This window comes from Castor canadensis, chromosome 1 (assembly GCF_047511655.1).
Source record: "Castor canadensis chromosome 1, mCasCan1.hap1v2, whole genome shotgun sequence".
In the NCBI taxonomy this organism is placed as follows: Eukaryota; Metazoa; Chordata; class Mammalia; order Rodentia; family Castoridae; genus Castor; species Castor canadensis.
In genome coordinates, this window is record NC_133386.1 from 152,850,578 (window position 1) to 153,370,450 (window position 519,873).

Consider the following 519,873-nt stretch of genomic DNA (forward strand, 5'->3'; position numbering starts at 1 on the left):
CATTCATTTAAGACATTTACACATAGATCACAGTGTTCTTGTTTACCTTAAAATTTGCTGTCATCTCTGAGAACGTCAATGTCCAGCTAACAATTGGTCCCTCAGTTCCTTGACCTTTTCATCTCCACTGAAATAAGAGCTGATACCACATGCTAATCACTGTTGTAAGGAATCAGCATGCTATGTATTAACTCATCTGATTCCATGACAGCCCCGTAAGATGGCTACTATTATTATCATTTCCATTTTACAGATGAGGAAGCAAGTAATCTGTTTGTGGTTATGCCACCATTAAGTAGTGACGGCAAGATCTAAATTCAGATATTCTTGTCCCAGAGAGCACACCCTTCACTGCTACAGTTAACTCTCCTTCCAATGACGGTCTTTCCTCCATTCCACTTCTTGCTGCCCATTTCCACGGTCCTACTATTATCTCTACTACCTCATCTTCAAATCATTAATTTAAGGTATTCCACCTTTGGACCAACTTCTTTTTCCCTCTAGCAAGGTAATAAAAACAAAAACAAAAATAGCAGTAATTGCCTACACTTATATAGTTTAAGTGCTTTTTTTTTTTCCAATTCTGGGCATTAATCTTGTTAGTCTGTGCTCTGTCACTTGAACCGCACCCCCAGTCCTTTTGCTTTTAGCTGTTTTTTCAGATAGGGTCTCTACTGACTTTGTCCCTGCTGACCTCAAACTGGGATCGTCCTGCCTCTGCCTCCCAAATAGCTGGGATTACAGATGTATGCCATCATGGTCAGCCTTAGTCTAAGTGCTTTTTAACAAATTTTAACTCAGTTATTCATTAGAGTAACTTTATTGAGAAGGTAAGTATTATCACCGTTATTTTACAGATAAAGAAACTGAGCCATAGAGAGGTTAAATGATATGTCCAATGTCATATAGCTCATAGCCGGCAGAACCAGAATTTGAACTCAGAAAGGTTCCAAAGTCCACTTTATTATCTGTTGTGTTAAGGATGACAAATCTGAAGTTATGGAGAAAGTCATTGTCACCTAGGATTTTTTTTTTCCAAAATATTCACGCCCACTGTCAAATTTCAAATGTTTGAAAGAGCATGTCAAATTATTTTGGATATTTGCTTCATATTGAGATCCATGAATTAGACCATTTCAATAATCTCTTAATTTGGTGTTCTGGCCAAGTAAAACCGATTGCTGTCCTGCCAACCTTGATCAGGAATGCGTTATATAAATGGGACAGGGCTCAGCATCAGAATGGAGGCACCATAAACTGCACATTTGAATGAAAAAAGCACCAGTACTAATAGCTTGAAAGGGCTGGGGCAAGCAGGGAGGACAGATTTCTTTATATGCAGTGCTCCTGTCCATGTGGGAAGACCAGCTGCTTAGCAGGGGATAGCTCAAGTGAGCAGTTTGCTCTGCATTCCTGTGATGGTTTATACCGAAAGAAAAAAGCAGAATGAGAGGAGGGCAAAGAAGGTATTCTTGGCGTTGGTCCAGGGGAAAGGCAGACTGACTGAAACAGTTCTGTGCCCTTGGCCAGGAAACAGCAATCTACATAAACAGGAAGTAAAGAAGGTTGGGGGAGAGGGCAGTGGTTAGTTGGTGAGAAAGGAGAGCTGACACCAGATGGATGTAAGTGGTTACATGCAAAAGAGATTCTGATACAGGCCCAGGGCTTTGCATATTATTGCCTGAACTCTGTCCTGGAGACCTTGCTTTAGCAGGGTGTCTGTGTAGCACGTGTTCGCTCCTGTTCTCAAATGGATCAATCCTTGAGCTCTTGCCGTTTGCCACTTGTCTGCTAGGTACTTTTATTCTATTTTATCTTATTTAATAATTTCAACATTTTGTGAGGGTGGGATTAGGCAGGAAAAAAAAAAACTGACTCAGGAATTAAGTTACCTTGCCCAAATTCATTTACATTATACTACTATATAGCACTTTGGAAAATTGATTTTTGGAAAATTGACGTTAAGCACGACCTATTGAAAGATGATGCATTAAAATAAAAAAGAGGAAGGGGCTCAAGGAGAAGGGGAGGGAGATTAGGAGAATAATAGGGATAATTGATATGATCAAAGTATATTACATACATGTATGAAAATATCACAATGAAACTCACTGTTCTGTGGAATTAAAATGCACCAATAAAAAAATGAAAAAATATATATTAGCTTTCTAGGGATGTCACAGCAAATTATCATAAACCTTGTGGTTTAAAACAACAGAAATTTGTTCTCACTATTCTGTAGACCTGAAGTCTGAAAGCAAGGTATTAGCAGGGCTATGTTTCTTCTGAGGGCTCTAGCAGAGAATATTTCCTTGCCTTGCTTGGCTTATGGTGACTCCAGGCATTCTTTGGCTTATGGCTACATAACTCCAGTCTCTGCTTTCATCTTTGTCCTTATCTTCTCCTCTTCTCTCTCTTATAATGATGCTTGTCATTGGACTTAAGGCCCACTTGAATGATCTCATCTCAAGATCCTTAACTTAATTACACCTGCAAAGATCTGTTGTCTAAATAAGGTAACATTTTCAGAGGCTAGGTTTTAGGATGTGTACATATCTTTTTTGGAGCCAACATTCAACAAACAAGGGGTATCATTAAAATACAAATGCAGATTTTATTGTATTTTAAAACAAAAATGGAATTTGAAGACTATTATCTTGATTACAATTCTCATTTCTAGATCTCTATTCTTTAAGAGAATAAACTTTTCCAAAATGCTAGTCCAGCCTCTCTACCTCTGACTACCCCTCCTAAACCTTAGGCTTATCAAAATTCCAGAGCAAGAGGGGAGTGTGACACAAAGGCATGTGGGTTTTGAAGATGCCCTTCAAGTGGAAATGGTATATCCCTGCTATAATACATGTACTCACACATGGTTGAGAATTGCTTCTTGGAGGGAATGTTATAAGCATGGCTGATGGATAAGGCCAATGGTATTCTGCATTTAGGAAAAAGACAGAGGAATCTGCCATTAGTGATCATGGAGGCTAAAAGTTGCATTGATCTGAAGAAACTCCAGAGAGCAGGGCTAAAAAGAAGGGTCTGATTACTACAAGGGAGTGACATTGTTGTGCGTGTGATCTGTCTGAAACACAAATGTAATCATGCCTGATATTTTTCCCTGGTTCCCTATGAATGCTTCATGATTGCCAGATTCCTTAAGAACTTTGCAAGCTGGCCTCTACCCATTCTTCTAGATCAGTTTTTTAAAAAAATGACTCTCAAAGACTATCTGGGGTTGGAGGTGTGGCTTAAGTGGCAGAGTACCTGCCCAGCAAATGTGAAGCCCTGAACTCAAACACTGGTACTTCTACCGGCCTCCTCATAAAAAACAACAACAACAAAAAAATCCGACCAACAAACAAAAACCATTGTCTGCTTCTGTCATATGAAAATTCTTGGTATTTTTCAAATAAATCATGTTCTTTATTGTTTTTCTAGCCTTTAGCCTTGATCATGTTGTCCCATATGCTGGAATGTTCTCTCCTCTGCCTGAGAACCCTATTGACACATGAAGACCACTTTTCCTGCCCCCCATCTGTGATTCTTCATAATAAATGTTTGCCAAAAAAATATGAAAGGATTAGGTCCTCATGGCTTTATGTCTGAAATGCTTGGTTTGGTGAAAGTAGGATCCAGGCTTTGAAATTTTGTAAAGCTGTCAGGCCAGAATCACAGGCAGGAAGAGAACAGACAGTCCTGGAAGACAGTCTGGCAGAGGTACAAGAAGAAGGAACTATAGGAAACTGAGTGAGGTCATCCAGTTTAGAGACATAATGTATACGGCTTGAGGCAGGTTAGAGGCCCTTAACACATTCTCCTACCTTCAGCATGAAAATTACTGAAATGGAATCTTGGAGTTCTCCATCAGTATCACTGACAACATGTCAGAAAGGGTGGAGATGACAGATGAGTTACAACTCGAAAGTATCGCACTAAGAAGTGATATAGTTATAGGAAAGATGACCAAGGGGAACTTGTGTAAGAGTTGAGAGAAGAGGGATTTGATGTTGAACCCTGTTGGCTAGCAAAGAGTCTTACATTCTTGGTATCTACTACTCCTAGCCAATTCTGAAGGAAGTGCCAGTCCATGGCATTTGTTCTAAGGGCAACTGATCCACAAGCTGCTGACAGCTAAGGAGGTCTTGGCATAAGAGCTGTCCCAAAATGACATTGTAGCCTCTGAATTTGTTGGTGTAAGTAGTACAGTGTGACAGGAATCTAAGATCAAAAACCAGAGTGCATACCAATCAGACCAGTTACTGAACATCTGTGTGCTTTTTGATGAACATAATTATAGTTCATACTTCATAAGGTTGTTTTCCTTTTGAATTCAAGGCCTCTACTGGGGTTTTGAATTCAGGGCCTCACACTTGCTAGGCAGGAGATCTACCACTTGAGCCACTCCCACAACCCTTTTTGCTTTAGTTATTTTTCAGGTAGGGCCTTGCATTTTTGTCCTGGTCAGCTTCTAGCACTATTCTACTTATACCTCCTGCATAACTGGGATTTCAGTGTGAACCCCCATGCCCAGCCTTTTGTTGAGGCAGGGGTCTTACAAACTTTTTGCTGGGGCTAGCCTTGAACCTTGATCTTCTCCATCTCTACCTCCTGAGTACCTGGGATTACAAGTGTAGCCATGTGCCTGACTTCTTAAGATTGCTTTTAAGATACAATGAATAAAGTCTTAATAAGAGTGATGAATAACTACTGTCTATTATTATAACTATTGAGACAAATATACTTAAGAACCACCTTCTAAATGGAAATAATAATAGTTTTCTCTTTCTGTAGCTTAATGGCACCTATATTAGTCAAAACTTTCAGTTGCAAGTGACAGAAACCCAACTCAAACATCTTAAGCAAAAATGAAGGCTTTATTGCCTTATCTATCTGAAAAACTCAGCATTATCTATATTGGCTTTGGAACAGCTGGTTTTAGGAGGGCAAAGTGACTCCATCAGGTCTTGGCTTCTTTTTATATCCCAGCTTTGCTTTCTTCTATGCTAATTTTATTCTCAGTCAGGCTCCTCTTATAGGATCAAGATAGCTGCTAGAAGTGCTAGACTTGCATTCCCACAACTTAGTGTCTTCTAAACCTGGTAGAAGATCCAGCAAAAATCTGGCCCTGATTCTCACTAGCTCAAATCGGACCATATACTTATTGCTTAAACCAATTACTGTCTCCTTGATTGGCTAGGCTTAGATCCTGTGCCTACCATTGAGTGAGTAGAAAGTCTTTTCTCAAAGGCAAATTGAGGTATAGTTACCAGAAAGGCAATGGAGGCAGGGAGGGTTTTGTGGAACTTGGAATTTTATAATTTTGGGTCCCTCTTTAATAAAAATAATTTAAAAATAGGTATCAAATGAGTTTTATTTAGAATGAGAAAATAATTAAGACAAATTGTTTGAATCTTGGTGATTTAGATGATTTTCTTTTAAGATTTCTTTAGGTAATTTATAAGAGATGCTAATACATGAATGCTTGTTAATTGTGATCTGGTTTCCTTTCTCCACCTGGGGAGTCATGCAAGTGAAGAGCTCTGAAGCTTAAGCTTTGTTAGTTTCACAATAAATCCTCTTTTGGATACAGAGTAAGCAAAACAGCAGATGTCCGTTTCTTAATAGTAGATTCCTTGTTTTAAAGAATGGAGATCTGGACGTATATCCAAGTAACTCTGCTCAGGCCACCACATCTGGGGAGTTTGGGTCTTGGCAGTACAAATGATCATCATTTGTACTTTGTGGCACTGGCCAAACCCAGCTGGATTTTTGCTACACTGATTTTAACAACTCTGCACTCACATAATTCAGTACTTTAAAAGGCCATGTTTTATTTGGCACTGGTGCTTTCAACAAACTTACAGGGACTGTTGGCCCCAGGAGCCAAAAGCTGAACCTGTCCTGCCACAGCCACTGGCTGTGTCCTAATTTCCTCTTCCTTTTTCTCCTCCGCCTTTTCCTCCATCTCTTACTTCTCTTCTTCCTCATGTTTTCCTTCCCCTTTTCTTCTTCCTTCTTTTCTTCCTCCTTGATTGTTTTGACAGATCATTGAGTTCAGACAGTACATCACACATGAGGCCTAAATTATGAGCAAATTCCATTGACGTCAGGCCATTTGTACATTCAGTGATTTTGGCTCAATTTTTGGCATCTTTCTAAGCTGTGTCCATTTGAGATGCAGACAAGTGCCTTCAGGGCAACAGAGGCATTCCAGATGGTGGTGTTCAGATAGACTCCCCAACACACTGCCTCCCATCTGAGCCAGCACTCAGAATGCCATAGGCCATTGTCGGCACATCCCCACAGCTGCTGTTGACTCTTGGAAGGAGCGCAGCAAACATTCTGTGACTTATCAGGGGAACCCTGCAGATGATTAACTTTGAGTCCATTATAGGCTGTATTTCCACCCAAGTGGACTGCGGGCTTGGGGTGAAATCACAGTAGGACAGAAGGCAGACAGTAGAACACCAGGAGTTTGGCAGTAAATGTTCTCCCCAGCAAAAAAGACATGACAGTAGGAGAGAAAAAGATTAAGGATAAACAAACATGGGTTTAGGTTCCTGCTATTTCACTTACTACTGCATGAACTTGACAGATTGTGGTAGGTAGCTGGCAGAGCATTCTTTCCCACACTCTTACTTTCTTAGTCTTCTTTGGGGCACTTCTTCCCTACTCCTTTCTGCTCTTCAGTGACAGTACCTAGCAGGGTCAGTTACAGTGTCTCAACACTGGATATAGTGACTAAAGTGCAGGGTTTATGTTAGCCTGTTATAGTCCTTCCTTGAAAGTTTTCAAAATTTCCATATTGGATCGAAGCTAGGTAAGTGCTAATATACTTTACCAACTGCAAAATAAGGGAGAAAGGAAAATACCTGTTGTGTTAGCTGGGAGAAATGGAGCCGTCCAAAGTAAAAAAGCTATGCCTCCGCTTCTCTGAATCACTGCCCAACTACCGAGATTTATGGAAGCAACGTGGGATTATATATATGTGAATTTTCCTGGCAGCTGAAAATTATCCTTTCAAGGGTAAAAGGACCACTTTTTTTTTAAACCATGGTATTTGCAAACTTTTCTAAAATATTTCACATACTTCCCTTACTTCTAACATGGAGAATACCACATTTAACCTCTTCTCAATGGCTCAGGGTCTTCCAAGGAAGCATCAGTTAATACACTGTGTGATAAAATGGTTTGGGACTTCTTTTTAAAAGATTGTTCTGCTCTGCCCTTTCTAGCTCCTGCCTGTTTACCCAAGCACCACAGAGTAAACTCCCAAAAAGAATGAGCCTGAGGGACTCTGGCCTCATTCATGGCCAAACCCTCAATTCTCTTCCCATCTTGTACCCTCTTCCTGTCGTGTTCTTGCAGTCCCCTGGTTCCTGCACTTCTGCTTGCTTCTTGCTTTGAATCCAGTAGTTTCCCCTTAGATCTCACCTGTGATACAGCTTCTCTGGGAATGACCTTTGATCTTCTTCCTCATATGCCATTCTGCCTTTGCCCTTGGGCCCTGTTTTGCCTCCAGCTGGCAATTGTATTGAGTCAAGCTGGGGTCCCATGACAAGGGATCAGACGCTTGTGTTTCTGTCCCCTACTCTTCTTCATTTACCACAGGGACAGACCTTATGCGCCACAGAAACCCCCAGGGTAAGATTTAAAATAGCTGGGGATAAGGGAAGGGTTATAGAAGATTATAGTAGTCCTACTTAAGAGGGCATATTGTATTGTAATTTAGGCAGTAAGGAAATCAGTTCTCTTGGGAACATCAATCACATTTTTCATTGATTAATTGAGTTACAAATGCATCTCTGGAACTGTCAAACCTCCAAGCCCTACAGCTAAGCTGATTGCTGGCCCCTATTTTCCCCAGGCCTCACTTTCTCTTGTTCTTTCTCTGCTGACCTGCAAACTCAAGGCTGCTGGAGGCTATAACGTTCTCTTTCTGTTTCAACAGGCCTATCTCTTCATCACCATAAAAGTGATGTAAAGATATTAAAACATGAAAATATTTCTATATACATATTGAAAGTAGATCTTACACTTCTCAAGGGTTAAGGGAGAGCTAACATACCAAAAGTGTCATTCTGAATGGATGGATGCCCTAGTTTAAAACTATAGTAAACATTGCAAAGGATGAATCGTGCCAAATTAAAAGATTAAATTAAGTATAAACATTTCAGCCCCATTTTAAGAACTTTAGAGAAGTCTGATGTTCTCAATGACTCACTGAGTAGCTTCTGCTCTCTTCTTTTACATGGAGCCCATCTACCCATCCTGAAAGCATACAGAATCCCATCTCTGATATGCACACACAAACTTGTCCCTTCTTCCCACTCCTCCTATGTACCCCTTACCCTGTTTTGCTTTCCCTGGCTCTGTGATCTCATGGTGTACTTTAGTGCAATGGTTTTCAACACTAGTTGCACATTGGAATCAATCCAACGAACTTAAAAAAAATCCGATGTACTAAGCCAGGCATGATAATCCAAGCACTTGGGAGGCTGAGACAGAAGGATCATGAGTTTGAGGAAAGCCCGGAGTTACAAAGCCAATTCAAGGCCAGCTTGGGCTACATAGCAAGACCCTGACTTAGGAAAGAAAATATGATGTCCAGACACAAACACAACCAGTTAAATCAGAATCTCTGGGGCTGGGGCCTAAGCATAGAATTCTGCCCCAATATTTCAATATTTCTTGTATGTTACAAGAGAGGTAAAAAAAATTTACAGGACATCTGTATACCCACTCTCTAGATTCTATCATTAGCATTTTATTATATATCTCTATCCATCTAGTGACATTTTATTACTATCTACCTGTCATCTATCATCTATCTATGTATCTATCTATCTCCTTCTAACTAATCACTAACCTATCTTATTTTTTGGTATATTTAAAAGTAAATTGATCATGAGTGTGTGTGTGTGTGTGTGTGTGTGTGTGTGTGTGTGTGAGGGAATAAAAAGTTTTTGTTTATTACAGAGTTTTTGTCTGGAGTGATGAAAAATGTTCAGATGAGTGATGACCGCACAACATTGTGAATATAATTAATACCACTGATTTGTACTTAAAATGATTAAAATGGCAAATTTCTCATATATATACATATACATATGTATAAAGTTGTGAAATACATATATATACAATATGTACATACATACATATGTATTTCACAATTTTTTTCTGTAAAGTAAATGAAGATAATGATGTGTTACTTGTTATTCCCTGAGACTGGAGTATCTTTGTGGGTGATTTCATTATTCTTTTGCTGTATATTGCAGCTATTCCATTTTATCTACTGAGTAAAAAAACTTCTAAGATGAATGGATAGTATTCTTTGCCCACAGGAAAATACTTAGGTGGTTCCTGTCAGGAACACCTTCTCACTTTTCTTCACCTGAAGAAGGTCTTCCTTTCTGTCGGAATTGGTGTAACTTTCTGAAGTCTCTCTTGCTACTACAACTTCCATCAATCTTCCCTTCCTTTAAATTTACTTAACATATTTGCTATTTATCTTTAGCCCCAAATTAAATACCATTTCACTTCCTAGTCTCTTTCACTTCAGGAGAGGGGGTGGGTGCTGGTGTGTGTCTCAGACCCATTCCCATGTTCTCCCATTCTCCTCTACCACTGCCTCTCATGGGTTCTCTTGTGCTTTGGCCTCTGATCAGGGAAAGCAGTAAGAAGCACCTTAAGAAGCCTGGCAGCAGGGGAAAGGAGAAGCCAGGGTATTTCTTACTCTCTCTTTTCCTGCTTCCTGTGGAATCTGGCAGTCTCCCACGGGGAAGCCTCTCCCTTCCTGGTCCCAGTTCTACTTGGGCAGTCCCACCAACTATAGCAGTTCTTGCTCCCTCTACCCAACAGCCCAGGTTTTGGAACCGTGGCAATACTTTCTTTTCCTAGTATCCCCATGCAACAAGGGACTGACCTCCTGATTTTGCTAATCTGTGGATTGCTTTTCCATTCTTTTTTTTGGTGGCACTGGGGTTTAAATCAGGGCCTCATGTTTGCTAAGCTTGCTAAGCAGGTGCTCTACAACTTGAGCCACTTTGCCAGTCCTGCTTTACCATTCTTTATTTCACTTCTTTGCTCTTCCATTCATCTGTTAAAAAAATCCCTTCCTCTGAGAGACTGTTTCTTTTTCTGGCTAGATCCTGGTTGATACCATAAATAATGGGAAAAGCACACATTTGGAAGCTAGAGGGACCTAAGTTTGGGCCCTGTTACCTACTCTATGAACTTGGGCAAATTATTTAAACTCATTCTATAAACTGGGGGTTATAATACTTCACTAGGTTGCTACAAGTGTTAAATAGCTGCTATATAGATAATGCTTGTACCATAGTTAGGGACCAAACAAATTGAAGCTACCATTCCTGATACTATGCTTGATATTAGCCAAAAGGCTGAGAAGCAATGCTACTATTACTGATGACAACATGACAATATACATATATTTTTCAGACAAGGTATTGCTATGTAGCCCAAGCTGGCCTTGAATTTCCAATCCCCCTGACTCAACCTCCCAAGTGTTGGGGTTACAGTGCCCCACTGTAAGTTCTGGGGTTACTTAGTGCATTAGGCCTGGCTAACATGACCATTTTCTTTGTGTCCCAATTCTTTACTGCATTACTGCTTTTAGCAAATCACTACCTCTTAAATTTAATCACCAACTTACTGAGCTCCTCCTTGTGCTAGCAATTGGGCCAACAAATGTTCTAGAAAGCATGATAGAAATCTAGCCCTTGGCTTCAGTGTGTTTACAATCTAATAGGAGTGAAAAAAGTGACAACTAAATGTTCAGAAAGACATTCTGACAAACATTGAACTGGGGCACAAATGACACTAATGAGCTCCTGATGAAGTGACTGTCTAGGAATATCAAGCACATCAGAGAGGAGTGGGCATTCTGCTGACTTTGAGTGAACAGAAAATTTCTAACAAAGAATGTGGGAAAGGAGAATTCAGGCTGAGGGAATGGCATGAGGTAGGTGGGAGAGCTATATTTATGTATGTACACCCAGAACATGATTTTGGTGCCTCTGACAGGACAACGTGGCTGAAGTTATAAGAGGAAGACTTTGAAATCTTTGCCAGTTACTGTGCATGGACTTCACTTCACTGTAAGAATAAATAAAAAAAAATCAATAGAAAATTTGAGGATAGAAGTGATTTGATCAACTGTAATTTAAATAAAATAGTCTGAAGATCCATTAGCAAGTTCCTGCTATAGTCAGTCCTCCCATGACATAATTCACTATGGATTGGCTGATATGGAGAGTGAACAAGAGAATTAGTTAAAATTGGCTCCAAGACGACGCTTTTCAATGTGTTCAGCAGAGTAGTCTCTCATAAATAACAATAGCAGTTATGGATAATTATTTTTCAGTGCACTTAAAAATATACATTCCTTATCTTGGCCTATAATCAATTATAAGCCTCTACATGATCCAACCTCAATGATTTCTGGACCTCATCTCTACTGATCCACTTGCCCAGTGTGCTTCAGCTTTATCAGCCACTTTTCTGTTGCTGGAATAGACCAGCCTCTGTGCCTTTGTAGTTGTTGTTACAACTGCCTGGAAGAATTTACTCCAGACTTTTGCTTATCCTTACATAATTTGGCATCTTGTTTCTTACCACAGTTTTACTTGCTCTCCTTTGGACATACATGTTAGCCTCCTTGCTCTTCCTCACATGCATCAAGCATGTCCTTCCCCATGACCTTGCACTTGCTGCTTCTTTCTGCCTATAATTCTTCCCCAGATTTCTGTATGGCTCACTTCCTCACCTCTTTCAAATATTTCTTTGTTTATGTATCACCCTTTTAGTGAGGGAATCCCTGTAGCCTTGTTCAAAAATTTAAAATTGAAATGAAAAATTCCTTCTCCACAGAAAAATTCCTTTCTCTATGGAGAATTTTTTTCTCCATAGCACTTATCTGCTTGCCACACTATGTATTTTCCTATACTAGAATGTGAGTTCCATTATGGCAGATATACTGGCAGAATTTTGTTTATTGCTCTATTACTGGTGTCTAAAACAGTATCTGGTACATACTAAGTGTTAATATAAACATTTGTTGGATAAATGAATGAATGAATGAATGAATAGATATATGACTCTAGTCTCCTCATATCTCAGGTCTCAGATTAAAAAAAAAATGCATTCCTTAGAAATGCCTTTCTGGATTCTTTCCTCTAAAACAGCTACTAACAACATAGTTATGCTTTGTAACATCATTATGTTATATTTTTCTTATAGTATTTATCATATCTGAAATTATTCTATTCATTGACTTATCATCTGGCCCCTCCCTCCTCCATGAACAGATGGAGACTCCATGAGAACTGAGACACTGACATCTAGTATATAACTAGTAAATATTTGTTGAATGAGTGAATGTACAAAGCACCATGCTGAAAGCTTTCAAATGGATTATCTTACCCACTTCTTAGGCTTCCTTTTTTTCAAATGAGAAAACAGAAGTATACACATCTGGAAAGTGGTAAAATCCAGATTTGAATACAGGCAGTTTGATTTTAAAACTCATTCTGAGTCAGTTTACTTAGCTATAGAACTTCTTAGAGTCTTCTGAATCTATAAACTACAAGAAAAGGAAAGCATATGCAATATTCCCTAAACTTACTTGACCATAGAATACTCTGTTTTTATGGACTATTCCTAGAGTTTTATGGATATACTTTTGGAAATACTGCCATAACATTTCTGGCCCATTTGACTGGAAGTTGGTAGAGCTTTATTTACAGTCTAAGAATATAAAGCCATTGTAATCCCATGTGGCCTAACATGCCTAAGAGACATGCTCAGTGGAAAAGCAAAGATAGCCCAGGGTTACTGTTCAAAAAGCAATTGGGGAGAAGTATGTGAGTGTGTCTGTGTCTGTGGGGGAGGGGGAGCAGAAGGAGGAGGAGAGGGAGAAAGTGTCGCAGTAATGGAAAGCCCCCAAGATTACTCTTTTTTTTTTTTTTAAACAATATCTGCGACTGTTTAGTATGTGGTCCTGAGTAAGGCAGCAGAAAGTTAATTTTCCTGTAGCACAGAGGAGCCCACAAATCCCCAGTGGATGAGTAGACATTGGCGTTGTTTACTTAACATCCATTTTCTCTCTTCCTCTTCTATAAAACCCCATGGCTCCCCTTATAATTCATTATTCCCTCAGTCATGTAGTTCCTTACACAAATCACCCTCTTCACACTGAATAGTATAGAAATGGACAGGTTGACTTATGCAGTTCTGGTCAGTGGAAACTTCTGGGAGTAGTTTGCTTATTCATGAAAAAGAGACACTAGGAAGAGATGTTGATGTATTTGCATGTGATGCCTAGCACTGGACAAAGCTAACATTGATAATGAGAATGACAGGGCAGAAAAATGAAAAGAACCTGGATCCATAGTGACATTACTTAGTCAGCTCACATGCTGACTGAGACTTCTTCTTATATGAGATAATAAATGTTTATTGTTAAAGCTATTTTCTTAGGTTTTCTGTTACTTGTGGCCAAAGAATCTCACCTGATACGGGTAATAAATAGAACCCCTCACATCCCCTCCATGTGTTCACACAGCCAGTGTGAACATGAGAAGGGGAAGCACAGCAGAGAGGAAGTCAAAATAATGAGATCTACATCTTTTTGGTAAAATATACTGATGAGCTTGAGAAGTTGGCCACACAGGGAAAGGCAGTGATGGCTTCTGCTTTACATTTCAAACATGTTTAGCCAAACATAGGTAAGTACCAAAGCAAAAAATAATTTCATACTTTTTTTTTTTAATTTTTACTTTTGGCAGTACTGGGGCTTGAACTCAGGACCTCATGCTTACTATGCAAATGCCTCTACCACTTGAGCCACTCCACCAGCCCAATTTCATACTTCTTTAACCCAATATCCAGTAAATCTTTGTTCAAAATTATTTAGCAGAAATGAGAATATTTGAGTTTTGTAATTGGAATAATATATTTCTTTCTTTGTGTTTGAAATAAGAGATTGAGCACATATGTTGACTATAATATAACATTTTGACCTACTTGCAATTGTTTAGACTAATGTTAGACTCTAGTTGTCATTCACATTGGTTAAGGTTAAAGCTAACATAAATGGATATAGTTATTATGGGTTCCAAAATTTATAAAATTTATTTATTTTTGACTTTCCTTCCCATTTTTGTGTAGTTCCAAAATTTATAAAATTTTATTTTTTATTTTCCTTCCCATTTTTGTGTAGTTCGTATTCTCTTTTTAGTTTTCTTATGAGTTTATTATTTTTTTAAAATAAAAAACAGGAATATACAGTGAAGGTGTGAATTCAACTACAGTATATTGTAAGAACTTTTATAAATGTCATGATGTACCCCCAGAAAAAAATAGTATGATAATAAAAAAAACAGATACCTTAGAGTAGACTTCAAATAGGGAAATAAATCACTCATTTCCAGTGAATAGTGTGATGTTTCAGAACTTCAGCTCTGACTCCCTATTTCAGGTGACTGTCAGTTGGCTGTCTTAGGATGAAGGGGCTAGGCTTCGGTTATACATACAACTTGCACAAGGTTTTGCAACACAAATGGGTCAGGGCCAGCTTGAAGGTGCTGCCTAAAATTGGCGGGAGTGGAACCTGTGTTGAAAACAAACATGAGGAAAGTAGCTGTCAGATCAGTGGTGTAATACTAGAGTAAAGATCCCCAAACTACAATAGCTGAAGATTTTAGGGATTCTTTCTTTTCTTAAACTGGGTTTTAATCTCCTGAATACCTGAGTACTAGGATGTCTTTAACACCAGAGTACTTACAAAATTCCCATCTGAAACCTGCAAAGACTGTTGTTCTTCCACCTCATAACACAAGGCTGGCTGCCTGCATTCTTGCCTGGGAGTATCTAGATATGGCCTTAAACTCTTTTAGACTAGTCTCTTGGGTTGTTGGCAATTCTAGGGGAATGGAAACTAGTTAATTCTCTCTACATGCTCCCATGGAAAAACTCAGCTTGCCATGGATTTCACAATTTGATTCCAACTGATTTTTAGATGCTTTAAGAAGCAAAAGTGAGCACCCTTACCCTCTACCCCATGAACTTACTAAGGTAGCTTGTTTAAGGCTATATATCTGGTAAATGGAAGAGTGAGAATTAAATCTAAGTGTCTAAGTCCCAAACACCTGCACATAATCTTTATGCTAAATGGGACTTCTGACAAGTTCATGACAAATAACTTCACACATGAGAAAATCCTGTGACGGGCTTACTGACAGGAAAAGATGAAACTGAGGTCCATGCTTCATACACAGCATAGCATGCATAGCTAAGTGGATCCTTGCTCAGGCTCAATGGGACCACCTATGAGGGCACACAGATTATTTAGATCCCACCACATTAGTGGAGGAAAATCCAGCCAGATGAAAGAACCTACGAACTGCTCAACTTAGATTGGAGAAGAGATCTCATTTCCTGTGATAAAGATGGTTTCCTAGAACTGGGCACTTGGGCAAAACTGTCTTTGGTAATAGACAGGGTGGCTATTGCCAAAATTTGGGCTGCAGCAAGGAAAGTTGTTCTATTCAGCACCACTGCTCTGGGGCATTTGAGAGAAAAGAGCAGACTTTGCTTCATATTCTCTTCTTGACCTGGTACATTAATTGGGCAGAATGCTCTGGCCTTCCAGCTTTCTTTAGACTTTCAAAGGTATGAAAGAATGATAGCTTTAGAAACTTCACTCTCTCAGATATCTATATCTGTAGATATAGATGTTAGAGATATAGAGATATATTTATATATAATTTTGTAATTTCATGATCTACAAAATGCATGAAAATTTGACCCCTTTTTGTCATGCTCCTAATTTTGGGATAAACATATTTGGAAAGGTACTAAAAATGGCTGTTGGTGATGAAATGCATGAGCTAGTGATTAAATTTAATTAAATAAGCATGAATGGGCAGGGCAAGAAGTTGGAGCTATTGGTCTAAAGTGTAGAACTTGGCCTTCATTGAGTGATAGTTGGATTTTTACTGAAGGATGAGACAAAGATTGTGAGTGTTTCTCATGGAGTAAGTATGGGCTTTGCAGAACAAAACCAGTCTAGAGTTACTTGAAATTTTACCTGAGTTCTGCTCAGAATGGTAAAGTGGCCCTAACAGAAGAGTAGTTCATCTGATTTCTACTGCTGTGGGAGAAGACTATAAGTGATCAGCTGAATGCAAATGTAGTAGCACAGGTAGTTCAATCTGGGGGCCTTTATGAGAGCACCACAAGAAGAAAAATCATCTTTTAACATCAGCCAGAAAGAGTTGGCTTTAGACATTTGCCACAGCTAGAGGAAAGTAGATTGTTGTAGTGCCAGTCAGGTAAGACATTTCCTTTCCTGTCTTATTCCTCTTCCAATTTTAACGCTGGAGGACCAAGAGATATCCTAAAGGATAAGTAAGGAAAGAGGAGTAGAAGTGCCAACTAGGGAAATCAGAGGTACAGCTGACTAAGTAGCCCTCTTTCACTGCAAGCACTTTGTCAAGGAGAAAAACTTTAAATGGAATTGTGAATTTTGATTCTTACACTTAAATTACTGAATATTTTGATTAGTAGATAGGATAATTCATATGATTATATGTAATCATAACACACTTATTGGAGCGATCTGCTCTGGATTTCTCTCAAAGGGAGGACTAGCTCCTCAGAATGGGCAGTGCGGATGGAAGGAAAAGCTGGTTTTGATTACACCTCTTGAGTTCTCAGACTCATAGTGTTTTAAGCTGTATTTTCTGGTATTTACAAGGGTTCCAGTAACATACTAAATATTCCATGCACAGATTAAACATCAAATTTATAAAATGATTTCCCTAAAGTCAAGTTTTACTTTAAATTCTAGCTCTCTCAGCTTACTAGAAAGGACACTTAATCAGAATAAATGTATTTCAACATTGAGAGTGATTTTCCAGGGGATTTTGTGGTGGACCAAACAGGAGATTGTATACTGACTTTCTCAAGAGAAATTTAAGTTTCGGTCTTTTTTCTTGTAAAGCAATCAAGCCTCATGCTGTATCCCTGTCAACAGAGCTTAGAAATGAATCTTCTCTTTGCCTTTAAATTCCTGCAATACTTTTTGACACTGACGTCCAATTCATAATTTTATGTATCTACTTCCTCTATCGCTACATCCCTGCATTTTGTACAAATATTTTAAATTTGTTATTAAACAGTTGACCAGCTTAAGTCTAAAAATAATTTAACTGAGACTGAATATTTGCTGCTTTTAGCATGCCTAGTAATTCTTTTTTGCCTTACTTGAATAATTACAAGTGTTAGTATTTTACTTTTCTATTTTCCACTCACTTTTATAAAACAACTTTAAACAAAATGTTCAAATTATTGCACAAATGAAAAGTGCTTTGCAGATAATCCAGACAAAGTAATCAATGACTGAAGACACCATTATGAAAACCTTATTAATCAGCAAATGTTTGGGTTTCTTAGTTTGGACACAGAGACTCTCAATTTAGCTATGGAGTATCAAAGGACAGTTTCAGATGACAATCAACACATCACCTGCTAAACTGCTGAAGACTAAAACTGAGGCTGAGGGTCAGTTATGTGGCAGCCGTAAGCTAATTTGGAACTCCACTCACACATCAGATAGTGTTGAACCTGTTAATTTCCTGTGAAGGAGCCTGCCCCCTGTAAAATATATGGCGCAATCACCCTGGATGATTGAGTTGAGTCTAAGGGGCTCAGTGCAGAAGCAGGAGGATCATCTGAGAAGCTGTAGCAATAATCTAAGGAAGACATGATTGTGACTTGGACAAAGGTAATAGCAGTGGGGTGACAAATATATGCAGTTTGGTAGCAGTCACTTCCAATTTTCTTGTCATTATCTTTTCCCAGCCTTGTAGAGCTAAGGACTTTACCACTTTGCTACTGGCCTGGCTAAGAGCAGACAAGAACACATGTTTTTCATAGGCTGGAGTATCTAAAAGAGTATGAAAGGGAAAGAACATAATGTAGCCAGAAGTTCTAGGTCAGAGGCCTAAGTTCAGGAGTTCCACATGCCAGGTCTGGCCACTTGCCCCAACATGACATATGAAGAGACTCAATTGGGAGAAATTACTTATCAAAAAGTTAATTTTGGCTGCTTGTTAGTGGCTCATACCTGTAATCCTAGCTCCTTGGGAATCTGAGATTGGGAGGATCATCATTTGAGGCCAACCCTGGACAGATAGTTTGTGAGACCCCCATTTCCAAAAATAACCAGAGCAAAATGGACTGGAGGTGTGGCTCAAGCAGCAGAGTGCCTGCTTTGCAAGTGTGAAACCCTGAGTTCAAACCCTAGTCCCACAAAAAAAAAAAGTTAATCTTGGGCTGGGTTTGGTGACTCATGTTTGTAATTCCAGCTACTTGGGAGGCTGAGATAGGAGGATCACAGTTAGAGGCTAGCCTGGGCAAAAAAGTTAGCAAGATCCTATCTCAATGAACAAGCTGAGCCTGGTGGTACATGTCTATAATCCTAGCTATGTGGGAGGCATAGGAAGGAGAATCTTGGTCTGAGGCTTGCCCTGGCAAAAAGTACAAGACTGTATCTGAAGAATAACTAAAACAAAAAGGCTGGTGACTCCAGTGGTAAAGAATTTTCTTATCAAGTGCAAGGCCCTAAGGTGTCAGGATGGCTGAAACCCCAGTACTGGGAGGGGTCAGTTAGTCTTTTACTACCAATTTGGAAGGAAGAGGCATCTCTGCATACTATCTCTTTTCTTTCTTTCTTTCTTTTTTTTTTTTTTTGCTGGTTGAGTTAAGGATAGCTATACAGAGAGATTCCTCGCATTGCTTCCACGTACAAATGTGTTACAACCCAGGTTGATTCTTCTCTACCTGATCTTTATACTGGTTCCTGATCCCCTTCTCATGTTGACCTCTGTTGCTTCAAGGTTTCTGTATTAGTTCCTCTGGAGTGGGAACATCAAATGCTTTCATGTTTTGAGTTTACTACCTATCCCCATTCCTCCCGTATGTGCTCTCCCCTTGTCATGTGATCCAAGTCCCACCACATTGCTGCATTTGCCCTAGGTCTAAAGTCCGCATATGAGGGAGAACATATGATTTTTGGTCTTCTGAGCCTGGCTGACCTCGCTCAAAATGATGTTCTCCAGTTCCATCCATTTACCTGCAAATGATAAGATTTCATTCTTCTTCATGGCTGAGTAAAATTCCATTGTGTATAAATACCACATTTTCTTAATCCATTCATCAGTAGTGGGGCATCTTGGTTGTTTCCATAACTTGGCTACTGTGAATAATGCTGCAATAAACATGGGTGTGCAGGTGCCTTTGGAGAAACCTGTGTCATATTCCTTTGGGTATATCCCCAGGAGTGGGATTGCTGGATCATATGGCAGATCTATGCTTAGATTTTTAAGAAGCCTTCAAATTTTTTTTCCAGAGTGGTTGTGCTAGCTTGCATTCCCACTAGCTTGCATATCTCCTTTCTTACACGTAGCTTTATGATATTCTGGCTTCTAAAAGTTTTTAAATCTTCACATCATGGTAGTCCAGTCAATAGGTTTTATTCAAAGTGCTTTTCTTTTCTAACGTATTTAAAATCTCTTAATTTCCATTTTCCCATGGAGTCCCATCTTCCGGCATCCTATGCTGAAAAGAGTGGGGCTATGTCTGGTGAAAAGGTCTCCATGATGTCTTTTGAACAGGCACTTCAGTCGTGTGTCGCAGGAGCTGCTCCTTTGTTGCTGTTCCTGTTGCCTCTTGTTATGGCATAAGACACCTGACTCCTATTGTTTCCTATAATTTTAATTTAATCACTGAATTTAATTCAGCAGAGACTTGAAGTTGAAACCTGTGCTCCTGTGGGCCTAGTGAGTTTGTATACCTCCTACATCTTCTCTGCAGCAAAAGAGGTAGGCCTCTAGTATTGTATTTCCCTTCTGTTCCATGACTGTTCCTCAGAAAGGCTTATCTGAGTTTATAACAATTCAATCTGTAATTTAGTTTGGTTTCTTTCTTTCTGTTAGGCTAATACTGTTTGCTGAATTTGAACATCATCTTCTTCTGCTTTCTTACATAGACATTTTTCTTTTTTCTTACCCAGATGTGCACTTTTCTTACACAGTCCTCTAGATTTTGTTTTGTGAGGGCTTCCATAGTTCAGGCATGTTATACTAGTTAGACTTTTGGTCGCTGTGTCTAATATCTGACAAAAACAACTTAAAGGGAGAAATTATTTATTTTGTCTTGTGATTTTAGTCCATCATGGCAGAGAAGTTGTGGCAGATCACAGCAGCTCACATCAAAGCAAGCAGAGAGGCAGAATGCCTGTGCTCTGGCTTTTTCCTTTTTCTCCTTTCATTCCACATGGGTCTCCAGCCAGTGGAATGGTGTCTCCTACATTAGGGCAGGCCCCCCTCCCCTTAGTTAATCCTCTCTGGAAATATTCTCACAGACAGCAGAGGTGTGATTTATTAACCCTTAGGCACTTCTCAATCTGATAAAGTTGACAATGAAGATTAGCCACCACACAAATGAAATATGTGAATTTTGTATTGACTAAAAGCAAAGAAATTCTCACCTTCGCCTTTCTGAGCTTCATAATCTTTTCATGAGACAGTTTGCTTGTCTAGACTTGACTTGTCTTTGTCTTTCCCCAGCCTTGCAGGGCCAGGTTCTTTATCACTCTGCTACTGACCTTGTCAAAAACAGGTCAGAATTCACGCTTTTTGCAGGCTGGAGAGGAACACCATGTAGACAGGAGTTCTAGGCCAGAGGCCTAACTCCATGGAATCACATGTCAGGTTTGGCTACTCACCCCAGTACAACATATAAAGAGACAAGTAGTGGCGAAAGGTAGAGAAAGAAGATTTGTTGTGGCACAGTCACACTATGGGAATAGGCAAAATAAGGACTTCAGCCCATCTTCCAGATGTAGGCGTGAGCTTTAGATTTAAATAGAGAAAGAAGCGGTGTGTGTGTGGGGGAGCTATGTATGATTATTAAACACTCTCAGGCAAAGTATGACCTGGTTGATAATTATCAGAGGTTCTAGAGAAGTTGTAACTGTTACCACTTTAAGGGAGCAAGTCATTGTTATCTGGGGATGGTCTGTCCTGCTGAGAATCTGTAGTTCCTTTCCGTAGGGTAGTTTCATTTCCTCATTGTAAAGATATGATGGGTCAGTCCTGTCCTTCCTGGAACCCAAGGTAATTCCAGGGAGAAAGAGACTCAGAATAAAGGTAACAGACACAAAATGCCAAACTTTAATCCTGCTTTCAGTTAATTCATGATTCCAACTAAGGAGTCAGTGCTTTTTAGCAAAAGCAGTTTTTAAGTACCTGTTATAATCAATTATATTTGATTTTCATCATGGGCTGTATTCCTCATCTCAAACTCATCAAAGTCTCTTTTCTTCTCCTGACCATTAGTAAGTGTAGTGGTAGATGCTATCCAGGAGGTTACTCTCATGGGTGCTCTCTTAGATGGAAGATGGAAGGAAATATCAGGAGTGAGGAATAAGTGTTTCCCTATAAAAATACATACAATATTTATCACAGTGGCTAAAATGAAGTTGATACTCAATAAATATTTACTATTATCATATAGCAAAAGAATTAAGAAACTAATATGAAAATTATTTTCCAGTTTGTCGTTTATAGGCATAGTTAAAGTAGAAAAGTATAAATGTTAGAGCCAGGACAACCAATGATCATCTATGCATACAATCTGCCTCAGCTATGAAGTCTCCAGATAAATGAATATGATTACATCTAGTGTGAAGCTTTTTTCTTAGATATCAGGACCACAGAATTGTATTAATCCTAATCCTGGGTTATAACACACTTTCATCATTGGTACATTCCTTTGGTTCTTCTTTCTTTCCTTCTTTCCTCCCTCCCCATACCCTCTGCTTTGCCTCTTCCTTGCTCCCTCTTTGAGAGAATCTTAAAATATCAATCCTTTATTTTGAGTGGAATAGAATTTGAGGAATCCTCAGTCCTCAACCAGGCAATTGTCTTTATTTGCTGTGCTGAATTTTGGATTTGAATAGACACTGAATGTGATAGACTTGCCACATCTGGAGGGAAAAAAAACCTGCTGTTTCTTTTGGTTTCCCCCTCGAATTCTAGGTGCATCCCCAAAGCTCAAAGGAAGGGTGTGTTTTCGACTCAAACTTTGCCCTGTTAGCCAACCTCAGGGAGTCTGGGTTGAGTTAGAGGGAATGTAACAAAACCTGACAGTAGACAAATCTGATGTGGTTTAAAGTTTCATTATGAAACTTCTGTCTAGTTCTGCTTTTCACCCAGTTGTCATAGGAAAACAACCAAAACATTCATTTCAGTTTTTGCTAACCATCTGCTTAGAATAACACAAATACACAATTAGTATTTAAAAATTCTGTATAGTAATAAGCAATTTATCTTACGATATTGAAACTGAATTATGTATGTATTCATAACTCAACTTGAAACTATTTCTTTACTTTTCTTCAATTATAATTATGCATTTATAAAATACACATACAGTTGTCTTTTGGTATGAGTGGAGGATTGATTTCGGGACCTTCCTTAGATACCAAAATTTGTAGATGATCAGAAGTCTTATATAAAATGGTGTAGTATTTATATAACCTATGCCCATATTTGCACATACTTTAAATCATCTCTAGATTACTTATAATACTTAATATAAGGTAAATGCTATGTAAAAATTGTTGTTATATTGTATTGTTTAGGGAATAATGACAAGAAAAAAATTTGCCCATGTTCAGGACAGATGCAACTTTTAACTATATATATATATACACATACATATATATATATTTTTTTGTGGTACTGGGTTTGAACTCAGGGCCTACACCTTGAGCCACTACACGAGCCCTTTTTTGTGATGGGTCTTTTCAAAATAGGGTTTCTCAAACTATTTTGCCTGGGCTGGCTTTGAACCCCAGTCTTCCTGATCTCTGCCTCTGAGTAGCTAGGATTACAGGTGTGAACCACTGGCTTCCGGTCTTAAAAATATTTTTGATCTGTGAATGTTGAGCCCAAAATGGGGAACCCACAGATATGGAAAGTCAATGGTACTATGCTGTATCATATATCTGTATAAAATATTTACATTAAAAACACAAACAAAATATTGAGACTTACTTATTGTAGTTTATATTCATTAAAGAAAAATTTGATGCCACAAAAATACTACAAAGCAGGAAAAATCATGTATGGGGTAATTTCTTAATTTATATAACTGATACTGTAATGTGCTGAGAAAAATACATAGATGACTTGGACAAGGACAGTATGGAGAGAGACATAAATAAAGTATATCAATTTTAAATATTCAACAAATTCTAAAATTTGCCAAACATTTTCAGAACTTCTGTATTTTCCTGTTACCTTTAACTCAGTGATTTAGAGGTGGGCTCTCTTTACCCAGAGATTAATTGATCTGGGCCCCTGGGATTTATGACTGAACCTGAGGTCCAGTCTTCTTTACACCCCCACATAGCTGTACTTCTTCCTCAGTGAGGCAGGAATTAGGAAGAAATCTTTCTGTTTGTTACACTGGGTTGGGTAGGTGGTTGGATGAATGATAAAAGGTGCAGCGATGAAGTTGCCTGTTGAAGACAAAAGAACTCCATCAAGATGGAGGTAGGGAAGGGACATGTTTGTATAGTGTATTAATAGCTCAATCCAAATTTCACAAGATGGACAACCACACAAAACAGAACACTTTGTTTAAAAAGTTATTTTGAATAGAATTTTGTAAAGAGGATTTTAAAAAAGAACAGATTCTAGGTAATAATTTCATTTCATTTTTTGTAGTGCTGGGCTTGAACCCAAGGCCTTGTGAACGCCAGGCTCTACCACTGAGCCACACCTCCAGTCCCACATAATTTTTCAGTGGCATATTAAGTCATATAATGGTCATAAATAAAGTCAGGAGTCAAAAATCAATTGGTTCTACCTGTGTCTTATTATGCACTATTAATGTCAGACTTCCCTTGGTTTCAGATAATCCAAACCATATTTCTAAGACTTCAAAATACTTATGCTGGGAGCTACATAAAAAAGTAAAGTTGTGAGATCCTATACCTATGATGATTTAATTCAGTGATGAAGTGGAAGAAAAATACTTTGGTTTTTTTTTGTGTGTGTGTGTGTAAAGCAGTTGAGGCAGCTGGACACAAAGGAGAAACTGGTGCTTATCCAAAAAATTCTGGCTGTCTTTCACTGATGAAGTAAAATTAGATAGCTTTTCATTCTCTCTTATGTTTTCTATACACTTTTATGTATATGTCAAGTTTATAACAAAATCAACATTACTTTAATACAATCTATAGCTTTCATTTATACATCTGCCTTCCCATTCATCCATTCTTCCAGTAAATATTTATCATGACCTACTATGAAGGAAAGAACTTTGCTGGTCACAGTATTAGCAAATGCTTCACTTGAAAAATAATTACATGACACTGGGGTATGGGTTTATATAATAAAATGAAACTGCTATGGGAAACTTGGATTTTATTTACAAAATGAATGAGTTTAAGTTTAAAGAGCAAACAGTCCTCAGCTTTCAAAACTGAGAGTTGTTTGTTTGCTTTTTAAAAAACACTCCTAAACTACTATGCAATCTAAGTTATGAGTTTCTATTGCTAACAAACAAATGAAAAACCCTTCCCATGGTAAGGAGCACCAGCAGTGGATTTGTTTCTGACTCTTACTGTGGTTTATTTCATTATACAATGGGTTGCACTTTTTCCTTTGTTAGTTATAAAGGTTGAGAAGAATCTGGTGGGTATGTTTTACATAGGCTACAAAAAATAAATTATCCTCCAAACTGTATATCTGGCTCATAGCCCTCTCTTCAGAGTTCTGGTGAGAGCCTATTACCCATGGCTAACTACACATTTCTGTTACTGTTCCTAGCCATGGCAAACTCTATGTGTGTAAAGCTGACATCTAGGTAATCTCCCACAAACGCAGACTTCTTGAATTTTCTTTTCTGATTAAGAGTACTGTCACCTACCTAATTTCTCAAACTGGAGATTGGCTATTCATCTAATCCAAAACTTGCCTTTTCTGGCACTCCTGAGTTTTGGGGTCAAGTTCTGTTAATTCTGTTTTCAAAACAGGCCTAAATTCTTCATTTCATAATCACTGCCACTGCTTTAGTGTTACTTATCTTCATTTTGCCTGGACTGTTGAAAAGACCTCTAAAGAATCTTCCTGTTTCTGGACCTCAGTGCTCTAAACCAACCTATATACTGCAGCTACAGTTAACTATCTTTAATTTAAATATGCTCATGTTACTCTTTCTTTGAAAGTCTTTGAGCAGATCCTTATTTACCACAGGATTGAGTCCAATTACTTTAGGTATGGCATTTAAGAGCCTTTATTATGTGGCCCTAACTTCTTTTCAGGCTCATCTCTCCATAACTATCATGAGTCAAATGGGGTTGCTTGTCTAAATAACCCATGCATGCTCTTTTTACATCTATGAGCTATCAGATATGCTATCCCTTTACTTGGAATGTCATTACTCACTTCTCCATTTATTAAACTCCTATTATGTTCCAGTACCTAACTCAGATATTATCTTCTCTAAAAGGTCTTTGCAATTGTTAGGCAGAATTAGTCCCTTTGCTCCCTGTGGTGGGCTGTTGTTGGCTTGCTTTGGGACCCCTCCACCATCTTGTACTTGCCTCTGTCCTCAGAGGCTGACCTCTTTACATAATATTAGTCAGGTTTCCTTGACTTCTGACTTTCTGGTGGATTGGAACAATAAGAAGCCCCTGGAGAACAAAAAAGAGTGATCATGATAATGTAGTAACATTTCCCTGATTTATCTCCTCCAGGCCTTGGATTGATAGGGGCTTCATTAATCTATAATAACATAGTTCCTGTCAGACAGCCCTCTTCTATAACTTGCTTTTTCAATTTTGGCAATGATTCTCCCTTTGTGTCTTCAGGCCTAGTGGTAGAAGCAAAATCTTAGTGTTGATGCTTCATTATTCCTAGCTTTGCCTATATGTTTATAAATAAATTATTTTATTAGGATTTCTTTAATCACTTCTTTTGAGTATGCCATCTATTTCCTATCCTGACTGACCCACTCCTGTGATGCCATTTAGATATCTCTTTAACTATATTTAACATATATTATGTTCCAAATATTGTGACTTACCTGTTTATTTCCCCCATTAAATTACTTAAGGGCAGGCCTGAGTCCAGGATAAGGATCATTGTGGCTGGGTAGGAAGGAGCCTTTTTTTCCTTGGAGGGTTTTGCAAACAGGATAGGTTGTGCAAAGGCCAGAACGAGAGAGACCTCTGGAATGTGCAGATAACCTTAGGGACAAGAACTAATCTTTGAGAATCACGTAAAATGCTGCCTACCCCTCTTACTCATAAAGATCTGAAGTCTGAGATGCTTGGTCTGGCATGTGTCACCTGCTGATAGTCTTCTTAATTTCATCTAGTAAGGAGCCAAGAACTATAAAAGAAAGGATAATGAGTCTAAGATCTGTGTAAGATTTCTTAAATTTCCACAATTGTTGGAGGTGAGAGTTGGGAAGATCCCAGTGAATAGCATTTCCCCTTTTTGCTGGAGTTTTCAACAAATCAAGAAATAAAAAAATTAAGACAGAGTCTAAAATAATAATGATAGTACTGATAGTTAAAATTTCTAAAGTATTTATTTTTTTTTGTGTTGGGTTTTTTTTTATTGTTTTATTATTCATATGTGCATACAAGGCACTTAACTCACTCTTCATAACAAGTCTATGTGTAGATACTCTTACTCCTATTTTGTAAGTGGAAAATTGTAGCACAGACAGGGTAAGTAACTTACCCAAGTTCTCATAGCTATTAAGTGGCAAACCCAAGCTATAAACCAGTTTGGCTTCAGAATCTATGCACCTAACCACTATACTATGCTGCCTCTTGAGAAATAATATATTTAGTACAGACACAACAAATGTTGCAGAATGTGGTTTGTTATCTATGCACAACAGGGATTCCTAATTGTGAGCCTCTAACCACACACAGTGTTGGACTTTTGTATAGGCTTCCTTATATGGAATCTGCTTCTAGAAAAAAAGACATGGAAGAAAAGAATAGAAGGGAGGGGGTGGGGGGAAGGGGGGAGAAATGACCCAAACATTGTATGCACATATGAATAAAAGAAATAAAAAAAAAAAAGAAAGACTGGTTTCTGAGAGAGACATAGGAGAGGAGACAAAGGTCTTATATTATATGACCATACTCATGGAGGGGTGAATTCAACTATGATATATTTAATATATTGTAAGAACTTTTGTAAATGCCACATGTACCCCCAGCACAACAATAAAAGAACCCCAAATCCAACCAAACAAAAAAGCATAAAAAAATCAGATTAAGTAATCTGTTCTTCCCTGGGAAGAAAACCTTTGAGGGGTAGAGGAAGTTTAGGATTTTTACACTAGTAGGGCACCTTCTACCCAAAGGAAATATCAAGGATTAGAGAGTTAGCACCCCTACACTTATTTCTTTTTTAGCTCCTAATATCAACGCTTCATTATACTGCAATTATTTGTCTCTCTCTCCCTTCCTTCCATTCTTCCTTCCTTCCTTCCTTCGTATGTGCTTCTTAACATCAGAAATGTTTTTATAAATCTGTTTCTAGTGACTGGCATTGTGGCAAGTTTAATAAGTTTAACTGCTTATTAAAAGAATGAATAAATAGAAAATATAGAAGAATTTAACAAACATTAATTGTTAGCTCAGAAATAGATTAGTTGCTTCAGAACCTCAGTTGTGTGGTTTGAATTAAAAAATCAAGCTACTTGGTTTGAGTTCATCTTTAGCCTCTTTATTGTCTGGCGTGTGCCCATGAGCACACACACACACACACAACACAGGTATAATGAGTAAGTTTGACAAGCAGAAAGATTCCTACTATTACTGCTGCTGTGACTAATGGCTTTCCCGAAACTGGAACCAGAAAAGATGTAAGGAACAACACAACACAGCCTGGCAGGTTGACAGGTACCTTGATTATCTCTTGTCTGGCAGAAAGAAGCACAGTGTAAAGGGCAAGAGCTTTGATTTTGGTTTTGAAAACGTACTTTGCAACTTACTATCTGTGCAACATTGAGCAGACTGTGGTTGTGGCATAGAACTATGTTCTAGTTGTTTTTAGGCAATTTCCTTTTGTGAGGACATCATCTGCTTTTCAGCAAGATTTACATTTGATCACTTTTATGGAATTACTCCTTTTCCATTTTTTGAAATATGCCTACTTTATCTTCCAGACATCATATGCTGTTGTCTGATAGCATATGACTATCGAGAAATGTAATTATTCCTCTTCTTTAATTTATCCTGTTTTTCTAGTTTGAGATTGTATCTCAATTAACTAGTTCCCTAGTTACTGATTGACTTAATGGAATCCAGCTTCATTGACATAATTTGTGAACTTTGGCTACCTCTAACATCTATTTGAACCAGAGTAGCTTGTCAAATTGCCCTGATATTTTTATTGCCTCTTCCAGAACCAATGAAGCTTACTACCAATGGTCACTTCAAAATGCTATTTTGGTCTCTCAGTAGAGTTTTCCAAATGTAACTCATGTTTCCTTGACTAGTCAAGCCTGCATGTTTTGTACCTGGTAACACATATTTCTGGGAATAATACATAGAATCGTCCAAAACCTAAGCATCTAAAGAAATGGTCATTTATAAACCAAGACACAGAAAGGAGTGTTTGAGAAGAACCTCAGCAAAATCCAGTTTTCCAAAACAGATTTTGACCATATTACAGGACAGCTTCTTGTTAACTTGCTTCCACTTACTAATGCTTCCATGGTCCCCCTATTCTCATGAACCAAGTTCATTCTCATTTTCACAGACTGCTGATTTGCAAATTCAGAAGCTATTTCCTGAAGTCTAGTAAGTAATAAGCAACAGTGACATTTATATATTTATATTTATATAGGTTTTCACAGCTTATATAGGTTTTCACAGCTTATAAAGTGTTTTTATAAGTTGGATTTGAGTTTTAGAACAAAGAATCTTACATGAGAATAACAATTATTAATTAAACTAATATTTAATGATTCTCCTTTTGTATTAAGCCCTGTGCTAGAAATTCTGAAAAAAAGATGAATACAGCATGGTCCTTGCATTTAAACTAACCAGAAAAATATATTAAAATACTAGAATATAGATTTATATAGAGAGCTAAGATGATACATCAAGAGAGGTTAATTCTCACCTAAGTTCTATGATGGTTCTGACTTCAAAGAAGAGGTAATTATACAGAAAAACAAACAAGTCAATAAAAAACACTCTAAAGCAAAATATGGTTAAATTCATTTAAGAGTTTTTAAAAAAAAATCTCATAGTATTGTTTTCCCTTGAGCATGTGAAGATGATATGACAGGAGCAAAAGTTGTGAAATCTAACAAATAAAGTAGGGTATCACAACTTCGAAGAGGTTGAAAATCATTGTTCTAGTACCTTAAAAGTTTAAACACTGGATTTCTCAGACTTTGTTATACATAATTTTTAGGCAACAAATACTGGGAGAAACTTACACCAGACAAGCAGAACTGAAGGGTTGTAATAGTAACCGGTTACTTATCTTTATCTTAATAATCATGTTAAAGTGACTAGATGAGTATTTCCTATTTTATAAATTATGATATTTTAAATTTTTACTTGAATGATATTGGACAGACTTTTGATTCTCATGTACCTAATAGTAAAAACAACAGTGATTTGCTTTTTATTTGGTTATAAACACACTGTGTGTGTACTTGTGTTTGTATTTTAAAGGGTGTCTTCTAAAAAGTTTTACTTGAGTTCTTTTAAAAAAGCAACTACAACAGAAGAAAGAACAAACAGGAGTTCCTCTATAACTAATATTGACTTAACTTTATAGGGTCCCAAGCCTGAACACCTCTGTTTATTCATGAAATAGATCCAGGCTATTAGTCCATTCAGATTCACTTCCAACCTTCACAGTTCAGATTGTACAGCCAGTTTAACTCTTGGCCTCTCAGGTGACATGACTTAAAAGTGTTATAGAGAAGACCACAGCAGTGCTGGGAGGTTCTGAAAGAAACCCATGCCCTGGCCCACAGCCTAGAAGACTAGAGTCCCTCAGCAAAAGAGAGTTTCTACTGGTTACACTTTGGAGTCTATCGCTGGTTTCGCCTTTGTCTCAAACCATCTGGATGTCAAAAGTGCTAATATGCAACTGACTCACTAGTGGAATAAATTCAATCTGCTGATTCTGTTCTGGAAAGCTGTGTAATTGAAGAGATGTTGGCAATAAAGCAACAGAGAAATTTTCTAAGTTTTGAGATTACCTACGTCTAGTAAAATGGCATATTGATAGCACAGTGGGCATTGGAGAATTGTCATAGTCGCTTAGCTGTTTTTTTTAGATGAAAGAAGCCATGTTTAGATCCTGTCCAACAACTTCTTTCCTAGCTCTTTTAAAAGCAGCAAGTGTGGACTCTTTCTTAGAGACCTTGGAAGTATTTCTTACCTCTCACTGTGACAATTACTGGGAAATTTTTATGAGACTTGGCAGTTCCCTGAGAGTTATCAAGTTCATTTTAAATAAGAGCGCTGGGTTAATGCTAGAGGAGCAGCTTTGAGTCTTCTCAAACACAGTACTATACAAGAAAATGACATTTTTTTCTTAATGAAGACTAGGTGTGTATGTGTGTGTTCTGTCATTGTAGCTTCTTATTTGCCTGTACCTGCTCTTGTTCTGACTTATTTCAGAGATGAAAAATGTGAATCTATTATTTATTTATTTGAAACAGGGTCTCACTATGTAGCCCAGGCTGACTTCAAATTCTCAGTCCTCCTGTTTCTGTCTCCCAAGTGCTGATTTATTTACTTTTATATAGAAAAAAGACATTTAGGTAATAGAAAACAGTTTTTTTGTGGGAAAGTAGTGGGCCTAAATGAATCCATTTTATTTCAATGTCATGTTTCACTTTGCTATTAGTGAAAAGCATTCATCAACAATTTTCACTTTGAGATTTCATGAAATTACCTTAAACATAGAAATGTTGGTAATAAATTGGCTCATGGCATCCACCTTTTTTTCCCCATTCGGCTAAATGTCTGTTTCAAGAAGTTATTATTTCTTTCCAGCTTTACCATCTATTTTCTTTTGAGTTTTCCTTGGAAACCTCATACTCAGGAAAAATATTTCAAGTGTTTTAGATTTAAAGGGAAACACACATCTCTCACATTTCATTTAAAACTTGTTTAAGGAGTTAGCTTACTACCACATCTCTCTATCTTATCTGATGATTTTCCCTGACCAGGAAAAATAAAATTGGTAAGACTTACTGACTGCTTTTTATATGCCACCATTGTAAACACATTCCATTTGGAAACTACTTAATGTTCATAATACCCTAATGAGCTAGGGTCAGATCATCTAAATTAACTTAAATTAGTAGGCATCTTTTTAAATTTCATACTTAATTTATTAATTCATTTATAAAACATTTATGGAAAGTCTGATAAAAAAAGAATGTCTGCTAAGCAGTATGTCCTCTAGAGACAAAAATATTAAGAGTGGGTACTTTCTCTGACATTTAGGAGTTCAGGGTCAAGTCTGATAGCCCCAACTATGGGACTTGATAGCTGCTTTGCTGGGCATTATGTAATTAATAGAGAAGATTAATAAGGCCTCAGGCACATAATATGTGGCAATGGATATGGTGGGTTTTTTTATTCTAATAAGAAGTAAATATCAGAAACAGTTCACATTTCCTGTGAAGTAGACAATAATATTCATTTACATGTTTGCCTTAGGGCTATATTAACTTTCCTACTCTCTGTCATAATATGCTCAGAAAAGATTTTAATTGACTGGACATCCCACTGATTTATTACGTTGACAGTGTCATGATAATTGCTAAAGATGAACAAGAAGGGTCTAGTATGATAAAGGCCTTGGTAAGCATGGTGTTCCAGAGGGTTGGCAATACATCCCATGAAGATTCAGTAATTTTACAATTCAGTGAAGTTTTTAGGAATACAATGGTCAAAAGCATAAAATACTCCTTCCAAAATAAAATAAAAATGCTGCAACTTCTATTCAGTATCACAAAGAAAAGAATCAAATACCAGGTAGGTCTCTTGGGTTCTTCAGTCAACACATTCTAAATCTATAAATACTGTTCCATATACTGAGTGATGAGGAAAGCAGCCATGTTTGAGTGAGGATGTCCAGGCTGCAGTACAAACCAGCTCTGCCACTTGGGCAATCTAACCTAGTAGATATTACAGTGTTGTAGGTGTCAGTGGTGGGAAAAGTTGTATTGTTTTTATGACAAGTCCCACTGGGAGGGTAACAATGTATGCTTCTGTGACTCTGGGGCAAGGTCATCCATTTGCCTGATAGAATTATTTGTCTTTTGAGGAAAAGCTCTTGGTGAGTATTGGGACTGGTAGAGGCAGAATGTTTCCCCACAAGGCACCAGGTGACCATGGGTCTAGACCTGCACATTGTAAGCTGGAATCTATTGGATATATGAAATCACAAAGTTGTACAGATCCAGCACTAGTCCATTATAACATGGAAACAATTCATCAGGGATTGAGCCTAAGCAGGACAGAGGACCCAGTAAATTACATGAGAAAGGAGCCCAGGCTGGCATGTCACTCACAATAATCACAACAACACTCTTCCCAGCTTGCTCTTATGGCCATATGGGTGGGAGGGGGCCTGTACGACCAACTGAAGAAGGAAAGCTTATTTTTGGTTTTTGAGGTACAGTCTAAAAATGAGCCATGGCTGCATTGCAACCACATTCAAGTAAGGCTTTGAAAGACAGTGTAGAGGGAAAATCTTCCCAATGAGTGGAGCTGTGAACAATGTAGCTAGTCATTGACTTTTTACTTGAGAAGTGGCTCAGTATATTCATACCTGGGAGACGGTCAATGGCCTGGCTGTCTTCTCAGGGCCTGTAATGAAAAGAATCAGAGAACTGGAGGCAAGAAGTTTTGGGACAGAAGCATATAGATGAACACAAACAATTTTGTGATACACAATGCCACCCAACAAGAAGCATTCACCATGAAAGAGGTAATGAACAATAAAGTAGATCTAATAACTATAATGGTTGAAATAGGCCAGCCTTTGTCACTGGCCATTCTATAACTGCTATCATAGGCACATGAACAATGTGGCCATGATGGCAGACATTCTAAGCCTGGGCACCAAAGCATGGACTTCCCATCACTAAGGCTGAACTAGCTTTTGCTGCTTCCAAATGTCCAACTTGTCCAACAAAGATCCATGATGACCCATGACTACTGGCCACTTGGTGGTAAGTTAACCACAAAGGCTAGGGGTTTGTCCTCACGGGGACCTGTTTTGGGTACTGGATTATCTTTTCTGGTAAGCAATGCCTTAGCTGGCACCAAAATCTGGGGTCTGATCAATGATTATGGACTCTCATACAATATAACATCTGAACAGGTGACCACAGTGAAGAAAATGCAGGATTGTATCCATGACCTGGGGAGCACGAGTCATATCACAGACATCAGAAGCAGTCATCTAAAGGTACAGCTGAAACATCTCAGAAGCAGCACTCTGAAAGAAGGCAGTGCCAAACCTCTATAGTGACGAGGTAAGGATTTTTCCTCCTCCTTTAGCTGGCTGTATGGGAATCCTTCTCCTTTAGTTCTGTTGTAGCTATAGGTATAAGCTGGGGCAAGGGCAGTGCTGCAATTATAGTAAATGACATGAAAATCTAGGCTAAATCAGAGACCTCTGCACAGTACCATGTCCCCAGTCAGGAATGGCTTCACTTACCATCATTCCCAAGAAGTCCCACTAGTGGATTTTATGTCTTTCATTATCTGTAACACTGGGCTCAGCAGGGCTGGAGGACTCCAGGAGTTGCAATCTTTTCAGGGGACAGAGCAAGTGTCTCATTGGACTAAAAGCCAGAGCACTTTGGACTCTTTGTGTCCAGAAACTAGCAGACAGGTCAGTTATCTCAGCAGAGGTAACCAACTCTGATCATCAGGAAGAAGTAATGCTGCTTTCACATAATAGAGATAGAATGTGTGGTACTAAGGTGATCTACCTGGAATTCCTGGTACTCCCTTGGCTCACTGTAACTGTGCAAGGACACATGCAAAAACCTGACTTGAAAAGGGCTGGGGCCCATAGGAATGAAGATTTGGGTCACATCACAGGTAAGCTACCAAGACTTGTCAAGGTGATGGTTGGGGTTTTAGAGGCATTAAAATGGATAATAGAGATAGGAGAGGATGAATACAAGTTGCAGTCCCAAGCCTACTGCAGCATTGGGGTCTATGGTTCATCTCACTAATCTCTCTTCTAAGTTTTTCCTTGGAAGAGATGCCCATAGGATGGTCTGTACCACAAATCTGTATAGAGGATGATATTTGTCCAGATTAAGCAGTGGACTGTGGAAACCATGAAAATGTACTGTTAAAACTTTTGCCTGTTGGGCCCTTACTTTCTACCTGGTTTTGCACTGAGGTAACACTGCGCTTGCACTTCTCTTAATGACAGCAAGGGTGCAAATACAAGTCTATTACTATTTGACAACAGACTCCTTTAACAGGTGACTGACCTGAGGAATCCACATTGGCCTGATTTGAAACTTCCTTAGAACTATTCTGTACTCTAAGGTTCTTCCTACCTAATTCTTCATTCCCCCTCTTTCACCAGTGTTAGACTTGCATCACAGTCTGATGCCTTATCCCACTCTATCTTCCCTTTATCATTCACAGTAAAATAAATCTCTTGCATGTCTAATTCTGCTTTGACATTTGCTTCTCAGAGGACTACTGGGGAAACGAGACTTTAGCTAACAAGTAAATGGTAGGGTATTAAGAAGACAGATTTAGAGCTTGCCTTTTTGTACTGGATCTCTGGAAATTTCATACACAGTATTGACATTGTTTTCTGTGAATATCACTTAAATTTTTTTCAGTATTTTTTGTTAACCTAAATAAAAAGAATATACTAGCAAAAGAAAAGAAAATGAAAGGAATAATTTCCTTCTCTATCTTAACTGCTGTTTTTACCTTCAGTTTTTATTACTACTTAAGCTGTTCTCCATTGCATAGTCAGGCATCCTACAAATTTATATCACTTAGAATTTGAGAAAAACTATTTCCTCTATTAGATAACCACTCTAAAGTGCATGACCTAAAGAACCAAAATCAAAATCTTAATTCATATAAATAGGAGCATCTTGTTACTGCCCAATTTATTAAGTGAACTAAATACAGTATTCTGATGTCATCTTTGCTATTAATGTTTAAGCATGTTTTGAGTTCCTGAAACCATATCTTACTTAACTAGAAAATAGGGGTAAAGACATTTAATCCCTAGTATAAGAGAAAGGCATTTTCTCAGGTATGTTTTTTTTCCTAATATAAATCATGTATGATGTAGGAAAAATAAGCTTAAAATTAGGAGTCAGAAGTTCTGAACTCAGCCCTACAACATGTAAGACACTTGGGAAATTTCTATTGCCTTATTGAAATTTGGTTACCTAATAGGTTGTTACAAAGTTCAAGCACAGTAGAACATAGCAAAAGGCTTTGTAAATTATACAATGCCATACAGATACGAACTTTTATGATAGAGAAGACAATTAGGGATCTTCTTTGGGACAGCTTCTGATACATAACAGAAATATATAGCTTAGGAGAAGTAGGAAGTTAATTTAGCTCATTGTATTAGTCTACTAGGGCTGTCATAACAATACCACAGACTGGGTGGCTTAAACCAATTTGTTTAATTTCTTAAATTAATTGTCTCACAGTTCTGCAGGCTGGACATCCAAGATCAAGGTGCTAGATCACAGGTTTGGTTCTTCCAGGGCTTAAGGCCTCTGTGGTTTGAGGATACATGTAACACATGCATGTGACACGCATCCCTTGAGGGTTTCTAGAGCAGGGCTTAAGTGAGTAACTATTTGCTGATTGCAGTAAAAGGGAATCTGTTTTTTTTCAAAGTGGATATTTTCTTTGCACAATTCAGGCTTTCTGTGCCCATAATACAAGAAGTAGGTCATGATTTAGAGGTTAGGAGTGTTCAGAAAAATTGGAAACATAATTTTGACAGATGTGAATGTACAGAGCTAACATTTTCTTTATTCTTATCCCAGTAAGTAAATAGAAGTGGAGCCTTTAGTTCTTCTTATGAATATGTGGCTGGAGAAACTTCCTGCTATGCAACGGTAGAAGAATAAAGAGCTTGAAAGCAAGACTGATGAAGGATGAAGGAATTTTGATTGTTAGAGAAACTTGGAGCCCACAGTTTATTTTGAAACTATTTTTAGTAAAGATTTGGTCAGGTTCATTCCTATGAGGGTTTGGAAATGTCTGGTCTATTTTATAGGACAATAAAACCTCATGGTTTCCTGGTTGACTGGTATTTGTTTAAAGAGAGTGGGCTGCTGGTCCAGACAACATCTGAGAGGTTATAATGAGGGGAAATGTGATGTAAACCTTTTCACCTGTAAAAAGGAGGGTCCCTAAGGAATAAAATCAGCCATTCCCACTAGGATTTCTGGTTAAAGAGTTTTGATTTGTTTAAAGTCTTGTTCATATTGGAATGGATGTTAGTCATTCTTTCAAACGTGGTTACAAATCCCAAAAATACAGTATTAAAACCTTGAATTTATATAAGGGTTCTTGTTATTTTTCACAGTTTGCACTTACATTTAATATAGTTACCAAAGCACCAAACCATGGTAGAGAGTTGTCCCTGGGAATAGTCCAAGCATAATTCTAGTGAGGATTGATGTTAGGTTAAAACTGAAGCACTGTAGCTAATCTTGGTTATTTAGCTGGAAAAGGACATAAAAGACTTTTGATTTTGTCCAAGTTATCTGACTAAACATTAAACATATCTCTAGATATACAAATCCATATTTTGCTTTTAATGAGTAGATATATTGGTTGTTTACTAATTCTAGACCTAGTGAAAATATAGTGATTTTAAGCAAAGAATATTGAACAAGCCCATTTAAATGATCTTATCATCTGAGTCTAAAAAAAAATGGAGACTTCTCATTGATTTCAAATGAGCACAAGAAAAAAGAATCATAGGACTCAGATTGCACAATTCTTTGAAGCTGGAAAGTTGTTTAACTAAAGAAAACCTCTCAGAGCTATGTTGGACATTTCTATTTCTGTAGGTAGTATACAGAATCTGTAACCTCACTGTCATATTTTGTGTCCTTTTATTTGGAGGATGTCGGTATGAATAAAGTATGTACTAGTTTGTGAAATTTATTTATAAAAATGTAGAATGACTATAGACATACCATTAAGGGGAATTTGTTAGTTTAAATATCATCATTATCATTATTATTATTAATTATAATTATTATTTTTCAGTATTGGAGATTGAACCTAGGGCCTCACACATACCAGGCGAGATCTCTACCACCAACCTACATCCCCAGGCATTTTGAATTTTGAGACAGGGTCTTTATAAGTTGCCCAGGCTTGCCTAGATTATTATTTTTTTTTTAGAAGTGCAAGTGAGTTTACGCAGAAAAGACAAAACATGAGGGGTGGCCTTGCTGTATAACAATCCAGTCTTGTGGTAACTAATCCAGTCTCTCAAAAAAGGTATTAATCTCTCTTAATAGCCTCTTAATGGCCCCACTTCCCAACACCACCACCACAATGTCAATTGAATTCCAATATGAACTTTGGAGAGAACAACCCACATCCGAACCATAGTATGCACTCTTTCCTCAAGGTTCCAGATCCTTCCCCAGCTCTACTTACGGCCCATGATCTTTTTTCCTATTTAAGTGAGAAAATAAGAAGTCAGTAAAAGGGCTGAAGGCATAGCTCTACTGGCAGAATAGAGCACCTGTCTCACAAATGTGAAGCTCTGAGTTTGAACTTCAGTACCACCAATGCCTAGATTTTTGATCCTCCTGGCTGAACCTCCCGAGTAACTAGGATTACTGACATGCACTCCCATGCCTGACAAATTTATTTTTTTTTTACAGGAAAAAAATGTGTGTGAATTTATGATTGCGCCAGTAAGATATTCAAATTATGTTGTTTAAAGCTATAATAAGGAAACTAAAGGTTTCTAGAATTAAACCTTCTTTTATTAATGTCAACATAAGTAGTAAGCCATTCCTCAATCCACTGCAACCTGTCTTCTGCCCCTACTATGACAACTACTCCACACCAAGTCAACAATGACTTCCTGTGGATACTTTTCTGTTCTCATCTTTTTAGAATATGGCATGTTGTGTTTTTTGTCCCCCTTTTGAAATCTTCCTCATTTTGGTTTGCAACATCACTCATGCCTGGTTCTCTTCTCGATTTACCACTTCCTTTATAATCATCCTTTTGAGCAATTCTTTTTGCTTCTTGTCCCTTACATGGTATTTCTCAAAGTTCAAAAATTTATCCCCTTTGCTTCTCACACTTCTCCCTTTCTCCTTAGGGGATATCTTATTTTTCTCCCAGGGTTCCACTTTTAGCTCTATACTATAGGCTTCCAATCTATAGTAGCAGTCCAGATCGCTCTCTTTAGCTTTAATTCATATACCCAACAGCAAGAAATAGTTCCACTTGGACTCAATTTGTTCAAAATCATAATCTTTACCCTCAACTATTCCTCTAGTATTCTTATCCTCATTGAACTTCAAGGTATTCTAGTGACCTAGGCTGGACCTGGGGAGCTTTCTTCACAGTCCCCCTTTCTGGAGAATTGGTCAGAAAGTTCTGTTAATTTAGTCTCTCCTTTCAAAATCTGCTTTCAGAACTTTATCTTTCATTTGGCTTATAATGGTTTCTTAAATGATTTCCTAGCTTTGGTCTCATGTTCTTCCTGACTTTCCTTTATACAGTTCCAGCATTGATTTTTGAAATGCACAATTAAAAGTGATCGTGATTCCCCCACTCTAAAACCTTTAACAGTTCCTTATTACTCATAGAATCAAGTCTTCCAGACTTTTGAGAATGACATAGAGGGCTTCCCATGACTCAGCTTCCACACATCTATTCAGTCTTATATTTCCAAGCCAATCCTCTCTCTACTCCAAATCATCCCAACCTGGTTAGTGTACCAGAAATGCCCATGATTCCCTTCATGGTTTTAAACATACTGCTCTCTGTCTGGATTCTTTACCTTCTTCTTGTTCACCTGGAAGGTGTCCATTTATTATTCTTCATTATATTGTCTCTGAACTCCTCTCTGTCCAGCCACTGTCCTTGCTAAGAATGCTGAACATTTCACATGTTCTCACTTATTTACAAATTTTCTCTACCAAAGTGAGGGCACCGACTATATCTTATTCATATTTGTAGCTTTAGTATGTAAGTAGTGTCTAAATGAATGAACAAACTTTTGCAAATTGTAAATGTTTTCTTGCCTTCCCTATGTTTAATACAATGGGTGAAATTGGTTGTTAAGGTTTGATTTTTTTTGTTTCTCCTTTTTATCACATATATGTCCTATATCAACATCTTTTCTGAAGAGTAAGTTCTAAGATATGCAGGCCTATAAGATTAGGATCATAATATGTAGTCATTCCTTAAAATTAACATATTAATTCTGCATTAAAACTTCTGTTCCATTTGCTTTGTGATGAAAGAGAGCCGCTATTTTATGTTGACTGTGGAGTTAGGAAGACAAAGAGTTAGTGGAATGAAATAACATTGAAAGAAAGTCTTAAGAAAGAGTTGACTAGACAGTGTAATCTTCTATGGAGATCCTCTTGGAAAAATTTAGTATTAATAGAGTTCTGAGAAATCCTGAAGGGTTGGGGGAGGGTAATGCAGGGTAGATGTTAGAAAAAGGAAACCTAATTTACATTTAATGAGCATCTACTCCTCATTGTTAGTTACCTTAGATATGGCATTTAACTTAATCCACAATAATAACTCTGAGAGCTGAACATTGGAATTCCTGTTTCATATAGATAAAACAGGTAACACAAGACATAAAGAACCTGGAAGGTCATGCAGCTACAAAGTGGCAGCCAGATGAGACTGATGCTAAAGTTTCCTTCCTTCATTTCACGCAGCTTTGCCTTTCCAATAAAATTCCCAGAGCTGTGTGCTGCTGTGTGCAGCTTAGTAACATACACAAAGACACATTATTTGCAATGGTCATATGTAGGGAGTTCACTTAGCAATTGAGAGCAATCTAACTATAATTTTATTTCCAATCCCATCAAAGTTCCAATATTCAAGATTTTTAATGAAAAGGACAGTTCACATTTATTGATGGTTCTAGATAATGAATCATATGAATTATCTGGAGCTTATCTTGCAAAGGGGCACGCATTTTAAGTATGCTTAATGGAGAAAGCATGCTTCTAAATTTTTCTTTGGTGTGTCCCTCTGCTAGCTCTGTTTGGAATCCAGAAATGACTGCTGTCTAGGCTAAAAGGCAGTTTGCTCTTGCTGCCTCCTGTAGATTTCTTGGCCTGGCAGTTTGTCACTCTCCTGGGCAAGTATCCAGCTTGTGGTAGTGAGGTGGTTTTGTGGCAGAACTCCACAATTAACCACAAGTTCAGTGTCAACGGTAGGCTGCCACCGTCGTGGCTGTGATCCTTCAGATCTGCTGGGAGAGCCAGAGCCGAAGAAACTACTGCTTGTCTAAGGAGGGAACAGGAAAACTTGGAAAGAGTCTACATTTCTGTTTATTGTTCAAGGTTCAGGTTTTAGCCTTAAAACAAAAAATTTAGGAAATTTCAGATGAATAGTCACGGATTTGACTTTTTACCAGTTGTTATATTTTAAAAGTATAGCAGTGAATCTGTGGCATGGGTACCATTGCTCTTTGAAAACTAGAAAATAAAAAAGGAAAATTCTTAAAGTATAAGAATCTACTGTTTCACAGCAAAAGAAATCCAAGTACTATCACCTGAATTAAAAAACCACCTACACATCTCTTAAATACTTATTTTATGTTGGAAATTAAAGCAAACATAAACGTGTATAACTTTTTTTTGGGTATGTTTAAGAGAAAGTGTTTCCTTACTGATTTTGTGAAAATAGATGTTAAAATATTTCTCAACAACAATATAGACCCTTTTAAAAATATTTACTTTTAAGGGGTTTCTATTAAATTCAGTGACTAATAAAGCAAAAAGAAGTCAAAGAATGTTCAAATGTCTGATTTGTTAAATTTTTTTAAAGAAATATTTGAGCATTTGTTACAGGTTGAATGCTATGTAGTAGGCAGGGAGATTGAATTAAGATTGAATAATGAAGAATTCTTGTGTTTTAGAGCATATTGCTAAAGGAGCTATGTAAATAAATAAAACAACACAAACCTTTACATAACAAATAATAACAATAAACTCCAGTTCCATATTAGGATAACACCATCTCTCTAGCCTCCTCATACCTAGTATATACTTTTGTTTCCCCCCCACCCCTTACACCTTAGAGCCATCAGGATTTGAAGAGTTAGCCAAATATACTAGGATTGCATTCCTATAGAGTTTTGCACTTGCTTGCTTTTTTTGCCCAGATTATCTTTTGTCCCTACTTACGTAAACTTGTATTCACTTTCAATATCAAGCCCAGACATCACTTTCTCCAATTCCTTCAGCATTACTACTTACCTGCTCTTCCCACTGTGGTCTAGGTAAGTGTTCTTCCTCTGAGCTCCCAGAGTACATTGAGCCTATTCATCTCTCCATCATAGCTCCCATATACTGGGCTTCAGTATTCTTCTTATTCCTGTACCTTCCATTAGACTATTGGAACCACACTTTCATGATTATATCATTGTCATCTAGCAGTGTCCAGACCAATACTGGGCATTTAATAAATGTTGACATGAATGCATTCATTAACAAGGAGACATGAAAAATTTGAGGAGAAGCATGGTACAGAGAAGAACAGAGGAAGTAAAAGATGTGAGGGAATTAAATGTAGAGATGAAACAGAGTGGGTGGGGGGACTGGAAGAAGACACTAAAGGAGAGAAATAGAACTTAGAAGGAGAAACAAATAATGAGAACAAGATGAGACAGCCACACAGTGGGGATATTCTGGAAGAGAATGGTTTTCTTCTTATTTAATAGTAATTAAGCACTTGGAGCCAACAGTTTTAATTGTGCATTCTGTTGTGCCTCTTTAATAGTTAATGTGCATATGGCCTATGTCCTAGATAAAGCTCTAAGTTTGAGGAAACTCTGAAGGAACTTTTGTACTTTTTTAATGTTCTAAATATAATCTAGAATCTGCAAATACTGAGCACTCAATAAACACTTAAGATGAACTAAAAGAAGGAGTAAAAGTGAGACTCAGATTCAGAAAAGGGTATTTGCTAGAAGGAAAATAGATATTGCTAACATACCTGGGCAACGAGTTAGCATTGCACATTGCAAACAGAATGATACTTTCTAGACTGGAGAAAAGCTAGTCAGTTTGTTTCATTCTTTCAAAATCTTACAAGGTTTTCATATCACTTAAGGGATGACTATAGTATTGGAAATTTGGAAACTCAGCAATACTGGTGAATTTACTGCCTATTCCTGAAAGTTTCTTTGATATTCAAAATTAATCAGATTGCTTTATATCTTTATCCCTGAGAAATTATGGCTGTTTTATCACTGAATTCTGGAAAGTTACATTTAATAAAAGCACTCAGGCATTTCCTAAAATCCATTTTAAATCCTTTTTTGTGGCCTATTTCAGAGGTTTTAATATTTTTTAAAATCAGGGGTTCCAGAGAGGGGTTCACTTCAGAATGGGAGGTGTCAGTGACCTGCTGAGATGCTAGGCTCTGGGTCCAGATACCTCAATTTAAGAGCAGTCTGCTTTTATTTGTATAACATTTCTTTTGAAAAATGTTTTAAAACCATGGCCCAAAGGTGACAATGTAGAATGAGAACAGTAATAAAAAGCTCTTAAAGAACTAGTAACCACTATTCTCCTTCTCCTGATTGCTCTCAGCAAATATTTAGAGGCTGCTCTATAGATCATCTGGAGCATTCAGATCCTGAGGAGCTGCCTGATTATGGGGTTTTTGCTTAACAAGAAATCATGACCCAATAGAGTCCTATATCTCATTCAACCTCCTGTCCTACCCCTTCCGACTTATGTTCCATTATAGTAAATATAATAAAGTCACCATTGGTACAGCTTCCAAGATCCATTTAAAAACTTGTGGTCTTGCATAGGAATTTTTTAGACTATTGCTGTAGAAATGTATTTTCTTTACATCTTGATTTTAGTTAGGAAATAATCCCATCTTAAAACAAAAGTTGAAGGAACAAGGCATGGGGATGGGTAACACACTTACTGGAAGATAGGGTAGCAAGGGAAAAGGGGCTGACACCTAACATGAGATCTAGTTGTTTTTCTTTCTTCTGAGGATGAAAGTTCAAACAGAGAACAGGGAATTCACAGGCATGGCAATTTTCAATCCAGCAATGACTACCACCAGGGGTCTCAGATGAAAAATGTATTCTAACAGTTGGTCTGAGCCCAAATACGAGATGTTGCAATTGGTGCTTACAATGCTAGACAGGTAGGAAGCAGGTGACATTTAGAAGTTCTGTCAATGATAACAAGATCCTCAGGGACTAAACTGGTAGTGTTTAGGGGCAGAGTTTTAGGCCCTGAGACTGATAAGATCAAGGCAGAATTTGTCCATACTTCATTGGAACATTAGTAGTCTATTGGTGTGGGTATTCATAAAGGGGAATCAAACAAAATGTTCACCCTATGAAATAAATTACAATGGCAACTTGAGGTCTTTGGAACTTGAGGGCAGGGACCCCATTATTAAAGAAACAGAATACGTACAGTGTTGTAGCTCCTCAAAATGACTTGGGAGATTGGGTGGTGAGCACCAGGATTCCACTAGATCCACTGGATCTACTAGGAGATTACTGGAAAGTGGAGAAATCATCAGCTAAGATGTGAGAGAAGGAAAGTCAGGTAAAATGAGGCTGGGATACAGAGTTTGGAGAAAAGTCAAAGGTTTGCTCTTATATTAGGTCTTTTGTCACGACAGATAATGGATATAGATTCTTGAATCTAAAGACAGAAGCTAAGTAAATCTATTAGTTGTTTAAGTTTGGCAGAAGAATAATTAAATAAGTTGACCTCTAAGATATGCAGCCTAGTAATAATCTTTGACAAAGACTGTAAACAGAGAAGGGTGTTGCTATAAACATAGCTAGCTCATTCTTTTTGTGCATATTTTTAGTTAAGTAAACTTCTGATGGTCTTTGGTCACATCCTTACATGTTATTTTAGAGTTCTTTCAGGTTGGTGTTCAGAGGAATTTGTTCCAATTATGGGCTATTGGGAGAATTAGGCTTTTAGCTCCATAAAGAGCTTGATGACAGGTGAAAGGAGGTTAAAGAATTGGGAAGAAAAATGGTTTTACGAATGGGCTTTGAGTTTCATTTTCCAGACAACAGTCCTTTGTACAAAACCCTTTATTTTTTGTCAGCACTGAGAGTTTGGTGTAGTTGGGTGGTAAAAATAAAGGTTGCTCTTGGCAATCTGAAAGGTGAATACTAAGGATGCCTATATATTTTTGGCATATAGACATTACAGATAGAGGGACTTCAAAAGACATCTAAATTATATTGGTTCATTTCCTAGTTGAGAAGAACGAGGACTGTAAAAAGTTATGTGACTTGCTTAATGTTAGGGTATGAATGGCTGGGTTGGAACCAAAACTCAAGAAACTGGATTTCTAGTTCACTATTGTTTCCTTTACCATGTCTATTCTATCTCAGATGATAACCTCAGATAAAAAACAAACAAAAAAACTTTAATCTGAATTTGTTCTAATTTTCTAATCAATTTACTATTTTGAAGGAGAATTTATAATGGGCATTTCAGTAATGTTGATGCTAGTTTTGTCATGCTGGTCTGTACAAGCTCTGAATGTATCTTTTCTACTTTAATCTTCAACTGGTGGTGTTGAGTTCTACACACAAGATTTAAAAAATGTGTTCCCTCAACTATAAGCAACTTATCTTTGACAAAGGAGCTAAAAATATATGATGGAGAAATAGCAGCCTCTTCAACAAAAACTGCTGGGAAAACTGGTTAGCAGTCTGCAAAAAACTGAAACTAGATCCATGTATATCACCCTATACCAAGATTAACTCAAAATGGATCAAGGATCTTAATATCAGACCCCAAACTCTTAAGTTGATACAAGAAAGAGTAGGAAATACTCTGGAGTTAGTAGGTATAGGTAAGAACTTTCTCAATGAAACCCCAGCAGCACAGCAACTAAGAGATAGCATAGATAAATGGGACCTCATAAAACTAAAAAGCTTCTGTTCATCAAAAGAAATGGTCTCTAAACTGAAGAGAACACCCACAGAGTGGGAGAAAATATTTGCCAACTATACATCAGACAAAGGACTGATAACCAGAATATACAGGGAACTTAAAAAACTAAATTCTCCCAAAACTAATGAACCAATAAAGAAATGGGCAGGCGAACTAAACAGAACTTTCTCAAAAGAAGAAATTCAAATGGCCAGAAAACACATGAAAAAATGCTCACCATCTCTAGCAATAAAGGAAATGCAAATTAAAACCACACTAAGATTCCACCTCACCCCTGTTAGAATAGCCATCATCAGCAACACCACCAACAACAGGTGTTGGCGAGGATGCGGGGGAAAAAGGAACCCTCTTACACTGTTGGTGGGAATGTAGACTAGTACAACCACTCTGGAAAAAAATTTGGAGGCTACTTAAAAAGCTGGACATCGATCTACCATTTGATCCAGCAATACCACTCTTGGGGATATACCCAAAAGACTGTTACTCCAGAGGCACCTGCACATCCATGTTTATTGCGGCACTATTCACAATAGCCAAGTTATGGAAACAGCCAAGATGCCCCAGCACTGAAGAATGGATTAAGAAAATGTGGTATCTATACACAATGGAATTTTATGCAGCCATGAAGAAGAACGAAATGTTATCATTCGCTGGTAAATGGATGGAATTAGAGAACATCATTCTGAGTGAGGTTAGCCTGGCTCAAAAAACCAAAAATCGTATGTTCTCCCTCATATGTGGACATTAGATCAAGGGCAAACACAACAAGGGGATTGGACTATGAGCACATGATAAAAGCGAGAGCACACAAGGGAGGGGTGAGGATAGGTAAGACACCTAAAAAACTAGCTAGCATTTGTTGCCCTTAACGCAGAGAAACTAAAGCAGATACCTTAAAGCAACTGAGGCCAATAGGAAAAGGGGAACAGGTACTAGAGAAAAGGTTAGATCAAAAAGAATTAACCTAGAAGGTAACACCCACGCACAGGAAATCAATGTGAGTCAATGCCCTGTATAGCTATCCTTATCTCAACCAGCAAAAACCCTTGTTCCTTCCTATTATTGCTTATACTCTCTCTACAACAAAATTAGAGATAAGGGCAAAATAGTTTCTGCTGGGTATTGAGGGGGGGGAGAGGGAGGGGGCAGAGTGGGTGGTAAGGGAGGGGGTGGGGGCAGGGGGGAGAAGTGACCCAAGCCTTGTATGCACATATGAATAATAAAAGAAAAAAAAAAGATCCCTGTGAAGGGATTAAAAAAAGTGTTCCCTGTGTTTTGCTGAAATGAGTATTTTTTCTTTTTCTTTTTTTGCTTTCAATTGTCTGGTGGAGGAAAAGATTCAATGGGTTTTTATCTTTTAGGACATGCTTATGGGTAACCTATTAGAAAACTCTATCAATATTTTTCTCTTATGTACTGCACAGAAAAGGAAAGGGAAATCTGGTCTATTTTTTATCTTGGTTAAAAACTTGAGTTAATTTCTCAGTGATTTCTACTATGTATGTGAACTATGACCATATATGAAAATGGTCTGCTTTCGGTCATGGCTGTGGGCAGAGATTAATTGGTGAAAAATAGGCCTGTTTGTGGGATTTACCACACAGTAATGTTTCTCCTCTCCCTGGAAAAATGTGGAATTAGCTCTTTGAGAAATGCAGGCCTGTCATGAGGTTGAGGGGAGTTTCAGTAGAGGCAAACACAGTTCACTCTCTAAGGCAGTTATGATTGGTTAGATTCCAGAACAGTTCCTTAGGTCCAGCAAAGTTCTTTTCTTCCCACCTTTAAGTCCATGTTTCCTAATGTCGCTAGTTTCACCAGACTTTCTCTGACAGCATCTTTTTCGGTTTATTTCAAGGCCAACCGATCCAAACTGGAGAGGGGTGCTTGAGAGGACCAGTGGCTGGGACTCCCTCTCCTGCCTCCTCTCTAAGCCTATTTGGAAAGACCATTTGCGATTGCAAATGTTGCTGTGTTGGAAGGCGATACAGGATGTGAACCAGTGCCTATGTGTGGCAAGGGTGCAACGCGAGGATTGCACGTTACTTTCTTGCCTAAGTGAAGACAGGGATGCTGCCAGAGTGCACAGACAGGCACGCTCCCTAAGAGTAAGATCCTAAGAGTAAGGATCTGCCTGGCCCAAGACTCCACATTGTGTTGAGGCAGACCCAGCCACAGTAATTAGTTAGGTTTCTTCATTCTGGCCTCACTGGGTCACAGCTGTGCTCGCACTGTCCCAGGGCCCACCCTGACCCCAGCCCCCACCTCTCTTTCTCTTAACTCGCTATCCCTACTAGGTGCTCCTCTTGGGGACCACAAACACCTTCTCTCCCCGAGACCCTGGCTATCACTTACCCCTCGCCCCCTCAAAGGGAAACTTGAGCTTGGGGAGGGGTCCCAGGATGGCGGGCTTGCCCATTCTATCCGCAGATGACCCAGTCCAGCTCTGCCAGCCCTTGCTGGTCTTCCGACTGCGGGGACCGCGCTCATCCCAGCGGTCGGGGTCCGGGGCTCGCGGGTGGCGGCGGGACGGAGCGCGCGGGGGCGCGCGCCCGACAGGGGCAGCAGCGGGGGGTGGGGGGAGGAGCGCCCGCCTGCCCGCCTGCCGCTCGCGCGCCCAACGGACCAAGCTGGGGCCGGGAGGTAACTGTTGCAGCCCGCGGGAGCTGGGAGGCGACACCGAGTCTCCAGTCCCGAGAGGTGCCGGAGGGAAGAGGAGGAAGGCAGCCGTCGCGGGCCGGGAGAGAAGTCCCTTCCGCGCCTGTCTTCAGCAGCATGTCGCGGACTCCGCCGCTCCTCAGTCCGCGCGGCGGAGACCCCGGGCGGCGGTGGTGCCGGGCGCAGCCCTGACGTGCCGGGAACGCTCGAAACGCTGGGGCACTAGAGGGGTCCGCACGGGGGCGTGCTCAAGCCCCGCGGTTACCACCCTCCCCCCTCATTCCCCGGCCCGGGCCATGAAGAGGGACGAGCGAGACGTTAAAGCCATGAGGTCCCCCCAGGCGCCGGACGGGGTCGGCTCGCCCCCCGAGAGTGTGCGGAATGGCTACGTGAAGAGCTGTGTGAGCCCCTTGCGGCAGGACCCTCCGCGCGGCTTCTTCTTCCACCTCTGCCGCCTCTGCAACGTGGAGCCGCCGTCGCCCTCCCGCCCGCAGCCGCGGCGCGGCTCCCCCTCCGCCGGGGCGCGCCTCTCGCTGGGCGCCCTGGCCGCCTTTGTCCTCGCGTTGCTGCTGCTGCTGCTGCTGCTGCTGGGCGCGGGGCCCGAGAGCTGGGCGTCCGGGGTCGCCGGGCTGCGCACGCTGCTGAGCGTGTGCTCGTACAGCCTTAGTCCCCTCTTCAGCATCGCCTGTGCCTTCTTCTTCCTCACCTGCTTCCTGACCCGGACCCAGCGGGGGTCCAGTCCCGGTCCCGGCCCCGGCCCCGGCCCTGGCCCGGGCGGCGGCTCCTGGTGGCTGCTGGCGCTGCCCGCTTGCTGTTACCTGGGGGACTTGTTGGCGTGGCCATGCTGGGCTTGGCCGTGGGGGACCGCGGCCCCGCACCCCATCCCGGCCCCGGCGCCCGCGAGCAGGCTGGTCCTGGTGCTGAGCTGCGTGGGTCTGCTGACATTCGCGCGCCCCGGGACGCTCCGGCACCGCATCGTGGTGCTGCCCTTCGCCAGCTGCGTCTGGTGGGTGTCCTTCGCCAGCCTCGGGGCGCTACCCGCCTTCCTGCGGCCGCTGCTGTCCTGCCTGGTCGGGGCCACCGGCTGCCTGCTGGCCCTGGGCTTGGATCACTTCTTTCACATCAGGGAAGCCTCGCCGCATCCCCGCTGTTGGGCCAGTGGCGCGGAAGACAAAGTGCCTGTGATCCGACCCCGCAGGAGGTCCAGCTGCGTGTCGCTGGGAGAGACCGCGGCTGCCTCCCATGGTGGCAGTGGCAAAGTATTCCGGAGACCCTCGCTGCCCTGCATCTCCAGGGAGCAGGTAGGGAGGGGGACTCCGGGGAGACGCGGGCGCGGGTGGAGGGCCGCGGTCCCCCAGCCCAGGGCGGTAGAGCATCTGGAGTTGGCCCGCCTGCAAGTGGACACCTTGAGGGACGAGGTGGCCTGAAGTGCACCCCTCTCTCTCCACTTGCCTTCTGCAGTAGGGCCAGGTCCTCAGAAGCGGGAGGTGAGTTGCATGGGCTCTGCATACTGGGACCTGAAACTTTCTGCTCTCACTTACTTGTTGCGATTAGGAGGGTGATATGCAGCCTTTAGAAGCAGAGAGTAGAGATGAATTTCAAGCAGTGGGGTTAAAATATTATTGATGCTAATTGGAAGGCCAGTCAGAGATTTTATCATTAAAAGAATAGAAATGAGCTTTGGGATGGGAGACTCATTTAGATAAAAAGACAGCAGTTTATAGGCTAATATAGTGCTTTAAAATAGGTTAACTCATGGTCTTGTGTGTTTGTTGCATAATTAGGAGACTGTTTTAGCAATTTAACCTTTCAACTTAGTAATGTCTGGAAGGATGCCCAATTTTCTGTTTCTCACAGGCTTTCATAGTCTTTTTTTTTCTTTTAAAGAATTTAACTCATCATCAGGGAATGAATTTATACCTACACAGAGTTGGGAAATCCACCTGGTCTGCATCACCAAGATATTATTAGTATAGCTATTGTTAATTCAGTTACTAAGTGCAAAATACTTTACATTATATTGTCTCAGATCCACACAAGGACTCCTTTTGATAGGTGACATTACCCTCAGTTTAGAGATGAGGAAATTGAGGTTTTTCAGAGATGACCCAATGTCATAGGTGTAAAACAGTGCAGTGTTAGGATTCAGTTCGATTTTTCTGTTCTGTGTGCTGTGTTCTGCACAATTTAAAGAGTAAGTGTAGAAGTTTTAAATGGTAGTGTATATCCTTGGGTTTTGGGATTTTATTGATTAGTTATATCTTTTACACTAGGACCCAATATATTGGAAACAAAAGTTTCTTGTCTTTACTACATCTGAGGCACTTGTCCTCTTTTGTTCCTTAGAATAATTTACAAGCTACTCCTTTGTTTATGGCATGTTAAACACCAATCTGGTAGTGTTCCAATGAGACAACACTTTGCTTCTTGAAATGGTCACTTGTTGTCTGTGATTTTTTGGTCAAACCCTTGCAAAAAATGTTACACCTTTTGTCTTCTAGGTTTGCTACCAGTAATAATAGACAATGCTTAGAAAAATGTGCATCAGGTGAAAAGTTGTTTTGAGAGGATTCACTGTATAGTGGAGTAGTACCAACTATTTTCATGGTATGTAGTAACATGACTACATGGGACTAGATTGCATTGTTAACCCTGGCAAAGTCTTCTAGCACACTTTTATTAAATTTGTAGACATTTCCTGGACTTAAATTTCTGATCTTTTTTTTTTTTTTTTTTTTTTTGGGTACTGGTGATTGAACCCAAGCCCTAATGCTTGCTAGACAAATACTCTACTACTTGAGCCACGCCTCCAGTCTTTTTGCTTTTTTAGATTGTTTTTCAGATGGGGTTTTGAGCTAACTTTGCAGTTTTTGGCCTTGAATCACAATCCTTTTGACTCTTGAGTAGCTGGGATTACAGACATGTACCACCATGCCTTGTTTAAAAATTTGTAGTCTTGTAAATGCCATTATGTTTCTCTTTCCATCACAGCAACTTTTAACTAGGCACAGTCTTATGCCAGGTAGCTTCATTTATTATTTGTAGTAGATGAAAATACAATTTGTGCTTCTGAAGAGGGTATATTTTCTTAGTGCAGGGAACCCTTATTCACATTTCCACTCTGAGTAGAAACATTTTGGGAGTCTTAACATATACTGATAGTTCAGGGGTTTCTACATGGTTACTAAATGTGTAGAGCCACAAAATGACACTATTTGGGTATTTATAGAAAAGGATATTTTTAACCTAGCAGAGATTGTAATAAGAATTTTTATTCTGCTGTTACAGAAGTAAAAGATACAGAGATTTCCCAATTTTCCAAGTGTTGTTTATGACAGTTGTAGAAACACTTTCTTGTTTCAGAAAGTGAAGAAAGAAAAAATAAGAATTTGGGGGACTTGACATAGGGGGAAAGTGTCCTGAATTCATAGGCAGAGGATTGAGGGTCAAGTCCTGATTGCCTTTCTTAACCTTAGAAATGTTGGTGAACCTTACTGGGTTCACTTTTAGTAAGGCATAAATAAAACCATAAGGGATCACAAATTGGTAATTCTAGAAGTTTTACTTTAATATTGAAGGTTGAGATTCCTAACCTATAGTTTTCATGGTGTAATGACTGGAAAAGATGAACACATTTTCTGTATTTTTTGGATAGAGAGAACTTTTTTTTAAAAAGTATATGTGAAGTCATCATACTTACCTGGCAGGGGAGATACCATGATCACGAAGGCGGTTTTCCCAGGGCGAGGCTTATCCACTGTACTCTGGGGATGTGCTGACCCCTGCGAGTTCCCCAAATGTGGGAAACTCGACTGCATAATTCGTGGTAGTGGGGGACGGAGAAAAAAAAGTATATGTGAATTCATTTTTGTGCTGACAAAATTATACTTTAATTTCTTTAGGAATCTAAATGTTTTTATCATAATTAAAAACTACTTGATAATTATGTCAAAATTTTTTTGTGTAGGAATAGATACAAATTTTTAATTTTTGGGATATTATCTTAGGTACCATTTTGAAAAATAATGGCACATGTTTATAAAACATTTGAAATGCCAAGTAGATTTATAATATTTGATTTGAATACTTTATATATGTCAGTTCCTAAGTAAGGTTCTTTTTTTAAAAAGTATTCAGAGGTTTAATGTTTATATCTGGTTATTATTGACTGTATTCTTCTATAGGTTAATAGAAGCACTTAAATTTGTAGTTTGTCTGCTAGGAGTCAGCTGGAACTAAGAGGAAGTTAAAAAACAAATCAGTTGCCTGCATAAAACTTTTGGCTAAAATCAGACTAGCTACATTTCTATGCCAGTTTAATTGTGACTTCTGCAGTGTAATTTTCAGGTTTTCAACAACAACGTTTTGCGGTGTGATTAGATAAATGTGAACTTTCAAAAGGTGTAAGTTGGAGTGTGATACATTTTTCTATACGTAAAATGCCAAGTGTTTTTCTAAATGGTTAGGTGAATATTTAAAAATTTTGTGGCCTTAATGCTCATAAGCATTATTTAAAGTATTAATTTTATTTGAGGAAAGTGTACATATATAGTGTGACAATTAAAAAAAAAAAGAGATTTTAAAGTGTAAGTGATTATTTACTCCCCTAAAGATTTTGCAAGGCATACCTACTCTGAATTTCTTTACTAATAGGTAGTATCTTTGAAATTCATTTCTTGGCTTTAATTATAAAGCTTTTATTCTAAAATCATGTTAATATTTTTATCATAGTGGCAGTCTATGTAACAACTTATTCTCTGTTTTGTGAGTATTGTATGTAGTCTGCCATTAGAGTTATCTTTCAAAAACACAGATTTGATTAAATCACTTGGACTGTTTTAAAAATGCCTCATAGTTTTTCACTGTTCACAAGATAAAGTTCATGCCCTTGACCGTTGCTTACAAATGGTCATAAATTACTATGTTTTTTTTTTTTTGTGTGTGTGTGTTTTTTAAAAGCATTTTAGGAATTAAGGATACCCTCCCTGAGTCCATCTTTGGGTCTAACATTTTGCGGGCTGCTTATTGCTATTGTTCTTGTGAACTTTTTCGTTTTGCTTTTACCATTCATACTGGCTGAAATCTTCTCTAAGAAACAAATAAGGTTAGAAGTCTCTGGACAGTTAAGTGATATTCAAATTAATATATAAGCTGAGAACAAAACTCCATTGTAGCAGAGCTGGCCATATTTAAGAACAAGTCTAAAAATCATGTAAAGCAAATACAGTGTGTGATAAGAATATCTTAATTACATTGTATCAGATAACAGCATAGTTTCTATGGTTTATGCTTTCATATGCTGAGTGAAAGGCAAGCATAGGTAAAGCTGTGAAGATTGTTTTCATTGTCCTCAGACTGTCTTCTCTGGTGGTTGGCTCTTCTCTTATTTTGTTTCCCAATTCATTATCAGGTCAGCCTATTTCTGTAGTACACTATCCTGCTTTTCTATACCTCATCCAGAGCAGAAAGAATCTGTACTTATTGATGTTTATTTTAGTATAAATGTTTGTGTAGAGGGTATTGGAGAGATTTAGAGTTTAATTGAGATCTACCCATAACTTAGAAAGGAAAGAAAATGGACCCCAGAGAAACAAAAATACTAGCTCAAGGTTGTCCTGTTAGATATTGTGAAAACAAAGCCTAGAGTCTAAACCTTGGCTTCTAGTCCACCTGTACTTTCCACGAAGAACATATGTACCTGTAGCCATAGTTTTCTAAGGCTGTGCTTATTTTTTTTCAGGTATTTCCATTTATGTTATAAAAGGCAATGTCTTTCGATAAAGGTGTGTGTGTGTGTGTGTAGCCATGGGAGAGCGACAGTTCTGGAGGGACTGTTGAAATCACATAGTTCATAATAGTGACCTTGAAGATGAACTTCATATCTGATACGGTTAATTCAGGGTGACTTGCCAGGTTGCAGCAGACTCAAACTCAAGTGCCATCGGGGCCAGCCCTGTTAATGCATGTTGAGGAAGGAGGGAAGAGCGAAGATAGGAAGAATGGAAGTAAACTAACTAACTGTTGCCTTGCCAGAGGGAAGTGTGTTTTAACAGAACACACTGAATAACTGTATTAGCCAAATAAAACTTTAGGAGAGCTGAGTTCTGTCTGGGGGTAGTTCTTGACTGTTTATAAGATTGAGTTCCCCTTGTTATTTATAAACTCATCCATGCTTATTTAGGTGGTTGTTAAAAGTCTGTTCTTAGAATTTGGGGCAGAAGAATGTATCTCCCAGTGCTTTGTTTTCTTTCACAACCTAGAACTTTGTCTCCAGCATTGATTTTTCTAGGATGTATCTTTATAGATTTTTTCTTCCTCAATCAGGTACAGTACATTGTTTGGCTACTTCTTCCTCCCTTTCATTCATGCAACTTGATTCAACACATTTTAAATGTATTTAGTTTGTTTTGGTATTCTTCTATAAGTGTTTTTTTTCCTTTTGCTTTAATGTTTCTGAAATTCTTTCATGTTGGTATGTATAGTTGTAATTCATCCTCAGTGCTATAGAGTATTTCATTGTGTAACCATAGTAAATTTATCTATCTTTTTCACTGTGTATGGACTCTTGGATGTTTTTCAGGTTTTTGCTATTATGTATAATGCTGCTGTGATAAATCTTAGGTCTCCTGGTACATGTGTGTGTAGAAGTAAAATTGCTGGGTTGCATTGTGTGTTCGTATTCAATTTTACTATGTTTGGCAGGCAGAATAATAGTACCCCAAAGATGTCCGTGTTCTAACTCCTTGAATTTGTGACTATGTTGCCTTACACAGCAAAAGGGATTTTGCAGATGGGATTAAGAATTTTGAGATGGGGAGATTATCCAGGATTTTCTGAGTGGACCCAGTGTAATTACAAAGGTCCTTTAAAAAGTGAAAGAGAGCAGAAGAGGTCAGAAAAGGAGATGTGACAGTGGAAGTGAGGTTGGAGTAATGCAGTGTGAGAAGGACTCACTTAACCTGCTTTTGCTAGTTTTGATATTGTAAGAAGGTGACCGTAGGCCCAAGAAAACAAGCAGTTGTTAGAAGCTTGGAAAAGGCAAGAAGATAGATTTCCCCCAGAAAGTAATGAAGCCTTGCTGATACCTCGATTTCACCTGGGACTGAAATCCTCCTACCTCCACTCTTGAGTAGCTAGGATTATACCTGTGTACCACCAAGCCTGGCTCCTGTGTCAGACTTCTGACCTACAGAATTACAATACATTTGTGTTGTTTTATGTCTCTGAATTTGTTTAATCTGTGAGAGGAGTATATTAGTTCGCTAGGGCTGCAGTAAGAAAATACCACAAACTGGGTGGTATAGAGAACAGAAATTGTCCTATAGTTTTGGAGGCTAGAAATCCAAGATCAAGGTGTACTCAAGCTTGGTTCTTTGTGAAGACTATGAGGGAGGACTCTGTTCCATGACTTTCTTTAGCTTTTGGTGGTTTTGGCAGACTTTGCTTTGTAGATGCAGCACCATTCTCCTCCTTTCTCTTCACATGGCATTTTCCTTATGTCTGTACAGGTAGTCTTCCCTCCACCTGTCTATCTTGGTGTTTAGATCCTCCCGCACCTTTTGTCATTACTGGGATTTGAACTCAGGGCCTTATGCTTGCTAGGCAAGTGCTGTACCACTTGAGCCATGCCCTCCAGCCCTTTTTGCTTTAGTTTGTTTTTAAATAGGGTTTTATGCTTTTGCCTGGGCTAACCTTGGATGAAATCCTACTAGCTATGCTTTCCCTTGTAGCTGGAATTATAGGTATAGACCACCATGCCCAGCTTGTTTTTTGAGATACAGTCTTTCTAAGGTCCCCTCTTCACCACCCCCTGCTTCGCTTCAGACCTCCATCCTCTTACCTCTGCCTCCTTTGTAGCTAGGACTAAGGTGTATGCCACCATGCCTGGCTTTTAAATTTTCCCTTCTTATAAGGACTCCAGTCATAGTGGATTAGGGTTCACACATAACTGGCCTAATTTTAACTTGAATACCTCTGTAAGGACCCACTTTGCAAATAAAGTCACATTCTGAGGTACTGAGAATTAAGACTTAAGCATACCTTTTTAAGGGGACAAATCCAATCCATACAAGTATCAGTAGACAACTCAAACTCTCTGCAAATGGAAGTGTTTTTCAAAATGGATGTATCATTTATGTTTTTGTTGGCAGTGAATAAGAATGCCCTCAGATCCAACATTCTCACCAACTGGTGCTTCCTATTTATTGACTTTAATAATCGCTAGTCTCATGGGTATGATATAGTATTTTTTTGTGGTTTTTTAAATCTGCATTTTCCTACTTAGTACAAAGATTGAGTATTTTTATTATATTTACGTGCTATTTTTTCCATTCAGGGATTACCTGTTTATGTAACTAATTGTTATGAATTAAGACATACTTTAATTGTTTTTCTTAATGATGAGTTCTTTTGTATGTTTGGGTACCAATAAAATTTTGTTGGTTATTTGAATTGCAAATATCTTCTAGCAGTTTATGGCATTTTTAAATAACAAGTGCTGTTACATTTACTAGTCTTTTCCTCTAGTGATAAGACTTTTTGTGTCTTGCTTACAAAACACTTGGCTATTGGAAATCATAAAGTATGTTTTTATATTGTCTTTAAAAAGTTTTAGAGCTTTGCCTTTCACATGGGTTTTAATCCATTACAAACTGACTTATTTGTGAATATGATGTGGCAATCCAATCTTATTTCTTATCCATATGCATGTCCACTTACACCAACACACTCAGTTTATTTATTTATTCTCCATTTATCAGCAGTACAGCCCTACTATATTATCACATTTCAGTGATAAGTCTATATCTACATTTTTTATTATGTTTCAACATTTAGTTAACACATCCTGTGTTAATACTACATTGCCTCACCTGTATTATGACTTAATATTCAGTAAGTTTCCCCATGTTCTTTTTCAAGAGTGTATCAATATTTTCAGACCTTAGTTTTTCAATGTAAATTTTCGAATAAGCTTGTTTTACAAACAATTCTGTAGGGATTTTGATTAGCATTGCATTGTCTTTTCAACAGTTTAGACAATTGCTCTTGATTGAAAAATTTAACTTGTAGCTTTCTGGGAATTTACTTAATGTGACTTAAAATTTATTTTCATAATTTGTAATATCTCTTTTCTATTTTAATCTCTTTAGCATCTGCTTTTATTCCCTCTTTTTCACTCCTAATGTCATTTGTAATTTTTTGTTTTTCAGTCTTTTCAAAAGCTAGTTTTTTGGCTGGGGATAGCACTCAGTGGTTTAATACTTGTTTAGCATGGGTTAAACTGCCAGTACATTTTTAAAAAAGCTAGCTGTTTTGATTGGTGCTTATTGTCTATTCTATTTCCATTATTCTATTATTTCTTCTTGTTTTCTTACTCTGAATTTATTTTCTTTTTCTAACTGGATAGGGTGCTGAGCCCATTGAATCTTTTCCAATTAGCATTTAAGACTATACATGTCTTAAACTTAGAACTATTGTCTTAGTAGAATCTTATATAAGTTTTGATGTGTGGTATTGCTATTTTTCAGTCCTAAGCATTTTCTAATTTTCATCTTGATTTCCCTTTTAACTAATGAGTTATAACTAATGAGTCATTTAGTTATGTATGTAGGCTTTCTAGATATATTATGGTTGATTTCTGATTTAATTTTCTTCTGGGTAATGAATGTAGCTCATTGTGTCATTAATTTTCATAAATGTTCTGGGTGTTTGAAGATAATATATATTCTTTGATTATTAGGTACACCAATGTTAGCTGTCTGGTAGATAAAAGTTATTAAATGCCCATGTCACTTATTCTTTTTTTTTTTTCATTAGTGAGGTTTCGAACGCAGGGCCTTATGCTTGCTAGGCAAGTGCTCAAGTTTCGAACGCAGGGCCTTATGCTTCCTAGGCAAATGCTCTACCACTTGAGCCATGCCCCAGTCCTTTTTGCTTTAGTTTATTTTTCAGGTAGGGTCTCACACTTTTTGCCTGGGCCAGCCTTGGAGCTTGATCCTCCTACCTCTGCTTCCCATGTAGCTGGAATTGCAGGTGTGTACCACCATACCTGACCCTCCTTACTTTTTAAAAATCTTCTTGAATTATCAGTGCCTGAGAAGGTCTCACTTTGTTAGTGGATTTGTCAGTTTTTCCCCATAGTTGTAATGTTTGTGTGTGTATGTATGCATGTAGAGAACAGAACTTTCAAGTTGTATAGAATGACTCATCAAAAGAACAACAGAAAGCATGCATGAGAGATAGCAGCACACGGCAGTGTCTAAAGAGTGAATGTAGGAATGTAATGAAAATTAGTTTGGTTAGATTTAACATATATTTAAAAATTGCTGTTTTTACATGCCAGGCCCTGGAGATACTAAAATCACAAGTACAGTCACTATTTCAAGAAGTTTATATTCTAATGGAGACAGAAAATGTAAATAAATAATTACAATTCAGTGTGGTAAATGAAAAGAGGGAGAGAAAAAGGAGGGCTATGGAGGGTGAATATGATTGAAGTACATTATATTCATGTATGAAAATAGCATAATAAAACCCATTAAGATTATTTTAAAAAGAGGGGAAGGAGAAGGTGCTAAGAGAGTAATAAAGGGAGTGAATATTATCAAGTTCAGTGTATGTATGTATGGAAATATCAGGGTGAAACTCCTTTGTACATAATACATGCTAATAAAAAATAGAATTTTCACTCCTGTCACTTTACAAGTAAGTTTTCACAATTAGTCAGAGTTCATCCATTATCATCCCCGTTTCACTCTAAATATATATGGAGGCGAATACTTACAACAACCAAAAGAGATACTTAAGTTTGCCACCAGAAATGTCTGTGGTAAAAATAATACAGGCGATAAAAGAAATTTAATCTAGAATCAGAAAAGGGAGATTATTATAAAATGATGAAATAATTATAAAGCGCTTATTATATGTTAAGTCTCAATAATACTGAGCATGGGGGCCCTATTTTGCAGCTAGAAACTAAGGTGAATACATTAACCACAAATCACTTAGCTAGTATTTAAAAAGCACCATAATATGCAAAGTATCATTTCCAGTATATTACAAGCTTCTAGGAAATCTCTTATTTGAGACAAACTACAGGTCAAGATATTTAAAAATATCTTGATAGGAATTGATGAGTTGGCATAAAAAATAATAAGATCAAACCAAGTGAGGTGGCTTATACCTATAATCCCAGCTACTCCTGAGGCTGCAGTTGAGAGAATCACTGCCTCAGCAAAAGGTTAATGAGACCCCCATCTCACTAAAGCTGGGCTTGGTAGCTTGTGCCTGTCATCCCAGCTGTTTGGGAGGCTTAAATAGGCTATGGTTCAGGCCAGCCTGGGCAAAACTGTGAAACCCTATTTCAGAAATAACTAAAGCAAAAAGGGCTGGGGCATGGCTTATCTGGTAGAGCACTTGCCTAGCCAGCCAAAGGCTCCCCAGCACCAACCCCCCTAAAAAAGACAAAGAAAATCTTAGACCTGGATGTGTAACTCAGTGGTAGAGTATTTGCCTACTATGTGTGAGGCCCTGGGTTCAATCCCCAGCACTGAAAAGAAAAAAAAAAAATCATTGATTTCCCAAAAGGAGTGAAAGTAGGAAGCTGAGAAGTTAGCAGACATTAAAGTGAACTCTCACGTGAAATGTTTCTACTCTACTTAGAGACCTTGAGTATTTCTTTCTATTGGGTGTGTCAGTACTCAAAAGATGAAGCCTTGGTCTGTCCAAAATGATGAATCCAGAAGAAAACCTCTGTATAAAGCTGGGACCCTTAAAGTGCTTTTTCCCCTAGTGTCATGGTAAATGATAAATAAATATGGCCAGGAAGATGGCATGCCTACCTTGATCTTGGCACAAGAGAGTGAGGAGGAGTGAGTGAGTGTGAGAATGTATAATCACAAGAGGGCTTTCATATATGTATATATTTAAGTCGTGGTAAAATATGTATAAAACAAAATTTATTACCCGTCATTTTAAGTGTAGAGTTCAGCAGCAGCGAGCACCTTTATATTGTTGTGCAACTGTTTGTGCCACCATCCATCTCCAGAGTATTTTTCATCTTCCCAAACTTCAACTCAGTAGCCACTACACAGTGACTCTTCCTCCTTTTTTCTGAGCCTTTAGCAAGCATCATTTTACTTTCTGTCTCTATGAATTTGACTACTCTAGAAACTTTGTATAAATGGAATCAGTCCTTTTGTGACTGGCTTTTTTCACTTAATGTAATAGTTTTCTATGTTGTAGCAGGTCTTGGAATTTTCTTTTTATGGCTGAATAATAGTCCATTGTAAATATATATATCACAATTTATCTGTTCATGTACCCTTGGGTTGCTTCCATTTTTTGCCTGTTGTGAATGATATGCTGTTATAAACATGAATTAAAAGCTTAAGCCTTTTTATTTATTTTTTTTGCAGTCCTGGGGTTTGAACTCAGGGCCTCATGCTTGTCAGGTAGATGCTCTACCACTTGAGCCACACTGTCAGCCCTTTTTGCTTTGGTTCTTTTTGATACAGGGTCTCACTTTATGCCCAGGGGTGTGGACTATCATCTTCCTGTTTGTGCTTCTCTTTATAACTGGGATTGCACACTTGAGCCTTCAGGCCCAGCCATTGGTTGAGAGGGGTTCTCTAGAGCTTTTTGCCTGGGCTGTCCTTGAACTGTGATCCTCCTGATCTTTTCCTACTGGGTAGCTAGGATTAGAGGCTTGATCCACTGTGCCTGGCCTCTCTCAATGTTTTATTCTAGAGTTTCATAACAGGTTTAGCTCTTATATTTAAGGCTTTGTTCCATTTTGAGTTTTTCTTTTTAATTTGGGGTAAGGTGTCCAAAAGTTCTTTTACTTGTGTATATCTAGTTTCTAAAGACCAGTTGTTGAAAAAATTTTTCTGCACATTCAATAGTGTTGGCTATGTGACTACGTGAGAGTATTTCTGGGCCCTCTGTTCTATTCCATTAGTCTTTATGTCTCTTTTTGTCAGTACCACACTGTTTTGATTATTGTATTGTTGTAGTACATTTCGAAATAAGGATGTATGAGATCTCAAATTTTGTTCTTTTTAAAGATTGTGTTGGCTGTTTGAGGGTCCCTTGAGATTCCACATGAATTTTAGGATGGATTTTTCTATCTCTGCAAAAACACTACTAGGTTTATTACTATTATTATTATCATTATAAAAATAACAAAATTTACCATTTTAAGCATTTTTTGCCTTTATTTTTTATTTTACTATTATTGTTGTACTGGAGGTACACTGTGACATTTATAAAAGTTCTTACAATATATCATAGGTGAATTCACCCCTCCACCATTCTCCTTCGTCCTCCTCCCCCCATTCCTGGAATAGTTTCAGTAGGTCTCATTTTTCCACTTGCATACATGTGCACACAGTGTTGGCACCGTCTTCACCCCTTATACACTACAGCCTACTACAGTTCACTAATTTTAAGAATGTTCATCTTGTTGTGAAATAGATCTCCAGATCTTTTCCATATTTCCGAATTGAAACTCTGGGGCTAGGGGCATGGCTCACATGGTAGAGCATTTGTCTAGCAAGTCTGAGGCCAAGTTCAAAACTCTAGTAACTCTGCCAAATCCCCCAAACCCCAAAACTCCGAAACTCTATACCCATTAAACAACTTCTTCTTCCCTCCAGCCAGTGATAACTCCTATTCCAACTTTTATTTTTACAAATTTTACTACATTAGAGACTATAGAAGTGGAATTGTTTAGTATTTATGATTTTGTGACGGGTTTATTTCATTTAGTATATTTCATTTAGTATAGCCATCACTGGAATTTTGATAGGGATTATAGTGAATATGTAAACTGTTCTGTTTAATGTGATGAAGTCTTTTGCTGTCCTGCTCCACTCTACTCAGGGTGTGAATCATCCTTTTGTGCAGTGTATTCATGTTGTATATAGTACCTCCTGTTAGTCACTTACTAGCTGTGTTGGCTATCAGATTGACTGACATGGTGTACCATCATTATAATTGTTTTATTTTATTATTAGTTGTTGTTATTGAGAAATCTCTTAATGTGCCCAATTAATAAATTAGACTTTATCATAGGTATGTATAGGAAAAAAATCTAGTACATATAGGGTCCTATATACAGTACTAGTCATGGTTTCAGGCATCCACTAGGGGTCTTGAGCATTTCCCTTGTGGAAAAGGGAGCAGGGGAACTACTGTATTATACTCTGTTTATACTGTCTTAATTTCCTCTCACAAGTATTGAATTCTTCCCTTCCCTTTTTTTTTTTTAGCATTGCAATATGCTAAGGTGCTGTGAGGAAAATATAAAAATGGATAAAAGACATAATTTAATCCTTAGGGAGTTTGTATCTAATAGATGATGTGTAAACTAACTTACAATGAGACAAAATTACATTAATGCTGTATTTCCAGTCTGAATACCTTATTGTGGAAGGCAAAAGAGTGGTAAGTTTTTAATATAGTTATATTGGGAATCTTCATGTAGGAAATATTTGAAGGATATATGGAACTCAAGTAGAGACACCATTGAGACTAATAAAACATCTGAAGGTAAAGAAAGGCTTTATCAACAAGTTGTGTAGGTCAGCATGCAAAGTTAGTAAGTAAGGAGTGTAGAGTTAATGCAGGAATGTTACCAGAAAAGAGATGCAAGTTTGCTTGAGAGGAACTTATGGAAGTACTTGAATACCATCATAAAATTTTGAACTTACACTTTGTACTTAGTGGAAAATGTTAAAAGATTTTCCAGGAAAGGAGAGACATTTTTCCTCATTTTAGATAGCTTATTGGCAATATGAAGGGTAGATCAGAGAAACAGAGCTGGGAGCAGGGAGGCTGTTGCATATATTCATATGAGCTACTGAGAACAGGGAAGTGGAAAGGCTTTGATCCCTGGAGAAAGGGAGGTATGAAGGGCTTCAAGTTTATGTGTGGAAGGTTGTGGTGTCCTTAGCCAATGTAGGGAACATGGAAAAAAGGTGGTTAAGTAGAAATGATCAGAGCTTGGTTTTATTGTTTAAGCATATTCATTTTTGCATGTGTATGCTTGATATCTCTAAGTGGAATGTAAACTTGAGAGTGGAGATCAAATGTTTCCTATATATTTTGCAGTTCACCATAGATATATATTATTATTTTTATTGTCATTTTGATAGTATTTTCATGTTAACCTTGATTGAAAGAAAGAATTATGGGTGGAGATAAACCCTAGTTTCTTCCTATCTTTGGTACTCTCATTAGCAATAGCAATAAACAGTGTTGCACAATGATGAAGCCAGACTACTTGTGTTTAAGTATATCTCTGCCACTTGTGGGATAATGGGTCGTTTGTTTAACTTCTCTCCCCCTCAGTATTCCTGTATGTAAATTGGGAAATTCTTTAGTGTGAGACAGATATGAACATGAGAAGTCATTGTGAAAATTAAGTGAATCAATGATCTGTGAGTTCTTGCAACAGTATCTGGCACCTGGTAAACACTTAACAGGTTGTTACTGATGTAAGTAGTTGACATTTTAATCCAGATTACTTGTTAGTTTATGCAAAATTACTCTAAAATCAATGGTAAAGTTAATGGAAATTTTTTAAATTCATTTATTCACGTGTGCATACATTGTTTGGGTCATTTCTCCACCCTGTCGCCATACCCCACCCACTTCCCCCCCCCCACTCTCCCCCCTCCCCCCCTCAGTTCCAGGCAGGTCCTGTTCTGCCCTTATCACTAATTTTGTTGAAGAAAAGATACAAGTATAATAAGGAAGACAAAGCGTTTTTGCTAGTTAAGGATAGCTATACAGAGAGATTCCTAACATTGCTTTCGTGTACTCATGTGTTATGTCCCATGTTGATTCATCTCTAACTGATCTTTACACTGATTCCTGATCCCCTTCTCATGTTGACCTCTGTCACTTTAAGGTTTCTGTATTAGTTCCTCTGGAGTGGAGACATCAAACGCTTTCATGTTTTGGGTTTCCTACATATCTGCATGCCTCCCTTATGTGCTCTCCCCCTGTCATGTGATCCAAGTCCTACCACATTGCTGTATTTGTCCTAGATCTAAAGTCCGCATATGAGGGAGAACATACAATTTTTCTGGCCTTGCTCAGAATGATCTTCTCCGGTTCCATCCATTTACTTGCAAATGATAAGATTTCATTCTTCTTCATGGCTGAGTAAAATTCCATTGTGTACAAGTATCACATTTTCTTGATCCATTCATCAATAGTGGGGCATCTTGGTTGTTTCCATAACTTGGTTATTGTGAATAGTGCTGCAATAAACGTGGGTGTGCAGGTACCTCTGGAGTAACCTGAGTCACATTCCTTTGGGTATATCCCCAGGAGTGGGATTGCTGGATCATATGGCAGGTCTATGTTTAGATTTTTAAGAAGTCGCCAAATTTTTTTCCAGAGTGGTTGTACCAGCTTGCATTCCCAACAGCAGTGGACTAGGGTTCCTTTTCCCCACATCCTTGCCAACACATGTTGTTGGTGGTGTTTTTGATGATGGCTATTCAAACAGGGGTGAGGTGGAATCTTAGTGTGGTTTTGATTTGCATTTCCTTTATGCTAGAGATGGTGAGCATTTTTTAATGTTATTTTTGGCCCTTTGAATTTCTTCTTTTGAGAAAGTTCTGCTTAGTTCAGTTGCTCATTTCTTAATTGGTTCATTGATTTTAGGAGAGTTTAGTTTCTTAAGTTCACTGTATATTCTAGTTATCAGTCCCTTGTCTGATATATAGCTGACAAATATTTTCTCCCACTCTGTGGGTGGTTTCTTCAGTTTAGAGACCATTTCTTTTGTTGTGCAGAAGCTTTTTAATTTTATAAAGTCCCATTTATTCATCATTTCTCTTAGTTTCTGGGCTGCTGGGGTTCTATTTAGGAAGTCTTTGTCTATACCTATTAGTTCCAGGGTGTTTCCTGCTCCTTCCTGTAGTAACTTCAGAATTTCAGGTCTGATATTTAGGTCCTTGATCCATTTTGAGTTGATACTAGTACAGGGTGATAGACAGACATGAATCTAGTTTCAGTTTCTTGCAGACGGTTCACCACTTTTCCCAGCAACATTTGTTGAAGAGGCTGTCTTTTCTCCATCGTATATTTTTAGCACCTTTGTCAAAAATGAGGTGGGTATAGTTGTGTGGATTCATATCCGGGTCCTCTATTCTGTTCCACTGGTCTTCATGTCTGTTTTTGTGCCAGTACCATGCTGTTTTTATTGCTATTGCTTTGTAATATAGTTTGAAGTCGGCATTGCTTCAAACTATATTTGAACCAGCATTGCTGTTTTTGCTGAGTATTGCCTTGGCTATTCGCAGTCTCTTGTGTTTCCAAATGAACTTCAGGGTAGATTTTTTAATCTCATTGGGATTTTGATGGGAATTGCATTAAACATGTAGATTGCTTTTGGTAGTATAGCCATTTTTACTATGTTGATTCCACCAATCCATGAGCACGGGAGATCTCTCCACCTTCTGTAGTCTTCCTCGATCTCTTTCTTCAGGGGTTTGTAATTCTCCCTGTAGAGATCATTCACATTTTTTGTTAAGTTTACTCCTAGGTGTTTGATTTTTTTTGTGTGGCTGTTGTAAATGGAATTGTTTCCATGTATTCCTTCTCAGTTTGTTCACTGTTGGTGTATAGAAAAGCTAATGACTTTTGTAGGTTGATTTTGTGTCCTGCCACGTTACTGTAGCTGTTTATGGTGTCTAAGAGTTTTTGGGTAGAGTTTTTTGGATCTTTAAGGTATAGGATCATATTGTCTGCAAGTAAGGATATTTTGACAGTTCTTTACCTATTTGTATTCCTTCTATTTCTTCTTCTTGCTTTATTGCTCTGGCTAGAAATTCCAGTACTATGTTGAATAGGAGTGGGGATAGTGGGCACCCTTGTCTAGTTCCTGATTTTAGGGGGAATGGTTTCATTTTTTCACTGTTAAGTATGATGTTGGCTGTAGGTTTGTCATATGTAGCCTTTACAATGTTGAGGTACATTCCTTCTATTCCTAGTTTTCTTAGAGCTTTTATCATGAAGTGGTGTTGGATCTTCTCGAAGGCTTTTTCTGCATCTATTGAGATGATCAAGTGTTTTTTGTCTTTGCTTCTATTGATGTGCTGTATTACATTTATAGATTTGCATATGTTGAACCACCCCTGCATCCCTGGGATGAAGCCGACTTGGTCATGGTTTATGATCTTTCTGATGTGTTGTTGGATTCGGTTTGCCGTTATTTTATTAAGGATTTTTGCATCGATATTCATTAAGGAAATTGGCCTGTACTTCTCCTTTTTGGGTGTCATCTTCTGGTTTTGGGATGAGAGTAATATTGGCTTCATAAAATGAGTTAGGCAGTGTTCCTTCCCTTTCTGTTTCATGGAACAGTTTAAGGAGAGTTGGTATTAGTTCTTTAAACATCTGATAGAATTCAGCAGTGAATCCATCAGGTCCTGGACTTTTCTTTTTTGGGAAACTCTTGATTGCTGCTTCAATTTCTTTTTGTGTTATAGGTAATTAATATCCTCTTGGTTCAGTTTTGGGTGGCTGTAGGTTGCTGGAAATCTGTCCATTTCTTCAAGATTTTCTGATTTATTCGAGTATAGGTTCTCAAAGTAGTCTCTGATGATTCCCTGGATTTCTGTGATGTTTCTTGTTATCTCCCCTTTTGCATTTCTGATTTTACTGATTTGGGTTTTTTCTCTCCTCATTTTAGTCAGGTTTGCCAGGGGTCTGTCAATCTTATTTATTTTTTCAAAGAACCAGCTTTTTGTTTCATTGATTCTTTGTATGGTTTTGTTTGTTTGTTTGTTTGTTTCTGTTTCATTGATTTCAGCCCTTATTTTAATTATTTCTTTCCTTCTGCTTGTTTTGGGATTTGCTTGTTCTTGTTTTTCTAGGTTTTTGAGCTGTAGTATTAAGTCATTGATTTGAGATCTTTCTGTCCTTTTAATATATAACTTTCGTCTTAAGACTGCCTTTGCTGTGTCCCATAGGTTCTGGTAGGTCATGTTTTCATTTTCATTAACTTCCAGGAACCTTTTAATTTCCTCTTTTATTTCATCGATGACCCATTCGTCATCGAGCAATGTGTTGTTCAGCTTCCAATTGTTTGCATGTTTTTTACGGCTGTTTTTGTTGTTGATTTCTAGTTTTAATTCATTGTGGTCAGATAGAATGCATGGGATTATTTCTATTTTAAAAATATGGAACACTTTACGAATTTGCCTGTCATCCTTGCACAGGGGCCATGCTAATCTTTTCTGTTATCATTCCAATTTTAGTATATGTGCTGCTGAAGTGAGCACAGTTAATTGAAATTTAGATCTTTCAAAAATCCCTTTTTATTTTCCTGATACATCTCTTGGAACTAGTATTAAATAAAAAAAGTAAATTCCTTCCACAAGCAGTATTTGAGGGAAATTATTTTTGCAGTTGTCAGTATTTAGGACAACAAAGAAAAGGTACAAGTGATGATTTCAGAAGGGATTAAAAGGGGTAATTTGGATTTCTTATGTTTTGAAGTTCCAGAGATCTAAAGGTTAAGAACCTTTGGTTTCCCAGAAGAAAAATTTGTCTGCTACTTGAGTCATAATTTTCTGTCCTATAAGCTCATTTGTTACTTTGGAATCAGAAGTGCACTGGTACTTCAAATAAATGTAAGAATAAATATGGACATCAATTTTTACTAATAAATGGAGAAGTATTTTTCTTTAGAGAAGCTATACATCCATTAGTAAATGCAAATATTTCTTATGTAAGTTATCTTTTTGTTTGCTTTTGTTGTAAAGATAAGCTCTATATTGAAGTAGTTCTACCCAGAGAGAAGCGCCTGCAGTCCTTTGCAGTTCATTTCTGTCAAGCATGTAGATAACTATGTAACCCCACCCCAGGAATGGCAAGAAGGAGCAGATGAGAGAAGAACAGAGGAAGAAAACTGTAAAAAAGTGATTCCTCCAGCCCCCATCTTTACTCCCGTCAGTATTAGTTATCTTGCTTAATTGCTTTTTCAGTAATGTTTTCTTCCATTCTTCAGATAAAGTCCTCTGAAGATTCCGTCACTTAAATACTAATGGTTTAAAGCAGACAAAAATAAATATGGATATGAATTTTTACTAATATATGGGAAAGTGCTTTTCTTTAGGAAAAAATATGTATGTATACATTACTACATACCAAGTATTTATCATTATGGGAAGCCTTTTTTTTTTACTTTTTGTTGTAAAAATAAGCAACCTATGAAGCTGGGCTCACTGTAGTTCCAGTGACTCAAAAGGCTGAGGCAGAAGCATCGCTTGAGTCCATGAATTCATGGCCCATCTGGATAATATAGTAAGACCACATAGCAAAAACAAAACAAAACAAAAACAAAAAAAACAAACAAACCACCAAATTACTTGAATATCTGAAAATTCATTCCTTCAGTAAACGTTACTAGAGCATTCTGCTGGGAGCTGTGAGGACTATGAAGACTCATGTAAAGATACCACAGTACTACACAATGCAGTTAGTTTACGAACGTGAAGATTTCATTTTAAAGTAGAAAAAAAGGACAGTGGAATTTTTAGTATCTGAGAGGTCTCAATAAATAACAGATATTATTTTCCTGTCTAGTTCTGAATAAACTGAGAAAAAAGTGACAGATGAAAAATCTAAATAACACCCTTTGTTCTTGATAAAGGTGACATGGAGAACATGGCTTACACATAGAGGTAGTTTTGCTTTCTAATACTAAATCCTGAAGTTAAGTAGACCCGATCACAAACAGGACAGGATCAGGAACATTCTCCCTATTTTCTGGAAGAGCCTATCCATGAAGGAGCACTGGTGTGCTTCTGCCTCCAGCTAGAAGGTAGGCCTCTGAGAGCAAAAGTAAAGGGTATAATTACGCTTATGTAATTCTTTTTTCTTTTTTTTCCCAGTACTGGAGTTTGAACTTAGGGCTTATACCTTGAGCCACTCCACCACAACCCTTTTTTTGTGATGGATTCTTTCCAGATAGGGTTTCCCTAACTCTTTGCCCAGGCTGGCTTTGAACTGCAAGCCTCCTGATCTCTGCCTCCTGAGTAGCCAGGATTACAGGTGTGAGCCACCAGTGCCTGGCTTATATAATTCTTTACTCATCAGGTAGTCACTGTTCTCTTAGAAGAAATGTAAGTGAAGGGGTAGAGAACAGGCCAAAAGTATTTAGGGAAAATTCTTCCTAGAAGCCATAGGATTGAGAAAAGGCATTGACCCTCATCATGAAAATAGAAAAGGCTACTTGTAATACTGTTACCCTTTACATATGTGTTTTAAATTTTATGTGTCCTCTTTTTTTGCAACCATAGTTTTTATAGTTATATGGAGTGTACTTAATTTTAAAACTAAGCCTAGATATTTTCTGCTTTCCTCTCTTGACAAGAACTGAATCACTTCCTTTGGTATGCATTTATTGTTGTAGTTAACACTCTCTGTTGTATTGGTATTGTCAGGTGTCTCCCATCTCTATATTTTACGTTCTTTAAAGGAGGAACAACATTTTATTTACTTTTGTATCTCTGGTTCTTGGCATACACCAAATAAATTGGATATTGAATTGAGTTATTGCATTAATTAGTATTTTCTTTACATGGTATTTTCCCTAGTTGGTATAAAATAGTCATATTTCTGTCATTGAAAATAACTTGAGGAAAATAACTTAAAATCACAAACCCAGCATTAACCCTTTCCATCTTGGGAAGTTTCCTTTATGTGAATGCTGAACTTTTTGGTGAAGCTTGGGAAAAAGTTGATAGTTGAGAGAATGGAGGTTTCATGTAGGACATTGTGAGTAGGAGTTGCCTCTTTAAAAAAGGAAGGAGCACAGAGTGGTGATTTGAGGTGAGACCATAGTGTTATAAACACTTTTGGCATTGCTTTGTTAGTTATACCTTACCAAAAAATGCTTAAGAATTGGTTAAAAATTCCTAGGTGTTTGAATGATTCTCAGTTATAGCAAGTATTGATAGTACATTTTCAGTGATTAGATTTTTTTTTAATTTCTAGGGAGATAGTTCCATTCTTGCTACAAATTTACTAATTTTTATAGTTCACCAAGGAGGGAGAAAATAGTAAATTATTTGTTGTAATTATCTAGCAAACACTATAAATGTGATTATTTTAAAGTAAATACATTTTTGTCAGCAAAAACTGTCTTTTTACAAGTAACACCTTGTTAGTTTAAATAGATTTTTGCTACAACTTTCTCACATGTTTATTCATGCTTACTGAATAGATCCTAATGAAAATAATTTATTTCCCTGATAAGTAATGGTTCTCATTTTTATTACTTAGGGATATAAAGACACTTGAGTGGTTTTAGAAGTCTCTTTGCTTTATGATAAATGGCATATCTAATTTTTACCTGCTCTTTAATACTTCTGTTGCTTGCTCTTTGCTGTTAGCTATTACTTCTTACTCTTAATCAATCTTCAACAGTCTTTCCCTTTCTCAATTTGATACTGATTACCAAAAGTGGGTCAGGAAACTAGTTAACGTAGCAAATTACAATTAGCTGTAAAAATAAGACAGAAATGCCTGAAAGTCTTTCTTATCGGCATAATATATGGACTTCGTAACATCTATTTTGTCTGTATAAAGAATTTTTTTTGCTTGTTTTAGTAATGAACCTCTGGAGACATGAGATATTAGCCATATCGTTTCAACACAAGCATCTAAAATAGTTTTCTTTTCTTTCTTAATAAGGTCTACCATACATACCGTAAAGTGAACACACCACTCAATGAGTTTTTTCATGTGTGTGTAGTGACCACTCAGATAAAAATACAGACTATTTCCAGCACCGTTTCTCTCCCAGATACCTGTACCCCAAGCTGTTCATAATTCCATATTTTATCCTGATTAGCTTTGTCTATTTTGAATCTTCATAGAAATTAAAATTTCAGTTTCATGTTATTTTCTCTGTAACAAAGTGTTAACTCTTTTGGAGGTTTTATTTATGTATTTATTGATAATTTTTGTTTTAGTTTTTCACTTATTCTCGAAACATTCATGTAGTGCCTCTTATGAGCAATAAATAATTATTTTGGAGATTCTAAAGTGAATAAAAAATACCTTGCCATCAAGAAAATTGATGAGGTCTAGTACAAGGAAAAAGTACCATGAAGGAAGTATAAATAAAATCCAGACAAGTCTTAGGGAGTTGTGTCATTTCCTGGGAGAGAAAATATATGGCACCCTCAAATGGGAAGGGTTGATTTATAAGAGTGTGAAGAGAAACCAACATGGTATAATGAAGAATTCAGTGAGCAAAAATGGATAGCCATCACCACTCTTAAACATATGCGGGCAGAACAGGGAACCGTTACCAAAACTTGGAGTCCATTGCATAGAAGCTGTGGCCTATATAGTAAAGTAACATGCTAACCAGAGGTGATTTTACGTGAGAGCTGGGAGGAGTAAATACTTAAGGCTTACTTTCTATTTAGTCTTTCTGTTTCTTATTATTGTTTTCTATTGATTGAATCCACTTAGAAGACAGAGGGCAAGGGGAGCTACTGATTAGGGTGCAGCTTCTTGGGACACAGAATAACAGAGAAGTGTGGAGACTGAATCTTTTTTTCTTTGTTTGGTGGGACTGGGGCTTGAATTCAGGTCTTCATGCTTATAAGCAGGCATTCTACCACTTAGCCACTCCTCCAGCCCCTTTTTTTGCTCTGATCATTTTTGGAGATGGGGGTCTTGCAGACTATTTGCCAGGACTGGCCTTGAACTATGAACTTCCCAATCTCAGCCTCCCAAGTAGCTAGGACTACAGGTATGAGCCACTGGGGCCCAGCGGAGAATGAATCTTGATGTGCAAATGAAATATATGTAGCACAACTGGCTTAAGGACACAGAAAACATCAATCTCTGCAGCAGTGGAGCAAGAACATTTTAGGAATAGGAGTATTGAAATAAAGAGTATGTTCAGAAAATGGAAACTATTTCAGATAGTTAGGTGTGTAAGCTAAATAAAGAGAAATAATAGGTCATAAAAAATAAAAACAGGTTAATATTTGCATAGAAATGCTAATTTACATAGCCTATTCTGTTATTATGAAGTCATATTACATAATGGCTTTTTATAGATATATGAGAACCAATATTGCCTACATAACTAGGTAGAACATAGTGGTTTAAGTTCTGTGCCTTAACATCACTATTTGAGTGATTTTCATATAGTGGCCTAGCACAGCCAGTACAAAGAGTAAAGAGTTATTTAGAGACTGAAGCATTGGAATTCTTTCTCCAGCACTTTGCAGCTTGATGACTTCAGGCAAATTATCAAATATGGGCTTCAGTTTTCTCATTTGTGTAATAGGTACATTAGGAATAATTGTATTTGTTTTTATTTATTTATTTATTATTTATTTATTTATTCATATGCACATACATTGTTTGGGCCATTTCTCCTCCCTACTCCCCCCCCTTCCAGGCAGAATCTGTTCTGCCCTTATGTCTAATTTTGTTGAAGAGAAAGTATAAGTAGTAATAAGAAAGACAAAATGTTTTTGCTAGTTAAGATAAGGATAGCTATACGAAAGATTCCTAGCATTGCTTCCATGTATAAATATGTTACATCCCAAGTTGGTTCATCTCTAACTGACCTTTTCACTAGTTCCTGATCCCCTTCTCGCTTTGACCTCTGTCACTTTAAGGTTTCTGTATTAGTTCCTCTGCAGTGGAGACATCAAACACTTTCATGTTTTGGGTTTCTTACCTATCCCCATACCTCCCTTGTGTGCTTTCCCCTTATCATGTGACCCAAATCCAACCAAATTGCTGTATTTGCCCTAGATCTAAAGTCCGCATATGAGGGAGAACATACGATTTTTGGTCTTCTGAGCCTGCCTAACGTCGCTCAGAATGATGTTCTCCAGTTCCATCCATTTACTTGCGAATGATAAGATTTCATTTTTCTTCATGGCTGAATAAAATTCCATTGTGTATAAATATCACATTTTCTTAATCCATTCGTCAGTAGTGGGGCATCTTGGTTGTTTGCATAACTTGGCTATCGTGAATAGCGCTGCAATAAACATGGGTGTGCAGGTGCCTATGGAGTAACCTGTGTCGTATTCCTTTGGGTATATCCCAGAAGTGGGATTGCTGGATCATATGGCAGATCCGTGTTTAGATTTTTAAGAAGCCTCCAAATTTTTTTTCCAGAGTGGTTGCACCAGCTTGCATTCCCATCAGCAGTGGACTAGGGTTCCTTTTTCCCCACATGCTCGCCCACACCTGTTATTAGTGGTGTTTTTGATGATGGGTATTCTAACAGGGGTAAGGTGGAATCTTTGTGTGGTTTTGATTTGCATTTAGGAATAATTTTATAATGGAGTTATTGTGAAGATTAAATGAGTAATTCTTGCAAAGTACTTAGTTGGAGGCTTTGGAGGTACTGTCAATAAATGATACTTTTATTACCTTTAAGAGGATATTATAAATAAATATTTGAAAGATTGCCACATGAAATAGGGATTAAACTTCCTATTTGCATGAAACCTTTAGCTCTAGGACTAAGACTAATGTGTATAAATGACAGGCAGACAGATTTGGGTTAATCTGAGATCTTTTCATCATTTAGAATTATTAAATCAGCATAGATTAGCTCATGAGATAATGATTAGCATAGCAAGGGAAGTGTTGAGGAAAAGACTGGGGATATTTTAAAGTGTATTCATGCCTCATATTGATAAAAATTAGATAAAATCTTTAGGATGCCTTCCAAATATAATAGTCTATTACTTTATCCTCCAAATCTGTGAAAATTGAAGTTCTGGGTAAGATGAAACGTGTTTGATTTCCTTTTCCCCATCTGTCTTTGTACTTCTTGACAATCTCTGTTTCTCACCTCTTCCCAACAATATAGCTTAAATGTCATCTTTCTTTATTTAACAATATTTATTGCTCACAAACAAATGTGTCACCTTTTGTCCTAGGTATATATAAGTTTCTGCCCTGCCGGGGCTTTAAAAAATCCTAGCTGAGAATAGAGAAAATAAAAACAGTGAAATACTTCATGTAGTTTAAGTACTGTGATGCATGAAGGAAATAAAACAGAATAAATGCATGAAGGGATAGTAAAGCCTGGGGTTGTAGAGGTAGAGGTGGTGTGTCAGGTGTGCCTGTCAGGAAGAGCCTTTCTGAAGAGGTGACTTTTTTACTGGCACATGAATGTTGAGAAGGAGCTGGTCATGTTGGATGATACATGTACAATGCAGAAGAACTACCAAAGTTGAACACCTTGTGGTAGGAAAGACCTTGATGTGCTTTGGGGGTTAGAAAGAAAACTGAGCGACTGGAGAGTGGTAAGAAAGGTAAGAAGAGTGTGAATCAACATAAGGCTGTACAGACTGTATTAATGTTTGAATTTCATTCTTGTGTTCTGATGGAAAGTCAAATAATTTTATTGTATAGTTTATATTTAAAAATGATTATTCTGGCTTGTTTATGGGCTGTTGGTAGGGAGTAGCTAAAGTGGAAACAGGAAGATAGGAGGCTCTTGCAGTTGTCCAAGTCAAATTTGATAGTGTCTGTCCAGTTGAGAGATAATAGTGACTTGAAATATCCCAGGTGTCTTTTCTCCCCTACCCCCACCTCCGCTTCTCATTGACAACTGGATAGAGTATCTTTTTAAAAACAGTTTATGGTGTTTAACAAATACTACTATTAAAATACCTTTACATTGTATTTTAGTTAAGTATGTAATTGCCTTCATCATTAGGTTCTTAGTTTCTTATTCATAGGGACAATATCTTTATCCTCTTCTGCATTTCTTACCCTTAGAATTGCCGGTAGTACTAGGCTGCTAATTCAACAGTTAATAAATTCTTACTAAGTGAGTTCATGGAAGTTACTTTTATATGAATTCAGTTATTTCTATAGCTATTACAAATGGTACAGGCCAATTATATGTCTACAATAACCTAGATTTGAGATGGAATAAAAAATACTTTCACATAGTTTACACAGAGTCAATATATACATTCAGTTTCTAGTTAAGGAAAACCTACTAAGGAGGGATAGCCTTTAGGGTTTTTGTTGTTGTTAGAAGTACAATACAAATTAGAAAAACATAGGGAAATAAAACCAAGAACTAGTTTCATTGCTCTGTTAAGATAAAGGCCAACTTGTACAAATTCTGGCTGGTGGATTTTTCAGGTGTTTCTTCCTTCATATGCTTTGTCATCTCCTGAGGTCTCATTTTCAAAGACTGCTGAAACTATAAAGAAAACAGTGTCAGTGATCAGTAGAAATTGGTTAGGTCTCAGAATTAATTTTGGAATTAATAAAATTAATTAAAATAGTGGTCAATTTTAAGATCTAGAAACAAGGCTTTTTTCTTTGAAATAATTTATATTCAGCTGAGACATTATTCTCAATTTTAAGTGATAGGAAAACATCAATACTATTTTAAGTTGTAAAGTAACTAAACATCTCGTTGGCTTAAAAGTAAACCATTTTTTTGTTAACTAAAGGCATCATTTTTATTAAAATGATTCTTAAAATAAAAATACCCCAAATGCAAGCTTACTGTAGTAGTTGATTCCTTTTGGTGACATAATGGTTTTGTTAAATTTGACCAGAATCTCTTCTAAATATCCATATTTTACTAATAGATATAAGAATGAATAAGCCAAACACTGGACAAAAACAATTAAGATTATAACTATTTTAAATCCTTCTTATTAAAGTGAAATTCTGATTTGAGAAGAATATTGTCATATAATGAAAATATAAAACTTTATAGTAAGAATTATTACTTTGTAACTTCCTAAATGCTTATTTAAATAACACATTTACAGTAAATTTATAACTTATGTAGCTTTGAATTATTGGAATATTGAAATGTAATGTGGAAGTTTTATTCAGAATCATTTGAATAGTTGAAAGTTGTTCTTACAGATCAAATGGATGATAAACTATTCAGTTTGCTAGTACCTAATTTGATCAGCACACAATCTTAAATTATAATTCTAAAGGTGAGATGGATGCTAATTAGAACTACTATTAGGTATTTATTCTGATCACCACATAATTTTCTTTTTAGGATAATATAAAATATGCAATTTTAATTATATATTTTAAAAGATTCTGAATAGATAGGGAAGTTTTTTCTAAATCTGCACTCAGAATTTTATTTCTGTGCTAGTAACTTAAAAGTATGTAGTTTCATTTCATTTTATTGAAATTTTGTTGTATTTTTTTTGTAAAGAAATTAAAATTTTCATCTTCTTTTTTTGTGCCATAGGGAAAACATAAATGTTTTAAAGAAACTAGAGATTTGAATTTGCAATATTATTGAAACATCATGCAAACCATCAATCTTTTAACTATAGAATCTTGACAACATCAAAGAGTTTCATGTTTTCAAGCTCAGAGAAAAATGGACACTGAAAATCTTGGCAACAGAAAGCAAACAGACACACGTCACTGTCTGTGTGTAAGTGCTGACACTTCTGTCAGCAGTTTGTCCTGTTTGCCTGGGAACTCTTGTTCAGTAGTGTGTGTACAATGAGGTCTTTCACTGGAGCAGAGCTACATGATGGACTGTGTACTCTGTATTGTCTCTGTATATTCTGTATATAAACTTGAAGATATATATGTGTGTAGGCATATTTATTGCTACTTGTTACTGATGTTTAGTTTTATTTATTGTATTTATTTTATTTCTCAGGTGTTTTATGTTTTCCTTTTTGTTAGCTAGTGGTGGGCTACTAATGTTGTTTTTAAATTATGGTGTCTTTGTGTAGGGCACTGTGTGTGATTACAGATAAGTAATTAAATTAAATTTATGTAGCTGAGGAGCCATATGACTTGTTTTAAAGAGGAAAATTCAAGCTATTAGAGGTGGAATAATCTGGATGTGTCCTGATTAAGGCCTATAATTTCATCTTCTTAACAGTTACAATGAAAATTATTTACTAAGCATTTAAAACACTTCAATTGACCATTAAAATAAACAGAATATTCCAGGTTTTATGGATTTTTGTTGTTGTTTGTATTTCTTACTAGGTAGAAAAGGCCAGTGAGCAGTTAGAAATGACAGTTTTAGAGGTAGAAAAGAGAGAATGAATCTGGAGATACTCATAGAAATTATTCAGCATGTTTATTGAAGGCCTTCTATATGCCCCTAAGGATCCAGGCTCTGGAATATGGCACCTTCTTTACTTGTGGAGTTGATAATCTAGTTTCTATATTCTAGACGGAGAATTATTTGCTTAAAAGGTCATAGTTGAAGATTGGGCATGGATGAAATTGAAAAAAATGAGTGTAGATAAGGATTAAATTAAGGACAGTTACAGAGAAATACCTATACTTTGTAGGTTTTTAGGAGAAAAGAAAGCAATGTGGGAAATACCTTAGCTAGAGGTTAATATGACAAAGAAGAATCAGTGAAGACAAGAGAGTTTACAGTGGGAGGATTTACCGTGAAGCTTTTTTTTTTTTTTCTCTTTTTGGAGACAGGATCTTCCTATGTAGCCTGGGCTAGTTTAGAATACACTGTAGCCCGGGCTGTCTCTGAACTTGCGATGCTCCTGCTTCTATTTGTAAGTGCTGATAGTACAGACCTACACCACAAGGCCTCGCCTGTGAACTAATTAAATGTAAACTCCAGTGTCTGTCACTTGAGAAAATTACTTTCAGGACAGCGGGAAGAAGGTGTTCACATGGCCATATGCTTCTATGAGATTTCCAAAACTAAAATTGTTATTCCATTCTTGATTTACTTCCATATCATGTGGCTGTAGGCAGTTTTGGGATTCACCTAAAGGGAAATTGAAATTTGGGATTTACATTTAGTTCGAATGGCATGTATTTATGTGGGTCATGTTAGTTCTGAGCACAAATGGTTCTCCATTTACCATGGAGTTTGTCTCAACACACTTGTAAGTTTAAAATGCACCTAATCTAGCAAACTTCGTAGCTTAGCATAGTCTACCTTAAATGAGCTCAGAACACTTTCATTAGCTTACAGCTGGGCAAAATCATCTAACATAAAGCCTTTTTTATAATAAAGTGTTGAATAGCTCATGTAATTTATTGAATACTGTAGTAAAAGGGAAAAACAGAATAGCTGTATGGCTATAGGAGATATGGGCATTTTCTAGCCATGACGGAAAGCAAAAACACAAAACATAATATTCAAAAAATACTGTTAACACGGTATGTTGGACAGTATGATTATCCTGTGACTGATGTGGCTTGTGAGAATGTGTGTTATTGTAATATTGCTAGCTCAGGAAAATATCAAAATTCAGAATTCAAAGTATGATTTCTACTGAATATGTTATCACTTCCACACCAAAAAAAAATTGTAATCAAACCAATATAAATTGGGGACTATGTGTACAGTTAAGATTTTGCTGGCTGTTATTTATAGGACTGACATCTGGAAGTACTCTTATTACCCACTGTGCTGACTCAGAGTTGTGACACAGTGATGCAAGGCCAGAGATCATATGGTGATTGAGCATGTCCTACATTGCCTGACACTAGAAGAATGTAGTAGGGTAACAGAAACAAAAGTTCAAATATACAAAATCACAGAGTTAGTCTGGGAAAAATCCCTCTAAACCTTACAAATGAAAAGAAGCAATCCAACTTTCCCTAAATTTGACAATATTAAAAATTTACAAAATGACCAAACCAGTAACAGTTTATGAAACCAAAAGAAGAAAATATAGGTAATAATTTTTTGTCTATCTCTTTACAAAAAAATCTTTTATATCTTTGCTACAGGAAGAGGGAATCATGAAAGCTACATAATAAAAGTGTAGAAAAATTATTCTAATGTGTGCTAGGGAGTTTATTGATAAAATTATTGTTATTTTTCTGTATTTGTGTAATGTTGTGATTTTCCCCCCACATTGAAGATACGTATTTACCTTTGCACCTAATTTTGCATTTGTAACTTTTTTCCCCTAAAGTGTGCCCCCTAAATTGTATGAAGTTTGGGTCAGCAAACCCTGAGAAGCACAGAATCATGAAAGTTAAGAGGAGATAATTTACAGATAGAGGATGTGCCTTTGTTTTAAATGATGCTTTGAGGTAGCTAGGGGAGGCAGCTGAATTTGGTGGTTAGGGATTATTAGGGTTATCTCCTTCAGTAATGAATATGAATTTTGGAGTGAGAAGTAGAGGTTATATACTTTTTAAGGAAAGTAGCAGTGGAGTCCAAGAGCAATAGTTTTTTGAGAAAGAAAAGTCTAGTGAAGTTTTCTTTGTGTATATATGCTTCAGAGGTAGATGGACGTATAGCTAAGTTAAAGAAGGGAAACAATACTTAGTCTTCCAAATTTTTTTTGGCTATATACAAAGTGGTTGCCCCAAATCAGTTGAAAGACCGATTTGATGAAAAACATATGTCAAGTTTTTTTTTTTTTTTTTTTTTGCTGGTAAGTTTACATAAATTGAGTAACATAAGAAACATGAAGTAAGACTGTCTCCTAGTTTTATAGATGGTATGGTAAAGGGTACTGAATGGAATAGCAGCTAGGACATTTATTGTTACTTTTTCCAGTCCATTTATCAGTATTTATTGTGTTTATTATGTTGCCGGCATGAATCTAGGTGCTGGAGATAGAGCAATGAACAGAATGGACAAAGTCTCTGCCTTTTTGGAACTTACATTCTAGTGGAGGAAGATAGAAAATAAGCAATAAGCTTATTTTCATAACATATTATCACATAGCAATATATTATATAAAAAAAATAAGGGACTAAGATAACAAAGTATTGTGGAGGATATTTTAGACAGGGTGATAAGGAAACCATGTAGGACATATAAATACTGCTAGTATATTTTTTGTTAATATCATTAGAAAGCTATTTTACACAAACAAAAATGTGTTTACTAAGATAAAATAATTTCAGATACTTACATTATACTTACTTCAATTTTCTCATCTCTAAAACTACTGAATAACAGTAGTATATATCCTGTAGGTTTGTTTAATGGTTTAAATAAGATTATTGTGGCTGTATATATGTAGTTTTGATATAATTCTTGAGCTGTTACCAACTACAGCTTTTAATATGGCTTTATTTCCTGTTATTTTCCATATCCCTCCAATATTTACTGCATATACCTCCAAATTTTAGACTGAAGCTGTTTTTCTCTAATTTGGAGGTTTTTTCATATTTAAAAATTGAGACATGCAAACATACTATAAAGTACATCAATCTTATACTACTCAATAAATATTTTCACTAGAAAAAAATCTGTATTTTTGAGTCATTATTGTCACTATAGGTAACCATAATCCTGAATTCTGTTTGTTTTTGTTTAACCTGCTTTTGAATTTCTTATAAACTAAATTCCATGGTGTGTAATCTTTTATATCAGTTTTCACTTGCTGAAACTAATGTGTGCAAAATTCATCTGCATGTATCAGCAGTTTGTTCCCTTTTAGTTCTGTATAGTATTCCATGGTATAAATGTACCACAGTTGTTCACCCATTCTCCAGTTTATGGATGTTGGGTTATTTCCATTTTGGGGTCAGTTATGAATAAAGCTGTACTGAACATTCTTATACATCTTTGATAGGCAAATGTATTAATTTTTCTTGACTATATATCTTAGAGTAAGTTTAATGAGGCCCAGGGTATGCATATAACTAATCTTAGAATTGTTAGCTTGGTGAATTACTTTGCTTCATTTCTGCGTGTTGAACGGACATTGTATTTTTGGAATAAACCCCATTTGATTTTGGGTATTTCTCTTTCTACATTGCTGGTTTTTCCTTGTTAAATTATTTTCTATTTTTAGAAAATTTCATCTGTGCTTACAAGACATGTTGGTCTGTAATTTTCTTTTCTTGTTATATGTCTCAGTCAGGTATTGGTATTTTGGGTTATGCTGTCCTCACACAATGACTTAAGGACTGTTTCCTCTTTCACTATTTCCTGGCAAAACTGTGTATTGGTTTCTGCTACTTTTAATTTTTATCATAATCTCTTTTCTTTTTTAAAGATTGTGAAGTAGTTATCAAAATAGACCATGGTTTTCTTCTTTTACAGTTAAGGAAACCAGAGCTTAGAGAAGTTATCAGTTACTATTAGACAGCTGGTGGTTACTGGTCTGTATTAAAAACCAATTCTGTCTTACTTCAGAGCCCTTGTTGCATAGTGTACATGGAGGGAAATGACTGACCAGGTGGTCATATTATGTGGGTCTTAAGAAATACTAGAAGTTGTTGTTTTGAAACCTTATTTTCTGCCAGTCTAAGAGAAACACTCTTGAATGTTTCTTAGTTGTTTGTGGTTTAAGATAGCTAAGCTTTATGATACTGTTGGCTCTGTCAAATGAAAAATCTATCCATTCCCAAAGTGAACAAACCAGTTTTATTTTTCTGTGGGAACAAATGGTTACTTAGAATTTACGGGGATCTCTCGTTTTTCCAAATCCACATAGAACTGGCAAAAGTTCTTTGGCTTTGTAGAAGTTAAGATATTTCCAACCATGCCTCCAGCGTAAGATAGGTTAAGAGCGTTGGTTCATCCTATATTGACAAGCCCAAGGATAAAGGAAAAAGTTTGATACAAAGAAATACAAGGTAATTTTAAAGACTTATCCAGTAGCTTATTTTCCCCCAAATTCAATCATTTTTATCAAATAACCTTTCTTATAAAAAACATTGAACTTTTATTCATGTGTAAGCATATTTTTTCTTCTTGGTAAGTGATATACAAAATACAAAGCTGTTCTTGTTTGTTGATTACTTAAGATTTCAAGGTTTTCAAGTAATTATTTACTAATGACTTTTCACTTTATAACAACTTATGTGTTTTTTTTCTTCAGGATTGTATTGGAAATGTTTGGCTCCTTTTTGAGTTTCAAGCAGGTTTTAATGTTGTTTAGTTACTAAAATTTATACTGTGCCCATGACATTTTATTTGCTTCCTATGAAAACCCCAATAAGTTTGTCTCATTCCCAGTTAATCTAATTATGAAGTCTGGCTTTCTTTGCAACAGCTTCTCATTTTTAAAGCATGAAGTGTTATTTGGTGAAACCTGTAAGAGAATAATGTTTAGAAAAGGTAGTGCTTTTTAGCTTAAAAAAAAGCTCAATGCTAAAAACTCAGAATTTTAGAGCTAGAAACTTTATCAAGAACTCATTTAACCTTTCTAATACTTTGATATTGCTATCTCAGTGCGATTATTTTCTTGCCAATGTATTTAATGCTTTTAAAAAAATCCTTAATAATTATGAATATCTCCAACAATAGAAATACAAGTTTGGTTTAAAGGGATGGGCATTGTTTTTACCCAGCATCACCTTAAAAACATGGAGTTGGGGGGTGGGCAGGGGGAAGGGGGGAAGAAATGAACAAACATTGTACGCATATATAAATAAAAGAAAAAATCATATAAAAAAAACCCATGGAGTTAAAGTATTGGCTAGCTGGTGTTGTTCTTTCTCTTCAGTTCTGTTAGTAATATAGCAGATCTTCTCTTGCTGTCCTGTAGGTTTTGGTTAATAGGTGAACTTTAATATCTAGTAAGGATAATTAGTCTGGGAATTAAGCAGTTAATTGTTTTTTGATAAAATGCCAAGTGTGAGTGGACTTGGTAGTATATTGTGCTGAATAATGATCATGTAATTTTTGGAGTTTCAGTATATTAAAGAAATTTGAAACACTTGTTCTAGAAGTTTCTTTAACATTCTAAGATCTAAAAAGAAGTTGACTTATTTTTATATGAAATAGGGAAAATATCAATATAAGTTGTTAAAATATGTTTGAGAAAGAAAAATTTGAATGTTAAGTTACTTATGAATTAATAATTGTAATTCTTTGCCTAAGAATAAAATCATAGTATCATGCTTTAAAAACTAGCTTGAAAAGGCTTGCCAGTGTTCCCCCATACTTAGAGTATTATTTTTTCAAAATGCTTACTGAAATAGAAAAGATTACTAAAACTCCATATGAAGTTTTTGCTCCAAATGAAGTTTTCTGTTTTCCCTGTGGTATTTTCACTTTTAGCATTGAGACAGTAAGTGTGGGAAGTTGTTGCTGGTAAAATCTCCTAAGAGTGAGTTTATCCTCCTATTGTAGATGTCTGGATATCATTGCTTTCCTTTTTCTGTATATCTTCTTGGTTTAGGTATTTTATGGGAGCCTGTCAGAGTGAAAGGGTGAAAGGTCAGCTGGAAGAAAAATGAGATGAAACTGAAACTAAAAGTTTAACATACACTAGTTACCTATCAGTTCCTACTTGTAAATTATGCATGGTAGAATTTAAATTTGTACTGTTTTTATCTTGTTCTTTAGGATCCCTGCTTGGATTATCAGTTTTTGCCATTTAGTTAATAGATTTGAGTACCTGTTATGTGCACAACATTTCTGTTGTGCTCATTGATTGTGCTCAAGTGATAATAAGTAATTTTAATATTAATTTTATAAAATATATAAAGCTTAATCTTCCTCACATATGGAGCTCAATAGTCCTCACATATTTCGTGTGTTTTAATGATAAAATAAATGTATTTATTGATGGTAGCTTTCTACCATTGGCATGAATGAATTATTTTCCCTTTTAACATCTCCATAACTTTTATTAAATGAGATGGATTAAATGAATAGTAGATATTATCTGTATTGCATTTATCTTTGGATTTACATTTAACTTTTTTCTTTACAACATAATCAAAAATAGTTTTAAAGTTTGTTAATTTTTAATGAAAAAATTCTGCACAATTAAAAAATTTCTTTCAAAGAAATAAATGTACATAGTTAAAAATCAAATAATTCCCTCTATCTTATGCTTTTTATCTATATAATTTAAAATATTGGGCTCTTCTACAATTTTCTTGCTTAAGCAATTCTTTTATGATAATTGAAGGTTTAGTTCTCTTATTCTCCCTCAGTTCTCTATTTTCTTACGATAGTTAAATCACAATTTCATAATCCATTTTCCATATTTATATGTTTACTTCTAAAATAAGTAGTCTACTTTTTTTAAAGCATCAAGTATCACTATTAAAAAGTTAGAAGCTATTCTCGTTTCTTCATGGAAGGTTTTATGATTTCCTTTACTCCAAATGTTCACAAATTTTGTGATACTGTGCCTTAATAATGTGACTTTTGTCAGTCTTTGTGTGATATTTGCTGGGTCTTTTTACTTAGCAGATTTGTGTCTTTTAATTTTGGGAAAATTTTCTGTTTAAAAAATTTTTTTTTCTTGGCTTTCTATTAGTTGGACATTGTTATCTCCTACATTAACTGCCTAATTTTACAAATCCTTTTCCCCCATAGTCCATCCCTTATGCTTGATGTTTTATTTTTTTAGTTGTTCTTTACCTCATTTTCCTGTTCTACTGAATTAGAAAATTTTTGTTACTCTAGTTTTAATTTCTCAGAGAGCTTTCTTCTGTTTCCATTGTGTTGTTTTTGAGTTGTGGTAATTAAAACCAGGGCCTCATGCCTTCTAGGCAAGTGCTCTACTATGGAGTTATATCCCCAGTTCTATTCCCGTTTTAATACTGTTTTTATTTCATGGGCACAATACCTCCCCAACCTGGTTTTTTTTTTTTTTTTTGCATTGCTTGGGATTGAACCTAGGGCTTTGCACGTGCTAGGCAAGCAACATCCATTTTTATGACTTTCCAGTATTATTGGTAATAGTTTGTTGAAATTTCCTTCTGTTTCTTCCAGTTCTCAATTTCTTTTGGTCTTTGTCTTTCTATTGGAAACTTTCATCAGATTCTTGGAGTTTTAATTTTCCTTAAAATAGATTCTTTGGTGTGTTTGGGAGGTGATTCAAGGAATTATGGTGATAGAATGATGAAGAGAGAATAATAATAAGAGAAGGCTGAGAGAATGGGGATGGGGGAGAGAGGAAAGCCAATAAAGAGTGTATTGATTGATTGAGTTGGTTATGGATTTGGGCAGGTGGTTCAATACTGATGGAGATCCTTTCAGGGACTGCATAGAGTTGCACCCTCTCCTACTAATCAGTAGCTCCACATGGTTATATAAGTTGAAATAAATTAAATTAACTTAGAAATTCAGTTTCCAGACAAACTAGTCACATATTCAGTACACAGTAGCCACATGTGAATAGTGGACAGTGCAGATATAGAACATTTCCATCTTGGTTTAGAACATACCTCAAAATTGTCCCATTGAGATGCAGGAAAACTAACTTACTTATTGCCAACATCTGACCTTTGTTGGCTAAGGGTTGCTCCTGAAGTTAACTCCTTGATGGTTGGGCCTGCCTGATAGGGGCTATCTCATTCTGCTTCCTCATATCTATTTTCTGTGGGTACCAGGTGACCTCACATACTGAGTACCTCTAATTTTTTTTCTTTTGGGTACTGGTGATTGAACACAGGGCCTTGCACATGCTAAGTAAGTGCTCTACCACTGAGTTACATCCCTAGTCCTCGGGTTGTTTTTTTCCAGAGACTAAAATTCTGGCCTTTCCTCAATCTTAGGGAATTAATCACTTGACTGAATATGGGAGAGGGAGAGTATCTTGTAAATAATAAATATGCAGCCTTTTAATCAAACTTCCCAGATTTTAGGAGTTATTCTTATTGCAACATCCAATAGTATTATAAAGTTCTAAGTCTTTGGAGGGTTCTGTGGAGTAAATTGACTTTTTATTCTTATGTTCTATATGTTGTCTTTTTTTTTTGGTGAAACTGTGGTTTGAACTCAGGGCTTGATGCATGTAAAACAGAAGCTCTACCTCCATAGTCACACCTTCAGCTCTGATATGTTGTTTGTAAAAAAACAAAACAAAACAAGACAAGAATTTTTTATTTGATTAAACTTCAGGGGACTTGCCATCACTCATGTGTATCAAGACTGTATTGTCTTTTTTTTCTACCCTTGCTATGTTTAGCTTGTTGATATTTTATTGAGAATTTTCCTATTTGCATAAATGATCTTGGCCTATAATAACGCTTTTCTTATAACATTTATCCTCATTTGGTTTTAACTTAAAGTCATACTAGACTTATGAAAAAAGTCAGTGAGCACCACTTCCTTTTTTCTTACCTAAAATAATTTGTACAAAATTGGGATTTAATTTTGTAGTTTGGATCTGGTTGGTTTTTATATTAACATTTCTTCTTTCTGGTTTGATATTTTTCTTCCTAAAATTCATTAAAAATATTTTTTTCAGTTGGTGTTGGCTAGTGGTCAGGTTTTTTTACTGTGTGTCTAAAAGTTCTTTCTTTAACTTTCATTCTTGAATGATAGTCTAGCTGGGTATAGAATCCTAGATTTTTGGTTTTTTTCTTCTTGAATTTTTTCCTTTTCAAACGTCTTTTGAAGAATTTCCAAATTTGTTCTTTTTATAGTTTGGCATCATGATCAACTGGCCTGATATTTAGCTCAAATCTTAAATCTTAGGTTACAGGTTTAAGTGGAAACTAATTTATGCAGCAGGTATCCTAGTTTCCAATTAGATCCCAGCAACATTTATGACAGAAGTACCATAGAGTCTCAGATATCTTTCATTTTGATGGCTAGAATTATTTTAAAATGTTAAACTGGCATTTCTGAATCATGGGTAATAATAAAAATGTATTGATTTGATTCATTTGAGTTGAGGATTCAGTCCTGAATTTTAATGTACAGCCAGGGATTCAGAAACATGGATAAAAATTGACCTGTAGATGTAGTGGAATCCTAATACAGATTCCAACAGTCTTTTTCTTCTTAAAGAAATTTAAATTTAAATTTTAAAATTTGAATAGGAAGACAAATCAATAATCTAAACAATAAAATACACAATTGGCCTTATGTTATTTAATTTCAAGATTTACTTAAAATAGTGAGTGGTATTAGTGGAAAGACAGACATGGATCAACAGAATAAGACTGAATTTTAGAAATATGTACAGCCAGTTGATTTTTTGTAAAGGTGCCAAGGCAGTTCAAAAGAGAAAGGAACAGGCTTTCCAATAAATGTGCTGGAACAACTGGACAATATACGTGGAAAAAATGGACAGACTTACCTCTTGCCATGTATAAAAGCTGAGCTCAAAATGGGTCATAAATCTAAATTTAAAGCTAAAACATTGCATGTAACTTCTAGAAGAAAATATAGACCACAAAAATACAAGCTTAGTCAAAAATATTAATAATCTGAATTTCTTCCAAATTAAAACCTCTTGTCTTTTGAAAGTTATTAGTAAGAAAATGAAAAGACAAGAGAAAAAACATTCATACTGTTTATATGATAAATGACTTACATTTAGTTATGTAAATAACTTACATCTCAATAAAAAGAGAACAAATGACTCAACTAAAAATAGGCAGAATATTTGAACACTTTGGTAGGAATATAAAATGGTACATTTCCTTGGAAAATAATATGGCAATTTAACACATAATACTGGAAACCTTCTCCTACATATTGGAAAAGAAAATACATATCCATAAAGAAATTTGCTCATGTATGTTTATAACAGTTTTATTCAGTTTTTATAACAGGAAGGAGCTTTTGTTGGTGATAGAAATATTTTGTATTTTAATTATGGTTGTTCCATAATTGAATAACATTTGTAAAAAAAAATAATCAAACTGCACATTTTAAATGGGTGTATATAAACTTGGCATGGTTGTTGCATGCCTATGATCCTAGCTATTCAGGAGGCAGAGATCGGGAGGATTATAGCTTGAGGCCAGCATGGGCAAAAGATTAGTGATATCCCATCTCAGTCAATAAGCTGGGTGTGGTGGCACATGTCTGAGATCACAGCTAGGCAGGAGCCATAGGTAGGAGAATTGCAGTTCATGGTTGGTCCAGAGCAAAAACACAAGACTCTACCTGAAAATAACTAAAGCTAAAGAGGGCTGAGGGTGTGGTTCAAATGGTAGAGTACCTGCCTAGCAAGCTTGAGGCCCTGAGTTCAAACCCCAATATAGCCAAAAAAAAAAAAGTATGTAAATATTACTTCAAATTTGATTTTAAGAAAGAATACATTGGGTTGTACAATCTCATGTTCTTGTCTAACTAGTATGTAATTTTTTATAAGCTTGTCTTTATTACTATAATAATATGGTAATATTCTGTCATTTTAATTTGTATTATGATAAAACTCAGTTGTAGGATCAAAATTGCCTTCCAAGAAAGATGGCAACTGTCTTTTTTTTTTTTTTTTTTGGTGGTACTAGGGTTTGAACTCAGGGCCTGTTGCTTGGTGAGCAGGAGCATTACCACTTGTGCCAAACCCATAGCCTTTTTTTTGCTTTAGTTTTTTTAGGTAAGGTCTTGTGTTTTGCCTGGGCCTGACTTCAGACCACAATTCTTCTCCTTAAGGCCTCCCTTGTAGCTGGGATCATAGGCATGTACCACCACACCCAGCTTATTGACTGGGGAGGGGGGGTCTCACTGACTTTTTGCCTGTGTTGACCTCCAACCTCAATCCGCCCGATCTCTCTTCCCAAAGAATTGGAATTACAGTAGTGTACCACCGATTTCCAGCCGAAACTGTTCTTTCAGTGTGGATTCTTTACTGTAGGGTACCTGCTTCTCCCCACCACAAATCCAATAACAGCTGAGGAATTGTGGTTTTATTTTGCATCATAAAGAATAAAGCACACAAAGACAGTTTTGGGAAAGAAATTATATCTTTTAGATTTTGTTTTGTGACTTCAAATCCATGTTAGTGGATAAACTATAGTGTTTATGATTGCATGTAGGCATATTTGGTCTTAGCTCATTTACGAATAAAATACTTTAACCTTTAATTGAACAATGATTTAGCATGAATGTTAAGTATATGATATCCTTAACATTGTGGATTACTGGGAATGTCTTTCATAATTTATGTAAAAATAAGTTGATAAAAACTATACAATTAGAAATACTAGGTGTCACCTACTTCAAATCTTTCATGTGAGTCTGTTAAAGCCAACAAAAGGTTCAACACTGTTTTGTGTGTGTTGAATTAACCGCTGGATGCAGTGACCATGTTAGGTTGTTAGAGTGAGTGTAAACAGATGAGAAAGTGCTGAATCAGGCACTGCAGGACTTTGACTGTTGTCCTGGGAACAGTTTGCATAGTACTTGTTAGCGATATCCAATCAAGCAACCTTCCTCTCCTCCTCCCTTGCTCCCACCCTCTTTTTCTTCCTTACCCACCCCTCTCCCCTCCATTTCTCCTCCTTCCCCTCCTTTTAAACCTCTTCTGTCCCCTTCCTCTTCTTCCTCTCCTTTGAATTAACATTGCAAGTTGAATTTGTACACTGATCTAGACTCAGATTTGTATAAATAAATTTAAAAATGAGTGCAGAAGGAAAATTAAAACCATTGTTTTAATTAGATTATATAATACAGTTCCTGAAACTAAAGGGCTAAATAATGACTTATTCCTTAAAGTATTGTATTTTCTTGGTTAAGAGGATAGCCTAAAATTGAAATTTTAGTTTGCAATTTACTGTATGACCTTGGGTAAATTACTTAAGCTTTCAATTCTTCAGTTTTCAAATGGCAATAATATTACTACTACAGTTCTTATTGATGATATAAGGATTAAATGGGCTAATATATTTAAAGTGCTGGTAACTGTTCAATAAATGTTTGCATATTTTCATTGTGGTTATATCCAAAGTGAAATTTCTTCAGCTTTCTATATGTATGTGTTATTAGCAATGCATTACATTTTAAAGAAAAATAACTGGTAATGTGCCACTTTCAAAGAAACAAAAAGATGAGTATTATAAAGACATTATTGCAATGGTCATGTTTTTCATACTTTAATGTTTTTAGCACATGTCACGTTAGATTATATCTCAAATATGTACATTTATATATTTTGCAACTATTAATGTATTTTATATATTTAATATTTATTTATATGTTTATTACTTGAAATATACATGTTACTTGAAATAAGGAGGGGCAAATAATTTCGAGTTCAACACTCTCTTCTTATTCTTTGGTGAAAATATAAATAGTATTTACAAACAATGCAGTGACATACAAAAAAGAGGGACTAGGAAGAGTTTGATTGGTTAGGATTAGTCATTTAAGTAGAACAAAAAAGTATATCTGTTGAAAAATTAGCCCTTAGAAAAAACCTAGTTATTTTATTTGGTCTTCTTCTTGGTCAAATCGTATTTGTGAATATATATAAGTATGTTAGTGCCATTTTTGCCTGTGGGGACAGCTTGGATCTCAAATATAACATGTTTTCTGTACTTGCTGAATTAGAAGGACTCCTTTGGGAGAAAATTTATTCTAAGGAAAGAATGAACCAAGCTGCAGTTGGTTTAAAGGAGAGTGAAACAATTTAGAATAATACCTACCCCTTAGATTTATTGCTAGCCATAGCTCTCAATTGGATTTATTACATTAAGAGCATGAGGACGAATGTTTATAAGCCAAAGTTTAAAGATCTATTTCATAAACACATTGCTATTTTAGGTAACCCTGGTTTGGAACTCTTCCCATTCTTTTTTGTTCTGCAAGGATCAATGCATAGCTAGCATTTTCCCTTCCTTCCTTCCTTCCTTCCTTCCTTCCTTCCTTCCTTCCTTCCTTCCTTCCTTCCTTCCTTCCTTCCTTCTTTCTTTCTTTCTTTCTTTTTTCTCTCTCTCTCTCCAACCCTCCCTCCCTCTTCCCTCCCCTCCCCTCCCTTCTTTCTTTAGCAGCACTGAGGTTTGAACTCAGGGTCTCTCCTTGCATTTGCTTGGCAAATGCTCTACCACTTGAGCCATGTTCCCATGTATTTTTGCTTTAGTTAGTTTTCAGATAGAAAAATATCACTTGAGCCATGCCGTCAGCCCTTTTTGCTTTGATTTCTCAAAAATGTTTGAGAAAGGGTCTTGCTTTATGCCTGGGCCAGGCTGGATTATGACCCTCGTATTTAATGCTTTCCCACACAGCTGGGATGACAAGCATGTGCCACCATGCCCAGCCATTGGTTGAAATGGGGGTCACACAAACCACACAAACTTTTTGCCTGGGCTGGCATTTATCTGCAGTCCTCGAGATCACTGCCTCCCAAGTAGTTAGGATTATAGGCTTGAGCCACTGTGCCTGGCTCAGATTTGAATTCTTTAATGGTGTAAGATTTTTTTCCTTATGAACTTTGGTAATTTTCATTTTATTTATAAATATATTAATATTAGTCACATGACCAAATTTATTACTCTAAAGTTATCTACAGTGTCCTCATATTATGTATTTGATGATTATAAGATCTGTAATATCTCTCTTTTTAAAATTTTTATATACTTTTATGACAAGGAATACTTTATTTCTTCACCTTCTCTTTCAACAGAATCCACACCAATGTTCTTGTAATGTTTTTCAAGGGCAGCTATGTCTTCATGTGTCTCCAAATACTCTCCTCCCTCCACCCCGTAATCCATATATCAGTACACCTGTTATTAATCCAGATAAACTTGTGGTCCAGGGGAGTCCAGGTCTCAGCAGTGGCTGTGGTGTTGCTCAGTATGCACAGAGTCTGCTGTATCTTGACCAAGACTCCTACTAAATACTGCAGTGGGAAGCTGATAATTAATGGCATCCTTGAAACCAGTCCACAAACTGCATGGTACTCTTGGTCTTTTTTTTTTCATTTTTATTAGCGTGTATTCATCATAGAGGGGAGGATTCATTCTGTCAATTCTGAATAGCTTTACATTGTACATTGGTTAGATTGCCCCCATCATGTACCCCCACAAACCTCCCTACCCCACTTAACGCAATTGTAAGAGGTTTCATCATTCTGTTTCATATATGTATATGAAGCCCATCAACCATATTCCCTCACCTTCATTTGCTTCACCGCCTCCCCCTCCCACCAGTGCCCCCTCCTACACACTTTACTTATTTTACAGTCATATCTTTCATTTTTAAATCCAGAGACGGTGTCAAAGGGGGTTTCTTGATGTATCTTAGCTGTGAATATAGTGAACATACTTTACTTTGGTCAGTTCAGCTCTCTTTGTTACTCTCCCTTCCTTCTTCCCCCCAACCCTGTTATTCAGCAACTTTCAGTACATATTGCTTTATCTTCTACCTGCACCAATGTAATGCATTTTGATATTGTTGACTTTATTATTCTCTTTTCCTTTCCCTCCTCCCCTAGTGCTATATAGAAGTTCCACTATTACAAACATGTTCTACATATACATGTGTGCTTGGTCATGTTTATTTTTTGTATACGTTTATCATTTGGATCTATCTTCCAAATATGAGAGAAAATATACTTTGTCTTTATGATGGCAGTGACAGCATTGACATCTTTGGGAACAGTGTCACCATGGTACATCAGGCAGCAAACCATGTCAGCATTTGCCATGGTGAGGGTTGCATTTTTTTCACCATAAAGTTGGCTGGCTCCAAGCAAGCATTGGCGAACTCTACTGCAAAAAGCTTTTTGTGGTAGGCTTTCTCAACAGAGATCACAGAGGGAAGTAGATAAAAGATTAGGACACCAGGTTGGTGTAGAATTCTGTCAGATCATCATTCAGGGTTCCATCATATCTGAGGGAAGCAGTGATGGAGGACACAAACTGACCTGTTGGCTTGTTCAGTTTAAAACAGGTTGGGTATTCAGTATCAAAGTTTCTATAACAAATGTCATAGATGGCCTCATTATCTACCATGAAGGCCCAGTAGCTGCATCCCACAAGTTTTAATATGTTGTATCTTTGTTGTGATTCAGCTCAAAATATTTTCTTTAATTTTGATTCCTTCTTTTGTCTATGGATTATTTAGAAGGTTATTTAGTTCTAAATATTTAGAGAGAATTTAAATTATCTTTCCGTTTCTTATTTATAGGTTAATACCATTGAGATTGGGGCAATAATCTGAGTAATCTGAAATTTCTTGAGGCTCTATGCACCAACATGTGGCCGATTTACATATATGCTCCATGTGTACTGGAAAATAATTGGATTCTGTCATTGTCAAGTGTGCCATTATATATGTCAGATCAAGTTTACTAATTATACTGTTTGGATCTCTTTGTCTGCTTATCTTTTATCGGAAAGGTATGCTAAAGACTTCTACTATGATTCTAAATTTGTTTCAGCATTGTTACATTTTATGTTTTGTAGCCTATGTTTGGTATATCGTCCTATTGGCAAATACTCCCAGGGAAATACAGCTGCTGATCTTTAGTTCACCTCTATGTAGACCTCCCCTACCTGGAATTTTAATCCATCTTGTCCTCAACTACTTCTGCATCTCTCTGATTTCTTTTAAAATTATGACTTTTTTTTCTAACTATAACCAGCAGGAACATTGTTCTTCTGTGAACTACAACTGCCCAGAAGTGGAAATCTCCACTCTGGTTTTAATGGTAGAATCCTTAGATGCATTTACCATAACATTTCAACACAAATAATTAAATTCTTTGGAGGAATAGTTTAGGAATATCTATTTTTAAATCCATTATTATTTACATCATTCCTCAAATGTGGAATCTAAAATTGGACACTCTAAACATTTAAACTTTAAAATTACAAATGGACCTTTTTAAACTAACTCACTATTAAAATATTTAAAATCGCCTGTATATGTAATGTGAATTCAAAATTTTCACATGTTCCTTGTTGTTTTCCTTAAAAGTGTGTTTTCATGTTATACCCTATTTTTTCCTGAAATTTGCTGGTTTTCTTTCTTTTGTACTTCAGTCTTTCTATTTCTTGTTGTTTTTTTATTAAAAAATAACTTCCATGATGATTCTCATGGACTATATTGAGTACTTTGGCCAAGATCTGTGCTGATTGCTTTACATATATTATCCTTAATGCAGCTTATGCATTATCAGTACTCCCTTAGGTGCTGGAGCAGGGGAGGTTGGAGTGATGGAGTGGGAGTGTTGGGGGGCAGTCTCAAAGGAACTGGTCCTCTCAAATTTTTTTAAACCGTGTTGCTGGTACCAGTAAAAAAAAAAAAAATCTTCACATTCTTTGTGGTCTGTGTTCTCATTTTCTTATCTTGACTTGCTTTGGCTTCCCTGCATTGGCATCTTGGCTCCATTTATTAGCTGGTGAAATTGGGCAAGTCACTTAACCTTTGTTTCTTCATGTATAATTTGAAAATAGAAATAATACTCACCTTATGAGATGGCTATGAGGATTAAATTAAAATATTTAAAGTCCTTAGAATAGTGTTTATTGCCTGGGAGGTGCTCAGTGATAATTAGCTAAATTTTAATTTTTAATTTGTTTCTGATCTTAACAATTTTCAATTTCATGCTCTCTTGAAAAACTCATTACCTTCTAGTCTTAGTTATCTTTTTTGATTAGTTATTTTAGTTAATGTGAAACTATGCTACTTTATATGGATTTTAGAGAATTAGTTTCTAACACAATACAGTACTTTTGCTTTAAGTGATTTTCTCATATGCAGAAATTCCCCGAAAGAACTTACTGTTTGCCTGTAGCCCCAGCATTTGTGAGGTGGAGCCAAGCCCGTCATGAGTTTGAGAACAGCCTGGGTTACATAGCAAGTTCCAGGCCAATCCGAGCTACATAGTGAAACCCTTCTCAAAAACCAAGGTTGGGGATATAACACAAAACTCTTAATCTTTGTAAATGGGGATATTCAGTTCTGGAAAGTTATGCCAGTAAAAGGTTGCTAGATATAAATAATAATTTTGGTGCTTTTAAAATCCTGATGACTTTGGGAAAATAATAAATCTCAAGGTGATAAGAGTAATTAGTAAAAATTGGTATAAAGAATTAAAGTTCTGGCCAGGTGCAGTGGCTCATGCCTTTAATCTCAGTTACTTGAGCGATAGAGATTGGGAAGACTACAGTTTGAGGCCAATTTTGACAAAAAGTTAGTGAGAGCACATCTTCATAAGTGACGGTGCACAGCAGTGAGTCCAGTGGGAGGCCTTAGGTAGGAGGATTAGAGCCTGAGGTCAGCCCTGGGGCAAAAACTCAAATCCTACCTGAAAAGTAACTAAAAAGCTATAAAGGACTGAGGGTGTGGCTTAAGTAGTAGAGCACTTACCCTAAATTCAAACTCCAGTACTGCAAAAAAAAAAAAAAAAAAAAGAAAGAAGGGAAAGGAAGGGAAGGGAGGAAGAAAATTCCATTTTTTGATGGAAGAACAGCATAGATTACATCTAAGCAGAAATTTACAAAGTTCAGAGGAGTGATAACTGAGGTAAGCTCTTATAGGATTTGTTTAAGTAATTTAGAAACCAAGGTGTTTGTTGTAGAATTAAACTTGTATATGTAGTGTATAATGGAGGTTGCTAGAGATACTGAAATATGTATATTAGTAACTTTTAGTTTAGTTTTTGTGAATACTTTGTAAGATATGAAATTATGTTTATTTAGGATATGCAAACTATGCAGTTGACTACCAGTTTTCTTCATGCCTGCCTTCCTGCCTCTTTGCCTTGCTTCTTACCTTCCTGCCTTTTCTTCCTGTCTTGGGGAACTGACTCCAGGGCTTTGCACATGGCAGGCAAGGGCAAGTGATATATACTGAGCTGCATCTCCAGCCTGTACTTTTCAACTTTTGATTAATGCGCTGTGAGGAATTGCATTAATCTTTTTGTCACTGGAATATCGACTCCTTGCTTCATTTGCTTAATAATTTACTAGGATATCATGGATTTTGTGATTGATTTGTGTTCTTGATCATGAATTTAACTTCTGTCATGTTAGTAGGAGATTTTTCTCTTTTTATTGCAGGGGCAGAAGCCACAAATAGCTTTTGCTCTAGTCAACCATCTGGAAATTTTGTGCCATTGATAATTAATTGAAAGGGAGTATTTTGGAAAGCATCTAGCTAAGTGCCTGTTATCTGTGTGTACACATCAATTGCCAATTTCTCTTTCCAGATGAGAGAACAGAAAGAACATGAAAGAAACCCCATAGTTTTATGCTATTTTTACCAGATAATAATTCTTTTTATTTCACTTTCATTTCTAACAGCTAATTTATCTCTGGTATTTAAAAACTATCACAAGTTTAAATATCATAAAAAGTTCATGCTTGTGGTTAACAATTCAAATAGTGTAGTCTGATGTAAAATGGAAAGTAAAGGTTCTTGATCCTTATCATCTTATTCTCCAGAAATAAGCATTATTAGCAGTTTCTTGTGTTTTCTTCCAGAAAATTTCTCTGTCTATGAAAGCATAGGTAAGGGTGTGTTTGTGCATACAAATTAATATACATAATCTTTCCTTCTTTCTCATATATATATATATATATATATATATGTTTTATGATACTGTGCTGCAATATTTTGTCATATATATTTATTTTTTGCAAATCCATTTTATTCTTTATACCATCTGCATGGATGTAGTCCATTGTGCGAATAAAACATTTATAGACCTGGTTTCTGTGGATAAAGATATATGTTGTTTCCAGTTTCCTTTTAATTGTTAACTTACATTCTTTGTAAGTTCATCTGTCTATAGCCAGATATTTAAAAGCAGTTGTCAAGTTGTCTTTCAAAATAACAGCAACAGTTTATATGTACCACAGCTGTGTTAGAATACTTTTCCTTCATATTCTGTCTAATGGTAAAATAAATAGTTGACAGTATATATATCAGTTCTGTGGAGCAAACAATATTTTTTATTACGATAAAAGTGCCAATTATGTCATTATTTTCTTTTAGGATTTTGTAACATCTTTTTAAATGTGTCAAAAATAGAATGTTACATGTCAAAATTGAATTTCACATTTTATCCCAAAGATGGCAGTACTGTCCTCAGTCAGCATGGTTATTAGAAAATTTAACTCCTACAGGACATGTATGACCTAAAGTGCTTAAAATTAATGATATTTACATATTGATTATATGCAACCTAAAGTTCATATAGTTAAAATGACAATAACTATAAGTTAATATAATTAAAATAACAATAACTATATCATTAGACTTCTGTATAGACTATTATTAAGCAGTAGTTAACATAAATTCATAATTAATTATTAAAAGGGATTAAACTTTTGCAGCCATCTCAGTACAGATTAGATCAGGCAAGATGCTAAATCCATGGGGAGCACTTACTGAGGACATATTTTCATAGTTTTAAAGTGTTTCCTTCCAGATTGCTTATTACTTGCAAGGCAAAAATGCTACTTGTACAGAGAAGTCAGAGAACTGCTTGATCAGATGATCAAAATCAATATCAAGGGTAGATGATCATTGTGTATCCCCAGATGTGATACTCACAGCATTAAAAGTGTGTCAACCAGGAATGTGTAACCTAAATCTAGTATGAAAGACATCAGAAAAACCCCAAATAAGGAATATACTGTTAAAAATAAGGGACTGTATTTAATATTGATTGATGAATGGATGGATGGATGGATGGATGACAGGCTTTCACTATATAGCTGAGCTTCCTAAGTGCTGGGATTAACAGGTGTGAGCCACCATGCTTAGGTTTTTTTGTTTTTTGGTTTTTTTGGTGGAGTAGGGGATTGAACCCAGGCACTTTGGTATTCTAAGTGTCCTCTTCACCTCTGAGCTTTATCCCAGGGAACTGTATTTTTAAGAAATGTCACTGTTATAATTGACAGTGAAAGCCTTTAGAAATGTTTAAGATTAAAGGAGACTGAAATGAGTAACTAAGTGAAATACCAAATTTTTTGCTAGAGCCTATAAAAACACTCTAAACAATATTATTGGAATAATTGACAAAAATGGGCCAGGACAGTTAATTTGATGTTAAGTATTTAGCAATGTTGATTTTTCTGAGGATAATGATGGTAAGTATGGTGGTACTGGGATTTGAACTCAGAGCCTTGCACTTGCTAGGCAGCTGGCTCTACCAGTTGAGCCACACCTCCAGTCAAGAAATGGAATGTTAAGTTTTATTTAATTTTAATTAATTTATATATAAATTATTAAATGTGACTGGTGGGTACTGTATGTAATAGCACAATTACAGTACTAAAGCGGTTTCAGCATCTTTTGAACTATAACATTGAGACCTAGTATCCTTGTCAAAGTAAACACATTTAAAATATAAGACTATTTTAAGTTTATTTAATATTTTATTGGTGGTTATGCAGTAAATATATTTTGATATTGTGAATTCACTTGTAAAATTGGGTATTGTTTTATTGATTGTTCATACTCCTCCTAATTCCAAATTAAAATTATATGTAAAAATTAAGAAACGATGTAATAATAGGATTATTAAAATAGTGATAAAAGAAAAAGAAGAAGGAATAGAGGCAAGAAAAGGAGAAAAATCTAGGGAAGTCCAGGTAGAGATTAGTTTTGTAATTTCTTTTTTTTTTTGGTGGTACTGGGGTTTGAACTCAGGGCCTTATGCTTGCCAGCGCTCTACCACTTGAGCCACACCCTCACCTCTTTTTACTTTTGGTATTTTTCAAATAGGGTTTCACTTTTATGCCCAGGTTAGCCAGGACAGTAATCCTTCTATGTACATGTGCCATGTAGCATCCAGTTTTTTGTTGGTTGAGATGGGGTTTCGTAAACTTTTTGCCTGGGCTCGCCTCAAACCTGGATCCTCCTGATCTCTGCCTCCCAAGTAGCTAAGATTACAGGCTGAGCCACTGTGCCTGGCAGTTTTAGAAAATATCTATGTGTACCAACTGGTAGGCCAAATAAAAAAAGAAATCCAGTAGAAAGTAATAAATAGACACATTCCCTTTTTTTAAGAGAGAGACTTTTTCCAAAGATTAAACACAAGAAATTTTCAAGCAGGGAAATGGGATACCAAGGCTTTTTAGGAAGTAATAGTTATTAGTGAGCTGGCAGTGGCTCAGAAGATTCCTATCTAAGGCTGAGCCCTGAGAACAAAGAAAGGGGCTTTGCCTTATATACCTTTGTAAGCAGGTTATAGAATCAAGAAGCAGAGTTTAACACATATATGGTTGTATGTATTTCTGTTGACTGCTTTATCCCTCAGTGTTATGTGACCTTTTGGAGTGAGCTTTTTCTTGCTTCTGTTACTACTGAACCTAACTGAGGCTAACTGGGGGTGATGAGAGATGCAGAAAGGACACAGGATGGACAGACAGAAAGTTGGGGCCAGGTGTGTTGGGCGCTCGGGTGGAGATGCACAACAGCCTTGCTGCTTCTTACCTCTATTAATCTATTCTCTTTACTCTGCTTCTTTATCTTTATTCTTTAAGGCCTTACTCCTTTACAGTTCTTTAAAGTCGTCTTTTCTATTCTTTAAAGTCTCTTTCCTTAGACTCTCATGTTTTCTCTTAGCTTTTCTTTAGCATAATATCTCTTAAAGTCTTTGCCCTCAGACTTGCACTGTCCCAAGTTTTTTCTTTAGCTTTTCTTTAGCTTAGCTTTTCTAAAGCCTATGTATATAGTTCTTGGTGCAGACTTGCACTGTCCCATGTTCTCTCTTTAGCTTTAGCAATTCCCCTTTAGTAGTTCCCCTTCAGCAGTTCTTTTCCCTTCAGCAATCCTCCCTTCAGCAATTCATTTTCCCCCTTTCCCCAATCTCTCTAGCAGTTTCCCTTCAGCCAAAAACCAACCTTCATCCAAAAGCCTCCCCCATCCAGAAAGCTTCCCTTCATCCAAAAAGCCCTGCATCCTCCTTCAGCAAGTCTTTTATACCCAGTGGTAAACAAGAAGGTGGAGCAGCAGTTCTTGGGGATGGGTGTGACATCGTAAGAAGAGGAACCTGCATTCCTGCTTCTAAACAACTTAGGAAAAGCAGCTGAGCTGCTTGTCACCTTCTCGCTCTCTTCTGCAGCTGGGGCTGTGCCAAATCTCAGCCCACAGATTATTTGACATAAACATCTTAGGAAAACCAGCTTCTCTGCATCTTACAACTGTGCTTATATCCTCAAAGGCTTCTTCTACTCTGCTCCCCACATCTGTCTTATGCTTAAATTTTTTAAGTTTTATATCCCTGCCATGTTGTCCCCTCCTCCCTGTCACATTATTTCCCCCTTTGATGCTTGGACCCACGTAGGGTCAAAGAGCATCATTCTGATTAGGGGTTTGTATTTTTACATCATTACATGGGTGGGTGTTTTTCTTTTTATAGTGGCCTCCATAATGGTCCTGATTGACCACAATACCAAGGGAACCAAGCAAGGCACTATTAAACATACTTCTGAGACAAGAATCATTGCCCCATCAGGGTCTTGAATCCACCCAAGGCAGAGAACTAACCTCTAAACAGGTCATTAGTATTCCATTCTTTTTAAGTTTGGATGAGAAAATGGGCAGTCTTTTTAATTTATTTTTTTGTGATTTTTTTTTATGACTTTAAAAAATTATTAATCTATAAGCAGCAGTTGCTTAAGTTAAATTTTTTACATACACCTCCCTTGGAGGCAAGTAAATAGTCCAAGGCTAGCCAGTTTTGGCATATTGTATTGTGCACCTTTGTGTGTTGTTTGTCATGGCCCTTGTAGTTTTATTAGTTAATTTTAACTACTGCCTAGAGACGAATAATGCAGTTGAGCATATAAATTGGGGTGGAATAGCCCCAGGATTCATCTTTTGCCAAAGTGGCAGGACCATAATACTGAATGTTTTGCTTGGGAGGCCATTTAGCATCCTTTTAATTGTCAACTTGTAAAGCACCTCATTTCTTTCTATTTGTTTTTTTCTCCATGTATGGGAGCTTCTAATTTTTTACCTTGTACAAGGGGTAGCAAAAAAAAAAAAAAAAAGGATAGTCTAATTGTGCCCAGTATGCAAGACCCAGACCAACTTCTGGGTAGCACCACATAAGCTTGTTTCCCACAGATCCAATTGTTTGTGATGAGATATTCCAAGTTCTTCAGACAGCAGTGAAGTTGGCCAATGGGTGGGGCTGTGGTTCCATGTGGTTTAGAGTTTCCCACCATTGGGTCTCTTGGGCAATGTCATTGTAAAACTTTTGCCTTAAACAAATTAAATCCCTTATTGGGGTGGAGAACCACCTTTTGGGTGGGAGATACTGTAATTCCTGATGATAGAAGTTTTTAGGAGCCAGACGCTTTTCCTGTGGTGGGGAAGGTGGTCTCATTAAAGGGTTCCCGTGGTTTAGCTACTTAACTTTCCATGGCCAATGGTCTCTCAAGTTGGTTCCCCCACAAACATAACAGGAGGTGACATTTGAGTGTCTGGGTTCATCTAGTGAGAGGAACAGGTTTTTGGCCTTGATAGAAATAGAAAGTTCCCTCCACATTTCCTCATAAAATGATTGATAAACTTGGTAAAATGTACTCTCATGGGTAATAGTTACTAATTTGAGGTGCATCAGAGTCCCAGGATTAAGGCTCTTTTATCTATCCTTATACTGATTATATGTCCTTGTTTTTCATTGGAGGGCTTAAGTAAAATTTACAGGGTTGCAGGTGCCAGGGGTACAGTCAGGGGCAGTTGTCCCCTTGAGAAGGAGGGCTGCATCTTCTGCCTTTTGCCAGGTAGCCCATGAAACACAACCCCAATAAGGGCAATAATAGGAGCCCACATCATCACATGGCCAAGAGTTATCGTATATACTTATCATTTGACATATAGTCTCTTTTTTAAGCTAGGCCCCCACAACCACAGCATATACCTCTACATCCACTTTGGCCTGTGGCCACACATGCAACAAAGTACATTGATACTGGCTTATCAGGGTTAAACAGCTGGGTGCAGCCGACAAGGTTCCCAGGGTTGCAGAAGCTCTTACCATTGTTCCTGTGGGCTGTAGGTGGGGTTGAGGTAGATAATGCTGATCACCATGGGATGCACCATGTGGGTTCGTGTCCCAATGACAGTGTCTACATAGGAATAGTAAGTATGGAAAAGCAGAGTTCTGGTGACAAGATTTCCTGCCCAGGTAGTATGCATACATAAGTCACAGTTTGAAATCTGGGAGTGATTTAAATTTTACAAAAGGAAAACATGGAAAAGATCCATCCCTGGAGGGAGAAGAAGATGACTTCTCAGCCTTCTGCCATGTGTAGACTAGTCAGCTTCCAGAGTGACTAGTTGTGCTCCCCTGTTGTGTCCTAGGGAGCAGGCTCCTGCCGGGGGAAGGGCGCAGGTGTTCTGGATGGTCTGCATGGTGAAGCTGAATCAGGGATGCATTCCCACTCAAGAGAGGCTGGCTTTACTAGGCTGTGGTGGATCTAGGGAGCAATCTCTACTACTTTAACTGCTGTGGGGGTAGACAAAATAACAACAAAAGGGGCTTTCCAATGAGGTTTTAGCGGTTAGACATTTTATTCCTTTAAACACATGGCCTCCCCTGGCCTGTAAGAGTGTGTGGGAGTTGTCAGGCTAATGGGAAGTCTCTCCCAGACCCATCACTGATTTTTGAGAGAGTCGCCCTGAGGGCCTGTATCTGTTGTCTCAAGGTGAGGTCACCTATTTCTTTGAGGTGTCCCCCTTTATGCCCTTGATTAAGGGGAGTGGGTGTCCATGAAGGACTTTAAAGGGTGAAAGCCCCACTTTGTGGGGATTGACTTGATTCTTAGTAATGCTGTAGGTAGTAACTTATCCCACTGTAGATGGTCTCTTGACATAGTTTTCCCAGCTGTAATTTTAGGGTCCTATTTATATATTTCACTTTTCCTGAACTTTGGGGGTAGTAGGCTGTATGTAACTTCTAGGTGGTTTTTAAACCCTTAGTTACCAGCTGCACTGCCTTGGCCACAAAGGCTGGCCCATTATCTGACCCAGTAGACATTGGTATTTCAAACCAAGGGATGATTTTCTTTAGCAGACATGTGGCTACCTCCAGGCTTCTTTAGTCTGTGTGGGGAAGGATTTCACCCATCCTGAGAAGGTGCAGATGAACATCAATAGATATTTGTGTCCTTGAGCTCATAGCATTTTAGTGAAGTCCACTATCACGTTTTTAAAAGGAGTTCCACCAACACTCTGCACCTGGGGAGGTGCCCTTCGCCCTTGCCAGGGGTTGTTTTTGGCACATAGTCTACATCTTTCACAGATGTACTTATGCTGGAGAGTTTGGGGACATAAACGTGCTGGGCCAGGGAGGTCTAGAGGGCTGTTTGTCTTGAATGAATTCCTTCGTGGAACTGCTTGACAAATGTAGGAGCCAGTGACTTAGATGGCAATGAGGCCATTAGCAAACTTTTACCATCCCTCTGGTCGAAAGTTTTCCTCCTCAGTCTTAAACCAGGCGTGTTTTTGTGGTGTGTACTTTGGGTCCCATTTAGCTAAGGGGCATGGGAACAAGGCAGTGGTCAGGGCAGTTAGGGCTGGTCTCTCAATGAGGGCTGTTTGTTTGGCTTCTCTATTAGCTTTCTGTTTTTCCTGAGCAATTGTATCTCCCTTTTGGTGTCCTCAGCAGTGTATAATTGCCACCCATTTAAAGGCCCATACAGCATCTAGCAATTTGAGGATTTCTGCCCATACTTGATACCCAGCAAAGTGTGTGCTGTCCTGGATAAAGCTGTGAAATACTTAATATCCGAATGGCCAATAGGTTAGTTAGTTAGATCTGGCCAGCTTGAGAAAACCTCGTCTATAACCTCTAAGCAGTCATGCTCTGGGGGCTCCAAGTCAACCAGCAATAAGGTGGCTGGGTTTAGAGTCCTAACAACCTCTAGCCAGATATGTGGATTTTCACATAACATACTCTGGTATATAATCATCTGAGAGTTGGTCAGCCAACTCCCTTATACTCCATGAGAGTTAGGATGGAATGGGGAATTAGGACAGTGTGTTCTTGTCCCAGGGCAAGCTTGTCTGCCCCTGTTACCAGGACAGTGGTGGCTACTAAGTCATGCAAGCAAGGCAGCCAGCCTCTGGCAATAGCATTGAGCTGTTTGGACAAGTAAGCCACCAGATGATGTCAGGAGCCTAGTAGCTGAGTCAAGATCCCAACAGATGTTCCCCTTTCATTCATGGACATACAGGAAAAAGGGCTTCATCTATCTGGCAGGCCTAGAGTAGGGGCATTTTTGAGTGTCCTCTTGATTTCTCTAAAGGCCTTTTCTTATTCCTCTTTCCATATTAAGTGTTTCTGTTCTCCCCCCTTTTGCGGCTTTGTAGAGGTGTTTGGCTAAGAGGGAGTAGTTAGGGATCCAGATTTGGCAGAAACCTGTGGCAACCAAAAACTCTCTGATTTGCTAGTGGGACTTGGGAGCTGGAAGGGAACAGACAGCCTGTTTTCTCTCAGCTGAGCCTGTACTGTCCCTGCAACAAGTGAAAGCCAAGGTATTTGATGATGTCTTGGCAAATCTGGGCCTTTTTCTGCATCCCATAAAAGAGAGAGAAGGAGGTGAGTCCCTTTCATACAGTTGGTCTAGCCAGCAGGTGGTCATCTACATATTGGAGGAATGTGCAGCCATGCTGGTCAGCTGAGAAAGCTTTGAGGCTGGATTCCAAGGCAGTTTCGAAGATAGTGGGGGAGTTTTTGAAACCTTGTGGTAACCAAGTCCAGGTTAGTTGCCTCTTTTCTCCATTATTGGGATTTTCTCACTGGAAGGCAAAAATTGGCTGGCTCTGTGGGGTTAGGCAGATGCAGAAAAATGTCCTTAAGATTGAGGCAGGTAAAAAACTTTGCCTCTGCTGGGACAAGACCTAAAAGTGTGTAAGGATTTGGGATTATGGATTGTAAAATGACAGTTGCTGAATTTATTGCCTGGAGGTCCTGAACTGTCTTGAAATCCTCAGTCCCTGGTTTCTGGACTGGTAATAAGGGGGTGCTCTAGGATGACTGTCTAGGTCTGAGGAACCCACATTTTAGAATTCTGTCAAAGTGTTTTCAGATTTCGACCTGGGCCTTGTGGGAAATGAAGTACTGTTTTTGGCTGATGAGGTGGCTTCCAGCTTTAGTTTCACCATTACTGGGGGCATGTTTTGGACCAGACCTCAGGGGTTATCTTCAGCCCATACACCTGGAATCTTGAAGGGAAGCTCAGGAATCTCTTGAGGCCTTCTCTTAGGGGCATAGAGTCACTATTTTTCTTTTTTTGCAACTGTCAGGATTAAAACTTTTGTTTCAGGTCCTCTGTTTTAAGGCTGTTGAACCATCTGAATTAAAAGTTGTGCCCTTAGTTTGCATAATAAGTCCCTGCCCATTAGGCCCACAGGGCAATTGGCGAGATAAAGGAATTTACATCTTACTTCATGACTCCTAAGATTGCATTGTCTAGATACTTGGAAGGGGTGGTGGGCCTGATTCCCCGTAGCCCTGATAATGGATGTATGCTTTTGTGAGAGGGGGCCCACTGGTTGAGTCACAACTGAATGTTCCATGCCCATGGTCATGGGTCACAGGATGGCCCCTTATCCTTATTTTGACCATAGACTCCCAGGGGCTTAGTAAAATGGAGCCCAGTCTGTCCTATTCTTCCTCATAGCCTTCCAGGGCTGTTAGTTCAACAATATTTTCCTCCCAGGGCCTGGCTTCCCTGCGGGTGGGCTGATATGACCATTTGGCCTCTGCCTCTAGTCTCAGAGGCCTTTTTGGAGTTCCTGGCTTGTTGGGGATGTTCATTCTTCCAGTGCCCATCTTGGTGACAGTAGGCACATTGATTTTGCCCCAGTTTTTCCCTGGGTGTCCCAAAGGCACTGGTTGCCATCCCCAGTGAGTGCTCATATCTGCCTGGATAAGCCCTCTGGGGCCCACCTGACTGGCTTACCAAGTGCTGCTGTAAGGATGTCTATTTTTCTTTTTATCTTCATGTCAGCCTCCCATTTTGTCTTCTTGATCTTGATTGACACAAACCTTTGTGGACACCTCCAGAAGCTGGCTGGCATTCATTCCGGTGAATCCCTCCAGTTTTTTTCAATTTTTGCCTTATGCCCCCCTGGGCCTGGCCAACAAAAGTGGCATTAATCATCCTCTGGTTTTCATTTGTTGCCGGGTCAAAGGGGGTGTACAAGCAGAAGGCCTTACACAAACGCTCATAAAACTGGCTGGGACTCTTATTTTACCCTTGGAGGACCTCTGATGTTTTGCTCACATTCATGGCCTTTTTCTCTCCTTTGTTTATGCCTCTCAATAGTGCCTCCTGATATCATTCCAGCTGCTGGAAGTCTCAGTTATAATTAGAGTTCCACTGGGGTCCTCCTCGGGGAACTGAGCCTGAGCATAGGATTGGTCATTTAAAGTGCCAGTAGGGGCATGATCACCCAGCCATTTTAGAGCCACCAACATTATACAGCATCGCTGTTTAGTAATAAATAGAGTCAGAAGAAGCTGTTGACAGTCTGTCTTGGTGGGTTTATGAGTCTGGATGATAGACTGTATCAAATCAATCAGAGTTTGAGTTTTTTCTGTGAAGGAGGGAGTATGATGTTTCCAGTTTAGGAGATCTGTGGTGGTAAAGAGCTGGTAGACGAATGTCTGCCATCTTCTTTTATTTGACCATTCTGGTCATAATATATTGGACCTCGGGCTTCCCTCAGGGGCATCTGCAGAGCGGTGGGAGTGTGAGGAGAAAAGGGGTTCTTGCTGGGACTGGTTGGGTACTCTCGATTGAGTAGGGGTTGTAGGGTGGGATCTGGTGGACTCAGAGTGGGTATGGGGTCCTTAGGACTCGGGGAGGTCAGGGGAGTCAAGGCCCCCAAGGCTTCTGGTCCAGATTTTACAGGTGTGGTTGTCCTTTGAGCCTCCCCATCTGATGTTGAAGGCGAGGGTGCAGAACTGGGCACTGGTGGCAGAGGTGGATTAAGTGGCACATAGGGTGGTGGCATTTCCTAGGGTTCCTTGGCCAGTATAGGTTCCTTTGTTTTCTCCCTACACTTGGAAGTTGTGGCCACCCTAGCTACCATAATCCTAGTCTCTTCCACATGGGGTCTTAGTCCTACAGGACAGCTGAGGACAGCATCCTGCCAGCAGTCAATATAGGGAAACTGATCTGGGTGCCCACATTTCCCTGCAATTATTCTATAAAGTTCATTAATCACAGTTTTATCTAGTGACCCTTTTGGGGGCCTCCCTACGCAAAAGTGGGCCAATCTACTTCACAAAGGGCCTTAAGCTTGTAAGGAGTTAACTCCATAGTCTGTTAAATCCCTTTTTAAAGTTTTTAAACATATACTCCAAGGGGGTGACCTTACTCTGTTTTTCACACATTTCCTCCCATTATCAGTCATCACGGAAGGGTAGAGGGTTTGGAGGAGAGGAAAAGAGGGGAGTTCTTTTCTCCAGCACACAAGGGAGAACAATATGCGCCCCTTATTGGTGACCTGGACGCAGTTGCCTGGCCAGGAACAGTACCTACACAGGGTCCTCACTCACTTTGTCCATCTTCGGCTGCTCCCCTCACAGGGATTTAGGCATCTCTTAGCCATAGTGAGTCCATATAATCCCTGGACCAGAGGCTCTTTTAGGGCTCACCTTAGACCATATAAGTTCTCCATGGACCTGCAGATCAGGGCTCTGCACTTGTTTCATATCCAGGCTATGTCTCTGACTCACACACACACACACATGCACACTTCTACCCCATTCTCTGAACCTGAGAGACATGGTTTTACCCTTGATAGGACTACTTGGGTTTCAGGCTTGGAGGTGATTAAGCTCTCCTTCTGCCTTCTAAAGGCAGGCCTATTATTTGAACCCAGGTTTTTATCAGTTTGACAGGCACAGCTCCCAGTTGGTTCCCAAGCCTTTTCTGGGTTTCTTTGTGCAACTGAGACTTGCTCTCTGATGTGCCAGGAGAGATGAGTTCCTCCATTGGGGGAACTGGTCCACTGGCACCTGGTGGGATGCTCTCCAAAGAAGCCAGGGATGCTGAGTCCCAGAGACAAGGAAGTGAAAAAACCATCTCTGAATCCTGGATGAACCCCTAGAAATGTTATGGGATATTCAGGCAGTGAAATGGGACATCAAGGATTTTTAGGACGTAATATTTATTACCATGCCAGCAGTGGCTCAGTGGATTTCCATCCAAAGGCTGAACCCCGAGAACAAAGGGGCTTTGCCCTATTTATCTTTGTAAGCAGGTTATGGAAGCAAGAAGCAGAGTTTAACACATATATGGTTGTATGCATCTCTTTTGGCTACTTTACCCTTAGTGCTTTGTGACCTTCCTCACATTTAAATTCTTTAAGCTTTATCTCCCTGCCATGCCATCCCTTCCTTTCTGCTACAAACTGTATCTTGTAAGGGATATCAAATAGTATAATGAATGGCATTGTTTCAAGCAATTTTGCAAATGATGGAGACATTTTCATAAAGTCTTGGTAAAAATCTGTTACATCTTTATGTCTGTTTACATAAAGTCTTGGTAAAAATCTTCAGAGACGTAGAACCTCCCCAGTAATCTTGTAAATGAGTTTAGGAGCAGATGCTTCATCCTGAGTCTAGTTTTGACATGACTGCAGCCCTGGCTGACAGCTTGGCTACCACCTCTTCAGAGAACTTGAGTCAGAGGCACTCAGCTAAGCCACTTTCAGATAAGAAATGTTTGTTATGTTAAACTGCTTAGTTTTGGGGTAATTTTTTTAATGCCAAAGGAGGTAACTAATAATGTACTAATTATATTATGATTTTTCTTTAGGATGAAGGTGCTGGTATCAAATACTGAATAGTTTTCAAGACTTTCAGATCTTATTTCTTACTATAGGTTTATACAGTTGAGGATATAAATATAGTTAGGAAAGGGGATGAAAGTAACTTCTTTCATTAACCAACTTTAATGGCATCTGACCATTTCAAGGAAAGAAAAATAACCAGTAACATTCATTGAAGTCTTTCTATTTCAGAAGATTTGTTAAGTACATTATGGGCATCATATATTTAGTCCTCACAAAATCCTTTAGGCTTTAAGTTGTAAAGTTGCTTTCCTAAGGTTATATAGGCAGATGCAATCAGGACTTAAACCCAAATCTCTTTGACTCCAGTTTCCACAGGGCACCATACTGTCACCAGATAACTTCTCAGATACAAAAATCCATTCAGCAAACTTTGGAGAAATTCTTAAATTTTGATGCACGTTAGAGCAAAGTGCAAAGCAAACATTTATGTTATGTTACTTATCTTGTGAAGGAGTAGGGATCAATAAAATAAGTAATGTTAACAAACTGAACAAAAGTACTATGAAGGTAAGTCCTGTGAGATGCTTTAATAAAAGCAAGTTTCTACTGCAGGAGAGTAATGGTATGCTTGGGAACTGAAAGAAGGGCATCAAGGTTGTACCAAAGAATATGAATGGAAGGGTAAAATTAAGTTGTAAAGATGCACATGAGCTAGACTGGCAGGCCTTGGAGGGTGATGTTTTGTTTTTCTTCCTAAGAGGTATGGAAAGTTATTGAAAAGTTTTTATGTAATAGATTTTGTATTATGGTTTTCTTTGAAAAGATCATTGTAGCTGAAATATGGCCAATACATTGTAGAGACACCAGAGTTGCTATGGGGATATTTTTAGGAAACTGTTGAAATAACCAAACTAAAAGGATGTACAGGTATTGGCAAAATCTTCTTTAAAAAATTTTGCAGGATTTCATTTATTATTTTTCTCTTTTTTATTAATATATAATATCAGTGTACAAAAGGCACCAAGTAGTTGGGTCTTGTGTTTTAATCTAGGCATCCAGTCTGCCAGATTGGAGTAAGTTTGTGTTTTCATTTTCATTTGATTCTAGGATTTTTTTTCTTTTTTTTTTTTTGTGGTTTGGGGTTTGACACCTTGAGTCATTCCATCAGAACTTTTTTGTGATTTTTTTTTTTTTGAGATAGAGTCTTGCGAAGTATTTGCCCGGGCTGTCTTCAAACTGTGACCCTCCCGATCTCTGCCTCCTGAGTATGTAAGGTTACAAGTGTAAGTCACTGGTGCCTGGCTGATTCTAAGAAACTTTTTATTCCCCCACCCCCTTATTTTTTTGATGGCTCACTGATCATTCAAGAGTGAATCCATAAGTCTCCATGTGTTTGTGTATTTTCTATAGTTTCTTTTGTTACTGATTTTGAGCTTTATTCCATTGTGGCCTGATAAAATGTAGAAAGTTATTTCAGTTTTGGAAATGTGATGTGTTTTGGAGAAAGTTCTGTGGGCCACTGAGAAGAATGTATATTCTGAGATATAATATTCTGTAGATGTCTGTAAATCCATTTGAACTATAGTGTTACTTACTTCTGAAGTTTCTTGTTGATGTTTTTGGCTGGGTGACCTGTCTATTCGTGAGAATAGGGTATTAAAGTCACTCACTATTATTGTGTTGGGTGTCTCTCTGTGTTTTTATGTCTAGTAGTGTATGTCTAGTAGCCCTTTATTAATATGAAATGATCTTATTTTTTTCTTCTGTCTAATTTTGGCTTGAAGTCTACTTTGTCAGCTATGAGTATAGCTACTCCTGCTTGTTTGGGGGCTTCATTTGCCTAGAAAATCTTTTTCTGTGCTTTCACTCTAAGCCTATGTTTGTCTTTGCCAATGATGTGCATTTCTTGTAGTCAGCAAATGGTCAGGTATTTTATTTTAATCCAGTCTTCCAGTCTGTGTCTTTTGATTGGCGAGACCATTAACATTCAGAGTTATTATCGAAAGATATATGAGGAGAGCGGATTATTAAAAGTCTGTGAGAATTGGATGTAAGTAAGGTGAGATGCGGCTTAATTGCTTTTATCTGTAGGCCAAGAAAGGCACAGCCCCAGCCATGAAACAGAAAAAAGCAGAACAGCTGAGTCTCCTAAGCTTGAGTTCAGAGAAGCAGGAACACAGGTTTCTCCTGTTACAATTCATGCCCTCCCCAAGAGCCCTCCCTGAGAGCCTCTGCTCCACCCTGTTTGCTGCTGTTTATATAAGGCTGGCTGAAGGAAGGCTTGGGGCTTTTGCTTTTTGCCTTTGGCTTTTACTTTGGGCTTTGGCTTGGGCTTTTCGCTTTGGGGTTTTGCTTTGGGCTTTTTGGTATGGGAAGCTTTTGGAAGGGAAAAGAGAATTACTGAAGGGAAAAGAATTGCTAAAGGGAAAAGAACGGTTAAAGAGAGGTTGATAGGAAGTCTGCACCAAGAACTTTAACATAGGCTATAGAAAGCTAAACTAAAGAAAAAGAACTTTATAAATAGGCCTTAGAAAAGCTAGGCTAAAGAAAGACTGAAGAAGGAACTTTACAGTGCAAGATAGAGGACCTGAGACTTTAAGAGATATGCATATGCAGTTTTTAGGCATGGCTGTTTGAAAGTCTGAGCACAGAGGCTTTAAGAAAGCTAAAGAAAAGCTGCAAGCCTGGGGGCAAAAGACTTGGGACAATGCAAGTCTAAGGAAAGAGGTTTTATTTATTTATTTATTTTTCATGTAACAAGGATTTTCTTTGAATTTTGTTTTTTTTTTTTCAATTTTATTTATTTTTTTGTTTTATTATTTATATGTGCATACAAGGCTTGGGTCATTTCTCTTCCCTGCCCCCACCCCCTCCCTTACCACCCACTTCACCCCCTCCCTCTCCCCCCCACCCCCTCAATACCCGGCAGAAACTATTTTGCCCTTATTTCTAATTTTGTTGTAGAGAGAGTATAAGCAATAATAGGAAGGAACAAGTGTTTTTGCTGGTTGAGATAAGGATAGCTATACAGGGAGTTGACTCACATTAATTTCCTGTGCGTGGGTGTTACCTTCTAGGTTAATTCTTTTTGATCTAACCTTTTCTCTAATTCCTGGTCCCCGGAAAGAGGTTTTAAAGAAGACTTTAGAAGCAAGGTTTTAAAGAACTCCAAGGAGTAAGGCCTTAAAGGATAAAGATAGAGAAAAGAAGCAAGGAGGGTTGGGTGTCTTCATCCGAGCACCCAACACACCTGACCCCACTTTCTGTCTGTCTGTCTATTGTATGTCTTTTCTGAATCTCCACTCGCCCCCATTTAAGCCCAGTTAGGTTCAGTAATAGCCAGGAGCAAGATAAAACAGTGCCCCCCTCCAGGTATATAGTAATTTTACCATTTTATTGGTTCTGTAATGTTTGATTCTTCTATCCTTGTTTACTTATCTACTCATTTAGTGATACTTTCTTCTGTATTTTTGGGGTTGCATTTATCATTTTCTATGTGTGGGATTTCTTTAAGTATCTTCTGCAGTGCTGGTTAGTAGTCATGAATTTCTTTAGTTTTTGTTTATCATGGAAGGTTTTTATTTCTCACTCACTTCTGAAGGATAGCTGTGCTGGGTACACTAATCTAGTTTGGCAGTTACTTTCTTTCAGATCTTAAAATACATTATCCCATGTCCTCCTTGCTGTTTAAAAAGTTTTTGTTAGAAATCTGCTGTTCTGATGGTTTGCCTTCTGTTTTGGCACTTCTCTTTTGCAGTTTTCAGTATTTTTTTCTTGTTCAGTATTTCTGATTTTTTAACTACAAGATATGTGGGTTTTTAAAATTCTTTTTGGTCTTGTCTGTTTGGATTCCTAAAAACTTCCTGCACTTGGATAACCATCTCTTAAGATTTGTGTATTTTTTCTGCTATTTTATTAAATATGCTTTCTATGTCTTTAGCTTGCACCTCTTTTCCCCCTTCTATGCCTATGCCCATCGTTCATAGGTTTGGTTTTTTGGTGGTGTCCCAGAGAAGTTTTGCATATTTTGTTCATCCTTTTTTTAAAATCAGTACTGTGGTGTGAACTCAGGGCTTCATGCTTGCAAAGCAGGTGTTCTACAGCTTGATCCATGCCTCTAGCTCTTTTTGTTCTGATTATTTTGGAGATAGGGTCTTGTCTTTTACGTAGGCTGGCCTGGATCATGATCCTATTTTAAGGTTCCTGCCATTTCTGGGATGACAAGCATGTGCCACCTTGCCCAGCTTTTATTCCCTTGAGATGGGGGGGGTTCCCAAACTTTTTTTTTTTTTGCCTGAGTTGGCCTGGGAATGTGATCCTCTTGATCTCAGCTTCCTGCATAGGTTGTTGTGACAGAAGAGTGCCACCATGCCCTGCTATTGGTTTAGATGAGGTTTTATGAACTCCCTGCCTGGATTGGACTGAAACCATGATCCTCCCAATCTCAGCCTCTCAAGTAGCTAAGATTACAGGTGTGAGTCACTGGTGCCCGGCTTTGATCATACTTCTTTAGTGTTTTTTCTCTATGTGTATATTGTAATGCATCTACTCTGTCTTTGATTCCATCTACTAAAAAAGACTTTCAACTGAGGTTTTTATTTGACTTACTGAGCTTTTCATTTCCGGAATTGCAATTTTATTTTTTCCAGAATTTTCATATCTTTATTGAATTCCTCTTTAATATCCTGTGTTTTATTTGTTTTATTCAGCAATTTATTTGAGTTTTCTCAAAATTCATTCAGGCATTTTATTCATGTTCTTTAATTCCATTGGTCATTCTTATAATTTTTTTTTTGAAGTCTTTGAAATTTCACCCACTTTGCTGTCAGTTATTGTTTGTTACTGTGGACTTGTTGAGTTTTGGAAGAGTCATGTTGACTTTTGTGCATCTGAGGTCAGGTAGTTGAAAGTTTTAATGATGTGTTAAAACTTTAATACTTTTAAATACTGTCTTTTAGTTGAAGTATTTTCAGTGTTCAGGGAGGACTGTATAGTATCCTGATTGAGATGCTATTTCTCAACACTAGTCTGGGGGAAGTCTTTGTAACCTAGCATTTGCACATGTGCTTATGCCCTCAGGCTTGATTTCTAGTATTGCTCAGATCTGGGTAAACTAGCTGGAGTCAGTTGTAGAAGGATCAATTGTCTGCTTCTGGGCTGTTTCTCTAGAAGCGTCTTTTTTTTATGTACTGGGAGCTGTTGCTGGCTGCAGGGATCTTAACAACGTGGTCTGGGTAGGTTCCCTGCTTGCTGCATAGGTCCCTGAGTTTGTGTCACCAGAGAGAGCAAGAGTCTAAGCCTCAGGGTGACTACCAAATGTATCACAGAGTGGGAGGAGGAAGCAAAACACTGAATTCTGCATTGGCATTGACTGGTGGAAAGCGGAGGGACCTAGGCACCCTACCTGCTGGTCTTAGTCCTTACAGACCCAGTCTAGCAGTCCTTTCTGTGGGGTGGGGGGAGGTAGTGGAAGTCTTGTGATTCATAAGGTTTGGGCTCAGGGCCCTTAGTCCTTCCTGACAGCAAACGCATGCTGGGATGCAATTCCCAGAGGTGGGATCTTAGAGCTTTCAAACACTGCTCAGTTCCCCACCCCCTCTGTGGTGGAGGAGGTTCTGGAAGTCACATGATTGAGTGTCTGGGCTCAGGGTCCTGAGACCTGCCTAGCAGGCATCACATGCCAGGATATAGTTCCCAGAGGTAGGCCTCAGTGCTGTCAGATCCCACCCAGCATATCACCTCCCTGTAAGAGTAAAAGAGGCTGTGGAAGTCACATGATTTGGCAGTTCTTAGCTGGGGGCTTTCAGACCAGCACATACAGTTAGGAGGCAGGCCCTGAAGACTGAATACTGAACCAAACACAGGCATGGTGTACTGTTTCCACTGTGACACTGATGTGATAGGACTTGTTCCTTTTCTGGGAGGGTAGGGCCTATTACCACCGTGGTCTTTACTGTTGGAGGTCCTCACTGCTTGAACTTTTCAGTGGGAACATATCAGACTCCCTCTCTCTCCATTATCACTTCATGGCCACCTCCATGCCAGACACTGTGGCAGGGTGTCCCAGGGCTCCTAGAGCCATGATTGTTCCTTGTTTTTAAGCCCCCAAAGTATGTCAGTCTCAAGCAGTAGTCCCTCTCTCAGGATGGTATGTTGCTATAGCGCTCTGTGATAAGTGGAGCAACAAAATGTCTTTTTTCACCAAGGTTAGCCTTCCACACCAGAGCAGTTGCTGTCTCACAAATCACTGCACTGGGTTTAAAGTCTGAGGAATGTGTAGGCTTGTCCTGAAGCTAGGGTTCCAGTCTGTTGCCAAGGCCATCTGGCTTGCTTTGTGATTGCTTCTTTGGCTTCCACTTTCCCTTGGCAAAAGTCTTTCCAGAAATGGAGAGAGATAGATAGATTTGAAAATAGAAGATAAAATTAATAGGAATTGGTGAGATAGATTACGAAAGGGTAAGAGAGAAGGCTGTGTCAAGGATGGCACAAAGGTTCTGACTTGTCTGTCTGCATGTAGAGTGATGTTTATTGAGCTTCACAACATGGTAGACCCTTGGTATTTATGGATATATGGTTCCAATGAGACTGTTTTTGAGAAAAAAAGTGCAAATGCTCAAGATGCTCAGAGTTCAGGTGTACTAGAGATGCTTGATTCATTTTTCCCATAATGCTGGACTTCAAGTCTAAAATTTTCACTTTATCACTTAAATTAAGCACATTAACTTTTTGCTTTGCTTTTTGTGCACAATTTGATTTTTGGGAGGCATATTTTCACAAAATTAAAAGTATTGAGCTGATCATGCATTTACTTAATTTAAACACAACCAATGATAATGTGGGATTGAGAGCTTCTCCACATCAACTTGGCTGCCTAATGCATGCCTGGGAATTAAAAATTTTTGTTTTTTAAATTTCTTTTGATTTTTAAAATTCATTTTTTGAGATGCTTGGTTAAAATCATGTATGATAAACCTGCAAATAAGGTGGGCTTATTATATTTTAAGGGGGCCAAGTCTGATGGTTCACTAGTTGGCTGTTCCTGAGTTTGAGATTCCTTTGAGATGTCCAATTGAAATATTGAGAAGTAGATATTATGTTGGATCTCAAAGAACTCTTTAAGTTGGAGATAAAAATGTTCAAAAATGTGGGCAAATACATAATTGAGGTGATAGGTAGAAGTGCGCTATGAGAAGGAATGAGAAGAAAAAGGCCATAGAAGTTGGGGAACTCCTATTTAAATTAAAGAAGATAAAACCTACAAAGGAGACAGTAGAAGAATACTTTCACACATTTATTCATCCATTTAGGAAATGTATATTGAGTGTCTATTATATACAAGTAGGATCCAAGGATATAGCAGTAAATAGGATAGTCAAGATCTTTGCTCTCTACCATGGTACCTACACTATAGTGGACAATGTGTAAACAAAGAAATAAACTAAGATAGTAACTAGTGCTAAAAGTGAATAGAAAAAGATTATGTAATAGTGAGATGGGGAAGACTAGAAGATAAACAAGGCTTTTGAGGAGAATCAACTTCCTTTTAGACACTATACTTTTAAGATGGCTGAAATACAAATAATTAATAGCGACTGCTATTAAATATCACCACCATTCACTCAGTTTGGCAGGCCAAAAACCTCAGCAGTATTTATTTTTTTCTCTTTATTCTATACCCCTTTTTCAGTCCATTAGCAGTTCCTGACTACTCTGATTTTAACATATGTACCCAATAATACTTTGATTATTTGTACTATCTTTTTAGTCTAAGCCACCATTTCCTCTTGCCTAACTGTTGGAGTAAATTCTTTTCTGGTTTCTTGCTATTCAATCTTGTTCCCTTATAATCTGTTAACAATCCTTAACAATGCAGCAGAGTGATCTTTTAAAAATTAAAACCGTACCATATCATTTCCTTGATCAAATATTTCTAGTTGTTTCCTATAAAAATCTAAATGCTTTGCAATGCCATAATGCTCTTGTAAGATCAGGTCACTTTTCTGAGTTCATGTTGGAATGCTTTTTCACTCTTATTCAGTCACACTGACCTGGATTCTCTGCTGTTTCTTCAAGTCTCAGCTTTATTCCTGATTTCAGGCTATTTGCATTTGCTGTTTCTTCTACTTGAAGTGTTGTTTTTCCACAGCTTTCTCCCTTATTGAACACCAGTCTCTGTTCAAATATGACTTTATAAATGTGATTTTCCCTGAATAAATAAATAAATAAGCTTCTTTCTATTCCTGCCTATCATTCTGTGTTTCCTTAACCTATCTTAGTTTTTTCATTCCACTTACCTACTATATATTTGTTATTTTTCTCCCTCTCTAGAATGCAGAGATTCTTGTCTTAAGTATCTCTGCATCCTAGTAGATGCAGGGATAATGCCTGGTACATAATGTGTGTGTTCAATAAGTGTTTGTTAAATGACTCAATGAGTATGTAGTCTGCAATTCGGAGGGGATTTCAGTAAAATATAAATTTGGTAGTTAAAAGCATGTAGATGGTATTTAAAACCATATGAATAGATGAGATTACCAAGGGCAAGTGTGAAGCCAGAGCACAAAAGGGGACTCAGATTAAGTCTTAGATCCCTATTCCATTCATAAACCATATTGATCCAGTAAGTTAAAGAGGAAAACCAGGAGAGATTTATCATTGAAACTAAGAGAGGAAATGTTCTCAGGATACAATTGAGTTGAATAATGCTGAGAAGTTTATTCAGAGATGGTTTATAAGTTAACCGTTGGATTTGCAAGATGAAGATTGTTTTGTGGTCTTAAAGAGTTACTTCACTGGGTGGTCATGATAGAAACCAGATTGGCATAGATAGAAGAGTAAATGATAGGTTAAGTAGAGTAGAGAACTCCTTTGAGAAGTTCTGCTTTGAAGTGGAATGGAACAGAACTGGGTAATATTGAGAAGAGGAAATGAAAGCAAGGGAGGGCTTAATATTCCTGAGTTTTCTCCTCATATTGAGGTCTGTCTGTAATTGACTGGAGGATTGATTCTTTTTTTTTTTCTTATTCATTTATTCACATGTGCATACATTGTTTGGGTCATTTCTTCCTCCTCCCCCCTTACCTCCTCCCCCCCAGGGAGAACCTCTTCTGCCTGTATCTCTAATTTTGTTGAAGAAAAGACATAAGCATAATAAGGAAGACAAAGTGTTTTTGCTAGTTGAGTTAAGGATAGCTATACAGAAAGATTCCTAGCATTGCTTTGGAGGTGGGAAACCTTAGTTTCTTCCTCAAACCTATCTACCAAAGTTTCTTCTTCCATCTCATTAATGTTCTTGGTAAATGATTCTGTTTCTTTGAATGATAACGCTAATAAGTCAGACTTTTGCTTTTCTTCCCAATTTTCTTGTGTTGTATAGTTATAGATAATTCCAAGTGCTAATAATAGTGATAGTAATTATAATAACAAGATACTAACATTTATTGACATTTACTACATATGTAGGGCTATTTGAAGAGATTTGCATGGCTTTTAAAATTTAATATTCACAATCAGTCTGGGAGTTGGATTCCATTATTATCTTCAACAGAGGATGTGCAGATATGAGATGCAGATGGCTTAAGTAATTCCCTTAAGACTATATAGCTAGTCAGTGGCCTGTGTGGTTGCAGATCTTTTGCTCTTAGCTACCATGCTCTTCTGTCCCTGCATTAACAAAGCACATGTTTCATCTACTAATTATGTTAAATATATATGTCCTTGGTGAATCATTTTGGTAAAGTCAAGAATTCTTTTTCCTTGCTTTTATATCTATTATATAAATGTATATTTAGGACTGGGTTGTTTGTAACTCTATTATTTTTATAGTAATCAGGTTTTAGAGGTAGATGGGACATTTAATTAAATAAAGACTGCAATAAGATTTACTAATCAGATAGACCTGTTTCCTAAATTGCTTCTTTCCCTCCCTGTATCTTTTTTGTCTACTCTGTTGGCTGTGAACTTTAGTTTTAAATTTATTTGTGCTTATAACAATAATGATTATTTTTTTCTTGAATGGTTTTGCTAACCTTGGAAGGCTTACCATTTCTAGAAAGGCAGAGTAACAATATTGGGTTTGCACTTCTTAAATACACTTTTGGTTTCATGATACTCCATTTTGATAGTGACGAAGAACATAGGCAGAAGAATAAGTATCATTGGAAAGGAATGTTAGAAATGATAATATGATAGTTCTATAAGTTTCTTACATTTATCTATTATAGAAAGGCCTGTCAGTATGCTTGCTATAGAGTTTATAATATATGAGTAGGTTTTTATAGTTTATTAGTAACATACTAACAATTAATAAATTTAAATTCTAATCTTAAAATTACCTCAAAACTTAAATTCCTAAAAACTCTTATTTGTAATTGTAAGCATATTACTTATTAGTTACTTTGTCTTTGCAGGAATCCCTAGGTTGGAGAACCTCCTTTATTTCTGTTGCAGTTTCAGATAAATTGGACAGGATCAGATGTTTCCTGGAGACATTGTCCTAGACATTTACCTTATATTACTAATCATAAAGACATTATTGACTGATTTGAACAAATAAGAAAGCCTCTTAATCCTTTTATTGATCAGATCCATGACTCACTTGTTTTAGGAGTTTCAAATAAAATCATAATAATGTATTAATTTGCTCCTTCTTGAGATTAGCTTGAATATGGAGACTTTTATGATAATTTTTTAAAATAACATTTCAAAGATCATACCAGTGACCTCTGGTAAAAAGTAATAAAGTTCTGTCTTGGGTAGAACTAGGCTGGTTTTAGTTTCTCAGATTTCCACAATGAGGTACTTTGCTTTAGTGAAAATAACTCATAGTTTCCACTGCTACCTTTGTTTACTTCTCTGTTTAATACCCTCCTGGTTGCAGAAGTTAACTGCTACATAATAAAATATCAAGATTTTTATAATTACCTATATTTTAATTTCTAAACAAAAAGATTTGCTAAAATGTTTGTATGGCCAAACTCATTTGAAATAAATGATTGATATTCAGAGGTTGACTTTTCTAATTTTCATTACTATACCAATTATATAAAATATGATTTATCCCTACTTTCAAGTAAACAAATAGGCTTTGAGCATAAAATCATAGTCTTAAATTTTATTTTACATTTATTATTGGAGTGTCCAAATACTTGGTAATAAAAGCAGTGCATGACTACAATGATTTAATAAATGATTAACTAGAGCTATATAAATTAGGGTTCAAATAAGAGCCATCAATTCTGGCTGCTCTAAGAACTAAACAAAATTGAAATGTAATTGAGAAGCTTACAGAATCACTGGGAAAGTTAGAGAACTAGGCTAAAAAACAGGGCAAAATGCCTAGGGGTGTGTGGTAAGTGGTAGAGCACCTGCCTGGTAATCATAAGGCCCTGAGCTCAAATCCTACTACCACCAATTAAACAAACAAATGAATAAATGAATAAGTAAATACATAAAGAAATAAAAAAGAACAAGGGTAAGAGAAGTGGGGCAGCAAGCAGGGCCATAGCCAAAATAATAGCACAACATTTGTGAGTACATGCATGGCTGCCTCCAGTATTGAAAAGTTACTTGTTCCTCATTTACTATAGCTTGTGAATGCCACCTCTGCCACCATTACCTCAGAACCTTGATGTTCCTGACATTTTCCATTTGTCTCCAGAATGGATTTTCTGATTCCTCCATATATTAAATCATTATCCTTCAATTTAAAGCCACGTATGGATGTTTCACATAGTAATGCAGTAACTTTAAGAATAGTTAAGAAGGTGAATATTAGGCATTTTCAAGTTGTGTGGTGGAAACTGCACTCTGGTCCATCAATACTCATTGGGTAGGGAATTTCTCAAATGTAGGAAAAAAGTTCAGATGTTAGGTGGCCAAATATTGACAGATAATCCACTTTGCTGACCGATATCCTCTATATTTGTTACTGCATCTGATTTCTTTCTTTTGTTTTATGAATTCCTTAAACCTTATGATTGCATAAAAAAATCATAAATGATTTAAAGATTTTTGATTGTCTCCTGCCTACTCTCTTTTCCTATACATTCTCAATTTCACTCTTAGTCACTCTAGCTTCTTTCCTTTAATCGATTTGGAAATTGAATAGTGTTTCTGATACATCATGAGGTATGAGTTCTGAAATCTTTGTGAATTCTTAAGTTCACAAATGCAAGTGTAGTAATTTTTTTTTTTTTTGTGGTGATGCCTGGAGATCAAACCCAGGTCTTTTTATATGCTAGGTAGGAGTTATATCACTGATCCACACTCCCATCAAGGCATGACTTTTAAATACATACCCTTCAAACTAGTGTGTGGGAGTCAGCTAATAGGTGAATACTGTTTTCCCTTTTAACAGTGATAAGAACTGCACCTTGCCACTATTCTGCAGCCTGAGCCGCAGCTGGTTTCATCCCTCGAGGAACAAAGCCCACTGTTCCTTATCTCCCGCCGCCTTCCTTTGCCCGTTCCTAGTCCTTGCTTTCTCCCAGATGCTACTTAAGGCCAGATCAACTGAGAGAAGCTGCTGCGACATTTTTTCTTCTCAGCCAGCCAGCCTGCTTAGTAAACTTTGGCCATGAGAAACCTCACGTGAGCCTCCTTTGTGTGCGATGTGTGGTGTTCTCCTAACAAACAGTAACTTTCCTAAAGTGTAACATACTTTTGCACAGAATAATTTTGTGGAAAATGGCCCTAAAGGAAATTATTTGAGGTGATAAAATTGGAGGGAAAAATTAAGAAGACACAAGAAAGATGTAACTTTAAGCCAGAAAGTATAAGAGAAATCAAAGAGTGAGATGTCTTTTTTTTTTTTTTTTTTAAGGAACTTGAATTTAGTCACAAACACAGCCACCATTACTGTGTAGGAAGAAAAAGAGAAGTCAAAAGTGTTCTGTATTAAGACCTGTTTATGAAAGAGACTATATTATTGAAAATTAAAAACTATTCATCATCATTCAGTGTGAGGATATGTATAAGAATCACCTGACAATTTTTTTTTAAAGTATGATTCCATGATTCTGGACAGGTGATAGCTGTAATGAAATTTGATTAATTTATTATTTCATATATAAAACTAAGGGTTTTGTTAAAAGCATGAATACTTAAGAATCCACCTATAGAACCTTAAAATCAGTATTTTTTGGAACTGCAATAAGATTGACTTTGTTTATGGTCTGATTTTGGTTCTCCCCTTTTTTTGAGTATACTGTGGTTTGAACTTAGGGATTTTGTGCCCTACTGCTTAAGTCATGCCTCCTGCCCTTTTTGCTTTCATTAATTTGGAGATAGGGTCTCACATTTTGCCCAAGCTGACCTAGACTGAGATTCTCCTATTTATGCTTACTGCCATGGCTGGGCTGACAGACATGAACCACCATGCCCAACTTTTTTCTATTGAGATGGGATTTCATCACCTTTTTTGCCTGGGCTGGGCTGGAACCACAACCTTCTGATTTCAGTCTCTTGCATAACAGTTTTGGTCCTTTAACAAAATAATATTCAGGGATAACTCAGACATCTACTTATGCCGTTCTTTGTCTGGAATGAACTATTATTCTATGCTGTTGTTTCTCTTATTCTAACTTCTCTTTTCTCCCTATAGTTTTGGATAATCGAATCCTGCCTATCTTCCTCTTTCTGACTCCTGTAGAAATAATCTCTTCTCCTTTGAACTGCCTCAATTATTTAAGATTGAACTGTTTTTTTCTTGTTTGGTATACTCTTTTCATTTTTGCTAAAGTACATCTTTAAGCAACGTTAAAAGAAAGATAAGTGAAAGTTATGCTTTCTGAATTCCTGCATACCTCAACGTGACTTTATTCACTCTTAGACTTGATAATATTGTCTACGTATAATTCCTAAATTCTTCAACATTATGTTTCCTCAGAAATGTGAAGGCTCTGTTTCTTTTTGGTATTTCCTGAAGTGAAATGCCAGTCTGATTCTTGGTAGATGACATGTTTGTTCTCTATGAAATTAGAGGTCAGTAATATAATTCCCTTCTTCTTTGTTCATAGTGAGGTTTATCAGTGGGGGCTGGAAATTATTACAAGAGTTATTTAAGGTGTAAGTTGGAAAACTTGAACAGAGGATAAATTAAAAAATGTGTTCTAAGTGCACCTGCTGAATAAAGTTTTACCCGAATGTCCCTGGAAGATATGTGGAATGGGCTGGAGTGCTATAAACCTAGGGAAAATAATAACAAAATTTAAGAAAGAAACATGGAAATAAGGAAAATAGGAGTGAAAAACATTTGGCAATGTAGTCCATTACCAAGAAAATGTCTTTCTTGCTGTTTGGGCATGAAAAATTCTAAATGTTGAGAAAACCATGTCAAAATTTTATTCTAGTCTTCTTCTGTGAAAAAGATGGTGACAAATACATCTCAGATCTGTTGTTTTCTGCAATACAGTGTTCATGTTTGAAACATGCCATTGTGGAATAAAGTTCATTTCTGATGTAATATATCTGACCTTCTTCACATTGTGGCATTTCTGTTTTCTTGAAACATGCATTTGTCATTACTCTGTCTTTTAGCATGTCTGTAAGCATTTGTCCAGGAAAAGAAAGCTTAACAGAAAGCAAATGAATCTATATTCTTGCCTAGGTGAAAAAAAAATGTTTACTTTTGTAGATACACTCTTGAATATTCTTCCTTTCCCTTAATCATATCTTGGATTAGAAAATTGTATGGGAAAATGCAAATAGGGGATTTTATTTTAAAATCTTTATCATTTTTTCCTCAACTTACAGTTTTGTCAATCTTAATGACTACATTTATATTTTTTTTCAGACACTTGGAAAATGTCAGACTCAGTGTTTCTTGCTGTGGTCAGAATTTATATTCTTTATTTTAGTGTAAGTTTCCTTTGATTGGATTTTAAAATCTACCACTACTTCTGTCCAACTAGATTCCTAAATTTTTAAGTTCATAAATTAGCAGTAGTAAGTTGATTTTAATCTTAAAATTAAATAATTATTTTGGTCTGTATCACATGATTTCTGGGTTGTATTTTTTGAATCCTCGAAAACATAGAATAAGTAAGCATTACAAACTTGTTTTAACAAAAATTTGTTTTAGGAAGTGTATTTCATGTATACCTTAGTTTAACCATAATGTAATCTTCAGTATTTAATTTTTCTTGATAATTAACTATTAGTTAATAGTCAAGATATTGAACTATTATAATCTATACAAGCACTTTCTTAGTACAACATTCTTGTTTTAACCAAGTATCATCCTATAGGCATGACAGATAAGTGGGTATAGGGGTTATATGACCTGCTTAATGTCTCATAATAAAGACCAAGTATTTGGACTCTTAGTGAAGTGCTTTTATTCATTACACTATAATTTCTGTGCATACTGAAAGCATGAGATAGACCAGCTTCTTCTAATCATGCTAATACTGCTAGAGTAGCTGTTTTGAGTAAATTCCTGATACAAACATATTCTTCTACAGTTCCTCTTATTCTCATAAAAGCAGAATGAAATAAATACAACCCAACAAACCATTTAGAACTAAGAATGAACCTTATGTTTAGTGCCATGGATCCCCTACCTGGTTACACCTCAGAATCAGCTGAATAGCTTTAAAAACGCTCTTGTTCTGTACCCATCCACAGAGCTTCTGATTTAGTAGGCTTAAGTAGAGCCTAGGATTTGTATTTTTTAAAATGTTTCTAAATGATCCTCCTACAAACTTTTGGAAACTATTGATGGCTGTTCCTCTGTTTTGTGGACAAGAAAATTTAAAGTGAGAGAATGGTGAAGATAGTGCTAGTAAGTGGTGAAACTTGGACTTGAAGGTTTTGTCTTGAACTTTAACTGAGTGCTTTTTCCTTACCATTACTTATCTGTAACTTTCTAGATACTGTCTTTTGCCTGAGACATTAACAGGTACTCATATTATGATATTGAAAAAAAGATAATAATGTCAATAATAAATCTTTGTCAAGTTTTTCTCTATTTTGAGAATCATTATTTTGTATTCTACTGGTATTGTGGTAGTATATTTGGCACTCTTCTCAAAATTGACATCAGTGTTTTAAAATACTTCTCCAGAAGGTGATGCATAAACTGAATGGACCTTATAACAGACTTTAGAAGGTGGAAAAGTTAAATAAATAAAAGTTAAATAGTAGATGTATGATGGCCTTTCTTGTAATTTGCAATCTGGTAATTCTGTTTAGGGGAGAGTGTATTGATTGGTAATAATTAGTACTAATTTATTGATAAGAGCCAAATAATTATAATGAAAAAGCACAAAAGTTAGAAGGAGGCTAATAATTAAAGTAGATACTATTGAGCTCATACTGTGTACTAAGCACCATGTTCAGTGCTCTAGACATACAGACCTCATTTAAATCCTTTATATAAATTCTATGAGATAAGTGCCCTGTGGGCAGTTCTCCCTCCCCAAGGTGCAATATACAGAGGAAGTATGTTGGACCTTTTGATAAAAAATATATATACCATTATTGTCTCCATGTTTTAGATTAGGGAACATAAACTCAGAATATTCAAATAATTTGCCATTTAGGTACTAATTATGTAAATAACAGAGCCAGGACTTGAGCCCAGCTCTGACTGCAAAGCCCATGTTCTTACCCACTACCACTGATGCAAAGTTTGTATGCTGTGCCTGACATAGTGCTAGCCCTTATAAGGTCATAAGTGACTGGGTACTGTGCCCCTGGGATTAACACAGGCAGTAACTCAGGAGACACTAGTTAGTAATGGAGTTCTAGTTGAAATGCTAACCTTATTCAAATTGTATGGTAGCCTGTTGAGCTATTGTATTAATTTTTCAGAGACTTTGTATGTCATATTTTGTGAAAGGAAAAACATTCACAAATGTGTGTTAAATGTGAATTGAACATAGTGCTATAGATGGTGATGGACATTGAAACCATACCTCTGCACTCTGGACTGGAGAAAGATGAAAAGTTCCTAAGAACAACATGAGAAATAATTTATAGAGAGGCACAGGAGGTACAAAGTCTATGTTAGGGAAATGGAGGGTAATGTTATAGAAAGGAGGAAGTAAAATCTTTGAGCCTTCCAGCTGTATAATAAATGTTAAGATTCTTCAAAATGAGGACAACGACAAGAGAGGAATACACTGAAGAAATTGTATTATAGGTGTCTAAAAATGATAACAGGATGTGTACTGTATAGAGAGAATATTAGACTTCTGGTGCAAAGAGTGGAAGAATAACTGAATGTTCTCTAGAACTGAAATGTGAAGAGAGAACAGTTTAGTGGCTGTGTTGAATAGATGGATTGTAATTATCCTCTACTGTACCTGATAGCCAAAAATAGCTGTTCAGACTTCAGTTCAACTAAAATGAAATAAAAATAAAAATTTAGTCCTTGAGGAGAATCAAGGTTGTGGATAACTGACGGACCTGCATATTTCAAACAATTACTCCAGATTTTCGTGTCTGTGAGGACTGGGTAATACTGTTTTTTCAGCCAACCAAGATACTGCCAACACAGAGGGGGCACATAATATTCATTGACTAACCATTAAACTAACTTTTTAAAGTGCATAACAGCCTGGTGCAGAATCAGGCAACTGCTTCTCTTCCTTCCTATTTGCTGGCTGGGAACAGCTGGCAGCAGCAGGGTCAGATAGCTCTCACCAATCCCCACTGCTTTTTTTCTTTTTTTTCTTTTTCTCTCTCTCTTAATTCCCTCCTGCCTGGGTCAGTAAAGCTAAAACACAGTGCAGAGAATGGCAGAGACCTGCACACATTTGGGAGAACCTGGACCTGCCATGATATGTGTGTACACAGAACCTCTGACTGCCCCCCAACTGTGCAGATCTCTCTCTGCCTTAGTGTGTCTGCAACCTTGCCAACAATTATGCAACACAGAGAAGCACACAAAGAGAGCTGCAAGCATCTGGGAAGACCAGGACCCACTAAACACAAGCAGGCACAAAACCTCTGTCTGCTGCCTGCCTGCACTGCCCTGTAGCTGATCTGTTTTCATCCAAGTGAATCTACTAACCCACCAGGTGAGCATAACACACTGTTTGGGAAGGAACCACATATTCTAGCACAGCTGGGGAGCCAATCGCACCTCTCTGGACAAAATTGGTGGCCAAATACATGGAGGAAATTATTTCCCCTCTGCCTGTGGGGAGGGTCAGAACACCGAGCTGAAATAGCCTGTGTAGGGGTGGGGAAAGCCAGGCACTGCACTGCCTTGGAGAAACTGGGAACAGCTGAAACTGACAGTCTCATCAAGAGAAAAGCTCATTTCCAACTCACAGGCTTGCTCTGTGAGTGGAAGGGGCTAGTGACTGCTCATTTACCAACCCCTCATAAGACCACTCCCTACTCCAGAGTCCTTACTCCACTAAGAAAGCCTGGGCTCAAATACCAGAGCTGAGTCCCCCAAAGCTGTCCAGTAAGGAAGAACAACACTCATTGCCACACAAACAAACATACCAACCTTAAGAAGGGACAGTCTTGGCCAAAACCCCTATAAAAAATAATAGCATCACCACCTCAACCTGAACATCCATTGAACTGAATATATACATATTTTTAAATTTTATTTTACTTCACTTTTATTTTTAAATTTTTTCATATAACTTTATTTTTTTTAATTTTTAATTTTAACTTTATTTTCTTCCATCTTACTGTTACCTAAACCCCCTTCTCCATTCTGTCCTAACACTAACTTGCTCAGGCCTCTATTGCCCCACTTTCCTTTCTCTATCCCCAATTTGTTCTTTCTCATCTCTGTCCATCTTCTCCCCCTTTCTTTCCTCCTCTTCACCTTCCTCTCTTCCCTCTCCCTCTTCCCCCACTACATCGACCTCCTCAAAATGCACCACTCACTGAATTGTCTATTATACCAACTTTACACATTACCCCATCCTTCCTATCCCTTGGCAACCCTGACAGTAGCACCCTTTCCCATGGCAACTGAATTACACCTCAGCATACACTAGGGACTTAGTTTCCTAGAAACCCCATGCTTCACATCGTTCCCCCTCTCACCTCATCTCTCCTTCCTTCCCCTTCCTACAGGTCCAGCCCTTTCCATACCTAAGTATCCACTTCTACCCAAACAACTTTTATCTCCCCAATCTCTTCATCTTATAGATAATATCATTAAGGGGCCCAGTACATGTTTTATAAATAACTGGTCTGGCATTGAATCAGTGAATTTGTTATTGCTAACTTATACCGCCTAATAAGAGAACAGAAGTAGCACATCAACCTAGCTAATGATAAAGCCAGTCTTAGTGCAGTAATTGTGTCAAGTGGAAGATAACAGGTGACTAAAATCCCCAATTAGTCACTCAACAACATAGGAGCACAACACATGAGAGCAGCCTGGGGAGAAAGGAGGAGGTCAGGAAATCCTGCCCCCCAGAAGACCAATAATTCAATAGAGGATTTAGTGGGAAATGAAGAAAATGAATACCCAGTTCCTGACCCCAACAGAATAGGTATAAATATCACCAGTGAGCTCAGTGACATCCACAAAAAAATCTCTCAAAGAGGAAGTTATGGATGAGATCACTGAGAAACTCATAGAGAAGCTACAAGACATGATTAACCATAAAGTACAAGGTGCACTCAAGAAATATCAAGATTCCACAAATAAAAAACTTGAACATGAAACAACTAGATGAACTCAGAGAGGACTTTGACAAATCCAAAGTGAAATAAGGAGACTTAAAAAAGAGATACATGAAATAAGAAGATGACACAAGATATGAAAGAGGAATTTAACAAAGATGTGGAAAACCTCAGAAAAAAGAATCAAACAGAAACCATGGCAATAAAAGTTTCCTTAAATCAAATAAAAGTATAGCAGAAAGCCACTCCAGCAGACTAGAAAAAGTAGAAGACAGAATCTCAGGACTTGAGGATAAAATAGATGTTAAAGGAAAAACAGAAAAACCTCTTAGACAAAAGACTCAAAATCTACAAAAGGAATATGCAAGAAATCACCGACTCCATCAAAAGACCAAACCTGTGAATCATGCACATTGAAGAAGAAGAGGTGGAAGCCAAAGGGTTATATAATATAGTCAAGAAAATGATAGCAGAAAAATTTCCAAATCTTGAGAAAGAGTTGTCCATTCATGTACAGGAAGCCTCCAGGACACCAAACAGGCTTGACCAAGATAGAATCTCCCCACAGCATATTATTGTTAAAACAACAAGCACAGAGAATAGAGAATGAATACTGAAGGCTGCAAGAGAGAAAAAACAAATAACATAAAGGTAAACCCATCAAAATAACAGATTTCTCATCTGAAGCCTTAAAAGCAAGAAGGGCATGGAGTCAGGTATTTCAAGCACTGAAAGAAAACAGTTTCAGTCCTAGGATACTCTACCCAGGAAAACTGTCATTCAAAATTGATGGAGTAATAAAAGTCTTCCATGAAAAACAGAAAATAAAACAATATGTGACCACCAGGCTACCACTATAGAAAATTCTGAAAGGAATCCTACACATGAAAAATGAAAACAGACATAACCATGAAAGGACAGGAAGTATTAAGCCTCACAAGAAAAAGAGACAAGTAGTCAGTACCATTGAATTGGCTGCACACACTCAAATCCTTAAACAACTAAAACAACTAAACGACAGGAATCACCACATACCTTTCAATACTAACACTAAATGTTAATGGACTCAACTACCCCATGAAAAGACACCATTTGGCAAACTAGATTAAAAAGGAAGACCCAACAATCTGTTGTTTACAAGAGACCCATCTTATTGACAAACAAACACTGGCTTAGGATAAAAAGTCTAGAAAATGATTTACCAAGCTAATGACCCCCCCACCCCCAAAACAGTCAGGAGTAGCAATACTTATATCAGATAAAGTGGATTTCAAACTTAAGTTACTCAAAAGAGGGAAAGAAGGTCACTTTATACTAGTAAAAGGAACAATACATCAAGAGGAAATAATAATTATCAACTTATATGCACCCAATGTCAGTATACCCAGTTTCATCAAACATACACTAAAGGACTGAAAACCACATATAGACGCCCAACACAATGTTAGTTACAGACTGTAACACCCCTCTATCAACAATAGATAGGTCATCCAGACAAAAAAATCAACAAAGAAATCCTAGAACTAAATGACTCCATAGATCTAATGGAACTCACAGATGTCTACAGAGTATTCCATCCTGTAATAGCAAAATATTCATTCTTCTCAGCAGCCCATGGAACATTATCCAAAATAGATCATATCTTAGAGTACAAAACAAGTCTTAACAAACATAAGAAAATTGAAAAAAACCCCTGCATACTATCTGATCACAGTGCAGTAAAACTAGAACTCAGTAACAAAAGCAGCAACAGAAAATACTCAAACAGTTAGAGGCTGAACAACACATTGCTCAACAATCAGTAGGTCATAGAAGAAAAGGAGGAAATAAAAAAGTTCCTAGAATTTAATGAAAATGAAAACACAACCTATCAGAACCTAGCAGTCCTAAGAGGAAGGTTTATAGCCATTAGTGCATATATTAAAAACACAGAAAGATCTCAAATAAACAACCTAAAGCTACATCTCAAACTCCTAGAAAAACAAGAACAATCTAAATGCAAAACAAGTAGGAGAGAAATAATAAAAATAAGGGTCGAAATCAATGAAATAGAGACCAAAAACAAAACAAAACAAAACAAAACAAAACAAAACCAAAAAACACAAAAAAAGAATCAATGAAATAAAAAGCTGGTTCTTTGAAAAATTAAACAAGGTTGACAAACCCCTGGCAGATCTGACTAAAATGAGGAGGGAAAAGACCCAAATTAATAAAATTAGAAACAAAAAAGAGGAGATAACAATAAACACCAAGGAAATCCAGGAATCATCAGGAATTACCTTGAGAACCTATATTCAAATAAATTGGAAAATCTATAAAAAAAATAGGTAACTTTCTAGGTACATACAGCCATTCAAAACTGAACCAAGAGGATAAACAGATCCATAACATGCAATGAAATTGAAGCAGCAATAATACCAACACTCCTTAAGCTTTTCCATGAAATAGAAAGGGATGGAACACTGCCTAACTCATTCTGTGAAGCCATTATTACACTCATCCCCAAACTGGGCAAGGACAAATCCAAAAGAGAACTACAGGCCAATCTCCTTAATGAATATTGATACAAAATCCCTAATAAAATAATGGCAAGCCAAATCCAACAACATATGAGAAAGATCACTCACCATGACCAAATCGGCTTCATCCCAGGGATGCAGGGATGGTTCAACATATGTAAATATTAAATGTAATACAGAATATTACCAGAAGCAAAGACAAAAACCACCTGATCATCTCATTAGATGCAGAAAGAACCTTTGATAAAATTCAACACTATTTCAGGATAAAAGATCTTATGAAACTAGAAATAGAAGGAATGTACCTCAACATAATAAAGGCTATATATGACAGCCCTATAGCCAACATCATACTTAATGGGCAAAAACTGAAATCATTTCCCCTAAAGTCAGGAATGAGCCAAGGGTGCTTACTCACTCCACTCCTATTTAACACAGTGTTGGGATTGCTAGCCAAAGCAATAAGGCAGGAAGAAAAAAAATCATAAATACTGGTTATGCTCATGCATGTAATTAAAATACCTAAGAGCTTGTATAAGTGCATGTGCAGAGTAAATCAAAACTTTAAATCACTCTAGCCTGACCCACAGGAACCACCCAGATTTACCACCACGCCCCCTGCAACTTGTGCTTAAAAGGAAAGTTCTCATGCCCATCTTATTCTTGACAAAGGTGCCAAAAACATATGATGGAGAAAAGGCAACCATTTCAAAAAATGTTGCTGGGAAAAGTGGTTATCTGCAGAAAACTGAAACCTGATCCATGCTTGTCATCCTGTACTAGTATCAACTCAAGGTGGATTAAGGACCTTAATATCAGACCTGAAACCTTGCAGTTAGTATAGGAAAGAGCAGTAGAACTCCAGCAGCACAGCAACTAAGAGAAAGGATGGACAAATGGGGCTACATGAAATTAAAAAGCTTCTGCACAACAAAAGAAATGGTCTCTAAACTAAAGAGACCACCCACAGAGTGGGAGAAAATATTTGGTAGCTATATATCAAAGGACTGATAACCAGAATATACAGAGAGTTCAAAAAAACTAACTCCTCCAAAAATAAATGAACCAATAAAGAAGTGGGCAACTGAACTAAACAGAACTTTTTCAAAGGAAGAAATCCAAATGGTTAAAAACATATGAAGAATGCCCACCATCCCTGGCCATAAAGGAAATGCAAATCAAAACCACACTAAGATTCCATCTCACTCCTGTCAGAATAGCTACCACCAAGACTACCATGAACAACAAATGTAGACTAAGATGCAGGGGAAAAAGGAACCCTCATACACTGCTGGTGAGAATGTAAGCTAGTACAACCACTATGGAAAACAGTATGGAGACTCCTTAAAAATCTAGAAATAGATCTGTCATATGAACCAGCAATACCACTTCTAGGGATATATCTGAAGGAATGTAAGTCAGGTTACAACAAAGGCACCTATACACCCATGTTTATTGCAGCACTATTCACAATGTCTAAGCTATGGAAATAGCCAAGATGCCCTACTACTGATGAACGTATTAAGAAAATACAGTCAAGGGCAAACACAACAAGGGGATTGAACTTTGAGCACATGACAAAAGCGAGAACACACAAGGGAGGGGTGAGGATAGGTAAGACATCTAAAAAACTAGCTAGCATTTGTTGCCCTCAATGCAGAGAAACTAAAGCAGATACCTTAAAAGCAACTGAGGCTAATAGGAAAAGGGGACCAGGAACTAGAGAAAAGGTTAGATCAAAAAGAATTAACCTAGAAGGTAACACACACGCACAGGAAATCAATGTGAGTCAACTCCCTGTATAGCTATCTTTATCTCAACCAAAACACTTGTTCCTTCCTATTATTGCTTATACTCTCTCTTCAACAAAATTAGAGATGAGGGCAAAATAGTTTCTGCTGGGTATTGAGGGGGTGGGGGGAGAGGGAGGGGGCGGAGTGGGTGGTAAGGGAGGGGGTGGGGGCAGGGGGTAGAAATGACCCAAGCCTTATATGCACATATGAATAATAAAACAATTAAAAAAAAGAAAATGTAGTATTTATACATAAAGGAATTTTACTCAGCCAGCAGCAAAAAAGGATGAATTTTTGTCATTCGTGGGTAAATGGATGAAATTGGAGAATATCATCTTAAGTGAAGTTAGCCTTGCTGAGAAGGCCAAAAGCTGCATGTTCTTCCTCAATGCGGACTGTAGACCTAAAACAAATGCAGCAGTATTATGGGACGTGGTCACACTAAGAGGAGGCTGTGCAAGGGAGGGATAGGGCAAGGGAAGGAAACCAAAAACTTGAATGAGGTTGATGTACTCACTGTACAAGAATGAATATAGAAAATTTAAACTGGCTGGAACCACCATGGGAAGTGGACTAGGGAAGTGGGAAGAGGACTGGAAGAGGTGAATCAGTTGGAACTGTAATACATACACGCATGGGAACAACACAAGGAAACTGCCTGTGTAGCTCTTTATATCAAACTAGCAAAATGTCATGTTTCATGTTTTATCTTTTATGAACAGGAGGGCAGAACAGGTTCCGCCTGGGAGGGGATGGCACTGATGAGAAGGGGAGGTGGGGGGGGAGGAAGGGTAGGAGGATAGATGTGGTGCAAACAATGTATGCACGTGTATGTAAATGTAAAAATGATACCTTTTGCAACTGTTCCAGGAATCAGGGGAGGGGGATGAGGGAAAGAAGTGGAGTGGGGGAAACTCAAGAATGATATATTTGATACATTATAAGAAACTTTGTAAATGCTACAGTGTACCCATACACAGCACAACAATTAAAAAAAAGGCCCAGTACTGCCAAAAAGAAAAATCTAATCCTTTTGTCACAGTGACCACATTTTAAGTGCTCAGTAGCCACACAGCTAGTGATTACCATATTAGGACATTTCCATTATGAATAAAATTTAATTGGACAGCACTATAATATATTCAATATAAAGGTATGCTGGCTTTTACGTTTTATTTCTAGAATTTGGCAGAGAGACTTTGAAGATTGATTAAAGCCCTTAATTATTATGTAATTATGTAAGGGTAATGACAATGAGAAAGAAAGCAAGGAAGCATCTTTGGAGTTATTACAAAGCACTGAACAGGTTGGGAATAATAGATTAGTATGTATTTGTGCTTGTGCGTGTGTGTATGTCACTTCTTATTGATTGACACGTTGGAACCAAGAAGAGAGATAGTAGAATGCAAATATTTATGCTCTTCTGGCAAGATAAGGGCTAAGCCTTTGATCTGGGCTGAATTCCCTGAGACTGGGTATTGACAGGACGTGCCCATTACTGGCCATGAACTGAAGCCCAGAGTGAGGGTCACCTGACAAGCAAGGCATAGAAAATAACCTGTAAAATGAAATGAGCAAAGAATGCCCAGTCAAGAACAAATAAGAGAAGAGCCTGAAAGTATAGCAGAAACCTAAATCTCCTAGAGAGTTAGAAGCTGTTTGCAGTATAGTCCGTGGGAGGTTTTCTGTGAATTAATGATTTTTTAAAGGAAAAATAGCTCTGATATTTAGCAGATTTTTTAATTTTAGAGATCATAAATAAAAGAAGAATTCAGTTATAATATTTTGTTTCAGTATTTTTGGGCAAGGAGACAGATATGTTTTTAACTGAAAAGGGTAGAACTAAATTTGCCGTTTGAGATGGAAACTTGCTTGTCATAAACAAACTGAGGTCCAAGGTTAAGAAAGATTATAGAAGAGTATCTAATTACTTATAAACATGTTTATCCCAGGTTATTGACAGGATTTGCAAAACAATAGCAAACAAATTATGTTTTTCTTTAAGGCACTATTAACAAATGAGAGAGGTTCTGGAATACTGGACCTAGGTACATGCCATTCTGATTTTCAGAAGAAAGAAAGGTAAGTTCCATAAACAGTAAATGAATTGGTTTGCTACTGAGCTCAGAAAATATTAAAGACATGGGCTTAGAGCACCTGAGAGAGGTGGTAGCAGTCACTTGGAGTCCTTATGGACTTCTTGGTACACAGTTTTTATAAATTTGCCCCATACACTAGCTGTGCAACAATGAGCAATTTGCTTCATCTCTGTTTCTCAGCTTTCTCATCTTTAAAATGAAAATGATGTATCTAATATATAAGGTTGTAATGAAGGTAAATGACTATAAAATTGAAACACACTTAGAACAAGACATACTACATAATAAGCACAATGTCAATGATAAATAGCTGTACAGATAGACACACAGGTTGCATTAGGAGTATGCCTTTCTTCACTGCTGCCTCCATTGTGGGGTGTGGAGGGAAGGCAGTTTAAAATACTATGTGATCTTTCCACAAAGAACCTTCCTCTTTACCAAGCCTTCCTCTATTATAAGATTTTCACTAAATTCCAGAAGTCAGGAAGTTTATTTGTACAGTTTTTGCCAGCTCATTTCTTGTTTTTATGAAGTGGCTTTTCCAATTTGGTGGTGCTGGTTTAGTTGTTTTTATTTATTTATTTATTTTATTATTCATTTATTCACATGTGCATACATTTTTTGGGTCATTTCTCCTTCCTGCTCTGGACCCCCCCCTCCCCCATTCCCCCTCCCTTCCAGGCAGAACCTGTTGTGCCCTTTTCTCCAGTTCCATTGAAGAGTAGAAATAAGCAATAATAAGAAAGACATAGCATTTTTGCTAGTTGAGATAAGGACAACTATATAGAGAAATTCCTAGCGTTGCTTTCATGTACAAATGTGTTACAACCCAGGTTGATTCATCTCTAACTGATCTTTACACTGGTTCCTGATCCCCTTCTCGTGTTGACCTCTGTCGCTTTAAGGTTTCTGTATTAATTCCTCTGGAGTGGGGACATCAAATGCTTTCATGTTTTGGGTTTTCTATCTAACCCCCGTATATGTTCTCCCGTATATGTTCTCCCCTTGTCATGTAACCCAAGTTCTACAACATTGCTGTATTTGCCCTAGAGCTAAAGACCACATATGAGGGAGAATGTAGGAGTTTTGGTCTTCTGATCCTGCCTAACCTGGCTCACAATGATGTTCTCCAGTTCCATCCATTTACTTGTGAATGATAAGATTTCATTCTTCTTCATGGCTGAGTAAAATTCCATTGTGTATAAATATCACATTGTCTTGATCCATTCGTCAGTAGTGGGGCATCTTGGTTGTTTCCATAACTTGGCTATTGTGAATAGCGCTGCAATAAACATGGGTGTGCAGGTGCTTTTGAAGTAACCTGTGTTGCATTCCTTTGGGAATATCACCAGGAGTGGGATTGCTGGATCATATGGCAGATCTATGTTTAGATTTTTAAGAAGCCTCCAAATTTTTTTCCAGAGTGGTTACACCAGCTTGCATTACCACCAGCAGTGTACGAGGATTCCCTTTACCCCACATCCTTGCCAACACATGTTGTTGGTGCTTTTATTTATTTATTTTTCCTTTTTCTTTCATTATTCATATGTGCATACAAGGCTTGGTTCATTTCTCCTCCCTGCCCCCACCCCCTCCCTTAACACCCACTCCCCCCCCTCAACACCCACTCCCCCCCCTCAATACCCAGCAGAAACTATTTTGCCCTTATTTCTAATTTTGTTGTAGAGAGAGTATAAGCAATAATAGGAAGGAACAAGGGGTTTTGCTGGTTGAGATAAGGATAGCTATACAGGGAGTTGACTCACATTGATTTCCTGTGCGTGGGTGTTACCTTCTAGGTTAATTCTTCTTGAACTAACCTTTTCTCTAGTACCTGTTCCCCTTTTCCTATTGGCCTCAGTTGCTTTTAAGGTATCTGCTTTAGTTTCTCTGCGTTGAGGGCAACAAATGCTAGCTAATTTTTTAGGTGTCTTACCTATCCTCACCCCTCTCTTGTGTGCTCTCGCTTTTATCATGTGCTCATAGTCCAATCCCCTTGTTGTGTTTGCCCTTGATCTAATGTCCACATATGAGGGAGAACATACGATTTTTGGTCTTTTGGGCCAGGCTAACCTCACTCAGAATGATGTTCTCCAATTCCATCCATTTACCAGCGAGTGATAACATTTTGTTCTTCTTCATGGCTGCATAGAATTCCATTGTGTATAGATACCATATTTTCTTAATCCATTCGTCAGTGGTGGGGCATCTTGGCTGTTTCCATAACTTGGCTATTGTGAATAGTGCCGCAATAAACATGGGTGTGCAGGTGCCTCTGGAGTAACAGTCTTTTGGGTATATCCCCAAGAGTGGTATTACTGGATCAAATGGTAGATCAATGTCTAGCTTTTTAAGTAGCCTCCAAATTTTTTTCCAGAGTGGTTGTACCAGTCTACATACCCACTAACAGTGTAAGAGGGTTCCTTTTTCCCCTCATCCTCGCCAACACCTGTTGGTGGTGGTGTTGCTGATGATGGCTATTCTAACAGAGGTGAAGTGGAATCTTAGCGTGGTTTTAATTTGCATTTCCTTTACTGCTAGAGATGGTGAGCATTTTTTCATGTGTTTTCTGGCCATTTGAATTTCTTCTTTTGAGAAAGTTCTGTTTAGTTCACTTGCCCATTTCTTTATTGGTTCATTAGTTTTGGGAGAATTTACTTTTTAAAGTTCCCTATATATTCTGGTTATCAGTCCTTTGTCTGATGTATAGTTGGCAAATATTTTCTCCCACTCTGTGGGTGGTCTCTTCAGTTTAGAAACCATTTCTTTTGATGAACAGAAGCTTTTTAGTTTTATGAAGTCCCATTTATCTATGCTATCTCTTAGTTGCTGTGCTGCTGGGGTTTCTCTGAGAAAGTTCTTACCTATACCTACGAACTCCAGAGTATTTCCTACTCTTTCCTGTATCAACTTAAGAGTTTGGGGTCTGATATTAAGATCCTTGATCCATTTTGAGTTAATCTTGGTATAGGGTGATATACATGGATCTAGTTTCAGTTTTTTGCAGACTGCTAACCAGTTTTCCCAACAGTTTTTGTTGAAGAGGCTGCTATTTCTCCATCGTATATTTTTAGCTCCTTTGTCAAAGACAAGTTGGTTATAGTTGTGTGGCTTCATATCTGGATCCTCTATTCTGTTCCACTGGTCTTCATGTCTGTTTTTGTGCCAGTACCATGCTGTTTTTATTGTTATTGCTTTGTAATATAGTTTGAAGTCAGGTATTGTGATACCTCCTGCATTGTTCTTTTGACTGAGTATTGCCTTGGCCATTCGTGGCCTCTTGTGTTTCCATATAAATTTAACAGTAGATTTTTCAATCTCTTTAATGAATGTCATTGGAATTTTGATGGGAATTGCATTAAACATGTAGATTACTTTTGGGAGTATCGACATTTTTACTATGTTGATTCTACCAATCCATGAGCATGGGAGATCTCTCCACTTTCTATAGTCTTCCTCAATCTCTTTCTTCAGAAGTGTATAGTTTTCCTTGTAGAGGTCTTTCACATCTTTTGTTAGGTTTACACCTAGGTATTTGATTTTTTTTGAGGCTATTGTAAATGGAATTGTTTTCATACATTCTTTTTCCGTTTGCTCATTGTTAGTGTATAGAAATGCTAATGATTTTTCTATGTTGATTTTATATCCTGCTACCTTGCTATAGCTATTGATGATGTCTAGAAGCTTCTGAGTAGAGTTTTTTTGGTCTTTAAGGTATAGGATCATGTCGTCTGCAAATAGGGATATTTTGACAGTTTCTTTACCTATTTGTATTCCTTTTATTCCTTCTTCTTGCCTAATTGCTCTGGCTAGGAATTCCAGTACTATGTTGAATAGGAGTGGAGATAGTGGGCATCCTTGTCTGGTTCCTGATTTTAGAGGGAATGGTTTCAGTTTTTCTCCGTTAAGTATAATGCTGGCTGTAGGTTTGTCATATATAGCTTTTATAATGTTGAGGAACTTTCCTTCTATTCCTAGTTTTCTTAGAGCTTTTATCATGAAATGATGTTGGATCTTATCAAATGCTTTTTCTGCATCTATTGAGATGATCAAGTGGTTTTAGTCTTTGCTTCTGTTAATGTGGTTTATTACATTTATTGATTTTCGTATGTTGAACCACCCCTGCATCCCTGGGATGAAGCCTACTTGGTCGTGGTGAATAATCTTTTTGATGTGTTGCTGAATTCGGTTTGCCATTATTTTGTTGAGGATTTTTGCATCAATGTTCATTAAGGAGATTGGCCTATAGTTCTCCTTTTGAAGGTGTCTTTGCCTGGTTTTGGGATAAGTGTAATACTGGCTTCATAAAATGTGTTCGGCAGTTTTCCTTCCCTTTCTATTTTGTGGAACAGTTTAAGGAGGGTTGGTATCAGTTCTTCTTTAAAGGTCTGATAGAATTCAGCAGAGAATCCATCAGGTCCTGGACTTTTCTTTTTGGGGAGACTCTTGATTGCTGCTTCAATTTCATTTTGTGTTATAGGTCTATTCAGGTGATTAATTTCCTCTTGGTTCAGTTTTGGATGATCATATGTATCTAGAAATCTGTCCATTTCTTTTAGATTTTCAAATTTATTTGAATATAGGTTCTCAAGTAGTCTCTGATTTCCTGGATTTCCATGGTGTTTGTTGTTATCTCACCTTTTGCATTCCTAATTCTACTAATTTGGGTTTTTTCTCTCCTCATTTTAGTCAGGTTTGCCAGGGGTCTATCGATCTTGTTTATTTTTTCAAAGAACCAACTTTTTGTTTCATTAATTCTTTGTATGTTTTTTTTGGTTTCTATTTCGTTGATTTCAGCTCTTATTTTTATTATTTCTCTCCTTCTATTTGTTTTGGAATTTGCTTGTTCTTGTTTTTCTAGGAGTTTGAGATGTATCATTAGGTCATTGATTTGGGATCTTTCAATCTTTTTAATATATCCACTCATGGCTATAAACTTTCCTCTCAAGACTGCCTTAGCTGTGTCCCATAGGTTCCGGTAGGTTGTGTTTTCATTTTCATTGACTTCCAGGAACTTTTTAATTTCCTCTTTTATTGCATCAATGATGCATTCTTCATTAAGTAATGAGTTATTTAGTTTCCAGCTGTTTGCATGTTTTTTGTCTTTACTTTTGTTGTTGAGTTCTGCTTTTACTGGATTGTGGTCAGATAGTATGCATGGTATTATTTCTATTTTCTTATATTTGCTGAGGCTTGCTTTGTGCCCTAGGATATGATCTATTTTGGAGAAGGTTCCATGGGCTGCTGAGAAGAATGTATATTGTGTAGAGGTTGGATGAAATGTTCTGTAGACATCTACTAGGTCCATTTGATCTATTGCATATTTTAGATCTTGGATTTCTTTATTGAGTTTTTGTTTGGATGACCTATCTATTGATGATAATGGGGTGTTAAAGTCTCCCACAACCACTGTGTTGCCGTTTATATATGCTTTTATGTCTTTCAGGGTATGTTTGATGAAATTGGGTGCGTTGACATTGGGTGCATACAGATTGATGATTATTTCCTTTTGGTCTATTTCCCCTTTTATTAGTATGGAATGTCCTTCTTTATCTCGTTTGATCAATGTAGGTTTGAAGTCTACTTTGTCAGAGATAAGTATTGCTACTCCTGCCTGTTTTTGGGGGCCATTGGCTTGGTAAATCTTCTTCCAGCCTTTCATCCTACGCATATGCTTATTTCTGTCAGTGAGATGAGTCTCCTGTAAGCAACAAATTGTTGGATCTTCTTTTTTAATCCATTTTGTCAAGCGGTGCCTTTTGATGGGTGAATTAAGTCCATTAACATTAAGTATTAGTACTGATAGGTATGTGGTGATTCCTGCCATTTAGTTGTCTTAGTTGTTTGAAGGTTTGATTGTGTGTACCTAACTTGATGTTACTCTCTACTGTCTTGCCTTTTCTTTTCCTGTGGTTTGGTGCTGCCTGCCTTTTCATGGTTAAGTTGGGTGTCACTTTCTGTGTGCAGGATCCCTTGCAGAATCTTTTGTAATGGTGGCTTTGTGGTCACATACTGTTTTAGTTTCTGCTTATCATGGAAGACTTTTATTGCTCCATCTATTTTGAATGATAGTTTTGCTGGGTAGAGTATCCTGGGGTTGAAGTTATTTTCATTCAGTGCCCGGAAGATCTCAACCCACGCTCTTCTTGCTTTTAATGTTTCTGTTGAGAAGTCTGCTGTGATTTTGATGGGTTTACCTTTGTATGTTACTTGTTTTTTCTCTCTTACAGCCTTCAATATTCTTTCCTTAGTTTCTGAACTTGTTGTTTTAATGATGATATGTCGTGGAGTAGTTCTATTTTGATCTGGTCTGTTTGGTGTCCTGGAGGCCTCTTGCATCTGTATGGGAATATCTTTCTCTAGATTTCGGAAATTTTCTGTTATTATTTTGTTGAATATATTACGCATTCCCTTCGCTTGCACCTCTTCTCCTTCTTCGATGCCCATGATTCTCAAGTTTGCTCTTTTGATGGAATCAGTGAGTTCTTGCATTTTCTTTTCACAGGTCTTGAGTTGTTTAATTAATAGTTCTTCAGTTTTTCCTTTAATTACCATTTCATCTTCAAGTTCTGAGATTCTGTCTTCTGTTTGTTCTATTCTGCTGGATTGGCCTTCTGTTTTGTTTTGCAGTTCTGTTTCGTTCTTTTTTCTGAGGTTTTCCATATCCTGGCAGTTTTCCTCTTTAATGTTGTCTATTTTTGTCCTGAGTTCATTTATCTGTTTATTCATTGTGTTCTCTCTTTCACTTTGGTGTTTATACAGTGCTTCTATGGTTTCCTTTATTTCTTCTTTTGCTTTTTGAAATCCTCTATTTTTGTTGCCTTGGAATTTCTTGAGTGTCTCCTGTACATTTTGGTTGATCCTATCCAGTATCATCTCTATAAAATTCTCATTGAGTACTTGTAGTATGTCTTCTTTTAAATTATTCTTGTGGGCTTCATTGGGTCCTTTGGCATAGTTTATCTTCATTTTGTTGGAGTCTGGATCTGAGTTTCTGTTCTCTTCATTCCCCTCTGGTTCTTGTACTAATTTTTTGCTGTGGGGAAACTGGTTTCCCTGTTTTTTCTGTCTTCCTGTCATTGTCGTTGGTGTTGTTACTGTCCCTGTACTGTGTGCAAGTAAGTATTTTTGAGCTTTTAATAATAACAATGGTAATATTTAGAATGGAAGGGTGAGCTGAGATGGAAAGCAAGAAGTTAAAGAAAAGAGGAAAACAAATATACAGACAAGAGGGAGAAAGCAGAACAAGGTATCAGACCTGAGAGTTTCAAAGGTATAAAGAGGGAGTGTTAGTGTAGTAATCGACAGTAAGATGAACAGACATTAGAGAGACAGAGAGAGGACTGAAAAATCAAAGATAAAAAAAATAGAAAATAAGTAAATGAAAGAAATATCTATATATAAAAATGAATTAAAATAAAATGGAAAATATAAAATAAAAAAAAACAAAAATAAAAAACACAAAACAAAAAACTTCCAAGTTTATATGCAATGCAGTTTCAGTCTTAATAATTTGGGTGTCCGTCTCAATCTCCAGTCCTGGAGTTGGTGCCTCAGATGTTGTTCTGTAGTTGTCTCATCAAAGGGGATGCATAAAGTAGAACAAAACTACACACTCACACACACACACACACACACACACACACAAAAGCCCCACCAAGTGTCCCAAGTTCAAATGCAATATAGTTTCAGTAAGTTTTTCGGCTTGCAAGTGTAATTCAGTTGTTCTCTCATCAAAGGTAGGGAGAAAAAGAAAAAAAAAAGCGTCTGGAGGCAGTTCTGAGAGTGGTATCTGCAGCTGTGTCTTGCCTGCCTGCTGCTCTCAGCCTGTAGCTGGTGGCGTTATTTATGCAGATCTCAGGGGTGAGCTAGCATTCACCTGGTCCCACAGGCTTTGTTTGTTCAGAGTTCTCCTGTGCGGGAGCCTCTGCTACAAGCTTTCCCCTTTCCAGGCACTGGGAAAGGTGACACTGCTCCTGCGTTGTAGGCCTGCATGTTTATTTACAGTTCATGTGGGAGGTGGGTCTTCCCCCATCTCCTGTGTAGTTTTCCTCCCACTGCCACTTTCAGAAGTTTTCCTGGTCCTGCTTACTGGGTGGTACTGCTGCTCCTGCCGGCTGCCATGTTTGTTTACAGTTCACGTGGGAAGTGGGTCTTCCCTCCTCTCCTGTGGAGTTTTTCTCCCTCAGCCACTCTCACAAGCTTCCCTGCTCCTGGTTGCTGGGCACGTGCCCTGCTTCTGCCAGGCTTGTTTATTTACAGGCCCAGGAAGGATTCCCTTCCCCCAATCTTCAGTGCTCAGCGGCCAGACCCTCTTTCCAGCGTGTCTTAATTGTTCTTATTGCTTATTACTCAGTTTCTCTTTTTTTCCCTGGGTGGAGGTCAGTCTGTCCAGGGGGCTATGCTGCTCTGGCCCAGGCTTGTCTGTGGGAGAACCGCGGTACTGCGAAGCTCACCTGGTCCGCGTCTTCCCAGTGGGTGCCAGCCACTGGCGGTCCGGGGGCCCTCCTTGTTTCTCCGTTTAACATGAAGTGGAGATTCTCTGAGCCGGCTGGAGGTGTGGAGGGGTCAAAGTTATGCTTTTTCTCAGTGATTATGCCTGCAAAGTGTGTCTCCAGGGTCTCTCCAAGATTTCACTATAGGAGGCTCGCTTTCTGCTTCCTACCTCTAGCCGCCATCTTGGAATCCTCCCTTGTTGGTGCTTTTAATGATGGCTATTCTAACAGTGGTGAGGTGGAATCTTAGTGTGGTTTTGATTTGCATTTGCTTTATGGGTAGAGATGGTGAGCATTTTTTCATGTGTTTTTTGGCCATTTGAATTTCTTCTTTTGAGAAAGTTCTGTTTAGTTCGCTTGCCCATTGCTTAATTGTTTCATTAATTTTAGGAGAGTTTAGTTTCTTAAGTTGCCTGTATATTCTGGTTATCAGTCTTTTGTCTGATGTATAGCTAGCAAATATTTTCTCCCACTCTGTGGGTGGTCCCTTTAGTTTAGAGACCATTTCTTTTGTTGTGCAGAAGCTTTTTAATTTTATGAAGTCCCATTTGTCTATTCTTTCTCTTAGTTGCTGTGCTCCTGGGGTTCTATTGAGGAAGTCCTTGCCTATACCTATTAGTTCCAGAGTGTTTCCTGCTCCTTCTTGTAGTAACTTCAGAATTTCAGGTCTGATATTTAGGTCCTTGATCCATTTTGAGTTGATACTAGTACAAGGTGATAGACATGAATATAGTTTCAGTTTCTTGCATATGGTTAACCACTTTTCCCAGCAACATTTGTTGAAGAGGCTGTCTTTTCTCTATCATATATTTTTAGCACCTTTGTCAAAAATGAGGCGGGTATAGTTGTGTGGATTCATATCCGGGTCCTCTGTTCTGTTCCACTGGTCTTCATATCTGTTTTTGTGCCAGTACCATGCTGTTTTTATTGCTATTGCTTTGTAATATAGTTTGAAGTCAGATATTGTGATACCTCCAGCATTGCTCTTTTTGCTGAGTATTGCCTTGGCTATTCGTGGTCTCTTGTGTTTCCAGATGAACTTTAGGGTAGAGTTTTCAATCTTTGTAATAAAAATCATTGGGATTTTGATGGGAATTGCATTAAACATGTAGATTGCTTTTGGTAGTATAGCCATTTTTACTATGTTGATTCTACCAATCCATGAGCATGGGAGATCTCTCCACCTTCTGTAGTCTTCCTCGATCTCTTTTTTCAGGGGTTTATAATTCTCCTTGTAGACGTCATTCACGTCTTTTGTTAAATTTTCTCCTAGGTATTTTATTTTTTTGAGGATATTGTAAATGGAATTGTTTCCATATATTCCTTCTCAGTTTGTTCATTGTTGGTGTATAGAAAAGCTAATGATTTTTGTAAGTTGATTTTGTATCTTGCCACCTTGTTATACCTGTTTATGATGTCTAAGAGTTTTTGGGTCTTTTTTGGGTCTTTGAGGTATAGGATCATATCATCTGCAAATAGCGATATTTTGACAGTTTCTAAGTTTTTTCTAAGTTTCTAGTTTTTTAAAAAGAAATATCTCCATCTTTAGCCCTGTCCTTTTTAATGTATTTATTTATTACTTTAACAAAGTTCTGTAAGTCTTGGTTATCAAGACTTTATCTAGCTTCCTAGGTAAGTTGTGAATATTTTGAGATACAGAATTAAGATGTATTGCTAAAGATACTGATATGCTTTGAGATTCTGTTCTGTGACCTTTTCTTATTCCCTAGGTTATCACATCTTTATAATCCTTATGCAAATACAGATGTATACACTGTATCTACATCCAGTGTACAGACAGAAAATAAAATAATTATAAATTGAGTAATAAGTTTAGTTTTGGGATTCCTGGGGTATTGCCAGAAGGGGGAAAAAAATTGGAGTAGGGGAGCAGAGTCAGCAGATCTAGCTATAGTTTGGATCTTAAGTGTCCTCCACAAGTCCAGGATGGTGCTATTGGCACGGGATGAATCTTTAAAAGGTTGGATCTGGTGGAAGGTCTTCTTTTCATTGATTGTGTACCCTTGAAGGGGATAATGGGACTCTAGCCCCTTCCTCTTTTTAGTTCTTTTGCTTTCCTGCCATGAAGTGTGTGATTTTGCTTGGCTTCACACTTCCACCATGATGTTGTACCAGAGGCACAAAGCAATAGGATCAACTGATAATGGACTAAAATCTCTAAAACCTTTCTTCTTATAAGTTGATTATCTCTGGTATTTGTTATACTGACAGAAGGTTGACTAACATAGGGTATATGTATTTCTCATAAAACAGAAAAATCTTTTTTTGGAGCTAAACTGCAGGAGATAATTATCACAGGACTTTTACATTAGGGACATTAAATAACTTTTAAGAATGATTTCAACAGCGTTTTTATAGTGAACATGTATTTACATCAAAAATGAATTGAAGTTGGGCACCGGTGGCTCATGCATGTAATCCTAGCTACTCAGGAGGCAGAGTTCAGTTGGCTCATGGTTTGACGTCATCCCAGGCAAATATTTCATGATACCCTGTCTTGAGAATACCTAACACACAAAACAAGTGCTGGCGGAGTGGCTGAAGGTGTAGGCCCTGAGTTCAAGCCCCAGTACTGCACACACACACAAAACCCAAACAATTGAACTCTAAGGAAAAAGGCTACAGTATAGCTATAACTATATTTTAAGTGTTTAGCAGTGTCATTAATTTGTAAGCCCCATGAAGGTAAGTACATTTCTTTGGAGGGAGACTATGTAATGCTCTTTTCACATCCCTTAGAGTAAGTGCTTCACAAATTGTTTATAAAAATATATTTTTCTGAATTCTACAATTAAATATTGGTGAAATTTATAAGCAATTTTGGAATATTAAGGTACTTAAAAACATTATTTCTTGATTCAGAAACAGTACTATGTTTAAGTAGTTGTTTATTTTTAAGATTTTGAATTTTTTGAATTTTCATTGTGATCTAACCAAATTGTTTCTCTCTCTCTCTCTCTCTCTCTCTCTCTCTCTCACACACACACACACACACACACACAGACGGACAACAGACCTAACTTGATATTTTTTTAAGTTACTTATTTTTTCCTGTTCTTCCCATGGACAATCCATTACTTCTCCACATTTAGCTATACATGTGTACATTTAGCTAAAATGTGCTTCTGGAAGCATTGATTTCTGCTTGCTCCCATTTACCAGCTGTAAAGTTAACTAATAGTTAGTAGGAATTTAGTGCCATGAAGTCAGAGGTAGGGTAGGAATCCTTACTGTATATAATATTATGTATTTCCTCTTTCATTCTTCCTCCCTTTTCCCCACATATTTTTTCCTTCTCCATTTCCCCCTTTTCTTCTGCCTGTGTGCATTTAGGTTGAGCATTGCTAACCTGAAAATGTGAAATCTGTAATGCTGCAAATCCTAAAAAATTTTGACCATGGGTATGATGCCACAAGTGGAAAATTCCATACCGAACCTCATGTGGTTGCAGTCAGCACAGATTCACTAAAAATATCTTATAAAATTAGCTTCATGCTACATATAAGTTATATATGAAACATAAATGAGTTTCATGCTTTGATTTGGGTCTCATCCTGAAGATACTTCATTATATATGTGCAAATATCCTCTAATACAAACAGTTCTGAAATCTGAATAATTTCAAACATTGCAAACATTTGGAATAAAGGATACTCAACCTATATAAGGATTGCATAGCATGTTTGGCAGGAAAGGGAAAAGAACAAGTGTGCATTTGCCTAATTGATTCTCTTTCAATTTTATGGGAATAGGGATGTGAATTTGAGTCAGATAGAAAACAGAGATACAGAGAAGCTGCCTGTCTTGGATGTGGTTTGACCCTCCCTTGGCCCAGTGTCTTAACTGTTGCTTTATGGTTCCTAGGAACTTTTAAAAGGCTGAGGATGAAAACTCACCTAAATGTCTTTGTATTCTTTTGCTAATGGGAAATAATCCCTTTCACTAATTTCACCTTTTGAGATATTAGAAAGGGCCATAGGCTCTCTCAGCTGTCAAAGAATCATTGCATTTATTTAATCATTATATTAGATTAATTATTCCATGGAATTAAAAAATGCTTATGACCTAGAAAACATGACTGATGCTGGAAAGAATATGATTCTTTCATTGGTGGTATTTGGAAGATCCTAATTAAAGTGACAAAGATTTAATTACAGAAAAATTTCATTTCCTTCTCTGTGGTTTTAGTCACTCTGGTTCTAGAATGAATGTTATATAATTATAATATTACATTAATTTACCATTTTCACATAGATTTATGCAGCATAATAAAGGTCACAAGCTTCAACATTGTGAAAAATAATATAATTTATAAAAATGAGTGAGTACTAGAAGAGTAAGTGCTGTAGTTTCTTTTGCCTGTGTAGAAGACAGTGAGAAGATAGTAAAAACGGAGTCTATTAGTTGTGGTTGATTATGGTGGAGGGACAAAAGGGAAGCTTATAGTTTTCACTTTAGGCCTTTATGTGCTATATATTTTTTTAAAAGAAACATATGCATAATTTCTATAAAATATCCAAAATCTAGTGGTGGTGGTGGTACTCTGTGTATGTATGTATGGGGACAGGAAGTGAGGGGAAATGGTCTTAAAAATTAACTTCTTTAAGAATCTTTCTTCTTTTTAATTTTTATATTTTGGATAAAGTGATTTTCAAAAATAAACACATGCAAAACATTTAAATAGTAGGTCTTTCATAAATACCATTTTTTAGAAGTATACACATTGTGTTTAAGAATTTGAAAGCTCTTTTGAAGAAATAGTCACTCTGGTTACTACCTGTGGAATGAAAATTAATTAAAAAGCTTACTTTTCTTTTTTTTGCATTTAATCAGTAAAAATCAAAATATGCTTTTTAAGTTTTACTATGTAATATAACATTTTAGCATTACCATAGTATAAATGAATATTATATGTTTATAAGCAAGTTATATATCCTAAACTCTTTAATATCGTATCACCCTGTAATATTAATAAGAATAGATCATATAGTTTAAAATTAAGTTTTAAGATATTAAGGGTTACTTTAGAACATATTATTGTAATTCCATATTCAAGCCTCAACCATGAAATTGATTGTCTAATGAGTAGTTGTTCTGTGACTTAGTAGTTGTTCTTGTGGATATGTAGCTGTTTATGTTTCAGACTGGCCACAGTCTTAGTTTATCACTGGCAGCTGTTTTGATTTGAGGCAGGTGGCCTGAAGAGGGAGCGTCAATAAATTAAAACACATACTTTTTCTTTGTATTTTTAAATCTTTCTCAGAAACCTGAAAGCTTTTCAGTACAGTGGTGATTTCAAAGTCAATATTCTTTGAATTTTTGCATAATCAATATTTATTAACTTGATTTTTATATACAGTATTCTTTTCAGTTTTGTGAAATAAATACTGACTTATTTTAAAATAGAAGTATGTTAAGGGTACTAATTATATTTTTACATTAAACTTATAAGAAATAATTTAAATTCTGACAAATAGAATTATATCTATTATATTCACACTTGAATTATTTCAAGATGGGGAAAATGATTTCCTATGATATTCTCACCATCTAACTTTTTAGTTCTTTTTTTTTTTTTTAAATCACTCATTATGGTTTTGGACAGTTTGCAGGGCAGCAACATTTATTAACTACATTATAGTTAAGGTAAAAAGGCAATCATTTTTGTCTTCATTGTTTAAAATATGCATACTAAAATGAAAGTACTCAAAAACAAAACCAATTAATTTCATGTTAAAGGAATTACCTTCAGCCTTAGGAAAGTTCAATTTTTTTGTATAAAACATGTTTTCAACTTAGATTAGTACATATGTAAATGAGAAGTGGTAGAATATTCAGGTTGAAAGGGAAGTTAAAGATGATACAGTCTAGTCTTTTAGAGTCTGAATTTCCTTAAACACATGAATTAAATAGCAAGCTAGCTTCTTCAGAGACTGATTCAATGATAAATAACTCAGTACTTCTGAAGATAATGTACCCCATCTTTGGGCTACATTGATTGTCAAAAGCAAATATAAATAGAACCAAAGTCTGCCTCCATCTGCTCTTCCCCTTCTTCCTTTCCCCCTTAGTTGCTTTTAAGCAATTAATATCAGCCTAATGTTTTGTTTTGGGTTCTCCTGAAAGTCAAGACTGAGACAGAGAAATTGTGTAGGTAGCTTATTTGGGATGTGATCCTATAAAACAAGAGTATGAAAGTGGAGAAGAGTAAGAGAGGGATGCAGGAAAAGTCAACACAAGAATGTATTACTACAGTCGTTGTTCTGGCAGCAGAGGCTAGACTCTGCTGGGATGTCTGGAAAGATGTTCAGAATGCCTCCTAGAATTTCAATTTGAGTGGTAAGTGACTTATCGCATATCTTTCAGCTCTTCTCCTTCACTGGCAGATGGTTACCTTCCTTCCTCAACCTTGGGAAGTTAACTTTCATTTCCAGGTTGTGCTTGCCCTCAGAGCATGTGGGCCATTGCACTGCTATTGAAAACTGGGACAGAAAGGGGAAAGATGGGTGGATACATGTTTGATGTGGCCATCTGTTAATATGAGGGAGTCCTCCCTAGAAAGTCTGTCATGGCTATGACATGGATCAACAATGGCAACTGTTTACTCATCTTCATATTTTATGAAACTGCCCTTTTCTTCTCTCTAATCATCAATTATATTTGTTTGTTTCTAGGCCTCTTAAAAGATTACCAGTAACCTTAAGTGCTAGTTTTCTAAGTATGCTATGACTATAATTCATCCTGGCCAGGGACTTGGACTTTTCTGTCTTGAGCTTTAGTATTGCAATATTTGTTCAAAACTTTTCAGCTCTAAAGAGAAAAAACTGGGACAATCTAGGAGTTAAAGAGTTTTGCTTTCTCTTTATTGGTATTATCTTCTGAGATAAGCCCATTTTTTATTGATTGGTTTAATCTAGAAAATGTTCCTTTTGTTATCTCTTGTATTTTTCAAACCATAGATAATTTTGAGGTTTGGCCTTTCTGAGTCCACTGTTCAACTTATTAAATTGCTTTATCTAGTTCTCTTAAAGTTCCTACTTCCTTTACATTTTATACTTTGGAGTCATAGCTGTTTCTATGAAAATTATGAATTTTTTTTCTTAAATTTAAGGAGGTACATTGACTATATCCAGACTTTCTCTCTCTCTTTTTTTTTTAAAATGAACATCACAGACATGGTTGCTATTTGCATTTTCTCCTTGATTCTGGGTAACACTATACTCTACTCTTCATTAAGTATTACCATCTTTGTACAATACAAAGGCTTCTGTCATTTTTGACTTCCTACCCAAATTTTTCTTCTTTTCTTTTGCCTCACCACTATGTCTTCCTCTAAAAGTTGACTAGTTTTCTTGTATAATCTACTGACTTTCACATCCTGGACTATTTCCTTTTATTCTCTCATCCCATTTTTTTAGGTCTTTTACTTAGTGACCATAGCTAATCTGATAAACTGCTTGGTGCTCTATGGAATGATAGTACTTAATGTTAGGGTGAATAGTAAGGGCAGCCATATTAGGACCAGACCACCTCATGCTCTGATTTAACATAGTTGTGTTTTGTCAAAACCCTAGTATCCCATTTTTTTCCTTTTCACTCTTATCCACCAGCTCTTGGATCATAGGAAAAAAATAACTGAGTATTAACCTTTCACTTAAGTGAATCATAATTTGGTTCTTTGAAAGGAGGGAAAGCTGTAAAAGTTTCTCCTTAGTTGATACATTTTCCTTCCGTATATATTTTTAAATTATTTTATTTTATGGCTTGTTAAAGGAAAATTAAACAGGAAGAGAGCGTTGAAAGTAGAATAGAAAACAGTATTTATAGAAAAGAGAAGATTAGAGAAAATCAGAGTGATATTGTGGCATTATATTATTTATGACAAAATGGCTTCTGCATTGCTACAGATAAACTGAAATAGAGGAGTATGTGAGAGAGATTGTTTAAGCAGTAACTCTAATTACTGTTTATGTGATGGCCAAAGATATGACTTATTTTGTGATTTTAAGCAAGCCACTATGAAGACATTTGTGTTTGTGTGTTTTGTTTTCTAGTACAGTAAGGTGCCATAGATGTAATGATAGTGTGTAGGTGTAATGATCATGATACATATTCTGAGCTTTAATGGTTACTAAGACCAGCACATCAATGAAACTTGCTTTCCCTTACTTTTCCTTCCTTTCATTTACCTTTCCCTCACACCTGTGGAATGAAATATGTGCTGTTTGACTCTCTTAGTATTATAACAGCTTTATTTATATAATCAAGTAGTAAAATAAGTAGCAAAGTGACCTAATATCTCAATATTTAATAATGTGTGATAGGGTATTTGGGAAGACTTTTCATGTCAAGAAGAAGGGTGATGTTTCTAAGAACACTTCAGCAGGTCAGAGTTCTTAGATTCACTTTGATAGCTCTCTTATTTTTTTATTTTTCCATTCAGTATTCATGTGTTACAGTGCTGTCCATGAACTGAGTACTTTATTTTTTAAGGGAGATAGAAAAGGCAAGAGCTTTGTCATCAAAGAGTGTAGTAAAAAGATGGTGATGTAAACAAACACTTGAATTTTAGTGTCAAAATAAAATTGAATGCCTTTAATGATGGACATAACTTTTTATAAACTCCATTCTATAATAACATTGATGTTTTAATAATTCTTCTGTTGAATCATTGGACATATAAAGTTGACATTCTCAGATGTTAATTCTTTTTCTTTTATTCACATGTGCATACAATGTTTGGGTCATTTCTCCTCCCTTCCCCCACCCCTCCCTTACCTACCCCACCCCCTCCCTCTCCCCCCCACCCTCTCGCTACCAGGCAGAAACTATTTTGCCCTTATCTCTAATTTTGTTGAAGAGAGAGTATAAGCTACATTAGGAAGGACTAAGGGTTTTTGCTAGTTGAGATAAGGATAGCTATACAGGGAGTTGATTTGCATTGCTTTCCTGTACATGTGTTTACCTTCTAAATTAATTCTTCTAGAACTAACCTTTTCTCTAGTTCCTGGTTCTCTTCTCCTATTGGCCTCTGTTGCTTTAAAGTATCATATGTTAATTCTTATTTCTTTAGATTGAACATTATGATTGTCTAAGAATCTAATAGCTTTGATTTTTCTTAGGTAAATGTTAAATTAAGTATCCAGTGCCATGTATTCAGCATTTCCTACGAGACAAAAGAATTGTTGTTTTTATGGTTCTACATGATAGAAGTAAGGTAAATTAATTGAAAAGAGAATGAAAAACATACCCTATGCACAGAGTGTACAGCCACCATATTGATTAATTTTTTTGACATAATTAAAAATAAATTTATAAATATGGAGATCATTTATAAATTACCTTAGGGCAGGTATATAGCTTTAGTGCATGTGCAAGGCCCTGTACCCCCCCAAATTATCTTAAAGTCCTATTTTTATTATTTTTTCTTAGAAAGATAACAAATAATATATTTTCTGCTTTGTTCAGTCAACTCAGTCAAAGTTCAAATACTTAAGTAAGTAGAGTGTACATACAGCCTTAAAATCATTACTTTTCTGGGAAAACTTAAGCAGTCACTGGGGACTTTTAAAACTTTATTTGTTAGACGACTAAGTGATATTTTGCTTTGGAAGTTGAAATATAAGACTTAGTACAAAGTAGTTTATGCCACATCAACAAAATCTTATTGGTTCGTTTATTTTTATTTTTGAGCAAGATGGAATGAATGTGGAAGATTGTGTTTTAGGAACTTCCTGTGCTGTTTAGATTATGTTAAATATACACATTAAAAAAACCCAGCTTTTTAAAACAAAACTTCAGATAAAGTAACATGGGCATGAAATGGAGCTTGAACAAGTTAGGTAACAAACAAAAACCTCAACAAGTATTTCATGACATAGATAGCTTACTTTTAGAAATTATTCTTTATTAGTTGTACAAGGGGGATTCTTATGACATTTTTATATATGCTTACATTGTACCTTGGTTACTTTCATTCCCTCATCCTCCTGCCCTCACTTAAAATGATTGCAAATGTTTCATTGTCCTATTTCATAAAAGTATATAAAGAAAGTATACCAACCATATTCATCCTCCTTTATCCTCTCCATTCACTCTCCCCTTTCCCATAAGTACCCATCTCCTTATAGGACCTATTTCACTTTTCCTTTTTTCTTTTGTTTTGATAGTACTGGGATTTGAATTCAGGACCTTAGTAATCTTGCTAGGCAGTGCTCTACCACTTGAACCACAACTCCAGCCCTTTTGGATTTGGTTATTTTTAAGATAGTCTCTCATATTTATGCCATGGTCAGTCTAGACTGAGACCCTCCTACTTATACTTTTCACATAGCTGGGATGACAGGTATGTGCCACCACATACAGCTTTTTATGGTTGAGATGGGGTCTTGTGAACTTTTGGCCCAGGCTGGTCTTGAATTATGATCCTCCTCATTTCTGCTTCGCTAATAGCTAGGATTATAAGGGCTCACGATGCCGGCAATAGCTTACTTTTCATGAATTACTTGTTCTTTTCTGAGTTGTCTAGATATTTATGGAAATTAAATTTCATTTTTCTCTGATAATTTGATCACTTAATAACTTTGCTAGTCAGTTTCTTTAACACTTTAGTTTTTTAAAATAATTTTTCTCTCCTCTCCCTTCGTAGATGAATTTCCAATAGGTTTCATTTTTCTATTTTCATGGTACAAAATATATCCACCATATACACCCTCATTCCCTCTTTCCTTGTGCCTACCCCCTCCCACTGATACCTGTCCCCACAAAAGATTTATTTTTCCCTCCTGCCCTACATTTAAGAAAATTAAGTGTTGTATTGATAGTCTAAGGGGTCTTCTCATTGGTACTTAGGTCTGTATATATTGTGCTTCTATCAAATTACCCTCACCCATTATTTACTCTTTCTCTGTCACCAGGCTTGCCTAATATTCAGTAGCTTACTGTATAGTGTATTATATTCACATACAGATGGGTCATTTCAATATTTTCCATTCTCTAATATTTTCTACCACCTCTCATAGCCTCCTCAGAGAGACTAATACAACTTTGTTCTCTCTGTCACTTTCTATCTGTCTAATCATAGGTTTCTATATATGCATTTAACTTGTAGGTCTAGCTTCCACATATGAGAGAAAACATTTTTTGAGCTTGGCTTACTTTGTTTAACACAAAGTTCTCCAGATCCATCCATTTACCTGCAAGCAACATAATTCCATTCTTCTTTATGGTTGGATAAAACTGCATTGTGTATATGTACCACTTCTTTTAAAACATTCATTATTTGTTGGGGCATCTGGGCTGCTTCCAAAGCTTGGCTACTGTAAATAGTGCTGCAATAAACATGGGTGTATAAGTGGTTCTATCATATCCTGGAGTACATTCTTTTTGGATATATGGCTACAAGTGGTATTGTTAAATTATATGGTGGTTTTATCTTAAATTCTTTGAGGTACCTCCATATTGCTTTCTATAGCGGTTGCACTAATGTACATTCCCACCAAAGGTGTAGAAGCGTTCCTTTTCCCCCCACATTGTTGCCAGCATTTGTTGTTGTTGTGTTATTGATGATAGCTCTTTTGACTGGAGTGAGATAGAATCTCAGTGTAGTTTTGACTTGCATTTCCTTTATGTCCAAGGATGCTGAGCATTTCTTTTTAGGGTGTTGCTAGGTTCTGTCAGCAAGTATTTTATTGAGGATTTTTGAGTGTATGTTCATAAAGGATATTGACCTATAATTTTCTTGTTTTGATATGTCTTTACCTGGCTTTGGCTTTAGGGTAGCATTGACTTTATAGAATGTGTTTGGTAGTATCCCTTCCTTTTGTACTTTATGGAATAATTTGAGGAGCATTGGTGTTAGTTCTTCTTTAAAAGTCTGGTAGAATTCAGCTGTGAGTCCATCAGACCTGGGCTTTTCTTTATTGGGAGGTTCTTTATAACTGTCTCAATTTCATTACTTGTTATAGATCTGTTTAAGTTCTTAATAACCTCTTGGTTCAATTTTGGTGGGTCATATGTGTCAAGAAACTTCTTATTCATTTTCCAGTTTGTAGGAGTATAGGTTTTTAAAGTATTCCTGCATGATCATCTGAATTGCATTAGTGTCTGTTGTAATTTTCCCCTTTTCATCTCTGATTTTATTAATTTGGATTTAACATTTTAGTTTTAATGTTCACTGTTCTTTAACTCTTGTAAATAAATAACTTAAATCAAGAGAACTCATAATTATTATCATCAATAATAAAAAATGCTAACCCATTTCTTGATATCAATCTCTATCATAACATGTAAGGCCTTTATGTGTTGATCGTTAAGTAATTTGAATGTAGGTATTACTGTTATTATTACCATTTTATAGATGAAATTACTTTTGTATTTTCTTTGGAAAAATGAACAGTGCTTTGGAGTATTATTTTTATGATTGTCATCACTACCTTTTGAGTCTGCTCAGACATGAATGCTCTAGGTTTCTTTGACTAATTCTCTCGAGTCCTCCTTATGCCTTCCCCAAACTCAGAAGTTGCATAGGTTTGGAAGGTATTTTCTATAATTTTTCTCCATTTTTTGAGTTCAGGCTTGAGAATGGAATTATTTGAGTGAAAATAACCACTCTCAGTCACTATTACTGGACACTAAATGACTTTGGAAATTAACTTTTGCTGCATTCATAATGTCTCTTAATGAATTCAACCTAAAATTACAGGAATACAGCTTAAATGCACAGTTTACACTGTGGTCAGTGATTCTGATGACAGTGAATGAGGCCAAGTAACACTAAGCTGCTATGTATATCACGTGTTGTTAAAACATATAATAAGAAGTAAGACTACCATTCCCATACAAATTTGTAGCAGATATATTTCCTAGATCTATATATAGCTCTAAGCAGTAGTTTCCAGTCTTCAATGCAAGGACTTTTCATATTTCAAAGTCCATTCAACTGTGGAATCAAGTAACTTCCATGTAACCTTCAATTGCAAGTGATTTTCTGCAATGTAATGGATTGCCAAAAGGTAAATGTCAGAATAGAGTTCTGTAAGTATCTTCAATTAAGATCATGTGCTTGTGGACATTTACCAATATTTGGCAGTCTGTGTGAAAAAAACATTTTCAGAGATGAAATATATAAAATCTCATTAAAGATGGACATTAACAATAGAAATTTTTTTTTATGATGGGGAATACCAACTTTGAGCCTCAGTTAAAATGAAATGCTCTTCTCCCAAAAGAACTTGATTCTTCTCATTGGCAGACCTGCTTGACAAAAAAGTATACTCATTGTATTTTTAACAATATCTTTATAGTAATGTATTTGCCTTATACCATTTAAGTACCTACATAATCTTAACTTTGCAAAGCAAATCTTAATTTTGTAAGATATTTACTATCTGGCCCTTTACATAAATACTTGTGGCAACCCTGCACTACACAATTGTTCATTTGCTTTAAAATGAGTCCATGCTTATCAAGCATAGAGATTGTATAGAGAAATCAATCTTTGCTGATAGGATTTCAACTATTAAGTGAGAAAAATAATTCCTAGAACATTTTCTCTAAGCAAGTCTAAGTTCCTTACCTTACAATTAAGAATCAAAGGTTTAACGGAAGCTTGTCATTGATAAAACTGATAATAGAACTAAGATTTTCTGATTTTATGTCTGATGCCCCCTTAGTACACTTTATCTGTGTGTAATTGTTTATGCTGAATGCTAACAATAATAGAAAGGAAATATGAGAAACAACATGGATGTATCATCAAAGGTATTATACTCTAGTTGAGGAATATATCAGTAAGGGTCCCACCAAGAAACATTGCAAACTCAAATATAGTAATTTGAGCATTGTTTAATGAACAACTATTTATAAAAGTATGAAGAGCACCAAGAAAGATAGTTCTTATTATCAATAGAGGCCTGAAGAGACAAAGAGTAGCTACAGGATCTGTGGAAAAGAATGCCATCAGGAGCTGTGACTTTTAGTGGAGGGATTTGAATGCTGACAATCTGTGCTGGCAAAAAGGAGCTGATAACCCTGCCTGTAAATAACTTGACCTTAGTCTCCTTCTTCCCTGTCATCTCATTCTGGTGCCTCCCATAGTCCTAATCCCACCAAAAACCAGATGACAAATAACCATTTGTTGAAATCCAAAAAGGTTAACATCCTAAGGCAAACTGTTATTTGGAGAGTGAGTCTGAAGGAACAAATGGAGCACACTGAGGAAGATTATTTATGTAATAGTAAAATAATCTAGGTGTGGGCAATCTAAACAGTTTACACTTTAGGCAATAATTTTTCAACATAAAATGTTATTTTATGAGATTTTTTGGTGGTCCTGGGGTTTGAACCCAGGGTCTTGCACATGCTAGGCTGGCACTCTACTGCTTGAGTCTCACAGCTCTAGCAATTTTATGGGCATTTTTGTAGTGGTTTACATTTGATAAAGTATATTCTTATTTTATCTGTTCAATGAATTTAAGATTGTGAGTTCTTTTCTACACTGACATCTGAAACAAAAGTAGTTCAGTTCTTGGCATTCTAAATTGGTATCTACTTCTGCCGTGCATAAAGTTGTTTTCCTCTAACAGAAGCAGATATTGTATTAAAGCTGGTTTAGAACTCAGCTTCAGGAGGAAGCTAAGTACTAGAACATAATATATTACAGCTATTTATTATTTGAAAATTTATTAAGATTTTTTGCAAATTGGTATTTTCTATAGAATGAATGATATTCATGTAGTGGAGATTCTTAGCATGAAAATAAATTGTGACTATTCCAGTATAAAGTTCTCATTAAAATTATGGATTTTTTTAGTCATAGCGAACACAGTTTGAATTTTGGCTCTGTCACTTACTTGTCATTTACGTAAACTTGGACAAGTTCCTTAGACTTTCAGCCACAGTTTATTATAAAAATGAGACAACCACAATGTTATTTCAAGTATTAAGTTAGATAATAGCATATGGTAAGTTCTCAAAAATGTTTGCTATCATTAGTGGTATTATTAGCCTCTAAAACCAAAAATTCAGATGTATTAATTAGGACAAGTGGTATGTATGGGTTAATTCATTGTATCATTATTTATTAGGCAGCTTTTGTGCACTAGGTACTCATTCTGATAGATGCTGGGGTCACAGGTGGAATAAAACAACCCTTGTCCTCCTGAAGCCTGAAGGTGCATAATTTGTTTCTGAATTACATTAATTATTAGTGAGTTAGTAAACAGTGCCTGCACTGACATACATGCTGCCAGCCTAATGTTTTATTTAGTTACTTATTGACTATCAGTGTAACATAAAGAATAGGAAGGATATTTTATTTTTAAGATAGTTTTGTGCTAAAAAATTTAGAACAAGCCTTGTATGCACATATGAATGCGATAAAAATCTTCAAAAAAAACAAAAACAAACAAACAAAAAAAATTAGAACAGTTTATCACCATGTTAGACTCTAACCTCAGGAAGACACTAAAATGGTATACATTTGCCTCCTAATAAATAAGCAGTCATAATTTAGAAAAAATGATTGAGTTAAAAATAGAAGTATTTAAAAATACTTCTATTATTAATCTATTGATTAATGCTGGCTTTCTTTCTTTCTTTTTTTTAATGTCATTTGGATCTACAAATGATAATTTTTATTTGAGGGGCACTACCAGAAAGTTCATTGTTTAGAAAAATAAATTATTCCAGTTGTTCTCATTTTAGATGGGGTCTCTAGAAGTTACCTGAAACTTGATTTTGTGTGTTGGTTTCTTTAGCTAATCCATGCCACTTTAGAATAGGTCAGTTCAGTATTAAATAATTCCCAAACATTTAGTATTTTGTGCTCTTTTATACATGGAAAATTCATGTTTAGTATTCCCCTACTTTGTAAAGTCTTTCTTCAAATGTAGAGTTAAATTTATCTGTATGTATAAAGCTTAAAGAGTCACCCTTTGCAAAGCATAAATTATTATATATATATATATATATATATATATATATATTTATTTATTTATTTATTCATATGTGCATATGTTTGGGCCATTTCTCCCCCCTTCCCCCTGCCCCCTCCCTTACCTATGCCACCCCCTCTCTCTTCCCCTCCAACCCCCTCGCTACCAGGCAGAAACTATTTTGCCCTTATCTCTAATTTTGTTGAAGAGAGAATATAAGCAATAATAGGAAGGACCAAGGGTTTTTGCTAGTTTGAGATAAGGATAGCTATACAGCGAGTTGACTCGCATTGCTTTCCTGTACATGTGTGTTACCTTCTAAATTAATTCTTCTCGAACTAACCTTTTCTCTAGTTCCTGGTTCCCTTCTCCTATTGGCCTCTGTCAGCAAAGCATAAATTAAAAAAATTATTAACATGTAATAGTTGTACAGAGAGATACATTGTGATATTTACATATGTACTTATATCTTAATTAGATTTACTCCCTCTATCATTCTCCTTCTCTTCCCCTCCTCCTTCTTAGAACAATTTCAACAGGTTTCATTCTGTTTTCATATATGGATACAAAATACATCTACCATATTCACCCTAATTCATCCTTTCCTTATGCCCATCCACCTCCCACTGGTACCCAACACTGGGAAAGACCTGTTTTACCCTCCTGTCCTTCATTTTTTAAAGTATATATTGATAGTTCAAGGAGGGTTAGACTTGTTACTTCAGGCCTATATAGATCATGCTTAAATCAGATTATATCCCCTCTTGCTTACTCATTCTCTATCACCAGGCTCCCCTAGTATTCAACACCTTACTCTATAGTACCTCATTATATTCATGTACCTGTAGTCCCTCAGACAGACTCACTAGTACAATTTTGTTCTGTCCCACTATATATGTATGTATGTATGTGTATATATATATATATATATATATATATATGATCATATATTTATATACATGTACACTTAATTTATAGGTCTAGCTTCCATGTATGAGGGAAAACATGTGACCTTTGACTCTTTGAGCCTAGCCTTCACTTAACATGAAGTTTTCCAGTTCTATCCGTTTACCTGCAGACAACATAATTTCATTCTTTTTTATGGTTGAATAAAACTCCATTGTGTATAAATACCACATTTTCTTAATCCACTCATCAGTCGTGGGACATCTGGGCTACTTCCAAATCTTGGCTGTTGTAAACAGCTGCTGCTGCAATAAACATGCATGTGCAAGTGGCTCTATCATATCCTGGAGTACATTCTTTTCGATATATTCTATTTTTAGTGTTTTGAGGGATTTCCATATTGCTTTCCTTAGTGGTTATACTAATGTACATTCCCAAAAAAGGAAAAGTGTTCCTTTTCATCCATATTCTCTTCAGCATTTGTTGTTTGTGTTATTGATGATATCCATTCTGACTGAAGGGAGGTAAAATTTCAATATACTTTTTTTTTCTTATTCATTTATTCACATGTGCATACATTGTTTTGGCCATTTCTCCCTCCCACCTCTGCCCCCTCCCTCTCCCTCCCAGCCTCCATTGCTTCCAGGAAAAACCTGTTCTGCCCTTATCTTTAATTTCATTGAAGAGAAAACATAAGCAATAATAAGGAAGACAAAGCATTTTTTCTAGTTAAGATAAGGATAGTTATACAAAGAGATTCCTAGCATTGCTTCCATGTACAAGTGTGTTACCACCCAAGTTGATTCATCTCTAACTGACCTTTACACTGGTTCCTGATCCCCTTCCCCTATTGCCCTCTGTCACTTTAAGGTTTCTGTATTAGTTCCTCTGCAATGAGTACGTCAAATACTTTCATGTTTTGGGTTTCTTACCTATTCCCATACCTCCCGTATGTGCTCTCCCCTTATCATGTGACCCAAATCTAACCACATTGCTGTATTTGCCCTAGATCTAAAGTCCGCAAATGAGGGAGAACATATGATTTTTGGTCTTCTGAGCCTGCCTAACCTTGCTCAGAATGATGTTCTCCAGTTCCATCCATTTACTTGCGAATGATAAGATTTCATTCTTCTTCATGGCTGAGTAAAATTCCATTGTGTGTAAATAACACCTTTTCCTTTTCTTTTTTTTTTTAAATTTCTTTTATTCATATATGCATACAATGTTTGGGTCATTTCTCCCCTCTTCTTCCCTGCACCCTCCCTTCCCCTGCCTACCCCCCCCACCCCCTCGCTACCAGGCAGAAACTATTTTGCCCTCATATCTAATTTTAAATACCACATTTTCTTAATCCATTCATCAGTAGTGGGACATCTTGACTGTTTCCATATCTTGGCTATTGCAAATAGTGCTGCAATAAACATGGGTGTGCAGGTGCCTATGGAGTAACCTGAGTCGCATTCCTTTAGGTATATCCCTAGGAGTGGGATTACTGGATCATATGGCAGATCTATGTTTAGATTTTTAAGAAGCCTCCAAATTTTTTTTCCAGAGTGGTTGCACTAGCTTGCATTCCCACCAGCAGTGTATGAGGATTCCCTTCCCCTCACATCCTCACCAATACCTGTTGTTAACGGTGTTTTTGATGATGGCTGTTCTAACAGGGGATAGTCTATCTTTGTTTTGTTGGAGTCTGGAACTGGGTATCTGTTTTCTTCATTTCCTTCTGAATCCTGTACTAATTTATTTTTGGGGGGAGAATGATTTCCATCCCTTTTTCGTCATCCCATCGTTCCCCTTGGTGCTCTTTCTGTCCCTAGTCTGTGTGTAATTTAGTATTAGCTAACTTACAGTAGTAAAACTAATGAAACCAAAAAAGAAAGAGAAAAAAGAAAAAGAAAGAAAAAAAATAGAGAACCAAAGAAATCAACAGGGAGAGATGGTGAACAAACAGTGAACAAGACAAACACTTAGAAAAAAAAAATCCCAGGTTCAGGAACAGTAGAATTTCAGTCTTAGTAATTCTGGTGTTACTCCTTCAGCATCCAGTCCTGGTGTTCGTATTTAAGCAGTAGCTCTGTCGTAGTCTCGCCAGGTGGTTGGCTCAAGGGACAAGCTTTGTGGACCACTATCTGCCCTATTTCAGACAGCGGCTCATCACCCACCTACTGTCAGCCCATTTGCCTTTCCAGTCTTTTGTTACTGAAAGTTCACATGGAGATCAGCTCCTTGCTCCACCCCTCTTCTCTGGGGCAGTGGCTTGTTGACATCTACTTCTCCAGGCTTTGTTTACTGAAGGTTTGAGTGGAGTTCAGCTCCTTGCTCTTCCCCCCCTTCTCCAGTGCACTCAGTGTACCCTGCCCCCTCTACTCAGTGTCCTTTTCAGTTCCTTGTTTATTATCCAGGTTTTTTTTTTTTGTAGGGCTGGGGTCAGTCTGTCCAGGGGGCTATGCTGGTTTATCCCTGGGGTAGCTGTGGGAATACAGCATGCTGCTTATTTGCTTATCTGTTGGTCTGTGTCTCCCAAGCAGGTTTGGAGCTGGTGTCTGGTGGCGGGGGAGCCCTCCTGTTTTCTCAGTGTAACTTGGCGTGGAAAAGTTTGTACAGGCTGGGGGTTCAGGGTGTCAGAGTTTTGCTTCTTCTTGGTGTTTTTTTTCTGCCAAGTGTCCTCCAGCGTCTCAGCAAGATTTTTGATTTACGGAACTCACGCTGTCTGCTTCCTCCCTGTAGTCACCATCTTGGATCCTTCCTCAATGTAGTTTTGACTTGCATTTCTTTTATGGCCAAGGATATTGAGCATTTTTTTGTATGTTTATTGGCATTTGTAGTCCTTTTGAGAATTGTCTGTTCAGTTTATTTGCTCATTTGTTCAGTGAGTTGTCAATTCTGAGAGGTTAGTTTTTTGAACTCCCTGTATATTCTGGTTATTAATCCCTCATCAAATACATAACTGGCTAAGATTTTTCTCCCATTTTGTAGGCTGTCTCTTCAGCTTGCTATTTCCTTTGCCGTGCAGAAGCTTTTTATTGTCATGCAGTCCCATTTGTCAATACTTTCTTAATTGTTGAGCTATTGGAATTCTGTTCAAAAAGTTATTACCTATGCCTATATGGTCTAATGTGTTCCCTATTTTTTCCTGGATTAGTTTCACCATTTCAGATCTTTCATCTTTTTGAATTGATGCTAGTACAAGGTTAGAGATTGGAATCCAGGGTCAGTCTTCTGCAGGTGGAAATCCAGTTTTCCCAGTACCATTTATTGAAGAGTCTGTCTTTTCTCCAATGCATAGTTTAGGTACCTTTGCCAAAAATCAGATGGCTGTAGTTGTGTGGGTTTTTGTCAGGGTCTTCTGTTCTATTCCATTGGTCTTCAGGTCTGGTTTCTTTTTTTGACAGCAAAAATTCACCAAAGCATGAATTTTTTTTAGTGTCTTTTGTTTTATAAGTTTAGAATGCCATGATGATCATTGGACAATCTGTTTTAAAAAAATAGGCAAGAGATTTCCAGTTTTTATTTTTAAATAAAGTTGCTGTGGGGCTGGTATCTTTGCTTAATTTTAAGCTCAATTACCATGATTAAAACGTATTTGTTCAGCTAATACCTAGCAATGTCAAATAGATCTGCTGGTAATGTGAATAATTTCTATCTGACTAATAAAAAGGACAAAAATGGCAAATTTTCATTTTAATTGGAAGATTAGTTAGTATAAATTGATTTTAAGTTTTTCTTGGTTAATTAAAATCAACTTTCATGCTTTGTGTTAATTTTCTTTAATGTCTATCTCCTAAATTTAATATTTACTTCTAAAGTGAAGACAGATAAGGGCCTAGTAAATGCACCTCTTAAATATTTAAGATTTCACCTGTGACTGGGTGCTTATGCCAGTAATCCCTGCTACACAGGAGGCATAGGTAGGAGAATCAGGATTATGACTCAAGGACAGTCCCAGGCAAAAATAGGAGACCCACCTGAAAAATAACTAAAGCAAAAAAAAAAAATGATGAGGGAGAGGCTCAAGTGGTAGAGTTATTGTTTAATTTTACTCAAGTGAATAAAAATGATGAGGGAGAGGCTCAAGTAGTAGAGTTATTGTTTAATTTTACTTAAGTGAAAAAAATTCTTAAATATACCTGTGCTACTTTCCTATATAGTCTTTTCTCTAAGAAATGCCTTTTATTCGTTTCAAGATGTATCCATTTAGCAAAATCAGCTAGTACTTTTTTTTTTATGATCCTTAATCTTTACATATTGGCAATGTACTTCTTCAAACTGAATAATCTAACTTCTGATTGTTACTTAGTAAACTTCCATTTGCTTCTTTCAAAATTCTTTATTGTTTAAGGAGTACTTTCACATCGCTTTTTATTTATTCTATTTGAAGAGGTCAGGTAAAATAACTGGGGTAAAGAAATAGGAAGGGGGAGCTTTTGTTAGCTCTTTTAAATACTCGCTATTATTAATCTATCATCTTGCTTGCTTAAATTATACTGAAAATTTTATTGTAATTATGAAAATATTTTGTTTACTCAAGACGGGAGGAAAGTAGAAATTATATTCTTTAAGGGTTACAATCTCAGCTTCTTTAGTTATTTTTCACGTGATTTTCCAGAATATTTATCTCTTGGTGGAATGTAAAAGCTATTCCAGGGATGGGGATAAAAGTTTGCTCATTCATTGATAAGAGAAACCAGCTGCGGTCAGGAAATATGTTCAGAAAGACACAGACTATCTAGAAGAGTAGTGGGTAGGTAGAAACTTGAAAACACCTAGAGAGAAACTAAGAGAATGGCAATATTGATAAAGTAGAAATTATTTTATATTCTACTTAGAAAATGCTTCTCTATGCTTAAGTTCCTTTAGCACAATAATTAGACTGTGAAATATGGGAGGTTTTACTTTATAATGGTTTTGAAAATTTTTAAGGCTGAAAAAATAATCAAGTGTTTCAACTTCAGATCATCCAAAATAATAAATAAGTAAAAACAGAACAGTCTCTTAAGAGATTATGTACAAAAATTTAAAATGCTTTTTAGTTCATGAATTGGATATAGAGATATAAGTAATTTATACAGGTTAAATTACATATTTTAAATTATGTCTGACTTCTACGTGTTTAGATTTTTCTCACTCAGGCATGTTTGTTCTCTGTCATTTTAAATATCTTTGTTTCTGGTTTGTACATCTTAATAGGATAAAAAGCACACTCAAGTGCTGCTTTAGACGATCTGAGTTGATCAGCATAGCTTTAGAAAAATCCCACCAAATCATAGCGTTATTTCCTTTTGTTGAAAAGGAAGGGGGAGGGAAAAGTCATTATTGAACTTGCTTCAATTACTGTAGCTAGAGATAGTGGAGAGGACTTAGTGGGCCATGGTTAAAACCTCAGGTTCTTAAAACTCAGGCTGAAATGGGAAGACATTCCCATGACGTGGACATTCCTAAGTGACGTGACTTGGCTTAAATTTTAAGTGGATACAGGTGTGTGTGTATGTGTATGTTTCAGTGCTAGAGATTAAACCCAGGGCCTTCCACATGCTTGGCAAGCATTCTGCCACTGAACTACATGGCCAGCCCCTTACAGTATAATTTTGACTATTGTGTTGAGATCAGATTATTCTTGGTCAAGAGTGGAAACAAGGACATATTTAAGAGGCTGTGATAATAGTACAGGCAAGAAATAATGGTGGCTTAGACTAGAGCAAGAGCAGTAAGATATGAGAAGTGTTCATATTCTGTGCATATTTTGAAAGTAGAGGTAATAGGAGTTGTCAGTGTGGGGTGTGAGAAAGGGTAGTTAAGTTTTTGGCTTTAGCTAAGGTAATGATAGAGTTGCCATTAAGTGAAATAGGATATAATGTGTTTGAGAGGAGATTAGTTCAGTTTTGGACATGTAAAGTTTGAGATATCTGTAGCTAACTGAAAATGTTGAGTTGCCAATTGAATATATGATTCTAGCCTAGGAGAGAGTATAGATTTGTGAGTTATTAGCTTACTGAACGTATTTACAGATACAAGGATGGGCAAGAAAGTAAAGCGATCCAAGGCCAAAGCTCTGAGACACAACAATGTAAGACGTCAAGATGCTGAATAAACCCAAAGAAGAAACTGAAATGTAGTATCTAGTCAGTTAGAAATCTGTAGAATGTGATATTCTTGAAGCCAAGTGAGAAAAGTGATTTCAGAAGGGAAAAAGTGAAAATAGGTCATTTTTGATAGATTAGCTTAAGAGAGAATGAGAGAGGAATTGGAAACAATCAATAAATATAACTCTTTTTGAGAAGTTTTGCTGTAAAAAACAGGGAAATAGGATAGTGGCTAGGTGAAAGTACCATCATGATAACGTGTGTGTATGTATTTGTGAAGGAAAGAATTGCTGGTGAAAAATATCTTTAAGTAGGAAGAGGGGATCAGAACTATTGCATGTATAGAAAGGTTGGCCTCAGATGGTTCATCTGCAGTGATAGAACAAAATTCAGGGTAAATGGATACAGAAACTAGATGGTAATTTCGATGATAATTGAAAACAAGACCTAAGTAGATACTTTTCATTTTTGGAAAGAAAGATCTTATAAAACTCATAAATCATTATCCTTTTAGTATAGTAGAAGGGAATAAAATCGAAGGACCATAATCCTGAGTTCAGATTCTAGCTTTTGTTATTTTATTTTCTAGCTAACATGTGGAAGAACTTAGTTACAATAGCTCCATATTATTTAGGGGTACAGCATGAAATACAATCCACTCAAAGATTGTTCAAGTAAGAACTTTTTAATGAAGAGTCTACTTTGAGGGAATGAGTAAGTTAAGAGAAGGTAGTAAACTAGAGACTTGAGACTGTGGAAAGCTCCCATCTCATCTAGGGTGGAAGGAACAAGAGTGGAAATGATGTTTTCAGAGTTTAGTCATTGTTGAAACTGTGAAGAAAGGACCATCTGGTAAGAACTGTAGTTAGGGAGGACTATAACTTTTACCAGAGATAATGTACCAGGGAGGCAACAGAAAAGAAAAATAAACTTTTTTTTTCCTCTCTCTCTCCTCCCAGACTTCAGTTTTCTGCTCTGTTGGTTCCTGTTGCCTAAGCCCAAGCAAAAATCAACTGTAGTATTGCTGAGGTTATAAATTGAACATAGAGTTCAGTTTTCCTAGGGTCCAGAGAAGGGCAAAGAATGGATCTGGGAGGCAAGTACAGAGCAATTCATATAATTGCTAAGCCTTGTCTTCTTCCATATAAAATGAGGCTGCATGAAAAGTTGCTGTGATTTTACGTGCCAAGCATCTGCTACATTGCTAACATATATTAGAGTTTAATAAATGGTAAGTATAAGATGCTATCACATAATTGTTATTAATCCGTAAAGCTTTGGGATTAAGCAGATGAAGATTTAAATTCTGCCATTTACTAGTCATGTGACTTTGGGCAGTCGTTTTTTATTTCACTTGTAAAATGGAGTAATAAGTCAGAGAATTATAGGACTATAGAGAATTTCAATAAAATTAAAGGAGACAGTATATCCTGATATAGTGCCTAAGTAGTGCCAGTATATAGCAGTCAAAGTCTCCATAGACATCATTATATTATTTGATTACTAAGAACAGTAAGTGAGAGTAGTTTTCAAGTAGTACTAGTTCTACTCCCTTCTCTCTCCTCTATCTTCACATAAACGTTTTTTTCTGTTCAGAATGGGATTCCTTCGTTGTCTCCTAGGGATGAAGGTTGCATTCTTTGGGCTTTAGACTATTAGAAAATACAGCTTTAGCTAGTTTAACTGTGTCTTTCAATGTTTTTATTTATGTTTAATAAATACCAAAAGTTAAATGGTTGTCTTACTGAGCCTAAGATGGAAGGCATAGAAATAGAAAAATTGTAAGTACTGAAATTTAGTCAGTTTTACTAGTGTAGATTTGTACCTGAAACTCAAGTAAAGTGTCATCAAGAAGGAGAATATAAGGTTTTTTTAACAGTTAATTCAGAATGAACCACATACAGTAAGTATTCTTTTAAATTTCACATAAATGTAACAGTTCTGTAACATTTTGAGAGCACATATATGTTTTTCTTTTTTGGCTTTATGGGGAACAATGAAATAAAACCTCATTGACGTAGTTGAACCTGATAACATCTCCTGGTTGCACTGCTGATGATTCACTGTGGTTTTGGTGGTTTTGTAGAGTTCCATAAAGCACGTTAGACTTATAAACATATTCAAACAGAAACTTTTATCAGGATTCAGCTTTTTAACCACAAACAATGAACTTAAATAAATGCACAGTTTTGGGTACAACTTTTTCAAATCAACTAAAAATTTTTAATAGTATATACCTCATATGTTACTAAACTTAGAGAAAACAGTTCTGTCCTTAAAATTAGTTTTAAACATAATCACAGCATGTGAAAAGGTACATTAATTTCTGATAATGTATTATATTTGAGCCTAGAAGGAAACATATAAATATAATAATGGAAGCTCCTAAAAACAGCAAGTTAAATTTTCATTAAATGATGTCATATAGTATAATAGAACCATATTTTGAAAACATACCATCACAACTATAACTTCTCTTTTTAATTGCAGTTAAAATTAAATTTAGTTTTATTTATTTTTATATTCGAATTATTTACAGGATCTACTTTGGTATTAAAGTTGAAGTTTAGATGCCTAAAATTTTGCTGACTTGGAAACAATGTGTGTAGAGAGCATTTACTGTCTACTTGGAAGTAGGATTTTAAAAGAGATACATATTATATAGGAGGAATGAATCTTAGATCAATGTTGTTTAAAACTTTAAAAATATTTAAAAGTTTTAATGTCACTTAAAACTTTTAATATATAATTAATATATTTACTATGTATATATTTAATATATATATATATGCCACCCACTATGCACTTAGTATTTATATCCTCAATTGGTAGGCAGTGCTAGCCATCCACCAGTTTTAAGTAACTATATTAATACAGTTCATCACCATTTTCATAAACTAAAAATAATATTTTAATATAAATATATGTTGTTTGTAATATTAAAAGTATTCATCTCAATTATAAGTAAGTAGGTTGCATATTGTAGGTTTATTCTATATGCAATCATATTCTCTTTGTTTTAAATTAGAAAAATCCAACCCCAAATATAATTTATAAGGAAAGGCAGCAGTTGTCTATTAGCTCTTGGTCCTGAGTTATAAAGAGATTTCTTACTGAAGACTACTTTTAGACTATGTCTGTTGATGGTCCTGATCATATTTAAAGCTTGAGAAAAAGAAGTTCCTTGCATTTTATTGAGAAAAGTACATGTATTACATTTGTTATTTATATTTTATGTTTCTTTTAATATTTTCTTCAGTTTCCATAGCACCCTGAAAAGATGTATGCTCTGTGGCCAAAAGTTGTGTGCATTTACATTTATGCTTTTCTTTACATTCAGTCATGCCCAGCCTATGTGTTTTAATCACCAGTTGCTTTCTGTGAATAAAAGCAGTGTGCAGTTTTGCAATTAGTGTAGTACTCTCGTTGATTAGCAAAGCTCTTCCTTGCTGTATGTATAACCGATTCTCAGAATTGATTCCAAATACATTTTCCAATCTATTCCACAGTTTACAAAATAATCATTAAGTAGGAAAAAGTAATCTTTTATGTATAGTAGGATTCTTTCAGTGATAAGCACACAAAAAATAGTCTTCTGTCATTCATGTATTTTGCATATTTATCAAGAGGTGAGTTGGACTTTGTACATGAGTGCATTTATCCAACAGTGAAGCAAAATATCTGCTTTACACTAATAACTTTATAATAATAATTACTCTTTTTATTATATGTCTTTTCTATTCATGATGTCCCAAAGTGTCATATGGTGAATACATCTTAGAAATTGTATTTCATCATAATGTTTACCTCTTTGTGTCTAGTTTTATAAATCTCTCAGCAATAATTTATCTTTTTTTATATACTTTTGCTATGAGGAACACAGAATCTGAGTGGTGACTTGATAGCTTCCGTCTCTTCTCTTTTAGGAACAAACATCTTCAGTTTCATGTAAGAAAGCATTCTGTGCTTGTTCTAGAAAAACTCTATTGGTCTACCAAAGAGGTTTTCATGTTTTATTTCATGTTTCATGTTGTTGCCAGTCTAAAAGAGATCCAGATGTTAGATAGTTACTTTTGTATGTGTTAGTAACATTTTCATTTTTATGCATTTGTATGATGTTACCACATCCACAGATTTGTATTCTGTTTGCATTAGAGCTTTGTTCTTGGTTTAGACTTAGCATTTATTCTAAATTATATATATCACTGTTTTTAAGTCAATAACTTAAGGCTTTAGAAAGCTTATTTTGAGCCATTTCAGTGTTTGATTGGGGATATAATGCAACACAATGAAAAGAATGAAAATTTAATAGATATTAACAGTAATATTCAAATGACTTGAAAATACATTAACTAAATTGATTTTTACTCTTACAGAATAAGCAGACCTTTGGGCATATGCAAAGCTTTTAAAAATACAATGGTTATTTAAGGTGACAATAATGAGATTTCTCTGGAAATCATAATTAATCTTAACAATTCACAATTATGAAATATATATAAATAACTTGTTTTTAAAATCACTGTAAGTATTCCATATACTAAAGAGCAACTAGTGAGTCAAAGATCATAATTTGATAAGTAATGACTAATACTCTGTTACTGCATCCTTGTTTAAATTTTTATCTGTATACTATAAGTATATATAGTGTGTATGTATACACATATATGATCTAATATTTTAAGTCTCTGGATATTTCTCACTTTGTACAGTATCATTGGTTTTTCCATCATTCTGTGAAGTACAGACATGCTCTAGAACCTGCCATATTAGAAAAAGTCTGATCAAACTATTGCTCCATTTTATTCTTGTTTTTACAGCACAGTTTCTCAAGAGTGTTTTTTAGTCACTGTATCTACTTCTTTACCTTCCTAAATTCTTCTTAGTTTCTAACAAAAGTTGAATAAATACTTTTAAAATATGCATAAAATATAGGGACTGAAGAAATAAACATTATGTCATTATCTACCCACTATTACCTTTCCAAATTTTTGTTTGTGTTTTATTTGAAGACACGGCCTTACTTGTAGCCTAGGCTTGCCTCAAACTTATGATTTTGCTGCCTCTGTCTTCCAAGTGCTGAGATTACAGGTGTGTTCTACCATGCCTACCCACCATTACCATTAGCATTTATGTTGTTTGCCACTCCTCAAGTTAGCTTCTCTTATTGGGAGGTATTCACCATCCTGAATTTTTTTGTAGTTTCCCATATATTTAAATTCCTACAAAGCATATCTCAATGTTTCATTTACATGATTGAAATTACACTATATGGTGTTCTCCTGAGACTTTTCCTTGTTCAACATTATCTGATATTCAGCTTTATAGTATATGACTGTATAGTTCATTCATTTTCACTGCTGTATCCTATTGTATGAATCTGCAAAATTTTTGCATTTCATTGTTGATAGACATTCAGGTTGTATTTGGTTTTTTGTTACCCTAAATTGGACATCTGAATGGATCCTTGTTCTTGTCTCCTGGTGTCAAAGTATAACAAAGGATCCAGCTTTGCAATTTTCCCCAATTGATGTTTTTGTGAAATAAAATAAAAGTGTCTCACCAATGGCAAATTGCTATAAAAATGTCTAAATCTTTACTCTTTAAGAATTTTAACTGACACATAAAATTGTACTATTTGTGGGGCGTTATAGTGTGGTAATTCCATACACGTGTACAATGTATCATGTTCAGATAAGGGTAACGGGCATTTTCCTTTTGTTAAACGTTTCTCATTTCTTTGTGTTGAGAAGCTTTGAACTTTAATTTTTCTAAAATAAATTTAAAAAGTTGTGAAATATAGACACTCTAGTGTACTGTAGAATATTAAAACTAATTCCTCCTGTGTAACTGTATTTTGATACTTGTCCAACTCTTCTCCACCTGTCCTCCAACCTACCTTTCCTAGCCTGCAGTGACTACCATTCTACTCGCTACTTTTATGAAAAAAACTTGCTAGCTTCTACACATGAATGGGAATATATAACATTTGTCTTTCTGTGTATGGCTTGTTTCACTTAATAGCTCTCCATGTTCCTGTAAAAGATAGGATTTTATCCTACAGAATAATATTCCATTATGTATATCCAATATATTTTCTTTATTCATTCATCCACTGATGAACACCAGGATTGATTCCATGTCTTGGCTGTTTTCAGTAGTACTACAAGAAACATGAGAGTGCAGGTGTCTCTTTCACAGACTGATTTCATTTCCTTTGGATATATACCAGTACTGGGATAAGTAGATAGTGTTGGTAGTTCTATTTTTAGTTTGTTGAGAAACATCCCTACTGTTTTCCATAATGGCTATGCTAGTTTACATCCTCACCAGCACTGATGAGGCCTTCTCTGCAGCCTCATCAATATATGTTGGGTTTTTTTTGTAATAGCCATTCTAAATGGGGTAGAATGATATCTCATTGTGATTTTGCTTTTGCTTTTTCTTTCTTTCTTTTTTTTTTTGTTGCTTTTTCTAATGATTAGTGATGTTGGGCTTTTTCATATACTTGTTAGATTTTTGTAAATTTTTGAGAAAATCTATTTAGGTCATTCTCCAATTTTAAAATCACATTATTTAAGGGTTTTTTTTTGCTGTTGAGTTTTGTGAATTCCTTGTGTATTTTGGATATTAACCTGTCACATGAAAAGCTGCTAGCAAATATTTTTCAGTTTGTCTCTACTCTATGTTAATTGTTTACTTTGCTATGCAGATCTTCTTAGTTAAATATCCCATTTGTCTGCTTTTGCTTTTTTGCCTATCCTTTTGGGATTTTATTTAAAAAATCATCAGTGATACAATTATCCTTAATTATTACCCCTATGTTTTCTTGTAGTGGTGTCACTATTTCAGGTTTTACATTTGATCTATTTTGACTTTTTTTGGTGGTTCTGGAATTTGAACTCAGGGCTTTGTGCTTGCTAGGTAGGTGCTATACTGTTTGAGCCAAGCCTTCTTGAGTTGATTGTTTTGTATGCCATGAAAAATAGTCATCTGTTTTCATATATGTTCTTCCAACACCATTTGTTAAACTGTCCATTCTCCAGTTTGTGTTTTTAGCCACTTGGTTTAAGATCAATTGGCTCTAGATGGATGGATTTATTTCTGGGTTCACCATTTTATTCTATCTGTGTATGTGTTGGTTTTTATACCAGTACTGTGTTGTTTTGCTTACTATAGTTTTGCACTATGTTTTGAGGCCAGATATTGTGCTTCTACCTTGTTTTTTTTGCTTAAGATATCTTTGGCTGTTCTGTGAATTTTGTGGCTTCATGCAAATTTTAGGATTTTTTTTTTCTTATTTCTGTGAAGAAGTCATTGGTATTTTGGAGAAGATTGCATTGAATTTGTAGATTGCTTTGGGAAGTATGGCTATTTTAACAATATTCTTCCAATCTGTGAACATAGAATATATTTACATTTTCTTTCATCAGTGTTTTATAATTTTTACTCTAGAGATAAGTCACTTCCTTGGTTAAATTTATTCCTGGATACTTTAATTTTTAGTGCTATCATGAGTATCATTGCTTTTTTAAAATTTATTTCACAGCAAGTTAATTACCGTTATGTAAATTTTTATGTTGATTTTGTATCTTGTAAACTTTACTGAATTTGTTTATTGGTACCACCAGATTCTGTGTGCATGCGTGTGTGTGTGTAAGTGTATGTGTATAATCCTTAGGTTTTTCTTTAGCTGAAAATCTGTTGATTTTGTTGTCTTTTAAAAAAATAGTACTTCCTTTTATTGACCTTTTGTATTCTTGTTAATCCCTGTTTCATTTATTTCTGGTTTGTTATGCTTTTCTAGTTCTGTAACATCCATCATTAGGTTATTTGAAATATTTTCCTTTGATGTATGTGATTATTGCTATAAACTTTTCTCTTAGTCATGGTTTTAGTATATCTGATATATTTTGGTTTGTTGTACTTCCATTTTCATTTGTTTCAAGAAATTTCAACTTTTCTCTTTTGATTTATTCATCAACTCCTTGGTCATTCAAAAGCTTTGTTGTTTAATTTCCATGTGTGTGTACAATTTCTGTAGTTCCTCTTGTTGACTTCTAGTTTTACTTCATTGCATCCAGAGAAGGCACATGGTATGATTTCAATTTTTATAAATTTATTGGGACTTGTATTGTGGGCTAACAAATGGTCTGTCTTGAGGCACATTCCATCGAATGATGAGAAGAATGCGCCTTTTATTGCTATTGGATGAAAACACATTCTGTAAATTTGCTTAACTGATACAGGATGCAGGGGTTTGTGGGATTACTTCACCAGCTGGGATGCAGCTCTCTTAGGCAGGGAGACTTCGCTAGCAGCTCTGGGTGTGGCATGTGGCACATGGTTCTGGGTATGACGTGCTTTTTAGTTTCTGAGGCATGTGGATGTGGTGTCACTCTTGTGGTCTGGGCAAGTGTAATACAGCATGCATAGAAGTAAGGATAGGATGCCTGTTAATTCCCAAGGACCATATGGAAGTTGGGCTACACTGGTTGGTTCAGATGAAGTGCATGTCAGTCAGTATTCAAAGAATCCAAACATCTCTCACCCACAGTTATATGTACCCAGAGCCAGTGGCAGGAAATGCTTCCTGAGGCCAAGCGTGAGTGGGTGGGGATACCCATGCACTTGTTAGGCCTTGGCAGGCAAAAGCCTCAGATCAAGCTGTCAGGCTTCTTCCTGCAGCTTTGGGGAGGGTGAAAAGGGATGACCAGATGTTTCTTGGAGCTGTAAGAGGAAGCCTGGCAACTTCTGGGGACAGTAGTGGGCCGAACCCCTCAGGGGAGGCTGCCCAGCAGTTTGTTGGGGCCCTTGGAAGGTGGGAGGTGCCACCTCGCTGCTTCTTGGGGCTGCAGAATGGTGGAAGGGACTACTGAGTAGTAGTCCCCCATCCTTTTCCAAGTGAGTGAGCGGGGCCTCTTGGCAAGTTCAGTGGGCTGGTTGACCTATTGTGGTGACTATCTATGTGCTTCTCCAGATTCTAGGAGGTCAGGGCCTCAAGGTGGTGCTTTTTCTGGGGCATTGCATCTATTTGCATGGATTCTCTAAAGTTTCCCCAAACTGAACTCAGGGATTGTGAGGCCTACAGGCTTCTCCAGCAGCAAATCATTCAGGTGTTCAGATGTCTGTGGCATTATTGGTTTTGCTGGGGTCTGTTCTTACCCGAACTCCTTGTTGTCAAGACCCTCTTAGTTCAGGGTTGGTCTCAACTGGAGAGATGGGCTGGTAGATGCTATATACTTTGTTACCTTCCTTATAAAACCGTCTTGGCTCTGCTCTGCAATGTTTCTGTAGCATCCCAAACCATTGCTTCAAATATTTCATGGAATAAGAATATTTTGTTGTTACTGTTTTGTCCACTTTTGTTGAGGAAATCTCATCATACCTCTAGTCAGCCATCTTGCTGACATATGGTCTAAACTTTTACTTTTAATTTCTATATGTATCATTTTATTTACCACATTTTGAATAGCACTGCTGTAAGACATATACTTAACTCTAAAATTCCTGAGCCACTCATCTTCTACTAATTATGCAGAAAATTTTATTTTTCTTAAAAATCACTAATATTCTCATTGTTCAAATTAAACAGAAGGCAAGCTGCCAGCTATTTGTGGCTTTCAGTGCATCTGTTTTTAATTTGTAATATGATGGGAATTTCAGCTGAAGACCTGGAGCTTTTTGGTAATGTAATTTTGATCCTAGAGAAAGTGGCTGCAAATAAGGGTAAGTGGTTGCTTAAGAGTTAATTCAAAGGCAACCTAGCAAATGCAGTGAGGGAAAAGCCATGATAATAGGAAAAAGTACTAGGAGTGAATTTAGTAAGGGAAATAGTCTGCAGTTGAAAATGTTACAGCACAGAGGAAAAAAAGCCTTACACATAATAAGGTTTTATGGACCTCTAAGAATACAGTTAAAATGGAGTATAATTCTTTTAGTAGCATCTTCTAAGTAGGCAGCCTTGGAATTGTCTAAATGCATTAGGGCACTTTGTCAGAATGTAAGCTAAGATGGGATTGCTCTTATAAGCAAGCACCCGGGCTCTCTTATATCTGTGTTTCTCAACCTTACTTTCATTATAACCTTTGTACCCCTAATCAGGAGCCTCTTTAGACATGTTTTCCCTAATCATTCCTTCCTCTCCAGGATATTTTAATATCGCAGATGTACAGCATATCTTTTTATGTACAGACTATAAACTATTTTAAGCTTTAAGATTTTTTTTTTTTGCCTCAAGAACCGGTTTTCACCTGCTTGGGAGTGATGGTACCCTCATTAAGTGTACTAGATGTGAATACAAATAAATGGCTATTGGCAGTAGAGTGCAAATAGTTCAAAAGGTAATTCTTTAAAGCATATGTGCCAGTGAAGTGGGGAGAAAAGAAGACAACTCAGTATTAAGCTATCCTAATGCAAGTATGCTTGAGTTAGCAAAAACTCAACTTCTGTTTAGACTAATGTGAATCGGGGAAATGAGAATGGGTATGTCTCTCATGATATCCTGGTGGAAGAGATACAGAAGTACGAGTCATACTTCTTATACTGTAATGATAGTTTCGTTAGACAAGTTTATAGATTCAGAATGCAGACTAGTTAATTACTTCCAGTACCTTAAGTAATTTTTAGTCCTACATCATATAATACTGTTTTCAGGGTTTTTTTTTCTATTCTAGACTTTCATTAGTGAGCTTGAAAATATCAGATTTACTAATATCATAATCATGAGAGTTACGGTAATTAAGCTAGTTAACATCACCAATCTCCAAAGAAACTTTGACAGGTTAAATAAGTACAGCAGTAAAATATCAAAATTATATCTTAAAAAAATGGATCATAGTAATGTCAAGTATAAGTGAATCTTATGGATTGTAGGTTTTAATCTCAATGTGAGTTTTAAGGAAGGTGTTAACATCTTAAGCTGAATTAATTAGTGTTTCTAGATCAAGGTTAAGTCACAACCTTGATCAGGTACACTTAGGGCTATATAAAATACTGCATAAATCTAATGAGTCTACTAAAATACACGATATACTTGGTGTGTAGCTAGACCATATCATTTTCTGGGCACTGGCTCATGAATTTTCCAAGTGGGTGTAGTATTCTGGATTTTCTTTGGGAAGCAATTGACTTTTCCCCCCACTGGCAAGGAATAGATTACCTTTTACAAATATGTTTAGGTAGATGATGATACTAACAATTGCCAATTTTTGGAATGATTGAAGTTGGGTATATTATCTAAAATAAGAATCAGCAAATGATAGCCCACTGACACATCCTGCCAGCATACTATTTTGCATGATCCTCAGGCTAAGAATTTTTAATAACATTTTATTAAAATGTTTATATTAAAAGGTTGTAAGAGGAAAAACCCAAACCAAATAATATGCCATACATACTTTACAAGACTTAAAAAGCCTATAACACTCAGTCTCTTTACAGAAATAATTTTATCAGCTCCTTATAAAATAATGGAGTGTTGACTGCACAGGTAACACTTTGAGATTTTTTGCAACCAAAAGACTTAAGAGCAATGACAAAAAAACACACAAATTGTGTAGAATATAGAAATTCACATACTGGATTTATAATAGGAGATGACCTAGTCACTGACTTAATACAATTCAAAGAAATTTAGGATTAATGATCATGATAATGATAGCTGACTGAAGTTAGTTTTATCTCCTTCAGCATAGTGACTTCTTCATTGCAATAGGGAAGCATCTAGAAAGCCTGCTTGGAAGAAGGGCAGTGATTAAAAAAAACCCCAAACCTAGTTTGGGACTAAGAAGTTACCTTGATAGACTATGAAGGAGACAAAGTTAAACAATCACAAATTATCTGCATATTAAAAAGGGCACGTGTTTTTACAAACATTCCTTTATACATAATCTTAACTCCAAGGACAAGAAGCTTTTTAAAATACTGTTCACAGAAATGTCTTAATGGTAAGGAAATAGCTCCACCCATTGAAACTAGTTCTAAGATGATGAATGATGAGCCTTTGGAGAAGGTTGGGACAGGGAGAGTGTGATATTTAATTTTTCTTATATTTTTAGTGACTGGTTGTGATTTTGGATTTGTAGTTTCCTTTTCATGGTAATAGATATTTGAAGGTTAATATAGTATATTTTATTGACTTTATTTTGATAATTATTAATCCTTTTAATTTTCAATTACAGAATATATAAATTAATGAAATTATTCTGTTAAGAGACTTATTTTTATCCTCACCTTCTCAATTCCCTTCCCACATTTTAAAATATTTTTGACATCTATAATTGAAGAAACTGCAATTTGTCTTCACATATGTTTATGTACTTAATGGTTTATAACCAAGTGATTTTTTTTCCAGATGATTCTTTGGGATTGGGATTTAAAGCAGTGGTACAAACCTCATTACCAGGTAAGTATAAATGATAAGATTAATAATTAATATCTGTAATGAAACATTTAACCTCTAAAATAAAGTTCAATTCACAGGATTTCTGTGTCAGAAAAAAATTTAAACTGAGCTGAGTTAACCAGAACCTTCACTGAGGTAGATTAAAAAAAACATTTTATGTGTAAAAGAAAAGGAAAATCAGAAACCAAACGTACACATAGTTATTTTTAAAGTGTTGCTAATATAATCTGGGCATAGAATAAACTAATATTTCTATATTAAGGATGAGATTATTTTTCTTTTCTGATATGTAACACTGATCTATAGAGGAGATAAATAGATTTAAAGCCGTATGAGACAAGTCAAAGTAATTGACAAAATATTTTATTAGGGAAGCAAAAGTGCTGTACTTTAATTTTTTTGATAAAATTCTTACTGAATTATAACATACATATGGAAAAGCGTACAACAGCTCAGTGAACTTTTATAAGCCAAACATCTCATATAGCTAGTACCCTTGTGAAGAGCTAGAACATTGCCAATATCCCAGAAGCTCACTTATGCCATTCCAGTCATTACCTATATCTCCAAAGATAATCCCTATCTCTACTTCTAATGATTAAGTTTGCTTTTATTTTTGAACTTTATATATATATATGTATATACACATACGTATATATACACACACATATACATATATGTGTGGAATAACATAGTACATATTTTTGACCACTTAAGTAATATCAGATAAAGTGAAAATAGAAGTATATGAGAAAAAAGACAAAAATCACTTGAAAACATGCAATAACTGCTAATTTTATGTATAATTGTATAGATATTTTTCTATTACAAATGAGTGTTTGCATATTCTATTCTAGAAAATTGCATTGTGAATGTTTCATATGCTGTTTTGAAACCTGATTTTTTTACAATAATGGATAAACAATAAATATTAAATAATTTATGCTACAAAAATGTTAACCCCTGTTTATTAAATTTATTTCACTTGTTGTCTTGATACCCATTTTTGAAAAATGAACATCCCTTTGAGTGGCTTATTTTTTAAGCTTTTTAAATTAATTATTTTCAAATTGTGACTGCAGTAGTCAACATAATCCATAAGAAGAAAATAGCCCCCCGACTTAGGTAAGCAAAGTAAAATGAAATTAGGACTAAGAGCATACCTGACTTAAAAGGGATTGGTTTTTTGGGTCTACTACATAGTGGGCTTTATCATCATTCATAGTCACCACAGTTCTCAGTTTCCTGCTAAAAGAATATCTAAATTGCTGGTAAAATCTAAAGGTAAATAATCAATAGTGGCCAAAGCTGTAATTGCCAAACAAATTGGTGTGTGACCATTAGGCATATTTGCCCTTTCTCCTCTTTCGCTTTCTAATATACTTTTAGGGCTGGTGGTAGAGTGCCTGCCTAAGAAATCTGAGGCCCTGAGTTCAAACCCCAGTACTGAAAAAAATGTTTCTCATTACATGTTTTAAAAAATTGAAGTGTAACAGTCATCCATAAAAGTGCACATCTCATAAATATACAAATTGATGAATTTTCTTGAGCAGAATACACACATGTGCCAGTCGTTCTGATGAAAAATTCATCACCCATAAACCTCCTTATGCTTCCCTTCAAGTCATCACCTTCTCTCAAGGGTTATATCAATCCTGATTTCTGCCATTAAAACTTAGTTTTCCCTGTGCTTGAATTTTATGTAAATGAAAGCAGTTTGATATGTTTTCTCCTTTACTTCTTTCTTTTAAAAATTTATATGCGAGATTAATATTACTCTATATAGCAGTAACTCATTCATCTTCATCCTATTTAGAATTCAATTGAATGAATATATCACAATACATTTATACATTGTACAGGGAGATAGACATTTGTTTTATTTTTAATTTTTTTGCTATTGCTAGTAATATTGCTGGGACAATATTGATGTCTTTTGTTGGATATTTAACTTGGAGTGGATTGCTAGCAGAAAATATGCTAGAAGATTTTAGTAGTTAGTATGAGATAATTTTCCAGAGTTTGTATTAATTTTACTCAACCATCAACAGTATTTGGGAGTTCCACTTGTTAAACATCCTCACCAACACTTGGTATTATCTCTTTTAAATAATTCTGGTAGCTGTGCAACTGTCTGTAGCTTAAATATTTGCATTTTACTGATGACTCAACAGGTTGAAGGACTTTTCATATGTTAGTTTGGCTACCCAGATATGCCATGGTCAGGTCTTTGGTCCAGTTTTCTGTCTTTTTGTTTCATATTCAGTAGAAGTTCTTTATGTATTCCAGACATGAATATGTATATCTGTAAATTGATATGCATATATGTAATATAGATATATTGCATATATCTGTAATCTATGTTGGAAAAATTTCTTCCAATCTTTGTCTTCTTATGGTTTGTTTTGCCAAAATATAATATAACCAGTTTATTAATAATTTCCTTTTTGGTTAGTTATTTTTTTCATGTCTTTTTTAAAGAGTGGAGTTCCCATTCTAGGCCCAAGTGATCTTCCTGTCTCAGCCTCTCAAGTAGCTGGACTGTAGGTGCACATCACTGTGCCTTAGCTCTTTTTGTGTCTTGTGTAAGAACTTGGCTCCCAAGGTCATGAAGATTTTCTTATATTTTACGTTGTAGAACTTTTATTGTTTTTCCATCTTTGGATCTGTAATGCATTTGGAATTGATTTTTCAGTTGGGTACATTTGAAGATTGATATTATTTCTATATAGTATGACATACAGCTTAAGATAATTTTTCACCATATGGACACCCAGTTGACCCAGTTCTAATTTTGAAAAGTCTCTTTAACTTTGAAATAAGAAATCTTTTTGAGGATTTCTACTTGGTTTCTCTGTTTCTTAGGCACGGTTTATAAATTGACAAATGCCTTCAGGGGAAAAGCTCTTTTGAATTTAAGCTCACTTTTTAAAAAATTTCATCTGGCTGAATCTTGCTTGACCTTTTAAGCCCTCCTTGCCTTTGGAGCCTTAAGCTACAAATTTGGTTTTCTATCCCCCTGAGCTTGCAGAGAGCTCTACTCTGTTTCCTACTCTTAATTGCTCTGCCTCTCATTTTTTCTGCCCTGTGCCAATTGTAAATCTAGCCAATTCCTTGAGGGAAAATGTAGACAGAATATTGGGTTCATTTCTATCCTCTTCTCAGTTCTTATCCTTTCACGCCCTGGATGCTTACTTGTGCTGTGTTGCCTTGAAATGTGTTCTGCAGGATTTAATTTAGTTTTTCTAGTTCTAGGCAGAAGAGTTGATATGATACAAACTAGTCCCTCTTAGTTGGAAAATTAGTCAGGCTTCTTCAGTCACTCTGAACCTCTTAATTTGGGGATAATACCAGTTCCTTTAGAGAGCTGATTAAAATAGTATGTGCATGGTATATTATTAATACTGAATAAAAGATGAGCTAAGGTTATATTTCAATAATAATAAATACTAGGCATCTCTGAAACTGTAGTACAGAAAGGATTAGGGAATGAATATTTTAGTATTTACAGCAAGGTGTGGCCACTGCCACCACTATAGCTGCTCATCTTCCTCCATATCTTTTGTCTCCTTGGTTTTCCTCCCATCCTTATATGTCTAAAAAAAATTTTGCTATAAAGGAAAAGAAGTCCTAATGGAATACATAAATCAAAGACTTTTAAAATATAGACTTAGTTATCTGCTAATGATAAAATAATGTCATTAAGTATGAGATATATATATATATAATTTTAGTTAGAATAACACCATTTGTTACATCATTTATGCCAGATCCAAGTTAACGAAAACTTATACCTAATAGGATTAAATTATTTTAGTGTTGTGATATAGACTTTAATTCAAATTAGAGTGTTTTTTTAATGTTAACTTTTCTATTTAATAATATGTAATTTCCTTACTTTTCTAGAATTCTGGAGGTGGAAATGGAGTTGATCTTTCAGTGCTAAATGAGGCTCGCAATATGGTGTCAGATCTTCTGATTGACCCAAGCCTTCCCCCACAAGTCATTTCTTCCCTACGGAGTATCAGTAGCTTGATGGGTGCTTTCTCAGGTTCCTGTAGGCCGAAGATTAATCCTCTTACACCATTTCCTGGATTTTACCCCTGCTCTGAAATAGAGGATCCAGCTGAGAAAGGAGATCGAAAACTTCCCAAGGTTAAAATATAGTTAAACAACCTGACTTATCACCTATACAAATTAAAACTGCTCCTCTAAATGTTGTATAACATACAATTTCTTTTTTAAGAACCAACTTCTTTTATGTTATATCATGCTGCTTGAGACTTGAGAGGCAGTTTTAAACTCGCATAATTCTAAATGAGTACTCAGCTTTTATTGGTTGAAATAGAGTCTCCTGAACTTTTTGCCTCTTCTGGCTTTGACTATGACCCTACCAGTCTCTGCTTCCCAAGTAGCAAGGATTACAAGTTTGAGACACAGTTCCTGACATTTTAGAAACATTTTAAGCATGTTATTAATTAAACAGGTGCCAAAATACCTCATTTTCTGAGGTTTGTTAGTCAATTAAGTTTATTTTGGATGCTGGAATCTACTGATATGAGTAAGTCATATAAAAACCAGGAAGTAACTCTCATTCTTTTTTTGTGTGTTCTTTAAACTCATTAGAATTTCATATCTAATTTGTCTCTGATTTTAGAAGCACATATTAAAAGCTTGATGTTGTTCTGAAAAGAGCCACTGCATTTATGAAAAAAATAAATAGCAAGCAAAAGGGAATAGGGACAGATAATTTAATATAAGTATCTTACATATGGTCTAGAGATGTGGCTCAAGCAATAGAGTGCCTGCCTAGCAAGCACAAAGTTCTGAGTTTAAACTACAGTACCACCAATACCAAATAAATGAATTTAGCTTAAATTATAGACTTTAGAAATTATTTTTAATGAGAGGAAGCTAAATAGAATAACAGTATGGAATGTAAACTTGGAGTAAATTGTCAGAGTTCCAGAATGAGATTTTGTTTTACTTGTACATGATAAAATATTCTTTGTATTGATATTTTCATGGGCCATTATTACTCTTACATATACATCATATTAAAGGATGACAGTTGTAACCATTGCTAAATTATTTAACAGGGACTAAGTAGTAGGAATAGTTTGCCAACTCCACAGTTGAGGAGGAGCTCAGGAACTTCAGGATTGCTACCTACTGAACAGTCTTCAAGGTGGGAACGCAGTAATGGCAGAAGGCCTCACCAAGAATTTGGGATTCCAAGGTAAAATTCCCAGAGTCTTTTAAAGAAATCTAAAGCATCCACTTTGTTTCTGTGAATAAAGTTCAAAGTAGTTCTAAAAGCAGGAAAAAAATGGTTGAAGAATTTAGGTAATAATAATAGGTAAAGTAAAAAACTCTTTTTTTTTTGACAGTTCTGAAGTTTGAACTGAGGGCCTTATGCATACTAAGTCAGCACCTAATAATCAGTTGAGCCATGCTTCCTGACCAAGAAGCTGATTCTTAAGAAGAAGCTATCATGCTTTCTATCAAAACTTAGTTAGGTTTGATATAAAGCATACTGGAGCCTTAAGACCATGACAGAGAGATGGTTTAGGGAAACTAAGATTAATTTAGGACAGTGTACTGAGACAGCTTTTAAATGAAGGAGGTAGTCATCAATCTAATGTATGGGATTCAAAGATAGGTTAGCAGTTACTGACTTGTGAAAGGAAGACCACATTCCCAGGGCTCATCACAGTTGTTAGGTTTAAGATAGCAAGATTCTTTCAAACTCTGTTCAGACTGTAGGCTGAGACCACTAGTGTATTCTATAATCTGTTAAGAATTTACTTGAAACTAAACAGTGCTAATCCCACAGATTAAAGGTATCAGTGACAAACTGAGGCTGGGAAAATGCAGAATCTAAAATTTTTGAAATGTAAATATCATCTACTCTGATGACAAAGGATTCAGTATTTTGTCTTTGGAAAGCCAAGAAAAATACTAATCTCTTGTGTGTTAAACTTCTCTTTAGTCAGTTATCTATGTTAATAGAATTGGAATTAATGAAAATTCTGTGTGAAACCACCCTGTTACTGTTGGTCATATGTTATGCTTTGTTTAGTTTGAGCTGTATCGTTTCACATTTGAAACAGTAGATGGCAGGATTGGAGCAAATTTTACCTGTTAAAATTTATGCTAAGATTTATATGTGAAATATAATCTGATAATTATAATTTTCCAAATTCTTGGTGGTTTTATTAATTTGCATTTTTATGGTACCTGAGCTCCTTTTTATGAAAGAAAAATTGAATGAAGTCAAGTGTAAAACAGGAGTGGATTGATACATGTAGAATATAGTACAGGAAAATGAGCTGGGTCCACATTTTGCCTAGTCTTTTTTTTAAAAAATGGGAGTATATAATGGGCAAATGGGAAACAGGATATGAGAAAGTGAATTGAAAATATAAAAGATTTCGTAGTCATGGGAAGCATTATCTTGAGAAAATTGCTGGGTTTGAAAAGGAAGGATAAAATAATCTTTGTATATTAATATTTTATTCCAGTAACAGTAATCAGTATGCTCCAAATTATTTAATGCAATCTTAAAAATTTTCTATTATGCTTTTCTTATATATGAATATAATTTTACCATAAATACTATAGAATAAATTGTGGAACACATATAGAATAACCCAAGAAAAGTAGAATCTAGGCACCATTTGTTTATGATCTCAACTCTGTCCTACAAACACACTCCCACTTTTTCCCAAGATTCTTTTTATAAAATATTAGATTCTTTCCTTCTTCCATAGTGCCTCCCATCTGCTCAGAGCCTCTAATTAACCATAATCCCTGCTATCCCATCAGCCTACTCCCCACCTAAGGACAAGTATAGACATTTCCAACTCTATGTTCCTCATTAAAATATATCTTTCCCAGGTATAATATCAACAAATGGAGAAATAGGGAGAAAGTTGAAAAGTAAATGTTGGCAGAAGGTGTTACGGAGAAGATGCCAATTCATGCTGCAGAGACTCAGACCCTGAATATTAGGGATTCTGAGGTTTGGCTGAAAATAAAATGATTCTTTTTAAATTTTTCACAGTGATGTAACAACAGTATATTTGCTAAAGAAACATTGATACATTGAGTTAAGATCATTTTTATTCAGCCTCAGATGATTAATATTAAAATAGAAACATGGTATAAAGAAAGCTATTCTTTAACTCTTCAGAAGTACTCATATAAACATAAGCTGAATCTATATATTCACTTACCTTGCATTAAAACAATATCATGTTTTCATAAAAGATTTAGAAATTTGAAGTATAAAGTAATTATGGGTTTTGATGTATGTCTACTATAAAGAGAACAGGCCAAATGTAATTTTTCTAATGTGTAGAAGCTAGAGCTTCTTGGTAATGAGTTCCTAAGTGTGCTTTGAGCATAAAGTGGGATAATATGAAACAAGTCTGTCTTTGCAATATCTTTCCTTTTCTTTCTCTTCTCCTCTTATCACTTTGTACTATTTTATACTTTCATTCCACTTAACTTGGATTATTAAATCAGCACCTTAATTGGACTTCCACTTTCACCACCTGATCCATCATCCACCTACAACTAGTAATCTTCCTTAAACAAAACTTTGATTATATAGTTTTTCTAGTCATTAAGTTTTTAGAGCCATTACAAATTCCTGTGGAATAATACCTAAAATTTTAGTCTAGAACTTGAAATCCTGTTAGAACTTCATGTCAAAGTTCACAGAAAAGTTAAATGAACCAACAGAAATGAGTAGTCTTTCAAAGAATTAGTATATCCCAAAGCCCTGGATTTGACCCCCAGCACTGAAAAAACAAACACCATTTATTCAAAGGATGAGAGTAGAAAAGTAATTTGGAAAACTTGCTAAATGAAAACACTTATTTTAGAATCTTCCTTGAAGTTTTCTAATAATTTTGTTTTTAATTTCACGCTGCTTGAAAATTAAGCTGAATTATGTTTCAAAACAATTTCACTATAAGCAAATTATATCACTTCTTAAGAATAACACCTCTATATCCTCTTTCCTTATTTTCCAAGAAAAAATAATTACTTTATCTCTGTCTTTTCATAACACCTTTTCTTTACCTAGTTCATGACACTTTAAAATTTTTTATTTTCACTTTCTATCTTTTGTTAGCCATTAGTAATCCTTTGAAGCGTGTTTAATTGCTGTTAAGTTTTTGGGGTTGCCTTAACATGGAGTTTTGAAGATAAAAGTCTGCTTAACAAGTGTCCTGTAGGGATATGGCATCTGTTTTGGATTATGATTCTTGATCCTGCGAGGAGGAAGAGTATTCACTTGAAACTTGGGAGCAGAAAAGACCTCTTCTCTATTAACTTTAGAACAGGAGCCTAAAGAGACTATCATATTTTATCCTCCAAACATTTGTTGAATACCTCTATCAGGCATGGTGCTATGTCCAGTGTGAATATAGAGAGAAGAAAGACATAGACTTGAAAAGAACTCACAAATCAGCGAGGGAAAAGAATCTGTAAGCAGATTCTGAACAATATATAAAAAATATTATAGTGACAGGAACAAAGACTTCTGAGATCATAGAAAACTAGCTCTCCCTTGAATAAGTGCAGTGTGAAAGTGCAGGAAGGATGGAAGGAGTGGGGAGGAGTTTTGTGAGAATGTAATCAAAGTTGAATTAAACTAGATTTTAAAAGTCTAGATTTGTTTTTGAGCTTGTGGCAAAATGCCCACATGTGGAGTCAACTAATAGAATAAAATAGCCCATTGAACATCTAAAGAAAGGAAGGTAACTTTTATAGTGTGTCTCATAAACACATGGCACTGGGCCAAAAACTTCTGTATATATTACTGCCTCATTTACTTTGTAACATATAATAAACTATATTTTATTGATTAAACTAGTGTTCTATGATTATGACTATATTTAATTTCTTTATAAAAATCCCTAAATTCTATAGTGAATATTTCATTTATAGGAAATGACTGGGTTAATAGTAATCACTATTTGTGAGGAAGGGAAACAGAAAATGATGAAAAACTATACTTTTGCCAGTGGTTCTCAGTGAAGACCCGAGATTAGCAACACCTGTATCATCTAAGAACATGTTAGAAAAGTCAAATTCTCTGGCCTTGTCCTAAACCCATTTCATTAGAAACCCTGGGGATGGGACCAGCAATCTATGTTTTATGAGCCCTTTTAGGTGATAATGGTAACCTGCTTTAGGCCAGGAATCAGCAAACTGCAGTCTCTGGTCCATAACCTGCTTATGTAAATAAAATTTCATGGAAACACAGCAATACCAATTTGTTTATTATTTCTTATTGATGCTTGTATGGCAGAGATTAGTAGTTGCCTCAGAGACCTTATGGCCTGCAAGTCAAAAGATAAGTATTTATTTATTTTGTCCTTTAACAGAGACAGTCCATTGGCTCTTGCTTTAAGCTATAAGCACTAGATAGACGTCTAAAGTCTGAATGCATAGCAGATATTTGCTAATTAGATTGACGATCAAAAAGAAAAAAAGTAATTTTTTTTTATAATTTAAGGATTCTTAATTTGCTATCTTTCCTTTTTAGTCAAGGATACTATCTAAATGGGCCTTTTAGTTCAAATCTCCTGGCAATGCCGAAGCAAAGGTCATCATCTATATCACTGTCTCACCATGTAGGTCTCAGAAGAGCTGGTAAGAAATCACTCTTTTAAAAAAAAAATGTATATTTTTTAAAAGACAAGGTTTTACTATGTTCCCCAGGCTGGTCTCAAAATGCTGGGCTCAAGGAATCTTTCTGCTTTAGCCTTTTGAGTAGCTAGGAATACAGATGTACTCTCCCTTGCCTGGCATAGAAATCAGTTTTCATGATTTAAATATGAGAGTTCTCGAAGTATATGATGTATAAATTCTTTTTGTTTCACATTTATATCTAGTTTTGAATACCACATAATATAAATTAACATGACTAAAGCATTTGGATTGGCTACTAGTTGACCATTGGCTAATTAATTTAATAAATATATTTTGAACATCTACTGTGTAAAAGGCATTTTGTTAGACACTAGGAATTCAGAGAGAAAATATATCTTGCTATGTTAAAACTATCATACAATTTAAAAAACTATCTTATTAACTTAATAGTTGTATATCTAGAACAAGAGAAAAATTCTAAAGAAAGTGTGTTTCTTTTGTAGAGTAATAATTGTGGAGAAAAATTAATCTTAATAAAGAGTAGAAAAAACCTTGACTATATCCCAGCAAGCCATTCTAGTATGAATTTTTAAACTAAGTATTGGGGAATGTTTCAGAACTTCTTGAATGAAAGATTTTTTTTTCAAATACAACATAGTATTGGTAGGTGAGTGAGTATAAGGAAATATTAACGAGTAAAAAAGAATAATTTCCTTATGGCATTTTATTATATATGAGGAAGTCAGATGTCTAGTAACAATAGCATAAAGAGTAAAGAAAAAGTAAACGGGCTTAAACTCATTGTAACGTACAACAAATGATTGAAAAGTAGTAAAAATTATAATCTAAAAGAAACTAACACTTCATATATGCATGTTATAATGTCCACGGTGAACAAACAATAATGGACAAAAGTATTCCTTGAAAGCTAATATGGAGGGTAAAATGGTGTCATTAAATTTTTTGGGTAATCCAGAAATATCTAAGAAAAGAAACAAACAAAACTAGAAGGAATGGCTAAAAAATAAATATCAGGATAGTAGATTAGAGAAGACTGAAACAGAAAGCTGTCCCAAGTTCATGACTCAGAAGCCTTAATATTGTTAAGATGGTAGTATATTCCTCACATTATTCCAGAGTCACCATTTTTCTTACCAAAATTTCAACTTGGCTCTTTGTAGCAATTGACAATCTGATCTTAAAATTTATATGGAAATACAGGGGGTTCAGAATAGGCCAAACACTTTTCTAATAAAAAAATTGGAGGATTCACATTTCCAAATATTAAAATTTACCACAAAGCTACAGTAATCAAGAGAATATGATATTGACATAAGACTACTCCAATTCAATGGTATAGAATTGAGAGTTCAGAAATAAGCATTTACATTGATGGTATGATTTTCAACAGGATGCCAAGATAATTCAATGTAGTGATGAGTGTTTTTATGTCAAATGGTGCTAGGAGAAGTGGTTATGCACACACAGAAGAATGAGTTTGCAACCCTGCCTCTCAAAAATTAACTAAAATTGCACTGCAGACTTCAATGTAGAAGTTAAAACCATAACAGATAGCAAGTGTTGTTGAGGGCATGGAGAAGGAAACCCTGTTGCACACTATTAGGAGTATAAACAGGTGTAGCCATTTTTGAAAACTTCAAAAACTTAAAACTAGAACCAAGTAGTCCTTCTTCTAGATATGTACCCAAAGGAAATTTTTTATTAAATCAGCATCCTGTAGAGATATCTATGCTACCATGTCCATTGTAGTGTTACTCATAATAGCCAACATCTGGAAACAACCTAACTGTTTATCAATGGATAAAGAAACTTGGTATATCTACACAATGGAATACTTTTCAGCCTTAACAAAGAAAAGGATCTTGTCATTAGTGATAATATGGACAAACCCACAGGACATTATTCCAATTGGAATAAGCTAAAAACAAGGAAAAATACTGCATGTTCTCACTTTGTATGGAATCTAAAAAAGTTCACTATGTAGGAACAGAGAATAATAATAGTAGTTTACCAGCAGCTGGGTTGGGATGGTGGAGATGGGGAGATATAGGTCAAAGAACATAAACTTGTAGATCTATCAGATGATTAAGTCTAGGGACCTAATGTACAGCATGAAGACTATAACAAATGATATTGTATATTATAAGTTTTCACATTTTAGGTGTTTATACCATATTCACACAGAAAAGGTATGAGACAATGCTTTTTTATAGAAACCATTTCATTGTGTATAGGAATATCAAAACATGTTCTAGAGGAAATGGATAAATTTATAGATTTGTATGACCTACTAAAATTGAGCCAAGAGACTATAAACTACCTAAATAGACCTTTAACAAGCAATGAAATTGAAGCACTAATTGAGTCTCCCAAGAAAAATAGCCAAGAACAAGATGGATCGTGGCTAAATTATAGCAGACTTTTCAAGAAGAACTTACATGTTTCTCAAAATATTTCATTATGTAAAAAGTGAAGGAATACTACTAAACTCATCCTATGAAGCTAGCATTCCTCTGATACCAAAACCAGATAAAGACACATGCACACACACACAAAAGATGCATTCACAAAAAGCTTAGAAACTAACTTTCTTGATGATTATAGATGCAAAAATTCTCAATAAAGTGGTTGTAAGTCAAATTCAGCAACACATTAAAAAGATCATACACCATGATAATGTTGGTTTCATTGCAGGAATGCAAAGATGATTCAACATACACAGTTCAATAAATGTTAATGTAATATAGCACATAAACAGAATAAAGGACAAACTCACTTTATCATCTACATTGATGCAGAAAAATCCTTTGATACTATTCAACATTCTCTCATGATAAAAAACCTGAACAAACTAGGAATAGAAAGAACATACCTAAATATGATAAAGGCTATATAAAATAAACCTATAGCCAGCATTATTCTAAATGGGGAAAATCTGAAACCATTTCCTCTAAAGTCAGAAACAAAACTAGGCTGTCCACTCTTCTCCATTCTTATTTGATACAGTTCTAGAGTTCTTAGCCAGAACAATAAGACAAAAGATGGAAATAAAAGGGAAATAAATAGGAAAAGAAGCAGTCACATTATTCCTATTTATAGATGATATGATCCTATACTTAAATGACCCTAAAGACTCCACCAAAAAACTCTTAGATGTGATCAACGCTTTTGGCAAAGTAGTAGGATATAAAATCAGCATACAAAAATGAGTAGCTTTTCTTTTATACCAGTGACGAACTGCTGAGAGTGAAATCATGAAATGAATCCCATTCACAATTGCCTCAAAAAATTAAATACCAAGAAACAGGGCAAAATGTTGGAGGAGTAGAAGCTTTCTCCAGTCGGGCCCCATGAATAAGAGGCCGGATAACAAAGAAGAGTTATATGCAGAAGAACAAAAAAGAGGAAGAATTCTGAGAATCAGAAAAGAAGGACAGGATGGCTAAAAAATACTGCAAAAGAGAAAGGTGACAGTAAATTAAGAAACAGTTTGCAGCCAGGCACCAGTGGCTTATATCTGTAATCCCAGCTACTCAGGAGGCAGAGATCAGGAGGATTGTGATTTGAAGCCAGCCTGAGCAAATAGTTCACAACACTTTATCTTGAAAATACCCAAAACAAAGAAGGATTGGTGGAGTGGCTCAGGTGGTAGAGTGCCTGCATAATAAGCATGAGACCCTGAATTCAAATCCCAGTACTTCCCCCCTACCAAAAAAAGAAATAGTTGGCTGCTCTAGCTCTGGCTCCAGTTACAGTTCCCCCAGGAAGAGGGGTGGCTTACCTCTACCCCAAGGTAAGCCAAGTGGCCTCCACAACAGACAGGCAGACCTAGCTTTGGGACAAAAACCACACCTTCCTAAAATCTAAATCCCAGTGTGGAGATTTGACTGGACAGTGACTTCCTCAACTCAACAGGTCAACATCAGACAAGAGAGTCTTTCATTCTCCGTAACTCAGACAGCTATGGCAAGGTGCCATCTTGAGAAAGGGCCTCTTGATCAAGACTGAGGTACCAAGGAGGTCTTCAAAAAAGGGAGCAGTTACAGCTTAGGGTGTTTTGAAACACATTGCAGTGGATAGCCAAAAGAGGCTCATAGAGAGGGAGAGGCCTTGACTTTTACTGAGCTGAGATGTTAAAGGGAGCTCAGGACTGGAAAGGTGTGTTGATGACCCTGCCCAGTAGAAAATTTCAAAAACAAAGTGCCTAGTCTTCAGTGGCAGAGAGCTCAGGTTACCAATGGTGCTTATAGGCAGCCTGTAGGTAGGCAGGCTTTGAGACTGAACAATCTGGGGGATTTGAAAAACCACAGCCTAGGAAGTTGTGGGACTCCCAGCCACATGATCCATGCGGACAGCTGCCAAAAGTAGTGGACATAGAGAAGGAGAGGTTTTCAGGGATAATAGCTCTGTTGTCCAAGGTCAGTTTAAAAAACAAAGCATCCAGTTTATACTGACCTGAGAGTTCAGGTTACCAAAAGCTGTCTGATAAGTGCTGGCAGGCAGGTGAGCTTTTGAGACTGAGCAACCCTGAGAGAGGTCTAGGTCTCACAACCACAGTGTCTGCATGGATGACTGCCACAAGAGGCAGACATAGGGAGAGGTGAGGTTCTGACTAGAGCAATCTAAAAGCAGCAAAAGACCCAGAGATCAATGGGCCCACCCTATGTAGTGAAAGTAGCGCATTAATTAACTAAGACTTTTTCTCTAAGGTTATTTGTGAAACTAGAGGCTCTGTAGTCCCAAAACAATCCTGCTAGCAAAGTGCTTTCCTAAAAGAATTGCTCTGAGTGCTAAATGAGGCCCCCTTCCTGCACCCTAAGCTAGAGATGCAATTCCACCATCCTCAAGCTATTTCCATAACAACCCAGAATGGTTGACTAACTTGAACAAAAGCCAACGAAGTAGAGAATATTAACCACTTCTCTCCAGCGTAAGATAAAAGTGTTTTTTCTTTTTTTTCTCTTCATCCAATTTGTTTTGACTGTTTCCTTCCTTTTTATTTATTTTCTTTTTTTCCCCATTAAATTGGTTTCTAATTGCTGGAATCTTTTTTTTTCCTATTTATTTCTTATTTTTTTCTCCTTATCTCCCAAATCATTCTCTATTTCTCTCAAAACCACGTAGTGCTCCCTCCTTTACCTCCTTTACCATTATCTCCTTTACCTGTCTCCCCTTCTTTTTATCTTCTCACTCCTCTCCCTTCCCCATGTCCATTTCCTATATCAACCTTTTTCCAAATCCTATGCCTTTCAACCAGTGTTAAACTCCCAGATCATCCTTCTAAGAACCAGAGCTTTGCTTCCATACAACCTTAGTGGGGAGATAGATAAGGATTCCTATTGTTTCTTAATATTTCAAATATTTGATTTATTGTTGAATTGTTGACCTTATTACTGCATAAGTTCTCCACTTATGTGAGGAAGTAAAAGAGAAACTTAGCCCAACAGTTATGCAAATAATAGCACAGAAATTTAAACACAAAAAAATCAAGGCAGTGTTTCCCTTTTGAATCCCCATAACAACTCAACAATTGAATCCAAAGATAATGAATTGGCTGAAATGTCTGAGAAAGAAATCAGAAGATTACTGTTAAAAATGATCAGTGATATCAAAGATGAATCAAATAAACAGATAAATGAAGTTGGGAAATCAATCCAAGACTAAGACAAGAAAGTTAGCAACACAGAAGAGAAATTCAGTAAGGAAATGGAAATTATGAAAAAAAAACCAAGTAGAAATGAAAACATCAATAAATCAAGTAAAAACCACAGTGACAGGGACACGATCAGGCAGAAGGAAGAAAATCAGAGATGGAGGAAAAGATCAAGGGGATATTTCATGGAAATAATCACATTGGGAAAAAATGAATGCCTGTGATTACAAAGTACAAGATCTCTGGGACACAAAAGACCAAACCTAATAGAAGGAATGAAATGCACACTAAAGGCATAAGAAACTTATTTAATGAAGCATAAAATTTCCCATTTCTTATGTAATGAGTGTACATAGACACCCATGTACAGGAGGTATTTAAAACTCAAAATAGACATGATCTGAAAAGAACAAGCCTATATCATATCATAATTAAAATGGCAAAGCTAGAGAAGAACAAAAGTATCCTAAAGCTGAAGGAGAAAAACAGTAGTTTACATACAAAAGTGAACACATAAGAATCATCTCATACCTCTCAACATAAACCCTAAAAGCCAGGAAAGCATGGAGCAATGTAACTCAGGCTTTGAGAGAGACTAATTGCCACCCAAGAATACTATATCCAGCTAAGCTATCCTTCAATCTCAGTGGAGAAGTAAGAACCTTCCAGGATAAGGATATGGTAAAGTGGTTCCTGTCCACCAAGCCTGCATTACAGAAGATACTGAAGGAATTATTTCACACAGAAGGGGAAGAAAAACAGGAAAGAATAAAACAGGAAAGGGGAAGTGATTTACCAGTGAGAGCTAGGAAAATGTCAAACATGTTCAACTCAATAAGTCAGCAAAACCTGAAGAAGAACAGTGCCAAAAGCAAAGAACAATCAGTACAAATTAAACCTGGAAAAAAAGCAATAGAAACACAGGAATCAGTAAATACCTCAATCATAACCTAAAATGTAAACAGACCTAGCTCTTCAACCAAAAGACACATTATCTGATTGGATCCAAAAGCAACATCCAACAATGTGTTGTCTATGAGAAACCACCTCACAATGAAAGATACACACAAACTAAAAGGGAAAGATGGAAAAAGATATACCAGAAATGCAGAGATCAAAAACAAGCAGGAGTAGCTAGTCTCCTATCAGAGAAAGCTGATTTTAAATAAAAATCAGAAGAGATAAAAAGGTCACTATGTACTAATAAAGAGAACAACCCACCATAAAGATATAACAGTTCTAAATATTAAATATATGCGCTCTGAACATTGGTGCCTTCAAAGTCATGAAACAAACACTTCAGATCATACAGTGAAAGATAGGTCCAGAAACAATAATGAGTGATCTCAACACCCCACTCTCATCAATAGACCATCCAGACAAAAAATTAACAAAGATATCCTTGAACTAAACAATACCATGGATGAAATGGACTTAACAGACATTTATAGAGTATTCCATCCTATAGCATTTTTCTCAGAAGTCCATGGAACTTTGTCCAAAATAGACCACATCTTAGATCATTAAGCAAATCTAAATAAACACAAAAGATAGAAATAATCCCCTCCATCCTGACAGACCATAATGGAATAAAATTAGAAATCAAAGACTAGGAAAACCACAAAAACAATTCAAACTCATGGAGATTGAACAATGCACTTTTTCCCATATTCTTTTGGGATTTTGTATGTCCTCTTTAAACTGGTTCTTCTGACTTCAACAGCTGAGGAGTCATCCCTTTCACTGTCCATCAAATCCTCTCTTGTATGATTATTAACCTTTTGAGGTGCCATATTCCCCTGCCTTATTTTATTCCCGTGTTTCTGTTTTAAGATTTGCTCATGTGTTGTTGACTAGTTGTTTGGGAGTTTTAGTCAGCTGTTATCTTTCCCTTGATTTAATTTCTATGCACTGACCAGCTTAGTTGTTAACTAGGTTTTTGCAGTATTTCTGTTCACTGACCTGGAGCTGTAACTTAGCAATAATAAATTCGTGGATTCAATGCTGAACCAGTTATTTACTTAATATATAAAACCCTTGGCAGTATTATCTATAAACTGTGGGTTTTAGGGAAATAACAATTGTTTGTATAAAGATTGACACTTAGGTAATTAAAATGATGGGGATAGAAAAGGAAACAGGTTGGGAGAGATGGGGCAAAGGGGAGAAGAGTTATAAGGTGTAGGGGCTATGGGTTAATAAGGCCCAAATGTGGTAAAGGTGTAGTTTGGTTGTTGTGGAGGAGGGTGCTATTGACCGGGATTGTAGAAGGATAGGAAGAATATGAGTACTGTGTAAAGTTGGTATAATAGACTACTCAGTGAGTGGTTAGTATGGAGGAGATAGGGACAGTGTGGGGAAAAGAGGGGAGGAAGATAAAGAAAGGGAAGAAAGAAAAGAGAAAAAATTGGTGAAGAGAAAAGAAAGTGGATCAAGAAAGGGATAAGTGAATTAAAATTTCATCATAATAGAAAAAGGAGATAAATTATAAAAAAATTTAAAAATTATATTTATTGTCATTTTTCCTGGTTATGGAGAGGAGTAGATTTCCTTTTGAGTTCAGTGGATGTATTGGGCACTTCCCTCTGATTTCTAGTCTGGGTGCTGTTTCTTCTGATGGGCTTTTTTTGGGTCCCTACCCCTCATTAGGCTTGATATGCTGGGCTGTGTGGCAATCAGACAGGTTTAAGGAGGTTCCACTCAGGATGTTTAAGCTCCGGCTCCTCTTGGTGGGGGGAAGTCAAGGTCAGCTTTTTTGAGTAAGTGGGTTCTCCACAGTGGTCCCATGAGGAGCTGATGTGTGAGCAGTAGCCAGTCCCTTCCTCCTAGTGGGCAAGCCTGGGAACTGGAGTTCACCTGTTTTTTCAAGCACTCTTCTTTGGGAAGGCTGTTAGTTTCAGTTCGCTACCAGTTTCTCCAGGTTGGTTGAATGCATTGTTATTTCCCTAGGCTGTGCAGGCTGAGCTTCCCCTCTCCCACAAAGGCTGGGTCAGCCTAACACTTCCAGGCAGGTGTGGAAGTTTCCCTCTGTTTATTATGCCGGCAGCTTTGTCCAGGAGGGATACAATCTGTCCACAAGCTGTGCTGGACTATCTGGTTTCCTCTAGAGCAGATGGTGTGGCACACTTACCTGAATGTGTTGTAGCATTGGGGGTCAGTGGTCCGGGTTGCAGGCCGGCAGCAGTAAGAGGTTCTACATCCACAAATCTTGGTGAGTTCAGAACTTGTTCTGAAGTTCTCTGTGTTGAGTTTTTGCTCTTCAGAGAGAGGAGAAAAGGAAAAAAAAGAAGAAAAGGGAGAACCCACTCTCCAGTAGTCTAGTGTGGCAGCTGGCAGCCACAGTACCCAGGTTTCTGGGGCTGTTTTGTGCTATAAAAAGCTAATTTAAAGGTTAGTTGTTGCACATTGGTTTGCCTGTAAATTGGTGGTATCTTACTTGGCAGAGAAGCAGATTCCCTCACCCTTGCTACCATGAACCTGAAGTTTTCTTTCAGATTTGTGAGAGCTCATAGTTCCAGAGTCTACTTGCTATCTGCCATCTTAAACAGTACACGTTTGTGCTGTATTTCCTGAGCAGTATACTTATGAATGATTAATCAGCAATCAGAGAAATTAGGAAAGAAATTAAGAAATTTCTATACTCAAATGAAAATGAGAATACAATTTACCAGAACCTGTGGGATTCAGCAAAGGCAGACTTAAGAGGGAAGTTTATAGCTATGAATACCCACTTCAGAAAATTAGAGAAATCTCAAACAATCTGATGATGCACCTCAGTCTTTTAGAAAAACAAGAACGAGCCAATCCCAAAATAATAGACATGAAAGAAATTATAATAATGAGGGCAGAAATGAATGAATTGGAGATTAGAACAATGATACAACAAATCAGTGAAACAAAAATAAACAACATTGACAAACCTTTAGCAAAATTAACACCCCAAAGAGAAAGGAGAAGACCCAAATTAATAAAATCAAGTAGAAAAGGGGGATATGACAATAGATACCAGTGAAATTCAGAGTATCATTTCAGAATCTTTTGAAAACTTATACTTCAGCAAACTGGAAAGTGAAGAAGAAACAGACAGTTTTCATGACACATATCACCCACCAAAATTGACCCAAAAGGATATAAACAACTTAAACAGATCTATAGCACGTAACGAGATTGAGATAGTTATAAAGAACCTCTCACCAAAGAAAAGTGTAGTCTGATGGATTTGCTGCTTAATTCTGCCAGACCTTTGAAGAAGGACTAACACCAGTACTTCTCAAACTATTCCATAAAATACTAAGGTAAGGAACACTATCAAACTCATTCTACAAAGCCAGTATTGCCCTAATATGAAAACCAGGTAAAGAAGCATCAAAAAAAAGAAAGTTATAGGTCAACATCCCCGATGAACATAGATACAAAAATCCTCAATAAAATACTTACTAACTGAATCCAACAGCACATTAAAAACATCATACACCATGATCAAGTAGGTTTCTTTCCAGGGATGCAAGGATGGTACAACATATACAAATCAATAAACATAATATAACACATAAACAGAATCAAGGACAAAAAGAACATCATTATTTAAATAGATGCACTAAAAGCCTTTGACAAAATTCAACATTCTTTCATGATAAAAGCTCAGAATAAACTAGGCATAAAAGGAATATACCTTAAAATTATAAAAGTTATTTATGATGAACCTCTAGCCATCATCATATTAAACAGGGAAAATCTGAAGCTGTTTGCTCTAAAATCAGGAATGAGACAAGGTTGTCCACTCTCCCCATTCTTTAAAATAGTACTAGAATTCCAAGCCAGGGCAATAAGACAGGAGAAAGGAAGAAAAGGAGTTCAAGTAGGGAAGGAAGAAGTCAAATTAGTCCTATTTATAGATGATCTGTTCTTATGTCTGAAAGACCCTCAAACTTCCTCAAAAAACTTAGATTTCATAAACATGTTCAGCAAAGTATCAGAATACAAAATCAATATACAAAAAGCAGTAGCATTTCTGTACACCAACAATGAGCAATCTGAGAAAGAAATCAAGAATATAATGCTATTCATAATAGCATCAAAAAATTTAAATACCTAGAAATAAATTTAAAGGACATAAAGAGAGGCCTATATAATGAAAAATATAAATCACCAAAAGAAATCAAAGAAGGGGTGGGATGGTTAAGGGAGGGAGTGGGGTGGTTAAGGGAGGGGGCGGGAGGAAGGGGGGAGAAATGACCCAAACATGGTATGTACATACGAATAAAAAAAATCAAAGAAGACATTAGAAGATGGAAGGACAGCCCATGCTTATGGATTTGCAGAACCAATATTGTGAAAATGGCTATACTGCTGAAAGCAAATAGCGAAAGCAGTCCTGAGCAAAGAGGACATCATGAGAGGTATCATAATACCTGACTTCAAACAATACTTCAGAGCCATAGTAATAAAAAGCAGCTTGGTACTGGCACAGAAACAGACATGAAGACCGTGCAACAGAATAGAAAGACACAGGCACAAAACCATATAGGTTCAGCCATTTCATTTTTGACAATGTGGCTCAAAACATGTTTGAAAGGAAAGAGCCTCTTGAACAAATGATGCTGGGAAAACTGTATATCCACCTGCCGAGGATTGAAATTAGATCCCAGTCTTTCATCTTATGCTAGTACCAATTCAAAGTGGATCAAGGATCTTAATGTTAGATCTGAAACTGTGAAACTATTACAGGACAGAATACACTGGAACGTATAGGCATAGGTAAGAACTTCCTGAATAAAATTCCAATAGCATGAAACTAAAAAGTTTCTGCATAGCAAACAGTCATGAGACTGAAGATACAGCCTATTTATTGGGAGGAAATCTTTGCCAGCTATACATTTAAGAAGGGATTAATAATCAGAATACATAGGGTGCTCAAAAAAAACTAACCCCGTAAAGAATATAAAACCCATTGAATAAGTAGGTAAATGAACTGAACAGACAAGAAGTACAAATGGCCAATGAATACATGAAGAAATCCTCAATAACCTTGACCATAAAGGAAATGCAAATCAAAGTAGCATTGAGATTACACCTCACTCCAGGCAGAATGGTGAGCATCAAGAGCACAAACAATAACAAATGCTGTCCAAAGTTAGAGGAAACTACTCTGTGGAACTTGGGGGATGAGGGAAAGGAAAAGAAAGTGATAGAGCATCAGTAATATAGCATAACTTAAGATGTAAATGTAGAGGATATAAGGATGTGTATTGAAAGCTGTTGAAAATTGGGGATTGGGGGTAAAAGGGTAAGGGAGAGTAATGGAAGGGGTAGAACAGACCAAAGTAAAGTACACCCACAGTGGGCATACATTGAGACACCCCTTTGAATATCAACTTAAATATAAATAACGAAAACCAGGACTGTAAAATAGGTACAGGATGTGTGTGGGGTACTAGTGGGAGGGTGGAGGGTAAAGGAAGGAGATTAAGGTGACTGTATATGGTAGATGGACTTTATATACCTATATGAAATAGAACTAAGAAACCTCTTGCAATTGCCTTAAGTGGGGTGGGGAGGGGGGTTGAAGGGGAGAGATGATAGGGGCAATGTAAATATGTACAATATAAGACTAATTGGAATTGTCACTATGAATTCCCCCCCATATATTGAATATATCCTAATAAAAATTTATTTTAAAATAAAGCCGAGTCATGAAACATTCCAGGGGAATTCATGCAGTGATCACTTAGCAGTTTGGAAAAATCAGTCTGGCAAACCAACTTTAAGTGAAGTTAGCCAGGCTCAGAAGGCCAAAAATTGCATGTTCTCCCTCATATGCAGATTATAGACCTAAAACAAATGCAGTAATATTATTGGACATGGGTCACACACTAAGGAGAGTATGCTCACGAGAGAAATAGGGAAAGAGAAGAAAACCTAAAACTTGAATGTGGTTGATGTGCTCACTGTATAGTAGTGAATATAGTAATCTTAAACTGGCTGAGGCTACTATGGGAAGGGGACTAGGAAGTAGTGCAGAGGTCTGGTAGAGAAGAATCAATGTCGGTTGCAATACACAAGTGCATGGAAGCAAGGCTAGGAATCTCTCTGCATAGCTATCTTTATCTCACATTAGCAAAAACACTGTTATGTTTTCTCTTCAACAAAGTCAGAGAAGGGGGCAGAACAGGTTCTGCCTGGAAGCGGGGTGGCAAGGGAGGTGGCCCAAACAGTGTATATACATATGAGTAAATGTAAAAACAATAAAATTTTTTAAAAAGATGAAAAAAATGTGAAAGGAAAAAGGAACCTTTATTCACTGTTGGTGGGAATGTAAATTAGTGCCACCATTATAGAAAGCAGTATGGAGGTTCTTCAAAAACTAAAGATAGACCATATGAACCACTAATACCACTCCTGGGCATATACCTGAAGGAATAAGCTAGGATACAATAGACCTACTTGCACACCCATGTTCATTGCAGCACTATTCATAATAGCCAATCTTTGGAAATAGTCCACATACTCTACAACTAATGAATGGATTATGAAAATGTGGTATGTATACACAGTGCAGCCATAAAGAAAGAATGAAATTGTTTGTAGGTAAATGGATGGAACTAGAGTCAGCCATGTTAAGTGAAGTAAGCCAGGCTCAGAATGACAAAGGTAGCATATTTTTCCTCATATGTGTAAGCTAGGCTAAAAGATAAATGTATACATAAATACATATATGATTATATATATATACACACACACACACATATACCTGTCTATCCTGCCTCTTCTCTCCCCTCACCAAGGGAACTACAGGGAGGTAAGAGAGAAAAATAAAATAATAGAGAGTTAATACTAATGAGATACATTGCATCAATGTATTAAGCTAGTATAATGAAGTGCACTGAAAGTTATTGAATAATAGGGAAGCAGTGCAAAGTAATAGAGGGATTAATATGATGAAAATATGATATGTACATGCATGAAATACCAAACCAAAACCTGCTTGAACAAACATTATATACTTTAAAAAATGAAGGTCATGAAGGTACAACATGTCCGGTCTAGGAATCAATACCTGAGAGAAGGAAGAGAGTAAAAGGAGAAGATGAAGGAGGGTGAATATGGTTGATGTATTTTGTATACATGTTTGAAAATTGAATGATGAAACATATTGAAATTGTTCTATAAAGGGGGTGGGGGAGATGAGGGAGAATGATAGAAGGTACAAATGTAATTAAGATACATCGTAAGCACATATGTAAATGTCACAATGAAACCCCCTTGCACAACTGGTATATACTAATTAAAAAATAAGTAACCTAGAATAACTACTGAAATTTCCCGAATAGGAATAAACCTATCAAAGAAGGTGAAAGATCTCTACAATGAAAACTATAAAATTGAAGAATTTATTGAAAAAATAAATTGAAGAAGACATTAGATGATAAAAAGACCTCCATCTTATGGATCAGGAGAAGTAAAATTGTGAAAATGGCTATACTGTCAAAAGCAATCTACAGAATCAGTGCAATCCCAATAAAAATTTCAATGTCATTTTTCACAGAAATAGATAAGTTAATCCTAAAATACATAATGAGAGCACAAAAGACCCCAAATAACCAAAGCAATCCTGAGCAAAAAGAATAAAACTGGAGACATCACAATATCTGACTTCAAACTGTAATACAGAGCCATGGGGTCATTCTGGCACATAAACCAATGGAACAGAATAGAAGATCAAGAAATATACCACAACAGCCTCAGCCATTTGATTTCAAGAAAGGAGCTAAAACCTATTGGGGAAGACACTCTCTTTAATAAATTGTGTTTGGATGAGTGGGTGTCTACATGTAGAAAAAACTGGATGTCCACATGTAGACAAAAACTAGACTCCCTTCTTACACTGTACAAATCAATTAAAAATGGGTGAAAAATCGTAATCTTAACATAAGACATAATACCGTGGAACTGCTAGAGTTCAACATAAAAAACCTTTGAAAATATAGGCATATCTACTGCTTTCCTGAATAGGAAAAATATTTTCAGGAAATAATAGCAAGAATTGACAAAGGAGACTGCCTCAATTCAAAAAACTTCTGACCAGAATAAAGAGACAATTACAGAATGGGAGAAAGTCTTTGCCAGCTCTTCACTGGATAAAAGATTTATATCCACAATATATAAAGAACTCCAAAAATTAAACACCAAATGATCAAACAAATTAATACATGGATAAATGACTTGAACAGGCTGTTCTCAAAACAATTAAAAATGGCTAATATATGAGAAAATATTCATCATCCTTAGCTATAAAGGAATGGTGAATCAGAGCAACATTAAGATTCTGTCTCACCAATTTCACAATGACAATCATCAAGAAAACAAGCAATGACAAATACTAGCAAGGATGTGGGGGAGAAGGGACCCTTAAATCCTATTGGTAGGATTGTAAATTAGCACAGCCACTATGAAAATCATCAGTATGGAGGTTCCTCAAAAACCTAAAACTAATATTACCATATGATCTTGCTACTACTACTCCTGGGTATGTATCCAAAGGAATGTAAGTCAGCATGCAGTGAAGATACTGCATACCTACATTTATATCAACATTATTCATAATGACAAAGCAGGTGTTATTAGCTATTAACCCAGGTGCCCATTAACTAATGAGTGAGTGAAGAAAATGTGTGCACAATGGAGGGTCATTAAGGCATAAATTATGTTATTCAGCTTAAAATTTTCAAAGTTCACTGTACTAATAGAATAAAGGAAAATACTATTGTGGTTAACTCAGTAGATGCAGAGAAAGCATTTGCTATATGTTAATTTGATAAATTTGGTAACTATTCATAATTAAAATTTTAAGCTCATTGTAAAAGGAACCTGTTTAATCTGATAAACAATATCTACTAAAATATATTGCAAGCATAATACTTAATGATGAAATATTGAACACATCCCTCCCGACTTTGGAAACAAAGGTATCTAATATCAACAATTATATCAAACATTGTCCTGGAGTTTCTAGACAATGAATTAAACAAAAATATAGAAATAAAAGCAGTAACTATTGGAAAGGAAGATATAAATTCTTTTGTTTATTTGCAGATGATACTTTTGTAAATGTAAGAATTGTTGAAAAATTTAAAAATGTAGTAAGATAAGTAAAGTTTTCAGCTACTAGATCCATAAAAATTGTTTAAGTATGTACTATTATAAAATTAAATTTACAATACCATTTACAACTGTACCAAAAGCCATCAGTTACCTAGAGATAACTCTAATAAAAATGTGCATTACTTTTATGTTTAATGACTTTAGAGTAAGGAACGTGTCCTTAACCAGCCACAAAAAAATATTCACCATATAGAATTAGATGAATACATTTAATTATGAAAATCAGCAACTTCTCTTCACCAAAAAAATGGCCACTATCAGAATTCACTCCCTTTGGATTGCATTACATTCATTTATGAGAGAGAGGGAAACAGACACACACACACACACACACACACACACACACACACAGAATTTATTCATTTTAAGGTATTCTTTCACACAATTGTGATTGCTGGCAAGTCTGAAAATTTTAGGGCAGTCCACAAGACTATAAATTCTTCAGGACTTGATGTTGCAGGATTGAATGTGAAAACTATCTTAAAGGCAAAATTTCTTTTAAAAGAAACCTCAGTTTTTTCTCTTAAGGCCTTCAACTAATTGGATGAGACCAACCTATATTATGAAAGTTAATCTGCTTTATTCAAAATCTACTAGTTTTAATGTTAATTATATATAAAAAATACCTTCACAGTAGTGTCACAAAAACCAGGCACCCATAACCTAGTCAAATTGATACCATCACATATATTTATGTAAGTGTTTACCACTATGCCTGAAAACATTTAAGTCTTTACTATTATTTGCTTTCCTCTCTGTATCACATTTGGATCTTTGATTCTAACTAAACTTTTAAATCTGCCTACCTCTCTCTGAGTAAAACTACATTGCCTTTGTTTAAGGCACTTACCAAAGATTTCTGGAATAAATCCACCAAATTAGAGAAACTTCTTATTTTACTTGAAGCACTCTTTCCTTTTTTTAGCATATAGCAGGCTGTCAAATATTTGTTAAATGAGAAAAAAACTGGAAATATTTGGATGCATTTTAAAAAGGGACTTGCTATCATATTCGCCTATAATTTTATCATAACTGCAGCTTGTGTAATGTTAAGAACTTTAGTCCTTTGGTAAAAATGAAATTGAATTGAAAAAAAGTGAATAAAAGGCAAGATACTTTGATCACATGGACAATCAGTGTGGTATCTTCTTCAGAATGTGAATGATAAAGGACAAATATGTATCAGGAAAATTTGTGTCACCCATTCTGTACATTTTTTTGTCACACTCTCAATATTTACCTATTATGTGCTATTCTCCAAAAGGCTGTTTACCCAGAAGTCATTCATGATATCAAATATGCAACTATTAAATTCTTAGAACGTCTTGAATAAATAAAAATGTATTTTACCACTTAATTACAGATACTTTGGTTTCTTTTAAGAGGGAAAATGCTTTTTATGAAAATATAATCATTGAAAACAATATATTTATCAATATAACTCCTTTCTTTTAATTTTTTAAGGTGCTTTATCCAGCCTGAGTCCTGTGAATTCTCCCAGCCATGGGCCACTGTCTCCTGGCTCTCTAACTAATCGGTCACCCGTAGAATTTCCTGATACTGCTGATTTTCTTACTAAGCCAAGTGTTGTTTTACATAGATCTCTGGGAAATGCACCCAGTACACCAGATTTTTATCAGTACCTTAGAAATTCTGATAGCAATCTGTGTAACAGGTAAGTTTCCTAAATTTATTATTTCTGTTTCAAATTATAAGTTATTTTAATAAAGTATTACCATTTTCCTTATTATATATTGTAACTGGATGATGAATTAATGCTACATCCTCTTTATATAATTTTTATTCTAAATTTTTTGCATTTCAGTGCTATTGTTAATTTTCTAATTAAATGGTCTCTAACTGAGGTGAAATATGATCCTACTCATCATAACATATCAGTAAATAGAGAATTATTTTTAATATATACTACTTTAGTTCCTTTCATAGTACCCAGTTCTTGATAGGAACATTGGTTTTACCTCAGATCCCAATTGACTTTCAAAAATATGTTACTTCCTCCAAGGTGACACAAATGGTTCCTAGTAATATAAAGCCTTCTAAGTTTATAGAGAGATTTTACAATCTAGGATGTGTTTCAGTTGGGATCTTGGTTAAACATTAAGCACATTTTCTAATCATGCTTACATTTAAAAAACTTTTTAAATATCACATATCATATATAGTTATATATCTTTTTTATTCTATAAGCTGTGGACGTCAAATACTAAAATACATTTCAACATGTGAATCTGATGGTACAGACCACCACGGTGGAAAATCAGGTGAGATTGTATTTGCAGTTTCTTACAGTGTTTTTTGAATGGATGAGTGAATAGGTTTAGCTTCCATTTATCCATCTTTTAGTTTTCGTTTTTGGTTTTCGTTTGTTTATGGTGCTGAGGATCAAGCTGAGCATAAGCCAGGCAAGCATTCTACTGCTGAGTCACACCCTTAGTCCCATAGTTTTTACCACGTCACAGAGGAGTTATTAAGAACCAGTCATAGATGATAAGTGGCAAAAGTATTTTGAGGAATTGAAAATATGTAGTAGAGATGAATGAAATCTTTGGTCAGTATTAATAAACAGTGAAATTATTAATGTTGGAATTTGTACTGTACCACCTAAGCTTGAAAGGGTTTACATACCTTTTTATGGCATAGAGAACATTGTATGACATAGAAGAGTGATTAATTACATCATTCTGAAACATTTTTTATCATCCAATAAGAAATATTGTTGATGAAATTATACTTGTTCTATATATTTAAAAATTGATAAGCCAAACTACCAATAATAGTTAATTAAGTAACTCAAGCCATCATCACCTCAAGCAAAGCTAGAAAAGCTGGACAAGTTGTTTTTTCATAAAGCAAAGAGAAGCCATAAAAGACTAATAAGCTCCTAAGAAACACCAGTATAAGATCTGAAGTAGGATAGGAGTTCAAGAAAGTGATCCTGGAGCTTAGGCCTACTAAAAGGATGTCTGCCAATGTAGAGGCACATTGACTGATAGAATGAGCAGACCTTTTAGGAAGTTTTATGAAACTAAGGAGACAGACACTCAAGTTAAAGCCTTGCAGTGGAATACATAATTTGGTAAACCCTGAAGTGTTGCACTCTAGAAAAAAAGGATAAAAAATAATTAGATAAACCTTCTTTGGGTTTATAGGCTCATGTCAATCCCTCCTTTGGTTGACATTTACCCCTTTAAAGTGTGCAATTCAAAAGGTTTTTCTTTTTTTTTTTTAACATCTTAAAGGGTGGTTTAAAAACAAAAGAAGATGCTGACCAGACCTTTGCAAACTTCAAAAAAAATAGAGGAGGTGGGAAAACTTCTCATATCATTCCATAAGATTGGTATTACCCTTACACTGTAACCACACAAAGTCATCAAAAGAAAACTACAGACTATTATCTCTTATGTGTAGTAGACATAAAAATTCTTAAAATACTAGGCAACTGAATCCAGCAATATAAAAAGGTCACAGTGTGACCAATAGTATTCCAAGAATGTAAGAATGACTTGGCACTTGGAAATCAACAAATGTAATACACCAAAATAATAAAGAGAAAAAGTCCACATGATAATTGCAGAAAATGTGTTAGGTAAAATCCAACACTTTTTTTTTGTGGTACAACAAACTAGTATAAGTGAGGAAGCTCCCCATCCTGATAATAGGGTATATTCACAGCTGTCATTATCTTTATTAGAAAGCAGTTAACTTGATTCTTAATGAAGAAAGACTGATGTTCTCCTCCAGCTCAGTAAAATCCTCAGATGAGGATTTTTTTGGTCTCAGCAATGCATTCAACATTGTATTGGATGGTTTAGTCCAAGAAATTAGAAAAATAAACCCATCCAGAATTAAAAGGAAGAAATAAAACTATTCCTACTTACAAATCATATAGATCCTTTGTGTAGAAATCTCTAAGAGAAAACACACACACACACACACACACTCACTCAGTTGCTTACTCTACTACTAGAACCAATAAACAAGTTTAGCAAAGTTACATACTACAAGATTAGTACACAAAAAATCAGTTGTATTTCTATATAAACCATTGTAAATTGGAACTAAGAAAATATTTCTATGCACAATAGTATCAGAAAGGGTAATGTAGTTAGAATAAATTCAACAAAAGAGCAAAAGATTTATACATTGAAAATTATAAAACATTGCTGAGAGAAATGAGAAAAATCTGAACAAACTGAGAGACATTTTGTAGTAAAAGATTGGAAGACTCAGTAATGTTAATGTGGAAGTTCTCCCAAACTAATATACAAATTTAATCCACTCCTTATCAAATTCTAGCAGGATTTTTGTGGGGTAGAAATTGACAAATTGGTGTTAAAATTTCTATGAAAATATAAATGATTGAAATAGACAACATGAATTTGAAAAGTAACAAAGTTTGGGGACTTATACTACTTGACTTGCAAAGTTACTATGGAACCACCAATTAGGACACTGTGACTTTGGCACAAAGATGATTTTATAGGCCAATGGAGCAGGACTGAAAGTCCAAAAGGAAATTCTTATATTTATGGTCAATTAGATTTTGAAAAAGAAGCCAAGACATTCAAAAGAGGAAGGATTATTTTTTCAACAAATGATACCAGGACAATTGGATATTCATTTGCCAAAAAGAACGAACCTAGACCCTCACCTCACACTTGCATAAAAACTACTCAAAATAATTCATAGTGTAAGAATTAAAACCATAAAAGTTCTAGAAGAAAACATACAACCAAGTCTTGTGACCTTGAGTTGAATAAAGCATTCTTAGATACAATTTCACAATCTATGTAAGAAAAAATTGACAAATTGGGCTTTAGCAAAATTAAGTAATTTTGCATTCAAAGGATACTAATAAGAAAATGGAAATACAAACCATAGGTTTGAGAAAACATTTGCAAATTGTATGTCCTATTAAGGACTTGTATCCATGATTTATAAAGAACTCCTACACTCAGTAAGTCGGGCTGGAAAATATAGCTCAGTGGTAGAGCACTTGACTAGCATGCACAAGGTTTGCTTCCCAGCATCACCCCCCAAAAAATCAATACTTAATTAGAAACACAGAAAAGAGTATGGTTGTATACACTTGTAACATCAGCATTTTAGAGCCAGGAGCAGGAGTTCTGAGACCATCCTAGGCTACATAGCATCTCAAAAACATGTAGAAAAGGTTTTGGGTATTTTGATGAAAGTCTTTGGTGAAGAAGATAAATGAATTAATTAAAACACGAGATGAAAGAAAGCATTACTCATTAGGAAAATACAAATTAATACAATGAGAATACTATACTCAAAGAAAACTAAAATAAAAAAGAGAGTCCATACAAAGTTCAAGCATACAAAGAAATTGGGACTTTTGTGCACTGCTAATAAGAATGTGAGTTGACACTACTTGGAAAATATTTGACAGTTTCTAGAAAGTTACACATAAATTTAGTATATGACTCAGCAATACCATAGCTAAGACTCTACCCAAGAGAACACAGAGCACTCAGAAACAGGTATGTGAATGCTTACACATCACTAGTCATGACACTGCAAATTTGGAAACACTACAAGTGTCCGTTAATCTGTGGGCAAAGAAACATCATATGGCATATCCCACAATGGAATTCTGTATAGCAATTAAAAAATGAACTGATACATGCTACAGTGTGGATGAACTTTAAAACAGATTGGTATAAATATAAGAAGCTAAGCTAAAAAGATTATTATATGATTACATTTATATGAGATTCTCAAAAGGCAAATTTATAAGGGGATGAAAATGTTCTAAAACTGGATTGTCATGATAGTCGCATAGCTTTAAATTTACTAAAATTGTTTAATTGTACATTTATGCTATGGACTAAATGTTTGTGTTTCCTCACAATTCATATGTTGAACTCCTATCCCTGAATGTGTTGGTATTAGGAGGTGGGGACTTTGGGATTAAATCATGAGAGTGGTCTCATAAATATAATTAGTTTCCTTATAAAAGAGATCTCAGAGAGCTCTCTACCCTTCTTTTAAAAGTGCCATGTGACAAATTAGCAGTTTGCATTCCAAAAGAGAGCCTTTACCAGAACTTCACCATGCTGGCACCCTGACCTTAGCCTCCAGAACTGTGAGAAATACATTTCTGTTGTTTATAAACTGCCCGGTATATTGTGGCTTGAACTGACAGTTTACAATGGGTGGATTTTAATGTGTGTGATATACGTAATAAAGCTTTTAGAAAAGAGCAGCAATTTGCTAATTTTCATAGTTCTTGGGGTTTATTAGTCTCAGCTGGGTGATTCTCCCTTGAGGACTTTCTCAGGGAAGCAGTCATTTGAAGTATTATTGGGTTGAATTTCCAAAATGGATTACATATGTCCATTTGGCTACTGACTAGTCCATCTAAATATGGCCTCCCCATGGGCTTTTTCCAATTTGCTGGCTGGATTCTAAGAGAAGATAAAGTGGAAGTTTCCAGTCCAGTTAATGGCTCAACTCAGAAGAAAGTGTCACTTGCCTATTGGGTTAATCAGATCAGACATGAAACCTGTTGATAATAATTTACTCCAAATAGAGGAGTGATAAAAATGCATTTCAGGAAAGTGTGTGGAATAAAAGATAGTTTTATGGACATCTTTGTGAAAGAAATTGCTACAATAATCTCAATTATTTTTACTATATATAGATTTTAGGAATTCAGATCATTAAAAGTAATTCATGAACTACATGTCAACAATTTTTACATTAACAACTATTTTAAAATATCATTGTAGTTATTGCCTTTACTTACCAAGAACACTGGAATACCATACTCTGCCCTAACTGCAGGGGTACATTCCAAGACCCTCTGAAATGACAAATAGTACTGAATTCTTTATATACTTTGTTTTTTTCCCTATACATATATACATGCATACACCATAATAAACTTTGTAAGCTAGGCACAGTAAGTGATTAGCAATAATAACTAATAATAAATAGAACAGTTATAACAATATACTGTAACAAATACCAGCATCAATTTTTGCTCTTCTGTTTTGGGGCCATTATTAATTAAAACAAGTGTTACTTGTATATAAGCATTACAATTCCACTATAGTAGATCTGAAAACTGGGATGGATACTAAGTTTAAAACAGATGGGTAGCATATGTAGCCAGTACACACCGGACAAAAGGATGGTTCACATCCTTCATGGAATGGAGTATGACAGTATGAGATTTTATCAGTTCAGTTGGGCACACAGTTTAAAACTTATGAATTACTTCTGGAATTTTTCGTTTAATATATTTGGACCACAGTTGACCATGGGTAACTGAAACTGAAAAGTGTAACTACAGATAAAAGGGGACTGCTGTATTCTGAATTTCATATGTTAAAATAAATGTTTTTCATTTGGAAATACTGTATTTTCCAAACAGTAATGCTTTCTGATCATCAGTTAGTGATTTGATTTTATATTCACTATGCTGGGTTCAGAATTGACTAACATTTGTTGATTACCTTTTATGTGTAACATCTACTAATTTAGGTGTTATTGTCCACATTTTATGGGTGGGGGGCAAGCTTGCCATTGTTAAGTACAAAAATCAGGATTTGAGCCAAGTTCTGAAACTTCTTCAGTGAGTACTCTTATTTATCTGTTTAGTTACTTATTTATTTAATTAATTAATTTAATTTTTTGAGACAGCATCTAGCTAAATTTCCCAGGCTGGCGTCAACTAGAGATCCTCTCATCTCAGCCTTCCAAGTATCTGGGACTGTTGGCACACAACACTGGGCTCTGCTCAGTGAATACTCTTAAAAACTTATTTTTACTTAAAAGAATAAAACAGGCTGCTGTGCTTATAGTTTTAAGTACCTGCAAGAATGAAGCAAGAGCATTGCTAGGAGGCCAGTCTGGGCAACTTAGTGAGAGGTTATGTATACAAACAGAGAGACAAAACAAAAATTAAAAATCTTACATATTGAAAAGTGCACAGATCATGATTTTGTAGCTTGGTGAATTTTCATAATTGTGCAATCAGTATCCAGAATAAGAAACTAAACACTATCCCAACCTTAAAATTTCCCCTTTATGCCCCCTTCCAGCCATATTCTGCAAAGGATACAATCTCCTTGTTTTTCAGTACACATATGTATCACTCATGAATACTCAGTTTGATATGTTTTTGAACTTTTCATTAGGAATCACAGAATGTGTACCTTTTCCCCCCTGGCTTCCTTCATTAGACATTATATTTTTAAGAACCACCCATATTGCTGTACATGGTTGTAGTTTATTCTTACTCCTCTATAATGTTCAGTTGTATGAATATACTGCAGCTTATGTATATATTCTATTGTCAGTGGGTTTGGGGAAATAGTCCTGTTCAGAGTACTATAAATAGAATAAATAGGAACTTTTTTTAACACACAAAAATGAATACTACTTGACGATGAATACAACCAGTGCTGTTCTTCTTTTCCATGTGACTTGATAAAAATATTAATCACATGAGCAGAGGCATAACTTACAGTTCATGATACTGTGGTTTAAATTTTACATATGGCTTAGTTGTATTCATTTATAATTGTACACTTAGAGGTTTTTTGTTTGCCTCTGTTTCCTTTTTTATTATTGTTGTACTGGGGGTACATTGTGACATTTTTAAAAGTTCTCACAATATATCATATTTGAATTCATCCCCTCCATCATTATATCTAAAGATTTAAGATGATAATGTTTACATCAAATTGGCGAGACAGTTCCTATTGATAAGAATTGGTCCTTTCTGTTTCTTGCTATTATAAAAAAAATCCACCTTTCTCTTTCATTTGTGAGTGACTATATAAAGCAAGTCCAATATTTGAAATATCTGTGTTCCTTAAAACAAGGTATCTGTGCAAAATAGTCTAGCAAAATACAACTTAATGGTGTGATTAAGTATTTTAAACTGAATTCCACCATGGTTAAGTCTGAGTATTTTAAAACAATAATCATTTTTCTTATAACGCTGTGCATTGAAGGCAATTTTTTCTCTTTATTACTACCTATACTTTTTGAAAGGTGAGGAAGACAGCACCATTTTCTCAAAAGAATCATTCAACCTTATGGAAACTCAACCAGAAGAGGAAGCAGAGAACAGAGTCTGCAGAAAATTACCTTTGGAAGGTGATAATCACCTAACAGAAGAGGCACAGCAACCAAATGTAAAAGATAAACTTTTCAATATGATTATGTTAAGGTGAAATATAGTTAGTACTGGTGTAATTATTTTTATCCAGAGCAAGATTATTAATATAATGATATGTTTATTTTTTATTGAAAAGTTATAATAAGTAAAATAGTGCTTGGGTTATAAATAATAATTAGTTCTAAACCTGTCATCATAGAGCAATAAACTGTATTCATTTATTCATTTATTCATTTTTTACCTTTTGTATTTTTACTTTTTTCCCTTTTTTGGAAAAAATTTAATGTTTTCCTTTATGTGCTGGTTGGGGTTACTGTGGCATTTATACAGGTTCTTACACTGTATCAAGTATATAATGCATGAATTCATCCCCTCTGCTGGTCTCCTTTATCTCCCCCTCCTCCAATTCCTGAAGTAATTTTAACAGGTATCATTTTTACATTTATATACATGTGTGCACATTTTTTGTACCATATTCAACCTCCTATGCCCTTCCCCCCTGCCACACTGGTGCCACCCTTCCCCCCAGGCAGGACTAGTTTGCCTTCCTAGTCCCAATTTTGTAGAAGAAAAAAGAGAAGAGATAAAACAAAAAACAGGACATTTTAGCTTGAGATAAAGGTAGCTACACAGGGAGTTTCCTTGTGATAGTTCCATGTATATATGTATTATAACCCCAATTGGTTTATCTCCTCTAATTTTCTTCATTCTGCCTTAGTCCCTTTCTTGTGGTGGTTTCAGTCATTTTAAGATTTCTATATTTATTCTTGTATTGAGAATATGTCAAAATGAACACATTTTATAGTAAAATTATTTTATTCTGATGCTATATATTTTAAAGTATAGAGAATGTGTGTATAGTCATTAAAAACAAAGAAAATAATCTACTTTCAATAACAGTTTTTTCTTAATATTCAAAATTTAAGGTTTTAGGAAATGATCACATCCATTTATTTGGGTAAACTGTCTTAGTAACAAATGCCAAAATAATGAGATGAGGCTTTTTTTTTACATTTTTATTAACACATATTAGTTATATAGGGTGGTTTTCATTATGGCATTTAGGTGAATTTTTTCTCTTATCCTTTGATATCTATTACTGCTAAAATAAAACAATGAACTTCAGATTTGTAGAGTGAATTAGAAATATTTTATCAATAAAAATAGGTTAATCAATCTTCTGATTCTCAGAAGACATGTTTATAGTTGTCTGATTATAGTATTCCACAAAGAAAAAAGTTAGTGTAGGTAAAAGTATGTAGAATATAGAATGTATATAGAATGGAAAGTACTCTTTTTTTTTGGGCAACATTGAGGTTTGAACTCAGGACCTCTCACTTGCTAGGGAAGCACTCTGTCACTTGAGCCACAACCCTAGTCCTTTTGACTTTAGTGATTTTTCAGATTGGATCTTGCTTTTTCACAGGGCTGACCTTGGTCTGGAATCTTCCTATCTTTGCCCCCCAAGTAGCTGGGATTACAGGCAGGAAACACACTGCCCCAGACACTGACCAGTTTTTAATATTCAACTTTAAGTCCTTATTTAGATGTAATAATAATAAAAGGTAACATTTTTTCTTCTTCTCTGTGTATAGATTGGACAGGAAGCATTACTGGACCTTATGTTAGTAGAAGATTATGACTCATTAATAGAAAAGATGAGCAACTGGAATTTTCAAATTTTTGAGCTTGTAGAAAAAATGGGAGCAAAATCAGGAAGGATTCTCAGTCAGGTTTGTTTTCAAATCTCTACTTTTTATTTTAAATTAATATTTTTCTTAAATCTTTTTAAAAGCAAAATCTAAATATCATAGTGTTGGTTTAGGTACTAGTTCGACAATGTTCACTGAATTATTTTTTTAAATAAAACCAAAACATATAAAATAATTATATGTAATGTATAATATGTATAGTTTACATATAAAATGTATGAAAAGTAGTGTATTTGACTATGGGTTACAGTAAAGAAGTAATCATAATGTATCTTTTCTTTGAAACTTGATGTACCTGTTTTTGAAAAGATGTGAAAAGTGCTTTAGATTTAACTACTGAAGCTTAAGTTTCATTTTGTTCACCTTCCCTCCTTATACTTTGCCCAAGGTCAAATAGTTCATTTTGTGATTAAACCTAGACTCAGAGTTCTAACAAGTCCATATTACAGTATGAAATTTACCTGTCCAAAATATGACTGTAATTAATTCTTTAAATATTTTATTGACAAAATGCAAAAACATTTATGTGATGGACATAAAAGTTCATCCCATTAACTTATGATCAAAAATATGATAAATATATTTTATGACCTGTTTAAAATACTTGAGGATAGAATAGAATCCATAGTGCTCTTCCATTTATTATCAGTAAAAAGTTAAAGAGAAGAATGGAAAGTTTTAAAAATTGGGACATGGTATGTGTGGTAAGCTTCCTTTGGTTTTTATGGGCCTTAGGGTGATGTCTCCTTTATTATTTTGGGGGAAGAATTAATCTCAGAGAAGCTATTTATAAATTAATTTAAAGATATATATATATATGGTTAACATTCTTCACTACAAATCCTAAAAACATATTTTACTCAGCTACAGATAGAAATGCTGATTTTTAAAATGAACTTTATTTTAATTTATGTTTAGGTTATGTATACCTTATTTCAAGACACTGGTTTATTGGAAATATTTAAAATCCCCACTCAAGAATTTATGAACTATTTTCATGCATTAGAAAATGGCTATCGAGACATTCCATGTAAGTATTAACATGCTCCTTTATTCAAGTTCAAGTAATATTTTAACTTTCTCTTCAGTTGGTCCCTTAAATTTTTTTTTTTAACAGTACTGGAATTTGAACTTAGGGCATTGTACTTGCTAGGCAGATGCTCTGCCACTTGCGCCATGCCCCTAGCCTTTTTGCTTTTAGTTTAGTAGAGTCTTGCTCTTGCCTGGAGCCAGCCTTGGCCCATGATCCTGCTGCCTCCACCTCCCATGTAGCTGTGATTACAGGTGTGAACCACCTGCTTGGCCAAAAGAGAAGTTTTTAATGTACTGAGATACTTTAAAAATAGATAAAATACAATTGTGGAAAATTATTCTAACTCATACATTTTATTTATGGGGATATAATATGACCAGAGAATACTTGTACTTTTAAAATGTCTTATATCAAACCTAACAGACTGATAGTTTTTATAAAATATTTTGGTGACTTTAGATCACAATCGTATACATGCCACAGATGTCCTACATGCAGTTTGGTATCTGACAACACGGCCAATTCCAGGCTTACAACAGATCCACAATGATCATGAAACAGGAAATGAAACAGGTACTTCCTCCTACAAATCTTTCTTTTAACATAATTTTTTAATCTACTAACCATTCTAAATGATGGATTAAGATCCAATACTGCTGATATAATATGTTTCCTTCTCTTTCCCATCTTGTTGTTTTTCTTCCTTACTGATGTAGCTATTATCCTAAATGTTATGATAGTTATTCCTTTGGTATTTTTTCCAATTTTTGGGTTTTTTTCATTTCAGGTATATCATATGTAAAATATATGACATTACCAAAATAAAAGGAACATATTTAAAAGTCTCACACAAGTATTTAAATGATGGTACTTAAAACTTTCGTAAACATTCAGATTTTGCTTTTAAAAAGTTAATACTATTCTACATCATGAATCTAATTATTTAAATAAACCTAATGAATTATAACACTCAGTTCTCTTATGTTAGCTCATGAAGGGGCTGGGGGAGAAATACTTCCATCAGACACATGTATCAGGATGGAATTTTCTCAGTTGTCAATACCTGAGAAAAAATAGTACCATATTCATCAGCGCAAATGTCATAAACTCAGGCACTATTTTACCGTTTGGTAGTTGAATCTAGTGTATTTGCTCAATGTCACTGGTTCCTTTTTGTTTGCCATATATATTTACTCTTTCTAGTTCCCTTCATTCTTTCCAGCAATTCTTCTCTTCCATTAAGAATCATTTTCCTCAGCTTTTTTGTTTATAGATACATTACTTTTGTCTTAGAAGAATATTTTTATATTTCAGCATATGCAAAGGTATAATTCCATCAGATTTTTACTTTTGTAGTTTCTATTAACAAGTCAGCCTTAAGTCTTACTGAGAAATAAACTACAACGTTCCTTTTCTCTTTGCTATTGATTTTTAGTGTTTTGCTCTGATATACTCAGGTGATTTCCTTTATATTCATCCTGTTTAGATATGGCAATTGATCAGGAGAATGTTTTTCCTTCATACATGTTAGAAAGTAGGCATTTACTTAAACCTGGAAGACCTAATAGTGTATACTGTCATTATTTTAGTTCTGTGCTATGTCAAATCTTCCATTCTATATTCTATTCTAGTCTCATCCCATATATTATCAAGGTGATTCACTACATTGATGAGATAATGTTGAATAACTCCATGAATAAGAAGTAATGAGTATCATAAATGCCTGGTTAAGAGTGTCAGAGGATGAGAGATGAGAGAAATTGCAAAAACAAAAATCAAGATCTGTCAGCTCAGTGAAGTTTACAATGTTAATACTAGTAAACCTGTTGAGATATCCTCTCCAAGTTGAGGGGCAACTGATTAGGAATTCTCTACCCAGAGAACTCTGGATTCTGAAGGCAAATTCATCACATCTGAATATTCCAGTCCATTAACTCTCAAACTATGGATTTTTATGTGTTGTGTGAGAAGCATGTGAAGCAGTTTCAGGTTGTACAAGTTCTGTCATTTTTCAGTGTAACCTTCAACAGATCCAGCAGTCCTCACAGTGTCTTTTATAGATAGGTATCCTCTGCAGAGCCTCTGAAAAAACACTAAAAGAGAACCATAGCACAAATACGTACTTTTTGAGAAAAAGCTAATCCACCTTCCTCGGATTAACTATTCTTTCTGTAAAAGCTACTATATTATTACCGCATTCTAATAGATTTTGAATACATGGCCATGGATACTAGGTTATCACCTGACCTCACCATAATGAACTTGGTGCCTTTTGACCCTCCATCATATGAAATTGGCAAGTGCAGTTGTGCTCAATCATCAAGACAGTATGTTATGTATAATATTGAGCTATTCCTGAAATCACAAAGCATGAGCTTAGATTCCTATGGCACATGTTCCTAATGCATTGATACTCCTTCCTTAACCATATTTATGCTTTATGGAGAAGTTCCTTCCAAAATCCACTTGACTGAAGGAGAAGGACCAAAAGACTGGCCTTACAGATGGTTCTTCTGAATATGCCAGTTCCTTCTGAATGTGGATTAGCAAATTGGTTACAAGAAGTTCTAGAAAACAGATTTGTATATAGACTTCCCAGCATGGGCACCAAATGATGGATATTTGTTTTACATGTGAATACATACTGTGGTGATTAATTTTATATGTCAACTTATCTGGGCATTGGTACCCAGCAGTTTAGTCAAACAATAATTCAGATGTTTCCTTTATCCTTCCAACCTACCTTGCAATATTCTTAATTGTGTGAGCCAGTTCCTTAAAATCTTATTCATACTCTCTGCCTCTCCCCCTCTCCTACACATTTTATTGGTTTGGTTTCTCTGTAGAATCTTGACTAATACAGTTTCCAATGGCCATCCACTTTAGAGGAGACTTTGAATAATCAGCTGGACAAAAGTGCTGTCTTGGAAATTATTAGTCTCTTTCCGTGTCTACTACAGTTCTCATTCAGTGAGCTTATGAATGCAATAGCAAGGACAGAAAGAATAGAGATTATGTATGGGCTGAACACCATGGGCTTCTTCTCACCAAAGCTGACCTTGCCCAGGCCTCTGCTGAGTGCCTGATTTGCCAAAAGGAGAGACCAATAGTGAGCCCTTTATATGGCATCATTTCCCTGAGGAGACAGCCATCTTGTGGTGGGTTGATTATATTAGATCCCTTCCTTTATGGAAGAAACAGCTTTTGTTCTCTTTATCCTAGAGATTTACTTTCACTTTCGTCAGTACTTCACTATCATCAATGAATTTATTAAATGTTTTCTTCACTATCAGGTTATTATAGACAGAATTATATCAGCTCAAGTAACTCATTTTACTACAAAAACTGTAGTAATGAGCTTACCTCCACAGAATTTTTTGATCTTTTCATGAACTTTATCATCCCACAGCTGAACTGAGAGAATGATGGAATGACATACTAAAAACTCAGATGTGGCACCTGTTAGGTGTAATCATTTTGTGGAGCTAGGGGTGCTATCCCACAATATGTGATTTTTTTTTTCTGAGCCAATCACCAATATATAGTACCATTTCTCCTATGCCTAAAATGCTCAGAACTGTGGAAAGAGGAATGTATTCTCTAACAGTTACCTCAGTTGATTCACTAAGAAAAATTTCCCTTGTAAAAAAAATGGCATACATGACTTAGTTCTCTGTAGAGAAATGCTTCCAATAGGGAAACCAAAAATGGGTTACACTGAATGGGAAACTGAGGTAGGCATCTGACCAATTTGTGTTTTCTGTGCTTTTGAACCAATAGATTTCTTTTTTAAATTATTGTATGGGGGTACGTTATAAACATTTACAAAAGTTCTAACAGTATATTATAGTTGAATTTACCCCTCTCCTCATTCTCTTTTATCCCCTCTCCTCCCCTTCCTGGAATAGTTTCAACAGGCCTCATTTTTCCGTTATGTATACATAATGCTTCCACCACATTTGCCCCCACCCTTTCTTATTTCCTCCCTCCTCCTCCCACTAGTACCAGCCCCCTAGACAAGACCTGTTTTGCCTCCCTGCTCTCTGTTTTTGTGAAAAAAAAAAAGACATTTTTGTTTGTTTAAGATAGCTACACATGGTGTTTCATTGCAGCATTTCTATGTTATGTATTATAACTCAAATCGGTTCACCCCATCTGTTTTTCTCCTCTCTACCTTAGTATCCTTCTTATGGTGATTTCAGTAGGTCTAAAGATTCTGTATTCATTCTTGTGTAGGAAGTACATCAACTACATGCACCAAAAAGAGTGATTCTTTATGACCTTAGGTGGTTGACTAGGTCTGTGTCTGATCTTACTATTTAGAAGAAGTAAGGTTCTTAATACACATGGGAAGTTGTATATCAGGAACCCACATGATTATCTGGCATTCTTGATATTCCTATGTCCAGTGGAAAAGATTATGGAAAACTATAGTGTGTACTCTTGTATGTACCAGTCATCCCAGTTGGGAGAAAGCCATGATCAACAAAGACATTGAGTGAAGACAAAGGGAACATGGAGCAGTTAATGAAATATAATGATAAATCCTAAGTGCAGCTATGTGACCAGTCTCAGAAATGAGACTATATGTATATTCTCATTTATTTAATTATATATTAGCATAAATTAATTGTACAAAAGAATTTAATTGTATATTTCTGTGAATACATTTAATATACTTTGATCAAATGTACTCACTCTATTATGCTTTCTCATTCTCCCTGACCTTCTTTTTAAAACAATTTTAACAGGTTTTATTATTCTATTTTCATACATGTGCATAAAAGAACTTTGATCATATTCATACTCCACTCCTTACTCCCTGTTTTTTCCCTACCTAACACTGGGCCATACACTCAAAACAGTCTCCATTTTACATTCCTGTCAGAAGGTCTTTCTGCATGTGAGAGAGTATGTGTGTTCCCTTATTTTATTTAACATAATGATCTCCAGTTCCACCCATTTCCATATATACATATATATACATGTACATATACATATATATACATATACATATATATGTACATATACATATATATGTACATATACATATATATACATACACATACATACATATGCATATATATACATGCATATGTACATGTCCCACATTTTCTTTTTTTTTTAATTATTCATTTATTCACATGTGCATACATTGCTTGGGCCATTTCTCCCCCCTGCCCCTGCCTCTACCCTCTTCCCCATTACCTCCTCACTTCCAGCCAGAACCCGTTCTGCTCTTCTCTCCAGTTCTGTTGAAGAGTAGAAATAAGCAATAATAAGAAAGACATAGCATTTTTGCTAGTTGAGATAAGAGCAGCTATACAGAGAGATTCCTAGCATTGCTTTCATGTACAAATGTGTTACAACCCAGATTGATTCATCTCTAACTGATCTTTACACTGGTTCCTGATCCCCTTCTCATGTTGACCTCTGTCGCTTTAAGGTTTCTGTATTAATTCCTCTGGAGTGGGGACATCAAATACTATCATGTTTTGGGTTTTCTATCTAACCCTGTACCTCCCATATGTGTTCTCCCCTTGTCATGTAATCCAAGTCCTACAACATTGCTGTATTTGCCCTACATCTAAAGACCACATATGAGGGAGAACATAGGATTTTTGGTCTTCTGAGCCTGCCTAACTTCACTCAGAATGATGTTCTCCAGTTCCATTCATTTACTTGTGAATGATAAGATTTCATTTTTCTTCATGGCTGTGTAAAATTCCATTGTGTATAAATACCACATTGTCTTGATCCATTCGTCAGTAGTGGGGCATCTTGGTTGTTTCCATAACTTGGCTATTGTGAATAGTGCTGCAATAAACATGGGTGTGCAGGTGCTTTTGGAGTAACCTGTGTTGCATTCCTTTGGGAATATCACCAGGAGTGGGATTGCTGGATCATATGGCAGATCTATGTTTAGATTTTTAAGAAACCTCCAAACTTTTTTCCAGAGTGGTTGTACTAGTCTGCTTTCCTACCAGCAATGTACGAGGGTTCCTTTTTCCCCACATCCTCACCAACATGTGTTGTTGGTGGTGTTTTCTAATGATGGTTATTCTAACAGGGGTGAGATGGAATCTTAGTGTGGTTTTGATTTGCATGTTTTATGGCTAGAGATGATGAGCATTTTTTCATGTGTTTTTTGGCCATTTGAATTTCTTCTTTTGAGAAAGTTCTGTTTAGTTCAGTTGCCCATTTTTTTATTGGTTCATTAGTTTTGGGAGAGTTTAGTTTTTTGAGTTCCCTGTATATTCTGGTTATCAGTCCTTTGTCTGACGTGTAGCTGGAAAATATTTTCTCCCACTCTGTGGCTGGTCTCTTCAGTTTAGAGACCATTTCTTTTGTTGAGCAGAAGCTTTTTAGTTTTATGAAGTCCCATTTGTCTATACTTTCCCTTAGTTGCTGAGAATTTCATTGATCTTTACTCTAATTTTTATTATTTTTTCTCCATCTGCTAGCTTTGGGTTTTGCTTGTTCTTGTTTCTCTAAAAGCTTATGTTGCATCATTAGGTTATTTATTTGGAATTTCTCTGTTTTTTTTTTTTAAATATGGGCACTCATAGCCATAAATATTCTCCTTAGCACTGCCTTTGCTGTGCCCCACATGATCTGGTAGGTTGTGTTTTCATTTTCATTAGATTCTAGGAACTTTTTTATTTCTCCCCTTATTTCTTTGATGTTTGGTCATTCAACAATGTGTTGTCTGTCTCCATGTGTTTGAATAGTTTCTGTTCTAGTTTCATTCCATTGTGATCAGAGATGATAATGGGGTTATATCACTTTCTTACATTTGTTAAGACTTTCTTTGAGTCTAGAATATGATCAAGTTTGGAAAGTTCCATGTGCTACTGACGAAACTGTGTATTGTGTAGTGGCTGGATGAAATACTCTGTATGTATCTTCTAAGTCCGTTTGGTCTGTAATGTTTATTAATTCTGAGGTTTCTTTGTTCGTTTTTTTGGTCTGAATGATCTGTCTGTTGGTGACAGTGGGATGTTAATGTCTCCCACCATCACTGTGGTGGGTTCTGCCTGTACTTTTAAGTCCGGTATTGTTTTTTTTAAATGTAGCTGACTGCACTGATGTTTCACATACATATATGTTAAGCATTATTATTTATTCTTGGTGAATTGTTCCTTTTACTAATATTAAGAATCTTCATTGTCTTATTTGGCTAATTTTCATTTTGTAATGTATGAATATAGCTACTCTGTCCTGTTTTCTGGGTCCATTTGCTTTTAAGATCTTTTTCCACTCTATGCCAATGTTTGTTTTTTTGTCAGTGAGATGTGTTTCTTGTAAGCAACAAATGGTCAGGTCTGTCTTTTTAATCCAACTTGCTATTCTATGTCTCTTGTTTGAGGAATTGAGATCATTAATATTTAGTGTTAATATCGAGATATATTTTCTTTTTTTTAATTCATATTTGCATACAATGCTTGGGTCATTTCTCCCCCCTTCAGGAGGTATTTTTTTCTGATGTTTATTTCCATCTCCCATTCTTTGTGCACTAATTTCCTAGGTTAATTGGGTTTATTCTTTCTTGTATTTTCCTAGCTAAGTCTAACTTCTTATTTTGTGTGAAGGATTTCTTTAAGTATTTTCTGCAGTGCTGGTTTGGTGGTCATGAATTCCTTTAGTTTTTCTTTGTTGTTGAAGGATTTCATTTCTTCAATTAGGAGGGATAATTTTGCTGGATAGACTAGTCTAGGTTGACAGTTATTTTTCTTTAGACATAGAAATATATCTTTCCATGACCTCCTTATGTTTGGAGTTTGTGCTGTTATCCTAATGGATTTGCCTTTATATATGACCTATCACTTCTCTTTTGCAATTTTCAGTATTTGTTTTTGCTCTGTATATTGACTGTTTTAATTATAATATGTCTGGGGTTGTTTATTTTCTGGTCTGCTTGTTTGATATTCTGAAACACTCTTGTATCTGAATGTCTATCCCTTTCTTGAGGTTGTGGAAGTTTTCAGCTATTACATTATTGAATACATTGTCTGTGCCTTTAGTTTGTGTCTCCTCTCATTCATCTAAACCCATGATACATAGATTTGGTCTTTTGATGGTGTCCCAGAGGTCTTGTATGTTCCATTCATATTGTCTTAGTATTCTTTATGGTATTTGACTGATTGATCTAATTCTTCTACTTTGTCTTCCATTACTGATACTCTATTTTCAACTTGCTCCACTTTTTTAGCCAGATTTTCGGTTGAGATGTTTATTTGTGATATTGAACTATTCATTTCAAAATGATTGTGCCTTTTTTTAAGGATTTCTATATCTTTATTGATTTCCTCTTTCATATTCTGCATTGTCTTCCTTATTTCATTCATCTATTTATTTGACTGCTCCTTGAGCTCAGTTGTTTATTCGTATCCTCTTTGAGTTCAGTTACTAGCTTATATATCTCGTCTTTGAGCTCATTAATCATTGTTACTATTTTTTTAGTTCAATGATTGATATTTCTTCCTTTTAACTATTTTTAAGTCCTTAGTGGAGAAGTTGGCATTTGAGGGAGAGCTGCTGCCTTATTTCTTCATGTCTCTATGTTGAGATTTATTCATCTGGGGTTGTTTTGGGTTGGAGGTTCCAATTCCCTGTGTCCCTTTAGTTGGTGATTTCTGAAGCATTATTTAGGACTAGTTAGTGGGTGAGTTCTGGTGTGTTTTCTTGTCTCTACATAGGGAGGTATGGCTCAATAGTCAACCCTTCATCTTCTCAAGATGTTGGGTGCCACCCTCTATTCCACATAGGGAGGAGAAACTTAGCTATTAAAGCTATCATAGGAATTAAGATGCAGTCTTGAAATTATAGCAGTTCCTAATTAGATCAATATTGTTACTGGTTCGTTATCTTTAGATGTCTGTTGAATGAGTCTTTATGATCCTGGGGGACTAAACTAAAGGAAATATGAATAGTGATGGGAGGGAGACAGGGGAAAACTCTAGGAAATGATACGAAGTACAAAGTTTTATGTGGCAGGAAGGGGGGTGGCTGAGTTAATAGAAAAGGTTAATGAAAAAGCATACTGTGATAGAAGAGATCTAGTTGATATAGGGGTAGGTGAGAGTAGGGGAAGAAAATACAGAAAATTGAACAGAAAAAATAAATATAAACACAGAACTACAAAATAATCTGAGAGTCAATTTGCTCACTAAAAAGTATTGGTAGTGAAGGAGGATTGTGTGTGGGTAAATGGGGAAGGGAAAATATGAGCTAGAGAGTAGTTCAGATTTCTTGACCGGAGGAAAGTATAAATGTGAAGGGTAATAGGAAAGCGGCAAAGGAGAAATAGTTTAAGGTTGAATACTGAAAGGCAGGTTGTGGCTGTCATGATGTCTACAAAGAAAGGAAGTGGGGGTGGAAGTAGAGAGAAAAGGGGGAGAGAGAATGCAATATTGTTCAATTGTAATGTACAGAAAAAGAAAATATAAGCATACAAAAAATCTGTACATCCCAAATTTAATAGCAAAAACCATCTTAACATAAAAATTCACAATTTTCTTTTTTTTGCAGAACTGGAGTTTGAACTCAGGGCTTTCATCTTGAGCCACTCCACCAGCCCTTTTTTGTGAGGGTTTTTTTTTTTTCAAGATAGGTGCTCACAAACTGTTTCCCTGGGCTAACTTCGAACTGCAATCCTCCTGATCTCTGCCTCCTGAGTAGCTAGGATTATAGGAATGAGGAATTTTTGCCACCGGCACCCAGCAAAAATTCACAATTTTCTAATGCTCTTCTGGGCAGGTTATTTTGATTTTTTTCCTCACAGTGTCCAAGTCTTTCTTTCCACTAGATGTCAGTCTAATTGGGTATCTGCCTCAGGTATGGTGTCTGTTGATGACTTTATGTTCCATCTCCAGTGAAGGTGGAGATGGAGGAGTATTTGGAGATCTGAATATGATCTCTGGTGAAGGCTTCTGGAGTTTGTACTGTCAACTTGTCAGTCTCACACCATCCCCTCTTGCAGCTTTCCCTCTCTGAAACTCTCCAGTACTTACAGTCTGTAGAAATGTACCAGACACAAACTTTTAAAATGTCCTCTCTGGTGGGAGTTTCTGTAGTGGGATTTGAAGCACAAAACATCAGCTCCTGGTTTTTCTGTCAGTTAGAGATTTTGCACTAGGTCTAGTGCTACAGCCTCTGCTTTTGTCTCCATTGTCTTAGCCACTGCCACTGCCACCCTGTTCTGGACAACCTCTTTGTTCTGCGATACACCATGGACCATATCTTGTGGGACTTCACTGAGTCACCACTTCTAGTCACTGGGTCCCAGTGGCTTTTCTGAAACAGGCTGTACACTGGGAAACCTTTCCTATTCTCACACCAATCTTCTCCATGGTTCTTGGGGTAAAGATTTAGGGTGATGGGGCTGCACGTGGGAGCCATTTTTAAATTTACTCTATGGTTTTTCTTTTTCCACATTTTTTTTTCAGCTGTCCTGTTCCTCTTTTTTGGTTCACAAGGCTTTCTCCCTTTTGCTCTTCTGTAAGAGGACTCATCTTTGTTTTCCAGGCTCTTATTCATAGGTCAGATAGCAAAAGCTTCTATTCCTCTAAACCAGCTTGCCCCTCTATTTTGTTTTTTTAAGTCAGCCAGTCTATGCCTTTTGATTGGAGAACTGAGTCCATTATCATTCAGAATTATTATTGAGAGGTATGTAGTAATTTTTCCATTTTGTTGTTTTTGTTGCATTTGATTCTTCTCTACTCCTCATATGCTTATCTACTCATCCTGCAAGATATATTTTTCCAATATTTTCATGGCTGTGTTTAGCTTCCTCTTCTGTGTGTAGGATCCCTTTAAGTATTTAATACTATGCTGGCTTAATGGTCATGAACTGCTTTAGTTTTTGTTCATCATAGAAGGTTTTTATTTCTTCTTTCATTGTGATAGATAGTTTTGCCTGGTAGATTAATATAGGTTGGCAATTATTTTTGTTCAGGTCTTGAAATACATTGTTCCATACCCTCTTTGCTTTTTAAAGTTTCTATTAAGAAGTCTGCTCTTATTCTCAAGGATTTGCCTTTGTAGGTGACTTCATGCTTTTCTCTTGCAGCTGTCAGTATTTTTTCCTTATTCTGTATACTTAATGTTTAACAGTAATATAACATGGGGAAGTTCTATTCTGATATTATCTGTTTAGAATACTAAAAACTTCTTTACCTGGTTGAGTATTTGTTCCTCAAGATTTTTGCTGTTTTTAAAATGTTTCCCATTCCTTTAGCTTGCACTTTTCTCCTTCATGTTCATGATACACACGTTTGGCTTTTCAGTGGTTTCACCAGAGGTTTTGCATATTCTGTTCATACTTCTTCATTCATCTTTCTTTATCTTCATGTGAATTTTCTAATACATCTGCTTTATCTTCAAATCCTTATATTTGGTTTGTCATTTAATCTAGTATATTTGAGAGGCTTTCAACTGTATCTTTTATTTGACTTATAGAGCTTTTCATTTCCAGAATTTCACTTTGAATTTTTTTCAGGATTTCTGTATCAATATTGAATTCCCCTTTCATGTCTTGTATTGCTTCATTATTTCATTCAGCTGTTTGTTTGACTCGTCTTTGAATTTTATTGAGATATTTATAAATGTCCTCTTTAATTTCATTGATCATTCTTATCATCATTCAAGTTCAGTATTTGAGATCTCATCCACTTCACTGTCATTCACATACTTTCTTGTGTCGACTTTTTGTGGTGTCATGATGCCTTGTTTTTTCATAGTTCTTTTGTTTCCACATTATGATTTGTCCATGTGAAGTCAAGTCATTGGATGGAGGTTTAATCCCTTGAATTATTCTCTGTGTTTTGACAGCTTAATGTGCTATTTTTACTACTTATCTTTGTGTATAACCCAGCAATAACAAATTCACCAGTTCAAAACAAAACTAGATATTTTACATAAAGTAAAAAAATAACTGGTGACATCCCATTATATGCCAAAGGGACTATGTGGGTTTTTTTTTCTTTTCTTTTCTTCTTCTTCTTCTTTTTTTTTTTTGCTATACTGGGGTTTGAACTCAGACCTCTGGTTATTTTGGCAATAGGGTATCAATTTTTTGCCCAGGCTGGCCTAGACTGTGATCCTCCTATTTTATACTTTCTGCTGAAACTAGGATAATAGGCACATGTTACCATGCCCAGCTTTTTCCCTTGAGATGAAGTCTTGAAAACTTCTTTTGTGCAGGCTGGCCTGGAACAGTGATTCTCCTGATTTCAGCCTCCCATGTAGCATGGGATGACAGTTGCATGCTACCAAGTCCACCTATTTGTTGAGATGAGGTTTTGCAAATTTTTGCCTAGCCTACCTTAAACTGCAATCCTCCTGATATTAGCCTCTCAAGTGGCTAGGATTATAGGTGTGAGTCACCAGCACTCTACTGAGACTAACATTCTTATCTGATATACTAGGGGTTAGAAAAAATACTATAGTTATAGAATTTAAAAATTACATAGTAAAATTTAGGGAAGTGAGGGATGGAAAAAAGGGGAGAAAAGAGGTGAAGAGTGTGGGCTGAAGGTAAATAAAATAATAGTGTACAGGAATATAGCTTAACTGTTGTGGAGAAAGATTCTATATTCATGGATTTCAAAAGGTAGAAAAATTTATAATTTTTTTTGAAAGCAGAATAAGTGACCTATAGAGAAATTTATAAAAGTAAGTAAAAAAAATAAAATTCTGTATTTCTTATTGAGAAGAGTCTATGACAACTAGGCTCTGTTGGTGCAGAGGATGGTCTCCTCTAGTCTCTTCCTCAGTATCTATCTGTGGTTCTCCTGTGTCTTTACTCACATATTATTTCGTGACCCAGGATTGCTTGGGATGTCTTCTGGGTGCAGCCTGTGTGCAGTGTTCCATGGTTGGTTAAGACTCTTGACCAGGGGCAGTGCTTGAATGAAGCAGGGCAGGTCTTATGGAGTGGCAACAATTTTCAAGGGTTGGGAAGCTATTTCCCACTGCAGGGTTTTTGTGGGTATGGGACACTTTCAGGCATATGAAATAGCAGCTGGGGGTATGATGGAGGGGCCTCTGGGCATAGCTAGTGGATCAGGGAGCACTCTGTCAAATGTGCCCACTGTAGTACCCCGAACAGGGGATCCTGTGCCAGCAGAAGTTTGCTCAAAGTGAACTTTTCCCTTTTCCACATACGCCTCTAGTTTAATGTTTGTTTTGCAGTTTGGCTCTTCTCATTTGTATGTACACTGAACTGGGTAGTAAGTTCAGCATGTAACCAGTTAGCTCACTCCTGTCCTTGCTGTTTGTTCTGAGTTAGGAACCCAGGTGCTGGGTGTCTTCTTCCTGATTGTAGCAGGGCTTGGCTATCTCATCAGCCCACCTTGCAGATGGTCTCAGAGGCAGCTCTTGTTATACATCTATACACTTGGCTGGGTGGTGGGTTTAAGGATGTAGCTGGTTAGCTTGCTTCTCTTTCCCCATCCACCCTTTTATCCAGATATCTTCCACCTGACTGTCAGAAGGAAATAAGTACTAACAGCCTGTAGCCAGGCTGGCCTGCAACTCATAATCCTCCTGCTTCAGCCTCCCAATACTGGTATTATAGTCATGTACCACTATGTCTAGCTGATATGTTAGTTTATATATTAAGCAATATTTTTCCACTTTCTCATTCTCCTATGAGTAAACATATGGTTGATAGATGACATTCCTTTTCACTTTTGCTGCTATGAAAACCAATGTATGAGTTTTTGTTTAAACACATTTTCATTTCTCTTGACATTTACCTAGTTGTGGAATTTCTGTCATGTGATTTAATGGTGTTTAACAACTTCAGGAGCTGCCAAACTCTTTTTTCAAAGTGGCTGCATTATTTTACATTCCCACCACCAATGTATGAAAGACCCAGTTTCTCTATCCTTGCCACTTCTTGTTATTACCTACCTTTTTGATGTGGCCATCTTAGTGGGTGTAAAGTAGTAGTGCATTGTGGTTTTGATTTGCTTTTCCTTAATAGTTAATGATATTGAACTTCTTTTCCTCTGGTTATGAACCATTAGTGTATCCTTTTTGGAGAAATACTCATTCTTTTGTCCATGTCTTGAAGAAGATTCCTTCTGTACCTAATTTGTTGAACATTTATAGTATGAAAGGATATTGAATTTTGTCAAATGCTTTTTCTGTTAATGGTTATGCTTTTTTCTCCTTTATTCTGCTAATGTCGTGTATCACATTATGCATTTGCATAAATTGAAACATTTTTGTATACCAGGGATAAATTCTACCTGATCATGGTGAGTTACTCTTTTAATGTACTATTAAATTTGGTTTTCTAGTATTTTGTTGAGGTTTTTTGCATCCATATTTATCAGGCATATAAGCTTGTTCTTTTCTCTTCTTATAGTATCCTCATCTGACCTTGGTGTCAGGAAAATTCTGCCTTTGTAAATGAATTAAGACATATTCCCTCCTTTTCATTTTTTTTTTTGGGGGGGAATATCTGAGGAGGGCTGATATTTTTCTTCTTTAATGGTTGGTAGAATTTAGCTATGCAGCCACCAGGTTCTTGGCTTTTCTTTGATGAAAGAATTTTGATAACTGATTCAATCTCCTTATTACTAGTCTATTCAATTTTTTTAATTTCAATTGGATAGGTTATATGTTTCTGGTGATTTTCCCATTTCCTCTAGACTATCCAATTTATTGTCATATAATTGTTTATAGACGCCTCTTAAGTTCTTTTATTTTTCTGTAACATTAGCTGTTATGTCTCCTTTTTTGTTTCTGTTTTGAGTCTTTCTTCTGTTTTATTTAGCCCAGCTAAGGTTTGGGAATTTTGTATTGCTTTTCAAAAAACCAACTGTTAGTTTTGTTACCTTTTCTGTTGTTCATGCTCTAATCTTTGTTATTTCCTTTAGTTTACTAACTTTGGGTTTAATTCTTCTTTTCCTAGGTCCTTGAGATGGAACATTCGGTTAATTTGTGATCTTTCCTCTTTTAAAATTTAGTTTATTGCTATAAATTGTCTTAGAATTGCTTTTGCTGCATCCCCTAAGTTTTGGTATCTTGTGTTTCTAGTTTTGTTTGTATCTTTTTTTTTTTTGAGACAGGGTCTCCCTGTGTAGCTCAGGTTGTCCTACTATGTCAGCTTCTCTAGTAGAATTATGGCATGCACCACCATGCCTCGCTAAGATATTTTTTATTTACCTTTTTATTTCTTATTTGACCCACTGGTTGTTCAGAAGTGTTTTGTTTAATTTCCACATGTTTGTTAATTTTCTACATTACTTTCTTCTATTAATGTCTAGTTTCATACTATATAGTCAGAAAATATGTACCTTGATTTCAGTCTTAAATTTGTTAAGACTTGTTTTGTAGCCCAACATATGATTTATCCTGAAGAACATTCCATGTGAACTTATGAGTGTGTGTTATGATGCTTTTGAATGAAATGTCCAGTATATGTCTCGTAGGTCCATTTGATCTAAAATATAGTTCAAATCTAATGTTGTTTTTATTTTCTATGCTTGGGATTGAATTCAGGGCCTGTGCAAGCTAAGCAATGCTCTACCTCTGAGTTACATCCTCAGCCCTTGAGGTTTTCTTTTTGATTTTCTGTCTTGATGACCTGTCCATTGTTGAGAGTGGGGTATTGAAGTTCTGTACTTTTATTGTATTGAAGTTTATTTTTCCCTTAAGATCTATTAATATTTGTTTTATATATTTAGGTGCCCTTGATAATTTGGCCCATTATCATTATATGATAACCTTTTTGTTGGTTTTAGTTTTTAAGTTAAAATCTATTTTGTCTGTTATAAGTACAGCTAACCTTGTTCCTTCTTGGTTTACATGAATGGAATCTTCTTCCCATTCCTTCACTTTAAGTCTATGTGTATACTTAAAGGTGTTAAGTCTCTCATAGTATATGGTTGTTTTTTTTTTCTTTTTCTAATTTATTCAGCCATTCAATGTCTTTTGATTGGAGAATTTAATCCATTTACATTCAAGGTAATTACTGATAGATAAGGACTTACTATTGCTGTTTTATTAATTGGTTTTTGGTTTTTTTATATGTTTTCCTTTTTTTCTTACTGTCTTCCTTTGTGATTTGATGATTTTTTTGGCATGGTATGCTTTCACTTCTTATCTTTCTGTTTTTGTATTTTGTTGTTGTTGTTTTTTGCTGGGGCTCATGAAGAATAACTTTTAGTTATAATAGTTTATTTTAAGCTGATGACAGCTTAACTTCACTTACATATAAAAACCTCCAGTTTTACTCCTTGCTCTTTTTCACTTCCTTGATGGTGTGTGTTAAAAGCACAAAAGGTTTTAACTTTGATGAAGCTTATCTATTGTTTTCTTTTGTTGCTCATACTTTTGTGTCATATCTCAGACAACTTTTTTTCATTCAAGGTCAAGAAGATTTCCTTCTATGTTTTAAGAGTTTTATAATTATTGCTCTTAAGTTTAAGTTCATAATCAATGTGTAGATAATTTGGGGATATGGTGTAAGGAATAGATCCAACATTATACTGCATATTGACATTGATATTTTTTAAATTTCTATTTTTTTCCTTTGTTTTGTGCTGCTTGGGATTGAACCCAGGGCATCGCACTTGCTAGTCAGGTACTGTCCTCTGGGGTGTGCTTCCAGATCTTTTGTTTTTATTTTGCTTTTGAGACAAGCCTTCAACTACTGCTGTTCAGGCTGACCTTAAACTTGTGATCCTCTTGTCTTTTCCTACTGACTCAGTGGGATTTTAGGTGTATGTCACCATGCCTGGCTTAATTTTTATTTTGTACTGCTGGGGATTAAACCCAGGGCCTTGTCAATGGTAGACATGTGCTCGACCCTTGAGCTACATCCCAAGCTCTCAACAGCATTTTTAAAAGAGTGCTTTATACTTTGGGAATTTTTTGATGGTACTATGGTTTGAACTCAGGAATTTGCAGTTGCTAGACAGGAACTCTACCACTTAACCCACAGTCCTTTTTTGCTTTAGTTAGTTTTGGATAGTTTGGATTTTTTCCCCAGGGCTAGCCTTGGAGTATGGATTTGCCTACCTATGCCTCCCACATAGCTGGGATTACAGGAACATACCACCACACTCAGCTTGTTGATTGGGATGATGTCTCAATAATTTTTTTTGCCTAAGCAGTTCTTGAACCATGCCCTTCCTGTGTATCCTGAGTAGCTGAGATTACAGGTATGAACCACTACAGCTGGCTGCAAAGTTACTTATATGTTCTGCATAGTAGCCTCCTAAATGTTAATATGGTTTCTACCTTATACAATGTTAAGAACATTAAATGAGATAGGAAGTGCCTAGCATCATTCAAGGGACACAGTTGACTCTCAACAAGATCTTGGTACCCTAGTTGAAAATCAATTAACCATAAATGTGTAAGTTTCTTTCTGGACTGTCAATTCCATTCCATTGATCTATATGCCTATCCTTCTTGTCTTCATTACTGGAACTATGTAATAACCTTTGAAATTGTGAAGTGTGTGGGGGAGAAATGACTCAAGCCTTGTATGCACATATGAATAATAAAAGAAAAAAAAAGAAATTGTGAAATGTGAATTCTCCAACTTTGTTCTTCCTTTTCAGCATCATTTTGGCTATTCTGGGCCTCTTGCATTTCCATATTAATTTCAATTTCAGGTTATAAATTTCTATAGAAAGGTAGTTGGAATTCTGATTATAAATTAATTCTTCTGATCCATGAACATGGATATGTTTTCATTTCTTTAGGTCTTTAATTTCTTTCAAAAGTATTTTATACTTTCAGAATATTAATTTTGTTCTACTTTTGTTAAACTTATTGCTAAAGGAATTAGTTACTTTTCCATGGCTGTGACCAAATACCTGACAGAAATAACTTAAGAGAACAACAAATTACTTTGGGTCATAATTTCATAGTGTTTAGTCTATCATGGTGGGGAAGACATGGTGGAGCAGCTTATTTTATGACAGACAGGAATCAGAGATAAAAAAGGGGACTGGAGATCTGGTATAACCTTCAAAGTCATGGCCCTGAGTGACCTACTTCCTCCAACTAGCTAGTTACCTTTTAAACTTTCCACAACCTCCAAAAATAGTGCCACTAGCTGGGAACCAAGAGTTCAAAATATGAGCCTGTGGAGGATATTTAATTTTCAAACCACAGTGTTCCACCCCTGACCCCCAAAAACCTCATGGCCATCCTGTAATGTAAAGTGCATTTAGTCCATCTCCAAGAGTTCTCAGTTTTAACTGTTCCAACATTATTTAAAAGTCCAACTTCAAAGTCACTTCTGAGACTAAAGGTAATGTCTTAGCCATGAGTCCCTATAAAATAAAAAACAAGCTGCATATACCCAAGGTACAATGGCACAGAGTAAACATTCCTGTCCCCAAAAGGAGGAATTGGAGAATAACATGAAAGTATTGGGCTAAAATATGACCCAAAACCAAGAAGGGCAAATGCCAAATCCTACAGTTCTGTGTCTGGCATCTGAAGCATACTGTGATGATGCAGTTGATGTGAGATCCAATGTGCTTGGGTAACCACATGCCTACGACCTTTCTGAGTACGGCCCACATGACCTCTCACCTGGGCTGGCTCTGCTTTTTACCATGGCTTTCCTAGCAGACATGCCACGTTCCTGACATTTCCAGTGTCTTGGGCTCTCCACTGTAACTTAGGCTCCACCTTCACAGCTTCACAAGTTGCTCTCTCAGGGATTGCTTGTAAGGATCCTGACCCTGCCACACACTGCCTGGTAATCCAGGCTTTCTTTTGAAATCTCAGTAGGCATTCTGCTTGCTTGCAAAACCAGTATCATTTGATGATACCAAGGTCTGCTGCCAGCTCAAGCAGTATCTGGGACCCCATTGACCATGGCTGCACATCAGCTGGGTGCCTGGGTGACTGAACCTGGGAAAATACTTCCCAGATTGGTTCCAGAGCATGGGTTCTCTCTTCTCAAGAGAAAAATCTTTCAAATAAATTTACAGTTTTACAATTGGAGTCTGTTCAATTCCTGAGATGCCCTCAAGGCATCTTTCATATTTTCCCAGGGCAGGGTGCTTGGTTTCTTTTTAATGACACTAATTTCTTTAGCAGATCCTCCCTCCTTATCCACAACTTTCAGTGTGCCCTTTTTGACCAAACTGCTCATTTTTTCAATTTTTCCCTGTTGGTTTTTGCACCTGATTCTTACTGTAAACCTGGCTAAAAATAACCAGGCCACAGCCTAAATGCTGGGCTACATTGGAATTTCCTTAAGATATTGGTACATACCTTTAAATTTAGCCCCACTCAAAATTTCAGGACATAAACAAAATGTTGACCTTTTTTTTTTTTTTTTGCCAGAATACATGAATGCCTCCAGTCTAATTTCTGATAGAATTCTTCTTTCTAACTGAAACCTCTTGAACCTGGCCTTCACTATTTGTGTTCTTGCTGGCATTCTGGTCTTCTGAGCTCCATCAGAATCACCCTAGACTGCATCTACAAACTTTTCCAAATTCCTCCCACAAATCAGTTCCAGTAGCTTACAAACCAGATCGTCAGATAGTCATAGCAACAACTCTACTTTTCTGGTACCAGTTTTCTATATTAGTTGCTTTTGCATCTCTGTGATCAAACACCTGACATAAACAACTTAAGGGGATGAGTTATTTATTTTGACTCATGGTTTTAGTGCGTTCATTCCATAGTTGTTTCACTTTATATGCTTGGGCAGAATATCCTGGTGGTGGGAGTATGTAGTGGAGGGGAGCAGTTAGCATTGTTACAACCAAAAGCAGAGAGAAAGAGACAGAAAGCAACCAGGGACAAACTATCCCCCCAAAACCTATACCCAGTGACATATTTCCTCTAGCTAAGCCCAGCCTCCCAAATTAGAAACTTCTGCAACCCCTTAAGATAGCACTACTGTCTCGGGACTAAGCTTTCACATGTGAATTGTAGGGGGCATTCCATATTCAAACCATATCACTGACTATTTTATTCTCTTTGATGATATTGCAGATGCCATTGAGGGGGTTGATTTTGCATTGTTTGTTGTTAGTATGTAGAAACTACATACATAATAACATTGATCATGTACTTTATAATCTTAATGAGCTCACTTTTACTTCTAATAGGTTTTCATTGGATTTCTTGAGATCCTCTGTGTGCAAGATCATGATACCTGAAAATAGAGAAATTTTACATCCTTTCCAATTTGGATGACTTTACTGAGGCCTCCTTTTAAGTTAGTCAGCAAACTAATCACTATTTTCTGAAAGAAAGTAAAGAAATATGATCCATAATAGCTATGTTTAATTGACCTTGCCATCTATTTTATTTTTTATGCTATTAACTTTTTGTTAAGCAGATAGATAGATAGATAGATAGATAGAGATTTAGATATATACACACTAATGTATTGAGGCCCTAATATGTAAATTCTAAGTAATTATTTCTAAGCATTTGAAAAGATATATTTTTTCATTTTTGATTTTTTAAAATATATTTTTATAATTCTAGGAGAAATCCAGAATGGATATAACATAAGAAAAAGTTTAATTATTGACTCTGATATTAATAATTAAAGGCTTCTTATTAAAAGTTTTCTTCCATATATCCTGACCCATATATTTAACTGTTTTGTTTTTATTTTTATAATTATTTTAAAAATAGATCTTTATGTATATTATTCTAACACTTAATTTATATACAAAATATAAAGAGCCTGAAAATAATGAAGTATTTTTATAATCACCTCCAGTATATTAAAATCACTGTTAAATTTTTTTGTGATGACAGAGGGTAATAAATTAGGTTTAAAAATCATTTTGGACTTTGACAAGTCAGGGCATGATTTCTAGGTTCCACTGATGAACACAACTAAGGAAATTTTATATCTCTTATGTTTTTGGTTTATCTACTACTGGTTTTGGTGCTATCTACTTTAAATAGTTCCTAATTTCTTCTTGTAATTTCTTATGATCCCATAAGTAAAAATAATAGTATGGCCATTTAGATAAAGTCAACAAAATGCAAAAATTGCAAATGATAAGGTATTAAGTACCAAAAGCACAGTGTAGATAGAGAATATATTTTCTCTCAGAAGAGGATAAAAGAGTTGATTGAGACATATTCCAGTTTTCCGTAGTTTTCATTCCATTATATTATAAACAACCTCTTGCAAGGAAAAAGAAGGGGAAGAAGAATTGTAGTCGGTGTTGCAAATGAAGTATAGTATGTCTGAATGAGATTTGAAAAGCATGTATACTGAGGAACTTAGTTTGGTAATATAGTAAATTCCTAAATCTTCATCCTGATTTTCTTAAATCAAATTTTATTCTCAATTATTTCTTCTTTCTCTAAGATCCTGTTCCCTGACCATTATATCTAGCCCTTATGTAACAAATATTTAGAAAATCAGAAGTTTTAAAAAGTATTAGCCTGAGTAAGAGAGCATCAAGCTGGTATGAAAGTTCTATCATGGTCTGTGTAGTTCATAACTTGATGATTGTACTCAATCCTGTTCTTCCACATATCTGTTGGAAAGTAGTATAGTCTTTTAAGCCCATGAAGTTCATTTTAAGTCAACAAATATGATAAGTAATTATATTATCTATAAGAATTTCCATTCTTAGCATAACTATGAGGATGTTATATGCTAATGCTTATTTATTTTGCTATTTATTGTTCCTTAGATTCTGATGTTAGACTTACTCCTGGGCAAATTGCTTATATTTCTTCAAAGAGCTGCTCTATCCCAGATGAGAGTTATGGCTGCCTGTCTTCAAACATTCCAGCATTAGAATTGATGGCTTTGTATGTGGCAGCTGCCATGCATGATTATGATCACCCAGGGAGGACTAATGCATTTCTAGTGGCTACAAATGCACCTCAGGTAGGAAATACTTTTTTAAGAAAGTTTAAAGAATAATCGTGAAATTTTACAACCCTGCTACATAACCCTTTGTAAACCATTCTTCATTTGAGTTATATGGCCATTCCATCTTGCCCTAAGGCCCTTAAGGCAAATTAACTGGATAAAAATACATGATGTATGTTAAGAGAATTAGGAAAAAATAACCTTCAATTAGAAAAAAGTAAATAGTTTATGATTATAACTCCTTTTTTGTGAAATTCTGGAGACCTTGCTGAAGATATTTTTATTTTTGATCAAATTGACAAAACTCTGACTAAATCTAAAATTTATGTTTCTTCTTGCTAAGACCACCATACAGCTAAAAGCTGTCAAGTTTGAGGATAACTACTAATCTTTTTTGTTCTTCCCACTTTTCTCCTGAGATTTGCCTTAACATCTGGACCCTAAATATCTTTGCTATGAATATGTTAATGTATATAAAATTCTTTTGGTATAATATTGGTTTTGAATCTAGCTGATAAGGTGTAAAGTTCCTTTAGGATCACAATTTAAATAAAGTGGTACGGGTTCCCAAAAAAAATGCTATTACATTTGGATACTAGTACATGGATGGTAGTAGTAACTTTAAACATGAGGACTTGGAACTAAATCATGATTTTAAGGAGAATTTACTATGACTATACATGTTTGTTTATACTGGTGATTCCTGAAAGGTTATATTTCTAACAATATACCTTACAAAAAAAGTAGGTACTCAGTGATTCCTGTTGCATTCAGCTAATTTCTTTACTTTATCGCTATTTTAAACCTCAGTTCTGATGCTGTCACCATATATAGCTATTTTCTGTGTTCCTTTACTATGTGTATCTCTTTCATGCACTCTAACTTTTAAAAATATAGCCGGTTCTCTTGAATCTCAAACATGATAGGAAGGCAGTTTAGGGAAGTATGTAGATGTGTGAGTGGGTAAAATGGCATCCATGTGTGTGTGTATAAGTAAATGAGTCAGAAGGGCCATATGATTCACTTCTCTAGTGAGATTTTATTAATAGCTCATGGTTTCCACAGGTAACTTTTTGATCAATTTAAATTTAGTCATCAATATTTTTCCACTTTCTAATTGTTGTTTTGTACTACTCTCTAAGTAGTACATATTTATAATATCACTCTGCAACATTCAGACGCATATATTTTCTCTCTCTCATTCACTCCCTTTCCCTCCCTCTTCCTCCCTATTTCACTCCTTCTTTCCCTCTTCTTCCCTCCTTTCCTTCCCCTCTCCCATTCTCTCTCTCTTCCCACCTCTTCCTATCCCCACTTTTACCTCTCTTTCTCTTCTTGTCTCCCTTCCCCTCCTTTCCTCTGTCTCTGGATTGAACCCAGGGTCTTGTGCATACTAGGCAAGTGCCCTCCCACTTCAGCTATGCACCAACACCCACCCCCACCCCCAGCACCAGATGCCCATTCTCTCTAACTTAACACATAATTTTTGAAAGTCTTACTCATTTGGTGAATCGTAAGCCTAGTTAGTAGTGACACAATGGAAAAAGCAGTGGATTTGAGATCAAAAGGCCTGTGTTTGATTTCTGGTAGCCTACTTATTAGGTGTGTTACCTGAGATAAAGGCTTATTCCTCTGCACTTTAAGTATGTGCGTGTGTGTGTGTGTGTGTATAATTAATGATAAAAAGAGATAATACATGGAAAGATATTTGCCGTCTTTCTGTTACTATGACAAAATACAGGAAATGATCAACTTAAAAAGAGGAAAAGTTTATTTTGGCTTCCATTTCAGAGATTTCAGTCCATGATCAGTCAACATTGCTTTTGGGCCTGTGGCAAGGCAGCACATCATGGCAGGGAATATGCTGTCGAGTAAAGCTGCTTATCTCATGGCAACCAGAAAGTGAAAAGTGGAGGAATATTGGCATACCACAATCCCTTTAAAGGACATCCCTACAATGTCCTAAAACATCCCACGACTTAAAACTCCAACCACCTTCCAATACAGCCAAGCTGAGGACCAAGTCTCACATGAGCCTTTGGGGGCATTCCAGATTCAAACTGTAGCAGAAAAATTTCTACCATTTCATGTGGCACAAGAAACTCTTGAATCAAACATCATGTGAATAGAAATTTACTGTTCTAATCCACTCTCTGCTTTTATTCCTTCTTTTCATTTGCCTTGAGTATAGGTGTGTCAGAACAAGAATATATACAAATTACATGTGAAAATGGTTGTCCTAATTAAAATACAAACATGAAGTCTAGAATAACATAGCCTTTCAGGTTTTTTGGTATATCTTTTAGTTTTCTCTGTGGCTGTGAGGAAATAAAATGGGATGTTTTGGTTGTTGGTTGGAATTAAAGTATTTGATTACAAATTGTTGATACTATACTCATGCTATACTTAGACATGGATATATTTAAGTTCATAGATTTGTCTTTTTTATAATCATATTATAGATTATTAAGAGAAAATTTGAAATGATATGTAATCATCTCATTTAATATAGTGATAATCACTTTATAGCTCAAGGTTAAGTTTTCAAAATTGTCTATTTGAACATTGTTGTATGTCAAAACATAAAGTGTATTGAGTTTAATTTTTAAAAATCCATCTAAATGATGAAGTTTAACAACTAAGAATTTGCCTTCATATTTTTAACTCATATTTTTCTAGTTCAGGAACTGTTGGGGGACAAACCATAGCAGTGACTAAATGTATGCATTTGTCTCCTCTCCTACCTGATATCTCATTAAAATGTAGTAAAACATGAAGCTCATTGCAACATAAAGGAATAAATGAAGAGTATTATTATTAGATAAGAAATTTCATAAAATGTTTTGAAAATGAGAAACAGATATATGAATATGGACAGATAACACAAAAACATGTAGAGATAAGAACTACAGAATAGCTGGAAGCCCAGAGCAACTCCTGATGCCTTCTGCCTGTGCTTGCCCTTTTTTTGTAAACACACACACACACACACACACACACACACACACACACACACACACACACACACACACAAACACATACACATCTTTAAGCAGAGATACTGTAATTCTGCATTTACCTCCAGGCAGGCAGAAACTCATCTCTTAGATACTGAAGAAAACTGCAGAGAATAAGTTGTTTGAGTGGGTATTAGTATTCCAGAGTGAATTCTTCTCAATCTGGAAATTTAATAGCTGGTACCTAACTTGGTAACAGACCCTATCCACATTCACATAGTTCCTTCTCATCCAGTGACTCTGCAATAAAATAAACATAACAGCAGAGGAAAATTATACTTGCAAGCAGAATTCGTTTTGTATATCAACAGATAACCAAGCATCTCCAGACATAAGACATTAACCAGAAGTTTGGAAGGAAAGGGATAGGGTGAACAGAATAATTGATCAAATATGGGGACAGAAAAACATTTAAAAGCAGAGTACTCTCAGAATTTGAAGAATACTGAATTTCTAAAACAAGAATCAGAGACTAGGAAACAATGGAAAAGGAAACATTAATTTTAAGAAGGGGAAAGGGGAAAAAGGGAGAACTACGGAGGTGGTAAATCTACCTAAAATATATTGTAAGCACATATGTAAATGTCACAGTGTATACCCCTGTAAAACTATTATATTATATGCTAATAAAAATGTTTAAAAAGAAAAAGGAAACATTACAGAATATGTTGGAGCTCTTAGAAACTAAAATATTATTGTAAAAGTTTTAAATTCAATATAAGCATTGGAAATAAAAACATCCAGGTAGTCTCTCTCTTAAGATATAGACCAAAAAGGTAAGGAGATAGAAAAGATAGGACATATGGAGTCAGGTCATGATCTTATCTAGTAAGAGTTCTGGAAAGAGAGGGATCTTTGGGTTGAAGAAATTCGCTAAGAGCAAGGGAAGGTGAGTAGGGAAAAAAACTTTAAAACCCACACATTGTTCATCATGGTAAAATTTTAGAACACTAAAATTTTTTTAAGAGTTTTTTTAAGAGATCTTTTAAGAAATTAAAGAACAAAAATTCAAATGGCATCATACTTAAGCAATTGATGGTAGGTGATCCTGGAATAAATTTTTCAAAATTCTAAGGGAAATCATTCATCTATTTTTTCAAACAAATGTTTATTGGGCATATTATGGATCAAGTGGTATTTAGACATTGTTACTAAATAAAATAGGAAAAAATTTCACCCTCATGTATTTACATTCTAGTAAAGTAAGAAAAACAAATGTGTGTGTAAGAGAGAGAAAAAGAGAGGCAGAAAGAGAGAGAAAGAAAGAGAGAGACAAAGAGAGAGAGAAGGATTATGACATGAGTGCTAGGACCAAATTAAAATGAGAGATCAGATGTACTAAAGTAGGGATAATCATTTTCAATTTAGCATTCTAAGCTAAGTTACCATTGAGCATGACTACAAGATCAAAATAGATTCTCAACTATGCAGTGACTCAAACAAAATCATGTCCCATCCATCCTGAGAAACAGGATGTTTCAGCAAAACAAGAATAATATCTTAAGAAAAAAGAAGATACGCGATTACTAGGACCTTGTACTTGCTAGGTGGGCACTCTGCTATACCCCCAGCCCTTTTTTTTGCTTTAGTTGTTTTCTAAATAGGGTCTTGCGTTTTGCCCAGAGCCAGCCTTGGACTGCTATATTCCTACCTATGCCTTCTGCATAGCTGGGATCACAGCTGCATCCTAGTTTTATCTGTCCTTTCTCATTAGATAGCAAGCTTCATGAAAACAGAGATGGGTTTTTGTTTTTATCCCTTGCTTTTAGCATTACTTGGTGGGGAAGTGCCTTTGATTACTAAATATTTTTAATTGCATAATTTAAAAGGTGGAACAGACATTAGAATTTCTATACTCCAGGGATTCTGTATTCCAGAATCCTATAGTACATGAGAAGGCACCTGAGGGTTTGCCACTGGCATGACATAGAAAAAAAGTGATTAGTTGCACATCAGAAGTTTTGAACCAAAAGATTTGTGCTTTTACTTATTTCAGACTTATATCTTTCTCCCAGGCACTGGGTCAGGATGGGAATTCAGGATGTATCCTTCTCAGACATGCAGGTCTCTGACTTAGCCTATACAGTACTTCTGCTTCCTTTTCTTCAGCTACCACTACCATTAACTCCCTGCTGGCCACAGAACAGAAATGTGAATCTAAAGCTGCTTTAGATCCCTAATGATGTTTTTAGCAGACGCTTTATCTGAGATTTACTGATTGAAGTAGACCTCAAAATATCTCCTTTCTCTCACTTACTGGGAGGCAGCATGGTATCTGCAAAGATGATGAAATTTGGGGACAAATAGCCCTTTCACTTACTGGAAAGAAAAGTGTACCTTAATCGCTTTGCATTTCAGTTTACTCATTTATAAAATGATCACAACCTTTTTTCACAGATATTATAATACCTGGTAAAATACCTAGTATGGTAAATCCTTATTATATTCTTCTAACTTGCTCTTAACTCTGTTAATTATTAAAGTTTCATATCATTGAGATGCCTGTCTCATTTTTCTTTATTCCTTTTTAGGCAGTTTTGTACAATGACAGATCTGTTCTGGAAAATCATCATGCTGCATCAGCTTGGAATCTGTATCTTTCTCGCTCAGAATACAACTTTCTTCTTAATCTTGATCATGTGGAATTCAAGCGTTTTCGTTTTTTAGTCATTGAAGCAATCCTTGCCACAGATCTTAAAAAGCATTTTGATTTCCTTGCTGAATTTAATGCCAAGGTTTGTTATGCAAATTAGTGCCTGATTTCAAAAAGGGAAATGATTGTTGTCAGTGTTACTGATAAAAATTATTTTTAAATGTTAAATTAGAATTAATACTACACATGAAGAAAGAATAAAAATTTGATACAAAATAATATATACTTATATTTTAAAAATAAACTTTAAATTATGGTACCATGTCCTATCATACTATTGCTTATTATGTTTTCTTTTAACACAGACTTTTTTTTATTATGACTTCCTTTTACATAGCGATAAACCAGTTAATTGTGTCAAAAGACTTTATGGGCAGATTTGAGAAAGTCACACACAGTGCTAAATGAGACATTATAGAAAATCAAGAATGTGCTTCTAAAAAGCCAGTTATGCCTATCTTAACCACACCTGTTACACCTGCTTTGTATTAGTACTTCTTTCAACTGGATGACATGGAGGAGAAGGAGTACATACTCTTTCCCTTGAGAATAATTCACTCATTCAACAACTGTTTGTTGGAATTGCCCCTATGTGCAGTCATTGTGTTGGGGAAAAATGTGGAGAGAACAGGTCAAAATCTCTCCTCTCAAAGAACTGATATTCACTAGGGGACAGAGAATAGCTGCCCTAATGTGATAGTGGTTTTAATGGGAGTATGTTCTGTCCCTCAGACATTGAGGGTTAAAAAAGTTGAGAACCATTGCTCTAGATTCCTGAAAGAAGAATGCCCCTCTTTTAGCAGGCAGTAAGCTGCTGTTCCCTTGATGATTTTTGTGAACAAAAGGAAGCATTACCTTTAGGGTAGAGAAACTGGTAATGAAGTATTATCTTTAACCTCCTATATATGTTGTGATCATAATATTAATAAAATGCTTATAGAATCATTGAGAAATCATGTACCCTTGAAATTATTTCATAGTTGAATAGCTATATTCAGTTTTAGTTTTAGTTTTTGCTTACATTCTTAAGTAAAATTATTTATTAAATGACAGTATAATAAGCAATGGAGAGAAAAAAGGAAATGATTCACATTTAGTTACTTGGCATAGGTTTTTAACATGTCTTATTATTCTTTATAATGAAGGCAGAAATTTGATTCACAGTGACTTTGTTCTTCAATTTCATTCATACTCAAAGTTGAACCATGAAAAGCCACATAGCCCAATGGAATACCCATGGCAAATCAATAAGTTAATAACTGCTATGAAATAATGGAAGCATTACCTTTTTATCACTTATACATCCAAATTGAGGGATGTATGAAGAGTTTAAGTACATGAATATTTTTCAAAGTAATGATCTATTCCAAGGCAGCATTTAAATAAATCTTTCTACAACTTAGAAAGTAGGAACACAAATGGTAATTTGTTAATTTTAAACTCTCAACATCGATAATCATGAATAAAAACATATAGAACATGCAGAATAAATTTCTGTCTTCATGCCAGTCTCAAGCTTGAATTTATGACAAATGCATATCTCCATCATCACTTTTATTTTAATTTGCATTTTAAATGTAAGTCACCTTTTACAGGTAAAAGATTATCTAAACTGAATACTTTTGAACCTGTTCCTCAAAGATTGCTGATCTGGTTTTTTTCTTCCTTCTTCCTCCTTCCCTTCCCTCTCTTTCATGCTGGAATTACAGGTGTGTCCTATCACACCTGGCTTAAGGTTTTTGTTGTTGTTTTGGCAGTACTGGGGATTGAACTCGTGGCTTGTGCTTGTTATGCAAGTACCCTACCACTTGGGCCATGCCCCTCAGTTGATTTAAGTATTTTCTTTGGTGATGGTATACATGAATTTTCTTTGATAAAAGGGTTTGGCACAAAAACTCTATTACACAAAAGTTCAAAAGCTACAATCTGGCCATTGTGTTCATTTTTTATGAAAGGAAATTGAAGTCTTGAAGGGCATACTAAATTTGCCTAACTGATAATGATAATCCCATCTCTTTTAATAATGTTAATATTCATTTAGCATTTATTATAAAGGAAGAATTTTTCATTTATCCTCATAACACTATATGGCTAGATTGGTATTTTCTTATTTTATAGATGATGAAAGATTCAACTAGATGATGTAAATTTATTAGAATTACACACTGAATTAGCAAATCTTTCTGAGTCAAGATTTATTTAAAACCACTGAGATCAACTTTCTGAATATGTGTTCCTGTCTCTCACAGCTAGAGCCAATTGCTTCTTAGCTCCTTAAGTGTTCTTTTTTTGAGGTAATAGTCAAACTTTAATGATTTATTGATACACATGTATTTATTAATATACATAATATGCATATATACATATGAAGTATGGTACTCTGTGGTAATCACAAATATTGAAACCCATGGTTGGTTATGTTTCTAGAAAATTATGCTTCTGTTGAAACACAATTCTAGCAACACTTCAATGGGAGAAATGTAACCCGTGGAGGTCTATGTTATGGTATAAACTGATTAAAAGAAGACTTTACTGAAATTTCTTTCTGTCATTTGGATAGGGAAGAGTTTTAAGGTAAACTCTTGGTAAAAATAAACAACAAACAACAAATATTAGAAAACTCCTATGCTCTCAGAACCTAAAGAAATTCTGTTTTTCCAAAATAGGCCAATGATGTAAATAGTAATGGCATAGAATGGAATAATGAAAATGATCGCCTCTTAGTCTGCCAAGTGTGCATCAAATTAGCAGACATAAATGGCCCAGCAAAAGTTCGGGACTTGCATTTGAAATGGACAGAAGGGATCGTCAATGAATTTTATGAACAGGTAAGTTGGTAGATTGATGGGATTTTTAAGATCCGCCATATGAAGAAAGTTGGATAACTACATTAAGTGAAATTTGAGTTGCTTTGAAAAGGGTTAGGAAGTGTTGTATTTGCTCTGGTTTTTAGTGTTTTCTCAGGTCTACCTTTGTTGCCAAAATTTTAAATTAACAAAAAAGTAGCATATTGTCTATCTGGAATCAGTTGAGTGTACTCTTGAGTTTACATGTAAGGATGAAATATGATTCCAAGGTCCCCTTCAACCTGAAGAACTTATAACATAGAAAAGTTGATTTCCAGATCAGGGTTTTTAATTGAGTTCAGGGTTTGCTCAGAATATATTTAAAGACTATCAACCCATTTTCTTTTTTGTGTGTTTCTTATGTTGTTTTGTTTTTGATACAGAGTTTCACTTTGTTGATTAGGATGGGCTTGAACTCAGGATCTTCCTGCTTCAGCCACCCAAATTCTAAGATTACAGATGTGCACCACCTTGTCCAGATTTATCAACACATTTTCAACTCTTCTATAGAAAGACTAACTACCCCCTGCCCCCATAAAAACATCAACTGGGTGAAAGTTCCAGTGGAGAATAAAAAAATAGAGGACTAGAAATGAGTAAGAGTAGATGCTTAGTGGTTTTCAAGAATTCAGAGATACAAACATGCTCTTTTCTTCTTTCATATCTTTAAAAATCTTTGCTTTAAAATAGTTATGCCAGTTTGAAGAACCTCCACATTTTTTGTCTAAACTTGAGGCTCACCATAATGTAGAAGTGAAGCAATTTCTCCACAAGCCTCACATTTCATCATCTCTAATATATCAAATATACCTTCTTGGACTTGATTCCATGGGAAATCTTGTTGGCTCTAATAATCAGGAAAAATCAAGGTGTGTACCAAGTGAAGCTACTTTGTATCAGGGCTTTCTTACCATGAGCAGAAAATAGGAGTAATGAAATTGATCCTATCTAACCATGCATACTTACCTAATATATCTTGTCACCCCCAGATTGTATTATAAATGTGCATTGTCCATCATCTATCCTTGCAAGTTACAAAATACCATACTGTGTAAGCAATCATAGAAATAATATAGGCATTCCAATATTACTGTTGTTTTAATATCCTCTGATATATTTAAACTAAATTATGTGTAATTTGGGATAGTAAGTTGTTATATTTACCTGATTTGTAAGAATAAAACATACCATTTGTATATTCTTATTCTCATCCTCATTGAGAATTGAAGCCAGTTTTAGAGTTCTCTAGTAGATCTTCTGTTCACAAAAGAGGAATTTTTGTGAAGGAACATGTCAGCTTGATTTAGGAGGAGAGAAGGTTTGACAAGTTAGAAAATTAGAAGTTTCGTCTATGTGGTCCATGAATGAGAAGAGTCAAGGTAACAAAAAAGAGACTATATTCTGAAGAGAGAAGAGAGGAAGAGCTTCAGGAATCAAGAAATAGGGACAGGACAGCTAAAAAGCCTGGAGAAACAGAAAAGCAACCAAAAAAGTAGTAAACATTGTGCAACTCCACCCTCAGCTCCATGGATAGTGGGGAGGAAGGAATTGAAGACATACTTACAAAGTAAGTCAGGCTGCACTGACACTAGAATAGCAGACTTAGCCACCAAATACACCCATACTTCCCTCAAGCCACAAATGCAGAACAGGGATTTGGTGTGACAGTGACTACTCCTGTGCAGCAGGCTAGCATCAGAGAAAAAAGATATTATATTATTATATTAATAATATATAAGATATATTATATTATTATATTAATATATTATTATATTAATAATATATAAGATTATTATATTATATTCTTGGAGTACTATAACCAGGTACTATCTTGAGAGGGGGCCTATTATTTGAGACTGAGCAACACTGGGAACTGAAATGCAAAGAACAATCATGGTGCAGGGAGCCTAAGGACATCTTGTCACAATGTGTGGATAGGAGACAGCCATGAAGAGTGGTCATGGACCCAGGCAATGATAGCAGTGGTATGGTGGTTTTGAACCTCACCCTCCTTGACAAGGGGACAAGTCCATCATATGAGTATCACAGAACATGTGGGGTGCAGAGTGGGGTGCAGAGTGCTTGGCCTCCACTTCCCAGCTGTTTGGAATTTGACCAGGTAGCACTGAGACTTCTGAGCATAGGTGTGGAGGAACATAATTTCCCTGACTCCTGCCTCCCACAGGGGAGTTAACAGCTGGGCAGGGGCCAAAACACTGAGACTGACAGGTAGAGTGCCTAAATTGAGTTCCTCAGTTCTCCTGCAGTCCAGAGTTTAGTGCTCTGTTTGTTTTTTCTATGCACATACACACTCTTTAATGCATTCAGGGGACACCCCTAGTGTTGAACACTTGCTGTCCCTTGGGGCACAAACTATGGGGGACTATCAAGCAAATGAGAACCTGCCAAACCTACAAACTGCAAAACTCCTTGCAGCCAGAAGTGGCTTCCAGTACACAAAGAAGGGGAGCTTCTAAAATGAAAGCAGCCCTGAAGTAGACAGTTGGTCCTTGGCTGGCCCTGCCCTCAGCCCACATACAGCACTGGCCTGTACACTAGGAACTATAAGAGACTGCACCTAGTATTCTTCTCTCTGAGTAGTGGGGATTGGACCTGGTGTCCTGACCTTGTGAGTGAATGTTTGCCTATAGAGATATACTCCTAGGCCAATGGTGAGTAACTGTACCTTAACTTGGCCAATACACATTCCTGTCTAAACACTGAGAATGACCAATGAAATTAAAGAGGGCACAAATAAGTGCCTGAATAAAACAAACAGTTGAATGAAATAAGGAAGGCAATACAGGATGTAAAAGAAAAATTTAGTAAAGATATAGAAATCCTGAAAAAATAAAATTGAAAATCTGGATATGGAAAGCTCAATAAGAAAAAAATTGAGTTAAAGGCTTTGTCAATAGACTCAGGTAGAAGACAGAATATCAGGACTTGATGACAAGGTAGATGAATTAGAACATTCAGATAATGATAAGGAAAAAATAAGAGAGTATGAATGAAACGTACAAGAAATACTGGGCACCATTAAAAGACCAAACCTATAAATCATGTGCATAGAAGAAGAAAAGGTATAAGCTAAAGGCATAGAAAATGTATTCCATAAATTAATGGCAGAAATTTTCCAAATCTTAGGAAAGAGATGGACATCATGTGTAGAAGGCTTTTAGAACACTAAACAAACAAGACCAGAAAAGGACTTCTCCACTTGATATTATACTTAAAACATTGAGCTTACAGAGCAAGGAAATGATACTGAAAGCTGCGAGAAGCACCAAATCACATATAAAGGCAAACCCATCAGAATATAATAGCAGATTTTTCAACAGAAACTTTAAAAGCAAGGATGGCAAGGTATGATGTATTTCAAGCCCTAGATTACTGTGTCCAGCAAGGTTATACCCCATAATTGAAGGAGAAATACAAATCTTCCATGATAATTAAAAACTAAAGGAATTCATGACTACTAGCCAAAACTGCAAGAGATACTTTAAGGAATCCTACATACAGAAGAGGAAGATAAATACCACCATGGAAAAGAATAAATCTCAGTACTCTAGACAAGTAGATCAACGAATGAAATTTACAATATAGTCAAACATTTCAAGAACAATAAAATGACAGGAATTACTACATACCTTTCAATAATAACTTTGGTGAGGATGTAACAATTGTAAATGTATAGGCACTAAGTGTAGATCTACCAAATTTCATAAAGCAAACACTACTGGATGTACAGATAGACCCCTAACAAAATAATAATGTGTGACTTCAATACCCTAATCTCACAAATTGATAGGTTAGCAAGATTAAAAAAAATCAACAAGAAAATTTCAGAATTTAATGACACTAAGATCAAATGGATTTAACAGACATCTACAGAATATACTGGCCAACAGCCACAGAATACATAGTCTTCTCAACAACCCTTCAAATTTTCTCCCAAATAGATTATATTTTATAAAGCAAGCCTCAACCAATACAAGAAGAGCAAAATAACTTCCTGTATTTTATGTGACCCCAGTGGATTAAAACTAGAAATCAACAGCAAAAGAAACTACAAAAAACATATAAACACATGGAGTCTAAACATACACTTTTTTAAATTCATTTATTCACATGTGCATACATTGTTTCGGTCATTATTTTAAAGCATATAGATTTAATACTTACTAAACAAACTTGGAAAGACATGCCTGAGGTTTAATCCTGGCATCCTCTTTCTCGTTGTCAGTGTGACCTTGGGTAAGTTACTTCCCTGTGCCTCAGTATCTCATTGATAAAATATTCAAAATGATGATACTTATATGGTTGCTGAGATGATTAAATAATTTATGTAGAGTTTTTAGAATGGTTCCTGGGACATAGTATTCAATAATGTTAGCTAATATAATTCCAGGTGTCATTAATACAATATATTATTATTTCGGGCAGTTTCACTTAATCTTTTTTAGGTTTAAATATTGAAGAAAAATATCCTCTCATACTCTACCACGTGTGAAAATCAGTCATTTTTTTTCAGAACTGTTGAACTTCCTTCTTTTTGTAATGCCATTAAACTTCCTTTCTGTATGTATTCACAATTTTAATATTTCCCAACTGTTTCTTTATTATCCTATTATACTGTTTTTATACTCCTCTAGCAATTTAAGTGCCATGGGCTTAGAAAACCCAAACAATACATGCTAGGCAAGCCCTCTGTTACTTGAGCCATTTCCAGCTATTTTGTTATTTTATACTTTTCTTTTTGAGGTAGGGGGGTCTCTGCCCAGATGGCCTTGAACTAGCAATCTGGAATATCTGTGATAATAAGCATGCACCACTATACCCAGATCCAACAGTTTTCTTGTTGGCTGTTTGTTTTGATGTTGTTGGTTGGTTTTGATTTGTTTTAGGTTTTGGGTTATTGTGCAGTACTGGAGACTGAATACAGGGCCTCCTCCTAGGCAAACTTTACCACTGAGCTCCATCCCTAGCTCCAACCCAACTGTTTCTTGAAAAATATAAATAATTTTCTTCCTTATTGAACATAAAATCATAGAAGACTTTTAGCCATCAGACAGTTAATCACTGGAACGTTTTCTGGTTGTTTCCTTTAGGTTACATTTGCTCATCACAGATCAATACTGCTTGCCTGTGGAATTTGTACATTGTACGGAGTGATTTAATTCCAGGCACTTTAGACCCTAGGACTAAAATTTTAATAGTAACTTAAAAAAATCGCAAAAAGTTCACTGTTTCTAACCTGCTTTTTCCCCCATCTGATACCCCAAAGTTGTTTATGTTTTTTACATGTTTATGTGTATTTTATTTTACCAAAATTACTAACTTGCTTCCTCATTGTACCAGTTACTTTCCAAATTTTAGAAAGAAAATGTGGCACCCTGAGTTCAATCCCCAGTACCACTTAAAAAGGAAAAGAAAGAGAGAGAGAGAGAAAAAAGAAAAGGAAACATGGCCATGGTGTGATGGCACACACTTGTAGTCCCAGCACATGGGAGACTGAGGCAGGAGAATTGAGAGTTTGAGGACAGGCTGGGTACATGGAACTACGTCCTACACCACCCCCCCCCCAAAAAGAAAGAAAAAATATGAACAATTATTTTTAAATGGGTAAAACTATTTAAAGGTGTATATTTGTAAAGCCACTTCATGGTGTAACCAAATTACCAAGAAGTGAAAACTCAGTGGCTGGCAATATCCATTTTTGATCAGTTTCTCATTTTGTCCAAATTGTTAGCCCCCCCTTTTTTTTTTTGCCTGCAGCACCATGCACCATTTTTCCACACCTCTCCCTACCCCATCCCATCATCTACCTCCCACCCTCTAGCATCTCCTAAGGCTCAGCCCACCCGAAACTTCCCTCACCTCTGTAAACTTGTCCCAAGCCCTCTTCCCTTAGGATTACCCTCCTAAACCAGCCAGCGCCCATTCAAACTTGTTCTCTGCTCTGGTCTGCCCCCACTTCTCAAAACCCTCTAGTGAATGAAGAGTTCCTGCCTTGACCTCCCAAAAATTCATCCCTGTGACCTCTGCCTTTCATTGTTTGCTTGTCTCCTCTAAGACACCCACCTCCTACCTCATCCTGCATTTTCTCTTTAAGATAGCTGCTCCTGCTGGATGCTGGCTTATGCCTATAATCCCAGCTACTTGGGAGGCAGAGATCAGGAGTATCGTAGTTCAAAGCCAGCCTGAGCAAATAGTTTACAAGACCCTATTTCGAAAATACCCATCACAAAAAAGGGCTGATGGAGTGAGTCAAGGTGTAGACTCTGAGTTAAATCCTAGTACTGCAAAATACAACAATAACAAAAAAAAAAGGAAGCAAATTAAACCTACCCCATATACACCTTGGCCCAGGCCCTGTACCTGGTCTGTATTGTGAATATCAAGACAGGAAAAATTTAATAATAATTAAAAAAAAGTGTGATCTTTAAAAAAAATGTTAATAGTACCATCTAGGAAGTGCTCCACTTTGCACAATACTACATTTCATCCTCGTAGCAACCCTGTAGGATATATTACTCAAATTTTATACATAATGGCATCGGGTATACAGCTTGCCCAGTGCTACAAGTTGTAAGTGGAAAAAGCAAGCTTTGAAACCACATCTGTCTAATCTCCATTTTTGCTTTCTATATTCCTGTAAGCCACAATGGGAGGGTATCAGAGGGCAGGGAGCTGTGTCTCTGGGCCTCAATTCTCATCCATTGTAGCTCTACCTTTGTTTGTTTTTTATATATTAGTTTTTCTGATTTGGATTCATTAATTGATTTTGCTTTTAAAAGGGGATGTTGAAAAGCACTTGCACAATTCAGCCATGTATACTTGAGGTACAATTACAACAACAAAAATGTATCTATTATGCCTTTCTCTTTAGGAGAGAACCTATATTTGATCTTACCGAATTTTGCAAGTTACTAAGAAAATTGATAATGCTTGTTTTAAAAGCTGAATATGAATTATACTGTCTGATGTGGACAGATGTGAGATTACAATTTTGTTTAGGATATCTAAAATAGAGGAATTCTTATAGTTAAAATGATAGTGCAAGTTTTTCTTTTTTTATGGTGATGGGGTTGGAGCCCAATTCCTTACAAATAGTAGCATTTTATCATTGATTCACACTCTCAGCACCATGGAGCAATGTATTCTTAGATATTTCTTTGTTAAAATTATTTTGACATAAATTTTTTTTTAAAGCTTCAAGATCATTTTAGCAGCAAACCTCAGTGGTTGATTTTTAACAGTTAAAAATGTATTTTTTTAAATGCTCAGGGAGATGAAGAAGCAAATCTTGGCCTACCAATCAGTCCCTTTATGGATCGTTCTTCTCCTCAACTAGCAAAACTCCAAGAATCTTTTATCACCCACATTGTGGGTCCCCTGTGTAACTCCTACGATGCTGCTGGTTTGCTGCCGGGTCAGTGGCTAGAAGCGGAAGAGGATGATGATACTGAAAGTGGTGATGATGAAGATGGTGAAGAATTAGATACAGATCATGAAGAAATGGAAGACAATCTAAATCCTAGTAAGAACACAGGGAAACTGTAATTTATTTAATGTTATTAACTACAAATGCCCATTTAGTTTGCATTTAGATCTTTGTTTCTAGATAGAGATTCAGGAGTAATATCTTGGGTAACTACTGTCTAAATGTTCAGATTCAGTAGTCATGTTTTGAATAACTGCTGTGTGCTGGGTTTTGTGCTAGTACTGTCACACACAAGAATTCTTATTATTTAATCAAAGTAATATGTCTGGAAATGTTGTTCTCTAGCTAGTGCTTTTCAGCAAGCTCTACACATGACAGTGCTTGTACACATGACAGTGCTTGTACACATGACAGTGCTTGTACACATGACAGTGCTTGTACACATGACAGTGCTTGTACACATGACAGTGCTTGTACACATGACAGTGCTGCTGCCACATCTGAATACTTGGGAGATAGGTGGGTCCTAGCAGCTGGCCTCCTCAAACAATCCCATCCCAACCCTCAAGGCAGTTGAGGAGCACAAATTTCAAAGCAGCCTGCTAATCTGCCCTTCCTACAGACTTGGGAAGCATATCAAAATGGTGAGGTGAAAAGGAAAGCATACATTCCCTTGTTCTGGGGAGGAAAAATAAATTGTGTGGTACTATGAATTTGAGTTAAACTATAGTGATGTATTTTCTATAAAAGATGGTGAGTATAAATGGAAAATTTAAAAAAACATTTGTTGCCTTTACAGTTATAAATGAAATCAATTATTTACTGTCTATTTTAAAGTAAAATTTAAATAATACCTAGCTAGGTATTTTTTCTAAGTATGCTATAAATCATAAAAAGATACGATGACTACAAAGAAAGTGTCCCCTACCCACTTCACACACATGTGCCTTATATTTAGGATTATCATAGCTGAGAGTTATCCTATGCCATTACCATCTGAATGTCATTTTAAGAGGTTGACTGGCTTCTAAAAATTAATAATATTTATCAGGACATTGTTAATTGCATTTAATTCCTTTAGTACATAAAAAGCCCTCAAAACCTTGGTTTTTAACTTTGGATTATTATGATTTTCATCTGGTACGCCCCTCCTCCCACCCACCCTGTCTTCTTTATTCCTCTTCTCTATTTTATTTTTATCTGCAGCACTTTATACCATTTGATATATTCATATTTTTGTTTGCCTAGATCATTCTAGAAAGTGAGCTCCCATTGCACAGGGATTATTTTTAATTTACTGTAGACTTACGACCCTTATGCTTACATGACTACTTACAGTGGGCACTTAGCTATTTGTTCAATGAATGGTTGACTCATATTGCTATGATTAGAATATGGTTGTCTTAAATTTCACAGAACCACAAAGAAGGAAAGGCAGACGGCGAATATTTTGTCAGCTAATGCACCACCTCACTGAAAACCACAAGATATGGAAGGAAATCATAGAGGAAGAAGAAAAATGTAAAGCCGAGGGGAATAAACTGCAGGTGGAGAATACCTCCTTACCTCAAGCAGATGAGATTCAGGTCATTGAAGAAGCAGATGAAGAGGAAGAGCGACAGTTTGAATAAAAGAACAATGATACTAAAGAAGCCTGGAGGGCTGTGCCCAGAGCCAGAAATCATTACCTAAAGTTCACTGTGCTGACTTTCAACTGACCATTCGCCACATGGACAGGCCTTAATACTGTGAGAGGATCCTTGCCTTGTTGGCAGTTTCCCACTCCTAAGCACTTTCACACACGAACTAGAAAAGTATTCTCAGATTTAGGCTTCAGTTGACCCATGTTGCAAAGCCCTTCCTCAAAGCCTTCACGGTGTATAAATATTTTGTCATAATGCTGCTTTGCAGGCTAAATGAGCTCTTATTTTTCAGTGGGGTGGAGGGGGCTGTAACTAAAATCTCAAGTGACTTACTTCAGTTTCCAGAGTGGCCAGAACATTCTGCTTTTATGAAGACAAGATTCATAATTGTATTTCCAAATGTGTCCTTTGAATGTTTTGGAAAAAAGCCTATGCCTTTCCAAAAAGGAATCCATTGTGGCCTTTCTGAGGGATTTCTGCTCAATGCAATACACTGTTCTCCCAGCTAGGTTTATCCATGAAGGACTAAGTAACCTTTGTTATATTTAACAAAATCCAGGTGCATCAATTTCTGATGCTTTTTATTGTTGCATATTATCTACTTTGTGTTTTGTTTCTGCTCAGAATATTCAGGTTTGCCATGGATATTGGGAGTCAGAATTCTAGTCTTACTCTTATGTTTCATGGTTGAATTTTAAAGCTGTTTAAAAATGAAGGAATTTTATTCTTTAGTCAAAACTGTTCATATTTTTACTCTTGCTCAGGATTAGTATTTTTAAACATTTAGTTCTTATAAACACAGCATAGAATAAATAAAAGTTGTCCTAATATTGATGTTAACTTTTTATGAAATGAGCATCACTGTTTCCTTAGATGAATTTGAGACTAATTAAAGCCAAGGAAAAGGAGATATCTGTCTTTTGCCTTAATGAAAAATCAAATGAAACTAATCCCTTCAAAGATAAAGAACAAAAGAAATGTGAGCTCACATTGAATAAATAATTGGGATATGTGGTTTTATTTAGGTCCGTATCTTAGTGACTATAAAACTGACATTTATCTTCATTAATTTCTTTCTGCCTCAAGACTATAAGAGAAAAATGTTCTATTCTACAGCCCAACTTCAATACCAATTTCTGAGATAAAGTAAATTATGGGAAGATTTATTTAATTTTTATATAAAAATCTAAGTAGTAGTATGGTAAATAATTTCACACAAAATCATATAAATAACTACAATATTAAGATGACTAAAGAAAATGGACCATATTTATATTTATATACTTTTTTTTTCTTTTATTATTCAAAAGTGCATACAAGGCTTGGGTCATTTCTCCCCCCTGCTCCCACTATATTTATATACTTGTTAGGGTGGGGATATGTACCCTAGTTGTGGAAAATATTCAAAGTTATAAAGAGTGGCCAAAATGATACCAAGATGGTAAAACTAATATTTTTCCATTATTCTTCAAGATCATATCATATTTTGGAGCCATGCAACTTTGTAAACAGTAAACCATTAATTTCCAAGGTAATTCCATTAAAGTGTGATATTAGCAGCTTCTTCCCTACCTAGAATATTTGGGTTTTCTGAAAGATATCAGTTAAAGCTCTCTTGAGCCAGGCATGTTGGTGCACACCTGTAATTCCAGTACTTTGGAGGTGGAGACAGGAGGATCAAAAGTTTGAGGCCAGCCTGGGCTACATAGTGAGACCCTGTCTCAGATATCCAAGTGGTCAGATGTATGTAGCTCAGTGTGTAGAACACTTGTGTAGTGTGAACAAGGCATGTTTGATCCCGAGGACTGCCAAAAAGAAAAAAATACTGAAGTGTTGGAATTTTTGGTCTTGCACAGTTACATAATATTTAATTAATCACTAAGCTTTATTTATTAAACATGGTTGCGTGCTGCTGAATTCCTTCCTGCCACTTTTGCTACCATTACCACATCTTTTGTAAATTGGTTCTACCATATATTACTGAGAAATAAAATTTTAATAATTTATTGAGCTTGCACTTATTATACACATATATCTTCTAGAATACATTTTGTATTCTACATAAATATAGTTCTGTTATTGCTCTTTCCTGCAGAAGAGAATATACATATGTATGTGTATAAATTCATACATGTGCATACATGTGTAAGAAACTCAGTCAAATTTCTATAGTATTAAGTTTTGAATGGAGTTGTTTAGTATATTGTTTATTTCATTTTCTTAAAAGAAGCATTTTTAAAGAAGTATGTTTTTATTCCATTAAAAATAGAATAAAATAGATTGTTTTTATTCTATTAAATAATTTAGTCCTTAAATTATTTAATCCTTGCTTAATAGACATAAACCAAAATAACTAGCCTAAGACTCAGAAAATTATCCCTGCTAAAATTATTAATGAATGTGAGACTATGTTATATAGTACTATGTATACCATGATTTAAGGGATTTTTGTTTGTTTTGGTCTTGGGGGTAGAACTCAGGGCCTCATGCATGCCAGGCAAGCTTCTACCACTGACCTATTCCTCCAGTTCATATTTCAGGTTTTATTTGGGATTCTACTAAACCAGATTAATAATTTTTATTTTAATACCTTTTCATCATGAATTTGTTGTTGTTGAAAGTCACTAGTATCAGGAATATGTAGCACTATAAATATCTGTATACTTACACATTTTTCTCCATAAAAATCTATTGGTAAAGGTAGCATTTGAAAGCTAATTCTTTGTATTCTTGATAGTTACTTTGCTGGTGCTGAGTGGCTTTTTCTCTTTATTTTAACCTGGAGATTCTGGTACTGCTTAAGTAGACAGAAGTTTCTTCAATCTCATTAAATTGCATCATCACATAAAAACAAACTTTGCAAAAGAGATGACCAGAGCCAGCCATGGTTATCTTAGATGCCAGACCAATGAAAGCTCTAGAGGGTGTGTGGGATAGCAGTAGAGCAGAGAGAATAGCTTTCCAGAGGAAGGGGACTTTTAAGCTGGGAACTAAAGAATTAAGAGTTAAGTTGGATATGAAGGTAGTGAGAGAAAAACAGCACATATAGGGGCCAGAAGAGAAACCATCTCCATATTGGAGTAGCTAAAATAAATTTATGGCAGCTGAAATATAGCATACAAGAAGAAAGAGTGATTAATGAAAAGAGAGTATGGTTAATGAAGGCCATTGTAAAGCACGACATGCCACTTAAGCTTTACTCCTAAGGAAATAGGACACAGAATTTTAATACAGAAGAGTGGCATGATTAGACTTATATTTTATGAGGACTTTATGAGGATCATGCAAATAGCACTCTGTTTAATAGTTTCAGTTGTTAAACAAAAATTATGAGAAGCCCTGCCCTACACCTCAACAGACTAGAACAAGTGAAACTAGAATCACTAATGCTAAATGCAACATAATCAAAATGAAACTAAATAAGTAAGTAGTTCCTCAACATACTATTTTACCTAAAAACAAGATTCCAAGCTACCCGAGTTAACTGGTAAAAAAAAAACACATTTACCAATCAGTACTTTTTCTATTATTCTTTTGCCTTGTTCCCACTTAACAAAACCCACTATTCTGCCATTATCTGGTGGAAACTTACCTATTTTGTACAGTGGAGACTTCCCCAATTAATGAATCTCAGATAAAAAAAAAACCTATGAGATCTATAATTAAGTTTGTTGTAATTTTGTCTTTTGACAGTTCTAATTTTGATTCTTTGTCAAAATGGAAGAGCAAGAGTTAGGCACAGGGATATCTTGACAGTCTTGGCTAGGATAGATTATGGGATAACAGGGAAATGAATGGATTTGAGATTAAAGTTACAGAATTAATTGTCCTGGTGATTAACTAGATACAGTGGTAAGAAAGATGACAAAGGTGACTTTCAGATTTCTGATCTGGGCAACTGTCGATGGCAGTTACTGAGATAGAGAACATCAGAGAAGGAGTAGATTTTGGATGGATGGAGAGTGAGGAGATGAATTCAGATTGGGCTAAATTGAGATTGAGGAGTTTGAGACATTCAAGTATATTTAAGTATAAATGCAGAGCACAGAAGAGAGATGTAAGCTAGCAGTATGGATCTGGGAGTGATATCAAACACCTAATAATGAAAACCATAGGATGGATTCGGATTATACATATTTTTTGTTAGAGTGATAAGAAAAGATAGGCTAAGTTAAAACTGTGAGAAGCACTAATCTTTAAGGACCAGACAAGAGGAAAAGGAAACCTAAGAAAAAGAAGAAAGCATGATCAGGAATGTCACATGCTGTCTAACAGGTGGAATAAAGTCAATTCTGAAAATGTTTCTATTGATTTTAGCAACTAGGATGTCCCTTGTGTCAGTTGCATAGAAGAGTTTCAGTGGAGTGGTGAGCAAAAGACAGATTGCCATAGGTTAAAAAGTGGAAAACAACAAATTAGGCTTCTGGTGCTAAGAGAGATTAAATAATGTACTTTGCTACCACATAACTGATTACATTTGGGGACATAAGAGAAATCTCCAAGGGATTGAGGTTTTGTTAGTTTGTTTTAGTCTAGAAACCAGAGCAGGAGCCTTCAGTGCTGAGCTGTCATCTAAACTCAAGTTTGCGTAAACTAAAACCTGAGTTTAAACCTTGGCCTATTACAAGGTGAAGTAGAATCTGAAAATCCTTAAGATAGGGACCTGAAGAGGACCTCAGGCTAGTAGTGTCTCTTAGTTCCCAGCCAAAGGGAATGCAAAACCTAAAAGGAAATATCTCCAATTTAAGCATTTTAGATACCTTCACACTGACATAAATTATATATGAACTCACAACCAAAGATTACTGTCATTTTATGTATCATTGGTTAGACTACATGCCCAGCCTGTTTGGTCCCCCATTAGTCTAGATACTGCTTTAAAGGTATTTTGTAGGTGTTATTAACATTTATAAGCTTACTTGAAAGGGAATAACCCTTGATTATATGAGTTTAGACCTTATTCAATCAATTGAAGACTTTAAGAGCAAAAAACTGAGGTTTCCCAGAGATGGAATTTTGACTGAAGACTTAAAATAGAACTTCCTACTTGAGATGATACCCTGGATATTTCGAACTCAAGACTACAACATAACTCTTACTTAAGCTTTCTATCTGCTGGACTATTCTTAAGATTCTAATCTCACAGTCATATAAGCCAATTCCTTAAAATAAGTAAAAATTATTTATATGTTGTATGTAAATACATGTATTTCCTGTTGGTTCTGTTTCTCTGGAGAATCCTGGCTGAGAATAGCAGGCATAGCAGATTTTGATGCCTCGTAATTCCAGATGCTTCATTGCATTACCAAAAACAACATAAACTACATACGAAATACTTAATGAATTAAGAGATGGGATGACAAAAAATGAGCAAGCAGAAAGATAAAAACAATCACCAGGAAGAAATCTGTAAGATTTAAAAAGCTTATCAGGACCAACAAGGGAAGCCAGAAGACACTACATTATTTTCTAAGTGCCGCGAACAAAATAACTCATTTGTCTGATGTGGTGGGACTATGATCCTAGTACTTGAGAGACTGAAGCAGGAGGAGCTCAAGTTCAAGGTCAACATGAGCTACTTATCTATTCCAAGTCCAGCCTGGGCTGCAAAGCAAGATCCTGTCTCAAAACAGAATCCTTCTGCCTCAAGTAGCTGGGATTATCAATGGGCACCACTATGCTTGGCTCTTAACAGAATTTTAAAAGCAGTCCTTCTAAAGCTTACTTTAACGTGCATGTAAATCATTTGGTTTTCTGGTTAAAAATGCAGATTCTGACCTAGTCTAGAAGGTCTGTAGTGGGCCCTCTGAAGCTGTATTTCTTTATAAAAGAGCCTCTAGAGTATATATTGCTTGAGTGCTCTGGGGTGATGTGATGTTGAGGCAGCTGGTCCATTGACTACACTTGAGTAGCAAGATTCTGAAACATTTACATTAGGATGGAGAAAAATGATCCCAGAGGGAAGATCTAAGATGAAAGAAGGTATGCAATTAGTAAACAAGTAGGTGAGTCTAAGCAATCATCTGTATGACCTAAAAACAATTACTATTTTGTGAGTCTTATAAAAAAGACACAAAAATCCTGGACAACAAGGAAAGAACATGCCAATCCACAAGCTAAGTCTTTTAAGGGCTTGGTATAGTACAAAAGAAATTAAGATACCGACTTTAGACTTTTTAAATTATGTGTGTTACCACAATTTCAAAGAGAACTAGTAAGAGTATAAAGTAAGGTATAAAACATCATCATAGGGGAAAAGAAAACAAAAAAACTAATAAAGATATAATAAATGAGAAAATCATAAAATAATGATAGTAGAAAATAAAGCAGGAACAAATTTTTTAAATATCTCTATTGTAAGTGTAAAGAGGCTGTTCTTGCCAAAAAAAGTGACTGTCAGGATTTTAAAATAGTCACCACTTATGTAGTACTTCTACTGTGTTAGGCATTGTCCCTAGTGACTTGTATAAATTAACATATTTAATCTCATAGTCCTATAAGGTAGGTATAGCACTATTGCATTTGGTTTTGCAGAGGAATAAATTGAAGAACAGAAACTTGCCAATGAAAACACAGTAAATGTGTCAAATTGGGGGAGCCAAAATCCAAATTAGAGCAGTCTGACTTGAGACCAAGCTTTTTACTATTATACCTTATAGCTTTGTAGACATTTTAGTGGTATGCTATTGACAAGTAGATACATTTAAATATAAAAATAAAAGGAAGTTGAAGAAAAGATGGAAAAAGATATACAAAGCAAGTTGCTAAAGAAATCTGGGGTACCTGTATAAATTTTAGCAAAACAGATATTTAAGGCAAAAACCATTACTGCTGGAAAGTCACTATACAATTTTAAATGGTTTCATGTTAAACATACATATTTATCTAATAAAACAGCTTCAGAGATCCATAAAAAAAAAACAGCTTCAAAGATGCATAAATTGAAAGTTGATACAGCAGAGAAAAGGTGGCAAATTAGTGAAAAATTTAACACATAAGTTCAACAGACCACAGATTAATAAAAATATAAGTAGCACAATTTGTCTTAATTTTTTGGACATATGTAGAGATCCAAACCTGAAAACTAAAGAATATTTTCTTAAACATCCAAAGAACATCTATAGAAGTTGTCTATAAAGCAAGTATGAATAAAATTTAATGACTATAATACAAAACATTTTATCTGACAAGAGGCAATTAATTAGAAACAACAACTTTGAAAAGCTTGTATCCTTGATAGATTTAAGAAATTGCTCCTACAAATATAGTAATCTTAAACTGGCCGAGGCCACTATGGGAAGGGGATTAGGAAGTAGTGAAGAGGTCAGGTAGAGATGAACCAGTGGGGGCTGTAGTACACATGTGCATGGATGCAATGCTAGGAATCTCTCTGTATAGCCATCTTTATCTCAAACTAGCAAAAACGCTCTGTCTTTCTTACTAGCTCTTATGTTTTCAACAAAATCAGAGCACAAGAGGGCGGAACAGGTGGTCTGCCCTGAAGTGGGGGAGGGGGGACGTGGCCCAAATAATGTATACACGTGTGAGTAAATATAAAAACAAATTAAAAAAAAAAAGAAATTGCCCCTGAAATAACTCAAAGGTCAAAAAAGAAATAATTAAATTTAAATATAACAAATGGATAATAACTAAAATGCCTGTACTACCTTCCAAAATTGATGAAACATAGTGAACGTGGCACTTAAAAGAAAACTTATGGCATTAAATATTTGTTAGAAGAACAGCCACAAAAGCTAATGAGCTAAATGTCTAGCTTAAGAAGTTAGGAAGTTAATTCAAACCAGTACCAAAAAAAAATAAAAATAAAAAAGTTAGGAAGTTAAAAGTTAGAAAGTAGTTAGGAAGGCTCAGACGTTAGAAGTTAGAAGAGAATGTAGAAAACAATACAAAATTGAAGAATAAATAAGATCACCTGATGAAATAGAAAACAAAAATATAATAAGCTTAAAACCCCCAAAACCAAAATAGAGAGTTCTGGTGCAATTGGTTAAGAATACCCCACAAACATTGACATTAGTATTGAAAAAGATCTGGATTAGGAAGGCAAATATTTTGAACAATTTTATGCCAATAAATCTGAAAACTTGCATAAATGGAATTGTCCTGGTGAAAAGAAAAAGAAAAATCATGATAAAAACATTTTAATGATGTTTTCAAAAATGGAGTCAGGAGGCTATTGAGGAAGCAAGATTTATGCACAATTCCAGCTGCTGTGAACTTTGGTTATCTCTGATTCCAAGCATCTTGACTAGATAAGCACATTGTGCCCAGAAAATCAACATGTGTATCAAGAGGTTATCAGACTCTTGTTTTATGGAAATTTTTACTAAGCATATACATTCTTTTTTTTTTAATCTTCTATTGGTCACACAGTCCCTGTCACACAGCACCCATCCTCAACTCCAACAGTTTTCCCCACAAATTAACTTTACTGCCTTGTAATAAATCAAATTATTAGCTCATTATAAGCTCCCACCTTCTTTGGTGCATTGATTCAAAGCTACCTGAACCTCTTTTTGCAATTCCTAGGACTCCAAATGAAGTCCTTTTCACTTTGTAATTTCTGGGTTTAGATGGATCAGCATCCTAGAAAAATTAATTTCTCAAAAACAGAGTTAGAAATCCCAAAATAAACCCATAACAATAAAGAAATTGTATCAGCAGTTAAAAATCTACTCCCTGCCCCACCATACACACATACACACACACACACACACACACACACACACACACACACACACACACACACACACAAGTCTACAAAGGAACTGAGCATTCTAGCTTTAAACCAGCTCTTCCAAATTATATTCAAAGAAAGAAGACTAACTGAAACAGTCTACAAACTACTATTTCTTTGGTATCAAACCTAAGAGAACAAGGGGAAAAATCATAAGCCCATCTCATGCATGAACTCAAATGCAAAATTCCTAAACAATATGTTTGCAAATTGAGTTTATTGCAGGAATGCAAAAGTAAATTACCATTAGATTTGACTGATGTGAATAACTACATTAACCAATTAGAGGAGAAAAAGATGATCATCTCAATAGATGCACAAAAATGGACAAAAGCCATCCTCATAATTTAAAAGAGAATACAAAAAGGAACAAAAGGATACAGGAAGGGAAACAGACTGGGATAGAAACTTAAGTTTGACGGTATGAGCCACACTAGAGCAAATGTCACACTTACCTGAGAGATGTTAGAATCAGGCCTTAAACACATGATGCAATCATCACTGTTCATTAGCACTATGCTACAGCTCCTAAGTAGAAAGTTAAGAAAAAGAAAAGTCATAACTATTCTGAAGAAAACAATATTGTCATTATTTATAGATGATATGACTGTCTAACAAAAAATTCTAATGAATTTAGGGAAAAAGTATTAAAATTTTAGGATTATTAGAGAGTATTAATGCCATGTATTTATCACTATCCTAATTTCAATATTTTTATAAAATAGCATCAAATTCTGCTGTTGCTGATTTTTACTTATTTATTTTGCTGTTGCCAATTGTAGTTGGGAAATTGTCAGTTAAATTCAGGGTCTCAGAACTCAATTTATCTTGAATAGGCCTAGAGTCCAAGCTATCAGCTGGGGACTCTCTATTCCTTTAAAGATTCGAATTTAATTGGAAAGACAGTGAAGTGATATCTGGATCCTAAAGCTTTGTCTGTTTTTCTCTTGGGTGGCTGTTTTTGTATTATCAACTGAAATGAAGACACAGAAGACCCAAAAAGGATAAAAACAATCAAGTCATCATTAAGACTCAATTAAAAATAAATGATTCCTTGAAAGTAAATGCAAATAATTGCTGGCAGTAAAGGACACATGAAGAGGTGCTGGTTTAATAAATCCTCTAATGATAAAAGTCCTAGGAGCTCTTGTCAAGTTTAAAAAAAAAAAAAAAAGCAGCTGGGTGCTATGGCCATACATGTAATTCTAGCTACTTGGGAAGCTGAGATCAGGAGGATCATAGTTTGAGGCCAACAGGGCATATAGTTCAGGAGACCCACCTCCAAAATATCCAGAGCAAAAAATGGACTGAAGGTGTGGCTTAAGAGGTAGAGTACATGTGTTACAAGTGCAAAGCCCTGAGTTCACACCCGAGTCCCCCCCGCCCAAAAAAAAGTCTTAAATTGCATTCCTCAAAATATAATGCCTGCCTTCACCCATTCTGACATAGCCAAATGGTATGTTTTAGAAAGAATATTGACAAATTAAAATAGATCCAGAGAAGGCTGATAAGAACAAATTACATGAAAAACCTAGGATATTTAGCCCTCAGAAGCAAATATTCATAAAGGACCCAGAACAAGAACTGTTTTCAAGTATTTTAAGGTGGGGGGGGGCATCACATATTAACAAATCTACAGCCCAGGCAGATCTTATAAATTAATGAAGGGAATATGGTGTGGTTTTTAGACATACATCATGTAAAAAAAAACCCCAGAACTCACCTCCACCTGTTCAAATGTTAGTCTAACATTAATACAACTTCATATTTTCTTGGGAAGCTGAAAACTTCAGGGTTTTTTTTTTTTACACGAAATCTCCTGATTTTTAAATTCCAGATTAAATTTTATTTTTATATTTAAAACCTATTTGTGTACTACATAATTTGAAAAAATATTCAGTATTTATTCATTCAGTAGAAAGACCCACCTGTTTTAGAAGATAATTTATACATGGAATTTTTATGCTGAAAAAGTAGTACACTGGGTAAATTTTTAAATGTATGTGTGGAATATTCTTAGTCACAAAAATATACATATCAAACCAAAATATAAAGCAAACACCATTACAAAACAAACATTGCTGGCTCCCCAGAAACCCTCTACATGTCCCTTCCCAGTTCCAAACGCCTCCTTCTACACTACCTTAACCACTAATAGGATTTTCTGTCTGCAGATGTTTTGCACTGTGAAGTAAAGACCATCAAGGCCAAGTATAAAACTCAGTTTTAAGTATTTTGAAGATATCATGCCTTTATCTTCTAGCATGCTATTATATATATTGTGAGAGTAGTTTATTGTCTTAGTATTATCTCTTCGAAGTGATTTTCTATTTATCCTGTATGACATTCATTGGGCATCTTGAATTTCTGGTTTGATGTCTTTCATCAGTTTTGGAAAATTCTCAGCCTTCTGTCTCATTCTTTTCTCAAGCATGCAACTGTTAGATTTTAATACAATATCCCCCATGTCTCTTACACTCTTCTGTATTTTCTATATTTTTGTCTCTACTTTATTGTAGGTGATTTCTTTGCATTTCAGCTGTGCTGTCATCTATAAAATCCATTCTTTGACATATTAAATTCAGTGTATTGTTCAGCTCTAGAATTTCCATTTTTTTCTGTCACAGTTTTTAATTCTTTGATGAATGTCTCAACCTTATTTTTTACTTCTAGGTCCCATAGAAGCAAACCCTGATAGTTTTTCTTGTACATCTGATTTATTGAGGGAATGCTCTCAACCTGTGAGTGAGTGAGGGAAGCAGATTAGACCATAAAAAGAAGCCAAAGATGATGCAGCTGAACTCATTAGCCCAATAGTACATTAAGAATCTCTGGAACACCAATGGTAGCACATAGTTGCCCTCTTTAAGGTGAAGAATGGATGCGTGACTTACATATTCCTGATTTACTCACCACCTGTTGGTGGGGTACTCAGGTTAATCTTCCAGGAAATTCCAGGAGAGATGATCTCACCAACTGAGGACAATTCTCTGGAAATAGGTATAAGCAGCTAATGCTTAGGGGAGGAACAGGGGGAGAGATGGTATGAGTGAACCCCCCTAGTACAGAGAATCCTGACAGAGCACTAAGGAGATCTACTACCAACATTAAACATAGTTACTTGAGATTGCAGCTGAAAACTATTGTATGAATCTACTGAAGGTCTGTTAGCTGTTTCTCTTAGTTTCATTCACAATATCTTATCTTCTAGTATGCTAGCCATTATTGAGTGTCAACATTATATATGAAAAAATTAAAAAGATATTTGAGGCACAGGATTATCTTCCACCAGAGAGGATTTATTGTTTGCCTCTTGCAGGCTGTTGGGCATTAGTAACTGTGCATTGCTTTAACCCAATCAGACTATTGAGGCTGTTCAAAGCTGAGCTTCAGTTCAGTGAAGCCCTTTTCCTCACTGTTACTTTTGGGGACTCTTGATAAGCTCTATCCTTCACTTTTTTTTTTTGCATTTTAGCCCTGTATATCTATCATAAACTGTGCTTACCTTCTCAGTCTCTCAGTTTTACAACTCTAGTGGAAAACCAGTGTGGCATTCCTAGATCACTTCTCCATGTTCCCTTCTTTTTAGATCTTGACCACAGAATTCTTTAATGCCTTGTTTTTATGTCCCTAATCAGAATGTGGCTATTTCTGGAGACAAGGCCTTTAAAGAGATAATTTAAGTTCGAATGAGGCCTTTGGATTGGGGGGGGGGCTCTGAAATTTGGTATTCATGTGTGTGTGCAATTTTTTGCATATCTGTTCATGATTGAAATGAATGAGATTAGCTTAGCTTATAATTTACTTTTTTTATGTAGGCATTAATTTTGCTATCAAAATTATCCTAGCATAATAGTATCAGTAAGGAAAGGTATCTTATTTTCCTGTTCTCTAGGGCTGTTTGTATAAGATTATTAATTCCTCCTTAAATGTCATTAAAATTCACTGGTGAATTATCTGGAACTGGAATATTCTTTGAGGTGTTTTAAAGTTATAAATTCAATGGATTTATTAATTAGTACTTTGTAAAAAGTGATTTCTAATCTTTAAAAAATCTTTGCATGTTTTTATTAGAATCAGAATCATTTATACATATGTATTCTATATATGTATCTGTATTATAAAATCATAAATTTTTTTAATTACCAAAAGATGAATCTATTAGGATGTCTGACTTCCATGCCTCCCAGTCTAATCTTTATTTCCCCAGATCCCTAGAAATTACTTCTTTCTTTAGGTTCATAGTAATCTAGCTAGTGCTTTTTATCCAAATACCAGTACAGATATAAGTGATTTTATATGTGCGTGTATGTTCACATGTGTACATACATGCTCCCTACTTTCTACAAGGAAGCATACTTCATATATTGTACTTTGTCTTAGTTATCTAACACTAAGAAACCACCCTAAAATACTGTCAACACCTTCATATAATCACATTAAATTTACACATTAACTTATGGAGAAAGACACCTTTATGTTGTCTTCTTGTCCAAGAAAATGGTATCTATTTGTCCAGGTCTCCTTTTAGCTTCTTGAAAGTAATGTAATGTTTTACTACTTACCTTTTGCATGTTCTTGTTATGTTTATTCCTATTTGTAGAGTAAAAAATGGTGCTTTCTCTTCCATACCTCTTCTAATGATTGCTGTATATATGACAAGTACTAACCTTTTTTGTATTTTGTATTGTTAACTTACTCAATCATCTACCTCTCTATTGGTTCTTGTGGAGTTTATGGGTATACAGTAGTATTATCTGCCATAGAAATAGTTACTTATTTTCCAATTCTTTCACCCTTATGTATAATTTACTAATTCAGTAATCTTGCCTTATTCATAGACTTATTATATGTGTTTCAGGCCAAGCATGGTTTAAAAAAAAGTAATGAATTTTAAAAATCAAAAGAAATTTCAAAACCAGTAACTTCTTTGTGAAGAGGCTTTGCAGATCTTTATATACCTACAGTATAATAATATAACAATAAAATTAAAAAATAATAATTCATCTCATTCAGAAAAATTCAGTATTGGCCTCAAGCTAAAAGACTTGCAGTGTTCCCATAAGGCATTGAACTGTTGTTTGGGAGAGAAAAATTAGAATATTCAGCTGCTATTTCTTTTTTTTTTTCCATTTTTTATTTTTTTATTCATTTATTCATATGTGCATACATTGTTTGGACCATTTCTCCCTGCTACACTCCCTCTCCCTCTCCCCACCCCCCCAACACCCTCCCTCACTTTCAGGCAGAATCTGTTCTGCCTTTATCTCTAATTTTGTTGAAGAGAGAGTATAAACAATAATAAGAAAGACAAAGCATTTTTGCTAGTTGAGATAAGGACAGCTATACAGAGATTCCTAGCATTGCTTCGATGTAAAATGTGTTACATTCTAAGTTGATTCATCTCTATCTGTCCTTGTTTCTAGTTCCTGATCCCCTTCTCATATTGACTTCTGTCGCTATAAAGTTTCTGTATTAGTTCCTCTGGAGTGGGGACATCAAATACTATCATGTTTTGTGTTTCTTACCTATCCTCATACCTCCCATGTGTGCTCTCCCTTTATCATGTGCCCCAAGTCCAACCTCATTGCTGTATTTGCCCTAGATCTAAAGTCTGCATATGAGGGAGAACATACGATTTTTGGTCTCCTGAGCCTGGCTAACCTCGCTCAGAATAATGATCTCCAGTTGTATCCATTTACTTGCGAATGATAAGATTTCATTCTTTTTCAGGGATGAGTAGAATTCCATTGTGTATAAATAACACATTTTCTTAATCCATTCATCAGTAGTGGGACATCTTGGCTGTTTCCATAACTTGGCTATAGTGAATAGTGCTGCAATAAACATGGTTGTGCAAGTGCCTCTGGAGTAACCTGTGTCACATTCCTTTGGGTATATCCCCAAGAGTGGTATTGCTGGATCATATGGCAGATCTATGTTTAGATTTTGAAGAAGCCTCCAAATTTTTTTCCAGAGTGTTTGCCCTAGCTTGCATTCCCATCAGCAGCGTATGAGGGTTCCTTTCTCCCCACATCCTCACCAACACCTCTTGTTAGTGGTCTTTTTAATGATGGCTATTCTAACAGGGGTGAGGGTGATTTGCATTTCCTTTATGACTGGGCATCTTTTTCATGTGTTTTTTGGCCATTTGAATTTCTTCTTTTGAGAAAGTTCTTTTTAGTTCAGTTGCCCATTTATTTATTGGTTCATTGATTTTGGGAGAGTTTAGTTTTTTGAGTTCCCATTAAATTCTGATCTTTTGTCTGATGTAGAGCTGGCAAATATTTTCTCCCACTCTGTGGGTGGTCTCTTCAGCTTAGAGAACATTTCTTTTGCTGTGCAGAAGCTTTTTAGTTTTATTAACTCCCATTTGTCTATACTTTCTTTAGTTGCTGAGCTACTGGGATTCTACTGAGGAAGTCCTTGCCTATACCTATTACTTCCAGAGTGTTTCCTGCTCTTTCATGTACCAACTTTAGAGTTTCGGGTCTGATATTAAGGTCCTTGATCCATTTTGAGTTTACACTATAAAGGGTGATAAACATGGATCTAGGTTCAGTTTTTTGCAGACAGATAACCACTTTTCCCAACATTTGTTGAAGAGGCTGTCTTTTCTCCATCATATATTTTTGGAGACTTTGTCAAAAATAACATGGGCATAGCTGTGTGGATTCATATCCGGGTCCTCTATTCTGTTCCACTGGTCTTCACGTCTGTTTTTGTGCCAGTACCATGCTGTTTTTATTGCTATTGCTATTGCTTTGTAATATAGTTTGAAGTCAGGTATTGTGATACCTCCAGCATTGCTCTTTTTGCTGAGCATTGCCTTGACTATTTGTGCTCTCTTGTGTTTCCAAAAGAACTTTAGAGTAGATTTTTTCAATCTCTGTGATGAATGTCATCGGGATTTTGATGGGAACTGCATTAAACATGTAGATTACTTTTGGTAGCATAGCCATTTTACTATGTTGATTTACAATCCATCATCATGGGAGATCTCTCCACCTTCTGTAGTCTTCCTCGATCTCTTTCTTCAGGGGTTTATAGTTCTCCTTGTAGAGTTCATTCACATCCTTTGTTAAGTTTACTACTAGGTATCTGATTTTTTTTGAGGCTATTGTAAATGGAATTTTTTCCATATATTCTTCCTCAGTTTGTTTGTTGCTGGTCTATAGAAAAGCTAATGATTTTTGTAAGTTGATTTTGTATCCTGCCACCTCGCTGTAGCTGTTGATGGTGTCTAGGAGTTTTTGGGTAGATTTTTTTTTGGATCTTTAAAGTATAGGATCTTATCACCTACAAATAGGATATTTTGACAGTTTCTTTACTTATTTGTATTCCTTTTATTTCTTCTTCTTGACTAATTGCTCTGGCTAGGAATTCCAGTACTATGTTGAATAGGAACGGGGATAGTGGACACCCTTGTCTCATTCCCAATTTGAGAGGAAATGGTTTCACTTTTTCAACACTAAGTATGATTTTGGCTGTAGGTTTGTCATATACAACCTTCACAATGTTGAGGTACTTTCCTTCTATTCCTAGTTTTCTTAGAGCTTTTATCATGTAGTGGTGTTGGATCTTCTCAAAGTCTTTTTCTGCATCTATTGAGATGATCAAGTGGTTTTTGTCTTTGCTTCTATTGATGTGCTGTATTACATTTACAGATTTAGATATGTTGAACCACCCCTGCATCCCTAGGATAAAGCTGACTTGGTCATGGTGAATGATCTTTCTGATGTGTTGTTGGATTCGGTTTGCCTTTATTTTATTGAGGATTTTTGCACTGATGTTCATTAAGCAGACTAGCCTATAGTTCTCCTTTTTGGAGATGTCTTTGGTTCTGGGATGAGTGTGATACTGGCTTCATAAAATGAGTTAGGCAGTGTTCCTTCCCTTTCTATTTCATGGAACAGTTTAAGGAGCGTTGGTATTAGTTCTTCTTTAAAAGTCTGATAGAATTCAGCAGAGAATACATCAGGTTCTGGACTTTTCTTTTTTGGGAGACTCTTTATTGCTGTTTCAATTTCATTTTGTGTTATACATCTATTCAGGTATTTACTGTCCTCTTGGTTCAATTTTGGATGGTGATAAGTATCTAAAAATCTGTCCATTTCTTCAAGATTTTCAAATTTATTAGAATATAGGTCCTCAAAGTAGTCTCTGATGATTTCCTGGATTTCCGTGGTGTTTGTTGTTATCTCCCCTTTTGCATTTCTGATTTTACGTGATTTGGGTTTTTTTCTCTCCTCATTTTGATCAGGTTTGCCAGGGATCTGTCAACCTTATTTATTTTTTTAAAAGAACCAACTTTTTGTTTCATTGATCCTTTGTATTTTGTGTGTGTGTGTCTATTTCATTGATTTCAGCCCTTATTTTTATTATTTCTCTCCTTCGGTAGGTTTTGGCATTTGCTTGTTCTTGTTTTTCTAGGAGTTTGAGATGTAGTATTAGGTCATTGATTTGAGATCTTTCTGTCCTTTTAATATATGCACTCATGGCTATAAACTTTCCTCTCAGAACTGCCTTTGCTGTGTCTTATATGTTCGGGTAAGTCGTGTTTATATTTTCATTAACTTCCAGGAAACTTTACATTTCCTCTTTTATTTCATCAATGACCCATTGATCATTGAGCAATGTGTTGTTCAGCTGCCAACTGTTTCCATGTTTTTTACTATTGTTTTTGTTGTTGAGTTCTAGTTTTAATGCATTGTGATCAGATAGAATGCATGGGATTATTTATTTTCTTCTATTTTCAGAGGCTTGTTTGTGCCCTAAGATATGATTAATTTTTGAGAAGGTTCCATGGGCTGCCGAGAAGAATATATATTGTGCAGAAATTGGAGGAAATATTCCATAGACACCGGCTAGGTCCATTTAATCTATGGTGTGATTTAGAGCTAGGATTTCTTTATTGATTTTTTGTTTGGATGACCTATGTGTTGGTGATGGGGGGTATTAAAGTCTCTCGGTACCACTGTGTTGGAGTATATATATGTTTTTGGGTCCTTCAGAGTATGTCTGATGAAATTGGGTGCATTGATGTTGGGTGCATACAAGTTGATAATTGTTATTTCCTTTTGGCGTATTTCCCCTTTTATTAGTATGGAATGTCCTTCTTTATCTCATTTGATCAATGTAGGTTTGAAGTCTACTTTGTCTGAGGTAAGTATTGCTACTCCTGCCTGTTTTCAGGGGCCATTCGCATGGTAAATCTTCTTCCAGCCTTTCACCCTAAGGCATTGCTTGTTTCTGTTGATGAGATGGGTCTCCTGTAAATGAGATTGTTGGATCTTCCCTTTTAATCCAGTTTGCTAAACAATGTCTTTTGATGGGGGAATTAAGTCCATTTACATTCAGTGTTAGTATTGATATGTATGTGGTGATTCCTGTCATTTAGTTATTTTTGTTTTTTAAGGGTTTGATTGTGTGCAGCTAAATCAATGTTACTCTCTACTATCTTGCCTTGTCTTCTTCTGTGGTTTGGTACTATCTGTTCTTTCTTGGTTTTGTATGCTTTCACTTTCTGTGTGCAGGATTCTTTGAAGAATCTTTTGTAGTGGTGGGTGGTGGTCATATATTGTTTTAACTTCTGCTTATCATGGAAGACTTTTATTGCTCCATCTATTTTGAATGATAGTTTTGCTGGGTAGAGTATCCTAGGGTTGAAGTTATTTTCATTCAGTGCCTGGAAGACCTCACTCCATGATCTTCTTGCCTTTAATGTTTCTGTTGAGAAATCTGCTGTGATTTTGATGGGTTTACCTTTGTGTTATTTGTTTTTTCTCTCTTACAGCATTCAACATTCTTCCTCTATTCTCTACGCTTATTGTTTCCAGTGGAAAGGTTTGCCTGCTGTCTACTGTTGCAGGCTCTGCTCACTGAAAGTTCACATGGAGAGCTGCCCCTCCCCCCTTCTCGGGTTCTCCACACCTCTCTGCTGCGTGTCCTTTTCAGTTCCTTATTATTCAGTTTTTTTTTGTGGGGTGGGGGTCAGTCTGTCCAGGGAGCTCTGTTGGTTTATCCCAGGGGTGGTTGTGGGAGTACTACGTGCCACTTATTTGCTCACCTTTTGGTCTGTGTCTCCCAAGCAGGTTTGGAGCTGGCATCTGGCAGCGTGGGAGCCCTCCTGGTTTCTCAGTGTAACATGGTGTGGAGAAGTTTTGTGCAGGCTGGGGGTTCAGGGTGTTGGGAGTTTTGCTTCTTTTGGTGGGTTTTTTTCTGCCAAGTGTGGCTCCAGTATCTCAGCAAGATTTTTGATTTGCGGAGCTCATGCTGTCTGCTTCCTCCCTCTAGTTGCCATCTTTCTATCTCATTTTTTGTTTTCTTGATGACAGAAATTCTGACTGAGATGAGCTGGAATCTCAATTTATAATGTGGTTTTGATTTGTATTTCCCTAATGCCTAAAGATGTTGACATTTTTTCATGTATTTATTGGTAATGTTTGCCTTTTCTTCTGAAAATTGTTGGCTCAGTTCACTGCTCATCATTTATTGATTGGATCAATCACTCTTTTGTTGTTTAATTTTTGGGATTCTTTATATATTATGGATAGTATTCCCCAGTTGAATGAGTAGTTGGCAAAGATTTCTCTCATTGTCTCCCCATTCTATTTATTGTTTCTTTGGCTACGTATAAGGCTTTGGATGCAATCCCATTTGTCAATTTGCTTTACTTTCTGAGGTATTGGAGTGCTACTTAGCAAGTCATTGTCTATGCCTATATCTTCAAGTGTTTTCCTATAGTTTAAAGTTTCAGGTCTTACATTAAGACCTTTAATCAATTTTGAATAGATTTTTTCAGGTGAGAGATAGTAATTTCAGTCTTCTGCATGTAGAATTCCAATATTCTGGCACCTTTTGTAAAAGAGACTGTCTTTTTTCCAACACATGGTTTTGCATCTTTGTTGATAGAATCACCTGGCTATACCTGTGTGCCTTTAGTTTTGGATCTTCCATTCTGTTCCATTGGTCTAAGTTTCTGACAGTCCCATCCTGTTTTTGTTACTGTGGTAACAAAAATTTAAATTTGGGTATTGTGATTCATGTAGCCTTGCTCTTTTTGATCAGGATTCCTTTACCTAGTTGGGTGTTTTGTGCTTCCATATGAATTTTAGAAATAATGTTTTTCTATTTCTGTGAAGAATGTCATGGGGATTGCATTGAATCTGGAGATCACTTTAGGTAATACGACCATTTTCACAACACTAATTCTGAAGATCCATAAACATAGCAGATCTTTCCATCTTCTAAGGTCTTCAATTTTTTTCTTCAAGTTTTATACTTTTCATTGTAGGGGCCTTTCACTCCCTTGGTTAGGTTTGTTCCGAGGTTTTTTTTTTTTTTTTTTGAGGCTATTATGAATGGGTTTGTTTTCCTTTTTTCTCAGTGAGTTCATTATTGATACATATAAAAGCTACTGATATTTACATATTGATGTTACTTTGCTGAAATTGTTTATTAGATCTAAGAGCCTTCTGTAAACTCTTTAGGGTCTTTTAAGTATAGGATCTTATCATCATCTCTAAACGGATAATATGACTTCTTCCTTTTGCCATTTTATCCCTTTAATTTCTTTCTCTGTAGTATGCTCCAAGATTTCAAGCACTATATTGAATAAGATTGGTGAAAGTAGATTCCATTGTTTTTTTCTTGATTTCAAAGAAAATGCTTTCAGATTCTTCCCATTTTGTATAATGCTGGCTATAGATCTGCAATACCTTTATTATGTCAAGGTATGATCCTTGTATTCCTAGTTTCTTCAGGGCTTTTAGCATGAAAGGATTTTGAATTTTGTCACAGGCTTTTTTCTACATTTATTGTCCTTGAGTCTATTTATGTGCTGTATTTATGAATTTGTGCATGTTGAACCAATCTTACATCCTTAGGATAAAACCAACATGATGATGTATGTTTTAAATGTGATGCTGAATTTAGTCTGCAAGTATTTTACTGAGGATTTTTGTTACATGTCCATCAAGGAAACTGGCCTATAGTTTTCTTTTGGTTTTACTGTTATGTTCTTGTCTTGTTTGGGTATCAGGATACTACTGGCTAAAGTGAGTATGGACACATGCCTTACCTTTTTCATGGAGTAGTCTGATGAAGACTGGTGTTCTTCTTTAAGGTCTGGTAGAATTCAGTAGTGAAATCTGTCCAGTTCTGGATTTTCTTTTTGGAAGGGGACTTCTTAAAATTACTGTTTTAATCTTATTGCTAGGTAGTAATCTGTTTAAAACTTTCTTAGTTTAATTTTGGTAGTACATATATCTAAGAATTTATCTATTTTGATAGACTTTCCAATTTATAGGTCTTATTTTTGGATGGTACTGGGGTTTGAACTCTGGACCTCATACTTGCTAGACAGGTATGCTACCACTTGAGCCACTCCACCAGTGATTTCCCAATTTATTGAAATTATAAATTCTCAAAATATTCTCTAATGATCCTCTGGATTTCAGTGGTACCTGTCGTAATATCCATCTTTTCAATTCTGATTTTATTAATTTAGGATTTTTCTTTCTTTTGGTTAGCTTGGCTAAGATCTTATCAATCTTGAACCAACTCTTTGATCCTTTGTATTGTTCCTTCAGTGTCTATTTGATTAATTTTAGTTCTGACCTTTATTATTTCTTTCCATCTACTGATTTTGAGTTTGGGTTTTGTTTTTCTGAGTTTGAGGTGCTTCATTTAGGTTCTTTGAGATCTGATTTTTTAATATAAGCAGTTAGATCTATATACTTCCCTCTTAGAACTGCCTTTATTGTATCCCAGAGGTTCTGTTGTGTTTTCATTTGAACCCAGAAATTTTAACTCTAATATAATGTACAGAAGTTTTTAACTGGTCATATATATTTGGGTTTAATGCTTCCTGTCCCATATCTTTGCCTAGATTTGGGGAACCTTTTTTTTTACTTCATTGAACAGATTTTCTATGCTGGTGCCCTTTTCTATACCAAAGATTAGGTTGTTCTCTTAACTGTATCCCAGAGGTTTTGGAAGTTGTAGTCATAACTTATTTTTCTTTATTACTATCTAGATGTCTTGTCTTCAAGCCTGATAACTCTTGATCTTTTTGATCTACTGTTGATGTTTTCTACTGAGTTTTAAATTTTCAATTTATTGAGGTTTTCATTTCCAGGATTTCCATCTGTGTTTTCCTTTCAGAATCTCCATTTTTTTGCAGAATTTCTTGTCCAGATCCTGTATTGTCTTCCTTACTTCAGCAGCTGATAATTTGTATCCTCTTTGAAGTCACTGACTATCTTAAAAATTAGACACTTGAATTCTTTGACCTAAAGTTACCAAAGCAGATGGTAACTTTGGACTCAGTTCTTGGAGAGTTAGGAACTTTTGGGAAAGTCATATCCTGTTTTCTTGTATTTCTATGTTATGATTTGCTCATCTGTTGGGCTGGATAGCTCTTCCATTTTTATTTCAGGGTCTTCTTAGTTAGCAGCCTTTTCTTGAAGGATCAATCTCCACTATGACTCGAGAGGGAGAAAACAAACCATAGTAACAACATCATCACAGAAACAAACTATTTATTATAAAACACTTAAAAACTGCATTCCCCAAAACAATAGGAGACAAAGGGATAAAAATAAGTTAAACTAAATTAAAAGTTAATAAAGGTGAAAGTAATATTAATAAAGTAATAAAAAGGGATGTGAATACAGGGATAAAGAAAGAAGAAACAAGAGAGGAAATATTATGAGATATAGATATGGGAAAAAGTGAGAGAAAACAACACAAATCCAAAAAAAAAGTCATAAATTTCTGCTTGGTGAAGAGATGAAGATAAGTCATAAATTTCTGCTTGGTGAAGAGATGAAGATACTACTTTCCTATGCCTCTGGTTCTAGAGTTTGCCAGGTATCAAGAAGGGGGGGGGTAAGAGACAATGTGACTGTCCCTCTTCAGATCCAGTGAAACCAGACTAGACAGTATGGAGGCTGAACCTTGCCCTGCTGAGCCCCCGCAGGAGCCAAGGCAACGTCCCCTACATACACATCCATGAGCTATCCATGTATAGTTTTCTGGGAGGCAGTGAGCACCCAAAAGTTACTGAGTCTGAGAACCACTGGGATATATGCCCACTCACCTCTATCAGTGCTCCTGTGAGGATGGGGAATATACAAGTAGTGGTGGCATATCCTCTAAGTGTCTCTGAGCCTCACAGTTTACAGAAGATAACCAAACCAGTAAGTGCTGGGGGTGGCACTGAGTCACCCCTAGCACCTACCATGCTGGTCCCTGTGTAAGAACCCTCCCCGCCCAAATCTATACCCATCCAGTACCATCTCTCTCTTTCCAGGTATATTTGAAAAACTCCCACCTCAGACATTGTCTATGCCTGCTGTTATTTGGTTTCTTCAAGTTTTCCATTTACCTCTATCTTCTAAAACTTGAAAATATCTGATCCACTAATACTGCCCACCACCCAAATTCTTAATGCTTTTATTCCTCTTTCTATCTTTATGGTTATTTTAAAGGTATGTGAAAAGAAATAAGTGTGCTCAGTTGCCTTTTTGAGTCAGAAGTTAGATTTTTAACATTCTAATTGGTAGCTCATTACTGACTGGTGAGAGAGAAGGAATTCCCAACTGCATAGACCTAATGTATCTGTTACTATGCAATTCCAAAAATATATATTTTTTCCTTATAGATTACTTAGGAATTCATGTTAGCTTATATTTTTACATAAGTTCAGTATTTTATTCTTACTATAGTGAACTGGTTCCAAACAGTCAAGAGATGACAGTATATGAAAAACAATCTTACAAACTGTAAAGCATAGTACAAATTATTGCATATAAAACAGAATATGGGATGAAACAGGCATGTCTTTGCTATGATCTAGAGGAATTACTTTCTCTGCCTGGATCCCTATTTCCTTGCTATAAAATGAACACATTAAGGTAAGATTTAGGTTCTTCTACTTTTAACAGTTTATGAATCTGTATCTTTCATGTTTTGTTTCTCAGGTTCACATTAATGTGATTTAAAGGAAAATGAAAACATTTCTTTAGGCACAGATTAAGAAAATAGCATTCCATATAGGTTTATGGAGCTAACATAGGGCATTGGTAACAGTAGTTAAAAAACAAAGTAAGGTCTCCTCAACTTTTATTACAATCTACTTCAGTTCAGGAAGTTACTTTGCTCAGTTAAGTCTGCCAATCCTCCAGAACCCCTAGTCTATGTAGTTCAACCTTTGCTTTTATAGGTGATGTGAGAATAAGAGGAAAGCCTGGAAAGGAGACGTTGTGGATCAAAGAAAGAACAAATATTAAGGAGCAACATGAATAAGCATAGTTGGCAAAATTCAGGAAGGTATGTTGGAAAACAGATGGTCAGAGAGCACGTAAATTAGATATTGAAAAAAAAATAGGGCAGCTGGAATGGCTCAAGTGGTACAGTACCTGTCTAGCAAGTACAAGGCCCTGAGTTCAAACCCCAGCATTATAAAGTAAAGAAAAGAAAAAAAAAAGCTGTTAAGTGGTCTTCTGGCTTAATAGTTCCTCTTCTCTTCGTAATTATCCTTACCTGTGTTTTAAACCCCAATGTTGCACATGTATGTTGGAGGAAGTCAAACTCCATCTCACTAGTTCTAGTACTCAGGTACACTTTCAGGCCTAAGTGAACCATAATCCCATTCATAAAACATACTTTTTAGTTAATATATGGGTGCATGATTCAGTTAGGACCTCTGTGACACAAAGAACAGTTTTTTGTATGTATGTGAAAAACTTCCTTGCTCTCCCAGAAACAATCCAAGCTTGCTCATTCTACACACATGTGGGCAAAGAACATATGCTCCCAAAAATTAGCCTTAAGATAAAACTGACATCATCTGGAATGCAAAACTGAGGGATGGGAAGAAAGAGGATCTTTGATTATACTGTGGAGCATCTAGGCCAGATTAACCCTAAAACATCTACATTACCTCTAAATTTTCTTTCATTTGTTAAATAAATTTGTACAGGATTTTCTCCTCCTTACAACTAAAAAATCTTAATATATCAGAGATGCAAAGACTCTTGATTTATAACATAGAAATGTGCAAATATTCGGCAGACAAGGCCAAATTAAGATTAAATGCATATTATTCTTAATAAAAGTGATTGCTATGAGAACTTACTCTGAGGCTGCAACTGCTTATGAACTAAGCTACAAGAACATGAACCCTTACTGTCCAACTTTAGAAAAATATGACAACATAAAAATAGGTATGAGGGAGTATAGATTTCAATTTATTCAGGGAAGTCACAATTTACCCTTTTTATCTTTGCATGATCATTAATATACCCCATCACTCTCAAGTGTCCTAATTTTTGCAATTATCCTGTCTCTAAAGCATGTTTTGGGGACTGAAGGCATGTCTCAAGTGGTATAGCACCTGCAGAGCAAGTGCAAAGCCCTGAGTTCAAACCCCAGTACTTTCAAAAAAAAAAAAAGGCATGTTTTTTGTATGTGAATATTATCTTTAGAAAAGTAACACTAACCCACAGAAATGCCTAGAGACATCTAAAAGATAAGATGTTTGCATCTTTAGGCCCTACACTGGTTTTAGGAAGAAATGGTACCAAGATAAAGGACGTCTGAGCCTACAAAGAATCTACAGTCATAGATGTCATTTTATTCTAAATACATTATTGCAATTTTCTTTTTACTAAAATGATGTTGTGGGGATGGATGCTCAGGGATCACAGGGATTCTCAATTTTTAGAAAGAATGACAACTCTTATAAAGACATAGATATGAAGTAAGATTTGAAAGCTCTAGTATGCTCTATACTAAATACATATTTCTTCCAACATCTGCTACCACATCTAAAGTACCTCTGTAGTCCAAATTCATTTATTTGGGTTTATATTTCCTTCTTTTGTACTCTATTAAGTTGGGTTGGTATCACAGTATATTAATGATAACAGCTGATCAGAAAGAGCCAGCACTTGGAAGCAAAGCTCCATAGGACAGAAGCCAAATGGAGTTAAGAAGAGTGAGAGAAACCACATACTAAACAAGTAGCTCTGCCTACAGCATCCATGGCCCTTAGCATCTTATGTAACACCTGCATTTTTGCACCTTTGTGTTCCTCAACAGAGAGTTGTATCTTAGAAATCATAGAAGATAGAAGCTTGAAATAAAATCATAGGAAAAGCTTGTTATTGCTCCAGTGCTGTTTTTAACAACACATCTATGTTCATTTGGCTTCATGATACTGTGACTTTTCTCCAAGCATCTCATCAATTAGTTTAAGCAAGGTTCAGAGGTAAGGCAAATATACATCCTTATCTTCCAAAGCATCAATGCATAGTCAACGTCTTTTGGCACAGATGAGGTAGGGCTGGGGCTGCAATGTCATACCTAACCTGGGCTTTAGATTTGGAACAAGTTCATGTGGAAAATGCAAATGAAACTGCTGAAGCAATGCTGTAAAAAACAAGAACATTTCCATCCAAGCCAGCTGTTCTCCAAGACAATGTCTTCTCCCTACACAGAAAAGCAGATTAAAGAAGTTTTAAAAACTCACATTTGCCAAAATTAATTCTTATATTTGGAAGCCATTCATGAAATCTGAAATTTAAATTAAATTAAAAGAAGTTATGCTTATTTAAGGGTTCTCTTAAATACAAAAGGATATAAACTAACATTTCAGCTCTCAGAAATGGTTCCTTTGTCTCCTTTTTCTAGATCATGTACTTTTTTAAGATTTTAGTCCCATCTCTGGCTTCCCTTGCACACTGCAACAGAGTCTAAAATATGCTATGAAAGATCCATTTGAAGTGTGATTTTTGTTCTATAGATCCAAGAGAAGCCCATTTCAACTGACTAAATGTGTATTTTTCTTGATGATGAGGAAGAGTTTCTAGTCCATGGATCTGTTACCTGTGTCTTATTTCACATCAGAAGCAATATTTCCTAGTTGGAGATGAGGTACAATAAGCTGTAAGGCAAAAGGCTAGATTCTAGTTTTACTTCAAGTTGCCATGTTGTTCCTTTCTCTGGGTCTGTTTATTAAGTCACCTTTTACTAATTTCTAGCTTTACAAGTTTGACTAAAGCCAAAAATTTTCAGAAAAAGCCAGAGCTTCTCAAAAGTTTAAATGTAGTTAATAAGTTAAGGCTTATTTTGAGTAAAAGCAGTTGTTAATTACCTCTAATAAAACCATTCTCTCCTGTAAGAATCAATATTATGTTTTCAGAGTTGGAATATTCAATACTAGAGCAGAATGCTTCAGATAAACATGATATACATGATGAATCATTATACTTTATTGTGAAGTTATATCCATGTGAAAGTTCTCTTACCTAGGGAAAAAGGAACCAAAGCTTCCTTTTTGGAAAAATATCCACTGGTGTCCAAAAATCGCTCAGGATAGAACATTTCTGGGTCTCTCCAGTACTTTTCATCAAAGTGTACAGAATAAAGATTTGTAATTACTGTTGTGCCTTTAGGAATGGAATAACCACGTACAGCTGTGTCTTCAGAAGTTGCATGGAAAATTCCTAATGGAACTATATTACAGAATCTTAAAACTTCATGCAAAACTGCTTCAGTATAAGGCATTTTGCATTTGTCATCCCAAGAAGGCTTCCTATTGGGGCCAATAATTAAATCAATCTCTTTCCACACTTGTCCTGTCAGAAAAAAAAAGTATTCATGCTATTTGTGCAATTCTTAGAATTATATCTAAAATAATTTATCTTTGGGGTAAAACAAAGGACAATCTATAGTAAGTCAAAGGATACAGGTACATCCAGATTTAAATTTTTCATTATTTGGGAGTTCAATTTAAATATATCCAGAGACAATGTTCTGGATAACTTGGTTATAAAAACGCAGCAAAAGGAGTAAGAACAAAAATTAAGTGAACCTAAAATTGGGTTAATACCACTTTCAGCAAGAAAAATAGTGAAGCACAAAACCTGGATAAGAAAAAACAGCATTCAGATTTGTCCTAGATCTGGCACTTCTGGATACTTAGTCTTTGTCCTCATTCTTAAGTCAGGTATAATAAGATCTATTTTAGGAGGTTTTACATGAATTGAGACAATATATTTGAAAACTCTCTATAACTATGAAATATTTCTCTTCTTGGCTAGCATAGCAGGAATTCCTAGAAATGCTTTGCACATGGCTAAAGACTCTAAAATATTTATGAACTCTATATAAATGTAAGGACAGATGTTGAGATCATTAAGAGAATCCTCACCTTGAATGTTAGGATAAAAGGCCATGAAAAGAATTGCCCAGCGTAGCACATTGGTTGTCGTTTCAGTTCCAGCAATGATCAGCTCACCCACTGAGAAAATTAGATTTTCTTTGGAGAAAGAAGATAATGCATCATTTTTACCTTGATCCATCTCATCTAAATAAGCATCAACAAAGTGCTGAGGTGAGTGAGGCTTTCTGTTGACTGAAGCTTTTTCAATAAGTCTGGAGAGAAAATCGTAGACCACATCTGCATTTCTAAATAGCTGTTGATGTTTTCCAAAGGGTAAGATGCCAATCCATGGAAAGGCATTATATAGGAAGACTGAGGCACTGGCAGCTAGTTCCACATTTTCACTAAATAATTCAATCATGTGCTGAAAATCAGTGTCTTCATAAGAAAATCGTTCTCCAAAAAGAATCAGATTGGTTATGTTTGAAACAGCATTTGTTATTATTTGTTTAAAGTCAAAAGGTCTACCGCTGTATGTTTCAATGGCATCAGCGAAAAATTGGGTTTCTTCTAAGATTTTTGATTCAAAAGACTTTTGACCATATCCAAAATAGCGAAAGCTGTTTACAGCTAATCTTCTGTGATCAGCCCATCCTCGACCATATCTGGAATTAAGTAGGCCTAAAAAAAAAGTATTAAAATATTGCATAAGTCTGACTTCTCTGCATTCAACAGCTGAAAATGCTGTGGAGTTTTAAAAAAGAAAAAAAAATTAAATGGTTAGTTATTTTCCCCAATTATCTTTCTTACATAACTAGATGGCTGGGTCTTATTCTCTGCTACTCATTAGCCATACAATCTTATAACACAAAAAGCCTGACTGCTCCTTATATGCAGAGTAGCAGAAAAGGCCCAGCATTCTCCCAACACAAGAGTTGCAACCTCAGAGCAAGTTTACATAATGATCACTTTTATTAAGAATATTATGCATTTAATGTTAGTTTGGCCTTGTCTGCTGAATATTTGCAAAGTTTCTATGTTACAAATCAGGAGTTTTTGCATCATTAATATATTAAGATGTCTTCAGTTGTTAGAAGAAGAAAATCCTGTGCAAATTTACTTAAATAATTGAAGAAAATTCAGAGGTAACAGTGATGTTTTAGGGTTAGTCTGGTGTAGATGCTCCACGGTATAATCAAAAGATCTTTCTTACCATCTGTCAGCTTTGCTCTCCACATTCCCAAATGGCTATTTGTTCAATAAGTATGCAGTCAACATGCATTTATGAAGCACCTACTATGTTTCAGAAAGTGTCCTAAAGTGTCAGGGATTTATCAGTGAACAAAAGAGTCAAAGCTTCCTGTTCACTTGGACCTACCAGTAGAAGAGACAGATAGACAACAAATAAGTTATATAGCAAGCAAAGAGATACAAGGTAGTCAGCAAAAGCTTAACATAGGTAGTATGTGAGAAAAGATTTAAAGGAGATAACAGAGTTAGTCAAGCAAATATGGAGGGAGGGAATCACTGCAGGTAGAGAGAACAGCTAGTACAAAAGCACTACAAAGACAACAAACCCTAGAAAATGTATGCATAAGGGACACATATACAAGAAGATACAGAGAATTACTCATAATGATCCTACATTGGCAAACTGTGTGCCTAGGTATGGGGCTGACTCTACTACCCAAAAGGCAACTTTGTTCCATTCCTACATTGGGCTAATGGTGGCCATGATTTATTTTCCAGTTCCATGGTCAGTACATATTTACCTTAAAATAACATGTAATTTTCAACTTATTTTTCTCTTACTGTTTGGGGTTTGAACTCAGGGCCTCCCACTTGCTAGGAGGTGCTTTACTACTTGAGCCCCAGACCTTTTTGTGCCTTATTTTTCAGGTAGGGTCTCATGTTTTTGCCAGGGGCTAGCCTTAAATTACAATCCTCCTATCTACCACCTCCAGTAGCCTCCAACATGATGCCACCACGTCTGACTTACTGATTGAGATAGGTCTCATTAACTTTTTGCCCAGGCTGGCATCCAATCATGATCTTCCCAATCTCTGCCTCCCCAGTAGCTTAGATATAAGCATGAACCACCATGTCTGGCTTTTCTTTGTTTTGATAATCTTAAATTGGATGCTCACTTCATTTTTATGATAAAAATAGCCTAAACTAGAAACCTTCAGCTTTGAAAAGTATATACTTTGTCTCAAGTATTACTCTGGACACATCATCTTTCATTTTCATCACTTTTTTGGGGGAGGTGGCACTGGGGTTAGAACTCAGGGCTTTGCACTTGCTAGGTGGGCACTCTACCACTAAAGTCCTATCTCCAGACCTTTTCCCTCTGGTTATTTTTTTGAGATAGGGTCTCATTTTTTTCCAGGGCCTGCCTGGACTGCAACGTTCCTATTTTATCTCTCCCAACCCACAGCCAAGATGACAGGTGCTTGCCACCATGCCTAGCTTTTGTTCCTGTTGAGATGGGGATCTCACAGACTTTTTGCCAAGTTTGACCCAGAACCATAAGCTCCCAATTTCAGCCTCCCAAACAGCCAGGATTACAGGTGTAAGTCACTGGCACCTAGCTCATTTTCATCACCAGTTAAAAGATTTTCTATTATATTATAATTTCTTCTTTTCCCTAAGTGTTATTTAAAAGGCTGGAGATTTGCTTTTTATTTATTGCTTTCTAATATCATATTCTGACCTGAGAATCTGGTCTTTAAAAATGGTTCTTTCTTTGCATTAGTTGATTTGTTTTGTAACTTAATATAGCATTTTAATTTTTTTCCTCTTTAACCAATGTCTTTTAGCTTATTCAAGTAAGATATTGCTAAACTTTTCATTGAAATAAATGTGAAGTTCTCATTAAATGAAGATAAAAATTGTAAAAATTACTGTATTATTAAAACCACTGCAGCTGGTTTCATTTGAGGCTTTCTTTTGTTGCTCCCTTCATACCAATTTTGTCAACTTTCAGTCTTTCTCTCTTGCTGAATAGGGTATCATCTAGCACTAAACTAAACCATTCAGAATGCTAGTCCTTTAGTTAAGCCCTACAACTCTCCATTTATATAGCATAATGAATGGTAGTTGAGAAAAGCTGCTTCAGTTTTTATAAGCTTCTAAGTAAAATGATAGTAAATACGTCTCCAAGTACTAAAGACTAGCATCAAAGACACTTCTGATTCATGTGTGTGTATACTCCTAATTTGTTTAAAAAAACCTGCAAGTATTACAATAAAATTAGCATGGAGTAGTCTAAAATATTAGTGTAATACAGCCTGAAAACTCCTCAAATACTAAGTTCCATAAATAAGTATATACTGTCCTGTAAATCAGTACAAAAGAATCACAACTTATGCGCCAAAACTACTTGAAATAAGGAATATGATTTTAAATACTTTTTTAGTAAACCACTAAAGAGCTGAAAATAAACATACCTCCCATTTTTGTCATCTTCATGAATAAAGGAAGGCATGGTCTGTCTGCAAAAATTTCACTTTGATGAACAAGGCATTCCTTTATCACGTCATAGCCATTTAGAACCACAGTTGATATGCCTCCAAGATCTAAACTGAAAATCTTTAGAAGAAAACAATATTCAAGTGGCAGAGTAGATACAGAAATATAATTATGGAGATCCCCATGTGCTACTCCCAGAACTTCCATATATAAGCATTACCTAACTGACAATGTTTATACGGTGTGACTCATCACACTACTCAGAGTCTGAAACCATAATGTTATAAATGGTGCAATGGAAAGTCTTAGACCCAGGAAGCCTGAGTTCTAGTTTAAGGTTTGCCATTAAACAGATGTAAGACCCTATGCAGATCACTTAACCTTCTGGAGCTTCGTGTTGCCACAAAAATTATATTTGATTTAGATGTTCTTTCTGGGTTCATTCTACCTCAAAATATTCAATATGTACAAATCTGTTTTTATGTCCCAGATGAATGAAGAAGCAATACCATCTACCTATTATTTTACCAGTCTTAGGTAGGGGAGGGGATTGCCAAAGACCTGAGAGACAACTTTGAAGTATAAACATTGTGAGCAAGGCTCACTTGTATATGCCCCTCTGAATTCTGGGAAGTTAGCCCAGAACACCTTAATGGACCTTGACCTTAGAGGAAAGACATTCACCCCATAGGCATAGGTAGATGCCTTTCACCTAACTAGAAGGGAAAACAGGATATCCATCCTATACCTTACTAGAGTTGTCTGTCATGGCTCATCTCAGGTTTGCTTACAATGTCACACCTGCTGTAGCCTATTCTAGCTAATCTTTTTAAGGACCTAGTCCAGAAAAACAATGTTACCTTATCAGTGGGATGCAAAGATGGCACAACACTATCCTCTCAGGTATTGCCTGAGAGTTTCTTACAGCCAAAGTACTGAGACAGTCTTATCACTGTACAAACAAATAGAACAGATTTAGCTGTAGTACACACTACTTCAAAAGAAAACATGAGGCTTAAAAGGGAAAAAAATTCAGCAGAAGCAGTTATGTCAGCAAAAAGTGATGAAAATTGTCAAGTGGGAACAAAATTAATCTTAGCTGAGCAATGGGGCCACTGGCCTTTGGTACAATAGTGGGCCCTGGAACCAGGCAGTAGGTACATTCAGAAACTTGGAGACAGAGATGGAGTTCCTGCTATAAGCAGTGGCATTAGTCAAAAGTAGCAATGGTAGAGTTTTCTGCACAAAGGGAATAACTATGGGCTGAACAAAGGATGGACCCTTTCAGTTCCTAAAGCAGTTATACGGTGTTGTTAAGGGAAAGTCTTTTTACATCAAACTGTTTAGCAGTGCTACTGTTTCTATTTTCAGAGTATCAGTAGCATTTGACAATTTCTTATCAACTCTGCTGTAGTTTGGATCTTAAATGCCCCCTAAAGGCCTATATGTTAAAGGCTTGGTCCTCAGTTTAGTGCTATTGAGAGGTAGTGGAAATTTTAAAAGGGAGGACTAGTGGGAGCTTTTAGGCCACGGAGAAATGTTCCTGAAGGGGATATTGTGACCCTGACCCCTCTTCTTCCTCTCTGTTTTGCTTCCTATGCCATGAGGTGAGCTTCCTATGCCACATACTCCTGCCATAATATACTGCCTCACCAGAAGCCCAAAAGCAATAGGGCCAATTAACCATGGACTGAAATCTTTGAAATTATAAATCAAAATAAATCTTTCTTCTTTTTAAACATGTCAGGTATTTTGTCATAGTATCACGAAGTTGGCTAACACAACCTCTGCACTAACACTGGTCCAAGTGACCTACATTTCTCCCTTATGCTATCATAACAGCCTCCTTATGGGCCTCTATAATTTCACTCTTGTCACTATAGATAATTTTCAACATGGCATACTCCTGATTCATGGTCTTTGTACTTATTTTTCTCTTGTACTAAAGTGTTCTCCTCCTAGATATTCTTACAACTTGCTCCTTCATTTCCTTTTAAGACTTTGTTCAGATGCCATCTTTTCAGTGAGGCTTGCTTGGATTAACAACTTTAACATTTGACCCTCTAATATTCTCCATTTTCTTCACCCTAATTTAGCTTACTTCACACCCTGTACTCTTCTGACAGTTTACTTACCATGTTTCTAACATATAATTTATTTGCCCATGTTACATATTATCTATCTTCCCTTCCACTAGAATGGAAGATACATAAGGGCAAGGACCTATTTTGTTCACTGCTCTATTGCCAGTACCTAGGATAATACATAGCACGTGGTGACAAGTGAAAAATGTATGCTGAATTAATGAACTGTGGTGTAGACATACACGTGAGCATATTTTTACAATATCACAGGCTAAATTCTAATAACGAATGTACAAAGTGCTGCTGAAGAAAACTAGTAAGTGACTGCCACACTTTTCAACATTTGCTCCATCTGTTTTCTCATCTAGGATGTCTCCTTTGACTTCCATGCTCTCCAAACCATATCAAATCTTTAAGGATCATTCTCCATAGAGCCTTTTTTGGTGCACTCTCTATTTCCCCACTTAAAACCACCACAGCTCATGCGTAGAAGCTCCCATGGAACTTATTTAAATCAGAAACCTTAAATTAGAAACAGTCATATTCTTCATGTCATCTTCTGCCTGTCTGCTATGTTACAAACTTCTTAAAAGCAGCAATTTCATCTCTGAGTCCTCTAGAATCTCATTCAATGTCTTTCATAAAGTTCTCAATAAATGTTTACTATAAAAATAAGGAAGCTATCAATTCCATTTGCCTTAAAGTAAAAACATTATTTTATTTTCCTTAAGTATATTACCTAAGAGAATCTGCCAAAGCCAAAATACTGGCTTTAGTAGCTAGGGAATGCTTCTTGAAATTTAGCTTAAGATTAAAGACACTGAGAAGCTTAAACATTCGGAGTGAATCTTCAAAGAAATGGTAATTTTTGGTGGAATACATTTCTCTTGAAGATTGCCTTTAAAATGAAGGTGTAAGTCCTGAGGACCGGCTGTCTTCTTTTTAAGAATTATAAAGAACTGAGTTTGCAGTATATGCAAAGTAGGTGTCACGTGAAATGGCTGTCATAAGCAATTTTAAAGCCCAGATTTTTCTCTGTGAGCACATATTTCAAATTAAAAAGTAAGGGAGAATTCCAAGATGGCGGCTAAAGGGAGGAAGCAGAAAGCGAGCCTACTATAGTGAAATCTTGGAGAGATGCTGGAGACACACTTTGCAGGCATAATCACTGAGAAAAGGCATAACTTTGACCCCTCCACACCTCCAGCCAGCACAGAGAATCTCCACTTCATGTTAAACGGAGAAACAAGGAGGGCCCCCGGGCCACCAGTCGCCGGCGCCCAGACGGCTTGGGAAGACGGGGACCAGGTGAGCTTCGAGGAACTGCGGTACTCCCACAGACAAGCCTGGGCCAGAGCAGCATAGCTCCCTGGACAGACTGACCTCCACCCCAGGAAAAAAGAGAAACTGAGTAATAAGCAATAAGAACAAACAAGACAGGCAGGAAAGAGGGTGGGGCGCACTAAGTGCTGAAGATTGGGGGAAGGGAACCCTTCCCTGGACTGTAAATAAACAAGCCGGGTGGGCCGGAGAGCCTCTGGCGGGAGTGGGGGCGCGTGCCCAGCAACCAGGAGCAGGAAAGCTGGTGAGAGTGGCAGAGAGAGGAAAACTCCACAGGAGAGAAGGGAAGACCCACTTCCCACGTGAGCTGTAAACAAACATGGCGGCTGGCAGGAGCAGCAGCACTGCCCAGTAATCAGGAGCAGGAAAGCTTGTGAAAGTGGTGGTGGGAGGAGAACTGCACAGGAGAGGGGGGAAGACCCACCTCCCACATGAACTGTAAATAAACACGCAGGCCTGAGAAAGCTGGTGCAGTGTCACCTTTCACAGTGCTTGGAAAGGGGAAAGCCTGTAGCAGAGGCTCACACACAGGAGAAATCTAAGCAAACAAAGCCTGCAGGGCCAGGTGAGTGCTAAGCTCACCCCAGAGATCAGCATAAATAACGCCTCCAGCAACAGCAGGCTGAAAACAGCTGGCAGGCAAACCACAGTTGAAGAAACCATTCTCAGAACTGTCTCCAGACTCTTTTTTTTTTTCCTTTGTCTCCCTACCTTTGATGAGAGAACAACCGAATTACACCTGCAAGCTGAAAAACTTACTGAAACTGTATTGCATTTGAACTTGGGACACTTGGTGGGATTATTTTTGTGCGTGTGTGTGTAGTTTTGTTCTTCTTTATGCGTCCCCTTTGATGAGACAACTACAGAACAACATCTGAGGCACCATCTCCAGGACTGGAGACTGTGACTTCACTGCATTTGAACTTGGAGGTTTTTTGGTTTTTTTAAATTTTCTATTTTTTCATTTTATTTTAACACATTTTTATAAATAGATTTTTCTTTCATTTACTTATTTTTTATTTTTATTCTTACCTTTTTTTTTTATTTTCAATCCTCTCTCTGTCTCTCTAATGCCTGTTCAGCTTACTGTCGATTAGTACACTAAAGCTCCCTGTTTATACCTTTGAAATCTTCTTCTCTGATACCTTGTTCTGTTTTCTCCCTCCAGTCTGTGTATTTGTTTTTCCCATTTCTTTAACTTCTTGCTTTCCATCTCAGCTCACTCTTCCATTCTAAATATTACCATTGTTATTATTACAAGCTAGAAAATACTTAATTGCACACAGTACAGGGACAGTAACAACACCAAAGTCAATGATGGGAAGACAGAAAAAACAGGGAAACCAGTTTCCCCACAGCAAAAAATTAGTACAAGAACCAGAGGGGAATGAAGAAAACAGAAACTCAGATCCAGACTCCAACAAAATGAAGATAAACTATGCCAAAGGACCCAATGAAGCCCACAAGAATAATTTAAAAGAAGACATACTACAGGTACTCAATGAGAATTTTATAGAGATGATACTGGATAGGGTCAACCAAAATGTACAGGAGACACTCAAGAAATTCGAAGACAACAAAAATAGGGAATTTGAAAAAACAAAAGAAGAAATAAAGGAAACCATAGAAGCACTGTATAAACATCAAAGTGAAAGCAAGAACACAATGAATAAACAGATAAATGAACTCAGGACAAAAATAGACAACATAAAAGAGGAAAACTGCCAAGATATGGAAAACCTCAGAAAAAAGAACGAAACAGAACTGCAAAACAAAACGGAAGGCCAATCCAGCAGAATAGAACAAACAGAAGACAGAATCTCAGAACTTGAAGATGAAATGGTAATTAAAGGAAAAACCGAAGCACTATTAATTAAACAATTCAAGACCTGTGAAAAGAAAATGCAAGAACTCACTGACTCCATCAAAAGACCAAACTTGAGAATCATGGGCATCGAAGAAGGAGAAGAGGTGCAAGCGAAGGGAATGCGTGATATATTCAACAAAATAATAATGGAAAATTTCCCAAATCTAGAGAAAGATATTCCCATACAGATGCAAGAGGCCTCCAGGACACCAAACAGACCAGATCAAAATAGAACTACCCCACGACATATCATCATTAAAACAACAAGTTCAGAAACTAAGGAAAGAATATTGAAGGTTGTAGGAGAGAAAAAACAAGTAACATACAAAGGTAAACCCATCAAAATCACAGCAGACTTCTCAACAGAAACATTAAAAGCAAGAAGAGTGTGGGGTGAGATCTTCCGGGCACTGAATGAAAATAACTTCAACCCCAGGATACTCTACCCAGCAAAACTATCATTCAAAATAGATGGGGCAATAAAAGTCTTCCATGATAAGCAGAAACTAAAACAATATGTGACCACAAAGCCACCATTACAAAAGATTCTGCAAGGGATTCTGCACGCAGAAAGTGACACCCAACTTAACCATGAAAAGGCAGGCAGCACCAAGCCACAGGAAAAGAAAAGGCAAGAAAGTAGAGAGTAACCTCAACTTAGATACACACAATCAAATCTTCAAACAACGAAGACAACTAAATGACAGGAATCACCACATACCTATCAGTACAAATGCTTAATGTTAACGGACTTAATTCACCCATCAAAAGGCACCGCTTGACAAAATGGATTAAAAAGGAAGATCCAACAATTTGTTGCTTACAGGAGACCCATCTCACCAACAGAAATAAGCACAGGCTAAGGATGAAAGGCTGGAAGAAGATTTACCAAGCCAATGGCCCCCGAAAACAGGCAGGAGTAGCAATACTTATCTCTGACAAAGTAGACTTCAAACCTACATTGATCAAATGAGATAAAGAAGGACATTCCATACTAATAAAAGGGGAAATAGATCAAAAGGAAATAATAATTATCAACCTGTATGCACCCAACGTCAATGCACCCAATTTCATCAAACATACCCTGAAAGACCTAAAAGCATATATAAACGCCAACACAGTGGTTGTGGGAGACTTTAACACCCCATTATCATCAATAGGTAGGTCATCCAAACAAAAAATCAATAAAGAAATCCAATATCTAAAATGTGCAATAGATCAAACGGACCTAGTAGATGTCTACAGAACATTTCATCCAACCTCTACACAATATACATTCTTCTCAGCAGCCCATGGAACCTTCTCCAAAATAGATCATATCCTAGGGCACAAAGCAAGTCTCAGCAAATATAAGAAAATAGAAATTATACTGTGCATATTATCTGATCACAATGCAGTAAAAGTAGAACTCAACAACAAAAGTAAAGAGAAAAAACATGCAAACACCTGGACACTAAATAACTCATTACTTAATTTAGAATGGATCATCGATGAAATAAAAGAGGAAATTAAAAAGTTCCTGGAAGTCAATGAAAATGAAAACACAACCTACTGGAACCTATGGGACACAGGTAAGGCAGTCCTGAGAGGAAAGTTTATAGCCATGAGTGCATATATTAAAAAGACTGAAAGATCCCAAATCAATGACCTAATGATACATCTCAAACTCCTAGAAAAACAAGAACAAGCAAATCCCAAAACAAATAGAAGGAGAGAAATAATAAAAATAAGAGCTGAAATCAACGAAATAGAAACCAAAAAAACCATACAAAGAATTAATGAAACAAAAAGTTGGTTCTTTGAAAAAATAAACAAGATCAATAGACTCCTTTGCAAACCTGACTAAAATGAGGAGAGAAAAAACCCAAATTAGTAGAATCAGTAATGCAAAAGGGGAGATAACAACAAACACCATGGAAGTCCAGGAAATCATCAGAGACTACTTTGAGAACCTATATTCAAATAAATTTGAAAATTTTAATGAAATGGACAGATTTCTAGATACATATGATCATCCAAAACTGAACCAAGAGGACATTAATCACCTGAATAGACCTATAACACAAAATGAAATTGAAGCAACAATCAAGAGTCTCCCCAAAAAGAAAAGTCCAGGACCTGATGGATTCTCTGCTGAATTCTACCAGATCTTTAAAGAAGAACTGATACCAACCCTCCTTAAACTGTTCCACGAAATAGAAAGGGAAGGAAAACTGCCAAACACATTTTATGAAGCCAGTATTACACTTACCCCAAAACCAGGCAAAGACACCTCCAAAAAGGAGAACTATAGGCCAATCTCTTTAATGAACATTGACGCAAAAATCCTCAACAAAATAATGGCAAACCGAATCCAACAACACTTCAAAAAGATTATTCACCACGACCAAGTAGACATACGAAAATCAATAAACGTAATAAACCACATTAACAGAAGCAAAGACAAAAACCACTTGATCATCTCAATAGATGCAGAAAAAGCCTTTGATAAGATCCAACACCATTTCATGATAAAAGCTCTAAGAAAACTAGGAATAGAAGGAAAGTACCTCTACATTATAAAAGCTATAGATGACAAACCTACAGCCAGCATTATACTTAATGGAGAAAAACTGAAACCATTCCCTCTAAAATCAGGAACCAGACAAGGATGCCCACTATCTCCACTTCTATTCAACATAGTACTGGAATTCCTAGCCAGAGCAATTAGGCAAGAAGAAGGAATAAAAGGAATACAAATAGGTAAAGAAACTGTCAAAATATCCCTATTTGCAGACGACATGATCCTATACCTTAAAGACCCAAAAAACTCTACTCAGAAGCTTCTAGACATCATCAGTAGCTATAGCAAGGTAGCAGGATATACAATCAACATAGAAAAATCATTAGCATTTCTATACACTAATAATGAGCAAACTGAAAAAGAATACATGAAAACAATTCCATTTACAATAGCCTCAAAAAAAATCAAATACCTAGGTGTAAACCTAACAAAAGATGTGAAAGACCTCTACAAGGAAAACTATACACTTCTGAAGAAAGAGACTGAGGAAGACTATAGAAAGTGGAGAGATCTCCCATGCTCATGGATTGGTAGACTCAACATAGTGAAAATGTCGATACTCCCAAAAGTAATCTACATGTTTAATGCAATTCCCATCAAAATTCCAATGACATTCATTAAAGAGATCGAAAAATCTACCGTGAAATTTATATGGAAACACAGGAAGCCACGAATAGCCAAGGCAATACTCAGTCAAAAGAACAATGCTGGAGGTATCACAATACCTGACTTCAAACTATATTACAAAGCAGTAGCAATAAAAACAGTAAGGTACTGGCACAAAAACAGACATGAAGACCAGTGGAACAGAATAGAGGACCCAGATATGAAGCCACACAACTATAACCAACTTGTCTTTGACAAAGGAGCTAAAAATATACGATGGAGAAACAGCAGTCTCTTCAACAAAAACTGCTGGGAAAACTGGTTAGCAGTCTGCAAAAAACTGAAACTAGATCCATGTATATCACCCTATACCAAGATTAACTCAAAATGGATCAAGGATCTTAATATCAGACCACAAACTCTAAAGTTGATACAGGAAAGAGTAGGAAATACTCTGGAATTAGTAGGTATAGGTAAGAACTTTCTCAACGAAACCCCAGCAGCACAGCAACTAAGAGATAGCATAGATAAATGGGACCTCATAAAACTAAAAAGCTTCTGTTCATCAAAAGAAATGGTCTCTAAACTGAAGAGAACACCCACAGAGTGGGAGAAAATATTTGCCAACTATACATCTGACAAAGGACTGATAACCAGAATATATAGGGAACTTAAAAAACTAAATTCTCCCAAAACTAATGAACTAATAAAGAAATGGGCAAGTGAACTAAACAGAACTTTCTCAAAAGAAGAAATTCAAATGGCCAAAAAACACATGAAAAAATGCTCACCATCTCTAGCAATAAAGGAAATGCAAATTAAAACCACATTAAGATTCCACCTCACCCCTGTTAGAATAGCCATCAGCAGCAGCACCACCAACAACAGGTGTTGGCGAGGATGCGGGGAAAAAAGAACCCTCTTACACTGTTGGTGGGAATGTACAACCACTGTGGAAAATTTGGAGGCTACTTAAAAAGCTAGACATTGATCTACCATTTGATCCAGCAATACCACTCTTGGGGATATACCCAAAAGACTGTGACACAGGTTACTCCAGAGGCACCTGCACACCCATGTTTATTGCGGCACTATTCACAATAGCTAAGTTATGGAAACAGCCAAGATGTCCCACCACTGACGAATGGATTAAGAAAATGTGGTATCTATACACAATGGAATTCTATGCAGCCATGAAGAAGAACGAAATGTTATCATTCGCTGGTAAATGAATGGAATTGGAGAACATCATTCTGAGTGAGGTTAGCCTGGCCCAAAAGACCAAAAATCGTATGTTCTCCCTCATATGTGGACATTAGATCAAGGGCAAACACAACAATGGGATTGGACTTTGAGCATATGATAAAAGCGAGAGTACACAAGGGAGGGGTGAGGATAGGTAAGACACCTAAAAAACTAGCTAGCATTTGTTGCCCTTAATGCAGAGAAACTAAAGCAGATACCTTAAAAGCAACTGAAGCCAACAGGAAAAGGCGACCAGGAACTAGAGAAAAGGTTAGATCAAAAAGAATTAACCTAGAAGGTAACACCCACGCACAGGAAATCAATGTGAATCAATGCCCTGTATAGCTATCCTTATCTCAACCAGCAAAAACCCTTGGTCTTCCTATTATTGCTTATACTCTCTCTACAACAAAATTAGAAATAAGGGCAAAATAGTTTCTGCTGGGTATCGAGGGGGTGGAGGGGAGAGGGAGGGGGCGGAGTGGGTGGTAAGGGAGGGGGTGGGGGCAGGGGAGAGAAATGACCCCAGCCTTATATGCAAATATGAATAATAAAATTTAAAAAATAAAAAAAATAAATAAATAAAATAAAAAGACTGAAACAGTAAGATTTTATTTCCAAATAAGTCCTATCAACTTCTTTCCACAAGCTTCCTGAAATAAGGAGGTAATAGTCTCTTTACACCTCCAAAAATGGAATAGTATTTTAACAACTTATATTGAGACTTTGACAGAATTGGGAAATATGTCTAAGGTAACTGGAGATCTTTAGGGATACTCCACAACTATGGTAAAGATTACATGCTTCTGTAGCATAAAAATTTAAATGTTTTGGTGGCGATCAATTTAAGTCTAAGGCAGGGCCTAAGGTAGGATGATGTCTACTCTTCAATGCATACATCCTCATTTTTGCTCCAGTTTTTCCTCTGCTACTTTCTCAGCTATTAGCCCAGTTCAGCCCTACCTGATTTGTAGGAAATTGCCCTCTTTATAAAGAACCATGGACCCCTCAAACAGTAGTACCAGAAATAAAACCAGTTTCTCATGCCAAATTCTTATCCATCGAATCAGATATACCTATCTATACATGACAATTTATAATTTAATTTGTAAACTATTTTGATGTGAGACTTAGATCACCCTGACAGAAGGAATATTCATAGTAAATCAGAGCTCCTTTCAGTTCAAATATCTATATATGGAAAACTGGATTCTCTATTCTGTGAGGAACCATTTCAAATAACTTTTTAAAATACTTTTAAATTTGTAGGCCTAATAAATCTGTTCTGTATATAGTAACCAAGACCGACTATTTGGTTGGTTACTACAGAGTAACTAACATTTGAGTAGCACTTTACTGTTTTCAATTACCATCATTCCAATTACCTAGATAAGGAAAAATTAGGCTTCAGAGAAGTAAGTTTTATCTGGCAGAACAGGACTTGACCTCGAGACTTATGCTTTCACATCTTATAATTTCTCTAAAATATTATGATACTTTGTACAAACATACGAAAAAGATCAAACATATTAAATGGAAATCATAGAAATAAACTCAATTCCTGGAGAACTGGAAGGTGGAAAATACAATCTACAAATTACATATAGTTTCTTTATCTAGGTCCGGTTTCCCTTCTGCAATGCAAACTAGTGAGCTGCATAAATCTACAATACAATTAAGGATTTAAGCACCACCCTGAAACACAATTGTCAAAGGACCCTGTCATTTTTCCTGTTTGTGGCCAATAATTAGCTTTTCTCTGTGCATTTCTGTGTGGCTGTTTTCTCCTCTGTAAAAATGGAGGAAACCCAAAGGACCGACCTCACTGGATAGCTGTACGTTGTAAAGGAGAACAAGTGAACAGTGAGACTGACACACAGTAGGTGCACTTCAAGTCCATGCTATGAAGATGTTCCTGACCAGACAGAGCCATACGGCTCACTGTGCTAGACGCCTCCCCACTGTTTTGTTACTAATTCATTCGTATTTCAAAATCCTTGACCAGCGCTCAACCCTGCCTGGATCATTCACCCACATTCTCGTTTCATCTTTATAACAAATGCCTCCTCCATCAGTCCTTTGTCAATTGTAAACATCGAAGAACCTGCCATTAACCACTGGGTCTGCCTTAAACCTCACTAGCTCCCTTTCCCGAGAAGGCTAGGTAACCAGGAGGTGCAGCCCTCCTGTGTCCGAGCCACACAGCGCAGGCGCAGAAGCACGCGCGGGGAAGTGGCTATGGACGCCCCCGGGGCTTGGCGCTCGCGCCCGTTTGGGGCTGATGTTCCTGCAGCAACGCTGCCCCAAGGACCTCTCCCTGACCCGTCAGTGAAGCGGGTTTCCCTCAAAGGGAGACCAGCACACGGAGACAGGTCCAGCCCTATGTGCACCAGGGAGAAAGGCCCGCACCAGCCCAAGGACAGGACGGCGGCCCTCCCTGCCCACGGCCGTTCGGGGCTGTACCTCGCCGTACACCTGGCTCTGCTTTCTCATGTAGACATGGGGAAGCTCGGCTGAGGCGGCCAGGGAGTAGATGTTGCCGATAAGGGGGAACCCCCGCGGCCCCGGGGGAAAGCCCACCGGCCGCCTCTGCTTCAGTAGCTGGCGGACCCCCAGCGCGAACAGCAGCAGAAAGAACACGCCCGCGAGCGCCGCCGCGCACCGTTCAGCTTCCCGAGCGGCCCACATCGGCCCCGGCCGGGCTGCGAAGCTCACCGGGGCAAGGCTGCTGCTCGGACGCTTCCGCCAGTGTTGCCGCGCTCCCATTGGTCAGATATCCAAATGTCCCGCCTCCAGCCCCATGGCCATTGGCTCGCTGAGTGTAGGTCGCTCGGGCTCCTCGGGTCAGCTATCTGCTGGAGTGGTACGGCTCAGAGTCCGCCTTGCGACCCTTTGAATCGGGCGTGGTCCTAGGTGAACGCGACCTAGCGGTTCCAGGACGTTGACGACGCATCCGGAGAGCTTCACTCACTGGGCCAGGCGATTGTGCCCTCCTTGGGATTGACTCAGGTTACCTGTCTCCCACCCCGCCACAAACACACCTTTGATCATCCCAAACCGGTTACTTATTGGCCGCTCTTGTTTGCAGTTGCTCAGGGATAGTATCACTCAAGTTTTCTGTCTCCTACCTAGAATTAAGCAACTCAATTCATATTGTTATTTCAGCTTATATTCCTGTTTCTTATTGGACAATTCCTTGCAGCACAGAACCTACTGGGCTTGGGACTCCTAACAGCTGCTCTCTGATTATGATTTAGCATTGGCAAAAGTTTTATAGTCCTCATTAGCTTAAGTTTCATTCATGCAACAAATATTTATTGAATGCCTACTTCCTGCAGGTGTCCCTAACGATGGGGATACATAGGTGAACAACAACAATAAAGTCCCTGCAGGGTATTTCACAGGAGCTCTACACACAGAATATCCACCTTCTGCCTATTACAAATGCTCAATAGGTTATCTTTAAAGATTCCTTAAAATTCTTGTTAATCATTTCTGACTAATATGCTAGTAGATGGAAAATAACGGTGAGAGATTATTGTTAAATTTAGTTTCTCTTGTCACAGGATAAATACTGAGATTGCAGGTGGGGGACAGTGATGCTCAGACTTGCAGTGTCTCTTCTGGCCACAGCTGTTATGCAGTAGAGGCAATTGATTCAGGAATTGTCTCCTTTCCATCACTTACTTTCAAAAAAGATTAATTTATTTTAAAAAATCTTTCAATTCACTTAAATTAGGGAAGTCTTTCTTTGGCATTCTTTCCCTGATACCTTAGCAGAGAGCTCAAAGTTATCCCTACTTGTATCCTTATCTTATTGACAGCACTGAGGAGATACATCTCTCACTACCCCTTGGGAGATACTGGGGGGGTGGATCTTAGAAATAGCTAAAACTCAGAACACAGAGCCTTCCCTCTAACAGTTTATGTCCTCTCAGTGTTTAGTAAAGAAAAAACAGGTCCCTATGTTCCCTTCCCTTTATTTCCTCTCCCAGCATTTGATCTTTGAATGGTAGACAATGATCAATAATATTTGTGCTTGGCTTTTATCACTGCAAGGATGTTTAGGAGTGGATATTTTCACTGTTTCACAGTAGGGTTTCTGTCTTTAGTATGCAGGGCGGAATGGGAGCCTGAAGAGATGTGAATACCCTATACAGGACTCTGCCATTTTTGTGTGCAGGACTGTAATGGTTGCAACAGAGAACAGCACAACTTCAGCTCTAATGAGAACTTCTTTTTTGACCTTTGAGAATTTCTATAATTTGAATATGGTTTGTCCCCTCAACTCATGTTGAGGCTTGGTCCCCAGTATGGCAGTGTTGAGAGTTGTTGGGATCTTTAGAGGTAATTAGGTCATGAGAGCTCCACTTTCATGTAGTTACTTCAAGTAGGTCATAGGAGCTCCACCCTGAAGCAGTTATCTCAAGGATGGGTTGGTCATTCTGAGAAGGGGTTGTTAATAAAAATAAGTTTGGTTTTCCCTTGTTTCTTCTCTGGCCATTTGATCTCTTCTGCAAGAATGTGCTTCCCCTCTACTTTCATGCCGTGGAGCAGCATGCAGCCCTCACTAGAAGCCAAGCAGATGTTAGTGCCATGTTCTTGGACTTCCAGAACTGTGCTACATAAACCTCTTTTCTTTATAATTTTACCAGCCTGTTATAACAACAGAAAAAAGACTAAGACAGGAACCAAGCCTCCAGGACTCATTCTGAGAGGCAGTGTCAGGTGAGAGTGTCTCGTGGGCTCCTCGACAGTTGTTGGATGCTGTGACCCTGGGTGTTCCCCCCACAATGCTCCACTAACACAGAGTGATGCAGTCAGCACAAATTTGCCTCCTTTGCACATTCCATTGCACATAATCTTGGTGGTTGTTTTAAATCAAAATGGAAGGAAATAAGAGTCAGAGGAAGTATTGAGCGGAGCCATACTAGAGCTTAAGGCAAAAAGATAGAAAAACCAGTAATGAACCTTCTTTATTAAAAATTTGAATACCTTGTTCATCATTAATTTTGACTTCTTTTTATTGCAAAGTGTTGTGTTAAATATCTTGATTGCAAAGGCTTTTGGCACTCCCTTAAATTTTGCTCCCAAAGTGCACTCCTCACTTCCTGCACCCTAGTCCCCGGAGACAAGGTATCCAAATGATGATTTTGACTATAAAATGCTATGTAGGAACTGGGTTTTGCTCTTAGTTTTTCATGGTACTTTTAGAGGCCAAGCACTGAGGAGGCACTGACAACCCAGTGGTGCCTCCAGGTGAAACTTGAAATATTATGAAATAACTATTAAAAGAGCCACCCATTGCCTGACTTTCAGTCTTTACAAATTAATTTATATGAATTAAATGTTCCCTAAAACAGGCTGAGTTAGAAAATATAAACTCTAGAAGTAGAAGAATATGATGATAGAAAATTCCTAAAACTGTACATATATGTGAATAAGTTTATTCCAACTTTTGAAGGAAATACAGTAGGGGAAGCCTGATGGGTCTGATTTATTGGAAGTGGTGGCATGGTGATGACAATGTTTGTGGGTGTGGGATTTAAGAAAAAGTAAAAGATAAACATACAAAAATACAAGCATGATCCTATCTATCTATCTATCATTTATCCAACATCTATTTACACATACAGAGCATATTTTCAGTAGTGGAACTGTTGGAGGACACGAGGGGGAGGAGGGAGAGGAAAAAGAGAGTGATAGGGAGTGAATAATGTTAAAAATACATTGCATCTGGGTAGGGAAAAGGCACAGTGAAATGTACCAAAAGCTGTTGATCAATATGGAGTAGGGGCAAAAGGTAAGGAAGAATAATAGAGGGACTAGACTGATGAAAGTAAAATACAAGTGAAATGAATTTACAAGTGAAATGCCATGGCAAAAACCCCTTTGACCAATGAATACACACTTAAACAATGAAGGAAAGGAACTTAAAACATGTCCTGTTAGGGGGAGGGTCATGCTGGGAGGGAGAATGGAGAAGGTAAAGAAAGACAAGGTATTGTGGAGAGGCTCAAGTGGAAGACTGCCTACCTAACAAGCATGAGGCCCTGAGTTCAAACCCCAGTACTGCCAAAAAAAGGTGGGGGAGGAGGCAAATATGGTTGATGTACTTTACATACATGTATGAAGATAGAAAATTGAAGCCTGTGGAAATAATTTTTAAAATGGGGGATGGGATACATTGTAACCAAGTTGTATTGTAAACATATATGGAAATGTCACAATGAACCCCCTCTATAACTATTATATGCTAATGAAAATGTTAAAAAGAAAAGGATGCAGAAAGAGAAAAGAGGGTTTGAGTGAGAAGGTTCTTTTCTTCAACAATTTTTCCAAAGGCTACCTCAACTTTGAGAAATCATTTTTCTCAGAACCAGGAGTCATTCCTGCTATTTCATGGGGATTCTTAGCCAACCAACGCCCTGATACTTCCTCCCCTCTAGTTGACCACTGCACCATTGTATGTTCTTGATATCTTGTTTTCCTTTCCTTGTATTTGAATATAATAGAAATCTAAAAATAGATGAATACTTAGTGACCGTCTTGTAGTCCTCTTCCAAATTTGTAACAGAGTTAGAGAAAGTTTATTGTTCTGCTCAAGGTCACATAAGGCAGCACCAGTGGAACCAGAATTTGGCTGTGGACTTGCCATGTGTTCCTTTAGTCATTCATCACAAAATCACAAAATGTTGAGTACCTACTAGACAAGGTGCTGGATATATAATTGTGAGCAAAAATGTTCATGGTCCCTGCTTTGAGTTTACAGCCTATGGGAGGATTCAAACATCCATCAGTCATAAATGTATTATTACAAGCAGTTATGTTTTGTGAAGTAAGGAACCGTTCTTTTTTTCATAACACTATAATTTATTAAGAAAGGAATTCAGTTTAACAGGATAAAAGTGGAGAAAAATGGAGGAAAAAGGAAGAAACGTTTCCTGCTTGGGGTAGAGACTACAAGAAACAGTTTTATAAACATGTCTAGTATAGGAAATGTAATCTGTCTTGGTGTTTAGTAATTGCAGTCTGGAGCTCAGAATCATACTCAGGGATTTATCTTCCCTAAGCTGGTGTTGCTGAAATTCTTTTGCAGCAACTGGTCATATATGGGGTATTGAGTGCCAAGTAGGAAAAGAAAGGAAATGGTTATAATAAAATTCATTGTTTAAAAAATTCATGAACTTCATTCAGAGACACCTAGGTCCTAATTTGAAGGCATTTTACTCTTGCTTTACAAATAATTTTCATAAACATGCTGTTTAGTCCTCAGTAAAAACAGTAATTTGAAGAAGCAATGAAAACGTTATATTGAACTGATATTAGAGCTGACAACGCCAATAATACCAGCAATGACATCTGACAAGCTGATAATGAAAAAGGAACAATAATTATGAAATACAGCACAACAGCCTGAGATTATTACAGTAGAGAATATCAGCCTCACACATCTCAAAACCTGAGGGTGTCACATGTAGGATAGTAGAAGACTTTTTTTTTTGGTCTCGATATCCTCACTTTATTCATCATTGAAAATTCATATATCAAATTTCAAAGAAGTAACAGAATGGAGATAAGCTATAACTAACTTCAAAAAATCAAAACATTTTCACTGTTCAGCAGAAGACATTTATTCATGATCTCATTAAATGAACATCCTCATCAAGGAGGCTGAAATTATTTTAGGAACATTCTAACTTAAGAGTGCAGGGGAAGTGCACAGTATATTTTTGGAAGATTTGACTTTCTAAAACAGAAATGACTCCTGGCATTTAAAATATTAACTGGAGTGAATTCTTGTGTCTCAGATGACTATTTTGTGGAACGAGTTGAAAAATTCTTTGATGTCTTTTGTGGAGTTTGTCTAGCTCTTAAAGTGGACAACCTGGACCTGTATCTGGGAACTATATCTTGAGCTATTATACTCAGCTCATTTTCTCCAACTTTGAAAATATCTTCTGGTTTTCAGAAAGGACATTGGTAAGGAGATGGTGGCACAGAATGCTATTAATTCTGAAGACCAGCATTATGGGTATGAGATTAGGAATGGAGAAATTTATGGACCTTCAGGAGGTAGAGAATCGGTAAGATTTCCCACAGGAATAGCTGGCTTCCTACTTTCTGCCTCTCTCATATCCACCTTACTCAGTCCTGCTCCATACTACCTCTGCTGAGTAGCCTTGTCCAAATGCTGTGTTCCACAATGGCCTCCATCTCTGAGACCTTCTAGCTTTTATTTACTTTATATCAGTCAGCTCAACATTCACTTTGAAATGCCTTCTTTTTTCATGAGACTATCCCTAGACTTCTGGAGGAAGAATCCCTGCCTCATTCTTCCCCTGAACTCCAATATCCTAATACAAAGTTAGGCACATCTGAGGCACTGAACCCATGCTGGATGGTTGGCTGGGTCTACTTGGGATAGTGTCCCCTGTCAAGACACCGCCTTAGAGGAATGTGCTTTACCTGTAGGTAGATTGATCAGACAATGGTGATGGGACACTTTTGTCTACAGCAAGATGTGGTGTTATCCACAGACAAATTGTTCTCAGAGAAACAAGATCCCATGCACAATGTAGGCCTGTTTTAAAGAAGACAGGAATAAGTCTAACTGATATGTGGTCTGAAGGGCATAGCAGTCTTCTCCTTTTCCTGCTGTTGCTAAGAAATGTTTATTAATCTGATCTGGGGAATGAAACAGTAATTTTTCTGATTATACTTCTTGCTGCAATGATATATCTTTGCATATCTCTGGAAGGCATAAAATGACCTGGTGTTATAGAAAAGTAGGTTAATATGCCACACCATTTTTAGCATCTTTAAAGAATTTCAGTATTGGAAGTAACATTAAGAAGCATTCAACTCAAAAGCTACATTTTATGGAATAAAAGCTGAAACCCTAAGTGGACAAAAGACTTTCACCCACCAAGTTGGTGATAGTAACAAAAACATGTTTTGTGTGGACTCCTGGGGCTCCTGTGAATCTTGTGCTCTCTCAATTTTCCAAGGCTATATCATCTGTATGAGAGTAAATGTGCACCTGAGATATGGCACTAAGAGGCATTCCAACGTAAAGTCAATTCACAGGTGGTTCATTCTCAATTTAAGCAAAATAGATGGATTTGTTTAAGTATGTTTACATACATAGAATAAAATGAGTTGAGAAATTTTCTGCAGTTGCAATTTCCCCTTTCACTGTAATTTATTTAGGATTTGGTGGAGATTTACTATGTAATAAATGGTGAAACATCTATTTTTTTGCTGATAAACTGAAAGTTTCCCAGACAGTATCTTTGGATAATTTACATACTGTCATTTTGTACCTTTCATTATAAATTAGTTTGGTCCAAGCAGAAAGTCTTGGCTATATTTTCCATTGAGTATGTCTGTTGCCCTAGAGAACCAAATGTCATAGTATATATGGCAGTAAAATAAGTCTATGAGTGAGTGTATTTTTGTAAAAAGCCTATGCTGGGATTGTGTAAATGTTGATTTGGAGATTTAGACAAATGTGAGAATATCATTATTGTGATTGTGTTTAACAATTCAGAGAACCTAAGTAATCTTTGGTCTCGAGTCTTAGTTTGGGCACTTTTCATCATACTTATATTTTGTGGCATCTTTAGAATATAATCTTACAATTAGGTTTATAGTCAAACTTTCAAAATTTCCATGTTTGCTTATGCTAAAGCTATATAAGTAGTATTATGAAAAACACTTTTCTTCATACAGGATTCTCTATGTCTGAAATAAATTCCTTGGTGTAGATTTCCAAACATAGAATTATGTGATTACTTCCAGATCACTAAGCAGAATCCTCATCTGGATTTGATAGAATCTACTACCTAGATTTGATAAGTGCTGTGGTGTCTTCTGATAATATCATAATATACAGCAAGGCAACAATCATTTCATAGCTTTTCTACTTTCTCACACAATAAACCCTGTAATAGAATGCTTTTGGCTTTCTCCTTTGAAAACCATAATATCTGTACAATTTGGAACATTCCAGTTAATTAGAGATTTTCAAACTCTGCCAAGATAGTGGAAGGGCCTAACTTAAAAAATATTGTCCTGCTCATGTATAGATTGATCCAAAAGCAGTATTTTAACCTGAGCTTTGAAATACAGTTTTTCAGTAACTGTTATCCTAGGCAAATGAAAACTTTGAAATAATATATTTTTGGCTACATGATGTATTACTCAATTTCAGAACTTCATAAGTTCTCTGCTATGAATCTAGTAAGAGAACAACAATTTATTAAAATGCGTATTAGTTATGTCAGATTATCTTAAAATATATTATAAAATGGAACCTTTATTTTATAGGTAAATTTTGAGAATTGGCCATAACTGACCAAGTGAAATTAGGAAAATATCAAACAAGATAACTATGGAGGAATACTTTTATTATTAAAAAGGCTCTGGAAAAAATATCTTTAAAGCTTTAAAATTCAAGAAATTATTATACAAAGGTGCTAAGTAAGTATATAATTCATTAAAGCAGAATTATAATTAGCTTAAAAATAGTGAAATGCATAGCCTTGCTCATAAAAACTGCAAAATAAAATGTCTCTGAAATTCATAACTGAGGTGTCCATCAATAGTCAGATGAACAGATGCTGTATTATTCCATTTATATGAACTTCTAGAATTGGTTCAAATAAGCTATGTTTTAAAAAATTAAAAACAGTGGTTGCCTTTGGATGGAGAGACAGGTACTGGGGGCAGGGCATTGTGGGAAGGGGTATGAGGCAACTTTTCAGAGTAATGATAATGTCCTGTACCTCAGCAGAGGGTTATGTTTCATAGGTACATGCATTTGTTGAGCCTCAGTTATACACTTAAGATTTATGCATTTTAGGCATTTTACGTAGCTGCCAACTGTGCTGCATATCTACACACTTGTCTGCTTTGCACCCAAGAGTCTATCACAGATATTTTCAATGAAATCTCATTGTCTTCATAGCTAGCTTTTTAAACTGCATGTAGTGTTCCAAGGATAGATGTGTTTTTGCTAATGATGTATTCTCCTAATCAGTCATTATTTCTATACCTATTTCACTGTTTTGTTGTATGTAATTTTTCTCCCAGCACCTCAAATTTTGTATGGAACCAAGGTATACAAACAAACTTACTGATTTGCTGGACAGTTAGGTTTCTAACTTACTGCTATATGAATAATACAATGTACAGATTCCTTAATATAGGATTTCCCATATTTGAGATAATTTTCTTAGTGTAGATTTCAATATAGAGAATTATTAGATGAGGTGGCCCATTTTCTGGCTTTGACTATAAATTTCTGGACTGTTTTCATCAATTACAGATCCATAGACATAGAAGAGTACCAGCTTCATGGCATCCTGGCCAGTTTTTGTTCATTACATTTAAAAAAAAAATACCTTTAAGTATTTTTTCTTGTTTAATAGTTGAAAGCACACTTTGGAGTTGTTCTAGGCAGCGATTCATTAAGAAAACATTGAAAATTCAACAAGTTGAAGAAATTATATAATGAGTACCCATGTACCCAGTACTAGGTTTAACATTTGGCCATAGCTGCTTTAACACTTATGTCCATCCCTCTGTGCACGCAACAGTGTACTTCAGATGCATCTCAAAGTTAGTTGCATTCACAGCTGAACTTTAGTATACTTATCATTACATACAACTTAATATTTGCTTGCTAAAACTTCAATTCAATGAAATACATAAGTGTGAAAGTTCTACATGTCTGAAGCTGTTTGTAGTAGATGCTGAGGTAGACTGCCCAAATCTCTCCTTTAGTACTGAGGCTTGCATTCCTTCAGCTCCCTAGAGTAAGAGTGCCAGAGAATTGGCACATGAGTCACTGTCTGAGAATGGCTCTCATCCAGAGTGATTTATCTTGGTCAGGATCTGGGAATAATTCTCATCAAATGTACAGTCACGGGCAAAAATGGTTCCATAATTTTCCAGTGAATCTGACCCTATTTCAGGGAAGTAATAAGACTCAGGCTCCTTCCTGAAGGTGCCACAACTCTGAATAGATCAACCCTTCCCTCTCTATTCCTTTTTCAGGCATTGGCATCAAGGGTACTGGTCTAGCAACTTTCTGCATACAAATCTCCACACATGACGCAATTGTTAAAGAGAAAGAAAAATGAGTGGGAGTAAAATCTTAGCAAGAAATACACCAATTGTATAAGAATAGTTTTCCACAAAAATTTAGTAAGACATTTGAAATAAAAATATTATCCATTTCAAAAAAAGGATACTTCTAAGTACACAAGAAAATTGAAAGCAGAAACCCAAACACACTTGTATACCAATTTCATAAGTGTTACTAACAATATCCAAAAGCTGGCAACAACCCAAATGTCCCTCACCATACGAAGAAATAAATGAAATATAGCATATAGATAGAGTGATATATTATTCAGCCTTAAAAGTGATGAAATCTTAAAAGTGTCAAATGCAACCATAAGAAGTATCTTGAGAACATCATGGTAAGTGAAGTAATCCAGACACAAAAGTGAACATACTGTATGATTTCACTTACATGAGTCACCTAGAATAGGCAAACTCATAGAGGCAGCAAGTATAATAGAAGTTACCAGGGAGTGACAGGAGGAAGAAATGCAGAGTGATTAACGGTTACAGAGTTTCCATTTGGAATGATAAACAAGTTCTAAAATGGATGGTTACACACTAGGAATGTACTTATTGCCACTGGGCTGTACAACTCAAAAATGAGTTAAAGAAAAGGACTCTGCTTCTGTTTAAGACTTGGAAAACATCAAAGTGTGTCATTCCCACCTTAACAGTGATTTAAAAAGAAAACTGCATAATTACACAGTCATGGTTTTTAAGCCTACCAGTGAGTAGAAGTCACAGCCAACCTGAATCCCAATGGGTAACAAACCCCTCTAAGAAGAATTGGACCACAAGAATTGTTTCAACTTTGGAAGAAGAGGTAGCACTTGTAAAAGATGGTAAGCGGGACTGCAGGATTAGGGTGAGTTTGTGAAGCATTCTCAGGTCATGTAAAATTTAAGGAGGCACTAAAATCTCAGACATGGTAGCTAATTTTATGTCAACTTGACAGGGTCACAGGATGCCCAGATATGGATAAAATACTATTTCTGGGTGTGCCTATGAAGGTATTTCTGTAAGAGATTAGCATTTGAGTTGGTGGATTGAGTAAAGCTATGGGATGATACCCACAGCTTCGGGTGGGTATCATCCCACCAATCAGTCGAGAGCCTGAGAGAACAAAAAGGAAGGTTGAGGAAGATTGGTTCCATTTTCCTTCTCTCTGCCTGACTGCTTGAGTTGGGGTATTGCTCCTTCTTGGTCTTGGAGCTCTTGGTTTCCAAGCCTTCAGAATTAGACTGACATGTGTACTTTTGGCTCTCTGGCCCTCACGCCTTCAAACTATACTACCATTTCCTTGGTTTTTCAGCTTGCAGATGACAAATTGTAGGACTTCTCAGCTTCCATCATTGTGTGAGTCAATATCTTATGGTAAATATAAAATGAATATAAATATAATAAATAATATGCATGTCTTAGTGGTGTGTTTCTGTGGAGAAACTTGACCACCACAGAAACTAAGATAAATACATTAATACATATATAAATGGAGATGTTACAATGAAATACCCTGTATAGCTATCTTACACAAATTGTCTTTTTTTTTTTTTACAAAAACAGAGAGCAGGAGGGCATAACAGTTCCTGTCTAGGGGATTGTACCAGTGAAGGGGGGAGGATGTGAGAAGAGGGTGTAGGAGGGTGAATATGGTGCAAATACTGTGTACACATGTATGTAAATGGAAAAAATGTGACCTGTTGAAAATATTTTAGGAATGGGAGTGGGGGGGGAAGGAGAATGATGGAGGGGATGAATTCAACTATGATATATTGTATGAACTTTTGTAAATGTCGCAGTGTACCCCCAGCACAACAATAATAAAAAAATTGTAAATAACACATTAATGCACTTTCTGTGGACTAAATTGTGCCCTCTTCCCCATTCATATTTTGGAGCACTGTCTTCCAAATGTGGTGGTATTTGCAGATGAGGTCTTTAAGAGGTGATTAGGTTTAGATGAGGTCAAGAGAGTAGAACCCTCATGATGGGATTAGTACCTTTACGAGAAGGGACACACTTGAGCTTGCTTCCTCTCTGTCTTTGCTTTGTGAGGACATGATGAGAGGGCAGCGATCTGCAAGCCAGGAAGAACACCCTTCGGTGGGGATTTAATGGGCAGGTATCTTGGTCTTGGACTTCTAGCCTCTAGAACTGTAAGAAATGATAGCCATTCATTCTTTGATACTGTGCTATGGCAGCCTGAGCTGACTAATATAGCAATATTTTTAAAATAAAAATTAATCCAAAACCCACGAAGAACAAAACGTCAGCATTTTAAATGAAGACACAACCAGAGGTGCCATTTACATGAGCCTGCCTCACTTACTTCACCCTATTTCTGGCTCTGTCAGATCCTCTCTTTATTTAAAGTTTAGGTATTTAGTTACAGATTTGTTTTTAATATTAATTTTTATCTTGAAAAGCATTACATTAAAATATGAATCTGTATTCCTGAGATTTTTGGCAACTCTTTAAATTTTGCTGTGGTGACAAGTGTCTTACTTGCCTTACCCTAGCTCTGACCTTGCCAGGATTCCTTTATTTGGAAATTGATTTTTTTCACCAAATAAAGTTGGGGGAGTCTTTGCCCCAGCAGTTTTCCAGCTAAGGAAAAACCAAATATAAAATGCAAATGCGTCCTGAGTTTAGTCTTGGTTGGGAATTGCACCAGGTAGTAGCGACAAAATAGTTGCTAGATTTGCTAGATTCAAATTTAATTTATCCACGTACATTTCTCTAGCTTTCTGTGTGCTTGCCTTGCAAGGCCGACGGGCCCCGTGACAGGGTAGTTTGGAAAGACTTTCTCAACCCAGGTAGCAAAAGGGGCATCAAGGCATCAAAGCAGCGACCCCTGCCTGGGAGAGAAGCCAGCCAGTCAACTGTTGGACCCCACGATGTATCCTCTGCCTGCACAGCTGGGGCTGTCAGGAGCACTGGCTCTGCCCTGCGGCCCTCTCAGCCCTCCGGCCTGAGTCGGCAGGGCTCCTGCTCTTGCTGTGCCTTTGCTCCTGCAGAGGTGGAGCCCGCAGAAGCCGGGGTCGGCGGGAGCCTGACCCCTGCCAAGCGTCCTCTCGGGAAAGCAGCGGCGGGTGGGAGAGGGCGTGTGTAGAGAACGATGGTTTATCATGTGGGACGTGCATGCCAGAGTTCAGTGTGCTGAAGGTGTATGCACCGTCCCAAGTGCTTCTGGAAGTCACAATGAGAGCTCATTCATTTGTGCTTCTGTTAGCAAGCAGAAGGCTGGGAGGAGACGAGCTCCCGCGGGGCACGTATTTCAAATCCTGTGGGCCTGGAAGACTGCGGGAGCATCCAGTGACAGTGCTTGTAAAGACTTTTGGTGACCTTGAACCTGCAGTGCCTCATGCGTTCCGCTGGAGGGCAGGAGGATGGGCCGTGGTGCGTCTGGCGCTTTTAGCCCAGGGCACCCCCTCCACTGCAGGTGAGCGAACCTGAACTCCGCCCGGGAGCGGTTCTGCAAACACGCCCGCTGCTTAAAGCAGCTGTGCAAACCGAAGGGCTGATGAATGGGCGGGGCGGGGCGGTGCTGAGCCGAGCGTGGGCCCCAGGAGAGGCGTTACTGCTGGGTGTGTCCGTGGTGTTCGTGCCTGCCTCCTGCCGGGCTATCCCCTGGTCTTCCCGTTAGCCTGTCCTGTTTTCTGGGTTTCCCCTGGTATCTGCTTTTGATCAGGGAGGCTGTGTTTCAGAGGCTGTCAGTCTCTGTATGGGCAAATTCAGTTCCGGTGGTCATCCTTCCAGTTGGCCCGAATTTCCCTTCTTTTCTAGGCGGCTGGTCACCGAGCTCGCTGCCTGGGAAGGCCTGATCTCTGCGCCTGAAACGCACAGAATCTGTGCTCGCAGCCTGCGGCGTCTTCAGTGCATAGAGGCCCAGTTCCCTGGAAACTCGAATTTGGCCCTACGCCGCGGGGTGCTTTTTGGGAACAATCACTAAATCAGGGCAGCGAAACAGGCGAGCCCAGGACAGGGGTGTCCAGGAATCTGGCGCTAGGAGGTGCTGCGGGGGAGGGCGGAGCTGTGTACATGTAAGAGCATCAGTTCTGTACCTGTGGTTGTGTTGTGGCAATATAGTCAGAGGAGAAACCAAGCAACACTCGGAGGAGTGGAGAACTCAGATTTTAATTTTTACGCTAGCGGGCCCAGACGTGTACCAGTGTCTGAGCCCCGAACAAAGGATTCACAGGATATTTAAAAGGCAGTGCAGGGTATCAGGTTACAAGGAATGTGCTCTCCCATAAAGCAGGGCTAGTAGGGGGTTAGAGACCTGAGGTTTAGATAAGAGCAGTGGGGGGAGGTCTGCTTTGGAAAGTTTATTTACAAGTGGAGACAAAGGAAGGCAGGAATGGGTGCTTATCTCTGCATGGTGCCTTTCATCTTGGTCCCAAACTTTTGCATGGCTCTAATGGGCAACTCCTTACAGCTCTGTCTGAGGTTACAGCTTTTAATTGACAGTTTACCATGTTTTACAACCCTGTTTCAAGGCTATCTTCCTCTTCATTCCCCCCTTTTGATGCTTTTTCCACTTGTGGACAAGCATCAACACTAGACTTTAGAAATCTTATAAGGTTTTTTTTTTTGTCCCAAAGACCTATATTGTGTTACCAGGAGCTGTAACTTTATCACCTCCAATTGCGAGCTAATGAAGTTAGTTATGGCGTTAAGAAGGCACATACCAAACACAAGTGCCAATGGAAGCATAAGGAGAGGGCCAGACAATGGAGTCAGCTGTATCTCTGACTTTCTATCTGCTTTACATAAAACAACACTTTGTGTTTAAGAAAAGTTAAAGCCCTTCTTCTTGGCAGTGAGTAAATCCAACCTGCTCTCGTTTTGGAGGACCACTGATGCTAGAGAGTTTAGCTGGTCCTGCATGGTTACTATAGACCTAGCCACTTGTTCTATTTCATTTGTTAGGTCCACAGATAATTGATTATAGTAGGCGGCTGATGAGGCAGTCCCTCCTATTCCTGTTCCTTTCCCAGTCATTATCCCCAGTCCGATTAATAAAGGTACGAATTGGGTAGCTCTCTTCGACTGCACATGAGCCATTAAATGTGGGGGGTGTCTGATTGTTAGGCACTATGTTTATCTGGGGTGAGGAATGCTAATGTGCAAATGCCCTTCCAGTCAGCTGGCAAGTACTGGTAAGCAAGGGTCCCTCAGACAAGGAAGAATCCCAGGCTGGTGCACCATAGCCTGTCAACTGTACATCGAATGGCGGTAGCTGTACAGTTGAGATTCCAAGTTAAGGTTTCCTGTCCTAGAAGGAAGCCTTAACGGGGGTCATGGTGGTGGCAGATCAATGTCTTTTATTGGCCCAGGTCCACCTAGGTAATCACCTCTGGGTGGCCTCTCTAGATCTGTGGCTCTCCCTTTAGTAGTAAACTGATATGGGAGTGGGGTAGAAGGGTAGGGTGGCACAAGGAGGTTTATTTCCTCCACTGTTTTATGACTTTAAGGTGTCCCTGTCTTTCTCCCAGCAATCCATATGCCCTATAATGTCTTTGTTTTTTTTTTTAACCCAGTTAGGCTATCAGCTTTCTTTATAGTAAATCATCCCTCTCCTGGTGCATTCAGAGATTGATATGCTGCACACGGGTGACAGATACTGATAAAAGGTGAAGGCATACCTCAGTTTTCCCTGGAAGGAAGGTGGCCTTATGCAGGCCAAGCAGTCATCCCAGCCTCCCAATGGGACAACCTCAAAATGTAGCAGAGTCAGAAGGCAATAACACATCAGAGACCTCATGCCTGAGACTGGAGTCTAGGCTACAGACGACACCAAACAGCAGTAACTCTTCCTACTATGAGGAGGTAACAGAAGGCCAGCAGTAATCTCTGGCTTACATTTCAATCTTGGGGAGCAGTGACAGCCAGTCCTCGTGTAAGCAGATTGCACAATGCTAATCAGCAGGATAAGGTATGGGTAACAAAGAGGATACATCTGTGTCCTGGTGAATGAATCCTCAGGCTTCTGCCATGCGTTGACCAACCAGCTTCCGGGATGTGGCTGGGGCAGGGCTGGAGATCTCAACAGTGATGGCATGCTGTTGTGAAGTTCTCTGGAACCTTAATCTGAGGGGTATTAGTTGAATCATGGAGAGCCTGTCAGACGTTGGGCTCTGCAGGGGCAGCTGTCCTTTTATCCAGGAGTGATGAGTCCCGGGAGTGACTCCTGTAACTTCAACAGTCCTAAGAGCTGCCAACATTACTAGATGGGGACCCATACAACTGGGTTGGAGTAGTTTCTTATTAATTTTTTTATATATCATATCTCTCCTTTTTTTTTTTTAACTGAGTAGAATTACCTTGGCAACAATATACTGTCAGTATATATGTCCAAGAAAACTTTCTTTTTAAAGTTAAAAACACCATCTTTAAATATTAAAGGACATGTTTAGATCCAGTAAAAATAGTTATTTTGTCTCTATTTAAGTAGAAGACCCTGTCTAAAAATGTGAGTTTGTGTCTGGAAAAGCTTTAATGTCAGATAGCCACACATGCATAAGAACCATTTCTTTAATCCTCTTGGCCTTGGTTATCTTTGAGAGATCTGGCACCAATGACTCCATTGGAACTTTGATGGCATTCCCCCTTTGTCTCCAAATTGTTAGTCTCCGAACAGTCTCTTCTGAAGATCTGTCTTCCATCCAAGTACTAACCAGGCCTGACCCTGTTTAGCTTCCAAGATCAGACAAGATCGGGTGCATTCAGGGTGGTATGGCTGCAGACTGAAGATCTTTCTTGATTGGCTGCTTTTCCCTGGATTCTGTTTGTTTGGTTTCAGTCCCACGTTGGGAGGGAATAATGAGCAGATCAGGTGGGAGTCAGTGCCAACTAGACCCTTTTGGCCAAATTTAAGCAACAAAGAGGCTTAGAAGGAACGGCTCTTAGGCAGTGCACTTTTAGACAAGGACAATACAAAACAAAATCTAACAAAAGCAGATGTCTAAGTAGTTACCTTGGTTGACACATAGGCACTCATTAGTCATTTTTATGGACTTGATTATAAATGTCCCAGGAGGATCAGAACTGAAATGACAAAAACTTAAAAGAGCCATGGTTAAAATTTTGATGGACAATTTAGCAACCAACAGAACAGTACATCAGTACCACTAGCTTTTTATTACCATGTTTATCTAAATTTTGTATTGTAGAAGACTTGATATACTTGAAAATACAAATATACTTAATACACAGGAACCAGCAACAGCATCACAACTCTATAGAGGTTAATACACATATTAATTTAGTTGTTGCTCTTGAAGTAAAACTTTAGATTTTTATCAGTTGTAGGGGGAAAGAACAGTTTTAGCAAACCCAAACAGCCCAGTCACAAACTACCATAGGGTACAAACTGTATTAGAATCATCTAAGACAACAGTTGTTTAACCATGAGGTCATCTAGAAAGTTTTACATAACTGTTAGAAAATAAGAGGCATGGAATAGGCACAGAGACAGCTGAAACACTGGTACAGGGTTTATTATTTAGGCAGGAGCCTTGTGGAGGGGGACCCCAGCAAGACAGCAAGAGCCCATTGCCATATACAGGCTTGGGCTAGACATAGGGGGCTAGTGGAAAAGTACCAGGAAAGTCACTGTCTGCCCAGCTGTCCCTGGCATATATCCAGGATGACAAAGGTGAGCCAGCTGCAAGGGGTGGGGGGTCTAGTCCTAACATGGCTGTCCTCATTGTTAACCCCAACATAAACCAACTCTTAAAGGAACATGACTCAGTTACCTTAGTAGTTAAAACCCTGACAAAAATCACCAGAGAACACAGGTAAATATTTATGGGGACTAAGTGTGAAGTTAGGAAACATAGTGGGCAAGAACCATGGCTCAGATGTTGATAAGAAATCATATCCCAGATTGTTGACATTAACAGATGGCTCTTGACATATAGCAGAATCCCATCACCTGCAGTCAATGGAACCCCCCCTAAAATAACAGCCTCAATCTGGTCATTTCAGGGAAAAATTTCCTCCACCTGCCATGTGGAAGGAGTAGTACTAACATCTCCACTCTGTTATGTCTAATAAAAACTGGAGATCTTGACTTCCGGTGTAGTGCTCCTCTTGGAGTTTTTATTTATTTATTTATTTATTTTTATCCTATCTGGAAGGTGCACTTTGGCTTTACATAAGTAAATCTGTCTTAACCCTCATATCAGTGCAGCAGTACTCCCTGTGTTCAGCTGCCTCTTGTCTCTCTGTGTTTTAATAAACTCTTGTTATCTTGACAAATTTATGGATTAACCTGGAGTATCAAAAATTTTTGAGTTATCTTGACAAAACAAAACAATTATAAGACAATTTTTGTAAATGTTATCTAGACCAATATAATATTTTTAAGGTAGCCTTGTTGTTATGAGCTTAGAGAATTAAATTTTAGTTTAATATCAGTACATTAAACTTTGAAGTTATAAAACCTTTAATGTAACTGGATTTTAGTTAACTTTAACTAGTTATATACCATCTATAAGCTGTATCATTTTATGACAATTTACTCTGTATCTTTGTGACAATTTATTTTGTATCCTCTGGGAAGCTGGTCTTTATCCTCTTTTTTATCTAAAAGTATTTTTTAAACCTTTATTTATTTTGAAAAAAAAAATATCATTAATACCTTTTATATATTTTGTTACTTGTTGAAAATAACTCATAAAATCTTTTAACTTAGAGCCTTATATTTGCATGAAAAAAAAACAAGAAAGAAAGCAACTCTGAAATTATTTTTTTGTATAAAAGCAATTTATAGAAAACTCATTTGTTAATAGACCCATATATTATAAGAGAGAATTAAATCCCAGATTTTATTTATGACAGAATGAAACAGGCTAGGGTCATTTTAACTACCTAAATTCCAAGACTTTGTTGCAGACTGTAGCCTCTTTTTTTTTCCTTCCTAGCTAAGCCAGAGTGTTAAACCCTGAGTGTCTGCATCCTAGTGAGGCCTGACTGAAATAAGTTTGAAAGCTTGTTTTTGTTGTTGTTGTTGTTGTTGTTTAAGGTAGCAGTAGAACAGAGTAATAACTTTTACATTTACTCTACAATAAGAATCGTCCTTAAGGTGTTTACATATTTAAATGTAAAAGTCTAAGCAGTTTATAACAAAGATCTTTAAAACAAATATCCTGTTTTTTTTTTCCTTGAATATCATATTAACCTTATAGTATCAATTTAAGGACCATTTTTAAGATGTTTACATGCACACACAAAAAGTTTTATAAATTAAGCATGCCAGAAAAACTGTCAATTTAAGCGCGCATAAAATGAGCTGGAATTCCAGGAGCAAATTAAAATTTGCCCATGCTTTAAACAAATTCACACACACACACACACACACACACACACACACACACACACACACAAAAACACACTCACACACATTCACACCAAAGTTATAACACCTTCCTTCCCCTGCTCTGGGAGAAGTGCCTGACCTGTGGAACTCCTCTTGGAGGTTCCTGGGAGTGGATCAAGCTCCCCTTCCGTCCAGTGGGACGGGACCTGACTTAGGACTGATTTCCCGGGGGTGGTGCTTACCAAGTCCGGACAAGACTGCCAGATGAGTTGGTCCACTTCTCCTTGGAGTCCAAGCCGGGTCAAGACTGCTCAGAGAGTTGGGGCACCAGGGTGAAGGAGAACCCGGAATACCATCGGGTGGCGCGCCACCTCATTCAGTCCTGTGTCCCTCCCTACTCCGATGCAGCCTAGCCGCTGGCTGGTGGCACAAGGGGCCAGTCGGTTGGAATCTCGCTGGGGGCCTCCATTTGTTGTGGCAATATAGTCAGAGGAGAAACCAAGCAACACTCGGAGGAGTGGAGAACTCAGATTTTAATTTTTACGCTAGCGGGCCCAGACGTGTACAAGTGTCTGAGCCCCGAACAAAGGATTCACAGGATATTTAAAAGGCAGTGCAGGGTATCAGGTTACAAGGAATGTGCTCTCCCATAAAGTAGGGCTAGTAGGGGGTTAGAGACCTGAGGTTTAGATAAGAGCAGTGGGGGGAGGTCTGCTTTGGAAAGTTTATTTACAAGTGGAGACAAAGGAAGGCAGGAATGGGTGCTTATCTCTGCATGGTGCCTTTCATCTTGGTCCCAAACTTTTGCATGGCTCTAATGGGCAACTCCTTACAGCTCTGTCTGAGGTTACAGCTTTTAATTGACAGTTTACCATGTTTTACAACCCTGTTTCAAGGCTATCTTCCTCTTCAGTTGAACGTCCAAGTTGAACTTTAAGGCAGCCCGGTGGTGCACAGAGGCCTAGCGACGGGCTCTAGTTATTTCCTTCAGGTCACACAGGGACAGAAGCGGCATTAGAAACCTGGTATGTGGTCATTCTGCAGACCCACCCTCTTGGAGAAGGGTCCCTGAAGACATAGGAGAACACGAGGAAACACTCACTTTAGGGAGCTCCCTGCAGAAATGCAGAGCAGTGTATCCCAGAGATTTACATTTCTATGAAGAAGGCAGAGTATATGAGCAACTGACCAATCCCCAGATCGACATGTTGTTCTAGACTTACAGAAGGACACATGGACAGATATTTTGTGGGGGAAGTGTGAAGGGAGGGAAAGATGTCAAGATGGAACCTGAAGGTTGAGGAGACTTGGGAACTCCTAGCTGGAAAGTTACTTTGGCTATGGAAAGCTGATGAGACCCAGGACGTTCTCAAAGGATTGTAGGAAAGGGGCAAAAGGGATTTTCTGCATCCTTCTTGAGGCTGGTGGGCTCAACTTGACATGGTAGAGGAGAAAGCAGGTATTTGGACAGAAGATGCTCAGAAATAGGTTTGATACTTTTGGCTTTTTCTCCAGGAAGCATTAGCTCATTAGAAAGCGTGACACACCCCTAATATGCCAGCTTACCTGTGACAGGGAGCCCACCTTAGGATGGCCAGCTGTGTCTGGTAGTGGTATCATTCTTCTCTTATAGAGGGTCATCATGGATTCCCAGAAGTTCTCTTCCTTCTGCCCCTTAGGCTCTTGGTCCTATGGGAGATGGGTAGGCTCAGGTGGCATCCTTCAGGTGGGACAGCCCAGCCAGGAGCACACACTCCTCACACTGCTTCTGGGAAAACACTGTTCCATTCCTTAGGGACCACACCAGGGCTTGACTCTTAGTGACTGAGCATCAGATGAACACTGGCCTGGAGTCCTGTCCACTGGAAGTCAGAGTGGCCCCATCCTCAGGAGAAGAGACATTGACCAGGAAACTTAGCAGCTTATCTGGAAAGGGGGAGCAGGCAGGGGCTCAGAACCTGCACTGGGTCTGCTTCCCCTCTTCAGGTCAGCCTTGGGGAGTAGCCCAGACCTGGCTACCCTCAGTGAGAAGGGAGCCCACCTCCTGCTGACTGCATCAGTGCAGGACTATATGCAGATGAAAGACAAGACACTACAGCAGAAGCAGGAGGCAGAGGGCTCCAGGTAAGGCTACCCAACCTGACTTGACATATCCAGGAGGGCCTATCCCAGCGAGATTGGAGAGGCACACTGCCCAGGAGGCCAGCAGGCTGTCTTTGTTCACTAGGACCTGGAGCCCAGCTCTTCTTAGGTTTCCCTGAAGACAGAGGTCCGGATACAGCTGGAGTGACTATGATCACATTACACAAAGGTTTTTGCTTTCAAAAGCTGTTAGCAATTGAAATAGGTAGGTACGGATTTTCCTTTCACCACAGGGGGACCTTTTTCTAAGTCTGGGATGGATTGAGTGAGATAGGTATGGAGGCAGGGAATGGACACCATTAACCTTTTGAGAGGTCCTGGCTGTAGAGAGATATGGGCCTTTGGTTAACCTTTGTATGTTGCTCTTTCACATCTGCAAGGATCCCTCATTTCACATTTCCAAGGTGAAGCTAAGGCCTTTGTGTGTGTGTGTGTGTGTGTGTGTGTGAGGATAGGTAAAGCAGTGTCTGAGGTAGGTCTGGGACATCTGTGGAGATGTGCATGTTGTCCTAGAGCCACGTAGGGCACCACCTTTCTGTGTATCCTGAGCCTGGAAAGTAGACCAGCCCTGTTCTGGCCCCAGCACTGGCCACGGAGAGGCACCAGATTCCCCTTTTAGCATAAAGGACCGAACAGCATGTGGAATGCCAGAAGAAACAAAAATCACCCATCCTGGCCTACTACACCTCTGAGCTCTCTTTCCTGCCCATTCTGCCCCAACTCAAGGTTCCTCTGCCTGGTCTAACCTTTTGCTGATTGCCCCATGGGTACAGACCCCAGTGCATGGTACTGTCTGGCATGTCTTTTCCTTGCGTTCTGGACAGATCTAAGCATACAGGAATCTGAGCATCTGCATGATGGGCACGCACACGCAGGACCTCACAAATTTCACACATTCTCTGCCATAGGCTTCAGGCCTGAAACACCTGGCAAGAAAGGGAGAACAGTCAGCAGCTTGCAGTGGGACTACTAGCTTCTCTTCGGGGTGCCCCAGGATGCCAGCTGAGCTGCTCCCACTTTTTCCTGGTTTCCTTTCTTGCTTCTTTCCTACAGCCAGGTGCATGTGGTCCCTCTTTAGTAGTTTTAAGTCTGGTATTAAAGTCTGTTCTTCACACAGAATGCTGGGGACTTCAAGATGGGAGGATGGAGCAAGATTCACAGTAAGGAGAGAGATTAGCGAGCAGGAGGGCAGTGCCTAAATACCTGTAGAATGTCCCCCTCAGTGCTGGTCATTTGGTCATAAAACTATATCTAAATGACTCTGAGCTGCAGTGCTCTTTGCTCTGGACAAAGAACTCGGGACATTTCAGGCCATTACTGACGAACTGTAATGCAGAACTCAGCCATTGCTTCTTTCTCCTTCTGGGCCCTCCTAACCTCAGTCTCATAGTCTTTTCCTTTACCATGATGGTCCCATGGGCCAGGCTCCTTTCCCAGTCTCTCATAGACAGGCCTTCTCTTTTCCCCATCCTGAAGGTATAGTCACTTCTCAGATGAAAGTCTACAACACTGCCACCTCCATGACTCTTTGCTGGTAGGCTTGCTGAGCAGATCTGGGGATGTGCTGAAGAGCAATTTTGTGTCATAACATGGTTTCCAAAGCCTTTGGATGGCACTTCAGTCCTAAGCAGTTGGACATGCCAGGAAGAATGTATGTGATATCCTGGTTACAGAGGAGGGACAAGTAGCCCAGGGAAGGCCTGTATCTGAGCCTCACTAGATATGGGCTATGTTGTAGGGAAAGGGTATGGGCAAGGCCAGATTTCCTTTGTGGCCCTGAATTCATCCACCTGAGGTGTTTAAATGATTCTAATTTGAGGCCAGGCATGGCGGCTCACACTACTTGGGTGGCTCACACTACTAGAGATAGAAAGGTTGTGGTTCAAGGGCAGCCCAGGCAAAATGCTGGGCATTTGTAGTACACCCTATTCAGGAAGTGGAAGTAGGAGGGTTTTGGACAGAGGCTGGCCAGGCAATAGGGACAGATGCTATCTGAAAAATAGCTAAAGCAAAAAGGACTGGGGGCATGACATGAGCATAGGCCCTGAGTGTAAACCCCAGAACCACTGAGAGAGAGAGAGAGAGAGAGAGAGAGAGAGAGAGAGAGAGAGAGAGAAAAGAATGATTTCAATGCAGATTATTTAAATAAGTAATCAAGTAAGTAATCAAGGTCATTTAACATGTGGGACTTGATCCTTGTTTATACTGCTCATCCTTGAATTTCACTTTAGAAACCTTTCCATGGAAAGTAGACACATTACATTCTTCCATTATTGCAAAGTAGCTTCTTTGTCTAAAGTTTGTATAAAAAATAACCTCCTTCCACCTCTTTCTTTCTTTCTTTAAAAAAAATCTTTTAATTTTGGAATAATTCTAGAATCATGACAAAGCTATCAAGATGATACAGAGTTCATGTGCACTTTTCTGCTACTTTTGCTAAGCAAGCACTGTACCATATGAGCCCCAACCCCAGCCAATTACTTTGTTTCTCAGATAGTTCTCCCATTTTTTGCCTGCAGTCTTCCTACTTTCATCTTCCAAGTACAGGGATTGTAAGTGTACATGACCATCCTTACTTTGTTTTTTGAGATAGGGATTTGCCAACTTTTGTCTGGCTCAAACCATGATCCTGCTTTTTCCACCCCCCAAAATAGCTGGGATTTCAGGACCAGCCACCACACTGCTCCAGTCATTTTGAGTTCAGATTACTGCCTTTCTCCCACTCCATCCTTAAAGTGAAGGGCAAATCCCAGGTGGGGCAGTTTATCACCACCAGGTGGCAACAGAGAACTGTCCAGGTCATAGCGAAAAGCTCTCCAGCAATTGATCAATTAATCTGTGAAAAAAAAACTGATACAGAACTCATGGAAACGTTTCTCATTTCTGAATAATTAAATTCACGGGAACATAAGTGAAATTGGTAGGTGTAATTGATGCTGAAATGCCTTGGGAACATTTGCTGCTAGCCAGTGCAATATTCAGCTAGTGGTAGTGGATATTCTTGTTATGTTTACAAATTCACAGGGAAAGAGTTCTCTATTGGGCCATTAAACATTATGATAGCAGTACCATTTTTATAAGTATCATTTTTTCAGAATAAGGAAGTTCTATTCTAGTTTTCTAGAATAGAAGCTTGAATTTCAGATGCACCCAGTTCCGTAGCTTAAAAATACATACAGCAGATATATAGAAGTAATAAGAGAAATAGGCAAATTCACGTATTTGGAGAATTTAACACATCCTTCTCAATAGCCAACAGAAAAAAAGCAGTAAAAAATTTCAGTGTCCATGATATTTGAAATGACACAATTAAGCAACTTGACCTGATTGACTATAATATTACATGTTACAACTACATACTCAGTCTTTTCAAGTACACATAAAACATGCTAATCATAAAACAATTCTCAATTAATTTCAAAATCATTGAGAGTATTTCTCTAGTCAGTGTGAAAATAAATTAGAAACCAACCAATAATTAACACACACAAATATTTAGAAATTAAAGCCACTTCTAAATAACCCATGGATCAAAAAAGGATTTGTAATGAAAATAGAAAATATTTTAAACCAAAAAGAAAAATATGACATATCAAAATTACCAAAAGGGTCTTAAACCTCATCGAATGCTTTTCTTCATCTGTTGCAAAGATTATATGGTGTTTCTTTTTTATTCTGTCAATGTGGTAAATTACATTGACTTTTGGATGGAAAGTCGATCTTGTATTCCTGTAATAAGCATTATGAAAAGGTGGGAAATCTGAAGCAAGGTATAGTAAGTAACTTGTTCTGTGTCATAAGCTAGATAAATGACAAAGCTGGACTATAGGGTCCAGGTAGTCTGGTTCCATGCTTATTATTTTTTACCATATTGGTTTTGATTGGCGTTTTTGTTGAGGATCACTGCATCTATATTCATGAGATATATTTGCCCTTTTTTTTTTATGGTAATGGTCAGTTTGGGTGAGATTGGTTGATAAATGTTCTTTTTTTTTCTCTAAAATGTTTTTGTTTGGTTGACTATATTTCTTCCTTCTTAAAGTTTCCTTTGTGGTAGGGACTTAAATTATACATTCAAGTTCTTTATTAGATTATAGTACTATTCAGATTTTTCCATTCTCTTGTGAATAAGTTTTGGTGACTTGTGTCTTTGAAGAAATTTGTCCATTTTATCAAAATTTCCAAAATTATTGTCACAAATTATTCATAATATCCTTTTTTAATATCTGTGTGATCTCTAGTGGTGTCCCCTGTTTTACTCCCGATATTGGTGATTTGTGTTTTCCCTCTTTTTATCTTGCTAGAAGCTTGTGAATAGTATTAATCCTTTCAAAGAAGCTACTTTTGGTTTTGCAGAATTTTTCTCATCTCATAATTTCTACTCTTGTCTATATTATTTTCTTTTTCTCTTTTTGGATTTAATTTTTATTGTTTTTTAATTTGTGTTGTGTTTAAGATGGAAGCTGAATTAACTAATTCTTATTTTTCATTTTACTAATATATGTATTTTAATGTATAACTTTCTGTAATCATTTTGGCAGCAGGTTCACAAATTTTGGTATGTCATATTTTCACTTTTAGTTCAAAATATTTTCTACTTGCGTTATGAATGCTCTTTGATACATAGATTATTTATAAGTATACTAGTCAATTTCCATATATTTGTGTAGTTTCAAATTTTTCTGTTGGTTTCTAATTTATTTTCACAAGAACTAAAGAAATACTCTCAATGATTCCAATGCTTTGAAATTTATTGAGAATTGTTTTATGATTAGCAGATTCTATGTGTACTTGAAAAGACTGTTTATGTAGTTGTTAAATGTAAAATTATAGGTCAATCAGGTCAAGTTGCTTAATTGTGTCATTGAAATCTAATGGACACTGAAATTTTTTACTGCTTTTTTCTGTCAGCTATTGAGAGGATGTGTTAAATTCTCCAACTATGTGAATTTGTCTATTTCTCTTTTTACTTATTAGTTCTGCTATATATATTTTGAAGCTATGCAATTAGGTATGTTTAAAATTTTAAATTCTTTTTTTTTCATTTTTCTTTTATTATTCATATGTGCATACAAGGCTTGGGTCATTTCTCCCCCCTGCCCCCACCCCCTCCCTTACCACCCACTCCGCCCCCTCCCTCTCCCCCCCCAATACCCAGCAGAAACTATTTTGCCCTTATTTCTAATTTTGTTGTAGAGAGAGTATAAGCAATAATAGGAAGAAACAAGGGTTTTTGCTGGTTGAGATAAGGATAGCTATACAGGGCATTGACTCACATTGATTTCCTGTGCATGGGTGTTACCTTCTAGGTTAATTCTTTTTGATCTAACCTTTTCTCTAGTACCTGTTCCCCTTTTCCTATTGGCCTCAGTTGCTTTAAGGTATCTGCTTTAGTTTCTCTGCATTAAGGGCAACAAATGCTAGCTAGTTTTTTAGGTGTCTTACCTATCCTCACCCCTCCCTTGTGTGCTCTCGCTTTTATCATGTGCTCATAGTCCAATTCCCTTGTTGTGTTTGCCCTTGATCTAATGTCCACACATGAGGGAGAACATACGATTTTTGGTCTTTTGGGCCAGGCTAACCTCACTCAGAATGATGTTCTCCAATTCCATCCATTTACCAGCGAGTGATAACATTTTGTTCTTCTTCATGGCTGCATAAAATTCCATTGTGTATAGATACCACATTTTCTTAATCCATTCGTCAGTGCTGGGGCATCTTGGCTGTTTCCATAACTTGGCTATTGTGAATAGTGCCGCAATAAACATGGATGTGCAGGTGCCTCTGGAGTAACAGTCTTTTGGGTATATCGCCAAGAGTGGTATTACTGGATCAAATGGTAGATCGATGTCCAGCTTTTTAAGTAGCCTCCAAATTTTTTTCCAGAGTGGTTGTACTAGTCTACATTCCCACCAACAGTGTAAGAGGGTTCCTTTTTCCCCACATCCTCGCCAACACCTGTTGTTGGTGGTGTTGCTGATGATGGCTATTCTAACAGGGGTGAGGTGGAATCTTAGCGTGGTTTTAATTTGCATTTCCTTTATTGCTAGAGATGGTGAGCATTTTTTCATGTGTTTTTTGGCCATTTGAATTTCTTCTTTTGAGAAAGTTCTGTTTAGTTCACGTGCCCATTTCTTTATTGGTTCATTAGTTTTGGGAGAATTTAGTTTTTTAAGTTCCCTGTATATTCTGGTTATCAGTCCTTTGTCTGATGTATAGTTGGCAAATATTTTCTCCCACTCTGTGGGTGTTCTCTTCAGTTTAGAGACCATTTCTTTTGATGAACAGAAGCTTTTTAGTTTTATGAGGTCCCATTTATCTATGCTATCTCTTAGTTGCTATGCTGCTGGGGTTTCATTGAGAAAGTTCTTACCTATACCTACTAACTCCAGAGTATTTCCTACTCTTTCTTGTATCAACTTAAGAGTTTGGGGTCTGATATTAAGATCCTTGATCCATTTTGAGTTAATCTTGGTATAGGGTGATATACATGGATCTAGTTTCAGTTTTTTGCAGACTGCTAACCAGTTTCCCCAGCAGTTTTTGTTGAAGAGGCTACTATTTCTCCATCGTATATTTTTAGCTCCTTTGTCAAAGATAAGTTGCTTATAGTTGTGTGGCTTCATATCTGGATCCTCTATTCTGTTCCACTGGTCTTCATGTCTGTTTTTGTGCCAGTACCATGCTGTTTTTATTGTTATTGCTTTGTAATATAGTTTGAAGTCAGGTATTGTGATACCTCCTGCATTGTTCTTTTGACTGAGTATTGCCTTGGCTATTCGTGGCCTCTTGTGTTTCCATATAAATTTAACAGTAGATTTTTCAATCTCTTTAATGAATGTCATTGGAATTTTGATGGGAATTGCATTAAACATGTAGATTACTTTTGGGAGTATCGAAATTTTTACTATGTTGATTCTACCAATCCATGAGCATGGGAGATCTCTCCACTTTCTATAGTCTTCCTCAATCTCTTTCTTCAGAAGTGTATAGTTTTCCTTGTAGAGGTCTTTCACATCTTTTGTTAGGTTTACACCTAGGTATTTGATTTTTTTTTGAGGCTATTGTAAATGGAATTGTTTTCATACATTCTTTTTCCGTTTGCTCATTGTTAGTGTATAGAAATGCTAATGATTTTTCTATGTTGATTTTATATCCTGCTACCTTGCTATTGATGATGTCTAGAAGCTTCTGAGTAGAGTTTTTTGGGTCTTTAAGGTATAGGATCATGTCGTCTGCAAATAGGGTTATTTTGACAGTTTCTTTACCTATTTGTATTCCTTTTATTCCTTCTTCTTGCCTAATTGCTCTGGCTAGGAATTCCAGTACTATGTTGAATAGGAGTGGAGATAGTGGGCATCCTTGTCTGGTTCCTGATTTTAGAGGGAATGGTTTCAATTTTTCTCCGTTAAGTATAATGCTGGCTGTAGGTTTGTCATATATAGCTTTTATAATGTTGAGGAACTTTCCTTCTATTCCTAGTTTTCTTAGAGCTTTTATCATGAAATGGTGTTGGATCTTGTCAAAGGCTTGTTCTGCATCTATTGAGATGATCAAGTGGTTTTTGTCTTTGCTTCTGTTAATGTGGTTTATTATGTTTATTGATTTTCGTATGTTGAACCACCCCTGCATCCCTGGGATGAAGCCTACTTGGTTGTGTTGAATAATCTTTTTGATGTGTTGCTGAATTCGGTTTGCCATTATTTTGTTGAGGATTTTTGCATCAATGTTCATTAAGGAGATTGGCCTATAGTTCTCCTTTTTGGAGGTGTCTTTGCCTGGTTTTGGGATAAGTGTAATACTGCCTTCATAAAATGTGTTTGGCAGTTTTCCTTCCCTTTCTATTTCATGGAACAGTTTAAGGAGGGTTGGTATCAGTTCTTCTTTAAGGGTCTGATAGAATTCAGCAGAGAATCCATCAGGTCCTGGACTTTTCTTTTTGGGGAGACTCTTGATTGCTGCTTCAATTTCATTTTGTGTTATAGGTCTATTCAGGTGATTAATTTCCTCTTGGTTCGGTTTTGGATGCTCATATGTATCTAGAAATCTGTCCATTTCTTTTAGATTTTCAAATTTATTTGAATATAGGTTCTCAAAGTAGTCTCTGATGATTTCCTGGACTTCCATGGTGTTTGTTGTTATCTCCCCATTTGCATTCCTAATTCTACTAATTTGGGTTTTTTCTCTCCTCATTTTAGTCAGGTTAGCCAGGGGTCTATTGATCTTGTTTATTTTTTCAAAGAACCAACTTTTTGTTTCATTAATTCTTTGTATGTTTTTTTTGGTTTCTATTTCATTGATTTCAGCTCTTATTTTTATTATTTCTCTCCTTCTATTTGTTTTGGGATTTGCTTGTTCTTGTTTTTCTAGGAGTTTGAGATATATCATTAGGTCATTGATTTGGGATCTTTCAATCTTTTTAATATATGCACTCATGGCTATAAACTTTCCTCTCAAGACTGCCTTAGCTGTGTCCCATAGGTTCCGGTAGGTTGTGTTTTCATTTTCATTGACTTCCAGGAACTTTTTAATTTCCTCTTTTATTGCATCGATGATCCATTCTTCATTAAGTAATGAGTTATTTAGTTTCCAGCTGTTTGCATGTTTTTTGTCTTTACTTTTGTTGTTGAGTTCTACTTTTACTGCATTGTGGTCAGATAGTATGCACGGTAGTATTTCTATTTTCTTATATTTGCTGAGGCTTGCTTTGTGCCCTAGGATATGATCTATTTTGGAGAAGGTTCCGTGGGCTGCTGAGAAGAATGTATATTGTGTAGAGGTTGGATGAAATGTTCTGTAGACATCTACTAGGTCCACTTGATCTATTGTATATTTTAGATCTTGGATTTCTTTGAGTTTTTGTTTGGATGACCTATCTATTGATGATAATGGGGTGTTAAAGTCTCCCACAACCACTATGTTGGTGTTTATATATATATGCTTTTAGGTCTTTCAGGGTATGTTTGATGAAATTGGGTGCATTGACATTGGGTGTGTACAGATTGATGATTATTATTTCCTTTTGGTTTATTTCCCCTTTTATTAGTATGGAATGTCCTTCTTTATCTCATTTGATCAATGTAGGTTTGAAGTCTACTTTGTCAGAGATAAGTATTGCTACTCCTGCTTGTTTTTGGGGGCCATTGGCTTGGTAAATCTTCTTCCAGCCTTTCATCCTAAGCATATGCTTATTTCTGTCGGTGAGATGAGTCTCCTGTAAGCAACAAATTGTTGGATCTTCCTTTTTATTCCATTTTGTCAAATGGTGTCTTTTGATGGGTGAATTAAGTCCATTAACATTAAGTGTTAGTACTGATAGGTATGTGGTGATTCCTGCCATTTAGTTGTCTTAGTTGTTTGAAGGTTTGATTGTGTGTACCTAACTTGATGTTACTCTCTACTGTCTTGCTTTTTCTTATCCTGTGGTTTGGTGCTGCCTGCCTTTTCATGGTTAAGTTGGGTGTCACTTTCTGTGTGCAGGATCCCTTGCAGAATCTTTTGTAATGGTGGCTTTGTGGTCACATATTGTTTTAGTTTCTGCTTATCATGGAAGACTTTAATTGCTCCATCTATTTTGAATGATAGTTTTGCTGGGTAGAGTATCCTGGGGTTGAAGTTATTTTCATTCAGTGCCCGGAAGATCTCACCCCACGCTCTTCTTGCTTTTAATGTTTCTGTTGAGAAGTCTGCTGTGATTTTAATGGGTTTATCTTTGTATGTTACTTGTTTTTTCTCTCAATATTCAATATTCTTTCCTTAGTTTCTGAACTTGTTGTTTTAATGATGATATGTCGTGGAGTAGTTCTATTTTGATCTGGTCTGTTTGGTGTCCTGGAGGCCTCTTGCATTTGTATGGGAATATCTTTCTCTAGATTTGGGAAATTTTCCGTTATTATTTTGTTGAATATATCACGCATTCCCTTCGCTTGCACCTCTTCTCCTTCTTCGATGCCCATGATTCTCAAGTTTGGTCTTTTGATGGAGTCAGCGAGTTCTTGCATTTTCTTTTCACAGGTCTTGAGTTGTTTAATTAATAGTTCTTCAGTTTTTCCTTTAATTACCATTTCATCTTCAAGTTCTGAGATTCTGTCTTCTGTTTGTTCTATTCTGCTGGATTGGCCTTCTGTTTTGTTTTGCAGTTCTGTTTCGTTCTTTTTTCTGAGGTTTTCCATATCCTGGCAGTTTTCTTCTTTATTGTTGTCTATTTTTGTCCTGAGTTCATTTATCTGTTTATTCATTGTGTTCTCTCTTTCACTTTGGTGTTTATACAGTGCTTCTATGGTTTCCTTTATTTCTTCTTTTGCTTTTTCAAATTCTCTATTTTTATTGTCTTGGAATTTCTTGAGTGTCTCCTGTACATTTTGGTTGACCCTATCCAGTATCATCTCCATAAAATTCTCATTGAGTACTTGTAGTATGTCTTCTTTTAGAATATTCTTGTGGGCTTCTTTGGATCCTTTGGCATAGTTTATCTTCATTTTGTTGGAGTCTGGATGTGAGTTTCTGTTCTCTTCATTGCCCTCTGGTTCCTGTACTAATTTTTTGCTGTGGGAAAACTGGTTTCCCTGTTTTTTCTGTCTTCCCATCATTGTCCTTGGTGTTGTTACTGTCCCTGTACTGTGTGCAATTAAGTATTTTCTAGCTTGTAATAATAACAATGGTAATATTTAGAATGGAAGAGTGAGCTGAGATGGAAAGCAAGAAGTTAAAGAAAAGGGGAAAACAAATATACAGACAAGAGGGAGAAAGCAGAACAAGGTATCAGACAAGAGAGTTTCAAAGGTATAAACAGGGAGTGTTAGTGTACTAATTGACAGTAAGCTGAACAGACATTAGAGAGACAGAGAGAGGATTGAAAATCAAAGATAAAAAAATAAAAAATAAGTAAATGAAAGTAATATCTATATATAAAAATGAATTAAAATAAAATATAAAATAGAAAATTAAAAAACAAAACAAAACAAAACCAAAAAACTTCCAAGTTTATATGCAATACAGTTTCAGTCTTAATAATTTGGGTGTCCATCTCAATCTCCAGTCCTGGAGTTGGTGCCTCAGATGTTATTCTATAGTTGTCTCATCAAAGGGGATGCATAAAGTAGAACAAAACTACACACTCACACACACACACACACACACACACAAAGCCCTACCAAGTGTCCCCAGTTCAAATGCAATACAGTTTCAGTAAGTTTTTCGGCTTGCAGGTGTAATTCAGTTGTTCTCTCATCAAAGGTAGGGAGAAAAAGAAAAAAAAGCGTCTGGAGACAGTTCTGAGAGTGGTATCTGCAACTGTGACTTGCCTGCCTGCTGCTCTCCGCCTGTAGCTGGCGGCGTTATTTATGCAGATCTCTGGGGTGAGCTAGCACTCACCTGGTCCCACAGGCTTTGTTTGCTTAGAGTTCTCCTGTGCGGGAGCCTCTGCTACAGGCTTTCCCCTTTCCAAGCAGTGGGAAAGGTGACACTGCCCCCGCGTTGTCAGGCCTGCGTGTTTATTTACAGGTCATGTGGGAGGTGGGTCTTCCCCCCTCTCCTCTGAAGTTTTCCTCCCACTGCCACTTTCAGAAGCTTTCCTGCTCCTGCTTACTGGGCGGTGCTGCTGCTCCTGCCAGCCACCATGTTTGTTTACAGTTCACGTGGGAAGTGGGTCTTCCCTCCTCTCACAAGCTTCCCCGCTCCTGGTTGCTGGGTGCGCACCCCGCTCCCGCCAGAGCCTCTCCGGCCCGCCTGGCTTGTTTATTTACAGTCCTGGGAAGGATTCCCTTCCCCCAATCTTCAGCGCTCAGGGCGCCCCACCCTCTTTCCAGCGTGTCTTAACTGTTCTTATTGCTTATTACTCAGTTTCTCTTTTTTTCCTGGGTGGAGGTCAGTCTGTCCAGGGGGCTATGCTGCTCTGGCCCAGGCTTGTCTGTGGGGGTATCGCAGTACCGCAAAGCTCACCTGGTCCACGTCTTCCCATGCCATATGGGCACCGGCCACTGGCAGCCCCGGGGGCCCACCTCGTTTTTTCGTTTAACATGAAGTGGAGATTCTCTGCACCGGCTGGAGATGTGGAGGGTCAAAGTTATGCCTTTTCTGGGTGATTATGCCTGCAAAGTGTGTCTCCAGCGTCTCTTCAAGATTTCACTATAGGAGGGTCGCTTTCTGCTTCCTACCTCTAGCCGCCATCTTGGAATTCCTTCAAAAATTTTAAATTCTTATTCTCACTGTTGAATTTACTTGTATTAAGATTTTAAAATGTCCACTATTAATAATGCTTCCTATCTTAAAGTCTGCTTATCTTATATTATATAGCCATACTGTATGTATTACGCTAGTGTTTTCATGGCATATTTTTCTCATTCTTTTACTTTCACACTTATAAACATCATATAGCTAGGGATTTTAAAATTGTAGTCTGACCATATTTAGATGGAGCATTTAGTCCATTTACATTTAACATAGTTTCTGATAATTGCATTTATCTCCTAGCTTTTCTTTATTTTGTATTTGTTCCATCTAGTCTGTGTTACTTTATCCCTAACCTGGTTTTCTTTCACATGAGAGGTTTGTTTATCCTTTCTTTACTGTCTTTTCCTTTGATTTTGGTAAAACTTGTCAAACTAGTTTAATGAGTGCATTTAATCTTGCATAAATCAATAAAGTTGATTTAGAAAAAATTAAAAAGTTAAATGGAGGGCTGGGGGCATGGTTCAAGTGGTAGAGTGCCTACCTGGCAAACACAGGCCCCCAAGTTCAAACCCCAGAACCATACATACACACAAAAGTGATCACATGGTGTGGTATCTCTGATTAATGTAAGAAATAGTTAAATGAAATATAGAAAGGAAGGAAAGGGGAAGCAAATTTAAGTTTCTTTTATTTAAAAAATATCTTTCCTTTTTTTAGTTATACATAATACATAATACTTCTGCATATGGGGTATGGTATAAATTTTTTATTTATTTATATAATGTATAACGATCAAATCAGGGTAATTAGCATATCCACTACTGAAACATTCATTTGTATTGGGAAAAGTCCTTTCTTCTAGTTATTTTGCAATTTGGAATGAATTAGTCTAAACTATAGTTATTCTACTACCATACTAGACATCAGAACTTATTTTTCCTATCTAACTGTAAGTTTGCATCTGATAACCAGTCTCTCTTTATCGTTCCTTCCTCCTATCCTTCTCAGTCTTGGGTAACCACTATTCTACTCTTAACTGCTACAAGATCAACTTATTTAGCTTCCACATCTGAGTGAGAACATGTGGTATTTGTCTTCCTGTGCCTGGCTTATTTCATTTAGCATAGTATCTTCCAGGCTTATTTCTCTCTGCGATACCTTTGAGATACCGATTTCCATTCTGTTGGTAATAAATCAGTAGTGTGATTGCTGAATTATGTGTAGTTCTTTTTTGAGTTTGTTAGCATGTTACTTAGAGTTTAGTCTCCACTTCCAAAGTATTTTTCCTTTTATTTCTAATACTTTCTTTGGTTTTGTAGGCTCTATTTTCAGATTTCTTGTTCTCTTTTCTCCAGTAATATTATTTTTGAGTTATCCTAATTTAAGTTGTTCTTTTGTAACTTCGATTATTCTTTAAATTTCTTTTACCTTGTTTAAAATATTAGAATACAGTTTTCCTGATTTTGTGGGCATGTCTTTCAGATATGTTTTCATTGCTTGCATGAACATTATTCTGATAATAATTTTGAAAAAAGTTTGGCTACTTTTACTTCTATTGCTTATATTTCAGTAAGATGGGTTATATTATACTAGAAGGGAAGACAGCCAGGATAGATTTCCTGACTTCAGAGTTCTAGAGTTTTCTCTTCTGTAGTTTATTTGAAGGGTTAAAAATACTGTGGTCACTCAGATGAGCTGGATCTTCTTTCTTTCTTTCTTTTGCCCTTACCATTCTTGCTCAATATAGAGGCTTTGTCCCAGAAGTGAGATTTGGAACCAGAATCCAGATCACCCTAGCACTCTCAGAGTGAATTTGTTGCTTTTACCTACAAATTGTATTAAACAAAACTCCTCTCAGTTTTGACTGGTATTCTCTGGGAGGATATACCTACACTTTATATAAAGATAAAGGATTTCTAGGAGTATCTACATCCTATAAACAATAAGGAAAAGAAAACTACCCAACAGAATAATGTACAAAAATTATAAACAAGCATTTTATAGAGGAAGAAATTGAGCATCAAATAAACATGAAAAAGTGCTAATCTCATTCATAATTAGAAATGCAAATTAAAACATGAAAATAGAGTTTCACCTGATTCAGCACTAAGGACATTACAATAATCTAAAATATAATAATTACAAAAAATGAATCAAATCTTGGCTTCTGTTAAAATTATTCTGAAAAAAGAAATTCAGAAAAAAATCTGATGAAAAGTTTGCTCTGTCTGGTCTCTGGACCTTTCCTTACACTATTCCAAGATCCTGGGATTTTCTCTTTTTATCTAGCTCAAACCTCTTCATTCTTCAGTTCTTAACTGTCATCTCTTCTGGGAAACACTATCTTACTCCCTTAGATTAAGATAGATGCCCCTACTATCTTGTAAGATGCATATAAGATCTATGTCCTTGGCATTTTATATTATTCTGACCATAGCATTTCCTAAATATTATCACCTCAACAGAACCTAGTTATCTATCACACATGAATTTGTGGAGGTATTTTGTAAATATGATTAACATCTCCAATCAATCACTTATACAAAGATTGTCCTCCATAACACGGGTATCTCTTGCCTAAGTAGCTGTAAGGCCTTAAAAGAAGAACCGAAGTTTCCCCAAGGAAAAGGAAATTTCCTCGTGAACTGTAGCTTCAGCTCATGCCTGAGAATTTCTGCTCTACAGATTTTGGACTTGTCTAACCAGTCACTAGAATCCTATAAGCCTATTGCTTTGCCATAAATATAAGAAGTGCTCCAGATTTTGGATTTAAAATTTTTTGAGTATTTACATATGTTAAATGAGAAATCTTGGGCAGATCTCTTTAGGGCACAATTAGGAGTTGTTGTCTTTTTATAAAATAAAACCTTTCATCTTTTAGCACTTTAAAAAAGACTTGATATCATTCTCTCTTGTAATCACTGTGTGTGTGTGTGTGTGTGTGTGTGTGTGTGTGTGTGTGTGTGTGTCTTTCTCTTCTTTTGGAGTATTTACCAGGTAATGTCTGTTTAAAGACAAAATTAATTTGTGTTTCACATATCCTTTTTTTTTTTGTGTGTGGTACTGGATTGAACTCAGGACCTACACATTGAGCCATTCCACCAGCCCATTTTTGTGATGGGGTTTCTCAAGATAGAGCCTGTGAACTCTTTGCCCAGGGCTGGCTTCCAACTGTGATCCTCCTGATCTTTGCCTCCTGAGTAGCCAGGATTATAGGTGTGAACCACAGACGCCTGTTATCGGTCACATATACTTTGCACATGTAGCTGAAGGTAATTTTATACAATATTTTTGTTGTACCTGAAGTTAGACTGCCACCCATCTTATGTGGTCAGCCATGGAATTTTCCTTGTGGTGTTATGTTAGTGCTCAAAAATTTTTGGTTTTGGAGCATTTCAGGTTTTGGATTTTTGGATCCAATCTCTGTCTACATAAACATACACACATATGCATATGCACATATACACATGTATATACAGATATGCATGTATATGTGTGTATGCATACATATATATGTATATATCACACTGACTGACTTTCTGTGTTAGAACCCTGACTGATACAATTGCTATACCAGATTATATTATTATCTGTTTTCTTTCACATCAGACTATAAACACCATTAAAGCAGAAATGCTGTCTGTCTCGTTCACCTTTATATTTATATGTGTAGAATATAATATATGTTCAAAAAGTAAATGAATGAATGAATGAAGTTGTAGCAAACATTGAAAGAAAGAAAGCTAATTTTAAGAGTTAGTAATTTCTGCACTCAGAAAGAGAGTTCAACAAAAGCTACTGATGTAGTTCAGGGATAATACACATTGATATAGAAAGAAAATGTAAATACTAAAATATCAAGTAGCCCATAATCACATACTCTAGGAGTCTTATTTCATTGCTAAATTCCAATAAAATAAAGTGTTTCATCTGATTCAGAGCAAAAGATATTACAATAACCTAATATGATAATTGCAAAAGAATGAATCAGAGTCTTGGCACTTATTAAAGAACAAACACTATCTTATAGGTATTCAAAAAAGAGAAAGAGAAAGCCAGGAAAAAAAAAACTGATGACAAGAGAGATTAGTTTTGGGTTTTATTATTATTATTATTATTTATTGTGCATTTACCTTTATTTTTATTTATGTATTTATTTAAATTATTCATTTATTCACATGTGCATACATTGTTTGGGTCATTACTCTCCCCTGCTCCCCTCCCCCTCTCTCCCCCCTCCCCCCCTCAGTTCCAGGCAGGTCCTATTCTGCCCTTATCACTAATTTTGTTGAAGAAAAGACATAAGCATAATAAGGAAGACAAAGCATTTTTGCTAGTTAAGGATAGCTATACAGAAATATTCCTAGCATTGCTTTCGTGCACAAATGTGTTACAACCCAAGTGGATTCATCTCTAACTGATCTTTACACTGGTTACTGATCCCCTTCTCATGTTGACCTCTCTCGCTTTGAGGTTTGTGTATTAGTTCCTCTGGAGTGGGGACATCAAACGTTTTGATATTTTGGGTTTTCTACTATTCCTATATCTCCCGTATGTGGTCTCCCTGTGTCATGTGATCCAAATCCAACCACACTGCTGCATTTACCCAAGATCTAAAGTCTGCATATGAGGGAGAACATATGATTTTTGGTCTTCTGAGCCTGGCTGACCTTGCTCAGAATGATGTTCCCCAGTTCCATCCATTTACTTGCAAATGATAAGATTTCATTCTTCTTCATGGCTGCATAAAATTCCATTGTGTACAAGTACCACATTTTTTTGATCCATTCATCAATAGTGGGGCATCTTGGTTGTTTCCATAACTTGGCTATTGTGAATAGCACTGCAATAAACGTGGGTGTGCAGGTGCCTCTGGAGTAACCTGTGTCACAATCATTTGGGTATATCCCCAAGAGTGGTATAGCTGGATCAAATGGTAGATCAATGTCTAGCTTTTTAAGTAGCCTCCAAATTCTTTTCCAGAGTGGTTGTAACAGTTTACATTCCAACCAACAGTGTAAGAGGGTTCCTTTTTCCCCGCATCCTCGCCAACACCTGTTGTTGGTGGTGTTGCTGATGATGGCTATTCTAATAGGGGTGAGGTGGAATCTTAGTGTGGTTTTGATTTGCATTTTCTTTATGGCCAGAGATGGTGAGCATTTTTTTCATGTGTTTTTTTGTCATTTGAATTTCTTCTTTTGAGAAAGTTCTGTTTAATTCAGTTGCCCATTTCTTAATTGGTGCATTGATTTTGGGAGAGTTTAGTTTCTTAAGTTCCCTGTATATTCTGGATATCAGTCCCTTGTCTGAGGTATAGCTGGCAAATATTTTCTCCTACTCTGTGGGTTTAGAGACCATTTCTTTTGTTGTGCAGAAGCTTTCTAATTTTATGAAGTTCCATTTGACCATCCTTTCTCTTAGTTGCTGGGCTGCTGGGGTTTTATTGAGGAAGTCTTTGCCTATACCTATTTGTTCCAGAGTATTTCCTACTCCTTCCTGTAACAACTTCAGAGTTTTAGGTCTGATATTTAGGTCCTTGATCCATTTTGAGTTGATACTAGTACAAGGTGATAAACATGGATCTAGTTTCAGTTTCTTGCAGACCGGTAACCACTTTTCCCAGCAACATTTGTTGAAGAGGCTGTCTTTTCTCCATTGTATGTTTTTGGCGTCTTTGTCAAAAATAAGGTGGATATAGTTGTGTGAATTCATATCCAGGTCTTCTATTCTGTTCCACTGGTCTTCATGTCTGTTTTTGTGCCAGTACCATGCTGTTTTTATAACTATTGCTTTGTAATATAGTTTGAAGTCAGGTATTGTGATACCTCCAGCATTGCTCTTTTTGCTGAGTATTGCCTTGGCTATTCCCAGTCTTTTGTGTTTGCAAATAAACTTTAGGGTAGATTTTTCAATCTCTGTGATGAAAGTCACTGGGATTTTGATGGGAATTGCATTAAACATGTAGATTGCTTTCAAAAGTGTAGCCATTTTTACTATGTTGATTCTACCAATCCATGAGCATGGGAGATCTTTCCATCTTCTGTAGTCTTCCTGGATCTCTTTCTTCAGGAGTTTGTAATTCTCCTTGTAGAGGGTCATTCACATCTTTTGTTAAATTTACTCCTAGGTATTTGATTTTTTTTGAGGCTATTGTAAATGGAATTATTTCCATATATTCTTTCTCAGTTTGCTCATTATTGGTGTTTAGAAAAGCTAACGGTTTTTGTAAGTTGATTTTGTATCCTGCCACCTTGCTGCAACTGTTTATGGTGTCTAGGAGTTTTTGGGTAGAGTTTTTTGGGTCTTTAAGGTATAGCATCATATCATCTGCAAATGGGGATATTTTGACAGTTTCCTTATCTATTGTATTCCTTTTATTTCTTCTTCTTGCCTTATTGCTCTGTCTAGGAATTCCACGACTATGTTGAATAGGAGGGCACCCTTGTCTCGCTCCTGATTTGAGAGGAAATAGTTTCAGTTTTTCAACATTAAGTATGATGTTGGCTGTAGGTTTGTCATATACAGCCTTTGCAATGTTGAAGTACATTCCTTCTATTCCTGGTTTTCTTAGAGCTTTTATCATGAAGTGGTGTTGGATCTTGTTGAAGGCTTTTTTTGCATCTATTGAGATGATCAAGTGGTTTTTGTCTTTGCTTAGTCATTAATGAGTGTGTATAAAATCTTAAGATACTAAATTTTCTGTGCATTCAAAATTTCTATTCCATCCTCTGGACACCAGAACATGCATTTGTTTGGTGAAAGAAGTCAGTATTAACTCCTCTGTAACACATATTTTGCTTGACATTAAGAGCAAAAAGTGAAGGATGCATTTGTGCCCTCAAGGATTTGGCTCATGTCATTACATGGTTTATATCATACCACACAATGACTTGTAAATCTGTATTTATGTTTATTCACTGTGTCTAGCACAGTTATTATTTATTTATTTATTTATTGTGCTGGGGAATGAACCTAGGTTCTTGTGTCTGCTAGGCAAGTGCTCTGCTGTTTGAGCTATGCCCCCAATCTTTTTGTTTTTGTTTATTTATTTACTTATTTTTTGAGACAGGATCTCATTGTTAACTTTGCTAGGGCCTCACACTTAAGCTGTGCCACCATGTCTGGCTTCAGTTATCAATTTTGATTAAAGCAAAAGATGTAACTGTTACTTTTCTTTCCAAACTATGGTCAGGGGAATAAAAAAAAAAAGAATGAACAAACCAGTGAAGGAATAGTGGAAAGAGTCAGGATAAGATTCTTGTTCAAGGGAAAGATAAGGAGTAGATAAACGAGTTAAGAAATTAACCATAAAACTATGATAATAGATAGTTCGTTGAGGCTTAAGCTGATCAAAAGATCTAGCATATCTGATGACTAGATCCTGGTTTCTTCTCTTAAGTAGTTTCTGCTCCTCCTTCAAGCCTTAGTCAGTACTGGTGTCACTTCCTCTAGAAAGATTTCTGATCCTCAAGGTAGTGAAATCCTCTTGCTAAATGACCTATAGCTCTAGGTACTTCCCTTCTATGAAGCTCTTGACAGCAGACTGGGGTGGGGGTGTGGTTCTCTATCTCCGGCATGTGACATTGAAAATACCACATAGTGGTTGCCGTACACAAATTTGTTGATTATAATGATACACAACTAAAACACACATGATTATTTGTGTTTCTCATTATTTATTTTGTGTTTTTTTTCTCTGCTCATTAGTTTCTGCCTTGTAGTGTTATCATGTGATTGGAGATTTTATAAATTCCCTACCTACTCTTCTAGAGTAAGTTCAATTACTACCGGGGGTGTGGGGTTGCTTTTCAGGTACAAAATGATACTATCTAATTAAACAACAGAACTCATCTATTAACAGTTATTTTGTTTTCTTTTTTGAGACAGGGTCTTGCTAGAGAGCCCAGACTAGCTTTTTTTTTTTTTTTTTTTTTTTTGCGGTACTGGGGCTTGAACTCAGGGCCTTCACCTTCAGCCTCTCCACCAGCCTAATTTTTTGTGATAGGGTTTTTTGAGATAGGGTGTCACCAACTGTTTGCCCAGGCTGGCTTCAAGCTGTGATCCTCCTGATCTCTGCCTCCTGAGTAGCTAGGATTACAGGCTTGAGCCACTGACGCCCGGCCAGACTGGCTTTGAACTCTCCATTTTCCTTCCTCTGCCCCAAAGTGTGCCACCATCTTCTGATTAGTATTTTTATTTTATGGAAGGATTTCACATCTTTAAACTCATTAGAGGTTCTCCATCTAGAGAAAGGATAGGCAAAGAAGTACTTTAGATCCCAGGGGACTAGATTGAGCTTTTTCCAGGACCTAAGGGTAAAGAACTAATTGCACACATACTGGCTGAGGTTAGACATCTGTAGAAACTGATCTTTTAGAAGAATATGATATTTTTAATTATCACACTAAGGGAAGATTGTGACAATGGTGGCAACCAAGTTCAGAAAGAGGACAGCCAAGCACTAGGAATTTGTTGATAGGTTTTCAGCAGATCTCAGGGGAAAGTAAGCCTCAGCTACATCTCATCCACCTGGCAAACAGAATCCCCTGTGTGGTGGAGATCAATGACTCAGGCTACTAGTGCTGAATCTATCCTCTCTAAAGAATTAAGGCATAAAGGAAAGTGAGTACCTATGTACTTAGCACAGTACTAGGTAATTTAAATGTTTGTGTTTTCTAATTCTCTCAAAATACTAAGAAGTAGACTTTATTTCCCCTAATTTACATGTGTGAATCAGAGACATGCAGAGCCCTTAAGCATACATCTGGTTATGCAGTAAGTGTCAGAGCTAGGGATTCAAAGGCAGTGTTTCTTTTTTTTTTTTTTTGGTGGGACTGGGGTTTGAACTCAGGGCTTTGCACTTGCAAAGCAGGCACTCTACCACTTGAGCCACACCTCCAGGTCAAAGGCAGTGTTTCTGATGCTAGGGCCCATGCTCTTTCTGGGTCCAGATGGTAGTTAAGAGGAAACACTTGTTAGTTCCACTGTGCTCTTTAAACATCCTACCTGACAGGAGCTCCTGGCAAAAAATTTTCTCTGGGACTATATTATGAAACACTTGTTTAAAAGTAGGGCATCTTACTTGCCTTTTGAAGACAGCAAGCTTAATAGTGAATCTGTAAGAACATGGCTCCCCAGCAAACACAATCATTTCTCTTTCTCTTGGTATTACTCTGATTTTTTTAAGTATTAAGACACCCTTGCCTAGTCCAAGCATTTTGGTTGAGGCTGACTCCATCCTTGGCACTTGAGGTAAGACAAGGACATATGATTTGGTGTGAACTTACCTCTGGCCCCAGATTTTCATTAAGGGATGGGCAAGTGAGTAAAACTGGGTCCAGAAATGCATGGATTCATTTGCCAAAAAACTCTTGCAGACATGTCTCTTTGCTTCTCTGGGCAGCTTTTCAGACTTTCTTCCATCTCTTTTGGAATGGGAATGAAGTCACAAGTAGTATAGGTATGGGGATCAAGAAGCAGGTTTTCTCTAACCTCCCTTTGTGAAGTGAAGTCAGCCTTTGAGGAAGTGTGAAGCAGAGAGGTCAAAATAAATAGAGTCTTTGGTATTTCTCACCCTACCTTGTGATCTAATAAATCCCTTTATTATATAATCTAATTGGAGTTGGATTTTCTCTTATTTGCAGCTGAAATCATCTCACTGACAACTTCAGAACTTTTATAATAGTTAACTAGTGAGTAGGGCAGCCATATAATTTGTTGTTCAAATCAAAACCATCTTGAGAGAGTAAGAGGGAGATATTAGTAATTACATGGGGAAACAGATGTCAACCAGGACTACCCTGGTAAATTAAGATGTGTGGGCAACTGGCTTCTGAGGTGTAAGCTGGTTGCAATTCTGCAGTGGATTATCTGAGACTTGGGTAACTAATTTCAGGTCTTTGGATATCAGTTTATTTATTTTTGGTAGCACTGGGATTTGAACTCAGGGCCTCGTGCTTGCTAGGAATGCACTCTATTACTAAAGCCATATCCCCAGTCAGGATTCACTTTTCTACATATAAATTGAAGTATGACATTCTGTGAGTCTCAGTGGTTTCCTCCTAGCATAATATTCTGAACTCTCTCCTACACTGGATGTATAAAGGCTAACATGTTCCTCGGAGCAAATAACAGCTGCTTTGTTAGTCAGCTATCATTGCTGCAATAATGTTCCATAACAACCACAAAAATCTCAATGTCTTGTGACAACATTTATTTCTCTTCCCCATGAGTCTCTAACTTCAGCAGACACCTAACTATGTTCAGAACTATAGTTTTAGCCCAATAAGTAACTCACTGGATTAGCCAGCCTGCTTTTAATTACATGTTTTTAAAGGTTTTAAAGACATTTATTTTTTTCTTTTCTTTCGTCTTTTCTCCTTTCATTCCCCCAGAGAGGGAACTCAGGAAACATCTTTTCAGCTCCAAGGACTATCATCACACTCATCTCCTTATCTTTTTGGCCATAGGAGTGAAGTATATTCAGGACAGCAAAATATGCAGCTCTGGAGACTACCGCCAGTACATTGGGAACAAGTGGACCCAAGGCTTGCAGTCAGTCCTCCAAAAGCTCAAACTCCTGAGCTTGCCCTTAAAAATGAGTCATCTCCCCTTGGGAAGAGGAATGCAGCTTTAGAGGTGCTAGCTTGATGTATTCCTTATTTACCTATCAAATTAATAAACCTAATTTCCTTTTCTCCAAAGCCCCTCTCGCATTGTTTGTGAATTAGCATTGAGTTCAGGGACTGTGATTTTGATATCAAGTCTGCAGACAAGTATGGTTGACTTGCTTGGCCAGGGTGAACTCCAAACTTTGGCTTGAGTTCAGATCCTCCAATGTCTTCATTCCTGTACCTGGTCAGAAGGAACAATGATCACTTGGGTATGCCATTCTCAGAGAAAAGGGTAGAAGCTTCAAGAAGCCAGGGAAAACCATTTAAGTGCATTTATAGCTTTTGATGTAGAAGCTGGAAGTGTAGCTCAGTGATAAAGCACTTGTTTAACGTGTGTTGAGATCCTGGATTTGATCCCCAGTACTGCAAAGAGCAACAGCCTCTGGTCTGATACAACATACATTTTATATACTCACATTCTACTCATGAAAGCAAATCATAAGGCCAATTTCCATGTTAGTGGAACATGCACCTCACCCAACAGGAGGCACTGAAAACTCACATAGTAAAGAGCTTAGATATATAAAAAATATTACAAGATGGAAGTGAAGAATTGGTGACAATAATCCAATATGACATCTGCCATGCATTGGTCACTCACTAGGTACAAAACTCTTAAAATGTATGATTTAATTCTCACAATAATTATAAGGGAGTATTTGTTGTATGAATGAATGTTTGTCTATTATGTGCCTAATGGGATATTTACTATGGCTACCATCTAAAATAGTTCTTAGTTGGCTGGAGAAGAGGCAAGCTAGCTGAAAGTCTCTGTTATGGATATGTATAATCAATATGCATTAATAATTATAATAAAAAGAGGGGGCTTGAATTATTTTATAAGTTCAGACCAGCAATGATGCATATATGAACCCAGAGCAGTCAATGAACAGGAGAACCCCCGTTTAAGTAGAGACCTCCATGTGGATGCCCTTCTTTACTCCTCCCCCTTATCACTTATGGGCTTCACCCTTTAAGATTACTTCCTATATGGCACAATGGCACCATATTTTTTTTAGATGAGGTGTTGTTGATATCTGGTTTCACCACCTCCCCTTTGCCCAGCTGGTCTCAAACGCTTTGAGAGGTCAAGTGATCCTTCAACCTTAGCCTCTTGAGTAACTGGAACTACACATATTTGTCAGCATGTCCAGCAATATGGCAATATTGAATAGTGCTCCTTCCCCTTCTCTCAACACAGACACACTCACACACACACACACACACGCACGCACACACACACACGCACAGTGGCAGCTTCACAGGTTAACCTACTGACTGTGTGCTACTTAGGATTTTGCTATTCTTCCAAATTCGTACCAACCCTCACATGAACATCAGACAATCACTATGAACAACGATTATAAACCACAAAAGACTAATAAGCAATTAGAGGATGGTGTTCTCAATCACTAGGGGTTCTTATAATGGGATTCCTAGCATCAAGGAAAAGCCTAATGGGGAAAAAATCTGGGACAAGGGAGACTTCCAGTTACTGTTCAAATATCTCCTCTTCCCACACATCCCCAAGACCATTTTCGTGTCATAAACCTAGAGTCTCACATCTTGTGTCTTTGCCAAGTCATTATCCTTTAAAAGGATGGGCAAGAAAACATATTTTTCTATTTAATAAATAATGCCTTCTAGCAATTAATATGAGGTGTTAGGATGCATAACTTTATTTCATCCAATATTTAATGAATATCTATCATGTTCCAGGCAATAAGCTAGTGCAAGGAAAAATCTTGCCATTAGGTCACTGACCACTGTGGAGATAAGCACACAAATATCGATTTAGCCTCTATAAAGTTGGCAGCCTCTTGAATCTTAACTTCAGACTCATATGGCACGATTTCTGCCGTATTATTGGTCAAAGTAAGTGCTCACATCTTGATGGGAAGAGCCATAAAAAATTACGATCATTTAAAATTTATTACACCAACCCTTACGACTGGGGATGGATTAACCAATGCAACTAAATCACATAGCTCCTAAACAGAATAGGTGTTGTAAAGAAAGCTGGCTAGAGGCTAGGGTAGAGTCTAAGAGGTAGGGTAATATTTGGTTATGCTAGTCATATCATAGTAAATCTAGAAAAAAAGAAAAAAGAAAAGAAAAGAAAAGTGAGATGTGTGGGGTTGGGGTTTTGATCTTCTGGGCTAATGATTTCCATCTCTTTTCTATGACAACATAGTTGAATATGATGTGTTGCCATTAGGAAACATGGTTTAAAAGTAATTGGCCAGGACTATGATTCCCAATCTACAGAGTGGGGTGAGGAATGTTTCCTATGGGAGCTGCATCAGACTCTCCATCCAGGTGGTGGTGGCAGGGGATGGGCCTGATTTGACTATAACTTATAGTTTTAGGCAATGGAGAGCCACAGATGCCTTGTTTCCAAGTGTAAGGGAGATTTTCTGGCTGAGGTTTGGTCTTAAGTTATTTCTGTAACAGCCCTCTGTAACTTCTCCCAGTGAGCACATATTCTGCTAGTTTGGGGTTTTCCTATTTCCTGTAGTACACTATTCCCATAAGCCATATTTCTTCCTGATGGCCAAGTTCTAGCCCAGTCCACTTCTGGGTACTCTTACACTGTTCTCACTACCATAGATTTATCCTACTTTCTAGCATTGACAACCATGTAATGTGTTTTTGGACCTCCATCAAAGGAATGGTCACAATCCAATTCTTTCCTACAGAAGTCTCTTCCCTGCACACTCCATCTGCTATGGTCTCCAATAACCAAATAACCATGAGCATGGGTAAGGGAGGTGGTAACTCTACCGCATCTGAGCTGCAGCTATTGTGTTCTGCCATGGGCACATATTCACCTCTGCTGCTGGACTGAACACTAATTGTAGAAAGGATGTAAGATTCACCTTGTTTTTGGTGAAAGTACATAAGTGAATAGTTATTGGATGACTGAATTAATATTGTGCATGTAAGATAAACTTGTACATCATCCCTCTCAGTGGAAAAGTTTGGTGACATTGAAAATGTTCCCTGGTGGACAACTCCTCTCCTTTTCAGAGTCCTGGATCTCAGGAAGGCACCAGTACAACTGAATATCAGGCATCTTAATGTCAGATTGTCCCCATACACTGGTAGAAGAAAACTGAGCCAACAGTTTAGACCACTGAATACTTCTCTCTCAAACTGAATAGGAATAAGATTCTAAGGAATCCCAGAGCACAGAGCAGGGGTAAGTGTGGAGGGAGTGGGGCAGGAGGATGTAAATAGGAAGAACATTATAGGAAGTGAACAGGGAAGAGAAAGCCCCTCTGTTACATCCCTGGGTTCATTCTTAATTGAAAATCTCATCAAGGAGATGGAAGCCTTGTTTTTGATGGAGTCCTGGATGTGCCTCCACAAGAATGGCTAGTTTATAAGAAGGACTTGAAGTCTTAAGTGTCTCTTACTTAATTCAGCAGCTTTTATAATAACCACTCCATTTGGACAGCTTACTTCACATTAGGTGCAGCCCTCATTCACTTCCATTTGGCTAACATGAGTGCTGAATAAAATGGAGCTTTTTACAATGAATATTCAATTACAACCAGGAGCCAGGCAGCTTCTGCCATTGTCTGACAAGCCAACTCAAGGATTCTTTAAGCCATAGAGTCCATTAGGCATATCAACAAGGATGATACAGCAAGTACTGTGGAAGGCAGTTAAGAGATGTAGCCTGATTATAACTTCAGTAGCAGCTGTAGAACAGGAGGAGGTACCTGGGGGAGTGGGTGATGGAGAATAAGAAGGTTAGCCCTCAGGTCTGCTCCTTCAGGAATTCTAAGACATCAAGTCTCAACCTTGGAGGTGTATTGGAAACTCCTGAGAGCTTTACAAAATCTGATACCTGAGTCACCCACACCCTACCATTCTGGTTGAGTTCATCAGGTTTGTAGCTTCAGCGTCATGGTTAGGAAACTCCTCAGGTGAGGAATCTGAAAAAACATGGAGATGTTTAAAAATTATTATTTTGTAGTGAAAACTGGAAGGGCCCCTGCAGAACACAGTGTCTTCGGTGACAAAACAAGCCAAGAAGAAAAGGTCACCTACCTGAGTTAGTGACAGAGAACCCAAGATTCTTGAGTTCCCAGGTCACTTAATTTGCTCTTTTACCATTTTTCTTTCACTTAGTAATGTGGTCTGGGTCAAATCCCATTTCTGAACCTGTAACATGGGAATCATCACCTATTCTCCTTAGACATGAGGATCAGGGCTCCCGAAGGTGCTGTGAAAGTATAAGGAAAAGGGAAGAAACAGCAGGGATGTAGATGTTAGGTGAAGGACTTTAGATGAAATTATCTGAGTGACATACATTGGTGGGACAGAAATAAATGAAAAATAGATTTTCACCACCCTTTATACTTTATCTTCTTCCCCAAGGGACTGCAGTGACATCTGGTCAGAGTGTTGTGAGGTCTGTGTTCAGGCTGCATATCTCCTTCTGAAGAGATAAAGAATATTTGACTCTCAAGGATTCTGGTTTCCATTTAGCTTCCTTTATTCCCCTATCCTATATTGCAAATATCTCCTCATCCATCTGTGGATAAACTGTGAAATGTTTGAGCAGAGTGGATAGGTCTTAATCATTTATATTCCAGTGTTTAATAGAAACTAAAGGCTCTAGAATTAACTAATAAATTTATCTGTTGCTTTTCTTTCTAAGTGAGAGTGGTGCCTGGAACAGCATGAATGCATGAAATAGGTGAGCAAGGAGGACCATGAATAAAAGAGGGATCCATGCAGGGAGAAGGGTGTGTAGATGCCAAAGAAAACCCTCACCAGCTTCCTATGATTGAACAGAATAAGGAAGAGCAAACACAGTCTATTTTCTCTCCCCTCTTAAAGTTTTTGTCTACATGTTGGCATGTTTTACACAGCTATAACAAAAGCATCTGCATAATCAGGCATTATATTTTTAATGTTTCATAGTCTACATAAGTATTCTTGTGATAACTGCAGACTATTTCATTCAGTTCATGTCCTGCAATTTGCTTCACTGCTTTTACTTTCCCTATTGGGCATTTAGGTTGTTTTTAATTCCTGGTATAGTAGATAACATCATAATGAAGAACTTCATGTCGAGGATTTTCCCTCTTTGAATTATCTCCTCATTCTAAACTGCAGTGAATGAAATTATTCAGTCAAAGGGTGTGAACATTTTCATAGTTCTCAATACATATGGCTGAATTTCTGCTTCCTATCCATTGTCAGAAAGGCACATACACACTAATTTCACTGCAAACTTTGGCACTATTCTCAGACACTCCTTGTTAAGTTAATAGACATAAAAGCAGATCTGGTCATTTAATATGAATTTTGTTACATACTGAACATTTTCCTATGTTTGCTGTCTACATTTCTTTCTGGTTATATCTTTGCCTATTTAGCTATAGGAACATTGGTGATAATTTTATATATTAGAACATATTTTTAAAATTAAACACAATAATCAATTTCTTTAGAAAAACACTTTTTCTGCTGTTTTCCCTTTCATTGTGGTTAGTTGGTTAGATAGGAGTTATCTAACCATGACATGAACTCTTTTTTTATGAACTCTTTTAAAGATTCAAAGTTAAACCACTATCATTTAATGAATATATAAAAACTCTATTCTGTGCAATTTATTCATATTAAATGATTTAATAAATTAATAATTTTAAATATAAAATTTTAATATAGCTTCACTTTTCCTTTACACTGGCAATGCAGTTGGCAGCTTCACATTCTGTAAGAGGCTCATGGAGTGACCTTGTTGAAACTGCATTGCTAAAGCAAGCAAGTTGTTTTCAACTTAGACTATCTTGTATCAGAACTTCAGTGTTTAACAATATTGTTTTTTAATATGTTGCTTGAACTGATCTACATCCCAAAGTCCTTCTTTGAAGATCTCTTGATCACTTATTTTTCCAAGGGAACTTTAGAACGCTTCTGCTTATTACAACAGAAGAGTCTTTTGAAGTTGTGTTGTATTTGTAAGTTATCTCATAGGGATATGGCATTCTTATAAAGATTCAACAGCTTTATATTCTGCTCCAGAAACAGGATACTATTACCATGCTGCAGAGAGAATTTACGAGGAATGAAACAGGCCAAAGAAGAACCTGTACCCTGGTTGTGTGAGTTCTCATCTAGGGGCTTCCAAGAACCAGGATAGCCTCAGAAGCAGGTGTCAAGCTAGAAAGGTAGGGCAAGTGCTACATTTATTTTTCAGATCAGAAGAAAGAGAAAGAATGTCCTTGGACAGAGACTGAAGACATCGTTTTGGTCAAATCCACCTTCTCCTAACCTGGTATTCTAAGACTTGATAGTCTTCAACACTGGCGTTAGAGTAAGATTAAATGAGAAGTGTTGTTTTGTGAGACCAAGGAATATTGGTAGGAATAGGGAAGAGAGATGAGAGGGCAGAGGCTGACCAATGTGGCACTATGTTGAGCCATCTCTTATGACCATTTGTTTCCCTCCTTTTTTCTTTCGTGAGAAACATTTTATTAGTTCTGATAATTTTCTAAGTTTATAATTTTCTAATATGAAAGATAGCCATTTTAGGACAGAGGCTTATGAAACTCAGAAATTTTTCTCCTAAGTCCAAATCATTAATGTTGAAAATGAATAAGCGTTATATTTTAAGTAAATGACTCACAGGTATAATATGCTACGAATAGACATAACTGTAATTTAGCCATTAGAGTAAATTGAATAACTTTAATGTAGAGAGATTTGGATATACAGCATGTTACATAAATTATGTGTAGAGGTTTTACTTGACAAGCTCATTCTCTTTATGATTTATGATAGAACATAGGCTGGGAAGATTTCTGTATTTCCATTAAAAAGATGAAAGATATGTGATCTGAGACATCAAAATTTCAAAGACAGCATTTTACTTGTTTTAATTTTATGAGGTATATTTGAAGCAACTTGTTTCAAATCTACCTATGCCCATTCATTCTACCCCAAAGTTTACAGTTATCTTTATATTAAAAGAAATTCCTACATGTTCAATAAATCAAATAATGACAAATAAACTTATCAATAGTTTCCAACACACACTCATGTTGGTCAGTATCTATCTATCCGAACAACAAATCATCCAATATTTGAGGTATATAAGCAAACTAAAAAACAAAGGCTAAGGTGAATAAACAGAAAAAAAAATCCCATAATAAAATGTGGAATTCAGTTTTTCTTTTTTTGCGGTACTGGGATTTGAACTCAGGGCCTATACCTTGAGCCACTCCACCAGCCTTTTATTTGTGATGGGTTTTTTCAAGATAGGGTCTCACAAACTATTTGCCCAGGCTCACTTCGAACTTGGATCCTCCTGATCTCAAACTCCTAAGTAGAAAGGATTACAGGTGTGAGCTGGAATTCAGTTTAACATTATCATGACAAAAAGTAGAAGCAAATGTAAATTAACTTTAGGAGATGTAAACTGATTGCCAATACAAATTCCCAGTGATTGGGAATCCATGAACGTGAACTAAAAATTTAAAAATCACAATAGAGGATTCCAAGATGGCGACTAGAGGTAGGAAGCAGAAAGCGACCCTCCTATAGTGAAATCTTGGAGAGACGCTGGAGACACACTTTGCAGGCACCGAGAAAAGGCATAACTTTGACACCTCCACATCTCCAGCCGGTGCAGAGAATCTCCACTTCACGTTAAACGGAGAAACGAGGAGGGTCCCCGGGGCCTCCAGTGGCTGGTGCCCATACGGCTTGGGAAGACGTGGACCAGGTGAGCTTCGTGGTACCGTGATACCCCCACAGACAAGCCTGGGCCAGGGCAGCATAGCTCCCTGGACAGACTGACCTCCACCCAGGAATAAAAACAGAAACTGAGTAATAAGCAATAAGAACAGTTAAGACACACTGGAAAGAGGGTGGGGCGCCCTGAGCGCTGAAGATTGGGGGAAGGGAATCCTTCCCGGGACTGTAAATAAACAAGCCAGGCGGGCCGGAGAGGCTCTGGCGGGAGGGGGGTGCGCACCCAGCAACCAGGAGCGGGGAAGCTTGTGAGAGGAGGGAAGACCCACTTCCCACGTGAACTGTAAACAAACATGGCAGCTGGCAGGAGCAGCAGCACCGCCCAGTAAGCAGGAGCAGGAAAGCTTCTGAAAGTGGCAGTGGGAGGAAAACTTCAGAGGAGAGGGGGGAAGACCCACCTCCCACATGAACTGTAAATAAACACTCAGGCCTGACAACGCAGGGGCAGTGTCACCTTTCCCAGTGCTTGGAAAGGGGAAAGCCTGTAGCAGAGGCTCCCGCACAGGAGAACTCTGAGCAAACAAAGCCTGTGGGACCAGGTGAGTGCTAGCTCACCCCAGAGATCTGCATAAATAACACTGCCAGCTACAGGCTGAGAGCAGCAGGCAGGCAAGCTACAGTTGCAGATACCACTCTCAGAACTGTCTCCAGACACTTTTTTTTCTTTTTAACCCTACCTTTGATGAGAGAACAACCGAATTACACCTGCAAGCCAAAAAACTTACTGAAACTGTATTGCATTTGAACTGGGGACACTTGGTGGGGCTTTGTGTGTGTGTGTGTGTGTGTGTGTGTGTGTGTGTGTGTGTGAGTGTGTAGTTTTGTTCTACTTTATGCATCCCCTTTGATGAGACAACTATAGAACAACATCTGAGGCACCAACTCCAGGACTGGAGATTGAGACGGACACCCAAATTATTAAGACTGAAACTGCATTGCATATAAACTTGGACTTTTTTTTTTTAATTTTCTATTTTCCATTTTATTTTAATTCATTTTTATATATAGATATTACTTTCATTTACTTATTTTTTATTTTTTTATCTTTGATTTTCAATCCTCTCTCTGTCTCTCTAATGTCTGTTCAGCTTACTGTCAATTAGTACACTAACACTCCCTGTTTATACCTTTGAAACTCTCTTGTCTGATACCTTGTTCTGCTTTCTCCCTCTTGTCTGTATATTTGTTTTCCCCTTTTCTTTAACTTCTTGCTTTCCATCTCAGCTCACTCTTCCATTCTAAATATTACCATTGTTATTATTACAAGCTAGAAAATACTTAATTGCACACAGTACAGGGACAGTAACAACACCAAGGACAATGATGGGAAGACAGAAAAAACAGGGAAACCAGTTTCCCCACAGCAAAAAATTAGTACAGGAACCAGAGGGCAATGAAGAGAACAGAAACTCAGATCCAGACTCCAACAAAATGAAGATAAACTATGCCAAAGGACCCAATGAAGCCCACAAGAATAATTTAAAAGAAGACATACTACAAGTACTCAATTAGAATTTTATGGAGATGATACTGGATAGGATCAACCAAAATGTACAGGAGACACTCAAGAAATTCCAAGACAATAAAAATAGAGAATTTGAAAAAGCAAAAGAAGAAATAAAGGAAACCATAGAAGCACTGTATAAACACCAAAGTGAAAGAGAGAACACAATGAATAAGCGGATAAATGAACTCAGGACAAAAATAGATAACAATAAAGAAGAAAACTGCCAGGATATGGAAAACCTCAGAAAAAAGAACGAAACAGAACTGCAAAACAAAACGGAAGGCCAATCCAGCAGAATAGAACAAACAGAAGACAGAATCTCAGAACTTGAAGATGAAATGGTAATTAAAGGAAAAACCGAAGAACTATTAATTAAACAACTCAAGACCTGTGAAAAGAAAATGCAAGAACTCACTGACTCCATCAAAAGACCAAACTTGAGAATCATGGGCATCGAAGAAGGAGAAGAGGTGCAAGCGAAGGGAATGCGTAATATATTCAACAAAATAATAACGAAAAATTTCCCAAATCTAGAGAAAGATATTCCCATACAGATGCAAGAGGCCTCCAGGACACCAAACAGACCAGATCAAAATAGAACTACTCCACGACATATCATCATTAAAACAACAAGTTCAGAAACTAAGGAAAGAATATTGAAGGCTGTAAGAGAGAAAAAACAAGTAACATACAAAGGTAAACCCATTAAAATCACAGCAGACTTCTCAACAGAAACATTAAAAGCAAGAAGAGTGTGGGGTGAGATCTTCCGGGCACTGAATGAAAATAACTTCAACCCCAGGATACTCTACCCAGCAAAGCTATCATTCAAAATAGATGGAGCAATAAAAGTCTTCCATGAAAAGCAGAAACTAAAACAATATGTGACCACAAAGCCACCATTACAAAAGATTCTGCAAGGGATCCTGCACACAGAAAGTGACACCCAAATTAACCATGAAAAGGCAGGCAGCACCAAACCACAGGATAAGAAAAAGCAAGACAGTAGAGAGTAACATCAAGTTAGGTACACACAATCAAACCTTCAAACAACTAAGACAACTAAATGGCAGGAATCACCACATACCTATCAGTACTAACGCTTAATGTTAATGGACTTAATTCACCCATCAAAAGACACCATTTGACAAAATGGATTAAAAAAGAAGATCCAACAATTTGTTGCTTACAGATGACTCATCTCACCGACAGAAATAAGCATATGCTTAGGATGAAAGGCTGGAAGAAGATTTACCAAGCCAATGGTCCCCGAAAACAAGCAGGAGTAGCAATACTTATCTCTGACAAAGTAGACTTCAAACCTACATTGATCAAACAAGATAAAGAAGGACATTCCATACTAATAAAAGGGGAAATAGACCAAAAGGAAATAATAATCATCAATCTGTACATACCCAATGTCAACGCACCCAATTTCATCAGACATACCCTGAAAGACCTAAAAGCATATATAAACGCCACACAGTGGTTGTGGGAGACTTTAACACTCCATTATCATCAATAGATAGGTCATCCAAACAAAAACTCAATAAAGAAATCCAAGATCTAAAATATGCAATAGATCAAGTGGACCTAGTAGATGTCTACAGAACATTTCATCCAACCTCTACACAATATGCTTTCTTCTCAGCAGCCCATGGAACCTTCTCCAAAATAGATCATATCCTAGGGCACAAAGCAAGTCTCAGCAAATATAAGAAAATAGAAATTATACTGTGCATACTATCTGACCACAATGCAGTAAAAGTAGAACTCAACAACAAAAGTAAAGACAAAAAACATGCAAACAGCTGGAAACTAAATAACTCATTACTTAATGAAGAATGGGTCATCGATGCAATAAAAGAGGAAATTAAAAAGTTCCTGGAAGTCAATGAAAATGAAAACACAACCTACCGGAACCTATGGGACACAGCTAAGGCAGTCTTGAGAGGAAAGTTTATAGCCATGAGTGCATATATTAAAAAGATTGAAAGATCCCAAATCAATGACCTAATGATACATCTCAAACTCCTAGAAAAACAAGAACAAGCAAATCCCAAAACAAATAGAAGGAGAGAAATAATAAAAATAAGAGCTGAAATCAATGAAATAGAAACCAAAAAAAACATACAAAGAATTAATGAAACAAAAAGTTTGTTCTTTGAAAAAATAAACAAGATCGATAGACCCCTGGCAAACCTGACTAAAATGAGGAGAGAAAAAACCCAAATTAGTAGAATTAGGAATGCAAAAGGGGAGATAACAACAAACACCATGGAAGTCCAGGAAATCATCAGAGACTACTTTGAGAACCTATATTCAAATAAATTTGAAAATCTTAAAGGAATGGACAGATTTTTAGATACATATGATCATTCAAAACCAAACCAAGAGGATATTAATCACCTGAATAGACCTATAACACAAAATGAAATTGAAGCAGCAATCAAGAGTCTCCCCGAAAAGAAAAGTCCAGGACCTGATGGATTCTCTGCTGAATTCTATCAGACCTTTAAAGAAGAACTGATACCAACCCTCCTTAAACTGTTCCACGAAATAGAAAGGGAAGGAAAACTGCCAAACACATTTTATGAAGCCAGTATTACACTTATCCCAAAACCAGGCAAAGACACCTTCAAAAAGGAGAACTATAGGCCAATCTCTTTAATGAACATTGATGCAAAAATCCTCAACAAAATAATGGCAAACCGAATTCAGCAACACATCAAAAAGATTATTCAACACAACCAAGTAGGCTTCATCCCAGGGATGCAGGGGTGGTTCAACATACGAAAATCAATAAATGTAATAAACCACATTAACAGAAGCAAAGACAAAAACCACTTGATCATCTCAATAGATGCAGAACAAGCCTTTGACAAGATCCAACACCATTTCATGATAAAAGCTCTAAGAAAACTAGGAATAGAAGGAAAGTTCCTCAACATTATAAAAGCTATATATGACAAACCTACAGCCAGCATTATACTTAACGGAGAAAAACTGAAACCATTCCCTCTAAAATCAGGAACCAGACAAGGATGCCCACTATCTCCACTCCTATTCAACATAGTACTGGAATTCCTAGCCAGAGCAATTAGGCAAGAAGAAGGAATAAAAGGAACACAAATAGGTAAAGAAACTGTCAAAATATCCCTATTTGCAGACGACATGATCCTATACCTTAAAGACCCAAAAAACTCTACTCAGAAGCTTCTAGACACCATCAATAGCTATGGCAAGGTAGCAGGATATAAAATCAACATAGAAAAATCATTAGCATTTCTGTACACTAACAATGAGCAAACGGAAAAAGAATGTATGAAAACAATTCCATTTACAATAGCCTCAAACAAAATCAAATACCTAGGTGTAAACCTAACAAAAGATGTGAAAGACCTCTACAAGGAAAACTAAACACTTCTGAAGAAAGAGATTGAGGAAGACTATAGAAAGTGAAGAGAGAGATCTCCTATGCTCATGGATTGGTAGAATCAACATAGTAAAAATGTCAATACTCCCAAAAGTAATCTACATGTTTAATGCAATTCCCATCAAAATTCCAATGACATTCATTAAAGAGATGGAAAAATCTACTGTTAAATTTATATGGAAACACAGGAGGCCACGAATAGCCAAGGCAATACTCAGTCAAAAGAACAATGCTGGAGGTATCACAATACCTGACTTCAAACTATATTACAAAGCCATAACAATAAAAACAGCATGGTACTGGCACAAAAACAAACATGAACAGTGGAACAGAATAGAGGATCCAGATATGAAGCCACACAACTACAAGCAACTTATCTTTGACAAAGGAGCTAAAAATATATGATGGAGAAATAGCAGCCTCTTCAACAAAAACTGCTGGGAAAACTGGTTAGCAGTCTGCAAAAAACTGAAACTAGATCCATGTATATCACCCTATACCAAGATTAACTCAAAATGGATCAAGGATCTTAATATCAGACCCCAAACTCTTAAGTTGATACAAGAAAGAGTAGGAAATACTCTGGAGTTAGTAGGTATAGGTAAGAACTTTCTCAATGAAACCCCAGCAGCACAGCAACTAAGAGATAGCATAGATAAATGGGACCTCATAAAACTAAAAAGCTTCTGTTCATCAAAAGAAATGGTCTCTAAATTGAAGAGAACACCCACAGAGTGGGAGAAAATATTTGCCAACTATACATCAGACAAAGGACTGATAACCAGAATATACAGGGAACTTAAAAAACTAAATTCTCCCAAAACTAATGAACCAATAAAGAAATGGGCAAGTGAACTAAACAGAACTTTCTCAAAAGAAGAAATTCAAATGGCCAAAAAACACATGAAAAAATGCTCACCATCTCTAGCAATAAAGGAAATGCAAATTAAAACCACACTAAGATTCCACCTCACCCCTGTTAGAATAGCCATCATCCGCAACACCACCAACAACAGGTGTTGGCAAGGATGCGGGGAAAAAGGAACCCTCTTACACTGTTGGTGGGAATGTAGACTAGTACAACCACTCTGGAAAAAAATTTGGAGGCTACTTAAAAAGCTGGACATCGATCTACCATTTGATCCAGCAATACCACTCTTGGGGATATACCCCAAAGACTGTTACTCCAGAGGCACCTGCACATCCATGTTTATTGCGGCACTATTCACAATAGCCAAGTTATGGAAACAGCCAAGATGCCCCAGCACTGATGAATGGATTAAGAAAATGTGGTATCTATACACAATGGAATTTTATGCAGCCATGAAGAAGAACGAAATGATATCATTCGCTGGTAAATGGATGGAATTGGAGAACATCATTCTGAGTGAGGTTAGCCTGGCCCAAAAGACCAAAAATCGTATGTTCTCCCTCATATGTGGACATTAGATCAAGGGCAAACACAACAAGGGGATTGGACTATGAGCACATGATAAAAGCGAGAGCACACAAGGGAGGGATGAGGATAGGTAAGACACCTAAAAAACTAGCTAGCATTTGTTGCCCTTAACGCAGAGAAACTAAAGCAGATACCTTAAAGCAACTGAGGCCAATAGGAAAAGGGGAACAGGTACTAGAGAAAAGGTTAGATCAAAAAGAATTAACCTAGAAGGTAACACCCATGCATAGGAAATCAATGTGAGTCAATGCCCTGTATAGCTATCCTTATCTCAACCAGCAAAACCCCTTGTTCCTTCCTATTATTGCTTATACTCTCTCTACAACAAAATTAGAAATAAGGGCAAAATAGTTTCTGCTGGGTATTGAGGGGGGGGAGAGGGAGGGGGCGGAGTGGGTGGTAAGGGAGGGGGTGGGGGCAGGGGGGAGAAATGAACCAAGCCTTGTATGCACATATGAATAATAAAATAAAATGAAAAAAAAATAAAAAAAAATAAAAATCACAATATAACACATGGAAGAAGTTATCATAAATATCACCCAAAATAAGAAACTCAAGAATCAGACCCACATAGAATGCAGTTACAGGAATTACTGACTTCAAGATAAATTTGCCTAATAATTTTAAATAAAAAAATATGTTATAGGTTGTATTAGTCACTTCAGGCTGCTGTAACAATATAGACTTAGTGGCTTAAACAAGGGCAATTTTTTTCTTTTGATGTACTGGGGTTTGAACTCAGGGTTGTGTGCTTGCTAAGCAGACACTCTACCACTTGAGCCACTCCTCCAGCCCAGCAATGGAAATTGGAGTTTTGAAGGTCAGTTAGTCCAAGATCCAGGTGTCAGCTGATTTAGTGTCTAGTGAGGGTTTTCTTCCTGCCTTGCAGATAGCTGCCTTCTTGCTGTGTCCTTACATGGGGCGTGTGCACTTGTGTGTATACACACACACACCACACACATACAGAGAGAGAGAGAGAGAGAGATAAAGAGAGAAAGAGAGAGCTCTCAGGTGTTTTTGTCTTCTTATAGAAGAGTATTCCCACTGTTGAACTGGAGCCCCTGGAGCCCCACCCTTTTGACTTCATTTAATCTTTATCATCTTTTCACAAGTCCTACTCCAAATATAACCACATATGGAATTAAGAGTATTAACACATGAATTTGGGAAGGGGGACATAGAAATTTAGTCCATAGAACTAATATAACCAATAATAAAGAGTATAAAATTATCAGGTTAATTTAAAAATAAACCAAATAAAATTTCTGGAGGCAAACCCCCAAATCCCCAAATAATTAAAAATTTAAATCAATAAGTAGATTAAAGCTGAAGAGAGGATTGGTGACCTGGTGGACACATTTAAAGAAATTTTCTAGATTCAATAGTGCAATAACAACAAAAAAGAAAATATATAAATGTTCAGAAGTGTGGTAGACAAAGTGAAGTCTCATGTCAAATAGTTCAGGAGAGAATAAAAAGAATGGAGGAAAGGAAAGGTAACGGATGTGAATTTTCTAGATTGAATGAAATTTCATGACTCTTTAAATTCAAGATGCCTTACAAATCTCCCAAAAAAGTTAACAAAAAGAAGTTTACACCTAAACACAAGTATGTGAAATTGTGGACAATCAATGACAAAGGAAAGACCTTAAAATCAACCAGAAAGACAAGACAGATTACCTGCAAATAAATTGGGAACAGACTTGTCAAAAGCAACAAGTTGGAAGCAAAAGTTGGAAGATGGTAGAATAGAATCTTCCAAGTGTTCAAGGAAAGTAAATTGCCATCAGACCACTATGTGTGTGTGTGTGTGTGTGTGTGTGTGTGGTGGGGTGAGGGGTGTTCAGAAAAAGAAGGCAAGATAAAAATATGTTTTTAAAAGGAAACTGAGTTTATTGTAAATAGATCTTCCATAAAGAATATTCTAAAATCTATTGAGCCACAGGCTTCTTTTACATTTGGGTTGTGTGGTGGTGGTGATGGTTGCTTCTTGTTTTGTTTTGTAGAGCTGGGGCTCAAACCTAGGGCCTTGTGTATGCTAGGAAGTGCTCAATTACTAAGCTACTACCTAATCCTCTTTTTATCATTATAAATTCCTTTCTCTCCCTTCTTCTGGCTTATTTACCATGTCATCTTTTTTTTGGTTTATTTATTCATTTACTCATATGTGCATACATTGTTTGGGCCATCTCTCCCCGCCTGCCTGCCTCCTCACCCCTTCCTTCTCTCCCCCACCTCCCTGACTTCCAGGCAGAACCTCTTCTGCCCTCTTCTCCAATTTTGTTGAAAAGAAGACATAAGCAATAATAAGAAAGACATAATGTTTTTGCTAATTTGAGATAAGGATAGCTATACAGAGAGATTCATAGCTTTGCTTCCATGCACATGTGTATTACAACCGGAGTTGATTCATCTCTACCAGACCTCTTCACTACTTCCCAATCAGCTTCCCATATTGACCTCTGTTGCTTTAAGGTTTCCATTTTAACTCCTCTACAGTGGACACATCAAACACTTTCAAGTTTTGGGTTTCCTACCTTTCCCTATTCCTCCTGTATGTGTTCTACCCTTAGCATGGGATTCATGTCCTATAATATTACTGCATTTGTTTTAGGTCTAAAGTCCACATATCAGGGAGAACATACGATTTTTGGCCTTCTGAGCCTGGCAAACTTCACTTAAGATGATGTTCTCCAGTAACATCCATTTACTTGGGAATGATAAGATTTCTTTCTTCTTCATGGCTGAGTAAAATTCCATTGTATATAAATACCACATTTGCTTAATCTACTCGTCAGTAATGGGACATCTTGGTTGTTTCCATAACTTGGCTATTGTGAATAGTGCTGCAATAAATATGGGTGTGCAGGTGCCTTTGGAGTAACCTGTGTCGTATTCCTTTGGGTATATCCCCAGGAGTGGAATTGCTGGATCATATGGCAGGTCTATGTTTAGTTTAAGAAGCCTCCATATTGTTTTCCAAAGTGATTGTACTAGTTTCCATTCCCAGCAGCAGTGTATGAGGTTTTCTTTTTCCCCACATCCTCACCAACATTTGTTGTTGGTGGTGTTTTTGATGATAGCTATTCGAACAGGAGTGAGGTGGAATCTTAGTGTGGTTTTGATTTGCATTTCTTTTAGGCCAGGGATGGTGAGCCTTTTTTCATGTGTTTTTTGGCCATTTGGATTTCTTCCTTTGAAAAAGTTCTGTTTAGTTCAGTTGCCTATTTCTTTATTGGTTCATTGATTTTGAGAGAGTTTAGTTTTTTGAGCTCCCTGTATATGCTGGTTATCAGTCCTTTGTCTGATGTATAGCCAGCAAATATTTTCTCCCACTCTGTGGGTGGTCTCTTCAGTTTAGAGACCACTTCTTTTGTCATGCAGAAGCTTTTAAATTTCATATAGTTTCATTTGTGCGTCCTTTTTCTTAGTTGCTGGGCTGCTGGAGTTCTATTGAGGAAGTCCTTGCCTATCCATATTGCTTCCAGAGTATTCCTTGCTCTTTTCTGCACTAAATTCAGATTTTTGGGTCTGATGTTAAGGTCCTTGATCCATTTTGAGTTGATACTAGTATAGGGTAATAGACATGGATCAAGTTTCAGTTTTCTGCAGGCAGATAACCACTTTTCCCAGCAACCTTTGTTGAAGAGACTATTTTCCATGGTATGCTTTTGGCACCTTTGTCAAAAATAAGGTGGGCATAGCTGTGTGGATTCATATCAGGGTCCTCTATTCTGTTCCACCGGTCTTCATATCTGTTTTTGTGCCAGTACCATGCTGTTTTTATTGCTATTGCTTTGTAATATAGTTTGAAGTCAGGTATTTTGATACCTCCAGCATTGCTCTTTTTGCTGAGTATTGCCTTGTCTATTCCCAGTCTCTTGTGTTTCCAAATGAACTTTAGAGTAGATTTTTTCAATCTCTGTGATGAATGTTATTGGAATTTTGATGGGAATTGTGTTGAACCTATAGATTGCTTTTGGTAGTGTAGCCATTTTTACTATGTTGATTCTACCAATCCATGAGCATGGGAGATCTCTCCACCTTCTGTAGTCTTTCTCAGTCTCTTTCTTCAGAGGTTTGAGGTTCTTCTTGTAGAGGTCATTCACATCATTTGCTAAGTTTACTCCTAGGTACTTGATTTTTTCTGAGGCTATTGTAAATGGAATTGTTTTCACATATTCTTTCTCAGGTTGTTTGTTATTGGTGTATAGAAAAGCTAATGATTTTTGTAAGTTGATTTTGTATCCTACTACATTGCTGAAGCTGATTATGGTATCTAGGAGAGTTTTTTGAGTCTTTAAGGTATAGGATCATGTCATCTGCAAGTAGGGATATTTTGACAGATTCTTTACTTATTTGTATTCCTTTTATTTCTTCTTCTTGCCTTATTGCTCTGGTTAGGAACTCCAGTACTATGTTGAATAGGAGTGGGGATAGTGGGCACCCTTGTCTCATCCTGATTTTAGGGGAAATACTTTCAGTTTTTCCCTGTTAAGTATGATGTTGGCTGTAGGTTTGTCATATGTAACCTTTACAATGTTGAGGTACTTTCCTTATATTCCTAGTTTTCTTAGAGCTTTTATCATGAAGTGGTGGTGGGTCTTGTCAAAAGCTTTTTCTGCATCTATTGAAATGATCAAGTGGTTTTTGTCTTTGCTTCTATTTATGTGCTGTATTACATTTATACATTTGCATATGTTGAACCACTCCTGCATCCCTGGGATGAAGCCAACTTGGTCATGGTGAATGATCTTTCTGATATTTTGTTGGATTCAGTTTGCTATTATTTTATTGAGGATTTTGGCCTTGATGTTCATTAAGGAGATTGGCATATAGTTCCCCTTTTTGGCTGTGTCTTTGTCCCTGGTTTTGGGATGAGTGTAATACTGGTTTTACAGAAATAGTTAGGTAGTATTCTTTCCCTTTCTTGTTCATGGAAAAGTTTAACAAGAGTTGATATTAATTCTTCTTTAATGTCTGATAGGCTTCTGCAGAGAATCCATCAGGTCTTAGACTTTTCTTTTTTTGGGAGACTATTTCTGCTTCAATTTCATTTTATGTTATAGATCTATTTAGGTGGTTAATATCCATTTGATTCAGTTTTGGATGGTCATAATTATCCAGCAATTTGTCTATTTTTCAAGAGTTTCAAATTTATTGGAATATAGTTTCTCAAAGTAGTCTCTGGTGGTTCCCTGAATTTCTGTGTGTTTGTTGTTATCTCCCCTTTTCAGTTTCTGATTTTAAATGATTTGGGTTTTTTTCCTTCCTCATTTTGTCAGATTTGCCAGGGATCTGTCAATCTTGTTTATTGTTTCAAAGAACCAGCTTTTTGTTTCATTGATTCTTTGTATGGTTTTTTGGTCTCTATTTCATTAATTTCAGCCCTTATTTTTATTATTTCTCTCCTGCTTGTTTTGAATTTTGCTTGTTCTTGTTTTTCTAGGGGCTTGAGATGTAGCATTAGTTCATCAATTTGATATCTTTGTTTCCTTTTAATATATGCACTCATGGCTATAAACTTTCCTCTTAGGACTGCCTTTGCTGTGTCCCACAGGTTCTGGCAGGTTGTGTTTTCATTTTCATTAACTGCCAGGAACCTTTTAATTTCTTCTTTTATTTCATCAACGACCCACTGATCATTGAGCAATGTTCCAATTGTTTGCATATTTTCTGTTGTTGAGTTCTTATTTTAATTCATTGTGATCAGATAAAATACAGAGGATTATTTCTATTTTCTTATATTTGCTGAGGCTTGCTTTGTGCCCTAAGATATGATCAATTTTTGAGAAAGTTCCATGGGCTGCTGAGAAGAATGTATATTGTGTAGATGTTGGATGAAATATTCTGTAGACATCAGCTAGGTCCATTTGATCTATGGTTTGATTTAGTTCTAGAATTTCTTTATTGATTTTTTGTTTGGATGACCTATCTATTGGTGATGGGGGGTATTAAAGTCTCCCACTACCACTCTATTGGGGTCTTTATGGGCTTTTAAGTCCTTTAAAGTATGTTAGATGAATTGAGATTCGGTGCGTATAGGTTGATAATTGTTATTTCCTTTTGGTGTATTTCAACTTTTATTAGTATGAAGTGTCCTTCTTTATCTCATTTGATCAATGTAGGTTTGAAGTCTACTTTGTCTGAGGTAAGTATTGCTACTCCTGCCTGTTTTCAGGGGCCATTGGCTTGGTAAATCTTCTTCCAGCCTTTCACCCTAAGCCAGAGTTTGTTTCTGTCAATGGGATGGGTCTGTAGGCAGCATATTGTTGGGTCTTCCTTTTTAATCCAGTCTGCCAAATGGTATCTTTTGATGGGGGAGTTGAGTCTGTTACATTCAGTGTTAATATTGATAGGTATGTGGTGATTCCTGCCATTTACCTATTTTTGTTTTTTAAGGGTTTGATTGTATGCAGCTGAATCATTGTTACTCTCTGATTCTTTGTCTTTTCTTCTCCTGTGGTTTGATACTGCCCCTCCTCTCATGGTTTTGTTTGCTTTCATTTTCTGTGTGCAGAATTCCTTAGAGAATCTTTTGTTTTGTAGTGGTGACTTGGTGGTCCTATATTGTTTTAGTTTCTGCTTATCATGGAAGATTTTTATTTCTCCATCTATTTTGAATAATAGTTTTGCTGGGTAGAGAATCCTAGGGTTGAAGTTATTTTCATTCAGTGCTTGGAATACCTTACTCCATGCCCTTCTTACTTTCAAGATTTCTGTTAAGAAATCTGCTGTGATTTTGATGGGTTTACATTTATATGTTATTTATTTTTTCTGTCTTACAGCCTTCAATGTTCTTTCTCTATTCTCTGTGCTTGTTGTTTTACTGATAATGTGTCACGGGGCAGTTCTATTTTGGTCAAGTCTGTTGGTGTCCTGGAGGCTTCCTGTACCTGAATGGGCATAGCTTTCACAAGATTTAGGAAATTTTCTGTTATTATCTTATTGAATATATTATGAATCCCTTTTGCTTGGACCTTTTTTCCTTCAATACCCATGATTCTCAGGTTTGGTTTTTTGATGGAGTCAGTGAGTTCTTCTATTTCCTTTCACAGGTCTTGAGTTGTTTGACTAACAGTTCTTCAGTTTTTCCTTTAATTTCTATTTTATCTTCAAGTTCTGAGATTCTGTCTTCTACTTGTTCTAGTCTGCTGGAGTGGCCTTCTGCTATGTTTTGTGTTTCTGTTTTATTTTTTTTCTGAGGATTTCTATATCATGAGTCACTTCCTCTTTAATATTTTCTATTTTCATCATTAATTCATTTATCTCTCTATTTATAACAGTGTACTCTGTTTCACTTTGGTGTTTATTTAAGGCTCCTATGAGTTCATTTATTTGTTTATGTGTCCTCATATTCTTTATTTTTGGTGTCTTGAAATTTCTTGAGTGCATCTTGTATGTTTTCGTTAACCATGTCTAGCAACATCTCCAGGAAATTCTCAGTGATTACTTGCAGGATTTCTTCTTTGGGGTTGTTCTTTTGGGCATTGTTGTGTTCCTTGGCATCATTTATCTTTGTTTTGTTGGAGTCTGGAAATGAGTTTCTGTTTTCTTCATTTCCCTCTATATCCTGTATTAAATTATTTTTTTTGAGGAGAGAGGTTTCCATCCATTTTTCTTCTTCCCATCGCTCCACTTGGTACTGTGCAACTATATTCTTGATAGCCTAGTTGGTGGTTTTAGTCACCTGTTTTCTTTCCCTTGATTTAATTTTTGTCTTGTGGTTGTCTTGGGTTTTTAGCTAGGTTGGTATGCTATTTTTGTCACTGGTCTGGGTATAATTTAGTAATACCTAATTCACAAGTTTAATACCTGACCAGTAGTTTATATGTTATATAGAAGACCCCTTGGTGGTAATATTGATAAACAGTGAGAGTTGGGGGCAGTTAACATTTGTAAGGCTAGCTATAGAAATTTATAGAGTTGGATAGGGTGGCACTAAAGGGGGAGGTGGGAAGTGGGGTGAGTGAGTGGGGGAAGCAGTGCTGGGGCAGCTGGTTTTTGTGGTCCTTGTGCGTGTTTGGGTGATTTCTGTTTTGTAGTGGGGGGTGCTTTTGTCAGGGATTGCAGGGAGTTGGGGTTGTGTAAAGTTGGTATACTAGGTTGGTCAGCAGGTGTTGAGTGTGTAGGAGGGAGGGGTATTCTGGTGACAGGTTTGGGGAGAGTGGGAGGGGAAAGTGAGGGAAGGGAAGAGATTGGGTGAGAAGGGGCATAATGAGTTCTTGGGGAGGAGAGCAATGGCTTTTATCACAGGAGAAGGAGAGAGAGTGAAGAGGGTGAGAGTAGAGATGAGAAGATGATGATGGTAAAATTCATAGTATAGAAAGAAAAAATAATAATAGTAATAGAAATAAAAATAGAAAACCCACAATAATAAAACAAACAAACAAAAAACAAAAAAAATCAATGGGAAAAAAATGAACAAACAAAAAAAATTAAAGAAAAGAAAAAAAGAAAAATACCAGGTTCAGGAACAATAGAATTTCAGTCTTAGTTTAAGTTCTGGAATTACTCCTCCAGCATCCAGTCCTGGTGTTGGCATATAAGCAGAAGCTCTGAAGTTGTCTCACCAGGTGATTGGCTTGTGAGTAGTGTTTTTTTCTTCTGTGTACAAGTTAAATTGAAATTGTGAGGTGAGGTAGCTTTGTCAGATCATGCAGGGTGGTCAGAGCTATTGATTTCCTCAGCTGATAGTTGTGTTACCCTCAGTTTCAGCAACTCAGTCAGCTCCTCCCTCAGAGAGGTGGGGACAGTTCAGGTTTGAATGTTGCCCTCAGGTTCAAGAGATCATCTCTGTAGTCCACTAGTTGCCCTGCTTTGGAGGTGGCTTTTTGCTGTGCTTGTTTACTGGGGTTTCTGCACTGGGGGTTTATTTATTTGCCCTGCCCTCTTCTCTTTGGTAGGTTCAGTGTTCCATCAGCCCCCACTGCTGTCAGTGTGTTATGATAGTTTGCTGTTTGTTTTTCAGTTTTGCAGAGTAGTTTTGCTTTGGGTGTTGCTCACTGGCTCAGGAGACGAGCTCTGTGATCTGCTACCTGCCCTGCTTCAGGGAGTGGCTTATTGCCCATCCACTCTCTGCCTTCCTGTCTTTCCAGTGTTTGTTTACTGATAGTTGGGTCGAAATTAGCTCCATTGCACTTTCAGTGTTCCTGCCCCCTCTGCTGTTGTGCTAGATTACAGTTCACTGGTTACTATTCAGGTTTTTTTTTTTTGGGGGGGGGTGGTCAATCTGTCTAGGTGCTGTGCTGGTTTACCTCAGGGGTGACTGGGGGAATTCTGCATGATGTGTGTTTCTCACCTGTTTGTTCTGTCTAATGTCTCATAGGCAGGTTTAGAGTTGGTGGTAGCAGTTGTGGCAGCTGTGCATTGGGTCACAGCTGTTAGGTACAACTAAAGGCTGATTTGGGGTCAGTCTTTGAATTTTTTCCTGCACCTAGTGTGATGGTGGTTATTATTTTGTCTTGAGGCAGTCAGAGTTGCCCAGGTGTGGCTCCAACTTCTCAGGGAGGTTTTGGAGTCACAGAGATTAGGCTTTCTGCTTCCATACCCTAGTCACCATCTTGGATTGCTCCCCTATCTCATCTTCTGTATAAATCTTTCAACTTTTTACTACCACATTCAGTTATATTTGTATACTATAATTTTCTTAGCCAGTTCTTACCAATGGATGCTTTGGGTTTCTTTCCTATGTTTTCATTATTACTGACAATATTGAAATGATCCTGTATGCCTGTACATAGTGATGAGATACCATCCTGGAAGTGTATTTTAGGTCAACAGGTACATATGTACATTTTAAATTGTGGCAGATATTACTAAGTTTTCATTGAAAAAATCATAAGATATTATCAACCTTTTTTGGGTTGGGGGATAGGACTGGAGTTGGAACTCGAGGCTTTGGGCTTTCAAAGCAGGTGCTCTACCACTTAAGGCACTACTCCAGTCCATTTTGCTCTGGTTATATTGGAGATGGAGACTCACAAATATGCCCAGGCTGGCCTTGAACCACAGTCTTCCTGATCTCAGCTTCCCAAGTAGCCAAGATTATAGGCATGAGCCACTGGTGCCTGGCAGATATTACAATCTTTTAAATCCTTGTCAGACTCAGATGAGTGAGTGACTCAGGCAAATGATGGACTCAGTTCATATGGGCACATATGTGTTCTATGTGCCCATCCAGATGGAATAGAAATTCTTTTCATCATCGAAGTGGTGAGTCAGTAAGAGAATTAGATCAAGAGCTCTGATCTTAAGGTTTTTACTCTATGTTAGTTTGTGTGTATATACACACACACACACACACACACGCACACACACAAATGTACACACACTATGGTGGAAACTTTTGCTTTCCACTGTCCCTCAGTGGGAGCCTTCATGTTGATATTCCATTTTACCAACTCACATTCATGGTGATGTACCATGATATTGACACTAGTTGTGATGGTAACACAGGCAGGAATTAGCCACAAGCCAGGCCATGTGAGAATCCTGAGTTAGGGCCTCCCTATCCTCTGGCACCTCTTTCAGTTCTGAGACTAATATTTTCCTTTGATCTAGGTCAGAAAAGAAGACAAACATATCTTGAGCCTTTGCTGTATATCTAACTAGAAAGAGATATACAAATGAATAATTAAAATGAGATGCAGTAGCTCTTCTAATGAGTACAAACAAAATACTTCATCTGGCTCTGAATATTTTGAACAAGTCATGTACCTTACATGAAACTCTAATTTCCCAAGACCTCCAACGGCTCCATTCTGGTGGTATGCTAGAAGATGTTCAGCTACTGGGCCTCTGGAAGAAAAATTATGTCTATAAATTTATTACAAATTTTGCTGATACAAGAAATGTGTAGCAGACAATTTATAAACAGTAATGAAATATACTGTAATATTTAGTATAAAATAGCCAATTGATCCTCACAGAGCACTTACATTGATCTTTGCAGATCTTGTGTCCATAGACAATCTATGCTTGTATGAAAGAGTATATTTCTGATATGAACACAAGTCTATATATTTTTTTTACTTAAGTAAGACAAAAGTGAAAGAATGAAGACATGTTAAATTTCACTCACTCATCAGTGACAAGTGACTTCTCTCTCAAATTGGGCAATAGTGTGAAAATACTAAAAGGCTATTTCCTAATTTTTATGCTATCTACAATGAATCAGCTACAGACATGAAATGCTTAATCTTTTTTTTTTTTTTTGGGTGGTACTGGGGTTTGAACTCAGGGCTTGGCACTTTGTGAGTAAGCAGGCACTCACAAAGCAGATGTTCTACTGTTTGAGTCACATCTCCAGTCCATTTTGCTCTGGTTATTTTTGAAATGGGATGTCTCAAACTATTTGACAGGGCTGGCCTCGAACTGCCTTCTTTCCCATCTTAGCCTCCCATGTAGCTAGGATTACAGGCATAAACCACCAGCGCTTGGCTATTTTCTATTTTTAATATTTTCTCCATACTATCTAGAGATAGTAAAGTCAAGGCAAGACTTATTGTTTTAAGTCTTAAATGTAGGCAATCAAGAAAACAAAAACCCTACATTGTGAATATATCCTAATAAAAATTTGTTAAAAAAAAGGAAAACAAAAAAAATTCAAGTCCTGATTGGTAGTTTGCTAATTTTTATGGTATAAGTACTTCCACAGTCAAGTTCAAGCTACCAATGAATGAAAGTTGGGAAGAGATATGAATAACATACCATTATATCATATTTCCATCATGCAGATATAATAGATATAAATAACTTAAACAGCACAGTTAATAGTAATAAGTTGTAAAATGAACAGGAAGTGATGAGTTTTGAGTATTTAATGCCTTTTAAAATATAATTAAATTGTAAGTTTATATAAATTAATTTTGTTAACGATTAAATGGTATTTAATAGTTGGTTCAATATTTCTGAAATTTAACACCCAGCCTTCAAAAACCAGTATGAGCCAGTGCCAGAACACCACTGCTCACAACTCTTAATATAATGTTCTCTAATCTGATAATCCCCAGAAGCTTCTGGAAGAACATCACATAACCAAATAGTATGACAGCCCACATCCAGGTCTTCTCCAAGACTATCCTTTCCTAAAAATAATTTATGAATGACAGACTCTGGAGGGGTAAAAGTAGCTTTAGTCTGATATTAGCTTCAAAAGGCTGTGTGTTTGAAGACTTTTATTATCCCTGCAGCATCTCTGCAAATTCAGCTGACAAAGCACAGTACTGAGGGAAAATAAAAGCTTCATTTGTGAGTATAATGAAAGGAATGTGGTTTACCCTTTCATGTATTTATTTATGTTTATTCATAAATACCAACTTTTGTTTATAGCCCTTGAATCACCCTGTAGCCCACACTGATACTCAGCCCACTGCTGAGTCAGTTTCTTCATGTTTTTGGACATAGGCTGGAGAAGCAAAGTTACTTGCCTAGACCCTCTCTTACCAGGCCCCAAGTGGTGAGTCAGAGAAAGAACTAGAACAGAGCTCAAATCTTATGGTGTTTGCTTGTTGTGCTGTGCACACATTTATGCATATGGACATACATGCACATCAGTGCACAATATTCACTCATTAGTGTGCAGCCTAAGGCTAGAAAAGCTTGACCATCATCTTTCCTCTGGCTTCAGAAGCTTCATTTCTCTACCCATGGTCAACTATGGGTCCTACCAAGGATACTAAGTAAGGGTGAAGCCTCCTTCAGCTACCGCTGTGGTGCCATAGATGCCTGGCAGGCTTGTGAGTCAGGGATTCATGCTGGGGGCTGGGTCTTCAGCGCTATACCTCGAGACCCAGAAGTTTCCAAACTGAGGCTCCCAGCGAATTGAAAAATTCTCTAAGGAAAAGACCTTTTCAGTTCCTCTAGGCAGCTTGTCTTTTCTTTGTCTAACTTCAGTTTCTAGCTTCAGAAATCAGCTCTGCTGTCTCTAGGTGGGTCTTGTGGGGGACTTGTGATGGTGCCTTCTGTTTTTGTATAGCTCCAAGATTAGGACACTATTATTGTTTCCATCCACACCTGCATAGAGAGGGTGCTCAAGATGTGAGATCAGCATAAAAATAGTGAATGACCAGACATGCCCCAAATCCCATGATGGAGATCATAGGTCAGAAAATCATGATAATAGTGGCTGATATATCCAAATATAGGGGAGATGGGCAAAGATCCCAGAAACCTCAAATTTTGCTTCACATCTGCCACTAACCCTTTAGAATATGAGGTAGAAAGGTACTAATTTCCCCATTTAATAGTTGTGAAAGCTGAGTCCAGGTGGGAACTGGCCTGGCCAAGGCTACACAGGAGGCCAAAGAAGAGTAGGAATGAGAAGTCTGGATCCTGAACTCCTACCCCAGACCAATCATCTTATCCATATATTATTCTTCTAAATATTCTGGTGGCATTGTCTACTTGAGAATCCATGGATGGTCAGCATAGAGAAAAAAGGCCACCAGGTAGATAACATAGTTAGGGAGAACTATGGCTAGTCATACCTACCTATCCAGCTTCCTCAGTCCCACTCTCCTTGGGACTTCAGGAATCTGAGCAAAGACTGGGTGCCCTGAACCAAGATGGAGCCACCTGTGACTAAGGTCTATTCCCAGAAGCAACATAGTCTCAGCATAGATACAGGAAGGGATAGGGACACAGGTAGAGCCTGCTGCAGGCTGTGTTCTTGGTGCCTTGTTGAGTTAGTGACTCAGCAGCTATGCCAGTCTTTTGAGAGTGTGGGAAGATGGTTGTGCCCAGATTCAAGCTAATGTGACTCTCAGGATTTTCTTGTAGCAAACGTGCTAGCATTGCCCTTAAAGGAGACTTCTCATGCTGGCACCAGAGGTAACTTTAGGGATTCTGGACCCTCATATTTCCTCTCTAGGGACATGCATCTGCTTCCTGGTTTGCCCTCTTAGATGTTTCTTGATCTTGCCTCTTTCCTAGACCTTCATCCAAGATATTGAACTAATCTACTTTTCCTGTCTGTCTTTGGTCCCTGACTTCCTGTCTTCCTAAGGTCATTGTAAAATTCCCTATGTGTAATTTCTCCAATGTGCAATATAAGCTTATATAAGGGATCTGTACACAGTCATTTTATGTAAAACAAAGCTGTTATCATTATCTAAGAGCTGAGTGCTGTGTGAGACAGTACTTAAGGAGAGCTATGGTGAGTCATACCTACTATCTAGCTTCCTCAGTCCCATTCTCCTTGGAATCTCAGGAATCTGAGGAAGGAATGAGTGCCCTGAAACAAAATGGAGAGTCTGTGAAGAAAAATAATAAAGATGAAATGAACAACCTTTGTCTTTGAGATACATTGAGTATTATGAAAGGAGACATACATGTTAGTCAATATAATATCATGTATTCAGAGATATAATCAAAGTCAAGTATAATCAAAGTGCTGTAAACCTTGCTACTTAATGTGTGGTCTTTAAACCAGTAGCACTGCCATCGCTGGCAGTTTGTAAGAATTGCAGAATCTTTGGCCTCAGGCCAGAATTTGTTACACTACTTATAACAGAAATTTAACAAAATTGTTTCCTGTAATTATGTGAAAAGCATAATTTTTAAGTAACGAACATAGATATATAGCTAAGGAGATTCCCAAGCAGTGTTGAAGGTGCCATTTGGTTTCTTCATATTGTTTATAGTAAGATGTGAGAGGTGAGACATAAGCTGAAGGGAGAACTGCTGAATAAAAAGGAACCAGAACCTAATGAGTTTGAAAATTCTCAGCTTCTCCAGATGGCCAAAGATACTAAAATCAAAAGACTCATTCTCAAAAAAGCATACTTAGAGAGAAAGCTGAGCTTGCTATCATATATTTTGCTAAAATATAAAGATAAAACGATCAGAGATTCAGCACATTGCTTACACTAAGATTGGAGTATTCCATTTCACAGTATAAAGACCAGTGTTCAGTCACTTGCAAGAGATTCAAGGTGCACTTTGGGTTCTTTCAATCAAACCAGAGGGTCTCTAGGAGATTCAAGGACATTTTCCTCAGGCATCCCAGCAGGAGCCAGGGATAAAGAATGTATGATATTAAATAAATTTATTATTATGACTTTTGTCTAATAGAGCCAGTTCCTATACAATTCACAAAAGCCCACAGGTTCTTTAAAAAATTATTTCAGCCAAGTGCCAGTGGCTCACATCTGTAATCTTAGCTACTTGGGAGGCTGAGATCAGAGGGATCATGGTTCGAGGCCAGCAATGGCAAAAGTTCATGAGATCCTATTCGACCAATAGCCGGGTACAGTGGCACATGCTTATTGTCTTAAGCTACCCAGGAGGTTGAGAATGGGAGAATACTATTTGCAGGCCAGGCCAGGAAAAATGGTTTGCAAGACCCCATCTCAAAAGAAAAAAGCTGGATGTGGTAGCATGTGTTTGTCATCTCAGTGACTGGGGTAACAGAAAATAGTAGGGTTGCAATCCAGGCCAGCCTGGGCAAAAAGTGAGAACTTATGTCCAAAATAGCCAAAGTAAAAAGGGCTGGAGGCATGGCTCAAATGATAGAGCATCTGCCTAGCCAGTTTGAGGATCTGAGTTCAAACCCTAGTACTGCCAAAACAAACAAACAAACAAACAAACAAACTGCTTCAGCAGAAAGACTGCCGTCTTGGACTAACTGAGGCAAGGAAGTACGAAATTCAAGGAGGCTGTTGGACATTCGAAACTCTGCTGGTTGGAATCACCCTGACAAAACTGCATAGCTGAAAACAGGTGCTACCTTTCATGAAAAAGGAAGGATGACTTAGAGGTTGAGCTGAGAGAATTCTCAGGCCTTAACATCTGTTCAAAAGACATTTGCCCAGCTGAAATTCAGAATTTCCATAGACCAGTTAGTCCCTTTTTCTTTGCATTCTCTGTTCCTTTTGAACCAGAACGTATATAGCTATTATTCTGTGGCCATCCCAGTGTTGTATGGTAGGTACCCTGGGGGGTAATTATCCTATCTCCTTAGTTTCAAAGTTCCACAGAGAGGGAGAAATTATGCACCAGGACTTGTACTTACTGGATTACATTTAGGAGCCTTATCTATACCTGGAACTGATTTTATATGATGAAATTTCATGCTCTGAGATGGTGCTGTAATGACATGAGCTGTGGGAACGTTGGAAGACAGTAAGCGGAATTTGCTTGTAGGCAGTGTATAAATCAAATGGTGGACTCTGCTGGGCAGAATTTTAAGATTGTCTTCAATATTCCTACCCCCTGGTGTACACTCAGTCCTGTCTTTACGAGAATCTTGATTGATGAACCCCTCATCTGCATCTGCACTTTCCTCTGTGTATTCGCACAGGAGCTTGGTCATGGCTAATCCCAAATGCATCCCCCACCTCTGCCTTTGATCTTAAAATAAATGTCAGCCTCTTTACTCTGGTTTCCAAGACCATCTAAATCTAATGCAGTGGTTCTTTTTATTTTATTTTATTTTTAATTTTTATTTTTTTATTACTCATATGTGCATACAATGCTTGGGTCACTTCTCCCCCCTGCCCCCACCCCCCCTTACCCCCCACTCTGTCCCCTCTCTCCCCCCCACCCTCTCAATGCCCAGCAGAAACTATTTTGCCCTTATTTCTAATTTTGTTGTAGAGAGAGTATAAGCAATAATAGGAAGGAACAAGGGTTTTTGCTGGTTGAGATAAGGATAGCTATACAGGGCATTGACTCACATTGATTTCCTGTGCATGGGTGTTACCTTCTAGGTTAATTCTTTTTGATCTAACCTTTTCTCTAGTTCCTGTTCCCCTTTTCCTATTGGCCTCAGTTGCTTTTAAGTTATCTGCTTTAGTTTCTCTGCGTTGAGGGCAACAAATGCTAGCTAATTTTTTAGGTGTCTTACCTATCCTCACCCCTCCCTTGTGTGCTCTCGCTTTTATCATGTGCTCAAAGTCCAATCCCCTTGTTGTGTTTGCCCTGATCTAATGTCCACATATGAGGGAGAACATATGATTTTTGGTCTTTCGGGCCAGGCTAACCTCACTCAGTATGATGTTCTCCAATTCCATCCATTTACTAGCGAATGATAACATTTCGTTCTTCTTCATGGTCCCCACTACTGATGAATGGATCAAGAAAATGTGGTACCTATACACAATGGAATTTTATGCAGTGGTTCTTATTTTCGGTTGCCAAAAATTGAATAAAAACTACTGATGCTCACAAACCACCCCTAACAATCAAATTCTAGTCTCATCTCTTTCACTTTATCCTTTACTCTCTGTGCTCCAACTTTACCATACTGTCTTTCAATTTTTTCTTTTTACTGGTTGTCTTGTCTTTATTTTATTTTTAAAATTTTTTTATTCATTAATTCACATGTCCATACATTATTTGAGCCATTCCTCCCCCTGCCCCACACCCCCTCCAACTCACCCCCATCCCCTCTAGCTTCTAGTCAGAAGCTATTCTGCCCTTCTCTGTTTTTGATGGAGAAGACATAAGCAATAATAAGAAAGAAAAGTGTTTTTGCTAGTTAAGATAAGGATAGCTATACAGAGAGATTCCTAGCATTGCTTCCATGTACAAATGTGTTACAACCCAAGTTGATTCATCTCTACCTGACCTTTTCACTAGTTCCTGATCCTCTTTCCATATTGACCTCTGTCACTTAAGGTTTCTGTATTAGTTCCTCTGCAGTGGGGACATCAAACACTTTCATGTTTTGGGTTTCTCCCTATCCCCATACCTCTTATATGTTCTCTCCCCTTAGCATGTGACCCGAGACCTACAACATTGCTGTATTTGCCCTAGATCTAAAGTCCTCATATGAGGGAGAACATATGATTTTTAGTCTTGTGAGCCTGGCTAACCTTGCTCAGAATGATGTTCTCCAGTTCCATCCATTTACTTGTGAATGATAAGATTTCATTCTTCTTCATGGCTGAGTAAAATTCCATTGTGTATAAATACCACATTTTCTGAATCTATTTGTCAGTAGTGGGGCATCTTGGCTGTTTCCATAACTTGGCTATTGTGAATAGCCCCAGGATTGGGATTACTGAATCATATGGCAGATCTATGTTTAGATTTTTAAGAAGCCTCCAAATTTTTTTCAGAGTGGTTTCACTAGCTTGCATTCCCACCAGCATTGTACAAGGGTTCCTTTTTCTCCACATCCTCACCAACACCTATTGGTGGTGGTGTTTTTGATGATGGCTATTCAAACAGGGGTGAGGTGGAATCTTAGTGTATTTGTTATTTGCATTTCCTTTATGTCTATAGATGGTGAGCATTTTTTCATGTGTTTTTTGGACATTTGAATTTCTTCTTTTGAGAAAGTTCTGTTTAGTTCAGTTGCCCATTTCTTTATTGGTTCATTGATTTTGGGGGAGTTTAGTTTCTTAAGTACCCTGTATATTCTGGTTATCAGGCCTTTGTCTGATATGTAGCTGGAAAAAATTTTCTCCCACTCTGTGGGTAGTCTCTTCAGTTTAGAGACCATTTCTTTTGTTGTGCAGAAGCTTTTTAATTTCATCTAGTCACATTTGTCCATCCTTTCTCTTAGTTGCTGAGCTTCAGGGGTTCTATTGAGGATGTCCTTGCCTATACCTATTACTTCCAGAGTGCTTTCTGCTTCTTCCTGTACTAACTTCAGAGTTTTGGGTCTGATATTAAGGTCCTTGATCCATTTTGAGTTGATACTAGTATAGGGTGATAAACACGGATCTAGTTTCAGTTTTTTGCAGACAGATAACCACTTTTCCCAGAAATATTTGTTGAAGAGGCTGTTTTTTCTCCATCGTATATTTTTGGAGACTTTGTCAAAAATAAAGTGGGAATAGCTGTGTGGATTCATATCCGGGTCCTCTATTCTGTTCCACTGATCTTCATGTCTGTTTTTGTGCCAGTACCATGCTATTTTTATTGCTGTTGCTTTGTAATATAGTTTGAAGTCAGGTATTTTGATACCTCCAGCATTGCTCTTTTTGCTGAGTATTGACTTGGCTATTTGTGCTCTCTTGTGTTTCCAAATGAACTTTAGGGTAGATTTTTCAATCTCTGTGATGAAAGTCATTGGGATTTTGATGGGAATTGCATTAAACATGTAGATTGCTTTTGGTAGTATAGACATTTTTACTATGTTGATTCCACCAATCCATGAGCATGGGAGATCTTTCCATCTTCTGTAGTCTTCCTTGATCTCTTTCTTCAGGGGTTTGTAGTTCTCCTTGTAGAGGTCATTCACATCTTTTGTTAAATTTACTCCTAGGTATTTGATTCTTTGAGGCTACTGTAAATGGAATTATTTCCATATATTCTTTCTCAGTTTGTTCATTATTGGTGTTTAGAAAAGTTAATGATTTTTGTAAGTTGATTTTGTATCCTGCCACCTTGCTGCAACTGTTTATGGTGTCTAGGAGTTTTTGGGTAGAGTTTTTTTGGGTCTTTAAGGTATAGGATCATATCATCTGCAAATAGGGATATTTTGACAGTTTCTTTACCTATTTGTATTCCTTTTATTCTTCTTGCCTTGTTGTTCTGGCTAGGAACTCCAGTACTATGTTGAATAGGAGGGCACCCTTGTCTCGCTCCTGATTTGAGAGGAAATGGTTTCAGTTTTTCAACATTAAGTATGATGTTGGCTGTAGGTTTGTCATATATTGCCTTTACAATGTTGAGGTACATTCTTTCTATTCCTAGTTTTCTTAGAGCTTTTATCATGAAGTGCTGTTGGATCTTGTCGAAGACTTTTTCTTCATCTATTGAGATGACCAAATGGTTTTTGTCTTTGCTTCTATCAATGTGCTGTATTACATTTATAGATTTGTGTATGTTGAACCTCTCTGGGATGAAACTGACTTGGTGTGGTCAATGATCTTTCTGATATTTTGTTGGATTCAGTTTGCCATTTTTTTTTGAGGATTTTTGCATTGATGTTCATTAAGAATTGGCATATAGTTCTCCTTTCTGGATGTGTCTTTGTCTGGTTTTGGGATAAGTGTAATACTGGGTTCATAAAATGAGTTAGGCAGTGTTCCTTCCCTTTCTGTTTCATGGAACAGTTTAAGGAGGGTTGGTATTAGTTCTTCTTTAAAGGTCTGATAGAATTCAGCAGAGAATCTATCAGGTCCTGGACTTTTCTTTTTTGGGAGACTCTTTAGTACTGCTTCAATTTCATTTTGTGTTATACATCTATTCAGGTGATTAATACCCTCTTGATTCAATTTTGGATGGTCATAAGTTATCAGAAATCTGTCCATTTCTTCAAGATTTTCGAATTTATTAGAATATAGGTTCTCAAAGACTCTTCGATGATTTTCTGGATTTCTGTGGTGTTTGTTGTTATTTCCTCTTTTGCTTTTCTGATTTTACTGATGTGGGTTTTTTCTCTCCTCATATTAGTCAGTTTTGCCAGGGGTCTGCCGATCTTACTTATTTTTTCAAAGAACCAACTTTTGTTTCATTGATTCTTTGTATGCTTTTTTTGTTTGTTTCTATTTCACTGATTTCAGTCCTTGTTTTTATTATTTCTCTCCTATTCATTTTGGGATTTGCTTGTTCTTGTTTTGCTAGGCGTTTGAGATGTAGCATTAGGTCATTGATTTGATAACTTTCTGTCCTTTTAATATATGCACTCATGGCTATAAACTTTCCTCTTAGGGCTGCCTTTGCTGTGTCCCATAGGTTCTGGTAGGTCATGTTTTCATTTTCATTAACATCCAGGAACCTTTAAATTTCCTCTTTTATTTCATCAGTGGCCCATTGATAATTGAGCAATGTGTTGTTCAGTTTCCCACTGTTTGCATGTTTCTTACTATTGTTTTTGTTGTTGATTTCTAGTTTTAATGCATTGTGATCAGATAGACTGCATGTGATTATTTCTATTTTCTTATATTTGCTGAGGCTTACTTTGTGCCCTATGATATAATCAACATTGGAGAAGGTTCCATGGGCTGCTGAGAAGAATGTATATTGTGCAGAGGTTGGATGAAATATTCTGTAGATATCAGCTAGGTCCCTTTGATCTATGGTGTGATTTAGTTCTAGAATTCCTTTATTGATTTTTTGTTTGAATGGCCTATCTATTCATGATAGAGGGGTATTAAAGTCTCCCCCTACTACTCTGTTGTAGTCTATATATGTTTTTAGGTCCTTCAGAGTATGTTTGATGAAATTGGGTGCATTGACATTGGGTGCATATAGGTTGATAATTGTTAATTTCTTTTGGTTTATTTCACCTTTATTAGTATGGAGTGTCCTTTATCTCATTTGATCAATGTAGGTTTGAAATCTACTTTGTCTGAAATAAGTATTGCTACTCCTGCCTGTTTTGGGGGCTGTTGGGTTGGTAAATCTTCTTTCAGCCTTTCAACCTAAGCCAGTGCTTGTTTCTGTCAATGAGATTGGTCTCCTGCAAGCAACAGATTCTTGAATCTTCCTTTTTAATCCAGTTTGTCAAACAGTGTCTTTTGATGGGGGAATTAAGTCCATTAACATTCAGTGTTAGTATTTATAGTTTTGTGGTGATTCTTGTCATTTAGCTTTTTTTGTTGTTTAAGGGTTTGATTGTGAGTAGCTGAATCAATGTTACTCTCTGTTTTCTTGCCTTTTCTTTTCCTGTGGTTTGGTACTGCCTGTCCTTTCATGGTTTTGTTTATTTTCACTTTCTGTGTGCAGAATTCCTTGAAGAATCTTTTGTAGAGGTGGCTTTGTGGTCATATATTGTTTTAGTTTCTGGTTATCATGGAAGACTTATATTGCTCCAACTATTTTGAATGATAGTTTTACTGGGTAGAGTATCCTATGGTTGAAGTTATTTTCATTCAGTGCCAGAAGACCTCACTCCATGCCCTTCTTGCTTTTATGGTTTCCATTGAGAAATCTGCTGTGATTTTGATGGGTTTACCTTTGTATGTTATTTGTTTTTTCTCTCTTACAGCCTTCAATGTTTTTTCTCTATTCTCTGTGCTTGCTCTTTTAATGATAATATGTTGTGGGGAGATTCTATTTTGGCCAAGTCTGTTTGGTGTTCTGGAGGCTTCCTGTACCTGAATTGGCATAGTTTTCTCTAGATTTGGGAAATTTTCTGTTATTATTTTGTTGAATTTATTATGAATTCTTTTTGCTTGCATTTCTTCTCCTTTTTCAATGCCCATGATTCTCAGGTTTGGTCTTTTGATAGAGTCAGTGAGTACTTGCATATTTCTTTCATAGGTCTTCAGTTGTTTGATTAATAGTGCTTCAGTTGTTCCTTGAATTTCCATTTTATCTTCAAGTTCTGAGATTCTGTCTTCTGCTTGGTCTAGTCTGCTGGAGTGGCCTTCCATTGTGTTTTGTGTTTCTGTTTCATTCTTTTTTCTGAGGTCTTCCATGTCATAAGTCACTTCCTCTTTAATATTGTCTATTTTCATCTTTAATTCATTCATCTCCCTATTTATAGTGTTCTCTGTTTTAGTTTGGTGTTTATTTAGGGCTCCTATGATTTCATTTATTTGTTCCTGTGTCTTCTCATATTCTTTATTTTTGGCGTCTTGAAATGAGTGCCTCTTGTACATTTTGGTTAATCAGTATCATCTTCATGAAATTCTCAGTGATTGCTTACAGGGTATCTTTTTTAAGGGTGTTCTTGTGGGCATCATTGGGTTCCTTGGTGTTATTTATTTTTTTTTTGTTGGAGTCCAGAACTGGGTATCCATTTTCTTCATTTTCCTCTGAATCCTGTATTAAATTATTTTTGGGGGAGTGAATGGTTTCCATCCCTTTTTCTTCTTCCCATCATTCCTGTTGGTATTGTGTAACTGTTCTTGATAGGCTAGTTGGTGGTTTTAGTCACCTGTTTTCTTTCCCTTGGTTAAATTTTGTTTTGTGGCTCTATTGGGTTTTTAGCTAAGTGTGTGTGTGCTGTTTCTGTCCTTAGTTTGGGTGTAATTTAGTATTAACTAATTCACAGTGATAAAACAAAGAAACATCAAAAAACAAAAACAAAAACAAACAAACAAACAAACAAAAAAACCCAAAGAAATCAACCAGGAGAGATGAGCAAACAGACAAGGAACAAACAAACAAACAAAAACTCCAGGTTCAGGCTCAGTAGAATTTCAGTCTTAGTTTAAGTTCTGGTGTTACTTCTCCAGTATCCAGTCTTGGTGTTGCTATTTAAGCAGAAACTCTGTCTTAGCCTTGCCAGGTGGTTGACCTGTGGGTTGACCTGTCTTTCAGCAGCTGTTGATTGGTCAACTTTTTCCCCAGTGAAGCGTGGCAGCTCTGCAGTTTACTAGTTGTCCTGCTTTGGAGTTGGCTTATCTCTGTGCTTGTTTATCAGCAGCTTGTGTCCTTGCCTTAACCCCTTTCCCTGGGGCAAGGGCAAGGTCAGTGATCCATCAGCCGGCTTCCCCTGTCAGTGTGTTGTGATGGTTTGCTGTTTGTTCCTGAACACTGCAGAGCTGTCTGACTGTGGGTGCCCAGGGACTGGGCCCTGTAGTCTGCCACCTTTGCTCCTTCCCTACTTCAGGCAGTGGCCTATCACCACCTGCTGTCATTTGTTTACTGATGGTTTGGCTCCCTGCCTCTCCCCCCTTCTCCAGTGCACTTTCAGCAACCCCTGCCCCCTCCACTGTGTACTAGTTTTTGGTTATGTTGTTTATTCAGTTTTTTTTTGCAAGGGGGATCAGTCTGTCCAGGTTCATCCCAGGGGAGCCTGAGGGATACCACGTGACACTTGGCTGCTACCTGTTTGGTCTGCTGAAGGTCTCCCAACCATGTTTGGAGCCAGTGGCTGGTGGTGGTGGTGGTGGCAGTGCTGGTGGTGGTGGCCTGCCTGTTCTCTCAGTGTACTGTGGCATGGAGAAGCCTTCCATGGGCTAAGGGTTCAGAGTGCCAAAGTTTCAACTCTCCCTGTTGTTTCACCTCTGCCAAGTGTGGCTCCAGTGTTTCAGCAAGGTCCCTGACTCACGGAGCTTACACTGTCTGCATCTGTGTCCCACTCACCATTTTATACTCTGTTTCTTAAACAAACTTTGCAGCTGTTCGTGGTAAATATTTAATAGCTGACAACTGTCTGGGAGGAAAAGACCTGATGTATGGCATTAGTCAATTTCCAATGTGTAAATACTCACAAGACTGATTTCAAGTTACCAATGAATGCAGAGTTGGGAAGAGATGCTAACAACTGGCTTCCATGAGATGGTATGAGCAAACTGTAGCATGCTAGTGAATGTCCAGAATTCTGAATGCCCAGAATTCTCTCTCTATCCCTTCTTCCCCCATCACTTTTTTCAACATCAAATCTCTAATTGAGAATTATTTAAGAGCACACCTTCCTTAATTCCTAACTAAATATATCTTTGTTACATATACTGCACAGTATGTTCCTCTCACTAGTCATACCTTATGTTAGTGCTTGATGTCAATCTTCCCTGTCTGTTTGATAGTACAGACCATGTCTTTCCTGTCCACTACTATCTTCATCACTTTGCAGTATTTGGTACATTGTAGATATTCAAGAAATCTTGCTTCCTTTCTCTCTTTGAGACCTTCATTTTGCAGAAGTAAGTGAAGAATAAGTAGTCTGTTGGGTGAAAGTGTGGCAAAGGACTTGAAAGATCTAATACATTGGTGTAGCCACTAATGGGACTGAGAATGAATGTGGGCTAGGGGAGTGTATTTGTTATTTTTCTTATCACTGTGACAGAATGCCTGACATAAACAACTTAAAGGACCAAAGACTTATTTTGGCTCACAGTTTTAGTGGTGTTAGCTTATCATTGGTGGAGAGGATGTGGTGGAGCAGAGCACTTCACATAATTGTAGCCAGGAAGCAAAGAAAAGGGATACAGGAAGAGTCCAGGGCAAGATGTAGCCCCCAAAGACATGCCCCCAGTGACCTACTTCCTTCAAGTAGGCTCCACTTCCTGCCTTTCACCTTCTCCCAATAATCCCACCACATTAAGAATTCATCTAGGATTAATCCACTCATTGGGTCAGAGTCCTCATGATCTAATTATTTCTGGAAAAGCCCTAAAGACAGACGCACAGGTGTGCTTTACTAATCCCTCAGGCGTCTCTCAATCCATTCAAGTGGATTGTGATGATTAACTATCACAGGGAGGATCAAAGGACTGCATGCTGACCCTTGATTCCAAACAGATGGTTAAAGTTACAAGTTCCAAATGGATACAAGGAGCAGGGAATGGTGAACAACTGAAACTTATGAATATGGGCAATTAGATTTACTATGGTTTGGAGATTATCATAGAGGAGTCAGGTAAAGGCAATGAATGATGCTGAATTATTTGGTCACTCTTGGGAGCCAGCTGAGCTTAGTACCACCCACACTGAAGCCATAACTGCCCTACAGACAGGCACAGAAATTCTTGGCAACTCCAGGTCTGGTGTGTGTGGCATTGCCTCCTGGTTCTCTAAGCTTCTGTGTAGTTGCGCTTGCATTGCCTGTGGTCCTGCCCTGGGATCAACCTTCAAGAGACTGAAGGATGAATACCCTTGGTGATCTGGTACTGACCTGGCCTTACTTCTTCTTTTTGAAACTTAGCCCTGACCCTTCATGTTCTGCTGTCTCTGGAAGTCCAGTCATTGTTAAGGAGGCAGCTAAAGTGGGTCTTTGGTGAGGTTCTGGGGTATCTCCTAGAAACTGTGTGGCATCCAATCACCCTCTCACAATCTGCTTTTCCATCTAGTTTTAAATCTTGTGCCATTCATCAGGTGGCTGTCAATAACTGCCTGTTTGGAGATAGAAGGACCAATAGTTCTCATCTGCAGAGGGAAGAAACTTAGCATGATTTAGATTCATTAGTTGATCAGCTCATTTAAACTCCATTACCTCTTACCTCTCCAGTTGGTTTGTTCACCTGACAGAATCTTGTGCATTTTAAAGATACTCAATATAATATCATTTTCCCAAGAAACTGTTTCTATTTGAATTTGGTTAGGTTGCAGCTTCTTATGCCTCCTCCAAGGACAGTATTTATCCTATTGGGTTATAATTGCTTCCTTCCTTCACACCACAAATACTTCTTAAGCATCAACTATTTCTGACACTATGACAAGTGTTATAATAGAGACCAAAATGGAAGTAGTCCCTGTGTGTGTACCTGAGAGTAGACATTAGTGAAATGATCATATTATTAAATTTGTAAACTGAATTGGTGAGCAAAAAGGAGAGTATGTCCACCCTTTGAAGTCAAATAAGAAAGAAATGTAACCTAGATGTAGGGGTGGTAGTCTTGGAAGGTCAAGAAAGAGATGCTTAGCTGAGGTCTGAAAGATGAGTATGAGTTAAATGGAAACAGCAGACATAAGAGGACTCCAGACCAGAGAACTATCATGTTGAAAGGCCCTGTGGCAGGAGGACACACAACAAGGTCAGTGTAACTAGAACTCAGAGTGGGAAGGGGAGTGTGGTGAGGAATCACATGCAGTTTTGTGGGCTATGCTAAAGGTTTTGTTTAAGATCTAGCACAATGTTGACTATGATTATGAAGGTTAAGAATCTACTCTGACAAGTTTCCTTGATCTACAGATGAGCCAAGCTCTCCAGGAAGTCCCTAAAGTATCCCTCTTTGTGGAAACAATTAATCTTATCATTGTTCTGGAAGTCTAAGCAGGAAAGATGAGGCCAGATTTATGGTGCTTGGCTCAGGGCCCTACCAGAGACAAGGACAAGACATTTGTTAGCTCTATCCATCACTCCAATGCAGCAACAGCTATGGGAATATCTAGAAAATTTCACTCCAAAGCAGAGATGACGGAAATAATTGAAGCATCATATCCCTGCAACCCCTCCAAGTACATTCTCTCTTTTTTTGAGGTAGGGTTTTACTATATAGCCCAGGCTGGCCCCAAACTCATGTTCCTCCTGCCTCAGTCTCTCAAATGCTGAGATTGTAGATGTGTGCCACCATATCTTGTTCTCCAGATGTATTCTTGAGAATGAAAGTCGAGGATGGATCCCTTGAATGCGATGGCTCTTAGAAAATCAAATCCAGGCTAGGGACTTCACAGCAGATATAAAAAGTTATTTGCTTTAAAGCCTATTAATACCTGGTCTTGCTTTTGAGGTCTATTTTCAGTCTCAGCCAATATTCTCTGGACAGACTTCCCATGAGTGACTTTCTTGAGAACCAAATGAAGTATTGAGTAGAATGAGTTTTGCTCACTGGTGGAGAGGTCCCCTCAGAACTAGAATGGTCTCAAAATAGAATGAGCCACGTAAGGAGACAGAGACCTCAAAATTTCAAAAATAAACTAGAAGACCATCTGTGAGTTGGCTTAAGGATTTCTTTGTACCACGAGTATCTTAGAAACAGAAAGAATGACAGGAAACAGTTACTGTAGGTTAAAAAAAAAGACATCAGAAATGGAAGGAGGGGGCTGGTAAAATGCACTCAATAGTAAGGAAAAACAGAAGGGCTTAATTTTGTTTGGAGTGGAAGCAACCTATGACATTACATTTAACCTCATCTGGGCTTGGGAACCAGAAGAAAGATCTGATAACGTACCCTTTCTGGTAATAATGCCTTCAGTTTGAACTCAGATCTGTACCTCCATTCAATCCCAATAGATTACTTCCCAGACTTGGGGTTGAACTAAAGCTATCATAGTTTGGATGGGTATTATTTATCTATTGCTATGTAGCAAATTATCTCAAAACTTACCAGATCATAACAGTAAACACTTATTGTCTCGCATAGTCTCTGAGCGTCAGGAGTCTGGGAGAGGCTCAATGGGGTGATTCTGGTGGAGGTCAAGCTCTTAGCTGGTGTTGCAATTGTCTCAAAGCTCAGCTGGGGCTGGAGAATACGCTTCTGAGTTTACACACAGTTATTATCAGGCTTATACTTCTTGCTGGCTATTGGCCAGAGACCTCCATTCTTTGATACATGGGCCTCTCCATTGCTTACTTGAGTGGTCTTATGACACAGCATCTGGCTTGGCAAAGAAGAAGTGATCCAGGAGGGAGAGAAATGTGAGCAAGTAAGTGCAACAGAGTCTCAGAAGGAAGCAGGATTGGTATGTAGAATAACAGAGATAATCTGCAACTCAATAATAAAAAGTCAGGCTTCCAATTAAAATGGGAAAATATTTAAACAAAAACTTCAACAAGAAGACATACATATGGCCAAAAAACACATAAAAAGACACTCAATCATTAGTAGCCATTAAGGAAATAATTATTAAAACTCCCAATGAGATACTTCTACCAAATCAAAAGAATAGCTAAAAATAAAAGAACTGAAAATGCCAAGCACTGGAAGGATATGTAGAGCAAATTGAATGATCATACTTGTCTGCTGGAAGTACAAAGTAGTGTAGCCATCTGGAATCAGTTTAGTTACATGCATAATAATGTACCACTTCTCGATATTCATCCAGGAGAAATGACTTCAACTGCTTGCAGAAAGACTAGTACATGAATATTTGTGAAAGAATCATTCAAAATAACCAAGTCCTAGAAACAGTTCAATTATCCATCCAACAAATTGTGGTATACAATGAGATGCTACTAAACTCCTTCCTCAAAAATTATTACTCAACTAATCCTCCTAATAACTATATAATGATACCTGCAATGATATAAATAAGTCTCATGAACATTATGCTGAGTGAAAGAAGCTAGACACGAGAGTATGTTCTATCTTTACTTATCTATCTGTCTATCTATTATCTAGTTTATCTAAAAATGAATCCACAGTGATAGAAATTAGATCAGTGATTTATTGGGGTGGGGATTTAGGATTCTTTGATTTCAAAATAGCATGAAAAATGTTCTGGAATGATGTAAATATTTCAATGCTTTCAATGTGATGACAGCTGTATGGGTTTCATGGTACACATTTATATATTAGGAAATTTGACTTTAAAAGTAAGAAAAAATATTTAATCTAAAAATTTTTAGAAATACAAAGGATAATTCACAGAAACAAAATAGCACTTGGAAACTTTATTCATCTCTGTTAGTTGTTCCAAGATTGTTTACTCAGCAAAAATAATATACATGGTTAATGTAATTAATTAATCAATGCAATTATACATGTAAGTATATTTAGGTAGATAGATATAGATGTAAAATTTTTACCACAGGGAAAATACTTTTCTCCTGATGTCTTTAAAGCATTTATGGGAAAGGATAACATTGTAAGCATCAAAGAAGATGCCAATAAAATTCCTAAGTAAAAATTATAGGGCTTCAAACAATACCTAGAACTGAAAAATTGAAGTATACATTTAAACCTTACTTTCAAGTTTTAAATGTTCTTCTAAATAGCTTTTGAGTAAAACTGGAGATCAAAGCAAAAATTACAGAGTAGTTTAACAATGAAATTGTATGTCTCAAAGCATGTCTCATATGTAGTTAAAGATGGACAAAATTAGAGCCTTACATAGTTTCATAATTTATTTATTAAATCAACAAATATTTAGTAAGGGCCTTGTTGCTTCTGGACCTATTCATGGTAAGGCAGAGAACATCATGGTGGGAAGCATGTGGTGGAGGAAGATAGCTGACATTGTGGTGGACTGGAAGAAGAGAGAGTAACAGAAAAGGGCCAGAGTCAAGAGATACCCTTCCACCAGGAACTAGAGAAAAGGTGAGATCAAAAAGAATTAACCTAGAAAGTAACACACACGCATAGGAAATTAATGTGAGTCAACTCCCTGTATAGCTATCCTTATCTCAACCAGCAAAAACCCTTGTTCCTTCCTATTATTGCTTATACTCTCTCTACAACAAAATTAGAGATAAGGGCAAAATAGTTTCTGCTGGGTATTGAGGGGGTGGGGGCAAGAGGGAGGGGGTGGAGTGGGTGGTAAGGGAGGGGGTGGGGGCAGGGGGGAGAAATGACCCAAGCCTTGTATGCACATATGAATAATAAAAGAAAAAAAAAAGAGATACCCTTCAAAGGCATGCCCCCTATTCTAGCTACTTTTCTAATCACTGTGGCAAAATGTCTGACAAAATAACTTAAAAGGAGGAAGGATTTATTTTGGCTCATGGTTTCAGTCCATGGCAGGGAGAGTGTGGTAGAGCAGAATAGTGGCAGGAACCATAGAGAGAGAGGAGAAGAAAATGCCAGTGCTAATGAGCTTTTGCCTTTTCCCCACTTTATTCCATTAGGGCCTCCACACTGTGGGATATGCTGCCCACATTCAGGGCTAGTCTTCACCTCTTAGTTAATCCTATCTGGGAATTCCCACACAGACACACCCAAAAGTGTGCTTTCCAAGGTACTTTTCAATCCAATCAAGTTAATAACCAAGATTAACTGTCACACCTCCAGTGAACCACTTCCTCCAATTAGACCCCACCTTCCTCAGTTCCATCACCTTCCAATAGTTCTATCACCTGAAATGCAAATATATCTATGAATCAAACCATTAATTAGGTCAGACCCTTCATGATCTAATTATCCATAGGAACACCTTCACAGACACATCCAAAGATGTGCTTTACTAATTTAGGAATCTCTTAGTTCAATCCAGTTGACAATTAAGATTAACCATCACAGAGGCCATATTATAGGATACATATATATTCATGATAAATAGACCTTCTTGCTGTATTGATTCTCTTTCTGGGATATGATAACTTTTATTTTTGCTTTGAATTCTTTTTGACCTATATTAAGAAGTAGTCTCAATATATATTTTTTTTATTTGTCTTACATATATCTTTTACTGTCCTTTCATTTTAATCTATCTTAAGTCCTTTTGTTCTGAAGTTTCTTTTGTGAAAAGAATATCGCTGGGATCTTTAAAAATGCACCCTGATAGTCTTAGTCTTTTACTTAATGACTTTAGTTAAATTACAATTATTTTAAAGCTGTATAGACATTTATTACTGCCATTATTTTTCACATGGTGAATTTACTATACATTTTGGCATCTTTTTTTTCTATGTTGCTTTAAGCGGAGCAGATAATATGGCTAATTTAAATTATTATTTATTTTTGAAGTGATTGCCCTAACTTTAAAAAGATCTATACCCATGTTCACTTATTCCTATTAATCATAAATATAGTGAGTAACTATATATACCAACTACCCAGCTTAGAAAATAAAACTTTTGGAAATAAAACCTTGGTAGAAACCACCTGTATAGCTCTCTTCATTTGAGTTTCTTCCAGTCTCCTCAAAGTTACTCTTTCAATTGTGATGTTATCATCCCTATACATGACATGATATAATACAATGTATGTTCCCCTAAATTTTATGTAGCATTGAATGTAAATACTTTAAACTCAAAATAAATGGTATATATTTATATATTATTTATGGTAATGGTATAAATATTTATATATATTTATATATAAATGGTATACCAAAATAATTTGGTATACATCCTTTGCAACTAACTTTATTTTTGCACTCAACATGATGTGTGATATTTATCCAAAGTTCATACATATATTTGTATCCAGTGCTGTGTAATGTATGATATACATTCACTGCATGAATAATCCACAATTAATTTATCTAGGAAGTATATTATCCAGTTTCAGCAACAGAAGGTTCGAATGGAGACAAAAATAGAACATCCTTTAAGATGATTTTTAAAAGACCAAATTAAAATGGTTACCAAATGAATTACTAAAGAAAAGTAAATTTGATAAATTAGCCATTAAGCAAATTGACCTAGAGCCCAATATCTTAATAAGAGGATAAAGAAGCTGTTTTAGAAAAAAAATTTCCATTTTCTATTAGTTTATTCAGACTGCTTTAACAGATCACCATAGCCTTGGTGACTTAAACAGCAGACACTTATTTTCTAACAGATAGGGAGGCTAGAAGTCTGAAATCAACGTGCATCAGGGTTGGTGCCTGATGAGATCTCTCTTTCTGGCTTGCAGATAGTAGCTTTCTTACTGTGTCCTCATCATGTGCACAGGAGAGAGAGTGAGCAAGATTCCTGTTCTCATAAGTACACTGATTCTATCAGATTAGGGCTCTACCCTTTTCATCTCATTTAACCTTAATTACTGCCCTAAAGGGTCTTTCTCCAAATACAGTCACTTTGAGTGTTAGGGGTTTAACTCATGAACTTGAAAGGGGTACAATTCACTGTAGAATTCCCCCAAATCTTATAAATGACCTAACTATTTCCACAATCACATCACATAAAAGTAATCTCAATGTCAGTGGCTTACAACAGATAATTATTTTTTCTGCTCATGGGTTTGTGGGTAGTTTGGATGAGGTTAATATCAACAGGTATGGATGGGCATGGGTACAGGCTACAGGTTAGGCATATGTCCTAAATATTTCATTTTGGAGCCCAGGATAATAGGGAAAAGGATATGAAAGGCATGTTCTTCTCATAACAATGGCGGAAGTACAAAAGTGCAAAACTCAACCTCATAAACACATTTCAAACCTCTGTTTTCATTATGACTATCAATGTCCCATTAGACAAAACAAGTCACATGATCAAACACAGAAGCAAGGGGCAGAGAAGCCAACTTTGTCAGTCCATGAGGCAAGGACATGAGTATATAATAATACTCTAGCATAGTGAAGAATTAGACGAAATTATTGAGTCAGTCACAGTCTATATACTGGAGCTCTGACTATTTTGGATAAACTTAAATTGGCATTAAAAGACCTTTGTTTTCTGCAATGTTCCATATAGGGTGCAAAGTATAAAGATAGACACTGCATTCATACCAAAAGACGTTGTTTCTCCATGTTGTGTTTTGATCACCACATGTACTCCTTACATTTTAGGTTTCTGAGCCAGTGGACCTGATGCTTTATTTTAGAGTTCAAGTCAATCACTGTTTCATTATGAGCTCTCAGTCAACTGAGAAATATCCACAGGGTTTTGATGTGAATTCTGTATAGTGTTAGGTCTGTTACTGGTGAATGCCCTGGACCCAAAACTAAAATGGTCTTCCCACTATTTTCCCTCCTTATTTGAACTTATCTACCTAATTGTAGGTATAATACCTAGAGAGCTCCCTGCCTTTCTGCTGGTAAAGAATTAATCAAGTGGAGGAAAAGGGTGAGGTTAGATGTGTGTCCAAAACGAAGAGATAGTCTGTGTGAAGGTTTTGAGGCAGGAAACAGAATTATTGACAAAATGGCAGTCATTGAAGTCTCCAGTCAGTTGAAGGACTCAGTATCCAGGAAATTATTCAAGATTAAGACCCCTGGGCAATTTAGAATGCATAAAGTCAGGCCCAGAAGGAACCTGAAAGTTGACCACAAATTTAAAAGGGAAGATTTAACTCCGTTAAGGCACTCATTCATTCAATAAATACTTCTTGAGTGCTGCCTTGTGCCAGGTACGCGGTTCTATGTATTGGGGGTATAACAACAAAATGGCCATGACTCTGCCCATATGACTCTTATATTCATGGTGGGGGCACAAATAATAAACAAAATAAGCAAAGCTAATAGTATGGTAAAAGGTAAAAAATGGTAGGGAGAATAAACAATGCAAAGAAGGTAAGGTGTGGTGTTGGTGGAAGGGTGCTATTTCAGAAAGGATGACATTTGAGTAAAGATCAGGAGGGGAAGAAGATCATCTAGTAAGAGTGTTCTTCATGGAGTGTTACTACCAATGACCAAGACTTATGGTGGCTGAGGGCCAGGAGACAGGGGCTGAAGAATAGTAAGAAAGCCAGTGTGTGGGAGGGTAGAAGATAAAGCCTAGCAGGTGTTGGCATGGGCGTGAGAAGAGAAGAAGAAGGAAAGATCAGAGTGGACCTTAAAGCCACTGGAACACTTCATGTGTTTACTCAGTGAAATGAGGAGTCATTGGAGTGTTTTGAACATAAGAGAGACATGGTCTAATTATCTTTTTCAGTGGCAACTGGGTTACTGAGTTTAGTATAGACTGGAGAGGGGAAAAGGATATAACTCTCTGTGATCCTGTGGAAATAATTAGAGTCAGTGGTAAAAGAGGTGGACTTTTCTAACTAACTAAGGAAGCAACTATTCCTAATTAACTGACTTTCCACCAGTGAAATTGCCTGCCCAGCCACCTTGGAGTTACACTCAGCAACTTGCCACTAGTGGTCGCAGCAGATGCCAGGGATTTTGACATTAGGAAATTCCTACATTAAATAAGGTGTCAGACCCTATGACATCCCAGCTTCCTTCATATAGTGAGAGTCTATAATTCTATAACATCTATCATCTTGATGTCCCCCAACTAGAATGTAAGCTCCACGAGGGCAGGGAGTTTTGTCTCGTCTATTCTTTGCTCAGTTCTCAGTGTCTAGAACAGTGCTAGCATATAGCAGACATTCAACATTTGTTAAATAGACAAATGTCTCTGTTAATCATATTGCAGAACTTTGAACAAGATACTTCTCTGCACCTCACAGAATAAAAAGTTGGACTGGATCAGGTTGGCCAGTTGGTGATCCCCATTTCAAACTTTGAGTCATTTCTAAAGGGCTTTTCATGAAAGTGCTCTTATGGAGAGGAAAGACTAGGCTAGGTAAGGGCAAAACTGAGAGATGAAGAAATACACAGGTAACCTCTGGCGCTGGGAACCAGGGTCCTCTCTGACCTGCATTGTCCTCTCCTAAAGGCCCAGGACAAGGTAGGACAATTCACTAGAGCTGAGAATACACACACTGAGGCTCTACCCCAGCATGTCACCTTTACTTCAAGCCAGCCAGCTTGGTCAGTGAAGAGTTCATAGCCCCTAAAGCTCTTGTGAGAAAAAGCAAACAACAGCAGAGACTCCACTTAAGGGTATTGAAAATACATTTTAAATTTTGCTTAAGTTTACAATTGACAACATTGATATTTCTTTACATAAATAGTTCTGTTCAGTCATAGCATTACCATGTGTCCCTGATACCCAAGAAGCAGTGGTATCATGTCTTCCTCTGGTTTAGCAGAGCTGCAAACATCAAACAAGATGGCTGATGGGGACAAGATTTGCTAACAGATAAGCCAAGGAAACACGCTGTCATGTTTATTGGATATAGAATCAAATACAAAAATGGTGCCTAGTAGGTTAACTGCGGTAAGCTTATTCTGTACTTAGCTTTATCTCCTTTCAAATGAAGACGACAGTTTTCAATATTAAGAAGGATGCAAATATGTCTTCCATGAAGCCTTTCCTATAAATAACTTTCACTATACATTAAAAGAAGTAGAGTTTAGCTTCCTGGTGACCTAGGATAAAAACAATGACATATTTTAGTTGTTAATTGCCAGGCTCTTGACACCTATTATTTCATTGCTCTTTATATTAGTGCTAAGAGGTAGATACTATTGAAACCCCCAGTTTGCAAATGGAGAAGCAGAGGTGGAGAGAGAGAGTTAAGTGGTCACATAACTAATAGAGGGCAAACACAGCTTTTGAACCCAAGACCCTGCTCTTAATTCAGAAATGCATAACATTGCAGTATATACACAAAAAGGACAATGTCCTTTCCTTTCCAACTAAGTGCTAGAATAATTCACAATTATAATGACAAATAAGCAGTGTCATTATCTCCCCATTATCCCCATTATCTCAGTGTCACAGGAGAGGGTAGAAAAACAGAGCAGATGGGGTTTCTCCCTCCAGACACTGGTATGGGTACCTCCTCCTGTGGTTTTTTTTTTTCCAACTATATGGGTTTAGGAAGACTCAGAACATGACCTACATCCTTACCAAAGAGCAGTCACCTTCTTGGAGCCATTTAGCTGCTCAGGCTTGAAGGTCCCTACGGCGCCGGCCGAAGGCATTGGAATCCACGTTGGTGGGCACATAATTGTCCTTCACCATGCCCCCAGATCTGCTCAGCAAACCTGCCAGTCGTTGAGTCACACAGGTGGCAGTGTTGCATGTTCTCTTCTGGGCAGTGATGCTGATTTTCAGTATGGAAGAAAGAAGAGAAGGCCATCAGTGAGGGTTGGGAAGAAGCCTGTCCCATGGGACCATCATGGTACTGTTGTTTCTCTGAGAGGCACTAATTAACCTGAAGTGTTTCTCCTAAACATAGTTATCAGAAAATCACAAAGCTTTTAGGAAAAATGCTGTGATCTGTCCCATGGACAGTCCCAGGAGTGTCAGAAAACCCAAAGGGTGTCTGAGCAAGAGTCCATGGAACACAGGGCTATAACAGCTAATCTTTCCTGTATAAATAAGCTAAAAAAACAGCAAAGGCTTATGAGCCAAGAGTGAATAACAGCACCACATCCGGTCCTATTCACAAGTACTATAGAATCCCCATCCCACTCATTTTCTTAGGAAAATGAAAATTCCTGGGTCTTACCTGGAGGAAGAGCAGAGTTTGCAACATCCAGCCCCAGAGATGCTTACCTGCTCTTTAGCACCTGTTCTTGCTGCTTGAGCTGGGCCATGAGACAACTTACCATACTTTGTGTCCAGCTACCCCAGGACTAAGGCTACTTCTAAACATCATGAAGCCTGAGACGTGGGCTAGAACAACCACCACCACAGCTTAGGTCTTTTTTAGAAAAATAGCTTTATTCCCCAAATGACCAGCACATTGAGAAGGAGGACCAAGAAGCTCTGCTATGAAATCCCCAGGAACCTCAGAGGGCTCCCATGCTGTCCAATATCTTCCTGGACGATTCTTTTGGACCTGTGAGTTCTCCTCTCTTTGACCATCTGAGGTTCCAGACATCCTCTGTCACAGAAAAGCCACCAATAACAGCCTAAAAAGCAGCCAGAGAGGAACCACATGCATCAAGTTATAGGAAGGAAGCAAGAAAGGAAACCAGAAAGAAGAGGGGTAGCTTAGTTGGTATCCTGGGGCATGTCAACATGAGGGTGGTGGTCTGTCTCCAAGTCGTTGGCCACATTCCTTTTCTTGCCAGGTGCTCCAACCCCAATTGAAGTTTGGGGGAATGTGTGCAACTTGTGGAGGTCCTGTGTGTACGTGCTCAGCGTGCAGGTACTCAGATTCCCACACCGCTTAGTTCTGGGGCTGTCCGGGCTGCAGGGAAAAACATGCCAGACAGTGCCATGCATAGAGTCTGTTCCAATGGGCAGTCAGCAGAAGGTTAGACTGGGCAGGGGCACTTCAAGCTGGGGGAGGATCTGCAGGCAGGAGGGCAGCTCACACTTCCTCCATTGTGGGAGACCAGGGATGCAGTGGGCCAGGACAGTGGGGGAAGGGCAGCAATGGGGAAGGGTGAGCTTTTCTGGCATTCCACATGCTGTTCAGTCCTTCATGCTTGACAGGGGAGTTCTCAGGTTAGAGGCAGGTCAACATGCCTCTTGCCATATCAATACTGGGGCCAGGCCAGGGGTAGTCTCTTTTCAGGCTCAGGATACACAGGGAAACAGAGCAGGGGAAGGGTTTCTCCCTGGCCCTGTGACATCATGCACATCTCCAAAGAGTCCCAGACCTACCTTAGACTCTGCTGTACCTGTCCCTACCCCCCACAAGGCCTTTACCTTCACCTTGAAAATATAAAATTAAGTCTCCTTGTGGGTGTGAAGGAATGTCATATGTAGATTAACTAAGTAGAGTCAATTTTCTAAAATCTTTTGATTTTAGAGAGTCTGGGTCCATCCCCAGACTTCAGGTTTCCTCTTACCAGTCTTACCTCATCTGGTGCTCCCATCTCTCAATGGGAGCTGTCCCATTATCACCAGATCAAGTCCCTCAGTAATGATGTCCTAACTACTTTCCTAACTACTTTCAAAAATGGATCTTTTAAATGTGCTCTAAGCCACAGTCTCTCCAGGTGAAATCTGTCTTCAGTGGAGCCTGCAAATAGCATAGCCTGCTGGGCCCCTGACCAGTGTGTTCTCTCCTACCTGCTGGAATCTGCCATCTTCCAAATGTTGGCAGGGGTTGGGGTGGGGGTGCTGGGCAGGGTGCAGAGCCTTACCTGGAGTTCTCTGCCTCTTGTTTCTGCTCCTGTGTCAGCTCCTTGGCCTTCATCTGCACATAGTCCTGCACTAGTGCAGACAGCAGGAGGCGCACTTCCTCCTCACTCAGGGTGGTGGGGTCTGGGCTGCTCTCCAAGGCTGATCTGTGGAGGGGAAGCAGATTCAGTATAGATGCTGACCCCTGCCTGCTTCCTCTCTCCAGATAAGGAGCCTGGCTTCCTGCCTCTGCTTCTTCCCCTGAGGATGTAGCTGCCCCAACTCTCAGTGGACAGGGCTTGAGGCCAGTGTCCTTCCTGGGAGCTAAGCAATGGTGTGACCTCCAAGTAGTGCTGTACTGGAGCCAGTTCTTACAGGCTTATGCATTCTGATGGTTAAATTTTCAGGAATTTTGCAAGCTCAGTGTTAAAAGGAACCACTATTTAAATGATAAAGCTTACAATTAGCATTGTATCTGAAAAGGATTCAGTTTAATAAAGATAATTTATGTATAGGTGATAAATAGATCAATAGAATACAAATTTTATATATATATATATATTTTTTTGCGGTACTAGGGCTTGAATTCAGAGCCTTCACCTTGAGCCACTCCACCAGCCCTTTTTTGTGAAGGGTTTTTTTGAGATAGGGTCTTGTGAACTGTTTGCCTGGGGTTGGCCGCAATCCTCCTGATCTCTGCCTTCTGAGTAGCAAGGGTTACAGGCACGAGCAGATTACAAGTCATATTTAACAATAAATGTATTGGCAAACTAGTTAGTAGTTTAGGATGCAACTAATTTCTCAAATCATACTGAGTTGGGTGAATAGATAGGCTGCTGTTATAAAAATCGGTCAGAAAGCAACAAAAGCATTTTGTGAGAGTTAATGAGTTACATGAAATTTATAACACAGAATATTCTTCATCCTATTGCTATTTGTAAATCGTGTGCCCCCATCTTTATATCAGAAAAAGGTTTTAATAAACTTTCTTGTGTATGCCTACCTACACACATATATTTCCCCCAAAAGAGCTGTTTTTTAAACATTCAGCACAATGAACAGTCAGGGCATTGTTTGATCCTGGAGGCAATGGGAGTGGAGTGGTGCTCCTGTTTTCTGGCTACTTACCTTAATGGTACTGCATGGAGACTGCCAGCCTGGTACAGGACCAAGATGCTGAGAGCCAGGAAGGGGGAGAACTTCTTAAAACCCATGACACCTCTCTGCAGAAGAAGAATAACGTCATCTGCACCACTTCAAAGTTCTGTGAGCCCACAGACTTGGCCTCTTTCCTGCTTCTGCCTGCCTCTAACTCCCTGGCTTCATGACTTCAGACTAGTCACTACATTTTTCTTCATCTTTATTTCATTATCTGGAAAGTGGGCTAGTGGGCTGCTGGAAGGTCCAGTGGGCATGCAGCACCATGGTCTGGTAAACTGGGGGTGGGGGTGGGGTGATATTAGTGAGACAGATGGGCAGGGAGAATTCAACCCTAGAGAGTCCTCTGTCAACTACACATGGTCAAGTCTTTCCGTTTTTTCCCTTGGGGTACTGGGGATTGAACCTAGGGCAAGCCTGCTACCATTTGAGCCAAGATCCCAGACCTTTCATTTTTGAGATGGGGGTCTTATTAACTTTGCCTGGGCTGTCCTCTGCCCCTGGAGCTGGGATTACAGACCCTGTGCCACCACCCTGGCTTGTCGGCCAAGTCTTAAGAACACTGTACCAACAGCTACCTCCACCAGGCAACCCAGAGCTGCCTTCCTGGTGTGGGGCTTTTGCACACACCTAAGGATGGGGAGGGAGAGGATAGGTACAGGGCAATAGCTCTGCGGTGGAAATCTCTAAGAAACTGCTCAGCTGCTCCGCCCTCTGGCAACTCAGTTGTCTGCAAGAACCAAGCTTAACTGAGTCCGAAGTTGGAACCCAAGAGGCTTCCCTAACTACCAGGCTTGCAATGTAGGAGTTGGCCAGCGGTTCGGTGGTTACGCCTATTTGCCACACTTTCGTGTTGACCCAGCCTCTGTACCAATTTCCCGGGGAACACTAGGTACCGGAGGAGAACCCGCGAATACACCATCTGCAGAAAGCTACTACTACATACTGCGGTGTGCGCTATGCTTGGAGAGCTGGAGCACACAGATTGGCCTAAGCTCGTGCGCAACCGCAGAAAGTGAGACCGGAGCTCTCAGCTACGCATACAGAGCAGAGCAAGACGTTCCCGGACTGATATTGTTCACCTGCAGCGGGAGTCTGGGAAGAATTGTCAATTAACAGAGACTGTGTGACGAAGAAACAGAGAGAGAAATGGACAGAGACTAAGACTGGCAGGGAGAAAGACTAAGAGATAGACTAACGTCGAGAAAGAGGCAGGAGAAGGAGAGGGAAATAGAACGACACACCTGAGCCGGAATTTCGGGGCTCACCTGGCGGTGTTTTGCAGCAGAGGGAGCGGAGGGCGTCCAGCTGGGGCCCGGCGATAGTTGCAGCGACACTTGAGCTGGGTAGTGTCTCTGGTGCCTCCCAGCGCCAACAGCTGTTCTTATTCCCGCCGCGATGGATCGGGAGGGGTCCTTGAGCTCTGGGCAACCAATGGGAGTAGGGGTCTCGTGTCCCAGCCAGACTGCGTCATCCGTATGTTTCCAGAACCTGAAGCATCCAAGCAGGACGGCCCACTTGTATTTGCACTGAGGTCATTGATGGAAGTGTGTGTGTGTGAGTGTGTGTGTGTGTGTGTGTGCGCGTTAAATGAGAAACGCCCTTAAAGTTTCTCGGGAAACTTAAAGTGATCGGGAATTTGAGGGCAGCTTGACGTCACTATAGATCTTACATCTTCGTCCCAGCTTGGCTTTGAACACTCGTCCACTGCAACCCCAGTTGTTGTTGTCTTGGAGGGCGAGGTCAAAAACTACAGGAACTCCTGACTCCCCCAAGCCTGGCTCTAGCCCTCTGTCCAAACCTAAGCTCTGAAGGTTAGCATGTCGCAGAATGGATTCAGCTGGTATCACTCTCAGAGGGGTGAGGTTCATAGGAAGCAGGGGATGTAGCTGGAAAAAGAACTTTGTTAGACCCAGCTCCATTGCGGCCACGCTATTCCAGGCTGTGATCACCTGCGAATAACTTTATGGAGCCTCATCTTTGAAATGGGGAACCATAGTCCCATCTTGAAGGAATGTTGTGAGAGGTATCCTAGCGTCTGGCCTTCACTAGGCAGAGATCTAGATGAGTTTTCCTAGTCTACATAGGACAGTTTTTAAGATCTCTATCGATATGTTCTGAATCCCTTCTTTGCTGGACCGCCTGTACTCACATTGAGCGGTCCCAGGGTGCTGTTCGGCTGCACCGCATGTGTGAGGAGGGGTCTGATGCCCAGCTGGGCAAGGTGCAAGAGACAGGTGTTTCCAAAACCTCCATCCAGACCGATAGCTTTCCCCCTTCCTGTCCCGCCATCTATCATCTCTCAGTCCACCTGCCTGAGCCATTTGCACAGCTGCCACTTTGCTTCCAGCTGCTGTTTACCAAGGCGTTTGATTCCGGCCCCGCGCGGCCACTCCCATACTTAGGTCCTCAAACAGAGAGCAGGCAGGCTTGCCAGAGCAGTGAGTCTCTGCCCGTACAGAACATCCCACTCATCCTCACATATGGACTCCTTATGAACATGTGCCCATGCCAGGAAGCTCAGAAACTCAAAGGACTCCCTCCGGCTCACTCGGGTATTCTTAGGGCTTCTCTTTGGAATGTGCACGCACTCTCAAGAATAGGCACGCTCCCTCGCACCCAATTACGCAAGACCGCGACCCTTCTCACACCCAGCCCACGCGTGTGGAGCTCCAGGCTCTCCTAGAAGGACAGATCTCTGGACTAAAGCAGGGTGGGGTGTTAGAAGTTTCTCTGCTTTTCCGGGATGTCTGGGGTCTGAGCACGCAGCGCGCGCTCCGCAGCAGCCTGTCCAGATGCTGCCAGTCCTGTGAACACCGCAGCGGCACTGGGGTCCATGGGTTGGCGGGGGTGGGGTGGGGTGGGGTGAAGGTTGTTGCAAGGCCTCAGGCATCTGGTTTCTCCCAGGCAGAGCAGAAATTAGCCCGTTAGGATGCTTGAATGATCAGAGCCACTGAACTCCAGGTTTCTCCGGGTCCCATCCACATCCCTGTCCTCAGTCCCCAGAAGCTAGGGCATGCCTGCCTCGCGCCACATCTCTTTCTCGCGGGTTGGTGGCTTCCGTGCTAAAGGAAGCAGGTGGGATTCCTAACTTCCAAGATGTTTTAAAGTGAGTCTCCTCCTTAACTTCTGGGGCTGCACTTTAGATAGAGAATAAAAACTCAAGGCTGGGACCAGGTGCCTGAGATCCCTTTTCGGCAGGGCGGCCGCTAGACCCGGGACCGGTAGAACTGGCCTGGGAAGACGCCGGCGCGCGTCAAGTTCAGAGTTGGGAAACCCTAGCAGCTTGTGGAGCCGGGCTGAGGACCGCGGGTCTCGGGGAGCTGTGCGCCCTGGAGCCTGCGGCAGGCATTCACTGCCGGGAAACCAGTCCCAGGCTTCCAGGCTTTTCATCAGTTAAGTTCCGCACCCTGGCCCAGGTTTTCCCGCAGAGCTAAGAGAGGAGTTACGAAGAGCGAGGTGCGGCCACAAACGGCGTGCACAGCTTGGGACACGCCACTTGGGGGCTGTTGTGGAAGCAATACTTGCGCTCGGGTGCCACATGCTTCTGTGGAAATGATTTCCTCTTTTAACTCCAGACATTTCTAACATATGGACTTCCTGAAATTGTTTGTAAGCAAGTGTGTTCTTGATGTGCATTTTTCTAGGGGGAAAACTCCTGGTTTTTACAGGTGACATAGTTAAGACGTGAATACTCTTAGAAGCAAGATTTCGTGATCAGGTCACTTTGGGAGGTGGGAACTTAGCTCCAGGCTGCAGTGTGTTCCTTCAGCCTTTTGAACAGACACCACGAATTCCTCACTATGAAATCTTCAGCTACAAACCACAGGCCAGAGTCTACACCCAGAGGGCGCTGGTGTAAGTCTCCAGCAATTTCAAGCCTGACCTAAGGGTCAGGCTTCTCTCCAGGAAGATATCTCTCAATCACTCTTTGAATTTGTAGGAAATGCCAGGAGCTGTGCTGGGGCCAAAGGGTGTTTGTTTGTTTTAACCTTTAATTTTCGCAATTAGTAGCATGCAAGGCCGCTTGTAGGCGCTCCGCCAAAGTTGAATGGAATTCATTCATTCTGGCAAATTCACTAGTTGCTCTGTCAAAGCAGAAAATCCGGATCCAGTTAGAGCTAGCTGCGTTCCGCTCGGTTCGAAATGAGGAACGCTAACCATTCAGGCAGATATCTGCCTTTTTATTTGACGCACAATCGGTTGTCTGATGGAAGTTTCCAGAAACGAGATAAGGAATTAAGAGTTTGTCCCAGGGTTCATTCTAAAAGCCTAGGGTTTCCTGGTGCTATATGTACCATTTTCCTCTGAAACCATCCTCAATTTTCCTTGTGAAACCAAGGTAGTTTAGACCTCCCCGACACAAATCGCTTAGAAGTTCCCGCCGGCTCTGGAACTTCTCTGAGTTTTAGCACTAAAGACATCACGATCTATGGAAAGTCGCTAAGGAAAATGATGATCTGAAAATAGTAGCTTGACTATTTAGCCCTTGGTTTTACTGTCTTTTTTCATAACTTGTAGATTGGAAATCAGGGGATAGTTTTGAAGCAATCTAGTCTGGAAAAAAGATACTTTTACACAACTCCATTAAATTCCACCTGTAAAGTTTATTCTCATTCGTTTAAATCAGATTTCTGTACTCTTTGATTTAAAAATAAAAACGTAAATTAAATCTTGTGGAAAAATTTTACGTGACTTTCCATAAGATTACAAGGCTTCTACCTAATGGCTTACTCTTTTAATTGAGCAAAGGATAAAAAAACAAACAAAAAGAAAAAAAAAAAGAACAAAAAAGCATTTTCAAATTTTAGAGCTCCAGTTCATGGTGTAGCTTCCTCACCATTTCTGTATGACAGAGAACCCACCACAACAATACCAATTGCAGCAGCAATAATAACAGCAAGGACAATATAAACCCATTCTGTTTATATTATATTTGGAACTGTTGAATTAACCAGAAAATCTCTAGTGAAAATTAATTATAGTGTTTAAAGAAGCTATCCATCACTGAATTTACTGAAGAACACAGGAAGAACTATGACTGCTGAATCATTGTCCTAAGACATTTTTAGAGTGCAGTAAAGACCTTGGTGAATGGAGGACGGACAGCAAAATTCATAGCAAAGGAGATATGAAAACAACATAAGTGTCCATTGATGGGTGAATAGGTGCTGTAATGTATATATATGATGGGATATTATTCACCCTTAAAAAGAAGGAAATATTGCTATTTGCAACTTATGCTTACTGTTGAAAGCAATAGGGAACAATACTGCATGCACCTGTACTGGGGGCCACAGGAGTAAATTATAAAGATACAGGAAAACAAATACTGCATGGCCTCATTTATATGTGTAAATCTTAAAAAAAATTAGAATTCATAGTATCAAAGAGTAGAATGGTGGTTTCTGGGAGTCAGGGGATGGAAAAAAAGGGAGATGTTGGTCAGTGGGTACAACCTTTTAGCTGTAAAATGAATAAGTTCTGGGGGCCTAAATATATAGCATGGTGACTATAGATAATATTAATCATTAGGTCTTGTATGCTAGAAATTTGCTAAGAGAGTAGATCTCAAATGTTCCCACTACATGCATACACACACAAACACAAACACACAGAGGTAATTATGAAGGGATTGATGTGCTAATTAGCTTCACTGTGGTAGTCATTTCACAATGCATACATGTATCAAAACATCACATAGTACATCTTTTTTTTTTTTAAACCCTTTAATCTGGAAAAAAAAGTTGAAAAACAAACAAAAAAAGATAGCTAAAGCCAGGCGCTTGTGGCTCATGCCTGTAATCCTAGCAACTCAGGAGGCAGAGATCAGGAGGATCATGGTTTGAAGCCAGCCTGGGCAAATAGTTCTGTGAAACCCTATCTTGAAAAACCCTTCACATAAGTAGGGATGGTAGAGAGGCTCAAAGTGAAGGCCCTGAATTCAAGCACCAGTATGGAAAAAAATTAGCTAGAAGTGAAACTTGGTGGAAATTTTGCTGAGGTCTTTGAACAGATGGATCTCTATAAATACTGGAGAGGAGTTCAGTGTTTTATTAACAACCTAGATATAAAATTATATGGAAGATGTTGCATATGCAGTAAGCATGAAAGTTATGTAAAACCATATTGAAATAAAATAAGGAAAATAAAATAAACATTAAAACTACCATCAATTGATTTCCATCTATGTGCCAGGCACTAGGTATTATATTATCTTTCATATTCTCAGCAGTTTAATAAGATTGGTATGTTTACCTTTGTTGTATAGACAAAGGAGTAGCAAGAGTATTTGGTTTGAATTAATTCTATTTTCTAGGCTCCTGTAGAGGATCTAAAATGCTGCAACATGGCTTATCCATGATGCCAGGTAAGAAGTCTTGTACCCTGGATCCAGGCACTGACTCAGAGGAAGATATGGGTATGTCTGTTTTCTTCAAGGCTAATGTGATTTGTGGTGAGAGGCTCAATAACCAAGCATAAATCATTTGCAATTCCTGGACCAACATTTGGAAGATTGATGACTTTGCAGCAGGAAATAAACAGTGTTGCCACTTAAGTAAGTTGCTAAAGAATAAAGCACTAATTAGATTCATGACAATATCCATAAAATAAAAATGTTAAACACTTCAGAAAAGTTGCAGCTCCCCCTCCCCCAAATCCAAATGACTTAACTTCCTAAATTTAGCTTGATGTGTTTCTTTACCTTGTCTAAAACTGTGATTGACTTTGTAGAGTGCTTGGTTTTGCCATTGGAAGTAGTGGTGGTGCAGAGTTAGTAGAAAGAGTGCTGGGAGTCAGGAGCCAGGGTTCTAATTCCTGACACAAAGGGTATGACATTGAGAAAAATCATTTGGACCTGTTTCCACATTTGACATATGACCTATGTGACTGAGAGATTCCTAAAGTCCCTTCTAATTCTGACATTGTAAAAGTGTGCTGTAAACTTTATGTCCTCTGTACAGAACTTCTCTATAGCATTCTGCTGTCCACTATTTGGCTTTTTCCACTTGCTCTGTCTTATGAAAGGACAGCTGAAGAGGTCAACAAGAAGAAGGAAGGAAAAATATCCTTCTATTGAATTATGCAACCAGAAAAGAGCTCTTCCTCCCCCCATATGAAGAATGAATGACGCTCAGAAAATATAGGAGGAAAAGGGGAACAAGTGTTTTCGTCTTTATTTCATTGCCAACAAAAGATGGAATAGCATCTTATGAGAGGGAGACAGCATGCCACCTGGACTGGGAGCACTGTTTTTCTCTGCCTCATGAAAATAGATCTACAGCTTATTCCGTGTCCTCTCTGAGTATCCTGTCTTTCTGCAAGCTGTCAGCAGAAGCTTTGCAAAGTGGCTGTCTGGTGTGCTCACCTAGAGCTCAAAGCACACTTCTTATAGAACTGGAAAATCAGCTCTGAGAAGTTCTCAGGAGGATCTCTCTAACAAGAGGAGGCATGAACAGAGAGATCATCCATCAGGTGGGTCCAGCCAATATTTCAGCAAATATATGATAAATAATTTGGTTCAGAGATAAATCATTTGATATGCATAGGGACATGTATTAAGTAATAAAATAGATACATAAATGCATTTGTTTAGAAGGTTTATAAAATATAATTATATGACGATACATATTTTGAAATATTCTGTATGGTTAGTAGAACTAGAATGAGCCAAGAAAATAAGAGGACTCAGGTGAGTGGGAAGTGTAGGACTATTTATATCTTTGTTATCAAAGGAATGAAGGAAAAGTATAACTCGTCAACTGGAGTTCAGTGAAGATAGGTCCCACCAGATTCCTCCAATTAGACCCCTTCCTGCATTAAGATATTGTGGTGAGAAAACTGTGTGCAAATGATGCCAATTGGTAGAGCCATCTTTGGTCCCAAGATCATTTTGGGAGGGTTTGGGTACAAGTTGAGCAGAGGACAAAGAATGGAATCATATGACTAAGGTCTTGCATTGCAAATAAAAAGGATATACACACTGAGCTTTTGTGTTCAAGACCATCTTGGGCCTGCCTGTTGGTCTCTCTCCTGCTGTATAACCTGAACAAATGTAAAGAAATACAGGTTGCCTAACTTCTATGTCTGCTGGCATAGAAGGAACCCTGGGTAAGTAATAGAATTTATTCTCTTGGTAGCTACTGTGAGCTAATTTATGTTGTTAGGAATTGGGTCGCTAGATGCCTCATTTGTCCTCCCTGACCCTATTGAGGTCAAAAAGGGTTAGCCTTTTTGAAGAAGAAGTGAACTAATGGAGTTAATGGGATTGAGATTCGTTGCATGCAGGAAAAGGAGGAAACGAATAAGGCCAACTTAATAAAAATATACATAGTGTCTTAGAGAGATAAGACTCATATGAAATAAAGATGAATGAAGCACAATATACTTAGTGGATGAGTATATTAGTTTCTTATTGCTCCTGGTAACAAATTATCATAAATTTAGTAGCTTAAAGCAATATAAATTTATTATCTTATTCTTCTGTAGAAGTTCAACATCCAAAATAGGTCTCACTGGGCTGAAATGTTCAGAGGGCTGTGTTCTTTGTGGCGATTCTAAGGGAGAATCCCTTTCCACTCTCTAGTGGCCAAGCACATTCTTTGGCTGCTGGCCCCCTTCCTTCATCATCAAAACCAGAACTCAGTGCTGCACATCACATCACTAAGACCTCTCTTGCTTCCCTCTTCACTAGGCAGAACCCTTGGGCCCAATCCCTGGAAAATCCAGGATGATATTTCTATCACAAAGCCTTCAATTTAATTACATCTACAAGGTCCCTTTTACATTTTCTTAGGAATGAGGATGTGGACATTTTGGAAAGACCATAATTCTGCATGCCATAAAAAGTACACACTGGGTTAATTGGAAAGGACTATAAATGGTGGGTGCTTACAGAAAGAGGATGCTGTGGGCTGGAGCACTTGAGGGAGCCTCTTAGAGAAGGTGAGACCAGAGCCAGACAGTGGAAAAAGGCAGGGGAAAGCGTACAGTCTCTGATGAGAAAGTGCATCTACTGGGTGTGGGGCAGGAGATGAAGCGGTAACTTCTTCTTATATCAGGTCCCATCCTCTGTACTGATTTTGCTGGCAAGAGAACTCTCTTCTTTTATGTTTGGGTGTTTAAAATTTTTTTTTTACTGATTTACATTTATTCATATGTGTATACATTATTGGGGCCACCTCTCCCCCCTGCCCCATCCCCATCACCTCACCCCTCACCCTCACTTCTGGGCAGAACCTGTTCTGCCCTCTTGTTCTCCAATTATGTTGAAGAGAAAACATAAGAGATAATAAGAAAGACGTAATGTTTCTGCTAGTTTGAGATAAAGATAGCTACACAGAGAGATTCCTAGCATTGCTTCCATGCACTTGTGTATTACAACCCACATTGGTTCATCTCTACCAGACCTCTTCACTACTTGCTAGTCTCCTTCCCATAGTGGCCTCTGCCAGTTTAAGGTTACTATATTAGCTCCTCTACAGTGGGCATATCTGACACATTCAAGTTTTAGGTTTCCTACCTTTCCATATTCCTACTGTGCGCATTATCCCCTTAGTGTGTGATCTGTGTCCAATAATATTACTGTATTTGTTTTAGGTCTATAATCCACATATGTGGGATAACATATATGATTTTTTGCCTTCTGAGCCTGGCTAGCTTCGCTTAAGATGATGCTGTCCAGTTCCATCCATTTACTTGTGAATGACAAAATTTCATTCTTCTTTGTGGCTGAATAAAATTCCATTGTGTATAAATATCCCATTTTCTTAATTCATTCGTTCATAGTGGGGCATCTTGGCTGTTTCCATAGTTTGGCTATTGTGAATAGCACTGCAATAAACATGGGTGTGCAAGTGTCTTTGTAGTAACCTGAGTCACATTCCTTTGGGTATATCCCTAGGAGTACTACAGCATATGGCAGATCCATGTTTAGTTTTTAAAGAAGCTTCCATATTGTTTTCCAAAATGGTTGTACTAGCTTACATTCCCACCAGCAGTGTATGAGGGTTCACTTTTCCCTGCAGACTCACCAACATATGTGGTTGATGGCGTTCTTGATGATAGCTATTCTAACAGGAGTGAGGTAGAATCTTAGTGTGGTTTTGATTTGCATTTCCTTTATGGCCAGAGATGGTGAACATTTTTTCATGTGTTTTTTGGCCATCTGGATTTCTTCTTTTGAAAAGTTCTGTTTAGTTCAGTTGTCCATTTCTTTATTGGTTCGTTGATTTTGGGGAATTTAGTTTTTTGAGCTCCCTGTATATTCTGGTTATCAGTCCTTTGTCTGATGTATAGCTAGCAAATATTTTCTCCCATTCTGTGGGTAGTCTCTTCAATTTAGAGACCATTTCTTTTGTTGTGCAGAAGCTTTTTAATTTCATGTAGTCACATTTGTCCATCCTTTCTCTTAGTTTCTGGGCTGCTGGAATTCTACTGAGGAAGTCCTTGAAGGGAACCCTCTTGAATGTGTTCTGTGTGGTTGTCTGCATTCGTTTCTGGGGTGAACAATGTTTAGAAATCATGAAAACTCACCTATAAGATGTTTTTTTTTTACCAACTTCCAATTTCCAGTTTGTTATATGTCTCTTTAATATTCGTGTTCATATATGCTACATAAAGTAGGAGATGTTAAGCCAACTGTTGTCAGGTTTGGTGTGGATATTGCTGGGGAAACTCCAGTAGGGGTGGTGATGGAACCTTCCCATCATTATCTCCAGGCATTGGCAGCTTATTATGCTGCTAGTAGACACTGAAGTTGGGTCTTGGATTTTGAACTCGTGGCTTAGATAGCTTTGCTAGGCTCCTTTGGCAATAACCAAGCATCAAGTTTTCTAATTAATTGAACACTGGATTAAAACCCAATCCACTTTTTAAAAAAGCCCGTGTTCAGAACTTACTGGCCACACTGAGATTAAGCAGGCAGTGGAGTTGCTCAAACATGTGGGGAGTGCAGTGAGCCCCAGGACTTTACCACACCCATCACAGGGAGGATTTCTAATATTCCCTGCTCCCAAGAAAGAAAGTGATGATTATTGATACTCAGCTATCAGTGCTTTCAGATATTTGTTGTGCGGCACTCCCACAATGGGATATACCACCTGTCATTAGAGCTTAGAACCAAGGATACCAAGTCAGTGTATTTTAGAATAGGCCAGGAATTTGAAAACAATTTATGGTAGAAAGGAGGAATGGGTTATTGTATCCCTGGGGTCTTCCTGGTTTCTCATTCTTAGGAAATGAGAGGACCTATTTGACTTTCTTGTAGAGCAGAGCTGACTGCTGCTTGAGGGGCTGTTCTTCTAAACCCCAAAGGCACCTTCTTTGCTGTAGGCACCAACCAGGAGGGTTACTTACAAGGTACAGAAGCTACTTTTAGGGTGGCTTCAGCTGCCAGGAAAGAGCTGAGTGTGATGAACAAGAGCCAGACTGGTCACTCTGAAAGGTGGATGGACTCAGTGGGTGACGTCAAGGAATTACTCAGGGCAGGCTCCTCTAATATGATTAAAATTCTCCATTGGCTTAGGTTCATTGGATTGAGAATGGCTCTTCTTTTCCTGGCTAGGAACACTGTTCCATGGAATGAGAGAGATAGAGGGAGGAACCTTCCCACTCTACCAGAAAGCTCATTAGAGAGATGGCTTCATTATGGGCTTTGCCAGGGATTAATATAGTTGCATATAAGGAAATATTATATAAATTGAGTTTGAATGGGATTTTGAAGAGTATGAATTTGGGATCTTATGCAACTGGATTTGAGTCTTGGCCCTGCCCCCACTTATTGTCCTTGAGCAGATAGTAATCTCAGATAGTTTTTCAGCATGTAAAATAGGGGATTCTAATACCTAGCTGGCAAAATTAAGGATATTTTATGCTAAAGCACCTGACACATTGCTTGGCATGGAGTAGATAGTTAAGAGTGGTAGCTATTATTAGTATAACAAAAGCTTATTCCTTCAAGTGCCAAATTACCTCAGCTTAATACAGTAAATTAAATAAAATCATTATACACTCCTCTGCCTTTTGAAGAAGACAATCTATAAAATCTTTAATTCTCAAAATAAAAACCAATTGCCAAGGCCACAAAGGAATGAATTTGCCTCCTTCGACCCTCTTATTAGATACATGCCTGGCCATGTTGCAGCCTGCCCAGAAGGATTAATGATCATATATATTAAACACCTGGCACATTGCCTGGTATGGAGCAGGTACGCTAGAGTGGTGGCTATGATTATCAGAAAAGTGCCCACTTTCAGGTGCTAAATCCTGTCAACTTACAGTATATGGAAAATTAGAAAAAAAATGCATCACACTTTTCTCTACCTTCTTATATAGAATAAGTCGAATATAATTTCAACCCTCTCTTTAGGATTCATTTTCCCTGTCATAAGAATACCACTTACTGTGTTGGGCACTACTAATGTGCTCTTAGGGGCTATAAGACATGTTGGGCCAGTGTCAGTAAACTAAATAATACCATACTTTCTTTTTGAGATCTCATGTCTATATAATTTTATGATTATTCCATTTCATTTTTTCCCATCAGGTTGTCAAGTATCATTTCTTGCTAGTGTCATTGCAATTGTCATTAGCAACAACTACCTGCTTCTATTTTCATGAGCTATGTGGTGAAATGACGACCACCACAACCACCACCAAAACCCAAGTTCAATAGAATCATATGGGAACAAAGATCCTACAGACATTGGATAAGAACTTGTAAATATTGGTCAAGAACTATTAAAAAAGGAGGGGGGACTCTTTGGACATCTGCTCAACTAATCTATTCCAAAGAACAGAAATAAAGCTTGTCAGAATTATGTGTAGACACAGAGCAAATAGGTACTGAGTAAGCACTTCTGGGCAATGGTCATGGTCTTCATCAGCTTTTGTAGCAACAGCTTCAGGGAAACAAACAAAACAAGAAAACAAGTTTGAGTTGCGTGTGAGTGGAGAGCTTAGACATTGAGTGACAACTTAACAATGGTCACAACGTCAATAGTGGACCTATGTGACACCCATTTCAGTTATTCAGATGTTGCTCTCTTGGACTTCTCAGCTTTGTCTGATTTAAGGGAGGTCACCAGGCAAATGACACCTGGTAAGTGGGTGTCTTTGGATATCTTTCAGGAGGCACAGTAGCAGGGAGGACAAAGTTTATGATGTGGGAGAGGGTCAGTGATCCAGGCTGCAGTCTTATATAAGGAGACTATACCCTGGTTATTAGGGCTCTGAGTAGAAATTGCATTTTCATTTCCAAGCAAATATGTAATTGGTCCTGGGAGCTGGGGAGACGAGATAAATCAGCTTTCAGGTGTTCTGATCCTCTGTTGATTTCTATAATGCAAAGTTATTCTTTGGCATCAAAGACCCTAGAAGATCTTCAAAGGCTCTTTGGAAGCCCCTCAGAGCTAAGCCAGTTGTCCTCAGCACAACTTTAAGGAGTGGTTTAACCTGCTTAAATAATTAATGCCTGACTGCTTTTCAGCACCTGTAAGTGCCATTCACAGAAAACTCCAAGATAAATGAGAATGTGGTGAAAAGGCTGCCTGAGGAGTCCAAGGACTTAGCAAAGATCATGGGTTAGAGATTCATGGTTTACTCCCTTCCCTCTTTTGTCTTGTGGTAAACCTGGGAATGATTGACCCTTTTTGTCTGTGTCTCAGAAGTTCAGTTTTCACTGGCCTAAAATACTACTAAGAAATCCTTTTCTCTTTGAAGGAAGATGAAAATGCCATGTTCCTGCAGGTCATAAGGCAGGACAAGGGGATGATGTTGGGGAATTTCTTCCCACTTTTGTCATGAATGTTGAGCATGAATGTTTACATTTACCCTTGGCTCTTCCCCCCTTCTCTGCAGTCTTACTAGGTAAGGGTAAAGTTAGATCAGTTGTAGTCATTTGATCACATATAGATTGTATTAGGATAATTATTCTAATATTTTGACCTGTTTATATAGTTATAAAATAAGGGCTTGTGGTATGGCTTAAGTAGTAGAGTGTCTGCCTAGAAAGTGCCAGATTCTAAGTTTAAACCCAGTACTGCCAAAAAAGTAAGAAAATAACCACATGTAACTGAAATAACTGGGAGGCCTCTTCTGCCTTTATACTTTTTTTAAAATAAGGAGGGGAAAAGAAATAGATATAGAAGAACAAAGAACATACAAAGGCATATGTGATGGCAAGAAGATTAACTTGGAGGTTGGCTGGGGGAATGCCAACTGAGTTGCTCTTCTGGAAGCAGCAGTTGTCAAGGAAATGCCTCAGTTTACTTTTGTGAACCTTGTTTTTTTCACCCAAGTTTAGGACTCCTGCCATGATGAGGATTCCATTCCCTACCTCCGCTCCTCCTCTTCTCTCTAGTAGGCAGTCTTATTCATAGCTGGTACACTCATTCACATGAACTGTGGACATTGAGAAAGTTCCAAGGATGCTGTCAGTGATCCAGAGACCTGGACTGCTGCTATAACTGCCTTCCATCTCCCACAGAACCCTGCGTGCTGGTGCTGCAGAACTTCAACTCCTTGGCTGTGCTCACCTGCAGAAAACAGAAGGAAGAGCAGGAAGACAGGACAACTAATTGGATGAGATTTGCATTCAGGCTCCAGTTTTAAAAAGGGGGAGGAGCAATCCTGTTTTGGATTTCTAGCCCATGTGGGGATGGTAGCCATGTGCTATGAATATGCCCAGCATGGATGTAGCTCACTAGTAGAACACTTGCCTAGTATATGCAAGGCCCTGAGTTCAATCCCTAGCATCTCAGAAGATGGAAATAGACAGACAGACAAACAGAAGCTTGGGTTGGAAATCGTGGAGCTTGAAGGGATAGCTATTTCCAGTTTGCCATGGATAAAGTTTATGCCAAATAAATGAATCTCTAACAATGGAACTTCATCTATCAAGAACTGAAACTCTTCTTTCTCTTCACCGTGGGAGGGCCCTTCAGGTCTGAATATACCAAAGATCCGTTACCAATTTTACCTTTGACCTAAAGGTGACTTCTGGTAGTGAATATCCAATAAAGGGCAGAGTCCTTACTTAATCTTTTATTTCTTACTGCTCAGGCATGCAGTATGTTCTCAGGATTATCTCATTTTATAATTGAGAAAATCAATTAGGTTGCCTCATCTCAGGTCATTACTTCCTTCCATGCTGCCGAAACAGGCTGAGTATGCATAATAGGATGCACACAGGAGGCATCGCTTTGCTGGTGGAGCACTGTGGAGTGAGCACCCAGGGTTCAGTGTAGGGAATGCAGCCATCTATGCACTGGATCCCTCCTTGAGTGCCCATGAGACACTGTCTCCTGAAGCTGCCTCTCAAGATGAGTCCTGGAAGGACTGTTCCCAAGGCCAGCTGTGCTGTTCTTTGTTGTAACCATTCCTGTTCTGCACCCTGAAATGACAGAGCCCTGTATAGGGTGTTCACATTCCTCCAGGCACCCTGCATACTAGAGACAGGACCCCAATTGTGAAACAGTGAAATCCTCAGCTTGCTACCTCCTCCAGACATCTCTGTCACAATAAAAGCCACAGACAAACATTATTGATCCTTTTCTGTCACTCAAGGAGCAAATGTAGTGAGGGGGAAATGCAGAGAGCTATTTCTGTTTGCTGAGCACTGAAAGATCATGATGAATGGCTACAGGGAAGGTTCGTGTTCTGAAAGACTTTTAGCTATTCCTGAGACCCCCTCCCTGTTATCCCCCAAGGGGCGCTGTCAGTGAGGGGCAGCATCAGGCTAGCTCTGAGCTCTCCTCTGCTAATGCAGCTGGGGAAGGATGCCAAAGAAGGAATGTGCCTTAATTTAAGTGAGCTGGAAAATATTTACCGAATGGAAATCAATCCTTTTTGAAATTAAAAAAAATGGTCTGACCACAGATCCTCTCCTGAACAATAAAATCTTCTGACATGGAATTCAGGCAAGAATGACCTCAGGATTATCATTTGAGGGTCTTCTCCAATCTCTGGGTGCCTCTTTCTTCATGTAAATTTCAACCTGAACCCCATTTTCTTGGGAACTCTCTAATAACTCCAACCCAGGCTGTAATGTGGCATTTTAATAAAGTCTTGATTAAAGGGCTTATTTTGGAATATGAGACAATTTGACAAGCAGTGGAGAAATCCTCATTTGGCACTATTGTAAAGACATCTATTCTATTAGTCTTCCTAGTTAATTGTTGTCAAACGATTGTAAAACATGGACTAGGTTAATCAACAAGCATGAATAATATAAGCCGACTGAGCATGATGAATGTTTACAAATATGACTGTGTATATAGGAATGTGTTGCTGAGGATGTCCAAAGTTCATTAAAATGATGGCCTAAAAAACCTAGGTGGCTCATGCCTGTAATCCTAGCTATTTAGGAGGCAGAGATTGGGAAAATTAAAGTTTGAGCCAGTCTGGGCAGAAAATTGTTGAGTCTCCAGCTCAACCAACCAAAAAAAATAGGCATGGTGATACATACCAGTCATCCCAGCTGCTCAAGAAGCATAAATAGGAAGATTCTGGTCCAGGCTGACCCTGGGCATAAAGGTGATACCCTATCTTAAAAATATCTAAAGCAAAAAGGTCTGGGAGCATAGCTCAAGTGATACAGTGCCTGCCTAGTAAGCAAAAGACCCCGAGTTCAAACTCTAGGAACATGTCAAACAAAAAAACTAAGAAAAGTTGGCAACTCCTGGTGGTAAAAATATTAAAGACAAAGGTAGCTTAGAACATCTGGAAAATAAGAATGAGACCAAAGGGTGATTGTGAGTCTGTCTAATGTGCCAATGGAACTATAAAATAAGTTCCATTCTTACCTTATATATAATGTATCCCCAGTGTAAGACATGTGGTCAATCAGCATAAACTCTGTGAAGGGACCATCATTAGGTGAAGAACAGGAAAGACAGACTGCCCTCAAGATAGAGGAAGGGAGGAAGATAGCCCCTAAGAAGATAAAGCTGTTGAATGCTTCTCAACAGCCTTTTCTTTACCCTGTGTGGAGCTACTGTGCTTGTCATCTCTGAAATCTACTGTATTCCTAACCTCTGAAACAAATGTGCCATATGTGAGGGGTATGTGAAATGTTTAAATGAGAATTGTAACTTGCTAGGATGCATACACACTGAACATTACTCAGCCTTTTCTGAGCGGTTTCTTAGCTTCTGGAGGACAGAGAAAACAATGAAAATTACCCTGCCCTCAGGGAACATTAGGTCTGCTTCAGGTGTGCTCAGCAGACCCTCCTGAGTTTTGGAGTAATTATTTCACAAATCACAGAAAAACCTGACTCCTCAAATTATTTCCCTTTAGGAACCCTGCCGTATATCCAGAAAAGGTATCGAATTCCTGTTATATTAAAAAAACATAGGAAATTAAGATGAAATAGAAAAATTTCAAGCCATCATCTAGAGCTTTCTGCCCAAAGAAATCTCATCTTTGAATTGCTGCAAAGATGTAAATGCTGTATACGGTGCTCTCTGATGCCAAAGCCAGTAGTCTTGTGTGGTTACTGAACACTTGACATTGGCTAAAGCAACTGAGGAACTGATTTTATTAAATTTAAACATAAATTTCTATATGGCTAGTGGGTAACAATTTGGACAGTGAAGATTCTTCCTTCCTTCTCTCTCTCTCTCTCCCTTCCTCCTTCCTTCCTTCTTTCTCTCTCTCCCTTCTTCCTTCCTTCCTTCTCTCTTTTTCTCTCTCCCTTCCTTCCTTCCTTTCTCTCTCTCTCTCTCTCTCTCTCCCTCTCTCCCTTCTTCCTCCCTTCCTTCTTTTCTTTTTGCTGCTGAACTAAAATAGTCAAGGTTTTGGGCTGATTTTTTTCTGTTCATGTGGATGCTTTGGCACTGTGGTCATATATCATATGTCCTAAATGAAACTGAGTATGTAACAGGAAATGGCAATTCATTAATCTTCATTTTCATTGGAAGAAATTTATTCACTCAGTGTAAAAAGGTTTATTCGGCACTGCTGTGTGCGGGCACAGTGGTGAGACACAGCATCCATGGCTTGGCCTCCAGGGGTTTAGGCCCTGTTGATAAGTAATCCATCAGTGCTGGCAATGGGTATCATTTGGTACCTGTATTGGATTCTGTTTTTCTACTTTCCTTGGTCCCTTTTCCAGCCAAATCTGATGAATCAGAAGCTTCTGGTCGCTTAAGCCTTAAAATACACATAGGTCAGGGAATTTATCTGTATTATAAAAAAGGGGACTCCCATGTCCTGATATGACTGAGAATGCAGTATTTAATTTCTTGTCTATGAAAGAAAAATATTGAGAGACCACATGGGAGAGATTAAGAGACATTTCTTATATAGATTACTCATGGGCAAGCTATCACTTACAGAAACAAGTCAAAAATTTCAACAAAATGGCAGAGATTTCATCTATTTTCTTTCTTAATATCTTTCTGCTGGAAGGAGATATATGATATTCCTCGTATAGCAATTTGCCCTCTGGAGCCTTCAAACATTGTAGGTTATTTAAATATGGTCATATATCTTTATCTTTTGGGCCAATCACAATTTCCGGTTACTTTTTAAAATTATAATTTTTTTTAAAACAACTTTCGTATTTTTTTAAAATAAAAATAATCTGGATAAACTACTTATGTATGCCAGAATGCTGACATTTGTAGGGCTTGAAATAAGGGCTAACCATTAAAGACACTATAGCCCACCCTTCCGTCTTGACAAAGAAGAGCAAACTCAAAGGTTAGGTTCTAAGTGAGATTTCTCTAATTCCTTGGAGTTCTTCACCAGAGTGTATCAGTGTGGAGACAACTCACCTCCAGTCCACCCAGCACTTTGAGGGGACTTAGACACAAGAAGGTGCCCTTCTCCTAACCTCCAAAGGCCAAGTTCCCTTCACCCTCATTGGGCAGAGGAATGCACTCTGCCCCCAGGAGGATATCCTAGGAAGGAGGACTTCAAGGGCTGAACCAGCACAAGGTCATCTTGTGGAATTTTGGAATCCCAGGAATGGTTTAGAGGGCGACTTCCCCTGGGACTCTTCACTTTGTAGCCAGAAGCTTTAGAATCTGGGCCTTAAAGCATGTCCTCTGGTCAAATGGTAGAGTGCTTGTCTCACATTCTTTAAAAAATGTAACCCAATGTCTCCAAGTGTGTTGACCTCTTGAGGTCATTTAAAAATTTAATATTTGAATAAAAACGATTTCTCATTCTACATAACAGCAAATTCTAGTTTGAACATACCTTTCCTTTGTAGTTTAATGTCATTTGTTTCGTTTTTGTGATTCACCTTCCTTTGGAAGGGGAAGGTGTATTTGGAATTATTCTTAAAGGGCCCTGAGTAACTGAGTTATCATTCCAGACTTGGTTAGTTCTTGGGGTTATCACTTAACTGAAGATGGGGTGAGAAGAATCCAGTATTGGGGATATGTTTTCAAGAAGCCTGGATAGTTCTAGCAGATCCAGGTCCCTGGGGAATTTTTGTTGGAAGAGGCTGCCTGTTGTTTTCTTATAGGAGTCCAGAATTCCCTGAGGTGTGAGGGCAGATTACACCATTCCTACTCATTTTAAAAGCTAGGATGTGAGGTTAACGAACCTCTCTGTTGTCTTAATTAAAACAATCTTTGAAATCTCATTTTTTTCTAACTATAAAAGCATTACATGCTGTAAAAAATGCAAACAACATCGAAAAGTTTGAGAAAGCAAAATTATTTGAATCCCAAAAAACTACCATTCACATTCGGGTGAGCATCCCATGTTTTTATGTTTGACATGTGCACATCTGCACATATCCACACTAATTCTTCTATAAGTGAGATCATTAGAAAATTTTGGGACATTTGTTTTCATTCATTATTTTTCTCTTAATTAAACAAATTGTCTCCTTTCTTCTTTCTCTTTTCCATCAACTAACAATATTAGAAGCCTGAGGCCTGTTCTTTCACAAATATCTCTAAATCCATACAATCATAGACAATCACATCAGATATATATCCACCTAAACTGAAGGATTTTGTTAATTTTTTTTAAAAAAATGCACTCATTTTATATATACTTATTTGAATCATACCCTTCTTAATAAGAAATAAATAGAAATTCTTTCAAGTCAGCTGGAAAACCATCCAATTTATTGCTTTTAATGGCTGAATAATAAAGATTGTGGAAGTTCCTATGCTACTTTTGGTGACATAGTAATTTTTTTTTTACAAAGCCATAGACCTAAAGAAATAGTTAAACATTTCCATTAATTAATTAGTCCTGCCCATACAACTTAAAGTATTTTTGTCCTAACAACTTAGTAGCCATTTGAATTAACAAAACATGTAAATTAGAATAAAGTATAAAAATTTAATGTGGTTCTTAAACAATCACAATTACTAATACTATGCATTTGCCTGTTGGGTATTGAGAGCTTTTCAGACTTTGGATTCATTGAGCACCACCAACTTCGTTGCCTATTCCACATTGATTGTTGTGTGCTTTTTTTTTTATATTACAGAAGCTGCCAGTTGGTAAGATATGATATCAGAAAAAAGCATGTCTATTATGCAATGTCCAATAGATGTCAAGTATTATGTTTTCTAAGAAATTTTTTTTATATTCCATGGTATCCCTGTGGTTTTGCTTCAGTGTCCTGACATGCTTTAGCACAAATTATAATAATATTTAGAAATTCAACATTTCTCTTTCAGTAATTGAAGGAAGACATAGACAAAAAAAAAAATAGTAGTGCTAAAGAAAAACTGGACAGGCCAGAAAACACATGAAAAAATGCTCACCATCTCTAGCAATAAAGGAAATGCAAATTAAAACCATGCTAAGATTCCACCTCACCCCTGTTAGAATAGCCATCATCAGCAAAACCAACAACAACAGGTGTTGGCGAGGATGCGGGGAAAAAGGAACCCTCTTACACTGCTGGTGGGAATGTAAACTAGTACAACCACTCTGGAAAAAAATTTGGAGGCTACTTAAAAAGCTGGACATCAATCTACCATTTGATCCAACAATACCACTCTTGGGGATATACCCAAAAGACTGTCACTCCAGAGGCACCTGCACATCCATGTTTATTGCGGCACTATTCACAATAGCCAAGTTATGGAAACAGCCAAGATGCCCCAGCACTCAAGAATGGATTAAGAAAATGTGGTATCTATACACAATGGAATTTTATGCAGTCATGAAGAAGAACGAAATGATATCATTCGCTGGTAAATGGATGGAATTGGAGAACATCATTCTGAGTGAGGTTAGCCTGGCTCAAAAAACCAAAAATCGTATGTTCTCCCTCATATGTGGACATTAGATCAAGGGCAAACACAACAAGGGGATTGGACTATGAGCACATGATAAAAGCGAGAGCACACAAGGGAGGGGTGAGGATAGGTAAGACACCTAAAAAACTAGCTAGCATTTGTTGCCCTTAACGCAGAGAAACTAAAACAGATACCTTAAAGCAACTGAGGCCAATAGGAAAAGGGGAACAGGTACTAGAGAAAAGGTTAGATCAAAAAGAATTAACCTAGAAGGTAACACCCACACACAGGAAATCAATGTGAGTCAATGCCCTGTATAGCTATCCTTATCTCAACCAGCAAAAACCCTTGTTCCTTCCTATTACTGCTTATACTCTCTCTACAACAAAATTAGAAACAAGGGCAAAATAGTTTCTGCTGGGTATTGAGGGGGGGAGCGGGAGGGGGTGGAGTGGGTGGTAAGGGAGGGGGTGGGGGCAGGGGGGAGAAATGAACGAAGCCTTGTATGCACATATGAATAATAAAAGAAAAATGAAAAAAAAAAAAAGGAAAACTGGACAACATTAACAATCAACTGGACCTAATTTATATTTATGGAACACTTCACCACCAACAGTACAGCATATATTCTTTACATCTGTATATATATTCTGTATATATATCATTAAATAAGAAACACTGTATGCTAGGCCATAAAACTATTCTTAACACATTTTAAATGTCTGTAATGATATGGTTTATAGTTTTCTGTGTCCTAGTGTGCTTCAAATGATTAAAGTGATAAATGCATTCTATAACCACAATGGAATTAAATTAGAAATTTATAATGAAAAGATTCCTGAAAAATTCCCAGATAGTGGAAGTTAACATTACACCTCTGAATAACTCAAGGGTCAAAGAGGGAACTCCAGAACAATTAGAAAGTATTTTGAGTCGAATGAAAATGAGAACAAAATATATGAAAATTTGTTCAGTGTAGATAAAGAACTGTTTTTTGGGGGAGAAATTTGTAGGCTTGAATGCTTATATTAGAAAAGAAAATAATTCTAAAATTACTTGTCTAAAATTCTATCTAATGAAGCTAAAAGAAAAACAATTTTAGTAAAGCAATGTAAGTGTTTCTGCCATAAAATTTAAAAATAAAGAGAAAGCAGATAATAATAGCAGAAATCAATGTAATAGAAAATGACCAAATGATAAAGTCAATGAACCACAAACTGTTTAAAAATATATATATATGTGTTAGTTGAAGACTTACTAGTGAATGAGATACATGATCAACATCAGGAATGCTAGATTTATCATTATAGACCTCAGATATTAAAAAGATGTGAAGCAGTATTATGACCAAATTCATGACAAGAAATCAAAATGTAGATTAAATGCACAAATTCCTTCAAAGACATAAGTTACCAAACTCATGAAAATAATAGGTTTATATAAAACTATATCAACCAAGGAAATTGGATACGTAATTTTAAAAAGTCCTATGCAGAAAATGTGAGATCCAGAAAGCTTATCTGGTAAATTCTACCAAACATTTAAAAAAGAAAAAATAATACCAACCTTATACAAACTCATTTTATGAGTCCAAGTCATTTTAGGAAGCCAGGATTGCCCAAATATTAAAATCAAAGACTTCACAGGAAAAGAAAACTACAGCTCAATGATACACTTAAAGTGAGTATATTTGCTTGCATTTCAATTATATCAAATAAAGATGGTTCAAAAAAAGTAAAATAGTATGTTAGATGGTGATAAGTTTAGTGGAGAAAGATGTCAGGGAAGACATATTGAGAACACTGGGTATGGTGAAAATTCTATTTTAAATTGGTTAATAGGAAAGTCTCCAGGAGGTGACCTTTTAGCAATCACCTGAAAAACAGAGGAAAGGAAAAGTTTACATGATAGAGAAAAAGTACAAAGAAAGCAATAATCTATTCAAAATGGTGAGGAATAATAAAGGTTAGAACTAATTTTTAGTAGGAAATCAGGAATTGATGAGCAAAAAGTTTGAAGTATGAGTATTTTAACCAAAATGCCACAATTATTATTGTAGAAGGTATGGTTCTGGGAATAAGATGTTCAATATTTCTTTGCAACTTTTCCAGTTTTATTCAGTTATAATTTAATCAAATGTACCCATTTTAAGTGCACTCAGAGTTTGATGAGTTTTTACAATACACACATACATATAATGAATACTATTTTCAAGACATAGAACATTTCTGTCACCCCAAAAGTTTCCTCCTCCTAGCCAGTCAGCCTTCCTAATTCACCCACTGATCTACCATCAGTGTATTATCAGCCACTGATTTATGATTAGAAACTGATTAATTCTCTAGTTTTCAGTAATTGTGACTATCATGGTCTGTACTCTTTTATCTGGTTTGCTTAGAGAGTTAAGTTTATTCACTTAGGATTATTATTATTAATTCTCTTACTGTTTGTTATTTTTTTCACCTTTATTAATCTTCGAAGGTTGTTGGTTTATTGAGTTGTATGTGATTGACTCTTTCCTAATTCTTATGTGTTTATTTATTTCTCTTGAGAATTTTTTTTCTTTCCTGAGCTGTTATGTTTGTGACTATCTTCTTTCTCTGTTTGAAGGATTCCTTTAAATATCTTCTACAATATTGGCTTAGTGGACATGAATTGCTTTAATTTGTGTTTATCTTCGAAAGTTTTTATTTCTCCTTCAATTTTAACAGCTAGCTTAGTTGGATATAGTATTCTTGGTTGGCAGCTATTTTTATTCTTGGGGCTTCAAAATACATCATTCTATGCTGTGTTGGATTGTAGGGCGCTCCTCAGAGGTCTGCTGTAATGTGGATATAACCTACGTTGTAAGTAAGTTAACATTTGTTCTTGCAGCTCTCAATATCCTTTCTTTGTTCCCTACGGGTAACATTTTAAGCATTATGTGACATGTATAGTTTCTTTTCTGGTTCAGTCTAGACGTGGTGCTATATGTCTTCTGTACATGGATCTCCATATCTTTGCCAAGAATTGGCAAGAAATTTTCTGCTATAATTTCATTGAATAGCTTCCTTATGCCTTTATTTTCTATCTCAGTTCCTTCTTCTGCCCCATGGATTCTTAGATTTGCGCTCTCTCTCTCTCTCTCTCTCTCTCTCTCTCTCTCTCTCTCTCTCTCTCGTAAGCACTCTACCACTTGAGCCATTGTGCCAATCCTTTTGTGTTGGCTATTTTTGAGGTAGGGTGTCACTTTATGTTTGGGAAGGCCTGGACTGCAATCTTCCTATTTGAGTTTCTCCACATAGCTGGGATGATAGGTGAATGACATTGAATCTAGTGATTGGTTGAGATGGGATGTCATGATTTTTTTTTCCTAAACTGATCTGGAACTGTGATTGTCCTAATCTCTGTCTCCCAAGTAGCTAGGATGGCAGGTTGCATGGTCTAGTATATTGGGGATGCTTTCCACTGTGCTTTTTATTTGGTTTATTGAGGTTTTCATTTCCAACATTTCTGTCCACCCCTTTTTCATCCCCCAAATTTCAGTGTTCTGCTGAGCTTCTCATCCCTGTTGCTAACTTTTTTATTGAGATCTTGAATTGAGTTCCTCACTTCATTCAGATGTTCAATCCTCTTTGTCATTGTTAATTATGTCTAAAAGTATACTTTTGAATTCTTTGTCTGGCATTTCAGCTATTTCAGTATCTTTTGATTCTGTTATTGAGGATTATGAACTTTTGGAGGAATATTGCCTTGATTTCCTGTGGTTCTGTACTTCAATTAGTGGATGTCTCTTTGTTTTGTTTACTTATTATTTGTTGGAGTCTTCTTATTAAAGAGTCTTCTCTTGGGTCATGACCCCTTCTATAACTCACAGGGAGAAAGCAGGGAGGACTAACAATTACAAATCCAAAACATATGAGATATTTAAATGTAGTATAAAACAAGGAGAAATATTAGCTATATCTTCAATATGGTTAGAAAGGAAAGGAAATAAAATTCTTATGGGATACACTAGGAGTTCAAAAATTATTTGATCTAAAGGTATTAATAAGTATTATAAAAGAAGGAGGATGGAGAAAGGTTAAAAGGAGAGAGGAAGAGAATAGGAAAAAGAGGAAAAGAACATGGGGTGAAGGTATAGGACAAACTAGGATGGTGGTGAATGAGAACAGGGTTAAAATGAGTACAGCAAAAGAAAAAAATGGTTGAAATAGAAACAAAGGAAAAGAAAGGAAAAGAACAAAACAACTACAACAATCCAACTGTAACTATTGCTATTAAAAAACAAAGACAAAAATATACAATCCACCCCTTTTCTTTCCAGTTTCCTTTATGGGGGAGTAGCTTTTATTGTTTGTTTGGTTTTCTCCTTTTAATATGTAAAGCATTAGAGTGGTGGAATCCTTAAGGGGCTGTGCCCTGACCTGTTTTTCTTGCTGGGTTGTATTATGGACAGTGTTTACCTGTAAGCAGGTGGGGACCTAGGGGCCACCCTCAAAGGGTTCTTGATTAGTGAGCAGAGGAACTCCACCTCCCCCACCTCTCAAGGTTGGATGCCTTTGCCTGTGTTCCTTTATCTTGGGAAATAAATTCTTGAGCAGTGGCTGCTGTCTACCGATCTCTCTGCCCTCTGCAAGTGTCCAAAGTGGTCAAGAAAATGCACTTTTTACTGGCTGGACAAACTATGAGATTCTAAGTGACACTCATTGCCTTAGCCTAACAATTCTCTGCCTTAGCACAGACAACTTAGGTCTTTCATAACCAGAATTCAGTTTGTGTTGCAGTTCTTCCCATTGTGCTGCAAGTGAGCACAAGATCCTCACTTGAAGCTCCCTGGCTATTATTTCTGTGATTTTAGTCTTTGGCTTTGCAGCTGAACTATCATAGGAACTCCTACCTCCCGCAAGTAGATTCTGTTGGTGAATCTGAAGCCATGTTGTTCTCAGCCAGTGGAAGGGGGAATTCTTTGGGGTTTAGATATAATAATATATGATATATAATAATTATATATATAATATATAATAATTATATATATATATATATATATGAAGCTGGGCTCCTTCTTTTGTGTCCATATGCTGCATGATCTGTAGAGCTCTCATCTTGGATTGTACTTTTGTAGAGTGCCTACTTTTGTGCCTCTATGGATCTTTTATTGTGCTTAGAGCCCCACTGGTGGGGGTTCTCCCCTTCCTTACTGTTTTGTTCAGTACTCTATGTTAGAGTTCATTATTCCCTCCTTTATAAATCTCAAATTCAGTATTTCTGGATTTTATCTGGATTCTTCTACCATTTACTGTTGTCTACTCTTGTTTTTCTTCACCACCATCCTCCCCCTAATGACTTTATTTCTGGTTCATGGAGATGCAGGAATGTGCTGCTGTCCCTAATCTGCCATCTTAAGTCCTTGGACTTCTAAATATTAAACAGCTTTGCATTCCTAAGATAAATTCCACTTGGTTAAGATAGTTAACCTTTATACCCACTACGTAGTACAATTTGATTGTATTATATTATTAAGGACTTATTTTTGTCTATATAGTTGATACCCCTTCCCTCATGTCTATGTAAGACTTCTGTGGGGCTGGGTGTGAGCACCACAGACAGGGTGCTGTGGCTCCTGCTGCAGCCTCTCCTCCATAGTGTATGGGCTCTCACTTGGTCTGAGGGTGAGGACTTCAGGCACCTGGTGCTGCCAGTAACAGAGGTCATTGCTGGAAGCTGAGCTTGCTTTAGCAGTGCCTGAGGAAATGTCCATCACCTAAGGAGTGCCACCACTAGTTTATTTGAGTGAAAACACAGTGGGCACCCTGTCAGTATAGCAAATCTGTCTGAACGTTCCCACCTTGTGTGTTCCCAGAGACAGCAGGTCTCTTTGACCCTACTACAGCAGATACTGTGCCAAAGTCATTAATTATAGTCAAATTACTATAGGGAGAAGACACTATGGTGCCTATTTGGAACCAAAGGCAACAAATACAAACCAGCACCCAAATGCACATCTTCAGGAGAAAGCTGTTTATGAAGATGATGGATATTGGTTACAGTTTCCTTCTCTCTCTTTTGTAAAATCTTCATCTGAAGATATCAGTACCCTGATACCCTTTCATCAGGGTAATATTGCTCCCAGAAAGTAAGTTAGGATGTGGTACCTCTTTCTTAATATTCTGAAAGAATTTGTGTAGGATTTGTAAGATCTCAACTCAAATTAGCTTAACTGACTCCGTTTTGTAAAAAGGATCCATTTTATTTGGCAGTGAGGTGGTTTTACTTTGTTTTGTAAAAGCTGTTTCTCTGAAACATCTTGTTGATGACATATTCTGACCACATGATGCCAATAGAAAAGATTGTAAGAACTAACAAACAGCCACCTTGGCAAAACATTGAGAAACTGACCACCCAAGTGACTTCCTGGAACAGCTAGCTGAACCAAAACAACAAGGCCTCAGCAGTATATTCTTGCTATATCATAAATGCTTATCAACTCCAGCCCTCCAGTGATTAATCTTGATCCTCCAAAAGTCATGAACATCATTTGACTCCCACTCCCTGGTAAATTTTCTTTCTCCATGTGTTGTACTTTGTGCAATCCTACTGAAATTTATGCTACTTATAGACATATTAGTATTCAGTTAAAAACTCAAAGGAATCCCTATTTAAATGTCTGGAGCCCCTTTTCTGGATATCTCCTGTCTCTACAGCATTATACTCTGCAAATTTGAGTTGTCTGGGCCACTCTAAACTCTAATCTGTCTTTTCAGTTCCAGAACAAGTCCTCAGACCTTGATCAGCTTCCCTGTACCTGTATCTGTGGGCCATAAATTGTCTACAGGAGGAAATCCAGGGTTATTATAGGATTCACATGATTTATTTCCTTTATTTCAAGGATCACAACCCTTCCCTAAATTTGCCCAATGTTCAAAAATGTTTATTTTATATACATTTGTCAACTTTCCAATTGTGGTTAGAGTCTGTCCAAATCCTTTTAATATGTCATACCTGTGAGCAAAACCTACAGTATTTTGATTATATTTTGAAAGAAAATTAACTAGTTATATCAAATGGGTTATTTCTTTGTATGATGATCCTCACTTATTATTTTACTTTTTAAGTTTTTTAATTTGATTTTTAAAAACAGCTTTTGATAAGTTGATTTTATCAAATTGTACTATATTTTTGTTGAGGGGGTTCTTGGAACATGTCACAAGTTCTTTCACGTTTGAAATTACCTGGTAACCTTTTTACTTGAATGGCAGCTTAGATGGTTGTAATATTTGTAAGACACTCCCATTTTCCTCTTATGTTTTATAGGCATTTCTCTATTTGCTCTGGCATTTAATGTTGCTATTATGTTCGTTTTTGTAATAAAATGTTAGAGATTTCATTTTTATTTTTCACTCATAGATCTGAAGATTTATATTTTTATCCTTGAAGTTCAGTAACATTCAGGATCTGTCATTGGTGTAGACACACACGTATGCACGCATACACACACACACACACACACACACACACACACAGTATGTGGTATGTCTTTTTGATATGCAGATTTTGATTTGCAGATTTATTTTCATTGAAGGGATTTTTTTCTATGTTTAATCTCTAGATAGCTTTGTTTGTTTATTTCTATTTGTTAGGTTCGCTATTTCTGAGTCAGCAAATATTCTCATGTAAGTTATTTTTTTCTCCAACTTTTATGTCTGTTCTTTTTATTCCATGTTTTATCCCCCAACGTTTTCCCCCTTTAATTCATCATTATTATATTATTTTTAATCTGCCTTCATTTGAATTCTAGCTGTGTCTGTTTTGCCAGACAATTTCAGATAATGTTGTTTAGATTTCTTATTATTTCCTTAGCTTTAAAATTTGCATTTTTCTTTCCATTCTGCTACTTTATTTTCCATTTGGACTTTTGCTTTTATTTTATTGATTTCATGTTTGCTGAGTAGCTCAGCAATTGCAGGAAACTTATTTCTATATTTAATGTTATATTATTTTCCAGATTCAGTTCTTTGACAGTTCTTGCTTATTTTTTGGATTATTTGCTTTTAGAGATGAATTCTCTTTGGTTTCTCTCAATTTATCAGAGAATTGTTTTTCTTCTCCTGTTTGAGTCTGGATTTTCTTTCCATCCGTTTTTCTGAAAAACGATCATCCTTTCAGTCTTTACCTAAATGTTACTTACTTACTGAGACCTTTTCTTACTCCCCAATCTAAATTGGCATTCTACTCTTCCTGAACCATGATCTTTTCTTTATAGTATTTATCACAATTTGTGATTTTGATCACAATTTGAAAAAGAAAACTCCTTCAAGCTTTGATTTAATTTTTCTTCTTCTCCCCAAAGGTCAACAAATGCCATCAAGGGTTTTTTTTATTATTTTATTTTTAGCATTAGGAGTTTCAATCTTGTTAACTTGTTATTTGGTGACTAAAAATCAAATACTCTGAAACTTTCAAAGACTCTTAAAGAAAACGTAACTGCTTCATAAACCACACAGATAATGTATCTTGCTTGGGCCATGGTTAAATGTTTAAAGGTCCTTGAAAAGATATTGATTTTCATAGCCAGTCTGTTTGATCCTTTCTGTTAAAGCCCTTGCCAAATGTTAAATGATCACTTCAAAATCACTTAAAAAGTGTTCTCAGAAAAACACACACACAAAAGATGATCAAAAGGGCAAAAATTGTTAGATAAAACAACAAGTTGGGTCTCTTTTGTGGTTCTGTCTAAAAATTGATGCTTATTTTATTCTATCCTTCATGCAATTTCTGAAAAGTTTTAGATCCCTTACAGAGCAAGCAAGCGAGAGAAAGAGAGAGAGAGAGACAGAGAGAATAAAATTATTTTTTATTTTGTGCTCAGTCATTAGCACAATTTACAGGAAAAGAAATTTGGACAACTTTAGAGATACCTATACAACTAATTAAAAAGAATTTGAAAAAATTGCACATTGCAAAATTTGAAGAGTCAAAAAAGTGATTTATTGAATTTTACAGGAGAAAGGGAAATTTCCCCTCTACCTTCTCAAGCTTTTCTCGAACTAACCGACAAAGACAGATTAAATAAGAGAAAAGGCATGTACATCCATTAATGTGCAAAAGGGAAAAATTACAGCTTGGGACAAAAAAATCACCGGAGCGTGATTACCTACCAGTCCAAAGTTACTCAGAAATTTGTATGCCTCATTTCTGTACGGGGTAGGGGGGCGGTGAGGATGGGATATAGACAATTTCAGGGATTTAATAAATGTTCTCTAGGGGAGCTCCATACATTTGGAGAACGTTCCATGGCCTGGGAAAAAGTCTGTTTGGCCTGTATACCAGACAATGATTTGTAAATGATTCTTCAGAGGGCCAAAATAGAGAACAATGATGTGTGACAAAAGCCTATCCAGGTATGTAGACATAATTCAGTATTTCTTTCTTTGGTATGAGTTTACTTAATGAAAACTCAGGAAATGTTGCACAAGTGATTGTTGCTTCTTTGTCAGGTCCAGGCTTAAGGCAGAAATTTGCAGAAAGCCACTCCCCTGTGCTTGGGCAAGAAACAAAGGAAGGTCAGAGGGACCTTGATTCTATCATGTCAGAGCACCAGTTTTTGAGGCATTGTTTTTGAACATCAATCCATCCAACCTGGTACATCCATCCAAATCAACTCACTATAAAGAGCTCAGCATGTTCTATTTCCAAATAGAATCATTTCTTAAGCAAAGGATCTCTTACCTCCTACTGTGCCTTTCTCTGAGTAAGGACCTCTGGGATTCCAAAACAGTGTACTTGGAATTTTTGGTGCTAGTATTGAGAAAGTAAATCCTACAGATTAGGTTAAAAATCTTTGGCATGTCAACTGATTTCCAATTATTTGTTATCAATGAAATTAAAAAGGGACCTAATCAAGATGTTACCTTACAGATTATTAAAAATTAGATCAAAGAATTGTGATATTGCTCAGACAAAACTTCTTCATTCCCAGTCTCAAGTTTTTTATGTGAATGTTTCTCAGCTTTTCTGCTTATTACAACAACTACAAAAACAGTAACAGAATTGCTGCTGAGCACTTTTTCATTGCAGTAATAAGTAAGTATTGCTCATGGATCTTGGAACTGATTAAAAATATCGTATCCATCTTAAGCAATGTATTTCCAGTAACAATTGACTTTTCATATTTAATAATTTTTTAGCAATATGTGCCACAAATTTATGATATAACCATTTCTATTACCAATAATGTTTGTAACAATGGTTCCTTTCAGAAAAAATTTATAGATATGAGAAATTTTAAAAATTCATTTTTCAGAGAAGAATAAAAGACTCTCTGGTGTAAAATGTAATACATTATGATGAAATTCAAGGGAAAAAGACAAATGTAAAATTTTTGACAGTTAAAGATGAGCCCTCTCTTATATTTTTAAATGGGTGATGTCATTATTAAATTGCTGTGGTATTTAGATTCCAAGGGCTACATTTAAAAGAGCAATGTGATAGTTTAAAATTGTAATGTACTATAAGTTCATATTTTAAACTGTTTAAACTTATGAGAAACATTTTGCATATTACCTAAAATACTGAGTAAACAAAACAGAAGACGATGGCAGTGAACCAGGCATATGTATAATAATCTCACTTAATTTCAGTTTCCTAATATGAAGAACTAGACACAATTATACCAAATTTACAGGTTACTATGAGAGTTCAATGAAATAACACATGCAAAGTTGGAGCATGAAGTAAGCTGTCAATGAATGTTAGTTCTGGTCCTTGTTTGTTAAATGCAGATATTAAGTTGAATTGACCTGCCTAAGAAAGATGTGAGGCTCCCGTGATAGGGAGAGGCTGTGGAAGCTGCACCCTGGGTAGGGGGCTAGGTACAGGCAAAGAATTACAGAGGGACGAGGAACTTGCTTAGGCAGGATCAGAACAAGAAGTCAAGCAATTCCTCATTCCTCCATATCTAAACACTGTGTGTCAAATCCATTTCAGTCATTACGTAATTTAATCCCATGCAAACATCCATGTGATTTTTTGATTTTAAAAGTTGACCTGTTATTGCAGTCAAGGAAACAGAACCTATGCAAGGTTAAGTAATTTGTCCCAGGTGAGGCAAGTTAGTTAAGAGGTTGAGGTGGGAATCAAACCTGGAAGTTTGTCTACAAAACCATTTCTGCCTACACTCAAAATTGGTGTATGTATATGGAGACTAATTCTATTCTATGTGCTGCTTTCTAAGAAGATCACAGCATGAAAGACCACTCACTGCCTAGGTTCTAGGAGTAGACCTTTGGGTGGGGCTGGAGGTCTCATAAGCTCCGTGCTCAGAGGTCAGCACAACTCACCGAGACCCATGGCACCCCATAGTAATATCCAGGACACAATCAGTGCCAGAATCTGAAGCTGGCCCAGGGTCCAGTAATGAAAGTGGGTTCTCATCCCTACCTTGTCCTTTTCTGGAAGAATGGCATCATCTATCCTAGGTCAAGTTTGGATAACTGCCAGTTATTTCTCAGCTTCATATACCCAAGGAAGTCCAGTCTGAGCTCTATGGACAGCCTGCTATAAGAGAACAAAAACAAAACAGTTTTCTGAAGACTGGAAACCTGACCCACAGTGCCATTGTTGTGGGAAGTCTTGATTGACTGGGAAACCATCACAGTACAATATAGTATAGTAGACTCAATGTCAGGGGTTAGTACAGTGGGAGGGGGATGATAGAGGGGAGAGGCTCTCAACTCAGAAGAGGTCATCCTAGAAGGATGAGAAGCTGATTCCTCCCTCTCTCTCTCTCTGTATTTGTGTGTGTGCATGCATGTGTGTTAGCACGTGCATAGATTATGTAAGCATTTGGATGCTGTGGCCAAGAGTTTGGTTGGACTGGTAGAGTGGCTCAAGTGGTAGAGTGCCTGCCTAGCAAGCCTAGCAAGTGTATGGCCCTTGAGTTCAAATCCCAATACCAAAAGAAAGAAAAGAGTTTGGACTGTGTCCAATGTAGAGGGAAGCCATGGACTATTGTAGGTCACAGAGTGAATGTCTCTCATAGTGTGTGAGCAGGAGTTGGAAGTGGATTAGAAAGGGGTGAAATGTTGGACTAATTAAAAGACTTTGATATGATTCAGGCAAGAAATGATAAGGGCTCCATTTTAAGTAGTGGCATAGGCTTGGAATAGAGGACATCAGAGTTTTTTTTTTTAAATGCTGTCCTCAGAATAACTTTCAGGAGCATCTGAAAAGCAAGACAGATTGCAACCATAGGGAAACATTTTGATGGCTGAGGCCCTGGATTCTACCTTTCAGTAGAGTGCCCCAAGTGATCCTTGTGTATACTGAAGCTGCAGAGTAATACATTTACAAAAATATTAAGAAGTAGCATGGGCAATATTTGATTACCAATGGGGGGCAGCAATGAGTCAAGACTCGCTGTAGAATCTGGGTTGGGGCAATCAGTGGGATCCTATCCACCTAACTAGGCAAAAGGGAGCCATGACTTAGGTAAGCAAACTCAGAGATGGGGACTTTTCTGCATGTGATTTACTGGGAAAGCGCTCTTGAAAGACTCCTATAGTAGAACCAGACAAGCAAGATTGGGCTGGAAAGAAGTAAAACTAAGAGGGGATTCAACTAAGCCTGATCAAGGGGAACTCTGCAGTGGGAATGGCTCCGGTAGTTTCCCTGCCTTTAGCTAGGGAACTGGGCTTTGTACACTGTATCAGCCAGTCTGTGGCTGAGGACTGCCCTGTTGGTAGGTCAACCTTATAGGCATATTTATGCAAGGTGGAAGTCATCAGCTGAGAGCAATTCCCTGGAGGAGGATGTGGTTGTGAGTTATTTGAACCAGCACTCCTGGTAGCTGGTGAAAGGAAGCAGGCGAAACACCCAAACTGTAGACTCCAGAGTAAAGGAAATGACTGTGTAATACAATTGGATCTAATAAAAGTTATTACAACAAAATTGAGGGATGGTAAGCATAGAGAATATTGTTGATGGAAGTTATGTCTCATCCTTCTCCTAACTGTCAGGGGTGGTTGCAAAAGGCTGACCCTCTTCATCAAGATGGAAACTGCTCTGGTACATTTGTTGCTCTTAAAGCTCCCTATGGGACCAGGCTGAATCTACTATCTGGTAGAGAAATGCTTGCTTAGCTTTCTTCCCTTGTCCTATCCTGTGTCCTCACATCCCTTCTCCCGAAACCATTCTCTCAGGAATTACTTAGCCAAGCTTGGTCACCAGCCTGGGCTGCTCTTTAGGAGGTAGTGTAGCCTTTGGGAGATGGGGTCTAGTGGAAGTTAGGTTCTTGGCGGTCATGCCCTTGAAGGAATATTGGGACCCTGGCCCTTTTCCTGTCTTGCTCTTTTGCTTTCCAGCTGCTGTGAGGTGAACAGCTCTACCATCATGAGCCCCCTGCCATGATGTTCTACCTCTTCATAGGCCCCAAAACAACTCTGTTACCATGTAACCAAGTAACCATGGACCGAAACCTCTGAAATTGTGAGCCAACATAATTCTTTCCTCCTTATAAGGTGAGCCAACATGCAGGTATTTTGTCACATACCCAAGATCCCCTGCCTCAAGTTCTGATTCTAGGAAACCTGACTTAAACTGGTGAGAAGGGAAGAAGTAAAACTGTAGATTATACCTTCCCTCAAGATTGGGTTGGGGATAAGAAGATAACCAATGAATTCTGTTTTGTTCTCCATCTTGTTAGAGAAGTATGTTTGCGATTTCGAAGACACAAGTTTAACAAAAGGAAAATCGGAACAACACAGTGAAAAATATTATAGGCCAAGATCAGTAATCCTGCCAGCTCTGAATTCCAAAATAATCCAGGGGATCTTCTCTTTATGTCCTCTACTGCCACCTTATCTGAAGCACCTCAGTCTCACATGGCCATAATTACTATAGCTTCTCAACTGGCTTTCCTAATCCTATTTTTGCTGCTAGACCCAATATAGTCTACACAGAAGCAGAAGTGATCCTATAAAAATACAACTGATCATCTTGTTCTTCTTCTATCTAAAATATTTGATATTTTTTGGTGGTGCTGGAGTTTGAAGTTATGGTTTTGTTCTTGGTAGGCAGGCACTCTACAACTTGAACTATACTCCAGCTCTAAAATATTTGAAAGGCTTTCCATATGCCTTATAATATAAACCAAAGTCCTTAAAAGGTCTAAAAGGGCCTACATGACTTGCACATGGGACTCAAAACCCACTCACTTGCTCACTCTGTGCAGCATCTTTTGGTTTCTCAAGCACAGAAGATATGATCCTACATCAGGGCCTTTGCACTTGCCTTTCTCCCTGCCTTTCTTCCTTCAAGTATCTCATGACCATCTCCCTCCGCTGCTTCTTCTTTTTTTCAATCTGCTCCTTTTTTTTCTTATTTATTTATTTATTTATTTATTCATATGTGCATGCAATGTTTGGGTCATTTCTCCCCCCTTCTCCCACTCCTCCCTTGCTCCCCCAGCCCCTCCCTGTCCCCCCCACCCCCTCAATACCTGGCAGAAACTATTTTGCCCTTATCTCTAATTTTGTTGAAGAGAGAGTGTAAGCAATAATAGGAAGGACCAAGGGTTTTTGCTGGTTGAGATAAGGATAGCTATACAGGGCATTGACTCACATTGATTTCCTGTGCGTGGGTGTTACCTTCTAGGTTAATTCCTTTTGATCTAACCTTTTCTCTAATTCCTGGTCCCCTTCTCCTATTGGCCTCAGTTGCTTTAAAATATCTGCTTTAGTTTCTCTGCGTTAAGGGCAACAAATGCTAGCTAGTTTTTTAGGTGTCTTACCTATCCTCACCCCTCCCTTGTGTGCTAAAGCTTTTATCATGTGCTCAAAGTCCAATCCCCTTGTTGTGTTTGCCCTTGATCTAATGTCCGCATATGAGGGAGAACATACGATTTTTGGTCTTTTGGGCCAAGCTAACCTCACTCAGAATGATGTTCTCCAATTCCATCCATTTACCAGCGAATGATAACATTTTGTTCTTCTTCATGGCTGCATAAAATTCCATTGTGTATAGATACCACATTTTCTTAATCCATTCGTCAGTGGTGGGGCATCTTGGCTGTTTCCATAACTTGGCTATTGTGAATAGTGCCGCAATAAACATGGGTGTGTAGGTGCCTCTGGAGTAACCTGTGTCACAGTCTTTTGGGTATATCCCCAAGAGTGGTATTGCTGGATCAAATGGTAGATCAATGTCTAGCTTTTTAAGTAGCCTCCAAATTTTTTTCCAGAGTGGTTGTACTAGTTTACATTCCCACCAGCAGTGTAAGAGGGTTCCTTTTTCCCCGCATCCTCGCCAACACCTGTTGTTGTTGTTTTGCTGATGATGGCTATTCTAACAGGGGTGAGGTGGAATCTTAGTGTGGTTTTAATTTGCATTTCCTTTATTGCTAGAGATAGTGAGCACTTTTTCTTGTGTTTTTGGCCATTTGAATTTCTTCTTTCGAGAAAGTTCTGTTTAGTTCATTTGCCCGTTTCTTTATTGGTTCATTAGTTTTGGGAGAATTTAGTTTTTTAAGTTCCCTATATATTCTGGTTATCAGTCTTTTGTCTGATGTGTAGCTGGCAAATATTTTCTCCCACTCTGTGGGTGTTCTCTTCAGTTTACAGGCCATTTCTTTTGTTGAGCAGAAGCTTTTTAGTTTTATGAGGTCCCATTTATCTATGCTATCTCTTAGTCGCTGTGCTGCTGGGGTTCCATTGAGAAAATTCTTACCTATACCTACTAATTCCAGAGTATTTCCTACTCTTTCCTGTATCAACTTTAGAGTTTGTGGTCTGATATTAAGATCCTTGATCCATTTTGAGTTAATATTGGTATAGGGTGACATACATGGATCTAGTTTCAGTTTTTTGCAGACTGCTAACCAGTTTTCCCAGCAGTTTTTGTTGAAGAGGCTGCTATTTTTCCATCATATATTTTTAGCTCCTTTGTCAAAGGCAAGTTGGTTATAGATGTGTGGCTTCATATCTGGGTCCTCTATTCTGTTCCACTGGTCTTCATGTCTGTTTTTGTGCCAGTACCATGCTGTTTTTATTGTTATTGCTTTGTAATATAGTTTGAAGTCAGGTATCGTGATACCTCCTGCATTGTTCTTTTGACTGAGTATTGCCTTGGCTTTTCGTGGCCTTTTGTGTTTCCACATAAATTTGACAGTAGAGTTTTCAATCTCTTTAATGAATGTCATTGGAATTTTGATGGGAATTGCATTAAACATGTAGATTACTTTAGGGAGTATCGACATTTTTACTATGTTGATTCTACCAATCCATGAGCACGGGAGATCTTTCTATTTTCTATAGTCTTCCTCAATCTCTTTCTTCAGAAGTGTATAGTTTTCCTTGTAGAGGTCGTTCACATCCTTTGTTGGGTTTGCACCTAGGTATTTGATTTTTTTTGAGGCTATTGTAAATGGAATTGTTTTCATATATTCTCTCTCAGTTTGTTCATTATTAGTGTATAGAAATGCTAATGATTTTTCTACGTTGATTTTATATCCTGTTACCTTGCTATAGCTATTGATGGTGTCTAGGAACTTTTGAGTAGAGTTTTTTTGGGTCTTTAAGATATAGGATCATGTCATCTGCAAATAGGGATATTTTTACAGTTTCTTTACCTATTTGTATTCCTTTTATTCCTTCTTCTTGCCTAATTGCTCTGGCTACGAATTCAGTACTATGTTGAATAGGAGTTGAGATAGTGGGCATCCTTGTCTAGTTCCTGATTTTAGAGGGAATGGTTTCAGTTTTTCACCATTAAGTATAATGCTGGCTGTAGGTTTGTCATATATAGCTTTTATAATGTTGAGGTATTTTCCTTCTCTTCCTAGTTTTCTTAGAACTTTTATCATGAAATGGTGTTGGATCTTATCAAAGGCTTTTTCTGCATCTATTGAGATGATCAAGTGGTTTTTGTCTTTGCTTCTGTTAATGTGGTTTATTGATTTTCGTATGTTGAGCCACCCTTGTATTCCTGGGATGAAGCCTACTTGGTCGTGGTGAATGATCTTTTTGATGTGTTGTTGAATTCGGTTTGCCATTATTTTGTTGAGGATTTTTGCATCAATGTTCATTAAAGAGATTGGCCTATAGTTCTCCTTTTTGGAGGTGTCTTTGCCTGGTTTGGGGGTAAGTGTAATATTGGCTTCATAAAATGTGTTAGGCAGTTTTCCTTCCCTTTCTATTTCATGGAACAGTTTAAGGAGGGTTGGTTCAGTTCTTCTTTAAAGGTCTGATAGTATTCAGCAGAGAATCCATCAGGTCCTGGACTTTTCTTTTTGGGGAGACTCTTGATTGCTGCTTCAATTTCATTTTGTGTTATAGGTCTATTCAGGTGATTAATATTGTCTTGGTTCGGTTTTTAATGATCATATGTATCTAAAAATCTGTCCATTCCTTTAAGATTTTCATATTTATTTGAATATAGTTTCTCAAAGTAGTCTCTGATGATTTCCTGGACTTCCATGGTGTTTGTTGTTATCTCCCCTTTTGCATTCCTGATTCTACTAATTTGGGTTTTTTCTCTCCTCATTTTAGTCAGGTTTGCCAGGGGTCTGTCGATCTTATTTATTGTTTCAAAGAACCAACTTTTTGTTTCATTAATTCTTTGTATGGTTTTTTTGTTTTCTATTTCATTGATTTCAGCTCTTATTTTTATTATTTCTCTCCTTCTATTTGTTTTGGGATTTACTTGTTCTTGTTTTTCTAGGAGTTTGAGATGTATCATTAGGTCATTGATTTGGGATCTTTCAGTCTTTTTAATATATGCACTCATGGCTATAAACTTTTCTCTTAGGACTGCCTTTGCTGTGTCCCATAGGTTCCGGTAGGTTGTGTTTTCATTTTTATTGACTTCCAGGAATTTTTTAATTTCCTCTTTTATTTCATCAATGACCCATTTTTCAATAAGCAATGAGTTATTCAGTTTCCAGCTGTTTGCATGTTTTTTTGTCTTTACTTCTGTTGTTGAGTTCTAGTTTTATTCCATTGTGATCAGATAGAATGCATGTTATTATTTCTATTTTCTTATATTTGCTGAGGCTTGCTTTGTGCCCAAGGATATGATCTATTTTGGAGAAGGTTCCATGGTCTGCTGAGAAGAATGTATATTGTGTAGAAGTTGGATGAAATATTCTGTAGACATCAAGTAGGTCCATTTGATCTATTGTATATTTTAGATCTAGGATTTCTTTATTGATTTGTTGTCTGGATGACCTATCTACTGATGATAATGGGGTGTCAAAGTCTCCCACAACCACTGTGTTGGCATTAATATATGCTTTTACGTCCTTCAGGGTATGTTTGATGAAATTTGGTGCATTGAAATTGGGTGCATATAGGTTGATAATTGTTATTTCCTTTTAGTCTATTTCCCCTTTTATTAGTATGGAATGTCCTTCTTTATCTCATTTGATCAATATAGGTTTGAAGTCTACTTTGTCAGAGATAAGTATTGCTACTCCTGCCTGTTTTCAGGGCCATTGGCTGGTAAATCTTCCAGTTTCATCCTAATCCTACGCTTATTTCTGTCAGTGAGATGGGTCTCCTGTAAGCAACAAATTGTTAGATCTTCCTTTTTAATCAAGTTCATCAAATGGTGCCTTTTGATGGGGGAATTAAGTCCATTAACATTAAGTATTAGTATTGATAGGTATGTGGTGATTCCTGTCATTTAGTTGTCTTAGTTGTTTGAAGGTTTGATTGTGTGTACCTAAGTTGAGGTTACTCTCTACTTTTTGCTTTTTCTTTTCCTGTAGTTTGATGCTGCCTGCCCTTTCATGGTTATGTTGGGTTTCACTTTCTGTGTGCAGAATCCCTTGAAGAATCTCTTGTAGTGGTGGCTTTGTGGTCACATGTTGTTTTAGTTTCTGCTTATCATGGAAGACTTTTATTGCTCCATCTATTTTGAATGATAGTTTTGCTGGGTAGAGTATCCTGGGGTTGAAGTTATTTTCATTCAGTGCCTGGAAGATCTCACCCCAAGCTCTTCTTGCTTTTAATGTTTCTGTTGAGAAGTCTGCTTTGATTTTCATGGGTTTACCTTTGTATGTTATTTGTTTTTTTGCTCTTACAGCCTTCAGTATTCTTTCTCAGGTCTCTGTGTTTGTTGTTTGGTGTTCTGGAGGCCTCTTGCATCTGTATGGGAATAGATTTCTCTAGATTTGGGAAATTTTCCATTATTATTTTGTTGAATATATTATGCATTCCCTTTGCTTGCACCTCTTCTCCTTCTTTGATGCCCATGTTTCTTAGGTTTGGTCTTTTGATGGAGTCAGTGAGTTGTTGCATTTTCTTTTCACAGGTCTTGAGTTGTTTGATTAATAGTTCTTCAGTTTTTCCTTTAATTACCATTTCATCTTCAAGTTCTGAGATTCTGTCTTCTGTTTGTTCTATTCTGCTGGATTGGCCTTCTGTTTTGTTTTGCAATTCTGTTTCATTCTTTTTTCTGAGGTTTTCCATATCCTGAGTTTCTTCCTCTTTAATGTTGTGTTTTTGTCCTGAGTTCATTTATCTCTTTATTAATTGTGTTCTTTGTTTCACTTTGGTGTATACAGTGCTTCTATGGTTTCTTTTATTTCTTCTTGTGCTTTTTTCAAATTCTCTATTTTTGATGTCTTGGAATTTCTTGAGTGTCTCCTGTACATTTTGGTTGACCATATCCAGTGTCATCTCTATAAAATTCTCATTGATTACCTGTAGTATTTCTTGTTTAGATTATTCTGTGGGCTTCATTGGGTTCTTTGGCATAGTTTATCTTCATTTTGTTGGAGTCTGGATCTGAGTATCTGTTTTCTTCATTTCCCTCTAGTTCCTGTACTAATTTTTTGCTGTGGGGAAACTGGTTTCCCTTTCTTCTATCTTTCCGTCATTGCCCTTGGTGTTGTTATTGTCCCTGTACTGTGTGCAATTAAGTATTTTCTAGTTTGAAATAATAACAATGGTGATATTTAGAGTCGAAGGGTGAGAGGAGATAGAAGGCAAAGAAGTTAAAGAACAAGGGAAAAACAAACAAACGTAGAAAAAAATAAAACAAACAAAAAAGTTTCAAAGATATTAGCATGGACAGATAGTGTACTAATCAACAGTAAGCTGAACAGGCATTAGAGAGACAGAGAGAGGATTGAAAAAATAAATAAATAAAATATAAATAAATGAAAAAAAATCTCCAAGTTCAAATGCAATAAAGTTTCAGTCTTAATAATTTTGGTGCTAGTCCCTCATCCTCCAACCGGCAGATGGTGTCTCAGAAGTAGTTCTGTTGTTGTCTCATCAAAGGGGAAAAAAACCAAACCAAACCAAACCAAACAAAACAAAACAAAAAAAAAAACCATAAAGTTTCCCAAGTTCAAATGCAATACAGTTTCAGTAAGTTTTTCAGCATGCAGTTGTAGTTTGGTTGTTTTCTCATCAAAGGTAGGGAGAGAAAAAAAAGAGTCTGGAGACAGTTCTGTGAATGGTATTTGTGGCTGTGGCTTGCCTGCCCACTGCTGTCAGCCTGCTTTGCTGAAGGCTTTATTTATGCAGATCTCAGGAGTGAGCTTAGCACTCACCTGGCCCTGCAGGCTTTGTTTACTTTAAGTTCTCCTGTGTGCCAGCTGCTGCTACAGGCTTTCCCCTTACCAAGCACACTGGGGGAGGTGACACTGCATCTGCTTTCTCAGGCCTGCATGTTTATTTACAGTTCACATAGGATGTGGGTCTTCCCCCCTCTCCTATGGAGTTTTCCTCCCACCACCACTTTTACAAGCTTTCCTGCTCCTGGTTGCTGGGCGTGTGCCACTTCTCCTGCCTTCTACAGCCGGCTTGTTTATTTATAGTTCTGTGAGGGATTTCCCCTCCCCCTCTCTTCAGCGCTCAGGGCACCCCACCCACTTTGCTACGTGTCTCCTCTGTTATTGGTTATTATTCAGTTTTTTTTCTTTTTTCCCTGGGAGGGGGTTGGTCTGTCCAGGGGGCTATGCTGATCTGGCCCAGGGTTGACTGTGGGAGTACCACATAATGCTTAGCTCACCTTGTGGTGTGCGTCTTCCCAAGCCATCTGGGCACTGCCATCTGGTGGCAGCCTGGGGGCCCTCCTCGTTTCTTCATTTAATGTGAAGTGGAGATGCTATGAGCAGGCTGGAGGTGTGGAGGAGTCAAAGTTTTGCCTCTTCTTGGTGGTTTTTCCTGTAAGGTGTATCTCCAGTGTCTCTCTAAGATTTTACTTTAGGAAGCCCACTTTCTGCTTCCTCCCTCTAGTTGCCATCTTGGAATCTTCTCCCTCAGCTTCTTGTCTTTGCCAAAATGAAACCTTTCCAGTGAGACCTTCCTTGACCTACTCGTATTGAAACCAAGTACATTATCACTGCCCATTTTATTTTTCCATAAGATTTATCAACACCTGAAAATCTGTGTATTCTATTTTTATTTTTCTGTCCCCCCTACAATTTAAGAGGGTAAAATTATTGTGTTTTGGTTATAATATATCCAGAACCTAGGATAGTGTCTGGCACTATTAAGTGTCCAATATTGTGCTGATTGAATTGGATGTATCAATAAATTTAAGAAAAATAATTCAAGGGAAAAATAACTTGAGGACAATCTTTATGAACCAAGTATCTATTTATGATGGAAATATGGATAAAACAGCATTTAAGGAACATGTCTGAGGATATTGATAAATGGATTTTTTATAGGAACATTCAGATAGATTTAATAATCTTAACAGTTTTACTACTTTAAAAATGTAGAACCAATTTTATTTATTTATTTTTAATGTTTTTTATATTTATTCATATGTGTACACATTGTTTGGGCTACCTCTCCACCCCACTTCCCACCTACCCATCCTCTTCCCCCTCCCCCAACCTCCATCTCCCTCGCTTCCAGGCAGGGCCTGTTCTGCCCTCTTGTTTTCCAATTTTGTTGAAGAGAAAACATAAGAGATAATAAGAAAGGCATAGCATTTTTGCTAATTTGAGATAAAGATAGCTATATAGAGAGATTCCTAGTGTTTCTTCTGTGCACGCATATATTACAACCCACAATGGTTCATCTCTACCAGACCTCTTCACTACTTCCTGGTCTCCTTCCCATAGTGGCCTCTGCCAGTTTAAGGTTACTATATCTGCTCTCCTACAGTGAGTACATCAACCACATTCAAGTTTTAGGTTTCCTTACCTTTCCCTATTCCTCCTGTGCACACTCTCCCCTTAGTGTGTGACCCAAGTCCAATAATATTACTGCATTTGTTTTGGGTCTATAATCTACATATGAGGGAGAACATAGGATTTTTGGCCTTCTGAGCCTGGCTAGCTTCTCTTAAGATGATGTTGTCCAGTTCCATCCATTTACTTGCAAATGACAAAATTTCATTCTTCTTTGTGGCTGAATAAAATTCCATTGTGTAAAAATATCACATTTTCTTAATACATTCAATGATAGTGGGGCTGCTTCCATAGCTTAGCTATTATGAATAGTGCTGTAATAAACATGGGTGTGCAGGTGCTTCGGTATTAACCTGAGTCACATTCCTTTGGGTATATCCCCAGGAGTGGGATTGCTGGATTATATGGCAGATCTATGTTTAGTTTTTTAAGAAGCTTCCATATTGTTTTCCAAAGTGGTTGTACTAGCTTACATTCCCACCAGCAGTGTATGAGGGTTCATTTCCCCCACATCCTTGACAACATTTGTTGTTGTTGGTGTTCTTGATGGTAGCAATTCTAACAGGAGTGAGGTGGAATCTTAGTGTGATTTTGATTTGCATTTCCTTTATGACCATGGATGGCGAACATTTTTTTCATGTGTTTTTTGGCCATTTGGAGTTCTTCCTTTGAAAAAGTTCTGTTTAGTTCAATTGCCCACTTCTTTATTGGTTCTTTGATTTTGGGGGAGTTGTTTTTTGAGCTCCCAGAATATTCTGATTATCAGTCCTTTGTCTGATGTATAGCCAGTGAATATTTTCTCCCACTCTGTGGGTGGTCTCTTCAGTTTAGAGACCATTTCTTCTATTGTGCAGAAGCTGATAAATGGATTTCATCCTGAAAAAATCCTTTCTAACTACTTTGTGAGAAACAGTGTCTTTGTAGGTGTGAATTCATGCTCCATGAAAAGCATGGAGTTCTGCAGTAAAAGAAGGCTGAGAAATTCTAAATACTAAATCCTTTTGAAATTTGTGATAGCATTAGTATATGAAAGACTGAGAAAAATTCCAATGAAAAGGTAATTTACACTTTTGTTTTGGTGGAAACAGTTTTACTTGTGCAGAATATTTTTTCTTTGCTTACTTTAAAAATATATTCTACATAGCATTAACCTGTAAACTACTGTTTTTCAGGTGTGTATTCTGGACTTTGTGCTAAATGCTCTGCTCTTAGTTCATGAAATGAACCTGGCGAGGGAGTCATAACTGAAGATTTAGACCAGATAGATAGCTTCTTGGAACACAAGTCCAAAAAGAGTATGACTAGCTGGACAGTTGGCAATATGAGGCCAGTTCCTTCTGTTTTCCACTTGCAGATGGAAAAACGTGTAATGCATACTGTGGAGTAGATAGTGCCCTCTAGTGGAGATGGAAACAAAAATACCCTTCTTTCAGCATTAACCTACCTTTGGCTGTTTAATTTCCTAAATAAAAAAATAAAATAAAATTTAAATTTCTGTTTCTCAGTTTCACTCATTTCCAGTTCTCACTAGCCTCACATGGTTAGTGGTTACTGTACTGGACAGCAGTTATAGACTCTCCTCACCATTGGATAGTTTGTATGCTAGGCTGTGTCACTGACCCTGTGTCAACCATCTAGCATGCTTTAAGTTGGTTGTTGGAGTCAACAAAATTTCCCAAACTATTAAAATACATGGAATATACATGGAATTTTGCTTTTTTTTTCTTTTAGCAGGAATACGTGATTCACTTTTGCTCTGGTTTGGAAGAGGTTTCAGTCTGTCCACCAAGGCTCACATGCTTGGTCCTCAGGATGGCAATATCAGGAGACTGTAGAACCTGTAAGAAGTGGGAGATAAATGCGTTGTCTGGGAGCATCAGCCTCTGAAGACATTAATGCTGCTGGCTTTGTCTTTGCAAGAGCGAGTTGTTATAAAAAGAGCAAGACTGACTTTTCCCTGGTTTCTGGCTTCCTGCCTCATTACAGGATTTCTTCTACATACTCTCTTGCTAATGTGATGCCACCCCCTCTGACGCTCTCACCAGAGGCTGAATGACTGGATGTTGGGCTTTCAGCTTCCAAAACTGTGAGCCAAATAAACCTGTTTTCTTTATAAAGTACCCAGCCTCAGGTATTTTGTTTGCAGCAACAGGAACTGTTGCAGTTCTGTCAATTAATTTTTATTCTCTTTAAAATATCTTTCAAGAAGTAGTCAGCTTCTACTCCTACCAAACAGTTTTAACAGTTGTTAAAAGAATCTTAGCTTAAAGTAGTACTATATTTTTAGTTTCTGTGTTTTCTCTAGCCTATCCCTTTCTAGGTGGGTTCTGGCTTTCTCCTGCAAGGAGCACAGGAAGAGGTACTTAAACTTCAGGCTTTTGTTCTCTCTGGGAATCTAAGTTGCTCACTAGAGCCATTTGTCATAATCAATCTATGGTATTTCCTCTTCCCTAAAGCTGAGTAGTAGACAAGAAAAACAATAAGGATTCATGCATGTTTGGCTTTTTCAGTGGTGGTCATGATCATACAAGCAGACAGAGCATGGTAGGAACCAAGCCCAAGACATTCTCATCAGTTTAAATCCTCTTTTATCTACTGTTGTATTGTTCTTTAAAAAATACTAGTCATTCTCTTCTGCACACACTTCTTTCAAAAATCTACTCCAAATATATCTTTTTTTAAGTGCTAGAAAAACATTAAATAAATAGTCTCTTTGTTTTCCTTAAGCTTTTACTATCAAGTATCTTGCTGGTGGAAACACATTTTTCATGTTTATTAAGTTAAATGACCTCTTTCTATTGAGTCAAGAAATTCTCTTTCTTCTAGAAAACACAGCATGCAAATCTTCCTAGCAACATATGACTACATGATTACAAGTTTTACATGACCTTTTATAAAATACATTTCTCTATTCATTACTCCAACAAATCCCTTCTGCTTTAATGTTATGTATTTTCTCTTGACCATCACTTTGAGAACTGACATTTCTCCATCAGGCCTTGGGAAAAGTGAATATGAATAGAAGCTTGAGAGATAAGTTGCTTCTAATCAATTAATGTAAGACAAATGTAGCACCTTGCAATTAGGTTTCTCTAAACTACTTATATATTTGTACAAAAAGGTTATGAGAGACATGGCTCAGTTGATGGATTTGTGGAAAATATTAAGTGGTTTTACTTAATCTTGATTTCAAGATATGTTGACGTGTCACTGTGTAGTAGATATGAGCTGGAGCAACTGCCTAACAATCAGTTCTTTTGTCTGAGAACTACAATACGGAGGGTTAGACTTCTCTTGATCATGTCTATACTAAGTTATTCATAGCCAGCTGGCCTACCTGGCCGGAGAAAGGCTGGCTAGCTAAAGTCTGTCTCCAGAATTGTCACTCAGACCTAAAAGAAGAGAGTTGATGATTTCTGTTATTAACATGTGAGATGGAGCACTTGTCAGCACCTGTGTTTCCCAGCACAAGAGTCTGGAAAGTTCAAACCTTTGTTTCAATTGCCACGCAGGGAATTTTGTCCTTTCTGTGTGGTTAAATAAATAAGACTTTTTTTTTGTATGCTGGGTGTTGTGGGGATGGAACCCAAGGCCTTGTGCATGTTAGGCAGGCACTGTACCACTGAGATACACTCCCCAGTCCTAAATAAGATTTTTAATCCCTATTATTTTTCTCTGTGCAAACTTCCTGTGAAATCCTTTCTTTTATCATTCAAAATACTTTATCTTTTCAGTGGCTTTTTGCTTTTTTGCATAAGCTCATTTGGGTTGGTTTTCTAACACTTGCAACCAAAGTTGAAGCTAAATATTGTTGTCAAAAGAGCTAATGCAATCTCACTCTAAAATATTATAAGTATTTAGGCACATGAATTGAATTTTATTCTAAGCTGTTGCATTATATTGATTCTGGATGTCAAACATGATGGTGAAGAGATTCAGTCACATCATATAAAGGGAAGTTTGAAGGAATTGCAAATTTAATTTAGAAAAGAAGAGACTTCATTGGGACAATGTGAGCCTGATACATAGCTATTAGACTTGTATTATCATGCTTCAAAGGCCCTTAACAATGCTGCAATGTTCCATGTGCTTTTAGTGCCTAAATTTCCTCTGGAATAACTGCCTGTTCTTGACCCATCCAAGGATTCACAATTATTCACTTAGCTGTTACATACCTAGTACATGCTAGGTACTGTACAAGAAACCTGTGTTTTAGCTATGAGAAGAGATATGGTCTCTGTCCTTGTGGAAAACTGTGGTTTTGTTGAGGAATTAACTATCACTTGACACAACCTATCTTTAGACTATTCAGAAAATTTTGGAGGTGACCAGAGGAAGAAAATTATAATAATGCTTGATTTACTTGAATTGTTTGAAAGTGTCTAAGTATGAATGAGGGTATATATTTAGATACATTTATACAACTTCCAGTCTTGAGATTATATGAAAATAAGCACATCCTTAATACTGGCTATAGACTGAAGGATTCAAGGGGTTATTTCAGAGGTTTTGGGAATTCACATGCACTTGTTTTGTAGTATTTTTGTTTTGAGACAGGGTATCAATATGTTGCTCAGGCTGGCCTCAAACTTGTGATCCCCCTGCCTCAGCCTCCTGAGGATCTGAGACTACATGCACTACTACACAGCTCAGTAGGTGTTTTAGACTGACTCAGTAGCATTACCATTGCTAGCATGTGAGTGGGAGGTATGGATGGTCTACTGACTCCCCGGCATTGCTCCAAAAGTGGAAGTGAAGGAGAGCAGAAAGAAAAAATATTTGGAAAGATTGGGAATCACTGCTTTGTGCTATTTGCAATGCTTGTAGTATTTGTTATATGCTTTGATCAGAATTTCAGATAGCAAATTCATGATTCTGCTGGTTTTTTGGAGGAGGGTGGGCAGTCTGGGCTTTTCACATGCAAAGTTGATATACAAATTGTCAGACTATGTGGGATTTTTGCAAGGCATTTGATCCAGGATAACTAACAAATTTGAAGAATTGTTTTGTGTCCTGTGGTTGTGAATAAAGTTTAACTTGATTGAAAGCCACAGTATTTTGCTATGTATACACACACACACACACACATACACACACATACAGTTCTTTTTTATGGCAGTTAATTTAAAGTAAAACAGGCCTGTTAAAAATAATGAGATGTCTGTTTCCATGGTAGCAGTACAAGAAAAGTCCACAAAGGGAAAGATTTCAAAAAGCCCCATAACCTGTCCTCTGAATTCTATGATTGTTAATGATTGTAGGAGACCCAAGAATCCTAGGGCATACAATATGAGCGACAGGAAAGAATCTATCAAATTTTATTCTTTCCCCCTTCCTTTATTCAGTGAGGAAAATGTGAGGGCAAGACTATAGAGACCCATTAGCTAAGAAGTATCTTAAAGAGAAGTCATTAAAATTGGTGAGTGGTGCACTATCTCAGGGCTCTATCATGGTCAGAGTAGCAGGGTCTTCTCCCACAAACTGAGATAAAATCTGATAAAATCAACACATAGTAGCAGATATCCCCCAGGATGCAATAAAGGACAGAAAATCTTCTAGGCTGTAAACAGATAAAGAAGGACTTGACAATATTAATATACTTGAAGAAGGATGTGTCAAAATAATGGAGAGGGTTGCATGAAATATAGTAAACATGGTGTCAAAGAGAGGACGTTGGCAGTGCTTATCCAGTGTTGTATAGGAAATGAAGAGACACTAAGTTGTTACTTGTATATCTAATATGGGCAGAGATGTTTTTAAAACCAAGTTTTACCATGGCTTGAAAAAAAAATCCCTCTTTGGTTAATATACTTCCTGTGATGGCCAAGTAATTTTTTTCTGATATGTAGATTTACTTCTAGATCAATTAACTTCCAAGAAGTAGGCACAAGTGTACATTCATGGTGGAGCTATACACCTCAGTGTAAATTAGTATATTTTCACAGAGATTTGATCAGCAAATTTGGGTATACAGTGTGTTAATAGCTATGAATAGCCTTTATTTACTTAAAAGTAGTAAATTTTACGTTCTGGTTTTATGTATCATTTATTAAGAATTTGAAGTCTTTCAGCTTGGAATCGTGGATAAAATTAAGACCAGGAAAGTGGACTACTGCCTTGGGCAGTGATGCCAATATACTCTATGAAATTCACTCTGAAGTGAGTTCTTCATCCAGTTCTTTACCCCAGGTGAATTCTATTCCACCAACTTTAAATGTCCCTGGACCTAGAAATAAGTCAGATATTTTGGGAATGTGGAAGAGTAGTCTCTCCTGTTACTTGCCTTTCAGGAAACAAAACAAAACCTAAAACAGATTCATCTGTGCACATGTATGGTTTTTATTTCCAACCCTCCTCTGAACATCTAACTCCCAAGTTATTAAGGAGAATTACATTTTTCTATTACAGAGTATAATTAAAATCATCTCATATTTCAAACACTTACATTTGATGACATTTAGGAACTGTATTGCTATTGCATATGTAAATGCAATATATTCTAAATGGTTTGAATAGGGGAATTAAGAACAATTATTAGAAATATTTTGAAGATCTTTCTCAGGCTTCTGATTTACTTTGTATTGATCATCAGAGATTAACTATTAGCTAAACTATGGCTAAGATAAAGTATGTTAGCTCTAATGACACACTCACAGGTGCCTTTTAACCTTAAGCAGTTGATAAACAGGGCGAGGAGTCCAGCAAGAGTGGGTTACGTGGATCAGAAAGCTTAGAGGTACTCTTTTTGCTGACTGTTTGGATAAGCTATGAGGAAATGCTAAAAGCAGAGCAATTTCTATCAGTAAAAGGCTTCAGGTAACTCACTATATCTACATGGGATAAAAGTCATAATAAGGGGAATCAGGGCAAAATGGCAGACTAGAAGATTCCTCTACTCTGCTCTGTGAATGAGAAGATTCAGGGTAAGAAGGAGAGACTATATTACGCAGAAAGAGAGGAAGAGCCTCAGGAATCACAAAAGAGGGACAGAACAACTGAAAAGCACAGAGGAATGGAAAGGCAACAGAGAAAAGCAAGAAACAGTCTGCAGCTCCAACCCCAGCTCCCTGGGAAGACAGGACAGATGTCAAAGACACACTCACAAGGTAAGCCAGGCATCTCTGGCAACAGATCGGCAGCCTAGCCATGTCGTGAGACCACGTTTTCCACATGCCTTAAATCCAGTGCAGCGACTTGGTCTGACAGTGACTACTCCTGCATAGCAGGCTAGCACAGGAGAAGAAGGAAATTTTGACATTATCTATATTTTGGTGTAGTCAAGTGCCGTCTTAAAGGCGGGGGGAGCTATTATCTGAGACTGAGCTACTCTGGGGACCAAAAAAAAATGGAACAATGGTGGAGCAGGGAGCCTGGAGATACCCATGAGAGGAGTTGAGTAGGGAGGAAGGATTTGATGTAGACCTGCTGAGAAGTTTAAGCAGTGGAGAGCTCAGGTACAGATGAGACAGCAGCCCATTCTGCCCATTCTGCCCATTCTGGGAAGGAGACAATTCCATTGTTTGAGGATCACTGCAGAAACAGAGTTTCAAGCATGGCTGGTGGAGTACTTGAGCAATACATTTTTGAATGATTGATGGGTCACTGAAGAAATAAGGGGGAAATCAGAAAATTCATAGAATCAAATAAAAATGAAAACACAACTTACAAGAACCTTTGGAACACAGTAAATGAAGCATTAAGAAGAAAGCTTATAGCTATGAGTGCCTACATTAAAAAAAAGGAGAGATCACAAATAACCTAACAATACACCTTAAACTATTAGAAAAAGAAGAATAAATCAAATACAAAAGTAGCACATGGAAAGAAATAATAAAGATCAGGGCAGAAATCAATGAAATAGTGACTAAAAGAACAATGCAAAGAATCAATGAAACAAAGAGTTAGTTCTTTGAAAACATAAGCGTGATTGACAAACTCCTAGCCAAACTAACCAAAAGAAAGAGAAGAAAGATCCAAATTAATAAAATTAGAGATGAGAAAGGGGCTATCATAACAAATACCAGTGAATTTCAGAGGATCACTAGGGAATATTTCAAAAACATATATTTCAATAAACTGAAAAATCTAAAAGAAACAGAAATATTTCTAGATGCATATGGTCTACCAAAATTGAACCAAGAGGATATAAACTACTTTATCAGAACAAGCAATGAAATTGAAGCAGTAATAGGGTCTTCCAACAATGAAAAGCCCTGGACAGATGGATTCATGGCTGAATTATATCAGGCCATTAAAAAACTAACAGCAATGCTCCTAAAATTATTCTATCAAGTAGAAAGGAAGGAGCACTACCAAACTCATCCTATGAAGCCAGTATTACCCTGATACCCAAATCCAAAAAGGACAAAACAACAACAAAGAAAACTATAGACCAATTTCCTTGATAAACATAGACACAGTAATTCTTAATAAAATACAAACTGTATTCAACAACATGTTCAAAGATGATGCATATAATCAAGTTGGTTTAATTCTAGGGATACAAGGATTGTTTAACATATACAAATTGACAAACATAAGAGCACATTAACAGAATAAAGGACAAAAATTAAATGATCATCTCAATAGATGCAGAGAAAGGCTTTGACAAATTCAACATCCCTTCATGACAAAAACCCTGAATAAACTAAGAATAGAAGAAAAATATCTCAACATAATAAATTCTATGTATGGAAAATCTCTAGCCAACATCATAGCAAATAGGGAAGAATTGAAAATAGTTCCTCTGAAGTCAGGAAAGAGGCAAGGGTATCCACCCTCTCCACTCTTTTATAATATAGTGCTTGAATTCTTAGCCTGATCAATAAGGCAAGAGAAAGAAATAAAAGGGATACAAATAGAGAAGGAGGCAAATTTTCCACATTTTCAGATGAAATGATCCTGTACTTAAGTTACCCTAAAGACTTCCCTCAAACCTCTTAGATCTGATAAACACAAACACAACACAGAAAATTCAGTAGCTCTTCCATATACCAAATAATAAGCAGGCTGAGAAAGAAATTAGGAACATAGTCCCATTCACAAAACTGCCAAAAATACCTTGGGATAATTTGTGAAAGACTCCTACAATGAAAATTGTGAAACACTGAAGAAGACACTAGAAAATGGAAGGACCTCCCATGGTCATGGATTGGTAGAATTTATATTGTGAAAATGGCTATACTACTATAAGAAATCTACAGATTCAATGCAACTCCATAAAATCTCCAATTTCATTCTTCACAGAAATATAAAAAAAAGTCCTAAAATTCACTTGGAAGCAATAAGGACTCTGAATAGACAAAGCAATCCTGAACAAAAAGACCAAAGATGAAAATATCACAGTATCTGACTTCAAATTATACTACAGAGCCATGGTAACCAAAATAGCATTGTACTGGAAAAAAAAAACTTACAGTAAACCAATGGAATAGAATAGAAGACCCAGAATAAGCCTATATAGATACAGCCATCTGATTTTTGACAAAAGTACCAAAAACTTATGTTGGAGAAAAGATAGTCTCTTTAATAAATAAAACTACATATTCACGTGTAGAAGACTGAAACTAGATCTCTATCTCTTACCCTGTATAAAATGTATTCAAAATAGATTTAGAAAACCTCAATGTAAGGACCCAAAACTCTGAAACTACTACAGGAAGACATAAGGAACATACTTCAAGATATAGGTATAGGTAACAAACTTTTGAATAAGACTCTAATACCTTAGGAAATAAGAGCATAATTGACAAACAGGATTGCTTCAAATTATAAAGCTTCTGCTCATCAAAATAACAATTACAGGAATGAAAAGAAAGCCTATAGAATGGGAGAAAATCCTTTCTAGTGAGTCATTGGACAAGGTGTTAATATCCAGCATCCATAAAAACCAAAAGAACAAACAATCTAATTAGTCAATGGGCAAATGTATTGAATGAACAGTTCTCATAAGAAATGCAAATGACTAATAAATACAGGAAGGTATGCTCAACACCCTTAGCAACAAAGGAAATGAAATAAAAATGACACTGAGATTCCATCTCAACCTGATCAGAATGGCTATCATCAAGAAAAGAAAAAACAACAAATACTGATGAAGATGCAGAAAAAAGGACTCATACATGGTGTTTGTGGTAATATAAATTAGTGGGAAATCAGTATGGCGGTGCCTCAAAAAACTAAAATTGGACTTATCATATAACACTGCTATACCACTTTTGGGAATATACCTGAAGGCATGCAAGTCAGCATAGAATAAGATACCTGCACACCCATATTTATTGTAACACTATTCGCAATAGCCAAATTATAGAACCAGCCTAGGTGCCCATCAACAGATGAATGGACAAAGAAAATGTGGTGTATATACAAAATGGAGTATTGTCAGTCATAAAGTAAAGTAAATTATGTTGTTGGCAGGAAAATGATTGGAACTGAAGATCATCATGTTCACTGAAATAAGTCAGACTCAGAAAGACAAATATTGTATGTCTTCTCTCAAATGCAGAATCTAGATCTAAATTAAAAAATTGGACATGAACATAAATGGGAACTATTTGCAGAGGGGTACCAGAATGATGTTGGAGAGGGGAAAGAAGGGGTATGGAAGGAGTATATGACTGAAGTGCATTGTATGCATATGAAAAGGTCATAATGAAACCATTCAAAAGTTTCATGAAAGATAAAAAGGGGCCATGTGTAGAGGGGGATAAGAAAGAATAATGGAGGAGGTGAATATGACCAAAGTGTATACACGCATGTATGGAAATATCACAACGAAACCTTTCACATTGTACAAATAATATATACTAATAAAACATTAAAAAGCTAACATTTGAAATAAACAAACAAAAATGGTATAAGCTCACTGACTTCATATTCAGAAGACAACCAGATTGTTCAGTAGAAAAACCCATTTGCTGGAATTAAAATTACCATCACATATCTTTTCAAAATGGATTCTATTTTCAAAAATGAAAAAGGCACTTTGTTTGTTTCTGATTATGAAAGTAATGGGATTAATGGGAAAGATGGTAGTATAAGTGCTCATTTATCTATGTCTAATAACAGCATTTACTGAAATGAAGCAAAAGAACAAAGTAAGAGAAAGAACTCTTCATTGACATTGTAGCTAGAGCAGGCTTTATCTCTGTGAGACAACCTCTGGGTAGAGGCTGCCAATGGCCTGCAAGCACACACGCTTCTCTTGCTCAAGAGCACAGAGGGATGGGCCATGGGAAGTGGGTGCATGCGTGTCAAAGACCCCATAGTATGTTCCAACCAGAGGGGCATACACTGGTGCTGTGAGTGGGCACCAGGAAGGATAGAAAACACTTTTCCTTGGAGCAGAGTGGAGTAGAAGGGAAATTGCGTGACTAAATAATGCCATTATATTTCTTCTTTTACTTAACTTGCTATGGAGTGGAGATCTACAAGAACCTTCATTGTAGCTCTGGGCAAGAAATTATGCTAATTACTCACAAAATTAAATGTATGCTAACCCATTTAAGAGAAGTTTCAATACATAAAGTGTATTTTACATCAAAAGTAGTGACATAATCTAAATTTAAAGGAAGCTGTCTATAGTATAAGAGATAGTATAAAATGGATGGTAAGCAAAGGTTTTCAATAAATTCAGAAAGAAAATGCAGGGTCAAGTTTTCTAAACTGCAGCTATACGTTAGACACAGATCCCTATACACTAATCCATCCATCCACCATAGCCGGCAAATAGAAGAGAGATTATTTACTGTAAAAATACATCCTTTTAGCTCTAGTGCTAATGGTAAGAAAAAAAAATGCTTTAGTAAGTAGGAAGGTAATCAAAGAGACCCATTCTAATCTGGGGCAAATATTAGACTTACAGTAAGAGACAAATATGCAGGAAAATATTCAGTATGGAAACCACATACACGTTTTATAGCAAAAAAAGGATTACAGGGACATTTTATGCAAAAGATAGATGATAATAACATTTTGGAATAGTCACCCCAGGAAATAAAATATTTCAACTGTGACCATTTTGTACTTTTAAGAAAAATGTAAAAAGCAGAGATTCAGGGAAAATATTCAAACTACTGGAAAAACTAAGGGGAGAAGAAACTTATGTCTGTGCCTTGTAGACATAAATAATATTATAATAATGTTAATTTCCTTTTATAAATAATCAGACTATATTTAAGTAAGATATTATATTGCTATTACCAGTCTACCTATCTATCTAGCTCTTCATCCATCATCTGTCTATCTATCACCTGTCTATCTATCTGTCATCTATCTATCTCATTGATGAGCAATGTGCGTGTCTAGAACACTGGGATATAGTAAGTGTTCAAAAATACTTATTGAATGAATAAATCAATTTCACTAGTGGCCTGGCATAGTGGTATATGTTGATCAGAAGTACTGTTTAAAATACAGAAATCTACATCCTACTGCAAATCTATTCAATTTAAAATTGCTGAGATGCTAATAGGGATGCATAAGAACATAATAGTAGTGAGAGACTTTGCTTCCTTGGTCCTTGACAGATTACATCAACAAGAAAAGCTCACAGGAGGCCTAAATCATATAATTAACAAACTTAATCTGGTGCAGTGATTTTAAGACATTTTTAAAACTGTGGAATTCTTTCTCTGAAACAAATCTTCTATGGATTCTCAAGGATAAATAGAGGCAGTTCTAAGTACTTATTATGTGGCTATTGATTTAGCAGCTTGATTCCTTTCAATAGCCTTAAGCAAAAAATGTCAGAAGCAGTTTTTATTTGCTTGTGATGAACAACACATTCGTGAATTTTTTAGATGGTCTGCTCCTACCTTCTGTCACAATAGAGTAAAGAGGGACTGGTTATCTGGACATTCTGCAGAATATCACACTGGCTCACGACATTGATGACATGAAAGTAGGAGTTAGTAAATGCCCTAAATGCTCATGTAAGACACATGCTCCAAAGAAAGGGAAGCAAAATTCTACAAATATTAAGGAGTCTGCCACATTGGTGAAGTTTTAAAGATCTAATGATCTTAAAATGATTTGCAGCATGCTGGGATCTCCCTTCAAGATATTGGACCTTGTACTATATATCAAATTAACCTAGAAGGTAACACCCACGCACAGGAAATCAATGTGAGTCAATGCCCTGTATAGCTATCCTTATCTCAACCAGCCAAAACCCTTGTTTCTTCCTATAATTGCTTATACTCTCTCTACAACAAAATTAGAAATAAGGGCAAAATAGTTTCTGCTGGGCATTGAGGGGGTGGGGGGAGAGGGAGGGGGTGGAGTGGGTGGTAAGGGAGGGGGTGGGGGCAGGGGGGAGAAATGAACCAAGCCTTGTATGCACATATGAATAATAAAAGAAAATAAATAAATAAATAAATAAAAAAGAAAAAAAAATAAATAGTGAACCTCAAAAAAAAAAAAAACAAAAAAACTTGAGCTACTGCTTCAAATCACTGCTATTTAGGTATCCTGGAATGCCTGCATCATTTGATGGAAGCATGGGTAGAAATGAGAATGAAGCCCTTCATTATCACGCCTAGTAACTCATTTGAACAATTTGGCTTCTTGTCCCAACTTTTAGGCTTAACAGATTTGTTGAGCCTACTTCCATTTGGGGAAGCATAAAGCTATGGCTGCTGCCTGGTTATTTTTGTTCTCTCTTGCCAGTAGAACAACAGATAAAGGAAAAGAAACTACACTATGGAGTAGTTAATCCTGATCACCATAAGGAGGTAAGACTGATGCTACAAAGTGGAAGCAACGAAGAGTATATCTGAAGTTGAGGGATCCACTGGGCATTGCATAGTGTTCCCAGTCCAAATTTAACTGTGAATAGGCAATTATAACAAAGATGACCCAACAAGGATATAATAACTAGATGGGAGCGTAGGGATAAAAATTAGGATCACTACACCAGGAAAGAAATCCAGGCCAGCAGAAGTACTGGACAAAGGTGAGAGGATTCTGAAATAATTGATAAAGGAGACAGATGAAGAATGTCAAGATGACCTTGAGCTCATAACAGCAGAAGTGCTATGGTTTGAATATATGTGTCCCCTCAAAATTCTTGTGCTGGAACATATATTCCAAGGTGATGGTATTAAGAGGCAGGGATTTTGGGGAAGTAATTAAGTCATGAGGACTCCAGTCTTATGAATGGAATAAATACCCTTATAAATGAGGGTTCAGAGAACTGCTGGGCCCTTCCATTTCTGCTGCAGTGTGAGGACACAGTGTTAGTCCCTTTCTCCCTTCCACCACTTGAAGATACAGTAACAAGACACTACTTTGGAAGCAGGCAGCAGCCTCCACAGACATTGAGTCTTCTTGATCTTAGAATTCCCACCTTCCAGAGGTGTGAGGAAATAAATTTTGGTTCTTTATAAATTACCCAGTCTTGGGTATTTTGTTATTGCCACACCGACAGACTAGGGCAAGGGATTGTAGTTTATTCCATTCATTCTCCTTCCATAAGATCTTATTTTTCCCTAGAATTGTGACTAGCCACCATTCCTGAAGACTTGGTAGAGTAAACTTCGTTAGATGTGAGTGGATCTGGACAGCACCAGGACTATATTCTAGCAGACATTGTTAGTGCTCTGCCTATATCTTCTTGAATTCCTCTGACAATTATATGGCATATCAATTTGTACTTCTTTTTGTCAGAGGGCTGCTTTCAGGTCTTCCAAGACTGCCTTATCTATGTACCCAGAGAGCCAGCTGTGCTCTCGGAATTCACAAGAACCAGGGTCAGCCATTAACAAATGATAGGTGAATGTGGAGGATGCAAGTATTTTAGCTCCTTTGCTCCAGAGCAGGACAAATGTGATTTTCAAGGCTTCCTTGTAGGACTGAGTTGGTGATCCTACAGGAGACTTTTCTTGATTCTGCATTCTTACTAGGCTGTTTTTGCATTCCACATTCCCTTTCTTCTTTCTCAACAAATCACTTTTATAACTTCTGATTCCAGAAACTGACAATATGTTTGGGGTTTAGGGAGCATAAATAGTTGAGGTAGAATTTCATAGACTGACAAGATGGCAGTTTGGATCATAACTAAAATGATTTATGGTCTTTGAGACAGGCCTACAGGCCTATTTCTAAACACATGTTGGTGGTGCACTGAAATGCATATGCAACACACACACACACACATACACCCACAGACACACACACACACACACACAGATACACACACACACATACACACACACATACCCACACAGACACACACACACACACACACACACACCCCCCCACACACACCCACACACACCCACACACAGACACACACACACATACACCCCCCCACACACACCCACACACACACACATCCACCCACCCACCCCCCACACACACCCACACCCACACACCCACACCCACACCCACACCCCCCCCACACCTCCACACACACTCACACACACACACACCCACACACACCCACACCCACACCCACACACACACCACACACACACCCACAGACATACACCCACAGACACACACACACACACACCCCACACAGTCCCCCTCCTACACACCCACACACCCCCCCCACACACACCCCAACCCCCCCCACACCCCCCCCCCCCACAGAGACACACACCCACACACCCACACCCACACAGACACACACACACCCACACACCCACACACACACACACAGACACACACACACAGACAGACACACACACACACAGACACACACACACAGACACACAGACACACCCCCCCCCCACACACACAGACACACACACACACACACACAGACACACACACACACACATACACACACACACACACACACACACACAGACACAGACAGACATCATTAAATACCTAGATTGTGTTCCAACACTGAGAATTCCTGGTCAGTCAAGACTATGCTGTGGTTTGAATGTGTCTCCTCTAAAATTCAGGTGTTTTCTAATCCCAGTGGGAGCCTTTAAAAGGAGGTTAGGCCATGAATGGTACTATGAATGGTACTGGGGCCCCATATAAAAGAATCTTCCTACAGGGTTCAGTTATCTTGCCCTAGAGTCAGGTGAGGATACCTACATTCCTCCTTTCAGGAGGGCACAGCTATTGGGTGCTGTTGAAGGTGGAGAGCAACCCTCACCAAACAACTAAATCTGCCAGTGCCTTAACCTTGGACTTTCCAGCCTCCAGAACTATGAGAAAACAGATTTCTGTTCTTTATAAATCAGCCAATATGTGGTAATTTGTAATAGTGGCACAAACAGATTAAGACAACTACCAAATCTATTCTTTTGTCTTGCAAACACAACTAGAAGATGTGTGCTGCTTCATGATTCAGTACCAGGTCTGTTGCTATTACGGAGCACAAAGAATCATTGCTGTCTGTTCCACGGAAGGGTGAAACTCCCCAGAAAGGAACAAGCATGCACCACTAAGTAGGAATGAGAATCCTACTTAGTCCTCTGACTTCTCTTATTTTCCACATCGTTCCACCTTCTGAAACTGTTAGCACTGTGATGTGTATACGCCCCATCCATTGGCAGTTTTGTCATGTAGCCCGTGATGGGGTCAATCATTTCTCTAAGAAAAACACGGCACATGGGACACTTCAGGAACCTCTATCAAGATAACACCTGTGCCCTTGTGACTATGAGCAAAATAAAACCCTCCGAAGGCTAATTTTGGTCCTCCATTCTCATACTGTACACAGTTTCTTAAGTCATAAAGGAACCTGGCTGCGTAAAGCTAGTGCCAGCACACACAGGAGGTATTGCATTATAGCTGGAGAGAAGTTCATTTTCTCTACTAAAGGTGGGGAAACTGAGTCAGTGAAAGGGGAAGGGAAATAGAAAGTCAGGGGAAGAATTGGAATTAGGATTTCTAAATCTTTATTGTTAGTAAATAGGAGGCTATTAATATTTTATCTAGACATCTTTTCACTCTTACTCATTTGAGTAGTTTGGCACTTGATTCTCTTCTAGATAAATGAGTATGCCATAATGATGTTTTATTTCCTGCTTTCCAACATTTATCCCTTTTATTTTTCTTACTTTCATATATTATTTATATGAGTAGTTGCAATGATCGAGTTTATTATTTTTTTGTCTTGTTCCTGGCATTAAAGAAAATGCCTGTAATGTTCTGTCATTAAGTATAGCTTTTTAAAGTGCTGTAGCTCAAACTCAGGACCTTGTGCTTGCTAGGCAAGCTCTCTACCACTTGAGCCATACTTCCAGCCTACGTGTGGCTTTTTTCTTTTTTTGTGAGTAGAAATCCTTTATCAAATTAAGAAAAAAAATTAAAAATTCTTTTTTGTTTTCTTGCTTGTTTGATTTGAGGAATTGAATCTTCAATTTTTCTTATATGAGCAGCTTATATAATGACCAAGAGACTTGGTTTTGAAGACCAATATCTCACCAATCCTCTATCCTGTCTAAAATCCTTCCTTTACCATATGCCAGCAATGTGCTCTTGGAAAAGTTCCTTCACTGCTCATGTCAGGCGAATGTGAGCACAATACAGTTAAGAGGATTAAATGAGGTGACAGATTTAAAGCTTGTAGCCCAAACGAAGTCCCCAGGGTGTGTAAGACCTAACTACGTCATGTTTATCCATGTCAAAGAGCAGCTTGGGGTCATGTGATGTTAGTTTTCATCTAGTCCACTGATTCTCAGACTTTTAGAATGTAACGATTGTAACAAAAGTTATTTTTAAATTTGTGACCAAGATGGTGTTATTAGCTTTTCATGTACCAAAGTCGATTTTAAAAAGAAACAATAGCAAAAAACAAAACAAAACAAAACAATTATAATCGTGTTAAGTGTGAATAAATTAGAAAGGACACAATCTCAAAATAAAATACAATCTTCTAAAGTGTTTTGAGGAATTTACTGTTTCCCTCTTCACCACTGAGCAGTGACAATGGGGTGGATGCTTGGGTTTGGGAACCTCTGATTCAGGCCCCTCTCTCACCTGCTCTATGATCCCTTCCTCTGACGTCTCTCTCAGCCTTTGATGGAGCACTTCCACAAGTGGGGCGTTTCATTTCTGAGCAATCTGATGGAACATTATTCCTTGAAATGAGCTTCCTTCAACTCACAGTTGCTTGAATTGCTGTTTGGAGGCAACACAGATTAAACTTGTTCTCTTTCAAACAAAGCTTATCAAATACTTGAGATAATGTTTTTGTTTCCCCATTTCCCCCTCAATTTTTGACTTGAGAGTGAATATCCATAATTCTTTCAATATCCTCTTCTACTGCATGTTCTTTAATACCTCTTGCTGCCTGTATTTCCCCTCACTGGATGTATTTTAGTTTGTCAAACTTCTTATAAAATCACCTAATACACCAAAAGGATCTGCAGGATATTGAATTCTGTGGGAACGTTTGGTGAATGTAAGTGTGAATTGTACCTGCTCAGTTAGAAAAAAGTCCTGCCCAAGGGCCACTTCTATACTAGATAGCCTGCCTTGTTAGGAGGCAGTTTAAAGGAGTTAATGGTTAAACATACAGACTTTGACATCAGACAGAAATGGCTTGAGTTCATGCTCCATTATTTACTAGCTGTGCATCTTTGGGTAAGTTTCTTAGTTTCTCTAAGTTTAAGTAAAATTTAAATGATTCAATTTATGAAGATCTTAGAATGGTGCCTGGCATATGACAAATGCTTAATTAATGTTTCTTGGTATTCTTACTCTTATTATTATTCACTTTAAGGACCAGCATCTTGACTGCAATTTTTATTTGGGTCTAGCCAGTCCAGAAATCTACTTATAATAATGTCTGTGAGCGTTATTTAACTAATGGTTATAGACTACTAAAAAAAGGCTAAACTGAAAATATCTGGGCCCACAGTATGGGACAGGAAAGCAGAGTGAGTTTAATTATATGGGTGGCTTTAGGATAATTAACATTATTTGAAATTTATGTTTACCTCGGTATCTTCTTAGGGAAGGTCTAGTCAAACTCTCAACCTTTAGCTCTCCTGCTTTTTATCTGCTCTTTCCCAGAGCAGAAGGACGGATTACCTGATAGATATGCCTTAGGAGAATGTGACAACAGGTAACCACCTTTCCTAAGGGCAGGACTGCTGTAATAGAAAGTGGATTTGTCTCTTTCCCTTTCTTGGGCTTCTTGCTGATAAGAAACTAGCTTTTGGGAAAGCGTGCTTTTTGAGTCCTGACTGAGGGAGGCTGGCTGTTTCTGGGTTTTGGCTTCTTCATCTGTACCTAGATAGTTGATTTAGGTCAGTCTCTTATCTTCAATTTAGAAGGAAGCTCCAGTTTGGCCTATACCACTTTCTCCAATCTTTTAAAAAAGATTATTGACATTATTTTGGTGGTGCTAGGGATCAAACCCAGAGCCTTAGGTATGTTAAATATGATTGACATTTTGATTTATCTCTAATGTTAATATATAACCATGATAACTATAAAATGAAATTTGGATATTCATTTCTATTTCTTTAGCCATTGACCAGTGGTTCAGTAATTTAGTCACCTATCCATTCATATATGTATTTGGATATTCACCTTTCAATATTTACTGAGCACCTACTTTGTGCCAGGGCTCTCTTAGGCACAACAGCTAAACAGTGCACAAAACAGACAAAAATATCTACTCCTATGAGATTTGTAGCAGAAAAGTCAGACCATAGATAATATAAATAAATAAATATACAAGAGTATAAAATATAAAATGTAGCTAGTGAGGAATGCTATTAAGAAAACATAAAAAGAGAGAAAATGACTAGGAAGTATGGTGGAATGGGATTGAATTTTGGATTAGTTGGCCAGGAAAGGCATTCCTGATATGGGAAAGGAATACAGGGAAAAGAAGAAACACAGCTTGAGCTATATGGGGGAAGGGTCACAGGAAAAATGAACAGGACTTGCACAGACCAGAGGTGGAGTATGCAGTGATGGTCAGAGTGCTGACAAAGATTTTGACAATTACTGTGAGAACAAGAGGAGACTTCAGAAGGTTTTGAGCACAGGAATGGCATGATATGTCCCATAATTTAATAGCACACAGAAGAGACGAAATTCCTACCCTCATGAAACTTGTTAATAGAATTGATTTATGCTTCCAAGGGAGAATAAGTCAAGGGAAGATGGCATTCTAGCCATTGTGCTGACATAGACATTTATGGGGGGCCTGGAGAGGGTGTGTGTGAGAGTGGGTACAGGTAAAGAGTAATAAGTAAGAGGTTACTAAAGCAACCAAGGTAGGAAATAGTGATTGACTGGAGAACAGGATGGTAGAAGTGGAGGTTATGGAATATATTTAGAAGACAGAGAGAACTGAAATTATTGTGTGTAGTATGAGAGAAAGAGAAGTCAAGAATGATGCCAAGGTTTGGGGGTTGAGCAACTGGAGGGATGGAGTCTCCTTTAGCTAAGATGGGAAGACTATGTAAGGTAGAAAATTTGGGGGGAAATGGGAGCTCACTGTGAACTATTAAGTTTACAAGTCCTGTTAGGCTGCCAAATAGTGATAGAGAGGAGGCAGAGTGGAGTCAAGACAGATGAGTCTGGCATGGAGTTTTCCTTTTCCATCATGCTTTTCTTGAGCCATCCTTTTCCACTGGAGTCAGTGATGAGTACTGAATCTACAGTTTGACTCCCTGGGCCCATGTGGCTCCAACGCTTATTTTGTGCTTTTGAGTCACTGTTGAACCTCTCTCTGCCTCAAATTTGTCATCCAAAAAATAGGAAATAATTGTGTAACTTATAGGTTTATTGTGAGAATCAAATGAGTTCATCTCTGTCATGATCTTGGCATTGTGCCCAGCATGAAGTAAGTATTCAAAACAAAAATTAGAAAAGTTCTAGTAGCAGTAGTTACCACTATTACAACCCTCATTTTATGCTAAGCACTGTTTGAGGAACTTTATATTAATTCTTTTATCACTCACAAAACTCTAGGAGGCAGACAGTATTACTTCATAAAGGAATGAAGATGGCGCGGAAGGTTGTTAACACAGCTTAACTGGCAGAGCTGGGGGTTAAACCCAGTCAGTCTGGCTCCAAAGTCTATGAACTTAATACACCACATTGTGCTGTCATCTGTGGGCATTATTTTCCTTCCTTTTATTAGGGCATCCCTTCTTAATCTGTTTAGGAACCAAGGCTAAGTTCACTAAGAGTGTGGTATTTATCAATCGTACTTCTAAGGAGTATAGTAATCTCCAATATGCTTTGTAGAATATAATTTTGAGTTGCCCTAGGAATGACCTAACTTTCCACTTGCTAGGTCCTCTTGTTTCCTGTCTTTCTCTAATTTGACACTCTGTCTTCTTTTGGTACTGGTAACAAGCCCTGTGCTTGCTAGGTAAGTGCTCTAGCACTTGAGCCACACCCGCAGTCCTTTTGCTTTTTTCAGGTAGGGTTTCACTGACTTTGCCTGAGCTGGCCTCAAATTGTGATCCTCCTACATAGTTGGGATTACAGGTGTGTACCACTATGCCTGGCCTGGCAGTCTGTCTTCTGTGTTTGGGTGATCAGCCTTCTGCCTTTGTAGTGGTCATAAGGATTTAGTTCTGACCATTTTCTGGGAAGAGATTCCTGGTTGAGATTCTATCTTCCATTGCTGCTGCCACTTGGGGATATTCTTCTTTTGCCATTTCATATCCACTCTTAAGTGGATAATAATTGCTTAACTAAGTGACAACTCATGAACACTTGGGTTTCTTCCTCTATATTATGTCACATATAGCATATATTATTTCTTGTTTCTTTCTTTTAAAGACAATATCCTGCTTTGTATCCTAGGAAGGCCTTCTGTTTCAGCCTCCTGAGTATTGGGATTACTGGCATGCATTACCACACTGAGAAAGAATATATCACTTCTAATGGATTTTTTTTTTTGGATGGTACTAAGGTTTGAACTCAGGGCTTCATGCTTGCTAGGCAGGCACTCTACTGTTTGAGTCACACCTCTAGCATTATTTTCTCCGGCTACTTTGGAGATAGGGTCTTGTTTCTTGTCAGGCCTGCCTGGATTGCAGTCCTCCTATTTTATACTTTCTACTGCAGTTGGGATGATAGGGGGCATGTACATGTCATCTTGCCCAGACACTGAAACAGGGTCTCATGAACATTTTTTGCCCAGGCTGGCTTGGAACCACAGTACTAATTTCAGTCCCCTAAGCAGCTAGGATTACAAGCAGAAGTCATGGGTGCCTGGCTGTAACAGATGTTTTTAAGATCCTTACCTAGTATCTTAGACAAAATAATTAAAAATTAAGAGAATGTTTCTGGCAATCAGTAACTATTAATAATGTAAAAATTGTAAATATCTAAAAAATGTGCAATAATAATTTGTAGCAACGGTTTGGGTGTGTATTTCTGAAAAAAAACCTTTATTTTTATGAGGAAAACTTATTACAAATTAATTGAGAGTAAAACTCTACTCTGAAATCTTTGTTAAAAAAAAATGACACAATCCAAAGATTGGCAAACTGTGGCCCATGGGGCAGATCCATCTGCTGCCTATTCTCTGTGATCTGTGTGCTAAGAATTCTTGTTACATTTTTAAAGGCTGAAAAAAACTGAAAAGATGAATGATACTTTGTGACACATGAAAACTATATGCAGTCTAAATTGCAGTGCCTATGTTTTATAGTTTGGATCCTAAATGTCTCCTAAAGTCCCATATGGCAAAGGCTTGGTCACCAGACTGTGTTGATGTTGAGAGGTGGCTGAATCTTTAGGAGGTGTTATGTAGTGGAAGGAAGTTACATCATCAGGACAAGTCCTTGAAAGGGAGATTAGGACCCTGATCCCTTCCTCTTTCTCTTTGCTTCCCAGCCACTGCACAGGCTCCATACCATGATCTGCCTTGCCAAGACCCCAGAACAGTAGAGCCAGGGGCTGGAACCTCTGAAACTGAGTCAAGATAAATCTTTCTTGGTCTTAAGTTGATTATCACAGGTGTTTGTCACAGTAATGGAAATCTAACCAACAAGCTGTAAATAAAGTTTTGGAACACAGTCAATAAACACTTGTGTTCATTTATTTATTGTTGATGGCTGCCTTTGTGCTATAGTGACAGAGTTGAGTAGTTGTGAGAGTGATACAGCTTGCAAAGCTAAAATATTTACTATCTTACCTTTTGCAGAAAAATTCTGCCAACTCTTGAAATAAATTAATAAGCAAATAATGGGGCTGGTGGAGTGGTTCAAGTGGTAGAGAGCCAATCTAGCAAATCCAAGGCCCTGTGTTCAAACCCCAGTATCGTCAAAAAATTATATATATATAATATTGCCACAAAAATCCTTTCAAGACCAAAGTCCTGCATCACCTGGTCACAGGCTGTGCCCCTCCACTTACAACATGCAGAGTCCTCGGTTTGACTAAGGAAGTTGATTGCAATCAACGGAGGCAGCCAGAGAAAAACATTCAGCCTAATCCCATACAGCCTCCATTCTTTTCATAATATATGTTTCCTATGAAAACAAGATGGCTCTTATAAATAGGTTTATTTTCCTAAACAAAACAGTCATGGGTATGGATCTACATTTTGAGATTTTTGTCTTCCACAAGGAAAATTATTTTATTATTAATTGTTCTCATTATAAAAATATGTTTTGGGGGTAAAAAGTCATAAAAGCCTAGAGAAGCATAAATATAAAAGTAAAATTCCTAAAATGTCACCTCTCGGGGATAATCATATTTGACTTCATTTATCCCATGACTTAAGTGATTGAGCTAATGTTTACTTAATTTCTATCCTGTCAAAGACAAGCCACTGTTAGTTAGAGCAGTGGAGTGGCCCACCTTCCTACCTGGAAGGGGAGCCCAATAATTCTTTGCAGGTAATTATGATCAAATGAACCTAGTGAGGCTCCAGCCACCAACTAGGATAAGGGAGTGGGTGCAGGAAGCCAGATAGTCTGGTCACTGTCAAGACTTCAGGTACCTCAGTTTCTATAAAGGCAGGAAAATGCTCTATAGAAAGTATTGCATGTGTGTTCATTTATTCACTCATAAATCAAACAGTGACTGTAGTATATTCACTTCTTGTTGTTGTAAAAAATAAACACGAGTGTAAAGGCTTAAAACACCACAGATTTATTTTCTTACACTTACGGTGGTTATAAGTCTTAAATCAAGGTGTTGGCAAACTGTGCTCCCTCTGGAGGCTTCAAGGAAGAATCCAATTCCTTGTTTTTTTTAACCTCTGGAAGTCAACTGCATTCTTTGCCTTGTGACTCTTTCATCTTCAAAGCTTATCACTTCAACATCTGGTTTTGTGATGACAAACCAATAATTTGTCCTTTGTTTTAGAAGGACTCTTGTAATTACTTTGGGCCCACTGGATGATCTCCCATCTCAAGACTATTAATCAGTTTTGCTCTTTGCCATGTAAGGTCACATATTCATGGGTTGCGGGGAGTAGAACAAGAACATCTTTGGGGGGCCATTATTCTGCCTACCACAGTAAGTAATTTTATTCTAGACACTAATGTAGACTCTGGGGAATTAAACATGAAAAGCTGAATTCCAGGACAAAGGAATAACTTGTGGAAGCCACAGAAAAGCTATATGCATGGGTGGTTCAGCTCTTGGGAACCCCATATATTCAGTGGTGCACCATGCTGAAGCATTAGATACCAACTTGATTGGGTTTAAACAAAAAATTATTTTCTTGAAAGGAGGTAAAGTGAAAAAGGAACCCAAGGGCAGGAGTGCAACCAGGCCCTAACCAGGAGTGAGAAAGTGAATAGAAAACTAGAGCTTCCCTCCATGAACCTGCTGCTGGAGCTCAGTCCATATAGCTAAAATTGTCATACCACACCTCTCTGGATTCTCAGGGAAGAATTCGGTTTGCCATCAGTTTATGGTCCATCAACTCCAACCTTGGTGAGATTACATGGTGACATCATAGGGAAATCCTGAAGAAAGTCTTCTTGGAGGTTTGAATATTCTATTGCACTGACATTTAATGACTTTTTTCTTCTTAAAGGGAGACAAATCACTAATAAGGCTATTGCTAGTATCCTTCAATTATAGAGGGCCTAAAATTCTAGGATAAATGTCATTGCACACTTTATGAAATATCAGTCAGACTGCTCTCAGAGGAAAGAAACATGTCATAATTCTTTGATTTTGAATTTTACTAGCTTACCTTATTGAACATTTGTACCATTCTAATTCAATGGTTCTCAACCCTGGCTGCAGAGACACTGGAGGAAATTTTTTAAAAATATTCATGTCCAGGTTCCATCTCAGATCATCTGACTCAGAATTGGGTATGGGAGCAGACATCTGTGTTTTAAAAAATGTCCAAGGTGAAATTAGTACATTGAATGACTGGTAAAATCTGAATAGAGCCTATAATTTAGTTAATAGTATTGCCCTGATGGTTGTGAATTTCTTGGTTTGGTCATGGGGGAAGTTGATGAAGTGTACAGGGGAACTCTATACTATTTGCATAACTTTGTGAGTCCAAAAATTATTTCAAAATAAAGTGTAAAACAGACAAGCAAAGAGAAAACCTCCCCAAATCTTCCCCTCCCAAATAAAGAGATGTCATTTTGGCAATTTATTTTTTCAAGTGTGAAGAACAGTAACATGTCCTGGGTGATTCGAGGAAGAGTGAGAATGGTTACCTTAAAAATTTTAGGGGAAGTGAGTTCCTTTGTGTATGATCAAATTAGAGTCCCCTGATAAGAACGTAAACCAAACAAGGTTGCAGAAACCATGCCCTAGTCCATTTCCACTGATTCAGCAAAATGAGACTGGGTGTTTTATTTATTTATTTATTTATTGACAGAGATTTATTTTCTCACACTTCTGGAGGCTTGTAAATCCAAAATCAAGGTACTGGCAGATACAGTGTGAGAACTGCTCTGGTTTTCAAGATGGTACCTTGGTGCTATGTCCTCACATGGCAGAATGGCCAAAAGGTGAAATCTGGAAGAAAACAACATGGAGGCTCTAAGATGGCAACTAAGGCACAGAAGCAGACAGCTGAGATGCTGAAGCCACACTTGGTGGAGCTAAAGCACCAAGGAGCATCAAAATTTCAACACCCTAAACCCCTAGCCCATACAAAGCTTCTCCACACCACATTACACTGAGAAAACAGGAGGGCTCCCACCTCTGCCAGACTCCAAACCTGCTTGGGAGACATTTGGCAGACTAAACAGATGAGAGCCAAGCATCATGCGGTATTCCCCCAGCCACCCCTGGGATAAACCAGCACAGCCCCCTGGGCAGAATGACTCCCCCCACCACAAAAAAGCCCTGAATAAACAATGAACTGAAAACTAGCACACAGCAGAGGTGGCAGGATCTCTGAAAATGCACTGGAGAAGGGGGTGAGGGGCAAGGAGCTAATCTATGCAAACTTCAGTGAACAAATGGCTGGAAAGGCAGAAGGGATGACAGTGGGTGGGTGATAAGCCACTGCCTGAAATAGGGCAGGTAGTGGTCCACAAAGCTCATCTCCTGAGCCAGTGAGCAACATCCAAAGTCAAATGACAATGCAAAATTGAAAAACAATCAGCAAACTATCACAACACACTGATAGCAGAGGGCTGACTGACAGATCACTGACCTTGCCCCAGAGAAAGGGGGCGAGGCAAAGAAACAAGCCCCCAGAAATCAAGCACAGTGAAAACCCAACTCCAAAGCAGGACGGTTGGTGGGCTACAGAGCTGATTCCAGAACCTGAGGACAACATACAAACTTAAACTGCCACACCCCACTGAGGGAGGAGCTGACCAAGCAGCTGCCTCTGAGACAGAATAAAAAAAAAAAAAAACACTACCTAACCACCTGACAAGACTATGACAGAGCTTCTGCTTAAATACCAACACCAGGACAAGGTGCTGGAGGAGTAACACCAGAACTTAAACTAAGACTAAAATTCTGTTGTTTCTGAGTCTGGAATTTTTTGTTTGTTTGTTTGTTTGCTGTTTGTTTTGTTTCTTATTTGTTTGTGTTTGTTTGTTCATCTCTCCCTGTAGATTTCTTTGGGTTTTTTTTGGTTTTACCATTGTGAATTAGTTAATACTAAATTAAACCCAGACCAGGGACAGAAATAGCACACACACACTTAGCTACAAACCCTAAACAGCTACAAAACAAAATTAAACCAAGGGAAAGAAAACAGGTGACTGAAACCACCAACTAGCCTATCAAGAACATAGTTACACAGTACCAAGTGGAGTGATGGGAAGATGAAAAATGGATGGAAACCATTCTCCCCCCAAAAATAATTTAATACAGGATTCAGAGGGAAATGAAGAAAATGGATACCCAGGTCTAGACTCCAACAAAACAAAGATAAACGACAATAAGGAACCCAATGATACCCACAAGAACATCCTCAAAGAAGAAATCCTGCAAGTAATCACTGAGAATTTCATGGAAATGTTACTAGACATGGTTAATCAAAACATACAAAATACACTCAAGAAATTTCACAACACCAAAAATAAAGAATATGAGAAGACAGAAACAAATAAATGAACTCATAGGAGCCCTAAATAAACACCAAAGTGAAACAGAGAACACTATAATAGAGAGATAAATGAATTAAAGATGAAAATAGACAATATTAAAGAGGAAGTGACTCATGATATGGAAAACTTCAGAAAAAAGAATGAAACAGAAACACAAAACACAGTGGAAGGCCACTCCAACAGACTAGAACAAGTGGAAGACAGAATCTCAGAATGTGAAGATAAAATGGAAATTAAAGGAAAAACTGAAGAGCTATTAGTCAAACAACTCAAGACCTGTGAAAGGAAATAAAAGAACTCACTGACTCCATCAAAAGACCAAACCTGAGAATCATGGACATTCAAGAAGAAGATGTCCAAGAAAAAGGGATTCATAATATATTCAATAAGGTAATAACAGAAAATTTCCCAAATCTAAAACTAAAGCAATATATGAACACCAAGCCAGCACTACAAAAGATTCTCTAAGGAATTCTTCACATAGAAAATGAAAGCAAACTAAACCATGAGAGGATAGGCAGCAACAAACCACAGGAAAAGAAAAGGCAAGGATCAGAGAGTAACATTAATTCAGCTGCACACAATCAAACCCAAAAGCAACTGACAGGAATCACCACATACTTATCAATATTAACACTGAATGTCAACAGACTTAACTCCCTCATCAAAAGACACCATTTGGCAAACCAGATTAAAAAGGAAGATCCAACAATCTGTTGTTTACAGAAGACCCATCTCATTGACAGTAACAAACACTGGCTTAGGGTGAAAGGCTGGAAGACTTACCAAGCCAATGGCCCCCGAAAACAGGCATGAGTAGCAATACTTATCTTGGAAAAAGAAGACTTCAAATTTACATTGATCAAAGGAGATAAAGAAGGACACTCCATACTAATAAAAGGTGAAATACACCAAAAGGAAATAACAATTATCAACATAGATGCACCCAACGTCAATGCATCCAATTTCATCAAACATACTCTGAAGGACCTAAAAGCATATATAGACTCTAACATAGTGGTAGTGGGAGATTTTAATACCCCCCATCACCAATAGGTAGGTCATCCAAACAAAAAATCAATAAAAAAATTCAAGAACTAAATCACACCATAGATGAAATGGACCTAGCTGATGTCTACAGAATATTTCATCCAAGTGTTGAACAATATATATTCTTCTCAGCAGCTCATGGAGCCTTCTCCAAAACTGATCATATCTTAGGGCACAAAGCAAGCCTCAGCAAATATAAGAAAATAGAAATAATCCCATGCATTCTATCTGATCACAATGCATTAAAACTAGAACTCAACAACAAAAACAACAGTAAAAAACATGCAAACAATTGGAAGCTGAACAAAACATTGCTCAGTGATCAGTGGGTCATTGATGAAATAAAAGAAGAAAGTAAAAGTTTCCTGGAAGTTAATGAAAATGAAAACACGACCTACCAGAATCTATGGGACACAGCAAAGGTGGTCCTAAGAGGAAAGTTTATAGCCATGTGTGCATATATTAAACAGACAGAAAGAGCACAAATCAATGACCTAATGCTAGATCTCAAACTCCTAGAAAAACAAGAACAAGCAAAACCCAAAATAAGCAGAAGGAGAGAAATAATAAAAATAAGGGCTGAAATTAATGAAACAGAAAAAAAAAATCATACAAAGAATCAACAAAACAAAAAGCTGGTTCTTTGAAAAAATAAACAAGATTGACAGAACACTGGCAAACCTGACTAAAATGAGGAGAGAAAAAACTCAAATCAGTAAAATCAGAAATGCAAAAGGGGAGATAAAACAAACACCACAGAAATCCAGAGACTCATCAGAGACTACTTTGAGAACCTATATTCCAATAAATTTGAAAATCTTGAAGAAATGGACAGATTTCTAGATACTTATGACCACCCAAAATTGAATCAAGAGGATATTAATCACCTCAAAAGATCTATAACACAAAATGAAATTGAAGCAGCAATAAAGAGTCTTCCAAAAAAGGAAAATTCCAGGTGCTGACAGATTCTCAGCTGAATTCTATCAGACCTTTAAAGAAGAACTAATACTAACTCTCCTTAAACTTTTCCACAAAACAGAAAGGGAAGGAACACTGCCTAACTCATTTTATGAAGCCACTATTACACTCATCCCAAAACCAGACAAAGACACCTCCAAAATGGAGAACTGTAGACCAATCTCCTTAATGGATGTCGATGCAAAAATCCACAATAAAATGATGGCAAACCCAATCCAATAACATATCAGAAAGATCATTTACCACAACCAACCCAGAGATGCAGGGATGGTTCAACATATGCAAATCTATAAATGTAATACAGCACATTTATTATCTCAATAAAATCACACTTGATCATCTCGATAGATGGGTACCCACCATTCCCACTCCTATTCAACATAGTCCTGTCATTGTTAGATAGAACAATTAGGCAAGAAGAAGAAGTAAAGGAATACAAATAGAAAAAGAAACTGTCAAAACATCCCTATTTGTAGACAACATGATCCTATGTCTTAAAGACAAAAAAAGTCTACCCATAAAAGTCCTAGACACCATTAGCAGCTTCAGCAAGGTGGCAGGATACAAAATCAACTTACAAAAATCATTAGCTTTTCTATAAACCAACAATGAACAAATTGAGAAAGAATATATGGAAACAATTCCATTTATAATAGCTTCAAAAAAAATCACATACCTAGGATACTTAACAGAGGATGTGAATGATCTCTATAAGGAGAATTACAAACCCCTGAAGAAAGAGACCTAGGAAGACTGTAGAAGGTGGAGATATCTCCCATGCTTATGGATTGGTAGAATCAACATAGTAAAAATGGCTATCCTACCAAAAGCAATCTGCATATTTAATGCAATTCCCATCAAAATCCCAATGACAATCACACTAAGATTCCACCTCACCCCTGTTAGAATAGCCATCATCAAAAACACCACCACCAACAGGTGTTGACGAGGATGTGGGGAAAAAGAAACCTTCGTGCACTGCTGGTGGGAATGCAAGCTAGTGCAACCACTGTGGAAAAAAATTTGGAGGTTTCTTAAAAATCTAAACATAGACCTGCCATATGATCCAGCAGTCCCACTCCTGGGGATATACCCAAAGGAATGTAGCACAGGTTATTCCAAAGGAAACTGCACACCCATGTTTATTGCAGCACTGTTCACAATAACCAAGTTATGGAAACAACCAAGATGCCCCACTACTGACGAATGGATTAAGAAAATGTAGTATTTATACACAATGGAATTTTGCTCAGCCATGAAGAAGAATGAAATCTTATCATTTGCAAGTAAATGGGTGGAATTGGAGAACATCATTCTGAGCGAGATTAGTCAGGCTTGGAAGACCAAAAATCGTATGTTCTCCCTCATATGTGGACTTTAGATTAGGGCAAAGGCAGCAATGCTGTTGGACTTGGGTCACATTCTAAGGGGAGAGCACATATGGAGGAATGGGGATAGGTAGGAAACCCAAAACTTGAAAGTGTTTGATGTTCCCATTGCAGAGGATCTAATACAGAAACCTTAAGGTGACAGAGGTCAATATGGGAAGGTGACCGGGAAGTAGTGAAGAGGTCAGGTAGAGATGAATGAATTCAGGTTGTAATACACCTGTGCAAGGAAGTAATGCTAGGAATCTCTCTGTATAGCTATCCTTATCTCAACTAGCAAAAACACCTTGCCTTTCTTATTATTGCTTATGTCTTCTCTTCAACAAAATTGGAGTAAAGGGCAGAACAGGTTCTGCCTGGAAGCGAGGGGGTTGGGGGGAGATGGAGGGGGCACGAGGCAGAGGGGAGAAATGACCCAAACAATGCATGCACATATGAATATGTGAATAAAGAAAAAAACAAACAAACAAAAGGTAAACACTGTCCTCACATAGTACAAAGAATGGAAGGGCCAGGCAGCTCTCTGAAGCCTCATTTTCAAGGCATTAGCTGGCTGTGTGGAGCCCTCTAGACTCAGTCACTTCTCTAAAGATTCAGTCTCTTAACATTATCACCTTGGGTTTAAGATCCAATACAAGAACTTTGGAGAAGCACATACATTCTTGGAATGTGTATAATCTTTGTAACCTGATTAATCTCTCTCAGTGTAGATATTCCAATCTGTAAAGTAGATATAATAATACCACAGAGGTTTTCTTTGAATGGTAAAATAGTTAAAGGACACTTCAAAGTGCCTAGCACATTTCAGTATGTAAATAAATATTTGTGGACTGAACAGAACTTGCCACTGGATCCTGGAAACAACCTCACATTGTCAGGTGTAGCTGAAGGTCCTATAGATTTATCTAGGGATGGATCTTTTTAATGAATTTTTGTAGAGCTAGTGAATCAGTATGTGAAGCCCTGGAGAGTCATGAGCTCAAAGAGGCCTTCAGGAAATATATCTACCACAAGAATTTTAGTAGGCTTTACATTGTAGCAAACCTATTTAGTCAGGGTTAAAGATGCTGGAGCATCAATCTCAATATAAACACATACTTCTTTTTAAAAACCCTGGAGACAAATTACAAATTATGACCTATAAATGAACCCAGGGCCGTTATGCTTCCTCTTGGATGATTTCCAAGATACCATTAAAGAGTCTTGCAGCTTCTTATTGGTGGATTTAAGCGCTGTTCTCCCCTAACTCACCGTGCCAAGGAGTAGTGGTTAAGAATTGATTTGCTTATTCCAGATGGGCCAGCAAAAATACTGCAAAGCTCGCTCAGGGAAGGTGGTTATAGCAGTGCCCACAATATTGCTGCAGATGGCATTTATCTTAGTCTGCTGGGACTGCATAGAAAAACCTAACACTGGGCCGCTTCAATAACAGAATTTTACTTCTCATGGCTCTGAGATTGAGAAGTCCAAGCTCAATGTGCCAGCAAGGTGTGTTTCATTCTGGGGACTCTTCTCTTGGCTTGTAGATGGCTACCATCTTGTGCTCACATGACCCTTTCTTTGAGTTAGATCAGGAAGAGAGAGCGCTTGGGCATTTTTTTCTTCTACTTATAAAGGACACGTAAGTGTCCATCATTACGGGTGCTCTATCCTCATCACCTCCTTAAACCTATTACTTCAAAAGACCCCACCTTCAAATACCACTATATAGCAGGGTAATATAGCTTCAACATATGAACCTTGGTGGGTGGGGCACAAATATTCAACCCATAACAGCATTCACAAGTGTCAAAGTGTGGGGGAATACGGCCTAGAATCAAAAAGACATAACCTCTTTAGTCTGACTGTACGTTGACTACAAAACTGATTTTTCTTCTTAAATCATCATTTCCTTCTTCCACTTAAGCAATTTAAAGAGCAATTGTACATGGTACTCAAAGAATTATTGTGGAATTTAGACTGTCACTCACATGTCACATGTTCATTAACAAATATTATTATTTCAACTGAAAATATCACTCTGGTTTTTTTTTTTTTGTTGTGGGGAGAGGAAGAGAATATAATGAATCAATTAGTAATGCATGAAAGGTGTTGTGTCCTCTTCATACACACAGAGAGCTAGCTCCCCCCATCAATCCCACTGAACAGCTCTGCCTCATGAACACAGTATTTGGCAACGATATGCTGCAATGTTGCCAGAGTGGTGCAGAACATAAAATGGAATTTTATTTTCAGGATCTCTGGTGATTATTTGTATATAACATCCCATCTTGCCTAATTATAAGGGGACACATTTTATACCAAGAATTAGTGCATGTTTTTAAACGCTTTAGACAAGTTCAAATAAAGTTGTGCATTCTTCCTTAGAGTAGAGGGCTGTACACAGATACAGTTATGACATTGAGCCTAGTCAGAACTGTATGTCTGAGCACAGTCTATAATACCTCCAGTTAGAAACTGTTCTGGGAGAAGACTCTGGCTGAAAACTTTGAAGCAAATTAAATGGAAGGTGTTGCCATTTTTTCATATTATTCTGGTTGTTTTCTAGCTATTTCTGGTCATTTCATACAGATATTCTTTGTTCACTCTTTTTTCTGTGTCTTTTTGGGTTTTCCTATTCTGTAAACAGCCTTGTTGTAGGTATAGTTTCAGTAATTCTTCAGGATATAAATTGCATTAAACATGATCTTTTAACTTTTGACAGACCTTTGTCCTGAGAACAGCTGTCTCTATGAATATTTCATGAATGAATGTTGACTAGTAGCACTTCAAATTCTCCTTTTATTTTAAACAACTTCACTGGTTCTCACTGTTAGTGGCTAGATTTATATATTCTTTTTCTTAAAACTGTTACGAGAAACCATCTTCCATATATCCTAGGAACATATAGATATAAAATGCAGAGGTTTTCTCCAAGTAGAGATGTCAATGCTATGCTGTCTATGTGTTACTCACATATAATATGTCTATAGTAGTAAAAAGACAGAAATCAAGATTATGGTCCTTAAATAGACCAAAAATTGTCTATGTGACCCAAATGTCCTGAACTATCAGGATGTTGACTGAAGCCCTAAGGATATGCCAAGAGGCATCAAACCAAAGTACATTCTGATGCTAACACCAAGTTATATGATAATTAATGTCACCTCCTTTGGGAAATAGGGAGTCCTGAGTCCTTAGATAGTCTGCTGATCAATAACTATATCCAAATCACTGATCCACATGCTCACGTTCATGGGCTTTATGACATGGTACTAGAAGTTTCTTTCCTTCCTGAAGTCAATCAGTAGACTTTTGAGGTTTTTTTGCGGTACTGGGTTTGAACTCATGGCTTTTCACTTGCTGGGAGGTGCTCTACTGCTTGAGCCATGCCTCCAGCCCTTTTTGCTCTTGTTATCTTGAAGGTAGGGTCTTGCTTTTCACCCAGGCAGACCTGGACCTTGATCCTCCTATTTTAAACTTCCTGCCATCACTGGGATGACAGGTGCATGCCACCATGCCTAGCTTTTATCCATTGAAATGAGGTCTTGTTAACTTTTTTTCAGGTTGGCCTGGAACCTGTGATTCTCTTGATCTCAGTGTTCTATGTAGCTAGGATTATAGGCTTGAGTCACTGGTGCCTGACTAATCTTTAGTTTTTGTCATTTAATCAATTCTCCTTCTTACAGTTCAAGTATCTATTTTGGGGGGCAAGGGATATAGATTAGTGGTAGAGCATTGCCTAACATTCACAGGACTCTGGATTTCATTCTCATCAGTACCACAAACAAACAATCCCAATATTTACTTTTTTCTATCAGGATTTTATGAGATCCCCAGCAGAACCTAAGGTTGCAAGGAAATGCAGCATACGTTCTATAAGTAGGTCACTGGGAGTAATGGTAAGGAGGTGCCATTACTATTTCCTCCTTTTAGCTGCATTTTCTAGTTACTGAGGACACAGCACAATATGTTACTGGTTGAATGCTTATGCTGGATCCTGGAGGATAGATGCCCAACTCTGGAGAATGTCTCTGAGATGGTGCTTAACTGAGTCTTTAACTGGCCGTTACCCTATTCTATACACTGGATTCTTAAAGGGATAGGTTTAAGGAAAGTGAAGTAGCCATTGAATAATCTCAATATCTAATTTCCTGCTGTTCTACATCCAAGTTTTACCTCAGGTAAAAGAAAGCCTCAATACTCATGAGGCCTGCCTGTCAGGGCTAACCACCACCCTGCTTACCACCTTAATGTGGACATGATGTGTTCATCATTCAAATACCTGAGATAATCAGCTGCTGAAGAGAAAAGGTACAGTTTTGGCTCACAGTTTTGGAGATTTCACCCCCTGGTTGACTGACTCTCTCTTGCTTTTGGGCCCGTAGTGAGGGAGAACATCATGGTGGAGAGAGGGCAGGTGGTGGAGGAAGGTGCTCATCTTATGGTGATTGGGAAGTAAAAAAAGACAGAGGAAGAGACAGAGTCCCATAATCCCCTTTGAGGGCACCTACACTATGACCTAAAACCTCCTACCTCTCAAAGTTTCCTCCTCCTTCCAATAGCACCAAATTGGAGGCCAAACATTTAATATATAGGCCTTTGGGAACATTCCAGAGTCAAACTATACCACTGTTGCTTTCAGATCAGGGAACACTCCATCTCCAAATCCATTGTGAGGTCTCCTTTCCCAGAACTACTGCTGATACTGTCTTAGCATGGGTTTCCTAAGACACAGGCTCAGAGGCAAAAACCTACACCTTAACATTTTAGAGGAGAGTTTCATCTCAGGAAAGCAGAATTGAGGGAAAATTGGAAGTTAAGGAAGGGAAGGAGGCAGGGAAAACACAAGCAGATGTGTTACTTATCTGGATACTGCTTATAGATAACAAACAAACTAGTTGCTTGACCTAATAGGATATCTTCAGAGAAGCCATGTATGCTATTATTGAATCTTTGGAATAGTTCATGGTTCAGGGACTAGAAGGGCTGAAGTCAGGGAGAGAGGCAGGAAGGGAGATGAATTAGTTTCTCTACTTCATTATTTTTCCATTGGTTAAAGTTATCCCATGAGGTGCAGTTGCCTTTACTCTCCAGGAAACTGCTGAGAAGCAGAGCTTCTGCTGGTTGCTTCTTCTCAATCTGTCAATCTGTCCCGTGTCTGGGGTCACTTGTTCTAGTGTTTTGCTGGAGGCTGGACACCTTCATTGACCCAGAGCTGCTTGAGTGGGGATGAGGGTGGGTACAAACAATGAGAAGTGAGTACAGCCATAAGAATCATGGGGAAATGCATAATATGAGTGTCTCAGTTCATTTTGTGCTGCTATAACAACACCTCAGAATGGGTGGCTTATAATAAACAGAAATTTGTTGGCTCATGATTCTGGAGGTTGGGAAGATCAAGATTCAAGGTTGAGGAGTTGGAAACTGGAGAGGGCCTTCTTGCTGTGTAATCCTGTGGCAGAAGGGCAAAATGTGTGTGTGTGTGTGTGTGTGTGTGTGTGTGTGTGTGTGTGTGTGTGTGTTTGTGTGTGTGAGAGAGGGAGAGAAAAAGAGAAAGAAAGAGAGAGAGAGAGAGAGAGAGCAAGAGAGAGAGAGCGAGAGAGAGAGAGCGAGAGAGAGAGAGCTCATACTTTTTATAATTAACCTACTCTGGAAATAATGAACCCATTCCTCAGTTAATGGCATTAATCCACTTAGCAGCACAGAGTCTTCAGGGCCCAAGCACCTCTCATTAGTCTCCGCCTACCAACAGTATTGCATTGAGGATTGTGTTTCCAATACATGCTTTTGGGGGGATGTGTTACCATAGCACTGAGTCTGGTAAAGGTGTGTTCGGGAAATAGTAATTTGTCCTAGACCTGAATACTAGACTCTCTTCCCTGCCTCAAAAATTCCCCAGCAATAATCAAAAATACATTTTCAGCAAGAATTGCCGTATAACATTTAGACTTCTTGCTTTTTCTGGAGCACCTAGCAAAGTGCCTGCCATGTAAAGGTTTTCCGTGTCTAAGGGACCCAGTGGACGAATTACTGCATGGCTGCAGATTTATTTTCTTACAAAATGTACATATTAGGCAAAAAAGGGAAATTAATGCATAATTAATTTAATTACCTGGTCTTTAATTTAATTGTCTGGTTCATTTCTGTAACTTAAATCTCATAAACTTCTTGAAGTGACATTTACCCCCTCTTGAACAACTTCAGCATTTTTTTTTCTTGATCATACAGGAATTTAAGCCATTTTCTTAGTTAGGACAAGATATTTGAACTTGTATGCCTTGCATACCTTCTAACTCATTCTATGTTTTGAAGGTACATTTTGTATTTAGTTTGTAGAGAAGCATAGGGTTAGGGATGACAGGTGGTGAAAGAAAATCTCAGGGGAACAGAGATCAATTAATTGGCATTTGGAAATTAATTGGAGAAAATTGTACTTTTTTTCAAACTAGGGAATTCTACATTATAACTAGTTAAGATAGTAAGTTAAATTACCAGCATTGATAAATTAGGTTTTTTTTCAGGTGATTAAACTATTATGTTGTGAAATTCCCCTCCTATCAGTAAGTTACAGGCTTCAAGAATTCATATGTTATTATAGCAAATAAAAACAATCAGTTCATCCTCATTCAAGATGAATCCTTAACAATATTTGAAAATGTTTTCTTAAAGTTTTATTTGGCAAAGATGAACTATATGAAATGGAAATCATTTAGAATTTGGTAAGATATTTATTAATGCATATAGTATATGTGCTTTGTAATATGTGGGTTATCAAATATATGTGTAGTACTTAGCTTAAGTGTATATATAACTTTATATACATATATGGTACATTGATTACATATGTGAAAGTTGTAAAATAAACACTATCTTATTATTATTAATTATTATTGTTAAAATGGCCCTATGTCAAGAGAGCTGGGAAATAAGCAAGCCAAGCTGCCTAAGGCTTTGTTGTAGAACTACCCGGTTCACATTGCAGTTGTTACAATGCCAAGCACAGGGTCTAGTAGAAAGAATAGCTGAGATTGGAAGAGGGATGGTGAGCAAGATTTTATAAAACTTATAGAAAACTCCTGGCTGCCTGTTTAGTTAGCTAAAATTCAAGCATAAACTCTTCAGTCTTTAATGTCAATTGGATTTTGTTCTTTTAGGTTTTTTTTTTTTTTTTTTTGGCAGTACTAAAGTTGAACCTAGGGCTTCATGCTTACTAGGCAAGTGCTCTACCACTTGAGCCACTCTGCCAGCCCTTTCTATGTTGGTTGTTGTTTTTGAGATAGGTTATTATGCTTTGATTAGCCTGGATTCCAATTCTCCTATTTGTGCTTCCCTGCTTAGCTGGGATGACAAGTGCATGCCCTTGTGCCCAGGCATGGGTCAAGATGTGGGTCTTGAGAACTTTTTTGCCCAGGTTGACCTCAAACACAGTCCTCTCAATCTCTGCTTCCCGAGTAGCTAGGATTACAGGTTTGAGCCACCTTCTCCTGCCTACAGTTAAGAATTGCAAAACCCTTCTTGTCTGCCTCTGTCTTGTGTTTTCTGTTTGCCTATGTTAATTGTGAATCCTCCATGTTAGAATCAGCTCACCAAGGCAGCATATATCTTAACATTGTTGGTTCTACCACCTTTGGGGCCTGGAACTGCCATGTTCCTCAGCTGCTCATCTAGCACTGGACTCTTAGATCTTCTTCAGCAGACTACTAATTGCTAATAGTTACAACAAGGCACCACAGCCTAGAAACTTCCAATATCATCAGATTAGTGCTTCTTCTTCTCTTACGGCCCAATACTTAGTCCTGAATTCCCATGCTGGTCCCCATTGATTGGCTGCCTTGCTCTCTACTTCATCATCATTCTGCCACTTTAGTCCTTAACCCTTCTACAGTGGGAAGGGAGAATTTCAGTTTTCAGTTCCACTAATTTTCTGGAGAGCAGTTGGGGGCGAGAACCGTGCTCTGTGACTTAAAATATTTCAGTTGACTTAAAATATTTCAGAGTCTTGAGTGGTTCCTTGCCTTGTGGATTCTTGATCACCAATAGATCTAACACTCAGAACTGATCATTTCTGGAATTAAACATCTAAATCAGTGGCCTCTTAGACACTGAGCTGGACATTCTACCTTTTTTTTTTTTTTTGCCATGTTCTGTATTTAGGTTGTTTACCCCAATCTCTATGCAGAAGCCCTCAATTTCAAAGGCCTCCATCTGGTGCATCAGGATGATGACCAAGGAATCCAGATAGATACCTTTGGAGGACAGGACCATCAAGCATGTCTGAGAATATCTTTATTTACGTCATTGGTCTGCAGAGCCCTGGCACCATCATTGTTCAGAACAGGGCAATTTGTATATACAGCATCTCCTTATCTTTCATTTTCAAAAAGGATTTATTTTTATCCCCAAAATCTCCTTCAATTTACTTATCCTAAAGGGCCCTCTTCTTTGGCAGATTTCCTTTGGCTGCATTATCTGGAAACCTCTCTGAGCCTTCTATCCTTGGCTGTCAATCCATGACTGAGTGACAGCATCTAAGAGATGACCTCCTCTGGGAATGACTGGAAGAGTCTCTCAGGAATGACCAAAAATCTTTTAGAAAACAAAGCCATTTTCTAGCCACTTATAATTTCTCTCTGAATACACAGAAAAGAAATAGTGCATGGAAATATCTCTCCTTGTGTTTGCCCTTTCAGGGACAGCAAACCATTTTCTATCCATTATATAGAACTGTTTAGGTGGAACAGTGGCTTTGAGATGTCATCATTGCATGGAGGAGTCCTGTCTTTAATATAAAGAGTGGATGGAAGCCTGTAGAAACTTGAATACAGTGCTAAAGGATTTCACATTGCAGTGTGAATGATGACAATGTTTTTTAATTGAGAAGAACAGTGCTGTGCATGAGCCAAAGATCTTTTTGTGGCTGTTGGAAACCATTTCCTCTAAGACTTGTCCTGCTAGTCTGTCATCAGGTGAGAGTGTCTCTTGGGCTGCCTGCCAGTTCTTGGATGGCCAAAACACTTGCCTTGCTCTGGCTGCTCACCCCACAGTGCTCTCTGAACAGAGTTCATCCAGAGTGACTCACACAGAAAACTGTTATCTCATTTTGTTGAATTCCATTGTGTGGGCTGAAAGTTGAACTTAGCTGAGAAATAGGAAAGAAGGGATCAGAGATGAGGTGACCAATCAACAATTTCAATTAGGAAGTGACACAGGAGAACATCAAAGGTCTTTAAAAGGAAGGTAAAGTGAGGGCTTTGCCTTCCGTTGGACTTTTTTTTTTTTTTGCTGCAAGTATTTATGAGTCACAGGATGAGCAGGGGGCAGGAATGGTGAGTTTGAGAGGGCTGAGGCAATGATATAAAGATATTTGAGTGACCACTCTCCAATGGGATCTCATAGGGCAGAAAGATAGGAATGACTGCCATTTCTACCAAATGAAAGGCAATAACCATTTAGCCCTTCACTGAATATCTGAATGATGTTGGTATAGCCCATATGTGAACCAGACTCTACAAAACCCTACTTCATGCTTCATAGTCTCTAGGTTCCATTTTTTGAGTGTCCTATCTTTGCTCTTGCCTCATCCATCTGCTTCTATCTGTTTATTGACTAAAACTTTTAGCTAGGAACTGTTCTGGGTACTGGAGATACAGTGATGATCAAAGAGACTCTCAAAGAGCTTACACTCTAGCAAAGGAAGACAAATCATATACAAATAGGTATATTTCAGAGATAATTTCAAAGACTAGTGAATTATATGAAGCAAGTATAACAGGTAAATATAAAGAGATTGAAGGGACTTCTTTGGGTAGAGTAATCAACAAAGGCCTTTTTAAAGTACATGTTACTGATTTTTAAAGCTGGAAACTTAAGAGAGATTCAACTTCACTGATCAGCAAGTCAGTGATTTTGGAGCCAGACATGGAAAGAGACAGAGAAATCAGCAAGTGCAAAAGTTCTGGGTGAGAAAGATCTTGGTGTCTAAGTTCTATAAGTTCTAGTAATTTCCATAAATCCAGAGTGAGCTTATAGGTGAGGGGAGACTAGCATAAGAGGACTGGAAAGAGAGAGAAAGAGGAGAGAGGAGAGACAAGAGAGGGAGAGGGAAGGAGGGATGGAGAGAAGGGGGGCTGGAGAGGAACTAGCCATGTAGGTTATAAAAAGCTATGGAAAAGTATTTACATTTTTATCTTAACTGGATGGAGAATTGACAAAGGGAGGGGAGGTGACTCAATGTGATCTATTCTTTTAAAAGATCACTCTGAGGGTTGTGTGGAGAAGGAATTATAGGAGCAACACTCAAAATCAGGAGACTACCCCAGGTGGGCAGGCAGGAGATGATGGTGGCTTAGTCCAGGGTCCCAAGTGGAGATGAAAGGAATGATTTGGGATGTGTTTGGGGTGAGGAGAGTAGAGTTAATAGGATTTCTTCATGGACTGACTATAGATGAGGGAAAATGGAGTTATTACTAAGTATCCAATTACTAAGATGGGTAAAAGTTGGGGAGGAACAGATTTGGATGGAAAAACCCCCAAAATTCCACTTAGGATGTGGCTAGAGAGGGCTGCTAAACATTCAAGTGAAGCTGTATGTGGCTTGTTCAAAACACATTCAAAGTCATTTTATAAACCTTCCTATAAAGACTATCAAATAAAAAAAATTTACCATGCTTTCTTGCAGATAAAGTTCCACATAAAATTTATGTCCCGGCAATCAGAGGTGCTCATGAACACTTAGAAGGCAAAAGTTAACACTTTATTATGGAGAGGAGACTAGATATTCTGGGGGTATCCATAGAGTTACCTAGGGCCAAAATTGCTAGAGGTGAGTAGCAATGGACTTCCTACTAGAATATTTCCATTGTGGTGTTTGTTTCTCCTGGGTGTATTATTCTTGACTGTGTAGCATTCAGATCTGATTCCTCAGCTTTTTAAAAAAGTCTATAAGCTGTCTGCTGTGGTTTGGATGTATCCCCTCTAAAATTCAGGTGTTGTTGTTGTGATGGTATTGAGAAGGTGGTTCTTTAAGAGGTAATTAGGCCATAAGAACTCCTTTCTTATTTATGGGATTAAATCTTTTATAAAGGAGGCTTCACAAACTGAGCCATTGCTTGCCTTTCTCCCTCTGCTATGTGAGGACTCAGTAAGAAGATCCTCACCAGACCAAATGCTGGGGCTTTGATCTTGGGCTTCTCAACCTCCAGAACTGTGGCAGAATGGATTTCTGTTCTTTATAAATTATCCTGTCTCAGGTATTCTGTTATAGCAACACATAAAGACTACCCATTTCCTTGCAACCAATCCTGTCCTGCTTAAATTAGTTTAGATGATTCTTTTATTTGCATCTAAGCATCCAGATAAAGACAATGTCATATGTTATCAATTAACATTATTGCAAAGTCATATGCTATAATCCTCCACCCTTTCAGAAGTACATATGAAAATTTCAGTAGATAGCTGAAAATACCCATACACATAGATAAGCCTGATAAAATTATCTTCATTAATAAATGTACGAAATTCCCCATCATTTCTTGCCCAAGAATGAAAAGGCCAGGTTTGAGAAAATGGAATCTACCCAACAAGAAAAAACAGATTAATTTATGAAAACTAAAGTTAAGATTGAGAACCCCACCCTTCACCCAATCTGACAAGTCTTTGGCAACACATCCTTTCTACTTTCCTTGGAACTGGGGGCTTCTGTGTGGGTCTGATTTATTGTTGTGAGAGAATAAAAGACATTGATGCTTCTATTACTGAAGCATAGAAGGGGTGCTAAAGACAACTGGCTTCAGGATTAAGAGGCTATTGGATTTTCTAGATGCCCTGGGAAGAGATCTTAAGAATAAGATGGGCCACAGTAGCCAATGAGGTCACATCAGCCTATGACAGTCTGGTCATCTTTCAGAGCTTATTATGGTTGGGACACTTATTCCTGCCTATTTCTAATGAGGGTCAGCAGTGGCAGAGACTTTGTGTAGTAATATTGGCTATAGCAGACTGTCTTGGTGTACCTATATCCATCTGCCTCGGGGGTTTCTCTGGCTACAGAAGTTGATCATGCAGGATGGCTAGATCTGCTGTGACATTAACACTTCCAGGGGCCACCGCTCGCCTGATGATGGACTAGTAGTGTTGGTGGATAAATAACTTATCATCCTTTGGGCGGGACAATTCTGAAGCATGCTTCTACAGTGGCTGGGGTGGGTAGGGGTTAGGGAAGGTTGTCCAGAAGATTAAGCCCCAGTTGTCCACAGTTACTGGGCTCTGTAATGTCTTCCTTCCCAGCTCCCTCTCACTTTCCTTACTATTGCAATTCCCAAATAAATGGTTTGTATCCAAATTCTTGTCTTAGGGTCTGCGTCTGGAAAAATGAGAAGTAAAACAATGACTAGCATTTATATAGTACTTATATTTGCTTGTTGAAAGCACTTTATTATTCTATTTAATTGTCACAACAACCCTATGAAACAAGTACTACTATTATCCCTGTTTCACAAAGGAGGATCTGGAGGTACAAAAGGTTTAAATGATTTGCCTATAGTCACACATCTAATAAATGTGGGAGGCAAAATTTGAACAATAGGCAGTCTAGCTCTACAGTCTGTGTACTTGACAACTACTCTATACTGTAGACTTGTGCTGCTCAGTAGAGTAGCCACTAGCCACATGTAGCTATTTACTTTTAGATTGATTAAAATTAAATAAAAATTCAACTCTTCAATTGTACTGGCTATATTTTGTGTGTTCAAGAGCTACATATAAGTAATGGCTGTTGTACTCTATTGGACAAATAGAATTTCAATGGAAATATTGTAAGACATTCTCTTGGACAGCACTGTTGTGCAAGATGCTCTTTATTTGTGGTCCTGGGATTTGAACTCGGGGCCTTGTGTTTGCGAGGTAGGCACTCTACCACTTGAGCCTGAGCCATGCCCCAACCCCTTTTGCTTTGGTAACTTTTCAGATAGGGTATCATGCTTTTTTTCTGGGGACCAGCCTTAGACCACAATCCTTCTACTTATACCTCTTCTATAGCTAGAATTACAGGTGCATACCACCTTGCCAGCCTTGTTTGTTAAGAGGGAGTCTTGTTAACTTTTTGGCAGGTTAGCCTTGAACCACAATCCTCCTGATCTTTGCCTCCCATGTACCTGGGATTAGAGGCATGAGCCACCACATCTGGCTGCCAGATGCTCTTAAACCTATACTCTTATCTCAAACTTCTTAAACATCATGAAAACACTGAAAGAAATCACAGAAACACTGCTCTGTCTAGAACTTTCCTTCATGTAGTTCACAGTTGAGGGCTAGAAAAGAGAAGAAAATGATGTGAGTAGCTGTCCTAAATCAAGGCATTAGAGGTATTTAGAATTACCCACAGAAAAGACATTCAGACCCCCCTCACTTCTGATTTGCTCCAACCACTTGTACTGAGCGTGCTTCTTATATTTTCCTGATAGCATAGAATTAGAAGGTTGAAATTCAGGTAGACTGAGATTGAGACTAGAAGCAGATACATAACAGTGACTAGAAGAAATCCCCTAAACTAAAACACATGATCTGAGATCCTGTGAAGAAGGAAAGGAACAATGGAAAATGATGGACCAAGAACCCCAGAGCACAGCGATTGGGGTCAGGATGTATAGAGGTGAACAGCCTGACTAACTCAGGTCCTTGACTGATGTTCTTTTGATGATGGCTATGAGTCATCAAGAGAAGGTTAAGAGAATGTATCGCATTTTAAGAGGGTTTCAGTTCACAATGGACTCTTAAAAATGTGTTTTCCATATAAAGTATGCTTCATTTACCTGAGAATTTACCACAGCAAAAGTTTGTTGTGTGAGAGCATTGAATGGAGGAGATTTTTACTTTAATTAATTTTGAGGAGCTGTGTATCTACCTTCTTTTCAGAGTGGAACAATGCTGTCAGACAGGAAGAGAAAGAGAGAATTTGGGTCCTGTGAATCTGAGCTAAGGGAGAGCTCTAATCATTTCAGAGGAAGCCAACCTGAGTAATTCCTGACGTCACTCACTGAGACTGTCCATCTCAGAGTGGCCAGCTTGGGTCTGGGCCATCAGGCTTTGCTCATTCTCTGGCAGGCACAAACAAATCTAAAAATCTTCTGTAGAAGGGACTTCTGCAGGTTTGATGTTGACATCTATGTCTCTGCCTCCAGGCAGATGACCATGATGGAAAGTGGGAATCTGCTGAGGTAGAGGGCCCTGGGGTTGAGTTTAATTTAAAGGCTCTGTGAGGACCGCGTGTCCTGCTCTTTGTCCAGTCTTCATACTCGGTTTTTCTGAAGAGAAATCAGTGTGAGGATGCAAGTTTCTAGTGCAGTAAGGAGAGACATTAAGATGTTCAGACTCTAGAAAAGCTTAGGGCTTTGAGTGATTGGGTGCCTCAGTTGGTAGAGTTACAGGATGGGCTGAAAGTAGTAATATTTGCAAGCCTTTAAAAGGGGTAGTTACATTCAGAGTTTTCTTCTAATTTCTTCTCGGTCCCAGAAAAGACTGGAGTATTAGTATAATGAATTGAAGATTCTCAGCTCCCTTCCTTATTCATCAGTTTATTCTCCACCCCAACCTCCATCCTGCTGCCTCACATTGATGTTTGGAGGACACAGTGAACAAGAAGCTCAAAGAAAAGACTTAGAGCTGTGGAGTGTTTAGGGTTCTTGCCAATGAGATGGCAAAACTACTTCCCATCAGATCCACTCTACCTTCTTACCCATATATGGACAACTCTGCCATCCTTATTTTCTGATTCCTGCTTTATTGCCTCCTCCTTATACATAAAACAGCAGGAGGAGAGCTAGAAATGCAAGGGTCACTGCGAATAAAACAAAACCAAACACACGTGCTGTATTTAATAATCTCAGGGAGCTAAAAGGTGCTGCATCCATTAGAAAAACAAGAGGCCATAAAAACTACAGTCAGAATAAAAGCAAAGCTCCTGAAAATGAACAAGATGATCAGAAGCATTTTAAAAATATAAAATTTGAAACCAATAGTCCTCACAGAGAGAGAAATTGGAAGAAGAAAAAGGAGGGGGAGGAGCAGGAAAAGAAGGAGAAGGAGGAAGAAATTATCAAAGAAATAAAGCAAGAAAATTTTCCTGCACTGAAAGCCATGAAGCTTTTGACTGAAATATTCTCTCAGACATATGCCCTCAGGACTCAAAATGATAAATAAAAACAATCTTCACCTAGACACTTCATAATGACATTTTAGATCACTGGTGAGAAGAGAGAGACAGAGATCCTATAACAACAGAAAGAAAAAAAGAAAAGGAGAGAGAAGGAAAGAAGGAAGGGAAGGAAGAAAGCAAGCAAGAAGCAAGCAGGCAAGCATGCCGTAACCCCATGTATGGTCCAAGTGCAGCCCCAGGAAAAAATCATGAGCAAAAATCATAAACTAAAGCAAAAATAGTGTTGGAGGTATGGTTCAAGTGGTAGAGAGCTTGCCTAGTATGCTCAAGACACTTCTATTTCTAGAAGTGTGGAAACTCTTTTCAAAATTCAGAGTGAACATGATTTCCAACCCAGACTTCTTCCCAGAAAAGCTATCAATTATATACTGGTACCTATGCTGTACCAAAGCGAGGGAGTAAATCACTGATGGTGGCAGATAGGATGTGGGAAAAAAGGGATTAAACAAGTGATAGGCAGAAAGGAAACTAGGGTAGTGAAAAGAAAGAATTACAGCTACACAAAGTAAACATGCAAAGAAATATCATCGAAGTACAGTACCTGGCTCAGTCAGGAATAATGCTTATACGGTCTCAATAATGTAATAATGTAAACCCAGATACCTATTTGAGAGACAGACGATTATCATAGTGAAGGGATGATTAGGGTAGAATGGGTTTTATTTAGGGGAAGGGATGATATCCAAGGACTCTTGTCAAGTTCATCACTGCAATCTAAGCACCAGGAGGGCAGGGGTTTTATTCACTGTGAATTCCTAGTGCCTAGAACAAAGGTCTGGCACACAGCAGGTCCTCAGTGAGTATGCATTGGTTGGATAAATGAGACTTTCTCATATGGAATATTTCTTCTAAGAAATTTGTTAAGAAACAGTTAAAATAAAACCACTATAATACATAGAACTTTTTCTAACTAAAATTTAAGACTGCCATTTTCACAATTTAAAAGTAATATACAATATTTAGGCTGTGCATCACAATATTTAAGAAGTGATTTAAAAGCCAAAGTTATTCCTAAGAAACTATTCTATGTAAATCTTTATGCTGGTTAGGTTGATTGGGGATGCCTTGAAGGGCAGAACAGTTCCAGGGAAATCAAGATGCAATTTTCTCAATTTGAAAGCAAATAAGTTGAGTTTAGTGACTTCTTCTCATTCACTCAGTAATATAATACAAAGATTTGCTTTTCAAGTTGGTTGACTTCTGAAGAGAAACCTTCAGGACATCCTCTTGTGCTAGATTCCAGAGAGTGTTCCCCAGGACATGGATACTTTTTATTAAATAAAAGAGATGTGTCTTTGGATCAGCGATATGCTCTTTCACCTAATGGATAAAAATTGGGCTGCATCGACTTCAGCAAGGTTGTGAATTTACCATCTGGTTCTTAAGCTAATGAATCCATTGAACTGCTCATTCATTCATCACCTTATCCTTTCTGCCCCTACTGAGCATTTGCTGTGCACCCACTAGGTGCCATGGACTGTGGAAAAATATTTGTGGAGGAAGAAAAACTAGATCAAATAACTCAGGATCCTCAGAGCTCATCAGGGCACTGGAGAAGAAAACCAACTCACCCAACCAGGTGTACTTGTCAGAGCACAGCTTTCATGGAAACTTCCACTTATTCTGCCTTCTTTAGAAGCTCTGTGCTGGGTTGTGGGCCACCTAGCTTGTCTTTGGAGCATGGTGTACAGCTAGGGATCGTATCCTGTTTGGTGCTAGTAAGGCCATCTGTCCCAACATTTCATAATAGTTCTAGTATTGGAGACCTGGTCTTTGAAGATGGTACCGGCTTCCAGTTTCCAAGGTTCAAAGTTCCTCAGAATTAGTATTTTGGGGCTTCTCAGGAGACCAAACGTCAATCATGACTCTTCCTGCCTGCTCTTCCTGTGTGCTTTCTGAGCAGCCACTGATGACTCAGGGGAGGCTGGAGAGCTCAGGCCTTCAGGTGTGGGACTTTAAGTATTCCACTCTCTCCTTGCCATGCTGGCTCAGAGCCCCATGGAGAGTGGTGCTGCTTGGAGCCGCTGGACTACCAGCTCTGCCAGACCTTAAAGACAGTGGTGGTGGCCTGGGGAGAGGCTGGAAGGGGACTGAGGCAGATAGAGTCTCCCAACTTCGCCTTTTTGTTTGGCAGCCTTTCTTGGAAACAGAATCCTGAAGAGAGGCACAGATATCTCCCCTATTATTTACAGGGCTTTAGTAAGAAGACCCCCAAATAAAGGCTACCTTGCTGACCCTCACTGCATCCGAAAGCGAATCCAACAATCTGGATGCAAAAGGACCTTCCTATTTCACAGGAGGAACCCTCAGAGAGCAGCGGGTGTCGGGTGTGAGATTACAAAGGCTTTGGGAGTTACTGGAGTCGATTTTTAGGGATGGTGGGTGTCATCTGGAGTTTGATTACTCAGTTACTACAGATTAACCCGTCCTTGCCCCATTAGCTGGGTCCTGACAAAGAAAAATGACGCAGAGGAATGGACAGACACCCACCCCTGTGTCACATTCTGATTCTCAGTAACATCACCACCGGCAACCCTCTGGCTACAAGTCTTGTTCCGCACCTTGTTGGCTTCTCTAGCTCCCTGCTGGAGTTCCGAGCCCAGCCCAGCTGGTTTATTTGGGGGCGTCGCTGTGCAGCAATCAAGAGACCACACAGTGTAAGCCTGAAGCCTAGGGCGTGGGTGGCATTCCTGTCCCCTCGCCGCCCCTAAGCCCGGGGCTCCAGGTTTGTCGGGACAAAAAGCATCCTTTTGCACCCGGAAACAGGGAGAGTGGACCATGTAGTCCCGGATTAAGAAAAGGGGAGATGCTGTTCGCTTGCGTGGATGTGCGTTTATCATTGTGCACGTTACGGGTAAAATGTGTACCCCTGTCTGATTAAAACGTGTCTGCTCCCTACAGCAGGAACAAGTGTGGTTGCTCTCCGTCTGAGCACGGTTTCTTTGGGCTAGTGCACCGTGTTGCCAGAGGCTGGTGAGGACCAGTGTTTTTCCAGCGAGCGCCGGCTCTCAGGGAGGGTCGGTGTAATAGAGAACGCACAGGTACGGGGATGGGGGTGAGTGGGGGGTTCAGGTAACCCGAGTGCTTGATGCGCGCACTTATGGGTGCGAAAGTCCGCAGGATGCCTCTGGGGCTGCTGCACTTGCCACCTTCGGGGGTGGGCGCTGGACCTCAGCTGAAGCTCTCAGTTTCAGCTCTCCCAAGCTTCTGTGAGGGAAGAGGGCGTGGGGAAGGAGAAGGAAAACCTGGGCACAGGTGGTCTTAGCTTGTGGGCACAGGCAGTTCCAGCCCCGTGGCTCGCCAAACACTGGTTTGGGGTAGAGGACGCTGAACGTACAGTCGCGGATTCCGAGGCACAGGGCGGGGTGGGGCTGGGGGCGTGCGGGGGGAGGAGGATGCAGAATCCTCTGTGCAGGCAGTGGCGGCTTAACCCTTTCCCAAGTCCCATATCCTGTGTCTACCAGTTTCAGACGAGTGAAGCAGAGAGGTTTGGAAGCAAAACAATCCTCTTTGAGGGCTCTGAGATCCAGGGCACCCATGTTGGGGTGGGGCCGGGGGTATCCCAGGAGCAGCCCAGGTGGTTCAAAGAGGTCAGTGTTTCAAGGACCCCCTCCCTCCCCTCTACACACAAACTCCATGGTTAGTTATGCTGAGGTCTCTTCAGAACCCAGAACTACTGCTCATGGGGATGACAAATGGAAGTACAGGAGGTGAGAAAAGCTCTAACCTTTCACTGTAGGTGACCAAACTCTCCCCATTCTGCCCCCACTTTCTGGAGGAATGCACTCTCTCTCAGGCCCGCAGCAATGACCTCAAAGCAAATGACAGTGGGAGTGGACAGTTCCCTCCCTCAAGCACCAGTGTGGGTTGAGGGAGCTATGACGCAATGGGAGCTCGGTCGGTTCTCTGATTGGCTGGTTCTGGCCACTTTGGATTGGCGGAGCGGGGTGGTGGGGACCCCCCTCCCAATTTCACTGGAATAAGAGCCTGGGATTCCCGGGAGAAGGCGCCCGCAACAGGCATTGTGTTCTTCCTGGGTGGACCCGCAGCTTGCATTATCCTGAAACTCGCATCACCAGGTGAGGAACTTCCCATTCCGTTCACTGTTGTAAGTTTATATTTTGCTTCATTTGCTTGACTGGCTTTCATCTATTTCTATGGCCACTTCCAGATACCTAAAGCTGGGTGGTTTTAGCTCTTTTCATGACTAGGGCTATCCTGACATTTTCCTCCTAATTAGAGCAAGCAGAAACCCGGGCATCTCGGACTCTGCAGCTATACTGGAAGCGAGGCGAGTCTGAGCGCCTCCTTGGGGCGGATCTGCGCTAGAGTCCTATTCAAGTTTGGGCAGGTCTGTGTTCTCAGGAATCATGTTGGTTTTCAGGACAGTAGAGTCCGGAGCTTTCCTCTGAGGCTACTCTAGCCCGCCAGCGTCCCAGGGACACGGGTCGGATCTGAAGAGTGCCGTCAGCTGATCGGATCAAGTGGGCTCACTGCTAAGTGTGGGTGCCCAGCACCTGCTGCTGAGCTGTGCTGCTGAAGTTCTGAGACACCTGTAACTGGCATGTTAAAATTTCCCCACATCCTCAAACTAAGAGATTAGCACTCCTTTTCAATCCACTACACTCCCTTCCACGCACTGGAGCCAGCAATGAGAGAGTAAATCTACTGCAGGGTGGATCGCGCTTGGTTTTTGCACAGATCAGGGTAAAAGGGGTGTGTGTGTGTATGTGTCTGTTAACTTCTTCAAGTCCTACCACAGAACAGAAGCCACATATGCACACCCCTCATGCTTCTATTCCACCAAGCCATTCAGGACAATGTATCTGTTGGGATTCACAGCAGCATTCTGGCAAATACAGGAACAGAAGCACCAGGAAGCGAAGTAACCTGTCTGAGGTCACATGGCAGTTGTGGCAGAGGCAGCACTAGAACTCAGGTCTATGGTCCTGATAACGTCATTCTCCCTTTACAGAGAGGCATCATGGGCTTCTGGAAATTCTCCACCTTCCTGGCTCTCAGCATCTTGGTCCTATGCCAGGTGGGCAGTCTCCAGGCTGCGCATTTCAGGTGAGACAGTCTGAAGCCAGAAGCCTACTCTTCCCCCACTGCTGCTGGGATCAGACAGCTTTGTAGCTCTGGAGTCACACTTGGGTCCTGGTGAAGCAGCGCCCCTAGGTTGATGCTGGCCTTGTGCCCTGTCTACTGGGAAACAGGGCAGTTTCATCTCCATGGTAGAGACTGGGACTAGGAAGCCTGACTGCTTATCCTAGAGAGAGGGAGCAGGCAGAGGCTCAGAGGCTGCAGTGGGTTTACTTCCCCTCTACAGGTCAGCACTGCAGAGCAGCCCAGACTTGGCCACCCTCAGTGAGGAGGAAGCCCACCTCCTGCTGACTGCACTGGTGCAGGACTATATGCAGCTGAAGGCCAGGGAGCTGGAGCAGGAGCAGGAACTGGAGGCAGAGGGCTCCAGGTAAGATTCCTCTCCCTGCCCTGACATATCCAGGAGGGCCTATCCCAGAAAGATAGGAGAGACACACTGGCCAGAAGGCCAGCAGACTGTGTGTGTTCACCAGGGGGCCCTCGCTGTTCTCAGCCCCCATGGAAGGCACAGGTCTTAATGCAGCTGGAAGGACTATGGTTACACATGTTAAAAGACCCATTTCTGAAACTTATTGGGAAGGGAAATGAGGAGGTGTGGAGTCATTTTCTCTGGGAATTGGTTTTTACAGTGCTGGGGAGATGTCCGAGCACAGGATGAATTAGGACTGGTAAGTGCAAAGCCAGAGGATAGACTCAGTATCTCAGGAGGTTTTAGAAATTTCACCTGTGTATGTCCTTTCACTCCCACAAGGAGCTTTAATTTTATAATTGCAAGGTGAAGGCAAAGGCCTTGTGTGGGGTGGGGACAGGTACAGCAGAGTCTGAGGTAGGTCTGAGACTCTTTGGAGATGTACGTGATGTCACAGGGCCAGAGAGGGGACTTTTCTCCAGCTCTGCTTCCCTGTGTGTCCTGAGCCCGGCCTTGCCCAATACTGCCTAGGCAGAGTCATGTTGACCTGCCTCCAACTAAGAACTCCTCTGTCAAGCATGATGGACTGAACAGCATGTGGAATGCCAGAAAAGCTCACCCTTCCCCACTGTTGCCCTTCCCACACTGTCCTGGCCCACTGCATCCCTGGTCCCCCACAATGGAGGACGTGTCAGCTGCCCTCCTGTCTGTGCTTCCTGCCACAGCTTCAAGTGCCCCTGCCTGATCTAACCTTCTGCTGACTGCACATGGGGACAGACTTTTTGCATGGTACTGTCAGGCATGTCTTTGCCCTGCAGCCCAGACAGCCCTAGATCAAAGCTGTGCAAGAATCTGAGTGCTGACATGTGCTTGCAGGGTCTGAACAACTTTCATACCTTCTATGGCATTGACTTCAGGCTTGAGACATATTGCAAAGGGATCACTGCCTTCACTTTGGGCCACAGAATGCCACCTGAGTTCCATCCACTTCTTCCTGGTTTCCTTTCTTGCTCCTATTTGAGAACATAATGCATGTGGTTTCCTCTCTAATTGCTCTCAAGCTGATATTGTTTAGGGCTGAAAATGTTGGGGACCCCAGGATAGAAAGGGAGAGAGCAGAGATCCTAGACTGCATTAGAGGTAAGAGACTGAGGGAAAGTTTGTGAGCCCCCAGAGGATTTCACAGCAGAGCTGTCCAATTCTTACTTCTAAAATAAGCACATCCCTCATGCCTCACCATTGACAAATAAATCTGTTTTTCTAAAAGGACCCGAATTGTAATGGCCATTGCTCTGGTTCAGGTTCAAGTCTTCTAAGTGTTCAGTGCCTATGCTTAGAAGTAGCCTCAGCTTCAGGGGAGTTAGTTAATAGGGGCTTGATGGGCAATCCCTGGGACTCAATGCAGAAGCAAGAACAGTGTGCTAATAAACAGGTAAGATGTTGCAAACCTTGTTCTCTGAGCGTCTTCTAGGTAAGACATTTTTGTGTGTGTGATGGTTTTTGGGCAGAGATTCTAGCAAAGGCTGCCAGGCCATTTCCCTTAACAGCTTTGATAATTGCACTTCAGAGAAACACTTTTTGTTAAGTGGTGTGTCGAGGCAATTCTCTTTATGAAGGTCCCATGGGGCAGGCTCTTTCCCAGTCCTCACTTGTCAGGCCTTCTCTTCTTTCTCCATTCTGCAAATCAGTGTCACTGCCCAGAAGAGAGCTTGTAACACTGCCACCTGTGTGACCCACCGACTGGCAGGCTTGCTGAGCAGATCCGGGGGTGTGGTGAAGGACAACTTCGTGCCAACCAATGTGGGCTCCGATGCCTTCGGCCGGCGCCGCAGGGACCTTCAGGCCTGAGCAGTTAATGGATCCAGGAAGAAGGTGACTGCCTTGTACTATAGGTTGGGAGAGGGAGAGTGTTGAAGGTTGAGATCCACATTTTCTAACCTTCCATTCTTCAGAGACCCTACCATTCTTTTTCCTGAAGTAATGAGTTCCTTGTAGTTCAGAGCTTGATGCTAGGACAGGATTCAGAGATGCAGTGTCATTTTTATGAGAAATGAAGAAAATGTTTGTTGAATCCAGAAAGGATGGTCCTGCATATCTTGTCAGAGTCCACTCCTCACTAATAAGCCTAGGTTCAGGAAAGGGTCTACCTTTGGTCAGTGTTTACAGACTCAGACCACAGAAGTGTAATCATATTACTCCCTACCTTTATTGTAACAGCTGAATTATTTTATCTTCATTTACCTTCCATCTCATATCCATAATTCATAAACGCTACTTAGTGGAACAAGTGTTCTTTTCAGTGACAATTGTGATTATTCACTTCTTGTTTTTCTCCTACTTCTTTTCTTCTTCTTCACCCGTCTCTATTTCCTCCTCTTACTTTTCTTTTTTAAATTTTATCTCCCATCTTAGGTTGCCTTGAAGCTGACCTCACCACTTCTATTAATTTCTGTTGATCACAGCTTGGTGAGAAGGCCCATGGAAGATACAAATGTGTGCATCCTAATAGATATTGAGAAAAAAAGCACCTTTGTCACTTGGAAGGAATGAAACTGAATGCAAAATAAGCTAATTCCATATTTGTTGTGCATCATTTTTATATTTGATTCTATGTCCAGTAAATGTGATGGCATTTCCCATGGCTTGCTGGTAGTAAACTGGTTCTTTGAGAGCCAGCCTTTTGATTATGGCAGCTCTGACGAACCTTAGGGGGATATGAAATCACTGCCTCTTGTAGCCTCTGGGGACACATGATAATGGCAATGCTGTGCCTTGATGCCTGAGAACCTGGTTGTACAATTTATTTAAGGAAATGTCAAAATTGTGCCATTTGTGAACTTCATCAAGATTAAAAACATATTTTGAATACATTTGTTTCAAGTTCCTGGTGGTGGTTCATTTCAGCTTGTTTTCCTGTGTAATAATAATAATGACAATAATAATATTTTTGAGTGCTTACTATGAGCCTGATGACACTCTAAGATCATGCTTTCTACCTGTGAATTCATTTAATCTTCATGACAAAGCCATAGGTCAGATATTATTGTTCCATTTCACATCTGAGGAAATAGAGGCAGAAATCCAAGGTTACATAGTGACAGACTCATGCTGGTTTTCAGAGCTTACCATTGAAAGTGCCATGCTTTAAGTTTTTCAGCATTTGCTCTTGAACTTTTCCAAAGACCTGGGAACCATTCTTTTCTATTTACCTGACATGGTAGACCCTCAGATTTTGGAGACATGAAAAATTTTGTACCCATTACTTGACTTCAATAGTGATCAATGACCAATATTGTTTCATCTACAGTCCAGTTCCAATGTTATATCAGTACATCCATAAATATTTCCCCCATGTATTACTAAGTGATACAGTTAACTAAAATCTGATTCAACAACTAAAATAAATTGATTTGTAATAATTTCTTAATTGTTTAAAATCATAAATCCAGTCATGGTCCAAATTCACCAATCACACACACACACACACACACACACACACACACACACAATTTGGACTCTATTTGATCTTCATGTTGCAACTGGTTAATATCTTAAGGCTCAATTAATCCAAAGGTTTCTCCTCCATTATCTCTTCCTCTTGCAATTTATTGATTGGTAAGATTAGGTTATACTTACAATAGTTTCCACATTCTGGATTCTGATTACCACCTTGCTGTGGTGAAGTTTAACGTGTATTTCCTGTGAATTGGCACTCAAAACTAGGGAGAATGATGGGGAAGAGAAGTAGGAGTTAACTCAGAGATGAAATATGGAGGACAGATCTGTAGGAGGAAGGCATAGGAAAGACCTCGGCTTTCAATCAGTCAGTCAAACTCTAGTCAGGAAAAAAAATGCATCAGTAATTTCAACAGAAAGTATTTAATATAGGGATAAGGCAAAATAAGTATTAGAGTACAAGAAAGGCAGAAGAGAACAAGAGGTGGAACAGAGGCAGAAACTGTACAAAGCAGCTGCCATCCACAGGCTAGGGGAACAAAGGGAAATGCTGGACTAGTTAGAACTGAGAAACTTGGAGAAGGATTCCTGCATCACTGAGAATGGAAGTTGGAGACACTAGTATCTCTGAAGTGGTGAAGCAAGCTGTTCTAGGAGTAGGGAGAAACCAAATCAAACAAGAAATTGGAAACACCTTCATTGCCAGAGTAAAGCATCTCTATGGGTGATACTGACAGAAACAGAAATCAACACTGGAAGGAGCCGGTTCCTTCTTGTCTCCTTTTGCTTAGAGCCTGAAGAGAGTTCAGCTGGCAAAGAAGAACATGGATTGCAGAGTCCTAGACCCATGATCTCGTTTTAAATTTACATATTGAAAAAGTCATTGTTTTTAGTGTAGAGTTCTATGAATTTTGACAAATCTGTTGAGTCATGTACTTACCACCACAATAAGGATGTAAGGCAATTCTACCTCCACCTCAGGTCCCCCGCTTCGCTTCCCCTTTGCAGCCAGTTGCTCTTTCAACGCTCTGCTAACAACCATTCAGTTATCTGTCCCTGTGCTTTTGACTTCTCCAGATGTCATGCAAATGGAATTAGCTTGTAGTTTCAAGTCTGGCTTCTTTTCCTTAGTATCATGCAGTTGATTTATCTGTTGATAATTATTCGTATTGTTCCATGTATCAATAGTCTGTTTTTATGTATTGCTAAGTAGTTTTACATTGTAGGGATGCACCACAGTTGGTTTATCCATTTACCCACTGAAGGACACTTGGGTCATTTCCTGTTTTTGACATTTATTAGTAGAGGTACTATAAACGTTCATGGATAGATTTTTGTGTGAAGATAAATGAGGCTCTTGGCTGGTGTAGTTAATTTCATGATCTTAAAATGAGAGCATCTTGGGCTGTCCAGGTAGGTTATAAATCCTGTGATGTGTATTTATGAGATACACAAAGAAGACACATGAAGAAGACAAGGTGACATGAAGACAGAGGCAGAGAGACTCAAGCCAAGGAAACCAAGGAGGCCAGCTACTACTAGAAGGCAGAAGAAGCACAGATTGGTTCTCTCCTAAGAGTCACTGGAAGGAGCATAGCTTTGCAACACCTAGATTTTGGACTTTGGGCTCCAGAATGTAAAGCGAATAAACTTCTGTTGATGTAAGTCACCAAGTTTTTGATAATTTGTTATGGCAGTCCTGGATGAGACTCATACAATAAATTTTCATCTCTTTGATTAAATTCCTCAGAGTGTGATTGCTAGATCATTTGGCAAGTATATATTTAACTTTATAAGAAATCCCAAACTCTCCCAAAGTGCCCATAGATGGCTTTTCCACCAGCCATCTATGAAAATTGTTATTTCCAGAAATAGGTATGTAGTAATATCTTCTCCTGGACTCATTTCCATTTGCTTATCACTTTTGTTGAAGTATCTTTTCAAACATTTGCTAAATTTTTAGTGAGGTGTTTGCTTTATTTTGTTCTTTACATGTTGTAAATGCAATGTTATTATTAGATATGTAATTTGCAATTTTTCTTTCCAATTTTTGAATTTTTTTATTGTCTTAGCAGCATCTTTCATAGAAGAAAAGTTTTAAATTTTGTTGAAGCTCAATTTATCAGTTTTTCTCTTTCATGAATTGTGTTTTAGGTTCATATCTAAGAACTCTTTGCCTAACCCAAGGTCATGATGACATTATATTTTCTCATATAAGTTTTATAATTTTATGTTTTACATTTGATCCACTTGAGTTAATTTTTATTTGAGGTGGGAGGTACAGGAGAGATTAATTTCTTTTCCTGTAGATGCCAGATTGTTCCAATACCATTCACTAAAATCAATGAATATTTTACCATTTGTCTGTGCACTTTGTCAAAAAACAGTTGATCATTGTTATGAAGGCATATTTCTGAACTCGCAATTCTATTTCTTTGATAATGTGGCCATTCTTTTGCTGGTGCCACAGTCTTGATTCTTGTAGTGTTAAAGTAAGTCTGAAATTCAGGACATGTCAATGCTTTCCCAAAATGATTTTTTGGCTATTTTAGCTTCTTCCTGTTTTCTTTTCTACATTTTAAGAATCAGCTTTTCAATATCTACAAAATCTCTGATGGGATTTTGGTTGAGATCATGTTGAACTGAAAGATAGATTTAGGGAGAATTAGCATATTAGCAATAGAAGTTATATAATTCATGAACATAGTACATATTTCCATTCCTCCTTGCTTTCTTTCTTTGGTCATTTGCTCTTGAGGGCAGTCAATGGACTCACGAGGACACTCAAGCAGCTCTAGGAGAAGTCGACATAGCAAGGAGCCAAGGCCTACTGACAATGACCATATGCATGAGACAGGTTGCCACTAAATCCTCTAGACCAGGTGAAGCCTTCGGATGACTACAGACTCATGAGAGACCCTGAGCAAGAACCACCTAGCTACGCCATTTCCAAACTCATGACCTGTAGAAACCACCAAAAAACTGTTTGTTGCTTTAAATCACTAAGTTTGAAGGTAGCTTGTTATGCAGTAATAAATAAGACAGTCTGTAGACATTAAATGTGATGTTAGGTATACTTTTGTGTGTGTGTGTGTGTGTGTGTGTGTTGTATTGGGGTTTGAATTCTACTGCATGAGCTACACCCCCAACCCTTTTTTTGCTTTAGGTTTGTTTGCGGGGGACTAAGACCCTTCCGTCTCCATCATCATTAGGAATGAATATTGAGGTTTGTTAAGTGTTTTTCTTGCTTCTACATAAAATGATAATTTTTTCTTTAGTCTGTTAATATGGTGAATTGCTTTAATTGATTTTCAAATATTGAAACAGCCTTGCACTTCCAGGATAAACCCCATTTGTTTCCAATGTATTATCCTTTATATATAGCTATAGAACTTATAGAATTATTTAATAACCCATGTTAAATAAATATAAATTCTATATTTGCATTAGGAATCTATTTGCTGATAAATTTGTTGAAGAGTTTTTTGTTTGAGTTTAAGTTCAAGGAGAGCATTAATGTTTTTGTTTTGGTGTCAAAATAATGCTGGCTTCATAAAATTAGTTGTTCCTTCCTTTTTGTTTTCTGTAAAACATTGGTTAGAACTGGTGCTATTTATTTCTTAAATGTTTGGAATAATTTACCAGTGAAGTTTTCTTGAATCTGAAGATTGCTTTGGTGAAAGTTTCAAACTACATATTAAATAATTTTTGGCGGTACTGGGGTTGAAAACAAACTATATATAATATGATAATGTATAACAATTAAAATTATTAATAAATAAGCAAATATTTATTTAATAATTGATTAATTCCTGTAACATTATTCAAGTTATTCTTCTTGTATGAGTTTTGGTTGTTTGTGCCTTTCAACAAATGGATTCTTTTTTTATCTAGGTTGTTGAATTCATGAGCATAGAGATGTCTGTAGTTTTACCTTAGGTAATACTACCCTATCTATAGGGTCTGCAGTGATATTTTCTTTTTCATTTATGAAATAGGTAATTTGTCTTCTTCCTGTTTCTTGGCCACTCTGGCTGGAGGCTATTAATTTTAATGATCTTTACAAAGATGCAGTTTTTTAATTTGGTTGTTTTTATGTTTTCAGTCTCATCAGTTTCTGCCTTTATCCTTATTACTCCTTCATTTTGCTTTGGGTATCATATGACATTCTTTTTCTGCTTTCTTAGGGAGGAAGCTTAAGTTATTGATTTAAAATCTTCCTTCATTTTTTAATACAAGCATTTAATATTATAAATTTCCTTCTAAACATTGTGTTAGCTACATCTCATATTTTGCTACATTACACTTTAATTTTTATTCAAGTCAAAATGTTTTCTAATTCCCTTGAGACTAATTTTTGGACACATCAGTTCTTTAGAAATTTCTTTTTAATTTTCAAATATTTTGGAGCTTTTCATCTTTCTAGTTAAATTAAATTTACAACTTAATTGCATGTATGATTTAAATATTTAAAATAGTTTAAAATTTATTTTTTGAACTAGAATGTCATTAATTTTGATTAATGTTTCATATGCAATTGAAAAGAATTTGTATTCTGCTATTGTTCCGTGGAATGTTTTATAAATATTTAGGAAAAAAAATGGTTGATAGCATTGTTCAGATCATCTAGATCCTTATGGTTTTATGTTCTATCAGTTACTCTAATTGTAAATTCACATATTTCTTCTTTCAGTTCTATCAGTTTTGGCATCCTGAATTTGAGGTTTGTTTTTCAGTACAATCACATTTAAAATTGTTTCTTATTGGTGAGTTGATCCTTCTATTTTCATGTAATGACTCTCTTTACAGCTGGTAAGTTTCTATGTTCTGAACACTTCTTTAGTTCATTTTAACTTCGCTACTCTAGCTTCCTTTTGATTATTGTTTGCATAGTGTATCCTTGTGCAAAATTTTATTTTTATATGTTTATCCTATCCATATCATTATATTTAACAGTTTTTCTTTGGTACATAGTATATGTTAAAATCTTTAAAAAATTCAATCTAACAATCAATGTCTTTTAGTTGGTGTGTTTGAAGCATTTACGTTAAATGTAATTAGGGATTTAGGTTTCTCATTTTGTTGACTGTTTTCTGTTTGGGACTTTTCTGTTTTCCCTTTCTTCCCTGTTTTTTGATTATATGAAAAAGTAGAAAGCTTTTAATATAACACATATAGTGGCTTTTGGCTAATTCTCTTTATTTTTATTCTCTAATGATTTCTCTAGGAATTACAACCTCACTTTTCATAGGATAATCAGAGCTAATATTCTACCACTTCAAATAAAATACAGAATTTTTATAGTCTAGAAGACTGTTTATCCTCCTTTCTTTAATGTTGTAGGCATTCATCTGAATTAACTCTAGATATATTGAAAAGTCCATACAAACAATGTTATGACTTTTGCTAACAGCAGTCATCATAAAGAAAAGCAGTCCATTATGTTGACCAAGATAGTTGCCATTTTGGTTGCTCTTCTTCTGGCCATAAATTCTTTTAGTTTTCCTTCATCTAAGAAATCTTTATTTGATCACCTGATCTTCTCCTTTCCCTTCTTCTTTGGTGGGACTGGGGTTTGAACTAAGGGCTTCACCCTTGCAAAGCAGACACTACTTCTTGAGCTACACTTCTAGTCCATTTTGCTCTGGTTATTTTGTAGATGAAGTCTGAACTACCTGCCAAGGCTGGCTTTGAACCACAACCTTCCTCATTTCAGCCTCTCAAGTAAGATTACAGATGTAAGCCACTCGTCATTCTTATTTTAAAGTGACATATAATTCCCATACTATAAAATCCACTCTTGTAAAATATATAATTCAGCGGGTTTTTAGCATATTCTCATGGCTGTGCAACTCTAACCATTACCTAATGTTAGAACATTTTCATAATCTCCCAAAGAAACTTTAGTCCTACTCTCCATTCCTCCTTTTCCAATTTCCTAGCAAATACTAATCTATTCTCTGTCTCTTTGAATTTGCCTATTCTGGATATTTCACAGTGGTGTTTTGTATCTGTCCTTCTTTCACTTAGAATGTTTTCCAAGGCTCATTTATGCTAAGCCTTGTACTCATACTGCTATTTGTATTTCATTCTTCTCTATGGCTGAATAAGCGCACTACATCTGGAGATACACACATGTTATTTATCCATTCATCAACTGAAGGAAATTTTCTCCTGTCTTTTGTGGATATGCTCCCATGAACATTCATATCCAGGTTTTGTGTGGACATGTGTTTTCAGTTCTCTTTGATATGTAGCTAGGAATAGCACTGAGTAATACAGTATCTTTTTGTAATATCTTTTGAGGAACTCCAGACTATTTTCCAAAGTGACTGAACCATTTTACATTCCCACAAGAAGGCAAGAGGTTCTAATTTACTGACATTCACCAATGCATTTTCATGGTACTACCTGTCTTTTTGATTATAGCTTTCCTAAGGGGTATGAAATGGTATTTTCACTTGAGTTTTGATTTGCATCTCTCTAATATCTCATGTGCTGAGTGCATTTTTTGTGTGCATATTGAACTTTGTACAGTTGCAAAGAAACATCTGCTCAAATTCTTACTCATTTTTTGTGGTACTGGATTTGAACTCAGGGTTTCACTCTTGCTAGGCAGGTGCTCTATTGTCTGAGTCACACCTCCAGTCCTTGGGTTGCTTTTTTATAATAGAGTTTTGAGGTTTTTAAAAATAAATTCGGATATGGACCCTTATCAAATAAATGATTTGCAAATTTGGGTTATCTTTTCAATTTCTTCCTAGTACCCTTTGAATCACAAGGTTAACTTTTTTTTTTTTTTTTTAGTGATACTGAGTGTTGAACTCAGGGCCTTGCATGTGCAAGGCAGGTGCTCTGCCACTTCAGTCACTCCATAAGCCTTTTTGCATTGGTCATTTTTAAGACAGGGTTTCTCTTTATGTCCAGGCCAGCCTGGACTATGATACTCCTATTTGTGCTTTCCTGTGTAGCTGGGGATGACAGGTGTGTGCCACTGGGTCCAGCCACTAGGTGAGATATGTTGAAAATCCTAACACCAAAGTTGATGTGGGGCCTTTGGGAGGTCATGGGGATGGAACCCTCACAAATGGAATTAGTGTCCTTATAAAAGAGGCTGGTGATGGACCCTTGTCTCTCTTATTACGTGAAGACAAGTCAAAAAGGCAACATTTATAAGGAAGGATGCTTTTACTAGACATTGAATTTGTTTCAGTTTTGGACTTTTCCATTTTCAAGATCAGTGAGAAATAAGTTACTGTTGTTTATAAGCAGCATGGTTTAAGATATTTTTGTTATAGCAGCCCAAAAAGATGAAGATAGGACAATATTGGCCTCATTGAATGAGTTAGGGAGTAATTCTTCCCCACCTGTATTTTTTGATGGGGAGGATTTTATGAGCTATTGCTATTCTCTTTTAAGTATATGGTAGAGTTCATCAATGAAGACATATTGTCCAGGACTTTTTTCTGTGGGAAATGTTTTGATAATTAATTTGGTCTCCTTACTTGTTATAAATCTGAGAAAATTTCATATTTATTTCTTCTGGGGTCAGTTTTAGTAGTTTGCATTTTCTAGGAATTTGTCCGTGAAATCTAGATAATTTAATTTGATACTACTCCCATATATTATATGTTCATTTCTGATTTTTATTTATTTATTTTTTTCTTTTTTTTTGGATTACAAGCTTCTTTTTCTCATTGTTTTATTATTCATATGTGCCTACAAGGCTTGGGTCATTTCTCCCCCCTGCCCCCACCCTCTCCCTTCCCCCCCACTCCCTCAATACCCGGCAGAGACTATTTTGCCCTTATCTCTAACTTTGTTGAAGAGAGAGTATAAGCAATAATAGGAAGGAACAAGGGTTTTTGCTGGTTGAGATAAGGATAGCTGTACAGGGAGTTGACTCACATTACTTTCCTGTGTGTGTGTGTTACCGTCTAGGTTAATTCTTTTTTTTTTTTTTTTGATCTAACCTTTTCTCTAGTTCCTGTCCATGAAATCTAGATAATCTAATTTGATACTACTCCCATATATTATATGTTCATTTCTTATTTTTAGTAACCTGAGTATTTTCTGTTTTTTTTTAGTTGGTCTGGCTACAGATTAGTCAATTTTGTTGATCTTTTCAAAGAACCATATTTTGGTTTCATTGATTTTTCTTTGTTACTCTATTCTACATTTTATTTATTTTCATTGTAATCTTTACTATTTAATTACTTCTGATATTTTCAGAGAGTTTCAATTCCTTTCCTAGCTTCTTAGTGGAAGGTTTGATTATTTATTTGAAATATTTCTTCTTTTTTAGGTAAGCATTTATGGCTACAAGTTTCCCTTGAAGCACTGACTTTTCCAAGTTTCATGTATTTAGTATGGCTTATATGTTTGTTTTTATCTCAATCATCTAAAAGTTTTATTATCTCTTGTAACTTCATCTTTTGCCCATTAGTCATGTACATCTGTGTTATTTAATCTCTACACATTTATGAATCTCCTAAATCATCTACTGCTATTGATTTTTTACTTAATCTTAGTTGTGTTAAGATCTGCCCTTTAATTCAGAGTGTTTAATCTATTTATACTTAATAGAATGAGCAAGATGCTGGCATCAGTGGCTCACACCTGTAATCCTAGATACTTAGGAGACAGAGATCAATAGCTTATGGTTCTAAGCCAGCCCAGGCAAATAGTTCCTGAGACCCTATCTTGAAAATATCCAACACTAAACAGGGCTGATAGAGTGACTCAAGCATAGTGTTCCAGTCTAACAAATGTGAGGCCCAGAACTCTAGTACCACAAAAAAAATTGAGCAAGTTAGGATTTATGCTTGCCATTTTGCTACTTTTATTCTGTATGTATTATGTATTTTTGTTCCTCTCTTTCTTTGTCATTTTTTCTTTACATCAAGTAAGTATTCTTCTAGTGTACCATCTTGATTCCTCTGCCTTTTATTTTACTACATATATTTAAGATGCTTTCTTAGTGGTTATCTGGGAATTATAATTAGCATCTTAATTTATAGTAATCAAATTCAAATTAATACTAATTTAATATCAACATTTTTGCTTCTGTATATCTCCATTCATCCCCTTTATGCTCTTATTTTTATGCAAATTGCTTTTTATACACTGGGTGACTTTCAGTAGAGATCTATAAATATTATTCATTAAAGTATCTCTTATATCAATTAGGAATAAAATACAAACAAAATTCACAGTTATTCTATCTTTAATATTTACTTATGTGCTTACCTTTACTGGTACCTTTTATCCTCATGTATATTTTAGTTACTGTCTAGTGTCCTTTCATTTCAGCCAAGGACTTCCTTTAGTATGTCTGGAGGGTAGGTCTCCTAGTGACACATTATCTTATTTTCTAGTGTATCTGGAATTGTCTTAATTTCTCCTTTATTCTTGAAGGAGATAGAATTTCTGGTTAGCATATTTCCTCCCCTCCCCCAGCACCTTAAATATGTCATCCCATTGCTTTCTGATTCCATAGTTTCCAGTAACAAATCAGGAAACTCATTGGAACTTTTCATCCTCCTCCCAATTCATCTGCTATTGTTTACTTCCAAGAATCTTCAAGTAGGTCCTTTTTGTATTCTGTCTAAAGGACTTAGTTGTAATCAGTGTAAAAGATAGGTTTTGACTACAGTGCAGTTGAGATGGAAGTGAATATAGTAATAATAAAATACTTACATTGTTTAGACACTTGGAAATGATACAAAGCATTTCTAAACAAGTCAAGATTCAAAGGAAAAACTGTAATACAAAATTTAAAATATCTAGAATTGAATGATAAGGAAAAGATATCACATCAGAATTTAAGAGTGCAATGAAAATGGCAATGGAAGAATTTTATAGCTTAATATATTTATTCATGGAAAAATTGCTAAAGTTTAATGAGCTAGGTGTTCAATTCAATAAAGTAGGAAAAAAAATTCCCAGAGCATGTGAAAACCCCAAAGAATGTGAAAAGAAGGAAATAACAAAGATACAAACATAAATTAATGAAATATAAGATGCTGTAGTATGGATATTAAATGTCCTCCCAAAGGCCCACATAACAACCAAAACCTTTGAGAAGTGGGATCTAGGAAGGTTATTGTGAGACCCTAACCCCTTGTCACTTTCCTTTGCTCCCTCACCATGAAGTGAATGATTTTACTCAAACATTAATTCTCAGGCAGTCATGTGCTGCCTCTCCCAGGCCTAAAAGCAATAGGGCCAACCAATCATGGACAGTGAGCAAAAAAAACCCTTTTCTGTTTGTAAGTTGATTATCTCAGGTGCTTGTTATTGTAATAAAAAGCTGAATAACATGTAAGCTGAAGATCTAATACAGAAGATTAACAAAGCCAAAAGTTATTTCTTTGAAAAGACAAGTGAATTGATAGGCACAAATAATATTAAGAAAAAAGGAACATATTTCATATACAGTGGAAATTGAATGACAGTAAGAGGATACTAGAGTATTTTTTTTTTGGAAGTACTGGAGTTTGAACCCAGCAAGTACTCTACATTTGAGTCAAACTCCTAGCCTTTTTCATTTTATTTTAGGTCTTATACTTTCGCCAGGCTAGCCTTGAATTTTGATCCTCCTACCTCTACCTCCTGAGTAGCTGGGATTATAAGTATGAACCACCATGCCTCACCACTAAAGTAGCTTTTTGCCAATAAATCTTACAATGTAGATGAAATGGACAAATTCCTAGAAAATATAAAAATCTATTAAAGCTTACTCAAGAAGTAATAGAAATACAGAATAATTATATAACTATAATATATTTATTCAGTACATGCTATAAAACATTATAAAATATTATCACATTGACAATAACAGACTTGCAGGATTTACAAGTAAATTTTCCTAAATATTCAAGGGAATGGATTTGACTCATACGTAAAATTTTTCTCAAAATGTTAAAAGAGGAAATACTACCCAATTTTGTATAGGCCAGTGTGAGATAGATAATAAGACCAGATGATAAGTTTATGAGAAAGAAAAATTATAGGTAAATCTCACCCATGAATGTAGGTACAAATATCCTACACAAAAGAATAATAAGCAAAATGTAACAGAGAAGATTCATTATAATCACCATTTGCTTGCTCTCATAACTTAGAGGTGATCTGACATTTGAAAATCCATAAATCCATAGATTTGGCAATATTAACAAAATAAAGGAAAAATACGATTTTTAGTAAATGAGACAAACTGAGAAAACCTCAGAGAAATCAGGGAATAAGAAGGACACTCAACCTGATTATTTTGTCTGCAAAAAAACCTGCTACAAATATCAATGTTAGGAAGAATCATGAGAAAGATTGTCTTTAAAATCAAACACATGATAGAGTAGATCACTGTCATTGCTTATGTTTAGCAATCCACAAGGAATTCTAGCTAATTCATTAAATAAGAGAAAAGGTATCCAGAAACATTTTTATTATATGCAATACAGAGGTAAATTATTAGAGTTAATAGGAACATTTAGAAGACCAATGGACTATGAGGTCAATATATCTCAAATTGAATGATTTGTAGGAAATGTATTTAAAATATAGTAACCAAGAAATATCAGTGACATTAGCAACAAAAATATAATGAACCTAGCAATAAATTGAACAAAGAATGTTCAAAACCTGTGTTGAGAAAATTATTAGATCTTACTAAAAATAGTGAAATAATAAGAGAGAATACTCTGTGCATGTTTAGAAAGGTTTAGTATCTTAAAGGTATCAAATATCTTGAAATTTAATTCAGTGCAAATTCAATCAATATCTCAGTTGAATTTTCTTAAAATTTGGCAAATTGCTTCTAAAATTATTAGAGGATGTCTGCATTGGTAGGTAATTTGATCAAGATTTAAAGCCCTGGGAGAGAGGTGAGCCTATTTCTTGTGCTTATGTCCCCACTATGTAGGGTTGGGAGAGAGAACGTCCATTCCAGTCAGCTTCCATCATGCAAAGCAAGCCTACCTTCCACCAAGGCTGTATACCTGGGAATTTTCCAAATGGAAGTTTATTAATAGAAAAAAAGGAGTTTAACCCTAGATTTACCTGCCTCATTAAAAAAAGGAAATATCCACTAGAGTTATATAAAGTTGACTTCCACGAGGCTAAAGTGATCTACAACTCTGAGAGATCTAGACTGAACATGAGAGTCACTGGAATTTGAATAGGACTAATTTGTGGTCAGGATAATACACAAAAGAACCAGTGTTTCCAGAGACAAGAGAACAAGGCAAGGTAGCACAGAATATTTAATTTTTTATTATTAAAAAATTTTCTTTGAAGTACTGGGGTTTGAACTCAAAACTTCATGCTTGCTAGATAAGCATTCTACCACTTGAACCAATGCCCTCAGCCCAATTTCAATTTATTTTAAACTGTTATATAAAAACATAAAATTTGCACATATAGTGGGGTACTATGTGATGTTTCAATGCATCTATGTATTGCATAATGCTAAACACATCTTCCTCCTCCAACATTGATCATTATGCTTAAAACATTCAGATCTTTTCTTCTAGCATTTTGAGAGATACTGCAGGAAAAGCCAGGCTCAGAGATACTGTCTCTTTTCTGATTTCTCACTGTTTGAATCACACACAGGGAAGTGGGTCACTTGTAAGTCCTTCATGCAATTGTGTCTCTGTTTTCTTTTGTTTGAAAGTGATGTCTTCCTCAATAAGCTGAAAACTCTTATCAGACAGAGGCTGTATTTCTACAGTCTACATCTCCCTTTGTATAGCTTAGTGCTATCTTCAGCTATGGTCGGTTATTCTCTGTAAAAGCTCAAGAGAAGAGACCATTCCTAGAGGAATGGTAGCACATAGCAGCAGCAAATGTCTTTTAGAGTTGGAGAATAATCCTGTTTTCACCCATTTGATGATTCTTTAGTAGTGCTCAGATCCAAACTTCCAGAAAAATAAGTCACCATACTTTGACCTACTGTAGACAGAGGCAAATTTCCATTTCCAGTATTTAGGATATCTTATGTTAGAGAATGCTATACTGTTTGCAAAAGTTTTAATTCCTAGTAAATAAATATTGTGGATTAAGCTTTGCTTATAGGGATGTGACAGTAAGGAGTAAAGCCAGAGCTCTTCTGCAGAAGATAATGTTTCACCGGAAGGATGAGCTGATTACCTGTAATCTGGGGGATCCTCTTGATTCTCAGATTAGAAACTAGAACTGAGAAGAAGAGATCCAAGTCACCAGAGGGGAAAAGATCTCTTCTTTGGTCAAAAGTTAAGGAAAGTGTTATTGAGATATTTAGGAGGAGGCTTACTTAGCTGTGAGCTAAGACAGCAGGAACTTTGGCCTAGATGATGGTGATTTCTCTGGAATGGAAGTGGAATGTTAAAGGACTGTGGGCCCCAACCATGAGCTCCCGGTCATCAAAATCAGCATGGGACAGTGAAGCCAGACCTCCTATTCCTTTAGTGTTTATTTACTGTTGTTACCCACCTGGCTGAAGGTTTAGGACAATGTCAACCAAGTTCCTATGGTGCCCAACATAGTTGCCTGTGTTCTATAGGAACTGAAAGCTCAGATAGAGAAGCTTTACTTCACCTGCTCTTGGCCAGCATGGTGTTTGCAGTGGAGATGCAGCATGAAGCATGGGCACGCACCATGCCTTCACATGTACCACTCAGCCTGTGCCTGGAACAGTGCTCCATCCTATGGGACTTCCCCAAGACAGACTGCTCCTTTGGCCTCCTTGGCACCTCAGCCTAAGTGGTAGCCACTAGAAGGGGTGCCAACCTCAGTTCAAGGCAAGTCTGTGAACTTGTTATCACTTAGCCCCCAGAACTATGAGCAGAGGGCCTAACATTTTTTCAGGCACTCGTGAAAATGTTTGAGTCTACAAAGCATGTTTTACTGGCTTCAAAATATGAACATGCTAAAACAAATATTTGTTTAAATGTTTGCATGTTTATTGGTCCCTGCTAACTCAAATATTATGTAGATGCATAGAAATTATATTTAATGTGGTAATCAGAGGCATTTAAAAATGATATGGAGGGAGGATTTAAGAAATGGAAGTGGAGGGGCTTGACAGCATCTTAAAACAGCCAGTCTCTCCCTTAGCCTCTCCGGCTGGGTGCTAAGCAGCTCCTTGTCCACCAGGGGGCGCAGCAAGCAGCGCTTCTGCTTGCTTTGCAGGGATCCTCTTCCTGTAGGATCCCAGCCAGGTCTCCCAGATTGATCTCTAATTCTTCCTTGTCTCTGAGCCTAGGTTTTCTGGCTTGTAATTTTTGGATAATGATTCTTCCCTCACAGAGATGTAGCAGCTTCTTCAACAAAGCACTCAGGATTCTGGGAGATAGGCGGTGAGGCAGATGGGAGGAGGGAGGCTTGAAAGTTCCTCTTACCTGAAAGGCCTTGACTGAAATTCCCAGGGACTGAGAAAAGAGCAGCTACAATGAGACCCATTGATATTGCAGTCTGGATTTCCTTCAGAGGACAAAGTCTAGGGCAGAAACAAAGGAGCAGAGGGATGGGGGAGGCTTAAGGGCATGAATGGAATCCCTGAATTTTGACACAGGACTCCTTTTCTTCCTGAGTCTTTCTTTCTTAAGGTTTATTATTTCAAAATACTGTCCAAACTCAGAGTAGCCTTAGAAACCTCCTGTCTGGAGTTGGGGGATGAGAGAAGACAAAAATAGGGAGGTTTATACATCGTTGGTGGGAATGTAAATTAGTCCAGCCACTATGGAAATCAGTATGAAGGTTCTCAAAAGGCTAAAAATAGAACTACCACACAATCCAACAGAGATTCCTGCATGCCCATGGTTTTAGGAAACAGTCTTGACAATAGACAAGTTATGAAATCAGCCTAGGTGCAAGTCAATGATGAATGGTGTATATACACAGTGGAACATTATTCAGCCATAAAGAAGAATGAAATCATGTCCTTCTGAAGGAAAGTGAATGGAACTGGATATAGTGTTAAGCAAAATAAGCCAAACTCAGAAAGACAAGTATGGCATGTTTTCTCTTATATGTGGAACCTGGAAAAAAAGACAGGAAAGTAGAAGGTGACTGTTAGAGAAGCTGAGGAGATCAAGGGTGGAAGAGGTGAGGGAAGGGAGGACAATGAGGGGGAAATAGATTTTATGGAGGAGTTAGTGTTGAACTGAAGGTTAAAGAATCAGTAAGGTTTGTTTTTAAATGAAAGATTTGCTTTTCTAATTATCAAATAATATATATCCAGTATACAAAATTTAGAAAATGTAAGAAAGTCAAAAAGGTGTGTGTTTCTTAATTTATCTCATCATCTAGAGAAAGCCATAATTAATAATAGTTTGGTGTAATTGTGGGGGAGGGTGAAAATTGGTGTAACCATTATGGAACAGTGTGGAGATTCCTCAAATAATTTAAAATAGAACTACCATATGCTCCACCAATCCAAATACTGAGTGTATATACAAAAGAAACGAAATCAGTACATTGAAGAGACCTCTGCATTCTCTTGTTTATTGCAGTACTATTCCCAATCACCATACTAAGGTATCAAAATTAAGTATCCATTAACAGATGAATGGATAAAGGAAAAGTAGCATATATACTCAAGGATTACTATTCAGCTGAAACAAGGATGAAATCCTGTTGTTTGTGACCACATAGATGAACCTGGAGGTTATTACGTTAAGGTGAAATAAGCCAGACACAGAAAGAGAAGCACCACCCCATCTCACCCATATGTGGAATCTGAAAAAGCCAATGTCATGAAGTTGAGAGTAGACTAGGAGTTATCAGAGGCCAGAGAGTGTAGAGGAAGGTAGGGAGGAGTAGTCAATGGGAACAAAGTTACAGTTGGATAGGAGGACTAAGTTCTGGTTTCTATTACCCAGTAGAGTATCCATGGTTAACAATGACATGCAGTATATATGCCAACAATGTGAGGCTAGAAGAGAGGACTTTGAATAATTCACCATAAAGAAATGATAAATGCTTGAGGTGATGGTATGCTAATTACCTGGGTTGGGCATTACCCAATATATACACATATAGAAAAATCATTGTTTTGAAAACACTCACAAAATGTATAGCTATTACTTATCAATTACAAATAAGATAAAAATCCAGTGAATAATTAATTTAAAAAATTTAAAAAATCTTTGCAGCAGATTGGGATTTGCAGGCAGTTTTTTGAAAAAATATTGTTGTGTGGCTATTTATAAAAATGTATCATACCAAAATTGCTTCTTTGAAATTGCCTTTTTCGGTACACATTTTTCTATTCCATTCTATGTGTTTCTACTGTATCGTTTTTATGTTTATTACACATTACATCAAATAAATGTGCCAGAATTTACTTAATCAATCTTTCATGTGCATGTTAGTTGTTTCCAGATTTTCATATCATAAAAATGCTGCCATAATCATCTTTGGAGCTAGACTGTACAAAACATTGGTATTTAGGACTGGAGGTATAGCTCAAGCTGTAGGGTGCCTGCCTCTAAGTGTGAAGCAGCCCTGAGTTTGGTCTTGGAAAGAATCCAAAGTTAGACTTTTGTTAAAAAAAAAATCCAGTCATTATAACTGGAGGTGAGAAGATTATGTATTATACAAATAGTTATTTCCAGTTCTTTCCAAAGCCAATCTAAAGCATAAGAATACAGAATGGGTAAGAATAAAGCTGTGAAAAACAATAAAAATGCAAACAATAGACAAATGGTAGTATAATAATGTTAATTTTAAATAAACTTGACTTTTAGAAAACAAATCATGGAGATGAGAGCCAATTTATGGTAACAAAACTTAAAATTTGCCAACACGTTGTAAGAATTCTAAATGTGTATGCACCTATTAACATAGCCTTAAAATATAAAAGGCAGAAATTCACAACACTAGTGGGACATTTTAACCCACCTTTCTTATTAATTATCTCTTAGTATGGGGATGATGTATTTGTATCTGTTTCTCCACTACCAGGCTGTGGACATCCCAAGGTCAGATATTCTATCTTAATTATGGTTGTGTCCTAAGTGATGTGTATAGTGCCAGGCATAGGGCTGTGACATTCATTCACTAATGTTTGCTGGACTGAACTTCCTGTAGCAACAATGAGGTCAACATGTTCTGAAGTAGCTCATTCTTTGGGAATACTCTTACTCTTAGATGGCCTAGGTATTTGGATTGAATACCGTCTCTCCCTGCCTTATCCCTCCCACCTCCCATCCTAATGGGGTCTAGTCATGAACAAGTTCTGGAAGACAGACCTTTAAAACCATGAGTAGCTTTTTAATTATTCAGATTTTCAATTTTTTATCTCTCAGTGAAACTTTTCTGGGCACTCCCATTGTAGCTGTTTCCTCTGGTTGATAGTAGAGCTAAAGCTCTTACCTGTGTTTTGGGCAGGCTCTCAGCCAAGGGTTGTAAATCTGTCCCTATAAAGACCATAATGGCAATTTAGAGTCTTTCTGGAAGATTCTGTGCTTCTGTAGAGAGATTTAAACTGGATGGAGTCTATGGGGATTTAGAGAGTCTGTAGCGTTTGGTTTTTTTCTTGGTTCTAGTTATTATCCATTGGTGCTGTGCACACTCTTCCATAGCTTCTCCATCTTGTCCTGCTCTTTTCTGGGTTCTGAGAAGCTGGTCCTCAGATGACATCATCTGGATCCCCTTGCTCCTGCTTGGATTTAGCCAGTAGTGGCACTGGCTGGAGATCAAAGGCAGGATCAGAGTGGTTATGGTATTTCCTTCCCACTTCTTCTCTGCCCAGGAGCCATGGTTTTATGACTAGAGCCTTGGCTGGGCAGCTTCCATGGCTCCATTGAGTTCTGTTACCCCTTTGGTCATGTCAGTCCCTTGGTGATTCAAATCACTTGTTAACCCTGATCATTAATAGCCCTCCATTAAACTGTCTTCCAAACCCCATGTGAGTGGCCTTCTTTTCCTACTAAGATCTGTCTGGAATATGAAAATGCACAGAATATGCATCTGCATAAAACATAGCTCTTTTTCTTACCTTCTGAGCTCAGAGTTCTCACCAGACACTGCATTAGTTACTTTCTCATCTCTGTAACCAGATGCCTGACAAAACAACTTGAAGAGGGAAGATTTACTCTGGCTCATGGTTTCAAGCATTCTGTTCATGGTTGCTTGTCTCCATGTGCTTGGAGAGAACAGCATGGCAGTTCTCACTGCCGTGAGCATGTGGCAGGGGCATGTTCTCACTTCACCTTGTGGGGAGAAGAAGTGGAGGGGAGAGAGTGGGAGGGAAAGGGGGAGAGAGAAAAGGACAGGGACAAGGAGAGAGAGACTGGGGTCCTGGTATAACTTTCAAAGGCACATGCCTAGTGACTGACTTCTTTCAGCTAGGCACTACCTCCCAAAGTTTCCACACCTCTCAAAATAGTGCCACCAGTGGGAACCAAACATTCAACACAAGGCCTATGGGATGTTTCATATTCAAACCATAACAGATACCTGCAAGAACATTTAGACTAGATCTCAGGAGTTATAGACCCCCATCTCTTGGAGAAGGAAAGACACCTCCCTAGGGTCACAGTGATAAAGAGGGAAGCCTTGAACTCTTGTCCTGTATGCTGAATTCTTCTCACTAACTTGCAGACCAAGAAGACAAGGGTAGGGGGAGGTTTACATATCAGGTCTTTTAAACTTGTAAGCAATGGGGAAAAATTAGGGGAAATAAGAAGAATGTTCTAAGAATGAAGAGTGTACAGGTATTCTCATGGGATCTCCAAGGCAGGGAAACTATTGGGTCTCATTAAACAGGGGTGTAGATGCCACTCTCAGGGAAAATCTTGGGAACCCAAGTGGGAGCGGGGTTTTTTGTAGGCTGTTTCTTTATTTGCACTTGGCTCATGGATGACCTGTGCCCCTTCTGCCCTGCCACACAGGTAGCTCCATCCTCTAGCATGTTTGAATGTTTCACAAGAGTTTGCTGCATGTCTACTGTATGCCAGGCTAGAAGAAAGGGCCTCTGTGCTTGCAGTGTGTGTTAGAGAGACAGACAACAATCAAACAAGTAAACAAACAAACAAACAAATGAACAAAGGGACATTTCAGTTGGTGGGAAGTGGTATCCACAGAAGAATAACAGGGGAAAACCTCTCAAGGGAGCTAACATGATCTGAGATCCTAAAGGAGAGAAAAATCATGGGGTGTTTCATGAGCAAGAGTAAAATGTTTGCTATTTTTATGCAATAATGCAATAATAAGAAGCTGTTGAAGAGTTTTAGGTTGAGGGAATGTGATCTCATTCTCATTGTTAAAAGATAACTCAGGGCACCATGTAGTTAACAGAGGTCAGAGTGCAGAAGTGGAGGCAGGGAGGCCAGTAGAGTCTCTAAACATGAATCCAGAATTGAGGTAATAAAATTCCAGGTTTTAGGTCGATTAGTGTAATGGCAGTGAAGACAGGAAATAGTGGAAGAGTTAGGGAGCCAATCTAGAGGTGAGCAGACAGGGATGGCTGACTGGTTGGTATATAGGGAGGAGGCTGCTGGGATAAAGAGGAACCAACTCAGGTTCTGTTTTGATAAATTGGGCCAAGGTGCTGTCATTAAATGACCTGTTTTGATTGAAACTCACAAGCAGTTTTAGAGCTGCCCTACTCTCCAGGTGGGGAAATTCTTCCCTTGCCAGGCTCCCCAGCTTCTTTGATGATACTCCAGTGCCCATGCTGATCACCTGTTTACAGGCTCCATTTTCCCTGGGATCCGCCCTTGTTTTCAAAGTCAGATCTGGAGTCCTATGGTCGGTCTGCCTTGTATACATTGCTCTCACTGTCTTCATTTCAAATGTTATGTTTTTCAGCGCCAGCCTGTACCAATTTTTCATTTGTAATCTGCTCCTTTCCCTACATCCTGTAGGAGCTTGTCTGTCCCTTTCTTGACTTCTAAGTCACACTCCTTTTTGCCCCTTAATTCCCCAAAGTCCCCTGGCCTCTCATATTAAAAAGGAGGCCTCCCCAATGAGAAAATGCAAACCAAAACTTGACTGAGATTTCATCTCACCAGCCAGAATGGTTATCACCAAGAAAACAAAAAAGAACAAATGCTGGTGAGGATGGGGGCAGAGAAGGAATCCTTTTACACTGTTGGTAGGAATGTAAATAAGCCCAGTCACTATGATCAGTATGAAGGTTCCTCAAAAAACTCAAAACAGAACTAGGTTTATATCCAAAGAAATCTAATCGTCTAATCTATAACAGAGATGCCTACACACCTATGTTTATAGCAGAACCATTCACAATAACCAAATTATAGAATCAGCCTAGCTACTCATTAGCAGATGAATGAATAAAGAAAATGTGGTAGACAGGATCATAGTATGTTGCATGTAATGTATGGAGAGAGCATAAAGAAACCCAGCAAATACTGTGTTTAAAAGGGAGGGAAAAGGAAGGGGATAATAACAATAGAGGGCATAAACTTGCTCAAAATATGCTGTATGCATATATGGAATTTTTACATAAGCCCCCTTGTATCATTAATGAAGCCTGAAAACAAAAAACAAAACAAAACAAAAAAACAGCAACAACAGAAAAACAAATGTTAACTACTTTTAAAAAAGGAGACTGTGGTAGCCATGGATAAAGAAAATGTGTAGTTGTACATATGGTGCATGCCTAAAATCCCAGCACTCAGGAATCTGAAGCAGGAGGATCTTGAGTTCAAGGCCAGTCTGGGCTATGTAACAAGACCTTGTCTTAAGAAACCAAAAACTGGAAAAAAAGAAGATAAAAAAGAAAACCTCACATCTTTTGCAGGAAAATGGATGGGACTAGAGATCATTGTGTTAAATGAAATAAGTCAGACTCAAAAAGACAAGTATTACATGTTCTCTTTCATATTATATGTGGAGTCTAGAGGGGAAAGACATGAAAGTAAAAGGGGACAATTAGGGATGAGGAAGAGGATTGGGGGGCGTGAGGAGAGAGCACAAGAGAGGGGGATGGGAGTGAATACAATACATATATGCACATACAAACATGTCACAATAAAACCACTCATACTGTACAATGAATATACACTAGGAAAATGCTTTAAAAAAGGAAAGAAATGAGGCCTCCCATCTCTCCTCTTCCATCCTGGTCTTCCCTCTCAGCAGCAAGTGCACTTCTTCCAGTCCCAGGTGAACTTTGACACCTGTACTGAAATGTGCAGGCCTAGAATCAGGCCCACCTGGGTTTGAATCTCTTGATCTTCCTCATGGTATCTGTGTGGCCTTGGGAGCTCTGTTTAATCTCTCTCAGCCGGCTTCCTTCCCTCTCATGTGGGGCTACTAGTGATTACATCATTAGGTTGTGAGGATAGATACACACATGAAAGATACAGCATAGAAAATGCTTAGTACAAGTGGGGCATGGTATATAGAAAGAAGTCAATAATGTTAGAATAGAGGTTGTTATTTTCATTATTCTTTTTTCCTTCTCCCACTGCCTCCCTGCTTCAGTTATGCTCAAATCTCATCTTTCTTCCTGAAGCTGGGAGCACAGGAGACAGAAGGAAACACTGGACCAAGAGTTGGAGAGACTAACGTGACTTCCAGAATCAAGCCTTGACAAGTCTCCTTCCAGGACACCAGAAGCTGGTCCCATGCTCCTGAGAACCCAAAGGGCCAGGGAATGCCCACTGTCTCCCCCTTAATTAAGTATCAAGTCATGTCAGAAGCAGTATTTTCCTGTTCACCTCCGCTGAGGTAGACCTGCTATTTTGGGAAAGGTGCTGCCCTAAGACTTTGTAGGTACCAGGTCTTGCACCATGATGGCCGTTCCTTCTTGACCCAAACAGCCTTTGATTCATTGTTAGGGAAGCAGAAGGTACAGCCCTTATGCTATAAAGCAATGGTCCTCAAAGATTAGTGGCCATCAGTGCCATCTGGAAGGCTTGCTTCACTGCGGCCCCTGTTTCTGATTCCATAGTTCTGGGGTGAGGCCTGAGAACTGTGGAGGCTGCTCTAGGATCACTCTGTGAAAGCCACCTCCCTGGAGAGTTGCACATTTGCATGGTCACTCCTCCTCTGGAATCTTGTCTGGGCTGAGCATAATGAAGGGAGAAAGGAAAACAGGCAGAAATCTTGGGTTCTTATTTTCACTAACTGTGCCTGCAGTTCTGAAGGTGGTTTGGTTGTAAGAGAAAATGGCTTACATTTGTTGTCAAGATGCTAGGGAATGTGCCTAATTTCAATGAACTGGTAAGGCCTGAGGAGGGCATGGCAGGCCTGGGGCCCTCAGCAGCTGGAGTCCATGTGCCTGCTGTCCAGTGTACACCAGTCAGGTGATTCAGATTCTAAGTGCTGATGAGAGATAATGTGACAGGGAGATGACTTTCCTGTCTCCTCAGACTTAATCAATAAACACAGAAGATGTGTTAGAGTAGATACAAGGGAGGGTCAAGAAAACAGAAAGGGACACCCCATCCCCCACTGCCCCGAACTGACAGCCTTGATGCCACAAAGGGCCTACGACAGTGACCTTGGCCAAGATTCTTCTTCTCTCTAAACCTCAGTTTTCCTATACGCAAAATGAAGGGGTTGAGTTAAAACTTCATCACCACATCATTGTCTTTTGTCTTTCAAAGTGGGATTGAATCAGAATTGCTTGGGGTACGTGAAAATAGAGACCCATGTGCCCCATGGTGTGCTAGTAAATGGTTAATAACAGGCTTTCCAAAACAGAACAGAACAGAGTAAAACAAAACCCCTGATTTATAGTTTGCCCAGTTACTGTGGTATAAATAAATATCCCACCATGGTCAAGTTCAAGCCAACCATCATTGACCTTTGTGATGGGAAGAGAGGTGTACACAGGATCCAGTGCACCACCCACCTGCTGACTCAGAGCCTCTGAGGGAGGCTCAGTACTGCATTTCTCCTAAGGAATTCTGTTGAACACTAAAATTTCAGAACTCCTGCACCAGGAGGTTTCTAATGGCCTTTATGTTTCTCCATTCTAATTATATTATGTTCCCACACTGGAAAATTTTCCCTCTTGAGAGAATTGCAGAACAAGGACAGAGAAAAGGATAGAGAAATGTCCAGGTGAGTCCAGCTCCTCCATCACTCCTGGAGGCAGGGCAGCATCTCAATGTGCTCATGTCAGGGATACAGGAGGGATGCGGACATGAGATCACAGCTTTGGATACTGGGATCCTTGCCCATCTCTCATCTCTCTGGGTGGGGCTGGCATTTCAGCTGCTATCATCATGACTTTCTGATCTCTTATCTCCGTCCCCAGAACTGTGAGTCTGTCTGGTCCTCAGCTGCTTTTGTGCAGGTTTCTCATCTTGATAACCTTCTCTGTGTGGGCAAAGGACAGAGTGAAAAGTGTCGTTTCTGTCTTGAGGTGTACTGAAGCACAAGCCACTACAGAGCTCATGAAAGATATACTAGTAGATAGCAGGGGTGATGCAGAAGCTGGGAAGATGATTATGCAAAGGAAAGGACAAACTGCTGACAAGATCATATAAAGTCTTTCTTTAGGAAAGACCATTTTTACTTGAAATTTAGGTCAGAAATTTAGTTTTTAACTGGAATGACTCTTTTTCTCTTTCTAGATGGCAATGGTTCTCAAGTGTGATTTGCAGATGAGTACTGTCTCCTGGTGGGAACTTCTTAGAAATGTTCATTCTCAGACTCAGTCTCTCCTTCTCAGAGCCATTGCTGGAACCACCATGATTCCTGGTTCAACCTGGGGGTTAAGCACTCTTTTCTCAAAAAATCCTTTTCCCATGCAGATGACCCCCCCCCACCAAGTGCCATGTTGAGCTGTCCTCTGGCCTTCCTGGGTGCTCTTTTTTGGGGATGCTTGAAAGGAGACCCAGGACTGGCACATATCTGTCCCTGCTTGGAGATGCCTCGCATAGCATGGAAACTTCAAGCAGTGCACAGATTCCTGAACTGCTTAAGTCTTCTGATCTTGACTTCTGCATGTGTCTTCTCTCAAGTGTTTTTGTTTTTTTCTTTCAGTATTGGTGCTAGAACTCAGGGCCTCTAGCTTGCTAGGAAGTGCTATGCCAAAAAGTCCCAAGTCCTTTTTACTTTAGAGTTTATTTTTTAGCTATCTCACCCTTTTGCTTGGGTTTGCTTCCATTGTCCTACCTATGCCTCCTGCCTAGCTCACATTGCAGTCTTAACTCTTCAAGCTCAGGAATTTACTGCTGGTCCTATGTTATGGCCCCATGTTACAGCCAAGTTCCCCTCTTCCCATTCCACCAAGGTCTTACCATCTCTCTGAAGTCTGGCTCAGTGTTGCCCAGTGCTAGGGCTCCTGTGTCATGCCTTGTCTCATGGGCTCTGTCCAGCCTCAGCTGGGCCTAGAAGTAAGGACCCAAGCCATGGGGACTGGGAGCCATCCTTGACCAGCTCCTGGGCAACACTAGCACAGAGTCTCTGAGGTGTTCCTTATATGTGATTTGTGATCGTTTAGAAAGGTGTGCTGAGCCTTCTCTTGGCGACCAGGTGGGATATGTCAGAGAAGCCTGATTTGGATGGACAGGGAGAGAGTAGCTTCTCATAGGAGCCTCTGTAAGGAGACCTGGAGTTGTTGCAGCCAAGACTCAAGCCACAAGGTAGTCCCTTAGGGAATGGAGAAACTGGATTTGCAGCTGAGGCTGAGGGGTTGAGATTGCCTGGATCAGTGGAGTGTAAACCTGGAGTCTTCCTCTGTTTAGATCTGAACTTGCCCTTCCCGAAGTAACACGTGAAATTGGTGCATCAGGGATAGGTTATTTGGTAGGGGAGAAGGACATGGAGTCAGGCTGAAGGAGGCCTTTGTCTCATTCAGTTCTAGACCATTTCCTGCCTTAGTTTAGGTAGAATATGTTATTTGTGTCTCTGAGTGTGGGGATGTGCCTCCTTACCTGTGTGTCTCCATGTGCATCTGTGAGGGTTCCTATGACTATCTGTGTAGTCTCCCTCTCTAGAAGTTAGACAGGTGATCTAAGCCACCTAATCTCCATTTCTTTGTCTGTATTATGAGAATAATAACTTCTACAGAAAGTTACTATGGCGGCAAAATGAAACAATGTGTACATGTCCCTTGGCACAGATCCTGGTGCTCATGCGTTAGGCTATTATTTCCAGATGTCTCATGCAAATTACTTGACCTCTGCATGCCTCAGTTTCCGCATGTGTAAAGTAGGGATGATACAAGAACCAAGTGCTGTTAGGAGATTAGAGAGAAACTGATATCCATAAAGTGCTTAGTTCTGTGTAGAATGTTAATGACTAGAATCATTATTTTTTAGTGCATGGAGGTGTCAAGGTAAGGATCTCTGAGTTTGTGAATATGTTTCTGTATGTATGTATGTGTGTGTTTGTGTGTGTGTGTGTGTGTGCATTTATATGGCCAGACAGTCCCTTCTCTCTGAGTAGAGTTTGCTGTTGGCCCACGCCTGGACTCCCTGAGCCAGCCAGGGCCTGTGCAAGGGATGGAATTTCCATTAAGAATTAAGCAGGACAGTACTAGGAAGCCAGGCAGACAGAGGGGAGGGAGTTGAAAGGAGGATGCTTCAACTCTGAGCTCCTTGGGCGGGCTCAGTCCTGAACTGCCTTGAAGGCCTCTGCCAACTTTGCCTTGAATCAGAGGCCTTTTGAGGGCCATGGCCCAGAACAATGGGCAGAGTGAGAGAAGCTGCTCACAGGGGCCTCTGTAAGGAGACCTGGAGTTGCTGTGGCCAAGACTGGAGCCATGAGGCAGCCCCCAAGAAAGGCGGCCAGCAATGGTTCA

The 519,873-nt window shown here is 37.5% G+C and overlaps 4 protein-coding genes, 2 long non-coding RNA genes, 1 other non-coding gene and 3 pseudogenes across 14 annotated transcripts; 5 read left to right on the forward strand and 5 right to left on the reverse strand.

The window, feature by feature from the left end:
* The first annotated feature begins 1,700 nt into the window (after nt 1–1,700).
* Nucleotides 1,701–36,774, forward strand: LOC141410944 (uncharacterized). Its single transcript, XR_012435753.1, has 3 exons — nt 1,701–1,795; nt 33,507–33,660; nt 36,187–36,774. It is a non-coding gene; the product is annotated as an uncharacterized lncRNA (long non-coding RNA).
* Nucleotides 14,208–47,844, reverse strand: LOC141410945 (uncharacterized). The gene is made up of 3 exons (XR_012435755.1): nt 47,698–47,844; nt 32,952–32,989; nt 14,208–14,635 (listed from the first exon to the last, which is right to left on the reverse strand). It is a non-coding gene; the product is annotated as an uncharacterized lncRNA (long non-coding RNA).
* A 116-nt stretch (nt 47,845–47,960) lies between these two features.
* On the forward strand, nt 47,961–256,030 carry Pde3b (phosphodiesterase 3B). 2 transcript variants are annotated; one of them, XM_020177984.2, is made up of 16 exons: nt 47,962–49,301; nt 178,188–178,238; nt 182,145–182,393; nt 183,338–183,477; nt 187,801–187,907; nt 205,207–205,417; nt 205,951–206,024; nt 212,794–212,936; nt 214,516–214,653; nt 215,551–215,662; nt 216,125–216,238; nt 237,334–237,533; nt 243,067–243,270; nt 245,855–246,016; nt 253,325–253,577; nt 254,898–256,030. In XM_020177984.2, exons 1-16 carry the CDS (start codon nt 48,297–48,299, stop codon nt 255,110–255,112), a joined length of 3,378 nt encoding a protein of 1,125 aa, XP_020033573.1. In that variant the 5' UTR covers nt 47,962–48,296; the 3' UTR covers nt 255,113–256,030. The 2 variants fall into 2 exon arrangements, with proteins under 2 accessions (XP_073898059.1, XP_020033573.1); XM_074041958.1 differs by lacking the exons at nt 253,325–253,577; nt 254,898–256,030 and adding an exon at nt 246,418–247,231 and having other exon boundaries at nt 47,961–49,301.
* On the forward strand, nt 51,693–51,867 carry LOC141415763 (U1 spliceosomal RNA; annotated as a pseudogene).
* Nucleotides 67,194–67,301, reverse strand: LOC141416058 (U6 spliceosomal RNA). The gene has a single exon (XR_012440987.1). It is a non-coding gene; the product is annotated as a U6 spliceosomal RNA (small nuclear RNA).
* LOC141415682 (tubulin alpha-1B chain-like) lies at nt 91,132–92,604 on the reverse strand (annotated as a pseudogene).
* Nucleotides 252,325–252,445, forward strand: LOC141416709 (small nucleolar RNA SNORA51; annotated as a pseudogene).
* Nucleotides 256,031–264,259: 8,229 nt separating the features above from the next.
* Cyp2r1 (cytochrome P450 family 2 subfamily R member 1) lies at nt 264,260–299,077 on the reverse strand. 6 transcript variants are annotated; one of them, XM_074041978.1, is made up of 6 exons: nt 298,697–298,942; nt 286,506–286,647; nt 283,105–283,737; nt 282,200–282,529; nt 281,256–281,381; nt 264,260–264,410 (listed from the first exon to the last, which is right to left on the reverse strand). In XM_074041978.1, the coding sequence occupies exons 1-6, from the start codon at nt 298,919–298,921 to the stop codon at nt 264,397–264,399; spliced, it is 1,470 nt and encodes a 489-aa protein (XP_073898079.1). In that variant the 5' UTR covers nt 298,922–298,942; the 3' UTR covers nt 264,260–264,396. The 6 variants fall into 6 exon arrangements, with proteins under 6 accessions (XP_073898079.1, XP_073898085.1, XP_020033426.2 ...); XM_074041984.1 differs by lacking the exons at nt 264,260–264,410; nt 298,697–298,942 and adding an exon at nt 298,949–299,077 and having other exon boundaries at nt 277,412–281,381; XM_020177837.2 differs by lacking the exon at nt 264,260–264,410 and having other exon boundaries at nt 277,412–281,381.
* Nucleotides 299,078–391,514: 92,437 nt separating this feature from the next.
* LOC109701300 (calcitonin gene-related peptide 2) lies at nt 391,515–397,247 on the reverse strand. Of its 2 annotated transcripts, XM_074042010.1 has the most exons (5): nt 397,037–397,247; nt 395,739–395,833; nt 394,634–394,777; nt 392,439–392,634; nt 391,515–391,954 (listed from the first exon to the last, which is right to left on the reverse strand). In XM_074042010.1, exons 2-4 carry the CDS (start codon nt 395,822–395,824, stop codon nt 392,475–392,477), a joined length of 390 nt encoding a protein of 129 aa, XP_073898111.1. In that variant the 5' UTR covers nt 395,825–395,833; nt 397,037–397,247; the 3' UTR covers nt 391,515–391,954; nt 392,439–392,474. The 2 variants fall into 2 exon arrangements, with proteins under 2 accessions (XP_073898111.1, XP_020042381.1); XM_020186792.2 differs by lacking the exons at nt 391,515–391,954; nt 392,439–392,634 and adding an exon at nt 393,237–393,729 and having other exon boundaries at nt 397,037–397,193.
* Nucleotides 397,248–490,175: 92,928 nt separating this feature from the next.
* Nucleotides 490,176–493,464, forward strand: LOC109701302 (calcitonin gene-related peptide 1). The gene is made up of 4 exons (XM_020186793.2): nt 490,176–490,261; nt 490,521–490,664; nt 492,392–492,575; nt 493,116–493,464. Exons 1-3 carry the CDS (start codon nt 490,176–490,178, stop codon nt 492,549–492,551), a joined length of 390 nt encoding a protein of 129 aa, XP_020042382.1. The 3' UTR covers nt 492,552–492,575; nt 493,116–493,464.
* Nucleotides 493,465–519,873: the final 26,409 nt, after the last annotated feature.

Coding starts and splice junctions, on each gene's coding strand:
- Pde3b (XM_020177984.2), top strand. CDS start 48,297: ATGAAGAGGGACGAGCGAGACGTTAAAGCCATGAGGTCCCCCCAGGCG. Junction 178,239..182,144: donor GGTACAAACCTCATTACCAG/GTAAGTATAAAT, acceptor TTACTTTTCTAG/AATTCTGGAGGTGGAAATGG. Junction 253,578..254,897: donor GGAAGACAATCTAAATCCTA/GTAAGAACACAG, acceptor TAAATTTCACAG/AACCACAAAGAAGGAAAGGC.
- Cyp2r1 (XM_020177837.2), bottom strand. CDS start 298,921: ATGTGGGCCGCTCGGGAAGCTGAACGGTGCGCGGCGGCGCTCGCGGGC. Junction 283,738..286,505: donor GAAGATGACAAAAATGGGAG/GTATGTTTATTT, acceptor CTTTTTTTTTAG/GCCTACTTAATTCCAGATAT. Junction 282,530..283,104: donor CTTTTATCCTAACATTCAAG/GTGAGGATTCTC, acceptor TTTTTCTGACAG/GACAAGTGTGGAAAGAGATT.
- LOC109701300 (XM_020186792.2), bottom strand. CDS start 395,824: ATGGGTTTTAAGAAGTTCTCCCCCTTCCTGGCTCTCAGCATCTTGGTC. Junction 394,778..395,738: donor CTCCATGCAGTACCATTAAG/GTAAGTAGCCAG, acceptor TCCCCTCCACAG/ATCAGCCTTGGAGAGCAGCC. Junction 393,730..394,633: donor CAAGAGGCAGAGAACTCCAG/GTAAGGCTCTGC, acceptor TTTTCCCTGCAG/CCCGGACAGCCCCAGAACTA.
- LOC109701302 (XM_020186793.2), top strand. CDS start 490,176: ATGGGCTTCTGGAAATTCTCCACCTTCCTGGCTCTCAGCATCTTGGTC. Junction 490,262..490,520: donor CTCCAGGCTGCGCATTTCAG/GTGAGACAGTCT, acceptor TCCCCTCTACAG/GTCAGCACTGCAGAGCAGCC. Junction 490,665..492,391: donor CTGGAGGCAGAGGGCTCCAG/GTAAGATTCCTC, acceptor TCTGCAAATCAG/TGTCACTGCCCAGAAGAGAG.